At 43.8% G+C, this 498,376-nt stretch overlaps 2 protein-coding genes and 1 long non-coding RNA gene across 4 annotated transcripts in view; 1 reads left to right on the plus strand and 2 right to left on the minus strand.

Moving 5' to 3' along the window:
* Positions 1-166,449: 166,449 nt before the first annotated feature.
* LOC143934645 (uncharacterized) lies at positions 166,450-216,460 on the minus strand. 2 transcript variants are annotated; one of them, XR_013263323.1, is made up of 4 exons: positions 216,238-216,460; positions 214,340-214,456; positions 190,299-190,483; positions 166,450-166,657 (listed from the first exon to the last, which is right to left on the minus strand). It is a non-coding gene; the product is annotated as an uncharacterized LOC143934645 (long non-coding RNA). The 2 variants fall into 2 exon arrangements; XR_013263322.1 differs by lacking the exon at positions 166,450-166,657 and adding an exon at positions 186,758-190,075.
* On the plus strand, positions 214,456-443,060 carry ADCY7 (adenylate cyclase 7). Its single transcript, XM_077458399.1, has 25 exons — positions 214,456-214,666; positions 263,045-263,245; positions 278,307-278,468; positions 312,155-312,304; positions 331,800-331,945; positions 335,914-336,025; positions 348,391-348,518; positions 353,361-353,519; positions 357,690-357,822; positions 358,520-358,708; positions 365,061-365,104; positions 369,302-369,382; positions 388,359-388,431; positions 388,643-388,740; positions 394,500-394,584; positions 394,796-394,933; positions 395,019-395,087; positions 402,376-402,542; positions 422,440-422,527; positions 424,058-424,216; positions 425,664-425,810; positions 425,884-425,991; positions 430,532-430,646; positions 437,387-437,511; positions 438,046-443,060. Exons 1-25 carry the CDS (start codon positions 214,493-214,495, stop codon positions 438,181-438,183), a joined length of 3,189 nt encoding a protein of 1,062 aa, XP_077314525.1. The 5' UTR covers positions 214,456-214,492; the 3' UTR covers positions 438,184-443,060.
* A 38,844-nt stretch (positions 443,061-481,904) lies between these two features.
* Positions 481,905-498,376, minus strand: part of BRD7 (bromodomain containing 7) — a 66,077-nt gene continuing 49,605 nt past the window's right edge. The window contains exons 14-17 of the mRNA XM_077458402.1: positions 488,945-489,059; positions 487,861-488,004; positions 482,224-482,367; positions 481,905-482,045 (exon numbers count right to left, since the gene is read on the minus strand). Coding sequence (XP_077314528.1) covers positions 481,981-482,045; positions 482,224-482,367; positions 487,861-488,004; positions 488,945-489,059 — 468 coding nt within the window. The 3' untranslated portion in view covers positions 481,905-481,980. The remainder of the gene's footprint in view (positions 482,046-482,223; positions 482,368-487,860; positions 488,005-488,944; positions 489,060-498,376) is intronic.

The raw sequence follows: 498,376 nt of genomic DNA on the forward strand, positions 1-498,376 counted from the left end.
ATAAATACTTAAGCAGTAAAGCTTTAAGCAAGCATTTACTGACCTTTCTAGCTGCATGTACTGTGAAGTAATTCCTTAAAAATCACAACAAACTGTAAAGTCAGGTTTTATTCTGTATTCATGGAAAGCAAAGGAAAAGGGAGCTGATATTTCAATGCCTCTGTTGTAATTTTTAAAGATGAATTTCTCCAATGCCTGGAGTTGAATGGGACCTTTTTAAAGTGCTTTTACTTTATTAGAATATGCAAACGCTTATATGCGTTTGGTTTGGCCACAGGTTCATTTTAAGCTTTTTTTTTTTTCTTCTTATTTTTAGCAACCAGTATTAGGCAGATTTAAAAAAATGCAAACTTTAAGGCTAGGTTCACACTATTGCGATGCGGGAACGCCGCGAATCCGCGGCGTTTTCCCGCATCGCTCACCTCCCGCCGGCAGTTCACACTGCCCTATGCGGACGGCTGGGAGTGTCAATGATATGTTAATGACACCCCCAGATCCGTCGGCATATCGCAGTGCGATCTGCCGACTCGCACAGGAATCGGATCGCATGGTGTGAACCCCCATGCGATCCGATTCCGTTGCGGACCCAAAAAAGGGTCCTGTGCGAGTTTGCTGCGGGACAGCTGCGAGTTCAGCCATACTATCTGTATGGCTGAACTCGCAGTGCTACGGAGATCGGATGTGATTTGCTGTGCGAATCACATCCGGATCTCCCCCCGCAGCAGTGTGAACCCAGCCTAATACAGGTTAACTATATATATTCTGTCCTTTACATTGTCAAACCCAGTTAATTCTGTTCTAGTACCCCTCACCTATTGCTTGTATTCTGCTTAAATTAACCTAAGACTGTTCCATGTAGTAGCAGGAGTTTGCGGCCTGTATATACCACTGACGTTTTACATCTTCGTGGTCTATGGACTTTTTTTTTTTTGTTTTCACGAGGGTGTGTTTTAAACTATGCATCTAGTTGCTTTTGCCAGGGATCTTCATGAGGTAGAGGTATTGGTTCACTGTGAAAATTGTAGCCCTTTCTTCAAAGTCTTAAAAATAATCTGATATGTTGTCTATATCAGATGGGATTAAAATACAGAAAAGCTGCTGCTCCAAAGTTTTAGGGCTTGTTCATACTACCTGTTAGTAGGTAAAACCCCACGGTGTAGCTATGTTTTTGCTGCAGGGGTGTACACATGCTGTGGTGACAGTCTTTGCAGCTGTGACAAGAATTCTACTCCTTTAATGGACTGAAAAGTAACAAGTGGAGCTCTAGTGTTAGGTTCAAGGGGTTAAAGCAGGCAGTGAGGAGACAATACAACACCCCTCCACTGCCTTATCAAATGATCTCTGAAGAGCAACTCAAACTCAAATTGCTCTTTATAGACCAAAGCAAGTGGGGAAAAAGCTCTTGCAACCCTAAGCAGGAGCATCAGGGAAAAGTAATTTTCTGTTTTTTTATTTCTGTCTTTCATTTACTCCAGCATCTCTAACTTGCTAGATGCCTAGTATATCTTGCTAACTAGATGTCCCAAGTATTGTAAGCTCTGTTCATGGAACAGGTTAAGTTTTAAATGTATATGAAAAAACATCCTGATACCTGTTTGCTCAAAAATAGAAATACTAGAAGATAAAGTGTAGATATGAGCGTGTGTTTCTTTTTTTTTTTTATAAGACCAATATATTTAAAAAAATGACTTTAAAATTAATTTTGTCAACTTGACCAAGCATGCAACAAATGAAGTCAGCAGAGGGGCAAAACAGATATGCAATGTATTTGCTGGTATTCGACTCAAATATTGAAATGTTTAGATCAGCCAGATAAGCATTTTGAAAAGGAAAGATCTGCAGTGGTAGCCTACATATTCATTACAGTTTCTCTTACAGCATTTGTAATAGGGAATTACAATTTTTTTCTATTTAACTTCTATAATAATTTAAAATCTTTTTTACTGCATTCTCAGTTAACCATATTATGTTTGCTACCCAAAAAATCTTTTTTATAGTTTTACAGCAATCTCACATGTTAATAGTATATAATATTTGAAGATTGGGGGTTTATAAAGTTACAAGACAAGTCATTTTTTATGGTAGCTTTTCTAAAGGTGCATAAATTTGCATTGTTGTAGATATTTTGTTTGTTACATGTCTGAGCTTTATTTTTGTAATTTTTTTTTTTTTTTTGTTAAAGGGTTCCTTGTATGCCAACACGTACATAATGTACAGATGAGTATCATGGGGCACCTTTGGTAGATAGCAGTAGGATACATTTCTAACCTGGCTGATTGACTTTTCATCTGATTCAATGTCCCCAGGCTATCCGTAGTAGGGCAGTCTGTCACATAATGAAGGAATATGTTGAAATCGTGAATCTGTTCAATTTGTATTAAGTGACTCGTAAATGGGTGTAGTTAAAGTACAATCCTAATATAAAATATTTTATACTTATGGTAGTAGGCAATGGCTTGCTGATCTACAGGTCTGCAAAGTTGTTTTTTTGAATAGTATATTATGACATTTATGCTATAGCCCAGTTCATCTGATCACCGTTCTAAGAGTGTGTATACTGAAATATTTTGCATTTTAAAACCTAGGGGTTGTTCTGTTGTGGCTACTATGAATATGAAGGCAGTTTACAGCATATGTTCAGTGTAAAAGGTGGTAAGAGATCTGTGGGAGAATCACAATATTTAAGTATGAGTCATGTGATATTACAGTTTTGGGAACATATATCTGCACTTTCTCAGATACATGGGTAAAAAAATATTATTTTGCCTTAAAGCACAACTGTTTCCCATCGTAAGTTTTAAAATGGATATGACAATGCGAGTGCATTCAAATGTTTTCTCCAGCTCCCAAGATGCCCAAAATCCTTGGGCGCTTTCATGTACACAATTTGATACTTGCCTTTAAGTAAAAAGGCAGGCACTTCTGCACTTGCCTGTTATCCGATCACTAAGGTTTTCCACTACAGGGAAATATTTTATTTGAAAGCACACCAAAATTCAGGATTTTCAGGGAGCTGGGCATGGCCTTGAAAGTATGTGCAGGCACCACTAAATGTCAAATGAAACCTAATTTCAGTAGCAATTATATTAACAGATATTTTTCGAATTCCTCTTCTCTGTGATAATTTGTTACTCAATGAAAAACTGAATTTACTCTTCTAACATGTAACTATATCCTAGATAATCTTAAAGTGGAACTATACTCTTATTTTTTTTTTTTTTCCTGCGCTGTGATCTTTCGGAGCTCCCCAATCTTAAAGCATGGCGTCGTCTAGGTGTCTATCTCCAGCCATTTTAATTGGGCAGCCTAAGGCCGCGTACACACGCGGGGACTGTTCGCCCAACTTTGTTCGTCAATCAGTTTGAGCGGACAGTCCGCTCAAAATTAGCATGGACGGACTTGGCCACACACGAACGAACAGTCCGCTGAAACTTGCGCGATGACGTGAACGGCACGTACGACGGGACTAGAAATACGACGTCCTATACACTGCAATGCAACCTTCGCCATGTAAATCCTTTCTGAGCATGTGCGGAACTTAGTTTGACGAACAAGCCTACACACGGGCGGACTGTCCGCTCAAACTAAGTTTCAGCGGACAGTTTTACGGAATTTCCGAAAAACTTTGTTCGTCAGACTGTCTGCTGAAACTGTCCGCTGAAGCCCACACACGAGCGGACTGTCCGCTGAAACACTGTTCAGCGGACAAAGTTGAGCGAACAGTCTCCGCGTGTGTACCCGGCCTAAGATGTCACTCCCTCACGGGCATCGGAGTTCAGTTATTTGACATTGCCGAGTTTCTATACTGTGTACCGTGCATATTAAACAGCTTTGCACACTGTTATGAAGTGATTTTGGCCCATAATGTCAGGCATGTTTTCTCAGTTTACATTTAAGGGGATACTACCATGGATTTTCAGTTGGATTGAGATAAGGGCTTGAGTACGTCATTGTAGAACATGAATCTGTTAGTGAGCTTCTCCAGTGTTTGCACAGAAAAAATATTTTAGAAGAACGAACACAGCCAAATTCAGGTTATTTTTTTTTGTTTTTGTTTAGCAGACCAGTATCCTTGGCAATGTGGGCAATCTTAGGTTTGCACAGCACATTGTTTTGTATATTAAAAAGTTTTTGTTTTGCCCAGTATTTCTAGATATCACTTCTTCCCAACAGTTTGTATGATTAACAGTAGTGATTTTTAAGATGTCTCCTCAGCAATAGTTTCACACACAACGGTAAAATCAATTTTTGTGTACAGAAGTTTTAATATCTCAATGAAAGGCTTCATATATACAGTAACTAAAAATGACACCATTAACATCCAGTGAAGGCAACATCAAGGACTGGTAAATATAGGATATATAGTGTTTACAATGCTTAGTATACACATTCCAATATCAATGGGCTTGAACTGGTGACCTGATAAGACACCTCATACATGACATGTTTTGCATCAAAGCTTCATTAAGAGTTGAGTGAGAAATGTTTTAGTTGTGTTCAAATTTAAATTCCAGGAAAACACGTCCAGAGTTCAAGGAATGATGCAGGCGCCCCACAGTGTTGCTCATGGCGTTCTAGGGAAACCACCCAGCAATTGGGCCTAACCATCAGAACAGGAAATATGACAGCAGTATGATACTGCTGGTATCTGGGTCGTCTTGTTTTTACTTACAATCTTTTGTGTGTGAACCTATTGCGAGTCCTACGTTTTCTAGTTACTTTCATAATTCCCTCTATTTTTATGTATTATATTGTAACTGTCAGCCTTTCTGTGGCTTCTTTTTGGATTTAATTGACGGATATGCCTTTGTAATATTTGTATTATGTTAACTTCTTTGATTTGCTCTTTTAGGCTGTTTCACAGCTGTCTATAAAGGGACCTTGTTGCTAATATTAACTTCAAAATAAACCTGTTGCTTGAAAAGAAGATTTTCTTACCCCTTATGCTGCCTGCAATGCCACTCCATTGCTGAGGAACTGGCCCACTAACCCCACTGGAAATTGACACTTCCAGAATTTGCTGTGTTTCCCTGATGACTTCCACGTTCATATGGACATGGTGGTAACATATCTGTAGGGGACACAGAAGATTGACACTTCCAGAAGTGTTGGTTTTTCATCAGATTTGAAGACAGCTCATCAGCAATGGAACTGCGTTCACTGTTTCCAGGAACAATAATTACAGGCCTAAGCAATAACCAGCCCTGGCCACTGATTAGTGAAGAACTGTGTAAGTCATTTGTGTCCTCGTTAGGCAATTGTAAAATATGATGATCATGCTTTTGCTTTTTTCATTAAACATGTTTTATATCACTAATGCAAATTTGGAGCATAATAAAGTTTAAACCTAGTTTCATTGCTTTGGAATGAAATATCAGAGTACAATAACAGGGAGATTTGGCCAATGATCAAGATAATTTTGTAAGATAATGTAAATGCTTCATAGAATTGAAATATTTTTATTTTTTTTCAGATTTTATTTTGCCAGCAGTGTGACAATCGGATAACTTTTTAGTTCAGTATACTTTAAAATGGGCAGGTTTTTACATAGCCAAATGCTAAGGAGGGTGGAATGTACGGTAATACCCATTAAAGGTAAAATCTGCAAAGCTAGGTCCATGATTATAAAGATAGCTAATAGGAAAAACCACTACCCTTATTTAATAGCTAAAGTAATAATGACAAAACTGCGCCAATGTTGCTTTTAATTTGTATTATAGAATGTTTTTTAAATACATTGGTGTTTAATTACAAGTTTGTTTCTACATTTCCGTTTTATGAAGATTCCACCAGTCTGCTTTCTTTCAGTAAATCCAGAAGCTTGAACCAGTTAGTAAACAATTCACTGTATTTAAAGACAAGCTTGCTGCTTTTCTAATAACCATAGTTATTCTTGCAACTTGTCTAAACCCTAAAATGTAAAATTCCTCCCGTATGTTTGTATGAACTTTTAAACAAAACTACGGTTGCATTCACATGACAAATGTTTTGTATTCCATGCCAGAAGAGAATTTTTTATTTTTGAGATGCCATTAATTACAAAGCTCCAAAGCTATATGCGTATTTTTATCTTCTTTGGGTAGCACTTTATCAAATTATATTGCTTTATGTTACAAAACCATCAAAAACAAATCTCACCAAAACAAGTGCAGCCATCTTATTTTTTTCGAAAATGGTGGTGTTGGCGGGAAGATAATATTGATTCCTTTGGAATCTCCAGTTTGCCTCACTTTTATGGTTTTCATAAATTTAGCAGGAAATAATTTTTTTTTCCTGTGCTAGCTTATCACCGAAGGTAAACTGATATAAAACAAAAATTATATATGCATATAAAGTTTTGTGTGTTTCTTAAACACTTTGTCTATGCCTATAAATACAATGGAAATTTAAACTTTTGTATTTTTCTTTCAGAAATGCTTTATTGTATATTTCATCTGTGTATATCACTCAATCTAATTTTATTTCTTTTTGAGTTGATCTACTTTTGTGCAAAAAAAATTGTGAATTTCATTGGAGGAAGGAATAAATGTTTTAAGTTAACTGGTGTTGTATTGGAATTTATTTAATGTATACATTTCATGAGTCTATACACAGTGAAGTTCAAATTCATTCAAATTTCGCAGGCTTTTTAGTGGTTGGTTTCCAGTTGTCTGAGCATTGTCACTGAACGGTTATGTTAATACTTGTACAACTTAGACCCCTTTCACACTGGGGCGTTTTTCAAGCGCTTTAGCGTTAAAAAAAGCGCATTTGAAGCGCTTGAAAGAAGCCTCATCTGCAATCCCAATGTGAAAGCCCAAGTGCTTTAAGAGCCCTTTCACAATGTCGGCGCTCAAAAAACGCTTGTAAAGTGCTGCTTAAACTAGCAGGCCTTTACCACCGTTTTTCGAGCGCTATTGGGCGCTTTTAACCCCTGCTAGTGGCCAAATAAAGGGCTAAAAGTGCCCACAAAACACTGCTGCCAAAAGCATTTTTCAGGCTCTTCCCATTGATTTCAATGGGAAGGGGCGCTTTAGGAGCGGTGTATTCACCACTCCAAAAGAACTGCAAAGAAGCTGCTTGCAGGACTTTTTTTTTTTTTTTTTTTGACGCCCTGCGAGCGCAGCGCCTCGGTGTGAAAGCAATCGGGCTTTTACATTGGGATTGCATGTGGCGGCTTCTTTCAGGCGCTTTTTTTTTTAAAGCTAAAGCGTCTGAAAAACGCCCCAGTGTGAAAGGGGTCTTACTGATTTTCTTTCAGATGCACGCTTGAATTAGCATGAAAGTGAAACTTTTATTTTTTTTTTCCTTTTTATACATTCAAGAATTTTAGAAAACTTTACTTAAAATTCTTACCTGCTTTTTGTTCTATTTTCTTAACCACCTCAAAATCAGGCATAGCTGAAAGACTGCTATAACACAGTTCTCTTCTTCTAGCAGAGCATCCATGGACATCCTCCCAGAACATCTCTCCAGCGCCCTTCGGAGCACATCAGACACTCTGTGATTGCTTTGTCCTTTAGACACAGCTGATCAGATCATGGAAAAAAAGGCCAGTAACAGCGGCCCTTTTCCATCTGATCACATGCAAACAAACTTGCCGGTTATTGGTATGTCTTCCTCTTGCACTATCACTGTGCGAGGAAAGGATTGCCTTGCCTATTAGAGGAGGATGATGGGGCACATTTACATGGATAATTGGGGCACTGATCATCTGTGCCCTGATTATCAGTGTAGTTTATCAGTGCAGCCTCCCCTGCGCCCATCAGAAATTGTACAACAAAGAAAACTGGTTTATTTTGTTCAAAATTTTCTGACTTTTTTTTTTTTTCTTAAGCAAAAAATAAAAAACCCAGTGGGAATTAAATACCACCAAAAAAAGCTCTATCTGTGTAAAAAAAAAAAAAAAAAAAATTGACCTGGGCAAGACTGGAATGAGAGTGCACAGTATTGAAGTGGTTAATCTGACTTGATGGAAAAGCTTTCCTTCATTATTAACCACTTCCATACCGGGCGTACGAACTCGGCATTCCTCTCCATGTAAAATTTCATTTTTTTCTAGAAAATAACTCAGAACCCCTAACTATGTATATTTGATTTATATATAGAGATATATGTGTATTTTTTTTTAATATATATTATAATGTATATGTGTTTTTAATATCGCATGGTATTTGCGAAGCAATTTTTCAAACGTGAAGTTGTTAGCCCAATTTTTTTGTAAAATGTTACGCTGGGTAGATACCCAACATGTCACGCTTTAAAATTGCGCTTGTCGAATGGCACCAAAATTTGGTACGTAAAATTTTTTTTAAAAAAAATAAATCTCCATAGGCTACGCTTTAAAAAAGTTTTCAGGTTATTAGATTAGAGTTTGAGGAGGTCTTGTGATAGAATTATTGCTCTCTAACGTATGCAGCGATACCTCACATGTGGTTTGAACGTTGTTTACATATGTGGATGTGACCTACGTATGCGTTCACTTCTGCATGCATAATTTTTTTGTTTTATTTAAATTTTTCCTTTTTTTGTTGCTTTGCCTTGAATATTTTTTTATTTTTTATTTTTTTTTTATCACTTGTACTCCTGTTACAAGGAATGGAAACATACCTAGGCGTAGGGGATGACAGGTCCTCTTTATGGAGAGATGTGGGTTCTATAAGATACACAGCATAATTGTGTTGTGAATATGGACCACGTCCATTCTAAGCTCCTCTCCCCCCTCCCTGCGGACACACATTTACAGTTGAATGCAAAGGTTTAGGAACCCCTGACAGTTTCCATGATTGTCATTTATAAATATGTGGGTAGTTTGGATCAGCAATTTCATTTTGATCTTGCAAATAACTGAAGGACACAGCAATATTTCAGTAGTAAAATGAGGTTTATTGTATTAACAGAAAATGCGCAATATGCATCAAAACAAAATTAGATGCATACATTTTGGCACCCCAACAGAAAAATCACATCAATATTTAGTAGAGCCTCCTTTAGCAGAAATAACAGCCTCTAGACGCTGCCTGTAGTGAGTGTCTGGATGAATGTATTTTAGACCATTCCTCCTTACAAAACATCTCCAGTTCAGTTAAGTTTGGTTGCCGAGCATGGACAGCCTACTTCAAATCACCCCACAGATGTTCATTGTTGTTCAGGTCTGTGATGACCATTCCAGAACATTGTACTTGTTCCTCTGCATAAATGTCTAAGTTGATTTTGAGCAGTGTTTTGGGTCATTGTCTTGTTGAAATATCCAGCCCCGGTGTAACTTCAACTTTGTGACTGATTCTTCAACTTTATTCTCAAGAATCTGCTAATATTAAGTGGAATCCATGTGATCCTCAACTTTAACCAGATTGCCAGTACCGGCACTGGCCACACAGCCCCACAGCATGATGGAACCTCCACCAAATTTTACTGTGGGTAGCAAGTGCTTTTTCTTGGAATTTTTTGTGTACGTTTGCCTCCATACATAACGCCCTTTGTTATGACCAAATCTTTGTTTCATCGGACCTTATTCCAAAATGAAGCTGGCTTGTCCAAATGTGCGTTTTGCATACCTCAAGCGACTCCATTTGTGGCGTGTGTGCAGAAAAGACCTTTCTCTTCACTCCCATACAGATTCTCCCTGTGCAAAGTGTGCTGAATTGTTGAAGGGGAAGTGTTTAAACTTAGAAGACCCCCCTCTGCACTTCCAACGCAGCAAAGACCCCAGTAAGACTCTAACAAGCAGGTTCCATCGGGAGACAAACAGAAGTCCATGTGAGAACCAGGCTGTGCTAATCATGAAGTTCCCATCACCTTTTCAGATGTGAAAGATTTGTTTTCTTTGAGATACTCTAATACAGGGATCCTCAAACTACGGCCCTCCAGCTGTTGCGAAACTACACATCCCATGAGGCATTGTAAAACTCTGACATTCACAGACATGGCTGGGCATGATGGGAATTGTAGTTCCTGAACAACTGGAGGGCCGTAGTTTGAAGACCCATGCTCTAATACAATGATTGCCTTTTGAACTGGGAGAGATTGTCATCTCCACCATCCTGAAGTCAATGTGTATGTCTTATACACTGATGGTAAGGGTCAGTGTGTTTGGGTGAAGGTGATGGGTCTTTTATCTTATTCATTCTTCATGGTGGACTCTGCACATTAGAAGTTTCTGGTGGTTGTCATCCTAAGTGGTTCTACCTTTTTTCATGAATGAACTTTATTATGAATGTTACTTTTTTTGTATTAATGAATGCTACACCCTTTTTTATTTTTTATTTAATAGACGTGAACAAAAAAAAAGCTGATTAGAGTAAATTAAGGGTTAATAAGGGGTTAAACATTTGTTCATCCCCACTGACAGCTCAGCCTGAAAGTATCCGTTTCAGGTATCGGTGCATTTGCACAAGTACCGATACTCGTGCAAGTACTTAGTATCAGTGCCTTACTGTTCATAATTCCCTCCACATTGAGGTAATGCCCCTGTTCCAGTTGAAGAAAAACAGCCCCAAACCATGATGCTGCTACTACCATTCTTCACGGTGCGTATGCTATTCTTTTGGCGATGTGCAATGTGTTTGCGCCAAACATTTCTTTTGGAGTTTTATGGCCAAAATGTTCAATCTGTTTCATCAGACCATAACACATGTTCCCCACATGCATTTGTGAGACTTCAGATGTGTTTTTTGCAAAATTTAGCTGGGCATGGATGCTTTTCTTGGTAATAAAATGCTTCGATCTTGCCATTCCACCCTGTAGCCCAGACATATGAAGAATACGGGAGATTGTTGTCTCATGTACCACACAGCCAGTACTTGCCAGATATTCCTGCAGCTCCTTTTTTTAATTTCGCTGTAGGCCTCTTGGCCTCTTGGCAACCACCCTGACGAGTTTTCTTCTTGTCTTTTCATCAACTTTGTAGGGATGTCCAGTTCTTGGTAATGTCACTATTGTGCCATATTTTTTCCACTTGATGACTTTGTTCCATGGAACAATCGAATGTCTTGGAAAATGTTGTACCCTTCTGACTAATACCTTTTAACTTTGAGATCCCTCTGATGCTTTTGGAAGCGCTCTGTGGACTATGGCTTTTGTTGTAGGATACAACTAAGAAAATTTCAGGAAAGACCAACTAGAACAGCTGAACTTTATTTGGGGTTAATCAGAGGCACTTTAACCACTTGCTTACTGGGCACTTAAACCCCCCTCAGTCCCAGACCAATTTTCAGCTTTCAGCGCTGATGCACTTTGACAATTGCGCGGGCATACAACACTGTACCCAAATTAAATTTTTATCATTTTTTTCCCCACAAATAGAGCTTTCTTTTGGTGGTATTTAATCACAGTTGGGAGTTTTATTTTTTGCTAAACAAACAAAAAAAGATGCAAAAAAAAAAAAATCATGTTTTAATAGTTTGTTATAAAATTTTGCAAACAGGTCATTTTTCTCCTTCATTGAAGTGCGCTGATGAGGCGGCACTGGTGGGCACTGATAGGCGGCACTGGTGGGCACTGATAGGCTGCACTGGTGGGCACTGATAGGCTGCACTGGTGGGCACTGATAGGCTGCACTGGTGGGCACTGATAGGCTGCACTGGTGGGCACTGATAGGCTGCACTGGTGGGCACTGATAGGCTGCACTGGTGGGCACTGATAGGCTGCACTGGTGGGCACTGATGGGCAAAGACGGGCACAGATAAGGTGGCACAGATGGGTGGCACTAAGGGGCACTGATAGGTACCACTGATGGGACTGATGGGCTCTGATAGGTGGCACTGCTGGGCACGGTATGTGGCACTGGGGTGCAGCACGTTTGAGGCAGACTGTGGGCACTGCTGGGTGGCACTGACAGGGGGGACACATTTTTTTATTCAGGCAGGCAAAGCAGGGGGCAGGTGGGCACTGGCAGGGCTGGCTGTGATCGGGACTGATGTCCCGATCACTGCCGCCGATCGGCTTTTTTTTTTTTTTTTTTTTTTTTTTTTTTTTTTACCGGCTCCGTTATATCACATGATCAGCTGTCATTGGCTGACAGCTGATCATGTGATAAGGGGTCGGGATCGACCCCTTGCACGGATCGGTGATCAGGCGAGTCTCGTAGACTCGCCGATCAGAGAGCGCCGCGCGCGCCCCTCAGGGGGCGAGCAGGCCGCTCATGCACGGGACTACGTCAATAGACGTAGTCCCGGAAAAGGAGATCCGCGCTGTAGCCGTCATTCGGCTATAGCGCGGGTCTCAAGTGGTTAAGTAGCAGGTGTGTACTGACTCCTATTCAACGTGAGTTTTAATGTGATTTTTTTTTTTTTTTTTTTTACCGGCTCCGTTATATCACATGATCAGCTGTCATTGGCTGACAGCTGATCATGTGATAAGGGGTCGGGATCGACCCCTTGCACGGATCGGTGATCAGGCGAGTCTCGTAGACTCGCCGATCAGAGAGCGCCGCGCGCGCCCCTCAGGGGGCGAGCAGGCCGCTCATGCACGGGACTACGTCAATAGACGTAGTCCCGGAAAAGGAGATCCGCGCTGTAGCCGTCATTCGGCTATAGCGCGGGTCTCAAGTGGTTAAGTAGCAGGTGTGTACTGACTCCTATTCAACGTGAGTTTTAATGTGATTGCTCAGTTCTGAACACAGCTACATACATCCCCCAGTTATAAGGGTGTTTTTTTATTTTTATTTTTTTAGTTTATTTTTCAATTTAGTTGTACAGTTTATAGGTCACATTAAAGGTGGAAAAAGTTCTCATGATTTATCTTTATCGTTTTTTTTTTTTTTTTTCCCCTTTCACAGAAATGTGACGTTTCAACAGGGGTGTGTAAACTTTTTATACCCATTAAATATGTTTGGACTTTAGCACCCAAATTGGTTCTCTACTAGTGGCAGATTACACTTTTTTTTTTTTTACCAAATGATTTGGGCCAATGCACGAAGCAAGCTCCATAAAGGCATAGATGAGCGAGTTTGGGGTGGAGGAACTTGACATGTCTGCGCACTCATGACCTCAACCAGCTAGACCACCTTTAAGATGAATTGGAGCGGTGACTGGGAGCCAGGCTTTGTCCAACATCAGTGCCTGACCTCACAAATGCGCTTTTGGAAGCATGGTCAAACATTCCCATAGCCACACTCCTAAACTTTGTCAAAAGCCTTCCCAGAAGAGTCGAAACGGTTACAGCTGCAAAGGGTGGGCTAACTCAATAGTTCATGTGTGTAAAGGCAGGCTTTGCTCAGATTCTGTTACTGAGGTTTTCAGACACTTTAGGAACACATCCACTCAGGTGCAGCCCAGCTGTTTGGGTTCTTCTCAGCTTTCCAGGTCCAGCGTGCAAAGTATGGAAACCTAAAATGTGGGAAAATGCCTCCACTAGTTTAATATTTTATAGCCAAATAAAAAAAAAAAAAAAAAAAAACTCACATTAGTAAAATGTATAAAAGAGCAATCCATAGGCCAGACAGGAATCCTGCTCCATATAATCTGTAATGCTGGTGAGTAAACAAGATGGCATCCATGTGTCTACCCTACATGTATGACCTTTCCGTGGGAAAAAAGTGAATAGAAGAGAAGATCAAATAAATATTTGGTGTGACCACCCTTTGCAAGTGTACAGCACAGAATTGATGCCGTTTTGAAGGCACACAGTTTTTGAATGAACTTGGTAGGTTGTTCCAAACATCTTGGAGGACTAACCACAGATCTTCTGTGGATGTATGCATCTTCTATTGTCCATGTAATCCCAGGCAGACTGTTGAGATCAGGGCTCTGTGACATGCATTACTTTCAGGACTCCTTGCTCTTCTTTATACTGCAGATCATTCTTGAGAATTATGGGTTTAACGGTTTTCCCCCAATCATACACAGGTGGATGCAGCATTGGTCTGAACGTTGCCAAGAGCTCAGAAAGCTGCTGTCAATCAGCATATCTCCACTCTGCTCCTCCATACTCGCTGGAGCTGTGGAGGGTTGGCGAGGGGCCGTCTCAGCGGCTCCCTGAGAGGTAGAGGGGGGTGTCAGTCCAGGCACTTGGCCAGTCCAGTCTTCCATTGTTGCGATGACTTATTGCCTGGATTGATTCCTGTGACGTCAGAGAGCGGACTTCAGTCCGCTTTCTGCTGAAAAGGGTCACAGGAGTGAAAAACAGATTGCACTCCTGTGACCCATAGGAGAAGCCCAGCCAAACGAGTGTAGGCTGAACCTCTCCTTTAATGACTTTGTATGTTTGGGGTCGTCCTGCGACATAATACATTTGGGGCCAATCGCACGCCTTCCTGATGGTATGGTATAGATAAAGAATTAGCCTGTATTTCTCAGCTTGGAGGATAGCGTTGATCCTGTCCAACTCCATTTACCAAAATGCAGCCCCAGACTTGCAAGGAACCTCCACCATGCTTCACTGTTGTCTGCAGACACTTATTATAGTACCGCTCCCCAGCCCTTTAGAAAACTGCATCCTGCTACAGCCAAACATTTCAACTTTTGGTCATTTTTCGGCACCCCAGTTCCTATGTTTTTGTGCATAGCTGAGTCACTTAGACTTGTTTCCACATTAGCGGTATAGCTTTTTTGCCACAATTCTTCCTCTGTGCTTAACACAAGATCCATAAACAAATCGATAAATAAATCTAGCAGCGCTTATCCGCTCATAAAAACTCAGATGTTCGCTGTGTGGAATAAATATTCCTATAGGATGAAAAAAAATCGAATCAAAACATGCACGGAGTCCACATCAAATGTCCATCTTTATCCGACAAATCTATAATGCACTGGTCAGTCTTTTCATGTATTGGAATATATTGCACTTCAGCCCGTTACTCCAAATCCCTTCCACACGTGCAAAGAAACCACACACGGGGATATGTGATGGATGAGGATCCCCTTTGGTATTACTCTTACCAGAACCCGCTGGTTGAGCCAGGTGTGTCAAAATATCCTGTAGACTCTCAGCTCACTTCTCCTTCCCCATCATATACAACTCATTGATTCAATGTCTCGAAAACAAGTGTGTGGAGAGAGCACATATAGTGTAATTCAGTAAAAAATTAACTTTTATTTAATATTAAATATTTAATATTAAAATCATCAATATTTACACTCACAAACCTAAACAAATCTTGAGGCATTAGTTCATTTATGCACAGCCTGGTGTTCAGAAATTTAAGAAATGTCCTACCGCACTCCCTCGTAGCGCTGGGCTACTCCCCTCTGCTGTCTCATGGCACGGACTAGCCTCTCCCGATCACTGCTGCTTTACTGATTATTGTATGTTTCCACACTGATGCGTTTCATCATACTGACATTATCTGAGGGTGGAGCCATATGTCACTTTCTCCCTTAATCATCTGGAGCGTTCAATTAACCCTTCCTAGGATCAAACCACTTTCATCGTTCTCCTAGTATCAATAGGCCCACAGGATCCCAATGATTGAGCTAAGCGATCAGCGCCGCACTCATCCCTGTGCGGCCCCTCCCCGCATGCACATAACTCATCACCAGCCTTCCTCTCCGGTGATGGCACTGCTGGACATCTTCCAATATCAAAGGGAAGTAAGCATGTTGTGTCTTTCATCTGCACTATTTGCTTGGCTGGCCACTGCATCTACAGTGCCAGCATACAGTGCCCACAAGTGCCACAAATCAGTGCATATTAGCAATGCCAGTCAGTGCTGGCAATTGGTGCTCATCTGTGCCACCTCATAAATGCCCACCAGTTGAGCCTATAAGTGCCCATCAGCGAAGGTGAAAAATTACTTGGTTACAAAACTTCCTGACAGAAAAAAAGTTGTGTTTTTTTTTACAAAAAAAAAAAAAAAAAAGTTGACCTCTCCCCCGTCCAGGCAGTGGCAGTGCCACAGAGGAGCAGGGCTTCTTCTGCCCGCATCGCTAGACCATGGGACAGTTGAGTGTCCAATTAATATGTCAGCAGCTACAATTTTTGTAGCTGCTGACTATTATATGGGTGAAACTCCGCTTTAGGTATAGTTTTACCTTTTTTTTTTAATACCCTTTTATTTTACTACTTATGTAAAATATCTCATAGATATACCTTGCACTATTTATTTTCACACATCAGGGGACATAAAGCCATAGTACTTACTATGTGGGTTATAGGGCCACTGATAGGTGATGGACACTGGCACACCCTAAGGCAAGAAGTGTACTCCAAATATAACCCCTCCCACTACTGGGAGTCCTCAGTTTTTTCACCAGTGTCTAAGGTGTTGGTCACGAGTAAAGATGTTCTGTGCTGAGCTCCACTGGAAGCAATCCTTGCTGGAGCTAGCCATGCTGACCAGATCCATTCAGAGTGTCCTTTCATGGGCTAAAGGAATGGTACCTGGGCCTTGTGTCTGAAGAAACAAGGTTTTGCTTGCGAACGCTTCTCTTTTTAGAGAGCTGGACCCTGGGATCCAGTACTTTTTGGTAGTAAGGCCATAAAGTTTTACTGGCAGGGTGCTGTTACAGGTCCAGGATTGTGGGTAATCTCTAGGTTCCCCTGTTTCTAAAGGTTTTGGGGCCCACCATGAACAGTGAAGATTGGGTTTACCTCAGATAACCCTGCAGCGAGCAAAGGTAAGTGGAGCTTTTCTTAAGAATTTGTACTTTGAGTTATGTTGTCATGCCTATGTGTCACCACTGGGGGCTGTATTGAGCACTCACCGCCTGATGCTGGAAACAGCGCTGTGTCAGAAGCCTTCATTTCTCCTCTGGCCACAAGCAGATCCTCCGGTAAGAAAGGGGGGACTGGTTCTTATCCTGTGCCCCCAATGTTGGACCCTTCTCCTTCGGGGGACTTCTATGCCAAAAGCATTTCTTTTTTGAAAAAAAAGACAAACCGCATGGCCGCTCAGCAGTAGTTTTTACACCCCCCAACCACCATATCAGCTGTTTGCAAGGCAATCTGAAGTCCACCGCTCACGCGGGAAAACCTTCATTTGAAAGACGGGGGGTTGTATTTAGTGTGGGGGCGGGGCTAATGGAGTCAGCCGCTGGCCACATGTGGAGGACGTTTTTAAAGCACTGTGTGTGTAGCTGCTGCTGGCTGTGGAGGGACACATAAGCAGGAGGGTGGCTTGCTTCAGGTTTGGTGACACAGGTATTCCCTTTGACAAATTATTACTTTACCAGGCTAGGTATTAATAGCGGCTTATAGCGCTGGACTATAACCTAGAAGTGTGCATTAATTTGCTGGTAGGGCCTCTGCTTTGTGCTTCAGACTATGAGTGATAAAGGAACCTCTAAGGGTTCTAAAGGGTCAGTAGTTTTACATCAAACGAAATCCATTTCCGAAGAATGTCATCCTCCTCTGAGAGTGATACGGCCGGTCAGATTGAGCCGTCAGGGGAGACTGTTGAAGCTGCACTAGACACCTCAGTCCCTGTATATATCGCACATGATTTTTTTTTTTTTTTTTTCTTTTACCATTTGTAATTTGGAAAAGAAGATTGATGCTATGATATCTCTCCATAGTGGGTCTAAACGTACCAGATCCCCATCTAGTACTCAGGACCCTCTTATTGAGGGGCAGGGGATCAGGTAGATCTTCCCAAAGATTTGGAAGATACTTATATATCCTTGTACGAGGATCCTAATATAGGAGTAGCATCACAAGACAGGTTGCTTGTGCACTCTTATTAAATTGATTTGTTCAACCTTCTTTTGCTGCCTGCAGCGTTTGCTCTTGAGGAACCCTCCTCTAATTTGTGATCATTAAAACCTCCCCCATCTGGGGATGTGTTTCCTATTCATGCATGGCTAAAAAGGCTTCTGTATTCTGAATGGGAAGAGATCTTGGGGCAGAAAGCCCACAAAGCAGAATGCTAAAGCCTCCTTATGAAGGGGCGCCCCCGCTTGCTCGGGTGGGGGAAAACTCCTGCAATTCTCAAAGATTTGGCAGGAACAATGTGAAGACAGATGGGTGGTTCCTTCAGTTTGTCTAGGTTACAAACTAGAGTTCCGAGAATTTCCGTCATCTCATTTTCTAAGGTCAAATGTTCCCAAGGAGAGAGTCTTTCTAGCTCTGAATCATCTATTATTCAAGTTGGTGATATCAGAGGTTCCCTTAGTGGAACAGGGCACAGGTTTTTATTCAAACCTTTTCACGGTTCCAAAACCAAACTTAGAGGTAAGACCCATTCTAAATCTCAAAGATCTTAATCTGCACTTAAACATCTGATCCTTTCGCATGGAGTCAATCCGATCGGTTGTTTTCATCCTGCAAGGAGGGGACTTTTTTTGGCTTCAATCGATATCAAAGATGCATATCTGCACGTGCCAATATTTCCCGCTCACCAGAAATTTCTGCCCTTTCAAAATAGAAAAATCATCATTTTCAGTTTGTGACCCTGCCATTCGGTCTAGCCACAGCACCACGGGTGTTCTCAAAGATTCTGGCATCTCCTTTAGCCAGATTAAGGGCTCAAGGCATAACGGTCATAGCCTATTTAGACTATCTACTTTTAATAGATCATTCAGTCTCAGGTCTAAACCAGAGTCAGATCACAGCTGTAAACTACCTGGGATCTCTAGGTTGTATACTCAACCTAAAAAAAATCCTTTCTAAAACCATCAAGGAGATTACAGTACTTGGGGCTGGTCATAGATACCACACAGAAGAAGTTATTCTTACCCCAGACAAGAATCAGTTCCATTATAAGACTAATTTAACTTATCAAAGCAAATTCGGCTGTGCATGAGATTGTTGGGGAAAATGGTGGCCTCCTTCGGGGCCATCCCTTGCGCGCAGTTTCACTCAAGAATGCTTCAAAGCACCATCTGGTCGGTCTTGAACAAAAAGATTCAGGCCCTGGATTTTCCAATACGCTCATCTCCCGACGTACGTCAGAGCCTAAATTGGTGGTTGATATCCAGCAACCTCCAAAAGGGAAAATGCTTTCTACCAGTATCCTGGAAAATGGTAACAGATGCCAGCCTTCTAGGCTGGGGAGCAGTACTGGAAGAACATTCTGTCCAGGGGAGATGGTCCAAGTTAGAGAGGACCTTGCCTATCAACATTTTGGAGATTCGGGCAGTACGTCTTGCCCTAGAGTCTTGGACAGTCAGACTACGGGATTGTCTTGTCAGGATTTAGTCTGACAATGCCGTGGCTGTGGCTTACATCAATCACCAGGGCGGCACAAGAAGTTGTGCAGCCCAAAAGGAGGTGAATCTTGTTCTAGCTTGGGCAGAACACAACATTCCTTACCTATCGGCAATAATCATTCCAGGAATAGAGACTTCGCATGCGGACTACTTGAGTCGCCAACAATCATTTCCAGGGGAATGGTCTCTTCACCCCATCTTCCTAGGGATATGTCAGAAATGGGGTATTCCGGACGTGGACCTGTTTGCATCCAGATTCAACAACAGTCAACAACTTTGTGTCTAACGAGGGATCTTCTAGCATGCGGAACAGACTCATTAGTCTTTCCAGGTGGCCCAGAAGATCTTTGTTTGCCTAGATCATAAAGATAGCGGTAGGAGTCCCTTGGACTCTGCCATTATGGACAGACCTTCTCGCACAAGGTCCGGTATTCCATCCTACCTTACAGGCGCTAAATTTAACGGTTTGGCTATTGAGACCCACATTCTAAAGGATCGTGGGTTGTCTCCTTCGGTAGTGTCTACCTTGATTAATGCCAGGAAACCGGCCTCCAGAATCATTTACTATAGAGTCTGGAAGGCATATGTTTCTTGGTCTGGATCCAGGGGATGGCACCCCAGGAAATATGTCATAGGTAGGATCCTTGATTTCCTGCAAATGGGATAGGAAATGAAGCTGGCCTAGAGTACTATGAAGGGCCAGGTCTCGGCCTTGTCAGTATTTTTTCAACGGCCTCTTGCTTCCCACTCTCTGGTGCGTAGCTTTCTTCAGGGCTTAACACAAATTAATCCCCCTATCAAGGCACCGCTAAATCCTTGGAATTTAAATTTGATCGTATCAGCTTTGCAGAATCGGACATTTGAGCCTTTACGAGAGATTCCCTTGGTTCTTTTGACAAGGAAGATAATCTTTCTGGTTGCCATTTCTTCTGCTAGAACATTATCGGAAATGGTGGCTCTCTTGTACAGAGCCATATTTGATCATGCATGAGCATAAGCTGGTTTTACATCCTCATCCTGAATTCCTACCAAAGGTGGTAACAGGTTTTAATTTAAACCAAGATATTGTATAGCAAGAAGAACTGCGCTGGACAATAAAATAAAAAACTATTAGCCGCAACACTACGTGGGATACACGCAATATAACATAAATTCAAAGGGAAAGTTGCGCTGTGAAGAAATATCAAAAGTAAATGTCCTTATAATTGCACAAAAGCCTGTAAAAAAAAATCCTTTGAAGAAAAGCAAGGATAACGTTCCTATGATGTAATGATCAATGATTCAAATAATGTCCAAAACTCTTGATAGTTGAGTGACTTCCACAATTGTAGTGACCTTACTAAGTGCGTCCCCCCACCGAGTGAAATATGCGCTTACTAAATTGAAGTGCTTTAATGCTTGTGGCTATTGCCCAGCCCAGGGCCTTTTCTTCAGATGATATACCGAACCGACAGGTTCTCATTTCCCTAGGATGGCCCCCCAGTCTGGAGTGCATCCAAATATTCCTCCACTAGCAGCGGATAAAATTGCAGCACTGGATGGTGGTGAGGTTTCACTCAAAAGAAAAATATGGAACGACCATAGATAAAACCTGCAGGGTATTTATTAACCACTACAATACAGGGCACTTTCACCCCCTTCCTTCCCAGCCCAATTTTCAGCTTTCAGCGCTCTAGCGCTTTGTGACAATTGCGCAGTCATGCTACACTGTACCCAAATGAAATTGTTATCATTTTGTTCGCACAAATAGAGCTTTATTTTGGTGTTATTTATTCACGACTCCGTTTTTTTTTTTTTACGATATAAGCGCAAAAAATGCGGAAATTTGGAAAAAAAACAATATTTTCTTTTTTCTATTTGAAAAGAAATCCAATAAAATCAAATTTTGTCATAAATTTAAGCCAAAATGTATTCTGCTACATGTTTTTGGTAAAAAAAATTCCGTTAAGTGTATAATAATTGGTTTGTGTGATCACGGACATATGTACGCAAATGATCATGTACATATGTGTGCAGGTGATCACGTACATATGTGTGCAGATAATCATTGGGACATGTGATTTTAGTGGGACATATGTGGGGGACATGCTTTTATTATTAGGGACATGTGTTTTTATTATTTGGGGACATGTATGTTTTGGGGACTGTGTGTTTTGGGGACATATATGGGGACTGTGTTTGTACTGTGTGGTGTGTTGTGTGTTTACACTACACTGATGATCAGTGAGTAAAAAGCTGTAAAAAGCAGCCCATACTCACTGATCATCAGCCGGCTGCAGCGTTCTGCTCTCCTCTCCTCAGCGGTGACTTCCGTGTGAGGAAAGGAGAGCCGATTGCCTAGCAACCGGCTGTTTGTTTACATCACATGACGGCCGTGATTGGACACGGGCGTCGTGTGATCAGGAGGGCCAATCACAGAGCCCTCCTGCCGATCTGAGATGTGCTCGTGTCCGGGTGACACGAGCACATCGGGATCGCGCCGCTGCGATCCCGCTACTCCTGAATGACGTTCCTGAACGTCCTATCAGGAGTAGACGGCTCCCACCCGGCCGTATATATGCATTGGCCGGGTGGGAAGTGGTTAAATAAAACTCTGAGCAGCGTACAAATAGCACGGATAAAAACAGAAAAAAAGATAAAACAAAGTTGTGGCCGGCCGGCTGCAACACACATGCCCGTGCTAATAGACAGCGGACATATCGCGTGGTGACATCAGCAGTTCGCTCCGTCCAACTCGTTTCATCTGTGCCACACGACGTCACGGGCGTGTGTATTGCAGCCGGCCAGCCGCAACTTTGTTTTATCTTTTTCTGTTTTTATCCATGCTGCTGTTTGTATGCTGTTCAGCGTTTTATCTATGGTCGTTCCATCCTTTTCTTTGTTTGAGTGAAACCTCACCACCATTCAGTGCTGCAATTTTATCCATTGCTAGCAGAGGAATAGTGATGGACGAACTTCCGACGGGACGTTTCGCGAACGCGAAACGCGAACGGACACAAACGTTCGCGAAAACGACCGTTCGCCGCGGGCTCCATTGACTTCAATGGGAGGCGAATTTCGCAAACCTTTAGGTCGAATTTGCGGCCACGGGGTAATTATTAGGGGGTAGCACGTAGTCCCACCACCTGGACAATAGCATAATACATGTATGAGGTGAATTTGGGATCGATAACTACAAGCATTTTTTTTTTATTTGGGAAATTGTTCTGACAATTCAGGACTATGGAGCTAATGAAGGCAATGGAGGAGAGGGAAGGTCAGGGACCAGGGTAGGCAAACAAGAGGGTGCAGGAGATACAGAGCACTGACAGCAGCACCGTAATACAGAGCACTGACATCAGCACCGTGACATACAGCGCTGACAGCAGCTCCGTGACATACAGCGCTGACAGCAGCTCCGTGACATACAGCGCTGACAGCATCTCCGTGACATACAGCGCTGACAGCAGCTCCGTGACATACAGCGCTGACAGCAGCTCCGTGACATACAGCGCTGACAGCAGCACCGTGACATACAGCGCTGACAGCAGCTCCGTGACATACAGCGCTGACAGCAGCTCCGTGACATACAGCGCTGACAGCAGCTCCGTGACATACAGCACTGACAGCAGCTCCGTGACATACAGCGCTGACAGCAGCTCCGTGACATACAGCGCTGACAGCAGCACCGTGACATACAGCGCTGACAGCAGCTCCGTGACATACAGCGCTGACAGCAGCTCCGTGACATACAGCACTGACAGCAGCTCCGTGACATACAGCGCTGACAGCAGCTCCGTGACATACAGCGCTGACAGCAGCTCCGTGACATACAGCGCTGACAGCATCTCCGTGACATACAGCGCTGACAGCAGCACCGTGACATACAGCGCTGACAGCAGCTCCGTGACATACAGCGCTGACAGCAGCTCCGTGACATACAGCACTGACAGCAGCTCCGTGACATACAGCGCTGACAGCAGCTCCGTGACATACAGCGCTGACAGCAGCACCGTGACATACAGCGCTGACAGCAGCTCCGTGACATACAGCGCTGACAGCAGCTCCGTGACATACAGCGCTGACAGCAGCTCCGTGACATACAGCGCTGACAGCAGCTCCGTGACATACAGCGCTGACAGCAGCTCCGTGACATACAGCGCTGACAGCAGCTCCGTGACATACAGCGCTGACAGCAGCTCCGTGACATACAGCGCTGACAGCAGCACCGTGACATACAGCGCTGACAGCAGCTCCGTGACATACAGCGCTGACAGCAGCTCCGTGACATACAGCGCTGACAGCAGCACCGTGACATACAGCGCTGACAGCAGCTCCGTGACATACAGCGCTGACAGCAGCTCCGTGACATACAGCGCTGACAGCAGCTCCGTGACATACAGCGCTGACAGCAGCTCCGTGACATACAGCGCTGACAGCAGCTCCGTGACATACAGCGCTGACAGCAGCTCCGTGACATACAGCGCTGACAGCAGCTCCGTGACATACAGCGCTGACAGCAGCACCGTAAGCAGCCCCAGGAGGAAGTCAGCACAGCACAGGGATGGTGTGATCCCCTCATAATAAGAACCCCCAGGAGGAAGTCAGCACAGCACAGGGATGGTGGGAGCCCCTCATAATAAGAACACCCAGGAGGAAGTCAGCACAGCACAGGGATGGTGGGAACCCCTCATAATAAGCAGCCCCAGTAGAAATATGACACCGCTCAACCTCTTCAAAGAGGAGGGTAGGGGCATATAGTACGGTGTGCTTTTTTGGGTCAGGGAAGTGAGCCAAATGAATTAAGAAGGTCTGTGTGCTTGATTCCAAAAATTGTTTATAGACATATACATGGTCTACTGATCACATGTGTTGAATTCCTCCGAGATCCATGCCTCATTCATTTTTAGAAATGTGAGGTAGTTAACACTGTGGTGAGCTAGGCGAGTACGCTTATCGGTCACAATCCCCCCTGCTGCGCTGAACGTCCTTTCGGACAGGACACTGGATGAGGGGCAAGCCAACAGTTCGATTGCAAATTGGGCAAGCTCTGGCCAGAGGTCAAGCCTGCCCACCCAGTAGTCTAGGGGTTCATCACTCCTCAGAGCGTCCACATCGGCCGTTAACCCAATGTAGTCGGACACCTGACGGTCTAGGCGTTCCCTGATGCTGGATCCGGATGACACCTGTCGATGGGTCGGCTGAAAGAATGACCTCATATCCGAAGTCACCAACACATCTTCAAACCGGCCTCTTCTTGCAGGCGCTGTTGGATTGGTACCCGCAAATCCTTCTCTGGGAGTGGGAATTGCTCCTCTGCCAGCGCACGCAAAAGCAGAATGCAGCATTTCTCGAAGCAAGGCCTGGAAGTGCTGCATTCTGACAGCCCTCTGCGACGGCGGTAACATTTCCGCCATTTTGTGTTTGTACCGGGGGTCTAAGTACGTTGCCACCCAGTACTGGTCCTTGACCCTCATGCTTTTTATACGGGGGTCCCTATTAAAACACTGGAGCATGAAGGCCCCCATTTGCACTAAAGTGGAAGCGGTGTGGTGGCCTGGCTCCTGCTCATCATCCAGGATAATGTCGTCCTCTTCATTCTCCTCTCCCCATCCTCGCACAACAGGGATCCCAGAAAGGTTTAAAGCATGCTCTTCTTGCTCCTGCTCATCCGCCCCGGCACCATCCTCCTCTGACTCCTCATCAGACTCCTGTTGTTGACTTGTCTCAGATAGAGTAGCCCCCCCTGGGAATTCATCCAGCATTGCGACTTCCTCATCTTCCCGCTCCTGCTCCTCCACAGCCTGATCAATGACACGACGCAATGCACGCTCCAGAAAGAAGGCATAAGGTACCATGTCACTGATGGCGCCATGGCTGCGACTGACCAGTTTGGTGATCTCCTCAAATGGCCGCAGAAGTCTGCATGTGTCGCGCATGAGCAGCCACTGGCGCGGTGAAAAAAAACCCAGCTCCCCAGAACCGTTTCTTTCGCAGAGTTCATACAGGTAGACGTTAACTGCACGTTTCTGCTGGAGCAGCCTATCAAGCATATAGAAGGTTGAGTTCCATCGCGTCGGGCAATCGCAAATAAGACGTCTGACCGGCAGATGGTGTCGCCGCTGAATGTCAGCAAGGCGAGCCATGGCCGTGTAAGATCTTCTGAAATGGGCCGAGATTTTCCTTGCCTGCCGCAAGATGTCCTGGACCCCAGGGTATTTGACAAGGAATCGCTGCACGACCAAGTTTAAGACGTGTGCCATGCACGGCACGTGCGTGATTTTGCCCTGTTTCAATGCGCTAAGCAGATTGGCACCGTTGTCACACACCACTTTACCAACTGTCAAATTGAGCGGTGTTAGCCACTCATCTGCCTGTGAACGCAAAGCTGAAAGGAGTGCCGGGCCAGTGTGGCTCTTTGCTTCCAGGCACAACAGACGCAGCACGGCATGGCAACGTCTCACCTGGCATGTGGAATAGGTTCTGGGGAGCTTGGGCGGTGCAGTGGAAGAGACGCTAGCAGCGGAAAAGGAGGAGGCAGCTGAGGAGGAGAGGGAGGAGGATGGAGTAGGAGGAGGAGAAGAAGAGTCAGGCCTGCATGCAATCCGTGGCGGTAAAACCAAATCTACACGGGTGCCACGGGTTACATGCTTGACGGCCGTCAGAAGGTTCACCCAGTGGGCAGTAAAACTGATATACCTTCCCTGCCCGTGTTTGCTAGACCACGTGTCTGTGGTCAGATGTATCTTGGCACCGACACTGTGTGCCAGAGATACATTCACTTGCCGCTGAACATGGCCATATAGCTCTGGGATGCCCTTCTCTGAGAAATACTTCCTTCCTGGGACCTTCCATTGTGGTGTTCCAATGGCCACAAATTTGCGAAAGGCCTCCGAGTCCACCAGTTTATATGGCAGTAGTTGGCGGGCTATGAGTTCTGACAAGCCAGCCGCCAACCGTTGGGCAAGAGGGTTATCCGGCGTCATCATTTTTTTACGCTCAAACATTAGGCCCACGGAAGCCTGCCTTTTTGCAGAAAAATGTGAGCTTGGCGTGATGGAAGGTGGAGTGGAGGACAATTGTGAGGAGAGAGGAGAAGGAGAAGTAGAAGACGAGGCTGGACGGTGAGAGCCTGCAGTGTGGCTTTGTGTGTTCCGTTGCTCCCACTGGGCTCGGTGATGGCTGCTCATGTGCCTTCTTAAGGCGGTCGTCCCTAGGTGAGTATTGGGCTTACCGCGACTAACGCGTTGACTGCAAAGATTGCAGATGGCAACGCTATTGTCAGCAGCGGACACGTTAAAAAAAGCCCACACTGCGGAGCCATGTGCCGGTGTCCTGGGAGCGCCAGATGTGACCGTACATGGTCGATGACTCGCTCCTGATACATTTGCAGTCTGCTTTGTCCCTGCTGTGCAATGTAAGTCATTGCTGCTTCTCCTCCCTATCTGCTGGTCCATATCTCCCTCTGAACTCCCCTCCTCTTCCTCTCTTGTGGGCACCCACGTGACATCACTAGACACGTCATCATCAACGTCACCTTCCCCACCGCTATAAGTAGAGTAGGCAGCAACACCGGGGACCAACCTCCTCCTTGGGCTGATCTGGGTACTGGCGTCAGACTGCTGAGTAGCGCTTGTTGCTACCTCCTCTTCCTGATCCAATACCAAGAGTGGCTGCGCATCAGAAATGTCCTCTTGATATGGATCGGAAAATAATTCCAGTGACTCAAGCGGAAGGTATGTGGTGGTGGTGGTGGTGGTCGTGTTGTTGGTGGTAGTGTCTTTGGGGGTGCACATAGCAGAGAGTGAAGAAGAGGGTGCAGATCGAGAGGATGAGGAGGGTGCAGAAGAGTAAGGCTGAGCGAGCCACTCAACCAAGTCTGGTGCATCCTTTAAAGTAATTGAACGCACCTTCTGCAACTTCCCACTTTGGCTCAAGCCTGTTGCTCCTGCCCTACCCCTACCACCCCTGCGGAAGGGCCTGCCTCTTCCTCTGCATGTCATTTTTTAAATGACCCTGTGACAAAACTCTTAGTCCCTATACCGCTGAAGGACTGCTGCAGTATAGGTGAGCGGTCAGCAGTGGTGCACGTCAACCCTATCTATTGTGGACCTATAGCGGTCCTTACAGAACAGCAGACTGTACCGCACTCAAGCCTATGTACCGTAGCACCCTATACCAAGTTACCAGTCCTTATAAGAACTTTTGTGGACCAAGCAGGTTGTGTATTAGTGTTTAGCAGACTGTACGTCAGTCCCTATACCGCTGAAGGACTGCTGCAGTATAGGGCAGCGGTCAGCAGTGGTGCACGTCAACCCTATCTATTGTGGACCGATAGCGGTCCTTACAGAACAGCAGACTGTACCGCACTCAAGCCTATGTACCGTAGCACCCTATACCAAGTTACCAGTCCTTATAAGAACTTTTGTGGACCAAGCAGGTTGTGTATTAGTGTTTAGCAGACTGTACGTCAGTCCCTATACCGCTGAAGGACTGCTGCAGTATAGGGCAGCGGTCAGCAGTGGTGCACGTCAACCCTATCTATTGTGGACCGATAGCGGTCCTTACAGAACAGCAGACTGTACCGCACTCAAGCCTATGTACCGTAGCACCCTATACCAAGTTACCAGTCCTTATAAGAACTTTTGTGGAACAAGCAGGTTGTGTGTTAGTGATTAGCAGACTGTACGTCAGTCCCTATACCAATGAAGGACTGCTGCAGTATAGGGCAGCGGTCAGCAGTAGTGCACGGCAACCCTATGTATTGTGGACCGATAGCGGTCCTTACAGAACAGCAGACTGTACCGCACTCAAGCCTATGTACCGTAGCACCCTATACCAAGTTACCAGTCCTTATAAGAACTTTTGTGGACCAAGCAGGTTGTGTATTAGTGTTTAGCAGACTGTACGTCAGTCCCTATACCGCTGAAGGACTGCTGCAGTATAGGGCAGCGGTCAGCAGTGGTGCACGTCAACCCTATGTATTGTGGACCGATAGCGGTCCTTACAGAACAGCAGACTGTAACGCACTCAGGCCTATGTACCGTAGCACCCTATACCAAGTTACCAGTCCTTATAAGAACTTTTGTGGACCAAGCAGGTTGTGTGTTAGTGATTAGCAGACTGTACGTCAGTCCCTATACCAATGAAGGACTGCTGCAGTATAGGGCAGCGGTCAGCAGTAGTGCACGGCAACCCTATGTATTGTGGACCGATAGCGGTCCTTACAGAACAGCAGACTGTAACGCACTCAGGCCTATGTACCGTAGCACCCTATACCAAGTTACCAGTCCTTATAAAAACTTTTGTGGACCAAGCAGGTTGTGTGTTAGTGTTTAGCAGACTGTGCGTCAGTCCCTATACCGCTGAAGGACTGCTGCAGTATAGGGCAGCGGTCAGCAGTGGTGCACGTCAACCCTATCTATTGTGGACCGATAGCGGTCCTTACAGAACAGCAGACTGTACCGCACTCAAGCCTATGTACCGTAGCACCCTATACCAAGTTACCAGTCCTTATAAGAACTTTTGTGGACCAAGCAGGTTGTGTATTAGTGTTTAGCAGACTGTACGTCAGTCCCTATACCGCTGAAGGACTGCTGCAGTATAGGGCAGCGGTCAGCAGTGGTGCACGTCAACCCTATCTATTGTGGACCGATAGCGGTCCTTACAGAACAGCAGACTGTACCGCACTCAAGCCTATGTACCGTAGCACCCTATACCAAGTTACCAGTCCTTATAAGAACTTTTGTGGACCAAGCAGGTTGTGTATTAGTGTTTAGCAGACTGTACGTCAGTCCCTATACCGCTGAAGGACTGCTGCAGTATAGGGCAGCGGTCAGCAGTGGTGCACGTCAACCCTATCTATTGTGGACCGATAGCGGTCCTTACAGAACAGCAGACTGTACCGCACTCAAGCCTATGTACCGTAGCACCCTATACCAAGTTACCAGTCCTTATAAGAACTTTTGTGGAACAAGCAGGTTGTGTGTTAGTGATTAGCAGACTGTACGTCAGTCCCTATACCAATGAAGGACTGCTGCAGTATAGGGCAGCGGTCAGCAGTAGTGCACGGCAACCCTATGTATTGTGGACCGATAGCGGTCCTTACAGAACAGCAGACTGTACCGCACTCAAGCCTATGTACCGTAGCACCCTATACCAAGTTACCAGTCCTTATAAGAACTTTTGTGGACCAAGCAGGTTGTGTGTTAGTGATTAGCAGACTGTACGTCAGTCCCTATACCAATGAAGGACTGCTGCAGTATAGGGCAGCGGTCAGCAGTAGTGCACGGCAACCCTATGTATTGTGGACCGATAGCGGTCCTTACAGAACAGCAGACTGTACCGCACCCAAGCCTATGTACCGTAGCACCCTAGACAGACCAAGTTACCAGTCCTGATAAAGAGCTTTGTGGAACAAGTGAGTTGTGAATGATTAGCAGACTGCAGCAGAAGGGCAGCAGTCAAGTATAATATTCTTTCTATATTTGGAAGAAAGAATATTATACGTGTACAAGCCTATTACCGTACCACTGATACCAGTCCTGAAAAGAACCTTTGTGGAACTAATAGTAACAGCAAGTCTTTAAAATTATCCTCACTGCCTGACACACTGCTTCCTGCCTGTCCCTATACAAATTGGCAAAAAAGAGTAGGCTGGAACGATTAGCTGGAACAGCTCTTTTGTGGACCTGATAGTAACAGCTAATGATGATGATGATGATGATGATGAAGAAAGACTAATCTGGCTGAGCTGTCCCTAAAATAGCAGCATACAGCGCTCTGTCCCTTTATCTAAACTGACAAAAGAAACTCAGGCTGCTGACCTAACACCTATACCAGTCCTGAAAAGAACTTTTGTGTACCAAATAGCTAGCGTTTTCTCTGTCCCTACTCCACACAGGATCCTTTCCCTACAGTGACAGAAGAAAGAATGTAAAATGGCCACCGGATCGGGTGTATTTATAGGTTAGGGGGAATGTCCAAGTGTCCATGAGCTGTCATGTCTCAATTGGTTGTCCTGTAACACATGATAAACGTGTCACGAAAGGTTAAAGTTCTTGTATACATTAAACACGTAAGTCCGCCGGGGCGAACGACGGAAAAAGGCGTTCGAACCCGCGGACGGCGAAAGTCGGAAATTCGCCGCGAAACGACCGCCGGGCGAACCGTTCGGCCATCACTACAGAGGAACATTTGGATGCAATCCAGACTGGGGGGGCCAGCCTAGTGAAATGAGGACCTGTCGGTTCAGTATATCATCTGAAGAAAAGGCCCTAAAGCACTTCAACTTGGTAAGCGCATATTTCACTCGGTGGTGGGACGTACTTAGTAAGTGATTTTTTTTTTTTTTACAGGCTTTTGTGCAATTATAAGAACATTTTTGGTCTTTGAATCACTGATTATTATATTATAAGAACTTTATCCTTGCTTTCCTTCACAGGATTTTTTACATTGCATTTATGCAATCACAAGGACATTTGCTTTTGTTGATATTTCACATATTTCTTCACAGCGCAACTTTCCCTTTGAATTCAAGATATTGTACTCCCTTATTTCTTCTCTGAGCCTCTTTCTAGGGAAGAAAAGGCCCTACATTCCCTTGATATAGTAAGAGCAATCAGAGTCTATTTAAAAGCGACCGCTAAGGTTTGCAAAACGTTTAATTTGTGCTGCTAGAAGGTCCGAAAAGGGGACAGGCAGCATCAAAATCTACTATTTCCAAATGGATTTTTCAAGTCATTGTTCAAGCTTACAGCTTAAAGAAAATTCCTCCTTTTCATGTTAAAGCACACTCAACCAGGCCGAAGCGTTATCAGGCCTCTATGGCTCAGATCTGTAAGGCTGCAACTTGGTCTTCAGTTCATACGTTTACCAGATTTTATCAAATCGATGTTAAAGGTCAGGAGGATATTGCCTTTTGGGCGCAGTGTTCTGCAGTCTCAGTCTTCTGGCCTCCTTTTTTGCTGTCTCCTTCACTTCAGTTGCCATTCCTATGAGACATCCCTCATAGTAAGTACTATGGATCTGTGTCCCCTGATGTATGGAAAAAAAACAGGATTTTTAAAACGGTTTACCTGTAAAATTATTTTCTTTGATTTACATCAGGGGACATGGAGGTCCCTCCCTTCTTGGTATACACTTGTATTGCTTGGCTACAAAACTGAGGACTCCCAGTAGTGGGAGGGGTTATATAGGGAGTACACTTCTTGCCTTAGGGCGTGCCAGTGTCCATCACCTATCAGTGGCCCTATAACCCACATAGTAAGTAGTATGGCTCTGTGTCCCCTGATGTACATCAAAGAAAAGGATTTTACAGGTAAGCTGTTGTAAAAAAAAAATACTGATTTCTTTTTCCATTAACCCCAGTACACAGCACACACAGATTCCGAAAATAGCCGAAGATGAATGGAGCCTGCGCCGTGAGTCCAGGTTCTAGACCCACCATCCAAGTGGGCATAGAGTTGGAATAAAAAGAGCCGAGCGCAGCAAGGCCAAGCCCGCTAATTTTGCCAGCCCTATGTCCACTTGGATGGTGGAGCTACCACCTCGACTCGCGGCGCAGGCGCCGTTAATCTTCGGCGATTTTCCAAAGCCTCTTCTGCAAGCGCAGTATGGAGCGGACAGTATCCGATGGCAGGACACTATATGCCAGAACACTGGTCCTGCCAGCACAGAAGCATTGGCCGCCCAGTGATGCATATGTGCATTGTTGTGCTGGAGACACTTATTTTGTGAGATCTGGCCTAGGAGTGCAGCTGCTGATTGGTCATTCTTTCCTGCTCTATCAAAGGTTTGTAGCTGTCTGCTGGTTTCGGTTTGTCCATTTTTGGAGTAGTTAGGTGATGACTGAGAGAAATGAGGAGCTGTGTCAGCTGACTGATGCTCTTTGGCACCTATACAAGCATGTTACACTTTGTATAGAAAATTACGTCTTGTCCTTCAGTCTGTCACTCTCTCCCTCCCTTTTCTTTTTTTCTCACTCCCCCCCCACCCCCCCCTTGACAAAATACATAGCTTCTGCTATAGCACTTATGACCAGCAGGTGGCAAAATTAAACAATCGTTAGAAATACTTGTCTTTTTTTTTTTTTTTTTTTTTCCATTAGCAGCTTTTGCTTAACCACTTTCAGACCGGACCATTTTGCTGGTAAATGACCAGAGGTCTTTTTACACTTTGGCACTGCGCTGCTTTAACTGGTAATTGCGCGGTCATGCAATGTTGTACCCAAACAAAATTTGCGTCCTTTTCTTCCCACAAATAGAGCTTTCTTTTGATGGTATTTGATTGCCTCTGCGATTTTTATTTTTTGCGATATAAACGTAAAAAGACCGCAAATTTTGAAAAAAAATGATATTTTCTACTTTTTGTTATTAGAAAAATCCAATAAACTCAATTTTAGTCATACATTTAGGCCAAAATGTATTCAGCCACATGTCTTTGGTAAAAAAAAAGTCAATAATTGTATATTTATTGGTTTGCGCAAAAGTTGTCACATCTACAAACTAAGGTACGTTTTCTGGAATTTACGCAGCTTTTAGTTTACGACTGCCTATCTCATTTCTTGAGGTGCTAAAATGGCAGGGCAGTACAAAACCCCCCCAAATGACCCCATTTTGGAAAGTAGACCCCCTAAGGAAATTGATAAGAGGCATGTTGAGCCCATTGAATATTTTATTTTTTTGCCTCAAGCGATTGAATAATGACAAAAAAAAAAATTTTATTTTTTTTTTACACAAAGTTGTCACTAAATGATATATTGCTCACACATGCTATGGGCGTATGTGAAATGACACCCCAAAATAAATTCTGCTGCTTCTCCTGAGTATGGGGATACCACATATGTGGGACTTTTTGGGAGCCTAGCCGCGTACGGGGCCCCGAAAACCAAGCACCGCCTTCAGGCTTTCTAAGGGCGTAAATTTTTGAGTTCACTTCTCACTACCTATTACAGTTTTGAAGGCCATAAAATGCCAAGATGGCACAAAACCCCCACAAATGACCCCATTTTAGAAAGTAGACACCCCAAGCTATTTGCTGAGAGGCATGTTGAGTTCATGGAATATTTTATATTTTGCCACAAGTTGCGGGAAAATTACAAACTTTTTTTTTTTTTTTTTTTTTTTAACAAAGTTGTCACTAAATGATATATTGCTCATGCATGCCATGGGCATATGTGAAATGACACCCCAAAATAAATTCTGCTGCTTCTCCTGAGTACGGGGATACCACATATGTGGGACTTTTTGGGAGCCTAGCCGCGTACGGGGCCCCGAAAACCAAGCACCGCCTTCAGGCTTTCTAAGGGCGTAATTTTTTGATTTCACTCCTCACTACCTATTACAGTTTTGAAGGCCATAAAATGCCAAGATGGCACAAAACCCCCACAAATGACCCCATTTTAGAAAGTAGACACCCCAAGCTATTTGCTGAGAGGCATGTTGAGTCCATGGAATATTTTATATTTTGCCACAAGTTGCGGGAAAATTACAAACTTTTTTTTTTTTTTTTTTTTTTTCACAAAGTTGTCACTAAATGATATATTGCTCACGCATGCCATGGGCATATGTGAAATGACACCCCAAAATAAATTCTGCTGCTTCTCCTGAGTATGGGGATACCACATATGTGGGACTTTTTGGGAGCCTAGCCGCGTACGGGGCCCCGAAAACCAAGCACCGCCTTCAGGCTTTCTAAGGGCGTTACAGTTTTGAAGGCCATAAAATGCCAAGATGGCACAAACCCCCCCCAAATGACCCCATTTTGGAAAGTAGACACCCCTAAATTTAGGGGTACACTAGTGAGACTAGGTAATAAATGGCGGGTGCCCTGAAACTATAAAAAAATAACTAACCAACCAGCGTCACCTGTAACAGTTATATGGTGATCACTGGTGAAAGGGTTAACTAGGGGGCAATCAGGGGGCTTTATGCGGTAGTATATGGGGGTCCCTGGCGCTATAAAAAGCTGCAGCGAACCTAAATACCTACCTGCCTAACTAGCGTCACCTGTGACACTAATACAGCGATCAGAAAAACGATCGCTTATTAGGCTGGGTTCACACTGGAGCGATGCGGGAACGCCACGAATGCGCGGCGGGTTCCCGCATCGCATGCCTCCCGGCGGCAGTTCACACTGCCCTATGCGAACTGCTGGGAGTGTCAGTGAAATGTTACTGACACCCCCAGATCAGTTCGCATATCGCAGTGCGATCTGCAAACTCGGATCGCATGGTGTGAACACCCATGCGATCCGATTCTGCTGCGGGCCAAAAAAAGGGTCCCGTGCGAATTTGCGGCGGGTGCGGCGAATGGCTGAACTCGAATCGCACAGAGATCGGATGTGATTTGCACTGCAGTGCGGTGCGAATCACATCCGTTCTCATAAACCGCTGCAATGTGAACCCAGCCTTAGTGACACTGGCGACGGGGGGTGATCACGGGGTTAAACCTTTATTGGGGGGGTTAGGGGGGTACCTTATAACTAAAGGGGGCTAACCCTAACTGCCCTAACAGTTATTAGTCACAAATGACACCCGCCGGGTGATCAGGGGGTTAAACCTTTATTAGGTAATAAATGGCGGGTGCCCTGAAACTATAAAAAAATAACTAACCAACCAGCGTCACCTGTAACAGTTATATGGTGATCACTGGTGAAAGGGTTAACTAGGGGGCAATCAGGGGGCTTTATGCGGTAGTATATGGGGGTCCCTGGCGCTATAAAAAGCTGCGGCGAACCTAAATACCTACCTGCCTAACTAGCGTCACCTGTGACACTAATACGGCGATCAGAAAAATGATCGCTTATTAGGCTGGGTTCACACTGGAGCGATGCGGAAACGCCGCGAATCCGCGGCGGGTTCCCGCATCGCATGCCTCCCGGCGGCAGTTCACACTGCCCTATGCGAACTGCTGGGAGTGTCAGTGAAATGTTACTGACACCCCCAGATCAGTTCGCATATCGCAGTGCGATCTGCAAACTCGGATCGCATGGTGTGAACACCCATGCGATCCGATTCTGCTGCGGGCCAAAAAAAGGGTCCCGTGCGAATTTGCGGCGGGTGCGGCGGGTGTGGCGGGTGCGGCGGGTGCGGCGAATGGCTGAACTCGAATCGCACAGAGATCGGATGTGATTTGCACTGCAGTGCGGTGCGAATCACATTCGTTCTCATAAACCGCTGCAATGTGAACCCAGCCTTAGTGACACTGGCGACGGGGGGTGATCACGGGGTTAAACCTTTATTGGGGGGGTTAGGGGGGTACATTAGAACTAAAGGGGGCTAACTCTAACTGCCCTAACAGTTATTACAGTCACAAATGACACCAATGCAAAAAAAAAAAAAAAAAAAAAAAAAAATGACATTGGTGTCACTGTGACTGGGGGGCAGGGGTAATTGGGGGGGTGATCGGGGGGTAAAGGGGGGGTGTGAGTGTGCCTGGCATGTTCTACTGTGTGTGTGAGTGTTGGTGCAACTTACTGATCCGTTCTCCTCCGTGTCGGAACGAAAAATACCGACACGGAGGAGAGAATACATCACTTCCTCTCCTGTGTTTACATTACAGGAGAGGAAGTGATGTCACCGGGGATTTCTATTCGTCGGGAGCGATCGCGAGGGGGTGGCCATGAATGAATGGCCGTCCCCTCGTCCGGGATCGCTCCCGTACGAATTCCGACCGCCGCAGGCACCGGGCGGGGGCCCGATCGGGCCCCCGACCCGCGGGAGGCAAGGGACGTACATGTATGTCCTTATGCCTGCCCGTGCCATTGTACCGACGTACATCGGCGTGCGGCGGTCGGCAACTGGTTAAAATACTTTTTTTTTTTTTTTTTTTTTTTTTTTAATACATGAACAATGTAACATCATAAGCTTGTCTCATCTACCTACTACTCATAGCAATTTTTTTTGTTCAGTTAAAAAAACCTGTCCCCACCCATAATTTTAATTTGAATTGCTATTTAACCACTTCAGCTTGAAAGATTTACCTCCTTAATTACCAGGCCATTTTTTGCGTTATGGTCACCTGCCACACATTGCGGATTGTCACTTGCCACGTTGCCTGCCACACATTGCGGATTGCCACTTGCCACGTCACCTGCCACACATTGCGGATTGTCACTTGCCACGTTGCCTGCCACACATTGCGGATTGCCACTTGCCACGTAGCCTGCCACACATTGCGGATTGCCACTTGCCACGTCACCTGCCACACATTGCGGATTGTCACTTGCCACGTTGCCTGCCACACATTGCGGATTGCCACTTGCCATGTCACCTGCCACACATTGCGGATTGTCACTTGCCACGTTGCCTGCCACACATTGCGGATTGCCACTTGCCACGTAGCATGCCACACATTGCGGATTGCCACTTGCCACGTCACCTGCCACACATTGCGGATTGTCACTTGCCACGTTGCCTGCCACACATTGCGGATTGCCACTTGCCACGTCACCTGCCACACATTGCGGATTGTCACTTGCCACGTTGCCTGCCACACATTGCGGATTGCCACTTGCCACGTCACCTGCCACACATTGCGGATTGTCACTTGCCACATTGCCTGCCACACATTGCGGATTGCCACTTGCCACGTCACCTGCCACACATTGCGGATTGTCACTTGTCACGTAGTCTGCCACACATTGCGGATTGCCACGTAGCCTGCCACACATTGCGGATTGTCACCTACTGTGTCACTTTTCTGCAATCTCTCTGCTGCACACAGCTTCCTACACAGTGAGGGCGGAACTGGAGGGATGCAGGGCAGTGAGAGATGATGTCATCTCCCTGCTCTCCTGCCTGCTGGCTTCCTGATTGGCCAGCAGCCCTCCTAAGCCGCCCAGCTGCCCCCCCCCCTCACCGTCCACTCAGGCCGCGATTGGACCCGTGGAACCGGCCGCGATTGGACCCGTGGAACCGGCCGCGATTGGACCCGCGGAACCGGGCCGCTGGTACCCGCGGAACCGGGCCGCTGGTACCCGCGGAACCGGCCGCGATTGGACCAGCGGAAACCAGCCTGCCGGTATTCTCGGGGGGGGGGGGGGGGGGCAATTGACCCGTTGCCCCCCCCCCGGATCCGCCCCTGATTGTGACGTGGGTGCAGGAAACCGCATCCATTTTGCAATGGTGTGAACCGAACCTAAAACCTAATCTGCCTTTTGCTGTGTTTTTTCTTTTCTTTTTTTTTTCTGTTTTGTTTGTTTTTGTTTGTTTTTTTACCGTCAAAGAACTGAAGGGGGTCAGCCAAGTAGCCATTCCTCAATCATTTTCAGAGGGAGAGGTCAGTAATGAAAGAGCTATATCCTACTCACTCTGGCCTATGAGTACTGGATTACATCAGTGGTGTCATTAGAAGGAGGGGGTCTAGAAACAACTAATATGGTAACTGTCTTGCAGCACTGTTATGGATTTTACAGTATAAAGTCTAGCCAACAAAACCTCTGCAGAACGCCTATGGTAGGCGCCATATTCACCACGCCTTGTCTTGCATGGTTTGAAGGTTAGGGGTCCTATGTGCAAAGCAACGTGCTGGAAGAATAAAAAATCATGGGGTTTGCTGCTGTACACCTGTATGTGTTCCCACATAAACTCAAACTGTGAATAGTAAATGGTAAAGTGCTACTCCTCTCACATACCGTACTAAATAAATACATAACATATAAGCAAATACCCTAAAGAATATATACAATAAATGATATACAAAAGAGTTTTTTTACCTAATGAACTTTGGTCACATTTTAACCACTTCAATACAGGGCATTTATACACCCTTCCTTACCAGACCAATTTTTAGCTTTCAGCGCTCTCACACTTTGAATGCCAGTTACTCAGTCATGCAACACTGTACCCAAACAACATTTTTATATATTTTTTCATACAAATAGAGCTTTCTTTTGGTGGTATTTAGTCACCACTTGGTTTTTTATTTTTTGCGACATAAGTGAAAAAAGAGTGAAAATTTTGGAAAAAAAATTATTTAGTTTCTGTGATAAAATTTAGCAAATAAGTCATTTTTGTTCATAAATTTGGGCCAAAATGTATACTGCTACATCTATTTGGTAAAAATAACCCAAATTAGTGGATATTTAGTCTCTTTGAAAGTCTCTACAAGCTATGGTGCAAATCATTGAAAATTGATCACATCTGATCACACCTGATGCACTGACGGCCAATCTCATTTCTTGAGGCTCTGAAATGTCAGAAAAGTACAAATGCCCCCCAAATGACCCCTTTTTGAAAAGTAGACAGACCAAGGTATTTAGTAAGAGGCATGGTGAGTTTTTTGAAGTTGTAATTTTTAATAAGAATTTTTTTACAAAATTGTCATAATAAGTTATTTCTCATACACAGCATATGCATACTTCCAATTACACCCCAAAATACATTCTACAACGCTTCCCGAGTATGGCGATACCACATGTGTGGGACTTTTACACAGGCTGGCCACACAGAGAGGTCCAACATGCAGGGAGCACCGTCAGGGGTTCTAGGAGCATAAATGACTCGCACCTCTAATTTCCTAACGACCTATTACATTTGTGAAGACCCTGGAGCACCAGGACAATGGAATTACCCATGAAATGACCCTATTTTGGAAAACAAACACTCCAAAGTATATTTTATGAAGCATTATGAGTCTTTTGTACAGTCAATTTTTTTTTTACACAAGTCTTCAGAAAACGTTTTTTTACACAAAGTTGTCCATTCATAAGATATTTCTAACACATAGCATGTATATAGCAAAAATTACACCCCAAAACACATTCTGCTACTCCTCCTGAGTATGGCGACAGGTACTCCGTTACTCCGACGGGCTGGTGACAGGTATTTTGGTACTCCGGGCTGGTGACAGGTCCTTGGGTACTCAGATGAACTGTGACAGATACTCAGATGGGCTGCGACAGGTACTCAGGGTGTGACAGGTACTCGGATGGGTTGTGACAGGAACTCAGGTAGTCGGGTACTCAGATGGATTGTGACAGTTACTCGGGTACTCAGATGGGCTGTGACAGGTACTCGGGTACTCAGATGGGCTGTGACAGGTACTCAGATGGGCTGTGACAGGTACTCGGGTACTCAGATGGGCTGTGACAGGTACTCGGGTACTCAGATGGGCTGTGACAGGTACTCTGGTATTCAGATGGGCTGGTGACAGGTATTCGGGTACTCAGATGGGCTGGTGACAGGTATTCGGGTACTCAGATGGGCTGGTGACAGGTATTCGGGTACTCAGATGGGCTGGTGACAGGTATTCGGGTACTCCGGGCTGGTGACAGGTACTCGGGTACTCAGATGAACTGTGACAGGTACTCGGGTACTCAGATGGACTGTGTCAGGTACTCGGGTACTCAGATGGGCTGTGACAGGTACTCGGGTACTCAGATGGGCTGACAGGGACTCAGATGGGCTGTGATGGGTGATGACCGATACTTTGATGGGTGGTGACAGGTACTTTGATGGGTGGTGACAGGTCCTCTTTATTGGGGGGGGCGTAATCAGTGTGTGATTGGTGTACACTAGGCGGTAACGAGATGTTACCGCAATCTCCTTCTCACACACTATCAGTGTGTGAGGAGGAGAACCCGGTAACATCTCGTTACCACGGTTTGTTTACATTCTGTGACCGGCTGGGATTGGACACAGCCGGTCACGTGGTAAAGAGCCAATTTCATTGGCTCTTTATTGCGATCGGGATTGGGCTGTGTCAGGGTGACAAGCCGCATCCCTGATCGCCGCTCTGCACGTGCCCTAGGCGCGTGCATGAGTGCTGTGACTGCACAATACATGTGACCGGCTGTGATTGGACACGGCCGGTCATGTGTATTGGGGGGGGGGGGGGGGTGGATGGGGATGAAAATCCCACAGATCGGGGATGGGCTGTGTCCGAGGGACACACCTCATCCACGATCGGCACGCTGCGGGCCCCCGGGGGGCCGCAGGAGTGGCGAAATACCGAGGCTGTCATATATGACGTCCACCCAGGATGGGGGATCCCATCTGTGGGTGTCATTTGACTATGGTCCGGTATTGAAGTGGTTAAATTTTGAGTTTCATCAAATGGAGTGTTCTAGCTAGGTGGTGCTTAATTACTTTAATGTGCTTTTCTTCCACTCATTGTTATGATCTTTTTTCACTTGCTATATTTGTTATGATCACGGTCGACATTTTGTAATAGTGTTTTTGGTTTTTGCCACAAGGTACCACTTTTCTCTATCAGTTATTGTATATATTTTTAGGGTATTTGTCTATATGTTGTGTATTTATCATGGTATGATAGAGGGGTAGCGCTTTACCATTTACTGTACTATTCAGTTTACTTTAAATCTTAACCACTTAAGGACCGAGCCTCTCTTTCAGATTCAGTGTTTACATGTTTTAAAACACTTTTTTTGCTAGAAAATTAGAACCCCCAAACATTATATATTGTCTTTTTTTCTAACACCCTAGAGAATAAAATTGCGGTCATTGCAATACTTTTTTACACACCATATTTGTGCAGCGGTCATAGAAGCACACTTTTTTGGGGAAAAAAAATAAGACAGCAGTAAAATTAGCCCAATTTTTTTTTATATTGTGAAAGATGTTACGCCGAGTAAATTGATACCCAACATGTCATGCTTCAAAATTGCGCCCGCTCATGGAATGACATGAAACTTTACCCTCAAAAATCTCCATAAGTGACATTTAAAAAAATTCTACAGGTTGCATTTTTTGCGTTACAGAGGCAGAGGGCTAGAATTATTGCTCTCGCTCTACCGATCGTGGCGATACCTCACATGTGTGGTTTGACTACCGTTTTCATATGCGGGCGCTACTCACGTATGGGTTTGCTTCTGCGAGCGAGCTCGTCGGGACGGCGTGTTTTATTTATTTTTACATGGTTTAAAAGAAAAAAAAAATTGGATCACTTTTATTCCTATTACAAGGAATGTAAACATCCCTAATAGAAAAAAAAGCATGACAGGTCCTCTTATATATGAGATCTGGGGACAAAAAGTCCTCAGATCTCATATTTGGACTTAAATGCAATAAAAAAAAAAGTCATTTGAAAAAATGACATTGAAATTTTTTTTCCTTTAAGAGGTATGGGCGGAAGTGATGTTTTGATGTCGCTTCCACCCTGCTATGGTATAGAGAAGGGTGGGGGCCATCTTAGCCTCACTTGTCTCCATACCCAGGACATGACAGGTCCCGATCACCTCCGCCGCTACCGTCGGCTCCGGTAAGTGGCGGAGGTTGCGGGAGAGCTGTGGTAGGGGGGGTGGCACCTTTCCTGCTGCCGATAACGGTGATCTCGCGGCAAACCCGCTGCAGAGACCACCATTATCGTACACACGACACAAGATCTTGGTTGTGGCAGCAGCTGCTGCCGTTACCAAGATATCGCTCTTCAAAAAATGGACGTACATCGTTGTGCGCCGGTCGTAAAGTGGTTAACATATAACTAAAAGAAAAAGATACTAACACATTCCTCCCTGGTAGACAGTGATATCATCACTAATCATCGCAATCACAACTAAGCATTCTCAATTTTCTAAAGGTGTGTCATGTTCCCTCATTCATTCATTATTTTTTTTTTATTTTTTTATTTTTTATTTTTTTATAAAGGAAACCTGTGTGTAAGAAATGCAGGAATACCATTTCTGACCACCTCTTCTAAAAATGCCTGGCTTTCATGCTTCTGAGTCACTGACCTAAACAATTATGCAGTTAAAGGATTTCAAACTTGCCTAGCCGCATGCATGTTCCAAATCACTGACACTGCTAAAATTGGGGATAGCCAGGCGGCTACTAGTGTTTCCAAAAGGTGTTAACACTTTCCCGCCTGGCCTATAGTGGATTAACTGCTGGGCGATAGCTTTACCGTTCACATTGGACGTCATAGATTGTGCTTCAGAACGGGCCACTCATGCGCACCGCCAATCACCGTAAAGCAGTGGTCATTAACCCTGTCCTCAGGGTCCACTAACAGGCCAGGTTTTATGTATTACCTGGGGGAGATGCAGACTAGAATACTGCAATCACTGAGAAGCAAATTATATCACCTGTGATGTATTTCAGTTATTGCGCAAACCTGGCCTGTTAATGGGCCCTGAGGAAAGGGTTGATGACCACTGCGGTAAAGAACCAATGATGTAGGCTCTTTACCATGTGATCAGCTGTGTCTAATCACAATGTAAATGGGAAATGCCAGTTAGCAGCTTTCCTCTCCTCACCTGCTGTCAGCCGAGAGGAGAGCTGATGAGCGCCATTCCTCAGTGGGTACATCTGCACTGAAAATCAGTGCAGCCCCATCAGTGATGCCTGTCAATACCCACCAGTGCTTCATATTGGTGCCTCATCAGTGCAGCCTCATCCGCGCACATCAGAGAAGGAAAATTACTTATTTACAAAATGTTATAATAGAAAAAAAATGTTTTCCTTTGTTTAGCAAAAAATAAAAATCCCAGTGGTGATTAAATATCAAAAGAAAGCTCGATCTGTCTAAAAAAAAATGCTAGAAAATGTTGTTTGGGTACACTGTTGCACGACCGTGCAATTGTCATTCAAAGTAAGACAGCGCTGAAAGTTGAAAATTGGCCTGGGCAGGAAGGGGGGGGGGGGGGGGGAGTGCCCAGTTATTGAAGTGGTTAAGTAACAGCAGTCTTTGTATTTCTAGCAGTATGGGTTTCTTTAACCACTTCAGCCCCAAAAGGATTTAATCCCTTCCTGACCAGAGCACTTTTTGCGATTCGACACTGCGTTGTTTTAACTGACAATTGCGCAGTCGTGTGATGTTGCACCCAAACAAAATTGATGTCCTTTTTTTTCCCCACAAATATAGCTTTCTTTTGGTGGTATTTGATCACCCCATGCGGCTTTTATTTTTAATATCTCCCAAAAATATATATAAAAAAAACAACACATTTTTTTCCCCCAGTTTAGGCCGATATGTATTCTTCTACATATTTTTGGTTAAAAAAAATCGCAATTAGCGATTGATTGGTTTGCTCAAGCGTGATAGCGTCTACAAAATAGGCAATATTTTTATGGCATTTTTCAAAAAAAAAAATTTTTATTAGTAATGTTGGCGATCTGCGATTTGTATCATGACTGCGACATTAAGGCGGACACATTGGACACTTTTGACACTATTTTGAAACCATTATCATTTATACAGTGATCAGTGCTATAAAAATGTACTGATTACTGTGTAAATGACACTGGCAGGGGCGATGTTAAACACTAGGGGGTAGTCAAGTGGTTAAGTGTGTCCTAGGGAGTGATTCTAACTGGGGGGGGGGTGAATAGCTACTACTCGACAGCGATCACTGCTCCAGATTGACAGAGCAGTGATCTCTGTCATGTCACAAGGCAGAACGGGGAATGCCTTGCTTACAAAGGCAGTGTCCCGTTCTTCCACTCTGTGACACGATGGTGGGCTCGGCGCACGTGCCCACAATGCCATTTCTTAAAGGAGACGTATCTGTACACCCATTTGCCTAGCCGTGCTATTGTGCCGACGTATATCATCGTGCGCTGGTCGGCAAGGGGTTAGTTAACGTAAGGCAAAAAAAAAAAAAACTTTTGCAAGGTTATTTTCAGTTAAGTGTATGCGGTGAACATTTAATTTGCAAATGCACAATCACATGCAAGGAATCTGTTTATTTGCTTGCACATGATTGGATAATTAACATCGGCATAGCTGCACCTCATTCACTAAGCCTACTTGTCTTCACTCTTAATGTTTATTCCTCTACATCTTTGTTGTGTTCTATTTTCAGAATGTTCTATTTTTCAGAAGGCTAGGTTCAATGAGGTTATATCCTACACCTATCACAGAAATTGTCATAAACCCCATATATTATCCTTGTTTCCAATTTTCTTAGTGCATACATTCGAGTCCTCATTTTACCTATCACCCATACACTTTTGGTTTGTACTAATAAGCTCAACTAAAGAACTTCAAGGTTTATTTCAAATTCACTGTGGGAAAAAAAGCTTGAATTTATAGTCCATACTATCCTTGGCAGTTGTTGACAATGCAACTGCCTGCAGGCTCGAGTGACAATTTTCCCTTTTTAAATTGTAGGAAAACAGAAAAAATGTTGATGGTGAAATGCTGTGCTTTAATGTTGACCCTCTTTCCTCTCTGTGCCAGGCATTGGTCCACTAGTTTATTGTAGTAATTAAGGCTTGCCTGTCCACTTAACTTATTATTATTTTAAATCACTCAGCACAACATCTCCAAAGCTGGCCATAGACAGCGCGATTTTCTTTCCTGCAACCAAGGATTAATGAATCCTTCCCCTGGTGCTATTGTGTTCTCCCGGCAGTGGAGCCGTCCCAGCCAGGAGAACACACAGTGATTATTGCTAGCAGCTATAGCCACTGACAATAATAACATGAAATCTCTGATGGACTGCTTGTACCCAAGTTGATCAATCAGCCTGCTCATACATCAAATTTCAGCCGGTTAAAACTAAAAATTCGAACCATCTATGGCCGGCTTAACCACTTAAGGACCGCCGCATGGCAATGTACGTCGGTGCGATGGCACCGACAGGCACAAGCACGTACATGCACATGCTCGCCTTCCAGCGGGTGGGGGGTCCGATCGGATGCGGTGGTCCGTTTCGCTGTAGGAGCGATCCGGGATGAGGGGATGGCCATTGGTTTCCGGCCATCCCCTCTCGATCGCTCCTGGCGAATGAGAAGCTTCCTCCACTGTGTATTGTAAACACAGGAAGGAGGAAGTGATGTCACTCCCCTCGTGGCGGTCTTTTTGACCGGACGGCAAGGAGAGAAGACATCCAAGCAAGTGCACCAACACTACACTGAGACATAGGTACACATAGGCACACTTTTCACCCCAGTCACCCCCCGATCGGCCCCCGCCCCCCCCCCCCAGTCACAGTGTCACTGATAACAGTGATCATTTATTTAATGATCACTACATTTAGTGTCAGTTGTGACTGTAAAAAGTGTCAGGGCAGCTAGTGTTAGGCCCCTTTAGGTCCAGGGTAGCCCCCTAGCCACCCCTAATAAAGGTTTAACCCCTTGATTGCCCCCCAGTTAACCCTTTCACCCCCTTTTACCAGTGTCACTAAGCGATCATTTTTCTGATCGCTGCATTAGTGTCACTGGTGCCGCTAGGAAGCTAGTTTTTTTTTTTAGGTTCACCGCCAGGTTTTTATAGCATTAGGTACCCCGATATATAACCTAATAAAGGTTTTAACCCCTTGATTGCCCCTAGAGTTAACCCTTTCACCAGCGATCACTGTAAAAGGGTCACTGGTGACGCTGGTTAGCCAGTTAGTTATTTAGGTTCCCCGTCAGGTTTTTATATAGCGTCAGGTACCCCCATATAAATACCCAATAAAGGTTTTAACCCCCTGATTGCCCTTAGTTAACCCTTTCACCAGTGATCACCGTATAAGTGTTACGGGTGACGCTGGTTAGGTAGTTCGCTTTTTATAGCATCAGGGCACCCGCCATTTATTACCCAATAAAGGTTTAACCCCCTGATCACCCGGTGGGTGATATCAATTAGGTTTTAGGGTCAGATAGGGTCTGCGTCGCCCCAGGCAGTGCTAGGTTAGTGCCAGTACCGCTAACACCCACACGCAAAGCATACACCTCCCTTAGTGGTATAGAATCTGAACAGATCAATATCTGATCTGATCAGATCTGTACTAGCGTGCCCAGCAGTTTAGGGTTCTAAAAAAACGCATTTTTAGTGGGATCAATCCAGATACCTGCTAGCACCTGCGTTTTGCCCCTCCGCCCAGCCCACCCAAGTGCAGTATCGATCGATCGATCACTGTCACTTACAAAACACAACACACATAACTGCAGCGTTCGCAGAGTCCGGCTTGATCCCTGCGATCGCTAACAGTTTTTTTTGTAGCGTTTTGATACAGTCGCTGACAGCCTAGGTGCTTTTTTTTTTTACCTGTGAGTCTGACTGGTGTACCCCTAAATTTAGAGCCCAAAATGGCAAATCGAAGGTACACTAGTGAAGAGGCCTACACGTTTCTGAGCATGACAGATAGTGAAGAGGAAGACACTGATCTGTCAGATTCAGGCTCAGAATATGAACCTGTAGAGGACAGCGGCTCCATGAAAGATAGCTCTGACGATGAAGATGAGGTCCCTGCTAACGTCAGGCTTACCCGACCCCGATCTTCTGATGTTGTTGAGGTGCAGGAACCGCAGCTCCCTCGTATGGAGCAGAGAGCCAGTACTAACGCCGCTCATCCTTCTGGTGAACTGGCAAGCACCAGCGGCCTAGTACACCCTGGACGTACATCCAGCACTGCAGTATCATGTGGTGACGTGGCGAGTCCCATAAGTGCAGTTCAAGCTGGCGAGGTGGCAAGCACAAGTAGTGTCCTGCTGCCACCAAGAAGAAGACAAAGGCAGGCCCGTCGTTCCCATAGTGCCCTTCCTGCAGAATTCGCCAATCCTGATTGGGTGCCCACCACTTCTGCAGCACCAGTACTTCCCCCATTTACCGCCCAACCCGGTATTCAGGTGGATACAGATGATTTTACGCCACTTGATTTTTATTCTCTGTATTTCACGGAAGATCTCTATAGATCTATTGTGGACCAAACTAATTTATATGCTGGTCAACACATCGCCGCTAATCCCCAGTTGCCTTCCCTTGCCAGAGATTGGAAACCAGTTACGGTTTCCGAATTTAAGACCTTTCTGGGCCTTTCCCTCAACATGGGCACACATAAATTCATGACGTTGCGGGCTTATTGGTCCACACATCCGACTGACCACATGCCCGTGTTCTCTAACTCCATGTCCAGGAAACGATACGAGCAGATCTTGCGGTTCATGCACTTCAATGACAATGAACTTTGTCGTTATCGTGGAGACCCTGAATACGATCAGCTCTACAAAATTTGGCCCCTCATAAACCACTTCAACCAACATTTTGCAGACTTGTTTACTCCCCATAAAGTTGTCTGCGTTGATGAGGCCCTGATTAAGTTTACTGGTCACTTGTCATTCAAACAATACATTCCCAACAAGCGTACCAGATACGGGGTCAAGCTCTATAAGTGCTGTGACAGGGCCACAGGCTATACATGGAGCTTTATGGTTTATGATGGTAAAGATAGCCACGTAGAGCCGGAGAACTGCCCTGACTACATAGGAAGCGCTGGAAAGATAGTGTGGAACTTGGTGTCACCCTTATTCAGAAAGGGGTACCACTTGTACGTGGACAATTATTACACGAGCGTGCCACTGTTTAGTCACTTGTTTGATCATCAGATTGGAGCATGTGGCACCGTGCAACCTAATCGCCGGGGCTTTCCCCAGCAGCTTGTAGATTCCCGTCTTAGGCTGGGGGAGAGAGCCTGCTTGCGGTGTAATAATTTGCTCACTATGAAGTGGAGGGATAATAAGAATGTTTTCGTTCTTACCTCCCTTCATGCAGACAAGACGGTCCAAATTCATACGGCGACTGGTATTGTGGAGAAACCCCTCTGTGTCCACGAATATAACAAAAATATGGGAGGGGTGGGCCTCAATGACCAGTTGTTGGCGCCGTATCTAGTTGCCCTTAAGGCCAGACGCTGGTACAAAAAAGTGTCTGTTTACTTATTTCAATTGGCTATGCTGAATGCTTTTGTGCTATACAAAGCTTCAGGCGGGACTTTAACCTTTCTTTTCTTCCAGAGAGAGGTTGTCACAGAGCTTCTGTATCCAGACGGTTCTGCACCTCACCATTCCCAACCAAATGCAGTAAGCCGGCTGCATGAGAAGCATTATGCTTATGCCCTCCTGAGTACCCCTACCCAACAAGCCCCCCAAAGAAGATGTCGTGTCTGTACCAAGCGCGGATATAGGCGTGACACCCGTTATTGTCCACGCTGTCCTGGCAATCCTGGTCTTTGCCTTGGTGAGTGTTTTGAACGCTACCATGAACTAGTGAAGTATTAGCGTAGGGTACAGCATTTCACAGGCTAGGCACACTAACACAGGCTCTCCCAAGATGCCATCGCATTTTGAGAGACCCAAAATGTTAGTTGTTACAGTTTACAGTTAAAAAAAAGTGTAAAAAAAAAAAAAAAAAAAAAAAAAGTAAAAGTAAAAATAAATAAATAAATAAAATATAAAAACCAAAAATAGTTGTCCTTTTATTGTTCTCTCTCTCTCTCTCTCTCTCTCTCTCTCTCTCTTCTCTAATTTTTTATACTTTACTGTTTACTGTGTTTTATTGTTAACCATTTTTTTTGTTTTCAGGTACACCATTCAGATGCAGCGCGGATTTATTTATCTTGACCGCAATAGCGTTTGCTCCCACGATACATAAAGCCGTGACTCCAGTGCTGTAGGAGGTGATTTCACCACCACAGTTAAAAAAGAGCATATATGCTGAAGCATGGGGGCAGCAGGGGAGGAGGAGCGATTTTGCTCCTAAAGCCGGGTACATACGGTCGAAATTCCGACGGAGGGCTTGCCCGTGGAAATGTTTGACCATGTGTACGCGGCATACATTTTTTGTGGGAGGATGCCCCCATGCTTCGGCATATATATATTTTAGGCACAGGTTGTGTTAAAATTTTTTTTATTTTTTACTGTTTTTGCCATTTGCTTTGCAGGTATGGTATGGTAAGGTTTTACTGTTATACTGTAATGTTACTTTTGTTTTAACATAATTTGCTTAGCAGGTACACCATTCAGTTGCAGCGTGGATTTATTTATCTTGACAGCAACTGCGTTTGCTCCCACGATACATAAAGCCGCGACTCCAACGCTGTAGGAGGTGATTTCACCACTACAGTTAAAAAAAAGAGCATATATGCCCGAAGCATGGGGGCAGCAGGGGCAGAGGAGCGATTTTGCTCCTAATGCCGCGTACATACGGTCAAAATTCCGATGGAGGGCTTGCCCATGGAAAAGTTCGACCGTGTGTACGTGGCATAACTTTTTTGTGGGAGGATGCCCCCATGCTTTCGGCATATATAAATGGTGCATGTATGTCCATCATTAGAAGTGGGTGGATGAAGGGAGGTTTTCTAATGGTGGGCATACCCACCGATCAATCTTTTTATTTTATTTTTTCGTTCAGCCAACATGACTCTCAGCAAATAGCTTGGGGTGTCTACTTTCCAAAATGGGGTAATTTGTGGGGGTTTTGTGCTATTTTGGGATTTTATGGCCTTCGAAACTGTAATAGGTAGTGAGGAGTGAAATCAAAAATTTGCGCCCTTAGAAATCCAGAAGGTGGCGATTGGTTTTCGGGGCCCTGTACGCAGCTAGGCTCCCAAAAAGTCCCGCACATGTGGTATCCCTGTACTCAGGAGAAGCAGCAAAATGTATTTTGGGGTGCAATTCCACATATAACCATGGCATGTGTGAGCAATATATAATTTAGTGACAACTTTTTGTAAAAAAAAACAAATTTATTTTTTGTCATTATTCAATCCCTTGGGACAAAAAAAAATATTCAATGCTCTCAACATGCCCCTCAGCAAATAGCTTGGGTGTCTACTTTCCAAAATGGGGTCATTTGGGGGGGTTTTGTGCCATCTTGGCATTTTATGGCTTTCGAAACTGTGATAGGTAGTGAGGAGTGAAATCAAAAATTTTCACCCTTAGAAATCCTGAAGGTGGTGATTGGTTTTCGGGGTGCCGTGCCCGACTAGGCTCCCAAAAAGTCCCACACATGTGGTATCCCCATACTCGGGAGAAGTAGCAGAATATATTTTGGGGTGCAATTCCACATATAACCATGGCATGTGTGAGCAATATATCATTTAGTGACAACTTTTTGTAAACATTTTTTTTTTTTGTCTTTATTCAATCCCTTAGGACAAAAAAAATAAATATTCAATGGGCTCAATGTACCCCTCAGCAATTTCCTTGGGGTGTCTACTTTCCAAAATGGGGTCATTTGGGGGGGGGGGGGGGTTTGTACTGCCCTGCCATTTTAGCACCTCAAGAAATTAGATAGGCAGTCATAAATTAAAATCTGTGTAAATTCCAGAAAATGTACTCTAGTTTGTAGACGCTATAACTTTTGCGCAAACCAATAAATATACGCTTATTGACATTTTTTTTACTAAAGACATGTGGCTGAATAAATTTTGCCCTAAATGTAAGACTAAAATTTAGTTTATTCGATTTTTCTTCTAACAAAAAGAAGACAATATATATATATTTTTTTAATTTTCGGTCTTTTTCCATTTATATTGCAAAAAATAAAAATCGCAGAGGCAATCAAATACCATCAAAATAAAGCTCTATTTGTGGGAAGAAAAGGACACAAATTTCGTTTGGGTACAACATTGCATGACCGCGCAATTACCAGTTAAAGCAGTGCAGTGCAAAATTGTAAAAAGACCTCTGGTCCTTAGGCTGACAATTGGTCCGGGGCTGAAGTGGTTAAGCACCTCCAACTTAAGATGAGGGTTTTGTTTTAGGGAAGAAATTTAAGTCATTAACTTGAATCAAAATTTTTTACAAAATCTCTAGCTAAATTAATATCTCACAATTAGGTGAAATTTAATTCCTGGCCAAATTGTTGGTGACAACTGGGCCATTGACCCTTTTAAGCCAGGCCAATGCCAACCAGATATCAATTGTCCTTACTTGGCCTAGATACTGGAAAAGTGTTTATCAACTCCAGTCCTCAAGGCATAACAGGTCATGTTTCAGGTTTCCCATTATTTTGCACAGGTGATTTTATCAGTTTCACTGCCTCAGTAATTACCACAGCTGTTTCATCTGAGGGAAATCCTGAAAACATTAGCTGTTGGGGCACCTTGGGGACTGAAGTTGAGAAACACTGGCTTAAACCAGGGGTCTTTTCAGTATGAGGGCCACATTGTTTATTTTAAAATTGCTCGTGTTTACTCCTTTTATGATTTAAAAAGAATAACCACAGTTGATTGATAATAAATGGCTTCAGCCAAACACTAAACATGAGTGAAAGAAAAGCTTTTGTGTTGTCATTCATATTCTCTGAAAAATGGCCAAGAAATCATAAATTCTGCCAGGGTATGTAAACTTATGACCACCTGTGCATCTGATTGTGAGAGGGATTAATCAGTCTTCTTACAGATCAGTAAACATATTGATCATCATCTACAACCTCTAGTGAACAAGACTCTAGCATATCTTAACCACTTTCCATTTTACTGGCTTAAGACCAGACCACTTGTTGGGATTCGGCACTTCGTCGCTTTAACTGACAATTGCGCGGTTGTGGGACATGGCTCCCAAACAAAAGTGACATCCCTTTTTTCACACAAATAGAGCTTTCTTTTGGTGGTATTTGATCACCCCTGCTGTTTTTATTTTCTGCGCTATAAACAAAAATATTTTTTACTTTTTGCTATAATAAATATCCCTCAAAAATATATAAAAAAAATTTTTTTCCCTCAGTTTAGGCTGATACATATTCTACATATTTTTGGTAAAAAAAAAATCCCAATAAGCGATTGATTGGTTTGTGTAAAATGTTATAGCGTTTACAATATAGGGCAGTGGTGGCACCCCAGATGTTTTGGAACTACATTTCCCATGATGCTCAGCTACACTGCAGAGTGCATGAGCATTATGGGAAATGTAGTTCCAAAACATCTGGGGTGCTGAGGTTCGCCATCACTGATATAGGGGATAGTTTTATGGTATTTTTATTAATTTTTTTTTTTTTTTTTTTACTAGTAATGGCGGCGATCGGCGACTTACTAACTGTGGGGGGTGTGGCTGTGTGTTAGTGAACACTGATCTCTCCGCCAATCACAGGAAGCAGAGATCAGTGTCACTTGTTGCTAGGCAGAACGGGGAGATGCTGTTAATATAGGCATCTCCCCAGTCAGCCTCCCCATGAGACAATTGCGGGTATCCTCGTGGCGATTGAGTCTGCAGCACCCGCGACCGGACTCATGGGGGTCCCGACCGGCGCGCACGTGATGGCAGAGCAGGAATTACAAATGGACGTACCTGTACACCAATTTGCCTGCCCGTGCCATTCTCCAGACGTACATCGTCGTGCGCCGGTCAGGAAGTGGTTAAAGACACTTTATTATTAATGAATTGAATGGTTTGAGGTGTGGTGGGGACACTCTGCTTCTAACAGCGGCTATAACCTCACTGTACACAATTATACCCCATGATAAGGGCTAGCGCAGAACAATATTATTTACATGGTGATCAATCAATTTCTGCCAGGCAGATAGTGTTCCTTCTAAATATTTAAAAAGGTAGGAGAACTTGCGCTCCCATAATGTGATAGGACCTTAAAGGATGTAACATTGTCACTGAGGTAAGCATAAGAAAATACGATGGTTACAAAATTCATAAATAATATGATAAATACATGAGAAATGGTACAATAAGCTACATATGGCAATTGCTAATAACAATACTTGTATCTTATGTAAGACTTGGAGGATGCTGGTGTATGGAATAATCCAATGCGTTCCGCAGAGCAACAAATCTGATTCTTCTGGACACCTTTACATGCATCTAAATTTGTCAGTTAGGTTACAAAGAAACATCATTATCACATTTACATAACTTTGAATTTCTTTTTTAACATATATAATATAATAACATTAACATAAGTGCTCACAAATTACAAAACATTAACTGTGTGTAGCCTCCAGCATTGCTTGGGAGAAACAGACCATCATCTGGCAAACGGTCAATAGTGTCAGAGCTATTAGCCTAGTCTAGTGGACATTGGATTGTGGCCAAGGTGGAAAGCAGAAATCAACCGATAAAAATCTACAATACCAAAAATATATATACCGTATATACTCGAGTATAGGTCGATCCGAATATAAGCCGAGGCCCCTAATTTACCACAAAAAAAAATGGGAAAACTTATTGACTCGTGTATAAGCCGAGGGTGAGACATGCCTGTCCATCCCTGTGTGTGCAGCCTACCTGTGTCCCGAACCTGCGTCCCGAGCTTGCGTCCCGCGCCTGTGTCCCGAGCCTGTGTCCTGAGCCTGTGTGCTTCTGCACATACGGCGGCCATGCCAGGATCGCCGCACCTCTTCTCGTCTGACAGACGGCGGCCATTAACGTGTTCAAAAGCCGCGCCTCCGTCTGTGATAGGCGGAACACTCAATTTCCCAGCAGTCTGTGTTCCGCCTATCACGGACATCCTCTCATCCTCGTCCGTAGTATGAGGATGAGCGGATGTCCGTGATAGGCGGACCACTGACTGCTGGGAAATTGAGTGTTCCGCCTATCACAGACAGGGAGGCGCGGCTTTTGAATAGTTGAATGGCCGCCGTCTGTCTGCTCGACATGCTGATCGGGTAGACAGACGGCGGTGACTCGAGTATAAGCCAAGGGGGGCACTTTCAGCCTCAAAAAAGAGGCTGAAAATCTCGGCTTATACTCGAGTATATACGGTACTAAAATGTGGGAAATCCATCATCACAGATTCTGCTGTTTTATAATGGCTAAGGCTTGATTCACACCTATGCATTTTTTATGCTTTTTGCATTTTGCAGATTTGCACTACAGCCCATTTAACATGGTTTCCTATGGAACACGTTCTGTAGTGCAAATCTGCAAAATACAAAAAGAACAAAAAATGCATAGGTGTGAATCAAGCCTTACAGCAGCATATATCATATGTGTATTTACTACATGTATGGATCAAAGAGCAGCCAGGCCCCAAGGGCACCTATGACAGCCATGCCTAGTGCCTAATGTGGTTCAATCATAAAAGGATACACACATCAACATTCATAACTGAGTACCTAAAAAAACTAGCTTACAAACAACCCAAACCCACACCCACCTCCATGTAACCCACAATCATAGGTAACAAACCAATGGTGCGGAAAGCATGCATCAGCAACATCATACAACAGCATCAGCCACTACAATCAACCATAATACAGAACAAATAATGATAAACACTGTCATCGTAAACTTAAACCCACTGCCAGTATCCACAGAGACCAAGGACACTAACCCTCAGCCTTCCCATAACCACAGAGCCATAGAACATTCACACAGCACATGCAAACCCACCTGTACATACATATACCTATTGCCTCCAATAGCATACCCACCATCCTTCTACCACTAGGGCAACTAGTCAATCACCTCCCCTAACACAGTGACACAAGTGGCTTGTAGATTTAAGTCCTGTATGCATACCAATAGCAGTGGTCAGACCAGCATATACTGCTTGATCTACAGCCAGCCTGACCCACAAATAATCACCTTTAGGAAATTGAGATCATATGTACATAGGCAAATCAGCCTTGGATACCACTCGCCCCAGCCTCTCCACCGCTTATCTCTGCCATAGGAGTAAATGTCCAGATGGAACCAACTACTGCCGCCTTTAAAAGCAGGATCCCGCTGGTGTGCGGCTCACTGATGTCATATCCGGCACGGGTGCTCCTGTAGGAGTGCATGCATATTAAACCCCCCCCCCCCCGCTCTGCATAGTCCAAGGACCAGCAACAGGGTACGCACAGCGCCTCTTGTTCACTGAGAGGGAACTACAGCGGACAGATACCAAGGAGAATAGCAAAACCTCCTTGTCCACCAGGGGCACCTGCATGTCTCACCATAAAACTCTGCCAGACAATGAGTAAGAAAGATCCCAACAATGCTAAAAGACCACCTAACAGTAATAAACAAAATACATAAGGCATATCTCTCATATATAATTTATTTTATAGTAATAGCTAATTTGACTCTGCCGTCTGGTGCAATGGCAGGCATTGATTGTCCAACTGTCATTGCACCGGACGGCAGCGACAAGCATTAATTGTCCAAATTTTGAAGTTGGAGGACACTCTCTCTGTCTTACACTTCATCCTGCAAATAGATCTCATTGAGAGTGCATCGCAAAGTGACCTAGGAGGAAGATTTGAGGGCAACGCTCATATGCATGCCTTTGGTCGCTGCTGTTCCCTGTTTTACCCCAAAGTGTATTTTATGGAGATCGCACACTGTGGAAAGATCCTGGGAAACACAGAGGGGTGGTATTCGTGTGTGTGCCTTATGTCTGTGCCATTGTGTTGGACTAGTGTGGATGAGTGAGGACCCACCCTTTACATCCCTGTCCTTTGGACATAGGTGGTGTCTGTTTGCGATGTTAGTGCTGCCATTGGTCTACCAGTGAATTTTCATGATGACCGCTCTGGTGTGATCCCTTCCTGACAATTTCCCCTGACGAAGGGACGTAATTTGTCCTGAAACGCGTCGGGCCATCTGGACATCATATGGAAATTCATCACCATTGTGATCATTGCTTTTATTGGTTTGAAAATCTATAATCTCTCCCTCTCTCTCTCTATCTCTCTCTATATATATATATATATATATATATATATATATACAGTGGTGTGAAAAAGTGTTTGCCCCCTTCCTCATTTCCTGTTCCTTTGCATGTTTGTCACACTTAAGTGTTTCGGAACATCAAACCAATTTAAACAATAGTCAAGGACAACACAAGTAAACACAAAATGCAATTTGTAAATGAAGGTGTTTATTATTAAAGGTGAAAAAAAATCCAAACCATCATGGCCCTGTGTGAAAAAGTGATTGCCCCCTAAACCTAATAACTGGTTGGGCCACCCTTAGCAGCAACAACTGCAACCAAGCGTTTGCGATAACGTGCAATGAGGCTTTTACAGCGTCCTGGAGGAATTTTGGCCCACTCATCTTTGCAGAATTGTCCTAATTCAGTTACATTAGAGGGTTTTCGAGCATGAACGGCCTTTTTAAGGTCATACCACAACATCTCAATAGGATTCAGGTCAGGACTTTGGCTAGGCCACTCCAAAGTCTTCATTTTGTTTTTCTTCAGCCATTCGGTGGTGGACTTGCTGGTGTGTTTAGGATCATTGTCCTGCTGCAGAACCCAAGTTTGTTTCAGCTTGAGTACACGAACAGATGGTCGGACATTCTCCTTCAGGATCACTTGGTAGACAGCAGAATTCATAGTTCCTTTTATCACAGCAAGTCTTCCAGGTCCTGAAGCAGCAAAACAGCCCCAGACTATCACACTACCACCACCATATTTTACTGTTGGTATAATGTTCTTTTTATGAAATGCAGTGTTCCTTGTACGCCAGATATACTTGGACACACACCTTCCAAAGAGTTCCACTTTTGTCTCATCGGTCCACAGAATGTTGTCCCAAAAGACTTGGGGATCATCAAGATGTGTTGTGGAGAAATTGAGACGAGCTTTGATGTTCTTTTTGCTCAGCAGTGGTTTTCTCCTTGGAACTCTGCCATGCAGGCCATTTTTGCCCAGTCTTTTCCTGATGGTGGAGGCATGAACGCTGACCTTAACTGAGGCAAGTGAGGCCTGCAGTTCCTTGGACGTTGTTGTGGGGTCTTTTGTGACCTCTTGGATGAGTCGTTGCTGCGCTCTTGGGGTAATTTTGGGCGGCCGGCCACTCCTGGGAAGGTTCACCACTGTTCCATGTCTTCGCCATTTGTGGATAATGGCTCTCACTGTGGTTCGCTAGATTCCCAAAGCTTTGGAAATGGCTTTATAACCCTTTCCAGACTGATAGATCTCAATTACTTTCTTTCTCAATTGTTCCTGAATTTCTTTGGGTCTCGGCATGATGTGTAGCTTTTAAGGATCTTCTGGTGGACCTTACTGTGTCAAGCAGCTCCTATTTAAGTGATGCCTTGATTGTGAACAGGTGTGGCAATAATCAGGCCTGGGTGTGGCTAGAGAAATTGAACTCAGGTGTGGACAACCACAGTTATAGTATGTTTTAACAAAGGGGGCAATCACTTTTTCACACAGGGCCATGATGGTTTGGATTTTTTTTCACCTTTAATAATAAACACCTTCATTTACAAATTGCATTTTGTGTTTACTTGTGTTGTCCTTGACTATTGTTTAAATTGGTTTGATGTTCCGAAACACTTAAGTGTGACAAACATGCAAAGGAACAGGAAATGAGGAAGGGGGCAAACACTTTTTCACACCACTGTATATATATATATATATATATATATATATTACACATATCTTTGAATAAACTATATTGTATTTTATCTTTACTCTGTTGCCGTTAAAGTCCTGTTTATCACTGGGGGTATCTCCTTTCTATCTCTTGCACTATGGATGTTGGCAGCCTAACTGAGTATAGTGGGATGTTCTCCTTTTATGTCTAATAACATAATACTTCCAGTTCAGGATTTAGAATTCCCTATTTGTTAGCTATAGCCCGGCATCCACCCTGAAAACAGTGAAAAACTTTGAGGAGCTAGATTACCTTCCTTGTTTGCTGATATACAGTATCTCACAAAAGTGAGTACACCCCTCACATTTTTGTAACTATTTTATTATATATTTTCATGTGACAACACTGAAGAAATGAGACGTTGCTACAATGTAAAGTAGTGAGTGTACAGCTTGTATAATGGTGTAAGTTTGCTGTCCCCTAAAAATAACTCCATACGCAGCCATTAATGTCTATACCACTGGCAACAAAACGGAGCACACCCCTAAGTGAAAATGTCCAAATTGGGCCCATTAGCCTTTTTCCTCCCAGTGTCATGTGGCTCGCTAGTGTTACAAGGTCTCAGGTGTGAATGTAGAGTAGGTGTGTTAAATTTGATGTTATCACTCTCACTCTGTCATACTGGTCATGAAAGTTAATCATGACACTTCATGGCAAAGAGGATCTGAAAAAAAGAATTGTTGCTCTACGTGAAGATGGCCTAGGCCAGTGATGGCGAACCTTGGCACCCCAGATGTTTTGGAACTACATTTCCCATGATGCTCAGACACTCTGCAGTGTAGTTGAGCATCATGGGAAATGTAGTTCCAAAACATCTGCGGTGCCAAGGTTCGCCATCACTGGCCTAGGCTATAAGAAGGTTGCCAAGACCCTGAAACTGAGCTGCAGCACGGTGGCCAAGACCATACATCTGTTTAACAGGACAGGTTCCACTCAGAACAGGCCTCGTCATGGTCGACCAAAGAAGTTGACTGCACATGCTCAGTGTCATATCCAGAAGTTGTCTTTGAGAAGTAGAAGTATGAATGCTGCCAGCATTGCTGAAGGGGTGGATGGCCAGCATTTTATTGCTTAGACCATATGTCACACACTGCATCAAATTGGTCTGCATAGCTGTCGTCCAAAAAGGAAGTCTCTTCTAAAGATGATGCACAAGAAAGCCCACAAACCGTTTGCTGACACACGCAGACTAAGGACATGGATTACTGGAATCATGTTTTGTTGTCTGATGAGACCAAGATAAACACATTTGGTTCAGATGGTGTCAAGCATGTGTCGCAGCAACCAGGTGAGGAGTACAAAGACAAGTGTGTCTTGCCTACAGTCAAGCAATGGTGGTGGGAGTGTCAGGGTCTGGGGCTGGATGAGTGCTGCTGCCACTGGGGAGCTACAGTTCATTGAGGGAACCATGAATGCCAACATGTACTTTGACATACTGAAGCAGAGCATGAGCTCCTCCCTTCGAGAGACTGGGCCGCAGGGCAGTATTCCAACATAACGACCCTAAACATACCTCCAAGACAACCACTGCCTTGCTAAAGAAGTTGAGGGTAAAGGTGATGGACTGGCCATGTATGTCTCCAGACCTAAACACTATTGAGCATCTGTGGGACATCCTCAAATGCCAGGTGGATGAGCGCAAGATCTCTAACATCCACCAGCTCTGTGATTTTGTCATGGAGGACTGGAAGAGGACTCCATTGGCAACCTGTGAAGCTCTGATGAACTCCATGCCCAAGAGGGTTAAGGCAGTGCTGGAAAATAATGGTGGCCACACAAAATATTGACACTTTGGGCCCAATTTGGACATTTTCACGTAGGGATGTACGCACTTTTGTTTCCAGCGGGTAAGACATTAATGGCTGTGTGTTGAGTTATTTTGAGAGCAAATTTACACTGTTATATAAGCTCTACATGCACTACATTACATTGTAGCAAAGTATAATTTTCTTCAGTGTTGTCACATGAAAAGATATAATAAAATATTTACAAAAATGTGAGGATTGTACTCACTTTTGTGAAATACTGTATCTCTGTTAAAATGCTGGGAACTCGATTGTTTATTCTTAAATCTTTATTGAGCAGCAGTGTGACATCTAAAACGCTAACATGTTTCTGCCAGAGCCTTCCTCATAGCATACAGATTTACAATAAAATCAAGTTCATAAAGAAAAGATATCCATTCCTCCAGAAAAGGGGGCGGGAAAATCCAATTCAAAATCAATTAGCAATTAAAATCATGTGAGGTTGGCAGAACCAGAGAAAAAGGGGAGGGAAAGATGGAAACACAGACTGAAAACTCCTCTAGGGGAAAAAATTAACCCATTGTGGAATCAAATTGTATTATTTAAAAAAAAATTCACATCCATTCTACTGTTCATTTCACTAGGAAATCGAGTATTCAATCTGTGTATCCACTACACCTCCCGGTGAAGTAGTGTATAGTGTGTCTCCCCCCTCCCCCCCCAAAAGATCTCACCTGCTCCAGACCACAAAGAGAAAGACTTCAGATTACCATCATGAACTGTTCTAAAGTGTTTTAATACATTTGAAATAGTTTTAGCATTGCTATTAAGAGTGTCATTGTAGTGTTCTGAGATTCTAATACATAGATTGTGAACAGTGCATCCCACATATTCTACAAGTACTACAATCAATTAGGTAGGCAATCATCATTGAAATACAGTTTATAATATCTTTAACTGGATATGTTCTACCTTTTGAAAAAAAAATAACAGACTTGCTTTTTCTGTGCCTTTTACACTGTTTACAGGTGTTATAACCACAGGGAGAGGAACCCACTGTCCTTAACCATGAAATAGAAGGGGGGAGAGTGGAACAAAATAAAAAGGGGTAAAGAAGGGTACCTAAAGTAGGAGCTTTCTTACTAGAAAAACGGCATCCCTGTCTTAAAATATAATGCAAAGTTTTGTCCGCATATAGGACAGGGAGGCAGTGTTTAATGATAGAGACAATCTGGTCGTATTGTACAAACGTTAATTTTTGTCTGTTGCCTTGCTGACTCCCATTGCTTTTTCCCAAGTTAAGAATTGCCGGGGCAGGCCTGGAAATCAGAGCTATGTCATTAAATCTCTCTCGCAGATTGGCAAATATGTTTTATTTTGACACACAAGCTCTCCCTAGCCAATAAGTCTAAAGAAAAAGGGTTTAAATTGGTAGTTAGATGGTACAGATGTCCTTCGAATATACAGCATTTTAATCTATCACTACAAGATACCTGTTGGTAATGTCTTGTCTCCAAAAGTACCATGCTCCACAGGTGGGATTGGTGGGATTGCCCTCCTGTAAAGAAATTTTGGCAAATTTTTCAATTATACTGCAAGCTGATGGCAACCTCCTATTTAACCCTCACCTGAGGTAGCCCCCTCGTCAATGGTTTCTGGACTTTTCATATCTGTAAAGATATAGTGATTCCCCACTACTGGAAATTGACAACCATGCCTTCCCTGGAGGACTGGGCTATCGAGGTAGACTGTATTCCCATACAGTCTTAAAATGTCTGTTGGCTCAGGAAGCTGGAAAGGAAGAGCAGTTTTCTCTCACCTGGACTTCATGGTCTATGTTCTGCTATTCCTTGGAGTTTGTCTCATGGGCTGAAGGTGACTCTGATGCCACCACCTCATAGCCTGGTCGGGAACCATGCCTTCACTGGAGGACTGGGCTATCCAGGTAGACTGTATTCCAATACAGTCTTGGAACGTTTGTTGGCTCAGGAAGCTGGAAAGCAAGAGCAGTTTTCCCTCACCTAGACTTCATGGTCCATGTTCTGCTACACCTCGGAGTTTGTCTCATGGGCTGAAGGTGACTGATGCCACCGCCTCTAAGGATGAGCCGAACACCCCCTGGTTTGGTTCGCACCAGAACCTGCGAACAGACCTAAACTTCGTGTGAACTTTAGAACCCTATTAAAGTCTATGGGACTCGAATGTTCAAAATCTAAAGTGCTAATTTTAAAGGCTAATATGTAAGTTCTTGTCCTAAAAAGTGTTTGGGGACCTGGGTCCTGCCCCAGGGGACATGTATCAATGCAAAAAAAAAGTTTTAAAAACGGCTGTTTTTTCAGGAGCAGTGATTTTAATAATGCTTAAAGTGACACAATAAAAGTTTAATATTCCTTTAAATTTCATACCTGGGGGGTGTCTATAGTATGCCTGTAAAGGGACGCATGTTTCCCGTGCTTAGAACTGTCCCTGCACAAAGTGTCATTTCTGCAGGAAAAAAAGTCATTTAAAATCACTCGCGGCTATAATGAATTATCGGCTCCCCGTAATACAGAGAACAGTCACTGAAAGTCATTGATAAAAAGAAAAAGCGTGGGGTTCCCCCAAATTCAATTACCAGGCCCTTCAGGTCTGGTATGGATATTAACCACTTCAGCCCCGGACCATTTTGTTGGTCAAAGACCAGACCACTTTTTGCGATTCGGCACTGCATCATTTTTTTCCCACAAATAGAGCTTTCTTTTGGTGGTATTTGATCAGCTCTGCTGTTTTTATTTTTTGCGCTATAAACAAAAATAAAGCGCCAATTTTTTTTTTACTAGTAATGGCGGCGATCAGCGATTTTTATTGTGACTGCGACATTATGGCGGACACATCAGAACATTTTTGACACATTTTTGGGACCATTGTCATTTATACAGCAATCACTGCTATATAAATGCAGTGATTCCTGTGTAAATGACACTGGCAGTGAAGGGGTTAACCAGTGGGTGGCAGTGTAGGGGTTAAGTGTTCCTAGGGGTGTGTTACTAATTGTGAGGGGCTGGGCTTTCATTTAGTGAACACTGTTCTCTGCTCCAATCACATGGAGCAGAGATCAGCGTCACTAGTTGCTAGGCAGAATGGGGAAATGCCGTTTACAATGGCATTTCTCCATTCAGCCGCCTCGTGAGACGTTCGCGGGTATGCCCGTGGCGATCGAGTCCATGGGACCCATGACCAGACTCACGGGGGTTCCCCCGGTCGGGAACCGGTTAAGGGGAACCCCGTGTCAAATGAAAAAAAAGATGTGGGGTTCCCCCCTAAAATATCCATACCAGACCCTTCAGGTCGGGTATGGATTTTAAGGGGAACTCCACGCCAAAAAAAATAAAAAAATGGTGTGGAGTTCCCCCTAAAAATCCATACCATACCCTTTATCCGAGCACGCAACCTGGCAGGCCACAGGAAAAGAGGGGACGAGAGAGCGCCCTCCCCTGAACCCCCTCCATACTAGACCTGAAGGTCTGGTATGGATATTTAGGAGGTAAATTTGATGCGGGGTTCCCCACGCTTTTTTTATTTTTATTTTATTTTTATCAATGACTTTCAATGACTGTTCTCTGTATTACGGGGAGCCGACAATTCATTATAGCTGTGAGTGATTTTAAATGACTTTTTTTCCTGCAGAAATTACACTTTGTGCAGGGACAGTTCTAAGCACAGCAAACATGCACCACTTTACAGGCATACTATAGGTACCCCCCAGGTACAGAATTTAAAGGAATATTACACTTTTATTGTTTTACTTTAAGCATTATTAAAATTACTGCTCCCGAAAAAACGCCGTTTTAAAAACTTTTTTTTTGCATTGGGGCAGGACCCAGGTCCCCAAACACTTTTTAGGACAATAACTTGCATATTAGCCTTTAAAATTAGCACTTTAGATTTCTCCCATAGACTTGTACATGGTGTTCCGCGCTTTTCGAATTTGCCGCGAACACCCCAAATTGTTCACTGTTCGCCGAACAGGCAATGTTTGAGTTGAACAAGAGTTCAACTCGAAGCTCATCCCTAACCACCTCATAGCCTGGTCGGGAACCATGCCTTCCCTGGAGGACTGGGCTATCGAGGTAGACTGTATTCCAATACAGTCTTGGAACATCTGTTGGCTCAGGAAGCTGGAAAGCAAGAGCAGTTTTCCCTCACCTAGACTTCATGGTCCATGTTCCGCTATTCCTCGAAGTTTGTCTCATAGGCTGAAGGTGACTCTGATGCCACCACCTCATAGCCTGGTCGTGGTGTATTCTTTCCCCGGTCCTTATGTCTCTTCTCTTTCCATTCCCTCCCTCTTTATTTCTTTATGCAGCTCTTGGAAGCTTTACGATTGTTCATTGTGCAAATTATCCCCGTTCTTCTTTGACAGTGTGTGATCCCTCCAGCATATTCTTCTTTAACAGGTAACAGGTTTTACTCCTTTTAGAGCCTCCTTTAAGGCATGTTTCAGCCACCAAGGCATCAGGAGCAATAACATTTGAAATAGGCAAGGGAACAACGGAATTGAAAAGTTGACAGGCAAATAGGATGGTTTACTGTCGGGTAAATGGATACCAATAGATGAAGGGTTCATTTTCCCCTGCTAAATTGATCCAATAATTAAAATTTTTTGATTTATAATTCCTTGAAGGAGCAAAAAAGAGCCTGTAAATTTTTGAGAATCTAAATTATTTAACGCATCATCCCAGGCACCAGAAAACTGTGCCCCTGAACATTTGTCTTGAAACTTCAGAACTTTGGACATTCTTAACACAAGCTAAAATCCTGTACAAAGGAAGGGCAGAAAATAGAAGAGTAAGTTATCGGGAACCCCCGAATATGAGTCACCGAGATATAATATTCCTACCAGAAACCGTTTCTCACCAATACGTGACTACACACATAATTCATATTCCCAGGATGAAAGACAGTTTAGAAACGGAAGAGATTATCCACCCAGAAGACAAATGAGGGAACAAAGGAATTTTCTCAGGAGTGGACCACGAGACAGACCACCAGGAAGGTGGACAACACGAGTTCCTTACAGAACTCCTGGATGGAGAGGAGGAAATGCCAACAGAGGGGGACCCAGAGGGGGTTACCACAGAACACTGGAAGATCAGGAGGAGCACCAAGGATATATGGAACAAGGTACCCCCAGGATGGATTGTCTAATTAAACCTTTTCCCCCCCCATATGGTACCTAAAATATAACATGTTGGAATGTAACCTGGATTTTATGTGCGCTCAACCAGATATAATAGGTGCATTCTTTAGAGTATATACAGTGGTGTGAAAAAGTGTTTGCCCCCTTCCTCATTTCCTGTTCCTTTGCATGTTTGTCACACTTAAGTGTTTCGGAACATCAAACCAATTTAAAACAATAGTCAAGGACAACACAAGTAAACACAAAATGCAATTTGTAAATGAAGGTGTTTATTATTAAAGGTGAAAAAAAATCCAAACCATCATGGCCCTGTGTGAAAAAGTGATTGCCCCCTAAACCTAATAACTGGTTGGGCCACCCTTAGCAGCAACAACTGCAACCAAGCGTTTTCGATAACGTGCAATGAGGCTTTTACAGCGTCCTGGAGGAATTTTGGCCCACTCATCTTTGCAGAATTGTCCTAATTCAGTTACATTAGAGGGTTTTCAAGCATGAACGGCCTTTTTAAGGTCATACCACAACATCTCAATAGGATTCAGGTCAGGACTTTGGCTAGGCCACTCCAAAGTCTTCATTTTGTTTTTCTTCAGCCATTCGGTGGTGGACTTGCTGGTGTGTTTAGGATCATTGTCCTGCTGCAGAACCCAAGTTTGTTTCAGCTTGAGTACACGAACAGATGGTCGGACATTCTCCTTCAGGATCTCTTGGTAGACAGCAGAATTCATAGTTCCTTTTATCACGGCAAGTCTTCCAGGTCCTGAAGCAGCAAAACAGCCCCAGACCATCACACTACCACCACCATATTTTACTGTTGGTATAATGTTCTTTTTATGAAATGCAGTGTTCCTTCTACGCCAGATATACTTGGACACACACCTTCCAAAGAGTTCCACTTTTGTCTCATCGGTCCACAGAATGTTGTCCCAAAAGTCTTGGGGATCATCAAGATGTGTTGTGGAGAAATTGAGACGAGCTTTGATGTTCTTTTTGCTCAGCAGTGGTTTTCTCCTTGGAACTCTGCCATGCAGGCCATTTTTGCCCAGTCTTTTCCTGATGGTGGAGGCATGAACGCTGACCTTAACTGAGGCAAGTGAGGCCTGCAGTTCCTTGGACGTTGTTGTGGGGTCTTTTGTGACCTCTTGGATGAGTCGTCGCTGCGCTCTTGGGGTAATTTTGGGCGGCCGGCCACTCCTGGGAAGGTTCACCACTGTTCCATGTCTTCGCCATTTGTGGATAATGGCTCTCACTGTGGTTCGCTGGATTCCCAAAGCTTTGGAAATGGCTTTATAACCCTTTCCAGACTGATAGATCTCAATTACTTTCTTTCTCAATTGTTCCTGAATTTCTTTGGGTCTCGGCATGATGTGTAGCTTTTAAGGATCTTCTGGTGGACCTTACTGTGTCAAGCAGCTCCTATTTAAGTGATGCCTTGATTGTGAACAGGTGTGGCAATAATCAGGCCTGGGTGTGGCTAGAGAAATTGAACTCAGGTGTGGACAACCACAGTTATAGTATGTTTTAACAAGGGGGGCAATCACTTTTTCACACAGGGCCATGATGGTTTGGATTTTTTTTCACCTTTAATAATAAACACCTTCATTTACAAATTGCATTTTGTGTTTACTTGTGTTGTCCTTGACTATTGTTTAAATTGGTTTGATGTTCCGAAACACTTAAGTGTGACAAACATGCAAAGGAACAGGAAATGAGGAAGGGGGCAAACACTTTTTCACACCACTGTATCTGTGCAATCGTTAACATAGAGTTCCTTTTAAAAAAATCTGTTATTGCAATAATAGTTTTACAAGGTAATATCTGGCGCAAATAGCACGCGCATAGTATAATAAGAGCAGTGTAGCTGCCTGCTGGGAAAACTACGTGCTAAAGATTGACCAGTAGGGGGATTGTATTTATACACGTAGTATACTAGGTCACACTTAGATAAATGTGGGATTTATGGGTTCCCTCAAGGACATTTAATTTTCAGGACTTCCATAATGGTAGGCAAGTGCATCAGGAGTTTTTAGTAACCTTATTGGATGATTAGAGGTAGGAGGTGACTTGTCCGTCCTCGTAGACTGTAGTATGTGGTGGCGTGGCACCGTTGCTGAGGACGTCTATGAGGAAATGCGTACGACGGAGCCACGCACACTACATCACTTCCAGTCTGCAGAACGCGTGGAGCGCAGCTGGAACGCACCCCGCTTCTCCACAGATCTAGCGGTTGTATCCGGGTTTTTACAATAGTTTTTTTTTACCAATTGTATGTGGACAGTATAATCAGCACATGCATTATTTTGGTTTTGGTTCTGTTATTATGGTTGCTGGCCATTATATATGTTTTTAATTTTGTTTAACCACCTCAATACAGGGCACTTAAACACCTTCCTGCCCAGACCAATTTTGAGCTTTCAGCACTGTCGCACTTTGAATGACAATTGCGCGGTCATGCTACACTGTACCCAAATGAAATTTTTATCATTTTTTCCCCACAAATAGAGCTTTCTTTTGGTGGTATTTGATCACCTCTACGGTTTTTAATTTTTGCGCTACAAATAAAAAAATACAGAAAATTTTGAAAAAATTTTTTTTTTTTTGTTTCAGTTTCAAAACTTTGTAAATAAGTACGTTTTCTCCTTCACTGATGGGCACTGATGGGGCTACACTGATGGGCACTGATGGGGCTACACTGATGGGCACTGATAAGGCGGCACTGATGGGCACCAATGAAGTGGCACTGATGAGGTGGCATTGATGGACACTGATAGGCGGCACGGATAGGCGACACGGATGGGCGACACGGATGGACACTGATAGGTGGCACAAATTGGCACTGATAGCTGTCACGGATTGGCATGGATGGGTGGCAGAGATGGGCATGGATAGGCGGCACAGATGGGCATGGATAGGCGGCACAGATGGGCATGGATAGGCGGCACAGATGGGAATGGGTGGGCACTGATAGGCGGCACGGGTGGGCACTCATAGGCGGCACAGGTGGGCACTCATAGGTGGCACAGGTGGGCACTCATAGGTGGCATTGGTGTTATACTGTACTAATGGATGCCAATCAGTGCCAAACAATAATGCATGCCAATCAGTGATGCCCATTGTGGGCACTGATTGGCATCCATTATGGGCACTGATTGGCATCCATTGTGCTGACTGGCATCTCTGGTGGTCTAGGGAGGATTACCTTTTCCCTGGTGGTCTGGTGGCGTCCCTGGTGGTCCAGTGTGGATATCCTCGGGGGGGCTGTGCTGATAATAGATCAGCACAGACCCTCCCTGTCAGAGGAGCAGCCGATCGGCTCTCCTCTACTTGCGTCTGACAGACGCGAGTGAGGAAAAGCCGATCACCGGCTCTTCCTATTCACACTGTGATCAGCCGTGATTGGACACGGCTGATCACGTGGTAAAGAGTCTCCGTCGGAGACTCTTTACCGAGATCGTAGTTGCCGGGTGTCAGACTGACACCCCGCAACAACGATCGCCGCGATGCGCCCCCCCGGGGGCGCGCAGCGGCTCATAATCCTGAGGATGTCATATGACGTCCGGTCAGGATTATGAAACCACTTTGCCACCGTCAATTTGTAATAGGGCGGGCGGCAAGTGGTTAATACATTTTTGTTTTGATTTGTAAGCAATTTTTTAATAAATTAATTTTTGATGACAAACATACTGCACCATGAGAGCTGCCTTTTTTTCTCTCTGAGGATCTAGCATTTTTGTCATAAGCCTTTATTAAAGGGGATAATCCTATATATAAACAATGAAAGAAGGCGTGTGAATCTAATGAAAAGCAGCTGGACACTGAGGGATTACATGCACTTAACCCCCTAGGGGGACAAAGATCTGGTGAGTGGGGACCCGAGTGGGCGAGCACGGAAGTCACTGGATTCTTCTGATTGAGCACTAAAGTCACCTTTAACTTGACTCGTATTCCCTTCATAGTTTTTGAGACCTGTCACACATTGACTTGCACTTTATTTTTATTTTCTATTTGAATTTTTCTTTATTTTTCCATTTTTAATTTTTATTTTTTATATAGATCTTTCAAATAGCTATTTTGGGATATAAAATAGCCGGTGCTGCACTTTTTTTTCACATGTTTTTGCACTTTTGTGCACATTGCACTTTATGAAAATTGGAGAACAGTTTTTTTGCACATTATTTGGACTTTATTATCACATGGACTTACTAATGATGCTTCCTTTTTTTACACATGGACATATATAGTGTGGACCAATTGAATGAAATGGTAGCACTGTGATTGATTATTTCACATTTATATTTATAGTCTGACTTATATAGAGTTCTTGCTTTGATATTGTTATCCATGATTATTTATTATTTTTTATATCTGTTTATAATTTTTCATTTTTTTTCATCCATCCCAACATAGATCATGGATCAATTCTCACCAGTATGCATTCCAGAAGCAGAATGCCCACTAGAGGCTGCTGTTGAAGCCTGAGGGAGAGGAGAAGCTGGCTCTCATCTGCTACAGAGAGAGACATACAGGGGGATTGGTTCTGTAATTTCCCGCCCACTCCACCAATCCCCCTCCCTGCTCACATAACATTCCTCCTAATGTCTGTGCCACATACAGGAGGACCGATGATATCCTCTTATTGGCGGCCCTGATGGTGGCTATTGATCATTGCAGAAAATTTTAAGTTTAAGTGGTATCCCTTACTAGCCAACTTAAAGCTAAAGTCCGGGCTCATTTTTTCAATAAAAAGTGTCCTCCAGCACTTGTGAAGAACAGCTCTGGGTACGTGCTCAGGTACCTCCTCTCAAGAGGTTTCTCCTGCAGTACCTTTTCTCCACCACAAGGTATCGGCAACATTCAACCTGGAAGACTAAGGACATACTGTGAGTGTGTCATCCCCCCCCCCCCCACTTCACTGAGGCATCTCCAGAGTACTCTACACTACTTTATTGATGCAAAAGGCAGTGCTAATGCCTATTGCCCACCACCAGAAATGGGGCATAATGAAACAAGTTCATCCTGTGACCAGCCTCTGAAAAAGGTAAGTATAAAAAAAAAGATAAATTGCATACTGGGGGGAGATGTAGCTACTTACATGGGAGAGGCTTTAGACCTTTAGAGATGAAAGCTTTGAAAGGATCCTTCATCAAGCATCATATATTACTGCATCTGAAAATCAATTATTTATGTGTAGAACAGAGGTATAATGAAGTCCTATATGGCATTTTACACACATTATGTTTAATGTTTTTGAAATTGGTCACACCTTGTCTGCACCTACATATGAAACTACACAAGCTAACAACAAAAAACAAATGTTCTTAGGGGCCAATTTTTGCAGCGGTAACACAAAACATGGGCTGTGGGAACAAAAGGTCAGAAATAAAGGGTTTGGAATGGGAATGTAAGTTCATTAAGAAAGTCAAAATTGTAGACCAACCTTTTCAACAAGGAGACAATATAACTTGCTGGTCTTGGGGAACACCCACTAATAATCACTGTATGTAAAGCTCAGGATACATTAGTGTGATGGTCACTGGAAAGAATGTTTCTTAACTACTTCCAGCCCAGGCCAACTCTGACATTTCTCTCCTACATGTAAAAAACTTTTTTGCTAGAAAATTACTTAGAACCCCCAAACATTATATACTCATTGGCCACTTTATTAAGTATACCTGTTCAATTGCTTTGTCACATGGCAGCAACTCAATGCATTTAGGCATCTAGACATGGTGAAGACGACTTACTGAAGTTCAAACTGAGCATCAGAATGATTAGGAAAGGCAATTTAACCACTTACAGACCAGAAGATTTCCCCCCTTAATGACCAGACCATTGTTTGCGTTACGGTACTGCGTCGCTTTAACTGACAATTGCGTGGTCGTGCGACTCTGTACCCAAATAAAATTGGTGTCCTTTTTTTTTCCCCACAAATCACCTCTGCGGTTTTTATTTTTTGCGCTCTCAACAAAACAAGAGCGACAATTATGAAAAAAAAATATATTTTTTACTTTTTGCAATAATAATTATCCCAAATTATTATTTTTTTTTTAAAACAAATTTCTTCATCAGCTTAGGCCAATATGTATTTTTCTACAGTATCTCACAAAAGTGAGTACACCCCTTACATTTTTGTAAATATTTTATTATATTTTTTTCATGTGACAACACTGAAGAAATTACAATTTGCTACAAAGTAAAGTAGTGAGTGTACAGCTTGTATAACAGTGGAAATTTGCTGTCCCCTCAAAATAACTCAACATACAGCCATTAACGTCAAAATTGCTGGCAACAAAATTGAGTACACCCCCAAGTGAAAATGTCCAAATTGGGCCCAAAGTGTCAATATTTTGTGTGTCCACCATTATTTTCCAGCACCGCCTTAACTCTCTTGGGCACGGAGTTCACCAGAGTTTCACAGGTTGCCAGGTCTTCCACTCCTCCATGACGACATCACAGAACTGGTGAATGTTATGCCGTGTACACACGATCGTAATTTTGGTCGGAAAAAGCTCTTATGGTTTTCCTGATGGGATTTTGCTCAAGCTATCTTGCATATACACGGTCACACCAAATTCTGACTGTCAAGAACGCGGTGACATACAAAACATATGACGGGCCTAGAAAAAGGAAGTTCAATACCCAGTAGCCAATAGCTTCCATTTTGTAGTTGAATCTGAGCATGCAAGAGTTTTTGCGCATCGGAATTGCATACACACAATCGGAATTTCTGAAAGTTTTTCCAATGGAAAAATTGAGAACATGCTCTCAAATTTTTGCTGGCAGGAATTCGGCCAACTAAATTCCGATGGAGCATAAACAAGGTCGCATTTTCTGATGAAAAGTTCTCATCGATCTTTTGCTGCCCATAATTCCGATTGTGTGTACGTGGCATTAGAGACCTTTCATTCCTCCATCTTCCATTTGAGGATGCCCCACAGATGCTCAATAGGGTTTTGGTCTGGAAACATGCTTGGCCAGTCCATCACCTTTACCCTCCGTTTAGCAAGTCAATGGTCATCTTGGAGGTGTGTTTGGGGTCGTTATTATGTTGGAATACTGCCCTGCAGCCCAGTCTCTGAGGGGAGGGATTCATGCTCTGCTTCAGGTAGGTCACAGTACATGTTGGCATTCATTGTTCCCATTAATGAACTGTAGCTCACCAGTGTTGGCAAAGCTTGTGCGGCCCCAGAACATGACACTCCCACCACCATGCTTGACTGTAAGCAAGACACACTTGTCTTTGTACTCCTCACCTGGTTACCTCCACACATGCATAAAACCATCTGGACCAAATACGTTTATCTCATCAGACCACATGGTTCCAGTAATCCATGTCCTCAGTCTCCCCGTTCTACCTCTCCGTGACAAGATAGTGGGCACCCAGCGGACATCAAGTCTGTGGGACCAGCGGTCACGGAGACCATGGCGGGTGCACACGCATCGGCAGCACGGCTCCTAAAAGGGGACGTATCTTTTGCCCACCAGCACCATTCTGTCGACCTAAATCGGTGTGCGCTGGTCGGCAAACTGTTAAAGTGTCTGTTTAGATTTATTTTAGGTTTTGGATAAGTAGTTGTTAAGGACTAGAACACTTGTCACATTTGTATTGTTCTCTGTGTCCCATTAAGGTATATTTACCCTTATTTGTCACAAGAGGTGACTGTAAATCATTTAATGTGGACACCTGTCCACTGTCCACTCCTGTTTCACTCCCATTGTAGAAATTTTCTTTTCTTTCCTGTTGCATGTCCAGGACAGGAAGCAAAGGTAATCCAATGGGACACAGACAACAAAACTGACAGGGGTTTTAACCCTTCCCTATTGTTTCAATTGTGTTGGCCATACATATACTTAAGCCTCCTTCACAGTACTGCGGTTCATTGCAGTATGTTATTACTTATGTCACATAACATGCTCTGTTAAGGCAACCCATGAACTTATGTAACTTTTTTTTTGAGAATGCAGCACTTGGAATGGACATTGAGGTGAACTGCAATGTTTTTGCGTTGCCTGCTCCTGCATAGTGCATTGGGGAGTCATTTATAATGAGTGGCGCTGCAAGTTATAGTAACATGTGTGAAAGGTACCTTTTAATTTTGCCCCAAAAAAATCCCATAGGCTAGCCGAGTAATTTGTTTCTGTGTATCTTTTGTAATGCTTATAGGTAGATCTAAGTCCTGTGCTTGTATCTTTTGAGTATTTGTGAGTGATGATAGCTGGCCTCCAAACACAAATTAGCTGCAATTCATTTGTCAATGATTCTGTAACCTCCAGAGATCCTGTGCAATCATGTGACCAACAAATATCTGCAACATTTTCTCTTTCACGAGGCATCGGATTTGGGAAGAGCTAATATGCTATTTCTAACCATAATGGGGAAGTTGCAAAGGAAGCTAGGTCTTACTACATGGCAAAATTTTTCCTATTTTAGCTTTTATTGTACACAGGCTCTGACATTGCTGATAGGGTTCCCTTTTTCAATCTGAACTTTTGTAGCGCTACCCCGAAGGAGCAGCTGGATAGCATGGGTCCGCTGTTCTTTGCCTAAACCTTCTCAAGAACCTCAGTCCCTTTGACACACTAGATTGAGTGTACAAACATACTATATCACTGAAAGAACTATTACCCAGTAGCACTACTATATAAAGGAAAACAGGCACCAAACTAGGTAGTAAGGGAAAACTTAATATATTGTCACCCATTATGGTTGGTACCTAGGCAATCATAAAATGGTATAACAATGGTAATAACACAATTTAGCATACAAAGTGATTAACAGTAGGGTCTTGGCATAAGATGGCATTTTGGCATCCAGATCAGCATAAACAGTAGCAAGGCCACCTCAAGTGCAGCAGTGAACAGTAGCAAAGTTTAATATGAGTACTGGAACTATACTGTCAGAGCGAATTTAAGGCACCGATGCTAGGTCTAGACAGACTGGGTATGCACTGTCCAAAAGAACGAGGATGGTAGTGCAGGGGGCAGGAAAACAAAGCGGTTTAATAAAGTTTAATAAAAATCAACTCCCCACTCCTCCTACTGCACAGTGCATAGTGGGATCTGTAGTGTAAGGAGTCTATTTGCTCCATTATATGGCTGAGGTCTCAAACTACAACTCCCAGAATTCTCAGAGCTCTGCATAGAAGTCTATAGGCTTGGTTGGCTTTAGCTCTCCCACTGCTGACTGGAGGAGAATGGTACAGCATAACATCAATATCTTAGTAGAGGAAGAGAAGCATAAAAAGGCATGGACTCCGACATACTGCTGTAGCCCAGCACCCAACATACTTTTGTTGCACAATCCTAGGTAGGTGCTAAAGAGTGTATATCATTTTTGGCTTTTCTGCTTAACAGAGAAGCAGACAGGCAAATTTAGGTGCTGTCTGCTTAACAGAGAGCAATAATTGATTAATGAGGTCTGCTCAGTGTGCTCTGGTGTGGCTCATTCTGTCTTGATGTTTCACATTGATCCAATAGCAAGAAGACCTATTGGACAGTTGGAGGAAACCTAGCAGATGAGATCATGGGTGCAGGTACAGCCCTGGCCAACTAGAAGGGAATGGGACATAAGGAATGCTGGTACCTGTATTTAAGTCTGAGGAGCACATGGGCTTTGGGTTCCAGTCCAGCCCACCTCTGAGGAGAGAGGTTCAGGTGGGGAGGAGGTGGCTTCCTCTCCACAGCATAGGCTGCCATGTGGCCTCAGGTTCCTAACCTGAGGTCCTGAAAGCTACAACCAAGGGTTCCTGTGCAATCTGACTGAGGGAGGATGTCTATGGATCTGGTCTTACATCACTGGTATAGAGTGTCGCTTGGAAGTTGGAAGGAGGCTACCAGTAGTGATGGACGAACTTCCGACGGGACATTTCGCGAACACGGACAAAAGTTTGCGAACCACAAAGTTTGCAGCGGACACCCATTGACTTTAATGGCAGGGGAACCTTAAAAACCTCCAGGTCATATTTTCAGCCACAAAATACTTACCAGCTGTGCACACATAGTCCCAGAACATGGACACTGACATAACAAAAGTATTAAGTGAATCTGGGATCGACAACGACAAGCATTCTTTTTTTATCTGTGAAATTCTGACAATTCAGGAGCACATGAAGGCTATGGAGGAGAGGCAAGGTCAGGGCAGGCTATGAAGGGGGTGCAGGAGATGATCAGTGCCACAGTCAGGGCAGTGCAGTCCTGTGCCAGTGTCCCAGTGTGCCAACCTGTTCTTGAGCCCCTCCCTCTGCCCGGCCCTTACCCTCACCTATGAAGGGCTCCACTGCGGTGGTCCGGAGATGCCAGTCCAGTGCTGATCCTCAGCCATGGTGCTGGCACTGCCTGCTGATTGGCTTCTCCGCTGCTATATCCCTCACTGACACCAGCACTGAGATAGGACACTGACACAGCACCATGATAGAGACTGGGCACTGACACCAGCACCGAGATAGAGAGCACTGACAGCAGACCAGAGAGAGCACTGACACCAGCACCGAGATAGAGAGCACTGACACCAGCACCATGATAGAGAGCACTGAGACCACACCAGCACCAAGATAGTTTGCACTGACACCACACCAGCACAGAGATAGAGAGAGAGCACTGACACCAGCACTGAGATAGAGAGTACTGACACCACACCAGCACTGAGATAGAGAGCACTGACACCAGCACCGAGATAGAGAGCACTGACACCAGCACCATGATAGAGAGCACTGAGATCACACCAGCACCGAGATAGAGAGCACTGACACCAGCACCGAGATAGAGAGCACTGACACCACACCAGCACCATGATAGAGCACACTGACACCAGCACCGTGATAGAGAGCACTGACACCAGCACCGAGATAGAGAGCACTGACACCAGCACCGAGATAGAGAGCACTGACACCCGCACCGTGATAGAGAGCACTGAACCAGCACCGTGATAAAGAGCACTGACACCAGCACCGTGATAAAGAGCACTGACACCACACCAGCACCGAGATAGAGAGCACTGAGACCACACCAGCACCATGATAGAGAGCACGGAGATCACATGAGCACTGAGATAGAGAGCACTGACACCACACCAGCACCAAGATAGAGAGAGAACACTGACACCAGCACCGAGATAGAGAGAGAGCACTGATACCAGCACCGAGATGGAGAGCCCTGACAGCAGCACTGATACCAGCAACTCTCTGCGGGACCCAAAAATATGACACCGCTCAACCTCTTCAAACAGGAGGGTACAGGCATATAGTACGGTGTGCTTTTTTTGTACAAGGAAGTGAGCCAAAGGTAGAAAAAAGGTCCGTGTGCTCGATTAAATAAATTGTTTATAGAGTTATGCATATACATGGTCTACTGGTCACATGTGTTGAATTCCTTCGAAATCCATGCCTCATTAATTTTTATAAATGTGAGGTAGTCAACACTGTCGTGAGCTAGGAGAGTGCGCTTATCGGTCACGATCCCCCCTGCTGTGCTGAACGTCCTTTCGGACAGGACAAAGGGCAAGCCAACAGTTCCATTGCAAATTGGGCAAGCTCTGACCAGAGGTCAAGCCTGTCCACCCAGTAGTCCAGGGGTTCATCACTTCTCAGAGCGTCCACATCGGCCGTTAACCCGATGTAGTCGGACACTTGTCGGTCTAGGCATTCCCTGATGCTGGATCCGGATGACATCTGTCAATGGGTCGGCTGAAAGAATGACCTCATATCAGAAGTCACCAACCCATCTTCAAACCGCCCTCTTCTTGCAAGTGCTGTTGGATTGGTACCCGCAACTCTTTCTCTGGGAGTGGGAATTCCTCCTCTGCCAGCGCACGCAAAAGCAGAATGCAGCATTTCTCGAAGCAAGGCCTGTAAGTGCTCCATTCTGACAGCCCTCTGTGACGGTGGTAAAATTTCTGCCATTTTGTGTTTGTACCGGGGGTCTAAGTACGTTGCCACCCAGTACTGGTCCTTGACCTTTATGCTTTTTATACGGGCTCCCTGTTAAAACACTGGAGCATGAAGGCCCCCATTTGCACTAACCTGGAAGCGGTGTGGTGGCCTGGCTCCTGCTCATCATCCAGGATAATGTTGTCCTCCTCGTTCTCCTCTCCCCATCCACGCACAACAACAGGGATCCCAGAAAGGTTTAAAGCATGCTTTTCTTGCTCCTCCTCATCTGCCCCGGCACCATCCTCCTCTGACTTCTCTGTTGTTGACTTGTCTCTGATAGAGTAGCCCCCCCTGGGAATTCATCCAGCATTGCGACTTCCTCATCTTCCTGCTCCTGCTCCTCCATGGCTTAATCAATGACATGACGCAATGCATGCTCCATAAAGAAGGCATAAGGTACGATGTCACTGATGGCGCCATGGCTGCAACTGACCAGTTTGGTGATCTCATCAAATGGCCACAGAAGTTTGCATGCGTCGCGCATGAGCCACTAGCGCGGTGAAAAAAAAAACAAGCTCCCCAGAACTTGTTCTGCCACAGAGTTCATACAGGTAGTCGTTAACTGCACGTTTCTGCTGGAGCAGCCTATAAAGCATATAGAAGGTTGAGTTCCATCGCGTCGGGCAATCGCAAATAAGGCATCTGACGGGCAGATTGTGTCATCGCTGAATGTCAGCAAGGCGAGCCATGGCCGTGTAAGATCTTCTGAAAAGGGCCGAGATTTTCCTTGCCTGCCACAAGATGTCCTGGACCCCAGGGTATTTGACAACGAATCGATGCACGCCCCAAGTTTAAGACGTGTGCCATGCATGGCACATGTGTAATTTTGCCCTGTTTCAATGCACTAAGCAGATTGGCACCGTTGTCACACACCACTTTACCAACTGTCAAATTGAGCGATGTTAGCCACTGATCTGCCTGCGAACGCAAAGTTGAAAGGAGTGCAGGGCCAGTGTGGCTCTTGCCTTCCAGGCACAACAGACACAGCACAGCATGGCAACGTCTCACCTGGCATGTCGAATAGGTTCTGAGGAGCTTGGGCGGCACAGCGGAAGAGACGCTAGCAGCGGAAAAGGAGGAGTCATCCGAGGAGGAGAGGGAGGATGGAGTAGGAGGAGGAGAAGAAGAGGCAGGCCTGCATGCAATTTGTGTCGGTAAAACCAAATCTACACGGGTGTCACGGGTTACATGCTTGACGGCTGTCAGAAGGTTCACCCAGTTGGCAGTAAAAGTTATATACCTTCCCTGCTCGTGTTTGCTAGACCACGTGTCTGTGGTCAGATGTATCTTGGCACCGACACTGTGTGCCAGAGATACATTCACGTGCCGCTGAACATGGCCATATAGCTCTGGGATGCCCTTCTGTGAGAAATACTTCCTTCCTGGGACCTTCAATTGTGGTGTTCCAATGGCCACAAATTTTCGAAAGGCCTCCGAGTCCACCAGTTTATATGGCAGTAGTTGGCGGGCTATCAGTTCTGACAAGCTAGCCGTCAACCGTTGGGCAAGAGGGTTATCCGGCGTCATCATTTTTTTACACTCAAACATTTGGCCCATGGAAGCCTGCCTTTTTCCAGAAAAACGTGAGGACGGCATGATGGAAGGTGGAGTGGAGGACAATTGTGAGGAGAGAGGAGAAGGAGAAGTAGAAGACGAGGCTGGACGGTGAAAGCCTGGAGTGTGGCTTTGTGGGTTCCGTTGTTCTCACTGGGCTCAGTGATGGCAGCTCATGTGCCTTCTCGTCCCTAGGTGAGTGTTGGGCTTACCGCGATGTATGCGTTGACTACAAAGGCTGCAGATGGCAACACTATTGTCAGCAGCGGACACGTTAAAAAAGTCCACACTGCGGAGCCATGTGCCGGCGTCCTGGGAGCGCCAGATGTAACCGTACATGGTTGATGCCTCGCTCCTGATACATTAGCAGTCTGCTTTGTCCCTCCTGTGCAATGTAAATTCCGCCTGCTTCTCCTCCCTATCTGCTAGTCCATATCTCCCTCTGAACTCCCCTCCTCTTCCTCTCTTATGGGCACCCACGTGACATCACTAGACACGTCATCATCAACGTCACCTTCCCCACCGCTATAATTAAAGATCTCGGAGTAGGCAGCAACCCCGGGGACCAACCTCCTCCTTGGGCTGATCTGGGTACTGTCGTCAGACTGCTGAGTGGCGGTTGTTGCTACCTTCTCTTCCTGATCCAATGCCAAGAGTGGCGGTGCAACGGCAATGTCTTGTGATGGATTGGAAAATAATTCCTGTGACTCAAGCGGAGGGTATGTGGTGGTGGTGGTATTGGTGGTAGTGTCTTTGGGGGTGCACACAGCAGAGAGTGAAGAAGAGGGTGCAGATCGAGAGGATAAGGAGGGTGCAGAAGAGTAAGGCTGAGTGAGCCACTCAACCAAGTCTGGTGTGTCCTTTGACGTAATCGCACGCACTTTCTGCAATTTGCCACTTTGCCTCAAGCCTGTTGCTCCTGCCATACCCCTACCACCCCTACAGAAGGGCCTGCCTCTTCCTCTGCCTGTCATTTTTTAAATGACCCTATGACAAAAGTCTCTAGAGAAGTGCAGTATGTATGTGGAAGAAGGTATATAACACCCTGCTTCCATCTGTCGTTTTTGGGGGCCACTGGCCCCCCTGTTCTTCCCCCCTTTGCTCTCTACTCCTCACAGTGCTCTCCCCCCTGTTCCCCCCAGTGCACTCCCCCCGCCCCTGGTCTATCACACCAGTTATAATACTTTTTTTTAATTGCGTTTGTCACTGTTTGTAGTATCGCTGCATAACCGCTCAGCAGTCACAATGCTGCACAGTGGAAATGCACTATACTATGCTTTCTATATGTGCAAGTATTTTATACGTTTATTACACCCCTATATACTGCACACCAAATATTACACCTATATCAGTCCTTAAAAGGACCTTTGTGGACCTAATAGTAGCTAGCTAGTAGCTAGTGAATTGCAGACTGTCCCTGCTCCAAAAACCAAACTGTCCCTCCCTACACTGAGAAACGACAGCTGCAGAATCGGTCAGCAATTAACTCAGCAGCACAGCAATCAAGTATAATATGCTTTCTATATTTGAAAGAAAGTATATTATACGTGTACAACCCTATATACTTACACCTATAAAAGGACCTTTGTAGACCTAGTAGCTAGTGATTTACAGACTGTCCCTGCTCCAAACACCAAACTGTCCCTCAGTCCCTACACTGATAAAAGACAGCTGCAGAATCGGGCAGCACTCAGCAGCACAGCAGTCAGCAGTGCACCATAATATACTTGAAAGAAAGTATATTCTAAGTGTATTACAACCCTATATACTGTACACCTATACCAGTCCTTAAAAGGACTTTTATGGACCTAATAGTAATAGCTAGTGATTAAACTGACTGTCCCTGCTCCACACAGTATCCTGTTCCTACACTGACAAAAGACAGAATGTAAAATGGCCGCCAGATCAGGCCTATTTATAAGGTAGGGGGTATGTCCAATTGTCCATGTGCTGAAATGTCTCAATTGGCTGTCCTGTACCCCATGATGGATGTGTCATGGGTCAACGTTCTTCACAATGTAAACAAATATGGCTGCCGCGAACAGCGCCAGAAGTCCGCCGTTTTGGCGAATCGCAAAATTTGCCGCAAACTGACCGCCGGGCGAACCGCAAGGCCATCTCTAGCTACCAGCTGTCCCTGGACATTTTGTGAGTACAGACCCCTGAGACTGTGTGTGTTGCTGAAATCCCTTTCTGGTCCTAGAAGTCAGTATATTGGGTGTGTGAGCTAAAGGGGACACTGGCTAATGTCTTGGAGACTTAAATCCACTGGGTCTCTTTTGCTATAGAGGGACTTGTTCTTCCATACAGACGCTGTATGGTTCAGCAGATAATCTGCTCCACAGTTCTACAGAGAGAGAGGTGTCCTCACTTGTGAATAGTTAATTTGGAGTATCCTGCTAATTCCCTTCTCCTATCCACGTTCTCTAAATAAAACATACAAACAACTCCCCTAGACTGGTCATTGGAGACAACGACCGGAAGAGTGTGTGTACCTGGCTGTGTAAGAAATACTGTGTAAATGGCTGCAGGATAATCAGTGGGAGACCCAGGTACAGATATTCCAGCAGTTCCTGAGGCAGCAGTGCTACATTTTGTTAGTGTGATTTTATTCCAATATGTTAAGAACAGATTTGATGGACTGATTCACACCACACCCCATGGCAACGCATAGCACAACACGTACGCTGCCATTCGCTGTGATTGTGTGCTGCAGGGCATTGTTGTAACACATTGCAGTGCTCAGTTTTGGTTTTCTTCTCTTTTTTTACTTTTGAATTAATTCTATGCTCTGCAGTGCATTGTAATGTGCTGTAATACAGCGATGCCTGCATCATTTTATTTCAATGCACACTAATACGGCCTGTTGATGTGGACAAGCTCTGTATTGAAGGAAGGCCTTCTGCAGTATGGTGTGAACCAGCCCTTTAAACATAAACATGTGTACTCACTGGATCATTTCCACTGTATTTACAGGGCAGTGACCCTTATTTGTTAAGGAAACATTTCCCTATCTTCTCAGTGTACTTTGATCTCTTTGCAAGGATTCTGAATAGAGACTTACAGCTGTAAATAGTTTAGCTTTACAGTATTATAGGCCAAAGATCTCATATAATCCTAAGGTGAACTGATAATGGTAGGTGTAGTAATCTGCTGAGACAGAAGGTTCTGTGAACAGTAAGGAGTGTTTGTATGGAGTAAGGCAGGTGTTCGCATTACTCATAGGGACAATAATAAGGTAATCTGCATAGCAATTCATAATATTCACTTAATATTTACCACTATCATTCTAAATTGTGTCCTTCAGAGCAAGTTTGGATTACAGTGATCTACATTACTAGAATTTGGGATGAGTCACACATTGCTGTGTGTTGCTGCGGTTATGGTTGATAATACCCCATAGTCACCTGGGTAGGGAAGAGTTTCAACCCTGTCAGGATTCTATTACCTTTGAGGAATAAGTAAAAATAGCGCTGGACCTGTAGGGTTGTCTCACTTGTACTGCAAACTTAAAGTATTGATGTCAATAGACATGATCTGGTTCCTGGGCAGGCAACCTCTACACTCCAGAAGATTCACACAGTCTCTTTGACATGTAGTTTAATGCAACAAAAATGTAAATTGAAGAGCTACACCACTGCAAAGAGGTCCAGATGCAAGTGTAAGGCTGACAGGGCCGCAGGTCAGCCTGTATTTGTAGGAGGAGTCAGGCTGCATAAAGCCTGCCCTCCTTTGCCTCCTCCCCTCGTGGTCGTAGACGCTCGTGTCCCACCCACCCATTCCCTTTTCTTTTTATTTCATTTCATTTCATACTTGGGTATGCCCCCTTTTAGGCATACTGACCACGTGACCCCGGCACACTTCAAGCCTATGTTCTCTGTTGCTCTTTGTTCCTTTCCTATACTATCCACAGATTGCCTCTAAGTACAACTTTATTTCAACAAAAGTCAGAGGGACGATCCAAAAAGTGGCCAATGCTGTTTGGGGGTTCAAGAGTGCTCCCCTCATCGGGGGCATGTTTTGAAAACAATGTGAATAATGCAGAAGTAAACTGCACCTTTTAGTTTTTTTCCAGTGTGATTGCAAGCACAGGCCTTGTCAGTAGCTGGTTTGGCTGTTGAAAAGGATTCTATTACCATCTGTGACCTAGCTGGATTTCACCATAATTGTCCTGGTAGCCATTGTCTCTATGACCCCAATGGTGCAGGGACTGCTAAAGAAATATATGGATTTATAAGAGAAATTGAAACCAGGCTTGATCCAAAACTAAAAACGTTCAGCCTTCTATGTATTTTATTGATATTCAGACAGGTGAGTCATAAGATATTCTTCTATATTGTAAGTGAACAGGTAGCAAACTACTTTTAAATAATAGTAATTCACACAATGGAGAAAATGTAGTATCTCTCATGTCTGAATATTGCTTAACTTTTGCAAGAACATTAAAAAAAAATACAGATTTTTCCCTAACAAACATAAAAATGATCCTAAACTGTCTATGAGCAGACCTTGCTGACTTATTGCTGCTGCAGACATGTCAAAGCCCAGCTTCAGGGTAGGGAAGTGCTAAGCCGGCCATAGATGGTTCCAGATTTGAATCATATATGGGCAAGCTGAATCGAATGATCGATCAACTTGGGTGCAACCAGCCTGGTAGATTTCACATGCTATTATAGCTGCTAGCTGTAGTCACTTTGTTCTCCCCCTGTGCGGCTCCCCCCGCCTCCCTGCTGGGAGAACACAATGGCTCCGCGAAAGGGGTTCCCCCACCAACAGACTGGCCACAGATTTCAGGAAAGAAAATCACTCTCTATGGCTGGCTTTAAAAGAGAAATATGGGAATCAGGATTACTGCAGATTCATACTTACCTGGGTTCATGCAGCATCGGTCCATTGCTGCTTCTGTCCCCCGACACCTCTTCACTGAGAACAGAGTGATCAAACATCGCCGATGGCTCGGTTCTCCCACCTCCTTAACCAGAGAGCTGCTGCTTGTCAATCGGCCGCTCTCCTGCACTGTTCCTCCACACTCACTGGAGCGATGAGCTGTGGAGGGGTGGGAAGCTGCCATCTTAGCCTCTCAGCGGCTCGCTGAGAGGCTATCAGTCCAGGCACCTGGCGGATCCGGACACCCAGAGTCAGGATGATGCGGTGCCTGCACTGATATTGGTTACATCAGAATAGAGCAGACTTCAGACCGTTCTCTGTTGATAACAGGTCACAGGCGTGCAAAAGGAATTGCACTCCTGAGACACGTAGGAGAAGCCCAACCAAATGAGCTCAGGCTGGACTTCTACTTTAAAATATCATTTTTATGTCTGCATTTTCACCTGTTCCTGTGACGCCCGTGCAATTTCTGAGTGGTGCTGTAGTCAAAGGACAGAAGGCACAGAAACCAATTATAGTTTGTCCACGTTGAGCTTTTCATTACTTTCTGTCCAAATGGAGACACAGATAAGTTAGATAGTAAGGTTAAATAAAAATACCAGTGCATCCAGTTCAACCTGAGTGGGTGTGTGTGTGCTCATATAATAAAATCATATCCCATATCCCTGTATATTGCGCTTGCTAAAATGCCCATCTAAGAGTTTTTTTAAACTAACAAAACTTCCTGCTGACACCACCGATTGTGGAAGTGAGTTTCACATCCTTACCACCCTGACATTGAAAAACCCCCTACGCAATTTAAGGTTATAGTGAAAAAAATTATTAGACCCCTGCACTTAGGAAGAAAAATTAAAAATGAGGAGCTGCAGCCTCTATCAATAAATTCACCCTTAGTTAAATCTAGAAGAAAGGTGAAAAGGAGGGGATAGGTATGGCGCTTCTCTTATTAAGAGGTGACCTACAACCTCTAAATACTTGAGGGGTGTGTGTCACGGTGCATTTAGTGCAAAAAGTGACTAAAAGTGGAGAAAATAAATAGTCACAAATAGTCACAAAAATCCACAAAAAATCCTACTGTGTAAACTTCCTAACCGCTTATATATAATGCATATACAACACAATAATGTGCAAAACTTGCAATTCAAAGTGTCATTTCTGTGCAAAAAAATCCAACATATATGACTGGTGTATATTGTTGCTTTGAAACTGGGTTCAGAATATGCATATACCGTCCTTAAACCCTGGTGTATAAAAAAAAAAGTCCAATAAAGGGACAATGTGCTCCTTCAAATTGTTCTGCCCTTCTTGGCAAACAGTGTCCCATAAGAAATGCACTCACTGCTATTATTCAGCCCACAAGGAGGTATTTCACCTTCACAGTATGAGCCACTGTGTAGCCTCTGGAGTGGGAGGAAACTTCCTGCCCTGTGTTCTCCAAGTGCCTCCTTGTCTACAATGTAAGTGGTCTCCTCACTCTTAAGCTCTTAGATGTTGCCCACATGTAGAGAGGAAAGATACTCCTCAGTGTGATACCGTACAAATATCCAAAAATGTACTAATAATACTGATGGCTAATCACATTTAATAAAAATCAGGGCCTTGTGGCTTCACAGCAAAATTTACTAATAATAATGATGGCTACTCACATTTAATTAAAATCAGGGCCTTGCGGCTTCACGGCCAGGTGCCTACTGTGCATGCACGAAGCGTTCTGCACTCTGTTACTGGCCCTGACAGCATGGAAAGGAGGAGGAGTGGGCCAAACTTCTGACGTACCTGGGGACAGGGTACCTGTTTTTGTTTTTTGCTCCCCCCCAAAAAAAGATGCCAAATGTGGCACCAGAGGGAGACAGATAAGCGGAAGTTCCACTTCTGGGTGGAACTCCGCTTTGATGACAGTCGGGTAAAGTCATACAAGTTGAAGGTGTGTAGGCCATACTTAAACATTTACAACAAATAAGTCAGGGTTTGGTAGGATAAACTGAAAGAGGGTTTTGCCATAATCTGTCAATAATGGTGTTAGCACTCCCGTAGATTGCTGTTTGACATTTCACTAATATGGGGAAGAAAATTGTAAATTTACCCTGTCAAATCGTGAATAATGTAGCCTTAATGTAGAAGGAAGAGGAGGTGTCTGTTATAGTGTATTTAGGCTATGTCTCTGATGAACAATATCGACTGCCATTGTTAGTAGGCTACCAGAAGAGAGGGCAGTTAGGATAGAAGTGTAAGAAATATAGGGAAGAGGGAAAGCCAAAAAAAAGAGGAGTGAGGAGGAGGGAGGGGGGGGAGGAGAAAAATATAGTGGACAAAAATCCAGGCAGTTGCTGATCGTGGGAGCAATAGGGACTCATCAAAGTTAGGTGGGAGAAGGCGTGTCACCCACGTTGCCCAGAAGACTTCATATTTCTTATCTTAATTGCAAGAATACATAGGGTAGGGGACTTCCATGCCTTAGTGATAATTTGTTTGGCTGCCATTGTGATCTGCAGGAGGAGCTTAAATTGACCCTGGTTCAATTCTGAAGGGGAATAAAATTTTGCAGTGCCACAGCTGGGTCCGGTGAAGGGTGTAGTAAAAAGAGAGCATGTTAAACAGATCAGACCAGAAGGCTTGAACTATTGGACATGCCCACCAGATGTGTAGGAAGGTGCCTTGTGTCAAACAGCCCCTGAAATAATTGGAAGGATACATGTAACCAATTTTCTATCCATGTACAAACCCTATGGTTCATACCTACAGACCAGTTTTGCAACTTAAGCGTTTATGGGGTACTGTATCGAATGCTCTTGCAAAATCCAGTTACAGCACATCCACAAGTCTTTCCTTATTTAGGTGGCAGCTCACTTCCTCAGAATGTTAACAGATTGGTTTGGCAAGAATGACCTTTCTTAACTACTTTCAGACTGGACCATTTTGCTGGCTTAAGACCAGACCACTTTTTACGATTGGGCACTGCGTCGCTTTAACTGACAATTGCGCAGTCGTGCGACGTGGCTCCCAAACAAAATAGATTTTCTTTTTTTCCCACAAATAGAGCTTTCTTTTGGTGGCATTTGATCACCCCTGGGTTTTTTATTTTCTTGCGCTATAAACAAAAAAAAGAGCGCCAATTTTGAAAAAAACTTATTATTTTTTACTATAATAAATATCCCACAAAAATATATAAAAAAATATTTTTTTTCCCTCAGTTTAGGCCGATACATATTTTACATATTTTTGGTAAAAAAAAAACGCAATAAGCGGATGGGATGGACTGTTGCCTTTATTGCCTTTATTCAAACTTACCTACTTTGTGCATGAGGTCTAAGCCCTTGTACACACGGTCGGAGATTACGACGGAATGTGTCCTATCGGACCGTTTTGTCTGATAATCTGACTGTGTGTGGTCTCCATCAGACTGTTTCCTTCGGAGTATCTGACGGACCAAGTTTTCCAACTTGTCCGTAAAATTTTCTGACAAAATGCTCCGATCGGGCATACTCCGATCATGTGTGGCCTACTCCGACGGACAAAGTACCACGCATGCTCAGATCAAATTCCTAGACCAAAGCTATTGGCTACTAGCCTGAACGTAGTCCCGTCGTAACGAAATAACATCACCACGTTATGTACAATCGGATTTTCCGACAACTTTGTCCGACCGTGTGTATGCAACAGTTTCGGACAAAATCCAACAGATTTGGTTGTCAGAATGTCCGACCGTGTGTACAAGGGCTTAGACATTTATCACCCAGACAAGTGTCCAAATTGGACAACTTGAACAACAATTATTATTTCTGTTCTGGTCACTGGTCTCTCACTTTCAGTTCCAGTGACAATGGTCATCAGTATAAATATAGTAAATCTTCTCAGCAGGGATACAGGCTGCGATAAACACCTGACAGGGGTCTCAAGCTGGCTATAAACCTGGGGAATTTATTTTGAAAATGTTTGTTTACAGAAACTTTGTTAGATATTCAAAATGGTTAGTGGGTTAAATTGAAGTTCTTAATTGGCTGTAGTATTGACAAAATAATTTGAAGGAGTAGAATGGAAATTTTTTCTCAAGTTAAATTCTTACTGTGGATGTAGTTTTTGAATAAATCATTGTACATATTGTAATGAAACCTGTTTAATACATCTAGGATTCAAAAAGCAGGTCTAGATGACATTTTAGAGGCATTCAAATGGAATGATTTAACTTGATGGCAAGAAAGAATATTCTGAGAAATGATTTTTCAGAATCTCTGTACAAACGGTAAAATTAAAATCTTATTGTGTATGGCCAGCTTAAGCCTTACATGTTTTAAATGCATTTTAAGGCATATTAAAAGTAATTTTAAGCATGGTTTTTAAGTGTAAGCGGTTTTGTACAGGCCAAAAAAAAGCAGAGGAGGAGGAGGAGACTGGCTGTTAGGTGTGAAAAAAAGCAAAACACATTCTAACTTTTCAGTAATTGTCTGCCCGTCCAGGACGTATGGGCAGATATCTCTACTGAAAGTCTCCAGGAGCCTGACATTACACTGTAATCTGCTGATAACCCGTGCAGTGCTCTGCAGGCTCCTGAAAAAAAAAAAAATTATAAATGCAAGGTTTTTTTTTTGAACCGCAAAAATCTGTGCATTTATTATTTTTTAAGGTGAACTTATTGTTCAGCGATTTGAGTGCTGCATCGCAGGTGTGTTAGTAAGGTGCATTGGGGTACTATGAATGGCACCAGTATGCAAAATGCACTTGGCAATGCAGTGCACCAGCGTGAACCCAACTGAAAGCTTAAACTGAGCAGCAGCATTCAAGCATTTAAAAAAATTCTGAAAAATCTTTTTTTTTTTTGCCATCAAGTCGAGTAATTTTGTTTGAAAACTCTTATGCCGCATGCACACGACCGGACTTTGAGGGACTAGGTCCGACGGTTTTTCCGACAGACTTTCGGCGGAGTTCCGATGGACTTTCCGAATGAACAGACTTGGCTACACACAATCACGCCAAAGTCCGATGGAGTAGCCAATAGCTGCCCTAGCGTCCGTTTTTGTCCGTCGGACTAGCATACAGACGAACGGATTTCTCGATCCGGCGGAGTTCCGGTGGGAAAATTTAAAACATGCTCTATTTTTAAAGTCCGCCGGATTTTTGGCAAGCAAAGGTCCGATAGAGCCTACACACAATCGAATTGTCCGACTCGTTCTTTGCTGTCAAAAAGTCCAGTCGTGTGTACGCGGCATCAAAATGTCATCCAGACCTGTTATTTGAACGGAAACCCAGATTTGTATTGAATATTGTTTGTTCAAGAAATCCTGACCCTTTTAAAGGAATCTCTCCTGGTGTGTGGCCACAAGCTTTCCCGCTCGTTGTTTTTATTTTTTTGTGATTAACGCGCATTTCCATGTGTCACGCATAGGGCAGTCTATTCACTTGAATAAGCTGCCTTAGGCACTTTTGTTGCAGCAAAGAAGCTTGGGGACTAAATTTTGGCTCTGAGTCAGCACACATTTACACGTGAAGCTTGTCGCATGACAATCCTAGCAAAATCACACTGTTTGCTATGCCATTAGAAATGAAGGGCACCTGAGTGCGTGTTGTGCATTTAGCCGCATCTTTAGTGTAATTTGGAATTGCGTGCAGAATTGTGCTGATTCCAAATTGCTAAGTGTGAATGAGGCCTTAGGGTGTGTTTATTGTCTCCTCCATAAGAGGAAGAACCATTCCTTGACCTAGGTCAACCTACTCAAAGGGCCTTGTTGGTCAGCTAAAGCTGACCAACAAGTAGTAGGTGAGGGAATCTCCCCCTCTAAGGCAGGGAAGGAAGGAACCTAGTGGCCACACATTCTCACCGTAGGCTTGAAGACCCACAGCATACCATCCTGAGTGCTAGACATGCGCGATTAGTTTCATACGAATCTCAAATTCGTACGAATTTCCCTAAATTCGTATATTCAGGAGGATCCGAAATACGAATTGCCATGGGTCCGAATTTTGTACGAAAGACGAACTTTTGTTTACGAATCCCCAGGAGGAAGTCAGCACAGCACAGGGATGGTGGGAGTCCCTCATCTAACAAAAATTTGTATTTCGGATAGGAAATTCTCCAACGGAATTTCGTATTTCGGATAAAAACCAAACTTCCATCAGCATCGACTGTCATATTGAGGTATATTTTTTCCTTTAAATTAATTGTAAAGAACGTTCGTACAAGTTAAAGAACCTAACGACAATTCGTACTTTGTATTTCGTGTCCGAGATTCAATTTCAATTCGTACGAAATACAAAGTACGAATTAATTCTAATACAAACCGAAATGGAACGGAACAAAACTAATTTATTGGCGGCGCCCATATCTACTGAGTGCGGGGTGGGGAATGACCCAGAAATATTATTGGAGTTCAGCGTTCAGGATAGAGATGACTTGAGATGTTGAGAGAGCACATTTCTTGTTCAATATGTTTATTGAATTTTACAATAAAAAGAATATAACATTATATTGACATGTACATACGATTCGGAAATTAAGGAACATTGTCATACATTTGATGATACCATCTCACTTAGATAATACAAGAAAGAGCTTAAATATATGCAAAAGAAGTTGAAAAATAATCAAGAACAAACTCAATCCTATTATTAGAGAGTATTAGCCCTTGTACACACGGTCTGAGATTCCGACAACCAAATCCGTCGGAGTAATTCCGACGGATTAATTCCGGAAGAGGTCCGGAAGTGATGTTGCATACACACGGTCGGACTAAGTTGGCAGAAAATCCGATTGTACATAACGTGATGACATTATTTCGTTACGACGGGACTACATTCAGGCTAGTAGCCAATAGCTTTGGTCTAGGAATTTGATCTAAGCATGCGTGGCACTTTGTCCGTCGGAGTAGGCTACACATGATCGGAGTATGTCCGATAGGAGCATTTTGTCGGAAAATTCGACGGGCAAGTTGAAAAACTTGGTCCGTCGGATATTCTGACGGAAATAGTCCGATGCAGACCACACACATTCGGAATATCCGACAAAACGGTCCGATAGGACACATTCCGGCGGAATCTCCGACCATGTGTACAAGGGCTAAGACCCTAAGAAGAAAAAAAATAAAAATGGAGACAAAAATAAAATTCCCTCAGTTATCTGCACATCAATTGAGTCATGCCTCCAGAACACCCGACCACCCCAAATGGGATCAAACTGTGGACGAATGAGGGCATGATCTTAATGAATTATTAATTTACAGAATAGAGGGAATGTTTGAGAGAGCACAAATTGTGACGTTCTCCGAGAGAGTATTGTGACATCAAAATATTTCACACTATGCATTTAGTTCTCTTGATAGAAAATTAAATTAAAGCAAGTTAAATGTGCAGTAGAATGTACAGTATATATACACACACTGCACAGCAGTTCCAGACTTGAATCTGTGATATAAGTCATTGATCTATAGACCTAATAGGTGTAAATGTGCATTGTGTGTACACACCACCCTCCCACAGACCTGTGATTTCCCTGGTAGGGGCGGCTCCTCTCTTAGCACACTTGAGAGCTTGCTGCTGGGACGGTGCACTCTCATAGCCGGGGGCCTGGAGCTTTATAACGAGGGAGGAAACCACAAACCTAAACTACTCATCACTAGATTTTTACTGTGTCCCAATCATCGAGTGACTGAGAAAGGGCAAGGCCCCAGCACGAGAACGGAAACACCAGCAACTACACCCTTTGTATGAGATCTGGATCTATCATCTTAGAGCCGGAAAAGGGACCTTTCATTCATAGGTGTCGAATCTGTGTCAGGTTATTGGATCTGTTTTACTCCTACCAGGCAAGTGGCATTATATGATCACATTTATCTGTATAGAAGTCCGTTTCAGTGTTTATCATGATGGGTCACTAAAGTCTGGAGCGAAAAAATGGACCAATGGTAACCACTGCGATCCCTTGTTTCCATTCCAAACCAGTTAGAAATGGAACCTTACTGGTGACGGCGAGCAATGGATCCACCTGTATTCTGTGTTTTATGAATTCACTTTATTGTTCTAGCCAAGCAGTTTTATATTTTGGTTTTCACATGTTTTACATGACCGCGTTGTCAGGTTGAATACTGCGTCTTCCTTATGGTTTAATTTTTGGAAATTGTTTTAAACTCCCTTATTACTAAAGTTTTGCAGGCATGCAACAGTTTTGTCAGCGGGTTATAGTGGCCATACACGCTTTGATAAAAAATCTATTTTTTTTTATCCATCTTTCCCGATAGGATTGATTGATCTATATTTGACATCCAATTCGATTGATGTGACTCACATGGGGAAGCGGATACTGATAATAGTTAAAAGATACAATCGCATCCCTATACAATCTCATGTGATCACAATATGATCAAATTCAGGAACAAAACCTCTCAATGCTGCGGATTTATGCTTTCATTTTATTGAACTTGATCTAAATCGATCAGAAGTTAAAATTATACCTATTTGATTATATGGTGATAAGATAAGTGTGTATGGCCACAATAAGACTGATTCTAAATTGACATGGGGTTGGTACCACAGTCCAGTATTAGAGATCAATTTCTTATACAAGAAGATGCGGAGTGCAGCTCCAGCGTTTATCTCCACTAAAGGGAAAATATTTTGTTAGCAATCAAATGTAATACGGCTTAAATTTGGCCATACACTGTAAAATCCAATCTGCTTCAGGGTTCGTTTACACCAGACTTCATGCTAATGGTGGCCATACACCCATAGATTTCTATCCAACAGGTTCCATCCATGCTAAACCATGTGGATGGATGGATCTCTCACAGCAGCGCTTGTATTCTGACAGCTGGCACCACCAAGACAACATCTGGTTGGACACAGGCACTGTTCAGCTGACATTTTTCTCTCTGGTTCCTTCGATTTTTTTTCTTTTTTTTTTTTTTAGGGCTAATTCACACTGACTTGTGCTAAAATGTATGGAAAATGCATGCACATTTCCATCCATTTTAGTCTGGTTTTAAGGCACGCTGAGGTCTGTTGACATATATTTTGATGTCCAATGACATTCATGAGCATTGTTATGATGTGAATTGGACCATTGGAAACAATTGTTTTTCAGCTGTACTTCAGTTGATCTGCGTATTACAGCTGCGCTAAAACACAGATGAATGCATTGGTGTGAATTGGCCCTTAAAGTGGGAGTAAATGCCTATGTATGATATTTACCAATAGGTAAGCCTATAATAAGACATAATAACATAGTAGGTGAGGCTGAAAAAAGACACAAGTCCATCAAGTCCAACCTATGTGTGTGATTATATGTCAGTATTACATTGTATATTCCTGTGTGTTGCTGTCGTTCAGGTGCCCCCTGCTGAGACCACCGCCTGTGGAAGGGAATTCCACTTCCTTGGCGCTCTTACAGTAAATAACCCTCTACGTAGTTTAAGCTTAGACCTCTTTTCTTCTAATTTGAATGAATGGCAACAAGTCTTGTTAAACTCCCTTCTGCGAAAAAGTTTTATCCCTATTGTGGGGTCACCAGTATGGTATTTGTATATTGAAATCATATCCCCTCTCAATCGTCTCTTCTCCAGAGAGAATAAATTCAGTGCTCGCAACCTTTCCTCATAACTAATATCCTCCAGACCCTTTATTAGCTTTGTTGCCCTTCTTTGTAATTGCTCCATTTCCAGTACCTCCTTCCTGAGGACTGGTGCCCAGAACTGGACAGCATACTCTAGGTGCGGCCGGACCAGAGTCTTGTAGAGCGGGAGAATTATCATTTTATCTCTGGAGTTGATCCCCTTTTTAATGCATGCAAGATTTACCTATAGATACAGTAAATATCTCCTAAAACGTGCTCCGTTTAGAAGATATTTACTTTAGATGCAGTCGGTAATGTCTTTCTGAAGGAATGACATACCTGTGCTGTTCCTTCAGAGCCGAGCCCTAAATAGCAGTTCATATATCGCCGAAGCCCACGAATCCGTAAAGAAGACAGGTTGAAGATGGAAGTGCCTTCAGCAGTGACAGTGCACCGCTTCGGGCTTTGAAGGTAAGTCTCTCATAATGTGCTGGTGTACGATACATACTAGCACATCAGGACTTCAACCACCCGGGGCCCAATTTTTATTTTATTTTTTTGATGCAGTTTGCTACTGCTTTAATTAAAAGACTTTGTATGGAGTGGTGCCAACAGAGTCACCCACTGATCGAATTTCAGCTGACTCCTAACTTAAAGTTCAAAGGAGTCAAGCTAGAAAATTCAGTCAGTGTATGGCAAGCCTAAAACGTGATAGATTTGTGGTACGTTGTGTGGATGCAGAAGGTAGCAGTGCAAAGTGTTACAATGTATTGAACTAGTAACTTTTTTTACTTTAAAATGTTTAAAAAATAATGACACTTCATTCAAGTTTTTTCAAACAATGCACCACATCCCACCTTTACGCAGCATTGTGGTGTGAGCAGGGCACATACAAATAAATATCTTTTATTGTGCCTTTGCATTGATCTCAGCACAGCTCAAACAAGATTGTGTGAATGAGCCCTGAGCTTTGAAATATGAGGACAAACCTAAACAAGTGATTCCATTTGTATCAAATCCCCAGGCTATAGAACTATATAGATGATGGTAGATCTTAAGCTCACCACATATGTTACAATCTGATTCTAAAATCTCCTTTTGATCTACCAATGAATATGTTGTGCAAGGGCTTGTCTTATTGGATACAAATTAATTGACCAGTTTAGGTTGGTCCTCATATTACATTTTGGTAAATCTAAAATTGATTGTATGGTCAAATTGTAATGTGTATGGTAAGCCTAAAAAGTATTGTACAGTCAGATTGTATAGTATATGGTCAGGATAAGGCTGGCCATACATTATACAATTTTCTTGTACAATTTTCCTTTAGATTTACCAAACCCATGTACTGTAATATGAGGTCAAACCTAAACACTTTCAATTTGTATGCAATCGGGCAGGCATTCGCACGTCATAGTTGAAGGTAAATCTAAAGGAAATTGAATAATAAAATTCCAGGAAAGATCATCTATAGCAGAATGTGTACCAGGAAGACAGCTGTCTTGGACTATATCTTCTATGATCAGTTTATTTACATAGGTAGGAGATTGTGCCTTGTATCGCCCACTAATTGGTGTTGCAGATAAAAGTTGTTTCTCACCAAACCTGAAAATCAGGTGATTGTTAGAAAAAGGCATTGTGAGCAATATGTGGAAGAGTGACTAATTCTGACTGTATGCAGAAGTACTCCAAAAAAATAACAGTCCACAATCCGATGGCCTCACCACAATAAAACTGTAATGAGCTCATGGGCAGGCACCTGGAGTTTGTATCCAGCACTGCGAGAGGGATGTGTGCATTTGGGAGCAGTGTTTCTTTTTGAGCTGTATGTAAAAGTGCGCACAGCTGCAAACAATGTTGTCACATTTAGGGCTCATGCACATGGGCTGAAAAGACGCTGTTTACATTAGTGCTGCCCTCTTAAAAGTTATCTGCCACTAATCGCTTTTCAGAGGGCTTTTCCACTTTTAATAATAGGGCCAGTTTAGACTGGAGCCAATTCACCTACCAGCATGTCTTTGGAGTGTGGGAGGAAACCCATGCAAGCACAGGGAGATCCAAACTCCATTCAGATGGGGATGGGATTTGAACCCATGACCCACTTGCTGCAAGGCAGAAGTGCTAACCACTAAGCCACTGTGGGATTTGAACCCATGACCCACTTTCTGCATATGGCTTTTGACAGAAGCAGCTGGGAGGCGATATGTCACCTCCGCACCGCCTGTTTTGACCCTGTAAATCCTGCACCAACCAGTTTGCAGAACAATTGCAGAGTGACCCACATCAATCACCTGCCGAAGGCAAAATGGGGGTATAATTATTAATGTGCCAGTGAAGCAAAGCATCCTTGCTGCAACATGTGTATTACTCCAACCAATCTGTGTTTGGTTAAGGGTGGGTGGTAAAGTAGTGATTCAAATGCCTGTTTTTACTACCCACTAACTACAAGTGTAAATTAAGGCTTATAGGCGTTTCTTTTTTATATATCTGAGCGCAGCTCTATTTCAGCCTATGTGTTAATGCGCATTGTGGTGTATTTTAGAGCAGCGTTCAGGTGCATAAAAAGAAATGTCCTAAACTTCCATACAGAGAGGAGTTTACACGCATACGTTACACACATACACATGGAAATTCATTTTATGAATGAATGAATATTCTAGCCAACAGAATGAGTTTACCTGCATACTCTTCTACACATGCGTAATTAGGTGCCAAAATCCAGCATTCTGTATGCTGTTTTTTCTGTCAGACGGTCAGTGGGAGTATTTCATTCCTCTGTGTGCACACAGCCTCCATATATTTTGGATATAATGAAGAGAGATCAGATTCAACCTCCCAGTATGGTTACATATTTATCAATGTTGTTTGGACTTCTATTATGTAAACCAGTTTACTGATATATCGTATAAAGTCATAGTGTACATTCAATGTTTACTGTTAACGCACAGATCTTTACCTCATTGTGACATTTGTCTCTTTAATGCTGCCTACAGCTTCCCATGGTGTCCCCACTTCCTGAAAATAGATGTGCTTCCCCAACCCCACCTTATAGTACAATGTCTGGGACCCAAGCAGGCCCAGGTATTATCACATGGGAGGGTCTTTTCGTAGCCTCTTTAAGACCCCTTTCACACTGGGGCCACCCATGTGTTAGCGGTAAAGCATCGCTCATTTTAGCAGCGCTTTTCGGGCCGCTAGCGGGGTGCTTTTAAACCCAAAGAAGGGGTTGAAAAACACCCGTGTTGCGGTGATTCCAAATTGCTTTTCAGGCACTACGGAAGTGCTGCCCATTTATTGCAATGGGCAGGGTTGCCCCAAAGATGCTGTTTGCAGGACTTTTTGCAAGCGCACTGCTATAGTGTGAAAGCACTCGGGCGGCATGGAAGGCAGTTTTCAGGCGTTTTACAAGCTATTTCTAGTGCTAAATGCCTGAAAACTGCCTCAGTGTGAAAGGGCTCTTAGCCCTTGTACACACGGTCGGAGAATCCGTCGGAATGTGTCCTATCGGACCGTGTCGTCGGATAATCCGACTGTGTGTGGTATGCATCGGACTGATTCCGTCGGAATATCCGTCGGACCCAATTTTCCAACATGTTGGAAATATTTCCCGGCCAACTGGTTCGATCGGACATACTCCGATCATGTGTAGAGAATTTTGATCGGACCAAGTGCCACGCATGCTCATCAAATTCCTACATCAAAGCTATTGGCTACTAGCCTGAACGTAGTCCCATCGTAACGAAATTACGTCATCACGTTCTGAATGATCGGATTTTTCGACAACCTAGTCCGACCGTGTGTATGCAACAGTTTCGGACAAAATCCGACGGATTTGCTTGTCAATCTCCTACCGTGTGTACAGGGGCTACGAGGGTTCTGGCCAGTGCTGGAGAAACAAATGCCTAGGTAAAGCTGGCCATACAATTTGTGCATTTCAGCTGTTTTCCTGATGAAATTTGTTTAGTGGTTGGACCTATCAGCCTCTTTCCCTTGACATCCTTGGATTGAAAAATCGAATAAACCAGCTGAACAGCAGCTGCATCTAGTAGCTGCAGGAGGAGTTTACTCCATCCTTGCTGTATAGTATGCATTGAGGAATTGGTTCATTTTTTTTCTCTCAGCCCTCAGTCTGAACAAAACAAAATCGATATATATGTGTTGTTAGAGCAATCTACTTTGATTCTAACTGGATTATGCTGCCAACTACCGGATCCTGCTGTTAAGCCGGCCATAGACGAATCTCGGCCACGTCAGCAGGGACTGGCAGAGATTAGAACCATGCATGGGCAGGCTAAATGTACCAAGTTAGTGGATCGATCAACTTGGGTACAACCAGCCTACCAGATTTTACATGTGATTATTGCCAGCAGCTGTTATAGCGCTAGCAATATTCCCATGTTAAGCCAGGCTCATGCCCCTGATGATGCACTTTGAGTGACAAAACGTTGGGCAGAGCCTGGCTTAATGTGGGACCTGGACAGACTGCACTACAGCGACTATCACTGAAGCGCTGGACGCTTCAGTTGTTTTGCCTATTTTAATCAACTTAAATGTGAGTGGAATTGTTTTTTCTTAATAAATTGGGCATTGTTTCTTAAGATATCTGCGCAATGAGCGTTGTTATTTTTCTATATCCACATGACAGCTGAACTGCATGGGAATCTTAATACCTGTTCATGATTGGAGAGATTTCCGGTTCCAGTGTACTGCTTGTGAGGAGTAGTGGAGCAAAGTGGATTTTCTATTTGTGCATTATCGTTGCACTGATGGTAAGGGTCTGTCGTGTTGGGTGATGGTGATGGGACCCCTACTATCTTTATCTCTGCTGAATGAGGTAGAGGGAGATCTGTTGTGGATTCACTGAACTTTCAGTACCTGTTTTGGACTTTTACACATGAATGCGTTACTTTAAGTGCATGTACATTGCAACGCACCACAGTGCATATATGTGAATGATCTATGTACCAAAAGTGTGGCATGCAGCATCTTTGGTACAATTTGGCTCAACAAAATGAATGGCCTTCTTAAAGTGGTTGTAAACCCTGTACAACCACTTTTACCTACAGGTAAGCCTATAATAAGGCTTACCTGTAGATACCGTGAATTTCTCCTAAACTTGCATAGTTTAGGAGTTATTCACTATATCTGCCTGTGTCGACGTCACCGGCACATGCGCACTGAAGAAATGGCTCACTTGTGCTGTTTATTCAGCTGCTGTGCCCTTACCGGCGCCCCCCCCCCCCCCCCCCGTATGTGCGTGAGTGATGTTTTTGCGGCTCCAGCCAATCAGAGAGCTGGAGCCCGCAAACCCGGAACTAAATTTGGGACGACATGTCGCCGGTCACAGCATCAACAGCATCGTTCTAGGTAAGTATTTCATAATGATCTAGTATATACGATACAGCTCATTATGCCTTTGTCTTCCGGGGTTTTTTTTTTATCTGGGTTTACAACCACTTTAATGCCATGCACGTAAATGTAGGATAACATATGTTCAACGCATGTGCAGTAACGGAATTGGCCCTTATGCTGGTGTAATGTTTCAATCTGTATATAAGGCTCCACTTTTAGAAAATAGGCATCTATTTACTAACAAAAAAAAAAAATGTTGGCTATATGTTCACGATGACAGTCTTGCTATGTTTTGCATTAATTTTATAAGCTGGAAGTAAAATAACTCACTTGCTATCCTGGCCAATTTTGACATTTACCATACATGTTAAAATCAGCATTTTCTTTTTGCGAGAAAATAACCTAGAACCCCCAAACATTAGGCAGCTGTAGAGCTGCTCGGATCACCAGAGAGCCCAATGCCGACTAAAGCCACGTTCCTGGTATAACTGCTTCCCTTCCAGGATGTAAAGCCATGGCCCCCGGGTTTTGAGAATAACACAAATATTCATTTTCACAAAGTCTGCTGCCTCAGTTTTTATGATGGCAATTTGCATATACTGCAGAATGTTATGCAGAGTGATCAGATGAATCGCATCTAATTGCAAAGTCCCTCTTTGCCATGAAAATTAACTTTATCCCATAAAAACGTTTCCACTGCATTTGTGAAGAAGGCTTCAGGACGCCCAAGAAACTCCAGCAAGCGCCAGGACTGTCTCCTACAGTTGATTCAGCTGCGGGATTGGGGCCCCACCAGGGCAGAGCTCAAGAATAGCAGCAGGCAGGTGGATTGGCAATTACAGTGAGGGTTAATGCCACGTACACACGACCGGACTTTCCGACAGCAAAGGTCCGACGGAACAAATCCATCGGGCAATTCAATTGTGTGTGGGCTCCATCGGACCTTTGCTGTCCAAAAATCTGACGGACTTAGAACATGTTTCACATTTTTTCGACAAAACTCCGCTGGACCCAGTTCCTAACAAGAAATCCGCTCGTGTGTATGCTAGTCCGACGGACAAAAATCAACGCTAGGGCAGCCATTGGCTACTGGCTATGAACTTCCTTATTCTAGTCGGTCGTACGTCATCACGTTCGAATCCATCGGACTTTGGTGTGATTGTGTGTGGCCAAGTCCGTTTATTTGAAAAGTCCGTCGGAACTCCGCTGAAAGTCCGTTGGGAAAACCGTTGGACCTAGTCCGTCGAAAAGTCCGGTTGTGTATACGCGGCATAAGCCTCAAAAACACGATCGGACTTTGTACAAACTTTCCCGTGGACTTTTGTACAAAGGGTGTTGGCCCTGAACTTGTTAAGCATACACACGATCTGACTTTTTCAGCCAATTTTCACCAAATCACGTGGTTTTTCTGCTCTTTACCGCCACCTTTGGTCAACTTCTGTATTGTTTGATCTTTTGCATTGGTTCTGAGCATGTGTGTTTGTAAATTCCGATGGTTTTCTGTACACACGATCGGACTTTGCTCCATCGGACTTATGTTGTCGAAAAGTTTGTTCGTTCGCACGGCCAACAAAAGTCAGATGAAAACCAAAAAAGTTTGTCCGATGGAGCGCACACACAGTCGGATGTTGCCTTAAAAGATCTAATTGTTTGTTTTCAAAAAGTCTGATTGTGTAGCCTTAAGACTTTTGGAGGATGGCCTGGTCTCAAGAAGGGCAGCAGGAAAAAAATCAGCGGAAAACTGATATTCTGCAAAAGGTACAGGAATTGGACTGCTGATGAGTGGGATAAAGTCATTTTCTCTGATGAATCCCCTTTCTGACTGTTTGGGGCATCCGGGAAAAACCTTGTCCAAAGAAGAAATGGTGAGCGCTATGATTCGTCCTGTGTCATGCCAACAGTAAAGCATCCTGAAGACCATTCATGTATGGAGTTGCGTCTCAGCCAAGGGAGTGGGCTCACTCACGATTTTGCCTAAGAACACCGCAATGAATAAAGAATGGTACAAAAACATCCTCCGAGAGCAATTTCTCCCAACCATCCAAGAACAGTTTGGTGACGAACAATGCCTTTTCCAGCATGATGGAGCACCTTGCCATAAGGCAAATGTGATAACTAAGTGGCTTGGTGAACAAATCATGGACATTTTTGGGTCCATGACCAGGACACTCCCTAGACCTTAATCCTATTGAGAACTTGTGGTCAATCCTCAAGAGACAGGTGAACAAAAAAAACCCCACAAATTCTGACAAACTCCAAGCATTGATTATGCAAGAATGGGCTGCCATCAGTCAGGTTGTGGTCCAGAAGTTGAGTGACAGAATGCCAGGGCGAATTGCAGAGATCTTGAAAAAGAAGGGTCAATACTGCAAATATTGACTCTTTGCATAAACTTCATGTAATTGTCAATAAAAGCCTTTGACACTTATGAAATGCTTGTAATTATACTCTGTATACCATAGTGACATTTGACAAAAAAAAACACTGAAGCAGCAGACTTTGTGAAAATACATTTTTGTTACATTCTCAAAACTTCTGGCTGTGTGTATGTATCTACAGTATCTCACAAAAGTGAGTACATCCCTCACATTTTTGTAAATATTTTATTACTGTATATCTTTTCATGTGACAACACTGAAGAAATTACACTTTACTACAATGTAAAGTAGTGAGCGTACAGCTTGTATAACAGTGCAAATTTGCTCTCCCCTCCAAATAACTCAACACACAGCCATTAATGTCTAAACCACTGGCAGCAAAAGTGAGTACACCCCTAAGTGAAAATGTCCAAATTGGGCCCAATTAGCCATTTTCCCTCCCCGGTGTCTTGTGACTCGTTAGTGTTATAATGTCTCAGGTGTGAATGGGGAGCAGGTGCGTTAAATTTGGTGTTATCACTCTTATGCCGCGTACACACGATCAGACTATCCGGCGGACATAGTCCGGCCGACAATCAGCCGCACTTTGCAGCAGAGGTCCGCCGGACTTTCCGAACGGACATGCCCACACACGACCGGACTTTTCCAAGGGACTAAGACTATGGCGGGGATCCGCCAGACTTTTGAAATGAATGGACTTGCCCACAAAAGGAGTAAAGTCCATTCATTTTGAACATGGCTCCAGGTAGATGGGACTAGCGAAAGAAGTCAATGTCGCCGCCTCCATTGGCGAGATTGACACCTCGTGAGCCCCGTCACCTGGTATGGATTTAAAGGGGAACCCCTACGGTGAAAAAACGGCGTGGGGGTCCCCCTAAAGTCCATACCAGACCCTTATCCGAGCACACAGCCTGGCCGGTCAGGAGAGGGGGTGGGGACGAGCGAGCACCCCCCCTCCTGAGCCATACCAGGCCGTGTGCCCTCAACATAGGGGGTGCACAATGCGTCTCTACCGTTACGGCCAGAGAGAGCATTGTGTCAACATCGGAAGGAAGAAGAAGAAGGAAGAAGAAGACAGCGACAGCAACAAGACCGAGCCAACACTAGTAAAAGAGCTGTAGGAAGATAGCGGAGGCCCGGCAAGAAGAAAAAGAAGAATGCCGGGCTCATCCACTAGCAAAAGAGCAGAAGATAGCATAGGAGCCCGGCGAGAAGACGGAAGAAGACCCCCGGAGCTGTCTAATAAAGTACTTTAACCACTTGCTTACTGGGCACTTAAACCCCCCTCAGTCCCAGACCAATTTTCAGCTTTCAGCGCTGATGCACTTTGAATGACAATTGCGCGGGCATACAACACTGTACCCAAATGACATTTTTATCATTTTTTTTCCCACAAATAGAGCTTTCTTTTGGTGGTATTTAATTACAGCTGGGAGTTTTATTTTTTGCTAAACAAACAAAAAAAGATGCAAAAAAAAAATAAAAAATCATGTTTAATAGTTTGTTATAAAATTTTGCAAACAGGTCATTTTTCTCCTTCATTGAAGTGCGCTGATGAGGCGGCACTGATAGGCTGCACTGGTGGGCACTGATAGGCATAGTTAAGGTGGCACTAATAGGCACAGATAAGGCGGCACCGATGGGCACAGATAAGGCGGCACTGATGGGCAAAGATGGGCACGGATGGGTGGCACAGATGGGTGGCACGGATGGGTGGCACTAAGGGGCACTGATAGGTACCACTGATAGATGGGATTGATGGGCACTGATAGGTGGCTCTGATAGGTGGCACTGCTGGGCACTGATGGGCACTGGTAGATGACACTGATGGGCATGGATATGTGGCACTGGGGTGCAGCACCTTTGTTGAGGCAGATTGTGGGCACTTCTGGGTGGCACTGTGGGGACTGCTGGGTGGCACTGTGGGCACTGCTGGGTGGCACTATGGGCACTGCTGGGTGGCACTGACGGGGGGCACTTATTTTTTAATTGTGTTTAGTGATGAGGGGGCAGGTGGGCACTGGCAAGGGGCAGGCGGGCACTGGCAGGGCTGGCCGTGATCGGGACTAATGTCCCGATCACGGCCGCCGGTGATCGGCTCTTTTTTTTTCTCCTCGCGCTGTCAGCGCGAGGAGGAATAATAGCCGATTACCGGCTCCGTTATATCACATGATCAGCTGTCATTGGCTGACAGCTGATCACGTGATAAGGGGTCGGGATTGACCCCTTGCTCGGATCGGTGATCAGGCGAGTCTCATAGACTCGCCGATCACAGGGCGCGCAGGCCGCTCGTGCGTGGGACTACGTCAATAGACGTAGTCCCGGCAAAGGAGATCCGTGCTGTAGCCATCATTCAGTTATAGCGCGGGTCTCAAGTGATTAAAAACCTGTGTTGTGTTTTTTTTATTAACACTTTTTTCCCCAGGGTGAATGGGTAGGGGTACATCATAGGTGTCAATGGCCATACATTATACAATTTTCTTGAATAATTTCCGTAAAATTTACCAAAACCATATAATATGAGGTCAAACCTAAACACTTTCAATTTGTATGCAATCAGGCATGCCCTTGCACTACATAGTTGAAGGTAAACCTAAAGGAAATTGTATAATTTATGGCCAGCTTAAGCCGGTCTCATAGTGCTCTTACCTTTTGCCATACTTTACAAGAAAATCACACCTCCCAGCTTTGTGAGTTAGGCAAGAGAGACACAGCACATATCACAACTTTTACTTTATTTTGGCTTTTTAAAATAAAAAGTAGAATAATTCAAATTTTAGATAAAAGGTTTAGTGCAGTAAGGCACATTGGGAAGGAATTCACTAAATCTGCTGTGCCACTTTTGTGGCATTTATTGCATGCATTACTTTTTGTGGGTTCCGTTGCGATTTGCAGCCCATTCAGATGTCTGCAGGGGAATACAGACTGTGCTCCTTCTGTGATTCTGGTGTGAACCGACCAGAAACCTATAGCGTTACCAAAATATAGTGGTACTTTGCATTTCTAAAGTCAACCTTTTTTTCTTTATTAAAATATTAAACCTGAAGAAAAAGAATTGTTGGGACTTTGTGTGAGGCCTAGAACCTAACGTACCTAGGTCTCCATCCCTAATAAGTTAAAACAGAAGGGGAAAAAGGGGGATAATAGGGGCGGGGGGACATTATATGAAATGCACCACTCCGGGTAGGCTGGGATATTAGTTATAGTACGTATAATGTTCTGTAGTGACAATAATGGGCATTTCATATAAAGTCCCCCCGCCCCTATTATCCCCCTTTTTCCCCTTCTGTTTTAAAATATTAAACCTGTTGTGTTCTTTGCAATAGTCTGTTACAGGGTGGCCCCCGAACCTCCTTTTTTGGGGTCCCACACCAGCGATCTTGTCTCCTCTTCATCTGTGTCTGGCCCAAAAGCAAGCTTGTTGTGGGGGCAGACATACAAGCTTGCTCCTGACCTGGGCTGTGTGCATCCATAGACACACACACAGTGGCTCAGCCTCATTCCCAGCTCTCTGCTCACAGCATCTGAATGACAGCAGCAGTAGCCAATGGCTTCCACTGTTCTCAGTGCAGTGTAGCGAAAGACAGGAGAGAAGACTGGCAGCCAGGCACAGCGCTGGATCGATGCAGGTAAGTGTTTGGGTGGGGGCTTTGGGTTTACATCAAAACATTTTTTTCACCTTAATGAAGGGAGTGCATAAAGTAACATTTAAGGCTCAATATCTTCATTTTAAAATAAAAAACATACAGTATCCTACTTACCCACTGTGTGTAATGGTTTTGCACACTTTCTCTCAAGCTTCCTTATCTGCGTCTATTAACACACGGCCCCCCCCCCCCCACCCCCCGCTCCCTCATCACAAAATTGGATTGACAACAGTGGTAGTGGCTTCCCCCACTATCAATGTATGCTGTGAGGGGGGACAGTTGCGGGGGAGACACTGCTCTCGTGCACATTGCTGGATCGGGCTCAGGCCAATATAAAGGGGGGGGGGGGGGGGACAACGACGACACATGCAGCACAGAAGGTTTTTTACCTTAATGCATAGAAGCCAAAAAAAAATAAAACACCAAGGCCTTGCAACCACTTCAAGCTGAACTTCGGAAAAGTCCTCCCTTTGCAGTGGAGCCACCCGACACTGCAGGGGTTAACTGCTGCTTTATTCTAAGGGACAGTAAAAGCACTTTTACTAACCTGATCCTCTACTGTAGGATAAGCACATGGTGCTTCCCTCCTCTCTGATAGTTGACTGTCCCTTGGCCTCCTCATGCACATTGTAGTGCTGTGGTTTCTAGATCAGTTTTGATGACATTAGAGGACCTCAGAACAATGGGGTACAGGGAAGGAGAGACTGTGGGGACCAGTCTATCAGTGTGAGGAGCCTGCGGGAGCAGGGAGCAGATAAATAAAACAGCTTTTACTGTTCCCCTAGACAAAAGCGAGCGTGCACAACCCCACTGCATGGAAGGACTTTCCTTTTCCCACAGTTGAGCTTTAAGAATGTTCAGAAACAGAGCAGAATTTGTGGCAACTCGTTTCAGGTCAGAGAGAGCATAGCATCCCCCCCGTCCTCCTCACCACTTGGCCAGCAGTGGTTTTTATTATGGGTGCTGCACGATAATGTCATCATACTTCGCCTCTACTGTTGTCATTGTTTGTGTCGGGATTCTTCACTAATATTCCTGAGGTCACGAGGTTCTGGGAGCTTCTGCTGTGACCATGGTAGTTTCTCTGGGTTTATATTCCAACAAATCATAATGGTGAGAGGCTCTGATGTGGGATTTTGGGAAACACTTCCTTTCAGTCATCTTAACCTTTTTGCTGCCAGAGACATTTTTGCATGTTTTACAGTCGTCTTAAAATACACACTTCAGGCTTGAATATTTATTTAACCACTTGCTTACTGGGCACTTAAATGCCCCTCCTGCCCAGACCAATTTTCAGCTTTCAGCGCTGATGCACTTTGAATGACAATTGCGCGGACATACAACACTGTACCCAAATGAAATTTTTATCATTTTTTCCCCACAAATAGAGCTTTCTTTTGGTGGTATTTAATTACAGCTGGGAGTTTTATTTTTTGCTAAAAAAACAAAAAAAGATGCAAAAAAAAAAAAAATCATGTTTAATAGTTTGTTATAAAATTTTGCAAACAGGTCATTTTTCTCCTTCATTGAAATGCGCTGATGAGGCAGCACTGATAGGCTGCACTGGTGGGCACTGATAGGCTGCACTGGTGGGCACTGATTGGCATAGTTAAGGCGGCACTATTAGGCACAGATAAGGTGGCACCGATGGGCACAGATAAGATGGCACGGATGGGTGGCACTAAGGGGCACTGATAGGTACCACTGATAGATGGGACTGATGGGCACAGATAGGTGGCACTGATAGGTGGCTCTGATAGGTGGCACTGCTGGGCACTGATGGGCGGCACTGATGGGCACTGATGGGCACTGGTAGATGACACTGATGGGCGTGGATATGTGGCACTGGGGTGCAGCGCCGTTGTTGAGGCAGATTGTGGGCACTGATGGGTGGCACTGTGGGCACTGATGGGTGGCACTGTGGGCACTAATGTGTGGCACTATGGGCACTGCTGGGTGGCACTATGGGCACTGATGGGTGGCACTGATGGGGGGCACTTATTTATTCCTGAGGTGGCACTGGCAGGGGGCAGGTGGGCACTGGTAAGCATCAGATCAGTTTTACATGGTAAAACATCAGTCCCGATCACGGCTGCCGACTCCGTTGTATCACATGATCAGCTGTCATTGGCTGACAGCTGATCATGTGGTAAGGGGTCGGGATTGACCCCTTGCTCGGATCCGTGATCAGGCGAGTCTCATAGACTCGCAGATCACAGAGCGCGCCACGCGCGCCCCTCAGGGGGGCGTGCAGGCCGCTTGTGCACGGGACAACGTCGATAGATGTAGTCCCGGCAAAGGAGGTCCGCGCTGTAGCCGTCATTTGGCTATAGTGCGGATCTCTAGTGGTTAAACTCTTAAACATTATGTATTTGAAAGAAAAGAATACAGTGGTGGTGTTTGCAACCTATTAGGCCGCACAATATTAGCACAACCCATATGTTCACAAAAAAATATACTAAAGTAAATTTTAAGACCTCATGCACATTGGATGTTTTTTTTCTTCTGCTCCTAGGGGCATCTGGCATTTTTTTTTCTTTTCTGCATCTACATGCCCCTGCATGTTAGCCTATGTGTCCATTCACACATAGGCATTTAGAGAAGTCTAGAGGCAGAAAAACACAGGCAATGCATCCAGGAGGAGCAGAGTTTTGGCAGAAAAAACGTGCTAGACGTTTCTAAATGCGCCAAAGTGCCAGGTGCGTTTTAGAGCTTGAGCGTTAATTAAACACGTTACACAAGTTTTTCTGCCAAAATTCTGCTACCAGGTGGAAAGGAATCTAATGCTTTCCAAAAATAAAACAGTGGATTTTTGTTCGAAGGATGTTGGCTCCAACTTGTCTTGCATACACACGGTCACACAGATGTTGGCCAACAATTATGAACGCGGTGACGTACAAGACGTATGATGAGCTGAGAAAAGGGAAGTTCAATAGCCAGTGTGGCTCCTTCTGCTTGATTCCGAGCATGCGTGAACTTTTGTGCGTCGGACTTGTGTACACTCGATTGGAAATTCCGACAACAAAGTTTTGTTGCTGGAAAATGTTTAGCACCTCCTAGCCAACATTTGTTAGCGGAGAGTCCGACAACAAATGTTCGATGGAATATACACACGGACGCACTTAACCTCTCCCTGCCCCTAGTGGTTAACCCCTTCACTGCTAGTGACATTTTTACAGTAATCAATGCTGCCATTACTAGTAAAAAAAAAAAAAGATTAATAAAAATGTCATAAAACTATCCCCTATTTTATAGACAGTATAACTTTTGCGCAAACCAATCAATATACAGTTATTGAGATTTTTTTTTTTCCAAAAATATGTAGAAGAATACTTATCAGCCTAAACTGAGTGAAAAAATGTTTTTATATATATTTTTGGGGGATATTTATTATTGCAAAAAGTAAAAAATGTGTTTTTTTCAAAATTGTCGCTCTTTTTTTGTTTATAGCGCAAAAAATAAAAACCGCCGAGGTGATCAAATACCACCAAAAGAAAGTTCTATTTGTGGGGGGGAAAAAACTACGTCAAATTTGTTTGGGAGCCACGTCGCAAAAAGTGCTCTGGTCAGGAAGGGGGTAAATCCTTCCGGGGCTGAAGTGGTTAACCTATAATACCGTGTGTTATGTATGGCTTGCTGGCTGCAGAATGAGGGGTGTGATTTATGTTGAAGTGGGTGAGTTCACATTTACATGTACAAGTCTAGTGTACCTCCCACATTCACTCCCATCCCAAGGATTCATGGGAAATGTAGTCTGATTACAGTTAGCCCTTGTGCACACGGTCGGACATTTCCGACGGAAAATGTCAGATCGGATCGTGTTGTCGGATAATCCGACTGTGTGTGGGCTCCATCGGACTGTTTCGGTCGGAATATACGACGGACAAAGTTTTAGAGCTGGGCTATAAAACTTTCTGACAACATGATCCGATTGGACTTTGTCCGATTGTGTGTAGAAAATTCCGATCGGACAAAGTGCCACGCATGCTCAGATCAAATTCCTAGACCAAAGCTATTGGCTACTAGCCTGAACGTAGTCCTGTCGTAACGAAATAACGTCATCACGTTCTGAACAATCTGATTTTCCGACAACTTTGTCCGACCGTGTGTATGCAACACCAGTTTTGAGAGAGAAGAGGATATGATGCAATCACTGTTCTAAGAGATCCTCCCTGCCACAAAAGATGATGCATTTTTTGAATCACAGAGCTGACTTCCTGGAAATTAAATCAGAAATATCTCTTTAACGGTAAGAAATTTCACAAATGTGATAACTATTTAGTGTTTTGTGTGTGTGTGTGTGTGTGTGTGTGTGTGTGTGTGTGTGTGTGTGTGTGGAGGGGAGGGGGGGTGTACTAATGGGGGATTTGTTGAAAATCCCAGAATTCTACTTTAACAGAGTTTTAAAAAGGCTTGAGCTTTGCCTCCCCCCCCCCCCCCCCCAAGCTGGCATCCAGTAAAGTTGGAATCACCAGGTGATTTTGATGGCGCTTTGAGTTTATGGGGTCTCTATAGAGATTCCCTGTTGCCAGACCATTTTTATTTTAAAGAGAATCTTCCTATAAGAATAGATGTGCATTTAATGTATTGTACACGTGTGTTACTTGTAAAGCCTTCCTTGTGCAGACATCCAATAGCCCTGAGAATGAGGTGCCGCCATCTTGGATGTGATGTCGGCAGCCTCAAAGCTCTCACTCAAGTGACACTGTATAGCATTTCTCTTTGCTCTTTCTTGGCAGCTACATAAAAGGTTATGTGGGGCGGGTCAAAGGAACTGGGCCAGCACAGACAGTAATTAGACAATCCCAGAGGAGGAGAGGGCTGTGATAAATAAAGCACATGAAAAATAATATAACGTGTCTCTATTCCGAATCTCAAGTGCACAGTCTTGTGAAAAATTAGCAATTAAAATACTTGATTTTGAGTGGTTAGTTATCCCCATTAGGGAGAATGCTTTTTTATTATTTTTCCTGGTGACTGCTATTTCTAGGACTGGAAGGGAAACTTCAAATCTTGAGTTGTCACCAGAACACTAATAGAGGAAACATCTTCTTACGGGGACACTTGTTCAGAGTCAGGGGATATCACTCACCTTGGAAAGTTTTCCTCACTTCCTGTTGTGTCTACAGGACAGGAATTGGGGGGAAATCTCTCCAATGAGACACAGATGATAAAAAAACTAAAAATAAAAACCTGACAGACGTTTTAACCATTAGCTATTATTTCCACAATGAAAACATTTTTTGGCTTAGATACATGGGTTAAATTTTCAGAAAAGGTACATAGACAAGCTTGTTTGGCATTTAGAAGATATTTTCTCTTACAAAGCTGAAGATAAAGCGTGTGCAGAAAATACAAAAAGAAATACATTTGTTTTAGCATCTGGCTGAATGACAGAACAGCAGGAAGGTTTATGGATCAGATTTATGAGTTGATGATTGGAAATGTGGAATGCCTGGACTTGTTTGTCTTCCAACAATAAAATGGCATTTCGAACCCCAGCAAATGTAAACAGGATTGTGGTTGCGGTTTATGGCGTGGAGAAATGTCACTGTTTGTGCTAACAAGCTAACAATCTCAATTTATCTCGTCAATCTGAACTTAGTGCTGCATGAATTCTTCTGTACAGTAAGCAACACAAATCATCTGAGGATGTTGAAAAAAAATAGCTTGCTTGCATTTTTCTTATCGGTCTGCACATGCCGGACCAATAACAAGAAACGAAAAGCTCAAATTGAATTATTCTGTTGCAGCATGTAATGATCTTACTGCATATTTATTACTTCAATAAATATATAGTGCCAACAGGGAGACTTTAAAGCGGAACTTTACCGCCACATCAATTCCCTCCCCCCACCCTTCTATGCCGACATCTTAAAAAATCTAACAGGTATTTAGGACCTGGCAGAGCCCTACGGCGCATCTGCACTCAGGGGGATTACTGCGCATGTGCACAAATGCTGCCAGTTTGTTTGTAGGCGCATGCACAGAAATCCCCAGTGCATGTGCAGACATATTAAGAGCTATGGCATACAGTTGTGCTCATAAGTTTACAATTTTTTACGGATTGTCAGTGTGAGGATTATTAGCAGCAACTAGAGGGGATTCTGCCAATAACTGCTGTTGCTGAAACAGGTGCCCCCACTAAAGCTAGCTACACACTATACAACTTTTATGCAATTTTGTTGTACAACTTTTCTTTAGATTTACCAAAACCATATAATATGAGGTCAAACCTAAACAAATTGTATGCAATCGGGCATGCGCTTGGATGATACAGTTGAAAGTAAATCTAAAGAAAATTGAACAACAAAAATTGTATAATGTGTTAAAGTAGAACTATGGGCAAAACGTTTTTTTTTCATTCTGGACAGAGTAAAGCGATCACATTGTTGGCAGGGGATTGTCTGTTTTCAGCAGACAGCGGTCCGTTGTGAGATTTTCTGTACACAAGTCCGTCACACAAGTTGAAAATACAAACATGCATGCTCGGTATCAATGCTCACCAAACACGAAATTAGCAGAAGGGGCCCAAAGGGTGGCACTCAAGAGCTGAAATTCCTCGTAGTACGTCACTATGTTTGTGTTTGGGTGACAATTGTGTACCGTTAGTATGCAAGACAAGATCCAGGCACACACACTTTTGACAAAAATCAGATGCTCGGTTGGCCAACAATCTGATTTTGTGTTTTTTGTGTGATCGTGGGCTTTAGACCCCATATACACTATTCGATTTTCTGTGGATTTTTGTCTTCAGATTTACCAAAACCATGTAATATGAGGTCAAACCTTAGGAGTTTCAATTTGTCTTGCACTACATGGTTTTGGTAAATCTGAAGACAAAAATCAGCAAAAAATCTAATAGTGTGTATAGGGTCTTAGGGAGGGTAATAACCCCTGTCAGATTTTTTATTTTTTTTTGCCATCTCTGTCCCATTGTGGAGATTTTCCTTCACTTCCTGTCCCATAGCCAAACAGGAAGTGAGAGGATATCTCTGCTAATTTAAAGGAATTTATGCAGGACCCCCAGCTAACTAGAACTAGCGTCCCCATTGGAATATTTCCCTCTATTACTTTTCTGGGGACATGGGCTTCAGCCATAGCTTCCAACTGTCGCTGATTTTGAGGGACTGTCCCTGATTTATAACAATGTCCCTCTGATGGTCTGATCTATATAGTTTTATATAAAATGCACTTTCCTGACGCATCATGGCAGCACACACACTGGGTTGTGACTCCGCCTCCACAACCTGATAGGACTGGTTAGCTATAAGATTTGAAGAGGAGTCCACCGCTGCATTCTCCTTTTTTTCCTCACCTGAATGGGACATCACGTATTCGATCGGTTAGCAATGGAGCCCCTTACCGCACCACAACAGCTAGGTTTTGGCCTCTCCTACCTGGAAGCCCCTGACTGTACAGTCTCTAAATGAGCTATAACGCAGGGGGCCCCACTCTGGTGGTCTCAGGGGCAAAAACAAAGTCCAAAAGCCTAATAAAACCTTAAAGAGGTTTTAAAGTTTTGCAGCGGTCTCCCGCTGTTTTTTGTTCCAGCTATTACTCTGCCCTATTTACTTCCCCCACATACCTCTCTCCTCTGTTTCCTTTTTGTTTTTCTTTTCTCTCTTTTTTTTCTTCTTTTGCCTCTTCCGTGCATGCTGAGCCCTGTATTTCCACAGCGGTATGCCCTTTCCATCATGACGGCCGCGTTTGGACGCTCGGTGCTCAGGAAGTGACGTTTCCCCTGCCCTCTGCATTTGCCAGCATCCAAGATGGCGCGCGCATTCGCGGCGGTGACGTCACTCCTCCGGCGACGGCGGTCTATTTAAAAAACTGCCTTTTCCATTCCTAATGCTGCTTGTGTTTTCTACACCAGCCTCCATCCTGGTTTTTTCACACAGCCTGCTGCCTTGCAAGACAAGTCCTCCTTAGTCTCTGTTAAGGTTTTTTTCTATCATCTTTATGTTACTTTACCATTTATTCTATGTCAGCACCTTCTGCTTATACTCTGCATTAGCTCTCACACTGAAAACCTCTGGTCACAGGTGTACTCTATTCTGCCCTATGGAGACTGCTGCCATAGTAGACCATCCAAGAACTACAAGGTAAGGGGACGTACGGATTAGTAAGTAGCGAAGAGGAGAAAAGAGAGCACTGCCCATTAATACCTTTCATTTTGGTAGCTCTGGCAGGTCATCGGGGTCATCCCATTCTAAACGGAAGGAACGTTCCCCCTCAAGACACTCTCACTCTCGGCGTAGTTGGTCAAGATCTTCCCGTCACCGCAGAGAGTCGTCATCCTTGCACCAAGAGGAGCACCATACCCGTCCTGCGGTTAATACCTGCTGGGTCTGTGGAGCGCAAGCATTACCTAATAAGCTTGTGTGCCAAATCTGTCTGGAGGAAGCAACTCGAGACAAAGAAGCTGACGCAAGAGAAGCATTCAATATAATAAGAGACTCGGTTAAAGAAACGATTTTGCAGGTGACAGCATATGATCCAATCAGGTCATCTAACTCAGCCTCAACTTCACACACTCCTCAGGATCCAGACGACTCCCCAGGGGAAGATGAACCCCTGACCCCTACGGTTTTCGACTTTGCATTGATAAACCCATTTGCGAAATCAGTTAAAGAGGTGATTGGTTGGGAAGAAGAGAGAGACGCCCCACCTAAGTTACGAAAATATTTCCCTAACCTAAAAAAAGAGCTCATAAAAGATGAATGGCAAAAACCAGAAAAAAAAATCCGGTTTGAATAATAGATTAGCAAAGCTCTATCCCCTAAAAGAGCCAGCAGTGAACCCTCTTATCTCCGCTCCTGTGGTAGACTCCTCACTGATGCGATTAGCGCGCCATGTAACCCTACCAATAGAAGACGCCGTAACGTTTAAGGATGTGATGGATCGCAAGATTGACCTCGATCTTAAGAAAGACACTTAAACTTCTGAATAGCAGGGCCAAACAAAACAATTGGTCTGGTTTATCAAGTGAGGATGGCAAGATCTTTATCAGCAAGGTGAAAAGACAATGGTGTCTGTATACAGTGTCCCTGGGAATGGATGACCTTATCAGTTAGCCCTGTGGCACTACAAGTGTCAGCAAAGAAAGTAGCTCTCCCTTAGATCTGATCTCTTCCTCCACCTCATGCTGTCTGAAAATCCCTCAGCAAAGCAAGATTCAGTCTTTAGTTCCTCTTCTGCAGAGCATGCTAGCTCTTGCAGTTCCATAGAGTTCAATCTGAATGAGAAACTTGAGTCCTGGAATTACAATTCCCTTTATGCTTTGCTCCATGGTGGTAATTACTCTGCTGACAGACAGGATGTGATGACACAGAGTCTTAGCTGACACTAGAGGGAAACAGTGTCACTGCAACAATGTTACAGAGTGTCTTCTGGTACTGCAGGTAAGATAGCCAGCTCCCTGCTAAATCTACAAAAATGTGAGGGTGTACTGACTTTTGCGAGATACTGTATCATTTGGTTCTTTTAGATCAAAGTAATGAACTTTGGTCTATAAATGAGGACAATGACTTAAAGACTAAACCTTTTTCTGACATTTGTTGCCTACAAGTTAGTATGTTTTGCTAGAAAATTACTTAGAACCCCCAAACATTATATATATATATACATATATATATATATATATATATATATATATATATATATATATATATATATATCTCTTCAGTTAGGTCCATAAATATTGGGACATCGATACAATTCTAATATTTTTGGCTCTATACACCACCACAATGGATTTGAAATGAAACAATATGTGCTTTAACTGCAGACTTTCATCTTTAATTTGAGGGTATTTACATCCAAATCGGGTGAATGGTGTAGGAATTACAACAGTTTGTATATGTGCCTCCCACTTTTTAAGGGACCAAAAATAATGGGACAGATTAACAATCATCCATTAAACTTTCACTTTTTAATACTTGGTTGCAAATCCTTTGCAGTCAATTACAGCCTGAAGTCTGGAACGCATAGACATCGCCAGACGCTGGGTTTCATCCCTTGAGATGCTCTGCCAGGCCTCTACTGCAACTGTCTTCAGTTCCTGCTTGTTCTTGGGGCATTTTCCCTTCAGTTTTGTCTTCAGCAAGTAAAATGCACGCTCATTCGGATTCAGGTCAGGTGATTGACTTTTGCACAACATTCCACTCCTTTCCCATAAAAAACTCTTTGATTGCTTTCGCAGTATACCTCGGGTCACTGTCATTGTCGGGTCATTGCTGAATATGAGCAGATAATATTGCTTGAAACCCTTCAAAATTCATCCTGCTGCATTTGTCAGCAATCACATCACCAATGGCAGCCATAAATGCCCACTCCATGACACTAGCACCACCATGCTTCACTGATGAGGTGGTATGCTTTGGATCATGAGCAGTTCCTTTCCTTCTCCATACTCTTCTCTTCCCATCACTCTGGTACAAGTTGATCTTAGTCTCATCTGTCCATAGAATGTTGTTCCAGAACCGTGAAGGCTTTTTTAGATGTTGTTTGGCAAACTCTAATCTGGCCTTCCTGTTTTTGAGGCTCACCAATGGTTTACATTTTGTGGTGAACCCTCTGTATTCACTCTGGAGAAGTCTTCTGTTGATTATTGACTTTGACACTCATACACCTACCTCCTGTAGAGTGTTCTTGATCTGGTCAACTGTTGTGAAGGGTGTTTTCTTCACCAGGGAAAGAATTCTTCGGTCATCCACCACAGTTGATTTCCGTGGTCTTCCGGATCTTTTGGTGTTGCTGAGCTCACTGGTGCATTTTTTCTTTTTAACAATGTTCTAAACAGTTGATTTGGCCACACCTAATGTTTTTGCTATCTCTCTGATGGGTTTGTTTTGTTTTTTCAGCCTAATGATGGCTTGCTTCACTGATAGTGACAGCTCTTTTGATCTCATATTGAGAGTTGACAGCAACAGATTCCAAAGGCAAATATCACACTTGAAATGAACTCTGGACCCTTTATCTGCTCCTTGTAAATGGGATAATGAGGGAATAACACACCTGGCCATGGAACAGCTGAGCAGCCAACTGTCCCATTACTTTTGATCCCTAAAAAGTGGGAGGCACGTATACAAATTGTTATAATTCCTACACTGTTCACTTAATTTGGATGTGAATACCCTCAAATTAAAGCTGAAAAGCTACAGTTAAAGCATATCTTATTTGTTTAATTTCAAATCCATTGTGGTGGTGTATATAGCCAAAAGGATTAGAATTGTGTCAATGTCCCAATATTTATGGACCTGACTATATATATATATATATATATATATATATATATATATATATATATATATATATATATATATATAATATGTGTGCGTTTGTATATATATATATATATATATATATATATATATATATATATATATAATATATTTAGCAGAGACCCTAGAGAATAAAATGGCGGTCGTTGCAATATTTTTTGTCACACTGTATTTCTGCAGCGGTCTTTTGAAAGCAATTTTTGGGGAAAAAAAATTAATTTCAATGAATTAAAAAAGAAACTAAACAATAAAGTTAGCCCAATTTTTTTTGTATAATGTCAAAGATGATGTTATGCAGAGATTTTTATTCTATGCAAAAAAATTGTGATTCAAATGTTATCCAGAATCATGCAGCTCTAGTGTATGCATGTGTGCGTGTGTGTAATATATAGAAATATATTCCTAAACGTCAACTTTAAATACTTGAGTGCTTTGACAACTTTTCAGGGACTCAAACTGGCCACAGCTGTGGTTGCTATTTGCCCCACTTTTTACAATGTATGTTACTAGCTTGATTCATTTTGGCAACATCCTTTAAATCGGTGATGTATTTGTTTTTAATTGCCTTACGTAAGTAATGTTCATGCATATTGTCTTTTTTTCCATCACTTTGTTTGACTAGCAGCAAACATGGTATTTGCCTTGCGAACACAAAAAGAATAAAGAAAAAAGGAACAACTATTCACCTGTGATTTGAGGAAGAATACACTGTCATATCAGCATGAGACATTAAACAATGACAACATATCAGGGAGAACAATACATCTGTCTTTATTGTGTAAATGTTTGCCCATCAGGTTTTGAGTGTGGGGCTAAACGATTGTGGTGATGGAGCTGTTGGCAGTGATGGCAGACCTGAGATATCCAGGTCATGAGCTATGAGTTCCAGGTCAAAGCACTTCTTATTATCTATCAATTACCTCCAAGGCCTTGTTTACACCAGATGCGTTGTCTTTCATTTTCCTTCATTTCCATGTACATAATACATTATTTAAAATGGGGTTTGTTCACACCAGCCAACTACTGTAATGCTGCAGTAGGGATGAGCCGAACACCCCCCGGTTTGGTTCGCACCAGAACTTTCGAACAGGCCGAAAATTTGTGCGAACTTTAGAACCCCATTGAAGTCTATGGGACTCGAACGTTCGAAATAAAAAGTGCTAATTTTAATGGCTAATATGCAAGATATTGTCCTAAAAAGGGTTTGGGGACCTGGCTCCTGCCCCAGGGGACATGGGTCAATGCCTAAAATGTTTTGAAAAACGGACGTTTTTTTGGGAGCACTGATTTTAACCACTTGCCGACCGCCGCACGACGATGTACGTCGACAGAATGGCACGGGCAGGCATATGGGCGTACATGTATGTCCCTGCCTTCCCGCGGGTGGGGGGCCCGATCGGGCCCCCCCCCGGTGCCAGCGGCGGTCGGTTTTCGTCCAGAAGCGATCCGGGATGAGGGGGCGGCCATTCATTCATGGCCACCCCCTCTCGATCGCTCCTGACGAATGGAAGTGAGGCGTGACATCACTTCCTCTCCTGTAATGTAAACACAGGAGAGGAAGTGATGTAATCTCTCCTCCGTGTCGGTATTTATCGTTCCGGCACCGAGGAGAGAGGATCGGTGAGTTGCACCAACACGACACTTCACAGTAGAACATGCCAGGCACACTCACACCCCCCCTTCACCCCCCGATCACCCCCCCAATCACCCCTGCCCCCCCAGTCACAGTGACACCAATAGCATTTTTTATTTTTTTGCATTCGTGTCATTTGTGACTGTAATAACTGTTAGGGCAGTTAGGGTTAGCCCCCTTTAGCTCTAGGGTACCCCCCTAACCCCCCCAATAAAGGTTTAACCCCGTGATCACACCCCGTCGCCAGTGTCACTAAGGCTGGGTTCACATTGCAGCGGTTGAGAACGGATGTGATTCGCACCGCACTGCAGTGCAAAATCACATCCGATCTCTGTGCGATTCGAGTTCAGCCATACTGAATTCGTGCCGCACCCTTTTTTTGGTCCGCAGCAGAATCGGATCGCATGGGTGTTCACACCATGCGATCCGAGTTTGCAGATCACACTGCGATATGCGAACTGATCTGGGGGTGTCATTAACATTTCACTGACACTCCCAGCAGTTCGCATAGGGCAGTGTGAACTGCCGCCGGGAGGCATGCGATGCGGGAACCCGCCGCGGATTCGTGGCGTTCCCGCATCGCTCCAGTGTGAACCCAGCCTAATAAGCGATCGTTTTTCTGATCGCTGTATTAGTGTCACAGGTGACGCTAGTTAGGCAGGTAGGTATTTAGGTTCGCCGCAGCTTTTTATAGCGCCAGGGACCCCCATATACTACCGCATAAAGCCCCCTGATTGCCCCCTAGTTAAACCTTTCACCAGTGATCACCATATAACTGTTACAGGTGACGCTGGTTGGATAGTTATTTTTTTATAGTTTCAGGGCACCCGCCATTTATTACCTAATAAAGGTTTAACCCCCTGATCACCCGGCGGGTGTCATTTGTGACTGTAATAACTGTTAGGGCAGTTAGGGTTAGCCCCCTTTAGTTCTAAGGTACCCCCTAACCCCCCCCAATAAAGGTTTAACCCCGTGATCACCCCCCGTCGCCAGTGTCACTAAGGCTGGGTTCACATTGCAGCGGTTTATGAGAACGGATGTGATTCGCACCGCACTGCAGTGCAAATCACAACCGATCTCTGTGCGATTCGAGTTCAGCCATACAGATAGTATGGCTGAATTCGCGTCGCACCCGCCGCAAACTCGCACGGGACCCTTTTTTTGGTCAGCAGCAGAATCGGATCGCATGGGTGTTCACACCATGCGATCCGAGTTTGCAGATCGCACTGCGATATGCGAACTGATCTGGGGGTGTCATTAACATTTCACTGACACTCCCAGCAGTTCGCATAGGGCAGTGTGAACTGCCGCCGGGAGGCATGCGATGCGGGAACCCGCCGCGGATTCGTGGCGTTCCCGCATCGCTCCAGTGTGAACCCAGCCTAATAAGCGATCGTTTTTCTGATCGCTGTATTAGTGTCACAGGTGAAGCTAGTTAGGCAGGTAGGTATTTAGGTTCGCCGCAGCTTTTTATAGCGCCAGGGACCCCCATATACTACCGCATAAAGCCCCCTGATTGCCCCCTAGTTAACCCTTTCACCAGTGATCACCATATAACTGTTACAGGTGACGCTGGTTGGTTAGTTATTTTTTTATAGTTTCAGGGCACCCGCCATTTATTACCTAGTCTCACTAGTGTACCCCTAAATTTAGGGGTGACTACTTTCCAAAATGGGGTCATTTGGGGGGGGGGTTTGTGCCATCTTGGCATTTTATGGCCTTCAAAACTGTAACGCCCTTAGAAAGCCTGAAGGCGGTGCTAGGTTTTCGGGGCCCCGTACGCGGCTAGGCTCCCAAAAAGTCCCACATATGTGGTATCCCCGTACTCAGGAGAAGCAGCAGAATTTATTTGGGGGTGTCATTTCACATATGCCCATGGCATGCGTGAGCAATATATCATTTAGTGACAACTTTGTGAAAAAAAAAAATGAAAAAAAAAAGTTTGTAATTTTCCCGCAACTTGTGGCAAAATATAAAATATTCCATGGACTCAACATGCCTCTCAGCAAATAGCTTGGGGTGTCTACTTTCTAAAATGGGGTCATTTGTGGGGGTTTTGTGCCATCTTGGCATTTTATGGCCTTCAAAACTGTAATAGGTAGTGAGGAGTGAAGTCAAATATTTACTCCCTTATGCCCCGTACACACGAGAGGGATTAAGTCTGACAGACCTCCAAAGGAGTTCCGCCGGAGTTCCGCCGGAGTTCCGACGGAGTTCTGGCGGACTTTTCGACCGAACGGACTTGACCACACACCATCACACCAAACTCCGACGGAGTCGAACGTGATGACGTACGACTGGATTCGACGTAGGAAGTTCCTAGACAGTAGCCAATAGCTGCCCTAGCGTCGGTTTTAGTCCGTCGGAGTAGCACACACACGAGCGGATTTTTCGAAGGGGACCGGGTCCGGCGGAGTTCCGTCGGGAAAATTTAAAGCATGCTTCATTTCTAAAGTCCGTCAGACTTTAGCTTCGCTAAAGTCCGTTGCAGCCCACACACGAGCGGATAGTCCGCCGGACTCAGTCCGTCGGAGTTTGGATGTCGAAAAGTCCGCTCGTGTGTACGGGGCTTTAGAAAACCTGAAGGCGGTTCTTGACTTTCGGGGCCCCGTACGCGGCTAGACTCCCAAAAAATCCCACACATGTGGTATCCCCGTACTCAGGAGAAGCAGCAGAATTTATTTTGCGGTGTCATTTCACATATGCCCATGGCATGTGTGAGCAATATATCATTTAGTGACAACTTTGTGTAAAAAAAAAATATATATTTTTTTTGTCATTATTCAATCGCTTGAGGCAAAAAAATAAAATATTCAATGGGCTCAACATGCCACTTATCAATTTCCTTAGGGGGTCTACTTTACAAAATGGGGTCATTTGGGGGGGTTTTGTACTGCCCTGCCATTTTAGCACCTCAAGAAATGAGATAGGCAGTCGTAAACTAAAAGCTGCGTAAATTCCAGAAAACGTACCTTAGTTTGTAGATGTGACAACTTTTGCGCAAACCAATAAATAAATAAATGGTCCGGTCTGAAAGTGGTTAATGACAATTAAAGTGAAAAAAAAGTGAAATATTCCTTTAAATATCGTGCCTGGGGGGTGTCTATAGTATGCCTGTGAAGTGGCACATGTTTCCCGTGTTTAGAACAGTCCCTGCACAAAATGACATTTAACGGAAAAAAAGTCATTTAAAACTGCTTGCGGTTTTGATATAATATCTGGTTCTGGCAATATGGATGAAAATCATTGAGAAAAATGGCATAGGTAGGTTACCCCGTACCCATATTAACCACTTCAATACTGGGCACTTAAACACCTTGTGCCACACCTGGGGTGGAACAGTGGTGTAGTGGTTAGCACTCTCACCTAGCAGTAAGAGGGGACGCTGGTTCAAATCCCAACCAGGACACTACCTGCCTGGAGTTTGCATGTTCTCCCTGTGCCTGCGTTAGTTTCCTCCGGGTACTCCAGTTTCCTCCCACAATCCAAAGACATGCAGGTAGGTTAATTGGCTTCTGTCCAAAAAATTGGCCCTAGTATATGAATGGGGACCTAGGATTGTGGGCTCCTTGAGGGTAGGGACCAATGTGAGTGTGCAATGTACAGGGATAGGGACAATTGTAGATGCTCACTCAGGTTGAACTGGATGGACTGGTTTCCTTATTCAACCTTACTAACTATGAAACCTTCCTGCCCAGACCAATTTTCAGCTTTCCACGCTGTCGCACTTTGAATGACAGTTGCGTGGTTATGCTACACTGTACCCAAATTAAAATTTTATAATTTTTTTCCCACAAATAGAGCTTTCTTTTGGTGGTTTTTATTTTTTGCTAAACAAATAAAAAAATACCGAAAATTTTGAAAAAATATGTATTTTTTGTTTCAGTTTCAAAACTTTGTAAATAAGTACGTTTTCTCCTTCACTGATGGGCACTGATGGAGCTACACAGATGGGCACTGATAAGGCGGCACTGATGGGCACTGATGAGGTGGCACCAATGAAGTAGCACTGATAAGGTGGCATTGATGGACACTGATATGTGGCACTTATAAGCGGCACGGATAGGCGGCACTGATGGGCACTGATAGGCGGTGACACGGATGGGCACTGATAGGTAGCACAAATTGGCACTGATAGCTGGCACGGATTGGCATGGATAGGCGGTATGGATGGGCATGGATAGGCGGCACGGATGGGCATGGATAGGCGGCACAGATGGGCACGGATGGGCACTGATAGGCGGCACGGATGGGCACTGATAGGCAGCACGGATAGGCAGCATTGTATTGTTTTATACTGTACTAATGGATGCCAATCAGTGCCAAACAATAATGCATGCCAATCAGTGATGCCCATTGTGGGCACTGATTGGCATCCATTGTGGGCACTGACTGGAATCCCTGGTGGTCTAGGGTGGCATACCTTGTGCTGGGAATCCCTGGTGGTCTGGTGGCTTCCCTGGTGGTCCAGTGTGGGCATCCTCGGGGGGGGCTGCACTGATAATCGATCAGCACAGACCCCCCCTGTCAGAGGAGCAGCCGATCTACTCTCCTCTACTCGCGTCTGACAGACGCGAGTGAGGAAAAGCCGATCACCGGCTCTTCCTATTTACACTGTGATCAGCCGTGATTGGACACGGCTGATCACATGGTAAAGAGTCTCTGTCGGAGACTCTTTACCGAGATCGTAGTTGCGGAGTGTCAGACTGACACAAAAATCCTGATCACATCATATGATGTCCGGTCAGGATTTTGAAACCACTATGCCGCCGTGCTTTTGTTATAGGGCGGGCGGCAAGTGGTTAAAAAAAGGAAAGGCGTGGGGCCTCCAGGCCCTATATACATTTTTAACCACTTGCCGACCGCCGCACGATGATGTACGTCGACAGAATGGCACGGGCAGGCATATGGGCGTACCTGTACGTCCCTGCCTTCCCGCGGGTGGGGGCCCGATCGGGCCCCCCCCCGGTGCCTGCGGCGGTCGGTATTCGTTCAGGAGCGATCCGGGATGAGGGGGCGGCCATTCATTCATGGCCACCCCCTCGCGATCGCTCCCGACGAATGAAAATGCTCCGTGACATCACTTCCTCTCCTGTAATGTAAACACAGGAGAGGAAGTGATGTAATCTCTCCTCCGTGTCGGTATTTTTCGTTCCGACACCGAGGAGAGAGGATCGGTGAGTTGCACCAACACGACACTACACAATAGAACATGCCAGGCACACTCACACCCCCCCGATCACCCCCCCCAATTACCCCTGCCCCCCAGTCACAGTGACACCAATGTCATTTTTTTTTTTGCATTGGTGTCATTTGTGACTGTAATAACTGTTAGGGCAGTTAGGGTTAGCCCCCTTTAGTTCTAATGTACCCCCCTAACCCCCCCAATAAAGGTTTAACCCCGTGATCACCCCCCGTCGCCAGTGTCACTAAGGCTGGGTTCACATTGCAGCGGTTTATGAGAACTAATGTGATTCGCACCGCACTGCAGTGCAAATCACATCCGATCTCTGTGCGATTCGAGTTCAGCCATACAGATAGTATGGCTGAATTCGCGCCGCACCCGCCGCAAATTCGCACGGGACCCTTTTATTGGTCCGCAGCAGAATCGGATCGCATGGGTGTTCACACCATGCGATCCGAGTTTGCAGATCGCACTGCGATATGCGAACTGATCTGGGGGTGTCATTAACATTTCACTGACACTCCCAGCAGTTCGCATAGGGCAGTGTGAACTGCCGCCGGGAGGCATGCGATGTGGGAACCCGCCGCGGATTCGTGGCGTTCCCGCATCGCTCCAGTGTGAACCCAGCCTAATAAGCGATCATTTTTCTGATCGCTGTATTAGTGTCACAGGTGACGCTAGTTAGGCAGGTAGGTATTTAGGTTCGCCGCAGCTTTTTATAGCGCCAGGGACCCCCATATACTACCGCATAAAGCCCCCTGATTGCCCCCTAGTTAACCCTTTCACCAGTGATCACCATATAACTGTTACAGGTGACGCTGGTTGGTTAGTTATTTTTTTATAGTTTCAGTGCACCCGCCATTTATTACCTAATAAAGGTTTAACCCCCTGATCACCCGGCGGGTGTCATTTGTGACTGTAATAACTGTTAGGGCAGTTAGGGTTAGCCCCCTTTAGTTCTAAGGTACCCCCCTAACCCCCCCAATAAAGGTTTAACCCCGTGATCACCCCCCGTCGCCAGTGTCACTAAGGCTGGGTTCACATTGCAGCGGTTTATGAGAACGGATGTGATTCGCACCGCACTGCAGTGCAAATCACATCCGATCTCTGTGCGATTCGAGTTCAGCCATACAGATAGTATGGCTGAATTCGACCGCACCCGCCGCAAATTCGCACGGGACCCTTTTTTTGGTCCGCAGCAGAATCGGATCGCATGGGTGTTCACACCATGCGATCCGAGTTTGCAGATCGCACTGTGTGATATGCGAACTGATCTGGGGGTGTCATTAACATTTCACTGACACTCCCAGCAGTTCGCATAGGGCAGTGTGAACTGCCGCCGGGAGGCATGCGATGCGGGAACCCGCCGCGGATTCGTGGTGTTCCCGCATCGCTCCAGTGTGAACCCAGCCTAATAAGCGATCGTTTTTCTGATCGCTGTATTAGTGTCACAGGTGACGCTAGTTAGGCAGGTAGGTATTTAGGTTCGCCGCAGCTTTTTATAGCACCAGGGACCCCCATATACTACCGCATAAAGCCCCCTGATTGCCACCTAGTTAACCCTTTCACCAGTGATCACCATATAACTGTTACAGGTGACGCTGGTTGGTTAGTTATTTTTTTATAGTTTCAGGGCACCCGCCATTTATTACCTAGTCTCACTAGTGTACCCCTAAATTTAGGGGTGTCTACTTTCCAAAATGGGGTCATTTGGGGGGGTTTGTGCCATCTTGGCATTTTATGGCCTTCAAAACTGTAACGCCCTTAGAAAGCCTGAAGGCGGTGCTTGGTTTTCGGGGCCCCGTACGCGGCTAGGCTCCCAAAAAGTCCCACATATGTGGTATCTCCGTACTCAGGAGAAGCAGCAGAATTTATTTTGGGGTGTAATTTCACATATGCCGATGGCATGCGTGAGCAATATATCATTTAGTGACAACTTTGTGAAAAAAAAAAAAAAAAAAGTTTGTAATTTTCCCGCAACTTGTGGCAAAATATAAAATATTCCATGGACTCAACATGCCTCTCAGCAAATAGCTTGGGGTGTCTACTTTCTAAAATGGGGTCATTTGTGGGGGTTTTGTGCCATCTTGGCATTTTATGGCCTTCAAAACTGTAATAGGTAGTGAGGAGTGAAGTCAAATATTTACGCCCTTAGAAAACCTGAAGGTGGTTCTTGGCTTTCGGGGGCCCCGTACGCGGCTAGGCTCCCAAAAAATCCCACACATGTGGTATCCCCGTACTCAGGAGAAGCAGCAGAATTTATTTTGGGGTGTCATTTCACATATGCCCATGGCATGTGTGAGCAATATATCATTTAGTGACAACTTTGTGAAAAAAAAATAAAAAAAAATTAAAGTTTGTAATTTTCCCGCAACTTGTGGCAAAATATAAAATATTCCATGGACTCAACATGCCTCTCAGCAAATAGCTTGGTGTGTCTACTTTCTAAAATGGGGTCATTTGTGGGGGTTTTGTGCCATCTTGGCATTTTATGGCCTTCAAAACTATGATAGGTAGTGAGAAGTGAAATCAAAAATTTACGCCCTTAGAAAGCCTGAAGGCGGTGCTTGGTTTTCGGGGCCCCGTACGCGGCTAGGCTCCCAAAAAGTCCCACATATGTGGTATCCCCGTACTCAGGAGAAGCAGCAGAATTTATTTTGGGTTATCATTTCACATATGCCCATAGCATGTGTGAGCAATATATCATTTAGTGACAACTTTGTGTAAAAAAAAAAAAAAAAATTTTTTTTTTGTCATTATTCAATCGCTTGAGGCAAAAAAATAAAATATTCAATGGGCTCAACATGCCACTTATCAATTTCCTTAGGGGGTCTACTTTCCAAAATGGGGTCATTTGGGGGGGTTTTGTACTGCCCTGCCATTTTAGCACCTCAAGAAATGAGATAGGCAGTCGTAAACTAAAAGCTGCGTAAATTCCAGAAAACGTACCTTAGTTTGTAGATGTGACAACTTTTGCGCAAACCAATAAATATACAGTTATTGACTTTTTTTTTACCAAAGACATGTGGCTGAATACATTTTGGCCTAAATGTATGACTAAAATTGAGTTTATTGGATTTTTCTAATAACAAAAAGTAGAAAATATCATTTTTTTAAAAAATTTGCGGTCTTTTTACGTTTATATCGCAAAAAATAAAAATCGCAGAGGCAATCAAATACCATCAAAAGAAAGCTCTATTTGTGGGAAGAAAAGGACGCAAATTTTGTTTGGGTACAACATTGCATGACCGCGCAATTACCAGTTAAAGCAGCGCAGTGCCAAATTGTAAAAAGACCTCTGGTCATTTACCAGCAAAATGGTCCGGTCTGAAAGTGGTTAAAGTGTAGCTCCAGTCAAAAAATCTATTTTTTAGCTTTTTGGAAAACATAGGGAAGGGTTATCACCCCTGTATAATTTGTTTTGCCGTCCGTCTTTTTTCATCTCACTTCCTGTTGTCTCCTTCAGTTTGCAAGTAGGAGACGTTTGTAAGTTGGATGTTTGAAAGTAGGGGCCTGCCCTATATGCTTGGCAGAAATGGCGGAACAAGGTGTGGGTGTTGCCACAACACTGTAAGCCCTCAAAGTGACTCTTGGTGGGTGCTGGAGCGCCCTGCTGTGAACGATTATATCAAGAATTGTAATTACATGCCATTGTTGAACAGTGGTAGAAAAATTTGGCATTTGTGGTTGTGGTGGTGGTGGTGGTACTGGTGCCACAACACTGTAAGTCCTCACAGTTACTCTCGGTGGGCGCAGGAACGGGCCCTGCTGTGAAGTATTATATCAAGAATTGTAATTACATGCCCCTATTAAACAGGGGCTGAAAAATTGGGCCTTAGGCACTGCTTGCTGGTGCCACAACACTGCAATCTCTCCCAGATACTCTAGTTGGAGTGCAGGAATGAGCCCTGCTGCAAAGCATTGCATCAAATATTGTAATTACACGCCCCTGTTAAACAGGGGCTGAAAAATTGGGCCGTAGGCACTGGTGCTGGTGCCATGACACTGCAACCTCTCCCGTATACTCTATTTGTAGTGCAGGAATGAGCCCTGCTGCAAAGCATTGCATCAAAAATTGTAATTACATGCCCCTGTTAAACAGGGGCTGAAAAATTGGGCTGGTGGCATCACCCAGAACCAAAAATGTTCTTCCAAGATATCAGCGGAGGAGGAAGAGGATAGACAGTCAACATAATAGGACAGTCACTCAGCATCAGCATAGGCAGTCTTTAAGGCAGTGTTTCTCAAATCCAGTCCTCAGGCCCCCCCAACAGGTCATGTTTTCAGGATTTCCCTCAGATGAAACGGCTGTGTTAATTGCTAAGGCAGTGAAACTGATCAAATCACCTGTGAAAAATAATGGAAAACCTGAAAACATGACCTGTTGGGGGGGCCTGAGGACTGGATTTGAGAAACACTGCTTTAAGGGATGTGATATTTAAAAAAAAAAAAATATTCGGTTACATCAGCTTCAGGTGCTTGGTAGGTGGTGATCCAAGACTGATTCATCTTTATGAAGGTCAGTCGATCAACCGAGTCGGTGGACAGACGCACCTTGTGATCGGTTACTAAGCCACCAGCAGCACTGAAGGTGCGTTCCGAAAGAATGCTGGATGCAGGACAGGCCAGTAGCTCAATTGCATACTGTGCAAGCTCTGGCCAGTGATCCATCCTCAAGACCCAGTAAGCCAGAGGATTTTCGGTCGGAAAGGTGTCCAAGTCTTACCTTGCCCCTAGGTATTCCTGCACCTTGTAAATCAGACGCTGGCGATGGTTGCTGGAACCGATCATACCTTGGGGCTGCGGACTAAAAAATTGTCTGAACGCATCGGTCAGATGGCCACCTTCTCTACCACTCCTTTTGACTGAAGCCTCAGCAACACGTTGTCCAGGACCAGGAGTTTGTAACCTCCCAGTCTCTGGGAACGCGTTGCACAGACCTTTCTGCAAGGCCTCCCGGAGATGTCTCGTCCTCTGCTCCCTCTCCCTCTCGCAACCTTACCCTTGTACCATGGATCAAGGAGAGTGTCCAGCTAGTAATGGTCCCTCTCCTTGATCCGAAGAATACGAGGATCCTTCCGCAGGCTTTGCAGGATCAGGGAGGCCATGCAGCGTAGGTTAGATGAGGCATTCGGTCCGGAGTCCTCTGGGTCACTAAGGACAACATGATCCGTAGCTACCTCCTCCCAGCCATGTACAATTCCACGGGTTTCTTGGAACTGTAAATCATCCCTACAAGACTCCTGATGTTGAGTGCCAGGCTCCACCTCCATGCTGACACAATCATCCTCCTCCTCCTCCTCGTCCTCTTCCTGTGTGATGGGTGGGACAGCAGGAACACTGTCTGGATATAGGGGGCCTTCAGAGGCAAGGAAGTTCTCCTTTTCTGCCTCAAGTGCCCTGTCCATTATTCCACGCAGCGTATGCTCCAACAGGTGGACAAGAGGTACAGTGTCACTGATGCATGCACTGTCACTGCTCACCATCCTTGTGGCCTCCTCAAATGATGACAGGACAGTGCATGCATCCCTGATCATGCCCCACTGGCGTGATGAGAAAAAACCGAGCTCCCCTGACCCTGTCCTGGTGCCGTAGTTGCACAGGTACTCATTGATGTCCCTCTGCTGCGTGTGCAGCTGCTGCAGCATGGCCAACGTTGAGTTCCACCTGGTGGGCATGTCACATATAAGGCGGTTCTTGGGCAGGTTCAACTCCTTTTGGAGCTCAGCCAGCCAAGCACAGGCATTAAATGATAGTCGGAAATGCACACAGACTTTCCTGGCCTGCTTCAGGACATCCTGTAAGCCCGGGTACCTGCCCAAGAACCGCTGCACCACCAGGTTAAGGACATGAGCCACACAGGGCACATGGGTCAGTTGTCCCTGTCGGAGGGCGGAGAGGAGGTTGGTGCCATTGTCGCAAACCACCATTCCTGGCTTAAGCTGGCGTGGCGTCAACCACCTCTCGGCCTACCCCTGCAAAGCTGACAAAATATCTGCCCCAGTGTGGCTCCTGTCCCCCAAACAAACCAGCGTAAGCACGGCATGGCATTGTTTTGCCTGCGTACTTGCGTAGCCCCTTTAATGCCTACGGAGCACCACTGGTTCCGAGGACAGAGCACTGGAAGAGGCCATGGAGAAAGAAGAGGAGGGGGTGGAGTAGAGAGGTGTGTCACAACCAGTAGTAGCATTTTGGAGGCGTGGTGGCGGAACAACCTCCAACACTACTGCACCTTTCCTGCATCCTTCCCAGCTGCCAGAAGAGTGACCCAATGGGTCGTGAAAGACAGGTAACGTCCCTGTCCATGCCTGCTGGACCATGAGTCAGCAGTAATATGCACCTTACCGCTGACCGCCCTGTCCAGCGAGGCAAGGACATTGCCTTCCACATGCCAGAATCGCCTTCCATGAGAAAAAGTGGCGTTTGGAGACCTGCCACTGAGGAACCGCACATTGCACAAACTCACGGAAGGGGGCCGAGTCTACCAACTGAAAAGGTAGCAGTTGAGGTGCTAGCAATTTAGCCAAGCTAGCATTCAATCGCTGGGCATGTGGATGGCTGGGAGTGAACTTCTTTCTACTGTCCAGCAGCTGGAGCAGGGAAATTTGCCTGCTACAATCGGACGTGGGTGTACTGCTAGCAGAGTGCCCGCATGCACTTGGCTGTGACACACCTAATTCTACACCTTCATTCCTCTCAGCACAGGTTTCAGAGAGGACTGAAGGTCTAGTGGGGTTGGAGATCCAAGCTGATGAGGAGCAAGGAGAGGTATGCTTTGTTCTTTAGTGTGGGTCTTTGAGGTAAGCTTGCCAACGAGCTGCATGGCAGGTCAATATATGTCTAGTCAAGCATGTGGTGCCCAAGCGCCTGATGTTTTGGCCATGTGAGATACGCTTGAGACATATGTTGTAAATAGCAGCGGTGCAATCTGATGCACTCGTCTCAAAAAAGGCCCATACCAAAGAACTTTTAGAATAACGCGCAGAGGCAGCGCCCTGCACAGGCGGAGCTCTGCAGTGTGATTCAGTCGGTGTGCTGCCCCTAAGATGGCCCCCGGAGGGCATCCTGCCTCATTGGAGATGTGCCTCCTCCTTCTCTCTCCTACCAGGCACCCACGTGGAGTCAGTGCCCTCATTATCCCCTACCTCTTCATCACTGGAGCAAACCTGGCAGTATGCTGCAGCTTGTGGAACATGACTGCTAGATTGCTGTCCTTCTTGAGCATCCCCTCTCTCTACGATCACGCTACTGCCTTACTCTAGCTGAGTATCATCATCAGAGCCTACAAAACACTGGGCATCCTCCTGGAGCATTTACCCAACACTGTGCTCAAAGAGTTCGGGGGACTCCTCAGGAGGACGTGGTGGGTCTAGGGAAGGAGTCACTGATGATGACATTGAGACGAGGGAAGAGGATGCGTTGGCAGCTGCTTTGCTAGTACCCTGAGCCTGGGTGAGAGAGGATGAGGAGGATGAAGAGGGCTTGGTCATCCACTCTACCAAGTCTTCGGCATGATGCTGCTCAACACGTCCAGCTGCCGCAAAATAAGGACAAGCGTGTCCCATGGCCACGTGCTGATGACAATGCACCGCATCCACGACCAGCACTGTTGTCTCTAGACACAGAGCCTGCTTGCCCTCTTTTATTGTCTTGTGCTTGTCTGCCTCTCCTTGTTGGCCTTCCAGACATGGTAATGGCCTGCAGGGAGATGGGAAAACCAGCAATTGGGTAGTGTATATTGTGCTGGAGGCACAAAACACTCACTAACTCCTGCAAATGCCTTTATTATAGAACACCAGCAATAAAGGGCAGTAGATGGGTAGATACAGGTGTATTCGGCGGGGCTGGCACACAGACAACACCCAGTCGCCCACTAACTACTTCAGATGGCAGATGGCTCAATTAGAGAACACTCAGAACAGCAATGAAGGGTAGATACAGATGTATTGTGCGGTGAAGGCACACACACAACATCCACTAACTCCTGCAGACGCCGAAACACTACACAAGGCCGCCGCGCTGGCGGCCTTATATAGTATGGGGCGTGTACTACACAGCCTGAGCTATTATTGGCCACAGGCCACATGGCTCTCCTCGCTGCTGGCGCTGTGATTGGCCAAGCATGCGGGTCACAGTGCATACTTGGCCAATCATGAGCCAGCAATGCACTGCGATGGCGCAGTGCATTGTGGGCCGTGAGCGCCACGTGAATTTGGCGAGAACGGCCCACATAGTTCTGGCTTTGCCGAACAGGCGAACAGCCGGTGTTCGAGTCGAACATGCGTTTGACTCGAACACCAAGCTTAACCCTATACTGCAGTATGTTGGCAAAAAAGGTCTTCATGTTGCACAGACAACCAATTTGCCATTGTAGTGAATTAGAGATTAGCACACATGCCCATATTTGAATCCCGTCTTGGAGGCTACCTGCATGGAGTTTGCATGTTCTTCCTGTGCTTGCCTGGGTTTCATCCAACTACATGCTGGTAGGTTGAGTGGCTCTTGTCTCAATTAGCCCTAGTTTGTGTAAGCATGCATGTGAGGTTAGGGACCTTAGATTCTAACTCAGTTTAGGGGCGGTCCGATATGGAGGCAGAAATTCTGTTCACAATTTTAAAACATCTGACCTTGAAGCTACTTGGGCCCTTCTGCAATGTTAAAGGGTAACTGTACTTCTTTAAACGATCCAGCACCCTCTCAAGAATGTTAAAGGTTAAAAAAAGATCATAATTTAAAAGTGTATGGCCAGCTTAACAATTGCTTGTCCACGCTAATGGCAGGTCCACCTTGTGTGCCCCATGGGGCTACATAGCTACTCCTCGAAACTCTCTCAGCCAGTCCTAAAGTACTATGTGACCTAGGTTATCCTTTACTAGTGTGATAGAGTAGAGTGCTAGAGGATTTAATGCCTACCTTCCTTTTTAATGTGAAAAGGGAAGAACTGGTGTTCATCAAAATACATTTTTCAACCGTAACCAAACTGTATGTGCTCATGAGCACCGCTTACTGGTAGTGGAAGCAAGTGGCTGCGGAGCAGAGCCACATAAGCCAATGCTTCTTGTATGGTGCCGCTCCTGTCACAGGCAGAGTGATACCAAATGCACTCCGCCTGGGACAGCAACAGCCAGGGATACCAGAATGGAAAACGGTTATTAAAGGTAAGTTTACTACTAAATTCACAGTATATATGGATATATCTGTTTTTCAGTGGTTACTGGGCTGCTTTCAAACTGATCCGCAGGTGCAGTGCAGCTGCGGGTTACCTGCATTGAGCCATAGACTTCTGTTATTACCTGCGGGTTTGTTGCGCCTTCAGAAAGTGCGCCACACCTGCAGAATATTATAGAAGTTTATGGCAAAGTGCAGCTAACCCGCAGAAAATCCACAGGTTCACTGCGCTGCACCCGCGCTTTAGGCAAATCGCAGTGCATCAGTGTAAAAGCAGCCTTAGGCCCCTTTCACATGATTGGTCCGACCCAATCGGACTTACTATTCACCTCTATAGAGCCGAAAATGTAAATGGACTTGTATCTGTTTACCCGCCTACCTAAAAAAAAAAAAAAAAAGAAAGAAAGGGATCTGCCTCCTCCGTCTGGGTGAATCGGATTGGATCAGAGGACCCATAGAGTAGAGTGGGCTGTGTCTCTATTGACACGGACCTGTCTTATCCTCCCGCTCCGCTCATTTTGGCCCGTGACCAGTTACCAATTTACTTAAGTGGCCCTCGCTCTTCAAAAGGTTGGGCACTCCTGCACTAGTATATACACAGTAATAATAATGGCAGAAAGGCAGTGAATGATAAAGTGAATGTGAAGAAAACAGCTATAGTCCGTGATGAGTCTAATCGGCGGATCTAAGGAAAACATCCGGCGAGTGCACCTATCACTGCAATCCTCCACACCGTGTTCCACACGTCCCCTTTAGAGTTTAAACTCACCAAAATTATGAAATAAGTAAGCCCTTGTACACACGGTCGGACATTCCGATCACCAAATCCGTCGGATAATTTCTGACAGATTTAGTCCGGAACTGGTGTTGCATACACACGGTCGGACTAAGTTGTCAGAAAATCTGATCGTTCGGAACGTGATGACGTTCGTTCGTTCCGACGGGACTATGTTCTGCCTAGTAGCTCAAAGCTTTGCTCTCATACTTTGATCTGAGCATGCGTGGCACTTTGTCCGATCGGAATTCTCTACAAACGATCAGAAAAAGACTGATCAGATTTTGTTGTCGGAAAATTTGAGATCCTGTTCTCAGATCAGTCAGATCGAGTCAGATCGAGCCCACACACGATCGGATTTTCCGACAATATAATCTGATCGGACCGTTTCCATCGGAATTTCCGACCGTGTGTAGAAGGGCTATGCCTCACGCCATCAACAATATCCAGCCTCCACCACAGATTTAGTCTCAAGGGATCAGGTAATTCAGGCACATAAGGAGAAATAAACTCCATAGAGCAGATCTGTTTTGACTTTTTATTATGCGTATCTACAGAGTATTAATAAGTATTAAAAGTTCTTCAAAAAGTTTACAAATGCTGAAACTGGTTCCAAAGTTGGTCAAATAGCTTGATGTCAGTGAATCAGTCTATCTAGTAGTCCATCTTAGGAGCTCGGAGGTAATATCAGTGCTGCGGGAACACACACACTCCACTCACCGCTTAGCCCCACCTCCTTCCCGTTACTCGACTAGGTCCTTGGAATGCAGCACACACTACGTTTCTTCCAGTCACCGTGAGATCACACCTTGACCGGTTTTCGTCATTCTGTCTTTGTCAAAGGCTGTGTTCTCATGGCACGGCGTCCCGGATTATATAGTAAACTTACTCCAACCACTTTTTACATTCCCCGCAGCCACCATTTAAAAAGATGCACAATGGAGGATGCAGGTAAATAGCCAGAGATAATTAAACCAACTGAATGGTAACTACTGACATCAAACTAAGAACCATTACATTCCACGTCAGACATAATTTTATATTAAGAGAGGAGATATCTAAAAACATTGAAATTTTCATAATTCTAGTGGTTCATTCGGATATCCTTTCAAATATTTAATTATTTAATTGTCTCAAATGACCCCACCATATAGTTACCTAATATTTTACACTAAAATTAATACTATAATATATGTAGAAGCCACTACCTGTTGCAGGGCGGCCTTGACTTAATGGGCTTACTGGTTACCTTCTCCTGGCCTGCTCCTCCGCGTCTAGGGGTTCCCAGGGTTGATACCCAACGACTTGTACACTGACACCTTTCAAAAAGGTTTATTTTGCAGTAGAACTTTAAAAAAAAACACAGTTTCTTAGGGAACAGAGGGCTCGGATGAAGAACTCAGGCACCTTAAACTGCAGGTTTAGCAAAGTTTCCATTAAAACCCAGAGAGTAGTCACTCGCAGCTGGGTACTTCAAGGCTGAACAGATCTCTAGCCAGAGATCATGGCAGTCAGCACGTTGACTCAAAACTTGAACAATCAACTGAGGGTATACAGGAACCTTTTTCCAACCTTACCTGGAACGTTTCCTGCTTCCTTTATGGTACTGGAAAATTGTGAATTCGTCAATGTCCTTACCAACTCAGTAGCCAGGCACTTCTCAGGATGCCACTTGCCAGCCCTCCTCTGAAGAGTCCCCCGGTCACTTCCACGAGTTGTGGTGTCCCTCCAAGCCGAGAGCACACCCGGACACTTTTGAATCCTCCCTCAGTTACAGCGCCTTTGTTTCCCCGAAAATAAGCCCTATCCTAAAAATAAGACCTACAAGGACTTTAACTAGGGATTATTTGGCGGGTAGGGCTTATATTGCAGCCATCACCGATACTCACGCTAAGTCTTATTTTTAGGGAAACAGGGTATATATACAAAACACAGTGTCCACCAATTTCATATAAGTAACTAGAATGTAATATTGCATGACAAGCAAAAACTATTATCCATACTGGAGATAAAATAAAATAAAAAAATATAAAAATTGATTAAAATATTCCAAAATGACCCAAAACTACCGTATATACTCGAGTATAGGCCGACCCGAATATAAGCCGAGGCCCCCAATTTACCCCCAAAAAAACTGGCAAACTTATTGACTCGTGTATAAGCCGAGGGTGAGACATGCCTGTCCATCCCTGTGTGTGTGTCCGTCCCTGTGTGTCCGTCCATCCCTGTGTGTCCGTCCATCCCTGTGTGTGTGTGTGTCCATCCATCCATCCATCCCTGTGTGTGTGTGTGTCCATCCATCCATCCATCCCTGTGTGTGTGTGTGTGTCCATCCATCCATCCATCCCTGTGTGTGTGTGTCTCCATCCATCCATCCATCCCTGTGTGTGTGTGTCTCCATCCATCCATCCATCCATCCCTGTGTGTGTGTGTCTCCATCCATCCATCCATCCATCCCTGTGTGTGTCTCCATCCATCCATCCATCCCTGTGTGTGTGTGTCTCCATCCATCCATCCATCCCTGTGTGTGTGTGTCTCCATCCATCCATCCATCCCTGTGTGTGTGTGTGTGTGTGTGTGTGTGTGTCCAGCCTACCTGTGTCCCGAGCCTGTGTCCCGAGCCTCCGTCCCGTGCCTTGCCTCCTTGCCTCCGTCCCGTGCCGTGCCTTGCCTCCTTGCCTCCGTCCCGTGCCGTGCCTTGCCTCCTTGCCTCCGTCCCGTGTCGTGCCTTGCCTCCGTCCCGTCCCGTGCCGTGCCTTGCCTTGCCTCCGTCCCGTGCCTTGCCAGGATCGCCGCTCTTCGTCGGCGCCTCGGCGGCCATTCTAAAATTCAAAAGCCGCGCCTCCGCCTTCGCCTGTGATAGGCGGAACACTGAATTTCCCAGCAGCCTGTGTTCCGCCTATCACGGACATCGTCTCATCCTCGTACTACGGACGAGGATGAGACGATGTCCGTGATAGGCGGAACACAGGCTGCTGGGAAATTCAGTGTTCCGCCTATCACAGGCGGAGGCGGAGGCGGAGGCGCGGCTTTCGAATTGTAGTATGTCCGCCGTCTGTCTGCTCGATACGCTGATCGAGCAGTCAGACGGCGATGACTCGAGTATAAGCCGAGGGGGGCACTTTCAGCCTCAAAAAAGAGGCTGAAAATCTCGGCTTATACTCGAGTATATACGGTAATATCTTTGGTACATTCATAGATTAAAATCAAAAAGTTTTATATAAAATTCAAACACCTATAAAGAACATAATACTCCTAAAACTAATTCTATCTTCAGAGTTTATGAAATATGTAAGTAGCAAGATTCTTAAAGGGGCACTTCATTATTATCAACTGTCATAGAATTATTTTTATGTCTTAAACTGAGCCACATACCATAAACGTAAAATACTTCATATGATCTGTCAATTAGATCCACTGGGTTTCTCTCTTTGAGAGTTCTCTTACCATATTAGAACCCCTCCACGCAGGCATAATATGGTCAATCCCTCAACATTTCAGACCACAGGGGTCCTGGTTATGGTGTCATTTAAAATGAAGCGACACATTATGATCTTTAAAACCAGTACGTATATTGTGAACATTCACATCTTTAAACAGCGTTTAGTTCTCCCGATATACCTTAACCCACACCAAATTCCAAATATAGCCAAATATACAGATGATTTTTTAAATTCTATGCATATGAAATAAGAGTAGGCTTTTATAACTAGTAGAACAATGCTACTTCCTGAATTATTAATAATATAAAAATAACACTAATTTCTTTGCACGCCATTAAATAGGAATATACTGAACAACCCAAAGTTGTGAAAGTTGTTGGCTCTGGTCTGTAGACTTTGCAGACAGTTTGTTTTGACATTGTGTAAAGCTGGGTGTGCAGAGGAAGTTCTGCAAAACGAAGAAGATGAAACTGATAGCGCTTCCCTGGCGGGTCCTAACGGGACCTCAGTGTCATTTTGATGTGCTCATTGTGATGACGAGAAGATTTATGGGGACAGCAGTGCAAGAATGATTGAAAATAGAAAAGGAGCACATTCTAGACAGAACCTGCCTTTTATGCAAGTCATAATTATTGTTTAATATGGGAACAGAGAAACTCAGCTTTTGGCACGGGTATGTGACTTTTTAATTTACCATTTCTAAGTGTCAGCAATACATAAGCTCTAAAACATACAGGGTATGAACTATCAACTATATCTGTGTTTTACAGGTTTTAATAATAGAGCCACTTAATATGTACTAATTGTTGGTGTGATCCATTGGGTGAGGAGGTGCAGAGGATCCCTTGGTAGGTGCCAAAGAACCAATGCAATGCTTGTAGCACTGGTACTTGGTTGCACCTGCTATGGTAGCCTAACCACCAACTCTAAAAACTTTACTGAAACTGAGGAATGACATTACCAAGGGGTTGCCACTGATGTTGCACTAGACAGCCTGATTTTGAGGTTTTAATCTGGTTGTCAAAGACAATGCACACAAACTGCAATATTTAAAACCTTGGAATGTGGATGGGATTCAGCAGTACTGTTTTGTGCAAAGCGAGAGATAATAGCGTTGAACCTTAGCGATGTGTGACTTGCAATGTCAATCCTAGAGCTCCATTGTGTGTGGCTAGTGGGAGTAGTATTATTTCTTTTTTGTGCTTTGGAGGTATTCTAGTAAAGGGGGCATTTTACACTACCAACAACAATCTGACATGAAAGTGTTTGTCCTCAATGATTTTATTTACACCAGGCTACATTTTCCTATGTTATCTTCAAGCGTAGCGGTGTTTAGTCATAGCTGTGGGGTCAATACACTTACAGTTATCGCATGTAATTGATTTGTTTTTTGGCAATATCACATGATAATAAGACTCAATTATTGAAAGTAAAATATTGATTTTGTGTCGCAAATTCAGTAAATACTAAAAAATTTTAATATATTATTAAAGTGGAAGAAAAGCCTAATTATTACTATTATTAAAATTGCCCCCCTCCCTTCCTACCCTGCTTAACCACTTCCGGACCGCCGCACGCCAATATACACCCTCAGTTTGAAGAGGGATATTGTTATGGCAGCAGCTAGCTGCCATAAACCCGGTATACTCTTTTTCGGCCGGCGGCCTGGTTTCCGATAAAAGTGGTCTCTGAGGCTTTCTGCGGCGGAACAGGACCCCCCCCTCCCGCCGTGCTCCGGTGCCCTCCACCACTTACCGGAGCTGTCATCCTCAGACAATTACCTGTACTAGGCCCTATTGATTGACTTTATAGTGCTTCATTAATTTATATACTTCATGAACTTTTTCAAATAAAACTAATATATTTTAAATACTCACTGGTCTGTCTACAAAAAATCCTGAGGGGTCTTGTGCTGTGCCTTGTGCACCAGGCCTATTTTTGTTTGTCTATTTGGATTGGCCAGACCAGTCTATACACACACTGTCACTCTATGAAACATAAGGGTAATACAAAGACACTGAATTTCAAAAGAGCCAACTTCCCTAATGACAAGCCTTAAATCTTAGGAACAAAGAACACGGAGGAGAGATGGGTTTGCTTTAAGAGCATATTAAATAAGAGCATTAGCCAATGCATTCCATTGGGTAATACATTTAAAAGAGCAAACAAAAGTCCTGTATTGCTTAACTCCAATGTAAAAATACATATAAAAGCAAAGGAGAAGGCCTTCAAAAATACAAGGTCGAGGGATCAGCATCAGCATTCAGACTTTATAAAGATTGCAACAAGAAATGTAAGGGTGCAATAAGGATGGCTAAGATAGAACATGAAAGACACATAGAGGAGGAGAGCAAAAAAATCCCAAGTTAATTCTTTAACCACTTCCTGCCCGGCCTATAGTAAAATGACAGGCGGGCAGTGGTTCAATTATCCTGATTGGGCGTCATATGACATCCTTCAGGATAACAGCCATCGTGCCCCCGCGGGGGGCACGCATCATGGCGATAGGTGGTGCGGTGTGTCAGTCTGACACACTGCTATACCGATCTTGGTAAAGATTCTCTGACGGAGGCTCTTTATCAAGTGATCAGCCGTGTCCAATCACGCTGATCATGATGTAAAAAGGAAGAGCCAGTGATCGGTGAGTGAGCAGAGGAGAGCCGATCGGCGGCTCTCCTCACAGAGGGGGGTCTGCGCTGATTGTTTATCAGCACAGTCCCCCCTCAGATTACCACACTTGACTACCAGGGATGCCACTAGGACCACCAGGGAAGGGGGCAACATGTGGATGGCCAGGTATGTACCCCATGGCCATCCACATGTTCAAATGAATGCCCAATCTGTGCCCACAAATAGGCACTAATTGGCACCAGTGTGTACTAAAAGAGAACAGTGATGCCCAGCAATGCCACCCATGAGTGTCATCAGTGCCACCCATCAGTGCCCATCCATGCCCATGAGTGCCGCATACGAGTGCCAAACCTATCCGTGCCCATCAGTGCTGCCCATCAGTGCCACCTTATCAGTGCCCGTCAGTGCCCATCATTGAAGGAGAAAACTTACAAAGATTTTTAACAGAAAGAAAGAAAAACTTGTTTTTTTTCAAAATTTTCTGTCTTTTTTTATTTGTTGCGCAAAAAATAAAAATCGCAGAGGTGATCAAATACCACCAAAAGAAAGCTCTATTTGTGGGAACAAACTGTTTGGGTACAGTGTTGTATAACTGCACAATTGTCATTAAAATTGCAACAGCACTGAAAGCTGAAAATTGGCATGGGCAGGAAGGTGTCTAAGGCTGGTTTCTTACACCCCCTTCCTGCCCATGCCATTTTTCAGCTTTCAGCGTTGTCGCACTTTGAATGACAATTGCGCGGTCATGCTACACTGTACCCAAACAATTTTTTTATCATTTTCTTCACACAAATGGTGGTATTTAATCACTGCTGGGTTTTTAATTTTTTGCAAAAAAAGGACCAAAAATGTTTTTGACTTTTTTTCTGACAGTACATTTTGTAACAATTTTTTCGCCTTCACTGATGTGCGCTGATGAGGCTGAACTGGTGGGCACTGATGAGCAGACACTAATATGCCCCACTTATGGGCACTGATAGATGGCACTGATGGACACTATTAGGTGGCACTGATGGGCACTAATAGGCGGCACTGGTGGACACTGATAGGCGGCACTGATGGGCATTGATAGGTGGCACGGATAGGTGGCATTGATAGGCGGTATTGATGGAAATTGGTGGGTGGCACTGATGGGTGACACTGATGGGCATTGATCGACAGCAGTGTTGGGCATTGGGCAGCACTGATACGCAGCACTGATTGCCAGCACTGACTGGCATCACTAATGGGCACTGGTGGCACTTGTGAGCACTGATTGCTGCCACTGGTGGGCACTAATTGCTGGCATTGGTGGGCACTGGTGGGGACTGTATGGTGACACTGTTTTACTATACTGTTGGTCAGTGCCCTGATTACTTTCCTACATGTCCCCCTGCGTGGAGATGCTGTTGATCGGCTCTCCCCGCCACACACTCGGTCAGTGTGAGGTGAGGAACATCGATTACCGGCACTTCCTTGTGTACATGTGACCGGCTGTGATTGGACACAGCCAATCACATGGTTAAAGAGCCATCAGGGTCGCGCCATGTCATGGCACGTTGCGTGTCCCCGCGAGAGCGGCCGTTGTGGGATGTCGTCATATGATGTCGTCCCAGAACGAGAGCCGCACCGTCCCACCGTCCCACCCTCATTTGATGGTGGGCGGGCGGCAACCTGTTAAGGTGACCACTTAAGTGCTGGAACTGTTCCAATGTGCCACTAACATTGCAGAGTGCTGCTGCATCTTCGTTGCCTGTGTTTTTGAGACTCTGATATTAAATTGCTTTGAGACTTTTAAGCAAATCCCTTGCAGCAGTTCTCCATGTGCTATTTCTTATTAACCAAATAACTGCGCCACTTTCTTTGGTCTCTGGTTTCTCCATCTTGGGTACCAACCAACTGGCCTCACCCACATGTGTGCTTACCTATTTTAAATCTGGTCCGGGTCCAGGATCCCACTCTGGCTCCCCTGCGGTGGCTGCTGCAATGGGGACAATAACAGCTGGGCCATCAAAGCCTATGGATGAAGTTACGGCTCCCAGAATTCACAGCCGTTGAGTGGCCACATCCGCTTATTCTGCATGAATCTGGAAATTGCGCATGTTTATACGACTTTCACAGTGTTCTTGTACGTTAGTTTGCAATGTGGAGCTAACCTTTCAAATGTGAGAGATGCGCAGATCTACTCTGTATAGTCGCACCTATCTCTGACTAGCATGCAAATTTTCACAGGCAGCTGACACAATATCAGAGGCATGTATTTTCTGAAGTACAAAGGTATTCTGGTATGCAAACAGTGAGCATAAAGTTTATATGTCTGATATTTGTTGCTTATGAAAGTGATTAACGAACCAATCACCATAATGTGAATTAAAAACTTTGCTCCTTTATTATTTCACCTGTAATTGTTATGAACATCGATCAAATTGAATATCTTGAACTAAAGAGTCCTAGTCAATATTTATTTTGCAACCATAATTGGCTCAATCAACTGATTTTTTTATTTTATTTTTTTACTGCAGTGATCATTTAAATGTCATGACTGGTCCACTGTTTACTTCTCCTTTAAAATTGATTAATCTAAAATAATCACATGGACAACAAAATTTTTTTGACTGGTTTGATACTTTTATTACTTGGGTATCGGCCACAGCTTGCCAACTGTAAATTAACCATCAAACCTTATTACTTATTAGGAGCCAATTCAGCCCCCAGCTGTCCAGGTTAGGATCAGGGGGCTTACTAAGTGCTTCCTTCTCCCCATTCAACTGACTCCATCGGCCACCTGTCACCTGCCACCTCAGCCCGCAAAACTTCCACCATCAAGAGATCGATGATTACCTTATCGACTCCCTGACCGCCACAAAGACAGAGCCCATTAAATCCGCTCCTGTAGTAATAAATTGAACATTTCAAGGCCCACATCATTTAGATGGACCCCATCAGCACGAAAATAATGCCTACCCTCCAAATTCACATGACGAGTGACCGGGCCATTCCTTAACGCGGTAAACTTGGAAATAGCCCTATTCACTTTAATACGCGCCTTGTCAAGGGCTCTGAAGTCCCTGTCATGACGCCATAAAAAATGGGGGATAAGTTTAGGAAATCTATATAACCGAGAACCACGCAATTAAAAAATGTTGATCACTCAGTTCTTGGTCTTTAGTGAGCAGAGAACCGGCTCTCTGCTCTGCTCCTCCAGTACTTACCAGAGCATTAGGCTGTGGAGGAGGCAGGAGGCAAGTGCTGAAAGCCAGATACAGCTGCTGATCCAGTCATCTGGGTGGATCCTGACATTAAAGTCGGTATCTCTCCAGAGCCTGGACCAGCTACTGTACTTCTCCTTTTAAATTGTGCCTGTTTACATATGAATGCTCAGGTCCCTGTAATTCAGCACCTGGCACTCAAAAGGGCACATGGGGTACTTTTGAAGAATGGGGTGTTTTTAGCCCTATAGACTTCAATAAGAGTGTTTGAAAAATGCCTGAAAAATGCACAGAAGAAAATGCAAAATCGCCTGTAAACACATATGCTCAGGTTTGAATGCATCCAAGTTGATCCTTGGCATGTACATCTATGTCTTTTTCTTTGTAGGCTTTCTTGTCATTAAGAAATCTTTCTTTACAATGTGAAAACTGCGCTTCTGATATCACAAGAAGCTCTGATTTATCTTTATACACATCTACTGTTTTTGACCAAACATGTAATTTGTCTGAAAAATAAATGAGGTGTCTGCTACTGGCATTTTTTATGATTGTTACTTTTTATCGCATGCACGTGTCCATTTTATAATTAGGCCTAAACCCCCGGATTATCTGTAATTGCATAATTCAGATTGCACAAATCGAGAAATAAATGTAACATGGTTATAAAACGTCAGTTCTTACACCAGCCCAATTTCTAACCAAATAAACACATTGAGGCCAATTTCAATACCTAATGTGCCAGTGTTGAGCAATTCAAATGTACAGAGCAATGCTCCCAGCTCTGGGATGATAAATACAAGTCTATTATGAAAACTGCGGCTAGCTATTCCCGGAAGTGGGTGCAGAAGATACCTGGATTATACAGGTATCTGCACCTCCCTCCCCCCTGAAAGGTGCCAATTGTGGCACCGGAGGGGTGGGGAGGAATCCGATCAACGGAAGTTCCACTTTAGGGTGGAACTCCGCTTTAAAGTACATCTTTCGAGAGAGAAATCTGGTGACTGCCATTGTTGTCCTCATTCTGGAAATGCCAGTTGCCAGGCTGTTCTGCTGACTGGTTTCAGAATTGGTAGCCTTCTTGTTTCTTTTGTGCCAGGTTTCCTTTAATTCACAGATCGTCAGTTTACAGACGGATCTTCTCTTTAGTAAGCTGCCAGTAGATAGAAGTGGATTAGTCTTGGCTCTTCAGGGAGATATGTTTGTTTTTCACACAATAAAACTTCGCCGCAGTTAACAAGTCCATAGACTGTTCTTCAGGTTTGATTAGGAGGCTTTCATAATCTAAATGTACTCAGGACAAAATGTAAAGAAATAATTACAAAGATATTAACTGTGTGTTTGATGTCAGAAATGGATACAAGTATCCTCTCTGCTATACCTATGGAAACATCATCTCATAGCCCTGTCAAACATTTCCCTGCACTTTTATTGCTATTGCATATTGAATTTGTCTAGACATTAGCAGTCTGAAACCAAACTGATAATGTTTTTTAATTCTGAGGCCTGGTTCACACTGGTGCAACATGAAAGTCGTGCAACTGTTGATACGATTTTGTCCTGCAACCTCGGTCCGACAACAAGCCAACTTCCATACGACTGGTATCGATCTTGAGGGGAACTCCACACCATAATTAAACCCCCCCAAAATCCATACCAGACCCTTATACGTGCATGCAGCCTGGCAAGATGAGTGAGCATCTCCCCCCTCCTGAACCATAATAGGCAACATGCCCTCAACATTGGGGGGTGCTTAAGGCCAGGGAGGCTCTAGCCCCCCACTCCAAAGCACCTTATCCCCATGTTGATGGGGACAAGGGTCTCTTCCCCACAACCCTGGGCTGTGGTTGTGGGGGTCTGCGGGCAGGGGGCTTATCAAAGGTAGCTCCAACGTCAGTCGTGATGGCCGTCGCTGCTGCCGACCCCATAAAACCCCCCCAAAAAAACACTCTTACCCCGATGAAGACTCCCGGTGTTCTGTGAGCTCCTGTGTCTTACAGTTCTTATATAACTATGGGGCATGGCTAAGCGCTGATGTCCCTCGATGACTCCATCCCTATGTAACATTTTTACAAAATCAATGCATTTTCATAGCACTGTAAAAATGCCAATTGTCCCAAAAATGTGTCAAAATTGTCCGAAGTGTCTGCCATAATGTTGTAGTCCCAATAAAAATCGCATATCACCGCCATTACTAGTAAAAACATAAAATAAAAAAAATGCCATAAAACTATGCCCTATTTTGTAGACGCTGTAACTTTTGCGCAACCAATCAATATACACTTATTGCAATTTTTTACCAAAAATATGTAGAAGAATACACATCGGCCTAAACTGAGGAAAAAAATCATTTTTTTTTCAATATTTTTGGGGGATATTTATTGTAGCAAAAAGGTAAAAATATTGCGTGCCATATTGTCGACATATATCTACATGAGGCGTTCAAGAACCGGTTAAGAACCTTTCTACATATATGATAGGTTAATTTGGCTCCTGTCTAAATTGGCCCTAGTATGTGTATGTATAAACGTTAGCTAGAGACCCTAGATTGTCAGCTCCCTGGGGGCAGGGATGTGAATGTATAATATATGTAGGGCTGCAACTAAGGATTATTTTCATAATTGATTAGTTGGCCGATTATTGTATCGATTAATCGGATAAAACGTATAAAAAAAACGTAATATGCAATTTTATGGTTTATTTAACCGCTTCAGCCCTAGAAGATTTTACCCCCTTCTTGACCAGAGCACTTTTTGCAATTTGGCACGGCGTTGCTTTAACTGACAATTGTCGTGTGATGTTTCACCCAAACAAAATTGATGTCCTTTTTTCCCCACAAATAGAGATTTCTTTTGGTGGTATTTGATCACTTCTACGGTTTTTATTTTTTGCGCTATAAACAAAAAAAGAGCGGCAATTTTTGCTATAATAAATATCCCCCAAAAATATATATAAAAAAATATATTTTTTTCCTCAGTTTAGGCAGGTATGTATTCTTCTATATATTTCTGGTAAATTGATTGGTTTGTACAAAAGTTATAGCATCTACAAAATGGGGGATAGTTTTATGGCTTTATTATTATTATTTTTTTACTAGTATTGGCAAAGATCTGCAATTTTTATCGTGACTGCAATATTATAGCTGACAAATTGGACAATTTTGACACATTTTTGGGATCATTGGCATTAATACAGCAATCAATGCCAACTATGTAAACTATGTGTTGTTCTCAGTGTGCCCCGAGCAATTGCGGGAGCCCGGCAGTGATCGCGATTGCCGTGGTCGAGCAGGGGGCACGACAGGGCGAAGCGACGTTACATAACATCGTTTTGCCCAACCGTACCATTCTGCCGCAGTATTACTACGGCGGATGGTCAGCAAGTGGTTAAAGTAATAATGAAAATGATGTGGCACTCGTCTTCCTGGGAAAACCAATGGTGGGGGAGCACTATTCCTCCTGGGAAAACCAATGATGGGGCAGCACTATTCCTCCTGGGAAAACCAATGATGGGGCAGCACTATTCCTACCGGAAACACCAATGATGGGGCAGCACTATTCCTCACGGAAACACCAATGATGGGGCAGCACTATTCCTCCCGGGAACATCAATGATGGGGCAGCACTATTCCTCCCGGGAACATCAATGATGGGGCAGCACTATTTCTCCCAGAAACACCAATGATGGGGCAGCACTATTCCTCCCGGGAACACCAATGATGAGGCAGCACTATTCCTCCCGGGAACACCAATGATGGGGCAGCACTATTCCTCCTGGGAACACCAATGATGGGGCAGCACTATTCCTACCGGGAACACCACTGACGGGGCAGCGCTATTCCTCCCGGGAACACCACTGATGCGGCAGCGCTATTTCTCCCGGGAACACCAATGATGGGGCAGCGCTATTTCTCCTGGAAACACCAATGATGGGGCAGCACTATTCCTCCCGGCAACACCACTGACAGGGGCAGTAGACAAGTGCGATTAGTTTCGTATGAATCTCAAATTCGTACGAATTTCCCTAAACTCGTACGTTCGGGAGGATCCGAAATACAAATTGCCATGCGTCCGAATTTTGTACGCAATACGAACTTTTGTTTACAAATTTTGGATCAGTTGTCGTTGCATCGACAACTCAGTCATTATGCTTATTATGAGGGGCTCCCACCATCCCTGTGGTATGCTGACTTCCTCCTGGGGCTGTACCTCTGCTGTGCTCATTATGAGGGGTTTCCACCATTCCTGTGCTGTGCTGACATACTGAGCACAGCAGGGGTACCGCCCCAGGAGGAAGTCAGCACAGTACAGGGATGGTGGGAGCCCCTCATAATGAGCACATGGCTGCCATGCACAGCTGCTCCAGTTTGTGCCTGCTCCAGTTTTGATCCCCCGCACTGTATGGGGTACCGGGGATGTGCGGGGTCACTGGAAATTGTTTGGTGTTACCAAGCATGTGCTCTCCGCACATCCCCCCTGAAACCCAAACAGTGTGGAGGGATCTATCAAAACTGGAGCAGGCGAAAACTGGACCAGTGGTGCATGGCAGACAATCCGCTTCTCTCTTTCATTTTCAAATCTTAATGGAACAAACTGAAGAGAAGATTATTGGTTGCCATGGGCAACTGCTCCAGATTCTGTTCGCTCCAATTTTGATCAATTTCCCTAAATGTCTTTTTATCTGTTCTAGCAGTCATATGTGTAAATTAGAAGAATGGTGGGGGCACATCAGGGCACATTGGAGCACATCAGGGCACATTGGGACACATCAGGGTATATTGGAGCACATTGGGGCACATCAGGGCACATCGGGGCACATCAGGGCATATTGGGACACATTGGGGAACATCAGGGCACATTGGGGCATATTGGAGCCAGGGGCGAATCCAGAGCCTAGTCTCGGGAGGCGCACTGCCAGAAAATGTTTTTTGGGGGTAAATTTATCAGGGAAATTGCTGGTGTTAGAGATTCAATCATCACGGCGCCGTGGTTGTTATGGTGTCAGGATGATTGAAGCACGTTACTATTATTACATTGTTATAAAAATTAAATGGTTCAACTTACCATAATGCAGAATCAGTGGGAGCCCCCAAGCGTGTCACCTGCCACATGTTGCGGATTGTCACTTGCCAAGTCGCCTATCACCAGATGCAGATTGTCACTTGTCACGTCACCAGATGCAGATTCTCACTTGATACGTCACCAGATGCAGATTGCCACCCACCACGTCCCATGCCACACGTTGCAGATTGTCACTTGCCACATCCCATGCCACACATTGCAGATTGTCACTTGCCACGTCACCTGTCACCAGATTGTCACTTGCCACGTCCCATGCCACACATTGCAGATTGTCACTTGCCACGTCACCTGCCACCAGATGCAGATTGTCACTTGCCACGTCACCTGTCACCAAATGCAGATTGTCACTTGCCACATATTGCAGATTGTCACTTGCCATGTCACCTGTCACCAGATGCAGATTGTCACTCACCACGTCCCATGCCACACGTTGCAGATTGTCACTTGCCACGTCACCTGTCACCAGATGCAGATTGTCACTTGCCATATCCCATGCCACACGTTGTCACCAGATGTCACCAGATGCAGATTGTCACTTGCCACGTCCCATGCCACACGTTGCAGATTGTGACTTGCCACGTCACCTTTCACCAGATGCAGATTGTCACTTGCCACCTCCCATGCCACACGATGTGGATTGTCACTTGCCATGTCCCATGCCACACAATGCAGATTGTCTCTTGCTCTGTCCCAGGCAGCAGATTACCAGTCAAGCAGCAGAGAGATGAAGTAATCTCTCTGCTGCCGCGGCTGCCTGCACAATCCACAGTTAGGGCGGAACTGCAGGGATGCAGGGCGGGCGCCTGGTGGTGAGAGATGATCTCATCTCTCTTCTCCCCCGCCCGCCAGCTCCCTGATTGGCCAGCAGCCGCTCACACACTGTCAGTGAGCCGAGCCAAGCCACCCGCTGTCTCTCAACAGAGCCGCCCGTGCTCTCAGCCGTGGAGCCGCCCGCCGGCTCTCTCACCCACGGTGACACCTGCTCGCCCACTCACATTCTCGGAGAGGGCAATTGTCCCGTTGCCCCCCCCTGGATCCACCCCTGATTGGAGCATATTGGGACACATTGGGGAACATCATGGCACATTGGGGAACATCAGGGCACAGCATTTACCAGCCATCATGCAGAGTAATGCAGGAAGCGTGTGTAATAAGTTCTCTCCGTTGCTCCCTGGCGGCCCTTCCTCTCTTCTCGTCCATCCCAGATGATGTCACAAGCAAATAGGGGTAGATGAGAAGCGAGGGGAGGGATTGTGTGGAGGGACAGGGGCCAACCACTAAGACCAAATGGCCATCTCTGCTGCAGACAGTCAGTTCAAGGAATGTTCAGAGTGAGGGAGGGGTACCCCAGCTTTGGCAAATTGATTTTAGAAAATGCTAAGTGCTTCATTAGCTGGGGGGACAACTGGGATCTTTGGGGTGACAGGATGTTTCCCGTCACAGAAAACACCCGCTTGTTGGAGGGCAGGACAGTAGCTCCTTGGCAATATCTGCAAGGGCAGACCACTCCTCGCTCTTCTCCTGCCAAAAAAACATTGGATTTGTGGTGGGGTGCACTGGTAGGGCTGACAAATAGGATATGACAACCTCCTTTGCTGATATGGGTTTCTTGGGGCTCACTATGCTGGAGGTTCCTATTAGGGTGTCAAGTGCCTCAGCCAAGACAGAAGATGCTCCGCTGGCAGGAGCTCTGCTCACTTCACTAGATGATGCATGGGAGAGGGGGTCTTCAATATCTTCTTCCTCCTCTTCCTCTTCTCCCAGCCTTACCATCTGCCTTTCCCTCTGACGCACCCTGTCGATTAGTCTGTCCCGCCATGTTGTCAGAGCACTACACTGTACAGCCATTTTGCCCTTGATGCGAGGGTCACACATGGCAGCCAGCATCAGTTCTGGGCAAGAGGTGGTCAACTCCTGCATGCGCCTGCCCAACTCCATCAGAAATATGTTTAGCAGAGCCAACACATCAGGTTGAGGGCCACCACCAGGCAAAGGTTCCTCGGCTGACTTGAACCGCTCTAATTTGCTCTGAAGGTGGTTGAAGAGTGGGAGCACATGACCAATGCTGGCATCCTCGCAGCTTAGGTGTTCTGTGACAGAGAGGAAAGGTTTGAGGACTGCCACAATCTGCCCAATTATGGCCCAGTCCTCCCTGCCTAAAGGGCTCTCTATGCCAATGTTATGATCACAGGCCATGGCATGGAGAGCCTTCTGCTGCTCAAGGATGCGTTCCAGCATTGCTAGGGTTGAATTAAACTTAGTCCCCACATCCTGTTTTAGGCAGTGTTCTGGAAGGCCTGCCTTCCTCTGTTCCACCCTGAGGAGGTGGCTGTCCCTCACACTCTGATGGAAGTGGCCAGCCATCTTCCGTCAAGAGTCCACCACTTTGGACAGCCTTCCATCGCTGCCAGAAATGGTCTCCACCAACCGAAAACTGTCGGTTACCACCTGGTGGAGAAGGTGGGCTGAGCAGCGCACACCCACAAAGCTGCCATCCCTTACAGCCTTGACCATGTTGCTGCCTCCATCAGTGATAACATAGCCAATCCGGTAGTTGCTGTCTGCCTGTCCAAACCACTGCAACAACATTTTCTGCAGGGCTTGCAGGATGTTTTGCGCTGTGTGCTTTTCATCAAGTACCTCAGCGTGCAGGAGGAAGGAACGGTGCCTATGTTTGTCAACTGCTGACAAGGATCCAGATGTTTGAACTACATCATGGGACACCTTGGCCTGCCACCAATGTGCCGTCAGGGACAGGAAGGCATGCTGGGCACTACACGCACTCTACAGGTCAGTGGTCAGGTGCACTGCCTGTCCACCTGCCCTTCCAATCTCCTCCTTGAGCACCCTGACACAAGACCTGTATAAGGCTGGCACCAAAGTTTGGCTGAAGGTCTTACGTGATGGCACACGGTACTGTGGTGCAACAGCCTGTATCAATTGCTTAAAGGGCTCACCTTCCACCATGTTGAAAGGTGCTCCTCCAACTGCAATGAGCTGACCAATCAGGCGTGTTATTTTACACACCTGCGCCCGAGACATACCCTTACTCTGAAAGCCACCAAAATCTTCCAGGGTGGCCTGGCTGGTATGGATTGTATGCGGGATGGTAACAGCATTCTTTTCTGCCTTATACTGGCTGGTGGTGCTGGCACTCATGGTGGCTGTGGTGGTGCCACTATTGGTTCCCCTTTTGGTGTTTGGAGGAGTGTCCATAATACTTTTCTCCCCTAACAGCACTGCATGGTGGTGCACACGCATGTGTTGTTTCAGGCCTGCCACCAATGTGCCGTCAGGGACAGGAAGGCATGCTGGGCACTACACGCACTCCACAGGTCAGTGGTCAGGTGCACTGCCTGTCCACCTGCCCTTCCAATCTCCTCCTTGAGCACCCTGACACAAGACCTGTATAAGGCTGGCACCACAGTTTGGCTGAAGGTCTTACGTGATGGCACACAGTACTGTGGTGCAACAGCCTGCATCAATTGCTTGAAGAGCTCACCTTCCACCATGTTGAAAGGTGCTCCTCCAACTGCAATGAGCTGGCCAATCAGGCATGTTATTTTACGCACCTGCGCCCGAGACATACCCTTACTCTGAAAGCCACCAAAATCTTCCAGGGTGGCCTGGCTGGTATGGATTGGATGCGGCCTGGTAACAGCATTCTTTTCTGCCTTATACTGGCTGGTGGTGCTGGCACTCATGGTGGCTGTGGCGGTGCCACTATTGGTTCCCCTTTTGGTGTTTGGAGGAGTGGCCATAATACTTTTCTCCCCTAACAGCACTGCATGGTGGTGCACACGCATGTGCTGTTTCATGCCTCTATTACGGATATGCCCTATGTCTCGGCCCCGGCTGACCTCCCTGCCACAGTGATTGCATTTGGCCTTCTGACCGACACCAATTCTTTTAAAATGCTGCCAAATGCTGGAACGGCAGCCACCACCACGGACACTGCCTGATGGAATCCCTTCCACTGCAGTGGTCACACTCTCTTTCTAAGGTTCGGCAGGAGCAGGAGGAAGAGACCTGAACATCCCAAGTATTTTGGGTTCTGTGATGGATTGAGGCCTTATGGTTGCATTGGCCCATTCTGATGCTGGAGGCTTAGAAAGCACTTGGGCAGGGGTCTTTTCAGGAGAGAAAAGTAGTGAGGACTGAGGGGAGATACTTTCTGGGCTGTCGATGGTGCCAACATGGGTAGAGGACTGGAAATTAAATTTGTCTACCACAATGTCAGGAAAGCCTGCTTCCACCTCTTTCACATTGCCAAGGGAACAGTGATCATTAGAAGCAGTAAACTCTGTCTCCTTGCTGATCACTGCCAAGCTCCCTGTAGTGCTGATGGTGATGGCACTGGCAGCAATGGTGGTGGTGACATCATCATGAGCCTCGGCCTCCTGACATGTTTCCTGCTTCATGGTCAGGATCTCCAGCTTTGGCTGCACAAATGTATGTGCACTGGGAACCCCTTTGGCCTGCCCTCTTCCATAAAAGGTACCAATGGGCAGCATGCTACCAGCAACAGTGGCAGAGGTGGTAGCGCCACTTTTGCTATGAATTGTGCTGCTGGTTCTAGGAGGTAAATCCTGGAACAGCTGGCGATGTGCAAATGTCTGCTGTTTGCCAGGCTCTTTACCACCAGCAGTCTTCACTCCCATTCACCTCAGCTTTATGGAAGGTGAGCTGAGCTCAGAGGGCGCAGAGACAGAATGTCCCACCTGCTGCTCTTGTACACAGCTCATAGCTCTCCCTCTCCCAGCAGCACTCTTACTGCTTTTTTGGCCTTGTTTGCTGCTCATTTTTCCTTTAAAAGTTAGAAAAATGTAGACAAAAAAAAATATGATTTTGATTGCAGCAAACTAACACCAAAATCACCAAATGTACAAAAAAATATTATACCAACAGAAAATAACAAAATATTAACTAAATGAAACAAGAAATGAAAAAAAAAAAAAAAAAGATCTTTCAAAACCAACAAAAAAAAACAAATAAAACCAGAAACTAAACACTAACAGATGATACACTCTCAAACTACAACAGATATAAACTAAAATGAACAATGAAAAGCTAAGGATTGCAAAGATATTCGCTCAGATGCACAGACAAATAATTGTATGATCTGCTCCACTACACTAACTAACCCACAAAGGGAAGTCACATGATCGGGCCTGCCCTGTAGGCCTCAGCAGCAGAATAAAACCTCTGATTGGTCAACCAACAGTCACATGTTGTTTCCGTAGTAACGAAATTTGGACACAAAAGTGAACGCATCTAACGAAAATTCATATTTCGGATAGGAAATTCTTCAACGGAATTTCGTATTTAGGATAAAAACCAAACTTCCATCAGCATCGACTGTCATATTGAGGTATATATTTTTTTCCTTTAAATTCATCGTAAAGAACGTTCATAAAAGTTAACGAACCTAATGACAATTTGTATTTCGTACGAATTGAAATTGAATTTCGGACACAAAATACGAAGTATGAATCAATTCTAATACGAACTGTAATGGAACGGAACAAAACAAATTGATTTACGGAACAGCAATGATTGGGCAGCGCTATTCCTCCTGGGAACACCACTGATGGGGCAGCACTATTCCTCTCCGGGAACACCAATAATGGGGCAGCACTATTCCCCCGGGAACACCAATGATGGGGCAGCACTATTCCTCCTGGGAACACCAATGATGGGGCAACACTATTCCTCCCGGCAACACCAATGAGGGGGCAACACTATTCCTCCCAGGAATAGCAATGAAGAAGTACTATTCCACCCAGGAACCCAGGAATTGATGGGGCACTATCCCCCCCCCTCCCCCCACAGGAACACCAATGGTGCATTATTCCCCCTCCCCCCTCCCAGGAAAAAATGGGGCACTATTCCACCCCCCGGAATACCATTGATGGGGCACTATTTCCCCCTCCCCCTCCCAGGAAAACCAATGGGGCACTATTCCACCCCCGGAACACCAGTGATGGGGCACTATCCCCCCGGAACACCAATGATGGGGCACTATCCCCCCAAATACTTTATGATGGGGCACTTGTTATCACCACAGAAATGAAAGTACGAGTATTCTGAATATTGTATTGTAATAGCCATAGCCGCTAAGTTATATTGCAGGTGTAGCTCATTGCTCACGCCTGCTTCTCGCCTCTCTCTCTCTATATATTCCCTCGAGGCAGCAGCGGGCGTGGCTGAGAATATCATGGGGGGGCTGACGTCAGCGAGGAGGAGAGGCAGATGTGCCTGGTCACATGCCGGCTTGTACACGGGATTCTAACACTGGCATGGTGCGTGCCGTTAGACCAACTAATCGATAATGAAAATCGTTGTCAACGATTTTCATTATCGATTATTATTGATTTTATCAATTAATCGTTTCAGCCCTAAATATATGTGTAAAGTGCTGCGTAAGTTGACAGCACCATGTAAGTACCTGTAATAATAATATTTTTAGCTGTGTATGTCAGTATTTCCCCGGATTTCATTGTTAGGCCTTTGAACCATTGGCACCTGAGCACAGTGCACTCCATGGGTCAGCCAGGATCACTTCTGTTTTGTGCATGTGCCTTTAAGTGTGATTCACTGTGCCATTCAGGAACACTTGGCAGGTATCATATTTAAAAGGTGCACTGTGTTCCAAGTACGGATAATCACCGCCACATTGTCTCTCCTCTCTCATCCTCTGAATTAGTCACGTCATCACACCCTTCTAAAAGGTTTCTTCAGTTAAATAGAATGAAAGAATTGTGTTCTACCCATGGGCAGCACAAAGCAGGAATACAGTTCTAAGTCTTTGCTGATAGATTTCAGTCGGTGTTCTCGCCTTTGCTTGTTTTGTTTTGTAGATCTAAAATGCCTCCAGTACATAAAATGCACCTCTCTTGGTAGAAGTCAGTGCAGTTACAGGTTGAAGTTTTTACCATGTATCCAATCCATGCTAATTTGTCAATAATTTTTCTCTTGTGACTAGGGATGAGCCGAGCACCCCCCGGTTCGGTTCGCACCAGAACTTTCGAACGGACCCCAAATTCGAACGAACTTTAGAACCCCATTGAAGTCTATGGGACTCGAACGTTCGAAATGAAAAGTGCTAATTTTTAACGGCTAATATGCAAGATACTGTCCTAAAAAGGGTTTGGGGACCTGGCTCCTGCCCCAGGGGACATGGGTCAATGCCTAAAATGTTTTTAAAAATGGCCGTTTTGGCGGGAGCACTGATTTTAATGACGATTAAAGTGAAAAAAAAAGTGAAATATTCCTTTAAATATGGTGCCTGGGGGGTGTATGTAGTATGCCTGTGAAGTGCCTTGTGTTTCCCGTGTTTAGAACAGTCCCTGCACAAAATGACATTAAACGGAAATAACACCATTTAAAACTGCTTGCGGTTTTAATGTTATATCTGGTTCCTGCAATATGGTTGAAAATCATTGAGAAAAATGGCATGGGTAGCCCTCCCTGCCCATTACCAGTCTATTTGGGTCTTGTACGCATATTAAGGGGAACCCTGTACCCATATTAAAAAAAGGAAATGCGCGTGGCCCCCAGGCCCTATATACTCAGAACAGCAGTATACAGGCGGTGCAAACAAGACAGGGACTGTGTAGGTTTGTTGTGTTAAGTTGAATCTGTTTGTAATTTTCAACTGGTACATTTTTAATGTGTAGCTCCAGTCAAAAAAACTATTTTTAGGCTTTTTGGAAAACATAGGGAAGGGTTATCACCCCTGTATAATTTGTTTTGTCGTCCATCTTTTTTCATCTCACTTGCTGTTGTCTCCTTCCGTTTGCAAGTAGGAGATGTTTGTAAATTGGATGTTTGAAAGTAGGGGCCTGCCCTATATGCTCTGCAGAAATGGCGGAACAAGGTGTTGGTTTTGCCACAACATTGTAAGCCCTCAAAGTGACTCTTGGTGGGCGCTGGAGCGCCCTGCTGTGAACGATTATATCAAGAATTGTAATTACATGCCATTGTTGAACAGTGGTAGAAAAATTGACCTTTGGTGGTTGTGGTGCTGGTGCCACAACACTATAAGTCCTCACCGTTACTCTGGGTGGGCACAGGAAGGGGCCCTCCTGTGAAATATTATATCAAGAATTGTAATTACATGTCCCTGTTAAACAGGGGCAGAAAAATTTGGCCTTAGGCACTGCTGCTGGTGCCACCACACTGCAACCTCTTCCATATACTCTAGTTTTATTGCAGGAATTAGCCCTGCTGCAAAGCATTGCATCAAAAATTTTAATTAAAAGCCCCTGTTAAACAGGGGCAGAAAATTTGGGCCTTAGGCACTGGTGCTGGTGCCACCACACTGCAACCTCTGCAATATACTCTAGTTTTATTGCAGGAATTAGCCCTGCTGCAAAGCATTGCATCAAAAATTGTAATTAAACGCCCCTGTTAAACAGGGGCAGAAAAATTGGGCCTTAGGCACTGGTGCTGGTGCCACCACACTGCAACCTCTGCCATATACTCTAGTTTTATTGCAGGAATTAGCCCTGCTGCAAAGCATTGCATCAAAAATTGTAATTAAACGCCCCTGTTAAACAGGGGCAGAAAAATTGGGCCTTAGGCACTGGTGCTGGTGCCACCACACTGCAACCTCTCCCATATACTCTTGTTTGATTGCAGGAATTAGCCCTGCTGCAAAGCATTGCATCAAAAATTGTACTTAAACGCCCCTGTTAAACAGGGGCAGAAAAGTTGGTCTGATGGCATCAACCAGAACCAGAAATATTCTTCCAACATATCAGCGGAGGAGGAAGAGGATAGACAATCAACATAACAGGACAGTCACTCAGCATCAGCATAGGCAGTCTTGAAGGGATGTGATATTTCAAAAATAAAAATTCTGTTACATCAGCTTCAGGTGCTTGGTAGCTGTGGGTGATCCAAGACTGATTCATCTTGATGAAGGTCAGTCGATCAACTGATTCGGTGGACAGGCGCACCCTGTGATCGGTAACAAAGCCACCAGCAGCACTGAAGGTGCGTTCCGAAAGAACGCTGGATGCAGGACAGGCCAGTAGCTCAATTGCATACTGTGCAAGCTCTGGCCAGTGATCCATCCTCAAGACCCAGTAAGCCAGAGGATTTTCGGTGGGAAAGGTGTCCAAGTCTGACCTTGCCCCTAGGTATTCCTGCACCATGTAAATCAGACGCTGGCGATGGGTGCTGGAACCGATCATACCTTAGGGCTGCGGACTAAAAAATTGTCTGAAAGCATCAGTCAGACGGCCACCTTCTCCACCGCTCCTTCTGACCGATGCCTCAGCAACACGTTGTCAAGGACCAGGAGTTTGTAACCTCCCAGTCTCTGGGAACGCGTTGCACAGACCTTTCTGCAAGGCCTCCCGGAGATGTCTCATCCTCTGCTCCCTCTGCGATGGCAAGATAAGGTCGGCAACCTTACCATTGTACCGTGGATCAAGGAGAGTGGCCAGCCAGTAATGGTCCCTCTCCTTGATCCGAAGAATACGAGGATCCTTCCGCAGGCTTTGCAGGATCAGGGAGGCCATGCAGCGTAGGTTAGCTGAGGCATTCGGTCCGGAGTCCTCTGGGTCACTAAGGACAACATGATCCGCAGCTACCTCCTCCCAGCCACGTACAAGTCCACGTGTTTCTTGGGACTGTAAATCATCCCTACAAGACTGCTGCTGCTGCTGATGCTGAGTGCCAGCGTCCACCTCCATGCTGACACAATCATCCTCCTCCTCCTCTTCCTGTGTGATGGGTGGCACAGCAGGAACACTGTCTGGATAAAGGGGGCCTTAAGAGGCAAGGAAGTCCTCCTCTTCCTGCCTCTGTTCTGCCTCAAGTGCCCTGTCCATTATTCCATGCAGCGTATGCTCCAAGAGGTGGACAAGAGGTACAGTGTCACTGATGCATGCACTGTCACTGCTCACCATCCTTGTGGCCTCCTCAAACGGTGACAGGACAGTGCAAGCATCCCTGATCATACCCCACTGGCGTGGTGAGAAAAAACCGAGCTCCCCTGACCCTGTCCTGGTGCCGTAGTCGCACAGGTACTCATTGATGGCCCTCTGCTGCGTGTGCAGCTGCTGCAGCATGGCCAATGTTGAGTTCCATCTGGTGGGCATGTCACATATAAGGCGGTTCTTGGGCAGGTTCAACTCCTTTTGGAGCTCAGCCAGCCGAGCACAGGCATTAAATGATCGGCGGAAATGCACACAGACTTTCCTGGCCTGCTTCAGGACATCCTGTAAGCCGGGGTACCTGCCCAAGAACCGCTGCACCACCAGGTTAAGGACATGAGCTACACAGGGCACATGGGTCAGTTGTCCCTGTCGCAGGGCGGAGAGGAGGTTGGTGCCATTGTCGCAAACCACCATTCCTGGCTTAAGCTGGCGTGGCGTCAACCACCTCTCGGCCTGCCCCTGCAGAGCTGACAAAACATCCGCCCCAGTGTGGCTCCTGTCCCCCAAACAAACCAGCGCAAGCACGGCATGGCATCGTTTTGCCTGCGTACTTGCGTAGCCCCTGGAACGCCTACGGAGCACCGCTGGTTCTGAGGACAGAGCACTGGAAGAGGCCATGGAGGAAGAAGAAGAGGAGGGGGTGGAGGAGAGAGGTGTGTCACAACCAATAGTAGCATTTTGGAGGCGTGGTGGCGGAACAACCTTCAACACTACTGCACCTTGTCCTGCATCCTTCCCAGCTGCCAGAAGAGTGACCCAATGGGCCGTGAAAGACAGGTAACGTCCCTGTCCATGCCTGCTGGACCATGAGTCAGCGGTAATATGCACCTAACCGCTGACCGCCCTGTCCAGCGAGGCAAGGACATTGCCTTCCACATGCCGGTAGAGAGCCGGAATCGCCTTCCGTGAGAAAAAGTGGCGTTTGGGGACCTGCCACTGAGGAACCGCACATTGTACAAACTCACGGAAGGGGGCCGAGTCTACCAACTGAAAAGGCAGCAGTTGAAGTGCTAGCAATTTAGCCAAGCTAGCATTCAACCGCTGGGCATGTGGATGGCTGGGAGTGAACTTCTTTTGCCGGTCCAGCAGCTGGGGCAGGGACATTTGCCTGCTATAATCGGACGTGGGTGTACCGCTAGCAGAGTTCCCGGAAGCACTTGGCTGTGACACACCTAATTCTACACCTTCATTCCTCTCAGAGCAGGTTTCAGAGAGGACTGAAGGTCTAGTGGGGTTGGAGATGCCAGCTGATGAGGAGCAAGGAGAGGTCCGCTTTGTTCTTTGGTGTGGGTCTTTGAGGTACGCTTGCCAACGAGCTGCATGGCAGGTCAACATATGTCTGGTCAAGCATGTGGTGCCCAAGCGGCTGATGTTTTGGCCACGCGAGATACGCTTGAGACATATGTTGCAAATAGCAGCGGTGCGATCTGATGCACTCGTCTCAAAAAAGGCCCACACCAAAGAACTTTTAGAATAACGCGCAGAGGCAGTGCCCTGCACAGGCGGAGCTCTGCGGTGTGATTCAGTCGGTGTGCTGCCCCTAAGCTGGCCCCCGGAGGGCATCCTGCTTCATTGGACATGTGCCTCCTCCTCCTCCTCCTCCTCCTCTCTCCTTCCAGGCACCCACGTGGAGTCAGTGCCCTCATCATCCCCTCCCTCTTTATCGCTGTAGCAAACCTGGCAGTATGCTGCAGCTTGTGGAACATGACTGCCAGATTGCTGTCCTTCTTGAGCATCCCCTCTCTCTGCGCTCACGCTACTGCCTTCCTCTAGCTGAGTGTCATCATCAGAGCCCACAAAACACTGGTCATCCTCCTGGAGCATGTACCCAACACTGTGCTCAAAGAGTTCAGGAGACTCCTCAGGAGGACGTGGTGGGTCTAGGGAAGGAGTCACTGATGATGACATTGAGAGGAGGGAAGACGATGCGTTGGCAGCTGCTTTGCTAGTACCCTGAGACTGGGTGAGAGAGGATGAGGAGGATGAAGAGGGCTTGGTCATCCACTCTACCAAGTCATTGGCATGTTGCGGCTCAACATGTCCATCTGCCGAAAAGAAGGACAAGCGTGTCCCATGGCCACGTGCTGATGACAATGCACCGCGTCCACGACCAGCACTGTTGTCTCTAGACACAGAGCCTGCTTGCCCTCTTTTATCGGCTCGCGCCTGTCTGCCTCTCCTTGCTAGCCTTCCAGACATGGTAATGGCCTGAAGGGAGTTGGGTAAAAAAGCAGTTGGGTAGTGTATATTGTGCTAGAGGCACACAACACCCACTAACTCCTGCAGATGCCTTTATTATAGAACACCAGAGATAAAGGGGTATATACAGATGTATACTGTGCTGTGCTGGAGGCACACACAACTTCCAATAACTCCTGCAGATGGCAAGTGGTCTCAAATAGAGAAGAGCTATGTAGGTGGATATAGCGGTATGTACTGGGTACAGAGCACGCAGACAGCACGCACTAGCTCCTAACACTACTGACTGCAAGCTCTATTATAAAAGATAGATCACTAGCTATATAGGTGAGGTGAATATAGCGGTGTATACTGCGGTCAGGGCACGCAGACAACAACCACTACACAACAGCAAGATCGAAAATCGTCCGTAAATGATCGGTGTGTACTGTGTTGAAGGTACACAGAACACCCACTAACTCCTGCAGATGCCTTTATTATAGAACACCAGAGATAAAGGGGTATATACAAATGTATACTGTGCTGTGCTGGAAGCACACACAACTTCCAATAACTCCTGCAGATGGCAAGTGGGCTCAAATAGAGAACAGCTATGTAGGTGGATATAGCGGTATATACTGGGTACAGAGCACGCAGACAGCACGCACTATCTCCTAACACTACTGACTGCAAGCTCTATTATAAAAGATAGATCACTAGCTATATAGGTGAGGTGAATATAGCGGTGTATACTGCGGTCAGGGCATGCAGACAATAACCACTACACAACAGCAAGATCGAAAATCGGCCGAAAACGATCGGTGTGTACTGTGTTGAAGGTACACAGAACACCCACTGCTTCAGACGCCAACACACTACACAAGGCCGCCGCGCTGGCGGCCTTATATAGTGTGGGGTGTGCACTACACAGCCTGAGCTATGATTGGCCACAGGCATCCTGCCTGTGGCCAATCATGGCTCTCCTCGCTGCTGGCGCTGCGATTGGCCAAGCATGCGGGGTCACAGTGCATGCTTGGCCAATCATGAGCCAGCAATGCACTGCGCCATCGCTGTGCATTGAGGGCCGTGAGCGCCACGCGAATTTGGCGCGAACGGACCAAAATGTTCGGACTTCGCCGAACGGACGAACAGCCGATGTTCGAGTCGAACGCATGTTCGACTCGAACACGAAGCTCATCCCTACTTGTGACGCAAACATTCTTGGGCTACTTTAAATAAGAAATTTTAACTAATAAAATTGGGTTTTTTGTTCTACAAACAGGCACTATTTAGTTAACTTTTTGTATTTAAATCAAATCTAAACCTGAAAACAGAATATGATATGTTGCAGCTTACCAGTCCTTATATATGGTGTCAGCATTTTTTTTTTCATTTATTCATTTGGTGATCCTGCCAGTAAGGGCTTGTTTTCACTTGTGTTTGGAGGGTGGTAAAAACAGGCAGTTGAGGCATTGTCGGACGGGGGTGTACACATGCTGTGGCACCAGTACTTTATTTTGTGGCTGCAGCAAAAATCTTACCCCCTGTTCCATTCAACTGGCAGTACTGCTGTTCAAGTGAAGGGGGCTGCACTGCAAGTGTCCTGCAACCACGTGTAGTGAATGTGGTTGCAGCAAGGTGGTGCGACTTTTACAGGGTTAAAACAGCCAGGGCTTGTCATATTGCCTCCTGTCAGGTGCCTCTGAAAAGTGATATTCCTTGGATCTCTTTTCAAAGGTTTGACAATATTAGCCACACATCTAAACATAGCCTGACACACTTTCTGTCCTATGGGGACAATGTTCTCTCACCATAACATGTCTATGGAGAAGCAACATTGCCAGCCTGCTTTCTAATTTCGACTACAAACATAATTTCCTTTGCTAATTCCTTTTTTTTTCCACAATAAAGGATTTCTTGATTTGGAGAGGGGGTTGTAGTTCATGAAAGATAACTGAGAATTTTTTTTTTAAATGGAACGTTATTGCACAGGAAGATACAATGACACTGCATTTCTTGCAGGATCAACAGGTCTTTTTTTGTACTTGCTGAAAACACACACCTACCTTTATCAGGGTGAAATATACATGTGGCACTTTGTCCCATTTTTATAGGTAGTCTGGCTGCTGAGAAAGCATGACCAAAAGCACGCCCCTCTCCCCCACCTTTGTTCGACCACGCTATGTTTAACCACTTGCTTACTGGGAACTTAAACCCCCTCCTGACCAGACCAATTTTCATCTTTCAGCACTGACACACTATAAATGACAATTGCGCAGTCATACAACACTGTACCCAAATTACATTTTTATACTTTTTTCCCCACAAATAGAGCTTTCTTCTGGTGGTATTTAATCACAGCTGGGGTTTTATTTTTTGCTAAACAAACAAAAAAAATGAAAAATTTGAAAAAAAAAAAAAAAATCATGTTTCATAGTTTGTTATAATATTTTGCAAACAGGTAATTTTTCTCCTTCATTGATATGCGCTGATGAGGTGGCACTGGTGGGCACTGATAGGCACAGTTAAGGCAGCACTGATGGGGGCAGATAAGGCGGTACTGATGGGCCCTGATGGGGGGCACTGATAGATACCACTAATAGATACCACTAATAGATGCCACTGATAGGTGGCACTGATAGGTGGCACTGATGTGCAGCACTGTTGATGAGGCACTTTGGGCACAATGGGTGGCACTGTGTGCACCGATGGGTGGCACTGTGGGCACTGGTAGACAACACTGTTGTGTACTGTTGGTGGCACTGGCAGGTGGCACAGGTGGGCATTGAGGAGCTGGTGGCAGCTCTCTGTGATCCGGACCGATGTCCCTCTCACAGCCGCCGGTGATCAGCACGAGGAGAAAAAACTAGCCGATTACCGGCTCTGTTTACATCACATGATTAGCTGTCATTGGCTGACAGTTGATCGTGTGGTAAGGGGTCGGGATTGACTCCTTACTCCGATCTGTGATCCACCGAGTCTCATAGACTTGCTGATCACAGAGTGTACCACACCTGCCCTGCAGGAGGCGCGTAGGCCGCTCAGGCAGTCAATAGACGTTCTCCCGGTAAAGTAGGTCCACACTGTAGCCGTCATTCGGCTATAGCGCGAATCTGAACAGGTTAAGGAGGAATACCTAATGCCCCCAGGCACTCGCCCAAGACAAGGGCAGCTAGGCAGCCTCAGAAAAAGCTAAATGCTTATTATGTTAATGAGGCCCTACAGATCTGGAACATCCATTGGATCCAGAATTATAAACAACTTTTCCTGTGTTGACGTGCTTTTAGGCCTCATGCACACAACTGCTTTGAGGCAGCCATTGTAAATTGAGGGCGTATTTTGGTGCCTGGGAGAGAGAGAGCTGCAGCGTGTAACTGCACATAGTAATGAATGGTTGTATGGCATATGCCATATTTGCCTAAACTCATAACCAGTTGTAAATCCCGGAACACGCAATGGCCATGTTTAAGGATTGCCTGAGTGTATGCAAGTAAGGCATATACCCGCATATAGCCATTTACTACTGTGGCTGTATGTTTCAATTGTCTCTCTCGGGTTCAGAAATACACACTTAAACTAAGGTGACCAGATTTTAAATTGAAATCTGGGGACATTTTTTTTTACTAGTAATGGCAGCAATCAGAGACTCATAGTGGGACTGCGATATTGCAGTGGACAAATCAGACACTAAGTGACATTTTTGACACTTTGTGGAAACCAGTGACATTAATACAGTGATCAGTGCTAAAAATATGTACGGTCAGTGTACTAATGACACTGGCTGGGAAGGGGATAACATCTAGGGCAATCAATGGCTTAAATGTGTGCCTAACAAGTGTTTTCTCACTGTGGGGGAGGTGCTTTTACTAAGGGAAGGCATAGATTCCTGTACCTGTCTTGCAGGAACACAGGATCAATGTCTTCCACACTGACAGAATGTCGAACTGCCTTGTTTACAGACCACTAGGCGAGTCCAGATTCCAGAAATGCAGGATCACATATATAAGTGATCCTGCGCAGCGTGACCGACCTGTAGCAGTAAATCTGCGATCGGAAACTGGTTAAGATCATCAGCTTTATGATAAATCACAGGCAGCGGGCACTCTATCATGGCTCTGGCTGGCTCTGTCACAGTGTGTCACATAATATGGCTGCTGGGTGCTGATTTTGTTAACTTATGACCAATAAGTGCCTGCTGCCTGTAAGTTCTGATACCATCCATTATGCCAGAGAGACAGACACTGGCAGTCCCATGATTGGATCTGCTTTCCCTCTATTCCTGCTGCTGGACATCATCAGCTGAGCTCAGCTGCCTCTCTCTGTGCGTCGCCTCCGCCTGCCTCACAGCCTCTCAGGCCTCACTCTCCGGACCCCGGCTACTACTGGGTGGGGAGCGGAGGAAAATGACTCTGCCAGGGAAGGTAAACAGGCAGGCGACTGGCTGGGATTTGAGCCAAGGCAGAAGAACATGTGAGCGGAGCTGAATGGGCATGTGCCGGAAACTGAAGAAATCGCCCATCCGCTCTGACTAACACATCATCATCAGAAAGGGACACAGATAATGGAAAAAATACACCCCTAAGCTAGTGGGGGGGGGGGGGGGGTGTAATTCAGATTTTTTATTTTTTTTTATTCTGAATTGTCTTTGAAAATTGCCCCAGCTCCTGTTGAAGTCAAATACGGGGACAAAACTGGGAATAGACTTGGTCCAGGGACAGTGTCCTCTATCCGGGGACTGTCCCCTGAAACCAGGGACATCTGGTCACCCTAACGTAAACACAGGTAAACGCTCAGTATGAATGGCACTATTTCTATACAGTATGGTTGGAAATGTCCTCCCTCGAAGCATATAAATGCAGGTTTGCCTATGTGAATGAGGCTTAAGGCCTGGTACAATGAGTTTTGTTCTAGACACATTTTTTTTTTTACAAGTGTCACGTTTTAAACATTCATTTTATACTTCTGTAAAGATAGTTGGTCAGCTAATAATTGGTAGAGCAGCAAATCTTGCAGCTTACAAGCTAAAATAATAGCACTGAGATTGAGATACTGAATAATCAGCTAAATATGGCAGCACACACAGCACTAATAATAGAGAAAACAGGAAGCAGAATTATGTGCTGCTTGGCATTTTAGTGCTGCTGAATTTCCTTTGACGAAGACTCATTTAAATTTTTATTTATGTGTTCTGTAATCCATGTAGTACTTTCAGGGCCGGTGCAAGGATTTTTGTTTACTTACCCCCTCCCCTCCACAATGCAAACCCCCCAACCCACATGGCACAAGAGATGGTCAGAGACTGCAGTCATGGTACAAGAGACGGTCAGAGACTGCGGGCAATGCAGAAAGAGATGGGCAGAGACTGCATACATGGCGCAAGAGATGGGCAGAGACTGCGGGCATGGCACAAGAGATGGGCAGAGTCTGCATACATGGCGCAAGAGATGGGCAGAGACTGTGGGCATGGCACAAGAGATGGGCAGAGACTGTATACTATGGCACAAGAGATGGGCAGAGACTGTGGGCATGGCACAAGAGATGGGCAGAGACTGTGGGCATGGCACAAGAAATGGGCAGAGACTGTGGGTATGGCACAAGAGATGGGCAGAGACTGTGGGCATGGCACAAGAGATGGGAAGAGACTGCGGGCATGGCACAACAGATGGGCAGAGACTGCATACTTGGCACAAGAGATGGGCATAGACTGTGGGCATGGCACAAAAGATGGGCATAGACTGCAGGCATAGCACAAGAGATTGGCATAGACTATGGGCATGGCGCAAGAGATGGGAATAGACTGCAAGCATGGCGCAAAAGATGGGCAGAGACTGCAGGCATGGCACAAGAGATGGGCAGAGCCTGCTGGCATGGTGCAACAGATGGGCAGAGATTACATACATGGCTCAAGAGATGGCACAAGAGATGGGCAGAAACTATGGGCATGGCACAGGAGATGGTTGGTCAGAGACTGCGGGCATGGCACTAGAGATGGTTGGTCAGAGTGTGGGCATGGCACAAGGGCAGGACTGGTACAATAATTAGTCACAGCCAGATTCTGACACCATAAAGCTAGAAACAGTTTATTTGCCCTACCATTCACAGAGATGGTATGGTGAGATCTTCATATGTGGTAGTACCTGTGCCACTCGGACTCCTCCTGTCAGGAAATGTTCCATCCGCTGATAATATCTGTCTTTTGGCATGCAGTACTGAGGTCCACCAGCAGGTGTCTCCTGGCAGTTTGGAACTGTCAGGAGAGCTTTTCTCTGCTGATGTTATGTCATCTTTGGGCTGCAGTACTGGTGTCCACCAGCGGATGGATCCTGGCAGTGTGGAGCAGACAGCACCTCCTGCAATTAGGTGTCTCTTGAGGCCAATCACAGGCCTATAAATAGCTGGCAAGCATTCACATGTTGGCCTTAGTATTGTCCTTGTGCCCTGACCTGCTGCTTGTGATCCTGAGCCTGACTCTGTTCCTGTTCCTGTTCCTGTTCCTGTGCCCGTGCCCTGAACCTGTGACCCATGTTCTGATCCTGTTTCCCTGTCCTGGTCCCTACCCTGTCCCACCTGCTGCCATCATCCCTGCCCTGCAGTCTGATCCATCCATCCTCTCCCTGTCCTGTGTTCCCTACCCCATCTGCTGATCTCCCGGTGTATGACCTTGGCCTGGCTTGTGTCTCTGATTCTGGACTGCCCTGTGTTTATCTACTGATCCTCTGTGCATGACCCTGGCCTGCCTATCGTTTATGATCCTGGTATTTCACATTTATTGTACATATATGTCTGTTATTATTTGGGGGTCTCTGTTGGTTGTATTTATATTATTCACTTTCCTTAATAAATCATTATATTTCACTTATACACGTTTGGGTTTCCTCTGTTGCAGTCCACACAGTTCTGGTCTTATCTGATACATGACACCTCCTGGGCCCTCCGCTGGCCTTGGCCCCTCCCCCTGTTGTCACTCGGCTCCAGGCTCCTCCCCCTGTTGTCACTCGGCTCCAGGCTCCTCCCCCTGGCCTCACTCGGCTCCAAGCTCCTCCCCCTGGCCTCACTCGGCTCCAGGCTCCTCCCCCTGGTCTCACTCGGCTCCAGGCTCTTCCCCCTGGTCTCACTCGGCTCCAGGCTCTTCCCCGGGCTCCCTTTCATCTCATGCACTCTCCAGTTCAGCGATGGTCTGTGTGTGCTGCTGAACTCGAGGTGTTTCTGGCCCTCTTTCTGATATTGCAAGTGATCCAGCAAATTTAGGGTTGCCAGCTGTTTGGGATTCACCCAGACAGTCTGGGTTTTGAATCATGTGCCCGGGTTTTGTACTGCCTGGGCACATGATTCAGCCCAGACCAGGGACAGACCATGTGGGCAGGGGGGACCATCAGCACACCTGTCACTGTGAGACAGCAGCAGCGCTATTGCTTGTAAAGAATAGACTGTGCCTGCAGTGTGTGTTCGGAATCCAAAGCTCCTTTCTGTCCCCCCCCCCAGTCTCATGCAGGGTCCCCGTTATCTCTGACTCGACCCCCCCATAACCAGTGCGGTGTGCTGTGAGAACTGGGAGGCCAAGTTCACTGTAGCTATTGTCGGGACTCGGGCTGACCGCTGCTCACACTACAAGAAAGGAGAAGGTGAGCTGAGTTTTTTCTGGGAGAAGTCTCCTAGGGAGGAAAGTTGCAGACTTTCAGGAGGATGTGTTCTTCAGGAGGTGCAGTTAAAGGTGAAGTTGACAGAAGAATCTGAGAAATGATCACATTTGACAGATAACTCTATGCAAACATTCCCCAATTGTTCACACTACATAATGTGAATTAATTTTATAACCATTCAGGTAACCCTATATATATATATATATATATATATATATATATATATATATATATGTATATATATATATATATATATATATATATATATGTGCTGAGTTTACACTTCTGATGGTACGGATTCAGAGCCTGGATAACACGGGTTATATGAGTGGTCGGAAATGACCTTCCCATCATCTGGACATACAGAGTGCTAGGGGCTGGATCACATAGATCTGTACTTTGTAACAGATTGTTTCCATCAAGTAGTACTGTTGTATGATTTATTGGTGTATGTATTTTTAAAATGTGTCAAAAATGTCTGATGTGTCAGCCATAATGTCGCAGTCACAATAAAAATCGCTAAAAGCCGCCATTACTAGTAAAAAAAAATTATTAATAAAAACGCTATAAATATTGCGCAAACCAATCAATAATCGCTTATTGCAATTTTTTTAACCAAAAATATAGAAAAATATGTATCGGCCTAAACTGAGGGAAAAAAATTTTTTTATATATTTTTTGGGGATATTTATTATAGCAAAAAGTAAAAAATAATGCGTTTTTTTTCAAAATTGTCGCTCTTTTTTTTCTTTGTTTATAGCACAAAAAATAAAAAACGCAGGGGTGATCAAATACCACCAAAAGAAAGCTCCATTTGTGGGGAAAAAAGGACGTCAATTTTGTTTGGGAGCCACGTCGCACGACCACGCAATTGTCAGTTAAAGCAACGCAGTGCCGAATCGCAAAAAGTGGTCTGGTCTTAAGTCAGCAAAATGGTCCGGTCTGAAAGTGGTTAAATATCAGTAATGTCACGTAGGAATTATACTGAATTGAAAATTGCAGTGGACATTCCCTGTTCAAATATTCCAAATGAAAGATCAGTTCAGCACACTTCAAAATGCCTCTTTATTTCCCCATTTTTATCATACCAAATTTATTTAGCTGTTATCTGTAAAGAGTATACAAATAGGCAAGCCTTATCTTTGCAAGCTAAAAACAGCAGTTGATTTTGAAGGCCCATGGATCTGGTGGTGGTTCAGCATATGTTGGAGGTTGCTGCTTCGGGTTAGTCTGTCTCACTTGCTTGAAAACCACTTCCTCTGGGCTGTGACTGTGAGTACAAGAATTGTTCATACTTCAGCAGCTTCTGCATACATACATGTTATTTTTATTTTTTTGTTGAGATTTTACACATTACAAATTAGGAGTATATTTAAATATGAACATCATTGTAAGTTTTGGACAAGCATCTCTTAATGGAAACTGTTTTTTTGTTCTGTCCTTACTGTAATGGATTCTTATGCCGCATACACACGGTCGGAATTTCGGCCAGCAAAAGACCGATGAGAGCTTTTCATTGGAAAATGAGACCGTGTGTATGCTCCATCGGAATTTAGCTGGCCGAATTCCCGCCAGCAAAAATTTGATAGCATGTTCTCAATTTTTCCGACTGAAAAACGTTCTTTCGGAAATTCCGATCGTTTGTATGCAATTCCGATGCGCAAAAACTCACGCATGCTCGGATTCAATAACGAGATGGATGCTATTGGCTACTGGGTATTGAACTTCCTTTTTCTAGTCCCGTCTTATGTGTTGTACGTCACCGCGTTCTTGATGGTCGGAATTTGGTGGGGCTTGAGCAAAATCCCGTCAGGAAAACCATCAGAGCTTTTTCCGACCAAAATTCCGAACATGTGTACGCGGTATTAGGCTGGGTTCACGCTGTTGCGAATTGGAGATTGCGACCGACTCTCTATGGAGCAGTTCACACATCTCTGCAGCAGCTGTGGTGTGAATTGCACAGGAGTCCTGTGCATCTTTTGGTCCGCTTCGGGTCTGAATTCAGCACAAAATTCAGGCTGAAATCGGACCCGAAACAGTGAATGGAGACACAGCGGACCCCTGTTTTGAGTCGTTGTAATCTCCAGTGTGAACCCAGCCTAAAAGTGATTGTAAAGGATCTTTTAAAAAAACCAAAAACAAACATGTTATACTTACCTGCTCCGTGCAATGGTTTTGCACAGAGCTGCCCCAAACCTCTTCTTCTGGGGACCCCACTGGGCCCTTCTAGCAGGCTTGCTTGGGAGTTTTCCTGTGTGGGCTTGATTCTTAGGCCGCGTACACACGCGCGGACTGTTTGCCCAACCTTGTTCGTCAAACAGTTTCGGCAAACAGTCCGCTCAAAATTTGCATGAGCGGACTTGCCCACACACGAGCGGACTGTTTCAGCGAACTGTTTGCCAAACAGTCCGCTCAACTTTTGAAATGAACGGACTCGCCCACGTAAGGCGGAGGCAAATCCGCCCATTTCGAGCGCGTGTACAGGTAGGCGGGGCCCGCGAAGGAGACGTCGCGGGCTCCGCCGCCTGGAATGGGCTTAAAGGGGAACCCCAACGCCGAAAAAAATCGGCGTGGAGGTTCCCCCAAAGTCCACACCAGACCCTTGTCCGAGCACGCTACCCGGCCGGCCAGGAAAGGGGGGCGAGCGAGCGCGCCCCCCCTCCTGAGCCGTACCAGGCCGCGTGCCCTCAACATGGGGGGTGCCTTGGGGAAGGGGGGGCCGCGCGGCCCCCCCACCCCAAAGCACCTTGTCCCCATGTTGATGAGGACAAGGGCCTCTTCCCGACAACCCTGGCCGTTGGTTGTCGGGGTCTGCGGGCGGGGGGCTTATCGGAATCCGGGAGCCCCCTTTAAGAAGGGGGCCCCCGGATACCGGTCCCCCACCCTATGTGAATGAGTATGGGGTACAATGTACCCCTACCCATTCACCTGTGAAATAAAGTACAAAAAAAAACACAACACAGGGAAAAAATATTTTATTGCACAGCTCCGGGGGTCTTCCGTCTTCGGGGGTCTTCTCGCCGGACTCCTCCGCTATCTGTGTGTAGCTCTTTTACTAGCGGAGGAGTCCGGCTTTCTTCCTCCCCGCCGCCGGCCTCTTCTCCCGACTTCGGGGGTCTTGTCCCCCTCTTCGGTTCTTCTGCCGGGCCACCGGTCTTCTGTCGCCGCTGCCTTCCGTTCTTCTGTCGCCGCCTTCGGTTCTTCTGCCGGGCCACCGCGCCTTCTTGTAGCTCTTTTACAGGCGGTGGCCCGGTCTTCTGTCGCCGCTATCGTCGCCGCCGCCGCCGCCTTCCGTTCTTGTTCTTCTTCTTGTTCTTCTTCTTCTCCTGGAGATGTTGACTCGACGAGCTCTCCGGCCGGAATGCCAGAGCCGCGCTGTGCGGTCACTTATATAGTGACAATGGGGCGGTGTCACATGGTATATGTCACATGGGTTGGTCACATGGTGACCCCGCCCCCTTACGATGTCATAGTCCCCATGTGACATCAACCCATGTGACCAACCCATGTGACATATACCATGTGACACCGCCCCATTGTCACTATATAAGTGACCGCACAGCGCGGCTCTGGCATTCCGGCCGGAGAGAGCGACGTGTCAACATCTCCTGGAGAAGAACAAGAAGAACAAGAAGAAGAACAAGAACGGAAGGCGGCGACAGCGACAGCGGCGACAGAAGACCGGGCCACCGCCTGCAAAAGAGCTACAAGAAGGCGCGGTGGCCCGGCAGAAGAACCGAAGAGGGGGACAAGACCCCCGAAGTCGGGAGAAGAGGCCGGCGGCGGGGAGGAAGAAAGCCGGACTCCTCCGCTAGTAAAAGAGCTACACACAGATAGCGGAGGAGTCCGGCGAGAAGACCCCCGAAGACGGAAGACCCCCGGAGCTGTGCAATAAAATATTTTTTCCCTGTGTTGTGTTTTTTTTTGTACTTTATTTCACAGGTGAATGGGTAGGGGTACATTGTACCCCATACTCATTCACATAGGGTGGGGGACCGGTATCCGGGGGCCCCCTTCTTAAAGGGGGCTCCCGGATTCCGATAAGCCCCCCGCTCGCAGACCCCGACAACCAACGGCCAGGGTTGTCGGGAAGAGGCCCTTGTCCTCATCAACATGGGGACAAGGTGCTTTGGGGTGGGGGGGGCCGCGCGGCCCCCCCTTCCCCAAGGCACCCCCCATGTTGAGGGCACGCGGCCTGGTACGGCTCAGGAGGGGGGGCGCGCTCGCTCGCCCCCCTTTCCTGGCCGGCCGGGTAGCGTGCTCGGACAAGGGTCTGGTGTGGACTTTGGGGGAACCCCCACGCCGATTTTTTTCGGCGTTGGGGTTCCCCTTTAAGCCCATTCCAGGCGGCGGAGCCCGCGACGTCTCCTTCGCGGGCCCCGCCTACCTGTACACGCGCTCGAAATGGGCGGACTTTCCGAGCGGGAACAGTTTGCTCATTTCGAAAGTAGCCTACACACGGGCGGACTGTTCGCTCAAACACAGTTTCAGCGGACAGTTTTTCGGAATTTCCGAAAGACTTTGTCCGTCCAACTGTCCGCTGAAACTGTCCGCTGAAAGCCCACACACGGGCGGACTGTCCGCCCAAACACTGTTCAGCGGACAAGGTTGGGCGAACAGTCCGCCCGTGTGTACGCGGCCTTAGTCGCAGTGTCTGCATCTATTGGCACACACAGTGTAGGTTAGCCCTGCTCCCAACCCCTCATCACTTAATTTTATTGACAGCCATATCGCTGGACCGAGATTGGGAGCAGGTAAGTATTTGAGGGGGGCTGCACCTAAAAGATTTTTTACCTTTAATGCAGAGAAAACATTAAGGTAAAGCTACATTTAGCCTTTACAACCACTTTAAAGTGTTTCTACTTTTTCAGTCAGTTTTGAGGAACCCCCACTGTATGTTTGTTATGTGTTCCTATTCACATAGCATACCCGAAAACACATTTTGACCATATTTCTTACCTTTTAGATGTTTTTCAGTAGATTTCATGGCTGATCTCAAGGATTTTTGAGCAGTCTCAGAGCGAGCCTGTCCTAATGCCGCGTATACACGAGCAGAATGTCCGACAGAAAAAGTCAGGCGGAAGCTTTTCATCGTATATGCCGATCGTGTGTATGCCTCATCTGACTTTTTTTTTGAAAATTCTGACTGACCTAGAAATAGAACATGTTCCAAATATTTCCGAAGGAACCAATTCCTATTGGGAAAACCGCTTGTCTGTATGTTGTTCAGACGAACCAAAAACGACGCATGCTCTGAAGCAAGTGTGTACGCAAGACAGTTTCAGCGGAATTCCGTCGGAAAAACCTTCAGAGTTTATTCCGATGGGAAAACTGGTCGTGTGTACAGGGCATAAGTCTGTCCTCCTTAACATACAATACATGAAGCCCTTTAACACACCTTTAACCATTTGTTAGAACAGACAGTGTTCAAATCTAGTTACAATTGATTTAATTACCACTTCAATACCAGGCTATAGTCCTATGATGTCTGCAGATGGGATCTCCCATGCTGGGCAAGCGTCATATGACGTCCTTGGTTTCTCACCACTCCTGCCGTCTCCCAGGGGCCCTCAGCATGTCGATCTGGGATGAGGTGTGTCCCTCAGACACAGCCCATCCCAGATCCGTGGCAAAGAGCTAACAAAGAATGGCTCTTTGCCACGTGCCCGGCTGTGTCCAATCACATGTACTGTACACAAGCACAGCGCTCGTGCACGCCCCCTTGTCACCCTGACACAGCCCAAACCTGTTCACAGTAAAGAACCAATGAAATTGGCTCTTTGCCATGTGACCAGCTGTGTCCAATCACAGCCGGTCACAGAATGTCAACAAACCGCGGTAACGAGATGTTACTGGGTTCTCCTCCGATAGTGTGTGAGAAGGAGATTGCGGAAACATCTCATTACCGCTTACAGTGCACACCAACACACACTGATATATAAGTAAAACCATAGAGTGTACAATCTAACTGTGCAATATATTTCAGATCAACTATGTACTGTGAGGGCCTACATAGGTGGATGATTGGATACAAATTGAATGCATTGTTTAACCACTTCAGCCCCAGAAGATTTTAGCCCCTTCCTGACCAGAGCACTTTTTGTGATTCGCACTGCGTCGCTTTAAAGTGGAAGTAAACTCCCTATAATTTTCAGCCAAGGAAGCTGCCATCTTTGCCTTAACTGACAATTGCACAGTCATGTGACATTGCACCCAAACAAAATCAATGTCCTTTTTTTCCCACAAATAGAGCTTTCTTTTGGCGGTATTTGATCACCTCTGCAGTTTTTTTTTCGCTATAAACAAAAAAAGAGCGACAATTTAGAAATTTTTTTACTGTTTGCTATAATAAATACCCCCCAAAGAAATAAAAATAAAACGTTTTTTTTCCTTAGTTCAGTCCAATGTGTATTCTTCTACATATTTTTGGTTAAAAAAATCGTAATGTCGGTGATCTGCGATTTTTATTGTGACTGCGACATCATGGCTGACAGACCTGACACTTGACACATTTTTGTGACCATTGACATTAATATCGGATGTGAGTTGGGGACCTTGGGTTGTGGGCACCTTGAGGGTAGGGACTGATGTGAGTGTGCGATGTATGTGTGGAGCGCTGCATAAATTGACAGTGCTATATGGGTACCTTAAATAGGGATAATTGTAGACACGCACCCACACTCATTCAGGTTGAACTGGATGGACTGGTGTTTTTATGCAACCTTATTAACTATGTAACTATGTAATACAGCGATCAATGCTATAAAATTGCATTGATTACTGTAAAAATTTCACTGGCAGTGAAGGGATTAATGCTAGGGGGCGATCCAGGGGTTAATGTGTTCCCTAGTTTGTGTTCTAACTGAAGGGGGGGAGGACTGTGCAGGGGAGATGACAGATCACTGTTCATACTCTGTATGAACAGACGATCTGTCTGTTCTCCCCTCAGAGAACTGGAAACTGTGTGTTTACACACACAGATCCCGGTACTCCGTGTGTCAGCGGCAATTGCAGGAGCCTGGGCGGTGATCGTGACTGCTGGGCACTCGCATCAGCTGGGGGGGGGGGGGGGGGGTTGAACGTGTGCGCCCCCTAGTGGCCACAGGGTGAAGCGAAGTTACTTAAAGTCGTTTCCCCCAGCCGTGCCTTTCTGCCACAGTACAAATGTGGCGGAAGGTCGGCAAGTGGTTAAGGCAACCTTTTCAACCAAGGTTCCTGTAGACCCTGTTTACATCTCAAATCAAGTGGCAATCACAGCACAATGCACTGCACACGTTTGGATACCATTCTCCTTCCATTGCACACAAATGCAATGATTTGAATGGGGCCTTAGAGCAGCCTCTCTCAACTTGGGTTCCTCCAAAGGTTCCTAGGCGTTGCTTGAGTGCTGAGCAACTTCTGCTCCTCAGATGAGTAAACAATTTTCAGCTATCTACTGTATGGGGGGGGGAGGGATGGGTGATATGTGCCTGCTGAACCACGTACTTGTATGAAAGAGTACCCTGTTATCTTTGTATTGCTTCCTTTGTATGAAATCCCTGGTGTTCCTGCCAGTCCCTCTGCATTGCTATTAAAACTGACCATAACATGAGAGCACAGCATGGCCAGTTATCTAGTTGTACTGGGATCTCAGTAAGCTCCCCTTCAGTGATCAGTCATGTCTTGATACCCCTCCCGCATAGCCTTTCACTAGGAAGCTTAGTGTGCTCCTGTTTTTCCTTCCCCAGCTCTTATGCAGTTGAGAACAGAGGGAACGTGATCACTTATTAAAGAGAAGAAATGAAAAAAGTTATTTCATTTTTTTGTTATATCTATACACAAATGTAATTTCTATTTAAAATGGAAGGGTTTTTTTTTATTTTTTTATTTCTACATGGTCACGGTTTACAATAATTTTAAAGTATGTCCTCATCATTTTGGTACATGTAAAGAAGCTTGTACTAGATTGTAATGTGCATAGCCAGCTTAAAGTGGTAGTAAATAGTGATGGACGAACTTCCGACGGGACGTTTCGCGAACGCGAAACGCGAACGGACACAAACGTTCGCGAAAACGACAGTTCGCCGCGGGCTCCATTGACTTCAATGGGAGGCGAATTTCGCAAACCTTTAGGTCGAATTTGCGGCCACGGGGTAATTATTAGGGGGTAGCACGTAGTCCCACCACCTGGACAATAGCATAATACATGTATGAGGTGAATTTGGGATCGATAACTACAAGCATTTTTTTTTTATTTGGGAAATTGTTCTGACAATTCAGGACTATGGAGCTAATGAAGGCAATGGAGGAGAGGGAAGGTCAGGGACCAGGGTAGGCAAACAAGAGGGTGCAGGAGATACAGAGCACTGACAGCAGCACCGTAATACAGAGCACTGACATCAGCACCGTGACATACAGCGCTGACAGCAGCTCCGTGACATACAGCGCTGACAGCAGCTCCGTGACATACAGCGCTGACAGCAGCTCCGTGACATACAGCGCTGACAGCAGCTCCGTGACATACAGCGCTGACAGCAGCTCCGTGACATACAGCGCTGACAGCAGCACCGTGACATACAGCGCTGACAGCAGCTCCGTGACATACAGCGCTGACAGCAGCTCCGTGACATACAGCGCTGACAGCAGCTCCGTGACATACAGCGCTGACAGCAGCTCCGTGACATACAGCGCTGACAGCAGCTCCGTGACATACAGCGCTGACAGCAGCACCGTGACATACAGCGCTGACAGCAGCTCCGTGACATACAGCGCTGACAGCAGCTCCGTGACATACAGCGCTGACAGCAGCTCCGTGACATACAGCGCTGACAGCAGCTCCGTGACATACAGCGCTGACAGCAGCTCCGTGACATACAGCGCTGACAGCAGCACCGTGACATACAGCGCTGACAGCAGCTCCGTGACATACAGCGCTGACAGCAGCTCCGTGACATACAGCGCTGACAGCAGCTCCGTGACATACAGCGCTGACAGCAGCTCCGTGACATACAGCGCTGACAGCAGCTCCGTGACATACAGCGCTGACAGCAGCTCCGTGACATACAGCGCTGACAGCAGCTCCGTGACATACAGCGCTGACAGCAGCTCCGTGACATACAGCGCTGACAGCAGCTCCGTGACATACAGCGCTGACAGCAGCTCCGTGACATACAGCGCTGACAGCAGCACCGTAAGCAGCCCCAGGAGGAAGTCAGCACAGCACAGGGATGGTGTGATCCCCTCATAATAAGAACCCCCAGGAGGAAGTCAGCACAGCACAGGGATGGTGGGAGCCCCTCATAATAAGAACACCCAGGAGGAAGTCAGCACAGCACAGGGATGGTGGGAACCCCTCATAATAAGCAGCCCCAGTAGAAATATGACACCGCTCAACCTCTTCAAAGAGGAGGGTAGGGGCATATAGTACGGTGTGCTTTTTTGGGTCAGGGAAGTGAGCCAAATGAATTAAGAAGGTCTGTGTGCTTGATTCCAAAAATTGTTTATAGACATATACATGGTCTACTGATCACATGTGTTGAATTCCTCCGAGATCCATGCCTCATTCATTTTTAGAAATGTGAGGTAGTTAACACTGTGGTGAGCTAGGCGAGTACGCTTATCGGTCACAATCCCCCCTGCTGCGCTGAACGTCCTTTCGGACAGGACACTGGATGAGGGGCAAGCCAACAGTTCGATTGCAAATTGGGCAAGCTCTGGCCAGAGGTCAAGCCTGCCCACCCAGTAGTCTAGGGGTTCATCACTCCTCAGAGCGTCCACATCGGCCGTTAACCCAATGTAGTCGGACACCTGACGGTCTAGGCGTTCCCTGATGCTGGATCCGGATGACACCTGTCGATGGGTCGGCTGAAAGAATGACCTCATATCCGAAGTCACCAACACATCTTCAAACCGGCCTCTTCTTGCAGGCGCTGTTGGATTGGTACCCGCAAATCCTTCTCTGGGAGTGGGAATTGCTCCTCTGCCAGCGCACGCAAAAGCAGAATGCAGCATTTCTCGAAGCAAGGCCTGGAAGTGCTGCATTCTGACAGCCCTCTGCGACGGCGGTAACATTTCCGCCATTTTGTGTTTGTACCGGGGGTCTAAGTACGTTGCCACCCAGTACTGGTCCTTGACCCTCATGCTTTTTATACGGGGGTCCCTATTAAAACACTGGAGCATGAAGGCCCCCATTTGCACTAAAGTGGAAGCGGTGTGGTGGCCTGGCTCCTGCTCATCATCCAGGATAATGTCGTCCTCTTCATTCTCCTCTCCCCATCCTCGCACAACAGGGATCCCAGAAAGGTTTAAAGCATGCTCTTCTTGCTCCTGCTCATCCGCCCCGGCACCATCCTCCTCTGACTCCTCATCAGACTCCTGTTGTTGACTTGTCTCAGATAGAGTAGCCCCCCCTGGGAATTCATCCAGCATTGCGACTTCCTCATCTTCCCGCTCCTGCTCCTCCACAGCCTGATCAATGACACGACGCAATGCACGCTCCAGAAAGAAGGCATAAGGTACCATGTCACTGATGGCGCCATGGCTGCGACTGACCAGTTTGGTGATCTCCTCAAATGGCCGCAGAAGTCTGCATGTGTCGCGCATGAGCAGCCACTGGCGCGGTGAAAAAAAACCCAGCTCCCCAGAACCGTTTCTTTCGCAGAGTTCATACAGGTAGACGTTAACTGCACGTTTCTGCTGGAGCAGCCTATCAAGCATATAGAAGGTTGAGTTCCATCGCGTCGGGCAATCGCAAATAAGACGTCTGACCGGCAGATGGTGTCGCCGCTGAATGTCAGCAAGGCGAGCCATGGCCGTGTAAGATCTTCTGAAATGGGCCGAGATTTTCCTTGCCTGCCGCAAGATGTCCTGGACCCCAGGGTATTTGACAAGGAATCGCTGCACGACCAAGTTTAAGACGTGTGCCATGCACGGCACGTGCGTGATTTTGCCCTGTTTCAATGCGCTAAGCAGATTGGCACCGTTGTCACACACCACTTTACCAACTGTCAAATTGAGCGGTGTTAGCCACTCATCTGCCTGTGAACGCAAAGCTGAAAGGAGTGCCGGGCCAGTGTGGCTCTTTGCTTCCAGGCACAACAGACGCAGCACGGCATGGCAACGTCTCACCTGGCATGTGGAATAGGTTCTGGGGAGCTTGGGCGGTGCAGTGGAAGAGACGCTAGCAGCGGAAAAGGAGGAGGCAGCTGAGGAGGAGAGGGAGGAGGATGGAGTAGGAGGAGGAGAAGAAGAGTCAGGCCTGCATGCAATCCGTGGCGGTAAAACCAAATCTACACGGGTGCCACGGGTTACATGCTTGACGGCCGTCAGAAGGTTCACCCAGTGGGCAGTAAAACTGATATACCTTCCCTGCCCGTGTTTGCTAGACCACGTGTCTGTGGTCAGATGTATCTTGGCACCGACACTGTGTGCCAGAGATACATTCACTTGCCGCTGAACATGGCCATATAGCTCTGGGATGCCCTTCTCTGAGAAATACTTCCTTCCTGGGACCTTCCATTGTGGTGTTCCAATGGCCACAAATTTGCGAAAGGCCTCCGAGTCCACCAGTTTATATGGCAGTAGTTGGCGGGCTATGAGTTCTGACAAGCCAGCCGCCAACCGTTGGGCAAGAGGGTTATCCGGCGTCATCATTTTTTTACGCTCAAACATTAGGCCCACGGAAGCCTGCCTTTTTGCAGAAAAATGTGAGCTTGGCGTGATGGAAGGTGGAGTGGAGGACAATTGTGAGGAGAGAGGAGAAGGAGAAGTAGAAGACGAGGCTGGACGGTGAGAGCCTGCAGTGTGGCTTTGTGTGTTCCGTTGCTCCCACTGGGCTCGGTGATGGCTGCTCATGTGCCTTCTTAAGGCGGTCGTCCCTAGGTGAGTATTGGGCTTACCGCGACTAACGCGTTGACTGCAAAGATTGCAGATGGCAACGCTATTGTCAGCAGCGGACACGTTAAAAAAAGCCCACACTGCGGAGCCATGTGCCGGTGTCCTGGGAGCGCCAGATGTGACCGTACATGGTCGATGACTCGCTCCTGATACATTTGCAGTCTGCTTTGTCCCTGCTGTGCAATGTAAGTCATTGCTGCTTCTCCTCCCTATCTGCTGGTCCATATCTCCCTCTGAACTCCCCTCCTCTTCCTCTCTTGTGGGCACCCACGTGACATCACTAGACACGTCATCATCAACGTCACCTTCCCCACCGCTATAAGTAGAGTAGGCAGCAACACCGGGGACCAACCTCCTCCTTGGGCTGATCTGGGTACTGGCGTCAGACTGCTGAGTAGCGCTTGTTGCTACCTCCTCTTCCTGATCCAATACCAAGAGTGGCTGCGCATCAGAAATGTCCTCTTGATATGGATCGGAAAATAATTCCAGTGACTCAAGCGGAAGGTATGTGGTGGTGGTGGTGGTGGTCGTGTTGTTGGTGGTAGTGTCTTTGGGGGTGCACATAGCAGAGAGTGAAGAAGAGGGTGCAGATCGAGAGGATGAGGAGGGTGCAGAAGAGTAAGGCTGAGCGAGCCACTCAACCAAGTCTGGTGCATCCTTTAAAGTAATTGAACGCACCTTCTGCAACTTCCCACTTTGGCTCAAGCCTGTTGCTCCTGCCCTACCCCTACCACCCCTGCGGAAGGGCCTGCCTCTTCCTCTGCATGTCATTTTTTAAATGACCCTGTGACAAAACTCTTAGTCCCTATACCGCTGAAGGACTGCTGCAGTATAGGTGAGCGGTCAGCAGTGGTGCACGTCAACCCTATCTATTGTGGACCTATAGCGGTCCTTACAGAACAGCAGACTGTACCGCACTCAAGCCTATGTACCGTAGCACCCTATACCAAGTTACCAGTCCTTATAAGAACTTTTGTGGACCAAGCAGGTTGTGTGTTAGTGATTAGCAGACTGTACGTCAGTCCCTATACCAATGAAGGACTGCTGCAGTATAGGGCAGCGGTCAGCAGTAGTGCACGGCAACCCTATGTATTGTGGACCGATAGCGGTCCTTACAGAACAGCAGACTGTAACGCACTCAGGCCTATGTACCGTAGCACCCTATACCAAGTTACCAGTCCTTATAAGAACTTTTGTGGACCAAGCAGGTTGTGTGTTAGTGATTAGCAGACTGTACGTCAGTCCCTATACCAATGAAGGACTGCTGCAGTATAGGGCAGCGGTCAGCAGTAGTGCACGGCAACCCTATGTATTGTGGACCGATAGCGGTCCTTACAGAACAGCAGACTGTAACGCACTCAGGCCTATGTACCGTAGCACCCTATACCAAGTTACCAGTCCTTATAAGAACTTTTGTGGACCAAGCAGGTTGTGTGTTAGTGATTAGCAGACTGTACGTCAGTCCCTATACCAATGAAGGACTGCTGCAGTATAGGGCAGCGGTCAGCAGTAGTGCACGGCAACCCTATGTATTGTGGACCGATAGCGGTCCTTACAGAACAGCAGACTGTAACGCACTCAGGCCTATGTACCGTAGCACCCTATACCAAGTTACCAGTCCTTATAAGAACTTTTGTGGAACAAGCAGGTTGTGTGTTAGTGATTAGCAGACTGTACGTCAGTCCCTATACCGCTGAAGGACTGCTGCAGTATAGGGCAGCGGTCAGCAGTAGTGCACGGCAACCCTATGTATTGTGGACCGATAGCGGTCCTTACAGAACAGCAGACTGTAACGCACTCAGGCCTATGTACCGTAGCACCCTATACCAAGTTACCAGTCCTTATAAGAACTTTTGTGGACCAAGCAGGTTGTGTGTTAGTGATTAGCAGACTGTACGTCAGTCCCTATACCAATGAAGGACTGCTGCAGTATAGGGCAGCGGTCAGCAGTAGTGCACGGCAACCCTATGTATTGTGGACCGATAGCGGTCCTTACAGAACAGCAGACTGTAACGCACTCAGGCCTATGTACCGTAGCACCCTATACCAAGTTACCAGTCCTTATAAGAACTTTTGTGGACCAAGCAGGTTGTGTGTTAGTGATTAGCAGACTGTACGTCAGTCCCTATACCAATGAAGGACTGCTGCAGTATAGGGCAGCGGTCAGCAGTAGTGCACGGCAACCCTATGTATTGTGGACCGATAGCGGTCCTTACAGAACAGCAGACTGTAACGCACTCAGGCCTATGTACCGTAGCACCCTATACCAAGTTACCAGTCCTTATAAGAACTTTTGTGGAACAAGCAGGTTGTGTGTTAGTGATTAGCAGACTGTACGTCAGTCCCTATACCGCTGAAGGACTGCTGCAGTATAGGGCAGCGGTCAGCAGTAGTGCACGGCAACCCTATGTATTGTGGACCGATAGCGGTCCTTACAGAACAGCAGACTGTAACGCACTCAGGCCTATGTACCGTAGCACCCTATACCAAGTTACCAGTCCTTATAAGAACTTTTGTGGACCAAGCAGGTTGTGTATTAGTGTTTAGCAGACTGTACGTCAGTCCCTATACCGCTGAAGGACTGCTGCAGTATAGGGCAGCGGTCAGCAGTAGTGCACGGCAACCCTATGTATTGTGGACCGATAGCGGTCCTTACAGAACAGCAGACTGTAACGCACTCAGGCCTATGTACCGTAGCACCCTATACCAAGTTACCAGTCCTTATAAGAACTTTTGTGGACCAAGCAGGTTGTGTGTTAGTGATTAGCAGACTGTACGTCAGTCCCTATACCAATGAAGGACTGCTGCAGTATAGGGCAGCGGTCAGCAGTAGTGCACGGCAACCCTATGTATTGTGGACCGATAGCGGTCCTTACAGAACAGCAGACTGTACTGCACTCAGGCCTATGTACCGTAGCACCCTATACCAAGTTACCAGTCCTTATAAGAACTTTTGTGGACCAAGCAGGTTGTGTGTTAGTGATTAGCAGACTGTACGTCAGTCCCTATACCAATGAAGGACTGCTGCAGTATAGGGCAGCGGTCAGCAGTAGTGCACGGCAACCCTATGTATTGTGGACCGATAGCGGTCCTTACAGAACAGCAGACTGTACTGCACTCAGGCCTATGTACCGTAGCACCCTATACCAAGTTACCAGTCCTTATAAGAACTTTTGTGGACCAAGCAGGTTGTGTATTAGTGTTTAGCAGACTGTGCGTCAGTCCCTATACCGCTGAAGGACTGCTGCAGTATAGGGCAGCGGTCAGCAGTAGTGCACGGCAACCCTATGTATTGTGGACCGATAGCGGTCCTTACAGAACAGCAGACTGTACCGCACCCAAGCCTATGTACCGTAGCACCCTAGACAGACCAAGTTACCAGTCCTGATAAAGAGCTTTGTGGAACAAGTGAGTTGTGAATGATTAGCAGACTGCAGCAGAAGGGCAGCAGTCAAGTATAATATTCTTTCTATATTTGGAAGAAAGAATATTATACGTGTACAAGCCTATTACCGTACCACTGATACCAGTCCTGAAAAGAACCTTTGTGGAACTAATAGTAACAGCAAGTCTTTAAAATTATCCTCACTGCCTGACACACTGCTTCCTGCCTGTCCCTATACAAATTGGCAAAAAAGAGTAGGCTGGAACGATTAGCTGGAACAGCTCTTTTGTGGACCTGATAGTAACAGCTAATGATGATGATGATGATGATGATGAAGAAAGACTAATCTGGCTGAGCTGTCCCTAAAATAGCAGCATACAGCGCTCTGTCCCTTTATCTAAACTGACAAAAGAAACTCAGGCTGCTGACCTAACACCTATACCAGTCCTGAAAAGAACTTTTGTGTACCAAATAGCTAGCGTTTTCTCTGTCCCTACTCCACACAGGATCCTTTCCCTACAGTGACAGAAGAAAGAATGTAAAATGGCCACCGGATCGGGTGTATTTATAGGTTAGGGGGAATGTCCAAGTGTCCATGAGCTGTCATGTCTCAATTGGTTGTCCTGTAACACATGATAAACGTGTCACGAAAGGTTAAAGTTCTTGTATACATTAAACACGTAAGTCCGCCGGGGCGAACGACGGAAAAAGGCGTTCGAACCCGCGGACGGCGAAAGTCGGAAATTCGCCGCGAAACGACCGCCGGGCGAACCGTTCGGCCATCACTAGTAGTAAACTTCCACTGAAGCAAAAAGGAACTGCTCTCCCTGCTGGGTTAAGTCATAAGGTACTAGACTGCACAGCATACTAGCACAATGTCAAAGACTTACCTGTAAAGCGAATCCCCCCCCCACGCAGAGCTGACACGGTCTTTCTGGCTTTGAAAACTCCGGCTGTGTGAATGGCTGGGGCACCGGTGACGTCACTCGGGTGGGCAAGTGGGAGCCCTGGACTCTGGCATAGAGCTCTGAAGGAGCGGCATGGGCAGCATCGCCAACAGTGCAAGTACCTGTGCCTACAGGTAAGCCATACTATAGGCCTATCTTATCTATAGGTACAAATTCAAATGTAGAGTTTACCTCAGTTCCAAAGTTGATTTGTTTACTTGGGTAGTCAGGGTGTGGTAAAACTGCAGCTCAACTACCTATTTTTACTGCCTCCCTCCTGGATGGCCATGTGAAGGAGCTCTTAGTGGCACTTTTAGCGTTCCATGATCTCAAGCCAAGCCATCCATTAGACAGTGTTGGCCTCTACGGAGAAATAGATTTTCCTTCTGCTAGTTTGCAGCTTGTTTGGGGAACCATCAGTCTTCCTTACTGCTGCTGTTTCTGCTTGCCCAAGCACCCCCAATATGTCATTTCTGTTTGCGTGCGGAAGGGACACACATCGTTTTTCACTTCCTTTGCTTACTTCAGTGTTTGGCTACTAACCAAAAATAAGTGCCGTGTTGTATACTTTTACATTTTATTAAACAACATGTATGGGAGAAGGAGTATCTGATTGAAAGAGACGCTGAAGCGCTTTTCTCAAGTACCGAAAAAAAATATTTGTCACTTAATTTATAGTGTAAATATGTACCGTACGTCTAGAACAGGGTATTGTGTATATAAAATGCTTTACTTTTACGTTAGAACTTTTAGTATAAAAAACATGTACATGCACAAAGCCATCGCTTCTTGGTCATCAGGAATGAACTGATATGACTGGTTGTGTGAGTATATTATTCATCATGATCAATGACAGACATCCCAACCTCCAGAAACTCATTTCAGGGAGGCGGCAAACTCATTTCAGGGAGGTGGCAAACTAATTTCAGGGAGGTGGCCATTCACGCCCGCAAACGCCTCCCCATCCCCTGTGGAAAAATATTATTTAAATCACCTTTTCAATATTTTTTCGCAGTGCTTCCAGAGAAGGGGGTGGGGTGGGTGGTATGTGGACGGTGTCAGTAGTTTTTTAACATTTTTAATATAAATTTTTTTTTACAATTTAATTTGTTTAAAAAAATAAAAATCACAATGCTTTTTTTGAGGGGGGGTTCGGGCAGTGGACAGTGTTGGTAGGGCAGGGGAGAGTGGTGTCAGTAGTTTTTTTTATTTATTTTTTTTACACTTTTTATTTTTTTTTACATTTTTTTATAATTTTTTTTTTTATATTTTTTGGGAGGCTTTGGTGAGATTTCAGGGGTCTAAGCAGACCCCTGACATTTCCCCTTTGAGACACACAAAGAGACTGAGGGCACACATTTCCCAGTCCCTTTCTTGGCACTAAAGATGAATGAACAGGAGACAGAGGCTCCTGTCCATTCATAAACTGAGCAGAGTAAACACATTTATCACAGGACACAGGAGTGATCTCGCTTGCAGTGTCCATTAACTAGTTCCCCCCACAGCAGAGGAGAAGAGCAGGCTGCGGGGGAGGAGGGGGGCCAGAGGAGAACGGGGGAGCAGGGAAGGACATAGAGGGGGCCGGAAGAGAACGGGGTGGAGAAGGACATGGAGGGGGCTGGAGGAGAACAAGGGTGGAGAAGGGCATGGAGGGGGCCAGAGGAGAACGGGGGTGGAGAAGGACATGGAGGGGGCCGGAGGAGAACGGGGAAGAGAAGGACTTAGAGGGGGCCGGAGGAGAACGAGGGTGGAGAAGGACATGGAGGGGGCCGGAGGAGAACGAGGGTGGAGAAGGACATGGAGGGGGCTGGAGGAGAACGAGGGTGGAGAAGGACATGGAGGGGGCCGGAGGAGAACGAGGGTGGAGAAGGACATGGAGAGGGCCGCAGAACGGGGGTGGAGAAGGACATGGAGGGGGCCGGAGGAGAGCGGGAGTGGAGAAGGACATGGAGGGGGCCGGAGAACGGGGGTGGAGAAGGACATGGAGGGGGCCGGAGGAGAATGGGGGTAGAGAAGGACATGGAGGGGGCCGGAGAAGAACATGGAGCCGGAGGAGAGTGGGGATGGAGAAGGACATGGAGGGGGCCGGAGGAGAACGGGGGTGGAAAAGGACATGGAGGGGGCCGGAGGAGAACGGGGGCGGAGAAGGACATGGAGAGGGCCGCAGAACGGGGGTGGAGAAGGACATGGAGGGGGTCGGAGGAGAACGGGGGTGGAGAAGGACATGGAGAGGGCCGCAGAACGGGGGTGGAGAAGGACATGGAGAGGGCCGCAGAACGGGGGTGGAGAAGGACATGGAGGGGGCCGGAGGAGAACGGGGGTGGAGAAGGACATGGAGGGGGCCGGAGGAGAACGGGGGTGGAGAAGGACATGGAGAGGGCCGCAGAACGGGGGTGGAGAAGGACATGGAGAGGGCCGCAGAACGGGGGTGGAGAAGGACATGGAGGGGGCCGGAGGAGAACGGGGGTGGAGAAGGACATGGAGGGGGCTGGAGGAGAGCAGAGGTGGAGAAGGACATGGAGGGGGCCGGAGGAGAACGGGGGCGGAGAAGGACATGGAGGGGGCCGGAGAACGGAGGTGGAGAAGGACGTGGAGGGGGCCGGAGGAGAACGGGGGCGGAGAAGGACATGGAGGGGGCCGGAGAACGGAGGTGGAGAAGGACATGGAGGGGGCCGGAGAACGGAGGTGGAGAAGGACGTGGAGGGGGCCGGAGGAGAACGGGGGCAGAGAAGGACATGGAGGTGGCCCGGGAGGAGCACACAGAACAGTTGGAAATGATCGGTGTGGCTGGAAGGACAGATGTGAATACCGATCTCCCTGTATAGCTTTTTAGCTGAGAGCCGCGGGAGGGAGAGAAGGAGAAGCCTTTAGCCTGTCAGCTAAAAATCAATACAAAGGAGATCGGTGATCACAGCTGTTCCCCGCCGCACTGATCATTCCCGGGATATCGGGAGGCACTTGCGGGTGAGCGGGAGCCGCTGCAGAAATGCGGCAGACTCCCGCACCTAGAGGGAGACTTGAGATGTCTGCAATGATTTGATCCAGTGATTTCCTATTATGATTGAATTATTCCAGCCTAATAAAGTGTTACACAACCAATACGGTCTGTGAAACCTGTTTTGAACTAAAACCTGTTAAAATATAGAGTGTGAATTAACACACTTTAGTGCTAAAATATTTTTTGGGGGATGAAGTAACTCATTATAGTATATGTTCACCATCAGTAATAATAGTACATTTAATGAATGTGTGTGTGTGTGTATGCAAATTTGATAAACACTGATCGGCCATGTTATGACTACGGACAGGTTAAGTGATTAGCCACCTGCCATCCTGGACCACTTGCCCCCTTCATGACCAGACCATTTTCTTGCTTTTTGACACTGCGTTATTTTAACTGAAAATTGTGCAGTCATGCAACACTATACGCAGATGAAATTTTAATAATTTTTTTTACGACAAATAGAGCTTTCTTTTTCACCTTCAATGATGTGCGCTGATGAGGCTGCACTGCTGGGCACTGGTAAGGCAGCACTGATGGACACTGATGAGGTGGCACTGATAAGGTGGCACCGATTGGCAGCACTGATGGTGCAGGCACTAATGGACACTGATAGATGGCACCATTGGCCACTGATTGGTGCCACTGATGAGCAGGCACTGACAGGCATCGCTGATGGGCACTGATTGGGATCACTGATGGGCATTGATTGACATCACTGCTGGGTACTAGCAGGCATCGCTGATAGGGCTGTCAGGGAAACCGCTTGTCCCTCCTGGAAAGTGGCTTATCGGCTCTCCTCTACTCATGCACTGTTAGCCCTTGTACACACGGTCGGAGATTCCGACAACCAAATCCGTCGGATTTTGTCCAACGGATTTTGTCCAACGGATCTTGTCCGAAACTGTTGCATACACACACAAAGTTGTCGGAAAATCCGATCTTTCAGAACGTGATGACGTAATTTTGTTACGATGGGACTACGTTCAGGCTAGTAGCCATTAGCTTTGATGTAGGAATTTGATCTGAGCATGCGTGGCACTTTGTCCAATCGGAATTCTCTACACATGATCGGAGTATGTCCGATCGGAGCAGTTTGTCGGAAAATATTTCCAGCAAGTTGGAAAATTTGGTCCGATGGATATTCCGACGGAAACAGTCCGATGCATACCACGCACAGTCGGAATATCCGACAAACCGCTCCGATCGGACACATTCCGACGGAATCTCCGACCGTGTGTACAAGGGCAAAGTGTGACTAGAGGAATGCCGATAACTGGCACTTTCTATTTATGCTGTGATTGGACACAGCTGATCACATGGTAACAAGCCTCTTTACAGTGATCGGAGATGCGGTGTGTCCGAGCGACACCACCAATTGCCATGCTGCATGCACGAGTGACTTATTCTGAAGGACAACATATGATGTCCAGTCAGAACAAATAAACCATCGCTCAGCTGTCATTTTGCTATAGGCCAAGCGTAAAGTGGTTAATGAATTGATTTGGAATTCACAGTTTGCAGTGTTTTTTTGTTGCGGTTCCTTTTATTTGTGACTTCATAATCAGAATTAAATTTCCTGCTGATTAGTCGATGTGTGAAGCTGATTGGTTTCCTGAAAGCCAGCATTGGAGGTTGTTGAATATTTCTTTCAGTATTTCATCCTCTGTTATGATAGATTGCAAATCTTTTGATTATCTTTCTATTCTAGCACTGAGTTATATGTGGTTAGTTATTTTTTTGTTCTGTATATTAATTTTTGTAGGAGATTTTCTTTGAGAAAATCCTTTGAGTTTTCAGGGCCGCGTTTATGCTTGTATTGATGGTTTGGTCCTTTTAGCCTTTATTTATGGTGGGATTCTGCTAGTATTCTGAGATGTTTATCTTCTCTGAGCATATTCAGTGGTATCTTATGACCTGGCTGCGTATGATGGACCGTTTTGGTGCGCTGGGAGTAGAAGCTGGATCTGTGGACATAGTTACATCTGTCAGTGGGCTCCCTGTATATTGAGGTGTGCAGCTTGTCATCCCTAAAGGATACTGTAGTGTCTAGGAAATTGACATGTGTGGTTGAATAGTCCATTTTTAGTTTGTTTGATGGGTGAATTGTGTTGATTGATGAGTACAGTGTTTTTTTTTTTTTTGATTTTCTTCAAATTCTGTTTTATTTTTGCGGAATTACAATTATTAATACCTTTGCTGTGATTGTAACAGACATGTCATTATAAACAGGACAAATCACAAAATGAATTTCACATACACTATATTGTCATAAGTGTTGGGATGCCTGCCTTTATAAGCACAAAAACTTTAATGGCATCCACGTCTTAGTCCATAGGGTTCAATATTAAGTTGGTCCACCCTTTGCAGCTATAACAGCTTCAATTCTTCTGGGAAGGCTGAATGCAATAGAGAGTTTTACTTTGTTGCTGTAGCAAAGCAATGCATCGCATGTTGTGGCATGTGTATGGCCCTGAGCAACTTCATGCCCTTGTTTAGGTGGGCAGGGTGTTAAAACCACAGCTTGGCCTTCTGCTTTTATCACTGTAGCACATGTGTTTTGACCCAAGCTATCATGTTAATATGTCCTTCCTTAAGTAAGTGAATGGCTCCCTCTAGTATGCTTTTGATGTTAATGCTGTTAGGACTTTTTCTTACAATTATTGAACAGCGCTGCAAAGCATTAAGGGAAATGTAGTTCAATGTTTAAGTGACTCATGTGTTTAATTCAGTTAAGGAACTACTGACCCACAATGCCCAATTCACTCATCCACAAGGCCAAGCCAAAGAACTGCCTGCTGGGTAAGCAAATAAAAGGGACAGGCATGCCACGTTTTCTCACTCTCCGGACGCCATTCAGCACACAGCAGGAGGTCTGTGTGTGGGCTCAGCGTGGGAGCGCTTGGGGCCTACAGCGAAGAGCAGATTACCCACCCCAGAGGGATCCCTGTGAACTGCCCTGCTGATCGAGTAGGAGGATCGGTCTGTGTTTCAGAACATTCAAAGCCTGCCTGCAGTACGGTCTATGTGTTTGACAGACTGCGGCCTGCAAGGTGCGAAGCGGAATAGTTTGGCCTCTGAGGAGTTTCAGAGCATAGTCAGCTTGACCAGCGTGTGAATGGACCGGAGGATCCAAGATTTCTAAAGGTTTCCTGCATACAGTTACATCAGCCATCAGAAGGAGTGGTGCAGTGTGACGGCGCCAGCTTGGATGGGACTGAGATTCCAGGAAAGGAGCCTTGCAAGCATCTGGGCCTGTTGTGGTGAGCGGGCACTTGCCCAGATCAATATAGTGTACTTTTGCCGTGTTACTTTGTTACAGACTGCTGGTGGGACTTGTAGTCCCACAGAAGTGTTCTCATTCATCCCTAGCCCGCACACAGTGGAGCTGCAGGGTTGCCCTTCCCTGTGCTATAAAGTTAATGCTGCATCACTACCACTGCTAAGGGAAAAGTATTACCAGTGCCTTCTATTTTGCAAGTACACTATTTTCAGCACATCACCTATCATACAGTCTGCTGTCCACTTGTTTTTCCCTGTTGGATTTACAAATACTGCAGTCTAATAACCTGAGCTAGCTGAAGAGGAAGAAGACAAGAGACTTTGTTATTTGCTATAAAACAGCACAACTTCGGTTTGCAGAGTGAACAGTGTATTGCAACCTAGAGGGAGCCCTTGAGTACATGATACAAAGTTATATTGTATTGTGCTGTTGTATATTCATAGCATTCTGCTGCAGAATTGGTATGTGTGTGTGCTTGGAGGTTTCAGTGGGAAGGTGTTCAATATAGTTGCTGATTGGTATTGGGTACCTTTCCTACTGTGCACCTGTTTGCATCACTCTTTCTATGGTGATCCTTGAATACAGTTTCACATTTACATTGACTGTTATATTGCCATTTACTGTCTTTGAGTTATAACATGGTTAATTGTGTTAAACGTTTACCTCCGTAAACTTTCAGATGGTTAATTGATACCCTGTGTGAGTCTCAATCTATTATCACAGCTGGTGAAGTGACGGGCTCCAAGGTGACGGTAAATATACTATATTGCAGGGCTTTTTTTTTCTCAGAAAATAGGTGCAGGAACTCAACCACAACTTCTTAAAAAACCCCTCCCCTAGCCCAACCAAACCCTTCAAACTGCATTAAATAGTGAGTGTGGTCAGATTTCACTAACAGTGGAAGGGGCAATAAATACCAGGAGTGCATTACGTACAGAGTACAGAGTTTCGGGGGGGGGGGGGTGTGAGGGTGTTACACAGAGTGTAGAGTTCAGCCTTCCTCTACCTCTGCATCCTCTATCCTCCTCACTTTCACCACTCTTCAACTCTGACCTCTGCATGCAACCCCCCCTTCCACTGTCTCCATCTTCCTTCAAAGCTCCCGCCATCTTCCACATATCTTCCTTTGTTGGTGTATTAAGCTGAAGCACTAGTACCTCCCCGCACACTATAGGTGGCTCTGCCTCTCTCACTTGCAGGGGGATCATTCAGTTGGGGTAGTGGGATCTGACTTCTGTGTTTGCAAGAGATAGTGGTGAGAGGGAGCAGAGGGCCCGAGCCAGAGGTGGTGGAACTGAGTTCCTCCAAGTTCCAGCTGAAAAAAAGCCCTGTTATATAGTGTATCATTACTGTGTTTATCTTTACTGCTGGGTCCCACATTCATATTGCCATACAGGTGTGCCAAAGGGGTTGAGACTTTTGGGGTTGATAGGCAGGGTACAAGGATTATACATTCATCAGCAGCTCCTTTCGGGGTGAGTGCTACATCAGCTCCGGATTTAATGTTCTCTCAACACTGTTCTGGTTTGACGAGTATACAACATATGTCACATTGAACATGTTGGCACCGAGGGAACCGGGGAAGAAAAAGAATGTGAGAACTTTTTAGAATTTTATTTTTGGGTGATTATTTCTAGGAAATCAAAATTGCTGCCTTGTGGCTACAGAAAAAAATAGTGTTTCTCTCACATGTATGCTGTAATATTTGCATTTCTGGAAAATTACTTTTGTGCAATTGTAAATCCTGCTATTGGTCCTTCTATTCTATTTGTTCTTCCTGAATTTTAGGTGTAGTTAAACTTTTGAAAGAAGACACCTAAATATATATATTTCTAGTCAAATGTGCTTATCGTGGCTCATCAACAAGTCAAACCTTTGTGTTAGTCAACACAGATACTTTAGGTCATGGCACTTTAATTTTCGAGAATGATTTTTATTGCGTACACCAACTTCAGTTTCCGTTCCTAAATTATCAGCCGTCCCGTCTGCCTTTTGCTAGTGTGATGTCTTCCTTTTAAATTTTTATTTTTTTAAAGATTACTGCTTTTTTTCACTGTTGACCTCCCTACCTGAAACATTTTTTTTCTGCTAGGCCATGATGTACTTTGCTAAGAGTCTGTTCATTTTCCAAAACCTTAACTTCTCTGCCCAGTCCAAATTTTAAAGTCTGAAGTGACTTGCTGTGGAAGCGTTGCACCCTATAAAAGGAAAATAGTGTATAAGCCTAAAACCTGTATGTATTTTTAAATCATTTAGCCTAAGAAGATACTGTATATTCAGGTATGGTTATCTAATTTAACAAATACACAATGTCACATACTGTACTCATTCTTTTTAGAGAAAAACTTACAGCTTCTACCAGCTTAGGTAGTAAATTTTTTAGACATAAATCAGCTAACAGACAGCCATTATGAAGCATACCTTCCCAAATATGTAAGTTGGCTTTGTGATATCAGCATCTTGTTCTTCAGCAGAAACTAAAACATAAAGCAGATTTCTTTATCTATATTGGTCATCTTGTACCAGCATTGAAGCACACAAAAAAGGTAATTTATGTTGTCGGGCTGCAGTAATTTCCCCCAGTTTTGTGCGTTTTTTATGTGACACTGCAAAAAATAAGTAAATTAAAACAAATTCAGTTTAAATATTAATAGTAAACATTCAGCAGATTAATAATGGCAAAGGAGAAAAGTTAGAACTGAATACATTTTACGAAGAGTTAATTGGGCATTATATATATATATATATATATATATATATATATATATATATATATATATATATATATATATATATATATATATATATATATATTTTTTATATTTGCAAGGTTGCTTTTAAATTTTTATGAAAATCCTAACGATTAATTTCTCTTATTTGGTCTTTTTTAGTCCTAAAGTGGTTGTAAAGTCAGAAGTTTTTTTTTTATCCTAATGCATTCCATGCATTAAGATAAAAAAAAACCTTCTGTGTGCAGCAGCCCCCCTAATACTTACCTACGACCCATCTTCCTCCAGCAATGTGCACACATCCCTTAAGCTAGTTAGCTAATCAGGAGAAAGGGGACGGGGCTGAACTGTGGCTCTGTGTCTGAATGAACACACAGAGCTACAGCTTGGCTTGGGTGCCCCCACAGCAAGCAGCACTCGACAGGAGGGAGGGGCCAGGAGTGCCGGAGAGGGGCCAGAGAAGAGGAGGATCTGGGCTGCTCTGTGCAAATCTACTCCACAGCTTCACAGAGCAGGTAAGTATAACATGTTTGTTATTTAAAAAAAACGAAAAAATACTTTAGTATCACTTTAACCTCTTCCCATCCGCGCTATAGTCAAATGATGGCTTCAGTATGGACCTATTGAGAGGGCGTCAATAGCGTCCTGCGTGCCTCCTGCAGGGCGTGCTCTGTGATCAGCGAGTCTATGAGACTCAGCTGATCACAGATCAGAGTAAGGGGTTGATCCCGACAGCTAATCGTGTTATAAATAGAGCTGGTAATCGGCTACTTTTTCTCCTCACGCTGATAGCGCAAGGAGAAAAAAATAAAAACGATCACCGGCGGCTGTCAAAGGGACATATCATGGAGATCTCTGCAGAGTCATCTATGCCCACCTGTGGCAGCTGCCACTGTACAACCAGTGCACAACAGTGCCCACAGTACCACCCATTAGTGCCCACAGTGCCACCTATAAATGTCACCAATCAGTGCCTCATCACCAGTGCTGTCCATCAGTGCCGCCTTATCAGTGGCCATCAGTCCTGCCTTATCTGTGCTTATCAGAGCAGCCTATCAGTGCAGCCTCATCAGCGCATATCAATGAAGGAGAAAAATTCCTCGTTTACAAAATTTTATAACAAACTATGAAACATGTTTGTTTTTTTCAAAATGTTATGTCTTTTTTTTTGGAAAAAAAAAAATCCCAGTGGTGCATGTAAATGAATCATAACCCCCGCTGTAATTTTATCGGTATCTTACCTCATTTAGCTGTAAAAAGCAAGTTTGTGTCCATGATCTCACTACTTCTCCTGGCTGAATTTCAAAGTTCTCTGACTTCCTGTTTCCTTCCTTTACCAGTCCTGATACTACATGTCCCATCATGCTTTGAGCCTCTGTATTTCAGGGCAGACTATGGGAGTCACTTGTAGCAGTTCTGGAAATTGATGTGGATGGGTTCAAATGCAAAGCAGGTTTAACTGTGTCATTCCTGTGTTAATAAGGGCTTACTGCAAAACTACAGAGGAAAGGCTATGAGAGGTTTATTATGAAGGTGTTTTCTTCACATGTAAATGAATCACTTGACAGAGAGCAGGGCTCTGGGAGGGCAGGATCTGAGACGTGGGACTCACCCTGTCCACACTGGTTGGCATATTTACCTTGGCAGCCTTGATTTGTAATTGTGATCCATTCAATCCTGCCGGCAGCAGCTCAGAACAGGCTGAGTATGAAGGGGTTTCCTTTTTGAATAATGCTGTGATCTGTGAGGAGGGACTTGGGAGATTTGGACTCTTCCTGTAGGCGTGACTGGATGGGATTGACCGCTAATTAGGATGTATTCAATCCCACCCACCATCAGAGCTGTGAAGGAAGTTACATCATTTTCGACTCTGACAGACTACAAAGGGGAGTGTTCTACACTAGAGAATGAGCAGGAAGTGGCTGGAAGGCCCTCAGTCTACAGTCAGACTGTCACATGGTACAAAGCCTCAACTAAACAAACAATATCAGAGGATCTGCAGACAACAGAGCAACTAGATGGACTTGTGTCTTTTCTCAACCTGACTATGTAACATAGTACAGAGCTATGATCTATGCTGGAACTAGGGATTGGCCGAACACTCCCTGGATCGGTTCGCAGCAGAACATGCGAACAGGCAAAAAATTTGTTTGAACACGCCAGCACCGTTAAAGTCTATGGGACACGAACATGAAAAATCAAAAGTGCTAATTTTAAAGACTTATATGCAAGTTATTGTCAAAAAAAGTGTTTGTGGACCCGGGTCTTGCCCTAGGGGACATGTATCAATGCAAAAAAAAAAGTTTTAAAAATGTCAGTTTTTTCGGGAGCAATGATTTTAATAATGCTTAAAGTGAAACAATAAAAGTGAAATATTCCTTTACATTTCGTACCTGGGGGGTGTCTATAGTATGCCTGTAAAGTGGTGCATGTTTCTCGTGTTTATGCCTGCAGACCCCCACAGCCACCGGGCAAGGATTGTGGGGATGGGGCCCTTGTCCCCATCAACATTGGGACAAGGTGCTTTGGGGTGCTACCCCAAAGTACCCTTCCGATTTTGAGGGCATGTGGCCTGGTACGGTTCAGGAGGGGGGCTCTCTCTCGTTTCCTCCTCTTTTCCTGCATCCTGCCAGGTTGCGTGCTTGGATAAGGGTCTGGTATGGATTTTTGGGGGGACCCCACGCCATTTAAAAAAAAAAATTGGCACTGGGTTCCCCTTAAAACCCACCTAGTATGGATTTGATTGAGAGAATAGATGAAAAAGGGAAAAACTGTTGTAAATGGATGATCATCCATTTACATCCGTTTACATCTGTTTCTGTCAACATCCATATTTTGGAATGGATCAAAACCACCTTTTTCTTATGTTAAAAAAAACGGATCAGGAGGAAAAATGGATGTAAACGGACAAACGGTCTGTTTTTGTATAAAAAATGGCTCTAGGATTCAAGTCGTTAAGGACTAGCTGGCAGATGTAAAAAACTGATATAAAAATGGATGAAAAAATGATGTAAACTTCATCCGTTTTCTCTATGAAAAAATATGACTGAACTGATCAAATGAACAGCCCGCATGTGTGAAAGGGGCCTATACCATTGGAAGAGTTTTATTTTAGCTGTGTGATTATTTAACCACTTCAGCCCCAGAAGGATTTAACCCCTTCCTGACCAGAGAATTTTTTGCTTTGCAGCTCTCCTTCGCTTTAACTGACAATTTTGCGCGGTGGTACAACATTGCACCCAAACAAAATTGATGTCCTTTTTTTACTCCACAAATAGAGCTTTCTATTGGTGGTATTTGATCACCTCTGCGGTTTTTATCTTTTGCTCTATAAACAAAAAAAGAGGGACAATTTTGAAAAAAAAAAAACAATATTTTTTACTTTTTGCTATAATAAATATAAAATATATAAAAAAACTAATTTCTTCCTCGGTTTAGGCTGAAATGTATTCTTCTAAATATTTTTGGTAAGAAAAAAAAAATCGCAATAAGCTTATATTGATTGGTTTGTGCAAATGTTATAGCGTCTACAAAATATGGGATAGATTTATGGCATTTTTGTTATTCATTTTCTTTTTTATTAGTAATGGCGGCGATTTGTGATTTTTATCGTGCCTGTGACATTGCGGTGGACAGATCGGACACTTTTGACACTATTTTGGGAGCAGTGACACTTATAGAGCGATCAGTGCTATAAAAATGCACTGATTACTGTGTAAATGACACAGTCCATGCCCACTAGCCCGTGATTTAAAGGGGGGCGTACAGGTATGCCCATTTGCGCAGCCGTGCCATTGTGCTGACGTATATCGTCGTGACATGACCGAAAGGTGTTAAAAAATCTGTTGATCTTGCTGGAAATCATGTGAGCTGATATCTTCTAGTGCTCTCTGCCTGTGCTGACTATTATTAGTTACATTATTTTATAAAGGACTACAGAATCATGCTCTTTCCTTATTCACAATAGGAAAAGGGTCATATTTTGAATGTTTTGTCTGCCAAAGACTGGAAGTTTGTTACTGGCAGAATTACCAGGTGAAAACAATGCAAAAATAAATTAAAGTTAAAGTGTTTGTATACCCTAATTTGTCATTTTTACCTACAGGTAAGCCTATAATAAGGCTTACCTTTAGGTAAAATTAATATCTCCTGAACCTGTACGGTTTAGGAGATATTCCCTTTCCATGCAGCCGCTGACGTCAGCGGCGCATGCACTCTGAATGCCAGGCTGAAGGTCCGGCAGATGGTGCCACACCTTGCCGGGAAGAAGACTCCCGCGTGCATGCACGGGAGTGATGTCTTTATGTCTCCGGCCACTCACAGCGCCGGAGCCGCGAACCCGGAAGAAACGCAGAGGGCAAGATGTCAGCTCCCTCAGCAGGGACTGGGCTGCAATATGGGGGCTTCGATCTAAGGTAAGTATTTCATAATGAGCTAGTATGAGGTGCATACTAGCTCATTATGCATTTGCCTGGCAGTTTTTTTTTTTTCTTAGCTGTGTGGATATACAACTGCTTTTAAGTGGTTGTAAACCCTTACAAACCACTTTGACTTACAGGTAAGCCTAGATTAAGGCTTACCTGTAGGTCCAAGAAATATCTCCTAAACCGTGTATATTTACTAAAAGACAGTGACAGCTGTCTACGGCGCATGCGCACTATGCCGTTAGTGGCGGGTCCCGTGCGCATGTGCGGGAGTGACGTCATCGCTGCTCCGGCACTGTGAGTGGCCGGAGCAGCGATACCCGGAAAAAGATGCATGCTCCGGACTACAGGGGACAACGGTGATATCGCTGGCTCCTGTGTCATGTAAGTGACACATAATGGACTATTATGCAATGCATAGTAGCCCATTATGCTTTACCTTTGCAGGGAGACAAAGAGGAAGTAAACCCATCAGGGTTTACTTCCTCTTTAACTAATGCACCTACCACATATAAGGACTGGTGGTCTGTTTTTAGATTTAGATATGCTTTAGTGATGTCATATGCAGGTCAAATGTAACCTTTTTTGACAGATGAATAATATCTTAAAAATACAATGTAATAACTGATACATTGTATTTACTTCATGAGCTTCCTATGTGCAGGTGTCATTTTAAAAAGCAGCCAAGAAGTAGATGTGAGGCACTGGACTTTCATCATGAGGCTTTCATCCATCAATCAGGAGGTATTGGTTGGGTTTTGATCACTTGACTTACAAAATGGAGGCCCTCCAAGGGGTAATGGCCTCCCAAAAAGGAATAAAATAACATCAAATGTTCTTAAGGTCCATATTCATTTATTGTAGCCTATCTTTTATCTATTGTGATACTGATACTGATATCAACATTAAGGCTGGGATCACACATATGAAGCTGCGGTTTCAGTGCGGCAGTCCAGTGCGGTTCTGTTCACTCGTTCAGATGCAATTAAAGTGCAGGTTTTTACCTGACATTGCACTTGAACCAGACCCAAAATCAAACAGGACCCTTTTTAAAACCGTGGTCGCCCTGCACATGAACTGACTCCATTGAAAGTCGGTTCTGATTCACGTTATGCGAATTGGATGCTGTAAAAAACGCATCCAATTCACATATATGTGAACTGAGCCTTAATGATTATGGGCATTTAAGATGACCATCTATTGCTCTTTTGTGGAGTTTCATTTCATACAGTAGCAGCCACTTTGACGGGCACTCTGCTCCTGCTATGTAATGCTGCCAGTCCAGACTGTTATTTGACAGCTGAGATTTGCTGGTAATAGAGGCAAGGGAGTGGCAGCAGGGGGATAGGAGCACTTTGTTTCTAGGATGTATTTTCTATGTCCAAGGTCCTGAAGACATATGTTTAGGAAACTGAAGGGGTGAAAGGGTAGTCACCCCTAAATATATACAGTTACTTTGCAATATAAAGCTCTGTATTGCTCTCAAATCAGCGGTACAAAATAAAATGCAGCAATAAGATATTTATTTTTCAGTTGTTTTTCCCCTTATTAAAGTGTCTGTTATTAAACTGTTAAGTAAATGTGATTGTCTGACTAGCCAAATCCTGGATACAGGTTGTTAATACCATAGATTGTGTGGTTGGTTTTCCTGAAGCTGTTAATCATTACAGGACAAGTGAAAGAGCACTATTATTCCATACAAGAATGGAAATCTGCTGGTTACAATACATGTATCACATGATCTATGATATGCATGATACATTTTTCAAAAGGATGTCATAGTACTGTGTGTTTTCCCCCTGTATATAGTGAGGTCTTCTTACTTTACAAAAAAAAAAAAAGAAATCCATGTAGCAGTAATGGAAATGTAATGGTTATGATGAAAGTAAATGGCTCATAACAACCAATCTGAATTCATTACTCAGCCATGGCATCGCTAGTGCTAACTAGTCCCAAAGCTTCAAATTGCCTGATGACTTTATTTTTTTCTTTTACGTCTTGTCTTGACATTGGCCTCTGGCTTGTACCTGCCTGTTAAACCTCATATACTGCAGGAGATCAGAGCCCAGGGAGGCTCTCCTAAGCTCCTCCTCAGCTCTAGTGTGACATCATCGAAGGAGGGGACTTCCCCTCACTATGATCTGGTGAGTGGACTTTAAGCAGAGAGTGAGAGAGATTTGTACTGGGGGGATAGGGGGATAGACTGTACTGGGGGTGATTTGGGGGTTGGAGATGGGGTAATGTTTGGTTGTACTCTACACTGGCCTGTGTTTTACATACTCGTCTTGAGCACTGTGCTCTGTGTGTTACATACTTTTGACCTCCCCACTATATACATTACATTTCAGGCTACTGGCCATTGCACTCTGTACACCGGGCTGTATAAGATACTACTGAACCCAGCATTCTTTATGCTATATTATACATTCCATACAATTAACTAAAGTATTGTCTCAACAAAGTCACTGACTATTTAAAAAGAGTCCTCATTTAAAGCAGAACTTCACCTGAAAAGGAAAGTTCCACTCTACCCCCTTCCTCATTGTACATCGTCTCTTATGTCTGCTTGCCTAGATTCCAGTATTTGCATGTGCTGACTTTATTTTTATCATGCTTTGTCATCATGTTTTATTCACAACAGAATAGTTTATTTTGTTTTTTTTAATAATTGTGTTGAAGTTTGTATGTGTCTGTTAGACCGTTGCCTGTGGCACAGAAATCAAAGCATATTTTGTGGACTGTGGCATACTGTATATGTGTGTGTGTATATATATATATATATATATATATATATATATATATATATATATATAATTACTATAAAGCTGGAGCATGCAAAATCTGGTGTAGCTTAGAAACCAATCAGTTTCCGTACTTTATTGTCAAAGCTTAATTGAAGTTGGAAGCTGATTGGCTACCATGCACAGCTGCACCAGATTTTGCACTCACTGGTTTTTGGTTTTAGTAAATCAACCCCTGTCGGGAAGGCTCAAGTTTTTTTTTTTTTGCCAAGCCCCTTTAAACCTCTGCTGCTGCTGGTGCAATTTGCTCACATCAACCATTCCTCTCATCTGAGTGCCCCAGATTTTTCACAATCTTAGCAACACTCTTGTCAACAGTTTGGAGCTTTCAGAGCATTAAAACCTAATTGCTAATTGTTTTGCATTTCACACATTTCTCCATGGCTTAGTACGCTAAGCCCAAAAACAACAAAAGGCATAGTTACATATAGTTACATAGTAGGTGAGGTTGAAAAAAGACATGAGTCCATCACGTCCAACCTATGTGTGTGATTATATGTCAGTTTTACATTGTATATCCCTGTACATAGTTTAAGGTTAAACCTCTTTTCTTCTAATTTGAATGAGTGGCCACGATTCTTGTAAGCCCTTGTACACACGGTCGGAGATTCCGACGGAGTGTGTGTCCTATCGGACCGTTTTGTCGGATATTCCGACTGTGTGTGGTCTCCATCGGACTGTTTCCGTCGGAAAATATCCGACGGACCAACTTTTCCAACTTGCCAGTAAAATTTTCTGACAAAATGCTCCGATCGGACATACTCGGATCATGTGTAGCCTACTCCGACGGACAAGGTGCCACGCATGCTCACAATCAAATTCGGACACGGAAGCGCTCGCTCAGGTAAAACTACTGCTCGTAATCGATATAGCACATTCGTCACGCTGCAATGTTAAAAATTCTTTCATGAAGCGCATTCTCTTGTTCTTTACAATGCTGCAAGAATTAACTTCTTTTGATGCTCATAGTCATACACACTTCTCCCGAACGTATTTCCTGAGTCATTTTTACTCATTTCAGCACTACAATATTTTAAATCGTCATATCTACACAATTTTTTGGGGGGAATTTTGTGGTTGTTTTTTTTCATCAACATCTCCTTTTTTGTCAGTTTGCTCATCTTTCCATTTTTTGGGGTGTGTTTTGGGTTTCAACTTACCACAAAACCATTATTATCTTTTTTGTATTTTGTTTTTCTTTTTTAATCTACAAGAGGTTGTTTGGTGTTGCCACCAAATTCTGACAACTGAGTCCGACCGTGTGTATGCAACATCACTTCCGGACCTCTTCCGGACTAAATCCGTCGGAATCAATCCGACGGATTTGGTTGCCGGAATGCCCGACCTTGTGTACGGGGGCTTAAACTCCCTTCCACGAAGAAGTTTTATCCCTATTGTGGGATCACCAGTACAGTATTTGTAAATTGAAATTATATCCCTTCTCAAGCTTCTCTTCTCCAGAGAGAATGAATAAGTTCAGTGCTCGCAACCTTTCCTAATAACTAATATCCTCCAGACATTTTATTAGCTTTGTTACCCTTCTTTGTACATGCTCCATTTCCAGTACATCCTTCCTAAGGACTGGTGGCCAGAACTAGACAGCATGCTCTAGGTGCAGCCAGACCAGAGTCTTGCAGAGCGGGAGAATTATCATTTTATCTCTGGAATTAATCCCCTTTTTAATGCATGGCAATATTCTGTTTGCTTTGTTAGCAGCAGCTTAGCATTGCATGCGATTGCTGAGCCTATCACCTACTAGGACCCCCAGGTCCTTTTCCATCCTAGATTCCCTCCAGAGGTTTGACCCCCAGTGTATAGATTGCATTCATATTTTTGCCACCTAAATGCAATATTTTACATTTTTCTACATTGAATCTCATTTGCCATGTAGTTGCGCACACAATTCATTTGTTCACATCTTTTTGCAAGGTTTCCACATTTTGTGGAGAAGTTATTGCCCTGCTTAGCTTAGTATTGTCCGCAAATACGGAGATTGAACTGTTTACCCCATCCTCCAGGTCCTTTATGAACAAATTAAACAGGATTGGTCCCAGCACAGAACCCTGGGGGACCCCACTACCCACCCCTGACCATTCCAAGTACTCCCTATTATTCACCACCCTCTAAACTCGCCCTTGTAGTTAGTTTTCAATCCATGCACTCACCCTGTGATCCATGCCATTGGGCCTTATTTTTTAAAGGTAAATGTTTATGGGGAATTGTGTCAAATGCTTTTGCAAAATCTGGATACACCACATCTACGGGCCTTCCTTTATTTAGATGGCAACGCGCACCTCCTTATAAAAGGTTAATAGATTGGTTTGGCAAGAACGATTCTTCATGAATCCATGCTGATTGCTGATAATGATACCGTTCTCATTACTAAAATACTGTATATAGTCCCTTATCATCCCCTCCAAGAGTTTACATGCTATTGATGTTGGGCTAACTGATCTGTAATTCCCAGGGATGTATTTAGGCCCTTTTTAAATATTGGTGCTAGATTGGCTTTTCTCCAATCAGCTGGTACCATTCCAGTCAGTAGACTGTCAGTAAAAATTAGGAACAATGATCTGGCAGTTACTTGACTGAGTTTCCTTAGTACTCTCGGGTGCAAGCCATCTGGTCCCGGCGATTTATTAATGTTATGTTTCCCAAGTCAAAATTTAATTCTATCCTCTGTTAACCATGGAGGTGCTTCCTGTGATGTGTCATGAGGATAAACACTGCAGTTTTGGTTACTGAAGCCCCCCGATTCCCTTGTGAAGACTGAGGCGAAGAATAAATTCAATACCTTCGCCATCTCCTCATACTTTGTAATCATATGTCCTTCCTCATTCTTTATGGGGCTAATATGGTCTGTCCTCCCTTTTTTTTACTGTTTACATACTTAAAGAATTTCTTGGGATTTTTTTGCTCTCCTGTGTATTTATTGTTCTATCTTAGCCGTCCTTACTGCACCCTTACATTTCTTGTTGCATTCTTTATAAAGTCTGCATGCTGATGATGATCCCTCAACCTTGTATTTTTTGAAGGCCTTCTCCTTTGTTTTTATATGCATTTTTACATTGGAGTTAAGCCATACAGGACTTTTGTTCTCTCTTTTAAATTTATTACCCATTGGGTTGCATTGGCTAATGCCCTTATTCAATATGCTCTTAAAGCAAACCCATCTCTACTCCGTGTTCTTTGTTCCTAAGATTTTATCCCAATTTATGCCAATGTAACGCTTTATTTCTAGTTTGTGCATCTACCATCTGACCCATAAAATTGTCCTGCAAGACATTTAGGAACTGGCGAGCCTTAGATGAATGTGTGGTTCCCTCCGCCCAGTCTATATCTGGATAATTAAAATCCCCCATTATGATAACACTTCCCATCCTTGCTGCTAATCCAATTTGTGATCAGAGATCTGTCTCCCCTTCCTCCCTCAGGCTAGGGGGCCTATAGCATACTCCCAGTATTATTTTCCCCTTAGCTTCATAACTTTGGAGCTCTACCCATAAGGATTCCACCTCCTCCCTAGCTCCCTTAGTGATGTCATCTCTCACATTCACTTGTACATTATTCTTGATATATAGGCATAACCCTCCCCCTTTTTTTACCCTCTCTATCCTTGTGATAAAGGGTATACCCTTGAATGGTTGCCAGCCAATCATGAGAGCTGTTGAACCAGGTCTCTGAAATTCCCACAAAATCCAAATCCTCCTCATACAACAGTATCTCTAGTTCACCCATCTTGTCTGCCAGGCTCCTGCCATTGGTGAACATTCCACTTAGTTTAAACCAGTTGCATATTATCCTCTTATTGGGTGTTCAGAGATTGAAACTAGGACTTGCTACTATACTTATCTTGGGTTTATGTGCTTTGGTCAACCTATCACTAATGCCCCCAATACTACCCTCTGGAATATGTTCTGTGTTGACTATCTCTACCTCTGGATACCCCCCCCCCCCCCATCGCCTAGTTTAAAAACTCCTCTAACTTTTTGGCCATCTTCATTTCCAGCTGAACTGCACTCTCCTCATTTTGGTGCAGTCCATCTCTGCCTGTCTGGTATGGCTCGATGTACCTGTAGTATTCCTGAGAATACTACCTTGGAGGTCCTTTTCCTTAATTTAGCTCCCAAGTCCCTAAAATTGTTCTTTAGGACACTCCATCTGCCTCTGACTTTGTCTTTGGTGCCAATGTGCACCATGAAAGCTGGGTCTTCCCCATCCCCTCCCAGTAATCTGTTCACAAGATCCGTGACGTGCCGAACCCGAGCGCCCAGTAGACAACATACAGTTTGGCGCTTCAGATCTTTGTTACAGATTGGCCTCTCTGTTCTTCTAAGAATTGAGACCCCTACCACCAGAATCTGTCTTTCCTTTCCCTTTGCCCCCCCCCCACTCTCACTGGAGGAGTTCTTCCCCTGGCAGCTAGGAGAGTCCCCCAGCTCCAGCAGTGCTGGTCCCTGATTGGTTTCACCAAGGTCACTCAATGGAGCATACTTATTGGGATACTCCAGCCCTGGATCGGCCTCCCTGGCACTTCCCCCTCTACCCTTCCTGACTGTCACCCATCTACTCTTTCCTAGTGCCTGCACCTCTTTGTCTCCACTCACCTCTGCTGCACCTGCCTTGTACGTTCCTGGCTCTCCTTTAGTACGGAGGGACTTCTCGGTGCTGACAGTTGCTTCTCCAGATTCAGAACCTGGGCTTTCAGGGACACAATGTGCTTACATTTTGCACAGCAGTATTCACCCTCGATCGGATGATCAAGGAACGCATACATGCCGCAAGATGTACAACGAGTCGCTTCTCCACACCCACCTGGCATCGTACATATTATTTTAATGAGGATTGGGGATTATACCCTGTCCAAATTATCTAACTAGCTTCCTGACACTAATACTCAACAAGACAATACACAGGTACTCGCAAACCTAAGTGCAGACCTATGTGCAGACCTACGTGCACTCGCAGACTTCCGTGCAGAGCTACGTGCACTCGCAGACCTGCGTGCACTCATAGACCTACATGCAGACCTACATGCAGACCTACGTGCACTCACAGACCTACGTGCACTCACAGACCTATGTGCACTAGCAGACCTACGTGCACTAGCAGACCTACATGCAGACCTACGTGCACCCGCAGACCTACGTGCACTCGCAGACCTTACGTGCACTCACAATACACAAGTACACAGTACACAATACACTAATAGTACTAACGATCCACACACACTAATCAGACAACACTCAGGTACTCACACTACATGGGTACTATTACCCCTGTTATAACCTCCTGTTTTAAACTCTGGTTTTTAACTTACCACTTAGTCCAATTCCACTAACTCTGTTTTTTTAACTCACCACTTAGTCCAGTTCCACTAACTCTGTTTTTTTAACTCACCACTTAGTCCAGTTCCACTTGGACAGGGTTCCAGCAAGCTCAAAGATGAGCAGGCTCACAATGAGTACTACACAAGTTTATATAGGCCTCAAGCACTTGTGACCAATTAACCATGCCCCTTAATTAGTAGGCTGAAGGAAGCAAAGAAAAAAAAGCTGTTTAAAAAGCTACAAGGAAAAGCCCCAAAAAGAACCTAAAAATGAAACCCAGCAATCACCAGCATTCAAAAAGCAAACCTTGTTCACTCTCCACTCAAGGGCCCCACTGTTTAGCTTCCAACCAGCAGTCTGGCAATTTTAGATGTGCTCTACACAAGGTTATATAGGCCTCAAGCACCTGTGACCAATTAACCATTCACCTTAATTAGTAGCCTTCGGACACAGCTGATCACAGTTCTATGTAAAGGGCCAATCACAGCAGCCCTTTTCCATGTGATCAGCTGTGTCCAATCATAGCTGATCACAGTGTAAACAGGATTTCCCAGTTATCTGTAGTACTCTTTTCACTCTGACAGAGCGAGAGGAGAGCCTGTAAGCGGCAACTCAGACAGGGGACATCTACACTGATAATCAGGGCCCTGATTATCAGTGATGCCTATCAGTGCCCATCAGTGCAGCCCCATTTGTGCACATCAGCGAGGGAGAAAAATTACTTATTTACAAAATGTTATAACGGACACTAAGGAAAACTTTTCAACATTTTGAATCTTTTTTTGTTTATATCGCAAAAAATAAAAACCCAGCTGTGATTAACCGCTTGCGGACCAGCCACCACAGTCTTACTGCAGCAGGTTGGCTCCGCTGCGCAAAATCATGTTATACTACGTGATCTCGCTGGGCTTTCATAGCAGGATCGCCGCAAGCTCTGTTAATAGGATCGCAGGTCCCGCGGACTTGATGTCTGCGGGGATACCCGCAATCATCTCATGGAGAGGAAGAACGGGGAGATGCCAATGTAAACAAGCATCTCCCTGTTCTGCCTAGTGACACTATCGCGAGCATGATCAGTGATGTGTCACACACAGCCCCTCCCCCCCACCGTTAGAATCACTCCCTAGGACACACTTAACCCCTGACAGGATAGAGAACACAACACAGCGCACCTCCTCCTGGCTCTTTCTTCTCTCTGCTCCAGCCTCCCTTCTACTTGTCCCAGCTGTGAGTGCAGGCGGGGGTGGGGGAAGGAGCTTAGCGGCGGCCGGCTGGCCAGGCCCGTCATCCAAGGAAGGGCCCGCCTGGGCCCTCGGTGTCTCCCACCTTGCAGCTAAAAGCCGGCGGGAGGGAGTGGGGGAGAAACTGGCTTTCAGTTGCTGGGTGAGAGACATAGAGGGCATTGTTCTGTTATCATTCCTTCTCTGCTCCACTGATCCTCCTGCTGTCCCGGCCTCCTGTGTACCGAGGCCCCCTACAGGAGGGTCCCCACGAATAAGTATTTTTACAATGAAACGTACGTAGGGTGGCAGACGTGTTGACGTCATCGCGATACAGCGTAGGTTGGACGGGCCATTGCATGCCAGCCGGCATTTTTTATGGGTGTTTTTACATCTTTCTATGTAAGTGTATTTCTTTACTTTTGTTAAATTTGTTATACGGAATTATGCTATGGTGAGTCTTCTTTCCATTTCCCTGGGATGCCGAGTACTGCCTTTCTGCTTCACGTGCTGCTGTTGATGGTCCTGGCCTGTTTCACTCAATAAGGGAGCCTACTGTGATCATGGTCTGAGGAGGTGCTGTGGAGATTGACGTGTTTTTTGGTTGCACAGAAGATTTACATTATTATTACACTCATTATTATCACCAATTTTTTTTATTATTATCACTAATATATATTTTTTTAAATTTTTTTTTATTGCTACTATTAACCTAATATTTTTTATTTTTTTCATGAATTCTTATGAAATTTTGGTATTTATTAAGTTCTCACTGGACTATTTTTCATTTATTGGACTTTATCACTTCACTGGGATTTTTCAAATTTCATTATTAACACTTGTTATTTATAATTTTTTTTATAAATTATGGTATGTTTGGTTTATTAGAGGGGTAGATCCACTTTTCTCACTACTATTGCAATAAATTAATTAATCACTCATAAGTGTTTATATTTAATTGTATTTATAGTATTTATGTATATGCGCGGCTTTTTTTACCCCCTACAGGAGGGCCGGTGATCCCCCTATCAGCGGTCCTGCATGGTACAACAGGATCATATCAGTAATATATAATGTTGGTAACAAACAATTTAAAGTGAGGTGCCCCCTAAAAAAAAAAGAAAAAAAAATTAAAAGTCAGCAGCTACAAATACTGCAGCTGCTGACTTTTAATAGTCGGACACTTACCTGTCCCAGGGTCCAGCGATGCGGGGGGAAAAAGCCCCCCCTCGTTCCCCGCTCCGCTCGCGATGCCGGCATTCTTACTGTGAAGCCACAGCCGGGCACCTACTGTGCATGCGCGAGCGGTGCCGCGCCATGATACGCTGCACAGTCATCTGGGACACTTGACAGGTCCCAGATGACTGTGCGGCGCCGAGGGGAAGTGATGTCACCAGCCCGGGCAATGAAGGAGGCAGATTACGAGGGACCCCCTAGCAACAGCATTCAGAGGTGAGAAAAAAAAATTCCAATTATTTTTATTTTTTATTTTTTTATGAATTTTAAGCAATTTTTTTTTTTTTTAGGTGGCAACACCACTTTAACCTTTCCATTAACAGCAGTAAAACAAACAGTTTTTAGTACAATTACTTTCAGTTTAAGATAGGATGCTTCTAAAATATTTTGTCAGCTGCTATAGAACATTACTAAAGAATGTGTTAACTGTATTCATCTATATTAAAAAGCAACTTGGTGCAGTCATGATCTTGATAAGCCAGCTCCTATCTTGTCTTTCCATATGCTACTCACGTGACACATAGAACTGCCACCACCTTCCAAAGTTATGTTACAAGTTCTTATGTTTTGGTTAGTTTAAAAAATCTTTCATCAGATCCTTAAACATCGGGTACAGTCTGACTTTTTTTGGTAATGAACTCACGATTTCTCCGCCACCTACATCTTCGCACAGCTGTAGTGCCCAGTGACTTGAACCATGTGGAGTTATTTTGATGTATTTTAGCAAAGCATATTACAAGAGAGAAAATAAATGTCTAGAACAAAATGAATAAGGCCTTGGCAGCAAATAGATTTTGCTTTAATAAACAGATGCCACTGCTGTTGGCATGTTAGTGGCAGGGAATGAGTTAACTTGCAGTCCACAGCAAGACTCTGTGATCTGAATAGTTTGGTTACCATGGAAGGAGGGAAAGCAGCTTAGGAAGAGGGGCAGTCAGGAGTGTTTCTTTGTTTAAATCTATTCTTGCGCTCCCCTTTTCTGTATATTGTTCTCACAATTCGTTCTTTTCACTTTTAGAAGGCCTTTTCTCATGGCTGGTTGTACTCCAAACCAAACACTTTCACTACTAACAGTAGGAAACTATTTTTTCAGCTTTTTTTTTTTTCCAATTTTATGGGTAGCCTCAAAAATGTAATTCAAATACATGCATTTTCTAGTATACTTTTGTATCTAATGTACCGTCTAACCAAACGGGGGAAATAAGCAGGGATTTCAAATCCTTGGAGCACTACGCTGGTTGAGTGGGCACTGATCACTCATCCCCCACAGAGGTAAGTACAGTGTGGACCTGGGGGTAGGGTGGGTAAGAGTGTACAATTTGCATTTTTATTTTTGAATAGGTGAACTTACACTTTAAAGGATGTAGCATGTTCCCACTCCTGCAGCTTTTTGCTGATTCCCCAGCCCCCCCTCCCGCCCATCATTGTGACAGGGTGCAGGGATCTTCTCCCCGCACCGCTGTCACAATTTGAAAAAGCTCACACGGCCGCTTGATTCTTTCACTGAGATCTGTGAATAAATGGACTACAAGTAGCGACAACCTTTGCGGCTGATGGTTTGTAGTTCTCAATGAACTGCCAGGGTGCTGGTGAGCGCTCTACATGGTTCATTGAGTCTGCCTGTCGTGTTGTGTACCTGCCTGCTCATTTGAGGGTAGAGCAAACAGACACACTGACAGACAGCCTACAGGAGCCTGAGTTTGCCTGTAAAAAAATGTGCATTTATTTTTTTTTATTTTTTTTAGTAGGTAAACGTATCCCTTAAATCATATGACTTGCAGCAATCTTTACTTGACAGTGAAAGCGGCATACATTCAGTATGCTGATCATTTCCTCTACTCTACTAAAATATAAGAAAAAACACCTCCACCTGCCTTTTTCAGACTTTGGTTGGCATCAGAACTGCTCTTCTCACCATACAAGCCATATACCCAAACAGGCTAATTCAGCTTGAATCCCTACTCTGGGAAAAAATCTACCTACCACCCCTACTTACCTAAGTTCTTTGTCCAGGTACCACACTAGTGGCTTTTTTGGATGGGCAGACTCCAAATCTAACACTGTCATGGCCCCCTGAGACAGCCATTCCTCTCCACTTCCCTCTGCTGACATCAGCCTTCTCCTTGGCTCTGACATTGACTCTAAGAGGATCCCACCACTGCCCATCCAATAGGAAGTGTCTACTTGTGTTGGGTAACAGAGTAAACAAAAGAGCAGAAGGCTCAAGGCAGAAGCAGCAAATTGGAACTCTAGGAAAAATGTTTTTAATGCTTCATTTGAAATAAGTTAGCTCTAATGATTAGTATCCTAGGTCCAGATGGCTGTTGCTTACTGTAAATGACGGTTTAATTCATGCTAATTACTGTAGATCTAGCAGCACTTTAGGATCACTGGTTAGAATCATAGCTGCCTGGAGTTTCCATGTTCTTCTTGTGCCTATGTGGGTTTCCCCCCCGCCCCGAGTACTCCGGTTTCCTGACACACTGCAAAGACATTCTTGTAGGGTAATTGGCTCCTGTCTAAATTGGCCCTAGTATGTATATGTATGAATGTGAGTTATGGATCTTAGATTGTAAGCTCCTTGAGAGAAGGGACTGATGGGAATGTATAATATATACTCACAATATATGCACACAAAAGTGAGTACACCCCTCACATTTTTGTAAATATTTTATTATATCTTTTCATGTGACAACACCGAACAATTTTCTGTCCCTCGAAATAACTCAGCAAATAGCCATTCATTTCTAAACTTCTGGCAACAAAAGTGAGTACACCCATAAATTAAAATGTCCTAATTGGGCCCAATTAGCCATTTCCCTCTCAGGTGTCATGTGACTCGTTAGTGTTACAAGGTCTCAGGTGTGAATGGGGAACAGGTGTGTTAAATTTGGTGTTATCGCTCTCACTCTCTCATACTGGTCACTGGAAGTTCAACATGGCACCCCAAGGCAAAGAACTCTCTGAGCATCTGAAAAAAAATAATTGTTGCTCTACATGAAGATAGCCTAGGCCAGTGTTTCTCAACTCCAGTCCTCAAGGCGCCCCAACAGGTCATGTTTTCAGGCTTTCCATTATTTTGCACAGGTGATTTGATCTGTTTCACTGCTTTAGTAATTACCACAGCCCTTTCATCTGAGGGAAATCCTGAAAACATGACCTGTTGGGGTGCCTTGAGGACTGGAGTTGAGAAACACTGGCCTAAACTATAAGAAGATTGCCAAGACTCTGAAACTGAGCTGCAGCACGGTGGCCAAGACGATACAGAAGTTTAACAGGATAAGTTCTAGTCAGAACAGGCCTCACCATGGTTGACCAAAGAAGTTGAGTGCACATGCTCAGCATCAAATGCAGAGGTTGTCTTTGGGAAATAGACATATGAGTGCTGCCAGCATTGCTTCAGAGGTTTAAGGGGTGGGGGGTCAGCCTGTCAGTGCTCAGACCATATGCTGCATGCTGCATCAAATTGTTCTGCATGGCTGTTGTCCTAGAAGGAAGCTTCTTCTAAAGATGATGCACAAAAAAGCCTGCAAACAGTTTGCTGAAGACAAGCAGACTAAGGAAGTGGATGACTGGAACAATGTCCTTCGGTCTGATGAGACCAAGACACGCTTATTTGGTTCAGATAGTGTCAAGCGTGTGTGACGGCAACCAAGGTGAGGAGTACAAAGACAAGTGTGTCTTGCCTACAGTCAAGCATGATGGTGCGAGTGTCATGGTCTGGGGCTGTATGAGTGCTACCGGCATTGGGGAGCTACAGTTCACTGAGAGAACCATGACTGCCAACATGTACTATGACATACTGAAGCAGAGCATGATCCCCTCCCTTTGGAGACTGGGCTGCAGGGCAGTATTCCAACATGATAGCGACTCCAAATACACCTCCAAGACGACCACTGCCTTGCTAAAGAAGCTGAGGGTAAGGGTGATTCACTGGCCAAGCACGTCTCCAGACCTAAACCCTATTGAGCATCTGTGGGGTATCCTCAAACAGAAGGTGGAGGAGCACAAGGTCTCTAACATCCACCAGCTCCGTTATGTCGCCATGGAGGAGTGGAAGAGCACTCCAGTGGCAACATGTGAAGCTCTGGTGAACTTCATGCCCAAGAGGGTTAAGGCAGTGCTGGAAAATAATGGTGGCCACACACAATATTGACACTTTGGGCCCAATTCGGACATTTTCACTTAGGGGTGTGCTAACTTTTGTTGCCAGCGTTTTAGACATTAATGGCCATGTATTTCGTTATTTTGAGGGGACAGCAAACTTACACTGTTATACAAGCTGTACTCTCACTACTTTACATTGTAGCAAAGTGACATTTCTTCAGTGTTATATATGAAAAGATATAATAAAATATTTACACAAATGAGGGGTGTACTCACTTTTGTGAGGTACTGTGTATATATACTGTATACTGATGGTGCCATATAAATACCTGTAATAAATAAATAAAAAAAAGGCAGTGCACTATCCTGGCTATAATATAGTGCAGGGGTTGCATTGTTTATTCTTTATTATCATTTCTTGTATTCTTTTCACATAATGCAAGGTGTTCTATAAATGGACAATGGGAGATCATCAAGTAAAGGTGCCTGTTGGCTGTTTAGTAAAAGCCACGATAAGAAGTACACCTTGTGTCTCTTTAAGCATGAGTGTAACATTGTGGTGGAACCCATCCAGCAGTTCGCTTTCTTAGCATGAAAAAAATAAAGACCACCTACCAAACCGGACTGAAAAGTTGATATTCCTATGGTAAGAAAAGCATGACACCAGTGAACTGTCCCAAGCATGTTTCAATGGCTAGACCATCCTCCTACTCAATGCACATGGATTTTCGTGTGTATTTTGGATCCCCTATGTACCATAGGATGGTTCTACAGTGTCTGCTAACTTAAAGGCAAAGTTCAGATTTTGGGGGAAAAATAATTAGTACATTTTTTTCAGGAAGAAAATGTGCATTTATTATTATTTTCCCGCATGAGCCTGCAAAGCATTGCACCTGTGATCAGAGGATCAAAGGTGTAATGCCAGGGTCCTGCAGACAAGCCCTACAGCTGTAGCCCATGCCTCCAAAACAGGCTGATTGTTTACAAGCTGCATGGCTTGTGAATTAACTATGAGAGTGCTCTTCAGCACCCTTGCAGTCCATTGAGATCTACAGGCTGTCAGCCGCAATGGATGGTGGTATTTGCAGCTCTCTCATTTGCAGATTGCTGTGAATGAATGATGCAGTCATGTAGGCGGACCCCCGCTCGCTGTCACACAGAGGGGGGGGGGGGATCGGGGGTGTGAACCTGTGGTGTTAAAAAAATTAATAATAATAATAATTTTGCAGAGGATTTGGAATTAGGTTGCATGGTTGGCCCATTTTGGTCTGCCTTCCTGACTGTTTCCACCTTTTGGGTTGTTGCTTCCAACGTAGCTATTTTGGGATATGTGCCATGTTTGCTTTCTTATGCTATGACTTGGAATTGTTAAGCAGTTTTCTTGAATTTGTGTTGAGCCAACCTTCAGGCCTACTTTTAGTATCGCACTGTCTGGATGATTTGTTGTTTATCGGTCCTGCAGATAATGACCATTGTCATGGGCTACTGGCCTCCTTCCAAGAGCTTTGCACCTAGGTATCCCATTGTAAGCCAACAAAACAGAAGACCATGTTCATGTTATGTAATTTTTAAGCTGGGAGATTGATAATGTGCAGATGGTCTTCCAGTTTCCTGACAATTCATTGGTCATGCTTCGGTCCTTGTTAAACGTAGCTAGGATCCCCAGAGGGTTCAGCTAAAACAGCTTAACTCTCCTTTTTATATTGCCTTGTATTCTCTGGAGCTTCAGTTCATTCTTCAAAGGTAAATAGTCTGGTGATCCTTGGATAGCCTCATGGGCTGGAAATGATTTATAATGTAACCTGACGTGGCTGAGTTTTTTTTTTTTTTCCATCACCGTGACAGTGGAACTATCTGTTGATAAATTGGGATTGATAATCCGCTTTCCACATGTGGTCTCCCAGTTCAATTTTTCGTGGGTGCTAGGATGCTTGAAAATTAATATCTGATTTAAGGTGTGTACCCTATGCTATTGTCGACACAATTTTTTGTTTACAGTTGGAACGCTTTTGCTCTGTGGCTCCAGTGGCTTCTCTGCAGGTGTTCCTTACCTCACAATTTTGTGGACCCTGTTAGACTTGGCCTCCCTATCTCAGAACACATGGGTAATGTGTTGTCAGGTTTGAGATGACTGGGTGCCTTCATCGCTTGGTGCATTCTGATTTTCCTCTCACCAGGACAGACTTTAGATTCTTTTCTTGTACTTCCTCTATCTGTGAAAAGGATGTAGTCAGTTTGAAGGGTATTCTGCTCTGGTGTTTTGGTTTACCAACTCTGGTTGAGAAGGCGTTACTAAAGTATTTGCCATCCTGCTTGTTTTTAAGAAGGTTGGAAATATATGCCTTGCTGTCCTGATTCCCAGAGTCCAAATTCTTTGTAGATCTTGATTGTAGTCCTCTTTATTTTGTAATCTATTTGTTTTTCCTCTTAAGGTGAGTCTCTCTTATTTACAGTCATGTAAACTGGAGAGTTTTTTTGACACCTTTGGGATTGTTGAACTTGTAGCTAAGGGCAAATGTACAGTTGGCAGCATTAGAGCAAAGGACATGCTGCTACCGGCCTACTTTGTCTTTATCCTATTGTGCTCATCAAAAAACTGGTCCTGCAAAGGAAATTGGATGGACTTGTGCACCTGGCTTCCAGGTGTTTCTCCTGTTTGACCCCCCCTTCCCTGGTTTTTCTATTTTATGCCAATTCCTCCAAACTGAGCAAATTTCCAGGCTGGGCTAACCCCGATGGAGTTCTCGGCACACTTTTCCACATTTGCAAAATTAGATGGGTTTTTTGAATGTCACATTTCAATGGGTGGGTTTTGTCCCATTTACCTTTTCCATACCGCCCTCACTTCTTGTTTGATTTCATTTTCCCCCCAGCATTGATTTGGACAATTCACAACTCCTTTGTTTATTGGCCCTCATATCGTGCTGATGTCCATTGATAGTAGAAGAATCTGGAGATTTCCTCACATATTGCAGACATGATTTGCAGATAAGATAAATATTAAATTCGTGGATTAGGTTTTTGAGACCTGAAATAATTGGTATTGCCTGTACATTTACACTTTCAAAGATTTGCTTTGGGCACTACTGTCCTTTTTATTGATTTGGAAGGTTACGACTCGGGGTATTCTTGTTCAGTGCACCTTCACCTGAATCCCCCCCCCCCCCCCCCACACACATAACTCTATATCATACACCCAACACGTCTGGTTCCATAGTTGACCCGGGGACATAAAGGAATGATATGTATAGCTCTGCCTATTTTTTCAAAATTAGAGATAAACCCAGTGATTTGGGGATTTCTATAAAAAATTAAGATATGAAAATATTTTGGTGGACATTAGCAGGCATAGTTGGATACAAACCAGGTTGCAAAGTCTGTGTGACAGGTTTACAGTGTATTTGCAACTAGATTTGTTACTAAAGATGACACATTTTCACCTTATGGTTAGTATTTGATAAGATTTTCAGTTTTCTTGGCATCATTCCATGGTAGTGTACTACCACATGTACAGTACCACCAGCCTGAATCAAGAATAGTGGTTTTCCCCAGAGTGACTAGCGAGATGACCCCAACACATTCTATGATGTACTTTTTGAAAACTAGATATACTCTGTGATTCATTTTAATTTAAAAAAGATCTATGGTCACAGCCTACTCTTTTTACAACTGCAGCATTGTTCTAACAATACAATCAATAATTATATTTGACAATCCAATATGAGCTTACTTGAAAAATGTAGTAATCACAATGCTTTTGCTTTTGATGATATTTGAATGTCCCACATCATTTATAAATTAGGCCTTTTTTACTTTGCTTGTGATTAGTATTTTAGGGCATGGCACTCTTTGCCAGAGATAGATAAAATAAATGTAATAAAACAGCCTTAGCTTTGTATAGCTTGTTTGAATTGCATCATTGAAGTGAGGACGGAGTTGACTAACAAGTTGTTTTACAAGTGTGATTTGAATAAGTCACTCGGCTTTCAAACATACCAGTCATTGTAATGTACCTATTCCTGCATCTCCTCCTCTTTCTGCCCTCTCCACATCTTCTCAGATCTCTTTTGCCTTTCAAGAGCCACCTGTAGGCCAAAATGCTTAATGAGTTGTCATGAACTCTACGCACAATGCATTTCCTTGTTTAATTTTACATCTAGCACAGCTGGTTGTGTTTTAACACCTAACAATTAAGTTGTACACTTCTGGAGATTAGTTGCTTTGTCACTGTTTTTAACAAGTTTTATTCTTAAGTTTTTTTAAATTATTTATTTTACGTATATATATTTATATATATATATCTTTTTTTTTTAATTTAAAGTATTTTATTTATTCTTAAGCATTTCCTTCTATTACAGCTTAGGTTTAAATACAGAGTCTTGTTTATTGAAATGCCAATGAATTTGCCTTTAAATTTTTTTTGCCTTTTGCCTTTAATTTGTCTTTCTTTTGTGCTTTGCAGAATACAAAGGAGTCAATGGGGAGCGAAAGATGAGATGGTGTATGGCTAGTGACTGCACTAAACTGACAGGATATCACCCAGGCACAGCTATGCTTGCTCACAAGCCTCGATAAGCTGCACATGTTTTTGGGAGGAGGGAGCTGCTTCTCTTACCTTACTCCAGCTGCAGACTTCTCACGGCGGACGCAGGCTTGCAATGTGAATCAGACTAACACGCCACAACAGCCCAGGGAGAAGACAAGCTTTGGTCTTTCTTGTGCACTGTGAGTACTAGGGAAGAAAAGCAAGAAGCCAGATTGGATTAAAATGCCATCCAAAGGGAAATATCTAATAAAGGACAATGAGGATTGGATTATTACACATTCGCTTTACGAAAAGTATCAATGCATCAACCAGCACTATCCACTGCTGCTCATCTTGCTCTTTGTTGTTGGGGCTGCCTGTGTGACTCTAGTTGTTCTGTTCTTCACAATCAGTAAAGTGAGTATAGTTTTTTTTTAATTTGCTTTAATTTCTGTGACTCAATTGAACTGCTTGTAACGCTTATGTTGCCACAGCTAAAATATCATGTTTCATTACTAAATCAATCTCTAACATGAGCCGTATATAATTTTTCCTTTGTATTTTAGGGTTAGTTAAGTATGGAGGTAGCACCTTCCTTTGAACACACTAGTTGTCTGACTGCTATGCTCTTGCTTTCACTTCATTGACGGGAAATTAGAAATCCAGCCACCAAATTTAGATTTTCCAACTTGTTCTAGCTCTGTATCTTAGAAAGTATTAAAGCCTTTGAATCGGAATGAGAACTAGGCAGCTAACTTTTCCTGATGAGAGGCCAACAATGGTAGCTTAGATTGGTCTCCTCACAGGTTTCCTTTAAAGTGAATGTAATTTTTTAGTGCATATTTTCAGTTATAATTTTTGAGTTAGTATTAGTGGTGTCCCGTCCATTAGGAGCCCCCCGTGCACCACCCCCTCTATCCACGGCCACCACCCCAATGCTCTATCCACGTCCTCCACCCCCTGTTTATGCGTCGGCCCTTTTCAGGATGCCGGACACATGAATTATAGTGGTGGGGGTGTTTTTTGAAGCACCTGATTAGAGCCAGAGCCCACCCAGGTGTTACAACAGCAAATTAATATTTGCTATTGAAATTCTGATCCTTAATCCGGCCAATCAGAAGCAGGTCTTAGACCCATTATTTCCGATTGGTCGAAAAGAGAAGAGTCCCGGGAAGCCACCGCAATGCCCATGGAGAGCAGGGGAAGGGAAAGCCGCAGCCGCCAAGCAGGGGAAGCCGTCGGTGAAGCCTGGGAGAAGTGCTGCCCATAATAGATGGGTTAAGTGCTCCAGACCCAAACGACTGGGGGGTGGCACTGTTTGCCGCCCCCCCCCAAAAAAATTACCACCAGCCGCCACTGGTTAGTATGTACATGTTTTCTTATCATACACCATGAGACACAGAGCCATAGTAGTATGTTGGTTATAGGCTACCTTCAGGTGATGGACACTGGAATGCCCTAAGACAAAAAGTCCACTCCCTTTATAACCCCTCCCACTATCGGGAGTACCATCTGTTTTTTTCACCAGTGTCTAAGGTGTTGGTCACGAGTAAAGATGTGCTGTGCTGAGCTCTACTGGAGCAATCCTTACTGGGGCTAGCCATGCAGCCGGATCCATTCAAAGTGTCTATTAGGCCGAATTGAATGGTACCTGGACCTTGTGTCCGAAGAAACAAGGTTTTGCCTGTAAACGCTTCTCTTTTTAGAGAGCTGAACCCTGGGATCCAGTACTTTTGGTATTAAGGCCATAACGTTTTACTGGCGGATTTTGGGTTCACCTGAGGGTCCCCATCTCCTGAAGGTTTGATAACGGAACCCACCGTGAAGGGTGAAGAATGGGTCTGTTGGTTTTACCATAGAAAACCCCGCGATGGGAAAGGTAAGGAGTTTTCTAAGAAATTTTTTAATTTTCTTGTAAGTGTCTCTTTTAAATTACTAAATGTTGTCATGCCTATGTGTCACCACTGGGGGATGTATGGAGCACATACCTTCTCATGCTTCCTCAAAAGATCCCACTGTGTCCGGAACAGCAGGCTTCCTTGTCCTCTAGCCAGCAGCAAACCTCTGGTAATTCTGGGGGGGGGGGTTTCCTCCCTACCAGATAGCCCCCACCTGTGCCGTTTTCTCTCCCTCTTCACAAGGAAGAAGCGTCAGGAGAAAAACAAAAAAAATAAAAATGATCGGCACACTGCTCTACTTGGCGGCTTCCAGGCTCCCTCCTCGCCATTTTTCCCCCTCACAGAATGATCCCATAGGATTAGAGGTCCGCGATCGCGTGGGAAAGCATTTTTTTAAAAGAAAGGAGGAGGTCCGTAGGCAACGGAGGGGAGCAGGGCTTAGCACAGCTTTGGTGTCCTCCAATGTCCAGCACATTTTAAAAGTGCCATTGTTACCGCTGCAAGCTAATGGAGGGACACAAGAGCAAAGAGGGACATGAAAGAGGTTTGGTGACACAGGCATTCCTTTTGACACATTTACTATTGCATCAGGCTGAGCATTAATAGCAGTGGCAGGGCTGGACTAATGCTCAAGCAGTGGATGCGTTCCTTCTGCTAGTATCTCTGCTTTGTGCATTGGGCTATGGTCGGAAAGGGGGGTAAAACCACCTCAAAAAAGGGCTCTAGAAAGACTTCTACAGCCACTAGGAAGCCTAAAACCATCTCAAAAAGATGGCATCCTCCCCTGAGAGTGTTATGGCTGGTCAGAGTGAGCCATCAGGGACGTCGGGTGTTGCAGCTGCTTTTAGCACTGCAGCCCCTTTATATATTACTGAAGAGGTTTTTTCCTCCACATGTTAGGCTTGGAACAAAATATTGATACCTTAATCGCATCCCAGAGTGGGACTAAGCGTAATAGGTCTCCGTTCATTACCCAAACTGAGGAACAGGGGGCGAGAGATGACGCTTTTCTCTCAGGCAACCAGGAAGAGGCTGATGACTCCTCTTCTGAAGAGTCTAATACGGATGGATGGGGTTCACAGGAAAGGTTGTTGGTCCGCTCCCCATTTTTTGCTGCCAGTAGCGGAGTCAGTTGATGAGCCCACTTCTTGTTTGGCTTTGCTAAAGCCTCCCCAACCTATTCATGCTTTTCCTATCCATTCATTACTGAAAAAGCTTATGTGGGAGCACCCAGATAAATAGTTTTTTCCTCCAAAAAAGTTTTCAACACCTTAGCCTATGGAGGAAGAGTTTAATAAGAAATGGGAGATTCCAGCAATTGACGCTCCTATATCCTCTGTGAACAAGAACTTGACTTGTCCTGTAGACAATGCTCAAATGCTGAAGGATCCAGCAAATAAGAAGTTGGAATTATTTTCTAAAAACCATATTTCTCTGCAAGGTTCAGTGGTTTAGCCTGCGCTGGCAGCAATCGGGGTATGTCAGTCCTTAATAGACCACTTTAAAGAGGTGCTCAAGATTGTTCCTGACCAGCAGGCCCAAGATTTGTCTTGGATATCAGAGGCGTTATGTTTTACAGTACACGCTATGAAAGATTATATTCTCCAAGCCTCACGGCTTATGTTCGGGCTGGTACATGTACGTAGACTTCTATGCTTGAAAAATTGGTCAGCCGGAGCACCATGCAAAAAGCTCTTGGCTAGTTTTCCATTTCATGGTGAACGGTTGTTTGGAGATGATCTGAATAAATATATCCAAAGAATTTCTAATGGGGAAAAGTTCCCTTTTACCAGTTAAGAAGTTTAAGCGTTTTTCTTTTAAACAAGCTTCTTTTCCAGTGCCAGGAGCATCTGTCTCCAGGCAGTCACGACGGCCTCCACTGTCAAGTTCAAGAGGTAAACCTCAGGGTCAACTGAGGACCTGGGGGAGGAAACCCACAAAACAAAATACTAAAACCTCCTTATGAAGGGGCGCCCCCACTCGATCAAGTGGGTGGAGTTCCCGTCCTCCTCGTTTTCTCAGACCAAAAATTCTCTTTGTGGCTTTGGATCACCTCTTATCTAAAAAAAATTATATCGATGGTCCCCATGGAAGAGCGAGGGTTAGGGTTTTATTCAAACCTTTTTATGGTACCAAAACCAAATGGGGATGTCAGACCCATTTTAGATCTCAAAGATCTAAACCGTTTTTTGAATATGTGCTCTTTTCGCATGGAGTTAATCCGATCAGTGGTTTCCATTCTACAAGGTAGAGAACTGCTAGCGTCAATCATCATCAAGGATGCTTATCTACATGTACCTATTTTCCCCACTCACCAGAAATATCTACGCTTCGAGATAAAAAATCTTAATTTTCAGTTTGTAGCTCTTTTTTTCGGTCTAGCTACTGCACCTCGAGTGTTTACAAAGGTTCTGGCCCCCCCTTTAACCAGATTAAGGGCTCAGGGTATAACAATTTTGGCTTATTTAGACAATCTACTCTTGATAGATCAGTCGGTAGCCCACTTAAAACAGAGTTTGGTCATCACAGTCAGCTACCTGGAATACCTAGGCTGGATTCTCAACCTGGAGAAATCCTTCTTAAAACCATCAAGGAGATTTCAGTACTTGGGCCTGATCATAGATACAGGTCAGAGGAGGGTGTTCTTGCCCAGGCAAAGATCAGTTCCATAAGGGAACTTATTCAGGTGGTCAAAGCAAAGAAGAATCCTTCTATTTGACTTTGCATGAGATTGTTGGGAAAGATGGTAGCGTCTTTTGAGGCTGTTCCTTATGCGCAGTTTCATTCGAGACTGCTGCAAAACAGTATCCTGTCAACTTGGAACAAAAAAGATCCAAGCTCTAGACTTCCCAATGCGTTTATCTCCCAAAGTGTGTCAAAGCCTCAGTTGGTGGTTGATATCCAAGACTCTTCAGAAAGGAAAGTCCTTCCTACCAGTTACCTGGAAGGTGGTGACAACAGATGCCAGCCTTCTGGGCTGGGGGGCAGTCCTGGAAGGAAAATGGTCCAAAACAGAAATGACCATGCCCATCAATATTCTAGAGATTCAGGCAACACGCCTGGCCCTGGAGGCCTGGACGCTCAGATTACAGAATGGATCAAATCTGACAATGCTACAACAGTGGCCTATATCAATCACCAAGGGGGCAGGAGAAGTCATGTGGCTCAGAGAGAGGTGAATCATATCCTATCCTGGGCAGAAGACAGCATTCCTTGCCTATCAGCAGTCTTCATTCCGGGAATAGTGAATTGGCAGGCGGACTACCTGAGTTGCTAACAGTTGTTCCTGGGAGAATGGTCTCTTCATCCTGACATCTTTCTTTCAATATGTCCTTCTCTCGCAAGGTTCGGTATTCCATCCTACCTTACAAACGCTAAGTTTAACGGTTTGGCTATTGAGAACCACAATCTGAAAGACCATGGGTTGTCAGGTTCAGTAGTTTCTACTTTGGTTAATGCTAGGAAGCCAGCCTCCAGAGTCATATATTACAGAGTCTGGAAGGCATATGTCTCCTGGTGTGAATCCAGGGGTTGGCACCCCAGGAAATATGTTATAGGTAGGATCCTTGAATTTCTACAGTTGGGATTAGAAATGAAGCTGGCCTTGAGTACTATCAAAGGCCAGGTATCGGCCTTATCTGTGTTTTTTCAATGACCATTTGCTTCACACTCTCTGGTTTGTAGCTTTATTCAGGGGGTAACGCGGATTAATCCTCTGGTTAGGTTACCCCTGAACCCTTGGGACTTGAATTTAGTCTTGTCGGCATTACAAAAACAGTCTTTTGAGCTGATACGAGATATTCCCTTGGTCCTTTTGACAAGGAAATTTGTTTTTTTGGTTGTCATATCTTCTGCAAGAAGAGTATCAGAGTTGGCTGCTCTTTCTTGTAAAGAGCCATATTTGATTATTTATAAGGATAAGGTTGTATTGCTTCCTCACCCTAATTTCCTAACAAAGGTATTGTCAGGTTTTCATTTAACCAGGATATTGTTCTGCCCTCACTTTTTCCAGAACCTCGTTCTGCAGAAGAAAGGTCACTACATTCTCTTGATGTACTGAGAGCAGTCAAGGTCTATTTGAAGGTGACTGCTCAGATTCATAACACAGATGTTTTGTTTGTGTTGCCAGAAGGTAATAAGAGAGGACAGGCAGTATTGAAATATACTATTACTAAATGGATGTGTCAAGTGATTGTTCAAGCTTATGGTTTAAAGAGGGAAAATTCCACCTTTTCATATTAAAGCGCACTCCACCAGGGCTGTTAGTGCTTCCTGGGCAATGCATCACCAAGCCTCCATGGCTCAAATCTGCAAAGCCGCAACTCAGTCCATACATTTACCAGGTTCTATCAAATAGATGTAAAAGGTCATGAGGATATCGCCTTTGGTGGCAGTGTACTGCAGGCTGCAGTATAAGTCCTCTAGTCTCTTAATGCCCTACTTTTGTTGTGTCTCCCTCCCTTTAGTTGGCATTGCTATGGGACATCCCACATAGTAACTATTATGGCTCTGTGTCCCGTAATGTACAATAAGAAAATTTGATTTTTAAAACGGCTTACCTGTAAAATCCTTTTCTTTTAAGTAAATCACGGGACACAGAGGTCCCTCCCTTCTTTTGGTATACACATGTATTACTTTGCTACAAAACTGAGGTACTCCCAGTAGTGGGAGGGGTTATATAGGGAGTGGACTTTTTGTCTTAGGGAGTGCCAGTGTCCATCACCTGAAGGTGACCTATAACCCACATAGTAACTACTATGGCTCTGTGTCCCATAATGTACTTCAAAGAAAAGGATTTTGCAGGTAAGCTGTTTGAAAAATCCTATTTTTAGGGCTTGTTCACACCAGATGCTTTGGAGCTACACTGGCAGCCAATTTCAGTGCAGCCCCAATGCAAGGACAAGGCAGAATGCCTTGTTTCGATGATGATTGCTCCAACCACAGTGTTGCTGTGATGTTTGCTGAAAGAAAGTATTGCATGCAGTACTTTTTTCAGTGTAGTATGGTAAAAAGGACTGCATTGATATGTCAATTGTTAAATTTCAATAAAATTCTCTGAAAAAAAAAAAACTGTGCCTGGAAGCCATGGGATTAGCGTAGCTCACTGGTGTGAACGAGCCCCAAGAAAAATATAGGGCCTCTATTACTAACGTTCTTTTGAAAATTCATATTTTGTGGCTGGTTTGCTAAACTGGGACTTAAGTACTTTCTTACTTGTTGATCCAGCGTATTGGAAGCTTGAAGTCATGAAGTATGGAGTCTGTCATTTCTGACCTTATTAATAAATTAGTTTGTTGGTAGACATGTTGCTCCAGTGGCTTTAGTACTTTCTATGTCACTGACCTAGAATGACTATACATATTTGATTCTGACATTCTTGAGCTTTTTGCTTTTCAGTTTTAGTAATGGTAAAGCTGGTTTGGTAGTGAACAAAATGACCAAATAGAAGAGCAGCCTTTTTGGACCTTTTTACCCTAGAAGAGTCTTTGAAATAGTTTTCAGGTCTTGGGGAACACCTGCCAAAAGCAATTCATCATTGTCAGTGGGAAAAAATGTAGCTTACATTGTTGGTCAGTGGGAAGCATGTTCTTTCTTACAGTGGTGGTCAGAAATCCCCTCTAAAGCTGGTTAAACATGATACAATTTTCTTGTTCAGTTTCCTTTTAGATCTACCTTCAACCATGTAGTGCAAGGGCCTGCCTAATTGTACACAATTTGAAAGTGTTTGGGTTTGACCTCATATGGTTTTGGTAAATCTAAAGGAAAATTGTATAATGTGTAGCCAGCTTTACAGACCACTAAAAAGATCTTGGTGTTATACAACTGATTTTGCCAAGTGGTGGTCCTGGAACTATACAGGCACTATCAAACTGGATGTCAATCAGCCACAGCTCAAGAACTTGTAGTAACCTTTGGATGAATCCTAGGGTTTCACAGAACCTTGGTTGAGAAAGGCTTTACAAAAGCTGTGTGAGAAGCACAGATGTGGTGGAACTTCTCTGTGAAGAATTATTGTTCTGTACCCTTTTAATGACCTAAAGAATCAGTAATTTCACTAAGGACTAATGGAGTGCTGCCTGCTACACAGATAATTATGTAAGTAAACGGAACAGACTGATTGCTGGCAGGGGGGTCCTCTACAAGGCTTCTACAGCCTCACTCACACACAGATTGTAAAAAGGTTTTAAAAAACATGATTTGCACCATTGCTTACCAGCTACCATTCACATTCCTTTCCTGCTAACCCCCAAAACATGATTATCACACAATTTAAGATCTAGTCTCTGAGTCAGAAAGAGCACCCTACAGCTGCATGAGAAATCATAGGGTGTTGGCTTTCCTCCCAGCACCAGCTTGTAAGATGAGAATTAATCAACAATTCAGACCACTCATAATTAAGATATTTTTATGGTGCCAACCATACCATAATAAAAAATAGTGTTTGTAATTCAGACAGATGTTAGTCTGTCTGAACAAATGACTGTGCAGAGCAGAAGGGATTGTGCTAGTAGCTAGTTTCAGGTTGCCATGGTCCATTTAGAAAATGTGTTACCACAGGGTCACTTTTACCCAATAACCCACCTGTAAAAAGAACGAACGTACCTACCTTTTGCAGCCGGTTGTATTTTGAAAAGGTATTGCAGTTCTGACCTTAGTTGCTGCAAGTATTCAAACTTCAGATAAGCTTATTTCTTGCTAGTATATCCTGTAGTGACAAAGGAGCTGGTGGGTGGGGAGCCACAGCAACAAACGAGGTAGCAAGTATTTCTACAAACCCTGAAGTGTAAAATACATGAGCCTGCAGGGAGGGGAGAAGCAGTTTCTTTTTCAATAATCTATCTACCACCGGAAAGGTAAGTATAGTCACATTTTTTTTTTTTTTTTTTTTTTTTACAGGTTACCCATTGGGTAAAAGTGACCCTGTAGTGCCAGGGTCACTTTATGAGGCCAGGCAGAGTTTTGTCAGAGGGAGAACAATGGTCTTTATTAATGTATGATGAATATGTGACAATATTTTGTAACATCATGCAATAGGGAACAAATAAGCAATCTCTTGTAGTCTCTTGTAATGTGACTGCAGGTAATGCCTATTTGTATATGTCTACATTCATGTTTTTCATACAATTCTTAAAGATGGACTCCCACTCTCATTTCTTCTGGTGGATCATAGGTGTGCCAGTCTGACAGTGACTGCTAGTATATTGAATTTTCTATTGAATCTTAATTCTTAGTTGGAAAACAGCTGAGGGTGATTAAAAAAAAAAAGTCAACACTTAAGATTTGTTTACACTAGTGGCAGCAATCGTTTTTATAGCGGACATCTGACGGGTGGCTGGGAGGCTCTATGTCACCTCCTCATCACCTGTTTTAACTCCTTTAAACCTGCAGCACTGGTTACAGGGTGGTTGTGGCAGGCCCCCATTAACTTGAATGGGTCACATTTGATGGTGGTACTGCCCACCGAATGCATTGGGAGAATATTTTGCTTTACTTCATAGGCACTGGCTGCTGTGTTGGGTTAAGGGGGGCAGTTAATGGGCAGTAAAACTACAACCCATCTGCCTATTTTTATCACCCCTGGCTGTTTTCATGCAGCTACTGCTTAGCAAAAAAATTTCCATCTAGGTCCTTTGATTTTTCAGTCAAAGGATGTTGGACGGGCGGTGGTACACCCACATTGGAACATTTGCTTAATGTATGTCTAGCTACATGGCAACATGGCATGAACGGTTAAATAAGTACCAATCCAGTAGTGATGCACAAGCCTCATGAAGTAAATAAAACATTCTTTACCTTCCCTAACTGAGCCAAATTCACCTTGATTTGTCTCACACACTCCCCCTCCCTGACACTGCAGCTCTCAGGGAAAGGGTTGAGGTGGTAGGTCAGTAACAGAGGCAGCACTATCAATCCATAAAGCAGTGGGCAGGACTAGGCTCTACAGGTTTGTGAAATGACAGTGACAATGGTGATAGCCACACTCCCTGCAATATTTTTTCATACCACTGTAATGCAAGCAGTTGCAACCTACATAAGAATTGCAACTATGCTCGGAATTCAGAAGCAGTGCAGAATCTTTATTACACCATCACAGGAAGCTGTATTATGCCATATACACAGTTTTCCCAATGGGAATTGAGTCCGTCAATCGAATTAGCTCACACACGATCGGATTGTCCGACGGACTGATTCCGTCTGGCCTAGTCTGCCGGAAAGTCTGGTTGGGTGTATGCGGCATTAGGTGGACTTCACTGCAGGCTCAACAGATATTTTGCTGATTTTTATGAGGACTAAGGGCCAGTGCACACTAGAATGCATGCGGTTTTGCACATTCCAGTGCTTTCCATTTTTGACAGCCCACTCATTTCAATCGGCTTCTATATGCATGGGAGTGCACAAAAACCATGGTACCATGCATTTTGGTGCCCGCAAATGCACTTCATCTGCTAGATGCGTTTGGGGTGCCTATTAACAATCTGCACATCTAACAAGGGCAGCGGGTTTCGGTGTAAAATCATCCTGATAGAAAACCCATAGTTTACGTTTAAAGGCTAAATTCACTTTTTAAAAAAAAAAAAATAAATGCACATGTAGCGGCGGGCTCCTGAAGAGCATGTGCTATGTTTTCAAAATTAAAGCTTTACCCAAACTATAGTTTGGTTTGGGCCTATTTGACTAAATTTGGCTTCGGTGTCATTCTGACTAGACTGTGAGATGTTCAGCCTGGCCACAGGGGGCACTGTCTCTGGTGGCAGTTGTGGAACTATGGTCTGGTTAGGGGCTTGAATTATTCCCTCTCGGAGTCAGGTGAGTGGGAGTGGCCCTCCCGCTGTGCCCTCTGGGAGAGGGTATTTAAGACACGGACGTCATGTGGTTCGGGGTTCTGGTCCAGTATGCTGTGCTGAGTATATGCTCCTGGTCGTCCTGACCAGCCTCCAGGAAGGCTATGCCCCGTGGTGCAGTTCCATCCTACTTTGATGCCTCTGGGCTGGCTAGCCCAAGGCAAGGGAACTGAGGAAGGATTCTGATTCTGAGGTGGATGGGTGCTGTCTCTGGTCCGGGAGAAACCCAGTGTACTTTGAGCATTCCAGGGGAGGACTCTTTAGAAGAAAACCACGCGTGAGGTTGTTTTTTCTTAACAAGAGCCTGGAAGGGCTGAAGGGACTGAGAGAATGCGGTCTTGAGGGATATCGCCAAGTGGGCCAAAAGACCCAGGTATCCTACAAGTGTTCTACAGCTTAGTTTCCCTACGTGTTCTGCTACAACGTCGGTGATAAAGACTTTGTTCCTGAGTAAGCACCTTGTTGATTGCTAGGCCTTGTGAGAGGGGGACTTTCCAACCTGTGTGCTCATCCAGCTGCGAATAGCTATTCTCTGGGTGCAGTCAAAGTAAGCAAGTTCCTTAACGTTATAGACTTTGATATTGAGAGTACCTGAACTTTTCTTCCCAACCCTCTGATCCCAAGTTAAAAGACTGTTCAATGGTTGACGTTTGCAAATAAAAATCCATTCAACTGGATCTATTGTCAGTCTCAAGTTACTGGGCCATCTACCACGGGACGGACATCCCCTAGATGTGTCACAAGGAAATGAAAGGTAACGGTAAGCCCAAAAATAACTAGCAACTCCCACGGGGGTTAGTGCTACACACATTTTTGTGCAGTTAAAAAAATATGCATTTTTTTTTCTTGTCTAAGGAGCCTGCAGAGCATTGCACCCATAATCAGCAGATCGTGGGTGCAATCTCAGGATCCTGCAGACTCTCAGTATAGCGGTCTGCTCATACCTCATACAGGCAGGCAGTTACCATGGAGCAGGAAGAGCAATGTACTATGAGAGCACTCATCAGAGCTCTCGCAGCTCATTGAGAACTACAAGCCGTCAGCCACAATGGCTGATGGTACTTGTAGGCATTAATTCACAAGAAACTGAATGAATAACGAAGCTGTGTGGGTGGAGCCCCACAGAGCCTTACTGTTTTCAAATTGTGACAGTGGCTTCGGGACAAGGATTCCCCTGTCCGCTGTCACAGTGGGGGATCAGTTACTGGAGCTATATGTGGATGTAACCTGTTATAAAGGGTTAACCTATACTATAAGTAAAGGCTGAATGTAATACAAGGTGTGTCTAAAAAGTTTGATAAATGGTCCGCTATCTCAACAGCAACATGGGCCAGGTGCGCGCGTGCATGCACATGGCTATCCAGAGACGCAGCGTGGAGTACATGTGACTGTCAGGGTAAACCCGCTGCAGACAGTTGAACGTAGTCAGTGTGAGAGGTAGGGTCACAGTGCAATGGAGCAACATCAAGTTCTGCTACAAATTGGGGAAACCGGCGACGGTTTGTGCAAGCTGACAGACGCACAGACAGCAAAACAGATGAAAACCCCTAGAGATTTCATTACCATGTGTGACCAGGATCCATCCTTTCTGTTAACCATCATCACAGGGAATGAGGCCTGGTGCTTCCAGTCCATAATTCAAGCAGCAGTCGATTGAATGGCAACTGCAGACTTCCTTCTGTTTCCCCACCTGAAGAGTGTCATGAAAGATGCACATTTTGCGGATGTGGTGGCAATTCTAGACTGTGTGACAATTCCTAAAGGGGCCTTTGCTGACAGGCGTTATGAACGTTGCCAAAAGTGTGTTGTGAAGGATGGGGATTATTTTGGAGGCCAAAAAAGGTGTTTTGTTTGTATCTTCTGTTTTGTTTATTTTCTGATGCCGTTCACCAAACCTTTTAGACACACCTTGTATGTTATATATAGCCACTTTATTTTTATCTGTGAAAAACCAGCAGAAGTATTTTACTCAATAGAGGAAACATAAAAAGCCTCTTATATTTAACTTCATGGTAGTCAGCATGACTTTGCAGTCTGGAAAGGACCTCCCCGCCAGAAGAACAAAGTGATTATTGTTAGCAGCTATAGCAGCCGCTAGCAATATTCACACGTAAAATCAGAGAGGCTGGTTGTACCCAAGTTGATTGCTCAGTTAACTTGGATACATTCAGCCTACCCATACATAGTTCGAATATCGTCTGGTTCCTGCTATGGCCAGCTTTAGTGTTACTTTAACCTCTTCTTAAGCTGGCTAAAGATGGATAGAGTTTTAAACGAACATTCCTAGGAAAAGACTTAGGAAACTTTGTACAAAAATTCTCAGAACATTTTAAAAACTTTTAAATGTTGATTGAAACATTTGTTCGCTTTTAACATTTTATTTTGGAATACACTGTTAGAAATTCGTTGGTTCAAGAAAATTTTTTCATCCTGCTCCTTCAAATTTTTTGTGACTGTGGCTGTGAAAAACAAATGAACTTAGAACATTTTTCCTTTAAAATTCTACCCATCTATGGCCAGCTTCAGAAGAGACTTTGCATTTTGCATTTTAAAGGATAAGTCCACCCTAACACTAAAATCGCTACATCTACAGACATCCATGACATAAGCCTAACCTATCTAGCCCTATAAAGAAGACCTTTTTTTCCATTCCACAGCAAAGCCGCAGCTGACAAAGCATGGGGTCGGGTCAGAGGTTAGTGTTAGATCATGGATGTCTGTAGATGTAGAGATTTTACTGTTGGGGTGCACTTATCCTTTAATACTCACAAATATCAAGGCTAGATTGTTTTACTGCAGTTAATCTAATCTAATATTCTAAATATATTGGGAACTGCCCATTGTAACTGGACTTTGAAGAATATGAGACTGAAATAGAAAACTGAAACGAAAGCTTGTTAATGTTAAAAGAGAGGTAGGGGATTGATCTTTATTTTTGAATCATACTTGCCTAGCTGGATGCAGCATTGGTTCTCTGCTCTAATACTGAGAACCGAGTGATCAAACACCGCTGATCGCACGGTTTTCACAGCTCCCTAAACAGAGAGCTCTCTGCTCTGCTCCCCCCCCCCCCGGTGCTCACTGGAGCGCTAGGCTGTTGTGAAGAGGGCGGGAGCATCCGGCTTAGGCTGTCAACAGCTCGCTGAGAGGCTGAGCCGTTGACAGCCTTGACTTCATTGTCCTGTTTTTGCTAGAGCCTGGACTGGCTCTGTGACGTCAGCTGACAGTGAGCTTCAGCCTGCTGTCTGCTGAAAAAAGAGTCACAGGAGTGCAGAACGAACTGCACTCCTGTGATCCACAGGAGATGTACAGCCAAATTAGCTTTGGCTGTACTTCTCCTTTAAATAGCATCAAATGCAGTTGCTTGACATTCGGATAAAATGTGTTTATTGATTTTCAGTTCTTACGTAGTACCCTTCTGACAAAGCTAATTAGAGAAAAAAAAAAAGCACTTTGGGGAATTTTACAAACAGAATTCAGTTTGCAAAGCCACAGCTGGGCGCCCACAGTTAGAATGTCAGCATTTCGGAGAGGAGGGGGAGAGGAGCGAGACTTTGTGAGCCTGCATCGCTGGACCATGGGACAGGGGAGTGTCTGAATATTAAAAGTCAGCAGCTACAGTTTTTGTAGCTGTTGACTTTTAAGTGGATGGAGCTCCGGTCATTTTTGTGTTTATTAATAGTCAGCAGCTACAAAAAGTGTACTTTCTTCTGGGACCTGTAACGTGTCTCAGAAGAATGCAGGCAGGAAGGAGAGAGAGGAGAACTTCCGCTCGGATCACCTAGGTAATCCGAGCAGAAGTGGGAGTGGGTACCTGTCAAAATAGGTACCTGGTCCCCCTATAAAAAAAATTACTGGCTGCAAAGCAACAAGGGATGATTCTTTTCTATACCCATTGTATGTAATTCTCTTACAGTCAGCGCAGAGCTTCGCCAATTTAAAGTGGTGTTCCACACACACAAAAAAAAAAAATGCTTGAAATTCCTTTTTAAAAAAAAAAAAAAAAAATGAACTCACCTCTAAATGCTTGTTGCTAGGGGGTCCCTTGTAGTCTGCCTCCTTCAGTGCCTGGGCTCCTGACGTCACTTCCCCTCGGCGCAGGAAGGGCTCAGCTCCGCCCCCTCTCTCCTGTCAGTCATCTGGGACACGTGTCAGGTCCCAGATGACTGCACGGCCAATCACGGCACGCGGCGCCGCTCGCAAATGCGCAGTGGGTGCCCGGCTGTGCAATGCCAGCGCTGTGCCCACAGTTGCAATGCCGGCGCCGCTGAGAGGAGGGGGGATGAGCGGGGCTTCGTTCCCCCGCATCGCTGGACCCTGGGACAGGTAAGTGTCCGATTATTAAAAGTCAGCAGCTGCAGTATTTGTAGCTGCTGACTTTTAATTTTTTTTTTTTTAAGGAAAACTCCTCTTTAACCACTTCAATACAGGGCACTTTTGCCCCCTTCCTTCCCAGCCCAATTTTCAGCTTTCATCGCTCTAGCGCTTTCAATGACAATTGCGCGATCATGCTACACTGTACCCAAATGAAATTTTTATCATTTTGTTCGCACAAATAGAGCTTTATTTTTGTGGTATTTATTCACGACTCTGTTTTTTATTTTTTGCGATATAAGCGCAAAAAAAGCGGAAATTTGGAAAAAAAACTATATTTGAAAAGAAATCCCAATAAAATCAAATTTTGTCATAAATTTAAGCCAAAATGTATTCTGCTACATGTTTTTGGTAAAAAAAAATTCCGTTAAGTGTATAATAATTGGTTTGTGTGATCACGGACATATGTACGCAAATGATCATGTACATATGTGTGCAGGTGATCACGTACATATGTGTGCAGATAATCATTGGGACATGTGATTTTAGTGGGACATATGTGGAGGACATGTTTTTATTATTAGGGACATGTGTTTTTATTATTTGGGGACATATATGTTTTGGGGACATGTGTGTTTTGGGGACATATGTGGGGACTGTGTTTATACTGTGTGGTGTGTTGTGTGTTTACACTAGACTGGTGATCAGTGAGTAAAAAGCTGTAAAAAACAGCTCATACTCACTGATCATCAGCCGGCTGCAGCGATCTGCTCTCCTCTCCTCAGCGATGGCTTCTGTGTGAGGAGAGGAGGAGCCGATTGCCTAGCAACCGGCTGTTTGTTTACATCACATAACGGCGGTGATTGGACACGGCCGTCATGTGATCAGGAGGGCCAATCACAGAGCCCTCCTGCCGATCTGAGATGCGCCGTGTCCGGGTGACACGAGCACATCGGGATCGCGCCGCTGCGCGGTGACGCGCGCGCGCGCGATCCCGCTCCTTCTGAATGATGTTTCTGAACGTCCTATCAGAAGTAGATGGCTCCCACCCGGCCGTATATGTGCATTGGCCGGGTGGGAAGTGGTTAAACTTGCAGTTCTGTCTGTAGTGCACAGATCACAGTGAGTTGATAGCTTTGTAGCATTTCTATCAGTGGGAGATCATGCTGTTCATCCACACCACATCCAATTACAGAATGCCTTGCACTCATTAAAAAAGACTGCAAGATGTTTTTGGAAAGAGCTGCAGAGCAAGTGACTCCCTGTGATCTCTGTTTACTCCAGCTGGAACTGTACATTGGCGTTGGCCACTCAGCATTGACTGTTCTATATTGAATGGATTAAACTAAGCCCACGTACACACGGTCAGAGATTTTGCCAACCAAATCCGTCGGATTTTGTCCGACAGATTGTGTCCGAAACTGTTGCATACACACGGTCGCGCCAAGTTGTCTGATTTAGCGGTTGCCAAGAACGCGGTGACGTAATTTCGTTACGATGGGACTACATTCAGGCTAGTAGCCAATAGCTTTGATGTAGGAATTTGATCTGAGCATGCGTGGCACTTGGTCCGATCAAAATTCGCTACACACGATTGGAGTATGTCCGACCGGCCCAGTTGGTCGGGAAATATTTCCAACATGTTGGAAAATTGGGTCCGACGGGGATTCAGACGGAATCAGTCCGATGCATACCACACACAGTCGGATTATCTGACGACACGGTCCGATAAGACGCACTCTGACGGATTCTCCGACCGTGTGTACGCGGCATAAGAGTAAAATATAACACAGCAATGACCACACATTGCACACTTCTTTAGCGTTCACATATTTTTACAGCGCAAATGGCCAAAAATTGTTTTGGGTTGGAGTTCAGCTTTAAACGTTTTAAAGGACTTTGATGGGCTCTTCAATCCTCCACCCAGGTGTAGCACAGGATTATAGGAAGAGTAAAAATGACTGCTTACAACTACTCCATGAAATGCAAACCTGTTGTTTTGCCTAGTATAGGAAAGGTTTCCTTTATTGTTTAGTCACATGATTTTCATGTTCAATGTTTTATTAAATATTAATAATAGGCTACAATAGCAGAACATGTGCATTTGAAAGTACAAATATGTACAGCTACATTTAGTGTTCAGAGGTCAAAGCATTATCTCTGTAATTCTCTATGTAAAGTACAATGTATTGAGTTGTAGGATTTTCTCTGCTGACCAACCAGCCAAAAGAAAAACTGGATTCAGTTCTGATCGTTCATTAGTGGTGTTGTGGGATTTTAAAGTTAATATTTCCTGTGGAACAATAGTTAAAATGCTAAGAGCATTTATGGCCCAATTTAATGGATAGGTTAACCTTTAAAAAAATAATAAAATCACATTGTTTTGCAGGTAGAAAAAGTGCATTTACAATTTTTTTAAGTAGCCTGGAAAGCACTGCACCAGCGATAACTAGATTGCTGGTGCCATGCAGGCCTCCAGCAGACTGTCAGTGTAAGCTGTCTGCTTGTACAACGTACAAGGTACGGGCAGGCAGGTTCACACTGACAGGAAAATCAATCACTACCACAGAGCTCAACGGCACCATGCTAGTTCATTGAGAACTACAAGCCAACAGCCACAAAGGATGTCAGTACTTGTAGTTTATTCATTCACAGAACCCTGTGAATGAATGATGCAGCCATGTGAGCAGAGCCCCACATGGCCCCACTGTTTTCATAAAGTGACAGCTGGTATGGGAAAACTCCCTGTACTGCTGTCACACAAAGGCAGCGGATCCAGGAACATGTTACACCCAAAAAAAGGGTGGTACATGTAACATGTTCCCAAAGGTGAACTTATCCTTTAATGGACAAGCTCCATTTGGATATATAGCACTTCTTAGTTTTCCAAGCTAATATTGGACACAATGAGGCTTAGTTACCCCAGCTAATCAGTGAATGAACCTGAGCATGAATTAGAATTTGGCAGCTCTACAGAGGAACCTTTACCACCGATCACAGATATTTGGTAAGGCCTTGTCTTTCAGTAGCTGCTAACATGCAGTTAGCTGCCTCCTGCTTTATTTAGGTCAGCATTGGTCAGAGAGAAGATTCGCAATAGCATAGTGGTTAAAACAGACTTCTGAGAGGAATCGGGTGAATCACAAATATATTTGGGAATACAAAAATGATGCTAGCCTCCTAATAATGACATTCAATAGCTAGCACATCAGCTCTGGTTTATTGACTCATCCTTCGTTTTACTGGCAAATATGGATTAAAAAGATTTTGTGGCTTATTGAGCACAGGTAAATGAGTAAACTGAATAACCCACAGAGCCTATATATATATATATATATATATATATATATATATATATATATATATATATATATATATATATAATCACAGTAATTACAGAACAGAGTTTAGTCTTGTTATACATGTTGATATTTATTATTTCTTCTTTCAGGCAGTTCTTTCTTTTTGCCTATTTTGTGCAACTTTTCTTTGTGTGTGTCACTCATCCTCTTGGGATATGCAGAATGACCTTCAAAGTAGTGTGGCAGGCTAACATTTCATCCAAGGGATAGGTTCTTGATTTATGTTTAGGAAAGAATGTTGTGTGCTAGTTCATTTTTACAAAACTTCCAAAACTCAATTCTAGTTGAGAGAGATAAGAATACAGGAGACCCCAAATAGCACAACTTGGTACAGTAAAGATACCCATTTGCAATGCCATACAATCAAAGTGCAACAATTAGTCATATATCTATATAAAGTACAAAATTCAGCATAAATATAAATACACCACTCCTAAAGTGCAGTATAATATCACAATAAAAATAAAGCATGTGTGTGTATGTGTATATATATATATATATATATATATGTATATATATATATATATATGTGTATATGTGTGTGTGTGTATGTATGTTTGTGTCTGTAAAAAAGTACATCAAGTGCCAATAAAGTGCAAAAGGTGCAAAATACTGTATAGTCCAAAACAACATGTATTCTAATTCCTCTGCCTCAGATTGTTGCCAGACTCTTCCCAATGTAAGGCCCCTTTCACAGGGGTGCCTCCATGTAGTGGATTCCGCTTGCTTAGAAGGGGAAGGTCCCGCTGATCCCCCGCTGTGCAGGTGCATGACAGTTTTGTGTCTGCTCCCCTGTGCAGAACGGACACAGTCCCGCTCTCCTCTATAGGAAAATTGGATGGAAGCAGACCACCTGTCTGTTTCTACCCGATCCGATCCACCGAATGGATGAAATATAGGACCACCATCCAACTGTTTTTGCCGGCAGGATCACATGGCGGCAGGTGTCCGCTGACATCCGCAGCTCTATAGGGGAGACTAGAGGGTCCAATCAGGTCCACCTGAAAAACTGACAGGCAGACCTGATCGGACAGCTCATGTGAAAGGGCTCTAAAGAAGCACCAGCCACATCCTCTTGAAATGAGCACTCAGCAGAAAACCAGCACAGTAGTGGTTTGCAGCAGTTGAAGACAGTTTAGGCATCTTGGACATAATGGTTCCAGAGGAGCTGTCACGCGTCTACAGGACACTGGTTTGAATATAGTGGAGAAGTATAAGGGCTGGTTCACACCAACCAGGGCCATGAGGGAACTGCAGCAAGGGTATGATACCCTGGAATGTTGTCTTTTATAGCTAATCTGAGTGTCATGGCAGAATGGATTAACCGGGAGTTATTTACACATGCCTATCATGGCCATTCATATGCTGATAGTCATGGTATTTTAGTAGGATTTAAACTAAAGCTTTTTTTTCCAATGTGGAGAGATGGATAAACACCTGGTAGAGCACTGCATTTTAAAAGTGGTACATATTACATACTTGGACTTTGTCGAATTATATTGGAACTATTTCACTTATTTACATGCGTGGATGCACTGTGACACATTTATGTGTTATTTTTATATTAATATGTTTTTTTCACTATTGTATTTGATTACACATTGGGGGTAGAGCCCTGTCTTTATTTACATATAATACCAAATATCTAGCTATGCAAATGAATACACTTGAGAAACAGCAGAAAATGACAATGCCCAAAACTCTAAAATGTTATCATCATGATACTGGTGAGCAGATCGCTACACAAGAGCTGAAAAATGCTCCTTGTTCTCCATGACATCTCTCCCTTGCTAGCTGATATGCTGCAGAAAAGTAATGCCATATTCTGGACAATGATAGAGATGCATTGTGGAAAAAGGTGAGAATTTCTTTGCCAATATTTAGAGATCCTGTCACTGGTACTGTAAGTTGTTGCCAGCAACAATATTGCACATTGGACTTACTCCATTTATGTATGTGTCTTTAGGGCCTGGGGGATTCTATTCATATTTCTCTTTTTTTCTTTCTAATAAAAATTTTAAATTTGAGGTTTATTTATACCCCCTGCGTGGCAGTAAAAACAGGTACTGTTTATGAGGACATCAAGGGTCTGTTAGACCTCTGATGCCTTGTCTAGCAGAATTCCAAAAAATCTAGGGCCAAGAGCTCAGTTTTGTAAGGTTCCTTTTTTTTAGTCGGACTCCGGGCCACCATGCTCGTGGATTAGACTACACCCCCCTACCGAACCTACCCACCCAGGTTCAAGCCTCTCCTGGGATCGGAAGGTCCAGAACAATAAAGGAAGGAGATATAGGAGTTGGAGATGCCAGCAGAACCTATTGGAGAGACCAGGAGCGATCGTTTTGTTTTCAAGCTTGTATGATCTCCCTAAAAAGAGATCTTGTCAGCTGGTAAGCCTTACTGAATTTGGTGGTGGATGAACCTCTCTCTCTGGGCGCACCTGCTATACATCTGAAGGGTGTTGTAAAGAGTCACTTCAGTGGACTGAATTTATTTCTTTGCGTTTCTCTTCCTCTTTGGACTTTTTATGTGTTTTAATTTTTGAGTATTTTTTTGCACATTTTTATTAGTATTTGATATTAGAATTTTATATGTCACAATATCATTTTGGCACTTTATAAGTTTTAGCGCAGCTTTATTTTTTGAGTTTTGTAACTAACCTGGCCACTGAGTCAGTGTTTTGACAGCTCTGACCCAGAAGTGCTCAGAACTGGGCACTTTTTGGGGTCAGTGTACATTAAACACAGATGATGTCTTCTGTCACCTTTTGGGTCTCACAGAGGGATTTATTGAGTGCTGGCTCAGGGGGAATACAGAAGTGTCAGGGGGGCTGTATAGCTGCCCAAATCCCTTCTGCTAAACATAGAAAAGTCAGTTGATGAGAACAATGGGCGCTAATATGTTTGCAGCTCCTGGACACCCACTGTGTGCCTAGGTTGCTGTGTCTGTGAACTGCCTCCTACCAGTATTTACATAATTGTATAATCTCTGCATCTTCATCTCAGTTCAGTAAATAAGTTGTGTCTCTGAATGGTGCCTGAACAAAGATGGCTTTTCCCTTCTGGAGAAATAGAAGATGAAGGCTTTGTCAGGGGGAGTACTGTAATCTCTGTGAGAGGTAACAAATACCTATATGTGTTACATATACTGTGACAGTGCTAGACCCTCAGACTATGTGAGTGTAGACAGAGGGCACACAGGAATCTCAAGGTTACAGTTTGAGAAGCTCTGGAGTGTTGCTTTTGGATGGAGAAGACTGGCTAGTTAGTGTTCTCTGAGTTTGGTGATGCCGAGTCTGAAGGCTTAACAGAGATTTGGGTTGAACGAAGCCTTGTGTGTGTGTATGCATGCAGATGTGCACAGCCATTATAAGCTAACATATTTCAGTAGCTCTGGGCTCCAGCCAGGGGACAGGAGGTCTTGGCAAAGGAGTCAAGTGGGCTCTTATCGAGATTTCAGGGTGTCTGCCTGTGCAGCGCGGGGCTGCGATTAAGAGAACCAAGGAAGCCGTGAGAGACATGCAAAGCCTGGGTTCTGTGAGACGGGATGTCTCAAAGCAGAAACAGCCAAGCGGGAATTTTGTTTGATGGGAAGTTAAAGAAGCCTGCATGGTGAGTCTGGGCAGAGACCAACTCGGGGGCATTAAAGTCTTGTTATCCAGGGGGTTGAAAAAAATGTTGGACTGATGCAACACTGATAAAACCTTGCGTGGGCAATTGTTTTCATTGAACCTGTTTTTGTCTTTAATAAAAGCGGACTGCTATGCAAATCCTGACTGCCGTGAATTAACTGGAAAATCGCTCTACACCGTTTGATTCCCTATATCACAGGACTCAGTACTTAGCTTGCATGCACTTAGAATGAAATAATGTCTGATGCTTGACCTGCTTTTAAATGGTACAAAAATATAATGTTGCTTGCTATGGGGCATCTGAGATGAGTCACATGTCCGTGTGTTCATTCAGACACTGAGCCCTGACCTGGCCCGCCCCCCTTCTCTCTTCTTATTGGCTACCTGACTTTGGCTGAGACACAGGAGCAGCACCATTGGCTCCCGTGGCTGCCAATCAATCAGGAGAGTCCTGGATAGTTAAGACACACGTGAACATCGCTGGAGAGAGATGGGGCTCAGGTAAGTATTAGCAGATGCTAATACACAGAAGTTTTTTTTTATCTTAATACATAGAATGCATTAAGATAAAAAACCTTCTGCCTTTACAACTCCTTTCAGCATAAATCCTCACCCATCAGTCACGCCTCTCTGACATGTTTCACTCACGTTTGGCTTAATCTTAGAGAAAGCAAAAGCTATAATATATTGCAGCTTATCAGTCCTTGGACAAATGGTGACCATATTAGTTTTCTTTTTTTAAGCTAAGTACATTTCTGCAAATACAGTGCCTTGAAAAAGTATTCACCCCCTTGGAATTTTCCGTTTATTGTGGCCTCACAACATGGATTGTTTGAGAATTTGTATCATTTAATTTACAGAACATGCCCACAACTTTGAAGATTTTTTTTTTATTGTGAAGTAAACAACAAATTGGACAAAATAACCAAAAAAGTCAATGTGCATAACTATTCACCCCAATACTTTGTAGAGCCACTTTTTGCGGCTATCACAGCTCCAAGTCACTTTGGATAAGTCTCTATGAACTTGCCATCTTACCACTGGGATTTTTGCCTATTCCTCCTTGCAAAACTGCTCCAGCTCCTCCAGCTTTGACTAGGTCATTCCAACACATTTACATGTTTCCCCTTAAACCACTCAAGTGTTGCTTTAGCAGTGTGTTTTGGGACATTGTCCTGCTGGAAGATGAAACTTCCATCCTAGCCTCAAATCACACACAGAGTGGTATAGGTTTTGCTCAAGAATATCCCTGTATTTAGCACCATCCATCTTTCCCTCAACTCTGACCAGTTTCCCAGTCCCGACTGCTGAAAAACATCCCCACAGCATGATGCTTCCACCGCCATGTTTCACTGTGGGGATGGTGTTCTTTGGGTGATGTGATGTGTGGGGTTTGCGCTTTCTTTGATGGTCAAAAAGTTACATTTTAGTCTCATCAGACCAGAGCACCTTCCTCCATAGACAGAGACTTGTATAGCGCTACCTATGCGCACTGAATCGCCTCAGGGCGCTTTCTTGCCATCTGCGGCTTTGTGTGGTCCTTTACCCTGTAAGGTCCTGACATGCTTACAAACACATACAACATTGACATACACATATTAAGGCCAATTTTCTTTTTTCTTTATTAACCTACCAGCATGTCTATGGAGTGTGGGAGGAAACCCACGCAGGCACAGGGAGAACATGCAAACTCCAGGCAGATGGTGTCATGGTCAGGATTTGAACCAGCGACCCTATTGCTGCTAGGTGAAAGTGCTAACCACTACACCACTGTGCTGCCCATACATTTTGGGAGTCTCACACATGCCTTTTCGCAAACTCAAAACGTGCCATTTTATTTTTTTGCTGAAACTAATGGCTTTCTTCTGGCTACTCTGAGATAAAGCCCAACTCTATGGAGAGTATGGCTTATTGTCGTCCTATGTACAGATACTCCAGTCTCTGCTGTGGAACTCTGCAGTTCCTCCAGGGTTACCTTAGGGCTCTGTGCTGCCTCTCTTTAACCACTTTCAGACCGGACCATTTTGCTGGTAAATGACCAGAGGTCTTTTTACACTTTGGCACTGCGCTGCTTTAACTGGTAATTGCGCGGTCATGCAATGTTGTACCCAAACAAAATTTGCGTCCTTTTCTTCCCACAAATAGAGCTTTCTTTTGATGGTATTTGATTGCCTCTGCGATTTTTATTTTTTGCGATATAAACGTAAAAAGACCGCAAATTTTGAAAAAAAATGATATTTTCTACTTTTTGTTATTAGAAAAATCCAATAAACTCAATTTTAGTCATACATTTAGGCCAAAATGTATTCAGCCACATGTCTTTGGTAAAAAAAAAGTCAATAATTGTATATTTATTGGTTTGCGCAAAAGTTGTCACATCTACAAACTAAGGTACGTTTTCTGGAATTTACGCAGCTTTTAGTTTACGACTGCCTATCTCATTTCTTGAGGTGCTAAAATGACAGGGCAGTACAAAACCCCCCCAAATGACCCCATTTTGGAAAGTAGACCCCCTAAGGAAATTGATAAGAGGCATGTTGAGCCCATTGAATATTTTATTTTTTTGCCTCAAGCGATTGAATAATGACAAAAAAAAAATTTTTTTTTTTTTTTTACACAAAGTTGTCACTAAATGATATATTGCTCACACATGCTATGGGCGTATGTGAAATGACACCCCAAAATAAATTCTGCTGCTTCTCCTGAGTACGGGGATACCACATATGTGGGACTTTTTGGGAGCCTAGCCGCGTACAGGGCCCCGAAAACCAAGCACCGCCTTCAGGCTTTCTAAGGGCGTAAATTTTTGATTTCACGCCTCACTACCTATTACAGTTTTGAAGGCCATAAAATGCCAAGATGGCACAAAACCCCCACAAATGACCCCATTTTAGAAAGTAGACACCCCAAGCTATTTGCTGAGAGGCATGTTGAGTCCATGGAATATTTTATATTTTGCCACAAGTTGCGGGAAAATTACAAACTTTTTTTTTTTTTTTTTTTTTTTCACAAAGTTGTCACTAAATGATATATTGCTCATGCATGCCATGGGCATATGTGAAATGACACCCCAAAATAAATTCTGCTGCTTCTCCTGAGTACGGGGATACCACATATGTGGGACTTTTTGGGAGCCTAGCCGCGTACGGGGCCCCGAAAACCAAGCACCGCCTTCAGGCTTTCTAAGGGCGTAATTTTTTGAGTTCACTTCTCACTACCTATTACAGTTTTGAAGGCCATAAAATGCCAAGATGGCACAAAACCCCCACAAATGACCCCATTTTAGAAAGTAGACACCCCAAGCTATTTGCTGAGAGGCATGTTGAGTCCATGGAATATTTTATATTTTGCCACAAGTTGCGGGAAAATTACAAACTTTTTTTTTTTTTCACAAAGTTGTCACTAAATGATATATTGCTCACGCATGCCATGGGCATATGTGAAATGACACCCCAAAATAAATTCTGCTGCTTCTCCTGAGTACGGGGATACCACATATGTGGGACTTTTTGGGAGCCTAGCCGCGTACGGGGCCCCAAAAACCAAGCACCGCCTTCAGGCTTTCTAAGGGCGTTACAGTTTTGAAGGCCATAAAATACCAAGATGGCACAAACCCCCCCCCCCAAATGACCCCATTTTAGAAAGTAGACACCCCTAAATTTAGGGGTACACTAGTGAGACTAGGTAATAAATGGCGGGTGCCCTGAAACTATAAAAAAATAACTAACCAACCAGCGTCACCTGTAACAGTTATATGGTGATCACTGGTGAAAGGGTTAACTAGGGGGCAATCAGGGGGCTTTATGCGGTAGTATATGGGGGTCCCTGGCGCTATAAAAAGCTGCGGCGAACCTAAATACCTACCTGCCTAACTAGCGTCACCTGTGACACTAATACAGCGATCAGAAAAACGATCGCTTATTAGGCTGGGTTCACACTGGAGCGATGCGGGAACGCCACGAATGCGCGGCGGGTTCCCGCATCGCATGCCTCCCGGCGGCAGTTCACACTGCCCTATGCGAACTGCTGGGAGTGTCAGTGAAATGTTAATGACACCCCCAGATCAGTTCGCATATCGCAGTGCGATCTGCAAACTTGGATCGCATGGTGTGAACACCCATGCGATCCGATTCTGCTGCGGACCAAAAAAAGGGTCCCGTGCGAGTTTGCGGCGGGTGCGGCGGGTGCGACACGAATTCAGCCATACTATCTGTATAGCTGAACTCGAATCGCACAGAGATCGGATGTGATTTGCACTGCAGTGCGGTGCGAATCACATCCGTTCTCATAAACCGCTGCAATGTGAACCCAGCCTTAGTGACACTGGCGACGGGGGGTGATCACGGGGTTAAACCTTTATTGGGGGGGTTAGGGGGGTACCTTAGAACTAAAGGGGGCTAACCCTAACTGCCCTAACAGTTATTAGTCACAAATGACACCTGCCGGGTGATCAGGGGGTTAAACCTTTATTAGGTAATAAATGGCGGGTGCCCTGAAACTATAAAAAAATAACTAACCAACCAGCGTCACCTGTAACAGTTATATGGTGATCACTGGTGAAAGGGTTAACTAGGGGGCAATCAGGGGGCTTTATGCGGTAGTATATGGGGGTCCCTAGCGCTATAAAAAGCTGCGGCGAACCTAAATACCTACCTGCCTAACTAGCGTCACCTGTGACACTAATACGGCGATCAGAAAAATGATCGCTTATTAGGCTGGGTTCACACTGGAGCGATGCGGAAACGCCGCGAATCCGCGGCGGGTTCCTGCATCGCATGCCTCCCGGCGGCAGTTCACACTGCCCTATGCGAACTGCTGGGAGTGTCAGTGAAATGTTACTGACACCCCCAGATCAGTTCGCATATCGCAGTGCGATCTGCAAACTCGGATCGCATGGTGTGAACACCCATGCGATCCGATTCTGCTGCGGGCCAAAAAAAGGGTCCCGTGCGAATTTGCGGCGGGTGCGGCGGGTGTGGCGGGTGCGGCGGGTGCGGCGAATGGCTGAACTCGAATCGCACAGAGATCGGATGTGATTTGCACTGCAGTGCGGTGCGAATCACATTCGTTCTCATAAACCGCTGCAATGTGAACCCAGCCTTAGTGACACTGGCGACGGGGGGTGATCACGGGGTTAAACCTTTATTGGGGGGGTTAGGGGGGTACATTAGAACTAAAGGGGGCTAACCCTAACTGCCCTAACAGTTATTACAGTCACAAATGACACCAATGCAAAAAAAAAAAAAAAAAAAAAAAAATGACATTGGTGTCACTGTGACTGGGGGGGCAGGGGTAATTGGGGGGGTGATCGGGGGGTAAAGGGGGGGTGTGAGTGTGCCTGGCATGTTCTACTGTGTGTGGGATGTGTTGGTGCAACTCACTGATCCGCTCTCCTCCGTGTCGGAACGAAAAATACCGACACGGAGGAGAGAATACATCACTTCCTCTCCTGTGTTTACATTACAGGAGAGGAAGTGATGTCACCGGGGATTTCCATTCGTCGGGAGCGATCGCGAGGGGGTGGCCATGAATGAATGGCCGTCCCCTCGTCCGGGATCGCTCCCGAACGAAAACCGACCGCCGCAGGCACCGGGCGGGGGCCCGATCGGGCCCCCGACCCGCGGGAGGCAAATCACGTACATGTACGTGCTTATGCCTGCCCGTGCCATTCTGCCGACGTACATCGGCGTGAGGCGGTCGGCAAGTGGTTAAATCTCCTCCATTAATGCCCTCCTCGCCCGGTCCGTGAGTTTTGGTGTGCGGCCGTCTCTTGGCAGGTTTGCTGTTGTGCCATGTTCTTTCCATTTGGTTATGATACATTTGATGGTGCTCCTAGGGATCATCAAAGATTTGGATATTTTTTATAGCCTAACCCTGACTTGAATTTCTCAACAACATTGTCCCTTCCTTGTTTGGAGAGCTCCTTGGTCTTCATGGCAGTGTTTGGTTAGTGGTGCCTCTTGCTTAGGTGTTGTAGCCATTCAGACCCTTTCAAAAAAGTGTGTATATGTAATGACAGATCATCTGACACTTAAATTGCACACAGGTGGACATCATTTCACTATTTATGTGACTTCTGAAGGTAATTGGTTACACCAGAGCTTTTTATGAGCTTCATAACAAAGGGCAGGGCTGGACTGGGACAGAAATCTGGCCCTGGACTTCACCCAGACCGGCCCACTTACATTTTGAGTGTCCCATCAGCACTCCTTGCATCAGAGTGTCCTATCACCAGCCCCCTTACAACAGCGTGTCCCATCAGCACCCCCTTACATCAGAGTGTCCCATCAGCACCCCCTTACATCAGAGTGGCCCATCACCAGCCCCCTTACATCAGAGTGGCCCACTGAGCCATCGGCCCACCGGGAAACTCCCAATAGTCCCAATGGCCAGTACATGCCTGACAAAGGGGGTGAGTACATACATACTCACATGCCAATTATCAGTTCTTTACTTCTGAAAAATAGTTTTATGTATATATTTTTCTTTTTTTTTTTTTTTTTTTTTTTTTTCTTTTTTTTTTTTTTTTTTTCTTCTTGCATCAGTTTATAGCACGCCATAATCTCTCGTCAACAAATTTGTGGCAAGTTTTACGCCCTTGTGATTTTTGGGTGCCCTTCTTCTTATCGCCACTATTTTGCCTATTGGCAGTGCTGCTTTGACATCACATGCAATCCTTTTTCCTTTTTTCCTTTTTTTAACATCTTCCTCGATTTTATTTTTATTTATTTTAAAAAAATTCGGAAAAGTAGGAATATTACAAAAATATGCTTCCTATTCCATAAACTTATATTTTCCCGTCCCCTCCCCCTCAGATCTCCCTCCCCAACCCCCCCCTCTCTCTCTCCGTCTCTCTCTCCCGCCCTCCCCCTCCCCTCCCCCCGGGACCACTCATTCTGGGACATTCCCTTGTTTCTTATACTCCAACCATTTTCCCCATTTGCTATGATAAATTTCCACTTGATCTCCTCTTTTAAATATTGATTCCTCCATTGATCTTAACCACTCTACTTTAGCTAACCATTCCTTCATGGATGGGGGTTCAACAGAGCCCCATCTCTTTGGGATCAGGCTTTTTGCAGCAATCAATAAGTGAGGTACCAATGAATTTTTATATTCTCCTATTGTTTTATCAGTGTCGTGGAATAGACATGTCCAAGGATCCTTCTTTACCTGTTCCCCTGTTATCTGGAAGATGTTTCCTATTATTTTCTCCCAATAAAGGCCAATCTTACCACACTCCCACCAGATATGTGCAAAAGTTCCCACCTTATCACAACCCCTCCAGCAGAGTGCTGATATGTCCGGCCTTCTCTTATGCGCTCTTTGTGGCACAATATACCATCTTGCCATTAATTTAAATGACATTTCCGCTGACATATTGTCCTTAGATATTGTACCTGCTATTCTTAAAATCTTCTTTCTACGTTCCTTATCTCCCAGAGTACCCAACTCTTCTTCCCATTTTGTTAAAAACAGTGGTTCTCCTGGTTCCTTTTCCTCCTCCAGAATTTTATAGATTTTGGACAAACTTTTTTTTTTACAGCCCGGGTCTGAAAGTATTCTCTCCATAGGTCTAAGATCTCCTTCCCCGCGGAGTGGTCGGGGTAGCGCCTGAACAAAATGTTTAATTTGTGCATATCTCCAGCTGTCTAATTTCCTACATCCCCATTTTTGTCTTATTTCTCCTAAAGTACAAACTCTGTCCCCGTTCATCACATCTTTCAAAAAAATATCATCCCTTTTTGCCCATCTTGTGAAATAAACATATTCTTCCTTCCCTGGTTTAAAAAAACTTGTGTCTAATAAAGAAATTAAAGGTGAATTGTGCTGCCAGTGATTTAATTCGCCCACTTTATCCCATATTCTAAACAAATTAGTGGTTAGTGGGTTAGTGCTTCTCCCCAAGTCACGGTAGTCCCTAGGTATCCAGATCCTTTTTCCTAAATTAACTCCACTTTGTGTTTTCTCTATATTTACCCACCCTTTATCGCCTTTATCATACACCCAATCCACCACCCGTGAGATTACTGCTGCCTGATAATATCTTCTAAAGTTCGGGGCGGCTAATCCCCCTTCTACTTTCCCCCTTTCCAGAGTCGCATATGAGATTCTAGGATTCCTACGTCCCCATATATGTTTTAAAATTAGGGTTTGGAGTTTCCTAAAGAACTCCTGCGGAACTTTTATTGGGATCATTTGAAACACATATATCAGTTTTGGTAAAATAAACATTTTCAACGCGTTTACTCTTCCTATTAGCGACAGGGGCTTATATCTCATGCGTTTAATACATTCTTTCACCCTATTCAATATATCTGTATAATTAGCTGCGTATGCGGATGACAATGTGGGTGTGATTTTTACTCCCAGGTACCTCAAATCTTCCCTACACCAGATGAAGGGGAAGAACCTCTGGAGTTCCTCTTGTTCTTTTTTTGGTACCGTTATGTTCAGAATCTCAGTTTTTGACATATTAATCTTGAAATTTGTCAGCTTCCCATATCTATGGATCTCCCTGATTATATTTGGCAAAGTCACCCTGAGGTCCGATACATAAAATAATATGTCATCCGCATACGCAGAGATCTTATACTCTTCTCCGCCCATTCTCACCCCCCTTATGTCTCCATTCTTCCTAATTGAAGCCAACAAGGGTTCCAAGGCGAGTATAAACAGCATTGGAGACAGGGGGCATCCCTGTCTAGTTCCATTGTATAGCTTCACTACCGGGGAGAGGTTACCGTTAATTTTAATTTTTGCCGACGGGCGGGAATAAAATGCTTTTATCCATCGTAATATTTTTTCTTTTAACCCCAAATATCTTAAAGTCTCAAACATGAAGCCCCAGTCTACCCTGTCGAATGCTTTTTCAGCATCCACCGATAACAGGGCGACTGGGGGTCCACTGCTCTCCGCCCCATGAATCAACATTAGGGTTTTAAGACAGTTATCCCTCCCCTCCCTGCCCATAACAAACCCCGTTTGGTCCTTATGGACCCATTGGGGGAGCAACGGTTTCAATCTCTCTGCTATCACTTTTGAGAATATCTTCACATCCGTGTTCAGAAGAGAGATTGGTCTATAACTCCCAGGGGTTGTTGGCTCCTTCCCCTCCTTTAATATCAAAGTTATGTAAGCCATCAATGCCTCTTCCCTCAGATCTTCCCCTTCTGCAACTGCATTCATATACTCGCATAATTTGGGGGCCAATATCTTTTCAAACTTTTTATAATATAAAATTGGAAACCCATCCGGGCCTGGACTTTTCCCTATTGCCATCCCTCTTATTGCCCTCGCCACCTCGTCTACCGTGACCGGGGTCTCCAACATTTCCAGCTCTTCCTCTGGGACTTTAGGAAGATCTATCCCTTTTAAATACTCAGTAGCTCTGTTTTTCTCCATTCCCTGTCCTACCTTATATAACCGACTATAATATTTATGGAAGACCGTCGCTATTTCAGGGGTGGAGTGCTTCATTTCCCCCTTTTCATTTTTAATTTTGGGTATGAAAGACGCATTCCTTCTCTCCCGCACTACTCTCGCTAACCATTTCCCAGGTTTGTTCCCCTCCTGGTATCTTATGCTCTCTACCCAGTGGTTAACTCGCACCCTTTCCTCCTCCATAAGTTCTTCTAGTTGTAGCTTCTTCTCTTTTAGCTCTACTTTCTCTGGGATCCCCTTTGATCTAGTTTGTTGCTCCAGTTCCCAAATCTCCTTATTTAGATCTTGTAACCTTTTCCCTATTTCCTTTTTTTTCCCTGTCCCGATGCTTATTAGGATACCTCGTATATATGCTTTGTGGGTCTCCCATATCGTACTCCTCGTGACCCCAGGGGAATCATTTCTTATAAAAAACTCTTCTAGTTCTGTTTCAATTCTGCTTCTAGTTTCTGGGTCCTGGATCAAAGCTTCATTTAATCTCCATGTCTCTCTTTTAGCCTGATCCATTACAAGCTCCAGCTGCACCATGACTGGAGCGTGGTCAGATAAGGAGATAGATTTTATTACTGTATCTTTGAGAGCTGGGAGCATTTGATGTTCAATCAGAACATAATCAATTCGGGTGAATGTGCCATGCACCGAAGAGTAGAAAGTATAGTCTCTGCTGTTCGGATGTTTAATCCTCCAAGCGTCAACCAACTGAAATTCTAAGAGCAGGGCCTTTATTTTTTTATATCTAAGCTCCGGCCATCGCGGGGACCCGGCTGAGGAGTCCACTCGAGGGTCGATGCTCATATTCAGATCTCCCGCTACTATCAGTTTACCTTTTTTAAACTCCGCTAATAGTTCCAAAACCTTCCTTAAAAATTTATCTGGGTCCCTGTTTGGGGAATATATATTCGCAAAGGTGTATATTCCATCCGATAGTTTCCCTCTTATAAACAAGAATCTCCCTTCCGGGTCGGCCATCTGTTTCTCGACTTCAAACCTAACACTTCTCTCAAAGCCTATTGCTACCCCCCTGGCGTTACATGTTGTAGAGTCACCGTAGAACCATGTTGGGAACCCCCGGGACGTCAATCTCCCTGTAGCCTCGTGTGATAAATGTGTTTCCTGCAAGCAGACCACATTCGCTCCATACAATTCCAACTCCCTATTAACTCTGAACTTTTTTTGGGGAGTACTTATACCCCTTACATTATATGTTATCAATTTCAGTCTTGTCATGTCTCACTGATCCCCTCCCCCTCCTCTCCTCCCCCGCCCCTCCGGGAGGGAAACATCCCCCCCCCACCGGAGGTCGACGCGGGGGAAGAGAGAAGGGGGGGGGCGAGAGAGCGGGAGAGAGAGCACCTAAACCCTGTTTGAGAGAGAGATTACCCCCTGACCCACCCCCCCCTCCACCCCCCTCCCATCCCCCCTCCCCCCTTCCCCCTCCTCCATTCGGAGGAGTGAACAATTTCCACATTTGTTCCTCGCTTAGGTGTCCCGGTGACCCACAGGTCATCTTTTGCCCACCTAGCCTTCTTGGGGAGGGCCGCCTCATTCACGGCCTATACACGTGCCCTCGCCTCCCCCCCCAACTCCCCCCCTCACCCACCAATGATGGTAATTATACCCCCTCCCTCCCCCCCCCATCCTGAACCCGAGACCATTGCACCACCCTACTAATTCCTTCGTTCCCCAACACCTCCTCCCATCCTGGTAGTGCTGGTGGGGGGATTCCTAACTTATTACAAAAGTCCATTAAGTCCTCTGGGAACCTTAGTACTGCGGAGCGGCCATCTCTCCTTCCCCTAAGGCATGCTGGGAACCCCCATTGATAGGGGACATTTAGTGACCTCATCAGATCTGTCAGAGGTTTAAGGAGCCTTCTTCTCCTCAATGTTTCCCCTGCTAGGTCCGAGAATATCTGTATCTCCGCCTCCTGAAACAAAATTTTGTCCAACCTTCGGATATTTTCCAACACTAACGCTTTATCCTCAAAAAAATGGAATCTAATTATTACGTCTCTTGGTTTTTCTGTGGCTTGGGCGCGGTATCCCATGACTCGGTGTACTCTGTCTATTTTTAATTTGTCCGTCTCCGCCCTACCTAGAATGGGATTGAACAAGTCCTGCATCACCCTGGGGAGCTCTTCATTCCTAAATTTTTCTTCTAGGCCTTTTATCCTTAAATTTTTCCTTCTTCCGCGATTTTCTTGGTCCTCGATTTTATATAGGATCGATCTGTTTGTTTTTTGGGCTAATTTCACTTGTTCTTTTAGATCCCTCATATTTTGTTCGTATCCATTCATTCTTTCCTCCAACTCTTCCACCCTTCCTAGCACTCGGCCAATATCTGTCTTAATCCCGGCTATATCAGATTTAAGTGATGTTTCAACCTTGGTCAATGCCTCTGTAAAAACCTCTCTCAGCATGCTCAGGCTCACTTGTGGGTCTGCCAGCACTAGGGCTCCTTCTAATTCGGGTTGGATTTCAGGTTGAATTTCGGGTAGGGGGGTAGCCTCTCCTTTTCTCCCCAGTTCTTCCCTTTTTTTCCCTTTATCTTCATCTCGGGAGCTTACCCCCCCCGTCCTGGTACGAGTTGGGCCTACGTCCTTAGGCTTTCCTGCTCCCCGCACTTCTCCCGTGTCTATAGTTTTACTCGTGCCTGCACCTGATTTTCTTGATGTCTTCTGGCTAGGGGTTTCCTGGCTGCTTTCCAACACACTTATCTCCCCCACTAAGTATCGTTGTATCCCCCCCGGGCTAACGGGTCCCGTACCCCCCCTTTTATTCATCTTCCCCGGCATTCTCCTTTGTTACAGGTTGACACCCAGATCCAGGCCCTGTCCCTTTCCCTATGACTCTTATGGGGTCCGGGTTGCTCAGGTCACTTTCTGGGGGCGGGATACCTCACTCCCTTTTACCTGTATGCCTGCAGGCAACTACAAGACAAGATTGCTGTCAGGGAGTGCTGGGTGCACAATGGGCGAAGGACCAACAATTTGTGAAATGAGCCCCCAACCCGACCGCTATTTTATGTCTCTATCTAAAATTGTAAATAGAGGAAAAAGAAAAAAAACTCCGCATAGCATTACTGATTATTAATCCTTCAAGTGTCCATCTGTTCACCTCTCATCATTCCTCCCCCTGCAGGGTTTATATCCAGCTAATCAAGCAGTGTTGGTAACAATCTGATAGTCCCAGAGAAGGAGTCACATTAAGAGCAGTTGTTAGCGTGCTTATATATATATCCGCCTTACCACTTTCCAGGAGAAGTTATTACCATAACAGCTTCTAGTCAATGATGATGACAAGATATGCAGCCGACCATCACCCCTCCTTTCATTCACACAGATTGCTCAGCTATCATTGCTCCTCCACTCTGTCGCTGATTATCTCATTCATAACCTTGCCGGCCTGTGCAGGGGTGGAAAGGTCCGTGTCCAGCTAATCAGGCGATATTGGTAGTACACTGATAGACGGGTAGTAGATGTCACATTAGCAGCAATCGTTAACCAGCTTATACATGTATGTACCTTACCGCTTTCAAAGAGAGGTCTTTAGAATGATAACTTCTGATCACTGATGATGACCAAATCTCCAGCGGGTCATCTCCCCTCCACTCATCCATACGGTTGCTCACCTCTCACTGCTCCTCCACTCTGTCAATGACCCTCTAATTCTTGCCTTACCGACCTATGGAGGGTAGAGAAGGTCCGTGCCGTCAAGCCTGCTCCGCTGAAAGGAGGGGGGGGCGTAAGGCTTCCTACAGAGCCACCTTCCCACCGCTGTGTCTCCGCTTCACAGGAAGCGTTCTCCGCTCGCTCTCTCTCCTGGCTTGATCCGGGGTGTCCGCTCGCCTCGTGGAAGCGAACAGCTGACGGCGGGTGGGCGGGGCGGGTGGATCAGGAGGCATGGGCGGGGGCGGCGGGGGGAAAGGATGCGAGCCGACGGCCGCTACGTGTCCACGGCTCCTCCCATCCCCTGTCCACGGCTCCTCCCATCCCCATGTATATATTTTTCTAATTTTACTTCACCAACTTAGACTATTGTGTTCTGATCCATCACATATAATTAAGATTTAAAAAAAAAAACATTAAACTAATGGCTGCAGTGTAACAAAATAGGTAAAAAGCCAAGGTGGGTGAATACTTTTAGGCGCAATTTAGATAATATACCTGTTGATCTTTCCATAAATTGTCACTTCTTAGGAGCTGAACTAAAATCTAAAACAGCCTTGTCGGCTATCTTCTCTAAACTAGAATCCCACTCCCCACCTCCATGTAATGAGGATGAAGAGAGGAGAATGTTTGTAGTCCACATCAGCAGAGCAGCCTAGGATGACAATGCTGCTCTACTATTAAAGCGGGAGTCCGCCGGGAGTCCGCCGTTTTTTTTTTTTTTTTTAAAAGCCAGCAGCTACAAATACTGCAGCTGCTGACTTTTAAAATAGTGACACTTACCCACCCAGCGCGCCCACGATGTCGGCACCCGAAGCCGATCTTCTCTCGGGTGCTGCCGCCGCCATCTTGGGTATGGGAATCAGAAAGTGGAGCCTTTCGGCTTCATTTTCCGGTTCCCTACTGCGCATGCGCGAGTCGCGCTGCGCAATAAGGATGGTCCCCGCTGTCTCTGGGATCCGTGTGTGTTTCCCAGCAGGCAGCGGGGGACTTTCGGAAAGGGGCGTAGATTCTGCAGAAAGGGGCGTAGATTCTGCAGAAAGGGGCGTACCTTCTGCAGAATCTACGCCGGAAGTGGGTGCAGATACCTGTACTGTACAGGTACCTGCACTCCCCTCCCCCTTGAAAGGTGCCAATTGTGGTGCCGGAGGGGGGGAGGAGGATTCCAATGAGCGGAAGGTCCACTTTAGGGTGGACCTCCGCTTTAATACAGTACAATGAGTGAGCATAGCCAATCTGACAGGAAGTGTGTTTTTGGAAGGATCACCAGTTAAAAGCCTGAAAAAAAAAAAGAATGCAACCACTAGATCTATGGTCTAGCAGGTTACAATATATTACATTTTGTTACTGGATTTAGATATGCTTTCATTTAGAATTAAATATTTAAAATGTATTAGTAATCTATTATTAATAATATAATTAAGATGAATATTTTAAGCTGAAGACCTTATCTCAGGTGATCTGAAATTGCCTGAAATATAATCTGCCTGTGCTTCCTATATTAGTCAATCAAAATTTCATTGTGGCAGGGTGGGATATAATACAGCTGTTATTAGACTACACAGTCAATATAGAAACAGAATGGGCCATACCAAATTCAAACAAACCCATCCTTTCCTCATTATGGAATGGTATAAAGAAGTCAGATGAATCAAAGTGTGAGACAGTTTTTCCTTAAGTTTTGACCTACTCTTTGCTGACAGTAGCAAATCTCTGCAGAAATCAAAATAGCAAAAAAAGAAAAAAAATTCTTGGAAGTGGATTTGGGACTACACATGAGAACCACATGATTTATAAAAACGTTGGGGAAAAAGTGCAGTAGGATGAGCTCACATTCACCATATGCATATAACATTTCATGGTCACAATAAAAAAAAATAAAAAAATAGAAACCCTTTAGAAACCAAATTAGATGAAGACCGCATGCTTTCATGCCACGACTCTATAACTTTTTCTTTCTACAACTTTTAAAGGAAAAGTACAGCCAAAGCTCGTTTGGATTTACTTCTCCTGAAAATCACAGGAGTGCACTTTGTTCTGTATTCCTGTGACCCTTTTTAAGCAAACAGCGGGGGATGTCACAGAGCCGGCCCAAACTTGACCAAGATCACGAGAAGGAATTTGGGATCCGCCCACATGCCTGGACAGGCACCTAGCTCAGCCTCTCAGCGAGCTGCTTACAGCTTGAGCTGGCCACTCCCGCCCCCTCCACAGCCCATCGCTCCAGTGAGCTTCGGGGGGGGCAGAGCAGAGAGCTGCTGACTAACAGTCACCCGCTCTCTGCTCACGGAGCTGTGAGAACCGTGCCATCAACAGTGTTAGATCGCTCGGGTTCTCAGCATTAGCCCTTGTACACACGGTCAGACATTCCGACGGAAAATGTCCGATCGGACCGTGTTGTCGGATAATCCGACTGTGTGTGGGCTCCGTCGGACTGTTTCCATCGGAATATCCGACAGACAAAGTTTTAGAGCTGGGCTATAAAACTTTTCGACAACATGATCCGATCAGACTTTGTCCGATTGTGTGTAGAGAATTCCGATCGAACAAAGTGCCACGCATGCTCAGATCAAATTCCTACACCAAACCTATTGGCTACTAGCCTGAACGTAGTCCTGTCGTAACGAAATAACGTCATCACGTTACGTACGATCGGATTTTCCGACAACTTTGTCCGATCGTGTGTATGCAACACAAGTTTCGGACAAAATCTGACGGATTTTGTTGTCGGAATGTAAGTTTACAATGCGTTGTACCAAAATCATAATTTTACTGTCATTTTAAACAGGACAAATTATATAGAATAAAATGTAAACGTTTATTTTACAGTATGACGTGCTTTGTGACCTACTTATCTATACAGGAGGTCAATCATTTCTGGTGAGGGAGCACCAATATAGGGAGAAGAAATATTAATGTGGCAAACAGATTTATTCACCACTTGAATGAACTATATACTGTACATTGTTAGTGGAGCACTTAGGCAATGTTTGTGTGTCATTGGTTATTCGCTGAATTTCAACACAGGTTTTAGGAGTGAATTAACTTGTACTGTATATTCACAAAAGAATTATAATTATATTTTTGGACATTGATTATAAACAATGTTACTATTTAAATAGCGCCCCTCTTTCACATATATATTTGTTCTTTTAGTGTGGGGGGGGGGGGGGGCACGTTTGAGTGGGATTTGGGTGGTCATATTAAAACTATTCATTAAGTGCATATATATATCTTTTTAAATATATATACAGTGCCTTGAAAAAGTATTCATACCCTTTGAAATGTTACTTTTTGGCATGTTACAACCTAAAACGTAAATGTTTTTTTATTGGGATTTTTTGTCATAGACCAACACAAAGTGGCACATAACTGTGAAATGGAAGGAAAGTGTAAATTATTTTCCAACTTTTTACAAATATCTGAAAAGTGTGGCGTGCATTTGTATTCAGCCCCCTTTACTCTGATACCCCTAACTAAAATCTAGTGGAACTAATTGCCTTCAGAAGTCACCTAATTTGTAAATAAGAGTCCACCTTTGTATAATTTAATCACAGTATAAATACAGCTGTTCTGTGACGCTCTCAGAGGTTTGTTAGAGAACCTGAGTGAACAAACAGCATCATGAAGGCCGAAGAACACACCAGACAGGTCAGGGATAAAGTTGTGAAGAAGTTTAAAGTGGGGTTAAATTATAAAAAAATCCCAAGCTTTGAACACCTCATGGAGCACTGTCCAATCCATCATCCGAAAATGGAAAGAGTATGGCACAACTGCAAACCTCCCAAGACATTGCGTCCACCTAAACTGACAGGCCAGTAAGGAGAGCATTAATCAGAGAAGCAACCAAAAGGTCCATGGTACCTCTGGAGGTGCTGCAGAGATCCACTGCTCAGGTGGGAGAATCTGTTCACAGGACATGTGGAAGAAGGTGCTCTGGTCAGATGAGACCAAAATTTTACTTTTTGGCTTAAAAGCGAAACGCTATCTGTGGCGGAAACCTAATACTGCAGAACACACCATCCCGACCGTGAAACATGGTGGTGGCTGCATCCTGTTGTGGGGATGCTTTTCTTCACCAGGGACAGGGAAGTTGGTCAGAGTTGATGGGAAGATGGATGGAGACAAATACAGGGCAATCTTAGAAGAAAACCTGTTATGCCGCGTACACACGAGCGGACTTTTCAACATCCAAAGTCCGACGGACTGATTCCGTCAGACTATTCGATCGTGTGTGGGCTGCAACGGACTTTTGATTCGCAAAAGTCTGACGGACTTTAGAATATGGAACATGCTTCAAATTTTCCCGACGGAACTCCGCCGTACCCGGTCCCTCCGAAAAATCCGCTCGTGTGTATGCTATTCCGACAGACTAAAACCGACGCTAGGGCAGCTATTGGCTACTGGCTATGAACTTCCTTATTCGAGTCCAGTCGTACGTCATCACGTTCGAATCCGTCGGAGTTTAGTGTGATTGTGTGTGGCCAAGTCCGCTCAGTCGAAAAGTCCGTCAGAACTCTGTCGGAACTCCGGCAGAACTCCGGCAGAACTCCTTCGGAAGTCTGTCGGACATAAGTCCTCTCGTGTGTACGGGGCTTTAGAGTCTGCAAAAGACTTGAGACTGAGGCGGAGGTTCACCTTCCAGCAGGACAATGACCTTAAACATACAGCCAGAGCTACAATAAAATGGTTTAGATCAGGCATCACTATCACTAAATGGCGGACCGCGGTTCGGTTCTGGCCCCAGCAGTCATATTTCCCGGACCGCAGCCTCACCAAATAGCTGCCTGTGTGTCCTCTCCCCGCCACCGGCTCGCCTGCCTGCCTTATGCTCCTATGTTCACAGCATGGCAGGTGCAGCATGCACGTGTCTGTCCCTTCAGTATCGGATTGCTGCCTTGCCCCCTCCTCACACTGCCTGTCTTATTCACACATGAGATGAGAAACGCAGCGGCTCTGCAAAGTGTGGGACTTTTTAAGTTAAGAAGCGGGTGATTGGTTGCTACGCAGCGGGGAGGTCTCAGCAATCAATCACTCACCTATAATGTGAAAAGTTTCACCCATTGTCCATGGCTGCCGTGCTTTCTGTCTTGTGTTGATAAGGTAGGGCTCTGTGGGGAGGGGGGAGTGCTGTGCAGGACAGGAGTCTGCTATCGATGGGGGTCTGTGATGGGGTGTCAGTCTGTGATGGTAGGTCAGTCTGTGATGGTAGGTCAGTCTGTGATGGTAGGTCAGTCTGTGATGGAGGGTCAGTCTGTGATGCAGGGTCAGTCTGTGATGGGGTGTCAGTATTTGATGGAGGGTCAGTCTGTGATGGGATGTCAGTATTTGATGGGGGGGTCAGTCTGTAATGGGGGTCAGTCTGTGATGGGGGGCCAGTCTGTGATGGGGGGCCAGTCTGTGATGGGGGCCAGTCTGTGATGAGGTGTCAGTCTGTGATGGGGGCCAGTCTGTGATGGGGGCCAGTCTGTGATGGGGGCCAGTCTGTGATGGGGGTTCAGTCTGTGATGGGGTGTCAGTCTGTGATGGGGTGTCAGTCTATGATGGGGGGCCAGTCTGTGATGGGTTGTCAGTATTTGATGGGGGGCCAGTCTGTGATGGTTGGTCAGTCTGTGATGGGGGTCAGTCTGTGATGGGGGTCAGTCTGTGATGGGGGCCATTCTGTGATGGGCGGTCAGTCTTTGATGGGGGCCAGTCTTTGATGGGGGCCAGTCTGTGATGGGGTGTCAGTCTGTGATGGGGCCAGTTTGTGATGGGGTGTCAGTCTTTGATGGGAGGCCAGTCTGTGATGGGGTCAGTCTGTGATGGGGGGCCTGTTTGTAAAGGTGGGTCAGCCGATGAATGATGGGATAAGTCTGTGATGGGGGCCAGTCTGTGATGGGGGCCAGTCTGTGATGGGGGGGTCAGTCTGTGATGGGGGGGTCAGTCTGTGATGGGGGGTAAGTCTGTTATGGGGGTCAGTCTGTGATGGGAGCCAGTCTTTGATGGGGGGCCAGTCTGTGATGGGGGGCCAGTCTGTGATGGGGTGTCAGTCTGTGATGGGAGGCCAGTCTGTGATGGGAGTCAGTCTGTAATGGGGGGCCTGTCTGTAAAGGCGGGTCAGCCGATGAATGATGGGATAAGTCTGTGATGGGGGTCAGTCTGTGATGGGGGTTCAGTCTGTGATGGGGGGCAGTCTGTGATGGGGGGCAGTCTGTGATGGGGGGCCAGTCTGTGATGGGGGCCAGTCTGTGATGGGGGGCCAGTCTTTGATGGGGTGTCAGTCTTTTATGGGAGGCCAGTCTGTGATGGGGGTCAGTCTGTGATGGGGGGCCTGTCTGTAAAGGCGGGTCAGCCAATGAATGATAGGATAAGCCTGTGATGGGGCCAGTCTGTGATGAGGGTCAGTCTTTGATGGGGGAGTGGGGGGTCAGTCTGTGATGGGGGGCCAGTCTGTGATGGGGGTTAGTCTGTGATGGGGGCCAGTCTTTGATGGGGGGTCTGTGAATAAGGGGCCTGTGATGTGGAGGATATTGTGTGGATTCATAGCACCAATATGACACTCGGACCCCCGCTAGAAGAACATTTTTCTGACCGGACCCACATGAAGTTTAATTCACTACCCCTGGTTTAGATCAAAGCATATTCATGTGCTAGAATTCATGTGCTTTGGCCCAGTCAAAATCCAGACCTAAATCTGTGGTAAGACTTTAAAATTTCTGTTCAGACGCTCTCCATATATACCGTATTTATCGGCGTATAACACGCGCCAGCGTATATAACACGCACACCAAGTTTAGGAGGGAATTTTAAGGAAAAAAACTTTTAGGAGGGAAGTTTAAGGGAAAAAAAACCTTACATTTAAATGCCCATCAGTGTCCATCTGCAGCCTTGTCAGTGTCATCTGCAGCCTGGTCCACCATTGCAGCCTTGTCATGCAGCCTTATGCAGCCTTGTCCACCATTGCAGCCTTGTCATGCAGCCTTATGCAGCCTTATGCAGCCTTGTCCACCATTGCAGCCTTATGCAGCCTTGTCCACCATTGCAGCCTTGTCCATTTTATTTGCCTCTATTTTATTTTTTTTAAATGCCGCCACCGAGATACAGAGCTGGATGTGTAACTCGGCGGTGCACGGTAGTTCTCGGCCACCTCTGGCCGCCTTCGGCTGTTCTCGGCAGCTTTCGGCCGCCGAGAATGGCCGAAGGCAGCCGGAAGCCGCCGAGAAGAGCCGAAGGCGGCCGGAAGCCGCCGAGAACGGCCGAAAGCCACCGATAATGGCCAAAGGCCGCCAAAAGCCGCCTTGAAGAGCCGAAGGCGGCTGAAAGCCGTCCAGAGGCTCAAAACGGCGGAGGATCGGCGTATAACACGCACCCGCGATTTTCCCCTGCTTTTAAGGGGAAAAAGTGCGTGTTATACGCCGATAAATACGGTATATAACATACACTGTAGTGCAGTTTCTTTTCCAACCTTTTTTTTTAACAATATGATGTCAGCAAAGTGGTTTAACTATCCTGATCGGACATCATATGACTTTCCTCGGTTCACGCTGGCATGGAGAGCCGATCGGCGGCTCTCCCTTTCAGAGGGGGGTCTGCGCACCTGCTATTTTCCCCTGCTTTTAAGGGGAAAAAAGTGCGTATTATATGCCGATAAATACGGTATATACACATATACATATAGAGTTGTGCTCATAAGTTTACATTCCCTGGCAGAATTTATGTTTTCCTGGACATTTTTGAGATATTAATGATAACACACAAACATTTCTTTTACTCATAGTTAGTGTTTGGCTGAAGCCATTTATTATCAATCAACTATGTTGATTGATATCAACTATGTTTTTAAATCATAATGGCAACAGAAACAACCCAAATGACCCTGATCAAAAGTTGACATACCCTGGTGATTTTGGCCTGATAACATGCACACAAGACACACAGGGTTTGAATGGCTATTAAAGGTAACCATCCTCACCTGTGATCTGTTAGCTTGTAATTAGTGTGTGTGTGTGTGTGTGTGTGTGTGTGCAAAAGGTCAGTGAGTTTCTGGACTCTTGACAGACCCTTGCATCTTTCATATAGTGCTGCACTGACATTTCTGGATTCTGAGTCATGGGGAAAGCAAAAGAACTGTCAAAGGATCTGCGGGACAAGGTAGTTGAACTGTATAAAACAGGAAAAGGATATAAAAATATTTCCAAGGAATTGAGAATGCCAGTCAGCAGTGTTCAAACTCTAATCAAGAAGTGGAAAATTAGGGGTTCTGTTAAAACCAAACCACGATCAGGTAGACCAACTAACATTTCATCTACAACTGCCAGGAAAAATTTTCGGGATGCAAAGAAAAACCCACAAATAACTTCAGCTGAAATACAGGACTCGCTGAAAATGTGTTGTGGCTGTTTCACGATGCACAATAAGGAGGCACTTGACGAAAGATGGGCTGCATGGTTGAGTCGCCAGAAGAAAGCCATTGCTACGCAAATGCCACAAAGTATCCCTTTTACAATAAGCAAACAGCACAGAGACAAGCCTCAAACCTTCTGGCACAAAGTCATTTGGAGTGATGAGACCAAAATTGAGCTTTTTGGCCACAACCATAAACACTACATTTGGAGAGGAGTCAACAAGGCCTATGATGAAAGGTACTGAGGTGGATTGCTGATGTTTTGGGGATGTGTGAGCTGCAAAGGCACAGGAAATGTGGTCAAAATTGTTGGTAAGATGAATGCAGTATGTTATCAAAAAATACTGGAGGAACATTTGCATTCATCAGCCAGAAAGATGCGCATGGAACGTACTTGGACATTCCAACATGACAATGATCCAAAACACATGGCCAAGTTGACCCGTCATTGGCTACAGCAGAATAAAGTGAAGGTTCTGAGTGGCCATCTTAGTCTCCTGACCTCAATATCATTGAGCCACTCTGGGGAGATCTCAAACGTGCAGTTCACGCAAGACAGCCCAAGAATTTCCAGAAACTGGAGACCTTTTTGCCAAAAGGAATGGGCAGCCTTACCATCTGAGAAGATAAAGAGCCTCATCCACAAATACCACAAAAGACTTCAAACTGTCATTGATGTTAAAGGGGGCAATACATGGTATTAAGACAGATAAGGTGGATATTGGCTCCAGAGTTCCTGCAGCAGGGACCTATCCCCAGTCCCATCCCCCTTTCCCATCTGACCATAGAATCCTGTCCCGAAACTTTGAAGCTCCCTTTTCCCTTCTTTCTAGCAAGCATTTGTCTTTTCCACCACTCTCTATGTAAGACAGTAAAGCCAGAGACACAACCTTTCTCCCTCCTTAACCTTCGCCTGCTTAATGGCCACTGAACCTTTATAAACCAATGGTGCAGATTTAGGGAACATCCTAGTATGTAACTAACGGTTGTCTATAATTGTTTTAGTTTTTGGGGGCACAACTTTGTGACTGTTTTCATTGAGCTGATTTGAACTCTAATGTTATTGTCTCGAACTGAACCTCAATGTATGCTTAAAATTATTGCAAAGAAAAAAAAATAGTTATAAATTAGTTTGCATTAAAATATCAGTGACCAATGCATTCATTTATTTAACATAGCCGGCCTCAATGACAGTAGGAAGTAGGAACTGGAAGTACCAATCATTTGGATTATAGACTTGATTTTCTTGCTGACTGGTTTGCTATTTGGTCTTTCCTCTGATGGATACTACATGGTTTCCAAGTTCTATATATCATCATCTGCAGACCTTCTTTTATCAAGACCTTAGGCCTTTCATCATTTCTTATAACACACTCTGACTTTTCCAATACTTCACTTGTATCCTGGAATTCAGTTTCTTATCTTATCACTTAACTCTTCACTTTCAAAGCACTTCTTGAAACCTCACACTTATTACATATCTCTATCGCTTCATACTCATGTAGGCATATCTCTGGACTATAACACAAGTTTTTAACTTTCCATTACATTTACTTATAGATATGACACAACTGAAAACTACTCCTACCTTTTTTGTGTCTGACATTTGAAATGATCACTTTCATATCTTGTAACACCTTTGCTGACCTGTATTTTAAGGGGAAGTTAAGCTGACCAAACACTAGTAGATTTTTAAATGGATGTTTGTACAAATGTCCATATGCACATTCTCAGTATTTTCAATTATTTGATGACTGACGTTGAAAAGTACTTTACTATTTTGTTTCTAGCATCCAATTTTGAAATTAATGTAATTTCCCAAATGAAAACCACATATACTGTAAGAAATGTGTTAGAGAAAATGTCTATGCCATGTATTAAAATTTTCCCATCATGGTTAAAAACCTACATCAGTTTGACTCAGATTAGAAAATTGAACAAATATTTTTAAAATTAAATTCTTCTACTCCATGGCCAGCTTTAATCTCTTGAAATTACTTTTTGCTAGGTTATTTATTTTGTTGTTAGGAATAAGGCCTTACTAGGGACCTAGATAAGTATGTAAGTACTTTGCACACGAACATGGCTATGTACCTGTCTAAAAATTTGTCAGTTTGTTATGTTATCTAAGCATCGCTCACTGATGCCTTTTAGTTTAGTTTGCCAGGTCATTTGGTTATGCTGTGTAGTTATCAGTATGTTTTCATAATTATCATTGGAAAATTTTACACGTAGGATACATTCACCTTATCTAGCTTATCTATAGATTTACATCTGTGGCATTTGCTTACATCATTGGGTATTTACTTCCATACCTGGAGGCTTTATTAACAGTCACTGACCAAAAGGATGCACATATCTGGATCGATCAGTAGGGCTAACAAATTTTTTACCCCATTATTAGAAGGTGTTTCTATATAATAACTTTTTATGTCATTGAGGTTTAGCGCCTGTAAAGCGGCTCAGTGTGAAAGTAGTATTGGTTGGGACACGGCTCACAGCAGAGGTCCAGTGTGTCCCTGTTTCAAGGACGAATCAGACCTGAGTTTTTGCCTGTTTTCGGACCTGAAACTGAGGCAAAGACACACAGGACCCCCGTGTAATCTGCTTGGCAGCTGACATGAAAATGTGTGAACTGGCTCCATTGAGAGCCAGGCACACTCCCCTGTCATGTGAATTGGATCGGGGGAAACCCCCATCCAATTTGCACTAGTGTGAACCCAGCCTTAGGGAGTATTAATTGAATTGACATTTTGGTCAAATAAAACACTCCAATAAAGGTGATACTTTATATTTAAACTTTACTTTATTAATCTACAGAAAGGAACGGCATATAAATTAGGGAACGACATTACAATTATAATTTTATTTCTACATTAAAGTGGAAAATATTATTCCTTATTACTAAACAAGAATTAAGGTGGAATCTTGAGGATTGGAATAAAGGAATGGTATTTAATCTCACAATAGTCGGAGGAAGAAGTAGATTGAGACGAAGGAGGTTCACCCACAATTGAGGAGGACCATCCTCATTAGACAGTGAAGAAGAAAGTCAAAAGAAAACAGTCATTTTTTTTTTAGAAGAGAAAGCGAGTCAGGAAGGGAAAGTAAGTTCCTCACAGAAACAGGCCCCAAAGGGGGAAGCAATACAAACAAAAACCACTGTAGAGGGCTAAGGACATTCCCAAACAAAAACACCAAGACAGACAAGAAGTCAGAAAAACTAAACAAGGTTAAACATCCTAAAGACTGCCCATCCAATGATGTAAAAATAGTTTAATCTACCAAAATTTAAACTAGAGGAAAAACATTAAACTTCTTCAACAGAGACTTTCCTATTCACCTTCATCTAAAATTGATGAATTTGCGGTCTTTAAAGACCTAAATCTATTTTTAAGAAAAATAATACTCAGAGTCATGCATCATGATAAAAAATGACATCATAAATACATAGGAAGTCAGTGAGAGTGAAACAGGCTTTAAATGAATTAATCAGCTTATTAAATGAAAATGACTCATGTGACAGCAATTCAGGCGATATAGAATCATCTCCTTGGAAAAGAATAACCAAACTAAAGACAAAATCAAAGCAAATGCTTAATTTAAGTCTTTTTGTTAGATCTGGTACATTTCGACCTTATATTCAGTTTAACTGGGAGAGAAGAGGACAGGACAATCTACCCAAAGAGGAAAGAGTAACCTTCCGTGAACTATAAAATGCACCCCATATCGTTATAAAAAGAAGTGATAATGGAAAGAATGTTGTCCTAATGAATGAGTATGACTATGAAGAAGAGATACAGAAACCATTCTCCAACTGTGACACTTAAAATTATCGACAAAACCCTTCTATTTTCTAGTGGATTTAATGAACCTCAAGCTACATGAGGCACTCAAAGTTGATTTAATAACCAAAAATGAATACAATTATTTAAAGGTAGACATGTACAATGTTACAACATTTTCCGTGATACCTAAAATTCACAAAAACCCAATCAAACCACCTGGAAGGCTGATAGTATCTGTGGTAAGTGGACCACTGGAACACATAGGTAAATACCTGGATGATATGATCAAAGAGATGACTTAATTACCATCATACTGTATTTACAAGACACAAGAGATATAGTCTTACAACTGGAAGGACTATCAGTACCAGAAGGCACCCTTCTTGTCAGTGTCAATGTAGAATCATGTTATACGTTGATACCGCACAACTGGGGTCTAAAAGCTGTAGAACATTTATTGGAACTTAAATACCCAGAAATGGGGACCCAGAATGAATTTATTTGTGAATTACTTGATTTCATATTGCAGAACAACTATTTTCAAATATATGGACTGCATGTAGTAGATTTTCACTGACAGTTGGAAAGACAGTAAAACAGGTAATCTAAGGAGATTGGAAGCACCTACTTCTGTGTGTATGAAATATGGTTCGGACAAGCAGGTAAATGAATGAAAGATTAACTAAAAATGTATGATAAAAAGTGAATACTGTAAAATACTCCTGCAGTTTTGACACATTTTGACATTTAAGCAGAGACTGTATAAGAACTTAACAGACATTGTCTTGTGGAGCCCACTATTTTTTTGTAAAATATAAAAGATGATATTAAACCAGGTGAATAGATACCTAACACATCACTCTTTAAAATTGTCATCATGTACTCTCTTTAATTAGCACAGGTTTGTGACTGGTAATGTACATGGGACGTTTTATAACTTCCCCTGAACGATTTAACTTGACTGATCGTAAATGACGTTTGAAAACGTTAACATACCGCATTTAGCCACGTTTGCGTTTAGAAGCGTTTAAAAAATATATTTCTTTGCAAATAGTCAAAAATGAAAAACGCGTGTAAACGATACATGGTTTAACATGAGTTACTACATTTACATGTGTTTACAAGCTGTGCAAGGTATTTAGCGTTTCAAATGCCTCTGAACATCCGTCCTGAACGCATTTTTTTGCTTTCCAAAAAATGCTTCAAAATTCAACTGCCTACAAACGACTATAAACGACCCTGTGTACATGTACTGATAAGATAACATAGAGGAGAGTTCAGGGGCAGCTGAAGAAAATGGCCAACTGCTCCTAAATGTCTGCACTGTTCATGAGGCCTTATAGACAAAAAAATTGCTGATTCATTCAGAGATTATTATGCTGTCATTTGAGAGTGAGTGACTGCTATATATAAGTGTGTGCATTAATCCTGATTCTCTGACATCAATGTCCTCTTCCCACAGGACCCATCTCAAAATCTCGCCTTCATCGTCATAGTATTCACAGCCCTGGTGATATTCTGTGCTTTGTATGTGTTAGTATACACAGAATCGTTTGTGCGAAAATGGCTTCGGGTATTTTCTCTAGTGATCTGTGCCTGCCTGCTTGCCATTGGATATGTTTTAATTTATGAAAATCCAAGCAATGTCCAGACATGGGATCAGGTAAGTTTTTGTTATGCTTTTTAACCTTGCTAGTTAATTCTTACATTTCATGTGTAATTTTAATTTATGGTTCTTTTTAGAGAAGCAAAGTAACATGTTTACTGACAGGATGCAATCAGAAACCACAGTCATTATGAACATTTATGTCAAAGTGCGATCTTTCAATAAATCGAATCCCGCATGCAATAAAGGCAGCTATTAGTCTAATTATAAGTCTGGAAAATATTTTTTTTAAATGTAGACAAGCAACTTTAACCTACTTTCCTTGGAATGGAAGAGCAACTATACAGCCTTCCATTAAGCATCAGAACCTATGTTCGGGTCTCCAGTAGATGATGCTGCACGGCAGTACATCTTTGGGAGAGCTGGGCAGGGAAAGTTTACCTTTTATCAGCAGAGCTGAGTTTTTTAGACACGCTCAGCCTTTCAATGCTGAGGATGAGTGGATATGGGTAAGAAATAAAAAAAAAAAAATATATATATATATATATATATACACAGTATATACAGTATATACAAGGCCAGTACTTAAAGTAGGAGGCATGTGGGCTGCCATTCCTGACTTCTGCTTTAGAAAAATATGCTATTTCTTGGCCATCATGCAATTTAAAAAGCTTTGGTACTTTCCAAGTCCCTGAAATTTATTTGCAGATTAGGAGTTCTGATATCAGGCTAGCTTTCCTGATCTGCATGCTTGTTCCAGGTCAGCGTTTTCAAAGTACTGAAATTAGTCAGGCAACTAACAGCAATAAAAAACAGACTGGTGTTCTAATCCCTCTCCACTCTATCCAAAGCTAACAACCCTTTCACACTGGGGCACTTTGCAGGCGCTACAGCGCTAAAAATACCATTTGCAAAGCGCCCTGAAAAAGCCACTGCTGTGTCTCTAGTGTGAAGGCCCCGAGGGCTTTCACACTGTGGAGCGGTGCGCTAGCAAGACGGTAAAAAAAGTCCTGCTAGCAGCATCTTTGGAGTGGTGTGTACACCACCCCTTCACCGCTCCTGCCCGTTAAAATGAATGGGGCAGCGTGGCTATACCACCGGCATAGCGCTGCTGCAGCAGCGCTTTGCGGTGGTTTTAACCCTTTCTTGGCCACTAGCAGGGTAAAACCGCCCCCACTCACCTTGTATGTAACCCATTCAGTTTAACATAGAAATGAAAGGCAAAACATTTGTGCATATATATAAAAAGAACATTATAAATACCTTTTTCCTCTTTTTTCAAAGTAATTACATTCCCTCTGTTTTCAGCTGCATAAGAGGTAGGGGAGGAGAAACAGCAGCACACTGAGCTTCCCAGTGAAAGGCGGTGCGGGGGGGGGGGGGGTGTATCGGGACAAGTCTGATCATTGGAGGAGAGCAGGCTGATTTCTCATCATAGCTACAAAACTGTGCATTGTGTGTTCTCCTGCTTAGTGTGGTCAGTTTTTAATAGGAAAGCAGAGGGACTGGCAGGAACACCAGGGAGTTCACACGAAGAAAGCAATACAAAGAACACTGGATTTTTTTTTCCATACAAGTTCATGCTACAGCAGGTACATATCGGGAATTTGAAATGTTGGGTTTACAAACAGTTTAAGCTTGGTTTGGTTCACATCACTAGCTAGGCTTCATATTTGTTGACTTTATAAATATGAAAAGCTGAAAATTTTCAAAAAAGTATCTTGTAAATGGCAAGCTAGGTTCCCTAAGGCAAAGCTGCATCTGCATCATGCCCCCAGAGCGATTGCAAGTATGCACAGTATGCACAGCTCAGTGATCTGACACCCTTCCTGCAAAGTCAGGTCAATAGCTCTGCAATTGGCAGGGAACATGAGTTTTAGACCACTGCAGCAAGATCACTGCTCTTACGGAGGGAGCAACAGTCCTTAGCTACAGGCTATTGGTGGGGACATTCTGTATTAGTGGCAGATGGGCATTCTCACACTGATATGACAAGTAAGACATTGAAAACCTGCCATTTATGTACACTCTGAAATGATGGGTGCAAATTTCTTAGAGTTTAGTTGAGCTAAAAAAAACATATAACTTTCTATACTTCCAAGTATGCTATGACTAATTACGCCTACACAATCATTCTGTACTGACAAGATATTAAAGTTTACAAAAAAATGTTTTTGAAAAATATGGAAACTGTGGATTGAGTCCTATAGCAGCTGACCAGATTTTTAAAATGAAATCCCGAGACATATTTTTATTTTTTTATTGGTAAATGGTAAAATATTTTATAAGCATATTTTCCTCAAATCATATCTGCAGTGTATGTGTTTATGGAATGATTGTAAGCCCCGTGTACACACGGTCGCACATTCCGATGGAAAATGTCCGATCGGACCATGTTGTCGGATAATCCGACTGTGTGTGGGCTCCATCGGACTGTTTCCGTCGGAATATCCGACACACAAAGTTTTAGAGCTGGGCTATAAAACTTTCTGACAACATGATCCGATCGGACTTTGTCTGATTGTGTGTAGAGAATTACGATCGGACAAAGTGCCACGCATGCTCAGATCAAATTCCTAGACCAAAGCTATTGGCTACTAGTCTGAACGTAGTCCCGTCCTAACGAAATAACGTTGTCACGTTATGTACGATCAGATTTTCCGACAACTTTGTCCGACCGTGTTTATGCAACACAAGTTTTGGACAAAATCCGACGGATTTTGTTGTCGGAATGTCCGACCGTGTGTACAAGGGCTAAGATATATACGTTATTTCTCACTAGGACAGCAACCAATGCCTGCAAAGGAGATCATGGGGTGAGAGAGGCACCAGGATGAGGAGGCAGAGAGGTGCAGCCTGGACTGTCTGGGGCAATACCGGACGGGTGGCAACCCTATCTGGGGACATGGTACAGGGACAGTATCCCCAGCCTGGGGATGTCTGGTCACCCTTGTCTTATATGCCACCTTCCTTGCTGAGCCATTGATTTTGTAATGGCTGCATTCAAGAGGCTTGAAGACCTTGTAGCAATGTCTCCACCTCTTTTCCCTCCCCCTCCCCTCTTTTCCATTCCCCTCTTTTTTTCTTCCCCCTCCTTTTATTTATTTGTTTTTGATGTTTCTTTTTCGGCTGAGGGCGTCACCCTGGACTGCAAGGAGTGCAACCCGAGCTCTTCCCCCTCTAATGTAACACCATTTATTTTACTTCTTGTATTTTTTATTTTTTTTGCCTGCAAAGTACAGTTATATCTTGACTGTTATCTCTTTTTATGTTCCTTCTCCAATGTCTTGATCTATTATAGTGTATACTGTACTACGTTTTACTGCAATATTTGTTTACTGCAAACAGTAACACTTTTATGCAATATATGTAATCTTTTCTGTGACATTATGTCTACTTGAATTGCTTCAAAAATGTACACCTTGAAAATCGATAAAGTGTTGTTTAAAAAAAAACAAAAAAAAAGTTTACAAAAGTGTTCTAAATCAGATTCAGTTCATTTTCTAATGCTTAAAGTGAAAGAAATGTTAGTTGATTCCAGTCTGTATAGAGCCACATTCTTACTCATCCATTACAGTATTTCTTTCATGAAAGAAACAGGTGTTGTCATTCAGGAGGGAGATAAGTTGCTCAGGTTTCTCCACGACCATAAGGGTGATACAGCTGTACTCATTTACACAAAGGGTTCCAGTGTGTAAGAAGTGAAAACATAAGTGGCTTTTTACTACAGATATATGGGAAGTTTTTCCTGTGATCTGTATCATTTACCTGGAAATGGATACAAAACAAAACAGGATACATAATATTTGTATTCTTGGGTCAAATCCTGCTTGAAATAAGTGAAACCTGAATTTTTCAGTGAACACAATTTAAGACTATATACTAAATTCTGCCTATACTCAAGGCTAATAGCCAAGCTATTGCCCAAAAAGGGAATGGGGAGCTGGGCACTGCCATGGGGGACATTTAACCACTTACCCACTGGGCACTTAAACCCCCTTCCTAACCAGGCCAATTTTCAGCTTTTGGTGCACTCACATTTTGAATGACAATTACTCATGCAACACTGTACCTATATGACATTTTTGTCCTTTTTTTCACACAAATAGAGCTTTCTTTGGTGGTATTTAATCACCGCTGTTTTTTTTGCGCTATAAAAGAAAAAAGACCAAACGTTCTGTAAAAAAATAAATTTTTCTTGGTTTCTGTTATAAAATTTTGAAAATTAATAATTTCTCTTCATAAATTTTGGCCAAAATTTATACTGCTATGTATCTTTGGTAAAAATAACCCAAATTAGTGGATATTATTTTGTCTTTGTGGAAGTTAGAGTTAAGAGTCCACAAGCTATGGTGCCAGTCTCTGAAAATTGATCACACCTGATGCACTGATGGCCTATCTAATTTTTTGAGATCCTAACAAGCCAGAGAAGTACAAATACCCCACAAATGACTCCTTTTGGAAAGTAGACATGCCAAGGTATTTAGTAAGAGGCATGGTAAGTCTTTTGAATTTGTAATTTTTTCCCACAATTCTTTGCAAAATCAATTTTTATTTCACAAAATTGTTATATTAGCAGGTTATTTCTCACACACAGCATATGCATAGCACAAATTACACCCCAAAACACATTTTGCTACTTCTCCTGAGTATGGCGATACCACATGTGAACGTTTACACAGTGTGGCCACATACAGAGGCCCAACATGCAGGGAGCACTGTCAGGGGTTCTTGGAGCATAAATTATACAAATAATTTCTTGACTACCTCTTATATTTTGAATGCCCTGGAGCACCAGGACAATGGAAATGCCCCAAAAATTGCCCCATTTCCGAAAGAAAACAACCCAACATATAATCTATGAGGCATAGTGAGTCTTTTTAACATGTCATTTTTTTTCTACAAGTTTTTGGAAAATGTGTAAAAAAAAAAGAATGAAAACACATTTTTTTTTACACAAAGTTGTCCATTTATACAATATTTCTAACAAATAGCTTGTACATGCCAAAAATTACACCCCAATATAGATTCTCCTACTCCTCCTGAGTATGGCAATACCACATGTGTGGGACTTTTACACAGCCTGGCCACATAGAGAGGCCCAACATGCAGGGAGCACCTTCAGGTGTTCTAGGCACATAAATGTCAAATCTAATTTCACTACCTATTACATTTTTGTGAGGCACTCTAGTGGCATGGCCGTGGCATGGATGAGAACTGATGTGGCATGGATGAGCATGAATGGGGATGCATGAGACGTGGATGGGGATGGCTGAGCATGAATGAGTATACCTGAGTGCGGCTGGGAACGGCTGGGTATGGCTGAGTGCGGTTAAGTACTGCTAAGTACAGGTGGGTGTGGCTGAGTATGGCTGAGTGCGTCTGAGTATGGCTGGGATGGCTAGGATGGATGGAGATGAGTATCGCTGAGCATGGATGAGTATTGATGAGTATGGATGGATGGATGGATGAGTATTGCTGAGGATGGATGGATGGATGAGTATTGCTGAGGATGGATGGATGGATGAGTATTGCTGAGGATGGATGGATGAGTATTGCTGAGGATGGATGGATAAGTATTGCTGAGGATGGATGGATGGCTGAGCATGGATGGCTGAGTATTGATGAGGATGGATGACTGAGTATTGAGGAGGATGGGTGGCTTGATGAGTGCTGGAGTTATCACATATCAGCGCTGTGGGCACTGCACATCCAGCCCACAGCGCCGCTGCCTCTGATCTCTGTCCTCTCTGTACCGATCGATACAAAAGGGAGAGGAATTGGACGTGAAGCCGGTTTGTTTACAAGTGAACGCTCTGTCATTTGACGGATCGATCACATGGTAAACATCTGCTATCAGCGGCTGTTTACTGTGATACATGATGCAGAGGACCTGGCGGTCACGGATATTCCCGGGGGTGCGCCCCAGGGGCCACGATTCTGGGAGGACGTTAATGTATGCCCTCCCAGAGTTATTCGTCCGCGCTGCATCAGTCATTCGGCTATAGCTATAGGTGATAGCAAAATACCAATCCTTTATGCTTGGCAGCTGCAAGTGTGATTTTCATGGACAATGCCTGTGATGGCAGTGCATGTTTTGCCATTACATATTTTGGGTGTGTAATTTATTTATTTATTTATGTTTTTGCTTTTATATTACTTTAATTAGATTTATATGTATATATTTGATATAAATACAGAAGCAGCCCCCATCTTGATTCATTTTTAAAGGCTTTTTAAGGTAGTTTTGGCTTCAAGATCAGATTTGTTTTTTTGTTTTTTTTTTTATCCAGTGGCAATAGAAATGAATAAAATTGGCCAGTGGCAAAACAATATAATAATGTAGTTTGCAAGCTTTTTTTCTTGGCAGAACCACACTGCATTATCCTAAAAGTGTAATAGAATGTCAAAACAGAATGCACAAAATCATTTCAAAACCACAAACCCTAAACCCCTCACAACCCCTGTATCCCCAATTGTTCCTGTATTTATCCAACAAATAAAAACTGTAGGTATGTGTTTGGTTGTAATAGGTTAGCAATTTGATGGTATGCAAGCACTTGTATGGCAGCAAATAGAATGAGATAAGGCGGGTTTTTGTTTTTTGCAATTAAACTTTAGTGTATTATTTGAGGGACAATAGCCCCAAATAATGCACGGTGGCTGGACAGTATGTAAGCAGTATGTAAGCAGCTTTACAAGGACAAAATGTAAGAGAGACAGATGAGGCAGGTTTTATTTTAAAAAAGTATTAGAGTGTATTTTCTTAGGGACAATAGCCACAAATATTTGCTGGAGCACTGGAATAGTCTTAACTTCAACCACTTGAATAAAATGGTGGTTGTTTTTTACGTCTTTTGCAGCCATTTCAAAATGCAAATTTTGAGGAAAAAATGCACTTTAATGAATTTTAGTGCACACAAACACAAATATAACACCCACTTTTTTGGTAAGATATAAAAGATATTATGCCATATAAAGATACCTAACATGTCATGCTTTACATTGCAAACTACGGTACCTAAAAATCTACATAGGCAAACGCTTTATCAGTTTAGAGTTGTACAGTAGGTCTGGCTCTAGACTTTTTGTCTCACTCTGATTTTTGTGACGATACCTCACATGTGTGGTACAATCACCATTTATATATGTGTGTAGGACCTACATGTTCACATTTGCTCGTGAGCACAGAGGGATAGGGACACTTTCAAACTGGTTTCTTTTTAAATTGAAATTTCATTTAAGTGTATTTTTTACACTATTCTTTTTTTTTGAATTAACGTTGCTTTTACAAGGGATGAACAGCGTGTGGTGTTATACTACCCTAAACCTTTAATTCAGCCTCTACATTATTGCAGTTGTTTCTTTAAACCAATATTAAGAAAAAGCACTGATTGAATTTAACCAATCAGCATTTGTTTATAATTCTTAATGCTCTGTGTAAGTTGTGGCATAGCAGTGGTGTGTCCTTTGCCTACACAGTTCTGCATTTACAAGAAGGTATTTATTTTACTCTGTAAAGGGTATAGCTGTGTGCAAAGTTTTACAAACATAATTTTGTGTTATTGCTGTACGTTAATGAGCCAGACATTTTTGAGAGAGAGCAGAGAAGGATTAGATCCTTGGCCACATTTTTATTACGGTATGTGTTCCTTTTTAAGAGATTTCCCCCTATTTGTGTCCTATATGTCCCAAGACATCATGTAATTTTTAGCTTCTTCCACTGACAGCCTCCCTGGTCACTCTTATACCAACCTAGCACCTATCCAGTGATTTCGGCTGGGTAGTGCCCTTGGCTCTTGCTTACTATATGTACAGTAATTATGAATGCTAGTGTTTTTTTATTTCACACTTACTTTTGATTAACAAAGTTCCATAACTTACCTACGAGAAGATAAAGCTGGAATAGTTCTGATTTAATCAGCGGACAGTTGGACAATTGGACGGATTAGAACTGAAATGTTCAGCAGTGATCCAAGGCCATTGTTTAGTCTCGGACAAAATCTGTGCTTGACAGTATTGCTTGCCAAAATGATTGCTTCCTACAGACTGTAAAATTATTTAACAGTTACCAGAATAACAAATAGCTGGTAATGCGTAAAGTGTATCGGTATTTTACTGTTATAGTGTTGTCTACTTGGAATATGTCCAGTCTGATTTTCAAGTCTGCAATATGTTAGTCTGGAATTAAAGTCTAAAATGCAGCTGCCCAGCAGAACTGCAGTTGATTGGCTATGTTAAAGTAGAGCACTGACCAAACAGTTATATAAATTATATTGCCAGTGAAGTTTCTGAGTTGTCAAAATATTTTAAATGTTATGCAGTTACACAGTATTATCACACCATATAGACAAGGAGTTGACACCATTATTCAGAGTTTGGAGGGCTCTTTAGTTTCTGGGTATTGCTTTTCTACCATTGGTCTGCTTACTGGATTATGAATGATTCCATCACTTTGGAGGGATTTCCTCTTACTTCCTGTTTTGGCTAAGGGACCGGAAGTGATAGCAAATCTCCACAATGGGACAGAGATGGGATTACAACCCTCCCTTACTCTATCAAAAAAATAAAATAAAAAAGTGATACTTTAAAGCGGAGGTCCACCCTAAAGTGGACCTTCCGCTCATCGGAACCCTCCCCCCCTCCGGCGCCACAATTGGCACCTTTCAGGGGGGAGGGGGGTGCAGATACCTGTACAGTACAGGTATCTGCACCCACTTCCGGGAAGTGCCCGCCCCTTTCCGCAAGTGCCCCGCTGCCTGCTGGGAAACACACAGATCCCAGAGGCAGCCGACTCGCGCATGCGCAGTAGGGAACCGGGAAATGAAGCCGAAAGGCTCCATTTCCTGATTCCCATACCCAAGATGGCAGCGGCAGCACCTGAGAGACGATCTAGAGATCGGCTTCGGGTGCCGACATCGCGGGCGTGCTGGACAGGTAAGTGTCACTATTTTAAAAGTCAGCAGCTGCAGTATTTGTAGCTGCTGGCTTTAAAAAAAAAAAAAAACGTGGAGTCCCGGCGGACTCCCGCTTTAAGGAATGTTTATTGTTTATACCAAGACATTGTTGTTTAGGCATAGGCAGATTACAAATGTTAGAAATTCTGCAGCATTGCTACACTTGGAATGTCAGTGCAAGGTAATACAAGTGTGAAAGGTTCCTAAGCATTTAGGCATTATTTGCACTTGAAACATCTGTGTTTACAAATATTGTTCATTGTGGTTTACCAAGGAAGAATACATTTTTCTCTGAGGAAAGAAAACAATCTGCCTCTTTCAGATCAGCTTAACCACTTCCCGACCGGCGCACGCCGATGTACGTCGGCAGAATGGCACGGGCAGGCATATTGGCGAACAGGTATGTCCATTTTAAAATGCCGCCGGCGCGCTCATGTGCCGGTCGGGACCCCCGTGAGTCCGGTCGTGGGTCCCGGGGACTCGATCACCGTGGGGATACCCGCAATCGTCTCACGGGGCAGCTAAACAAGGAGATGCCGTTGTAAACAGCATCTCCCCATTCTGTCTAGCAACAATTGATGCTGATCTCTGCTCCATGTGATTGGAGCCGAGATCAGTGTTCACTAAAACAAAGCCCAGCCCCCCACAGTTAGTAACACGGCCCTAGGAACACTTAACCCCTACACTGCCACCCCCTGGTTAACCCCTTCACTGCCAGTGTCATAACTGACAATGGTCCCAAAAATGTGTCAAAAATGTCCAATGTGTCCGCCATAATGTCGCAGTCACAATAAAAGTCGCTGATCCCCGCCATTACTAGTAAAAAAAAATTATTAATAAAAATGCCATAAAATTATCCCCTATTTTGTAAACGCTATAACTTTTGCGCAAGCCAATCAATAATCGGTTATTGCGATTTTTTTTACCAAAAATATGTAGAAGAATACGTATCGACCTAAACTGAGGTAAAAAATGTTTTTTATATATATTTTGGGGGATATTTATTATAACAAAAAGTAAAAAATAATGCGTTTTTTTCAAAATTGTCGCTCTATTTTTGTTTATAGCGCAAAAAAAAACGCAGGGGTGATCAAATACTACCAAAAGAAAGCTCTATTTGTGGGAAAAAAAAGGACGTCAATTTTGTTTGGGAGCCACGTCGTACGACCGCGCAATTATCAGTTAAAGCGACGCAGTGCCGAATCACAAAAAGTGGTCTGGTCTTAAGCCGGCAAAATGGTCCAGTCTGAAAGTGGTTAAAGTGGATATACTGTATCTGAGCAATACAAACTGAAAACACAGTTTTAACCATTTTTAATATTCAGAGCAAACTCACCCATCTATCCATGTCCCCATGTATTATTGTTTAGAGAAATCACTTTGAATCCCATCCAGCCCCCCCAGCATTCTAGCCATGGCCATCTTGAGTAAGGGCAGATTATTCAAGTAGTATTTACTTCCTGGAATCCATTTGGTCAGGCATGCAGGCAGGAGGGTGTGCTTAGCTGAGAAAGCCGCTCCTACATATAATAGAAAAAAATTAGGATTCCTGGGAAGTATGATATTATTTTGACCTAGGTTAGAAACCAGGAAGCTGCTGAAGAAATATAACATACAAAGTTTAAAACAAATATAGGGGGCACGCATGAGCAGTGAACCAAGATGGCTGCTCGGTGATGTCACTCCTAAACCCCTGGACACATCAGCTAAGATTTTAGCTTCCAGAAGAGCGCTCCCACTTTCGCTTTTGTGAACTTTGCTCCCTGACATCCCGCTGCACTCTGTGGAAAAGAAAATTGTCGTCACTCACGCATCAAGTGCCAAAGCAGCCAACCACTCTGACAGCTAGGCCTTCCCACTAGCCATCATGCCCAAAGCCCTGGATTGGGGTTTAGAACCCTCCCCGCCACTGCCGCACCTTAATGCAGAGAGCACCGCAGAGGCCCTACCAGAGCAGCTACCTCTGACTAAAAGATGCAGAGCTGCTGACCCACTTTAAAGCCAGATTACAAACGATCTCTTGGCAGCTACCTCCAAGCTTGGCGCACCACTGACCAAGAAGATCAAGAATTGGGGAACAGCACCAATGACCTAAAAGACAAAATGTATCCGAAAAGAGCTGGAAACAGCTCTGCTATGTCTCAAGGACTTCAAGAACAGATCCCACAGGGGCAATCTGCACCTCCAAAGCATTTCAGAAACTGTTACCAATATCACCTCTACCACCACAGCACTCTTTCAGTTTCTTTCTGGTGCCCACCATACCTGAGTGGTTGACCACATACACAGAGCACTGGGGCCCACCCAGGAATATCAACATCAAATTTACCTACTACCGCACCAAAGAAATCCTCCTGATGGTGGCATGGGACAAAACCGATTTTCAATTCCAAGATTATCTTTATCAACTGTTCAAAAATTTAGCCCAGGTGACTATCTACATCGCAGACAGATGAAACCCTTCACAACAGCTCAGCTTTGTGGAGTGCGCGACTAATAGTTGTCCCGTGGATAGATTCTCCCACCGTAGCTGTGGATCTCTGCAGCTACCATGGGCCTCTTGGCTGCTTCTATGATTAATGCTCTCATTGCCCAGCCTGTCAGTTTAGATGGATGGCCATGTCTTGGGGGGTTTGCAGTTGTGCCATACTCTTTCCATTTTTGCATGATGGATTGAACAGTGCTCTGTGAGATGTTAAAAGCTTGGGATATTGTTTTATAACCTAACCCTGCTTTAATCTTCTCCACAACTTTATCCCTGACCTGTCTGGTGTGTTCCCTGCTGTATTTATACTGAGATTAAATTACACAGGTGGACTCTATTAATTAGGTGACCTCTAAAGGCAATTGGTTCCACTAGATTTTAGTTAGGGGTATCAGAGCAAAGGGGGCTGAATAAAAATGCACGCCACACATTTCAGATATTTATTTGCAAAAATGTGAAAACCATTTATCATTTTCCTTCCTCTTCACAATTATATGTGACACTTTGTGTTGATCTATCACATAAATTCCCAATAAAATACATTTACACGTTTGGTTGTACAGTGAGGGAAAAAGTTTTGATACCCTGCTGATTTTGTATATTTGCCTACTGATAAAGTAATGATCAGTCTATAATTTTATATTATAATATTAAGAAAGATGCATTTCAAAAAAAGTTTTATAATTTAATTTGCATTTTAATGCGTGAAATAAGTATTTGATCCCCTAGAAATCAGCAAGATTTCTGGCTCCCAGGTGTCTTCTATACAGGTAACGAGCTCAGATTAAGAGATTAAGACATCTGTCCACAGAAGTAATCAATCAATCAGATTCCAATCTCTCCACCATGGCCAAGACCAAAGAACTGTCCAAGGATGTCAGGGACAAGATTGTAGACCTACACAAGGCTGGAATGGGCTACAAGACTATCGCCAAGCAGCTTGGTGAGAGGGTGACAACAGTGGGTGCGATTATTCACAAAAGAAAGAAACACAAAAGAGCTGCCAATAACCTTCGGTCTGGGGCTCCATGCAAGATATCACCTCGTGGAGTTTTAATGATCATGAGAATGGTGAGGAATCAGCCCAGAACTACAGGGGAGAATCTTGTCCATGATCTTAAGACAACTACGACCATAGTCACCAAGAAAACTATTGGTAACACACTAGGCCGTGAAGGACTGAAATCCTGCAGCACCTGCAATGTTCAATGTTCAAGAAAGCACATGTACAGGCCCATTTGAAGTCTGCTAATGAACATCTGAATGATTCAGAGAAGAACTGGGTAAAAGTGTTGTGGTCATATGAGACCAAAATCAATCTCTTTGGCATCAACTCAACTTGCCTTGTTTGGAGGAGGAGGAATGCGGCCTATGACCCCAAAAACCCCATACCCACCATCAAACATGGAGGTGGAAACATTATGCTTTGGGGTGTTTTTCTGCTAAGGGGACGGGACAAATTCACTGCATCAAAGGGACAATGGACGAGGACATGTACCCTCAAATCTTGGGTGAGAACCTCCTTCCCTCAGCCAGGGCATTAAAAATGGGTCATGGATGAGTATTCCAGCATGACAATTACCCTAAACACATGGCCAAGGCAACAAAGGAGTGACTAAAGAAACATTTGAAGAAGCACATTAAGGTCCTGGATTGCCCTAGCCAGTCTCCAAACCTTAATCCCATAGAAAATATGTGGCGGTAGCTGAAGGTTCGCGTTATCAAATGTCAGCCACCACGTACTAAGTCATGTTTTGTGAAGGGGTCAATTCTTATTTCACTCATTAAAATGCAAATTAATTTAGAACATTTTTGAAATGCATTTTTCTGGATTTTTTTGTTCTGTCTCTCACTGTTAAAATAAACCCACCATTAAAATTATAGATTTATCATTTCTTTGTCAGTGGGTAAACATACAAAACCAACAGGCGATTAAATACTTATTTTATAGGGAAGGACTATCAGTGACGTCACATGCCAGGCCACGCCCCTACAATAAAAAAACACATTACGTCATACATAACACCTACACTGCCCCCTAGTGGTTAACTCCTTCACTGCCAGTGTCATTTACACAGGAATCAGTGCATTTAAATAGCACTGATTGCTGTATAAATGACAATGGTTCCAAAAATGTGTCAAAAATGCCCGATGTGTCCACCATAATGTCGCAGTCACAATAAAAATCACTGATCGCTGCCATTACTAGTAAAAAAAAAATATTAATAAAAATGTTATAAAACTATCCCCTATTTTGTAAACGCTATAAATTTTACGCAAACCAATCAATAATCGCTAATTGTGATTTTTTTTTACCAAAAATATGTAGAAGAATATGTATTGGCCTAAACTGAGGAAAAAAAATGTTTTTTTTAGATATTTTTTTGTGATATTTATTATAGCAAAAAGTAAAAATTGTCGCTCTATTTTTGTTGATAGCGCAAAAAATAAAAACCGCAGAGGTGGTCAAATACCACCAAAAGAAAGCTCTATTTGTGGGGAAAAAAGGACGCCAATTTTGTTTGGGAGCCACGTCGCACGACTGCGTAATTATCAGTTAAATCGATGCAGTGCCGAATCGCAAAAAGGGGCTTGGTCCTTTGGCTGCAAATTGGTCCGGGGCTTAAGTGGTTATGCTTGTGTGCTGCATTTACTAAAATAGTGGCACAGATTCTTGTTTAGTTTGAGCTTAGGGCATTGAATGTGGCATTGTAGGACATATATAAGCCACACCAATGTAAGTTTGATAAACTTTTTGAAGGCAGAAACGTTACTTCCCAGCATTCAAAAAAAGCACCTTTTGCCTTAAATTAAAAGAACACTCACTTTTTTGCAGATGAAATCCGTTATTGAGACACATTGCTACTTCCATCATATGTCACTGTAGGAATGGTGTTTTTTTTAAGCTCAGTGTTGGATGTGCACCAAACATATCACTGGGAACCTTGGCACAAAGCTCTACCTTAGTCACATTCACATTTGACATCAGCACCTCAACACATTTTAGAACTGGGTCTTTCTTGTGACTTTTTTTTTTTTTTTTGCACGTTCCAAAATTTCTTTTGCATGTTTATTTATTTTAGTTAGTTATGAGTATTGGCTAATGTCATGAAGGACTTTGCGGTTAACTAATGGATGTTTACTCCAGTCTCACCAGCTAAACTTTAAAGAGGTTACAAAGTGATGGTTGGCCTGTCTGTTGCATTGCACATATCACTTTGGTTATACCTTTTTTTACGTGCGGTCAATTTTAGGCAGACCTGGGTGGTTTGATGTAGCTTCCACTTCATATTGAAAAAGCATCCAAACACTTCTATATGACAGGTTTATGTGGCTTTTGCTATGACTCTTAGTTTTTATCCAATTTGTTTGTAGTTCTTTGTAGACCTAATTTTCATAGCTGCTCTTCAGATTTACATCCTGAATCATAATTCCTATTGCTGGAAATTTTCCAGAAAATGTATTAAATATTTTAATTATAAAGGTGAAATGTAAAGTAAATGTTTCCTAATCAAGTGATGGTTTTTGTCTCTACAAACTTAAAAATGTAAAGCCTTCTCAGCTAAGCAAATGATATACTGTTATTATCTTAGTAATGCTATCTTATTGCTATATTATATGTTAAATATCTTATTGTATAATATTTTTATTTTATATATGTTTTTGCTTTTTCTAGGTGCCATTCTTCCTCTTTATAACGTTCTCTGTGTATACCATGCTGCCCCTTGGGATGCGTGCCTGTCTGATTATCAGCATAGTCTCTGGAATGTCCCACATTATCGTCATTAGTGTCACAGTGATGTTGTCCTCAGACACTCGTGACACCATCGCCTTTGAGGTAATTTCATTGAACATGGCCCCTAAGACACAAGTGGCAAATTCCAAGTCTCTGTGTTTTAGGGGCAGATACATGCATACATTTTCATCTTATTTATGATCAGCTGTTGTTTGGTTACATAGTGAATTGCTTGTTGCTATGTTAAGAGGATTTAGGGGGGCAATAAACTTATAATAATGTGCAATAGGTAAAAGCATCAATACACTTTAAATATAATTAGTTAGCTGCATGTACTTATCTCTTCCTTATGTATTGCATTGGTTGGTTGCTCTGGATTCAGAAAATGCCTAAGGCCTCATGTACACTGCTGCTGGTAAACGGATGTTTAGGAGCAGTTGGGCATTTTTTTCAACTGCTCCTGAACGCTCCTCTATGTTATCTTATCAGTACATGTACACAGCTTTGTTTATAGCCATTTCTAGGCAGTTGTGTTTAGAGCTTTTTTTTGAAACCCAGAAAACTCAGTTCAGAAGCTGTGTTTAGAGGCATTTCAAACGCCAAACGCGGGTAAACGCAGTAACTTGCATTTAGCCGTATTTCGTTTACATCTGTTTTTCATTTTTGGCTATTTTGAAAAAAATATATAATAATTTTTAAACGTGATATGTAAACGTGGCTAAACTGACGTTTTTAGACACCAGTTTCTAGCTGTCAAGTTAAATCGTTCAGGAGAGGTTGAACAACGTCCTGTGTTTATGAAGCCTTATATGTATGATGTTCCTGGAGAACACCGTGAAAAGATTTTGTAACTGAAAAATCATTTGCTGTTAGGACATCACATGTGTAATACAGGGCCATCTTTAATATTGATTGGACCCTGGGCAAAACTTTTCGTGGGGCCCCCCATGCAGTTTTGCTCTCCACCTGGTCTGAGACACAATAAATAGCAGGTATATTCAAAATCGGTTTACTGAATCAGATCAGGCAGCTATTGTGATTGGTTGCCAGAGGTTACAGTGTATCATTACCTCTCACTGACTGTTTGCTAGAGGTTACAGCACACATTAGGGCTCACTGATTAGTTACTAGAAGTTACAGCACTTGATTTCTGCTTGTTGATTGGTTGCTAGAGATTACTGTGGATATGATCTCAGGGGGCATGATATACATATCAATGCCGCCGGCCACCGATATTTACATATGAATGTCGCCACTATTTACATATGAGTCATCTGTACACAACAATAGGGCAGAGCTGGAAAGCATTAGTAGCAGCACTTCACACTGAGATATTGGGACACATCACATGACTAAAACCTCAAGCGACGAGGAAATTTAAACCAGGATATTTGGCAAGTATAAGGGCAGCTGCTTTGGGCCCCACAACAATAACAGGGCCCAGGGCAGCTGCCCCTTTTGCCCTGCCTTAAAAACGGCCTTGGTGTAATACAGTATACTGTATATAACCAATGCTAAAAGTACAATGTATTCAATAAAAAATATTGTGAAGTTTCAGAATGTAGTAAAATAGATAAACAGCTGAAGGAAAACAGGATTTAACTTTCTGAGAAGGAAATAAAAAAAATAAGGAAAAAATTTAATGAGTTTACCCCCCCCCCCCCCAGTAGGGAAGGGTTAAAACCCCTTTTTCAGATTTTTTGCTATTTATGTGCCATTGTGGAGATTTCACTTCCTGTACTGTACCTGACTTTTAGTTATAGCGAAAATGGGACAAATAATATGGGTGAGTTTCACAAATTTGTGTAAATGATTTCCTGAAACAAAATGATACAACTCAGGAAGTAAAACCAGGTCAGTACTAAATTCATTTAATGTGCACAATACCCTGGTTTCCCCCAACGTTCTATATCAAAATGTTACATTTGTTTTACTGTTATCTTCAAAACACATGGGGAAATTCATATAGGGTGGCATAGACACCTGTTGGGATGCCGCACCAAACGTGTTAGAACTTGTCAGAAGTGTCAGCGCATAATTCATGTATCTCTCATGGACAGGTACACGAGGGAGTGTCCACACTGGGCTTTTTCAGGGCTTTCTTTGGGCATTCTCTCCTCCCTGGCCACTGTGCCTATCAAACAAACAGATGCATGGCCAATGAGTTTTGTATTGGGGTAGGCGGAGCTTGATAGGGAATTGAAAGCCAAGTTGCCCATTAGGTCCGCTTTACTTTTAACTGACAGCCCATGGCAGTCATAGCCATAGCCACTATTCAGGCCAATAGAAAAGTCTGACCACTGCCAGTGACTCCTCCCACCCAGTAAAAAGGTATTTCCCAAACATGGAACATTTAGCTTTCATTCAGGGTATCTCAAAATTGGTAGCTGAATGGGGCCTAGGGATACAGTACTATACAGGAAGCTTTCACATACATAGTTACATAGTGTCAAGGCTGGGCTCAGCCCTTCCTTCTCTGAGCCGGTCGCTCAGCTGTCAGCTGATTGCCAGCTCCTATCTCTCCACAGTTACTCAGCTGTTGATGATATCCTGCTCGTCAGTTCTGCCTACTTAAGTCCAGTCCAGAGGATCTCTGCCTTTGCCTTGGTCAAAATCACAGAAACTATCTCCTGCGATCCTGTTCAAATTTTGCTTTGCTGACATCCCTTCTGGCTCCAGATCCTGCTTGCTGTTTCACTACATTGATCCCTGACTTCTGGCTTGGCTGACTATCCCTTCCGGTTACTGAACTTTGGCTATGTTTTGACTACGTTTATTATTTTTACTTTTATTTGTAAACAAGTGTGATTTAACTGTACTTCTGGTTGAAAAAAGACATAAGTCCATCCAGTCCAACCAATAAAAGGGGGAAAGAAAAGGAAATTGTAGGTCTTACTAATGGTTTGAACAGGGGTAAAATGATGCCTCTCTCTCTGGTGTCTAAACCTCTCTTAATACAAGAAAAGATTTTGCTTGCTTTGGAAACCGCAGCTTGAGACCAGAACACTCAGATCCTTCTCCACCACTGACTCCCCCAGCTGTTTTCCTAGTATGTATGATGCATGCATGTTCTTAGCCAGCAAGTGCATAACCAGTGGCGGCTGGTAAAGTTTTAGGATGGGGGGGCGCCAGACCCTGCCCTTACTTTTTGACCCATCCCACTTCTCATAAGGCCCACCCTTATAGAATCCACACACTTCGTCCCCTGTATTCCACCCATAATGTCATGAGTATACAGCTCAGCATCACAGGACAGAGTATATAGCCCCAGCATCACAGGACAGAGTATGTAGCTCAGCCTCACAGATCATGGTATATAGCGCAGCCTTGCAGATCATGGTATATAACTCTGCCTCACAGATCATGGTATATAGCACAGCCTCGCAGATCATGGTATATAGCACAGCCTCACAGATCATGGTATATAGCACAGCCTCACAGATCATGGAATATAGCGCAGCCTCACAGATCATGGAATATAGCGCAGCCTCACAGATCATGGTATATAGCGCAGCCTCACAGATCATGGTATATAGCACAGCCTCACAGATTATGAACAATGTGGATGAGATGAGTGGTGTGCCGATCAGATTTCTCCTGTCACCATGCTCATGTCACCTCATCCTGGCAGCTTACAATCAATCTCTCTTGTCCGGATATAAATGCTCCCTGTCCCTGTGCAGAGCTCACCTGGTAACAGCACACAGGACTTGGTTAGACAGGGGCAACCGGGGGCTTGCAAAACTGACAGCAACCCCCCGTAGGTAACCACAGCCCCCCCACGCGGCTAGCAATACTTACAGGGCAACCACGCCCCAGGCTTTCGGCACTGACAGCGACCCCCTCCTCTGAAGGAAACTACCACCAGCCCCCACCGCGGGGCTTGTGGTTCTCTGAAGGCAACCCCAACCCCCCGTGCGGTTAGCGGTACTCACAGGGAAACCACCCCCCAGGCTCGCGGTACTCTAAAGGCAACCCCCCCAGAGGTCTGGCCCTTCACTTACTGGGCTGTGGTGTCCTCTCCTCCTGTGTCTCTTCAAGAGTGCAGGCAGCAGCAGCAGGGGAGCTGTCCATTCCTCCTCTGCATGTCTCCTCTTCCTAAGCACTGGGCATCCAATAGGCCCACCCGTCGCTTTGGCCAATCAGGAAACAGGTCCTGATTGACGGGGCGGCACTGTAGTGTGAAAATAGCAAAAAATAATACGCCATGGTGACACAATTGGGTGGCATCAGGGCACATTCTCTGCTCCCCAAGCCCATCCTATTTTGAAGCCTATTAGAGCCTCTGGCTCTAATCAGGTGCTTAAAAAAAAGACATCCCCTCCCACCCTATCATAGGAGTCCATGCATCCGGCATCCTGAAAGGGGCCTTGCACCTGGATAGGGAGGGTGGGGGCAGGAATAGCGGGGCATCGCCCGTGCCCCCACAATGGATGGGCCACCACTGTGATAACTTTACATTTATCATCATTAAACCTCTTTTGCACATAGTTGCCCAATTAACCACTTGACCACTGGGCACTTAAACACCCTTAATAACCAGACCAATTTTCAGCTTTCGGTGCTCTCACATTTTGAATGACCCTGAAGGGTCTGGTAGGGATTTTTGGGGGGAACCCCAAGCCATTTAAAAAAAAAAAATTGTCGCGGAGTTCCCCTTAACCACTTGCCGACCGCTGACGGCATATATACGTCAGCAGAATGGCACAGCTGGGCAAAGTAACGTACCCATACATTACTTTGAAATTCCCGCGTGCGCGCACGCCTGCCGCAAGCTCCGTGACCGTGCCCATGGGACCCGCGGACTCGATTGCCGCAGGGATACCCGCGATCGTGTCACGGAGCTTAAGAATGGGGAGAGGCCGATGTAAACAGCATCTTCCCGTTCTTCCTAATGACAGGACACTGATCGTCTGCTCCCTGTCATCGGGAGCAATGATTAGTGTCCACATCACACAAGCCCATCCCCCAGTCAGTTAGAAACACTCCCCTAGGACACACTTAACCCCTCCATCCGTCTCATAGTCAAGATCCTCTTGTATCCAATAGGTATCTGGACCACCTGTATGTGAGTATTTAAAAAAAACATAACAAAAGAAAGCACTGGTCTTAAACCAATTTTTGGAGTCACTGCAGCGTCGAGGGGCAGCAATACCTGTCCCCCCATTGGAGCGATTTACAGGTTTTTATTCCACCCTTTTTACTGGTGGAGAAAAAAACTGATGACTGGAGACCTGTAATAGATCTGAAAAAGCAAAATCAATACATCCATCTCGAAAGCTTCAAGATGGAGTCGCTCCAAACGATTATCCAAACCATACAACCAGGAGATTGGTTAACATGGATAGACCTGCAGGATAGTAACCTCCACGTCCCTATTCTACCATCCTTCCCAAGTTCTTAAGGTTCGCAGTGGGTCATGTCCACCTGCAATTTCAGGCTCAGGTCAAGGGACAGAGAGTACTTATGCATTTGAACAACAAGGCAGTCTCGTACCTTCAAAAACAAGGGGACACTCACAGCAAGACACTTCTGAGGGTAGTGGAACCTGTAATACTCTGGGCAGAGAGGAACCTGGTAGACCTCAGGGCAATATATCTCCCAGGCAAGATGAACACGGAGGCAGATGTCTTATCAAGGAGGTTTGGGGACAACAACGAATGGTCTCTCCATCCCCATGTGTTCAACCAAATCTCCAATCTATGGCAGACCCCACAGGTGGATCTCTTTACTACGCAGGAGAATTGCGAACTCAGGAGATTCTTCTCTCTCCTTCCACATCCACAAGTGGAGGGAGTAGATGCGCTGTCTTGTCCTTGGACCTTCAAGACAGCTTACGCCTTTCCTCCTCGCTCACTCATTTCGAGGTTTCTCCTCAGACTCCTGAACAAACCAGTCCAAGTGCTAGCAGTGCTACCCTATTGACCAAAGAGACCTTGGTTTCCTCTAGCCATGCACCTCAGTGTGGATCCTCCAATCAGAATTCCTCCCTTCCCGCACTTGCTGACCCAGGGCAGGCTGGCCCATCCAGACCCACAGAAGCTGGATCTTCGTGTATGGAAGTTGAAAGGAGGAGGTTTGAATCATTAGGTTGTTCCCAAGAGGTCATATCCACCCTGTTGAAAGCCAGAAAACCTACATCCAACACAATATATGCAAGGATTTAGGACAAGTTCTTATCCTATGCCACAGGAAAAGGAATTGATCCTATCTCTCCTTCCACTGCTGATGTTCTGATTTTTCTGCAAACTGGTCTCAATTTGGGACTCAGCCAGAGTTTTCCTTCAAGGTGCAAGTGTCCGCAATTTCTACAGAAACTAACACCAGGTGGGCAGAAGATGCTCTAATGGTTATGTTCCTCAGGGGAGTATTGAAGATGCGTCCTCCATCCAGACGTTCCCTCCCAAAGTGGGATCTTCCTCTAATATTGGAAGTCCTATCCACTCATCCATTTGTGCCGGTTGAAGAGGTCTCAGTTTGGAACTTGACTTTAAAAACAACTTTTCTGTTAGCTATTACATCCGGCAGGAGGGTTTTGGAACTCCACTCCCTAGGCGTAGGGGATGAACATATATCCATTTTCCCAGATTGGGTAGAACTTCGCCCTCTCAGAGGATTCACACCCAAGGTCACCTCAATGGCAAATCTGTTAGAACCATGGGCGTTAGCAGTTTTCATGGACTCAGAATCGAACTCCTGTCCCGAGTTAGACATATCCAAAGTCCTCAGGGCCTGGAAGCCACAGCAAGTTTCAGTAACTCTGAAAGATTATTTATCATCCCATGGGGCAAAAATCGAGGAAAGGAAGCTTCTACCAGAACCTTGGCATCTGTCACGTACCTGGTTGGAGAGCCCAAACGTGCAGGGAGCGGCGCCTCGTAAGCCTCCGGCTCGAGAGCCCCTGGAGGTGGAGACAGGGATTCAGGAGTCCGGAGGACACAAGTGCCAGGCCGGATAGCAGATGGCAGGCACAGCCGGAACAGGTAGCTGACTGGAACGGTAGGTGCAACTAGCGCTGGAAGCCGGACAGGAACTGCAGGAACAGCTGGCACAGGTGGCCAAGCAGGAACCACAGGGGTAGTTGGTGCTGGCACTCGGGAGGACAGGCAGGCGTGGTCAGAGGCGAGCCGGGTCGGCAACTATCGGGCAGCAGAGGTACAGAGCAGAAGGCAGAAGCGTGGTCAATCAGGCAAAGGGTCGGAGGCAGGCAGCAAACAGACAAGGTCAAGGAACAGGCCGGGTACAGTATCAGGAACACACACAGGAACTGGTAGCAGAAGTCACAGGAACGCTGTAGACAGGACAGCACCGTGGAGCAGAAGCTGATCCCTTAAATAGCCTGTTGGGCGCCAGGAACGGTCACACGGTACGTTTGCGTACCCCCGCGGGTGACCGTGCTCCCTTTCGTGACCCCGCGTACCCGCGTACGCCCGATCGGATTATCGCGCACCCGCGTGCGCTCGCTCGTATCAACGCGCACCCGCGTGCGCCTGTTAGGGACTACATGCACTCGCGTGCGTTCGTGTGCGCCAACCCGCGTCCGAGGGCACCGACGATCCTCTTGTACAGGAAACCTGCGGGTAAGTCTCCTATGTACGATCGGGGTGGTGGAACGATCGTGACATTGCCCCCCCCCCAAGGGGCAACCTCCGGATGCCCAATCGTGTCATCTTATCCAGATGAGACCTCTTGAAAGCAAGGATCAGTCTCTTTGCATGCAGGTTGGACTCTGGTTCCCATGAATTCTCCTCAGGGCCATAACCCTTCCACTTAACCAGGAACTGAGTTTGATTCCGTCTTCTCCTGCAGTCCAGGATGGACTCGACCTCAAATTCTAATTCCCCATCAATCATCACAGGTTCTGGGGGGTTGGTACTCCGATCGGCAAAGGGGTCCGGAACCGCAGGTTTGAGTAACGAGGCGTGAAAGACCGGATGGATCCGAAACGACTCCGGGAGTTTCAGCTCAAAGGCCACGTCATTTAGCTTCCTTACAATAGGAAATGGACCCACGAACTTCGGGCCCAGTTTCCTGGATGGGCAAGCTAACTTCAGATTCAGCGTAGACAACCAGACCTGGTCCCCGACCTGGAGGTCGAGCTCCCCTCTTCTTTTCCTGTCAAAGACCTCTTTATAGTGTTCCTGAGTCTTGGCCAGAGTTTCCTGAAGGATCTTATTGTTGCTCTTGAAAAAATTAAGGTCTTCCTGTACCGCCGGCACTGAACATTCAGGGAGATTACCGGGTAGAGAAAGCGGATGGAAGCCAAAGTTTGCAAAGAACGGGGACTGTTTGGTAGCCGAATGGATGGAATTGTTGTATGCAAACTCTGCTAATGGCAAGAGCGATGCCCAGTCGTCCTGGGAGAAGGAAGAGAAACACCGCAGATATTGCTCTAGTGTTTGGTTGGTTCTCTCGGTCTGGCCGTTGGTTTGCGGGTGATAGGCCGAAGAAAAGCGAAGCTCAATTCGCAGGGCCCCACAGAGGGCTTTCCAAAACCTGGACGTAAACTGTACCCCCCTATCAGAGGTGATGTTAGCAGGGATACCGTGGAGCCTTACCACTTCTTTAATAAAGATCCTAGCCAACTCCGTGGCCGACGGGGTCCCCTTCATAGGTAAAAAGTGGGCCATCTTGGTAAACCTATCTACCACCACCAAGATTCTGGAGAAGTCTTCAGAGGGAGGTAGTTCCACGATGAAGTCCATGGATATCATCTTCCAAGGTCTATCCAGGATGGGCAACGGTCTCAGCCAGCCCCAAACCTTTGATTTGCTACCCTTATTCCTGATACATGTGGTGCATGCCTCCACATATTCCCTGCAGAGCTTTTTCATTTGTGGCCACCAAAACGTGCGTTGGAGCAAGTCCGTGGTTTTGAACACCCCAAAGTGGCCGGCCAGTGGGTGGTCGTGGCAGGAGCTGAGAACTGCGGTACGTATTTCTTGGGGAACGTAGATTCTGTCCTGATGCCAGAGAAGACCATCTCTGGGGGTTAAAGAGATGTCAGGTGGGAGAGCGGGATCGCTGGAGGCCTGCTTAATTCGGGAAAGTAGACTCTCCTGAAGCAGAAGAAAGTTTCCTGGGGGGAGAATGGTATCAGGAGTAGGGAGCTCCACTGATTCATTGTACATCCGAGAGAGAGCATCGGGTTTCACATTCTTTGATCCGGGCCTGTACGTGATGTGGAACACAAATCTAGAAAAGAAGAGTGCCCACCGAGCCTGTCTTGGTTTCAGTCGCTTGGCCGATTTAAGATACTCTAGATTCTTGTGATCAGTATAGACCAGGATTGGGTGGGAAGCGCCTTCGAGGAGGTAGCGCCATTCCTCCAATGCTGCTTTGATTGCCAGCAGTTCTCGGTCGCCGACATCATAGTTCCGCTCTGCTTCCGAAAGTTTGCGGGAGAAGAAGGCCACCGGGTGCAAAAGTGACTTAGGTCCCTGTCTCTGGGAGAGCACTGCCCCAACGGCCACTTCCGAAGCATCCACCTCCAGGATATAAGGCAGCGCAGCATCGGGGTGTCTTAGGATTGAGGCAGAGACGAAAAGGTCTTTTAGGGTTTTGAAGGCTTCTTGTGCCTTAGGAGTCCATTGAAATTTTTGACCCTGTTTGGTCAGTTCGGTGATGGGGGAGATGATGGAGGAAAATCCTCTGATGAATTTTCTGTAAAAATTAGCGAACCCTACAAACCGTTGGACCCCTTTTCTGTCAGAGGGAGCGGGCCAGTCTAAGATAGCTGAGATCTTCTGGGGATCCATCTCTATTCCCTTTACTGAAATGACTAGCCCAAGGAATTGAATACTTAGCTGTTCAAAAACACACTTTTCTGGTTTGGCGTACAGACCATGGAGGTGGAGTCGAGCCAGGACCTTCTTCACATGTTCCCGATGTTCGGCTAAAGAGGAAGAAAAGATTAAAATATCATCGAGGTATACAATCACAAACAGGTCTAGGTAATCTCTGAAGACATCATTTACAAAATGTTGGAACGTAGCAGGGGCATTACAGAGTCCAAAGGGCATAACTAGATATTCGTAGTGCCCGAAGCGAGTACGAAAGGCGGTCTTCCATTCATCGCCTTCACGAATGCGTACGAGGTTGTAAGCACCCCGTAGGTCTAGTTTGGAGAATACCTCGGCCGACCCCAGTCTCTGAAACAGTTCGGGCACTAACGGTAAAGGGTATCGGTTTTTAATTGTGACTTTGTTGAGTGCTCGGTAGTCCACACATGGCCGTAAGGAGTGGTCCTTCTTCTGGACGAAGAAAATCCCTGCACCTGCCGGGGAAGTGGATGGCCTGATAAAACCCTTCTTTAAGTTATCGTCCAGGTAGGTTTTCAGGGTTCCCAGCTCGGTCTCGGATAAGGGGAAGATCCTTCCGAAGGGGATCTCTGCCCCCGGGAGCAATTCGATAGGGCAATCATAAGGTCTGTGGGGAGGTAAAGTCTCAGCGCCCTTTTTACTAAACACATCCACAAATTGGTGATAAGCCTCGGGCACAGCCTGTCGGATTTCGGTGTCTGTTTCCAAGCAGAGCAGTGAAGAAGGGTCCGTATTGACGACTGGGAGGCAATGCTGACGGCAATAGGCAGACGGAAACTCTACTCCTCCAGTGAACCAATTTATCAGAGGGTTGTGAGCCTTCAACCAGGGCATGCCAAGGATAACGGGAAAAAGTGGAGACTTGATAATGGAAAGACAAGGGGTGGTAGGTTGCGCTATGGGGCCTATATATAAGTACAAAGAAGTGGTATGTCGAGATAGGTAAGAGCAGCCTCTATTAATATCCACCTGGTGGGGTGGAGAACATTAAGAGGGGGTTGCAGTGAATAGATCTGGCGCTATACCTATATATTGTCAGAGAATATGTCACTGGGGACTCATTTGTCCGAAGTGTTCAGCACCCGCTCCAGATGACGTCCGAGTGACGAAACGCGTAGGGTGTGGCCTAATCGACATACACCTTCAGTATAGACGGCGGGGAAGCCAAACGGAACGCTCGCAGCTGCTTTAAAGCAATAAGAATAATCTAACTAAACCGCTACTATTCCTACTCACAATTGTAAGTAGTTTTAATCTTTGTCAATAAAACTGTTTCTCATACGGTATCACACTATGGATGGTTCTCTTTTTTAACATATATACTGTGGCACACTCCACCTGGAAATAACGAGGGATCCCCAACATTTTACCAGAAGCAAGCCAGAGAGCGACACAATAGCTAATATTGTGAAGGCTGATCCACCCCGGATGGGGTCTTTTTTCCGGTGAGAGTACAACCTAGAAGTGACCACAATGCATGGAGAATAAGATCTGAATTTATCACACCCCCTCTCCCCATTTCACGGGACAATCCCATCAATTCTATTTCACCAGAGACTTTTCATTTTTATACTTTTTTATTTTTAATTTTTTAATTTTTAATTTTTAATTTTTTTGCACGTTTCACTTGAAGCATTGATATTTACCACTTATTTATTGTATCATTCTACTTGGTGCATGAATTTTTGTATAAACTTCACCGTCACGTTAGTGCACTAACAGTTTTGAAAACAGCACAGTCTGTCTTGGTTTTATACTTATTGTCACTAATTTATCAGTAATGCAATAGCACTAGCACTTTATATATTTATTTGTACCAGCATTTGTCACCACCCTTTTGAGGATTATTAGTTTTCATTATTCCTTTGTTTTTTCACCTACATAGCCAGCACGCTGGAAAATATTTACTGTTTTTGAAAAATATTTTTTAATTTTTTAATTTTTCATAATACTTTTTTATACTTCACTAGTGTTACACCAAGTGGTAGGATGTTGTACACTTTATTCTTTATATAATTGGGCTGGTTTAACACTTTTATTTCATTGGTACACTAATATAACTAATCCCATTTCTTATTACCACCCGCTATTATGCTGAACACTTCGGACAAATGAGTCCCCGGAGACTTGATAATGTCCAGACACAGGAGCTCCTGGTGGGCTCCAGCGATGATGGCATGAAGAGGGAACGTCTCCTGGGTCACAGGTCCGGACTTTAGAGTGGAACCATCGGCCAAGTAGATTGAAAGTCCCTTTACCCTAGGCCGAAGGGGAATGTTGTTCTTTAAGGCTAAGGACAAGTCCATAAAGCCGCTGCAGGCCCCAGAATCAATAATCGCGTTGACGCTGATAGTCTTTCCTGAGCACTGTAAAAGAAGAGGCACAGCCAGATGAGAGATGGTACTGGTACTTGGCAGGGTAGAAGGAGAGGCAGGGGGTATAAGAAGGCACTTACGCGACTTGGCAGGGCAAGTGCGAACATAATGTCCCGATTCTCCGCAGTAGAGGCAAAGGTTACCGGCTCTTCGGCGTTGGCGCTCTTCAGGCGTCAGAGATGGGCGAAGTAGACCCAATTGCATAGGTTCTGACGAGTCCGGAGAAGACGGGGCAGGAACAGAAGGGACCGGGGGGGTTAGGACTAGGAACCCGTGGCAACATCCAGACTGGGCGAGAAGTAGAAGAGGAACGCTCTAGACGACGTTCTCTTAGGCGCCTATCGATCTGGACTGAGAGATCGATGAGCGCTTCAAGGGTTTCAGGGGTTCCCACACGAGCCAGTTCATCTTTTAATGATTCTGAAAGTCCCATGCGGAACTGGTAGCGGAGGGCTGAGTTATTCCACTCCGTGTCGGCACTCCAGCGTCTAAACTCAGACACATAATCCTCCACTGGCCTGCGACCTTGTTGGAGCACGTGCAGGGCTGCTTCTGCGGTAGCAGCAAGCTGGGGGTCCTCATACAGCCGAGACATTGCTTGGAAGAAGGCGTTTAAAGAGTCCAGAGAAGGGTCTTTACGTTCTAGGAGACGGTGTGCCCAGGCTTGAGGCTCATCGGTTAATAGAGAGATGACGAACCCAACTTTTGTTGCCTCGAGGGAAAAGGTCCGGGGTTGAAGAGCGAAGAAGAGCTCACAGGAGTTCCGAAAGGCCCTGAACTTGTTTTGGTTGCCGGAAAAACGGTCTGGCGTAGGGACCCTTGGTTCAGGCGGCATCATTACCACTGAAGGCGGAACTGAAGGTCCAGGGACAGCTGGGGCTGCGGCAGATAGGGCCTGGACCTGTTCTTCCAGACGGCCGTAGCCTTCTTGCAAGTTCTTCACGGCCTGGGTGAGGCCGGCTAGGTGGCGGCAAAGCTCATCCATTGGGGAGGCTCCCTGCGAGGGCTCAGTCATGGCTGTCCTGTACTGTCACGTACCTGGTTGGAGAGCCCAAACGTGCAGGGAGCGGCGCCTCGTAAGCCTCCGGCTCGAGAGCCCCTGGAGGTGGAGACAGGGATTCAGGAGTCCGGAGGACACAAGTGCCAGGCCGGATAGCAGATGGCAGGCACAGCCGGAACAGGTAGCTGACTGGAACGGTAGGTGCAACTAGCGCTGGAAGCCGGACAGGAACTGCAGGAACAGCTGGCACAGGTGGCCAAGCAGGAACCACAGGGGTAGTTGGTGCTGGCACTCGGGAGGACAGGCAGGCGTGGTCAGAGGCGAGCCGGGTCGGCAACTATCGGGCAGCAGAGGTACAGAGCAGAAGGCAGAAGCGTGGTCAATCAGGCAAAGGGTCGGAGGCAGGCAGCAAACAGACAAGGTCAAGGAACAGGCCAGGTACAGTATCAGGAACACACACAGGAACTGGTAGCAGAAGTCACAGGAACGCTGTAGACAGGACAGCACCGTGGAGCAGAAGCTGATCCCTTAAATAGCCTGTTGGGCGCCAGGAACGGTCGCACGGTACGTTTGCGTACCCCCGCGGGTGACCGTGCTCCCGTTCGTGACCCCGCGTACCCGCGTACGCCCGATCGGATTATCGCGCACCCGCGTGCGCTCGCTCATATCAACGCGCATCCGCGTGCGCCTGTTAGGGACTACATGCACTCGCGTGCGTTCGTGTGCTCCAACCCGCGTCCGAGGGCACCGACGATCCTCTTGTACAGGAAACCTGCGGGTAAGTCTCCTATGTACGATCGGGGTGGTGGAACGATCGTGACAGCATCCTGGGTTGTCAAGCTTATTCAGAAAGCATACAGGGTGAAGAACTTGGAACCTCCGGCTCAGGTGAATGCTCATTCAACAAGAGCGGTATCAGCTTCTTGGGCAGCGAGGGCAAATGTTTCTTTGGAAACAGTATGCAGGGCCACCACTTAGTCTTCTCGACACATGTTCCTTAAACACTATCATGTTGATCCCTTATCACTGTAGAGTTTGGGAGAAGAGCACTTTGTGCTGCTATGTCTGTATCTGATTAAAATTTTTCGTTAAAGCATTAAACCCACCCATGTGAGCTAGTTATTTATCACATGTATGCTTCCATGGAGGCACCAGGAAAACGGAAAATTGTATCATACTTACCGTAATTTTCCTTTCCTGGTGCCAATCCATGGCAGCATACGGTCCCACCCTCTGTATTCTATATTATGAATAATGTTGGGGGAGAGACAATGTTCTTTAATTTATACTATTCACTAGTCCTTAAGGTGGAGTAGAGGCGGAGCTCTTATATTTATGCTGCCATAGATTGGCACCAGGAAAGGAAAATTCCGGTAAGTATGATACAATTTTCCGTTTTCTTTGAAGTACATCATGGGACACAGATGGCCCTCCCTGGTATACACGTGTATTGCTTTGCTACAAAACTGAGGTTCTTCCACCAGTGGGAGGGGTTATATAGGGAGTGCACTTTTTAATTTAGGGCGTGCCAGTGTCCATCACCTGAAGGTGGCCTATAACCCACATAGTAACTACTATGGCACTGTGTCCCATGATGTACTTCAAAGAAAAGGATTTTACAGGTAAGCTGTTACAAAAATCCTATTTTTTGCAGCCTTATGAATATATTTAGCAGTGTGTTCACATACAGTCTTTGTTAAAGAACTCCCATTTTTGTTTTGTGTTCATCGATGCCAATTTTCCCTTCCAGTCTAAGGCCCCTTTCACACATGCTGTCCATTTGTCCATTTTTCATCTATCCGTTGATGAAAACTTGCTCCACTTTTGTGGGGGAAAAAAATAGCAAATGAAGAAAAAATAATATAGCTTATATGTCAGGTCACCTTGAGGTCAGTTGACAGATGCACCCCGTAGGGATTAGGAGTGCACCGCAAGGTTGTGGACCCCACGGCTGACTGCTGCGGACGGGGGTCAAGGTGATAGGAAGGCAGGGCCGCCAGAACACCAAGATGGATACCACCGGAGTTAGAGCGTAAGATTCCCTGGGGCGCGGAGTCTAAGAGCCAGCAGGTGTTCACCAGAGCCTCGAGTGGTGAGGTTGGACTTGGCTGCAACTGGCTCCAGGTCGCGACCCCCAGGGTCCCCCAGCTCACACCCACAGTAAGCAACAGGAGGATAGGGATGGTGAGGGACAAAGCCAAGGTCGGGGCCACAAGCAGACAGGAATAATCAGGGACACGCCAAAAGGTCAGGATCACAGGCAAACAGGGATAGTCAAGGACATGCCAAAGTCGGTAACGGAATAACAGCAGAGCACACGGCAGGTAACAGGAAGCTAACACACAAAGGTTGATCAGCAGGATTGGCCTGCAGTGCACAGGTTAATATAAAGTTCTCTGATAGGAGCTAGGGTGGAGCCATGCCAGAGGATGGATTGTAAAAGCAGTCAGGTGAGGGTCGGCTGGTCTCTAGAAATGAACACATGGAGACAGGTAAGCAGATGAACTCTATTGCATAACCATTATACAATTGCCACACAAGTCATATTGTAACTGAATGGTGTTAAAAATTCCATTTCCTTTTCAATCTGCAGCTGCTCTAATTTTCTGCAAATGCAATGCAGTATGGCTACCTGAACATCCCCACAGAAACATAATTTCCTGCTTGTGTGAATGGCTCATTGATTTTCACAGAAGTCTGCCTAAGATACAAGTCAGATTTCCAGCATCCCCTGGGACCAAACTGTAATTATTGGTGAGATGCTCCAAATAGGAACATGTCTAATAGGATGCAGGCCCAGCAGCATTCCTCATTAGTGCTCTGTAGGTGCACAACTGGTTGATAATTATGAAACCACTCCCAATAGACCCACTCATAGAGGAACACAGTGATTTCTTCAGAATAACAACTCAACAAAAGTGGAGTTATGCTTTAAAGTTAAGCGTTTTTATCTTTCCAGTATGTTTGTTGTTTACAGCTAACATTAAATGAAATCATGCTATGGTCACTGCTACCCAGATGTTCTTTTATATGAACATTAGTAATAAGCTCTGCATGCTTTGAGATTACCAGGTCCAGCGGAGCATCATTCCTAGTCATGGCCTCTATGAATTATATGAACCATAATATTGTCTTGTAATAGGTTTATACATTTTTGCCCTTTAACTGTTTCTGCAGTGCCATTACTTAATTTCCAGGTAGTTAAAATCCCCATTATTATCACTGCCCCAGCCCTTGCAGTCCTTTCTATCTATGCAAGGAGCTGATTCTCCACCTCCTCATTAAGACTGGGTGGCCTATAACAAACTCCAATGATTTCCTTTTTAGTACGCACACCCATGTACAGTTCCACTCATAATGCTTCAGCCTCATCACACACTTCATCAATTAGGTCCTCCTTCACACTCGCATTGAGATCACTATTCACATAGAGATAGACACCACCACCTTTCCTTTTTACCCTGTATCCCTGAAATAGAGCATAGCCAGGAATATTAATAGTCCAGTCATGTGAAGAATGAAGCCAAGTTTCAACAATACCAATTAAATCATAGTTCTCTTTGTGCACCAAAGCTTCAAGCTCACCTATTTTGCTTGGCAGACTTCTGGCATTGATGAACAAACACTTTAATTCATTGTCACATTTTGCATATTTTTTAGTTTTCATACATATTGTACAATTTCCAATGGTTGTTTTAACACCTTCTTATCATCACCTGCTATAGCCCCCCCCACCATCTTTCCCAATTCCATCCACCAATAGGGGCTAACTAACCCCTCCTCCCTAAATCCTAGTTTAAATACTCCTCCATCCTCCACATAAACCTCTTCCCCAGCACAGCGAACACCCTTCCATTTAAGTGCAAAGCATCTTTAGCATATATGTACCCCAATGAAAAGTCAGCCCAGTGCTCTAGAAACCCAAATCCTTCCCTCTTACACCTGGTCTTTACCATGCATTCAGTTTTCTAACCTACCTCTGTCTTTCCTTTGTTGTACTTGGCACGGGCAACATTTCAGATAATATCTCCTTGAAGTTCCTTCCCTTCAACTTGCCGCCTAGTTCTGTAAATTGATTCTTAAGGAGCCTCCACCTTCCATGTATTCTGTCTTATTTTTCAACATGGACCAAGACAACTGGGTCATACTCATCTCCTCCCAGTAATTTATCAACCCGGTCCACCACATGCTGAACCCTAGCACCAGGGAGACAGAAAACCATTCTGTTGAGGTGATCATGGTGACAAATTATCAGTCCCTTTGATTATAGAATCCTCTATTACCACCAACTGGCTAGGCCTTTCTTCACTACCCTCACCACCCCTACTAGATTGACTGCTCTCCCGGTTATTAGGGCTAGCAGTGACATTTAGGACTGCCACCCCCGATCTTCACCCAACTTGGCAAATTTGTTTGGGTGCTCAAACCCAGGGCTGACCTTCCTTTTCTGTGAGCCCCTACCACTCCCACTGGCTACAGTAACCCATCTTCCTACCTGATAATCCTGACTTACCCCTCCACATCAACCCCATTAACCACCTGCTCAGTGAGCAGAAGAACCCTTTTAAGGTTGTTAGTTCTGCCCAGTGTTGCAACTTGCTCCTCCAGTTCTCTAATCTAAGCTTCTAGAATACTGTACATACATACACGACAGCTTCCCAGTACAGACATGTCCCACGCTTAGTACTGGAATACCTCTGCACAACAGCTCAGAGCTGGTCTTACAGCCAGTTTCCTAATCTGAGAATTGGACCATATCTTTGTATTTTTGCTTGATGCATTTTCTATTGAAGTTAATGGAAACATCAAATTGCATCTCAAAGCATGAGTATCTATGTGCATCATGACGATTGTAGATGTGACTTAATACACATCAGTCGCTCTGGTTTATGATGACATGCAATACAAAGTCACCACATGTTGAAAACGTACAACAAGTAGGAACAACTATATATGTCTCCTTACCCAGGCAGTCACATTCCCACACAATTAGAAACACACATAGGGAACACAGTCAACCCCTTGATCGCCCCCTAGTGTTAACCCCTTCCCTGCCAGTGACATTTATACAGTAATCAGCTGCTATCTTTAGCTCTGATCGCTATATAAATTTCAAAGGTCCCAAAAAAGTGTCAAGTGTCCGATCTGTCTGCCGCAGTGTCACAGTCCTGATAAAAGTCGCAGGTCACTGCCATTACTAGTAAAATAATAATAATAAAAATGATATAAATCTATCCCCTATTTTGTAGAGGCTATAACTTTTGTGCACATCAATCAATACCAAAAATATGTAGAAGAATACATATCGGCCTAAACTGATGAAGAAATTTTTTTTTTTCCATTTTTTTGGATATCTATTATAACAAAATACAAAATATTGTATTTTTTTTCTAAATTATTGCTCTTTTTTTGTTTATAGTGCAAAAAATAAAAACTACGGAGGTGATCTAATATCACCAAAAGAAAGCTCTATTTGTGGGGAAAAAAAGACATCAATTTTGTTTGGGTACAACGTTGCACGCAATGTGCAATTGTCAGTTAAAGCGACGCAGTGCCATATCACAAAAAATGGTCTGGTCAGGAAGATGGCAAATCCTTCTGGGTCTGAAGTGGTTAATAATGGTTTCACATACTGAATCTACAGGCCAGAAAGTGAAGGGGGGGGGGGGGGGAAATCTAGCAGGGTTTTTTTTTACATTTTCTCCATCTTAAATCGAGAAACAATTGACCTGCTTGTACTAGAGCAGCACATAGAGATCCTGGCTGATCAACCTGTCATGGCTTTTTTCCAGTTTCCAACATTCTACTGTTACAATCATTCCTCAATACAGCAAATTGTAATTAGACTCCTTCGAACTCCAAGGAATCTAAATATCAAAGTATACTGTATATAAAAAATAACTTAAAAGAGCGATTTCAAAATGCAAATTAGATAGATTTTTTTTTTTTCAAATTCAGTATCCGTGAAAGTCAAGCGTCATCCTGTGTTTTTGCAATCATTATGCTTGAGTTCTTGACTATGCAGAGCAAACTTCAGCCCCATCCATAATTTCTTCATTTAAAAGAATGTATAACTGTTGCGATCTCCATAAATCAGAATAAAGCTAAAAGGCAGCTGTCATAGTGGGAACTCAACTTTCAGTGGCACACCCTTTAGCCAAGATAACATTATCTGTGATTATTCTTACCTCACCCCCACCCTTTCTGAAAATTTTCAGTGATGGCACATCTGTAGCTGATTACTTTTACAAGTGGCTTGCTGTTGATCTTGGACCTTTCATATGACAATTGGTGCTTGGATGCAGGCAATCCAGCTGTAAAGCCATTTGAAGTAATACAATTTAAAAATAAAATCTGACATTTAGAGGGCCAATGCCCATTTTTGCCTGTCCCAGGTCAGACCAGCGCAGGCACTAAAAACCGTTGAAGGCTGCCTCCATGGAAGCTAACCGCCACTCTGAAACTCAGGCATGCCAGAAACAGACCTTGGCCTTGCCTTTGGAATAAAAGTTTCTCCATCAGTAGGAAAATTATACCAAGGAAATTATATCCCTTTATTTTACAAGATTAAAATGGAACTCAAAAAAATAACTGAGACCTCTCTCTTGGCTAGCATGAATAAACATAATAAAGATGGTAATACTTACGAAAATGTTGTATAAATTTCAGATGATGCCATCAAAAAGCATCTTACAGGGAAAGAAACTGAGAATACAGCATGCACTGTTGAGTAAGGATAAAGCACATGGGGGATTAGCTGCACCAGATATTAGAAGATACTATGAAGCAGTTGTATTATCACGAATGGTGGAGTTGAGTAGGACAAAAAATGAAAAAAGATGGGTTAAGCTAGAAAATACACTTAGTAAAACTCAATTAGATAAGAATATGTGGGTATCACAGAAAGATAGAACATTGAATAAAACAGCACCTGAACTAACCAGAAATGTTTTTCAAATATGAGAGAGAATATATCGGTTGGCAAATTGAGAATATAATTCACCTTTAACTATCGAGCACATAGATAAAATGTTTTAGGATGAAAATAGTGAAATAAATGGTATGTTTTTATGTTTTGTATACAGAAAAATGTATAAACATTTAAATAATAAAAATAAAATAAAAATGTATGGGGGAGGTCTTAGCCCACATTGGGATGACTGTGGCTGATGCCAGATGTATTTCCGAATAGGCACCACAGCCCCAAATGCATGACCTACTGCAGCTGGCCACAAAGTGGTTGAAGCTGGAGAAGCTAACAAAACCACAGATTGTTGAATGAGATTTCTTAAGTTGGTGACATCACCGATGCATGTGCACTGTGATCTGTATTGCAAGCACACTGAATGTGCTGTCAGTCCAAAGCGTGGTGCCGGGCCCTGACTTTCACGTGCATGCACAGGAGTGATGTCATTGCAGCTTGGCCATTCAAACGGCCAGACCTCGTGAACCCAGGAGAAAAACCAGGTGAAGATGGAAGTCCTATCAGCAGTGACATAGCGCCGCTGGAGAGATCCCTTTTATATGTAAGTTTTCTGCATACTAGCATTATGCCCCTGCATGCTAGCACATTATGCAGGGGGACAGTTTTTTTTCCTTTTTAATGCACTACCTACAAAGTTGCAGCACTGGTTCAGCCACAGAGATTCACAGACGGTGGACTGACTAGTGGAGATGGTAGAGTAGTACACTGAGGAGGACCCCTGCCTGCAAGGAGAACCAAACCGTCACCAAACCTGGGTAACAGCACTTAGGAGAGTCAGGGAGTAGCCACCCCAGTGTCTCAGAGTTCTGCTCAGGCGTAGAGGAATGAGAATGTGCTGTGCTGGTGTTGTCACTCTTAGGGTCATGTCCATGTTTAGTGTCCCCTAAAGAGGAACCCATGGAATGTGATACCACATGGAGGATGCATATCTGATGCCTTGAGTAGATGAGCTGATAGAAAGGTTGGCACCAACCCAGTACATGATCACCTTAGACCTCACCAAAGGCTACTGGCAGATACCTTTAACTAGGAAGCTAGAGAAAAGACTGAATTTTCCTCCCCAGGAGGTAATTTCCAATATAAGAGAATGCCTCTTGGGTTGCATTCTGCTCCAGCTACTTTTCAGAATGCAATGGATAAGCTCTGCACAAACTGTTGGGGCTATGTAAATCCTGTATAATAAATAAGACACCTTGCCCTATTAAGAATAAACCTCAGTGTATTTAGATGACTTTGTACACAGACTGGGAGTTCCATTTTCCCTGAGTGGAGGGTGTCTTGGACTCCCCAAAGAAGGAGGTGTCTATCATTATTCCAGGGCCATTGCTATGGAAGAGACCAGGTACCTGGGTTATGTTTTGAGCAGGGGCTTTGTAAAAGCCCAGATAAACAAGATAGAGGCTATTCAGACTTGACCCAGTCACCAAGAAACAGGTCAGAGCTTTTTTAGGCATCATTGGGTACTACTTCTGGTTTGTCCTCAACCTCATGATTTTGTACCACTGACTGACTTGACAAAGGGTAAGAAGACAGTCATGGTCGAGTGGACTGACAAGGCTGAGGAGGCTTTCTGGGAGCTTAAAACAGCCTTATGCCAGTATCCAGTGCTGTTTGCCCTGGATTTTTCTAAAGAGTTTATTGTCCAATCAGACACCTCCAGTGATGGCTTAGGAGATGTTCTGTCCCAAGAGGTCAGACGGGAGGAACACTTAGTAGAAAATTGACAGCAGCCAAGAGAAATTATGCCACGATAGAGTGGGAGTACCTGGCTATTTGGTGGGCTCTGGACCCACTCTGCTAATTTCTTTATTTCTTTTTGTGTCATCTGTGGTCAAATCATACCCCACTGACCTGGAAGACAGAACAAACACACAAATGCCAGGGTAACGAGATGGTTCCTGGCATTACAAGAGCTCAAGTTTGAGGTAGAACACAGGCATGGGAAGCATCACCATAATGTGGATTCCCCTGTATGGTGTCCCACAGGGCCTCTGCAACCTCCACGTTAAGGTGTGTGTGTGTGCGGGGGGAGTGATATGTTCAGGACGCTGGGTTCTCACCCATGCAGGGTGAGGGGTTCTGGAGTAGTTTGGTTGGAGAAGATGATTATCGGTACTCTCTGGATTAGAGACCTGGCATTTTAGAGGTTCTAAAGTCCTGCGGCTTGTCTTATACCCTGAAATAAGCGAGAACCCTAAGCATACAGTATATTTATTATAATTTTTTTTCTAAACTTGCCTCAGTTATTGCTGAATACAATTGCAAAAAAGGGACAGGTACATGATAATTTTCATCTTTTGTTATACAATTACAATAGTTTTTTTTTTTCAATAAACATATTAGTATATGGATCAAAATATGCTTCTGTACTGACAATGAAATTCCTTTATATTAACCTCATTAAATTCTAAGAAAAACCTGCTGTGCATTATTTAACCACAGAATATAATTCAGTCAGGGAGCTGTGGCGTTAGGCTGATCAGCTTGGACTGTGAGTCAGGCACCAAAATGTGTCTGCTCGGCATTATTCCATGATCTCATATCCTCTGCAGACAAACTTCTGGTGGGGCAGTGAGGTCAGTGTTGTATATATTACAGCTACACCTATTGTATTGTTAGACCCACCTTAGGCAATAAAAATAGTTTAGAGAAGGTGGGAAGGGCACTGGTTTGTATTAATTTGTTATATTTTTAGCTGTGTTATATTATAAACCTTTTGATACAAGTGACTAGTAAATGTAATAAATGAGCGTTTACATTTATATACTGTAAAAGCTTATCTGCATCCAGACCTCAAATACATCTATTGCAGATGAGATTCTCATTATATAGTAAAATTGAGGAGGTGCCTTACTCTATTCATGCATTCATAGCAGCTACATTTTTGCAATAGTAAATAATAATAAAGTGAATAGTGATTAACTCTAGGGAGCTTTTACATTTGGACCTTTAAAGAGTAGCTCCAATTTTGTTAAGAAAAAAAACAAATCCTATGGGTAATAAATGTACTTTGTAACAGATTCCTACCTTTTGCTGCTGTGAAGAAATAGCACTTCATCAGACAGATTGCCTTCTGATTTTGAATTGGAATGACTGGTTCATGATCATCATAGCACTGTGTATTTTGAATGGCCATGAAGCCTCCTGAGATGCGTGACCAGAGCATCCCAGGAGGCTTTGGGCAGCTGGAGCTACATTGTTCAAGGCAAAAACCTGGGCTGCAGGTAATGAAGGTAATTTCTTCTATCAAAGAAAATATTATCTGTAATAGTGGGAAAGGAGGGAGGAAGGAAAAGTTTAACTCAGAAGCTGAAAAATGCAGTGAAGGTCGACTTTAATTGTGCAAAAAAGGGAGAAAGGCTGGTGCCATGGAATTTGGCTAAAACATTGTTTCATTAATGCAGATAAACAACAGTCAAAAAAGCCAACACATTTTGGCCATCATGCCTTAATTATGGCTAACATGTTTAACAATGCTGTTCCTTTTTATTTTTGTGACATGTTTTTATATACATTTATGTACGATTGTATGCTTATAGTGCTATTTTTTTGTATGTTTTGATATTTGCAGCCACCTCTTCTTCTGGGTCATGTGCCCCTTGGGGTTTAGTCTACACCACAGGTGTCAATTGGCGGCCCTCCAGCTGTTGCGTAACTACAAGTCCCATGAGGTATTGCAAAGCTGACAGTTACAAACATGCCACAGGCAGAGGCATAATGGGACTTGTAGTTCTGCAACAGCTGGAGGGCCTGGTCTACATTATTTTAGCTGCTTTGTGTCACTTATTTTTTAGCCATGATTTAACCCTGATGACTGTTGTTCACCTGCATTAATAAAACAAGGTTTTAGCCGACTTCTGGGGCACCAGCCTTCCTCCCTTTTTTGTACGATTTGCACATAGAGGTTTGCAGAGACTTCCCAGGATGAGTGCTGTGTTCTTGAGGTTGACACAGAAAGTAGTATCTCGGTCATGCACCTGTTCAAGGTCTATTTTAAGTTCATGTAAACCCCAACAATTCATTTCTGTTACTTAGATTAGATATACCATTGAAAGAGTTTTGTTAAGTCAGCCATACATGGATCAAACTTTGTCTGGTTCAGCAGGGATCAGCCGAAATTTCAATATATGTATGGGCTGGCTGATTGTACAATCTACCAATCAACTTCTGTACAATGAGCCTGTTGGAAAATTTCCACACAGTCAGCGCCACTGGCTATAGCCGGCAGTGCTGATCAGTGTATTCTGATAGTTTCCTGCAAATAGAACACAATAGAACATAATAGCTAAGAGTGGAGTGATTCCCCTATACACCACAAATGTGTGTGTGTGTGTGTGTGTGTGGGGGGGGGGGGGGTATTGGGTTTTTGTCATTTTGTTCAACCCACTGGTTGAAAGTAAAAAAAAAAAAAAAATCAATAATGCATGGGCTGCTTTAGATCTGTTCGATAAGTGCAAAAAAAAAAACAAAAAAACAAAAAAACTGTTGATTTTGTTGAAATTCTGAGCTGTCTGGTGCTCCTTTCCTGTGTTATTTCAATTAGCCCTCCTAGTTATTATCTAAGGCCGCGTACACACGGGCGGATTGTCTGTCCAACTTAGTCCGCTGAACCGTGTTTCAGCGGACAATCCGCTCGTGTGTGGGCTTCAGCGGACTTTTTCAGCGGACTGTCTGACGAACAAAGTCTTACGGAATTTCCGAAATTTTGTCCGTCCAAACTTGGTTTCAGCGAACAGTCCGCTCGTGTGTAGGCAAGTTGGACGAACTAAGTATGGCGCATGCTCAGAAAGGATTTACACGGCCGAAGGTTGCATTGCAGTGTATAGGACGTCGTTTTTCTAGTCCCGTCGTTCGTGCTGTACACGTCATCGCGCACGCTTTCAGCGGACTGTCTGCTCATCGTGTGTGGTCAAGTCCGTTCATGCAAATTTTTAACGGACTGTCTGTCGGATTGTCTGACGAACTTAGTTGGCCAGACAATCCGCCCGTGTGTACGCGGCCTTAGAATTTCAGAATTAGTCGTGTATTTTCTGTGAAGAATAGGATGGAAAAGTCCTTAAAGCAGTTGTATAGTCTTTTTTTTCACTTTTACTTACAGGTAAGCCTATAATAAGGCTTACCTGTAGGTAAAAAAAAAAAAAATCTCCTGAACCTGTATAGTTTAGGAGATATTCCCCTGACAATGAGCCGCTGATTGTAGCGGCGCATGCGCACAAGTGTTTCGCAGCTGGAAGCCTGGCAGACGCTGGACCCTGCCGGAAAGAAACCTCCTGCACGCATGTGACGATATCGCCACTCCGGCCACTCACAACGCTGGAGCCGCGATATCCGGAGGACACGCCGAGGGAACATGTCAGCTCCCTCGGCGTGTATCACGCCAGATGTCGGGGCCTCGTTCTAAGGTAAGCATTTCATAATGAGCTAGAATGTGGTGCATACTAGCTCATTATGTCTTTTCCCTTGCAGGTATGAATTATTATTTTTTTCAGCGGGTTTACTACCACTTTAAGCAACCTAACAAAAGACAGATGGGATGGCTGACACCACTCACTCACAGTGAGATGTGGGCTGAAAACACAAAAAAAAGTTGCATTTGCAGCCCAAAAATATCTGACTAAGTATGAACACCGATCTCTTTCCTCCCCCTAGTCAGTCCCACCCACCCACCCACAGTTAGAACACACATAGGGAACACAGTTAACCCCTTAATTGCCCTCTAGTGTTAACCCCTTCCCTGCCAGTGACATTTATACAGTAATCAGTGCATTTTTATAGCACTCAAAAATGGTCTCAAAAGTGTGTCAAAAGTGTCCAATTTGTCCACTGCAATATCGCAGTCCCGTTTATTGGGATTTTGTTTTACCAAAAATATGTAGAAGAATACATATTGGCCTAAATTGAGAAAGAAATTTGTTTATTTTTTATTTATTACAGCAAAAAGTTAGTCTTTTTTTGTTTATAGAGCAAAAAATAAAAACCGCAGAGGTGATCAAATACCACCAAAAGAAAGTTCTATTTGTGGGAAAAAACTGACATTAATTTTGTTTGAGTACAGCATCGCACGGCCGTGCAATTGTCAGTTAAAGTGACAGTGCTGTATCACAAAAAATGGCCTAGTCATTAAGGGGGCAAATCCTTCCAGGCCTTAAGCGGTTAAACATTGTTAAAACAGCGTGTACATACAAAAATATGTAGAATAATACAAATCGGCCTAAACTGAGGAAAAAATTTGTATATATATATATTTTTTTTTTACATTTGGGATATTTATTATAGCAAAAAGTAAAAAATATTGTGTTTTTTTTTCAAAATGTAAGCTTTTTTTTATAGCACAAAAAATAAAATCCACAGGGGTTATCAAATACCACCAAAAGAAAGCTCTATTTGTGGGAAAATGTTGTTTGGGTACAGTGTTGCATGGTCGCGCAATTGGCAGTTTTGAGCAGATTGGCCCCGAACCTCCTTTTCTTGATTTCCCTGCTGACGCTCTAGGCGCCTCCATTTCTGTGTGCTTCACCATAGCAAGCCACTATGGTGGCAGACTAGCTCTCTATCCAGGCTGTGTGAGTCCATAGACAAACACAGTACATATCAGCCCTGCCCACACTCAATTCTTACAGGCTTTGACTGACAGCAGCACAATGGCTCCCACTGCGGCCAGGTGTCCAGTAAGAAGAGAGAGTAGAAAGAAGAGAGGCACAATCAGGGGCGGACTGACCATTTGGCCACTCGGGCACTGCCCGAGGGCCCCGGACAAGTAGGGGGCCCCATCAGGGTTGCCAGCCTCAGTAAAACCAGGAACAGAGATGTAAAAAAAAAACATAGATTTTTACATAGTCTCTGAAATGTCCCTTACCGACATCCCTTTGGTCTAAAAATCCAGAGATTATAGCTGCCCCACCTCTCCAGTACCTTCTCAGCCAATAGAAACATGTCTGTGTATACTGTGTGTGTGTGTATACTGTGTGGCCCCATAATCTGATTGCCTGGGGACCCCATAATCTCCTATTGCCCGGGGCCCCATGAGTTGTCAGTCCGCCCCTGGGCACAATGCTGTATCTGGCGTGCTCAAGCAAATATTTAAGGGGGGCACAGCTATTGAATGTATTTGAATGCAATAAGGTAAAAAAATGTGGCCTTTATAACCATTTTAATATTATTATTATATATTAATCCACAAATACATGTGAAAATGTCCTAACGGTTGACTGTTTTTGTTTGCATTGTGCTGCCACGTTATATTTTACCACTAAGTTATAAGGTCTGAAGTTGCAATATTGTAGAGACATTGGAACTTACTAGATCTACTAGATAAATCTATATGGTGTGTTGCCATTGCTGTACTGTGTGCTATATAAAAGCATTTGTGAAATGGATCAGTTTAGACCACAATTTCAAATTCTCTGCGTTCAATGCTTGGCCAGGATCCACATACTTTAGATTTCCTGCCAAGCCTGTACTACTAATGGGCTTTAGAGAAGGGCAAGAACATGGTGCCATAGCATGTTGACAGAGTTTTGTTACATCTGCAGCCAGAAATCTGGAAAGGAGAGGGCAACAGACCTGTTAGTCACCCATAAAGATTTATGAAGATAGAAAGTGCCTTGCTGAACAGTTTAAACCTCCTTGGCTTTAGATATTTTCTAGAAATCTGCAAAACAAGAGGGGAACAAAAACTAAGGCTATACCTGACCATCAACCATCCAGATGATTACAAAACAGTGGTTTATTACTCGTACCATGGGTGGTATAAGTGATGATATATGGATGCAACATGCAGGTTACTCCGTATGTATGAAGTCTCCACCAATAATAAAGATGGCCTCTCACCTTACCGAGGCGACCTTATACTTATAGAGGGTCAGATACACCTTCCCTGACGGGCACAAATGGATGGTACACAGTAGATCCCGGTCAATCCGGATACAGCAGGGAACAGCAACTAGTATGATATCTCCAAAGTCACATGGGTCATGCAATCATAAAGGACACAACATAGAGCTTTCCGCAATAATAATAGTATTTAAAAAAAAAAATGAAAATGAACTTAAAAACATGGCACTATTCCAGTGCCAGATAAAACAGCGTATGTTAGAACAAGATGCGAGATGGCTGCGGGTGACGTCACCATGCTTCCTTCCAACGCATTTTGTCCCTATGGGCGGGGTCTTCCTCAGCGAATACAGAAGCTATGTGATCATCCACTATACATACAAAGAAAAAAAACAATTGCTATAGTAACCCGACACTGCATCAATTGACGCAACGTGGTGCAGGGATAACTACACGTGAACATAATCCCGGAAGTGTCCCCACTAGCTATTTACGACATAAAAGGATATGATAGCAACTAAATAATGCTGCAAAATTCTCACTATATGTGCACATATAAATGATAGCTAAGCGCCTGAGCACTAAACAATACAAGAGATAAGTAGATGTGCATAATGGCGAATAACATAATATAAAATTATTTTTTAAAACATTTCTATTGGAAAGATATAGATAAAAAATTCCTTTATATATAAAAAAAATTCTATTATATATATATTTTAAAACAATGATAAAATACCAGTGTTAAAATTCATTAAAACGCAATGTCATCCACGACCATCTGCTACACCAACTAAAAAATATAAAAATATGTGAATACTTAACAATCAGTGATAAAACAATTGATATCAAAATCAACATTTAATCCATCGGGACAGAGCATCTGGGTTTCATTCTCACATCGTCCCCCTGAACTGGTCTGTTATCGCAGATTCATTGATGACCTCATCATGATCTGGGAAGGTGAGAGATCTGCTCTTGAGTCATTTATTGATTAATTGAACAGTAATGACAAAAATATTTCTCTTACATGGAATATCGATCATGAGAAAGTAGTTTATCTTGATTTGGTCATTAGTAAAGAAACTGACCTTTTCAGATTATTGAATAATTTCAAACCTACCGATTGCAATGCCTATATCCCCCACAGTTCACGTCATAGGTTATGTTAAAATTGTACTAATGAGGATGATTTTATTACCCAATCACAAGTTTTAGTGTTGAGATTTGAGCAAAAAGGTTACGAGAGACAACGTCTTGAAGGGGAAATTGCAAAAGCTAAAACGATGGTCAGACAAACATTGGTCTCCAATCATATTAGAGTTTTTAATTCAAATCATCATAATTTCAAGATGATACTTGATTATAATGTTCAGAATAGAAAATTTGAGAAAATTATACAAAAAAATTGGTCTATCTTAAAGCAGGACAAAGTGTTGGGTCCTGTTTTACCTACACGTCCACAGTTTATATATAAGAAAGCACTTTCTTTAAGGGACAGTCTTGCCCCTTTTGTGTTTTAAATCCCCCTGTTCCATCTGAGAATAGATTATTTTCTTTTTTTAGGAGGTTTTTATGCTTGTGGACGTTGTGTTCCATGTAGACACTCAAAGGTGAACATGAAAAAAGTGAAAAAGTTTTTAGCATCAGTTACCAATAGAGAATATACTATAGAACAATTGATTACTTGTGACACAGTGGGTGTAGTCTACATGTTGGAGTGTGAATGCGGACTTCATTATATTGGCAGGACTTCGAGAGCCTTACATGTTCGACTAGCAGAACATGTTAACAATATTAAAAAAGGTCTGAAGACCCACAATGTGTCTAGACATTTTAAACTATTCCACCAACAGAACCCTATAGGCCTCAAATTTTGGGGCATCGAGAGAGTCGCCAAACATTGGAGGGGGGGGGGGGAATTTCATACGCCAGTTAAGTAAGAGAGAATCTTACTGGATACACCCGGATGCTCTGTCCCGATGGATTAAATGTTGATTTTGATATCAACTTTTTTATCACTGAACGTTAAGTATTCATATATTTTTTTAGTTGGTGTAGCAGATGGTCGCGGATGACATTGCGTTCTCAATGAATTTTAACATTGGTATTTTATCATTGTTTTAACATATATATATATATATAAAATAGACATGGAATAGTATCATGTTTGTTTATTTTCATTTTTTATCATTAAATACTATTATTATTGCGGAAAGCAATATGTTCTGTCCTTTATGATTGCATGACCCATGTGACTTTGGAGATACCAACACATACTAGTCGCTGTTCCCTGCTGTATCCGGATTGACTGGGATCTACTGTGTACCATCCATTTGTGCCCTTAAGGGAAGGTGTATCTGACCCTCTATAATTAAAGGGTCCCCTCGGTAAGGAGAGAGGCCATGTTTATTATTGGTGGAGGTTTCATACATACCCAAGGAGTCACCTGGCTGTTGCATCCATATATCATCACTGAAAATCACATGGATGGTGTTTTATTGTTTGATATGTGGACTGGAGTTTAGCTTATTTTATATTTATCTGAGGGATTTTGATTATTGACCCTGATGTTCAGCAGCTATTTGTTATAGTTTTTTTTTAATTGCGCTGATAAGTTCTGTTCTCCTTTTTAACATGGGTGGTATAAACCTGAAGTTCCAAACTACCCATCATACCCATTGGCAGCATTCAGAATGTATTGCAATGCTAAAAGATAGCTTTAAAGATATTGTGTTTGACCAAACTTCTGGTCAGACACTGGTATGGACACAGCTGAAGCTGAAAGCTAAAGGATCCTAGGCCCAGAAAAAATGAAGGAAGAGGATATCTATCCCTGTAATACAATGCAAAAGGAAATCTGCAATGGGACATAGAAGGGAGGTGGGACTATACAATACCCAGGAAATAATATTGAGAATTAAAGTAATGTAAAGATAATTGTCTAGCACTCGCAAAAAAAATATTTTGTCCTTAACTGGGGCAATTTGAGAATAGAAGCCTGGATTCCTATGACTAAATGGAGGAGACTTTTTCCCTCTTCTGCTGTTTTATCCCTTGTGCTGACCTTTGGGATCCATGGGACCTTGTATGGCACCACTGTAGGCCACAGACAGTTTATTCTTTCTCTAAATACACCTGCTATTGTAGTTGATACTTTATATCCTTCTCAAATGGACATCAACCCCTGAAGAAGACAATTTGTTGAAACGTGTTGGGGTTTTTTTGTCCGCTCAGTTCAGCTGTATCTTACACGCATGGGGCTCACACCTTTGTATTTATCATATTGAGAACACTGTGTGACTTTGTATTTGAATGGTGTTGTCAAAATGTCTTTTCTCTTTTGAGGTTTTTATATATTGATATAAAACATTTTGTATTTTTTTTAATCTTTACATTAATTTCATTCTCAATATTATTTTCTGGGTATCGTATAGTCCAACTTACCTTCCATACCCCATTGCGGGGTTCCTTTTGCATGCTAAAGAATGAGTTAGATCTAATATTAAACAAAGCTATGTCAGTCAGCAGAATCAACAGAACCACTAAAAACACAGGCTGAAACTACAGGTGCTGACGTATCTGAATGCAAGCAAAGTGTACAATAAAAAAAAAAATAGAAATACCGCAGGCAGAAGGGACATTCTTAACCACTTTAGCCCTGGAAGATTTGGCTGCTGAATGACTGGGCCATTTTTTGCGATTCGGCACTGCATAGATTTAACTGACAATTGCACGGTCTCTGTCTCAGGCTCAGCTCTGCATCCACCCGCTGCATCTCTGCTCCCCACCTCAGGTTACAATAACTAAGTCTCCACTCCTGGGAAAACTTCTATACGAAGCTCCCCATAGATCATGGCGTTCTATGGGAAGCTTCCCAGCTTGCAATCAGCTGATTGCAAGCTGGAAAGCTGATTTGCCAGTGTACAGGGCATGTGCAGGGCGCAAGCCATGCGCCCTCACACACTTCCACTCGCCAGTGATTTTTCCCTGGCTTTTGTGCATTGTTTTTCATTGGACGGGACCGGAGGGCGACTGGGCGATGCTTTTTGAGCACTATGGCATCACTTGAGTTTCACTTGAGTTTTCCCAGGAGTGGAGTGCGGATGCTCCAGAGACTTCTTTATTGTAACCTGAGGTGGGGAGCGGAGATGCAGCGGGTGGATGCAGAGCTGAGCCTGAGACAGAGAGCAGAAGGTGAGTGAGAGTGACTGCGGGGATAGGAGGTGTCTGAGGTGATCTCTCTCACAGCATGAATGACAGTCATCACAGAGGATTTTTGCATCTCTCACCCTCCTGGCAACATGCTTCCCCACCCCCAACCTCAGACTCCTCTGCAGGGCAGCTACAGGGTGACTGTGTCACTTGCTGTATAGTGTGTCCTGCTGTGAGCCTGTCCCTCCTCCCCTGCAGAGCTTCATGGATGGGGGAGGGGGGCTGCTGAGTGTTGTGGTGTGTGGCAGTGACTGGCAGCTGTTGGGTTCCCAACCCCCTCCACCTTTCCTGCATCCTAAAACGGTCCCGTTGCCTCTCCACCCCAAAATGCCCCCCCGCCTCTCCACCCTAAAATGACCCACTCTGCTTCTCCACCCTAAAATGCACGCCCCCCACCTCTCCACCCTAAAACGGCCCACCCTGCTTCTCCACCCTAAAACGCCCCCCCTGGCTCTCCACCCTAAAACGCCCCCGCCTCTCCACCCTAAAACGCCCCCCCACCTCTTCACCCTAAAACAGCCCACCCTGCTTCTCCACCCTAAAACGGCCCCCTGCCTCTTCACCTCAAACAGCCCCCCCCTCCTCTGCACCCTAAAACAGCCCACCCTGCTTTTCCACCCTAAAACGGCCCCCCCTGCCTCTCCATCCTAAACAATATATATGCTGTATCTGTAATGCTGACTCCTATATACCGTATCTGTGGTGATGGTCTATATACTGTATCTGTGGTGCTGATCTATATACCGTATCTGTGGTGCTGATCTGTATACCGTATCTGTGGTTCTGGTCTAAGTACCGTATCTATGGTGGGGATCTATATACTGCACCTGTAATGCTGACTCTTCTATACCGTATCTGTGGTGCTGATCTATATACCGTATCTGTGTTGCGGATCTATATACCGTATCTTTAATGCTGACTCTTCTATACCGTATCTGTGGTGCGGATCTATATACCGTATCTGTAATGCTGACTCCTATATACCGTATCTGTGTTGCGGATCTATATACCGTATCTGTAATGCTGACTCCTCTATACCGTATCTGTGGTGCTGGTCTATATACTGTATCTGTGGTGCGGATCTATAGACCGTACCTGTAGTGCTGACATAATAGAATAAAGATTGTGACCATGATAATCATCGCATGTCTGTGAGTACCTTAAATCCAACCACAAATGGAATGAAATTCAGCCAGTTCAGCAGGAACCAGATGAAACTTATATCAATGTACAGGCAGGCTGGTTGTCCACAAGTGGATCTAGCAATCCACTTGTGGACAACCAGCCTGCTGGAAAAATTTCTCTTGATTAGTGCCGGGGTACTGATGAATATATTCTGACAGCGAGGAAATCTCCCCGCTGTCAGAATACAAAGGCTCAGCGGGACGGATTCCCCCATCCCCATCGAAAGTGTGGATGGGGGATCAAGTAATTTTCTTTAGTTCAATACACTGGTTGAACGAAAAAAAAAAATTACTGGTGTATGGTCAGACTAAGAGATGTCATATGTTTGTAGAGTGTTCACTTATCTCTGTGTATTGTATCAATGTGTTTTTCAGCTTATTGCAAATGCCATTATTTTCATATGTGGGAATCTGATGGGGGCATTCCACAAGTACCACATGCTAGATGCCTCGAGAGACCTTTACAGCTATACTGTGAAACGTATTAGAGCAAAGATGAAACTTGAAATGCAAAAGAGGCAACAGGTAAGATATTTTGTTTTCTTTTTTCTATTTTTTGAACAGACATGTGAGATTGCATATGTCCCATATTTATATTTACAGTGGATAAAAAAGTCTACACACCCCTGTTAAAATGTCAGTTTTCTGTGATGTAAAAAAAATGAGACAAAGATAAATAATTTTAGAGCTTTTTCCACCTTTAGCCTGGATTCACAATATAGTGAACACAGACATTACATGTGATTCACACCCGCATTGCTGCGCTGATCACATGCGATGTCTGTGCAATGTAAGTTCAGCCATACAATTTGTATGGCTGAACTCTCTTTGGATTTGCACAAAAAAAGGAGCAGGGACTTTTTTTTCTCACGAATTGGAATCGGATGGGTGTTCAGTGTTTGCACTGCAATCTGTGAACCGATCTGGGGGTGTCATTAACATTGTATTAACACCAGCAGCAGTTCGCAGAGGGCAGTGTGAACTACCTGCAGGAGAGAAGTGGGAACCAGCACTGGAATTGCGCTGGTTCCTGCATCGCTATAGTGTATACCCAGGCTTAATGTGACCTATAAACTGTACAACTCAACAGCAAAACAAACTGAAATCTTTTAGAGAGGGAAGTAAAAATAATACATTTAAATAATGTGTTTGCATAAGTGTGCACAACCTCTTATAACTGGGGATTTAGCCATGTTCAGAAATAGGCAATCACATTCAAACTCAAGTCAGTACACATCTGCCATCATTTAAAGTGCCTAAAGTGATTAACCCCAGATAAAGTTCAGCTGTTCTAGTAGGTCTTTCCTGACATTTTCTTAGTCGCATCCTTCAGCAAAAGCCATGGTCTGCAGAGAGCTTCCAAAGCATCAGAGGAGGGATCTCATTGTTAAAATGTATCAGTTAAGAGAAGGGTATAAAGAATTTCCAAGGTATTAGATATACCATGGAACACAGTAAAGACAGTCATCATCAAGTGGAGAAAATATGGCACAACAGTGACATTACCAAGAACTGCACGTCCCTTCAAAATTGATGAAAAAATTTGAAGAAAACTGATCAGGGAGGCTGCCAAGTGGCCTACAATAACATTAACCGCTTGAGATCCGCGCTTTAGCCGAATGACGGACCTGCTTTGCTGGGACTACGTCTATTGACGTCTTCCCGTGCACGAGCGCCCGTGCACGAGACGCGCTCTGTGATCAACGAGTCTATGAGACTCGCCTGATCACAGATCGGAGCAAGGGATCGATCCCGACCCCTTACCACGTGATCATCTGTCAGCCAATGACAGCTGATCATGTGATCACAACAGAGCCGGTAATCGGCTATTTTTCCTCCTCGCACTGACAACGTGAGGAGAAAAATAAAACAGCCAATCACCGGCGGCCGTGAGAGGGACTTCAGTCCCGATCACCGGCGGCTGTGAGAGGGACTTCAGTCCCGATCACAGCGAGCTGGGGCCAAGTCATCAGTGCCCACCTGCCCCCTGCCAGTGCCACTTAATTATAGTAAAAGTGCCACCCATCAGTGCCACCCATTAGTGCCCATAGTGCCACCCATCAGTGCCCATAGTGCCACCCATCAGTGCCCATAGTGACACCTATCAGTGCCACCTATCAGTGCCCACAATCTGCCTCAACAACAGTGCTGCACCTCATATGCCACATATCCGTGCCCATCAGTGTCATCTATCAGTGCCCAGCAGTGCCACCGATCAGAGCCACCTATCAGTGCCACCTATCAGTGCCCACAGTGCCACCTATCAGTGCCCACAATCTGCCTCAACAACAGTGCTGCACCTCATATGCCACATATCCGTGCCCATCAGTGTCATCTACCAGTGCCCATCAGTTCCAACGGCAGTGCCCAGCAGTGCCACCGTTCAGAGCCACCTATCAGAGCCACCTATCAGTGCCCATCAGTCCCATCTATCCATGCCCATCCGTGCCATCTTATCTGTGCCCATCTTTGCAGCCTTATCTGTGCCCATCAGTGCTGCCTTATCTGTGCCTATCAGTACCGCCTTATCTATGCCTATCGGTGCCACCTTAACCGGGCCTATCGGTGCCACCTTAACCATGCCTATCAGTGCCCACCAGTGCAGCCTATCAGTGCCCACCAGTGCGGCCTCATCAGCGCATTTCAATGAAGGAGAAAAATGACCTGTTTGCAAAATTTTATAACAAACTATTAAACATGATTTTTTTTTTTTGCATCTTTTTTTGTTTGTTTAGCAAAAAATAAAACTCCCAGCTGTAATTAAATACCACCAAAAAAAAGCTCTATTTGTGGGAAAAAATTACAAAAATTTCATTTGGGTACAGTCTTGTATGACCGCGCAATTGTCATTCAAAGTGAATCAGCGCTGAAAGCTGAAAATTGGTCTGGGCAGGAGGGGCATTTAAGTGCCCAGTAAGCAAGTGGTTAAAGGAGCTGCAGCAATAACTGGAAAGTACTGGCTGTGTGGTACATGTGACAACAATCTTCCATATTCTTCATATGTCTGGGCTATGGGGTGTAGAGGCAAGATTTTCTTATGAAGAAAAACATCCAAGCCCGGCTAAATTTAGCAAAAACACACCTGAAGTCTCCCAAAAATCATGTGGGAAAAAGTGTTATGGTCTGATGAAACCAAGGTTGAACTTTTTAAACATAATTCTAAAAGATATGTTCGGCACAAAAACAACACTGCATAACACCAAAAGAACACCATACCCACCGTGAAGCATGGTGGGGCTGTTTTTTCAGGAACAGGGAGTCCTAGTCAAGGTAGAGGAAATAATGAACAGTTAAAAATATCAGCCAATATTGGCACAAAACCAAGGAACTTTAGCATGCATCCAAATCAACAAAGTAATGGCTTCAATGGAAGAAGATTAAAGCTTTGGAATGACCCAGTCAGAGCCCAGACCTGAATCCAATTGAAGATCATTGGGGCGATCTGAAGAGGGCTGTGCAAAGGAGATGCCCTCGCAATCTGACAGATTTGGAGTGTTTTTGCAAAGAAAAGCAAATATTGGCAAGTCAAGATGTGCCATGCTGATAGACTCATGCCCAAAAAGACGGAGTGCTGTAATAAAATCATGAGGTGCTTCAACAAAGTATTAATTTGAGGGTGTGCACACTTATACAACCATATTATTTTAGTTTTTCAATTTTACTTCCCTCCACCTCCTTATATTTGCATCATTTTTTTACATCACAGAAACCTGACATTTTAACAGGGGTTAAATATAAATATATATATATATATATATATATATATATATATATATATATATATATATATATATATATATATAATGTGTGTGTGTGTGTGTGTGTGTATGTATGTATGTATGTATGTATGTATATATATATATATATATATTTATATTATGCAATGCTGTAAAGTCTTGTTAACCATTTGACCCATGAGAGATTTCTTTTGGTGCTATTTGATCAGCACTGTGTTTTTAATTTTTTGTGCTATAAACAAAAAAGGCAGACAATTTAGAAAAGAAAAAAAAACAACAATATTTTTTACTTTCTGCTATAAAACATATCCTACAAAGAATTTTAAAGAATCAATTTTTTTCATAAATTTAGGCCAATATGTATTCTGCTACATATTTTTATAAAAAAAAAACCCATAAGCATATATTGATTGGTTTGCGAAAAAGTTATAGTCTACACACTGTTATTTTTACTTTATTTATTTTTATATTAGTAATGGTGGCAATCCGTGACTTATAGTGGGACTGCTATATTGCAGTCTGATTCTGACACTTTTACACTTTGTGGGAACCAGTGACACAGTGATCAGTACTAAAAATATGCACTGTCACTGTTCTATTGACACTGACTGGGAAGGGGTTAAACATATAGGATGATCAAATATATTAAATGTTTGGTTTTGGGTTTAGATATACTTTAAAGTGGTTCTAAAAGTAAAAGGTATTTTACCTTAATTCATTCTTTACATTAAGATAAAAAACTTTCTCTCTGCAGCTCCCCCCAGCCCCACCTTTTTCTTATGTGAGCCTGATCTCAAACCAGTGTTGTGCAGTAGAGCCAAGAGTAGCTCTCTTGGTTCTCTCCTCACCGGACAGAGACAGCAATGAAAACCATTGGCTTCTGCTGCTGTCAATCACAGGTGCTGAGGAGAGAGCGCATGGTAGGGCCTAGTCATGCTGTGTATGTCAATGGACTCACAGAGAGTGGCTCAGGAGCAAGACTGTATGAGTGTCCCCATAGCAAGCAGGTTGCTGTGGGGTCACTCAGAAGAGGGGAGAAGCCAGGATCGCTGGTGGGGGGCCCCAAAAGAGGAGCATTGGGGCTGCTCTATGCAAAACTATTGCACAGAGTAGGTAAGTATAACATTTTGTTATTAAACAAATAACAATTTTGAAAAAAAAAATATTTTGTACTTTTTGCTATAATAAATATCCCCAATTTTTTTTTTAAAAAAGCTAATTTTTTTCCCAGTTTAGGCCAATATGTATTCTTCTACATATTGTTGGTAATAAAAATTGCAATAAGCATATATTGATTATTTTGCGCAAAAGTTATAGAGTCTACAAAATATGGGATAGATTTTTGGCATTTTTATTATTATTATTTTTTTTACTATTAATGGCAGCGATCTGCGATTTTTATCGTGACTGCAACATTATGGCGGACACATCGGACACTTTTGACACATTTTTGGGACAATTGACAAATATACAGCGATCAATGCTATAAAAGTGCACTGATTACTGTATAAATGTCACTGGCAGGGAAGGGGTTAACGCTAGGGGGAGATCAAGGGGTTAACTGTGTTCCCTCACTGTGTGTTCTAACTGTAGGGGGAGGGGACTGACTATCGGAGGTGACAGATTGTATTTCCTAGCTGTTAGGAACTCATGATCTGTCTTTCCTCACAGATGTCCCTGTTCTGTCTCTCGTGCCTTCTATCGCTCATGGCCACAAGTATCGGCACCCCCACAGTGCAGCGGGCGCATGTGCACGCCTGCTATGCTGCTTTAAGGAGCCAACGTATAGCTTGCTCATGGAAACGTGCCAACCTACATGACAGTGCCTGGTTGGCAAGCGGTTAAAGTGACATATAGCACTTAAAGCTTGCTTAAGGCTTGAACTTAAAGCAGAGGTCCTTAATACAGCTGCTGACTTTTAATAACCCTGTCTTGGGGTCCAGCAATGTTGACAATGTTTCCATCAGCTGTCGGGTGCATGCCACCTCCATTGCGAGTTAAGCCCCATACACACTATCAGTTTTTCTGCTGAGTTTTTCCTTCCGATTTACCAAAACCATATAATATGAGGTCAAACCTTAGGAGTTTCAATGTGTATGCAATCAGGCAGGCCCTTCTACTACATGGTTTTGGTAAACCTGAAGGAAAAAATCAGCAGATAATCTGATAGTGTGTATGGGGCTTAAGGGATCCCAGCAGTGAAGCCTTACGGCTCCATGCCGGGAACCCTACTGCACATGTGCAATGCTCCACTCCTTTCTCCTACTGGCCCGGTGGCCTGGGAAGGAGAAGGGAGCCCTGGCGATGACGTCAACAACTTACAGCTGATGCTCCTGGAAGTGGGAACAGGATACCTGTATTAGATAGGTACCCTGTCCCCCCCCCCCAAAAGGTGCCAAATGGACACCGAAGGGGGAGAGGAGTACAACGAATGGAAGTTCCACTTTTGGGTGGAACTCTGCTTTAAGCAAAATTTTCTTCTACATACTGAGAGAGGGCAAAATCTAGTGCAGCAGTGCATGGTATCAGCTTCTAACTTCAGCTTGTTCAATTAAGATTTGACAAAAAAAACTTGGAAGCTGATTGGTTTCTATGCAGAGCTGCACCAGATTTTGCACTCTCCAGTTTTAGTAAATCAACCTCATTGTTCTTGTACAAGCTGTAGACCAGTGATGGCGAACCTTGGCACCCCAGATGTTTTGGAACTACATTTCCCATGATGCTCATGCACTCTGCAGTGTAGTCGAGCATCATGGGAAATGTAGTTCCAAAACATCTGGGGTGCCAAGGTTCGCCATCACTGCTGTAGACCATGTGAATACGAGCCTAAGGCTGCAAACAAACATTAATACTAGCTGATAGTGATGGACGAACTTCCGACGGGACGTTTCGCGAACGCGAAACGCGAACGGACACAAACGTTCGCGAAAACGACCGTTCGCCGCGGGCTCCATTGACTTCAATGGGAGGCGAATTTCGCAAACCTTTAGGTCGAATTTGCGGCCACGGGGTAATTATTAGGGGGTAGCACGTAGTCCCACCACCTGGACAATAGCATAATACATGTATGAGGTGAATTTGGGATCGATAACTACAAGCATTTTTTTTTTATTTGGGAAATTGTTCTGACAATTCAGGACTATGGAGCTAATGAAGGCAATGGAGGAGAGGGAAGGTCAGGGACCAGGGTAGGCAAACAAGAGGGTGCAGGAGATACAGAGCACTGACAGCAGCACCGTAATACAGAGCACTGACATCAGCACCGTGACATACAGCGCTGACAGCAGCTCCGTGACATACAGCGCTGACAGCAGCTCCGTGACATACAGCGCTGACAGCAGCTCCGTGACATACAGCGCTGACAGCAGCTCCGTGACATACAGCGCTGACAGCAGCTCCGTGACATACAGCGCTGACAGCAGCACCGTGACATACAGCGCTGACAGCAGCTCCGTGACATACAGCGCTGACAGCAGCTCCGTGACATACAGCGCTGACAGCAGCTCCGTGACATACAGCACTGACAGCAGCTCCGTGACATACAGCGCTGACAGCAGCTCCGTGACATACAGCGCTGACAGCAGCACCGTGACATACAGCGCTGACAGCAGCTCCGTGACATACAGCGCTGACAGCAGCTCCGTGACATACAGCGCTGACAGCAGCTCCGTGACATACAGCGCTGACAGCAGCTCCGTGACATACAGCGCTGACAGCAGCTCCGTGACATACAGCGCTGACAGCAGCACCGTGACATACAGCGCTGACAGCAGCTCCGTGACATACAGCGCTGACAGCAGCTCCGTGACATACAGCGCTGACAGCAGCTCCGTGACATACAGCACTGACAGCAGCTCCGTGACATACAGCGCTGACAGCAGCTCCGTGACATACAGCGCTGACAGCAGCACCGTGACATACAGCGCTGACAGCAGCTCCGTGACATACAGCGCTGACAGCAGCTCCGTGACATACAGCGCTGACAGCAGCTCCGTGACATACAGCGCTGACAGCAGCTCCGTGACATACAGCGCTGACAGCAGCTCCGTGACATACAGCGCTGACAGCAGCTCCGTGACATACAGCGCTGACAGCAGCTCCGTGACATACAGCGCTGACAGCAGCTCCGTGACATACAGCGCTGACAGCAGCTCCGTGACATACAGCGCTGACAGCAGCTCCGTGACATACAGCGCTGACAGCAGCTCCGTGACATACAGCGCTGACAGCAGCTCCGTGACATACAGCGCTGACAGCAGCACCGTAAGCAGCCCCAGGAGGAAGTCAGCACAGCACAGGGATGGTGTGATCCCCTCATAATAAGAACCCCCAGGAGGAAGTCAGCACAGCACAGGGATGGTGGGAGCCCCTCATAATAAGAACACCCAGGAGGAAGTCAGCACAGCACAGGGATGGTGGGAACCCCTCATAATAAGCAGCCCCAGTAGAAATATGACACCGCTCAACCTCTTCAAAGAGGAGGGTAGGGGCATATAGTACGGTGTGCTTTTTTGGGTCAGGGAAGTGAGCCAAATGAATTAAGAAGGTCTGTGTGCTTGATTCCAAAAATTGTTTATAGACATATACATGGTCTACTGATCACATGTGTTGAATTCCTCCGAGATCCATGCCTCATTCATTTTTAGAAATGTGAGGTAGTTAACACTGTGGTGAGCTAGGCGAGTACGCTTATCGGTCACAATCCCCCCTGCTGCGCTGAACGTCCTTTCGGACAGGACACTGGATGAGGGGCAAGCCAACAGTTCGATTGCAAATTGGGCAAGCTCTGGCCAGAGGTCAAGCCTGCCCACCCAGTAGTCTAGGGGTTCATCACTCCTCAGAGCGTCCACATCGGCCGTTAACCCAATGTAGTCGGACACCTGACGGTCTAGGCGTTCCCTGATGCTGGATCCGGATGACACCTGTCGATGGGTCGGCTGAAAGAATGACCTCATATCCGAAGTCACCAACACATCTTCAAACCGGCCTCTTCTTGCAGGCGCTGTTGGATTGGTACCCGCAAATCCTTCTCTGGGAGTGGGAATTGCTCCTCTGCCAGCGCACGCAAAAGCAGAATGCAGCATTTCTCGAAGCAAGGCCTGGAAGTGCTGCATTCTGACAGCCCTCTGCGACGGCGGTAACATTTCCGCCATTTTGTGTTTGTACCGGGGGTCTAAGTACGTTGCCACCCAGTACTGGTCCTTGACCCTCATGCTTTTTATACGGGGGTCCCTATTAAAACACTGGAGCATGAAGGCCCCCATTTGCACTAAAGTGGAAGCGGTGTGGTGGCCTGGCTCCTGCTCATCATCCAGGATAATGTCGTCCTCTTCATTCTCCTCTCCCCATCCTCGCACAACAGGGATCCCAGAAAGGTTTAAAGCATGCTCTTCTTGCTCCTGCTCATCCGCCCCGGCACCATCCTCCTCTGACTCCTCATCAGACTCCTGTTGTTGACTTGTCTCAGATAGAGTAGCCCCCCCTGGGAATTCATCCAGCATTGCGACTTCCTCATCTTCCCGCTCCTGCTCCTCCACAGCCTGATCAATGACACGACGCAATGCACGCTCCAGAAAGAAGGCATAAGGTACCATGTCACTGATGGCGCCATGGCTGCGACTGACCAGTTTGGTGATCTCCTCAAATGGCCGCAGAAGTCTGCATGTGTCGCGCATGAGCAGCCACTGGCGCGGTGAAAAAAAACCCAGCTCCCCAGAACCGTTTCTTTCGCAGAGTTCATACAGGTAGACGTTAACTGCACGTTTCTGCTGGAGCAGCCTATCAAGCATATAGAAGGTTGAGTTCCATCGCGTCGGGCAATCGCAAATAAGACGTCTGACCGGCAGATGGTGTCGCCGCTGAATGTCAGCAAGGCGAGCCATGGCCGTGTAAGATCTTCTGAAATGGGCCGAGATTTTCCTTGCCTGCCGCAAGATGTCCTGGACCCCAGGGTATTTGACAAGGAATCGCTGCACGACCAAGTTTAAGACGTGTGCCATGCACGGCACGTGCGTGATTTTGCCCTGTTTCAATGCGCTAAGCAGATTGGCACCGTTGTCACACACCACTTTACCAACTGTCAAATTGAGCGGTGTTAGCCACTCATCTGCCTGTGAACGCAAAGCTGAAAGGAGTGCCGGGCCAGTGTGGCTCTTTGCTTCCAGGCACAACAGACGCAGCACGGCATGGCAACGTCTCACCTGGCATGTGGAATAGGTTCTGGGGAGCTTGGGCGGTGCAGTGGAAGAGACGCTAGCAGCGGAAAAGGAGGAGGCAGCTGAGGAGGAGAGGGAGGAGGATGGAGTAGGAGGAGGAGAAGAAGAGTCAGGCCTGCATGCAATCCGTGGCGGTAAAACCAAATCTACACGGGTGCCACGGGTTACATGCTTGACGGCCGTCAGAAGGTTCACCCAGTGGGCAGTAAAACTGATATACCTTCCCTGCCCGTGTTTGCTAGACCACGTGTCTGTGGTCAGATGTATCTTGGCACCGACACTGTGTGCCAGAGATACATTCACTTGCCGCTGAACATGGCCATATAGCTCTGGGATGCCCTTCTCTGAGAAATACTTCCTTCCTGGGACCTTCCATTGTGGTGTTCCAATGGCCACAAATTTGCGAAAGGCCTCCGAGTCCACCAGTTTATATGGCAGTAGTTGGCGGGCTATGAGTTCTGACAAGCCAGCCGCCAACCGTTGGGCAAGAGGGTTATCCGGCGTCATCATTTTTTTACGCTCAAACATTAGGCCCACGGAAGCCTGCCTTTTTGCAGAAAAATGTGAGCTTGGCGTGATGGAAGGTGGAGTGGAGGACAATTGTGAGGAGAGAGGAGAAGGAGAAGTAGAAGACGAGGCTGGACGGTGAGAGCCTGCAGTGTGGCTTTGTGTGTTCCGTTGCTCCCACTGGGCTCGGTGATGGCTGCTCATGTGCCTTCTTAAGGCGGTCGTCCCTAGGTGAGTATTGGGCTTACCGCGACTAACGCGTTGACTGCAAAGATTGCAGATGGCAACGCTATTGTCAGCAGCGGACACGTTAAAAAAAGCCCACACTGCGGAGCCATGTGCCGGTGTCCTGGGAGCGCCAGATGTGACCGTACATGGTCGATGACTCGCTCCTGATACATTTGCAGTCTGCTTTGTCCCTGCTGTGCAATGTAAGTCATTGCTGCTTCTCCTCCCTATCTGCTGGTCCATATCTCCCTCTGAACTCCCCTCCTCTTCCTCTCTTGTGGGCACCCACGTGACATCACTAGACACGTCATCATCAACGTCACCTTCCCCACCGCTATAAGTAGAGTAGGCAGCAACACCGGGGACCAACCTCCTCCTTGGGCTGATCTGGGTACTGGCGTCAGACTGCTGAGTAGCGCTTGTTGCTACCTCCTCTTCCTGATCCAATACCAAGAGTGGCTGCGCATCAGAAATGTCCTCTTGATATGGATCGGAAAATAATTCCAGTGACTCAAGCGGAAGGTATGTGGTGGTGGTGGTGGTGGTCGTGTTGTTGGTGGTAGTGTCTTTGGGGGTGCACATAGCAGAGAGTGAAGAAGAGGGTGCAGATCGAGAGGATGAGGAGGGTGCAGAAGAGTAAGGCTGAGCGAGCCACTCAACCAAGTCTGGTGCATCCTTTAAAGTAATTGAACGCACCTTCTGCAACTTCCCACTTTGGCTCAAGCCTGTTGCTCCTGCCCTACCCCTACCACCCCTGCGGAAGGGCCTGCCTCTTCCTCTGCATGTCATTTTTTAAATGACCCTGTGACAAAACTCTTAGTCCCTATACCGCTGAAGGACTGCTGCAGTATAGGTGAGCGGTCAGCAGTGGTGCACGTCAACCCTATCTATTGTGGACCTATAGCGGTCCTTACAGAACAGCAGACTGTACCGCACTCAAGCCTATGTACCGTAGCACCCTATACCAAGTTACCAGTCCTTATAAGAACTTTTGTGGACCAAGCAGGTTGTGTATTAGTGTTTAGCAGACTGTACGTCAGTCCCTATACCGCTGAAGGACTGCTGCAGTATAGGGCAGCGGTCAGCAGTGGTGCACGTCAACCCTATCTATTGTGGACCGATAGCGGTCCTTACAGAACAGCAGACTGTACCGCACTCAAGCCTATGTACCGTAGCACCCTATACCAAGTTACCAGTCCTTATAAGAACTTTTGTGGACCAAGCAGGTTGTGTATTAGTGTTTAGCAGACTGTACGTCAGTCCCTATACCGCTGAAGGACTGCTGCAGTATAGGGCAGCGGTCAGCAGTGGTGCACGTCAACCCTATCTATTGTGGACCGATAGCGGTCCTTACAGAACAGCAGACTGTACCGCACTCAAGCCTATGTACCGTAGCACCCTATACCAAGTTACCAGTCCTTATAAGAACTTTTGTGGAACAAGCAGGTTGTGTGTTAGTGATTAGCAGACTGTACGTCAGTCCCTATACCAATGAAGGACTGCTGCAGTATAGGGCAGCGGTCAGCAGTAGTGCACGGCAACCCTATGTATTGTGGACCGATAGCGGTCCTTACAGAACAGCAGACTGTACCGCACTCAAGCCTATGTACCGTAGCACCCTATACCAAGTTACCAGTCCTTATAAGAACTTTTGTGGACCAAGCAGGTTGTGTATTAGTGTTTAGCAGACTGTACGTCAGTCCCTATACCGCTGAAGGACTGCTGCAGTATAGGGCAGCGGTCAGCAGTGGTGCACGTCAACCCTATGTATTGTGGACCGATAGCGGTCCTTACAGAACAGCAGACTGTAACGCACTCAGGCCTATGTACCGTAGCACCCTATACCAAGTTACCAGTCCTTATAAGAACTTTTGTGGACCAAGCAGGTTGTGTGTTAGTGATTAGCAGACTGTACGTCAGTCCCTATACCAATGAAGGACTGCTGCAGTATAGGGCAGCGGTCAGCAGTAGTGCACGGCAACCCTATGTATTGTGGACCGATAGCGGTCCTTACAGAACAGCAGACTGTAACGCACTCAGGCCTATGTACCGTAGCACCCTATACCAAGTTACCAGTCCTTATAAGAACTTTTGTGGACCAAGCAGGTTGTGTGTTAGTGATTAGCAGACTGTACGTCAGTCCCTATACCAATGAAGGACTGCTGCAGTATAGGGCAGCGGTCAGCAGTAGTGCACGGCAACCCTATGTATTGTGGACCGATAGCGGTCCTTACAGAACAGCAGACTGTACCGCACTCAAGCCTATGTACCGTAGCACCCTATACCAAGTTACCAGTCCTTATAAGAACTTTTGTGGACCAAGCAGGTTGTGTATTAGTGTTTAGCAGACTGTACGTCAGTCCCTATACCGCTGAAGGACTGCTGCAGTATAGGGCAGCGGTCAGCAGTGGTGCACGTCAACCCTATGTATTGTGGACCGATAGCGGTCCTTACAGAACAGCAGACTGTAACGCACTCAGGCCTATGTACCGTAGCACCCTATACCAAGTTACCAGTCCTTATAAGAACTTTTGTGGACCAAGCAGGTTGTGTGTTAGTGATTAGCAGACTGTACGTCAGTCCCTATACCAATGAAGGACTGCTGCAGTATAGGGCAGCGGTCAGCAGTAGTGCACGGCAACCCTATGTATTGTGGACCGATAGCGGTCCTTACAGAACAGCAGACTGTAACGCACTCAGGCCTATGTACCGTAGCACCCTATACCAAGTTACCAGTCCTTATAAAAACTTTTGTGGACCAAGCAGGTTGTGTGTTAGTGTTTAGCAGACTGTGCGTCAGTCCCTATACCGCTGAAGGACTGCTGCAGTATAGGGCAGCGGTCAGCAGTGGTGCACGTCAACCCTATCTATTGTGGACCGATAGCGGTCCTTACAGAACAGCAGACTGTACCGCACTCAAGCCTATGTACCGTAGCACCCTATACCAAGTTACCAGTCCTTATAAGAACTTTTGTGGACCAAGCAGGTTGTGTATTAGTGTTTAGCAGACTGTACGTCAGTCCCTATACCGCTGAAGGACTGCTGCAGTATAGGGCAGCGGTCAGCAGTGGTGCACGTCAACCCTATGTATTGTGGACCGATAGCGGTCCTTACAGAACAGCAGACTGTAACGCACTCAGGCCTATGTACCGTAGCACCCTATACCAAGTTACCAGTCCTTATAAGAACTTTTGTGGACCAAGCAGGTTGTGTGTTAGTGATTAGCAGACTGTACGTCAGTCCCTATACCAATGAAGGACTGCTGCAGTATAGGGCAGCGGTCAGCAGTAGTGCACGGCAACCCTATGTATTGTGGACCGATAGCGGTCCTTACAGAACAGCAGACTGTACTGCACTCAGGCCTATGTACCGTAGCACCCTATACCAAGTTACCAGTCCTTATAAAAACTTTTGTGGACCAAGCAGGTTGTGTGTTAGTGTTTAGCAGACTGTGCGTCAGTCCCTATACCGCTGAAGGACTGCTGCAGTATAGGGCAGCGGTCAGCAGTAGTGCACGGCAACCCTATGTATTGTGGACCGATAGCGGTCCTTACAGAACAGCAGACTGTAACGCACTCAGGCCTATGTACCGTAGCACCCTATACCAAGTTACCAGTCCTTATAAGAACTTTTGTGGACCAAGCAGGTTGTGTGTTAGTGATTAGCAGACTGTACGTCAGTCCCTATACCAATGAAGGACTGCTGCAGTATAGGGCAGCGGTCAGCAGTAGTGCACGGCAACCCTATGTATTGTGGACCGATAGCGGTCCTTACAGAACAGCAGACTGTACCGCACCCAAGCCTATGTACCGTAGCACCCTAGACAGACCAAGTTACCAGTCCTGATAAAGAGCTTTGTGGAACAAGTGAGTTGTGAATGATTAGCAGACTGCAGCAGAAGGGCAGCAGTCAAGTATAATATTCTTTCTATATTTGGAAGAAAGAATATTATACGTGTACAAGCCTATTACCGTACCACTGATACCAGTCCTGAAAAGAACCTTTGTGGAACTAATAGTAACAGCAAGTCTTTAAAATTATCCTCACTGCCTGACACACTGCTTCCTGCCTGTCCCTATACAAATTGGCAAAAAAGAGTAGGCTGGAACGATTAGCTGGAACAGCTCTTTTGTGGACCTGATAGTAACAGCTAATGATGATGATGATGATGATGATGAAGAAAGACTAATCTGGCTGAGCTGTCCCTAAAATAGCAGCATACAGCGCTCTGTCCCTTTATCTAAACTGACAAAAGAAACTCAGGCTGCTGACCTAACACCTATACCAGTCCTGAAAAGAACTTTTGTGTACCAAATAGCTAGCGTTTTCTCTGTCCCTACTCCACACAGGATCCTTTCCCTACAGTGACAGAAGAAAGAATGTAAAATGGCCACCGGATCGGGTGTATTTATAGGTTAGGGGGAATGTCCAAGTGTCCATGAGCTGTCATGTCTCAATTGGTTGTCCTGTAACACATGATAAACGTGTCACGAAAGGTTAAAGTTCTTGTATACATTAAACACGTAAGTCCGCCGGGGCGAACGACGGAAAAAGGCGTTCGAACCCGCGGACGGCGAAAGTCGGAAATTCGCCGCGAAACGACCGCCGGGCGAACCGTTCGGCCATCACTACTAGCTGACATCCACATAGTTACTTACAATCGAATGCCTTATCTAAGCTTGTTATCTACCAAATATGGCCACGTGGCCATATTAGGTCAATGATGTCACAAGCATCCCCATACCTTTGTTATGTGTGGCTCTGGGGAATGCCTTGGCTGGATGGGCACTGATTTTGTGGGAGTGACAGCTTGCTTCTGGGTTTGATTGGAACTCAAGTTTGGACTAGACCCATGCTTATCATTAATTGTGAAGAAGGGAGAAAGAAGAGACATGAAGACCAATTTACAAATGGGGGGGAGAAGCATTAACTCTAAATTGTGGAGGAGGGCATGGCATAAGATTGGTTTACTGGTCTATGTAAAGGGGTGTGTGTTTATGTGCAGGTTTTATATATATATATATATATATATATATATATATATATATAGGGAAATTAGGCATCCTAGAGTGAAACATGTAAACCTTTACATTGGTAATGGCCTTGAATCGGAGCTAAAGACACACAGCATTTCTGTGCAGTGCACAGTCCATAGAGAGCTGGTCACATTCTCCTGCTATGAAAATTGGATGCAGGTAAATCTGCATCCAATTTGCATAGGTGTGAACCCAGCAGTGTTGCCAACCATCAGTAATTTTACTGGTAGCCAGTAAAAAACAGGCAATTTTCTCCTGCTATTGAAAGGAAAAAGTTGCCAGTAAAAAATATGGTTGTGATGTTCAGCTCGGTCCAGAGCCGGCCGAGACCATCCGATCTCTGCTACAGTGTGTTCGGCAGCTCTGGTGGAGGCGGTGTCTTAGCGTGTCGTGTGATGTCATGGTGCAAGGGAGCCAAGCAGAGCGGCCAGAGCCTCGTGTGTGGGTCTGCAGGACAGGAGCAGGGCAGGTGGGGATAGGGACTGTCAGTGCTGTTTAGACTGGAGTGGACTGAAGGGACCAACTTCATGTTTGTGTACCTTCCTATCCTAATTTCTTGCCCTCCTGTCCCTGAGCTACTTACTTACTATATTGAAAATAAAATAAGAAATATGTTTTTTTGCCCTAATATCTACCTTAAATAACATTAATGATTATATATTGTACTTGTTTGTAGCCTAAATACTAAAATTTGCACTTAAAACTGTAATTTTGTAACTTTTGGCAATGCCAGTAAAAACTTGGCTGTGCCAGGAAATTTTGGGTGTCAGTAAATTTCAATCTGGTAGGTTGTCAACACTGGAACCCAGCCTAATGCCGCATACACACAATCAGAATTCCAGCCAGAAAAAGGCCGATGAGAGCTTTTCATCAGAAAATGTGACCGTGTGTATGCTCCATCGGAATTTAGCTGTCCGAATTTCCGCCAGCCAAAAATTGATGGCAAAAAATCACACATGCTCAGATTCAACTACGAGGCGGAAGCTATTGACTACTGGCTATTGAACTTCCTTTTTCTAGTCCCGGCGTATGTATTGTACGTCACAGCATTCTAACCGACCGTAATTTGGTGTAACCATGTGTTGGCAAGACAGCTTGAGCGCAATTCCATCGGATAAAGCTCTGATAATTTTCCCGACGGAATTCCGCTCAAGCTGTCTTGCCTACAAACGGTCACACCAAATTCTGATCGTTTAGAACGCGGTGACGTACAATACGTATGACGGGACTAGAAAAAGGAAGTTTGATCGTGTGTACGCGGCATAATACATTTTTGTCCTATTTGATTGAATGAATGAATGAAATACTTGTATAGCGCACAATGCGAACTGAATCGCCTCTAGGCGCTGTGGCGAGCTTTGCTCATCTGCTAAAAGAGGAAGGTCTTGAGTTTTTTCCTAAAAGCCAGGTGATTTTCTTCCAGGCGGATGTTGATTGGTAGAGCATTCCATAGCCGAGGCCCTTGGACAGCGAATCTCCGATCCCCCTTGGATTTATACCAGGCTTTGGGCACGAGGAGGAGGTTTTTGTTGGCTGATCGAAGACTGCGGTTTGGTGTGTAATGATTTATTTTCTCCATTAGGTATTGCGGAGCTTCTCTATGCACGCATTTGTGGGTGAGGCAAAGGGTCTTGAACGTACTCCGATTTTTTACGGTTAGCCAATGTAAGCTCCTCAGCGAAGGAGAGATGGATTCCCAGGGTTTTTTTCCTGTTATCAGCCTTGCCGCCGTGTTTTGGATCAGTTGTAATCGCGCAAGTTGATATTGTGGTAATCCTATGTAAAGCGAGTTTGCGTAGTCCAGTCGTGAATTAATGATTGTTCCAACTACCACTGCTTTATCATTCTTTTGGATAAAAGGGATGAGTCTGCGAAGCATGCGTAGCAGGTGGTGATATCCACTGACTACTGCTCCTATTTGCGCATCCATTGACATTTGTGCGTCTAAAATAACCACGAGACTCTTCGCTTTGGTCTTTGGGGAGATAGTCTGCCCAAAGACGGTTGGTGGAGACCAGGAGGTTTTGGTTGCGGGCTTATGATTTGGGTGTAAGATAAGAAGCTCTGTCTTTGATTTGTTCAGCTGGAGGGAGTTAGTGGTCATCCAGTCCTCTATTGATTTGAGGCAGTTTTCAAGTTGTTGTTGGTGATCTTTTTTTCCATTGATCCGGAAATAAAGTTGCGTGTCGTCAGCGTAAGAGTGGAAGCAGAAATCTGAGCATCTGATGATTTGAAGGAGTGGGCGAATGTAAATGTTGAAGAGAACGGGTGACAAAGGAGAGCCTTGAGGGACTCCGCAGGTGACTGCCTGAGTTTCGGAGAGGAATTTTCCTAGTTTCACTGTCTGTGACCGATTTCCTAGGAAGGACGCGAACCATTGGAGATCTATGTCTTGGACTCCGGCTACTTCTGTGAGGCAGACGAGTAGAGTATTGTGATCTACTGTATCAAACGCTGCACTTAGGTCTAGCAGTACGAGGAGACATGGCTCTCCGTCATCTGCTGCTTCGAGGGCATCATCCCAAATCTTGAGGAGAGCTGTTTCTGTTCCATGACCTGGGCGGAAGCCTGATTGAAGCGGGTCCAGGAGTTTGTGAGTATCCAGGTGAAGTTGTAGCTGATGTACTACAGCTTTCTCCATGATCTTAGAAATGGTGTTGAGGCTTGTAATTGGCCTACGGTTGTTTGGATCCTGAGGGTCCAGGTTTAGTTTCTTGAGTAGAGGTTTGACGATGCCTTGTTTGAGGATGCTGGGAACAATCCCTTCGTGGAATGATCTGTTTATGAGGTGGGTTATGGTTGGAGCCACGATGTCGGAGCATTCTTTCAGTAGTTTTGTGGGGATGATGTCAATAGGTGAGGTACTGTCACGCAGTTTATTAATGATGTTTTTGCAGTGTCTACGGTAATTGGGGATAGTGAAAATTTTGGCGGTTGCGGTATGTTGGTGCAGACATCCTCTTTATGTATTTGCTGGCTGAGGTTGGATGTTTTCTTCTGACAAATTGTTTCCCTGATGGTTTTGACTTTATCGATGAAAAAATCCGACAGTTTGTCACAGGAATCCTGGGATTCACTTTCTGGGGGTTCTAGGAACAACAGATTCATTGATTAACCAGTTTAAACAGTTCCCGTGGTTGGTTTGCTGCCGTTGAGATTGTATATGAGAAGTGGTCCTTTTTGGCTTTGAAGATTGCTTTCCGATAATTCTCTGTGAGACCTTTGTAGTTAAAGTGGTTTTCCTCGGTGGTATTTCTTCTCCATGTTCTTTCTGCTCTTCTGCGTTCTTGCTTTAGTACGGCGAGGGAGCTATTAAACCATCCAGAGTTTTTCTTCCTGATGAGAGCCCTGCGTTTTGGTGCTACCGAGTCTGCTGATTGCAGCAATGCCCTGTTCAGGGAGTTGAGTGTTTCCTCTGTAGAGTGGTTTAAGGTTATTGTAGTTATCTTGTTGGACAGAGTGGATTTGAAGGATTCGGAATACAGTTTTTTATGTGATCTGGCCCAGTGCGTTGTTGTTACAGGATTCCGTTTTTCGTTGGTGATGTTGGTAGCTATTTTGAATTTGATGGCGTGGTGATCCGTCCATGGCAATGTTATGTTGTCGAGTATGTTGACGTCAATGTTCTGTTTGAAAATTAGGTCTAGGGTGTGTTCTGACCCATGCGTGGGAGTCTTTATCAGTTGCTGGTGACCCAGTTCTTCTAGTTCTCCAGCAACTGATAAAGACTCCCACGCATGGGTCAGGACACATTTATGCTACCATACCTTTTTTCATGTATTTGAATTATGTTTACGTTTTTTTTTTATGTTGTAGCAAAATGGGGTGGAGTCCAAATCTGAAATAATTTATTTTGAAAACATTTTCAAGTTAGGTCTTAGGTTTGCAATTTACTATAAAACCACATTCAGACATCGTCATACATCTAAATGATAAAATTGCTAACATAAAGTTAGTTAGATGTGCACAGGAAGCTTAAGTCAACCCATCAATTCAACCTAACTTGAATGCATGTTTAAAACAAATCAATTATCTGCCTATCAGTAACATGAAACATGTTTACCTAAATGGTTTGGAATCCAAAAAAGTTATTGCTTATCAAACCGTTTATTCCGCATTGTCAAAAGCATGTTTGCTTCCTCTACACTTTCTTAATTCCTTTTTTCGTTCTTTTTCATTCTTCTGTTTCTCATCTCTTCTTCCTTTCAACTTTTCACTCCTACAACTATTTTTCAGTAATGCATACTGTCAAATAAGCATTACCCATTGTAATTCCCATACCCGACACCCTTCTTAGGAGAGCCTGCTGTTGTCTGTACTCCCAGTCTACATCTCTATGGAAATGAAGTTGGCCATTCAGGATCGATTAAAAGAAACAAATGACATTCGCCAAGCAGACAAAAACTTTCACAGTCTATATGTGAAGCGGCACCAGAATGTAAGGTAAGTGAAGGAAGTCAGCTTTAATTCGGCTTTATAGGTTTTATATCATATAGGTTAACCATAGATTTAAAGTTGAAATGTTGTAAAAAAAAAATTTTTGCTCCGATAGCTTCACTCGCATCAGTTACCTGTAATGTCTGAGGTCTGTCAGGCAGGTGTAAAAATCTTCTGTACCTTCCTCCTGCTTAAATTCTGGCGCTGTTGGAGTTATTAGGTTTAGCGTCTTCTGTGAGTTGCAGTGAAAAAGATTCAACAGTGGCCCACTTCCACCACATCTGACATGAGGGAGATACTTCATTACAAGTAGGTGGCATGACTGCAGCTATAAGTGCAATTTTCTTATTTTTTTTTACTAAACTTCTGCTTTAGGATAATCACCTATTCCAGTCAATAATGGTCAGATTTTATGTGAGCCACCCCAGACCCATGTAGATCTTACTCTGCTGACTGGCTTTGGGATTAAAATCATTAGATGGAATGGATTTTCCTGGACAATCACCACTGTTCCTTGAAGATATGCACAAGGCATAAAAAGACATGCTTATAACCAATCCCTCCGGACATGACAACACATCCTATCATAGGCCCCACATTACGCGTGGGCTCGAAAACGATGAACACAACCTCCCCAACATCAAGACATTCCCCACTACTCCCAATTCTAGGCAACCCGGCGTTTACGCCTGGACTGAACCGATCAGAATATGAGACGCTTCTGACGGTAGGTAAAGACTATGCTCTACACTACGTAGACGGAGATCAATGGACATCGATCCAATCACTTACGAGTGATACCAGTAGCATCCAGCTCTCATTCTGGAAGACTATATATGATTGCATCACCTGATCCACTCAATACCGGACCCGATACAATTCAATCGCGATTTTACAACAATTGAGGACTAAAACTGTAGAGACAAAGTAGCATTACCCCAAGTACTGACGAAAACATATACCCTGCTTAACACCCCATCAGAACAACCAGATCTGGTGTTCCTACAAAAATGGGAAAAGGACCTACAGCAAACTTTCACTGACGTGCAAACACAAAACATCCTCAGATTCTCTCTAAAATCATCCATCTGCACAAGAATACAAGAAACGAACTATAACAGTGATGGTGAACCTTGGCACCCCAGATGTTTTGGAACAACATTTCCCATGATGCTCAACTACACTGCAGAGTGCATGATCATCATGGGAAATGTAGTTCCAAAACATCTGGGGTGCCAAGGTTCGCCATCACTGAACTATAAGATCCTAACAAGGTGGTACTATACACCTATGTTACTACGCAGACTCTTCCCTACCACAACAGATAAATGTTGGAGATGCCAAACAGACAAAGGGACACTTCTCCATATCTTTTAGTCCTGCCCACTGCTACTATTCTTTTGTTTCAAATTTCTTTTTATTACATTTTTTTAAAACAAAAGACGAGTTTACATTTATCCAACTATCCATCATTCATTAAAACAAACAATTGTTACTTGTTGTATTTCATTAATTTCACATATCCATTCTATCACTGTTGGACTACTTTTTTATGTCCATTTCCATGCTATTTCTGTTCTAGCTGCCGTTTCCATATGATATAATATATCTTTTTTAATTCCCTTTATTGAATCTGCCGTGAGAGAAAATAACATGATATTTATGTTTGAACACATCTCTACTCCGGCCACTTTTTGATAAACCTAAAATATCTTATTCCAAAAAATTCTCACCTTATTGCATCCATACCATATATGATCCATAGTCCCCCTTCCCATCTTAGATCTCCAACATTTCTCTATATTCCCTTTATTTATTGTATTCAATACTATTGCACTCCAGTACCATCTCATTACAATCTTATAATTTCTTTCTTGATATTCAATCGCTTTAGATATTTTATGTATTCCCAAAAAAAATTCCCATTCTTCCTCTGATATTAATTTTTCTGTTTCTCCAATTTTTTCATTTCTGTTAGTTCCCTAAAAGATCCAGGGGGAGTAGGGGAGTAATAACTCGTATATCCTAGATCATTTTTTAGTCATTTTTTGTTCATCCAGTATTATTTGTTCAAATTTGGTTATTTGGTTGTCTATTTATTAAAATGTTATTAGTTTCAATAAATGCACTTAATTGATGGTATTGTAACCATTTATTTTTATATTCGAGTCCCAAATCTTGAAGTTTTGGCATTTTTCCATCCACCAGATCTGTGCCGCCCTTGCGTTCTCCAATATATTCCATTTTAGATATTTAGTATTTTTTCTAATGCTGGCATGAATTCTGGATTGGAGAACAGTGGGGTCATAGGTCCGATCACAGTGGATAGTTTTGCTTTTTTTAATACAGCGTTCCATATTATTTAAGTAGCTCTTACAAAAACTGGTCGTTTTTTTTTTTGGTATTAAATGGGGTTTTATCCAAGGCAAGAATTTAAGTTGTGTCCCTATAATATCCTCTTCTAGATTGACCCATTGTTTATTTTCCATGTTATGATGCCAGTCAATTATTCTAGTTAATGATGCTGCTTGTAAATATTTTGAAAAATCGGGTAATGCTAATCCTCCATTTTTTTTAGTTCTGATTAGAATTTCTCATCTTATTTGGGGGGCTTTTGAGCCCATATGAAGCTTCCTACTGCTTTTCTTAAATCCATCATTAGTTTTCTTGGTGGAACTATAGGTATCGTTTGAAAAATATATAGTAATTTTGTCAGTATCTCCATTTTCACTATATTTATTCTACCCATCCATGAATATGTTATTTTATCATATTTTTGTAGTAATTTAATTACTACTATTCTTTTGAACAACAATAGAGACAGTTAAACAAAAATTGACAAACTGCACAATTCAGAAGGATCATGCCACCACAAATCCGGCACAATCTTACAAGAAATCTATTGTAAGACACTTGCTCAATGCTGCAAAATCTTGTATTCCAGCTACTTGGTAACAAAACACACCCCCATCCATTGGATTGTGGCTGCGTAAAGTAGAGGAAATTAAAAAACTAGAGGATCTAGTGCTTACAGTACAAAACAAACAAGAAAAACATGCTAAAGTATGGAGGCTGTGGAACTTGTTCATATATTCTGATGAAGGGCAGTCCTTATTAAACTCTTAAAAGATATCCCGGTACTGACCAACTGAAAAGTGACATTGTCACTACATCCATCACCCCCGTGCTGAACATTAACCCCCCCCCTTCCCTTTCTCTACTTTCTTTATCTTTCACCTCCTTAACTGCTGGTCTTATCCCCAGATATCTTGATGCCGTGCCGCCTCTATATTTTTCTTCTTTTTTCTCTCTATGTTGATCAGGGCATGAACAATCCGACTAAATATGCAGCTCAGTAACTAAGACAACACCACATCTGCTAGCATAAAAGAACAGGAATGTTTACTGTCAAAATTGTATGAGCACAATACTGCTTTACCTGCCATTTGTGCCATTTTATGTATTCCACATTGCAGATAGAAATTGGGCTCTTTTTCTTGAAAGCTGACATGTATGTTTTATTGCCTATTATGGCCACAGTTGTATTGTACCCTTTCTGTACCCCCTCATTGAAAAATTTAATAAAAATCTATATTTGAAAAAAAAAAAAGACATGCTTGCCAAAATCTGTTTGTGTTTTTAACCAACAAACATTTTAATCAGTCTTGTAAAAAAAAAAAAAAAAAACTTCAGGGAAGTACACAGGACATTCAGAATGTAGCATGCCCTATCTCTCACCCAATTCCCCCCTACTTGCTGCCACTACCCCTGCCACTTTTACCAGCTTTTAAATCTGTCAGAATGACAGGCAACACTTGATGAGTAACTACATCCCCCTGCCCAAGCTACGAAACTTTTTTGTTATTTGCATATGATGTTAGGTAAAGCAGCAGGAACAATAGTATAGCGAATTAATCTTTCGATGACTTTTGTCTATATGTCCACTAATATTGTTTTCTTTTATCTTTGTCCAGCATCCTTTATGCAGATATTGTGGGATTCACTCGACTTGCTAGTGACTGCTCACCCAAAGAACTTGTAGTTATGTTGAATGAGTTGTTTGGAAAGTTTGACCAAATAGCAAAGGTGGGGCACTGCATTATAATTTCATTCTGAGCATATTGTGTTACTGATTGTATATGTCTTTCAACTGTGGGTTAAGTTGCATTTCTTTGTCCTTAAATAAGGGATATAAATTATATATATTTAAGCATATAATGTTTTAATGTAGTGTAGCCCTAACTGACAGCCCCCTTTAGTTGCCTGGGCACAGCCTGGTCATTTTTGCAGCCATACGTAGCTCACCTCTCTTCTCTCCCCTGCTGGATTTAACAGTGTGGCAGGAGGGGATTGAAGAAAAAAAAGAGATGAACCTTTGGATTAGCTGCATCTACAGCTGGACTTTGGCCCTGCCCATGACCTCAGGGAGGAGATCCATGATCAGGGATAGGAATGAGAAAGTGCAGGGAAGAAGAAAAAGCCCAGGGGATGGAGAGGCTTGAGAAATGTTTGGCGGGATCCTTGGTCAAGCCAAAGGTACCAGGAACCCACTTCAAGAAGAAGCGAGCAGCTGTGCGAGAAGAGGAGAATATCTTTGGGGGGACTAGTGCCAAAAGGCAGGGTGCCTGTTGGGGGAGAGGGAGGTTAGTGTGAGTCTGCTGGTAGAGAAGAGTAACCAGAGGCCCCCCAGAGTTTGTGGCCTACAGACCCTATGATCTGCACTGATAGAGCAAGAGCTGGAACCAGGCTGTACAGCAAGTGAGGTGCATGCTAAAGCAGAGAGCAGCATAGACCCAGAACTGGGGACAGGCTGCCAGAATACAGAGTGACTGTGGCAGAAGAGAAGATGGAGCTGCAGTGCAGAGCCAGAGGATTGTGTTAACACCAGCTACAGTTATATGCTTAAAAGGGGGAGACCAAAGCATTTTCAGCCTGCCTGCGTGTGGCATGGTGTATTCTAAGGACAAATTAGCCTGTTGGTGGAGAGAACTGTACAAACCTATCCAAGGAACTGCCTGTGTTGCATCTGCTTTCAACCAGCCTATTGGGCCAATGTACAAGAGGTTAATTGCTGTCAAGAGGATACCTACCCAGTGGCTAGAGGCCTTTTGGCCACTCTAATTTGTATTAAACGTGCTTGCTATCTTTGAAACTCATACCAGTATTGCTCTGCCCAAAACATTTTGGGAGTGTTTTCCCATAGTGGGAAATTTTATTTATTTTCTGATTGTCACTGAGTTGTCAGCTCCTTAGGATAGTAGGGTGGGTTAGCACTGTTAACTGCAGGAGGACTCAACAATCCGGCAGCTCCTTAGGAAAACAGTGTTACATTAGTCTTTTACATAGTTACATAGTTACATAGTTAGTCAGGTTGAAAAAAGACACATGTCCATCAAGTTCAACCACAAAAAAATAAATAAAAAATAATAATAATAATAATATCATACAATCCCATATACCCAATTCTATACCCACAGTTGATCCAGAGGAAGGCAAAAAACCCCAGCAGAGCATGATCCAATTTTCTAAAGCAGCGGAAAAAATTCCTTCCTGATCCCCCGAGAGGCAATCGGATTTTCCCCGGATCAACTTTACCTATAAATGTTAGTACCCAGTTATATTATGTACACTTAGGAAATAATCCAGGCCCTTCTTAAAGCAATGCACTGAGCTGGCCAGAACCACCTCTGCAGGGAGTCTATTCCACATTTTCACAGCTCTTACTGTGAAGAAACCTTTCCGTATTTGGAGATGAAAGCTCTTTTCCTCTAGACGTAAAGAGTGCCCCCTTGTCCTCTTTGTTGACTGTAAAGTGTTTGCATCAGCAGACAGCCAGTACACAGCAGGCATGCTTGCTGAATTAACTGTATATTCAACATCTAACAAGAATAACTAAATGGCAACAGCCACAGCCTTTATAATGGAAGCCTAAACATGAAATACTATCTAAACCATTTTTCTTTATCGTACATCATGGGACACAGAGCCATTGTAGTGGGTTATCGGCCACCTTCAGGTGATGGACACTGGCACACCTTAAGACAGGAAGTCCACTCCCTATATAACCCCTCCCACTACTGGGAGTACCTCTGTTTTTTTGCCAGTGTCTTAGGTGTTGGTCATGAGTAAAGTTGTGCTATGCCGAGCTCCACTGGAATATTCCTTGCTGGGGCAGGCTGTGCAACTGGATCCATTCAAAGTGTCTTTTTAGGCTGAATTGAATGGTACCTGGATCTTGTGGCGGAAGGAATGAGGTTTAGAACCATAACGCTTCTCTTTTTAGAGACCTGTACCCCGGGACCCAGTGCTTTGTTTTTTTCAGCCATAAAGTTTTCCTGGTGGGGTGCTTTACGGGTCCAGGAGTGTGGATCTCCCGATAAAAAGGGGCCCCCGATTCCTGAAGGTTTTTTTAACGGAACCCACTGTGAGGGGTGAAGATTGGGTCTGTTGGTTTTACCACAGAATCCCTGCGGCGGAAAAGGTAAGTTGACATTTCTAAGGAATTTTTAATTTTCTTATGAATTATTTCCTTTAAAAGTAAATGTTGTCATGCCTAAAAGTCACCACTGGGGGCTGTATAGAAGAAGCACGCACCTTATCATGCTTTCCTCAGATCACGCTGTCTCAGCAGAAGCTGCAGATCTCCCTCCGGTTAGCAGTCCCAGGCCCCCGGTAAGATGTTGGGGGGGATTGTTTTTTCCAAAAACAACCCCTACCTGGGCAGAAGCTTTCCCCCTCTCCCTGGATAGAGGGGGAAGCCAGAACAATCAGTGGATGCCGCTCTGTTCTCCACCGCCTCTGCACAGCATTTTTTGTCACAGATCTTCTCCTCGCCGCCCCCCCAGCCCCCATAAACACACGCCGATCCCATGCTCACTCAGGAAAAAAAAGAGGGACACAAGAGCAAAAAGGGGGCATGTAAGTGGTGACACAGGCATTTCCTTGGCACATTTACTAAAGCACCAGGCTGAGCACTAATAGCAGCAGCAGTTGCTGGACTATTTGCTCAAGTGGTGGGTGCAATTTCTGCTGGTAGTACCTCTGTGTTTTGTGCATTGGGCTATGGTCAGAAGGGGGGGGGTAGAATCACCCCAAAAAAGGGCTCAAAAGGGACTCCTTCAAGCTCAAAAAAGACTAAACTCATCTCTACAATGGCATCCCCTGAGAGATCTGAGGTGGCTGGTCAGAGTGAGCCATTAGGGCTGTCAAATTGTGCAACTGTTTCCAACACTGCAGCCCCAGTCTATATTACTGAAGACGTTTTTTCCTCAGCTATGATAGATTTGGAGGAAAGGTTAGCAGCTTTAATCGCATACCAGTGTAGGACAAAATGCGACAGGTCCCCCTCCATTACTCAGGACCCTCAAACTGAGGAACTAGGGTCGGGAGAAGATGAATTTCTCTCAGGACCGTAAAGAGGCTGATTACTTCCCTTTTGAGGGGTCAAATGTGGAAGGATCAGCTTCACAATCTGAAAAATTGATGGTACAGTCTCTTACTGATATAGTTTGTTCCATATTTATTCTACTCTTAACTGAGTCGGTTGATAAGCCCATTTCTTGTTTGGGCATGCTAAAGCCTCCCCAAGCTCTGCATGCCTTTCCTGTCCATTTCCTTTTTACGGTGAATGGCTGTTCGGGGATGATTTGACTATATATACATCCAAAAAATTTCTAGTGGAAAAAGTACTGTAAATATAAACGTATTTCATTTAAAGAGCTCCTTCTCCAGTGCCAAGGGCATCAGTCTTAAGGCAGCCATGATGGCTTCCACTGCCAAATTATAGAGGTAAACCTCAAGGTCAACCCCAGGGACAAAAAGTCCTGGGGGAGGAAACCTACCAGACAAAATATTAAAGCCTCCTTATGAAGGAATGCCCCCGCTCACTGGAGTGCGGGGAAGACTTCTGCAGTTCTCAATGGTCTGGCAGGAAGAGTGTCGAGACAGGTGGGTGACTTCCTCAATAACTCTAGGGTACAAACTAAAGTTCCCATCTCCTCGTTTTCTTAGATCAAACGTTCCTAGGGATCCAGAGAAAAATAAGTCCCTCTTTCAAGCATTAGACCATCTTTTGTCTCAAAAATTGATTTCGGTGGTCCCCATGGGAGAGCAGAGATTGGGGTTTTATTCAAACTTTTTCACGGTACCAAAACCAAATGGAGATGTCAGACCCATTCTAGAGCTCAAAGATCTAAACCGGTTTCTGAATGTCCACTCTTTTTGCATGGAGTCAATCCGATTAGTAGTCTCCATCCTACAAGGTGCCAATTGACATCAAAGATGCATACCTCCATGTGCCTATTTTCTCCACTCACCAGAAATATCTGTGTTTCGAGGTAGAAAATCTTCATTTTCAGTATGTAGCTCTGCCTTTCGGTCTAGCTACTGCACCTCAAGTGTTTACAAAGGTCCTGGCCCCTCCTCTAGCCAGATTAAGGGCCCAAGGTATAAAAATTATAGCTTACCTATACGATCTGCTCTTGATAGGCCAGTCCATAGCCCGCTTAGACCAAAGTATGATCACCACAGTCAACTACCTGGAATACCTAGGTTGGGTTCTCAACCTAGAGAAATCTTCCTTAACCACTTGCCGCCCGCCCTATAGGCAATTGACAGTGGCAAAGTGGTTTCATAATCCTGGTCGGACGTCATATGACGTGATCAGGATTATGAGCCGCTGCGCGCCCCCGGGGGCGCGCATCGCGGCGATCGTTGTTGCGGGGTGTCAATCTGACACCCGGCAACTACGATCTCGATAAAGAGTCTCAGACGGAGACTCTTTACCACGTGATCAGCCGTGTCCAATCATGGCTGATCACAGTGTAAATAGGAAGAGCCGGTGATCGGCTTTTCCTCACTCACGTCTGTCAGACACGAGTAGAGGAAAGCCGATCGGCTGCTCCTCTGACAGGGGGGGTCTGTGCTGATCGATTATCAGCACAGCCCCCCCGAGGATGCCCACACTGGACCACCAGGGACGCCACGAGACCACCAGGGATGCCCAGCAAAAGGTAATCCTCCCTAGACCACCAGGGATGCCAGTCAGCACAATGGATGCCAATCAGTGCCCATAATGGATGCCAATCAGTGCCCACAATGGGCATCACTGATTGGCATGCATTATTGTTTGGCACTGATTGGCATCCATTAGTACAGTATAACACCAATGCCGCCTATGAGTGCCCACCTGTGCCGCCTATCAGTGCCCACCTGTGCCGCCTATCAGTGCCCACCTATGCCGCCTATCAGTGCCCACCCATGCCCATCTGTGCCCGCCTATCTATGCCCATCTGTGCCGCCTATCCATGCCCATCTGTGCCGCCTATCCATGCCCATCTGTGCCGCCCATCCATGCCAATCCGTGCCAGCTATCAGTGCCAATTTGTGTCACCTATCAGTGTCCATCAGTGCCGCCCATCAGTGCCGCCTATCAGTGCCGCCTATCAGTGCCACCTATCAGTGTCCATCAATGCCACCTCATCAGTGCCACTTCATTGGTGCCACATCATTGGTGCCCATCAGTGCCGCCTTATCAGTGCCCATCAGTGTAGCCCCATCAGTGCCCATCAGTGAAGGAGAAAACGTACTTATTTACAAAGTTTTGAAACTGAAACAAAAAAAAACATATTTTTTTTCAAAATTTTCGGTATTTTTTTATTTGTAGCACAAAAAATAAAAACCGTAGAGGTGATCAAATACCACCAAAAGAAAGCTCTATTTGTGGGAAAAAAATGATAAAAATTTCATTTGGGTACAGTGTAGCATGACCGCGCAATTGTCATTCAAAGTGCGACAGCGCTGAAAGCTCAAAATTGGTCTGGGCAGGAAGGTGTTTAAGTGCCTGGTATTAAAGTGGTTAAAACCACAAGGAGATTACAATACTTGGGTCTGGTCATAGATACAGCCCAGAAAAGGATATTCTTGCCCCAGGCAAAGATCAGTACCATAAAGGAACTGATTCAGGTGGTCAAGGCAAAGAAGAATCCTTCTATTCGACTTTGCATGAGGTTGTTGGGAAAGATGGTGGCTTCATTTGAGGCCATTCCTTATGCTCAGTTTCATTCAAGGCTGCTGCAAAACAGTATCCTATTGGCTTGGAACAAGAAAGTCCAAGCTCTAGATTTACCAATGTGTCTGTCTCCAAAGGTGCGCTGGAGCCTCAGTTGGTGGTTGATAACCAAGAATCTGCAGAAGGAAAAATCCTTCCTATCAGTTACCTGGAAGGTGGTAACAACAGATGCCAGCCTTTCAGGTTGGGGAGCAGTCCTGGAGGAGGCGACTGTCCAAGGGAAATAGTCCAGATCAGAAATTACCTTACCCATTAACATTCTAGAGGTTCAGGCAGCGCTCTTGGCCCTGAGGGCCTGGATGTTCAGGTTATGAAATTGTCCTGTCAGGATCCAATCTGACAATGTCACAGCAGTGGCCTATATCAATCACCAAGGGGGCACGAGAAGTTGTGTGGCCCAGAGAGAGGTGAATCCTATACTAACTTGGGCAGAAAATAATATACCTTGCCTATTGGCAGTCTTCATTCCAGGAATAGAAGATTGGCAGGCGGGCTATATGAGTCGCCAGCAGTTGTTCCCGGGAGACTGGTCCCTTCACCACAATGTCTTCCTGACAATATGCCAAAGATGGGGGATCCCAGATGTAGATCTATTTGCATCCAGGTCCAACAAAAAGGTCAACAACTTTGTGTCAAGAACAAGGGATCCGCTAGTGTGCGTAATAAATGCCTTGGTGTTCCCGTGGAATCAGTTCAGATTTATGCATTCCCTCCTATTGTGCTGCTTCCATGATGACTTTGCAGGATCAAGCAGGAAGGGAAGTCGGTGATTCTTGTGGCCCCAGTGTGGCCCAGAAGATCCTGGTATGTGGAGACCATAAGCATGGCGGTAGAGGACCCATGGACCCTACCACTACGTCCAGACCTTGTCTCGCAGGGTCCGGTATTCCATCCTACCTTACAAACGCTAAATTTAACAGTTTGGCTATTGAGACCCATATTCTAAAGAAGCGTGGGCTATCAGGTTCAGTGGCATCTACCTTGATTAATGCAAGGAATCCGGCCTCCAGAATCATATATTATAGAGTCTGGATGGCATATGTCTCCTGGTGTGAATCCAGGGGTTGGCATCCCATGAAGTATGTTATTGGTATTATTCCAACGACCACTTGCTTCGCATTCTTTGGTTCATAGCTTTATTCAGGGGGTAACGTGGCTTAATCCTCCAGTTAGGTCACCCCTGAATCTTTGGGACTTTAATTTAGTTCTGTCGGCATTACAGAAACAGCCTTTTGAGTCAATACGGCATATTCCCTTGGTCCTTTTGACAAGGAGACTGATTTTTCTGGTAGCCATATCTTCTGCAAGAAGGGTATTAGAGTTGGCTGCTCTTTCTTGTAAAGAGCCATATTTAATTATTCACAAGGATAAGGTGGTATTGCATCCTCATCCTAACATTCTCCCGAAGGTAGTGTCAGGTTTTCATCTAAACCAGGATATCGTTTTACCTTACTTTTTTCCAGAACCCTGTTCTATGGACGATAAGTCACTACATTCTCTGGATGTGGTGAGAGCAGTCAAAATCTACTTGAAGGCTACTGCTCAGATTCGAAAAATGGGTGTTTTGTATTTGTTGCCTGCAGGTCCTAAAAGAGGACAGGCAGCATCAAAATCCGCTATTTCAAAATGGATTCGGCAAGTAATTGTTCAAGCTTATGGTTTGAAGAGGAAGATTCCACCCTCTCAAATCAAAGCTCACTCCACTAGGGCTGTTAGTGCTTCGTGGGCAGTGTATCACCAAGCTTCCATGGCTCAAATCTGCAAGGCTGCAACTTCAGTCCATACATTTCTCAGATTCTATCAGGTAGATGTAAAAATGCGTGAAGTCCTCTAGTCTCATGGTGCCCTACTTTTGTTTTTGTGTCTCCCTCCCCTTAGTTGGCACTGTTCTGGGACATCCCACATATAACTTCTATGGCTCTGTGTTCCATGATGTATGATAAAGAAAATAGGATTTTTATAACAGCTTACCTGTAAAATCCTTTTCTTGGAGTACATCAGACAGGTCCCTCCCCTCTTCTAATACATGTACATTGCTTTGCTACAAGTAGGGGGAGGGGTTATATAGGGAGTGGACTTCCTGTCTTAGGGTGTGCCAGTGTCCATCACCTGAAGGTGGCCTATAACCCACATAGTAACTACTATGACTCTGTGTCCCATGATGTATTCCAAGAAAAGGATTTTACAAGTAAGCTGTTATAAAAATCCTATTTTTTCTCTTTTTGTATAGAAATTCATGTCAAGTTTTTTTTTTTTGTTACCTGTGTCCCTTTAGGAAGATTCCTTTTACTTCCTGCTCTGTAAGCACAACAGGACATGGAAGGAAATCTCTCCAAAGGGGAAATCATTTCTTAGACAGACCTCAAGTCTGCTTAAAGCGTAAATGGGAGAAAATTATTTCTTTAAACACAAATTCATGGCAACAGCTCCACTAAAACACCTTACTCCTCCAATATTGTTGACCAGTCGGTGAGCACTTGTTGTTCACTACTCATGCTCCTAAACACAGCTAGATCATCTACAAGTAGCATTTCTTTATTTACATTCCTGAAACATTGTATCGAATTGCAATATCTGCACAAATACTAACAGGATTCTACCTATTGTGCAGATTCTGATCAACTCAGCATAGACGTGCACACAGGATGTGCTGGGTTTACCTAGCCTCGCCAATTTCTCCTGCTGTCTGGCATTGCAGTGCTGCCAGCTTCCCTTCTCTCCTGCTGGCTGCTGCAGGGGATGTTTTAAGATGAATGAGTTAACACAATGAGTGATTTGTATTTGTATTGATCACTCCTGTGTTCATTCATAATTGAAGCATTGTAAACTATTTACCATGCTTCAGTTTATGAATGAACAGGAAGCCATTCAGCAAAGAGCACTTCCAATTTGTTCACTGTCCAGTGCAGCTGAGGCTGCAGAGAAAGAGATCGGAGAAGTGTTGTCCTCAGTCACTTTCTTGCTGTTTAGACCCCTGATATTTCCACAAAGTCCCCCAACAGGGCTTCTAAAGATATTGTAAAAAAATACTAAAAATATTTTTGTGAAAAATAATTGAAAAAAATTAAATTGTAAAAAAAATAAAAATAAAAACTACGACACTATCCACTGCCCTACTGACACCAATCTCTGCTCTACTGACACCGTCCACTGCTCTGCTGATGAGCACACATGTGTGTTTGTGCTGTGGGTTGTGCACACAATGCAACTCCGTATTACCCTGGCAGATCTAGTGGACTTGGTAGTCTCAAATTAATAACCATGCTAACAGAGTATATCAGTTTAGATTTGGGTGAATCGGGAAGAAAAAGAGCAATGCTGCATTAACCAGGGTCATGGCCACTGAATCACTGGTTAGGTGCAGTGTGCATACAAGTGCTGGTGCTAAAGCAACAAAAAGGGAAAAAGGTCTCTTTTCACCTGGTGACATCATCAACAGACCCTAATGTCGATGTGTTTCAGGTTTTGTTTCTGGTGCCTGAGGGCCCACTTTTATGGGTCTGGTCTATCTTCTTCACGTAACCTGTTGTCCTTGTCTACTCACTTTAAATGCAGCGATTCGTTTATTTTCATCAGCTGTCTTCTGCACACACCACTGTCCTTTGCACCAGGTACAATCTAGTAGCTTGTAATTTAGAATTTACCAGAATTACTAGTCATGCTTCTCTGGGTCTTGATCATGATCAGATCTTCTTTCTGTAAAGACAGGTTGCAGCTTGCTGATTGTCATACTGCCAACTGCTGGCTTGTAAGTAGCTGAGCTGGTTATGATACGACATCTATAGGTGTATTCCTGTACTCTGAAAATATACAACTCTTTTACATTCTTCTTTGCAATTGACAGCAAATGCTTGATAGTTTAAGCAGTGCTTTTTATCTGCTTGTTTATCTGTGGATAGTTAGGACCCAAAGCTGTGGGCTGGAAATCTTTAGGGCTAGAAAACGTTTTAAGTTCTATAAACTGACTGAAAGCCGTGGTCTTCTAGAATTGTATGTCTTCAATTTCACATTTCAGTTGATGTAACAGTCTTTATTACGGATAATTCTGTTGTAATAGTTCATATATCCATAATAACCAACTCTTTAAAAGATCCAAACTTTCAACACTGCTAGTGGATATGAATGTTTTCTCAGCATCCCCAAGATCTCGCAGGAAGGCCAAAGACAATTTAATCTAGGCATCTCTGATGGAAACTGGGGTGAGAAATGCAAGTTCCACTTTAAATATACATGTGTATCAGTTACCTAATTAGCTAGTTCATGTCTTTAAGTGGCAGCCAGCTTAGGGTAATGGCAACTGAGCATGCAAAACATTACTGTGATATTAGTATGTTACAGAAGTGATCCCTCAAGCATGTTTAGAGGCAGTGCAAGGCTTCTATAGGGGTGGAATGCTATTTTATTGGGACATTCCCTTTGTCATGTAACATAAAATATCATCATAATATATATAAAGTGGAAAAGGCATACAGTCTAGAAGTATATATTTATAATACTAGTACCAGATATGCGTGACATGTAGAGAGTTTGTAATGGCCATAGATGTCCTTGCTGAGCCAGATTATTTTCCATCCATCTATGGCTAACTTAACCCTTGGACAACCACATTGTCAATCTGGGGAGAGGAGAGTATTGGATGTACTAGCAGATTTAGATGGACATGACAAACAAATTAAAGGCAAATATCAGTTAAGGATTTTTAAGCCACCACATCTAAGAATCAGCAATCTGCAATATAATAAATCTCTATAGTAGGGTTTTAATCCTGCTTTAAACTATAGCTCTTTCTTACTTGCTAATAAACTGAGATATTTGTTAAATCCTACACTATCTGAAAATATTGAAAGAATTCCTACCTAATAAAATTAATTTGCTTTTTTACATTAGACTTCATTTTATTGTGTTTGAGTTGCTGAAGTTTATGTTCTGAATGTGGTTTAAAAAAATGTTCATATGCAACTTTTCTCTCCAGTAGGGATCAATGTGGTATGTACCACTCCTGTGGGTGGTATTTGATCCATTTTCTTTCCATAAAATTCACTTGCAATTATGTTTACAACCACAGTACACTTAACATGACCGGATAATTCAGGATAAAATAGGAGTCAGGGTTGCAACTCTCAGCTTAATGCTTCAGGAAATAATTCTGAAAACAAATTAACTTGAGATGTTGGCTGAGTTAGACTAGACAACACAAAACACCCACACATTAAACAGGCTAGGAAAAAATATTAAAAAAAAAAACTGGACTGATAAAAACCTTTAAAATAGGTTTATTGACACTTACGGCTAAAAGACATGAAAGATTACTGTAAATCAGGTTAAAATGATTTATTGATAAAAATTGTGGATCATTTGAAAGCATAAAGCCATAGCAGCAAACTAATTGTTATACGTGTTCTTTTTGACTGTACAAAAATTTGCATTTGTACAACAATGAAAATAAGATTTATGATGTTGTTAGTGACCAATATTTATTCCTTTTATAGTGAGATTTGTGTTCATCCATTAGGTGCAAAAGAAAAACATTTTGTATTGAAAACTTTGATTTTTTTTTTTTATTAAAGCAGAGTTCACCCCTCCCCCAAATACTGTAGCTGCTGACTTTTACTATTAGGGCACGATTCTTGCATCGGCATTCAGGTGCTGGTGCCACTATCTTGGCTAAGGGAAACTGGCAGTGAAGCCTTGCGGGGTAATAGGGTAAACTGGCGCCCTGCAATGGCACAACTCTGACCTCCATCATATTGCAATTAAATCATTTAAGTCAACACTGTAACGCTAAAATCTCTATAGATGTTAAAATGCAAATCAAATACTAAAAGTGTACAGTATGGAAAAAGTGCTATATAAATAAACTATAAAGATTATGTACAATGGTAATAACAAATATCGTTCATATAAACCGTCTTTAAAAACATGTTCAATATAAAGTATCCAAATTCTTCTAGTGTGAAAGTGTATTTCATCCATTAGATAAAAGTGTTTTCTTGTGTCAACACACGTCCTGCTAGTTCACGTCTCTGTGAAAGGGATCTCACCTGCCAGGAGGGGCCTTGTATATAAAACAAGTTAAGGGGTTAAACAGCAGTGGATGGGAACCAGTTAGTTCAACAGGTTTCCAGGTTTTAGCAGCTTAGAAGAGAATAAAAACACATTTCATAGAGCTTTCAATTTAAAACTGACTCTATTTAAAAAATGTTAAAACATTCACATGAAAAGTTCACTTCTACTGTGCACAAAAAATAGTACATCCTGTAAGCGATGACAGAAATGTAGGGGGTTCTACTTAAACATTTACAGCTTAGATTTATATATGAAATGCTACTTATGAGGATTTCAATGTTGAAATATTTTTTTTTTGTATGTCCTTTCTTTACAGGAAAATGAATGTATGAGGATCAAGATTTTAGGAGACTGTTACTACTGCGTATCTGGTCTGCCAGTGTCTTTACCTAACAATGCCAGGAACTGTGTCAAGATGGGGCTGGACATGTGTGATGCAATTAAGTATGTTCACATGAATATTGAAAGAAAGCATGACCTTAACGGTTTACCAATTAAAATGAGCCTTGCATTAAAATGTGAGGCTCACTTGTAGTGTCCATTGTATTGCTCCAATGCATCAGGTGCCTGAAACTGGAATTTAGATGCCAAAAGTATTTTATTTTGGGGTTCCTTGGGATTATTTTACAGGTGACATTAGGTTTTAGTTTGAATGGTTAGTGAGTTAATAATCGTGGTTAATGTTAAGTATTAGGCAGTTCAGTCACAGGTTTAGTATTAGTGATCAGGTAAATTGTTAAATGTTGAGAGTTAAAGTAGAACTATGGGCAAAACTTTTTTTTTCCATTTGGGAAAGAGTAGAGGAGGGATATAACCCATCAGATTTATTTTTTTCCCCGCCAACTCTGTTTCATTGCAGAGATTTCCTTTCACTTCCTGTCCAATAGCCAAACAGGAAGTGAGAGGAAATCCCTGCAAATTAAGGGAATTTCTGGGAAATCCCTGCAAATTAAGGGAGTGTCCCCATTGGAAGATTTTCTCTCACTTTTCAGGGGACAATACAAAATTTGGGATTTTCTTTTACTTTCAATCATAATGGGAAACAGGTAAAATATAGAGGGTACATCTCTCTAATGGGGGCACATACAGTAATACAAACTGACAAGGGTTCTAATCCCTTTCTAATCTATCTAAAACTAAAAAAAAAAAGTTTTTTCCTTTAGTTGTACTTTCAGTGTTAGGTTAAAGCCACTCTATTACTCTTTTTAAAAGATAAAATAAAGTCTTATAATACTTGCCCGTCTAACTTTCCGTGCTGCTGACCTCTGCTGGGTTGATGAGATAATCATATTTAAAATCTTAAGCATCCAGCAAACTTTCAGGTCTTGTCAGATCCCTGGTCCAATGATTGTCATGTGTTTTTTTTTTTCACCAGCCCCTATATTCTTACTGTTTCCTGCAGTTGCCAAATGCTAGTGGAGGAAACTAGGACGCTTGCAATCTGACAGCCCTGAATGAAGAAGATCTATAATTTAAGATTATCTTATCAACCCAGAAGAGTTTATGGCTCAAATCCCCTACACGAGAAGCTATGGAAAGAGCATGGACACAAATGAAAATATGTTAAAATGAACACTGGACTAAGTCAGGGAGAACACCTATCATTTAGGCTGTTTTATTTAAATCTAGGTAAAAATATGAGAACATGCGATATAAGAAGATAGTTCCATAACTACCAGAACATTACAATGTTTAGAATATGCCTATGATAACTCACTTTTTAATTTGGAATGAGAGAAAAATGTGAATTTATTTTATTTATTTATTACAGGTACTTATATAATGTCATCAATTTATGCATCACTTTACACATATATTCACATATATTCACATATATTGTACATTCCTATCAGTCCATGCCCTCAAGATGCTTACAATCTAAGGTCCCTAACTCACATTCAGGGCCAATTTATACAGCAGCCGATTAATCTACCAGCATGTTTTTGGATTATGGGAGTAATGGTGGAATTGAAGGAACTTCAAAAATCTTTGAAACCGTGTGCGATAATGCAATACAGAAAGGGAATTGAGAATTAATGTATGCATTTTTAGATAAACCAATCCAGTGACATAATGTCAGATTATAAAAAGGTTCACCCATTTTTGCTCCAAAATATTATTATAGTGACCAGGAACTAGAATTAAAGTGATTGTAAGCCTTCGTTTTTGTTTTTTTTAAATAACAAATATGTCATACTTACTTGCACTGTGTAGCTCGTTTTGCACAGAGTGGTCCCGATCAACCTCTTCTGGGGTCCCTAGGTGGCTCTCGCGGCTCCTCCTCACATCAGATAACCCCCTAGGAGAAGTACGCTCCCGAATCCAGCATTCGGCATCCATAGACATGAATGCCGGACTTGGCCCCGTCCGCCGGCGCCGGCATCATTGGATTTGATTAACAGCAGCGGGAACCAATGGCTGCGCTGCTATCAATCTATCCATTCAAGAACTGGGACCCCGTGTAGAGAGAGACAATGCATCTCTGCAGAGGGAAATACGTGGCTCAGGTAATTAAAAGGGGGTGGGGGGGCTAGGGGGCCGGTCACTGGCAGAAGTTTTTTCACCTTAATGCATAGGATGTATTAAGGTGAAAAAACACGAGGGCTTACAACCCCTTTAAGGCTTCATGTACACTGCTGCTGGTAAACAGATGTTTACGGGCAGTTTGGCATTTTTTTCAGCTGCCCCTGAACTCTCCTCTATGTTATCTTATGAATATTATTTAGTTCATAGTATTTACTATTATTTTGTTTATAGTAGTTTCTAGGCAGTTGAGATTAGAAGTATTTTTTGGAACGCAAAAAAATGCGTTCAGGACGGATGTTCAGAGGCATTTGAAACACCAAATGCCTGTAATAGCTTGTAAACGTGATAACTCGTGTTTAGCCGCATTTCATTTACAGGCATTTTTAATAGAATTTTTTTTTACTATTTTCAATGTAAAAACAGTTCTAAACGCAAACGGACCCTTTTAAACCCTGGTTACTATCTGTCAAGTTAAATCATTCAGGAGAGGTTTTAAAACATCCCGTTTACATGAAGCCTTATTCAGAAGTAGAGATGGACGAACTTCCGATGGGACGTTTCGCGAACGCGAACCCGGCGGAAAGTTTGCGAACCAGGAAGTTCGCGGCGGGCCCCATTGACTTCAATGGCAGGCGAACTTTAAAAACCTACAGGTCATTTTTCCAGCCACAAAATAATTACTAGCTGTGCACACATAGTCCCACCACATGGCCACTGACATAACACATGTATGAAGTGAATCTGGGATCGACAACTACAAGCATTCTTTTTTTATATGTGAAATTTTGACAATTCAGGACTCAGGAGCGCATGAAGGCAATGGAGGAGAGGAAAGGTCAGGGTAGGCTATAACGAGGGTGCAGGAGATGATCACCAGCACCGTGATAGAGTGCACTGACACCAGCACCGTGATAGAGTGCACTGACACCAGCACCGTGATATAGAGCACTGACACCAGCACCGTGATAGAGAGCACTGACAGAATAGGGCAGCAATCTGCAGCAGTGCACCACAACCCTCCAAATAGTACACCTATACCAGTCCTTACAAGGACCTTTGTGGACCAAGTAGCTAGTGATTTGCAGACTGTACCTCAGTCCCTACACTGATAAAGGACTGCTGCAGAATAGGGCAGCAATCTGCAGCAGTGCACCACAACCCTATATATTGTACACCTATACCAGTCCTTACAAGGACCTTTGTGGATCAAGTAGCTAGTGATTTGCAGACTGTACCTCAGTCCCTACACTGATAAAGGACTGCTGCAGAATAGGGCAGCAGTCAAGTATAATATTCTTTCTATATTTGGAAGAAAGTATATTATACGTGTACAACCCTGTATACTGTACACCTATACCAGTCCTTAAAAGGACCTTTGTGGACCTAATAGTAATAGCTAGCTAGTGATTAAACTGACTGTCCCTGCTGCACACATCGTCCTGTCCCTCCATGCACTGACAAAAGACAGGCTGCTTCAATCACCAACACAGCAGTGTACTGAACCCTATATACTGTACACCTATACCGGTCCTTAAAAGGACCTTTGTGGACCTAATAGTAATAGCTAGTGATTAAACTGACTGTCTCTACTGCACACAGCATCCTGTCCCTCCCTGCACTGACAAAAGACAGGCTGCTGCAATCACCAGCACAGCAGTGCACTCAATTCTATATACTGTACTACACCTATACCATACCAGTCCTTAAAAGGACTTTTGTGGACCTAATAGCTAGCGATTTGTGTCACTAGTCTCTCCCTGCTCCACACAGCGTCCTGTCCCTACACTGAAATAAGACAGAATGTAAAATGGCCGCCAGATCAGGTCTATTTATAAGGTAGGGGCAATGATCGGGCAAATCGCGAACACGCAAAATTAGCCACGAAACGACCGCCGGGCGAACAGTTTCGGCCATCCCTATTCAGAAGTACCCCCACTGGTGAAATCTGCTATTACAGAAGCAACCATTCAGATACAGTGATGCTTCACGGGTTGTATTTAAAATGTCACTAAATGCAAAACATATTTTTTGTTTTGTATAGAGCGGAGATGGATTAGAACTCTTGCCAGGTTCTATTGCTGTCTGTGTCCCCATTAGGGAGACTCACTCTCTCTATTTATCCTGTGCAGTGTTATGGAAAGTGAAAGTAAAGGAAAATCCCAAATGTCTCCAGAATAGGAATAGTGGGAAGATCTTCCAATGGGGCACTTGTTCTGGTGACCCTTGTGACACACTGGAACTCCATTACTTTGGAAAGATTTCCTATCACTTCCTGTCTTGGCTATGGGACAGGAAGTGAAGGGGAATTTCCCCAGTGGGACATAGATGGCAACAAAAAAACTGACAGGGGTTATAACCCTCCCTTATTCTAAAGTGGAAAAGAAAAAGTTTTGCCTTTAGTGTCACTTTGAGAGTCAGTCTGAAGTGCAGTGCTCACAAGAGGGTTGTAGAAGTCATGGATACTCCATGTTACTGCATGGAGGAGTTGTGAGATATGCATGCATTTCAGGCTAAACTTTAGGACTTTATTAGGTATGATTACACATTATCGCTGAGTTCAGCCTTAAATGTAAAATATTTTCAGAACATCGAAAAAAGATGAACGTTGATCAATGATTAGATTCTGTAAGTTACAAAGCATTTGCCACATGTTCTGTGTTTCGTAAGAATGATAGATCTGGCAGTATTTAGCTGAACTTTGTATCTACAATGCATGTTTTGTGGGGTCTTTCATAATTATGTGCATTTTTGTTTCCGTAGGAAAGTGAGAGAAGCCACTGGAGCAGATATTAATATGAGGGTTGGAGTGCATTCTGGAAATGTTCTCTGTGGTGTCATAGGATTGCGAAAATGGCAGTTTGATGTTTGGTCACATGATGTTTCCTTGGCTAATCGTATGGAATCTGCAGGAGTACCAGGGTAAAATAATGTTAGAAAAGTGTTAAAGGAATAATACAAAACTTTGGTTTCGTATAACTGTTATTTTCCCCATTGCTTCCAAGCAGATGCAAATATTCAGATTACACTTGAAAGTCCGACAGTCTGATTCTATTTGGTGAATGTGGGGAAATGTTACTAGTGTTTAAGATGGCCTGAAAAATCAGGTTTTGCCATTTAGTTTAGATTTGACAACAATTATATAGAGAGAATGCCTCTCTGATTATACCGTGTATCATATGAACAGAGCGTTTACATAGTCCTTTATACCCCATAGATGTAGGTAAATCTAAAGATGATTTTTTAAAGGCTAAGTTCACCTTTTGTAACTTGTTACACCCATATTCAGGGGTAACATGTATCGTGTTATGAACGGACTGGCCCCCGCACCTCCCCGATCCCTAATCTGATAGTTAGCATGGATCTTCCCCCACCCTCTGCTAGCTATCATAATTTTTTAAAAAAACGTTCCTCACCCACCCGGCAGTGTCCTGTGAATGGAAAACTACAAGTTGCGGCTGTCAGTGTGTAGTTTTCAATGAACTACCACAGCGCTAGTAGTTCATTCTCTCTTCCTGTCAAGTTGTGTCTGCTTGCCCATACAGGATGTATGGGCTGCATGGGCACAAGATACACTGGCAGATCTGTTGGAGACCTGCATGGTACCAGCAATCTCCTAATTGTTGGTACAGTGCTTTACAGACTCCAATAACTAAATAAATGCACATTTTTTGCCTTATTTTTTTTTCTAAAAAGTGAACTTATCCTTTAAGCTAATATTGTACATTCAGATTGTTAAAGTGTTACTAAAGCCAGGACCCTGCATTCACTATATCTGGTCTCCCACGGTACACAGAACATGGAAATTTAATTATTTTAGTAAATATAAACTTAAAAGAGAAGTATGTTTTTGTTTTGTTTTGTTTTTTTATTCATACTTACCTAGGTGGATGCAGCATTAGACTGATGCTGCAGCAATCCCACGGCGTCTCTGCACTGGGAACCGAGCCACCGAACACGGCTGACAGCTCGTTTCTCTCCCCTCCCTTTGCGGGGAGATGCTGCCTGTCAGTCGGCATGTCTCCTGCTCTGATCCGCCACGCTCATTACAGTGATGAGCTGTGGAGGGGCAAGAAGCAGCCGTCTCAGCGGCTTGTTGAGACAGCCATCAGTCAAGGCAGCTGGTGGATCCAGACTTTGGAAGTTGGGATGACGCGCTGCCTCAACTGATAGCAATGATGTCAGTGGAGAGCTGACTTCAGACCACTTTCCACTGAAAACAGGTCACAGGAGTGCAAAACGAATTGCACTCCTGTGACCCTTAGGATAAGCCCAGGCTAAAATCTCAGGCTGGACTTCTCCTTTAATACTAAAGGTACTAAATACCTTTTCTCATCAGCAGTATATAGCAGTCTTGTGACTTCTATCAATGCCTGGTTAAAGCTTGTAGGAGGAGTTTTCATACTTCACTGGCTGCCCTATCAGGATGCAGAATCCCTGACCCTCTGTCTGGACAGTGCTGATTGGCCCTGTGCTGATCACATGCACTCTCCCAAGAAAAAAAAAATCTCTCTAGCAATACACATCAAACTGAGCATGTGCAGCCTGACTCCACTAACTCTGTCTCATCCAGACATGTTTTGGAGCCAGTGGAAGAAGGAGGATCTGTGCATACAGGATCAAACAACAATTTTACACAATGCAGAAGAATAACCCCTTAGGTTTCACAGCGAGTATAAAAAGCATGCTTTACTGCATATACAGACTGATTTTACTGTTGTGGGTTTAGTAACACCAAATATAAGTGGATCTAGTATTGTTACTTATAAATGTGACACCCAGTGATGCCGTACTTGCTGCCTGTCTGATCATGCCTAAAACTGTCTCTGTCTCTTGGTTTTATTATCACAAATTATAGTTAAAATTGTTGCTACATTGTTTGGTAAGATTTTTTATATAATTTTTGGCTCCAATTTTTAGTCAATTTGATTAAAAGGAATGCTAAGCATACAATGTTTCCATACACAATGCATTCCATCCCATAAATCCCAACAGCCAGCATATTCTGTGCAATGGCATGATGTGAGCATGTTATGCAAATTACTTTTTGTTCTTTCTGCAGTGGTTGCCAACCTTACAGACCGCTAAACTAACAATTTTGAATTCGGCAGATTACTGAATAAATAAATTACATGAATTTGTACATGCCTTGCACACACAATGCTCCAGTGCTCTGCCTCCCTACCCCTGGATCACACTGCTGCCTTATAGACATGTGCATTCGTTTTCGTCCGAATGCATTTTCGTCCGAATTTCAGGTATTTTCGTTTTCGTTTTGACAAACGATAACGAAAGTGCAGATTCCGAAAAACGAAAGATCCGACATAAATAAATGCTTTTTTTCGTTTTCGTTGTTACAACAGTTCGATATAGAATAGGAGATTCGAAGTGACCGTTCGATATAGAATAGGAGATTCGACGTGACTCCATATGTCTATTGAACCTGTGGTCGAATGTGCCTAAGTTTCGTTTACCTCTATTAGTCCTATTATATAGAAAAGCTTCGACAGAGAGTAAATATTCGACATAGAGAGAACAGAATCGACAGAGAGAAACGATACTGGAATTGGGTGGGGGAAGTAAATAAAAAAAAAAAAAATGATAATATTCGACGGGATCGTTGCACGTTTATAATAATATTCGACGGGATCGTTGCACGTTTATAATAATATTCGACGGGATCGTCGCAACTATACGACACTGCAATCGTACATTTCGGCAATCGAATGCTCCGCCTATAGGCTATATAGTTTAGCAGCTCCATCGAATCTTCTTTATCCATTCGACAGATACCATAAGCCTTCCAAGACAGATTCGACCGTAATTCATGTGGATTTTCGAACGAATGCAATTTTTGCACGAAAAACGAAATAAATAAAAACGAATTTCGGGAGTAACTAAATAAATAAAATTTACGGACGAAAACGAAAAAACGAAACGAAATATTCTAGTCTGCACATGTCTACTGCCTTATACACACAATGTTCCTGCTCTTTTCCCCCCCATACTCTGCATCACACTGCTGCCTTGCACAGACTCATCATTGGATCTCACCTCCCTATCCAGCCATGTGCTCCCTCCCACAGTCTGTGATCAGCGCTGTGATTGGAAGTCCTCTCCTTCTTCCGCTCCCACTCTCTGCACTACTCCTAGCACCTCCCATTGAGTTCACAGGAGCCAAAACTACAGGGGAGACATCAGGTATCAGTATGTGCCAACAGTATTGACTTTTAGCATGCATTAAAAACAACACTGGAAACAACATTGGGCGGTATATATACGCCACGGTGTTGATTTGTGGCAGAACCCCTGGGGACCACCAAAACTAGTTGGCAATCACTGTAATAGAGGATTTAATAACATTTCAAAATAATTTCAGTTCCCACTTGCTACCTGCTGGTCGCACATCTATCCAAATATAAAAAGACAATGCCAAACAGATACAATATTTTCTTACTTTTTCCTGATGTGAATGGAGAGGGGTGTCGATAAGAAACGTTACACATTAATTACAATGTTGGTAATAAAATGTTGGCAATAAAAGAGAAAATGTTGGACTCCACTGAATTCCACAGATTATTCACCACCTACATCACCAGACAAGCAGTAATGCCAACTTTGGTGCCTGTTGATTGTTATCTCCTGTGCTAGATGCCACCATTGCAGGTTTTGCTAGTTTTTTAAACATTTTTCTATCTTTTTTAAACTTTATCAACGTTATCATCTAGCAGCTCTGTATACAATGTTTTATTTATATCTCTACTATCTAATACCTTCTGGTACAAAGTAAATTAAAACAATTTACATTTTAATTTTTTTTTATAGTTTAAAAGTAGAGCTTATTAATCAGTGTAGAAAGATACTACTTGCACATTGAAAAAAGTAGTAACTAGAAGTGCAGAATAATAGTTCTATCACTGGAATACAGTGAAACAATTGAGTAAATGGACTTTTGATGTTTGCAGTTAATAATTTGAGGATTTACAATAAAATATCTGTAGCAGTAACAAGATGCAGTTATAGTAAAGTCACTGTGTAAATCCCTTATACAACCATGTCTTAAATAAAATTGCATTTCTCTTGTTTTTTTAGTCGGGTCCACATCACAGAAGCAACACTGAAACACTTAAATGGAGCTTACAGTGTGGAAGAAGGGCATGGAGAAATAAGAGATCCTTATCTTAAGGAAATGGACATTAAGACTTACCTTGTCATTGATCCTCGGGTAAGTGTGAGTTGTATGGGTAGAGTAGAGATAATCATAATTTGATAACACATGTCCTAACTGCTAGGATGTTTCATTTTTGCATAACTGCAGGAAAACGGTTAAATATAAAGCTATAGTATATTCATGTTTGTTTTAGCTGCCAAATAACTTCTAATTACATACATCTGTAACACTACACAAGCAGGCAGGCGATGTGCTTATTTTCTTGTTCAGCAATACACCTTCCAGTGTCACCTCTTTGCCTCAAGCTTGTTCAATGAACAATGAATCCGCATCATGAAATCTATGAAGCATAAACAGGAAGTAGTATAGTGTTAATCACAAAGTTGAACAAAGTTAAAGATCAGTTGACAGGTAAAACAGTAAACATTTATTTGGCCAGAATATCCAAACCTGACACAGGACCATTCAGATCTGTAGTCTGTCAATATGATTTAACTATGTACAGTGCAGAGTATAGGGTAATTTGATATGAATATGTCATAGGGAATGCACGTGCTTGTGATGAAGAACATCTAAGAAAATATAATCTTTTTACCATGTGCCAGTTTTCATTTCTATCACAGAAATATAGAGAGATAGAAAATAGTTATTACACCATTTTATAAACTGTGTATGCATCTTGTGGCTTTATCTTGTTTTAGAGTAGAGCCAGTTGTACTGTTTTTAATTGTGCTGTGCTTTCCACTGTTAGTCCAGACAACGTCGGAGCGAGAACAAGCATATTCCTCGTCCTCGAGTAAATGATGGCCTTAAGGTTCGACCTTCAGTTAGGATGACCCGGTATCTTGAATCATGGGGAGCTGCAAGGCCATTTTCGCACCTGGACTCAAGTGAGCCCTCCAGCACCGACATTCCTGTCACAAATGGAAAACCAAAGCGGGTAAGTAGCTGTAGTCTTAAATGTTTAAAATAATAAAAAAATTACCTTGAGTATATTATTGGTGCTATTTATGTGTATGTTTTTGTTTAAAGACACTTAAGACAATCTCAATATCCCTATGATATCTCCTTAGTTTCTACATTACAAATTATGCAACTATGGGCAAGGTTAAACCTTCTCTCATAGTGCCCTTGAAATGCTGACTTCCTACCCTGCATCACGTTAGGAATAATTCTGAGCTCAGTATTGAAAGTATCCTTTTAAAGGTAAAAGGTGTCACTAAAGGCAAAGCGTTTTTTTCATTATGGATAGAGTAAGGGAGGCTTATAACACCTGTCAGCTATTTTCCCATCTGTGTCCCATTGGGGAGATCTACCTTCACTTCCTGTCTCAAGAAGTGAAAGGAGATCCTTCCAAAGTGAGGGAACTACTGTCCTGATTGTGGGATTTCTCCTATATTACTGTTTAGAGGACAACCCAAAATGTTTTTTTTTTTTTCAGTTTCGATTATGACAGTAAACAGTACATATAAAGAGGATAAATCTCCCTAATAGGGGCACGGACCGCAATAAAATGCTGACAGATGTTCTAATCCCTCCACACTATGCTAAATAAAATAAAATAAATTGCTTTTAGTTATACTACAAGTGTTGGAGGATAAAATGTTAAGGTCTCACTTTAGGCAACTGAAAGAGTAAAAGGGTTTTGCCTTCTATCATATTTTACTGCTGTCTATGCGCCTGTTGGGAAGATGTTCCTTCTCCTTTCCGGTCACTAGGTTGTAGCTCTGAGTGGCGTATGTTCAGAAAATATTTCTTTGGTGAATCTCGGATAAAGCTGGTGACACTGCCAGGAATATGTACAGTGGGGGAAATAAGTATTTGATCCCCTGCAGGTTTTGTAAATTTGCCCGCTTACAAAGAAATGAAGGGTCTAAAAAGTTTATCATAGTTGTATTTTAAATGATAGCGACAAAATATCAACCAAAAATCCAGAAAAAAGCATGATACAAATGCTACAAATTAAGTTGCAGTTCAGTGCGTGAAGTAAGTATTTGATCTCCAAGCAAAACATGACTTAATACTTGGTGGAGAAACTCTTGTTGGCAAGCACAGAGGTAAGACATTTCTTGTAGTTAGTGAACAAGTTTTCACACATCTTAGGAGAGATTTTGGTCCATGATTTTTTTTACAGATCTTCTCTAAATGCTTTAGGTTTCTTGGCTGTAGCTTGGCAACTTGAAATGTAAGCTCCCTCCATTAAATTTCAATAGGATTAAGGTCTGGAGACTCCATGACTTTAATGTGCTTCTTCTCGAGCCACTCCTTTATTGCCTTGGTGGTATGTTGTGGGTCATTCTTTATTGCCTTGGTGGTATGTTGTGGGTCATTGTCATGCTGGAAGACCTATTCATGACTCATCTTCAGTGTTCTGGCTGAGGGAAGAAGGTTATCATCCAATATTTTATAATACATGGCACCATCCATTAGCCCCTCAATGCAGCAAAGTCATTCTGTACCTTAAGCAGAGAAGCCAACACAAAGCATAATGTTTCCACATCTATACTTGACTGTAGGGATGGTGTTCTTAGGCTCACAGTCAGCATTTTTCTTCCTCCAAACATGGCAAGTCGAGGTAATGCCAACTAACTCACTTTTTGTCTCATCTGACCAAAGCACTTTCTCCCAATCATTTTCTGTATCATTTAGATATTCATTGGCATGACTGTACATGTGCTGTCTTGAGGAGGGGGACTTGCAGTGTTTGGAGGAAGAAAAATGCTGACTATGACCCTAAGAACACCATCCCTACAGTCAAACACAAAGGTGGAAACATGATGCTTTGGGGCTGTTTCTCTGCAAAAGACACAGACTGACATTGCTGCATTGAGGGGCCCATTGACAGGGCCATGTATTGTAAAATACTGGATGAGAACCTTCTTCCCTCAGCCAAAACACTGAAGATGGGTCATGGATGGGTCTTCCAGCATAATGACCCAAAACACACCACCAAGGCAACAAAAGAGTGGCTCAAGAAGAAGCACATTAAGGTCATGGAGTGGCCTAGTCAGTCTCCAGACCTTAATTCTATAGAAAATCTATGGAGGGAGCTTAAACTTTGAGTTGCCAAGTGACAGCCAAGAAACCTTAGGGATTTATAGAAGATCTGTAAAGAAGAATGGACCAAAATCCCTCCTGAGATGTATCCAAACCTGGTAACCAACAAAATGAAACATCTTACCTCTGTGCTTGCCAACAAGGGTTTCTCCGCCAAGTCATGTTTTGCTTGGGGATCAAATATTTATTTTACTCACTGAACTGCAACTTGATTTGTAGCATTTTTTTTATGTGTTCTTTCTGGGTTTTTGGTTGATAATCTGTCTCTATCATTTAAAATACACCTATGATAAAAATGATAGACCCTTCATTTCTTTGCTGGGCAAACTTACAAAATCTGCAGAGGATCAAATACTTATTTCCCCCACTATAGGTGAATGCACAAACAGTGTTGCGTCTCAGTAGGTAATATAATAGGGGAAGTGTGACCTTTATATAAATACAAAAGCTGTTCTCATACAACAGGCATTAGCTTGTTAATTGATAAGAGCAAATATGTCAACTTTTTGCCAAAGTTTTGCCATGTTTTGCATTTTTCCAGGGCTGGTCCTCAAAAATTTCCTATCCTGAACGTGATTCTTCCACATTCAGGAAAGGGAGGTTGAAGCTCACCTAAACATGACAGCTGTGTGTATATGGACACAAAGGCTTTTAAGAAGTTGAGTTTAAGCCCTTGTAGACACGGTCGGAGATTCCGACAACCAAATCCGTCGGATTTTGTCCATCGGATTTTGTCTGACGGATCTTGTCCGAAACTGTTGCATACACACGGTCAGACAAAGTTGTCGGAAAATCCGATCTTTCAGAACGTGATGACGTGATTTAGTTATGATGGGACTACGTTCAGGCTAGTAGCCAATAGCTTTGATGTAGGAATTTGATCTGAGCATGCGTGGCACTTTGTCCGATCGGAATTCTCTACACATGATCGGAGTATATCCGATCGGAGCAGTTTGTCGGAAAATATTTCCAGCAAGTTGGAAAATTTGGTCCGTCGGATATTCCGACGGAAACAGTCCGATGCATACCACACACAGTCGGAATATCCGACAAAACGGTCCGATAGGATAGGCCTAAGAGCTTTGTCAAAAAAAATGCCAAAAGCTCCTAAACTCAAGTTTAGTAGATGCCAGTGTAGGCTAGTGTACATGAAGCCTACGGCTTCATGTACACTAGCTTACACTGTATGCTTGAACTACTTTGACCACTGGTCGGGGAAAAACTCAAAAACATGGCACAATTGTGCAGCGATTTTACCGTGACTTTGCCGCGATTTGGTTCGTTTTGTGGCCAGCGGTCAAAACATTCCTATCCTGAATGCGATTCTTCCATGTTCAGGAGAGGGAGGTTAGGGGAGGTTGAACCTCCACAAACCTCAGCAGCTCCTAAGCGATCCTAAAAGCCTATGTGTACATTGACACATAAGCTTTTATGGAGTTGAGTTTAGGAGCTTTGGCAAAAAAAAAAAAACAGCAAAAGCTTCTAAGCTCAAGTTTAGGAGCTGCTAGTGTACATGAAGCCTTAGGGCTCATGTACACACAGAATATGTTTACCGCCAGCTGCAGGAAAATGCAAAATGTGGCAAAATCGTACAGCGATTTTTTACCATAGTTTTGCTGCATTTTGCAACTAGTGGCCAAATCTTTTCTATCCTGAACACAATTTTTCGGCATTCAGGAGAGGGAGGTTGAACCTCCCCTAACCGCAGCAGCTTCTAAACTCTTGTAAAAGCCTATGTGTAGGCTTTTATGGAGTTGAGTTTAGGAGCTTTGGCAAAAAACGCTAAAAGCACCTAAACTTCACATTAGAAGCTGTAGATGAGCCCTTAAAGGAGAAGTACAGCCAAAGCTTGTTTGGCTGTACTTCTCCTGTAGATCAGAGGAATGCAGTTTGTTTTGCGCTCTTGTGGCCCATGTTTAGCAGAGAACGGGTGGAAGTCCGCTCTCTGCTGACATCACAGAAGTCGGTCCAGGCTCTACGTCATCATGAGCACAGAGTCAGCATACGCCTGATCCCTGGACCGACACCCAGCCCAGCCTCTCAGCGAGCTGCTGAGAGCATGAGCCAGCCAACCCCTGCCCGCTCCACAGCCCAGCCCTCCAGTGAGCGAGGAGGAGGCAGAGCAGAGAGCTCTGACTGACAGTCAGCTCTCTGCTCACAAAGTTATGAGAACCAAGTGATCGATCGCTCGGTTCTTATTGTAGAGCATTGGACCGATACTGCATCCACCTAGGTAAGTATAATTCTTAAAAAACCCATACTTCTATTCAGGTTGCATTAAATACTTAAATCTAAACGGAGTTCATTCTATTTTGTTGATACTGTTGCAGTACAGAATGATTTGTAGCTTAAATAGATTTCACAGAATGACCCAAGATATCTTGAAAATGAATGTTATTGCACACAATTAAGGCTCCATGCACACTGGCTAAAAATGATTGCTTTTAGAGCAGTTTTGTGTTCTGCCTGTAGAAGCAGCTCAATATGTTATGCTTTGTGTCTATGCAAATTAGGACTATTACAGGCATATTTTGAGCTCAGAGTTTACAGGCAGGAAAAAAAACCCTTCTGGTTTGTGTTTCTGAATGGAACTTTCTGCATAAAAACGCTAAACTCTCCTAAACTGTGTACAAAAACACTCTATAGGAGCATTTTTTCTGCCAAGGGTACTGGAATTATTTTAAAGCTCATTGTGCATGGAGCCGCAGATGCATTGTAGTTGGTTATAATAATATTTTTACTTACAAATACTAATGATTGTGCACAACTACTGGTTTCCCACTTTTCCTGGGGAAGTTTGATTTATTTTATTACCAAGAATAAAGCCAGAATTGCAGGAACTCCTAGCTTCTAGCACTGAGTGACATACAGGATCAAAAGTGCATAAAGTGATCCTGGCTTTCCCCCCCTCTTCCTACATACTGGTTGATTGTTGAACTGGCTGAAAGGCATGAGATCTGAACAGAAAGATTATTCTATTACAGGCATATTTACACCAGATGCATTTGGACTGCGTTGGACAGCTATTCCAGTGCAGTTCCACTGCATAACAAGGCAAAATGCCTTGTCTCCTTAGGTGCCCGGTTCACACCACTGTGTTGCAGTGGTGTGCGGGTGGTGTGTGGTGAAAAGTACTGGCCATTGACAAGCAAGCTGTTCTCTGAGCACAGCCAGAAAACTGACCACAGTGGGATGGATGTGCTTGTATGCCTAGCGTTGTCAGTTTAAAAAGGTAAATCGGGGGAACTGGCAGGATCACCAGGTATTTCACGCAAAGGAAACATAACAAAAAAAAAACTAGATACTGTTTAACATAAGTGCATGGTACGGCAGACACATATCAGGAATGATAAATGTTTGGGTAACATATTCTTTAAGGCCCCTTTCAGACCTACAGACCCGTATTTACTCCTCCGCTTGCTCAGCGGGGATCGCTCCATTGATCCCCGCTGAGCCGGCAGATGACAGGTCTGCCTTTGTACTCTGTGCAGGGACGGACCTGTCAGAGCTCCGCTCTCCCCTATGGGGGGATGGGATGATGATGGACCATCTGTCTATTTTCATCTGGTCCGATCCGCCAGATGGATGAAAAATAGGGTTTGCATCCGTCTGGATTTTGTGAAGCAGATCGGATGTCAGCAGACATGTCACAGCTGACATCCAAAGCTCCATAGACTTGCATGGAGAGCCCGTTCAGATCCGCCTAAAAAACTGACAGGGGGATCTGAAAGGTCCATGCATGTGTAAGGGGCCTTAAAGAGAAGTATGGTTTTCTTCCCCCCCCCCATCATACTTAGGTGGATGCAGCATGGGTCCCATGCTGCATCTGCCCCCTGGCGCTTCTGTGCATTGAAAACCGAGTGTTCGAACATTTAGACTGTCGGGCACAGCTCTCTGCTTTTCTCCCTTAGCGCTTATTGGAGCGCTGAGCTGGGAAGGGGGTAGAACAGCCATCTCAGGCTCTCAGCAGCTCACTGAGAGGCTGATACGGGTTCAGACTTCCATTGTTGGGATGACGTGGTGCTTGGACTAATATGCGTGATGTCAGCAGAGAGTGGACTTCAGCCCGCTCTTCGCTGAAAACAGGTCACAGGAGTGCAAAATAAACTGCACTGTTGTGATCCATAGCAGAAGCCTAGCCAAACGAGCTTTGGCTGGACTTCTCCTTTAAGACTGAGATTGACAGAACAAATACTACTTATGTTGTTTGACTAATATTTCCTTTTCTCTTGTAGGAAATCCCCATGCAGGGAATAGGACGAAATTCCAATAACGAAAGGTATATGAAACTGTTTTTTTTGTGGGTGTCTTTGCATGGGTTTTTAATGAAGAGGATATTGTATCAAAAGATAAAAGGATAAGCATAGTTATATACAGTTGTGCAAAAAAGTATTTGCCCCCTTCCTAATTTTTTTTTTCATATTTCTCACACTTAAATGGTTCAGATCATCAAACAAATTTTAGTATTACACAAAGATAACCAGAGAAAATCCAAAATGCAGTTTTAAACGATTTTATTTTTTAAGGGAAAAAAGCTATTCAAACCTGGCTGGCCATATGTGAAAAAGTAATTGCCCCCTCCCATGTTTAATCATGAATGAACTATGATTAACCACAGTTTTTTGGAAAGCTGAGTTAAATTTCACTTGCCACACCCATGCCTGATTACTGCCAGACCTGTTGAATCAAGAAATCACATAAATAGAAGCTGTCTGACAAAGTGAAGCACACTAACAGATGACAAAAAGCCACACGTCATGCCACAATCTAAAAAAAATTCAAGAACAGATTAGAAACAAAGTAATGTACATGTATTGGTCTAGGAAGGATGGCAAAGCCATTTCTAAGGCTTTGGAACTCCAGTGAACCGCGGCTAGAGCCATTATCCACAAATGGAGATAACTTGGAACAGTGGTGAACCTTCCCAGGAGTGGCCAGCCTACAAAAATTACTCCAAGAGCATGACGACAACTCATCCAGGAGGTCATAAAAGAACCCAGAACAACATCTAAAGAACTGCAGGCCTCACTTGCCTCAGGTAAGATCAGTGTTTATGATTCAACAATAAGAAAACAACTGGGCAAAAATGGCATCCATGGGAAACTTCCAAGGCCAAAGCCACTGCTGACCAAAAAGAACACAAAGGCTCATCTCAAATTTACCAAAAAACATCTTGATCATCCCCAAGACATTTAAGCAAATATTCTGTGGACTAATGAGACAAAAATTAAACTTTTTGAAAGGCGTGCGTCCTGTTACATTCAGCATAAAACAAATACAGCATTTCATAACAAGAACATCGTACCGACAGTCAGACATGGTGGTGGTAGCGTGATGGTCTGGGGCTGCCTTGCAGCTTCAGGACCTGGATGACTTACCATAATTGATGGAATCATGAATTCTGAACGCTACCAGAAAATCCTAAAGGAGAATGTCCGGCCATCAGTTCGTAACCTCAAGCTCAGGTGCACTTGGGTTATGCAACAGGACAATGATCCGAAACACAACAGCAAGTCTACCTCCAAATGGTTCAAACAAAGCAAAATGTAGGTTTTGGTGTGGCCTAGTCAAAGTCAGGGCTTAAATCCAGTTGAGATGCTGTATCCTGACCAGGCCATTCATGCTGGTAAACGCTCTAATGTGGCTGAATTAAAACAATTCTGCAAAGAAGAGTGGGCCAAAATCTCTCCTCAGCAATGTGAAAGACTCATTGTCAGTTATTGTAAACGCTTGATTGCAGTTGTTGCCGCCAAGCACAACCAGTTATTAGGTTTAGGGGGCAATTACTTTTTTCACATAAAGCCAGGCAAGTTTGGACAGCTTTTTTTTACCTTAAATGAAATCAACATTTAAAAACTGCATTTTGTATTTACTCAGGTTTTCTTTGTGTAATAATAAAATTTGTTTGATGATCTGAGTCATTTAAGTGTGAAAAAAATGCAAAACAATAAAAAATCTGAAAGTGGGCAAATACTTTTTCACATAACTGTACTGTGTATATCGGTGAGTCCCGTGTGAAAAATATAAATAAGTGAAAAAATATGTGAAAAGAAAAATATATGTGAACAGCAGCACTCACAATATTGTACACAGCGATAACTAAAAATAAAAATGTATTGCGCTGTTATAGCCTTATGCATAAATCACTAAATAAGTCTTATTAAGTGACAAAATCAGTAATGAAATACAAATTAATAAAACAAATTATTAGTAAGTTATTAGTAAGGTGATTCACAGTCAAGTGCAGATGTCCTCCAGTTCTTAATTGGTGCAACACCCAGTGCTCCCCGTAGGAAATAAGGGCAAATATATCCTCTTACCAAATTCTGAGACCTCTCAAGGCCTGTACTCGCATCAGTGAGCTTATCCTCTCACTTCAGGTTTCTCAGCCACCTTGTGGATATCACTGATGGAAATTACCATAGCTATAAATCCTTAGAGTACCTCAGACCAGCCAGAGAAGGGACTCACATTATCCTTTTGCCAGCTTCAGTCATCCAGCCTCTCATGACCAAACCATGGCTCAACAGCTTATTTTACCACCACACTAAAAGATGCAGGTGGTGACCTCGCATTAAGTGGGAAATGACTCCAAATATCTGTAGCACTGACCCCCAAGGAGCTGCTGGTTTTATTGGGCTTACCGTTACCTTCTTGACCTCGCCTCCGTCTAGGGGTAGATGGCCCAGAGGAATGCAGAAACTGACACTGGATCTCCTTTTAGGTTGTTAATTTACAAGATAAAACAGTCTCTTAATAAAGGGTAGACGGTTAGGAGAAAGTTCAGGTACTTTTGTAACTGCAAAAATAGAAAGTCTCTTACAGAAGAAATCCAGAGATTAACTGTTTCACAGCTGGATTCTCACAAACTGCGGATAGACCTCCTCTCACTAGGCCTAGCAGCTGGTAGGGTGTTAAAGAGGAAGTAAACCCTGATGGGTTTACTTCCTCTTTGATTCCCTGCAAAGGTAAAGCATAATGAACTACTATGCATCGCATAGTAGTCCATTATGTGTCACTTACCTGACACAGGAGCCAGCAAAGTCACCGCTGTCCCCTGTAGTCTGGAGCGTCCATCTTCTCGGTGGGTCACGCTGCTCTGCTGCTGTCATTCAGCGAAGCCGCAATGACGTCACTCCTGCGCATGCGCACGGGAGCTGCCACTCGTGGCATATCACCGTTGACAGCGCTGCTCTCGGTGCGCCTGCGCGCCGCTGTCTATGGCGCATGCTCCGTAGATAGCGGTGCCTGTCTTTCGCCAAATATCTCCTAAACTGTGTAGGTTTAGGAGATATTTCTTGGACCTACAGGTAAGCCTTAATCTAGGCTTACCTGTAGGTCAAAGTTGGTTGTAAGGGTTTACAACCACTTTAAGTAAAGCAAAGTCTGTGCCACAGACTTGGATATGAATTACTTGAGAAAAGTCTCTGCCACAGACTTGGATATGAACTACTTGAGCAAAGTCTCTGCCACAGACTTGGATATGAATTACTTGAGCGTAACTAAGGGTCATAGACAAATTTAGAGAACTATCATATGGTACCAGTATCTCTCAGCCAGTCCGGCGATACGGTAAGATTGTAAGTCCATAAGGTGTCCTTCAACTGAGCCTCCAGGCCCCCTCAGAGAAACCAGCCCTGTGCATGGCTTCATCCCCAAGTGTCCTCCCCTGGATGCTTCTCAAGTTGCTGGGCCTCTCCTTAGATGAGACGGCACCGGACCACCTTTGAATCCTCAGGCCTTGACATCCATTCAGGCCTGTCCCTGCAGTAACTTCGCCTCATGCTATCCAGCCCAGATATTCGGAATTGCATGGATCCGCACCCCAGGCCAGGAGGGCCATGGGGGCTGGTCAGGAGGACCAGGACCAAGCAGACAGAAAATATCTTCTGCACCAGAACCCCCGAAGCATGTGATCTCTGTACCTTAAATCCCACCTCCCAGAGTGCACAGCAGGAGAACACTCCCACTGGGCTGGTTCCGAGAAAACGTGGCACTCAATACACCCAACTAGACTGCATTCTACCACTTGCTGGCGGTGACAGCGACACCTACAGCCAAGGAAAACTCAATCCAGCCAGACTGGTACTGAAACCATAATTTAGCAAAATTAGCCCTAAAACCCAATTGTGGTTTCAGGAATATTAATTTTCAAAAACCTATAGCACATGCTCGTCAGGAGCCGGCACTACATACCCCTTACATGGGAGATGTGTGCTAGCTGCAGACTAGCACATGACTGAAAGCTGGCAAAGGTTAAAAATGCAAAGGTTAACAAGGTTTTTATATTCCCATTGCCATCACCAGTCATGAACTGTGCAGTTGCACAGGGTGCCAGTCCTTTGTATTAGCAGGGGACATCTTCTGATGACAAAGAAACAATGTTTTGCCTGAAGAATTGATACCTTATCATATCAGTCTGTTGTTGTTTTTTTCATATTAATATTGTCATCATCTTCATTATTATGACATTTAGGAATGTGTCACAGAAAAGGAATCAGGAAGAAGAACTCCATGACAGAATGCTAAACACAATTGATGGTCTCAGTTCCGTCAAGTACGGTCAAGTATTTTTTTTAAATTGATACAAATGTGTCACTTAAGGTATCCTTCACTCATGAGCAATGCTCGTGATTTCACTACGTTTATATTAAAATCTCTGAAGTAGTAGCCTATTCCATGATGCAACCAGTAACCTTGGAACAGCAAAAATTAAATTCAAATCTGATATTGGGAAGTGTAATGATCAGTTTATTCTTTGATGTTCTAATTTGACTTACTGCAAAGATATGCAAGTTATTGTATTTTAAAGTATTTGGAGGGAGTTAACAAAGAGTGGTGCAAGCACAATGCTTGCACCACTCTTCTAAACATAAAAAAAATGGAGCAGATGCTGCTCTTAAATAAAAAAAAGGGACACAAGCCCCTTTGATAATTAGGAGCAAGTAGTTCTCTCTTCTGCTGTGACAGACCCAACACAGAGCAGGAAAGCTGGAACTGTATGCTCCGATCTCTCTGCCCCTTACACAGCACAGAGTGTGAGGGAGGTGGAGGGTTGTTACGCTGCAAGCTCTATTGTTTGGTGTAATCACTGCTCGGGCAAAGATCTGAGCTGTCTACTAAAAGCGCACACCCTGTATGTCAGCTGCAAGCTGAATAAAGATCTGCGACAGTTTTCTATATGAAAAACCACCACATTCCCTCTGTTAATTAGGAGCAGACGCTTCACCAGTTTCTATTTCACTCTGCAATAAGAACTGGCATGGGTGGTGCAGATAGACCTGAAACAGGTCTATAAGCTTATTTATTGTGGTGCACGCTACTTCTGACAGTTTTCTACGCTATTATAACAGTACAAGAAGTTTAATTAATTCCCCAGTTTATGTCCACAGACATGGGTCTGTCAGAAATGGATACCTGTGACTTCTTTATGATTAGGGGTGAGGTTTGGGTTCTTCGTAACAATAAAGCACTGCCTGCCCTTTAGGTTAGCTGGTTTAGAAGAGCCAGTAAAGGTGGCTTTTGGATAGAACCTTAATTTCACAGAAGCCATATTGACAATGTGCTTTATCTGTGATGGGGGGAGCATATGGAGTGCTACTTACATGCTGCATAGGGAGAGGATAGTATAGGGCTTCTGGGAATTTGACCGAGCTGTGAAATTTAATTTAAACCCTTACTGATAGGAATGAGCTTTGGATTTGACTGAAGCCCAGCTCATCCTCAGTTCAGTGAGTGGCCAACAAAATGGCCAGTTTTCCCACCTGAACCAATGTATAATGCTTGTTTGAATTTTAAGATGTATCCTACACATTTTCTTCTTCTTTTTTTTGCATATTAAAATGTGGGTGCTGGTAACTAATAGCGTAGGGGTTCGCTTATCAGAATCTGGAAGCCCTTAGAATGAGGGTCCCCTAGATACACCCCCCCCCCCCCCAGAAAAAACACAGGGTGCATAAGTACCATTTACTGTTCCTTCTTAAAATAATATAAAAACAAAATAAACACCAGAAGGGGTTTCTAGATTGCATTTTTGTGTTTTGTTAAATGTCCCACATTGCTCCCTGCCCCCCTGGGCCCTTTATGACAATAGTTGCCTATTAGCTGTGAAAATGTGTCCTCCAATGGACTTCAGTGAGATTTGCTGTTAAGTTCAGGTGTCTCAGATTTCAAACAGGATTTGATGAACCTGCTCAGCAAACTGACCCAGGGCAGTTTCACCCATCCCTAGTTCTGATTTATGAGGTAGATGCATGTAACTGTGCATGAATGTGTGTTGTAAAATGTATTCCTGTGGCATCGTAGTTTCTGTAATACAGACATGCAGTCATTTATTTTGTAACTAGTATATGTTTTTTTTTTAATATCAAATATTTTTTTTATTTTTGTTTTTGCTCATTCCATACAAAAATAAGACAAGAAAAATAAGATGCGTACAACCAAATCTTGAACATTATTGGGAAAATTCCCCTAAAAAAAATAAAATCAAGAAGAATAAATCACCTTGGGATATACATGAAATAAAGTAATTAAAAATATATAAAAAAGAAGAGAAAAACACAGAAAAAAAAAAAAACTACTAACAAGACAAACAAAAAAAAAACTGATAACTTAATTTCAGTAAGCGGTATATAGCGATACCCTCACTTAAGAGGGCCGCAAGTTTGGTTTGGGTCCTGAGCACAGCTCCACCAACCCCCCGGCAATCTGCTCTACCCACTTTGGCACAGTTAGTATCTAGCAATACACATTAAATCACTTATACTCTAAATATGTGTGTGTGCGTGGGTGGATAACTCAAGCTCATAGACAATCCTTGAAAGTATATAACTGACTTTACTTGTTGTTTTTATAAAAGGAATAACATGAATCAAACATTTGGATTGCAACACATAAGCAGGTCCCTGCAGTAACCAGTAATAAAGATAAACAGAGTAATCAGCATAATAAAGTATTGCTATGCAACTCTAACGCTGCCCTTTTTCAGCTACTTCCCCACATGGGTAAACTAACACCCAGCACTATCTACCTATGCAGTCAGGCCTGACTGATCTAGATGGAAGTCTAGTAAAACAATATTCGCTAGCAATCTTTCAGTGGTGCACTTGAAGAACAACTTTGTAATCCAAACGAATAATAAAGATAAAGCATCTGTCTTTAAACAGCTCTCACCACCCGGACAAGTCCAAGTCCGTTTTCTCTGCCTTTTCGTCTAGGAACAGGAATCCACCGACCTCCGAGTCTTCAATCCTTCTGGTGTACTGCAGCAAGAGAAAATGTCTCTCAGGTGCAACTAGGCTGGCAGAGAGCTCTTTGGAAAATAGCACAAGGCCCAGGCTTCAGGCCTTGTCCCTCCAGCAGTTCAGCACAGACCTCCTCTTGCTAGGAGAGAGGGGGGTGTCCCAAAGAGAGCGAACTAGGCCTCTCCCCCTCCTTATATGTCCTCCCCCATGAGTCTCTGGGGCATAACTCCAAACATCCTGGGAACCAGCGGGGTTCTGGGAACAGTAGTTTTATAGTCCTTAAAGAGACCCCGCTACACACTCCCCCCACTTAAACTCTTTGGTCCCCAAAGATAAACTTTTAACACATATCCTGTACCAATTTTGAAAGTGCTGGGTATGATGTTGGTACAGGGAATTTCCACCAGAACTCAGAGGTGGGATTCCCTGTCCCACAGGTCACACTGGCATGAGTGGCCTGCCTAACTGTGCCAGAGAGTGAGCTGGGGTTGCCCTCCACCAAATGGTCAGTGGAGGGATTAGAGCGTTCAGCACTTCTTCTAGCAGTCACAACAGAGTCCTCAGAGCTCTCCCCCATTTGAGAGTAGGTTAGCTTCTTGGGGGGTCTCACAACTCGGCGAGCTCTCTGTTCTCTTGGGACTTCAGGCTCTGGTGCCACAGGCTCTACTTCAGGAACACACTCTGACAGCATCACTGGTTCTGGAACATCGGTCCTTTCCTCTTCTGAGTGAATGCTAGGGATATCTTCCCAGCCTTCAGGCACACCACTAGATGGAATGAACTCTGTAGCTTCTGGGTTCAGCGTCCCATCCTGTGTATCCTCAGTAGGTGGGAGATCTATGGCAGAATTTCCTGGAGTTGATGAAGGCCACAGCCACTCAAGCTCTCCTCTTCCACCTTCACCTCGTTGGGAATCTTGTCCATCTCTAACCCGGGAGGTCTGAGACCGAGTGCTAGGTCCCGGGGTATCCAGAATGGAAACAGATTCTGGTGGATTTCTCACTGGAGGTATTCTGACTGCTTCAGTAAGCGGGAGCAAATGATTCCTGTGCCAAGTCTTCAAGGGCCCCACTTTCCCCTCTGGTTTTAACTTATACACAGGCAATCCAGGTAGCTTTCTGCAAATGACATAGGGCTCCGATCTCCATCTATCAGCAAGCTTGTGCTTCCCAGGGATCCCCAGATTGCGTAGCAGTACACGGTCCCCAGGCTGCAGGTCTTGCACTCGAACCTTCAGATCGAAGTTCCTCTTGTTGCGGGTTCCCCTTTGGTCCGAGGCCACCTGAGCTCGTTCATGGGCCACTTTCAAATTGTGTCTAAGTCGGTCCACATATCCCTTGTGGGAGGTAGCAGAGGCATGGTCTAGGGAAATGCCAAAGGCCAGATCCACCGGCAATCTTGCTTCTCTCCCAAACATGAGCCGGTAGGGGGAGTAACCCGTCACATCACTTGTGGTGCAGTTGTAAGCGTGCACCAAAGCTGATATGTGTTGGCTCCAGTGTTGCTTCTTCTCTGTCTCTAGAGTTCCAAGCATGTTTAGTAAGGTCCGATTAAACCTCTTAGGTTGGGCATCTCCTTGTGGATGATAAGGTGTAGTCCTGGTCTTCTCTACTCCCTCTTCCTTCTATTCAGTTTGGAGTTCACTGAAAGGCATGGGCACCCGGTTGACTTCCTCACCGGGGCCCTCTGAAGTTTCCCGCCGGCTGGCGGTTATCTATCTTCTTCTTCTTGGGACTGGAACATCTACTGGCGAAGTGGCCACTGCCCCCGCAGTTGTAGCATAGCATCTCTCCTCGGTCTCGAGTGGGGCTTGGTGTTGGTGTATCTGGAAACAACTCCCTCCTAGGACTTGGTTTCTCGGCTCCCCCTTGACCTTTCGCCATCATAGCAGTCAACATCTCCATCACCCATGGTTCATGGTTTGGGGACACTGACTTCATTAACTCCTCTACGGTCTCAGTCGACCATTTCTCCCCTGGGAGGCTAATGACCACTGACTGACTTTGGTCGGCCTTAGCCGCTTCACACCATGCTCTGACTCCCTGTGGGTCCATGCCGGTACCTCTGGCGTGTTCACCGCTGTCTCAGAATCCCGGATTTACGAGCCCCCACGTATAGCAATACCCTCACTTAAGAGGGCCGCAAGTTTGGTTTGGGTCCTGAGCACAGCTCCGCCAACCCCCCGGCAATCTGCTCTACCCAATTTGGCACAGTTAGTATCTAGCAATACACATTAAATCACTTATACTCTAAATATGTGTGTGTGCGTGGGTGGATAACTCAAGCTCATAGACAATCCTTGAAAGTATATAACTGACTTTACTTGTTGTTTTTATAAAAGGAATAACATGAATCAAACATTTGGATTGCAACACATAAGCAGGTCCCTGCAGTAACCAGTAATAAAGATAAACAGAGTAATCAGCATAATAAAGTATTGCTATGCAACTCTAACGCTGCCCTTTTTCAGCTACTTACCCACATGGGTAAACTAACACCCAGCACTATCTACCTATGCAGTCAGGCCTGACTGATCTAGATGGAAGTCCAGTAAAACAATATTCGCTAGCAATCTTTCGGTGGTGCACTTGAAGAACAACTTTGTAATCCAAACGAATAATAAAGATAAAGCATCTGTCTTTAAACAGCTCTCACCACCCGGACAAGTCCAAGTCCGTTTTCTCTGCCTTTTCGTCTAGGAACAGGAATCAACCGACCTCCGAGTCTTCAATCCTTCTGGTGTACTGCAGCAAGAGAAAATGTCTCTCAGGTGCAACTAGGCTGGCAGAGAGCTCTTTGGAAAATAGCACAAGGCCCAGGCTTCAGGCCTTGTCCCTCCAGCAGTTCAGCACAGACCTCCTCTTGCTAGGAGAGAGGGGGTGTCCCAAAGAGAGCGAACTAGGCCTCTCCCCCTCCTTATATGTCCTCCCCCATGAGTCTCTGGGGCATAACTCCAAACATCCTGGGAACCAGCGGGGTTCTGGGAACAGTAGTTTTATAGTCCTTAAAGAGACCCCGCTACAGGTACATAATAATGCCCTAAATCAAAGACGCCCGTCACATCCTGATTTTCCACCCTATTTGTCTACTTTGATCTTATAGCAGCATCCCTTCTCTTACGAACTCATCTCTCCTCCCCTGCTCCTCTCCCTGCTCTCCCCCTCCTCTCTGCTAAGTGAGCCATCATATAATGGGTTAGGTCAAGCCAATAGGACCATATTTTACAGAATTTTTGGGATATTCCTCTGTGTTTATATGCTAACCTTTCTCTTTTTAATATAAAATGAAGTTTCTCCCCCCATTGTTTGAGTTGGTGGAGCAGAAGAAATCAATTTTTAAAGGACACGTTTATGTGCTAGATATAAGGACCTAGTCCACATGCTGGTAATTCTCCATCTGGGATTATTCCCAGTATTGCAAATTTTGGAGTTCCTATTATTTCTGTCAAGCATCATGAGTTCAGAGTTGAAAACACTATTTCCCAATACCGATGAAGCTTTGGACAATGCCAAAGCATACGAATAAGAGAACCATTGGATAAAGAGCAACAAGGACATAAAGGTGATGTATATTTTCCCCAGGCATAGAGTTTTTGTGGAGTGTAATAAGCCCTATGTAGAATAAAAAGCTGAGTCAATTTCTGTGACGGTGAAAGAAATATCTCAGGTAGAATCTCCATCACCCGTATCCATTCTTCTTCATTCAAACCTTCTATATCCTTTTACCAAAGGGTAGAACTGTTTACCTTTTTTTCTGCACTCTCTGCAGTTTGTAGGATAAGGTAAAGGTCTCCTATTAACCCTTGTTTCGTACACTGTACTGAAGTTTCCTTCAATAATATCTCAGAGGGGTTGTATTGTAAATGGAATTTTGAGATCTGACTTTGTAATGCATGGCGTATTTGGAGATACTGATAGAAATTACTGTTTAATAAATGAAAGCGGTCTTTAAGTATATTACAATGCAATAAGATATCCATTTCATATAGCTGATATAAAAATATTATGTCAGCCAAACAGGGCAATTATGCAGTACATATAACAATTGGGGCATCCACACCATCTTCACCAGTTTCCCTATCATAGTCAATGGAATCTACACCAGGTTTTACTTTGTTGTCTAAATTTATCAGCAAGAGGAAGTACATTCTTATCTATGTATTCAGTAACATTTGGGGTAATTATCACTTCCAGGTACTTAAATGATGTAACTAAATTCATTTGATGAGCCTGGTGTGAAAGCTCCAAACATATCGTAACCATGGGCAGTATTACCGATTTATCCCAATTAATATTAAATCCTGAGAATATCCCAAAGGTGTGTATAAGTAAAATAACTGTGGACAAAGAAGTGTGTGTATCCCCTAGAAACACTAGGGTATTGTCTGCATAGAGTGCTATTTTTTCTTCGCTTGTAGGCCTCTGAAACCCCACAATATCTGTGCAGCCATGGATACCCTCCACCAGAGGTTCTACGGCTAATGCAAAAAGGAACAGAGACAAGGGTCAGCCCTGCCTTGTTCCTCTGTTCAAAAAAAAGGGGGCTGAAGTATATCCATTTATCTGTACTCTTGCACTCGGGGAGCTATCTAAAAGTTGTATCCATCCTATATATCTCGGTCCAAATGCAATAAAAATAACGCAATATTATTTACTATAATAAACATCCCCAAAATATATATATAAAAAAATATTTTTCCTCAGTTTAGGCCGATACGTATTCTTCTATATATTTTTGGATTTTTGGTAAAAAAAAACGCATTATGTGTTTGATTGGTTTGTGCAAAAGTTGTAGCGTCTGCAAAATAGGGGATAGTTTTGTGGCATTTTTATTAATATATATATATTTTACTAGTAATGGCGGCGATCAGCATTTTTTATTGTGACTGCAACATTATGGCGAACAGATCGGACACTTTTGGTGCTATTTTGGGACCATTCACATTTATACAGCGATCAGTGCGATTAAAAATGCATTGATTACTGTGTAAATGTGACTGGCAGTGAAGGGGTTAATTACTAGGGGGCGCAGAAGGGGTTAAGTGTGTCCTAGGGATGTGCTCTAATTGTAGGGGGGATGGGCTACGTGTGTCACGACACTGATCACCGCTCCCCCGATCACAAGGAGCTGTGATCAGTGTCCTGTCACTAGGAAGAATGGAGAAATGCTTGTTTACATCAGCACATCACTGTTTATCCGCACAAAGCCTCATCTTAAAGGGCAGCGTACAGGTACATTAATATGCCTGTATGTGCTATTCTGCTGATGTACATCGGCGTGAGCTGGTTGGCAAGTGGATAAACAGTTCCATAAGAAGACCCATTCTATACCATCAAATGCTTTAGCCGCATCCAGCAACAATATGGCTCTGTTTCCACTGTTATCTATGGGAAGTTGTAAATTTAAAAACAAGCGTCTGATATTGTTAGCTGTTGATCTATTAGGGATAAATCCTGACTGATAACAATGAATTTGTTTTGTAATATATTTTGACAGTCTAGTCGCCAATATCTTTAACATTTGATGTCTGACGTTAACAAAGAGCTTAGGCGATGTGCATCAAGACTGGTTGGATCCTTACCAGGTTTCAGAAGCATAATGATCACTGCTTCATTCATCAAAGGGGGGCAAAGAGCCCTCCTACTTGGCATGATTAAAGACTTCCAACAAGTCGAGTAGCAATACATCCCTATATTTTTTGTTTCCCCTGGAAGGCCATCACGTCCAGGTGTTTTATTATTAGGTAGGTTAGCTACTGCGAGTCTTAGCTCTTCCAATTTTAATGGTCCCTATAATAACTCTCTCTCTGTGTCTGATAAGGTTGGTAGATTAATGGATTTAAAGAATTTTATCAAGTCCTCTTTAAGTAGGATGCCCTACTTTTGTATAAATCCTGATAAAATTCCCAGAATACCTACAGGATCTCTGGGGTAGTGTCAGCCATCCTATATAGAGAAGATTGTATTTCAGTTTTCCTAGACCTCCCCATGTCAGCCTACAATGGGTCAGCTCCGCCTCCTCTGACCCCTCCAGGACCACCTTTTTTCCAGCCCATAAAAGACCAGCACGACGTTCTTTTTTCGTCCTCGCTCCGGACGCCTTTAAAAAAACAAACAAAAAAAAAACCTGAAAGTTTTGTTTTGGAGTGAAGATCCTGGGTCAATTGGATGTCCTGTCCGGGTTCAGCCTCTCCTGGCACAGAAGACCCCCCAGACGGGCTGTAAATCTCCCAAGGAGGTGGGTTTCCATTGTGCAGGGACATATGGTGACAGTTTAAATAACTGTTGTGGCAGATGAGAAGAACAGGGAGGCTGGCGGTGTGTGGTTCTCCCTGTAAATACATATTGTCACCCCTCCCCTGGTGGCTAGTGCTGCTGGGCTTTGAAGTCCACCCGTGGGTCCTCCTGAAGCTAGCAGGCTTGTGATGCGGTTATGGCTCCCCTCCCCTCCCTCTGTGTGTGCTGTTTAATATATTTTTACCTTTCCCTGGTGGCTAGTGGGCTGCTGGGCTCTGCAGTCCTCCCCCTTGTTCCCCTAGTACGGCCTGAGCTAGTGGGTGACGTCACGGCGGCTTCTCTGCTTGTTCATTTGCCTAGCAACTGCCGGGACGCTCTGTATTCACTCACACCGATGCTGGCTTAAAGGGGCGGTCTCTCTCTCTCTCTCTCTCTCTCTCTGGGCTTCCCTGCTGTTACTGTGAGTGCTCCAGCTGGCTGTGCTGCTCTGCATTCAAGGTAGCAACTGTGTTTGTTATTTTTTTATGGCTGCCTTTTCATACTGCTGTGGATTGAGCCTTCCTCTCTCCTCCCAGATCCATTCGCCTGCCTGTTTGCACTGAAGAGCCCATGGACAGGTTTTTACCTATGATTTTTTTTTTTTTTTTATTCTTTATTTTTATTTTTTTAAAGAGAGCATCTCTTCTGTCTTTTTCAACAGAGAGAAAAGCCCAGTGCGAGCTAAACACCCACAAAGAGGCTCTGAGTCTGCTGTGTTGCCTCGTAAGAGCAAGAGGAAGTCGCGACATGTTAAGTTGCAGAGTCGCATGCAGCAACAGTCTCCTCTCCCGGTACTCCCTCATCGGAGCCTCACTGCAGTAGCTCATACCAGAGTCAGGAGAGTTCAAGCCGGCGAAGAACATCTAGGAAGACCAGGTCCAGTCGCAAGCACAGGGGGCAGGTCGCCTCCTCATCCAGGTCCTCCTCTCTGAGTAAATCATAAGAAGCAGGCTCTTGGGCCTGTGCGGCTGAAGCCCTTCCAGGAAAATTAGTGTGCGCTTCCTGTCTTAAAGAAGCTGCGCGGGGAATAACGCATCTGAAGCTTGTCAAGTGAGATCATGTATTAGATCCGCAGTCAGGGAAGGGCTAAGAGGAGCATCTAAGAGAATCACCCGTCCAGCTTCTTCTTCACCAGATCCGGATCCGGAGACAGGTGGGGAGTCTGACTACAATTCTTCAGAGGCTGAGGTGACCCCGGGTTAACGTACCTTTGATTTTGCTTTGATCCCCATCTTGGTAGAGGCGGTGAAGGATGCGTTGCAGTGCCAGGAAGAGACTCCGCCTCCAAAAAAGCTGTGGAAATACTATCCGAAACTGAAGAAATCCTTGCCGTCCTTTCCCCTTATTTTTGAAATCCGGGAAATACTGGAAGATGAATGGGCTAGGCCAGAAAGGAGATTTAGCCTGAACAACAGATATTCAAAATTGTACCCTTTTGCTTTAAAGGATGCAGAATTATGGGACACTACCCCCAGGGTGGATGCCTCACTACAACATTTGGCTCGCCATATTACTCTCACATTAGAAGATTCAGTCTCTTTCAGAGATCCCATGGATCGGAGAGTGGATACGGATTTGAAAAGGTTATATTCAGTGGCAGGGGTGGCGTGCAGGCCGGCGCTGGAACTCACCTCGGTGGCAGCAGCACTCAAAGTTTGGGTCTCGGAGTTGGATGTTTGTTCTGCAGAGGAACTTGGAGCTGGCGGTCCCTCGCCTCTTCAATTATATAATTTTTATTTTTTTTTATATAATTTTCTACAGCCGGTACATAGTTGACGTAGTTATCATCTGGGACAGCCCCGATAGCCTCATTCCATCTTTTGTTCACCATTGCAACAACAATGGCATGGGTTTATCCTTCACCTCCGTCACAGATGGTGATACTTTGGCATTCCTGGATCTGGAACTCTTTCATAAAAGCAACACCATCTGTGCCCAAAATTACATGAAACCTACCTCCAGAAATTCTTACCTACATTTTGACAGTTGCCACCACCCAAGATGGCTAAAAAATATCCCAAAAAGTAAATTTTGTCATCTCAAGCAGATCTGTACACTAAAACAAGATTATATCTCCCATAGTCAAACTTTGATAAAAAAAATTCAAAGACAAAGGCTACCCCGAGCCAACACCCCAGTCAACACCCTTACAACTTTCTTCGATATCAAAGGCATGTACCAGTGTAAAAAAAACGCTATGCCTCACCTGTGCTCATGTCACAAACACAAACAAAAAAAATTTTCATCATAAGGGGAAACAATACCCCATTCCTGAATTCTTTAATTGCAGTTCAGAGTATGTAATTTATTGCCTTACTTGTCCCTGTGGAATACTATATGTAGGCCACGCTATACGTGCACTTCGTAAAAGATTTGGCGAACATCGCAATCTAATTGAGAAGGGTAAGGACAAACATAGCGTCCCCAGACACTTTAAAGAATATCATGAACAATCTATCACAGGTTTACGTGTCTGGGTGATAGAATCCATTCCGTCAACGTTTCCAATCGCCGAACGTTATAAACGTCTATGTGAAAGAGAAAAATTACTGGATATATAAATTAGACACCTTAGCCCCTGGGGGCCTAAATGAGGGAATCAAAATCAATATTCTCTTGTGAAATACATATATTTATTTATATTCTTATATCTTGTATGATTTTCTCATCTCGCTTAGCCTTTAATCCTTCCTTTTGCCGGTTTTTGGTTTATATCATCATCATTGTATATTTTAAAATGTGTATGAACTTAGATTTTTGTATGTATATATTTACATTAATATGGAGATTTGTACATCTATGAGGTCTACCGTATCGGTCCCCTTTCCCATATGTATATGGCTCTACATGCGTCTACTAACCCTAAACACCTTATTGTTCATATCCTCCTTTTTTCTTTAACTTTATACTTTATTCACCCTTATCCCCAGTTTCATCTTTATTTTTATTTTAATTTATTTTATTTTTTCATTTCTATTTGTATTTTCATTATTATTTACCCATATATATATATATATATATATATATATATATATATATATATATATATATATATATATATATATATTTTCCATTTATTCCTTGTCCATTCTCATTCCGCTTCTTCCCTGCAGTTTTCTCTAGTGTTACTTTTCTTAGTTATGTCTTCTCTTTCAATGCTATCTGTCTGCCTTTTGTGCCCGATCGTTGCTATGACCACACTGATGCCGTCCTCTCGTCCTCATCGGGAACTCTCTGTTGCTACTGCGCATGTCTGGTTTCTATAGTTACCCTCCTTCCTCTCTACATGACGTACCACAATGACGCACACGTCGCGTATCCCTTCTCACAGGGAATCCCCGCCAGCCACTGCGCATGCTCCGTCTCTATGGATACCCCCTTCATACGGCGCGCTATAGCCACGCTCACGCCGCACCTCGGCATGTGTAGAGAACCCTCCGTGCATGCTCTGCAACCATAACGCTGACATTCTCTGTATGTTTTATTTCTGCCCACATGATACATATTTTTTAGATTTTGGGTCACCGCCCACTCTCCTCGCCCCTCCTATCTAGCATTTAAATCTGCCTCTATTAACATGGCCACTATCAAAGCCTGATGAAGGAGCATGCATGCTCCGAAGCGCCGCCTATCTCAGCCCGTCTCCTGATGACACAGACTCCTTGAAGATCAAACTAAGGGCACTACAGTGACCAGCACCACCCCGACCATCCTGACCATCCTGAAGATTCTCACGGAATGGACTAAGCCACTAACCACCGGCTAAAAGGATAGATGCTGTGAACCTTTACTACAGCCCCATCAGTAGTGCCTATGGACATACGGATGAAACACTATCTAAGATGTGCCTTTACACCACTAATCTAATGTGAGTGTTTTTAAACCGTTTTAATAAATTTTTGTAATTTTATTGCTGCACTTAGAGGGCGCCGTCTCTCTCTCTATTATTTCTTCAATTTGTCAAGACAGCTGTCCAATTTCTGATGGAAGCAGCTGTTGATCAGGTCAGAATGATGGCGAAGATCATGGCCCACTCCATGACAGCCTGAAGAGCGTTGTGGTTAAGACACTGGGCGGCAGATAATTCTTCAAAGCAGAGCCTATGTTCAGTGCCGTTCCATGGTAAACTTATTTTCGGTAAACCCTTGGAGTTGGCGATCCAACATGTGTCCGGAGGCAAATCAGGTTTAATCCCACAGGAAAGGAGGAGGCAGCGGCAGCCTTTTCGTCCGGCAAGAAGGTCCGGGAGAGTTTCAAGGAGGCAAGTTCCTACAGGCCTGGTAGACCATTCTCCAGGCAATGGAGGCCAGCTCTTTTTTCCTTTCCCAAAAGCCTCCAAGTCCAAGCAGGGCCAAGCCCCCAAGTCATCCGATAAGACCTTTTGAAGGTTTCTCCGCCCAAGACCCTCAAGTGGGAGCAAAACTCGCTTGGTTCGAGAGGGTTTGGGCGGACGAAATTCTGGACGCTTGGGTCTTGTCCATAATTCGAGATGGCTATCGTCTCGAGTTTGGGTCAAGTCCTCCGCAGTCCCTGTTCATGGAAACCAAAGTTCCAACCTCCTCTGAGAAGAGGCAGTGTGTGCAAGAGGCGGTTTGCTGATGGCGGGGGCCATCATCCCAATACCAAAGCAAGAACTAGGTCTGGGTGTCTATTCCCCATTGTTCCTGGTGACAAAAGCTTCAGGAGGTTTCAGACCAGTCTGAGACCTGAAGGCCCTAAATTCATATGGGAGGGTCCCTCCTTTCATGATGGAATCGCTGGAGACTATCATGTCCGTGGTGAAAGAAGGAGATTGGATGGCCTCCATCGATTTGGTGGATGCCTATCTACATGTTCCCATCCATCCGGCTCATCACGTCTCCTCAGGTTTGCTGTGGAAGGCTCTCATTACCAGTTTTGGTGCCTCCCATTTGGCCTTTGCACAGCACCCAGAACATTTTTCGAAAGTGCTCTCAGCCATCATCGCAACCCTCAGAGTCACGGACGTTCGAATTTTTCATTACCTGGACGATCTGTAGCTATTAGCCTCTTCAGAACATCTTCTACTTCACCACGTGTCTCTCACCTGCGGAACGCTGGCTCGGTTCACCTGGCTAGTCAACCATTGAAAAAGCCAACTACATCCAACCCAGGTTTTAGAATACCTGGGGGTAAGGTTCGACACAAGACAGGGTCGAGTCTCTCTTCCTCTGAGGGAAATTCGGGACATTCAGACTCAAACGAGAAAAGTAATGATCTGCTCATTTCTTGCAGCAAGAGAATGGATGCGCTATCTCGGAGTGTTATCAGTCACGATCCCGGTAGTCCCATGGGCCAGATGGAGAAGAAGGGCTTTTCAATGCAATTTCCTTCTCCATTGGGATCGGCATTCTCTAATACAAAGGATACACATTCCAAGGTCAATAAGTCAATCCCTGCTTTGGTGGACAGTCTCATGCAACCTTGCCCGGGGGTATCCCTTCAGCTTACGGAACCCATAGTCCTTACTACCGATGCCAGTCTCCTAGGTTGGGGAGCCCACTGCCTGGGTGAGCAGGCTCAAGGTCGGTGGCCCCCGACGTCCTACAAACATCCAATTTCCTGGAATTGGAGCCCGCCCGGTGCGCTCTTCTAGCCTTCCGGCCGCTCTTGAAAGGTCAAGCTGTCAAAATATTGTCTGATAACAAGACCACTGTCACATATGTGTCCCACCAGGGGGGCACCAGGAGTCGAGTCCTGCTCCAAGTCGCAGGCTGGATATTCCAGTAGGCCGAGAAGAATCTTATCACCCTGACCGCAGCCTATCTTCCGGGGCCTGAGAATACCTTAGTAGACAATCTGAGTCTGAGCTTTTTGGATCCCGGGGAATGGGCCTTGAATCCGGATCTTATGCAGAGGATCTTCAGAGTCTGGGGGGTGCCTGTAATAGACCTCATGGCATCAGGGAGGAATGCCCAGCTTCCTTGCTTCTTCTCCAGAACATACCATCCACGAGCTCACGGCCAGGATGCTCTGTCCAGACCATGGGACTTCCCCTTGGTGTATGTGTTCCCTCAGCTTCCTTTAATCCTCAAGACCCTATTGAAGATTCGCAGGGAGAGGGTGACAGCCATAGCAATTCTACCATTTTGGCCCAGGAGGCCATGGTTCCCGCTGGTATGGAAAATTAAGATGTGTCAACCAATCCCGCTTCCATGTTGTCGGGATCTCCTGCTCCAGAACGGAATGTGTTATCCAAACTCCAGGACTCTGAAGCTAATGGCATGGAAGTTGAAAGGAAATCTCTGAGGAATTTGGGCCTCTCAGAGCGAGTGGTGAGACCCTTGTTACGGTCTCGCAAAAAGTCTACAAACTCGATCTACCACCGAGTATGGAAGGCTTTTCAACGCATCGCTGTGGAAAAGGGCTGGGAGCCTGAATCTCCTTCAGTTTCAAACTTCTTGGAGTTTCTCCAGCAGGGACTGGATGATGGCCTGGCTTATAATTCCCTGAAGGTCCATGTCTCTGCCCTTTCAGCAATGACAAATTCTGGAGGGGTCAGAGGGGGCAGAGCTGACCCACTGTAGGCTGACATGGAGAGGATCCAGGAAAGGAAAATTACGGTAAGTATGGGCAACAATTTTCCTTAACATACGATACAGGCCCTCTGCGCTTTTAACCCCAAAAACACTATGCAGACCTCCCCCAAAAGAGTAGAGAGAAGAAAAAAATTCTAAAAAGTCAAACTGTCTTGGGAAGTTAATTTGGCCACTTTTAATTGTCCAACCACTGAGTCGCTAAGTCTGGTGATGCAAAGAAGTACCCTGTTTCCCTGAAAATAAGACCTAGCATGATTGTAGGGGATAGCTGCAATATAAGCCCTACCCCCAAATAAGCCCTAGTTAAAGTCCTTTTAGGTCTTCTTTCCAGGGTAGGGCTTATTTTCAGGGAAACAGGGGAGGGCTTATTTGGGGGGTAGGGCTTATATTGCAGCCATCACCGACAATCATGCTCGGTATTATTTTCGGAGAAACGGGGTATGTATTATCCTGGACCTTTACTCTTAACCTGGCTGGAAATAGTATAGAATAGGACAGCTCCAGCTGCCTCAATTGTCGCTTCACCTCCAAAAATCCCACCCTCTGGCATTGCACTGCTGCTGAGAAGTCAGGGAAAAAGCTTATCTTTGAACCGTCCACCCGTATATCTGATGTTCTTGATCTTGATGTTCCTCCCAAGGACAGGGGTCTAGCAGAGACTCTATGTGCCCGCTCCATAGAAAAGAGAGAAGTAAATTGTTCTGCTCCCATAGTGTCTATAAGCCATTTCTCTAGGAATGCCACTGATGTATTTCCTTCCACCTGTTCAGGGAGGACTATTATCCTAATATTGTTCCGTTGGAGACAGTTCTTCAAGTCCTCCAAACGAGAATCCTGTATAGATAGTTGTTGTGTGTTTTTTTTTTTTATCAGATTTCATAACTATTTGTAAGGAGTCTTCAAGTGTACTTATATGTAGTATATATTTTCAACAATAAAAGCCTTGTTATGACATTGGACTTTGGTTGGCTGTTTTAACCACAATAAAACCCCCACCCAGCCATCATTCTGCATAGGCCAGGCAGTGGTTTTATTGTTCTGAGTGGACATCATATGACATCCTTCAGAACAAGCCGCTTGTGCGCGCTCCCAGGGTTGCGCAGAGCGGCAATCAGTGGTTCGGTTTGTGTCCCTCAGACACACTGCATATCTGATCATGGTAAAGAGCCTATGCAATGTAAATAGGAAGTACCAGTTTCCAGCATTCCTCTACTCATACTGACAGTGCGTGAGGAGAAGAGAGCCAATAAGCAGCTTTTCTCAGTGAGAACATCAGCAATGATAATCAATGCAGCCCCATTAGTGATGCATGTCAGAGCCCACCAGTGATGCCAATCAGCACCGCCTTTCAGTACCCATCAGTGATGCTTGTCAGTGCCCATAAATGCTGCCCATCAGTGTTGCCTCTTAGTGCTCATCAGTGCTGCATATCAGAGCTGCCTATCAGTGCCCATCAGTGCAGCCTCGTCAGCACACATCAGTGAAGGAGAAACATTACTGCCCAGTATTGAAGTGGTTAAAAATAAAAAATAAACTCTGCCTGCTAAAGGATTTTTGATGGTATAACTGAATGTCACGATCGTGCCAGATTGCTGTGGTCTCTGGATCACAGCACAGAGCTTATATTTTATTAAGTTGCAGAGGGTTCTAGTGAATAAAATTGTTCAACATGAATTCTTCTTTTTGTAAGTGTTTCTGTTTCAGTAGTTTTTATTAAGATTTTGAGAAGAGTAAAAGCAACAAGAGCACTGTGCAGAGCAGCGAACAATCCTTGCATGCTTTGTATAGACAATAAGAAATGGTACATAAGTGGGGGGAAACAAAACAACAGAATATCTTGGCAATTGGGTTAGGTCTTCTCTAAGCTCACAGGTGAGCATTTGGCCACCACCAGAAGTGGACCGGAATAAGATGTTTTGTATTATAACATGGATATTAAAACAACAAAAATATTATAAACACTGGAGAGGGGGGGGGGGGGGGGGGGTGATCTATATGATCACCACTTGAATCATAATGTGGGACAATAAAACCCAAGATTTCGAGGTTGAGACCACCTTAAAACGTAGTCACTGGAAGTAGGTCCACCAGGTAGGAAAGCCCATGTCCAGCGATCACAGTTCACAAAGTATTACTCGTTACTAAGCATAAGAAAGGAAAAGAAGAAGGTAATAGAACGTGATACTAAGCCCTTGTACACACGGTCGGAGATTCCGACAACCAAATGCGTCGGATTTTGTCCGACGGATCTTGTCCGAAACTGTTGCATACACACGGTCAGACAAAGTTGTCGGAAAATCCGATCTTTCAGAACATGATGAAGTAATTTAGTTATGATGGGACTACGTTCAGGCTAGTAGCCAATAGCTTTGATGTAGGAATTTGATCTGAGCATGCGTGGCACTTTGTCCGATCGGAATTCTCTACACATGATCGGAATATGTCCGATCGGAGCATTTTGTCGGAAAATATTTCCGGCAAGTTGGAAAATTTGGTCCGACGGATATTACGATGGAAACAGTCCGATGCAGACCACACACAGTCGGAATATCCGACAAAACGCTCCGATCGGACACATTCCGTCGGAATCTCCGATCGTGTGTACAAGGGCTTAGGCTGGCAGGAGTCAAAGAAACAATGAAACAGATAAGAAGAGGAAAAGAGAAGAAGAAAGGAAATGGATTCTCACGGGGATCCTGCATCAACTTATTCATATGATTAGATTCATTCATCTGGGACCTGCAAATACACAAGCGAAGTGGACCATATTTTGTCGAAAATGGATTGTTTATCTTGTAGGACACTCACAATTTTTTCATTCAACGTAATCCATGTGAGTTTTCAAAAGGCTTATTTAGTATGGCAATACTTGCATCTTTAGTGATGTTGACCATCGTGACTAAAAAAATAAATAAGTGAATCCTCATCCAAATGACCACATAAAATGTCCAGCTGTCATATGAACATGCTGAAATCACAGATCCTGGGCAACAAGCATTTAATATTACTAGGTCTCTCACTGAGAAAGATAGGTGGTCCTTTTTGCATGACTGGTGATGGTTGCATTATGTTTGTTCAGAATGGGCAGAGCACAAGTTCACTTAAACGCTAAAACATAACTCCTTAAACCACAGCTCTAACTATTAACCCCTGATAATATATTAACCCCCTTAAATATGCACTTATGTGTTTGGGCATTGACATAATCTGACATTCTTGGAGACAAATGCTTTGAAAACTAGTAGTGGCAATTTTACAGCATCACAAATTTCAACTGTATCTATGTAACATAGCTAATTATTAAATACAAAATAAATTTTGCTGTATTAAAAATGCAGGAGGATCACACTGAGTAATAGCAGTGACTCCAATGTTTTATATTTTTATGATCTAGTTGTATAATAAGACATGGATTGAACAGCTGAAGTAAATAAAGCTGCCTGTTTTCTATCTTTTAGACCCAGGTTTGGTAAATCAGATGACTTTTATGCTTTCCTGCTTTTTTTCACTGCCGATGGCCTGGAAAGAGAGGTAAAAAACAATATTTCTTATTTTCTGTTTCATGTCCATCTTGCCTTAACTTAGATGTAAACTAAATGTACTTAGCATCATGTAATTTTCAGCAAAGCTATATCATTATGTATACCAACAGTCTCCCTGGACTTATCTGCTTAAGTTAGCTGCTTGAAGAAAGTGAATTCCCTTTCTAAATGTATTATTTGATGTATGTTTTGTTTTTCAGTACCGCACCCTCAGAATACCTAAGATCCGGAATTATTTCTTATGTGCCAGTGTAGTGTTTCTGTGCATATTCTTGATCCAAATATTGGTCATGCCAAGGTTGGTATATATGCTACTAATGAAAAAAATAAAGTTTCATTCAGCCATAATATTATCTCTTATCTCTGGAAAATTAGGTTACATATACGTTGGAAATAGGATATGTTGTATTGGAAATGTTTGCTTACATATGGGGTTGATTTAGATGATGTTGTAAGATAAACAACCACATCTCATCTAATACTGTCAAATAACATATAAATTACAAGAAATCTGAACACACTGCCTGGAAATAAAATGTGTCTGCCCTTTTCAGAGAGGTTATTTTTTGAAGATTTTTAAATAGGTATATTTGGCAGTCATTTTGTGAACTTTAGGTCTTTAACTAAGCCAGTAATTAACTGACAAATGCAAATGAGAGAGAATGTGAAAGTTGAAAATTTAAAATTCCATGCAAGTATTAGTGGTTATTCATTGACATGCCAAAATGTAACCAATACTTTATTTAAAGGGTTGCAAACCCTTACGTATACCCAATATAGTGACTGGCTTCAGGTGATACACAGAAATTAAACAAATCCTCCTACATAAGTTGTACCTGTTTGTCTGCAGTCTTCTCTTCTCTACAGACCTTGAAAGTCCAGAATTTATAAAGCTTGTCTGAGCTTTCAGAAAACAGGGCATGGAGAACTGAAGTTACACACTGCAGAGCTCAGTGAGGAGAGCCATGAGAGCTGATTGGTGAGAAGGAACACACACCCTCTTCACACAGTTCACAGGAACAGATCTGAGGCTGTCATTTGCAAGCTGTGTGCTGATTGCTGAAGATAACTCCACTGTCACTTTTTTCTCTTGGTGTGGGGAAAAAAATGCCAGAAATGGTTCATGCTGATAGCAGAGGAACAAAGAAGCAGACAGAAATGACACTTAGGTGGTAGTTTACTAAAACTGGTGCACACAGAATATAGTGCAGTTGTGGATATAGTAACCATATTTGCCTCTAGGTTTTATTGTCAAAGTGTAATTGAACAAGCTGAAGTTAGAAGCTGGTTGGTTACCATGCACAGCTACACCTGATTCTGTGTAAGTTTTAGAAACTCTCTCCCTTAGTGCTCTTAAGACAAGTACACACTATAGAGGGATATGCTTTGTTCATATTTCATTTCTGAAGTTTACAACCACTTTATGTTCTACTTTCTCATCAATCTAGTTTGTTTCTGAGACAGAACTATACAGGGAGAAATAAGTATTGAACACATCACCATTTTTTTTAGGTAAGTTTAATTCTAAAGGTGCTATTGACATGCAATTTTCACCACATGTCGGTAACAACCCATGCAACCCACACATACAAAACAAATAAGTTCAGAAATGAAAGAATGGAATGACACAGGGAAAGGTATTGAACACGTGAAGAAAGGGAAGTGCAAAAAGGCATGGGAAGCCAAGACACCAGCTGAAATCTATCAGTAATTAGAAAGCTATTTTGCCCCTTGTCGGTGCAAATTAATATCAGTCTCATTACCAAGGTGTCACACAAGAAACATCTAATGATGGGTAAAAGCAAAGAGCTCTCTCAAGACCTTTGCAACATTATTATTGCAAAACATACTGATGATTGGGTATGAGCTGTGTGTTCGAGTCGAACCCATGTTTGACTCAAACATCGTCTGTTCACCCGTTCGGTGAAATACAAACATTATGGGCCGTTCGCGCCAAATTTGAGTGGTGCTCACGGCATATAAATCACTGCGGCATCGCATTGCTGGCTGATGATTGGTCAAGCATGCACTATGACCTGCATGCTTGGCCAAACACAGCACCATCAGGGAAGAGAGCCATAATTGAATGCCTTTGGCCAATTATGAATCAGGGGGTTTAGTACATGCCCCAGACTATATAAAGCCGCCTGCGCGGTGGCCTTGTGTAGTGTGTTGCGTCGGCTATGAGAGAGAGGGATAGACGGAGAGACAGTGTCTGAATTTCCTTTGAAGCTGTTGCAATTACAGTTAGTGTATTGTGCCACCTGCACAGTGTACACCTAAAGCTACCTCAATTGCTGGTATACTTCTGGTCCTATACCACAGGCAGCTGTAGCAGTTATAGTCAGTGTATTGTGCCACCTGCACGGTGTACACCTAAAGCTACCCCAATTGCTAGTGTTCTGCTGGTCCTATACCACAGGCAGCTGCAGCAATTACAGTCGGTGTATTGTGCCACCTGCACAGTGTACACCTAAAGCTACCGCAGTTGCTGGTGTTCTGCTGGTCCTATACCACAGGCAGCTGTAGCAATTACAGTCGGTGTATTATGCCACCTGCACAGTGTACACCTAAAGCTACCCCAATTGCTGGTGTTCTTCTGATCCTATACCACAGGCAGCTGCTGCAGCAATTACAGTCAGTGTATTGTGCCACCTGCACAGTGTACACCTAAAGCTACCGCAATTGCTGGTGTTCTTCTGAGCCTATACCACAGGCAGCTGTAACAGTTACAGTCGGTGTATTGTGCCACCTGTACAGTGCACACCTAAAGCTACCCCAATTGCTGGTGTTCTGCTGGTCCTATACCACAGGCAGCTATAGCAATTACAGTCGGTGTATTGTGCCAACTGCACATTGTACAGCTAAAGCTACCCCAATTGCTGGTGTTCTGCAGCAGGGCTCATTCCTGCTCTCCAACTAGAGTTTCTTTGAGGTATTTCAGTGTTGTGGCACCAGTGCCTAAGGCCCAATTTTTCAGCCCCTGTTCAACAGGTGCATGTAATTACAATTCTTGATATAATAGTTCACAGCAGGGCATTCCAGCGCCCACCAAGAGTCACTTTGAGGGCTTACAGTGTTGTGGCAACACAAACACCTTAGGCCCAAATTTCTGCAGATCACATAGGGCAGGCCCCTACTTTTAAACATCCAACTTACAAGCGTCTCCTACCTGCAAACGGAAGGAGACAACAGGAAGTGAGATGAAATCTACCCCTAGGAAGGGAAATTCTCTCCTGTAAGAGTTGATATGGGAAAAATGTGTCTCCTCTCCACTGATGCTTTATCCCAATCCTTGTTTTACTAAAAATCTTCTGAAGAGGTGCACAGACAGCAAAAACAGGGGTGATAACCCTTCCCTATGTTTTCCAAAAAGCTTAAAAATAGATTTGGAGTTACACTTTAAAAATGTACCAGTTCAAAATTACAAACAGATTCTACTTAACAACAAACCTACACAGTCCCTGTCTTGTTTGCACCGCCTGTATACTGCTGTTCTGTTCTAATTTGGGTACGGGGTTCCCCTTAATATCCGTACAAGACCCAAAGGGGCTGGTAATGGGCAGGGGGAGTACACATGCCATTTTTCTAAATGATTTTCATCCATATTGCCGGGACCCGACATTACATTAAAACCGCAAGCAGCTTTAAATGACTTTTTTTTCCGTTAGAAATTTCATTTTCTGCAGGGACTGTTCTAAACACAGGAAACATGTGCCACTTCACAGGCATACTATAGACACCCCACAGGCATGATATCTAAAGGAATATTTCACTTTTTTTTCACTTTAAGCGTCAATAAAATCTGTGCTCCCGGAAAAAACGCAGTTTTAAAAAAGTTTTTTTTGCATTGATACATGTCCCCTGGGGAAGGAGCCGGGTCCCCAAACCCTTTTTAGGACAATAACTTGCATATTAGCCTTTAAAATGAGCAATTTTGATTTTGAACGTTCGAGTCCCATAGACTTTAATGGGGTTCTAAAGTTTGCGCAAATTTTCGGTCCGTTCGCAGGTTCTGGTGCGAACCGAACCGGGGGGGGTGTTCGGCTCATCCCTACTGATGACATTGATTACAGAAGAATTTCTAAACTTCTGAATGTTCCAGTGAGCACAGTTGGGGCCATAGTCCGTAAGTGTTAAAATAATTTCACTATAAACCGGCTTTGACCAGATGCTCCTCACAAGATTTCTGACAGAGGAGTGAAAGCATTATCAGAAAAGTAGCATACAGTGCTGGAAAACTTCATATAATTGAAGGAAGGATGAATGGAAAAATGTACCAAGACATTCTTGGTAAAAATCTGCTGATATCTTCCAGGATGATGAAGATTATTTTTATTATTATTATACAGGATTTTTATACCGCCAATAGTTTGTGCAGTGCTTAAGATGAAACAAGGGTGGACATTTCAGCAAAACAATCCCAAACCCAAAGCCAAGGAAAGGCTTACTTGGTTTCAAAGAAAGAACATAAATCTGCATGAATGGCCAAGCCAATCACCTGAGTTGAAGCCAATAGAAAATCTATGGAAAGAACTAAAGATCATAGAAGAGGCCCACAGAACCTTCAAGCTTTTAGGACTGTGTGGAAGAATGGGCCAAAATCACACCCAAGCAACGCATGTAACTTGTTTCTCCATACAGGACGGGTCTTGAAGCTGTTATTGCTAACAAAGGATTTTGTACAAAGTATTAAATAAATTTCAGTTAGCATGTTCATTACTTTTTCCCTGTGTCATTCCATTTTATTACACATAGCTTAATTTCTGAAATTATTATTATTATTATTTTTTGTATGTATATTTTGCATGGGTTGTTACTGAAATGTGGTGAAAATTTCATGTCAATAGCAATAGAAATATATTTACCTAGAAAAATGGTGACGTGTTCAATACTTATTTTACCCGCTGTATGTCTAAGCTTGACCGTCCCCACATACCCCTGCCTTTCTCTTCTCCTCCCTCCCCCTCCTTTTTTAAATTCTTTTCTCCTTCTTTCTCTCAGTAAAATAAAAGGTTGAATTATAGATGTGTAAACTGTGTTACCTGCTGAAAAATGTAACAATTTGTACCGTATTTATCGGCGTATAACACGCATTTTTTCCCCCTAAAATCAGGGGAAAATCGGGGGTGCGTGTTATACGCCGATCCCCCGCTATTGCTACCTCTTTCTTCCGTTCTCTGTGGCTTCCGTGTATTTTCGACCATTCTGGGCTATCTTCGGCCGTTCTCAGCTATCTGCGGCCGTTCTCAGCTATCTGCGGCCGCACTCCTTGTACTCGGCCGTTCTCATCGGCTTTCTTAAAGCCAAAAGCTGCCGAGAGCGGCCGAGTGTGGCCAAAAATAGCCGAGAACAGCCGAGTGCAGCCGAAAATAGCCTAAAGCCGCTGAGAACAGCCGAGAACTACCGGCGCCATTTTTAAACAGCAAATGACTGACAAGGCTGCATACGACTGACAAGGCTGCAAATGACTGACAAGGCTGCAAATGCAAGGCAGCAAACGACTGACAAGGCTGCAATGGAAGGCTGCAATGCAAGGCTACAAACGACTGACAAGGCTGCAAATGACTGACAAGGCTGCAATGCAAGGCTGCAAATGACACTGACAAGGCTGCATTGATGGGCATTTAAATGTAAGTTTTTTTCCTTAAACTTCCCTCCTAAAAGTTTTTTTCTTTTAAATTCCCTCCTAAACTTGGGGCGTGTGTTATACGCTGAAAAATACGGTAATTCTGTTGAGTCACTCTTTGATTCTTGCATCCCTGTCAGTCAGCACAGCTAGGTCTCTTTTCTCAGAGACAATTCTGGATATAACAGCTTAAAATGTAAATGTTTCTATTTCTGAACCTGCAACCCAATGCTGAACCTAGTGCCGGTGAGCCTCCAGATCATGCTTGCACATTTGCCTTTGAAGGTCTATAAGTGACCTATGAGCATGTCTAGATAAAAATATAATCTAGCCAGTTTTTCAATTCATGAAATGGAATATAATTAAAATTTCCAAACGCTAAGCAACCATTCATTTTATTGAAACATTGTCAACTTTCTCTCTTGCAGGAGTGTGAAACTAGGGGTTTCATTTGCTGTGGTGTCATTGATAATCGTTTGCGTGTTGCTTATTTGCTATGCAGACAAATGTGCGGTAAGTCTGTACCCCACTTTGCTAACTGGTTACCCATCAAGTTGTTGGTGGAACTGACTTACAAAAACTGGAGCATAAAAGCCAGAATTGACAGGTTACCCGTGGACAATCATGCTGGTTTTCTTTGTGCCAGTTTTTGAAAATCAGTCTGGCGGACAGCTGGTGGTTTATATGCATGCAATAGTAATAACAGATTGTCTGTGTTTTACAGCGTTTCTGTGGGGAAAGTTCGCCTATGTCACATTCACTACGCTCTATAGCAGAAATGGTAGAGACTAAACCTCTAGTGAGAGTTCCATTGGCTATGTTGACTATAGCAGCACTCCTAGCAATTGCTATTCTTAATTTGGTAAGCCTTTTTAATGGCATCTGTAAGCACTATGGACTGTTAAATTATCATTATTACTAAGGAATATGTATGTTTGTTCTTTCAGCCTTTAGACCAAACTCTACAGAAATGCAATGGCTCTAACTTGGGGACAAACAGCTGTCAAAGCATACCAGTAAGTTTTTCCACAATTTTCTGTAAGAGAAAAAGTAATAACATATCATGAATCTGTGTATAAAATTACACATTCTTTTTCGATTATTGAGTGGCCCAGTAAGATTTATAAATTATTACCAGTGGAATATAGTGCCACTAGTAAAGATCTGTTGATCTGTATCTCTAAATGAACTCTGTGACTCTTATAAATCTCAAAAAAAATTCCCAGAAGATGTGTAACTTTGTAGAAGGTTCACCGATTTACTTAAAGAGGAAGTAAACCCTGATGGGTATACTTCCTCTTTGATTCCCTGCAAAGGTAAAGCATAATGGACTACTATGCATCGCATAGTAGTCCATTATGTGTCACTTACCTGACACAGGAGCCAGCGATGTCACCGCTGTCCCCTGTAGTCTGGAGCATCCATCTTCTCGGTGGGTCTCGCTGCTTTGCCGTTGTCATTCGACGAAGCCGCGATGGCATCACTCCCGCGCATGCACACGGGAGCCGCCACTGACGGCATATCTCCGTTGACAGCGGTGCGCTCAGTGCGGTACCTGTATTTTGGCAAATATCTCCTAAACCGTGTAGGTTTAGTAGATATTTCTTGGACCTACAGGTAAGCCCTAATCTAGGTTTACCTGTAGGTCAAAGTGGTTTGTAAGGGTTTACAACCACTTTAACCACTTAAGGACCAGGCCACTTTTTCAGATTTGGTGTTTACATGTTTAAAACAGTTTTTTTTGCTAGAAAATTACTTAGAACCCCCAAACATTTTATATATTTTTTTCTAACACCCTAGAGAATAAAATGGCGGTCATTGAAATACTTTTTTTCACACCGTATTTGCGCAGCGGTCTTACAAGCGCACTTTTTTTGGAAAAAATTCACTTTTTTAAATAAAAAAATAAGACAACAGTAAAATTAGCCCAATTTTTTTTTATATTGTGAAAGATAATGGTACGCTGAGTAAATTGATACCCAACATGTCATGCTTCAAAATTGCGCCGGCGCGTGGAATGGCGTCAAACTTTTAGCCTCAAAAATCTCCATAAGCGACATTTAAAAAATTCTACAGGTTGCATTTTTTGCATTACAGAGGATGTCTGGGGCTAGAATTATTGCTCTCGCTCTACCGATACCTCACATGTGTGGTTTGACCACCGTTTTCATATGCGGGCGCTACTCACGTATGCGCTCGCTTCTGTGCGCAAGCTCGTCGTGGCGGGGTGTTTTTAAAAACCTTTTTTTTTCTTATTTATTTTAATTTATTTTATTTATTTTTACACTGTTTAAAAAAAAAAAAATCCTTGATCACTTTTATTCCTATTACAAGGACATCCCTTGTAATAGAAAAAAGCATGACAGGTCCTCTTAAATATGAGATCTGGGGTCAAAAAGTCCTCAGATCTCATATTTGGACTAAAATGCAAAAAAAAAAAAATAAGAAAAAATGACATTTAAAAAAAATATACCTTTAAGAGGTATGGGCGGAAGTGACGTTTTGATGTCGCTTCCGCCCTCCTATGGTATAGAGACGAGTGGGGGCCATCTTAGCCTCACTTGTCTCCATACCCAGCTAGCGAAAGGACCCAATCGCTACCGACGGCTCCGGTAAGCGGCAAAGGTGCGGGAGGGCGGTGGGAGGGGGGGGTGGCACCTCTCCTGCCGCCGATAGCGGTGATCTTGCGGCGAATCCGCCACGGAGACCACCGTTATCGTACAGACAACCGGCGCCTGAAGAGATGGATATCTCGGTTGTGGCAGCAGCTGCTGCCGTTACCGAGATATCCCTCTTCAAAAATAGGACGTACATCGGCGTGCGCTGGTCGGTAAGTGGTTAAGGAAGTGAGTAAATTTATTTCTTACATATGTCTAGCCTAATTGCAATAGCAAGATGTTGGCATAAATCAACCACTCCTTTGGAAATAACCACTCCTTTACTCTCTAGTGTCCGTGCTCTCTATCTCGGTGCTGGTGCCAGTGCTCTCTATCTCGGTGCTGGTGTCAGTGCTCTCTATCTCGGTGCTGGTGTCAGTGCTCTCTATCTCGGTGCTGGGGTCAGTGCTCTCTATCATGGTGCTGGTGTCAGTGCTATCTCGGTGCTGGTGTCAGTGCTCTGTATCTCGGTGCTGGTGTCAGTGCTCTCTATCTCGGTGCTGGTGTCAGTGCTCTCTATCTCGGTGCTGGTGTCAGTGCTCTCTATCTCGGTGCTGGGGTCAGTGCTCTCTATCATGGTGCTGGTGTCAGTGCTATCTCGGTGCTGGTGTCAGTGCTCTGTATCTCTGTGCTGGTGTCAGTGCTCTCTATCACGGTGCTGGTGTCAGTGCCTCTATCTTGGTGCTGGTGTCAGACAGTGAGGGAGATAGCAGTGGAAAAGCCAATCAGCAGGCAGTGCCAGCACCATGGCTGAGGATCAGCACTGGACCGGCACCTCCGGACCACCGCAGTGGAGCCCTGCATAGGTGGGGGTAAGGGCCGGGCAGAGGGAGGGGCTCAAGCACAGGTTGGCACACTGGGACACTGGCACAGGACTGCGCTGCCCTGACTGTGGCACTGATCATCTCCTGCACCCCCTTCATAGCCTGCTCTGACCTTGCCTCTCCTCCATGGCCTTCATGCGTTCCTGAATTGTCAAAATTTCACAGATAAAAAAAGAATGCTTGTCGTTGTCAATCCCAGATTCACTTAATACTTTTGTTATGTCAGTGTTCATGTGGTGGGACTATGTGTGCACAGCTAGTAAGAATTTTGTGGCTGAAAATATGACCTGTAGGTTTTTAAGGTTCACCTGCCATTAAAGTCAATCGGGTCCGCCGCAAACTTTGCTGTTCGTGAACTTTTGGCCGCGTTCGCGAAACGTCCCGTCGGAAGTTCATCCATCAATACCTGTGACACCCTTTTCTAAATCATAATCCCTGTCAGTGGAGGCTGCTGAGAGGTCATGAGATATAGCGGGGGGAGACATGAAAGGTGAGGAGGAGAAGAATTGTGTCCCTTGTTTGTGGCTTTCAGGTGCTTTTTGGGCTGAGTGGTGGGAAGTTAAATGCCTTAACCACTTGCAGACCGGACCATTTTGCTGGTCAAAGACCAGACCACTTTTTGCGATTCGGCACTGCGTCGCTTTAACTGACAATTGCGCGGTCGTGCGACGTGGCTCCCAAACAAAATTGACGTCCTTTTTTTTCCCACAAATAGAGCTTTCTTTTGGTGGTATTTGATCACCCCTGCGGTTTTTATTTTTTGCACTATAAACAAAAATAGAGCGACAATTTTGAATAAAACGCATTATTTTTTACTTTTTGTTATAATAAATATCCCCCAAAAATATATAAAAAAACATTTTTTTCCCTCAGTTTAGGCCGATACGTATTCTTCTACATATTTTTGGTAAAAAAAATCGCAATAAGCGATTATTGATTGGTTTGCGCAAAAGTTATAGCGTTAACAAAATAGGGATAGTTTTATAGCATTTTTATTAATAATTTTTTATTATTTTTTTTTACTAGTAATGGTGGCGATCAGCGATTTTTATTGCGACTGCGACATTGTGGGGCACCCATCAGACATTTTTGACACATTTTTGGGACCATTGTCATTTATACAGTAATCACTGCTATATAAATGCAGTGATTCCTGTGTAAATGACACTGGCAGTGAAGGGGTTAACCAGTGGGTGGCAGTGTAGGGGTTAAGTGTTCCTAGGGGTGTGTTACTAACTGTGGGGGGGTTGGGCTTTCATTTAGTGAACACTGATCTCTGCTCCAATCACATGGAGCAGAGATCAGCGTCACTAGTTGCTAGGCAGAATGGAGAAATGCTGTTTACTCTGCATTTCCTCCATTCGGCCGCTCCGTGAGGCGATCGCGGGGATGCCCGCGGCAATCGAGTTTGCGGGTCCCGCGACCGGACTCACGGGGGTCCCGACCAGCGTGATGGCAGGGCGGCATTGCATATTGGACGTACCTGTACGCCAATATGCCTGCCCGTGCCATTCTGTCGACGTACATCGTCGTGCGCTGGTCGGAAAGTGGTTAAGCATGTGGTACCCAAATAGCTGGTGTTTTTGATCTGCAGGCAGATTGCAACAGTGTGATCGGCTGCATGTGTGCAAAAAAGGCCCACACAGCTGAGCTCTGGAAAGTGGCCAGAAGATAACAGCCCCACAATCTGTTGGAATAGGTTGGCTGCTCTCCACTTTTCCATGATGGCTGCCTCTGGAGGACATCCTGCCTCATTTAGGTTGATTTCTCCCCCTCACTTTCCTCCTCTGCTCTATCCGACTCCCAAGTCTCTTCAGTGACCTTATCATCATTATCATCATCATCATCTCCTCCATCCTCAACTTCACTTGAGCCAACTTGGCAATGCGATGCGGCTGGGAGAACATGACAGCCAATTTGTTGTTTATCAATGTTCTCCCCTCTTTGTAGGCTCATGTTACTCCCTTCCTCTACCTCAGAACCGACATCAGAATCAAGTAATATCTGTGTCTTGAAGAAGCAAGTGGCTAACGCTGTGTTCAAATATCACCCCTGACTCCTCCATGCATGATGCTTGGGCTATGGCAGGAGTATTTGTGGACAAGGAGGCAGAATAAGCTGCTCTGGCAGCTGTGGTGGACAGTGCACTGGTGTCAGTTTGGATCATGGAGGATGAGGATGGTTTAGCATGCCAGTCCACCTCCTCCTCTGCATGCTGTGACTGGATAGCACCGGCAACATCACTAAACCAGGACAAATGTGCCCTGCAAGATGGATGGATCACATCCACCTTTGCCTGTGGACAAAAATGCTGCGTGCCCCCTCATAGTGGCATGGGAATGTCTGCCTCTCCTTGTTGGCCTCCTAGACATGATGGAGGGGGGGCCTTATTACCCAAATTTAATAGAAGTGTGTGTTTGGTGCACTTTAAATTGAGGACTGACACTGACAGAAATGTAAAAACTATAAAAAAATAAAATAAAAATGGGGAACACTAGCATCGCAGTCAGAAAAACTGTGGCTGACAATTAAAAAAAAAAAGGGGGACGGGCAGGGGACAAAAAGACAACCCCCCCCCAAAAAAAAACACGCATCTACCAAAAAAAAGGAGTATACAGCACTGTATACTAGGGTTGCACTGATACTAGTATCAGTATTGAAACTGAGCATTTGCAAATGCTTGTGCAAATGCTCCGATGCTTGGTCCGAGACCTGGGCAGCCTCAGACATGATCAGTGAGGCGGTGGGGGCAGTTACAAGCACCAATCTCCCTGTATAACTTTTCTGACAGGCGCTTCTCCTCCTCTCCCTCCCGCGGCTGTCAGGGAGATCGGTGCTTGTAACTGCCTCCACTGCCGCACTGACTGTCCCGTGTGTCCTCTTCCGAGTCCCCCTCTGTGCTCCCTGGGTCTCTGTGTCCTGCTCCAGGTTTTCCTCTGTGCTCCCCATGTCCCCTGTCTCCTCCTCCTGGTCCTGATCCATGTCCTCCTCTGGGTCCTGATCCATGTCCTCCTATGGGTCCCGATCCATGTCCTCACTGGCTCTCCGGCTCCTCCTCTGGTCCCCCCCTGTCCCGGATCTGTCAAGATGGAGAACGGAGGAAGGAGCAGGTATATATGTCATTTACCGGCTCCTTCCTTTTCCGAATGCACAAAGTCAGTGATCACTGCCTCTGTCCATTCATAACTGAGCATGGTAATCTGTGTTTACAATGCATCCATTTATAAAGGGATAGGAGCCTCTGTCTCCTGTCCATTCATCTCCAGTGCAGCTAAAGCTGCTGAGAAAGGGACTGGGAAATCTGTGTCCTCATTCTCTTTTTCTGTCTCAAAGGGGAGGGGGAGATATCAGTGGTCTGGTCAGACCCCTGATACCTCACCAAAGTCCCCCAACACCCCCCCCCCCCCCGGAAAAAAATGATATTAATGAAAAAAACAAGTAAATATTTAGATGTTAAATTGTAAAAAACTAAAAATAAAAAACTACTGACACTGCTGCATATTAGTGCCACTGTCACATGACATGAAAAAAAAAGTATCAGTAATTGGTATCGGCAAGTACTTGAAAAAAAAGTATCGGTACTTGTGCTCAGTCTTAAAAAAGTGGTATCGGTGCAACCCTACTATATACAGAACTAAATGTTATGTAATGCTGTGTTAAACACTACACTAACAACCTACACTGACACTACACTATACTCACGTTACATTAACACTCTGCGTCAAATGTTATGCAAAGCTGTGTTAAACACTGCACTACAGTAACACACTACACTGACACACTACACTGACACACTACACTGACACACTACACTCACACACTATACTAACACTCTAAAGTCACAATAAGTGAGTGAGTCACAATAAGTGAATACACTAACTCGCTAGTAGCAAACTGAGCCCTGCTCTATCTCCAACACAATGCAAATGCTTCCTATGGGAAGTTACTTTAGCACTGTGAGCACTGAGCCTTGATTGGAGAAAGTTATCATCACTTTGTCCAATCAGGGCTCTGACAGGGTTCTGATGCCCTAATTGGCGAAGCCTTGCACCTGACCAGCAACCCTAGAATGCACTGTGAAACGCACAGTGCATTGTGGGTTCCTCGACGGGCGAGCATCCAGCTGAGCGACCAGCAAATTCAGGTGTTCGGTGAACAGGCGATGTTCGGGCCTAACTTTTGCTCCGCTCGAATTGTTCGCCCAACACTAGTGTTAAAGTAACATCCACTTGAATGGCAGCACCAAGGTTTCCCAGCAGAACATTGCCCAAACCATCACACTGCATCTGCCAACTTGTCTTTTTCCCATAGTGCATCCTGGTGCTATCTCTTTCCTAGGTATGCCCCCACATGATGTAAAAGAAAATGTGATTCATCAGGCTAGGCCACCTTCTTCCATTTCTCTTTGGTTTGGTTCTGATGCTCATGTGCCCATGTTAGGTGCTTTTAACTGTGTATCTAGGTCAGCATGGGCACTCATGACCAGTCTGCGACTATGCAGCCCCATAGACAACAAACTGTGATACCCATTTTTTCTGCTTTCAATACATCAACCTCATAAATAACATGTTTACTTGCTGCCTAATCTATTTCTAGCACATCTATTTTTCAGTTGCAAGTGTAATGAGCTAATCAATGTTATTGACTTAACCTGTCAGTGGTCCTAAACTTATGGCTAATCAGCGTATATCATAATTACTAGTTTGTGTATTAGTAGATATTAAGGTTACATTTGTGTGATATGTTGACTATATGTGTATTTCATTGCTTGTATTATCTTTGAAAAAAGCATAAATGTGATTATATTTTATCTTTTGTTCTAGTATTACATATACTGCTGTATTTTGGGTTTCATTGCATGCTCGGTGTTCTTGAGAATGAGCTTTGAGCTGAAGATGCTCCTCCTGTTTGCTGCCTTCATAGTGTACAATGTCATCATCTTTCATACACATTCTGCCTTGTTCAGAAATGCTTTACTGACCAACAGCAGGTAAGAGTTTTAAAAGGTTCACTGCAACGTAAGGGTATAATTTAATATACTTATATAGCACACATTCATACATACACATACAAGGGTCAATTCAGACAGGAACCAATTAACCTACCAGCATGTCTTTTTTTGCGTGTGGGAGGAAGCCAGAGTACCCAGAGTAAACCTGCACAAGGAGAACGTGAGAACGTGTCGTGGCTGGGATTATCATTTTAATAAGTAAATATTGTCATTGTGCAGTAGTTGCCGGGAGTTTTTATCCATTGTCACAGAAAAAAAGTTATCTCTTATCGTACATCACAGGACATAGAACCATAGTAGTTACTATGTGGGTTATAGGCCACCTTCAGGTGATGGACACTGGCACGCCCTCAATTAAAAAGTGCACTCCCTATATAACCCCTCCCACTAGTGGGAGTACCTCAGTTTTTTCGCCAGTGTCTAAGTTGTTGGTCACGAGTAAAGGTGTGCTGTGCTGAGCTCCACTGGACAATCCTTGCTGGGTCTAGCCATGCAGTCGAATCCATTCAAAGTGTCTTTTTTGCCAAATTAAATGGTACCCGGGCTTCGAATCCAAAGAAACAAGGCCTTGCCCATTTAGAGAGCTGGACCCGGGATCCGGTAATTTTTGGCATTAAGGCCATAAAGTTTTTCTGGCAGTTATTACAGATCCAGGATTGTGCGTTTTCCTCGAGGATCCCCAGCTCCTGAAGGTTTAATGGAACCCACCGTGAAGGGGGAAGATTGGGTCTGTTGGTTTGCCATAGAAAACCCTGCAGCGGGAAAGGTAAGTGGATTTTTTCTAAGAAATGTTCTAAATTTTCTTATAATGTCTCCTTTAATTTAGTAAATGTCATAATGCCTATGTGTCACCACTGGGAGCTGTATTGAGCACATTTCTCTCTGATGATCCCATAGGATCGGAGCCTGCGCTTGCATGGGAAAAGCTTTCTTTTGAAAGGAGAGAGGAAGGACTGTAGTGACGGGGGCAGGGCTTAGCGTGGCATTGGCGTCCTCTAACTACCAGCACGGGGGATGTGTGTTTTAGTGGCACCATTGTTGCTATTGCAAGCTGGGGGGGACACAAGAGCGAAGGTATATATGTGGTTTGGTGACACAGGCATTCCTTTGACACATTTACTACTGCATCAGGCTGAGCATTAATAGCAGCAGCAGAGCTGGACTATTGCTCAAGCAATGCATGCATTCCTTCTGGTAGTACCTAAGCTTTGTGCATTGGGCTATGATCAGAAGGGAGGCTAAAATATCAATCAATGAGCCCACTTCTGGTTTGGGTTCACTAAAGCCTCCTCAATCTGTTCATGCTTTTTCCTATCCATTCATGACTAAAAAGGTTATGTATTCTGAGCCTCTTCATGAAGGGGCACCCCCGCTCGCTCAAGTGGGTGGATGCTTCTACAGTTTTCAAGGGTCTGGCAGGAACAATGTCAAGACAGATGGGTGGCTTCCTCAATTTCTCTAGGTTACAAACTAGAGTTCTGAGGGTTCCCGTCTCCTCGTTTTCTCAGATCAAACGTTCCCAGAGATCCAGCGAAAAAGAAGTCTCTTTCTAGCTTTGGATCATCTCTTGTCTCAAAGAGTGATATTGGTGGTCCCCTTGGAAGAGCAAAGATTCGTTTTTTTATTCAAACCTTTTCAATGTTCCAAAACCAAACGGGGATGTCAGACCCATTTTGGATCTCAAAGATCTAAACGTTTTTTGAATACCATTATTTTTGCATGGCGTCAATCCGATCAGTAGTCTCCATCCTACAAGGGGGAGAACTTCTGGCGTCAATCGACATCAAGGATGCCTTTTTCCATGTGCCGATTTTCCCCGCTCACCAGAAATTTCTATGCTTCAAGGGTAGAAAATCTTCATTTCCAGTTTGTAGCTCTGCCTTCGGTCTAGCTACTGCACCTCAAATGTTTACAAAGATCCTGGCTCCTCCTTTAACCACGTTAGTGGCTCACGGTATAACAATACTAGCCTAGAAAAATCCTCCTTAAAACCATCAAGGAGATTGCAGTACTTGGGGCTGATCATAGAAACAGCTCAGATAAGGGTGTTTTTGCCCCAGGAAAGGATCAGTTTCATAAGGGAACTGATTCAATTGATCAAAACAAAGAAGAATACTTCTATTTGACTTTGCATGAAATTGTTAGGAAAGAGGGTGGCTTCTTTCGAGGCCATTTCTTATGCGCAGTTTCATTCAAGACTGCTGCAAAACAGTATCCTGTGAAATTGGAACAAGAAGGTCCAGTGCATCAGAGCCTCAATTGGTGGTTGATATCCAAGAATCTTCAAAAAGGAAAATCCTTTCTACCAGTTACCTGGAAGATGGTAACAATAGAAGCCAGCCTTCTGGGCTGGGGAGCAGTCCTCATGAAGCGTCTGTCCTAGAGAAATGGTCCAAATCAGAGATGACCTTGTCCATCAGTATTCTAGAGAAATAGGGCAGTATGCTTGGCCCAGGAGGCCTGAACGCCCAGACTAAGGAATTATCCTGTCAGGATCCAATCCGACAATGCCACAGCTGTGGCCTATATCAGTCACCAAGAGGGCACAAGAAGTCGCGCAGCCCAGAGAGGTGAATCATATTCTATCTTGGGAAACACCATTGCTTGCCTATCAGCAATTTTCATTCCAGGGATAGGGAATTGGCAAGCGGACTATTTGAGTCGCCAACAATTATTCCCTGGAGAATGGAACCTTCACCTTGACATCTTTCTGTCAATATGCCAAAAATGGGGAGACGTGGATCTGTTTGCATCCAGGTTCAACAACAAGATGGGCAACCGTTTTTCCGTGGGATCAGTTTTTCACTGATCTATGTGTTCCCTCCTGTTCTGTTGCTTCCGTGCCTTTTCGCAGGATCAAGCAAGAAGGGAAGGAGGTGATTCTTGTGGCCCGGGAGATCTTGGTTTGCCAAAAAATGGAGACAGGGGACCCTTCGACCTTACTGCTATGGCCAGACCTTCTCTCGCAAGGTCCGGTATTCCATCCTACCTTACAAACGCTAAATTTAGCAGTTTGGCTATTGAGACCCACATTCTAACAGATCAAGGGCTGTTAGCCTCAGTAGTTTCTACTTGGTTAATGCTAGGAAGCCAGCCTCCGGAGTCGTATACTATAGAATCTGGAAGGCATATGTCTCCTGGTGTGAATCCAGGGGTTGGCACCCCAGGAAATATGCCATAGGTAGGATCCTACAGATAGGATTAGAAAGGAAGCTGGCCTTAATTATTATCTTTTCAAAATTTTTTATTGGCAACAAGTACAGAAGATACAGGAGTATCGACAGTTCAGCATGTATGGAATAAAGGAAATGGGAACAAAATGTGCTTTAAAGCAGAACAGGTTATAATACAATTGTTTAGTATGGCAATACAGAGTATATATTCCTGCTAACGATCAGATAAAAGGCCCCAACACCACAACGAGCACCGAGAAAAGAGCAGCGCACGGCGGGGCGAGGGCCTTGGCACATTTAGTAACCGGGGTAAATGGCGTTTCAGTGTACAGAGGACATCATGAGGGCTAAACCGTGACTAGTATAGTCATATGTCACCTCAGTGGGTATCAAGAGCAGCAAGAGTGCGCATAGAAACAAGAAAGCGGTAAAGAGAGAAAGTGGGGAAACCGGGGAATAGGGGAGAAAGGGAGGAAAGATAGGGGTAAAGATCTAGAGAAAAAGGGGAGGAAGAGGAGAAGGGGGAGGGAGGGAGGTCGGCCGACTCACACCGATTATACGGTGGCTGTACAGGGGGATGTGTGTACCTATGGCTCCAACAGGTGTCTATCAAAATTCGGTGGTAGGAAATGATTGATCCATGGTTGCCAGATTTTAGAATGTTGGGGGATAGTGTCTAGAACAGTCGCTTCTATTTTGCTATGAATCATTGCTTGCGTGACCCTATTTTTTACTTCAGTGATCTGCAGGGCTGGGGTTTTCCAGGCTTTGGCTATAGTTTGCTTGGCTGCGGTGGTGAGTTGTAAGGAGAGGCGTATCTGCACTTTAGTGTAGGAGTTTGGGTAAGAGTTCAAGAGGGCTAGAGCAGGGTCAGGAGCTAGTAGTTCTCGGGTCAGAGTGGATAGCATTTGAAATATTGTTGCCCAGAAACTTTGTACTACCGGGCAGGCCCACCAGATATGCATATGGGTGCCTCTTTCTCCGCAGTTGCAGAAACAATTGGCAAGTAGGACGGTAGGAACTTCGCGATCCTGTCTGGAACTAGATACCATCTCATGAGAATTTTATAGCTCACTTCGAGGGCAACAATGTTTTGTGATGAGATTCTAGTATTGTGGCAAATACTAGACCAGTCATCCCCATCCAGGGTTAGGGATAAGTCCCTGGCCCACTGTTGTGCGTAGGATGGGAGCGCCACAGGTTGTGAAGTAAGATGTGCGTAAAGTTGGGATATGATGCCCGGGGAGTGTGGATCCAAGTCACATACTTTCTCGAATAGTGAGAGTGTGTCTGAGTCCATAGCAGGGCCAATGACCCCCTGCACAAAGTGAGAAATTTGGAGGTAGCGGAAGCATTCCTTGTTAGGGAGTTTAGCTTGGGCTTGGAGAGACAGGAATGTTTTGACTGCGCCACCAGCCACCAGATCACAAATACGAGTTAAGCCCGCCAGGATCCAGGCCTGGAAGGAGGCGGGTTCGGTGTAGGCAGGATAAAATTGTGCGCGGCCAAGAAAGGAGAGAAGCGGGGAGTGCAGGGACATTAGTTTGAATGGTCTGCGTAATTTATCCCAGAGTTTCAGGGAGTGTAGGGTTAAAAGGGTTAGTTATGGGGCCCCGTGCGGTAGGAGGGAGCCATAGGAGATTTGCTAAGGGCGTATGATGTAGATCTACTGCCTCAAGACTCACCCATATGGGGGTTTCGAGTTTAGCGTGGTATAGTGTCGTTTGGGCCAGCTAGGCTGCGTGGAAATAGTGGCAAAAATTAGGTACTCCCAGTCCCCCCCCCCCCCCCCGGGGCCTTATGGGTCCCCAGATATAACTAATAATACCCGGCCCTGGATGATACGGTGGAAGTAGGAGGGTACCGGTATAGGGAGAACCCTATAAAAGGTACAGGAGTTTGGGGAGTAGGGACATTTTAATGGCAGCGATAAGCCCCATCCAGGAGATACAGAGGGGTCGCCAGTCCTGGAGTAAGGAGGAAAGGTGTTTCAACATTGGGAGATAGTTCATACGAAACAGATCTATTGGGTCGCTAGTTAATTTAATGCCAAGGTATGGAATGGAGGAGCTGGACCATTGAAATGGGAAATTTCCCTGAAGGAGTGCAGCAGTATCCTTCGGCAGAGACACATTGAGAGCTCTGGATTTGGTTTGGTTAACTTCCAGGCCGGAGACCTGAGCAAACTTGTCAAGGAGACGAAGTAGGTTAGGGATAGTGGTGCGAGGAGAGGTGATAAACAACAAAGCGTCATCTGCAAATAGACATAGCTTATGGGCAGTCGAGGCTATCTCCAGGCCCTGGATATCGGGGTTTGCCCTGATCAATGCTGCCAGAGGCTCAATTGCCAAGGCAAAGAGCAATGGTGACAGAGGGCAACCTTGCCATGTCCCCCTCCGTATAGGAAAGCTCTGGGAACAGAACCCGGAGTATTTCACCGAGGCCTGGGGATCAGTATATAGCGACGTGATCCATTGAGGTCCAAAACCCCAGCGCTTCAGAACAAAATGTAGGTAGGGCCAGGAAACAGTATCGAATGCCTTTCTTATGTCCAAAGACAGAAGATGCATGGGTTTCGCTAGGTGCTGTAATAAGATAACACAGCGGATATTATCACTGGCCTGTCTGTTGGGTATAAACCCCACTTGGTCTTTGTGGATTAGCTTACCAATGAGTGGGTTAAGTCGCAGTGCAAGAATTTTGGATAGGATTTTTATATCCACATTGAGCAGAGATATAGGGCGAAAGTTAGACCACAGGGTGTTGTCAGCATTAGGTTTGGGGATCATGGCTATAGTGACTGCTAGGGTGTCTCTGCCAAAGGTTTGCCGCCGCAGTAAGGCACTGAATGAACTAGCTAGAAGTGGGGCTAGCCTTGAGTATTATCAAGGCCAGATGTCAGCTGTATCTGTCTTTTTTCAACAACCACTTGCTTCACACTCTCTGGTTCATAACTTTATTCAGGGGGTAACGCGGATTGATCCTCCACTCTGGTCAACCCTGAACCCTTGGGACTTAAATTTAGTCCTGTCAGCTTTACAGAGGCAGCCTTTTGAGCCAATATGAAATGAGGAGGAAAAATACATTTCTTGGTTGCCATATCTTCTGCAGGAAGAGTATCAGAGTTGGCTGCTCTTTATTGTAAAGAGCCATATTGGTTTAGTCATAAGGATGAGGTTGTATGGTGGCCTCATCCTGAATTCCTACCAAAGGTAGTATTGTTTTTTAATTTAAACTAGGATATTGTTCTGCCTTATTTTTTTCCAGAACCTTGTTCTGTGGAAGGAAGATCACTACATTATCTTGATGTAGTGAGAGTGGTCAAGGTCTATTGAAAGCGTCTGCTCAGATTCATAAAACAGATGTTTTGTTTGTGTTGCCAGACGGTCCTAAAAGAGGACAGGCAGCATCAAAATCTACTATTTCTAAATGGATTCGTCAAGCAATTGTTCATATTAAAGCACACTTCTCCAGGGCTGTTAGTGCTTCTTGAGCAGTGCATCACCAAGCCTCCATGGCTCAGATCTGCAAGGCCGCAACTTGGTCTTCAGTCCATACATTTACCAGATTCTATCAAGTAGATGTAAAAGATCATGGGAGCAGTGTACTGCAGGCTGCAGTATGAGTCCTCTAGTCTCTTGGTGCCCTACTTTTGTTGTGTCTCCCTTCCTTCAGTTGGCATTGCTATAGGACATCCCACATAGTAACTACTATGGCTCTGTGTCCTATGATGTACAGTGGTGTGAAAAAGTGTTTGCCCCCTTCCTCATTTCCTGTTCCTTTGCATGTTTGTCACACTTAAGTGTTTCGGAACATCAAACCAATTTAAACAATAGTCAAGGACAACAAGTAAACACAAAATGCAATTTGTAAAGGAAGGTGTTTATTATTAAAGGTGAAAAAAAATCCAAACCATCATGGCCCTGTGTGAAAAAGTGATTGCCCCCCTTGTTAAAACATACTATAACTGTGGTTGTCCACACCTGAGTTCAATTTCTCTAGCCACACCCAGGCCTGATTATTGCCACACCTGTTCACAATCAAGGCATCACTTAAATAGGAACTGCTTGACACAGTAAGGTCCACCAGAAGATCCTTAAAAGCTACACATCATGCCGAGACCCAAAGAAATTCAGGAACAATTGAGAAAGTAAGTAATTGAGATCTATCAGTCTGGAAAGGGTTATAAAGCCATTTCCAAAGCTTTGGGAATCCAGCGAACCACAGTGAGAGCCATTATCCACAAATGGCGAAGACATGGAACAGTGGTGAACCTTCCCAGGAGTGGCCGGCCGCCCAAAATTACCCCAAGAGCGCAGCGACGACTCATCCAAGAGGTCACAAAAGACCCCACAACAACGTCCAAGGAACTGCAGGCCTCACTTGCCTCAGTTAAGGTCAGCGTTCATGCCTCCACCATCAGGAAAAGACTGGGCAAAAATGGCCTGCATGGCAGAGTTCCAAGGAGAAAACCACTGCTGAGCAAAAAGAACATCAAAGCTCGTCTCAATTTCTCCACAACACATCTTGATGATCCCCAAGACTTTTGGGACAACATTCTGTGGACCGATGAGACAAAAGTGGAACTCTTTGGAAGGTGTGTGTCCAAGTATATCTGGCGTAGAAGGAACACTGCATTTCATAAAAAGAACATTATACCAACAGTAAAATATGGGGTGGTAGTGTGATGGTCTGGGGCTGTTTTGCTGCTTCAGGACCTGGAAGACTTGCCGTGATAAAAGGAACTATGAATTCTGCTATCTACCAAGAGATCCTGAAGGAGAATGTCCGACCATCTGTTCGTGTACTCAAGCTGAAACGAACTTGATCCTAAACACACCAGCAAGTCCACCACCGAATGGCTGAAGAAAAACAAAATGAAGACTTTGGAGTGGCCTAGCCAAAGTCCTGACCTGAATCCTATTGAGATGTTGTGGTATGACCTTAAAAAGGCCGTTCATGCTCGAAAACCCTCTAATGTAACTGAATTAGGACAATTCTGCAAAGATGAGTGGGCCAAAATTCCTCCAGGACGCTGTAAAAGCCTCACTGCACGTTATCGCAAACGCTTGGTTGCAGTTGTTGCTGCTAAGGGTGGCTCAACCAGTTATTAGGTTTAGGGGGCAATCACTTTTTCACACAGGGCCATGATGGTTTGGATTTTTTTCACCTTTAATAATAAACACCTTCATTTACAAATTGCATTTTGTGTTTACTTGTGTTGTCCTTGACTATTGTTTAAATTGGTTTGATGTTCCGAAACACTTAAGTGTGACAAACATGCAAAGGAACAGGAAATGTGGAAGGGGGCAAACACTTTTTCACACCACTGTATGATAAGAAAATAGGATTTTTTAACAGCTTACCTGTAAAATCCTTTTCTTTGAAGTACATCACGGGACACAGGGGTCCCTCCCATCTTTGGTATACACGTGTATTGCTTTACTACAAAACTGAGGTATTCCCACCAGTGGGAGAGGTTATATAGGGAGTAAACTTTTTAATTTAGGGCGTGCCATTGTCCTTCACCTGAAGGTAGCCTATAACCCACATAGTACTACTATGGCTCTTTGTCCCGATATGTAGTTCAAAGAAAAGCATTTTACAGGTAAGCTGTTATAAAAATCCTATTTTTTCATGCATCATGTTAATTTTCACAGTAAAATGTATTTTTATTTTTAATTGAGTGCACTCGTGTGCCCTTATTGACTAGAAGATTTGTGAACTTAAAGAGAAGTTTAGCCACAGATTTTTTTGGCTATACTTCTGTAGGTCACAGGAGTACAGTTCACTGTGACCCGTGGCTGATATCACAGAGTCCATTAAGGCATTGAAAAGGCACCTAGCACCTAGCTCAGCCTCTTAGTGATCCGTTAAAAGCCTGAGCCAGACCCTCTCGCCCCCTCCCCAGCCCAGCGCTCCAGTGAGCGCTGAAGGAGCAGGGCAGAGATCCAGAGATTAAGGCTGCTTTCACACTGCAGCGGGAGCGGCGTCGGCGGTAAAGTGCCGCTATTTTTAGCGGCGCTTTACCGTCGTTTGAGCGGCGGTCTGCGGGCGCTAGCGGGGTGGTTTTAACCCCCACTAGCGGCCGAAAAAGGGTTAAACCCGCCCGCAAAGCGCCGCTGCAGCGGCGCTTTGCCGGCGGTATTGCCGCGGCGTCCCATTGATTTCAATGGGTAGGAGCGGTATAGGAGCGGTGAATACACCGCTCCTTCACCGCTCCAAAGATGCGGCTAGCAGGACTTTTTTCACCGTCCTGCCAGCGCATCGCTCCAGTGTGAAAGCCCTCCGGCTTTCACACTGGAGGGAAAGGGGCCGGTTTTTTTCAGGCGCTACACAGGCGCTATTTTTAGCGCTGTAACGCCTGAATACCGCCCCAGTGTGAAAGCAGCCTTACAGTCACGAATCTCTGCGCAGAGTGGAGGGGGAGAACTGAGCAATCAGTGGTTGATCACTCAGTTCTCACTACAGAGCCAGTGGGGGAGAGATGCAGCATTGAATTGATGCTGCATCCACCTAGGTGAGTATAAATGTTTTATTTTTTTAAAAGTCCAATCTTCTCTTAAATAGGAATAAATAACATTATGCTTTAACATCTGATATAATTCAATTAGTATATTAATTAATCACAATAATTATTTATGTTTTTATCTTGGGGATGGAGTGTAGCAGTCTACAATAATATTTAAAACAGGTAGCTCATTTGGGTATACAGGCTTAAAAAACAAGCTTGCTTTTCAGTTTGGTGACAGGGCACATGACACAGAAAAAAGACTCTCAGAATTCCGTTATTTTTACTTTGGTGGGGAAAATGTCCAAAGACATTGTGGGATGCAGTACCATTATGTCAGAAGGTTATATCCCGATTCATGTAAAGTAGGGGGAAAAAAAAGTCTGTGAGCCCAAGTGAATATTTTCTTCACTTAAAATGAACCTACCAAAATGTGATAAAGTTGGTGGCGCATCTGTTAACATTTCATAGATGGTTGAGAAAGATCTCATACCTACTACTTAGCCACCTTCAATTTTTTAAATCTTTCCAATTGTGCCTAGTGCACACTATTATTTATTTTTTCCATTCAGCCCTCTGGACAAAAACTGAGGAGCTTGGGAGGAGATTCTTTACTAATTCGATGTTAGTACAGTGATCAACCCTCTGAGCTCTTGTGTTCTGACAAGGGATGGCCCCCTGCCAGAACCTTTTTGGGTGAAGTTCCACATGAAGCTTTATGAAAACAATGTTTTCTGAAAGTGTATGAGAACACTGTAGAAACTATAACACCAAACATCAACACTGAGGGTTTACAAAATTTCCATGAGATCTAAATGGATCCACACTGATAACAGAATTCAGGAACCTGTAGAACCCTATACCTCCACAGTTTTGAATGTTTGTATGATGCAATTTGTAAGAGTAAAGATTTTCTAAGGGGGTTAAAAGAGGAAATGGTCAGGGTTAATCTGTATTTAGATGGTTAGCACTATAAGCAGATGGTGTAAAAATCAGTTTTTGGGGGGCAATAGCAGACAGTGCTAGAACATTGGAAGAAACGTTGCATGAGCATTTTCTGCCCTTAGGCCTCATATACACTGCTGCTGGTAATCAGATGTTTAGGAGCAGGTGGGCATTTTTTTAAGCAGCCCCTGAACTGGCATTTTGAAATGGCAAATGCCTGTGGAGAAGTTGACATTTGAAATACCAAATGCTTGTAATAGCACGCAAACACATCTAGTTTATAGTCGTTTTCAATGGAGATACATTTTTGACCATTTACAATGTAAAAAACGCTTCTAAACTCAAATGTGGCACAACAGACGTTTTTAACCGTCGAATACAAGCTGTCAAGTTTCAGCATTCAGGGTAGGTTTTTAAACAACCCCTGTACATGAATCCTTAAGATCCACTGCTTATTCAAAAATGTTAAGGCCTGGCTGTCTCACAAGCCAATAGGGTACCAGAGTGAGTGCTTGTAATGATGTAAAGGTCAGCAGCATGAACCAGAAACCTACTGAGGACACAGGCGATTGACATTCCTGTAGGATTATTTTCCTTAACATATAGATTTCTCATAGTTGGAGAGATGTTTTGGCAGTGCAAGTAGAAGGACAATGTAAAATTTATTATCAAATACTTACCATAATTTTCCTTTCCTGATGGACTCCATGGCAGCCTATGTGTGGGTTAACTCCGCCTCCTCTCCAATGCTATAGGACCCTATACCCATAAATTTGAACTCACCACTACAGACTGCGTTCCGTAACTAGCCAACTCTTTGACCAAATGGGTATCTGCCATGGAGTTCATGAGGAAAGGAAAATTTACGGTAAGTATTTGATAATACATTTTACATTTTCCTGACAGACTCCATGGCAGCCTACGTGTGAGAAATAACTAGCCAGACCACACGGGGTGGGCATGCTTGAACAAAAAGATTTCATTTTCCCCGTCAACCGACAAGATTCTTAAACCAAAATTCACAGACGATAGAGAAGCAGGCTCTATACTGTAATGCGACATAAAGGTATTAATGGAGGCCGCTTTGCAGATGACATCTGGAGCAACATGCCAGGCTGCTGCTTATGATGCCACCATACCTCTGGTGGAATGTGCCATCACCGCCTCTGGAGGAGGACGGAATGATCCAGGCCGCAATTGTTCTGGTTGAAGCTCGCTTCCCTCTGTTACTGCCGGAAAACAGAACAAACAGGTATTTGGAGCATCTAAAGGAGGAAGTAGCTTGTAGGTATTCCTTCAGTATTTCGCCAATATCCAGGGGATGAACCTCGGTAGACTCTGGAGACCTGAATGTAGGCAGGACGGTTTCTTGGTGCCCATGGAATACTGAAGTGACTTTCGGATTTGAACTGAGCAGGATGTTAGGAATGGTTCTTCATGACCCAAGGAACCGATCTCAGAGACCCTCTTGGCCGAAGTGATAGCAAACAAGAAGGCAACTTTTGCAGAAAGGTCTTTGATAGAAAGCAGGGTAGACCCCGTGATATTGAGTCCAGACAATGGGTCAAGAATGAGGGGAAGATCCCATTTGGGGAATCTTGGTCTTCTTTGGAGCCTGAGTCTTGATGCCCCACGAAAGAACTGTCTGACTAGTGGGTGAACAGCCCATGATGTTCCGGAGAAGGCTGATTAAGTTGTGACTTGGACTCTAAGAGAGCTGATAGATAGTGACAGGTTTAGGCCGGATTGAAGAAAGCTGAGGATATCTTGAATCTCTGGATCCCTAAATGATCTGCCCGTAGAGCATGAAAATTCGACAAGCTTGGCCCATATTCTCTTATATACTTTATTCTTGCTTGCTTTTCTTGAGCTCTTGAGGGTAGAAATCACTCTTGAGGTGCACCCGAGAGACTTCAACCTCTCCCTCTCAAGAACCAGCCCATCAATCTAAGTAATGCCACACAAGGGAGCAGGACTGCCCCCTGAAAAAGAAGGTCCGGCCCGAGAGGAAGAGGCCCCGGGTCCCGGAACCTGAACTGGGTCAGGAGAGGAAACCGAGGCCTGTTTGGCCAGTAAGGTGCAATCACTGCCACCTCGACCACTTCCGTTTGAAGTCTTCGTAAGAATTTAAGGATGGCCGGGAGCGGGGGAAAGGCGTATGCCCTGTTGAATTCCCACTGATCTGTTAAGGCATCTATTCTGAAGGCCTGACTGCAATGGACTGTCTGCGGGACAGGAAGTCCGTCTGGACATTCTCGGCTCCGGGGATGAAGACTGCTGAGATATTGACCAGGTTTTTCTGGGCCCAAGACATGATGGGTTCGACCTCTTGGAGAAGGGTGGTGCTCTGAGTGCCCCCTTGCCCCCTCACATGGGAGAGTGATGTTGGCCATCTTCAGAACCACTGACTCCCCTTTCAGGAGATGAGAGAAGGCTTGAAGGGCACACCAGGCCACCTCGAAGATGTTTGAGCCTGGATTGTGGAGACGAGCATTCCAATTTCCTCGTGTAAGTTCTGACCTGCAGAGGGCTCCCCATCCAGCACAGCTGGCATTGGTCGTGACCATGACCCACGAGACGGGGGCAATGGCATAGCAAGTGAGAACATTTTTGCACTGGAGCTACCAGAAGAGGCTGTTCCTCATCACTGTTATACGAATGGACTTATTGATGTCCCTCAAATTCCATTGCCGAAGGAACCCTGTCTGAAAGGGGCGTAACCTCCACAGCGACCATTTGACCATGGGGGTCGTAGAGACCATTGTGCTGATAATCCTTAGGCACTGTGAGGCCCTCAGGCTTGAGGAGTTCAAAACTCAAGAGATTCTCTCTCGGATGACTGGAATTTTTTGCGAAGGAAGAGAGATGCTGCTTTCCACTGTGTCGAACTGGGCCCCCAAGTATATCAGGCACTGCGTTGGTACTAGGTGGTTTTTCTCCAGGTTTAGGAGCCACCCAAAGTCGATCAGTGTGGAGATAACCTGCTCCTTGTAGATCAACAATTCCTTGTCCTGGGACAGCAACAGGAGATCTTTGAGATAATGGTACAAGCGTATTCCTCTTGTTCTGATAAGGGCCACTAAGGCCAGTAGATCTTTGGAAAAGACTCGGGGTGAAGTTGTCAGCCCAAAAGGGCAGGTAAACTGCAGATGTTTGAAAGATATGAATAATAGGCTATGGCGCTAAACCTAAAATTATATACCTGGCATATAATAGCCTGTCTATAAAGGTGTGTGTGTGTATATGTATATATATATATATATATATATATATATATATATATATATATATATACTATTAGTGGTCTATCTGCAAACTATATAATGCAAAGTTATTACTCAGTGCTGAAATACTAATTAAGCCATATAAAATTAAAGTGAAAAGTAAAAGTTGGTATGTGCAAATACGTGCTGACGCTGCTGTGTCAAATTAATATAGATTCCATATAATAATAACATCGGACTTCAATCAAAAATTCATACAAAAATAATTGATGTCAAATCCTTGTGCATGGGAAAAAACTTGCAAAGCCACATAGGATCACTACAAATGTCCCTTAATAATGTCCTAGGTAGCAGTGACTCAAAATAAAGTGACTAGTGCAAACAGTGCCAATCTTCAATGGACAGAAAGCATTCGTCGCCGTTGCGCCACTCAGTGTTGTGGTAATGTGAATGCTCTCACCAGAACTTGTACCCCTGTGGGGTTGGATGGGCTTTCACAGTATGAGCCACTGTGCTGCTATCTGGATGCTGCTGCTGGTGCGCTGGGGAAATGTTCACTTTTCCATTTATATAGACTCCATTGATATGTGCATATAAGGGAAAAACACATCCATGGTGTAGTACGTTTAAGCAATCGTTTTATTTACTTAAGTAAAAAACTACTCACATTTGCAAATCAAACAGTTCGCGTTATGTGTAAACAATCTCCGCCGGCCGCTTCTAGCTATAGGAAGGGTGCACGCAACGTTGCCACCCCTACGCGTTTCGTCAGAGTGACGTCTTCTGGACAAACTGCAGATGTTCTAGCCTGAATTGAAACCAGAGTTACTTGTGGAATTCCTCTGCCACAGGCACAAGGAAGTAAGCATCTTTTAGGTCGATTGAGATCAGCCAATGGCCCAGCTGCATGGCTTGTTGGATGGTAGACAGAGTCTCAATTTTGAACCTTTCGTACTTTATGAATTTGTTGAGGTAAGTTAGAGCTATCACTGGGTGCCATGAACCATTTTTGTTCTGAACTAAGATGGGAGTACACCCCCTTGAACTCGTCGTCCTTTGGGATCGGCACCACCTCTCCCTGTGTTCTCAGCAAATCCATGTAGGATCATAACATCTGCTTCTTTTCTTCCGACCGTGGTGGAAATAAATATGAGGGGAGAAATACTGGTGAAGGACCATGTGTGGCCTGAGGATACCATCTTTATAGTCCAGTAATCCGAGTTTGACGCCACCACGACGTGCTGGAAAAGAAGCAAACGAGACCCTATCCGACCCGTCTGGGCGGGCCCAATCTCAGAACGGCTTAGCCGGCTTACGTCCATGGGATGCCTGGTTTTTTAGTGGGCTTCCGAAAAGGAGCTTGCCCTCTGATCCAATTCCTCCTGAAGTCTCAACTGAGCCTGTAAGAGCGTGCTTCCCTTGAACCCTCGGTACTGCGTCTTCTAAATTGAGGTCTCTTCTGACCAAACAGACGTATATAATGAGGCAGTAAACCTGACTTCCAACTGGTGGTCTGGGCTATAGCGCTGTCCAGCCTGTTACCAAATAGCAAGGAGCCTTCAAAGGGGATCCTACACTTGGCTTGTTTAGATGCCGGATCAGCAACCCAAGGCTGTAACCACAGGGCCCGTTTAGCCGTGACCTAAGACAGCATAGTCTGGGCCAGCAGGTGGATAAGATTGATAGAAACCTCCCCCAGGAAGGCCATTGCCAGCTTCAGCTCCTGGACTGCCGAGCCTGTGGCTAACTCTTCTGAAACTCCTCTGAGTATGGAGTCCGCATTCTCTGTTCAAGATTCCATAGTCTTGGACATAGCCGATATGGCCAGGGTGGGCTTGCAAGCAATACCAGCTATCCCATAGATTCTCTTGAGTTCTTGGTCTATTCTTCTCTCAAGGCCGTCCTTGAAGGATACTGCATCTTCCAGGGGAAGAGTGACGTGTTTCGCCAGATGCATTAGAGCTTCATCCACAAGGGGAGCATTTTCCAGATGTTTCCTTCCTCTGCCTTGAAGGGATATAATCTGGAGGTTTTACGTGACATAGATGTTTGTCTTTAGAAATTAGTTGGTCCACACTATCCCAGAGACACATTCATATATAGGCACCTCATCCCCTAATAATTCTGAAAATACTATGTATTGGAGAGGGAGGAAGAAAGGAGGGAAGGATACAACAGGGGATTTTTGTACGGTGCAATTTATAGAAGAGACAAAGAATTATAAAAATACATGAGATTTTATTTCAATATATTAAAAATATTTGATATAAAAATTAATAACAAATACACAAAATGTACATAGCTATGAAATATGAGGGATCCTGAAAATGTTTATTGATAAGATAATCGCACTTCATCCCGACATGTTTCGCAATGTGCTTCTTCAGGGGAATGTGCAACTAACATTAACACAAAAAAAGAAAAATTAATATACATATTAGAAAAACATAGTATAATGCATAAGCAAGTGCAGTATAAAACATTCGTGCTACACAATTATCTCAATATGCTTGGTCCAAAGGGGCAATGCTTACCCAAGTTCAAAAATCTAAACAGCGCAACCCAGGAGCCGGTTAAAGATGGAAATGATTGTGGAAGCTATGGGAGCGGGGTCAAATAAAGACCACCCTGGCTCAATGGAGGACACAGATGGAGGAAAGCGAGCGCTACAAAGGTAAAAAATGAGAATAATAAATTTGGGGTTCAAAAAGAGGGAGTGTAATGAATAATATTCTATAATGTTTAGATAATCATTAATAAGATAACCTCAATTAAATGAGGGAATTGGAGCAAAAGGCCTCCATATCAAAAAGAAAATTATTGATTGTTTGCAGATGACAAAATTGATTAACCAAAATGAAACATTAAATCTAAATTAGCACCTAAAGTATGATTTTAAATATGGCTAAAACACTATAGAATCAATGAATAATTCATTTTATTCTATTTTACCTGCAAGAGTAATGAAAGATTACGTTGTTTGTCCATGTAGTAATATTGATGCAATTAATATGCAGCAGATCACCATAAGCTGGTTAGCCAATTCATTACACTGCTTTTTGTAAGCTGTTGAGTACAGCACTGAGCTGCCACTCAACGTTTGCTAAACCTAGAAACAAACAGAGATAAGATAGATAAAGGATATAGGAATAAAAGCAGGAAATGAACCGCTACTAATTTGTAAATAAACAAACAATTTTTACCAAAGCGCAGAGATTCAGCGTCCCAACAGTGCCTGTGTCGTGCCTGTGGCATGAATGTCCATAAACAGCGCCGCTTTTATATCCTCCATCCATCGAGCCGGCGTCTGACGTCACCGGCTCGATGCGGACAACCAGTGGGGAAAGGCAATGCGCATGCGCAAAGCCCGTCGTACCGACGTCCAAACTACAGTCCCCATGATTCCACAGTGCTGACACACCATGTCAGCATAGATGGATGAATGTGGAGTTGGAGCAGTGGTGGCCGTCCGCCCCCTGAGGGGCGGAGACAGGAAAGCCATCGCAGGAGCGGATTGGGGGACGCTTCCACAATCATTTCCATCTTTAACCGGCTCCTGGGTTGCGCTGTTTAGATTTTTGAACTTGGGTAAGCATTGCCCCTTTGGACCAAGCATATTGAGATAATTGTGTAGCACGAATGTTTTATACTGCACTTGCTTATGCATTATACTATGTTTTTCTAATATGTATATTAATTTTTCTTTTTTTGTGTTAATGTTAGTTGCACATTCCCCTGAAGAAGCACATTGCGAAACATGTCGGGATGAAGTGCGATTATCTTATCAATAAACATTTTCAGGATCCCTCATATTTCATAGCTATGTACATTTTGTGTATTTGTTATTAATTTTTATATCAAATATTTTTAATATATTGAAATAAAATCTCATGTATTTTTATAATTCTTTGTCTCTTCTATAAATTGCACCGTACAAAAATCCCCTGTTGTATCCTTCCCTCCTTTCTTCCTCCCTCTCCAATACATAGTATAGATGTTTGTCTATTTTGCTCCACTCCTCGTTAATGACATCCTTCAATTCTGAAAGGAGTGGAAAGTTAGAACATTGTTTTCTCAAGTGTTTAAAGAACTTCCTTTGTTTAGCCGATGGAGTAGAAGGGTCTTCCCACTTCAGGGCCTCTTTGATCGCTTTGACTAGCGGAGAAACAAGAGCAAAGTTTAAACCCCCAACAAACTCATCTCCTAACTCGCTGTCCGAAGATCTGGGAGAAGCATCATAGGGCTGGGATGGACCTGGATCCTCCTGTACCTCGTCAGACAGGCTAGATAGTGTGGTGTACTGGCTCCACGTGTGGGCTGTACCCCATTCTTTTAGGGACTGTTGGACCACACGCTTGACAAGAGACTCCATCTGTTGCCAAGTCTCAATGTTACAGAGGCCTTGCGCATGCGTAGATCATAGAGGCGGCTGCAACCCGGAAGTGCTGCAGCGTCCTGGAATGCAGAAGCGCTCCAGATGCCATGAGAAGATTTATCACAATAATAGAGTAAAAAAACTAGTAAGAGGAAAGGCTTGTGGACAAGACACCACACAAAGAGACAAACAGGTGCTATGGAGAAAGGCAAAAACAGCAGACCTTGCCAGCCGAGCTTGACAGATGTCCATCCTAGGCATACACAGACAGCCTACCCTCCACTGCTGGGGCATCTTGTGCCTAAGAAACAGCCACTCGCCTACCCATGGCTGGGCTCTAAGCTTGCACCACACAGAAGGTATGTCGTAATCTGGAAAAATGTCCCGACTGGACGCCAAGCAGGAACCGAAATGCAGGTCCATTGGAGAAGGAAAAAAAAGGAACGCAGTCTCTAGTGGTGAGTTCAAATTCATGGGTATAGGGTCCTATAGCTTTGGAGAGGAGGCAGGATTAACCCACGTGTAGGCTGCCATGGAGTCTGTCAGGAAAGGTAAATTTTCACTTGTGTTTTTTTCCAGGTATTTCTTTTTTCAAAAATGCATGGTACTGACAGCTGCTTTCAGGTTCACTTTTAAGGCAGTTACGGCTATGTCTGAGATTGTACAAATACATTCAGTATGTAGGGGTTGAACAATACAGCACATATACAGTTCCATTCCATAAGGTATAAGAGATAGTGCTTCTGAACTTCACCCTGAATTCAAGATTTAAACTGGTTTGCAAACCCTCACATACACCGAGTGAAGTGACGGCCTCAGGTGATACACAGAGATAAAACAAAACTTCCTAGATAAGATTTATCTGCAGCTATCTCTCCTATGCAGCTGTTCAAAGTGCAAAGTTTTTACAGCTTGTCTGAGCTTTTAGAAATCAGGGGGCGGGGATTTAAAATTACATTCTGCGGAGCTTAGTCAGAGCTGATTAAAGGGAAGGGACACACCCCATTCACGCAACACACAGGGACAGAGCTGAGGCTGTCAGTCACAGGCTAAGTGCTGCCATGTCACCTTTTTACCTCTTGGTGTCAGAAAAACTTGTCTAGAAGGGATTCACGTAGCTAGCAGAAGAACTAGGCAGCAGACAGAAATGATGCCTAGCGCTCTTCATTGAGACAATACACACTAAAGAGGGATAGGTCTTGTTCATATTTCATGTCAGAGGTTTACAACTACTAATATCCTGGGTTTAGCTAATATAGCTGATAACTCCTGTGGATGTTTTACTTCAAAGCTGTGTCTTTAATCAAAAAGGCAGAGAGAAATTCAGGAGTGTAGTTTACCTTATGGAGTGGGTTATTTTGAAGTTGTACCCAATATTATGTCTTTTGGTCATGGGGAGCTTGTTTCTTTTTTTTTTAAGGGAAATAAACATTCTCTCAGCAAATCCTTTCTCTGTATTTTTCTTCTACGAATAAATTAATGATGTTCCTATTTCTATTCTTTATTGAAACTCACTAGTAGATAATAACCAAATTACACAAAGTTGTATTTCCTGATCATTTTTATTGTGTTTTATAATTTAAGAAATAATTTACAAATTAATTTTCTTGGCTTTAACTGATGTTACCATTTTTTTTTCTAATTGTAGTTCTGTGGGCGTTATGAAAGACCTGCAAATTATGTCCTGCTTCTATCTGTCCTTATTCTTCCTAATATTAGTGTTATTGGCGAGTAAGGTAAGCAATAGAAAATTATGTGCAAATCTAAGATATATTCATCAATTGTAGTCATGGTTAGTGTTGCATCGATAGTAGTATCAGTATCAGTGCCGTTACCGTGTATTTGCACAAGTATCGGTATTCGTGCAAATGCACCGATACCTGAGACCGATACTTTCAGGCTCGGTTCTTTGAGCTGTCAATGGGCCTCCCCTGTTGATAGCTTAAGTGTTAAATAAGCCCGGTAATTGGAGCTGTAAAAAAAAAAAAGCAACTGGCAATGTTTATTAACAACATTGCTCACCGCTGTGACCCTAAAATAAAAAGAAACAAATCTGTTTTTTTGTTTGCTTTGTTAGTGAATATTTTTACACATATATATTAACATATATTTACATATTTCACATTGAAAAAGTGCAAAATTAAAAAAAAATCAATTTATTTCATTTGTAAATAACTTTTCAATGCTTTGTACAATTGCTGACAGCTGAAGTGAAAACAAAACAGCTGGAGTAGGTATCGGTTATTGGTATCGATGAGTACTAAAAAAAATTATTGGTACCTGTACTCGGAAAAAAAATGGTATCGGTGCATCCCTAGTTATAGTATTTAATGCAGTAGCCTAATGCCATGTACACACGACCGGACTTTCCAGCAGACTACGCCTGACGGTCTTCCCGATGGACTTTCAGTGGAATTCCGACAGACTTTCCAAACGAACGGACTTGACCACACATAATCACACCAAAGTCCGACGGATTCGAACGTGATGACGTACGACTGGACTAGAATAAGGAAGTTCATAGCCAGTAGCCAATAGCTGCCCTAGCATCGGTTTTCGTCCATCAGACTAGCATACAGACAAATGGATTTTTCGACCGGACTCGAGTCTGTCGGAAAGATTTGAAACATGTTCTAAATATGAAGTCCATCTGATTTTTCGATAGCAAAGGTCCGATGAAGCCCACACACAGTCGATTCATCCAACGGATTCGTTCCGTCGGACCTTTGCTGTCGAAAAGTCCGCCCATGTTTACACGGCATTAGGGATGGGCATTGCATTGATAACCCTGGAGACTTTAATTACTGTACTGATGGGCTATACATTGCCTGTGGTAACATTGGAATGGTAAGATCCATATTTCTCTAGAGTATCTTGCATAGTCCCTAATGTTTTTCCTGTGAATTTTGAAACATCCAATATGATAAATGGAAATACAATGGGCTATCCTCTCAACACCCATAAAGGCATGAAGACTGTAAGTAGTATGACAAGAAGATGATTAGAGAAACTCCACTGTCACTTTTTTTCCAGTGGTCAGTTTTTGATAAAGGTCCTCACTGGTGGGTGATCATAGATGAAAATGTGAGTAGTATTGATTTAGGATAAAGTCCTGTAGCTGTAGATCAAAACTATTAATATTAATACATATGGATAAAAAATTCTATATTTATGTGTGTGTGTATTATAAGTATTTCTGTATGTATCTTGTGTTATGTATTTTTTGTGATATGCAAATACAGTGATATTCCTTTTACTGTGTTAAGGTGAACTATTACTCCAGATTAGACTGTTTATGGAAAAAGAAGTTCAGGAAAGAAGATGAAGAAATTGAAACCATGGAAAATCTGAATCGAATTCTCTTAGAAAATGTACTTCCTGCCCATGTGGCCGCCTATTTTATTGTTGACAACAAAATGAATGAGGTAGGGACTGTGTAAAGCGTACATTCTCTTTACAAAGGAGGCCTTGCTGGGAGAACACAGTAAAATAAAGAATATGTGCATGGTTAATTTCCTTTATGCTACAGGTGATGCATCTATTGGAAGGAAACAGCCAGCATCTATGATGATTTGTAAGGAAGACAATCACTCTGAAGTTTCTCAGGACACCTGCTGATGTTCTACAGATATCAGCTATTTAAAGCAAAAAACTATAAGTGTAGGGAACAAATATGATGTTGGGTAGGATAGTTATCAATTAACAGGACTGCCATGAGGTACACAGATCTTCACCAGAAAGTACTTATAGAAAATTGTAGCAACCAAATAGAGCATAGCTTCTATAAAAAAAAATAGATTTTCAAAACTCCTTCCCTCACAGCTAAAGTTAAAGTGGTTCTAAAGCCTTAAGGTTTTTCATTAAGGGGAAAAACTTTCTGTGCTGCAGAATCCCCCCCAGCCCCCCTGTTATACTTACCTGAGCTTGGTCCGATCCAGCGATGTGCACAAGAGCAGCGGCTTTCGATGTTGTCTCCCTCCTCCCTGCCATCAATCAAATTCTGTGCTCGCAGACAGAGAGGCTCGGTAGTGAGCAAGCACGGGTGCCCCCCATGGAAAGACGCTTTTGGCACCTGCCAAAGACGAGGAGCCTGGAGCACTGGCAAGGGAAGCCCAGAAGATCAGGATTGGGGCTGCTCTGTGCAAAACCATTGCACAGAGCAGGCAAGTAAACCATGTTCATTTTAATAAAAAAAATGAAGGTTTAATATCACTTTAAATGGCAGGTGCAATATCAGTATGCTTTTTGCTCTTCTATCAGATAGGCTTCGTAGATGCTAGCCTGCCATGTGAAACAGCAGTAGCAGTAGTAGAAAGAGGGTCCTATGTTAATTATAGTAGGGGATAGGGGTTCTTTTAAAAGTAGAAAAGTTCTTTGTACTGTAGTATGAGTGCATTTTGAACGTTATTCCATCTTTAACCACTTTGGCACTAGAGTATATTTTTTTCTTCATTTAGAAATCTGCATTTTTGGCTTTAAAACTACTTAAAACCCACATAACATTTTATACTTTCTGAAAGCAGAGGCCTTGTAGAGAAAAAAAGATAGTAGTTGCATTTTTTTTTTATGTTATACAACTGTTTATTAAACCCCTATTTTCGGGAAAAAATATAATAAAATGAGTTTTAGGGCAAACACACACAATATACCTATTTTTTGGTAAAATATAAAATAAGTTGTGTTGAGTAAACAGATACCAAACATGAATTGTGTGTGCCATGATATTGCAAAAAAATAATGGTATCCCAAAAATATCCATAGTTGTGCTACTGTATATAGTGTTTACAGACTTATTAAATAGACCTCTTTTTGTTTTCAATTATTATTTACAGTAAGTTGTAAATCTTGTTAATGGCGATCTTTTTTTGGCAGGATTTGTATCATCAGTCATATGACTGTGTCTGTGTAATGTTTGCATCAGTGCCAGAGTTTAAGGTCTTCTACACAGAGTGTGATGTCAACAAAGAGGGCCTGGAATGTCTGCGGCTTTTGAATGAGATCATCGCTGATTTTGATGAGGTATACCTTGTGTTATGTTATTGTTATTTAGAGTACTTAAATTAAGGTTTACTAACACAATATATTTTTATAGCTTTTAATGAAACCAAAATTCAGCGCAGTGGAGAAAATCAAGACAATTGGAAGTACCTACATGGCAGCAACTGGACTCATTGTAACTCCTGGGCAAGAGAGTAACCAGGTAATACTGCTCTGGATATTTAAAGCTGAACTCTGGTATAGTTTTAAAATTTGCACCCTAATGCCAGGTACACACGGTAATTTTTTTTTGTTCGACCTGGTAGATATTTAATCACCATTTGTTTTTTTTTGTTTTTTTACTATATAAACAAAAAAATACCAAAAAATGTTGAACAAAAAAACATTTTTTTCTTAGTTTCTTTATTTGCAAACAAATAATCTTTCTTCATAATTTTAAGCCAAAATGTAATCTGCTGCATATTTTTAGTAAAAATAACACAGGTCACTGTATATTATTTAGTCAGTGTGAAAGATCTAGAGCCAACAAACTATGGTGTATAATATATAAATATATATATATATATATATATATATATATATATATATATATATGTGTGTGTGTGTGTGTGTGTGTGTGTGTGTGTGTGTGTGTGTGTGTGTGTATGAAAATTGATCAGTCTTGATGTACTGACTGCCTATCTCATTTTGTGAGGCCCTAAAATGTCAGGACAGCACATATATCCCCCAAATGACCCCCTTTTTGGAAAGTAGACAGTCTAAGGTATTTAACAATTTTCTGAAAAATTAAGACATTAAATAAAAATCTTGTCACCAGTGCAGTACAGCATCGCCATAATGTGTGCGGTGATTAGGTATACTGATTGTTGACAGTATGTAAAAGAAAATCATTTTTAATCCAAATTCTTTATTTATTTATGTTTTAGCATTTTTTTTTTCTCAGCAGCATGTCAGATGTCTGCACTGCTTCCCCACAGAGAGCAGGAGTCCCACTTTTTTGCTAGCAGGGGCCAGGTTTTTCTAGCTAGCAGTTTTAGAAAGAAAACCAACCATAAGGCTGTGTACATATTTTGTTTGATGCACCTGGAATGTATCTAGCTGATTTAAGCTGAAGGTTGATTTATGCTTTAACTTTTGTATGGTAATTGGATAGTTATCAGTGAAGTTTTTTTTTCCTTTTGTAGACATGCTCACAATTTGGACCTTATTTTTCCACTTGTACTAATAAAACACAGAGGCCTATTTTATTTATATTCTATTATTTCATATGATCACCAGCACGTCCATCTACTGGCCAAAATAGGGTATCATTTCTGATTGCGGTATATATTTCAGATTTAAACCATAACCTCCACAGCCATACATTTTATGGTCCTTCAGAATTAGGATAGTTTCCATGATTTCCTACATCCTATGATATTCCTATAACCTATATTCTGTTAAAAATGAATAAAAATGACATGAAACTGCTATTAATATATACAAATCTGATGTAAAGTTTGCCATTCCTGGTAAATTAGTGTATAATCCTGCATTTATGGTACTTTAAATGTTTTTTAAACATGTCTTTTTTTCCCTCAGAGAATAGGTTTAGGAACTCCTCCCTCCAGAGTCACCCATTGACTCTGCCCCTTACCCACCTCTGAGCACAGTTCATTGGATCCACCCCTTACCCACCTCCCAGTACCACCCCTTTTAGGGAATGCAGACCTCAGTATCATTTTGTGGTGGAATCTGTATGGAATTTGTTAATGATAACAAAAAAGGTAAAATAGATCTAGCAACAATGGACCTCCTAGAGACAATGGACTCCCAACAGCCAGAATCAATAGACCCTCTAGCAGTCAGCAACTCCCTTAACAGTAGATCCCTTCCAGCAGTGATTGACCCCCTGCAACATAAGACCCAAGCCCAGCAACAATAGACCCTACCAGCAACAATAGACCCTCCAGCAACAATAGATTCCCCAGTAGACCTCATCAATAGACCCTATAGCAGCCAGCAACAAAGATCCCCTCCTTCAACAGTACATCCCTCCCAGAAACAACTGACCCCCAGCAACATAAGACCCACACCAGCAACAATAGATGCCCCGCAAGCAACAGAAGAACTCCCCAGCAACAATAGACCCCCTTCCTTTGCAAAAATAGATTACCTCCAGCAACAGTAGATCCCCCAGCAGCCAGCATCAATAGAGTCTCCAGCACACCCCAGCAACTCTTGCCTTTACATAAAGTACATTCAGTTCTGGAGATGTCAGAACTACGTCCCCACTGAAAAAAAAAACAGTTTTTTAGATAAACCTAGAAGGAGAAAGTTAGATAGGCTGCCATTGCTGATATAGCCTTCTGAAAGTGCTAGTTGACTGGCTGCCATAGTCATAGAAAAGACAGAATGTCTTATTAGTATGCTTGTTTTGGATATTGAAAAGTGTTAAAGCAAATAGGTGAGCATGATAACCAGGGAAGTAGCAGGCAGAGGGTTAAGCAACTACAGCCTCCATGTTTTTTGTCAGTGGTGATGTTTTTTTTCTTTTAATTGAGGCAAGGATCTCACTAATGAAACATGTAGCTGTGGCCATCTTTTTTTTTTTTAAAGCTTTCTGAATGGACAATCTGTGATGTAACCAGGCTTGCTGAAGCAACAATCTTTCAAATCTTTCATTTTTTTCAAATGTGAAAAAATGTAGCAGCTTTTAAATTAACTGAATTGGCATGCTGCAGGCAATCCTGTTAAGCTAGTTACAGAGGTGGGTGTCAAAGGGTTAAGTGACCTATGATCAGGGTCAACCACTCTTGCTGGTGTCTTCTTTGGTGATCCAGGCTTGAAGGGTTTTACAGTGCAAGTTCTGATACCTAACTTTATGTCTACTGACAGCAAAAGACAGCAGCCCCTCTGGGGGTTAATTGAGGCAGGGATCTCACTAATGAAACATGTAGCTGTGGCCATCTTTTTTTTTAAAAAAAGCTTTGTTGATGGGCACACTGTGATGTAACCAGGCTTGCTGAAGCAAGAAGTTCTGATACCTAACTTTATTATGTCTTCCTGCTGTAGCGCTCACCCCTGCAGGGGCTTCTAGCAACAGACAGGTTCTGTCTAAGAAGTACAGCGGACACCAGTCACCCAAGCACACTGCCAATCACAGCCCAATCCAGGGAGTGTATTTTTAGACTTTATTTCTAAATACATTTTCAACAAGAGATTGGTTTAGGGTCATGAGATACTTCAAGACGGTGAGCAGTACAACAGAATAACTAGCTTCTTTCTAGTCTACCAGTGTCAGCTTCTCTGGAGTAAGCTGGGGGTGTCAGTATATCTAAGGCCCCATAGCTGTGGACCACAAGGCAGTCATTAGTAACCGTTTTTCTTCTGCCTCTACACAACTGCCAGTCCCCCAGTAAGATCCTTACTCACAGCATCCTAGTAGCTGTCTGCAACCCAGTCTATTCAGGTAAATCCTCAACAAGAAGTTGACAAAGTCCTCCTCCAGACCTGGACTCTGAAACAATGTCCTTCAGCAGGCACCCCTTTCTAGTTGTCATACTTGGCCCCTTAGCACAGCAAAAGCTGAGGCTCAAGTATTGGTTTCTATATTCCAAATCAAACAGTGGTTTCCTGTTTTAGTGATTCTTCTCCTGGGGGAAGCAGCCCCAGGAGTACTGGAATCCTCCCTGCTGAGAGAACGGTCCCAGGCTCCTGCTCATTTATTACCTCCTCAGCCACATTCTGGATGATCCCTTCTAAGGAATTGCCAGGGCATGGTAAATATTCAGCTGACCAATTAATCTCCCTTCATATGCTCTGAAAACTTCTTCCAGAGACAGAGAGAAGCAATCAAACTCTCATACTAGACGTCCCGAGCAAACAGAACAATCTGCAACCACTCCACTCACTACAGTAGGGCTAAAAACTAAATTTTCCTAACATCCTAACCGGAAACAACCACTTTACTTACTATGGTGAAGCCAATGATTAGATTTGCCTAACAGTCTAGCTGGGAGGGTGCTACACCACTGCCATAATCTGTCTGTATGGGTTTTATTTACATACATAATGACAATCTAATTGCAACACTCACCACTAAAAGTTCCGAAACATTTTCAAAGCAAAAGAAGGGAAAATATTTCTGAAAAGACAGCCACGCTATTTTTGAGCTATTTATGCTTCTCCTTCATCCTCATACTTAGATACACATTACCTAACTGTGAATACATGCATCACCCACATAGTACTCAGACATTCAAAAATATTTGTGTTTTGGGTATTTTTCAGGGACCCACCAGATTCCAAGCAAAAGCAACTCTCTACTCTACACTCCCAACATAGGCCAAAACACCTCAATATCTAGGAACCTAGGCATAGCTGAATCACTAGCATGAGTACTGATAGTTACTGATTGTTTTCAGAGTTTTGTTGACTACATTACTTAACCATCTGCCTGAATTAGAAAAAATGCGTCTTACATAATTTCATCATCTTGTATTTCTTTTCTACTCTCCACCTAGATTACAGAACAATCCACCTCTTTAGTTGTAGCATAAATGTGTGAAATATCATCTGCCATTTCTACTCCTTTTTTTAATGGGAAAGAAGGTTTTTTTATGTTTATTTTTGTTATTTTAAATATATCATATAAAAATACATTTACCTTTCTATTAGGAGAAAGATTGCCTGAGGCACTGGGAGTTGGCTATCGATTTCATGATATTGAAAGCTATTACTCCTATTACTCTTTCTTCTAGGACGAAGAAAAACAGAATGCTCAAATTGGAATCACTGTTGAATTTGCAATGGCTTTAATGCAGAAGCTAGATGGGATCAACAGACACTCCTTCAATAATTTTCGCCTTCGTGTTGGTACGTTGCTGAGTGTAAATTACTAACAAGGATATGATTGATAGCTGCTAGAATTTCTCTATAGGTTGTTGCACACATTTAGTGGAAATTGTAATGCATGCATTTACCCATTTTAATTAGCCATGTGGTGTCCCAGGTGATCATGGCTGTTGTGCTTCTTTCTGTCACTGTAACCTCGTGGATCCACTGATGTTCACGCTGACAACAGTGGAGTCATGAAATGGGTATTTATCCATTAGCCAACTGTATCACTATTATTGTGTCATATAGTGGTAGTGGTGCAGTGGCTTATGTCACACATTGATCTTTTCTGTAAAGGTACTGGGGTAAGTGTTGACTGGAACTACCGTATCAGACAAGCTAAGAGATGCTTCTTTGTCACTCCTTTTGATGGTACAAGCAGAGATAAGGATTATTCTTCATCATATGTTAAGAACATGAATAAGTCACAAATGAGGGAATGTTTTAGCTATTTATTTTAATATAAGATTTTAGCTATTTATATGCATGCTATCTATAAGACTGATTAGGCATTTCTGGACTGCTGAATATAACCTTTTAATGGTAGCAGGTTTTTCTTGCTGAAAATAGAAAATTATATTTATACAATGACTCACTGTAGGATTGGTAACTGTAGAGTACACAGGCAGGTAATATACAACTACTGAATAGCCAGGCTCAGCCTGAAGCAGAAATGTTGGAGCTGTGGGAAAAAAATCCCTGTTGTGGTCACAGTCAAATTCTGATCATTTACTGCTTTCCTAATGGTGGTACATATTTAAATGGATAGAGAAGGTGTACTGAGCCGATTCGAGGGTCTGGGTAGGTACCATGTGATCGCTATGATTTTTCATCAGCCAACATTGTTTTTTTTTGGGCATCTAGTGTGTCCCTGAGCTGTATAGGAGGAATGACTGCCTTCAGCATACCTGCCCTTAAAGAGGAACTGCAGTCTGCTCACATAATCTGCAATAAAAACATCTTTGCCATCCAACCACTTTGCATATTATTTTATATATACTGTGATTCTGTACTTGCCATATATGCTGCATAAATCTCCCTCCACTGGGTCTGGCTACAGCCATTTTAACTTTGGGCAGCTGAAGCTGTCATAAACCTAGGCTTTTTATCAGACAAGAAACAGGAAGTGGACTGTATAAGGTATTTTACTATCAGAAAAAAAATGTTTTACTAACCAAAGTTAAAACAAGAGCAGAAGATTGAATAGATGGAAATTTGAAAAAATGACTGAAGTTCTGCTTTAAATTACCCATTGCTATATATGCTCCAATATGGAGACTCTCATAGACTAGTTAGGACTGACTTTACAAAGGACAGTGAAGCTTCTGCATATATTTGCAAATGTGCAACTAAAACCTCTGTTTTTAACGTAAAGTGTTAGATGGTGTCATTTTTTTTTGTTTGTTTTTTTGCAGACTAGCTGGTAAATATGCTAGGAGAACTCTTGTTTTGTTTGTGATATGCAAAACCTTTCCAAGTTCATCTTGGTTTAAAGGCTAATAATAAATTGGGTTGGTTGCCATTTTTGTGTATAACAGATTTGTTATTAACAGTGTGAGTGTGTGTTAACCCAACGTTTGAATTTAGAAGAGTTTGGAGCAGCAATGGTACAGGGTGTACCCTTAATACATCAGTTAGAAGACATGCAATGTACTATTGTATAATAGGGAGTGTTTTGTAAGCTCACCTCCAATTAGTGGTGATTCCCACTTGCCTCACAGAAGGGCTTATCACTCAGGATCTGCCATCTTGATGTTGAAGAAATTTGACATTTGTTTTACTGGTGTATCGCCTCTTGCATCAAAGATAAAGTTCCGAATACCATTTTCCTATTTCTGTATTCTGTAGTCTTTGTAGATCTTTTTGATTTTCCAGGATATGTCAAGTTAGATGGGCATTTTAGTTGATAAATCACATAGGTATATCGACAAATATATTTGTGAATCATATTGAGATCATTTAAATCTTCAAAAAAACACTTATGTCTTCTTTATTCCTCTCAACACCTTTTTACCATACAACAGACAAAAGCCCTCTTTTCCACTATTGTCCTTCCTTAGGTTTCTACAGACAGCACCCACTTGATCTGAAAATTACATTGCCAGAGGTACAGGCCACCATTAATGCTCCTAAAAGCTAAACAACCAGACCCTAAAGGCTATACAGCCTCATACTATAATAACTTAGTCTCCGTGTCCTTAGATATTAGAAAAGCATTTCATAGTCTTTTTGTGATTACTTAAAGAGGAGGTCCAGCCTCTTTCAGAAAAAAAATAACAGTCAGCAGCTACAAATACAGTAGCTGCTGACTTTTAATATTAGGACACTCACCTTTCCAAGGATTCGGCGGTGTCTTCACCCCAGCTGATATTTCCATTGACTCTCAGGTGCTGCCACCGTCATTGCTTGTAAGGGAAACTGGCAGCCAAGTCTTGCAGCTTCACAGCCGGTTCCCTCCTGTGTTTTTGTCTATATTAAATACTTGGGCTTCAGGTCAGAAAACCTCCCAATATTTAGTGGAACCAGGCAGGTCTGCCCCTTTTCCTACTGCTTTTCATTTTATCTACTGACCCTCTTTAGTCTTTTAATCATTAGTCAATTATCTAGCTGTTTTAAAGACCCCCCATGCCCTGGGCCCTGGCAATAATGTCACAATCTACCACGATCTTGCTTTCTCTCCCTACCCAAATATACTGTCAGCTATGAAAAACATGGAGCCATTAGACTCCCAAAATCATTATAAAATACCAATGTAATGGTATTTGTTCCATCTAGACTCTCATATGCTACCCCTAGACATATGCTAAGTTATGACTTATTGGCATCCATGTACAGTTGCAGGGTTTTTCTAGTAAGTTGTGGTCACCTGACAGTTCATAGTTAAAGTGGTTGTAAAGCCTTATGGTTTTTTACCTTAATGCATTATATGCATTAAGGTAAAAAGCCTTCTGTGCTGCATGTGCCCCCCTTATACTTATCTGAGCCAGATCCAGCGGTGTGCATGAGAGCAGTGACTATCCCAGCCCTGCCTCTCCTCACTGCACAGATTAATAGCAGTGGGAGCCAATGGCTGCTATCAAAGTCTGTGACGAGTGAGCCAGGGGCGGGGCCAAGCCGCCCTGTCGGTGTCAATGGACTGAGGCTATATGCAGCTTAGAAAATGCACACAGCAGGCATATAGTGCCTTGCGAAAGTTTTTGCCCCCCTTGAACTTTTCAACCTTTTGCCACATTTCAGGCTTCAAACATAAAGATATAACATTTTTATTTTTTGTGAAGAATCACCAACAAGTGGGACACAATTGTGAAGTGGAACGAAATCTATTGGATTTTTGAAACTTTTTTAACTAATAAAAAAAATGAAAAGTGGGGCGTGCAAAATTATTCGGCCCCCTTGCGTTAATACTTTGTAGAGCCACCTTTTGCAGCGATTACAGCTGCAAGTCGCTTGGGGTATGTCTCTATCAGTTTTGCACATCGAGAGACTGAAATTCTTGCCCATTCTTCCTTGCAAAACAGCTCGAGCTCAGTGAGGTTGGATGGAGAGCGTTTGTGAACAGCAGTTTTCAGCTCTTTCCACAGATTCTCGATTGTATTCAGGTCTGGACTTTGATTTGGCCATTCTAACACCTGGATACGTTTATTTGTGAACCATTCCTTTGTAGATTTTGCTGTATGTTTGGGATCATTGTCTTGTTGGAAGATAAATCTCCATCCCTGTTTCAGGTCTTTTGCAGACTCCAACAGGTTTTCATCCAGAATGGTCCTGTATTTGGCTGCATCCATCTTCCCCTCAATTTTAACCATCTTCCCTGTCCCTGCTGAAGAAAAGCAGGCCCAAACCATAATGCTGCCACCACCATGTTTGACAGTGGGGATGGTGTGTTGAGGGTGATGAGTTGTGTTGCTTTTACGCCAAACATATCGTTTTGAATTGTGGGCAAAAAGTTTGATTTTGGTTTCATCTGACCAGAGCACCTTCTTCCACATGTTTGGTGTGTCTCCCCGGTGGCTTGTGGCAAACTTTAGATGAGACTTTTTATGGATATCTTTGAGAAATGGCTTTCTTCTTGCCACTCTTCCATAAAGGCCAGATTTGTGCAGTGTACGACTGATTGTTGTCCTATGGACAGACTCTCCCACCTCAGCTGTAGTTCTCTGCAGTTCATCCAGAGTGATCATGGGCCTCTTGGCTGCATCTCTGATCAGTCTTCTCCTTGTCTGAGCTGAAAGTTTAGAGGGACGGCCAGGTCTTGGTAGATTTGCAGTGGTCTGATACTCCTTCCATTTCAAAATTATCGCTTGCACAGTGCTCCTTGGGATGTTTAAAGCTTGGAAAATCTTTTTGTATCCAAATCTGGCTTTAAACTTCTCCACAACAGTATTACGGACCTGCCTGGTGTGTTCCTTGGTCTTCATGATGCTCTCTGCACTTTCAACAGAACCCTGAGACTATCACAGAGCAGGTGCATTTATACAGAGACTTGATTACACACAGGTGGATTCTATTTATCGCCATCAGTGATTTAGGACAACATTGGATCATTCAGAGATCCTCGCTGAACTTCTGGAGTGAGTTTGCTGCACTGAAAGTAAAGGGGCCGAATAATTTTGCACGCACCACTTTTCAGTTTTTTATTTGCTAAAAAAGTTTAAAATATCCAATAGATTTTGTTCCACTTCACAATTGTGTCCCACTTGTTGGTGATTCTTCACAAAAAATTTAAATTTTATATCTTTATGTTTGAAGCCTGAAATGTGGCAAAAGGTTGAAAAGTTCAAGGGGGCCGAATACTTTCGCAAGGCACTGTATCTAGTAGTTAAGGTGGTAACTTGTTTGGACCAACTTAGTCCAAATGAGCTATGTAAACTTCATTAAAATCTGCAGATCAGCTGTAAAGCAGAACTATACTCACCTTTACTATTTTCTCCAGTGTTGCGGTGTCCCAGACAGGGCCATCTTTAATACTGATTGGACCCTTGGCGAAAATTTTCTTGGGCCCCCCCCCCCCCCATGCAGTTTTGCTCTCCATCCACTCTGAGACATACAATAAATAGCAGCTAGACTTAAAATCAGTTTACTGTATCAGATCAGGCAACAATTGCAGCATATCATTATTGCTTAATGACTGGTTGCTAGAGGTTACAGCACACATTACGGCTCACTGATTAGTTGCTTGAGGTTACAGCAAATGATTTCTGCTTGTTAATTGGCTACTAGAGAATACTATAAAGCAGTGATGGCGAACCTTGGCACTCCAGATGTTTTGGAACTACATTTCCCATGATGCTCCACTACACTGCAGTGTGCAAGAGCATCATGGGAAATGTAGTTCCAAAACATCTGGGGTGCCAAGGTTCGCCATCACTGCTATAAAGTAATACTGCTCACTGATTGGTTGCTGGAGGTTATAGCACATCATCTCCTCACTGCAGGGGAGCATGATACACATATGAATGCCACCTTTATTTACATATCAATGCTGCTGGCCACATCTATTTACTTAGTAATGCTGCCACTATTTACATATGAATGCCGGTTATTTACATGTAAACACAGGGTCTGCAGGTAGGTTACCTGTACACAACAATAGGGCAGAGCTGGGCAGCATTAGTACCATCACGTCACACTGAGATATTGGGACTAAAACTTCAAGGGACAAGGGAATTTACACTGGGATAGTTGGCAAGTATGAGGCAGCTGCTTTGGGCCCCACAACAATGACAGGGCCCAGGGCAGCTGCCCCTTTTGCCCTGCCTTAAAGACGGCCCTGGTCCCAGAGCTCTCCCTGCCAGCCACTGTCATCTTCAGATTTCGGTACCGATCTTTGGCTATTTTCATTGGCCTGGCCAGGACGACATCACTCTTGTGCTTGCACGGTAGTTCATGTATCTCAGTATTGCTGAAATTTGTACACTGAGGTGTGCAGCTCCATATACAGGGCATACAGGCAGGTATAAATAGTAAATTGGTCTCCAAAGTCACCGAGATACCATCGTCCCAATTAGTGTATATAGAGAAAAGAACTGGGCATATAGCTCAGAGCAACTAAAAGGAAAAAAGTTTTTCCTTTTAGTTGCTCTGAGCTATATGCATACAGGCAGGTAATAGATATGTAATGTAGGAGAGACATAGGGGTTTCTTTACTAAAGCTGGAGAGTGCAAAATTAGGCTCACTTCTGCAGAGAAACTTTCAGGTTAAATTGCCAAAGCTTCATTGAACAAACTGAGGTTAGAAGCTGATTGGCTACCATGCACAGCTTCACCAGATTGTGAGTGCTCCAGTTTTAGTAAATCTCCCCCATAATATGCCTCTTCTGCAAAAAAAGAAAATCTGGCCTGTTGATCAAATGTTTGTTTTTTGCTTTATGGTTAAAATCATTTTAACAAACATTTGTTAGTTCTGCTGGTATTTATGCTTACATTTTTGAATATGCCTTGGCACTGTAGCTTTTGATATGGTATTCAAAAATGTAATGAAAGTATGTCTAAACTGTAAAAATATTCTATTATTTTCTACTTTTTTTTTGTTATATTTGTTTAATGAGAACATAAAAATACCTACATTGATGATCATTCGTTCCAAGCCATTGACTCTGCCAAGTGACATTTGTATATTGATACCATCAAGCAGAACAATCTCAAAGATCTCCTAGCAAGCAAAAGAGGAATCTAAGTCTGCTCTAGGTTATAATAATGTGACTTATTGCATCTTATAGGTATAAACCATGGACCGGTTATTGCTGGAGTCATTGGAGCTAAAAAACCTCAATATGACATTTGGGGGAATACTGTGAATGTTGCAAGTAGGATGGAGAGTACAGGAGAACTTGGGAAAATTCAGGTAATTATTTAAGCAATTATACAATACATTCATGAGTAATAATGGTAATCCGTGTGGGTAAAGGAGTACATGAATAAAAAAGTATAAGATTTTCAGAACTTTCAATGAAAAATTGGAAACTACTTTGGTCGGTATTCATTTTGCATTGGGTCCATTTTTCCTTGATTGGAAACCAGTCCAGAGTTCTCTCGCAAAGGCGATGAGATTAAATTCTCTGTACACTTTATGTCTGTCTGTGTCTGAGCCTATCTTGGGAGCAGAGGATGAAGGTCATACCATGAAATGATGGATATTTTGCTCAAGGATGAATGGAGTGGTGGGGAAGGTGCAGTGAAGGGCTCAGTGGGTGCACGATGCCCTAACAAGAGAATCTGTCACTTTTCCCTAAATGGACAAAATAATTATATAGTTCCATAGTTAGTCTGGTTGAAAAAAAGACACATGTCCATCCAGTTCAAGCAATAAAGTTAATTTTAGGCCTTCAATCTGTTCAGTTTCTTTCAGTTTTTGTTGACCTGTGTACTCTCGTTTCAGGTAACTGAAGAGACGTGTCGTATTTTAGAAGGGCTGGGATATTCATGTGAATGCAGAGGACTAATCAATGTTAAAGGAAAGGGTGAATTGAGGACTTACTTTGTACAGACACAGCCAAATGCCAGAGCATTGGAATGAACTAAATCTGCTCCTGATTTGAACTTGTAAAAAGATACCTGCTGCCTAATTTTATATGAAGATATTGACAAGTATATTGATGAAGCTACCATTCCAATAGTATATATTGGAGGATGTTTTACATAGACTGCCAGTGCTCCGCTTGTCAGTATGGAGAAGATGTATTGACTATTGTCAGAACTATAATGTTTACACAATGAATGCCTAAAGTGGCAGATGTTATTATGGCCCAACCATGGGTTCATTTAGAAGGACACAGAACTATTTTACTGCAGCTATATTTATCTATGATACATAAAAATGCACCTTGCTTTCCAAAACAGAGCCTTATGCAGTAAGATAGAGAATGATTAAGGAAAATTGGAAAAAAATGTGGCTGATACCGATAGCAGTGTCATAACATCAGTAGACACTTGTAAGTCCAAAAAGCGTTAAGACGCTAACTGATCTGCATCTCCAACCAATGGAAGGCAACAATAATAAGCAGCTAGTAAGCAGAATTTATGTTCACAGTTACTGCAGATCTTACAGATTTCTCAAGAGATTGTACAAGAAAAACGAAAACACTGTTGTCACGTAGCATAAATGCTGTAGGTAGAACTGTGTGTTACTCTCCCTACTGTACACCAGGTGAGTTGTATAGCCTATCTTACTTTCTGTCATTTACTCAATATCTGAATTACCTGGTAATCCTGGAAAAAGACAGAGTCTGCAGAGGATTTAGCTGCAGACTATTACAGACCAGTGTATGAGGAGTAGTGATAATCCAATGCAATCATTAAGTCCGGTATTGTTAACCCTCTGGCCTGAAGTGTTCATAAATGGTCTGTGCTTTGATCTACAATTTTTCCTTACAGCCCAGCTAGGGGCAGAACAAAAATACCTTTGCAGTGGGACCCCCTGCAAAGATTGAAGTAGTAATAAACCCAAAGGAAAACATGTATTATATTGCAGTTTACCATTTCTTAGATGTGATGACTGCATTCATTTTCTTTCTTAGGCTTTCTTTATTTTATTTTCATCTGGTGATCTGGCCAATAAGTCTGTTGTTCAAAAGAACAAGTTCTCCAGCAAAATGTATCAGTTACAGAGATGAGAAAAAAACAATATAACACTGACAGAGGTGCTTACAATCAGCTTTTATTTATTTATGTAAAAAAAAAATTCCCAAAAAGAAAAAAAAAGGTTCAGTTTGTTAGTGTATTTTAAATCTGCTAGTACATCTAAGCCCTTGTACACACGGTCGGACATTCCGATGGACAATGTCCGATAGGATCGGGTTGTCGGATAATCCGACAGTGTGTGGGCTCCATCGGACTGTTTCCGTCAGAGTATCCGACGGACCAAGTTTTCCAGCTGGGCTATAAAATTTTCTGACAACATGATACGATCGGACTTTGTCCAATCATGTGTAGAGAATTCTGATAGGACAAAGTGCCACGCATGCTCAGATCAAATTCCTAGACCAAAGCTATTGGCTACTAGCCTGAACGTAGTCCCGTCCTTACGAAATAACGCCATCACGTTAAGTACGATCGGATTTTCTGACAACTTCGTCCGACTGTGTGTATGCAACAGTTTCGGACAAAATCAGACGGATTTGGTTGTCGGAATGTCCGACCATGTGTACAAGGGCTAACACTCACCTCCCCCCAGACTGACCATGCTGCTGTCCTTCATCCAGAGTAGGGGCACTTTAATACAGGAGGTGTATTACTGACTAGATCACCAGGTGAAAACAGGGAAAAAGCCTAAAAAAGAATACTGATGCAGCCATTTCATATTATGATTTGGTAAACAGCAATATAGTACATTTTTTATTTTGGTTTTAATACCACTTTAAATGCTTGTTATATCTAGGAGTGCCAGAATAGGGAGAAATACCTTATTTTGCACTCCAGCGGGATCCCTTCAGTGGAGTGACCAGTCACCCGCAGGCTCTACTCTGAAGCTGCTCAGGGCCATTGTAGTAAACTCATCCTGCATTTGTACAATGCAGGGTCACCAGCTTTCCTATTGTATGGGATGATGCAGAGGAGACCACCTACAGACCAGAGCTTGGGGGAGAGGAGGGGCTGGCTGGAGTGGGGAATAGGGTAAATCATTTCTGTACCACCTGGACAAGGATTGAAAGGGTAGATTCTTTCTAATTCCTGGAGTTGTGATTTAATGTAACTTTAGTAGAAGAAATACTGAGTGAAAACATTGTCTGTGCATAAAAACTTAGTGGTACCAGGCTGCTTAACTCATTACAGAGCTATAGTTGTTGCTGGAATGCCAGTCACACGACAAGCTTCTGTCAGACGGGCATGCTGGAAAGGCAGTATCTGATTGGCATCCTATCAGCACTGGCAGCCAGTGTGATCAGTTGGAACACTGAGGCAGGAGATCAACACACTAACATTGTTTGTGTTAGTGTGGCGATCTCCTTTTTTTTTGTTCAGCCCACTGGATTGAATGGAAAAGGAAAAACTTGTGTGACGTATGCCTGTCTCTGTGACTCTGTAAGGTTACACCAGAGATGTAACGGCTGGGGGTGGGACCATAGTGTACAGCACGGGAAAGCCGGCATTGGACATATCTCAAGGTAATGTATACTTCAGACACGAGTGGTGGCTGTAGAGGGCAAAGACTAAGGGTAAGAATTTTAAATCTATTTTAAATGTAAATGCGCTTTCAAGCTGCAGTTCACTGCAATGCTGGATTTAAAAATGAAAATTTGATTCTGTTCCTAACAAGACACCTATTGTAGTATTATCCTGACAAGTCCTGGAAAATGCACTCTTACCTGTTAGTATGTGCCTGCAACAGTGTAAATGAAAGCCAGCAAAAATTATTTAGCCTGGTTTATTTAGCCATGAACATGTTGCAATATGTTTTTCTAAGTTGCACTGAATATACACATTTTTGTAAATGCTATTACTAGTGCTTTCATTCATTCCCCAATGCTTTGGTTAATTATTGTAGGTTGTATAAAAGGTAAGTAATTGGTTTCAAGTTAAATTTGCATAGCATGTACACTCGTTACCATATTGCAGTGTATCCCAACTCTAGTCCTCAGGAAGTGTATGTCCATGCAAACATTACTTCTCAGTTTTGCATAGAGTGGGGAAAGCATTAGAACCCCTGCCAGGTTTTTAAGGATAACAAGGGCTTCATCAGAGGGATTTACCATCACTTCCTGCCCTGATGACATTTTACAAGCCAAGAAGTGAGCAGAACTTTCCAACAGCATCACAGGCTGAACTGAAACTGCTGTTCTTTAGTGGGGGAAGGCTGCCTGTATTTCTATTGTTGTTTTCCCTCACTTTCTGGCTGGTGTCAGCAGAACAGAAATTGAGAGAATTATAGGATTTGTGATCCTTCCCCACTTTATCCAAAACTAAAACAAAGGTTTTTAGCTTGACATATGCTCTAATAAGCATTTTATGAATGTGATACTTAATATGGGCAATGCCCCCAATTCTGCTTTATTTACTGTCATTACCATTTTCCAAATTTCCTTTTGTACAGAAAGGGAACTTTGACTTATTTCCAAGGTCTGGAGTCCAGAAACTGCTTTGATTTCTGCAGAAGGGAGAGCTCCTTCTGAAATCTTCTGCTTGAACCTTAACAGAAAGATACATTACATCCACTGATGCTTAGTTAATGCCTACTGAAAGACAGAACTGTGTGCATTCCCATGAACGAATATAAGGCTGGAAAAAGATCTGTTTCCCTTATACCAACCAACTGGCTTTTCCATTTGTATTGCTAGGGCAGGTGAGGACATAAAGGTGATACATTGGTGGCTAAGGGGAAATTGTGACAAATGTGAGGCTTTTTGTATTCTGCCGACTCCAATGGCTTTCAGAATACCCAAAAAGACAAGTGCCTACATCTGATTGAATTCAGCTCTGTTTCACCGCCGATATTCCATCTGGCTCCTTCAACAAACTTTGATTGTTCAGTTGCCTTTTTCAAGTTGGGTGGTGCTGACAGGGACACCCACAGCTTGAATGTTGGCTGATTAAACATGAATTGGCCATAAATTCAAGTTGTGTTTGGCAGCCTAAAATGAACTGGGGCTGCAGAGCTGATGTCTCACAGATATTGCAGGAGCTGTATACTTCAACACAAAGTAAAGCTTTGCTAAGTAGATACCCCAGGCACCATCCTAAGCCCGAAGAGACAATACTGACTGGTAAACAAAATCAAAACTCACCACCACCATTAAAAGTAATCTTAATGGGCAACTCGAGTATTTCATAGTTACTTACAGTCAATAATGTTGGATAGGTAGAGTAAGTTCCTCATGTTTTAGCACAAAATGTACTGTATTATTACAGCTAAACTCAACATAAAGCAGAAAGCCAAATTGTGACACTAGGCATACATTGAAAGTGCCCTGTGACAGGAGTCTGATCTAGCAATCACAGCAGAACCCCTTGGATATAAAAGGACCATTATGCAGTAGAAACTATTTTAATCTGGAGCTGAAAAATAAGAAATATTTTACCTCCCAATTTAAAATGAAAATATATGCATACATATATATGAAAGCAATCCACTTATCACCTCTTATTTTTATATGGTCGTGGGACTTTAATATCCTTATATTTTCAGTAGGGATACTTAATTCCTATTTTATTTGTAAGTCATTTTTGTACAAATGTACTTTTTTAAACTGCTGTATAACCAAATTTTCTTCAGACGTTAAATAACCTCCAGTGTTGTATTTTATTTTTTTAATGTTAATGTGATATCATGTTTATTTATTGCACTTTCACATGCAAGCTCATTGCCAGATACTACAGTATCTCTAATTACTATGTAATTAAATACATTCATGTTGTTTTTATTGTGGACTGGCTGTGGAATAAAAAAATGTCATGTAAGTCAGGTTTTACTTCTCACACTAAATTGCCTGTGAATTATTTAAATGGGGTTCCAGTTTCACAAAATTGTGGGTTAATAGTTAGTCTGTGCTAGTTGCTCTATTCTGTTTTTTTTTATTTTTTTAATTTATTACATGTACTTATATAGCGTCGTCAATTTACACAGCGCTTTACATATCTATTGTACATTCACATCAGTCCCTGCCCTCAAGGAGCTTACAATCAAAGCTCATTAAGGCCGACCATACACAGAGCGAGTTTCTTTCCTGCAACCATGGGTTGCAGGAAACAAATTTGCTTGATTCCCCCATCAACACAGACTGTTAATGTGGGAATCCCTCCTGCCGAGCCATGGTCTATTTCCCGGTGGGGGAAGCTGTCCCTGCTGGGAGAAGACTAATTTATTGCTAGTGGCTATAGCAGCCGCTAGCAATTATCGCAGATAAAGCCCGACATGCTGGTTGTAAGTCCGGCATGCTGTGGTACATTCAGTGGTTCGAATCTAAGCAGGTGTTGGCTGAGATTTGAACCGTGTATGGCCTGCCTAAATGACATTCATACACTAGGGCCATTTTAAACAGGATCCAATTAACCTACCAGCATGCCATTGTAGTGTGGGAGGAGACTAGAGTTATGTTCTAAAATATTTATAGAATTCTCTAGCCAACTACTTTAAAGTGGACCAAGCATCAGATGTGGTTTTTCATCTTAAATGCATGCATGCTAAGTAATGTGTCATTGTAATAAATGCTTGTCTTTTTCTCCAGAAGGATGACACAATCTTTGTTCAGGCATCTTCCAGGTTTAGCATGCACTTCCCGGACTGAGATACCGGTTTAGAGATAACAGCCATGTAAACCCTGGTAAAGTTCTTGGCTGTTTTCACAAATGTCTGACCCAGATCAGTCCCTTTTGCAGCCTCTCACCTTGTGACTTGCCACAAAGATTCAATGTTAAAGTCTGAGCATTGAGGGAGAGGAGACTGAGGGCTCATTTACTCTAGGAACTGCATGTGAATTGCACAGGAATGCTGTGCAATACCTGTGCAATTCACATGCAGTTTTGTGCAGTGTAATTTTTCTACGTGAAACCACACCAAAAGTAGTGCATGCAACTGGTTTGAATGGTACTTGTGTACCATGCAATCCAGTGCAGGCAAATGCATTGCGTTTGGGGTGTTATTAATTTTATACTAACACCCACTGCAGATCGCAAGGGCAGCATGATTGCAATGCAGTAAACTGGCACGGAATGCAGGTCTCGCACCCCGTTCTAGTGTGAACAATCTCAAACAGAACAGGCTGGGATTGCATTGGCAGCTATCATCTTGGATAAAAGATTCATATTGGATTAAGTATTGCACTTCGGCTCAGCACTAATGCTAACACAACTCTTCTCTACCCCTCCTACAGCTATGTGTCAGCTCAACCACATCTTTCGCCTGTAATTGAAACTGAGAAGTTCTTGCTAATTCTGTGTATGTGTCAGTTCAACCATATCTTCCACCTTTAATTGAAACTGGGATCTGCTTGCTAATTCTGTGTATGTGCTTTTGGTGATCTATCCTGCCTTCAAATTCTTTACCTCTGTCCATATCACTGTAATGTTTATTTTACTTTATTATTGTCTAAACCTAAATTATGAGCTGTTCCTATCTTTATGGCTGTGACCTTTCTGCTCTCTTACTGCGTCTTGTAGTGAGCCTTGGTGTGAGACGTTCATTCTGTTAGCCATGTGTTCCTCCTATGTAATCCTGACTAACTGGCAATACCCCCACCCAAACTCAGTATAAATGTAGGCCTTATCTAGGGGATGCACAGGCTGGGATTGCATTGGCAACTATCATCTTGGATAAAGTATTCATATTGGATTACGTATTACACTTCAGTGAATGCACAACAGACTTCTGCAGAACAATAAATAAATAAATACATTTTCATCTCTCATTCAGGCTTCCTATTAATTTCACTAATCTGTATCTGTATCATGCACTCCCTACTTTTTCTTCTCACAGTTGCATCCTCTCTCCTTAAATTCTCACTCCTTTACCCATCTTCTCCACCCCACATATTATATATATATATATCACCCTCACTCCTGTCTTCACCTTATTACTGCACGTAGCAGCTCCTGCTAATTCTGAACCCCTATACCAATAAAAACTGCAAGACTGGGACGTGTCCCCCCACATAAGTCACACTCCCATATCACCTCTCTCACCCTTCTGCTTCTCCGAACTTCTGGAGATATTTCCCCAAATCCTGGACCACCATCATTTACCTTCTGCCAACATACCCAGCACCCCCATCCTCTGATAGCAGCCGCAATCCACACAATCTAATTTCTATTCCTCTTCAGCTTAGAACCAGCCTCCCCTTCTCCTGTGCCCTTTGGAATGCCCGCTCTGTTTGTAACAAACTCACCACCGTCCATGACTTATTTATTACAAACTCCCTGAACCTACGTGCAATTACTGAGACCTGGATTCAAGAATCTGACCTTCCTTCTCCTGCTTCTCTCTCCTATGGTGGCCTCCTGTAGACTCACTCTCTCAGGCCTAGTGAACGGAAAGGAGGTGGTGTTGGAATCCTATCCCCTCAAAACACTTTTCAGGTTCTTCATCCACCCCTCTCTCTGTCCCTCTCCTCATTTGAAGCTCACTTTATTCATCTATTTTCTTCAGTTTCATTGAGAATTGCTGTTTTCTATCTGCCCCCTGGACCGGTATCAAACTTCCTTGATGACTTCTCTGCCTGGCTACCCTACTTTATCTCTTCTGAAATTCCAACAAACATTCTTGGTGACTTCAACATCCCTGTTAATCTCAACACTCCCAATACTTCTAAGCTACTGAGCCTAACCTCCTCTTTTGACCTAAAACAATGGACAAGCGCTTCAACTCACTCTGTTGGCAACTGCCTTGACCTCATATTCTCCTACCTATGCACTCTGCACAACCTCTCCAATATTCCTTTTCCTCTCTCTGATCATCACCTTATTAGTTTCACTCTCTACTTGTCTGCATCCTCCTTCCCTTCCAACTACCAAACTATTACCCATAGAAACTTTTGCCATCTTAACCCTTCTCTTCTTTCTTCTGCTACAGATTGTCTCTACGACAAAATCTCATCCTTGTCCTGCCACAACTTGGCCACTTCTGTCTACAATAGTTCACTGTCATCCACCCTGGATACCTTCTCCCCCCTCACTATGCACAGAATCAGGCCCCAACCACTACAACCCTTGCAGACAGACAATACCAGAAGCCTCAAAAAATGTAGCCATGATCTTGAATGTCTGTGGCGTAAAACTAACTTACAGCAAGATTTCAGCCAATATAAATCTGCCCTCCAAAAATACCATTCCTGCCTCCACACTGCCAAACAGACCTATCTTATCACTCACATTAACACCCTCTCACGCAGTCCCCATCAACTCTTTTCTACCTTTACCACTCTACTTTGTCCTCCATTACCCCCACACACTAACTTACTCACTGCCCAGGAGATTGCTAATCACTTTGAAAATAATATTGAGACAATTCGTCTTGATATCTCTGCTCTACAGATATCTCCCTCACTTTACACTCCTTGTCCTCCTGCACAATCAATACTTCCCTCTTTTAACCCAGCTACTATAGAGGAAGTCACTAAACTTTTTTCGAGCGACCACCTCATTGAGAATAACCTTCTTGATCCCCTTCAATCTGGATTTCACCCACAGCACTCCACAGACACTGCCCTCCTAAAACTCACAAACGACTTACTAACAGTCAAAACCAACGGTCATTATTCCATACTCTTGGACCTTTCCGCTGCCTTTGATACAGTTGACCACCCCCTCCTCAAAAAAAAAACTCAATTTGCTTGGTCTCCATGGTTGCATTCTCCTTTGGTTTGAATCTTGCCTATCTCATTGCACCTTCAGTGTCACTTACAACTTCACTTCCTCTTCTCCAACTCCTCTTACCATTGGGGTCCCCCAAGGTTCTGTCCTTGGACCTCTACTATTCTCAATCTACACATCCTCCCTCGGTCAGCTGATAGCCTCCCATGGCTTTCACTACCATTTATATACTAATGACACACAAATCTATCTTTCTGCCCCTCAGCTCACCCAATCAATCTCCTCATGCATCACTGATTTACTAACAGACATATCAGCCTGGATGTCAAACCACTTCCTCAAACTGAATCTATCTATAACTGAGCTCTTAATATTTCCTCCCTCACGTGTGCCCTCCCCTGACTTCTCTGTTAAGATCAATGGCACATCTATCAGTCTGTCCCCACATGCCAGGGTTCTAGGGGTAACCTTAGACTCTGAACTGTCTTTTCAGGCCCACATATAATCCCTGTCGAAATCATGCCGCCTTAGCCTCCGCAACATTTCCAGAATATGCCCCTTTTTAACTAATGACACCACCAAGCTTCTAATTAACTCCCTGGTCATCTCTCGCCTTGACTACTGCAACTCCCTCCTCATTGGATTACCTTTACAGACCATCACCCCTTCAGTCCATAATGAATGCGGCTGCAAGACTCATCCACCTTACCAAACCCATTCAGTGTCGTCCTCCCCTCTCTGCCAATCCCTTCACTGGCTTCCACTCACAGAACAAATAAAATTCAAAGTACTAACAATAATTTACAAAGCCATCCATAACTCTGCGCTCAGCTACATCACTAACCTAGTCCCAAAATACCAACCAAGCCACTCTCTTTGGTCATCCAAAGACCTCCTTCTCTGTAGCTCTCGTCACCTCCTCCCATGCTCGCCTCCAGGATTTCTCCAGAGCTTCTCCCATCCTTTGGAACTCCCTACCCAAATCTATCCAACTGTTCCCTAATCTATCCATCTTTCGGCAATCCCTGAAAACCCTTCTCTTCAAAGAAGCCTATCCTGCTTCTAACTAACACTGTTTTACTTCCTCCATCAGCTCCCTACCCCCCCAACAGCTATGACCTTTTATATCAGTTGACTCTTCCTTTTTAGATTGTAAGCTCTAACAAACAGGGCCCTCTGATTCCTCTTGTACCAAATTGTAATGTAACTGTAATATCTGCCCTCATGTCTTAAAGCGCTGCGCAAACTGTTGGTGCTATATAAAACATGTATAATAACAATAATAATAATGATCTTCTCCCTGTAGCAGACTTATGGCATCATCTCAGCATGGTAACACATCACATGCCTGCTTTTTAATAACGGACATAGCTTAATGAAAAAAAGAATGATGCTGATACTCTATATTGTGACATGTAATAAATGTATTAACCCTGATTTGTAAAGTTACTGAAAGGTATATTTTAATGTAAAAGCTGCAGAGTACAGAAACAAGAAATGTAGGGGTGAATGGAAACCATTGATGTGTATGTGTTAATCCCTGGAATCAGAGTGAATATCACTCACCCAAAAAAAAAATGGTAGCTTCGTCTTATTACAAGCATGCATATGGACTGTTTTGGACTTTTTCTTCATTATTTGCCAAAACATAATGAGGATAGTGGGTTCACAGATTGCACTATATTTTTATTCTTTCAATTCCATAAATACACAATACTCCAAAAATATTTTTATATTACAAAACTGTGATATTAAATACATCCATTAAAAACATTTTCAAAAGCTACCATTTGCCAAATCGAATTTATCATCATGATTTGTATATTTAATAATTAGTGAACCACGCCACTCCCACTTTTCCTTGAATTTGCCAACAAATGATTTTGTGGTTCAACGCGTTTCTTGGATATAAATCCACTTTCTTAGGAGCAGGCAATAGACAGTAACACAAGACAAATACTCTGAAGCCCCTTCGGGGGGGATGTACTTTATGTGACCCATACGATCCAGGAAGGGGCCCAAAATAGGTCAGTTAACGTGACCCATGAAGCAACCAGGCACCTCCCTCCCCAGATGACACCAGAAATAAATATATAATTTTGCCACTTCCTTTAACCACTTCAATACTGGACACATTTACCCCCTTTTGCCCAGGCCAATTTTCAGCTTTCAGAGCTGTCACCAGTGGCGTATCATCCATGTGTGCAGTGCACACGGTCCCCAAGGGCAAGGGGGCCCAACTGCGCCCTGTCACACTCTGCCCACAAGGAGTAAGAAAGCATCCAACGATAAAATGCACATTTCTGGGTCCCAAGTGGCAGTAACAGGCTGGTAGTTTTGGGACTTTTTTTTATTATTTCACAAGCACGAGCGGAGGCAGTGGCTGCATTTGCCGATGCCTAGACTATAGATCTGGCCACTGCCTCTCACAGCCACTGAGACTAGTGCCTGGCGGAGTGATATGCCTGACAGGTTTGCTGTGCTGTGCCGCACTCTAAGTTCCAAGGTCGGAGCTGTAGAAAGCAGGTGCTGCTCATGAGGACTGGAAGCTGCTGGAGTGTGGATGTCAGGTGACAGGAACTAAAGCTCTTGCTGAGGCTGAGTGGCTGTGTGACACACCATGTGACCCTGAATTAAGCTAGCAAGCCGTGCGGCTCCCCTGTCATATTAGTGTGCTGCATTCCGCCCACAAAATCCCGGAGTACAGCTATAAATAGTCTTTACTCCCACAGCCAAACTCTGTATGCACTAGGCAGCATTAGGGGTTGGTTGCTAACGCTGCCTGATGTCTAACAACCAACCACATGGTTAGTCCACTTCCAGCATTGAGTTAGGCGGAGAAAAGAACTTTCTCTGTACCTGGCAGCTGTCCATGCCCTGCCTCCACTCCCTGCTTCTTTTAGACTTGGACTACTACACTAATGGTACTGCATTAAAAAAAAAAACACTGATAACAAGTCCAGCCAGCTAAGCCCCGCCCATCAAACCCCACCCACGAAGCCCCATCTATCGAGTCCCATCCGCTAAGTACCAACTCCCATCCAGCCCTTGGTCACAGCGGACTAAGGGAATCCAACATGGGGGCAGTCAGTGTTGAGCGACACCAATGGAAGGACCTCTAATGAGGGGGACACTGTTACCAGGAATCTTTGATGAGGAAAGATGATGGTAGAGGATGGAGATGATGGCAGAGGGTGGAGATGATGGCAGAGGGTGGAGATGATGGCAGAGGATGGAGATGATGGTGTTGGAAGGTATTTTGGGGTAGTTTAATAATTTTGTCTCCTTCTGTACTCTTTAATGGAGGGAAAGCAGACAAGAGACCCCCCCTCCATACAGGAAGATGCCTCCAGACTGGTGAGTATTAGAATAGGGGAGAGGTAGGTACAGATGTGAGTGGTGGAATGGGGGGGAGGCTTACCATTCGCCCTGGCCAGGACTGTGTCACTCACTGGAGGACGGGACATGGATTCTGGAGGAGAAATTGGAGAAGTTTAGAGAGATGGTATGAGAGGAGCCGCCCAGAGCATGCCTGACTGCCCTGCATGCGAGCCAGCAATGGAGGAGGTCAGTGACAGGCAGCTCCAGCCTTCAGTGACCACACAAAATCTGTGGGGGGGTCACTGATGTAAGAGGGAGTGAATACACTAAGGGGAGACGCTGATATAAAGATTCCTCCTTAAATCAGTAACTCTCCCTTACCTTCATGTATTTACTCTGCGGAAGGTGGTCAGTTCCCGACATTCCACCTTACATCAGAGTCTGCAAGATTCTCCTTACAGTGCATGGGAGAACTTTGCAGACCTTGATGCAAAGAGGAACTCTGTTGTAAGGGAGAACTTCGTACACTGTGATTTAAATCAGAACTCTGATGTTAAAGGGAGCTCTATGAACTCTTATGTAATGGTGGCATTTGTGACCGCACTCCTCTCCCTGCACATACTACCCCCCCCCCCGCCTTACACTCTGCACTCCTCTCCCTGCACACATTACCCACTGCCGTACACTCTGCACTGTTCATTCCCTATTTAGCATTACTCAATTCTGTAAGTAATTTCAGACTATTAACCGCTTGCCGTTGTCATTTTTACTGAGGCAGGTCGGCACGATCCCACGAACCGGCGTAGCTATACGTTGGCTCACGGGATCAGGATAGCAGGCACAAGTGCACCCGCTGCACTACGGGGGTGCCCATGCTCATTGGCGATGGTCGCGATAACCGCTGGCCATGAGCAATCTTGTGAAATAAAAAGGTTATGGCGCTAAACCCTATAGTGATGAGATGAGTTAACTTATCAGATCCTAGTGTTTAATTTTTTATATAAAAAGAGAAAGAGAAAGAAAAAAACTGTTGGTGATACCGTGAAAAAAATATCCTAAAGCAATTTTATCCAAAACAAAATGTGTGTGATTAATGTGGAGTCAGCATTCATGTTCCATTATAATAAAAACAAGAAATGAGTATTAAATTATCATATGCGTATCAGCCTACTAAAAACATGTAAACCTTCATTAAATGTGCAAATTAGTGGAAATAATGTTAATATTCAACAGTATGTTAGTGTAAAACAGATTGTGCAAACATGTGCAAAAAAAAAAAAGGACGGAAGGACCACCAGGGAGTTAAAAGTCAGGATAAGGGAACATATTGCAAATATTAAAAAAGGCTTCCAGAAACACAGTGTTTCCAAACACTTTAGGGATTTCCACAATCGGGACCCTGGACAAATGATTTTCTACGGAATAGACAAAATAAGAGGCCACTGGAGAGGGGAAGACAAAACGATCAAAATATCCAGGAACGAAACGAAATGGATTTTTAATTTAGATACCCTCCAGCCAAGGGGAATGAACATAGAATTAGACCTCAATTGCTTCTTAACTAACTTTTAATAGTCAATTGTTTCTTAACTAACTTTTAACAGTCAACTGTTTGCCTCAGCATTAGATAATGCTGGACGAACATTCCGTAGTCGAATGTTACCCATACACATACATAACATTACAGGAGCCCGATAAGACCTAACCACATATATAAGTAACCTATCTACCCCAATATTAACATCTCATGGCCCACACCTTCGGGTTCAGGTCGAATGTTATTCATTCAAAATACATTAGATGTGTCGGAATTACAACAAGTCTGATCTAAATTATCTAAAAGTTCCTCTGTAGGAATCAAACATACAGTCACAAATATTACAATCACCTATAGGACGATGTTAAACAGACCTTCTTAGCACCTCCATATATATCTATTTCTTAAGAATTTTATTTTATTTAATTCCTTCCCAAAAAAACTTTCCTCTTGGAAAACTTTCCTTTGGAATAATTTCTCCATTTACATTCACATATTAGTATGCATAAAAAACTTTTTTAAACATATTAAAAAACCCCTTAAATAATTAAATAATATTAAAAAACCCCTTAAATAATTTTTATAATTTTTATAACCTTTACAAATTTATGCGTTTTTTTAGTATTAATGTATACCCCCCCTTTTTTATGCATGAACTTTTATGTAAGAATTTTTATATATGTATGAATTTTATATACGTGAATTTTATGTATGTATTCCTATACATACATTTATTTACTGCATTTTTAGTGTCATTTTTATTTTTATTTTTATTTTTATTCTCTTAATTATAAACGTCCGGTTAAATGGGAAAAACTAAAGAATGTCATCTAAACTGAGTATGGTTTATGGGTAGGCTGCAGTGCTCCAAGGCTAAGTATATCAGTCTTCCCTAAGGGCACTAGGGGGAGTAATGGCATTCATCCCCAGCAGAGTAAGGGCATCCCACACCCAAAATGGCGCTGTTATTTTAGCGCAGGCGTAGTGGAGCACTGCACCCTATTTAAGCAATAAGGTGCACCAATATGGCCGCTCCAGAGGACGTCGTAGTGACGAAACGCGTAGGGCGTGGCCACGTTGTGTGCACTCGTTTGAGACGAACGGCGGAGTTTTTTCCTATATGCACATGCTTTTAATGTAAAATGTGAGTAGATTTTAATATTAATAAACGAACGATTTGGTTAAGAACGTATTACACTATGGATATGTCTTCCCTTATATAATTAACGTTGGATACCATACGGACGGAACAACGAAGCTTCACCCAGTGCACCAGCAGCAGCCAGAGAGCGACACAGTGGCTTACATTGTGAAGGTCCATCCAGCCCCACAGGGGCATTAACTCTGGTGAGAGCATTCACATACTATAGCACAGAGTGGCGCACCGGGGATGAAGTTCTCTAATTGAAAGCCCGCACTATTTGCACGAGTGAATCAAATACCCCCCTTTGTAACAATTACAACAATAGTCTGAAGAGGCAGCACTATCAAGCCAAATATTAAATTTGGACTTATATTGGACACAGATGCGTCTTCATGCGATTATTGGTTGAAAATATTGTCTATTCGCACATTTAGCGACTTCATGCGATTTTATGGTTAAATTATTTCTGATCCTTGGTTGTTCTGAATTTTAGTTGCTTTTTTGCAAATTTTTTTGCACATGTTTGCACAATCTGTTTTACACTAACATACTGTTGAATATTAACATTATTTCCACTAATTTGCACATTTAATGAAGGTTTACATGTTTTTAGTAGGCTGATACGCATATGATAATTTAATACTCATTTCTTGTTTTTATTATAATGGAACATGAATGCTGACTCCACATTAATCACACACATTTTGTTTTGGATAAAATTGCTTTAGGATATTTTTTTCACGGTATCACCAACAGTTTTTTTCTTTCTCTTTCTCTTTTTATATAAAAAATTAAACACTAGGATCTGATAAGTTAACTCATCTCATCACTATAGGGTTTAGCGCCATAACCTTTTTATTTCACATTTTTATTTCCCTCTCCTCCCCAATAAGGAAGTGAGGGCTTCAGGCACAGGCAGCTCTAACCCAGTATATTTCCTTTCCTTTCTCCAATTTTTATTTTCAAAATTTCACATATTTCTATCACTTAGGAGATTTGATTTTTCCATAGCGCGACTTTATTTATTTATTCATGAGCAATCTTGAGCACGAGAGGCAGAACAGGGAAGTGTGTGTGTAAACACACAAATCCCTATTCTGAGAGGAGTGCAGGTCGTGTGTCCCTTTTAGCTAGGAACCATGATCCGTCATTTCCTCTAGTCAGTCCCCTCCCCCTTCAGTTAGAAACACGCAGCAGGAAACACAGTTAACCCCTTCCCTGCCAGTGACATTTTTACAGTAATCTGCATTTTGTAGCACTGATCGCTGTATAAATGCCAATGGTCCCAAAAATGTGTCAAAAGTGTCTGATGTATCTGCCATAATGTCGCAGTCCCCACAAAAAAATGCAGATCGCTGCCATTGCTAGTAAAAAAAATAATAATAAAAATGTTATAAAGCTATCTCCTATTTTGTAGACGGTATGACTTTTGTGCAAACCAATCAATATACGCTTATTGCAATTTTTTTTTTACCAAAAGTATGTAGAAAACTACAAATCGGCATAAACTTTGAAAACGTAGCCAACAGTTTACACAGCACTTTACGATATAAAAAGGGAGACAATACAGTTATAATACAATAAAATATGAGGATTAAGAGGGCCCTGCTCAGAAGAGCTTACAATCTAATAATAGATATTTATTATAGAAAAAAGTACAAAATATTGTGTTTTTTCAAAATTGTATTGTACTCTATTTGTGGGAAAAAAAGGACATCAATTTTGTTTGGGTGCAGTGTCGCGGGACTGCTCAATTGTCAGTTAAAAAATGGCCTGGTCATTCTGCAGCCAAATCTTCTTGGGTTGAAGTGGTTAAACCACACCACCTTTATGCCACACCCTTAATTTTGCACAATATATACCAAGCCCACATTTCACCGCAGTGGCACTTTTTTTTTATTAGGATTCCTAGGGCACACTTATTTTGCACACGGCCCACTGATTTCATGATACGCTCCTGGCTGTCACGCTTTGACAATTGCGCAGTCATGCAACATTGTACCCATATTAAATATTTAGAATTTTTTTCACATAAATATAGCTTTCTATTGGTGGTGTTTAATCACCACTGTTTATTTTCTTCTCTAAATTATGAAAAAAGACCAAAAATTTTGAAAAGAACCCCCAGTTTTCTTTGTTTCAGTTATAACATTTTGTAAATAATCTTTCTTCATAAATTTAGGCCAAAAATAGGATTTTTAAAACAGCTTACCTGTAAAATCCTTTTCTTGGAGTACATCATAGGACACAGAGTCTCAAGTAATTACTTGGTGGGTTATAGGCCTACCTTCAGGTGTTTACACTGGTATAACCAATACAGGAAGTTGACTCCCCTATATAACCCCTCCTCCTTCCAGGAGCACTCAGTTTTTGTAGCCAAGCAATATAAGTAATATACTCTCACCCCATAAAACAGAGGGGCGGGAGCTCTGTGTCCTATGATGTACTCCAAGAAAAGGATTTTACAGGTAAGCTGTTTTAAAAATCCTATTTTCTTTATCGTACATAGGACACAGAGTCTCAAGTAATTACTTGGTGAGATGTCCCATAGCAATGCTACTTGAGGGGAGGGAGACACAACCCGTAGGGTAACCCCCAGACCTGAGGACTTGTACTGCTGCCTGCAGCACACTGCGCCCGAAGGAGATATCCTCATTCCATCTTACATGCACTTGATAAAATTTTGCAAATGTATGTACTGAAGGCCAAGTCGTGGCCTTGCAGATTTGAGACCTGGAGGCCTGGTGACGCACTGCCCAAGAAGCACCAACCGCTCTGGTAGAGTGCACCTTAACTTGAAAAGGGGGAATCTTTCCCTTTAAATCATAAGTTTGAATTATAACTTGCCAAAAGCACTTAGCGACAGTGGATTTTGACGGTGCCTTTCCCTTCTTAGGACCCTCTGGCAAAAGAAATAAGACATCAGTCTTACGAATCGGAGCAGTTTTCTTAAATACATTTTCACTGCTCTCACTACATCAAGACAATGTAGTGACCTTTTTTCCCCGGAACAAGGTCTTGGGGAAAAAAACCCTGGGAGGACAATATCTTCATTCAGATGAAAGCCTGAAACCACTTTTGGCAAAAACCTGGACGAGGGCATAACACCACTCTGTCCTCATGAATAATCAAATATGACTCCTTACAAGAAAGAGCAGCCAATTCTGAAGTGCTCCTTGCTGAGGATATAGCAAACGAAAATATCAGCTTCCTAGTCAGAAGGATTAAGGGAACATGCTGCAACGGTTCGAATGGCTGTTTTTGTAACACTGACAAAACTAAATTTAAGTCTCAAGGGTTTAAGAGTGATTTAACTGGCGGATTAATCCGCAGCACTCCTTGCATGAAACCCTGGATTAAAGAATGCATAGCAAGCAGTCTTTGAGATAAAATTGATAAGGCTGAGACTTGGCCCTTAATAGTACTCAGGGCCAATATAGAGCTCTAGAAGCTGGCTTCCTAGCATTAATCAAAGTAGAGATAACTGACCTGGAAAGCCCACGTTTATTCAGAATGTGGGTCTCAATAGCATAGCCGTTAAATTTAGCGCCCGTAAAGTAGGATGGAATATCGGCCCCTGAGATAGCAGGTCTAGCCTTAGTGGGAAGAGCCCTGGACCCTCCACTGCCATCCTTATGATCTCTGCGTACCATGACCTTCTGGGCCATGCTGATGCTACCAGTATTACCGATTTTCTTTCCAGCTTGATCCTGCAAAGAACTTGAGGTAGCAACTGAATCGGGGGAAAAGTGCATAGATCAGTAAAAACTGATCCCACGGGGTCGCCAACGCATCTGTTGCGTATGCGAGTGGGTCCCCTGTCCTGGATGCAAAGTTGACTAGCTTAGTGTTGAATCTGGACACTAGAAGGTCTACGTCCGGAGTCCCCCATCTTTGGCAAACAGCCTGAAACACCTTGGGGTGAAGAGACCATTCTCCTGGGAATAACTGCCGGTGACTTAGATAGTCCACCTGCCAATTCTCTACTCCCGGAATGAAAACTGCCGATAGGCATGTGACATTCTCTTCTATTCAAGTTAGAATCTGGTTCACCTCTCTCTGAGCTGAGAGACTCTTGGTGACCCCTTGTGATTGATATATGCCACAGCCGTGGCATTGTCGGACTGGATCCTGGCAGGACAATTCTTTAACCTGGAGGTCCAGGTTTCTAGAGCCAGATACACTGCCAGAATCTCTAGGATGTCGATGGGCAAGGCTCCTACTCCCCAGCCTGAAAGGCTGGCATCTGTCGTTACTACCTTCCAGATAATTGATCTGAAGGACTTTCCCTTCAGCAGGTTCCAAGATAGTAACCACCAACTGAGGCTTTGGGACACTCATGGGGACAGCCACATTGGCAAGTCCAAAGCTTGAATCATTTTGTTCCAAGCAGACAGAATACTGCTTTCAGGTTCGAATGGAATGGAGCATTGGGAACTGCTTCGAATGAAGCTACCATCTTCCCTAACAACCTCATGCAAAGGCGAATTGAAGGATTTCTCTTCGACCTGATCATCCTCACCAGCTCCTGTATGGATCTGATCCTTGCGGGAGGCAAGAACACCCCTTTTCTGGGCTATGTCTATGATCAGGCCCAGATACTCCAGCCTTCTTAGTGGCTTTAAGGAGGATTTCTTTAGGTTGAGAATTCAACCCAAATCTTCCAGTTAACTGTTAACTTCAAGCAAGCCACTGACTGGTCTATTAACAATAGATCGTCTAAGTAAGCCAAGACAGTTATGCCCTGTGCCCTTAACCTGACTAGAGGTGGGGCTAATACCTTAGTGAATACACGAGGTGCTGTAGCAAGCCCGAAGGGCAAGGCTATTAACTGAAACTGCTTCTGTTCTACTTTGAACCGCAGAAACCTCTGGTGAGGAGGAAATATATGGACAAGCAGCTATGCATCTCTGATGTCGATGGGCACCAGAAGTTTTTCTCCTTGCAGGATGGAAATGACCGACTTGATTGACTCCATGCAAATGGAGCAGATTTTCAGGAACCGATTTAGATTACGTAGATCTAGACTTGGTCTGATAGCCCCATTTGGCTTTGGCACCGTAATTAGGTTTGAGTAAAACCTCAAACCTTGCTCTTGTTTGGGAATCTGTCTGATCACCCCTTGAGCCAATAATCGGTCTAATGCTTGCAACAGGGATTACCTTTTCCTTGGATCCTTGGGAACGTTTGATCTCAGAAAACGAGATGGTGGAAACTCTCAAAGCTCTAGCTTGTATACTAGAGACACTGTGGAGAGAGTCCATTTGTCCTGAATCTCCCTTTGCCAGACTTCTGAGTACATCAGAAGTCTTCCCCCCCCCACCTTGGTGAGAGGAGATGCCTCTTCGTAAGGAGGTCTTGTATTCTGCTTTGCAGACTTGTAGCCCCAGGTCTTCCTTTATGCCTGGTCTGATGGCAGAGGCCGAACAGTTTAAATGAAAGACGCTTATATTTTCTTTTGACTGGCAAAAGAGTACTATTTCCGCTGGAAATTGTTTGAATGTATTTATCCAAACTATCGTCAAATAATCGTTCTCCCTTAAAGGGGAAACTAGTTAGAAGGTTCTTACAAGGAGTCTCAGCTGACCAACCCTTTAACCAAAGGGTCCTTCTCATATGTACAAGTACAAACGCAGGGCAAATTTAATTTTATTGGCTTTATAAATGTCATCTTTGCTACAGCAGCTTCTATACACGTTACAGATGCGCCACTTTACAGGCATACTAAGGTAGTATGTCTGTAAAGTGGCACATCTGTAACGTGTATAGAACCTGCTGTAGCAAAGATGACATTTATAAAGCCAATAAAATTACATTTTCCCTGCAGATTTTTATAAATGGTTGATACAGAATCTTACAAGTGAGCACACCCCTCACATTTTTGCAAATAGTTTATAATTTTTCATGTGACAACACTGAAGAAAGGACACTTTGCTACAATGTAAAGTAGTGAATGTACAGCTTGTATATCTTATTATAGCCTAGGTCAGGGGTGGCCAACCCGCGGCGCTCGAGCCGCATGCGGCTCTTTGATCGGTTTCCTGCGGCTCTTGCGTTCGGGCTGGTTCGGGCTGTTTCATTGCGGTGACAGGCAGCCCGAGTCTCTGCACTCCTCCGCTCCTCCCACACATCAACAGCCAATCAGCATGTAGTGTCCCCAGCCCGCCACATTTGAATACATAGGCGCTGGAGTGAGGCTGAAGGGGGGCAGAGGAAGGAGAAACACGCTGTATCTGAAGCCGATGAGATACAAAAAGGTATGGCCACAAGTGTGCAGGTTACTGATCTGTCCTCCCTTCTCCCTCTGTCTTGCTCTGTACTTTTTTTTTTTTTTTTTAATAATGGTTTCACCTGAACACTGATAAGATCTGCTCAGCACATTCTCTGTCTGTTGATAGTGTGACACACTGCTGGCTGTTAACCATTTCAGCTTCTTTTCACTTATTTATCCAGAGCTCTGTGTGTGCTGCATGCTTTCTGTGATGTTTTTTGGAAGAATTTACTGCTAGTTCAGGCTAGAAGACCCATTAACTGTTTATTGTTATCCTGACCAGTTCACTGTTTGTAAGACCATTTGTATTTTGGAAATTAGATGAGCTGCTGTCTTCTGTCACATGGATGTACTTTCAAAGGAAGATTACTGACCTGTGGTCTTTGTAGTGTTAAAACAGTGTGTGACATTTACAATAAATCCAGCTGAGCAAAAGTATGTGTGTATGAGGAAGGGATGGGGTGATGTTCATGTGTGCCCATGCGTATGATGTGGCTCTTTGCGGTAACTCGGTAAAAAATGTGGCTCTTGGTCTTCGTCTGGTTGGCCACCCCTGGCCTAGGTCATATCTATGTAGAGCAGCTATTATTTTTCTCAGATCCTCAGAGAGTTCTTTTCCATGAGGCACTATGTTGAACTTCCAGTGACCAGTATGAGAGAGTGAGAGCAATAAAATTAAATTTAACACACCTGCTCCGTATTCATACCTGAGACCTTGTAACACTAGCAAGTCACATGACACCAGGGAGGAAAAATGGCTAATTGGGCCCAATTTGGATTGTGTGAACGAGAGCCAGCACAGAGATTTGAGTGTGTAAACACACAAATCCCTGCTCTGTCAGGGGAGAGGAGACATATAGTTTATTCCTACTAAGTAGGAACAACGATATGTCTCCTCCAGTCAGTCCTATCCCCATACAGTTAGAACACATCTAGGGAACACACATTTAACCAATTGATCGCCCCCTTAGTGTTAACCCTTTCCCTACCAGTAACATTTACACAGTAATCAGTTCATATTTATAGCACCGCAGTGTCAATGGTCCCAAAAATGTGTCCGATCTGAATGTTGCAATATCACAAAAAAACGCAGATCACCACCATTACTAGTAAAAAAAAAAAAAAAGACATAAAATCTTTCCTATAGTTTGTAGACTCTATAACTTTTGCGCAAACCAATCAATATACGCTTATTGCAATTTTTTTAACCAAAAATATGTAGAAGACTATATATTGGCTTAAACGGATGAATAAATTTGTTTTTTAAAAAAACATTTTGGGGATATTTATTATAGCAAAAAGTAAAAAATATAGTTTTTTTTCAAAATTGTCGCTTTTTTTGTTTATAGCGCAAAAAATAAAAAACGCAGAGGTGATCAAATACCACCAAAAGAAAGCTCTATTTGTGGGGGAAAAAGAATGCAAATTTTGTTTGGGTACAGCATTGCATGACTGCACAATTGTCAGTGAAAGTGACGCAGTGCCAAATTGTGCTCTGGTCAGGAAGGGGGTAAAATCTTCCGGGGTTGAAGTGGTTAATGGTTGCGTGTTGAGTTGTTTTGAGGGGATAGCACATTTACACTGTTATACAAGCTGTACATTCACTACTTTACATTGTAGCAAAGTGTCATTTCTTCAGTGTTGTCACATGAAAAGATATAATAAAATATTTACAAAAATATGAGGGATGTACTCTTGTGAGATACCATATGCCCCAGTCAAACAGGTGCAGAAAAAGTGGGTTGGTGGTGCCTTCACGCCGTTACCCTATAGAGGTTCTCTTGATGAAAGCAAAACTTGGACTTGCAGTCAAAAATTTTAATGATATTCACCTGTAAAACAGGTGAAGAAAAATTAGTCCTTGGGTGTTAATTGTGCCTATGAAACCTATACCAAAAAATTTCTTTAGGATAAAATCAACAACCACAAAGCTAAGCAGCGTAGACCGTCTTGTACAAATTCTACATCCCAAAAACACTTAAATCAGCAACAAGGGCTTAATAGCTGCTGCTATTCCAGGAAAGATTCACTTTGATAAATGTCAGTCGGGCAACGGAGTCTGTGGAGAGACGCACTCTTTATTCTGTCACAATTGCATACTGGGCAAATTCTAGCCAGTGGTCTATTCTCATGACCTAGTAACTCAGTGGATTGTCAACTGGAAAGATCTCCATGCTTTCGCCCCTAGATATTCTCCTACCATATGATGCAGATGTTGCTGATGGGATGTGGAAGCTGACAGCCCTTTGCACCGAGGACTAAAACAAATTTTGAAATGCATCACTGAGGCGGCCCCCTTCTCCACCACTCCTCCTTTTACCAACAGAAGCCTGGAAACAAGTTTTTCCATGAGACTGTAACCTACCAGTTTACCAGAGTCTGGAAAGGTGTTACATAAGTTCCTCTTTAAGGTGTCCTCAAGATATTTCATCCTGTGCTCCCTCTACAAGGGCAGGATGAGTTCTGAGCCTTTGCCCTTGTAACGATGGTTAAGGAAGGTTGCCAACCAGAAATGATCGTTATCCTTGATGCCACAAATTCTCAGGTCCTTTCGCAGGCTTTGAAGAATGAAGGAGCCCATGCACTACCTGTTTGTGGTGGCATGAGAAGCAGAGTCCTCTGGGTCACGGAGGATTAGAGTATCTGGAACTGCCTCCTTCCAGCCACGTTCTACTCCCAAGGGTTCTGGGGACAGAAAATCATCTCTTCAGGTTTAACGTACATCTTCCTCTGCTTCAATGCCTGCAAAACTGCCATCATCCTCCTCCTCCCGTGTGTTCTCTGGCATTGCAAGAATGGTGTCTGCATAAAGTAGGTCTTGTGAGGAAAGGAAGCCCTCCTCTTCCTTCCACTGCTCTGCTGCGAGTGCCCAGCTGGCGTGGGGTGAACCACCTCTGGGCCTGCTCCTGCAGAGCAAAAAAAAATATCTCTGCTTCGGTGTGGCTCATGTCCCCTAGATAGACCAGCTGAAGCACTGCATGGTATCTTTAAGCCTGGATCATTGAATAGTCTCCTAAATGTTTAGGGGGTACTAGTGGTTCATAGGACAATTCAGCAGAGGGGGGGGGGGGGGTGAAGCTGACAAATCTCACATTATCACCACCAGCTGTAAGGAGACATGGCGGCAAAATAGGCAGCAGCACTGAGCCCTGCATCCTTCTGAGTTGCAAGCGGTGTTACCCAGTGTGCCGTGAACTAAATATATAGTTCGTGACCATGCTTGCTGGACATTGTGTCAGAAGTAACATGGACCTTGTGGCTGACTGCCATGTCCAACATTGCCTTCCAAGTGAGGGTACAGAGCTGGAATGGCCTTATGTGCAAAGAAATAGCACCTGGGGACCTGCCATTGTGATAAGCACATTCTGCAAAATCACGGAAGGGGCCGAATACACCAGAAGGAAAGGCAGGAGTTGTAAAGCTAGCAGCTTTGACAAGCTCAAATTTAGACTCTGGGCATGTGGGTGGCAGTGACTATTTCTTTTCACTGCAAAAGCTAGGGCAGCGAAATTTGCCTGCTATAGCCTACAGCTGGTGGTGTGCTGCTGTCAGACATGCTACAAAGACCTGTGACACCCTTCACTATATCATCCCTGTCAGTGGAGGCTGCTGAGAGGTCATGCGCTATAGCGGGGATAGACCTGAAAGGTCAGGAGTGAGGAGGAGCAGCGTTGCTTCCCTTTTGTGTGGCTTTCCAGTGATCATACCATTAGAGGTTAAATGCTTTGTGAAGCATGCGGTACCCAAATGGCTGCTGTTTTTCATACGCTTGATCTGCTTGAGGCAAAGTTTGCAAATTGCAACAGTGTGATCGGCTGCACGTGCTAAAAAAGGCCCAGACAGCTGAGCTGTGGGAAGTGGGCCAGGAGATAACAGCTTCACAATGTGATGGAATAGGGTGGCTGCTCTCAATTCTTCCATGATGGCTGCCTTGGGGTTGTGCCTCACCCTCACTTTCCTCCTCTCCTCTATCCGGCACCCAAGTCATGTCAGTGACCTCATGATCATCATCCCCTCCATCCTCATCATCACTAGAGCCAACTTGGCGATAGGCTGTGGGGAACATGAATGCCAATTTGTTGTTTATCAGTGTTCTCCCCTCTCTGTAGGTTCATGTTCCTACTTCCCTCAACCTCACAATCCGGTAATGCCTGTGTATCGTCAAGGAGCAAGTGGCTGACACTTTTAAATAACTCAGCTGACTCCTGCATGATGCTGGGGATATGGCAGGAGTAGCTGTGGACAAGGAGGCAGAATAAGCTGCAGTGGACTGCGCACTAGTCTCTGTTTGGGTGATGGAGAGGAGCGTGGTTTAGTAAACTAGTCCACCACCTCCTCTGCATGCTGTGGCTGGATAGCATGAGCAACATCGCTAAACAGAGGACATGGTGCCCTGCCAGAGGACAGACCACATCCACCTTTGCCTGTGGACACGGAAATTTGTACTTGGGTGCACTTAATCAATGGACAGTGGTGTTTGGTGCACTTTAAAGTGAGTACTCACTACACAGACACTCCAATATAGTGCAGTAAAACTGCACTAATGCACTTCAATATTGTCAAAACCCATGATTTAGACCGAGACAGAAGTACAATTAAATAACACTTGTTTATTAATAAAAAGGTAAATAGAGTATGCGTATTCAACGCATAGCCAGAGTCCAGTAACCAGATCGAGTAGTTAGCCAGTTCAGAGTTCAATAACCAGATCGGGTAATCAGCCAGGCCAGAAGTCAGGGATCCAAGTAGAGCAACAGCAAGCAGGATAGGGAGCCAGAAGGGATGTCAGCAATCCAATCTTTAAACAGAACCACAGGAGATGGTTTCTTGTGATGTGACCAAGGCAAAAGGTAGATATCAAGTGAGCTGGACAGCTTTAAGTAGGCAGGTCAGACGAGCTGGATAAGGAACAGCTGGTAACTGTGGAGAGAGCTGGCAATTAACTGACAGCTGAGCAGCCAGCCCAGAGGAGGAAGGGCTAAGCCAGCCCTGACAGTACGCCCTCCTCCTCAATGGCCCCTCTCCCTCGGAGGGCCACCGGGCTTGATGGGAAAACGTCTATGGAACGCACGGAGGAGGACAGGGGCATGTACGCCCGAGGAAGAAACCCAGGAGCCTTGCTCCGGACCGTACCCCTTCCAATGCACCAGGTACTTTATGCGCCCACGAAACCTATGGGAGTCAACAATGGATTGTACCTCATACTCCTCATGGTTCTCAACCTGAATAGGTTGAGGACGTGGCACCGAGGTGGTAAACAGACCAACGGTTTCAATAAGGAGACATGAAACACATTTGAGATGCGCATACTAGGAGGAAGGTCCAACGTGTAAGCCACTGGGTTAATCCTGCGAAGGATACGGAAAGACCCAATAAACCAAGCAAACTGCAGTGAGGGAACATGAAGCCAGAGGTTGCGAGATGACAGCCAGACCCTGTCCCCAACCTGGTAGGAAGGCGCAGGCAGGCGTCTGCGGTCAGCATGGAGTCTGTACCTATCATTAGCATGATGCAAAGCCTCCTGGACTTGTACCCAAGTGGATCGAAGACCACGGAGATGCTCCTCTAACACAGGAATACTCTGTGGAACAAAGGAGACAGTCAACATGGAAGGTTGGAAACCATAATTCGCCATAAATGGAGACAATTGGGAGGCAGAATTCAAGGCACTGTTGTGAGCAAACTCTGCCCATGGTAATAGGTCTGAGCAGTTATGGTGGTCAGAAATATAGCAACGTAGGAATTGCTCCAAGGACTGATTGGCTCGCTCTGCGGCCCCATTAGACTGCAGGTGATACACAGAAGAGAACGCAAGCTGGATTCCCAACTGTGCACAAAAGGCTCGCCAGAACCGGGTGACAAACTGACTGCCCCTGTCCGAGACAATCACCTTGGGTAGCCCATGTAAGCGAAAGATCTCCAGAGCAAAAATGGAAGCCAGTTCCTTAGAGGTAGATAACTTCTTAAGTGGAATACAATGACACATCTTGAGAACCGGTCAGCCACCATAAGGATAAGAGTGTTGCCTTGGGCAACTCCACAATGAAATCCATTGACAGGTAAGTCCAGGGCCTCTCTCCATTGGGTATGGGTTGTAGGAGGCCCACTGGAAGGTGTTGTGGAGTCTTACTCTGAGCACACTGGTAAGTCTGGAGCACAGCAGTACGGAGACTCTCTGGGACAAAGCAGCGGTCACAAGGTTTCTCAGGAGGAGCATGGACCTGAGCAGCAAGAATTTTGTCACCCAAAGGAGAAGACTGGTGCGAACCGTAGCCAAGATACGATCAGGAGGAATCATAGGAACCGGAACCGACTCCGACTTGGAAGTGGAGGAAAATTGTTGTGACAAGGCATCTGCCCTTACATTCTTAGTACCGGGTAAGAATGAGAATGTAATTAAAGCTCGACAAGAAAAGAGCCCATTGTGCCCTTTTGGGAGAGAGTCGCTTAGCCTCAGACAAGAATGTAAGATTCTTATGATCAGTAAGAATAAAAACAGGCACAGTGGTACCTTCAAGGAGATGTGTCCATTCTTTCAGGGCTAAAATGATCGCCAACAGCTTTCTGTCACCAATCTCATAATTGCACTCAGCAGGAGACAATTTCTTGGAAAAGTAGCCACACGGATGCATAGTGCTCTCAGAGTTAGGACGTTGAGACAGAAGGGCGCCAACTCCAGTCTCAGAAGCATCAACTTCTAGGATAAAAGGCAATGTAGGATCAGGGTGTGCCAACACAGGAGCGGAAACAAAGGCAGCCTTGAGAGTCTCAAAGGCCTTAATGGACTCAGGAGACCAACTCTGTGGGTTACCGTCCTTTCTGGTCATATCAGTCAGGGGCTTTACCAGAGATGAGAAGTTACGAATAAACGTCCGGTAGTAGTTGGCGAAATCCAGGAAACGCTGCAGAGGACGTAAACCCATGGGTCGAGGCCACTGTAGGACTGCCGAAAGTTTCTCTGGGTCCATCAAAAAACCAGCAGTGGAAATGACATAGGAATGTAACCTGTTCATGATGGAATGCGCACTTCTCGTTTACAATAGAGATTTGTTCTCTCTTCGTTTCTGAAGCACACGACAGACATCTGTGTGGTGGCTCTACAGGGACTTGGAAAATATGAGGAGATTGAGATAAACCACAACACATAACTGCAACAAATCTTGGAGGACATCATTAATAAATTCCTGGAAAACTGCCGGGGCGTTACAAAGGCCAAAAGGCATTATCAGGTATTCATAATGGCCTGTTCTGGTATTAAACGCAGTTTTCCACTCATCGCCCTCCTTAATGCGCACGAGATTGTATGCTCCTCTCAAGTCAAGCTTCGTGAAAACCGTTGCTCCCTTGAGGTGGTCAAATAACTATGTAATCATTGGAATCAGGGTAGGCATTCTTAACCGTGACACGATTGAGACCCCTATAATCTATACAAGGTCTCAGTTCACCGCTCTTCTTCACAAAGAAGAAACCAGCACCAGCAGGAGACAAGTATTTGTGGATGAAACCTTGAGAAAGTACGTCAGCAACATACTCCTCCATGGCCTTCCCTGGACGGGTAGGACAAGACTTCAAAAAGTGACCTGCCTGGCCACAATAAAGGCACAATCTCTCCCTCCTCCTAAAGGCTCTCTCATCCGCAGAGAGGACACGTGAAGCCCAGGTGCATGGGTTCATCTTCACTGACTGACTCGGTACCAGGAGGCATGGGTGGGACTACAAAGCTTGGAGGCAAACGTACAGGAGGCTTCCGCAAGCTCTCCTTAAGAGAAAGTCTTTCGCTGAGTCTGGAGTCAATGAGGATGGCAAACGAGATCAAGCTCTCCAGCTCAATGGGTTTATCTCGGGCTGCTATCTCATCCTTGATGGAATCCGAGAGACCATGAGGAAAAGCAGCCACGAGGGCCTCACTGTTCCATGCAACCTCTGCTGCCAGAGTACGGAATTCAATGGCATAATCGGCAACAGTTCTCGTACTCTGTTTGATGGACATGAGGCACTTGGCAGCAGAAGCGGAGTGTGCGGGAACGTCAAATAGCCTTTTAAAAGGAGGCCACAAACTCAGGGTCACTCAAGACTGGTTTTTGCGTCTCCCATAGAGGGTTAGCCCAGGCCAAGGCTCTCTCAGCAAGCAAAGATATCACGAAACCTACTTTGCTTCTGTCTGTGGGAAACACCTGGGGCAGCATCTCGAAGTATATCTCAAACTGATTGAGAAGCCCTCTGCATTGAACTGGATCACCCCCAAATCACTGGGGAAGTGGAGTGGAACCAGACATACCTCTTATAGAGGTAGTACTCGAGGCGGGTGCCTGCACAGAGACTGGCGCAGCAGCAGGGACGGCCTGCAACTCAGGTTGTCCCGGAGCAGCCACAGTGGGGGATTCCAGGTGAGCCATGCGACTCAGGAGCGTTTGTAATGCCAAGGCAAACTGATCCATGCGGTAATCTTGCTCATCCAATCTGGAAAAAATATTACCAACAAGTGGATTGACTGTATCTTCTGAATTCATGGCCTTCGCCTACTGTCAGAAACCATGAATCAGACTGAGACAGAAGTACAATTAAATCACACTTGTTTATTAATAAAAATAAAAAGGTAAATAGAGTAAACGTATTCAAAGCATAGCCAGAGTCCAGTAACCAGATTGAGTAGTCAGCCAGTCCAGAGTTCAATAACCAGATCAGGTAATCGGGTAATCAGCTAGGCCAGAAGTCAGGGATCCAAGTAGACCAACCGCAAGCAGGACAAGGAGCCAGAAGGCATGTCAGCAATCCAATCTTTAAACAGAACCGCAGGAGATGGTTTCTTGTGATGTGACGAAGGCAGATATGAAGTGAGTTGGACACCTTTAAGTAGGCAGGTCAGACGAGCTGGATAAGGAACAGCTGGTAACTGTGGAGAGAGATGAGAGCTGGCAATTAGCCGACAGCTGAGCAGCCAGCCCTGGGAAGGAAGGGCTAAGCCAGCCCTGACAAATATACTGCCATAAACGTGCACTAAGGCACTTCAATATACTACCGTAAAAGTGCACTTACGCAATTCAATATACTACTGTAAAAGTTCACTAACACACATCAATATACTGCAGTAAATGTGCACTATTGCATGTCAATATACTGCAGTAAATGTGCACTAATGCACCTCAATATACTGCAGTAAATCTGCCCCAAAGCGCCAACATAAAAATGAATGGTCGCACTACACTTACGCTGCACTATCACTATATTTACACTACACTTACACTCTACACTCACAATAGCACACTAACTTGCTAGTAACAATGAACAGAGTCCTGTTCAATTTATCTCCACTCTGAAAGGAATTCTAGTTCTGGACGACGACCCTGAACCCGGTACTGTGAGACACCCAATGAAACAACAAGTGAAACAGGATGTGAGTTCAAAAGAAGCCTGAGTTTATTGAGCACTATAATAGCCTATATTCAGTATAGACCAAAGGAGGGGGAGTGGTTAGTTTAATGCAAAGGTGTCTAGGGTTATACAAGTTTGTTACTTGATGTATATCAATCAACAGTTAGATAGGACATCTGGTCATTAGTCACATATCTTAGCTGATTGCCTAAGGCTAAACAGGATATACATTCCCGAGAACAGGCTTGACCACAGTGAGCACAATGGGGGGGATTCTGTGCAAACATTCTTGCACATTTTTACACAAACTTAAACTTACACAATAAGACTTCACATGAGATGGAAGGAGTATACAAAATGAAGTCATGATGGTTCATTCATATTATTACACTCTCCAATATCACGCTGCAAATGGCTGCTCTGCAAAAGGTGGGTCTATGAGCAATGAGCCAAGATTGGGCAGTTATTACTTTCTCTAATTATGGCTCTGACACTGTTTTGCACCCTGATTGGGCAAATCCTTCATTACTTCAGCCAATTAAGGCTTCAAATGCGTTGTGCAGCACTCAGCGAGCCCAACAAACGGTTGAACGCCCTGAATTCAGGCGTTTGCCGAACAGGCAAACAGCTAATGTTCGACGTGAATTCATGCTCGGACCGAACCGTTCGCCCAACACCAACTTGGGTACATAAAAGCCACTTTGGCTTTGTTGAATCTTATTTCACTTGCTTGTCAGCAAATGTAGGCTGTACAGTGGTTAGTTTTGGATACTTCAGAAGCAAATTCTGAAAGAATTATAAGTAGAATATTCCAACACATAAGTTTCAAGCTCACTTTCCATGTTGGGGCACACAGGAAGTCTCTGCAAATGGCTTCAACCAGCAATATTTATTTCCTGCAGCAGATGGGCGATCTTATCTTATGGCATTCAGGCCCAATGAGTTCCCCTTTGGAAAGATATGCTACATAACCTAGCTTAACAAGCCTGAACATCCCAATTTAGACCCCTTCACACTGGGGCGCTTTTGGGCTAAAAATAGCACCTGTAAAGCGCCTGAAAAATGCCTCCCCTGCATCCCCAGTGTGAGAGCCCGAGTGCTTTCACACTGGGGCGGTGCGCTTGCAGGACGTTAGAAAAAGTCCTGCAAGCAGTATCTTTCGGGTGGTGGAGCGGTGGTATACACCGCTCTTCCCCATTGAAATGAATGGGCACTGCTACCGAAGCACCTTCAAAGTGCTCCGGCAGCGGAAATACACGGGTGCATTTAACCTTTTATTCGACTGTTTACCGTCAACGCCTGCCTGCCCCAGTGTGAAAGCAGCCTTAGGCCCCTTTCACACTGGGGAGCTTTGCAGACGCTACAGCGCTAAAGTGCCCTGGAACAGCCGCTGCTGTGTCTCCAGTGTGAAAGCCGGAGGGCTTTCAAAAATGGTCAAAAATGTCAAAAATGTCCTGCAACCCGCATCTTTGGAGAGCTGTAGGAGCGGTGTATTTAACACTCCTAAAGTGCCCCTTCCCATTGAAAACAATGGGGCAGAGCTGTAAAACCCGTCAAAGTGCGGCTAAATATAGCGCAGTGTTTTGGCTGTAGGGGTAAAGTCAAAGGGAGCCACACTGGTAACGCGATGAGAAGCATGCCACCTTAGGCCACGCTATAATGGGATTAGAGTGAATTTACCTACCTCATGTTTTATTTTGCTGATCACCAGAGCTAGCAAGACTGCCTGGACGCATCATCACTCCCTTTAGTAAAATCTCCCATACTGAAGGTTGACTCATACTCAGCCAACTGCTGTATGCAGTTATTGGAAAACTCCAGTGCTTCCACAAACTAGGTTTTTTACAGGAACAATTTCTGCATTTTTTAGGTTTAGCATACAGGTGCTTTGGAGTCTAAAGAAACCAGCAGGGCTCAGCCTTTAATTACTGAGGATTGGTGTCCTAAAGTGCCTCATCTCAGCACTGGAATTGATGATAGACACTGACTGCTCCCTTCTCACCCGTTAGATCTAAATCAGTATTAGCCCAGGTTCACACTGAGCTGTGGGAATGAAGGCGTGCGAGTTCAGCTGAACTCACACTATTTCACTCCCGCATGTCAGTCCCAAGTTTGGCCGCGATTTTAAAGATATCTGTGCAGGTTTCTGCACAGATGTCAATGTAATAACATCTTACCAATCCTTAAGGCTGGGTTCACACCGTTGCGAATTCTCCACATCCAATTCGTAATAGCAGGAGATTTTGACCTGCTCTCTGTGCATCTTTTGGTCCGTTTCAAATCCGAATTTAGCACCAACATGAAACGGTAAACCAGGATGCATGGACCCCCGCTGTAAGCCGCAAATGGCTCATATGTGAACCCCAGCCTAAATGTGGTGGATGCAATAATTATTTGGCTTATATTTCTCTTTATTTTTTTTACCTAGTGATTCAGCCATTAACACACTTCTTGCCTTAAAGTGGCAGAAATACCCTGTTTCCCCCAAAATAAGCCCTACCCTGAAAATAAGACCTACAAGGGCTTTAACTAGGGCTTATTTGGGGGGGTAGGGCTTATATTGCAGCCATCACTGACAATCGCGGTAGGTCTTATTTTAGGGGAAACAGGAGACCTGTGGACAGCATTATCATTCAGGAGAGAGGGTAGTATTAGATGCACTAGCAGATGGATGTAGATGGACTTTGCTAACAAATTAACCTGCTTGGCGGTATTCCCGAGTGTCGCTCGGGGTGAAATTTCAGTACCATTAGCGGTAACCCTGAGCCACACTTGGGATTGCATCACTGGATCCTGGAAGGGGTGACTTGGCCTGACTGCACAAACCCACGGATGTACTCCCGCTGTGTCAGCAGCCGGATCTTCCACCCAATGCTCTGTGTGTTCCAGCTTCCCTTCCCTGCAAGCGTCGCAACACAGGGGGGTGGAGAACGGTGGCAGATTCAAATGTATAAATCACAACACACACAATACATTGTAATCTTATTGGATTAGATTACTGAATCAAATCATTTGACCTCAGTTTGTCTCCCCAGTACTTTGTCCAGTGCCCTTGCCTGCAGTTTTTTCTTTTTTCCTGGAAACTGTTGAATGACCATGGCATCCAAAAAGCGTGCCTATACATCAAAAGCGTTTTATGACCTGACGGAAAACAGCAATACAGAATCATTTGCAGAATTGAGTGATAGAAATTTGTGGGGAAATTTGTCAGACGCAGAAAGTGATTTTAGCGACAATCCTGCGATTGCGCTCAGTGATGTGCAGACTTGGTGCTTTATTGACTGTGGTACGGATCACGCAGCACCCCCAAGATTCCCATTTACTGGAGCACCTGGTATGAAAGTGGATGTTGAAGATGATAACCCTTGGCATACCCACAACTATTTTTGACCAATGAGGTTATTGAAAAAATTATTATGGAGACAAACCGGTACCAAGAGCAACAAGCTGCTACGCATCGAAAGTTTTCAAGAAGTAGAAAGTGGGAACCAGTGACCAAAGAGGACATTTGGAAAATTTCTTAATAATTCTTCGGAGAGTGGTGGGGAAACCTTTGCAGAAGTGGTATTTGACAACCAATAAATTACTTGCCACTCCATTCTTTGGCACGGTCATGTCAGAGTACACCTTTTGCCTGATAATGAAGTATTTGCACCTTGAAAACAATGAAAAATTTCATGAAACTACACATCCAGCACCGAAACTCAAGAAAATTTGTGAAGTATATCAAATAATTCTGAAGAATCTGAGCCATGTTCCAGATAGAGATGTCAGCATAGATGAAAGTCTAATGGCCTACAAGGGAAGGCTCAGCTAAATACAATATATGGCATCAAAGAGAGCATGATTTGGCATAAAATCCTTCATGCTATGTGAATCAACAACTGGTTACATTTGGAAGTCACATAGTCACATAGCTAGTCAGGTTGAAAAAAGACACAAGTCCATCCAGTTCAACCACAAAAAAAAAAAAAAAAAAAAAAAAAATATATATATATATATATATATATATATATATATATATAATAAATATCATACCAGCCCATATACCCACAGTTGATCCAGAGGAAGGCAAAAAACCCCAGCAGAGCATGATCCAATTTGCTAAAACAGGGGAAAAAATTCCTTCCTGATCCCCCGAGAGGCAAACGGATTTTCCCCGGATCAACTTTACCTATAAATGTTAGTACCCAGTTATATTATGTACACTTAGGAAATAATCCAGGCCTTTCTTAAAGCAATCCACTGAGCTGGCCATAACCACCTCTGCAGGGAGTCTATTCCACATTTTCACAGCTCTTACTGTGAAGAAACCTTTCCGTATTTGGAGATGAAATCTCTTTTCCTCTAGACATAAAGAGTGCCCCCTTTGTTGACTGTAAAGTGAATAACTCGACACAGAGTTCCCTATATGGACCCCTTATATATTTGTACATGTTGATCATATCCCCCCTTAATCTCCTCTTATCAAGAGTGAATAAATTCAATTCCTCTAATCTTTCCTCATAGCTGAGTTCCTCCATGCCTCTTATCAGTTTGGTTGCCCTTCTCTGCACTTTCTCCAGTTCACCGATATCCTTTTTGAGAACTGGTGCCCAAAACTGAACTGCATATTCCAGATGAGGTCTTACTAATGATTTGAACAGGGGCAAATGATATCTCTCTCTCTGGAGTACATACCTCTCTTAATACAGGAAAGGACTTTGCTCGCTTTGGAAACCGCAGCTTGGCATTGCATGCTATTATTGAGCTTATGATCCACCAAAACCCCCAGATCCTTCTCCACTATGGATTCCCCCAGTTGTACTCCCCCTAGCATGTATGATGAATGCATATTCAATTCTTTTAGGATCCGTGGGTGGATGCCATCAGGTCCAGGTGCTTTATCCACCTTTATTCTGTCCAAATATTTCTGGACCATATCACTTTTGAGCCATTGTGGATTTGGGGCTGCGTCACTACCACCCCCATCATGGATATGAGCTCCCCCATGCTCTTTTGTATACACAGAGCTGAAGAAAGTATTTAATAAGTTAGCCTTCTCTTTGTCCCCAGTCACCCACTCCAGATTATTTTGCAAAGGGCCTACATGCTCAGACTTGACCTTTTTACTATTAATATATTTGAAGAATTTCTTGGGGTTTGTCCTACTATCTTTTGCAATCTGTCTCTCATTTTGAATTTTTGCATCCTTGATATGCATTTTTACATATGCTGTCATATTCCTTGTAACATTTAAATGACACTAGCGTTCCTTCATTTTTATATTTTTTAACCACTTCACCCCCGGACAAATAAACACCCTAAGGACCAGAGGTCTTTTTACAATTTCGCACTGCACTGCTTTAACTGGTAATTGCGCGGTCATTGCAATGTTGTAAGGGTAACATTTAGAGCAAAATGTATTTAGCCACATGTCTTTAGTAAAAAAAAAAATGTCAATAAGCGTATATTTATTGGTTTGCGCAAAAGTTATAGCGTCTACAAACTAGAGTACATTTTCTGGAATTTACACAGCTTTTAATTTACGACTACCTATCTCATTTCTTGAGGTGCTAAAATGACAGGGCAGTACAACCCCCCCCCCCCCAAATGACCCCATTTTGGAAAGTAGACACCCCAAGGAAGTTGTGGAGAGGCATGTTGAGCCCATTGAATATTTCTTTTTGTCCCAAGTGATTAAATAATGACACACAAAAAAAAAAAAAGTTTACAAAAAGTTGTCACTAAATGATATATTGCTCACACATGCCATAGTTATATGTGGAATTGCACCCCAAAATATATTCTGCTGCTTCTCCTGAGTACGGGAATACCACATATGTGGGACTTTTTGGGAGTCTAGCCGCGTACGGCCCCCCGAAAACCAATCACTGTCTTTAGGGTTTCTAAGGGTGCAAATTTTTGATTTCACTCCTCACTACCTATCACAGTTTCGAAGGCTATAAAATGCCAAAATAACACAAAACGCCCCCAAACGACCCCATTTTGGAAAGTAGACACCCCAAGCTATTTACTGAGAGGCATGTTGAGTCCATGAAATATTTTATATTTTGCCACAAGTTGCAGGAATTTTACAATTTTTTTTTTTTATTTGCACAAAGTTGTCACTAAATGATATATTGCTCACACATGCTATGGGCATAAGTCAAATTACACCCCAAAATAAATTCTGCTGCTTCTCCCGAGTACGGGGATACCACATGTGGGGGACTTTTTGGGAGCCTAGCCACGTACGGGCCCCCGAAAACCGAGCACTGCCTTCCGGATTTAAATATAAAATGCTACCAAAAAAACTGTTAGCGATCGCAGGGATCAGGCCTGACTCTGCGATCGCTGCAGTTATGCGTTTAGCAAGTGACAGTGATCGATCGATACTGCACTTGGGTGGGCTGGGCAGAAGGGCAAAACGCAGGTGCTAGCAGGTATCTGGGCTGATCTCGCTAACAATGCGTTTTTTTGGAATCCTAAACTGCTGGGGATGCTAGTATAGATCTGATCAGATCAGATATTGATCTGTTCAGATTCTATACCACTACCGGAGGTTTATGCTTTGCGTGTGGGTGTTAGCGGTACTGGCACTAACCTAGCACTGCCTGGGGCGACGCAGACCCTGACCCTAAAACCTAATTGATATCACCCGCCGGGTGATCAGGGGGTTAAACCTTTATTGGGTAATAAATGGTGGGTGCCCTGATGCTATAAAAAGCAAACTAACCAGAGTCACCCGTAACACTTATACGGTGATCACTGGTGAAAGGGTTAACTAGGGGCAATCAGGGGGTTCAAATTTTTATTAGGTAGTATATGGGGGTCCCTGGCGCTATATAAAAACCTGACGGGGAACCTAAATAACTAACTGGCTAACCAGCGTCACCAGTGATACTTATACTGTGATCGCTGGTGAAAGGGTTAACTAGGGGCAATCAGGGGGTTAAAACCATTATTGGGAAGTATATGGGGGTACCTAACGCTATAAAAACCTGGCGGTGAACCGAAAAAAATAACTAGCTACCTAGCGACATCAGTGACACTAATGCAGCAATAAGAAAAATTAACGCTTAATGACACTGGCAAAAGGGGGTGAAAGGGTTAACTCTAGGGGCAATCAGGGGGTTTATTGGGGGGTGATAGGGGGCTACCCTGGACCTAACACTAACTGCCCTGACAGTTTTTACTTTTACAACTGACACTGAATGCAGTGATCAGTAAATAAATGATCACTGCAATCAGTGACACTGTGACTGGGGGGGAGGGGGATCGGGGGGGTTTGTGTGCCTGTGTGTACCTACATGTCAGTGTAGTGTTGGTGCACACTTACTTTCTGTCTTCTCCTCGTAGTCCGGTCAAAAAGACCGCCCCGAGGAGAATGACATCACTTCCTCCTTCCTGTGTATACAATACACAGTGGGAGGAAGCTTCTCATTGGCCAGGAGCGATCGAGAGGGGGTGGCCAGAAACCAACGGCCATCCCCCTCATCACGGATCGCTCCTGCAGCGAACCGGACTGCCATATCCAGCGGGAGGGGGTCCGATTGGACCCCCCACCCACTGGAAGGCAGGCACGTACATGTACGTGCTTGTGCCTGCCTGTGCCATTGCGATGATATACAATGGCAATACGGCGGTCCTTAAGTGGTTAAACGCTCTTTTTTATAGTTTATAGCTTTTTAACTTTGGCCGTGAGCCACATCGGTTTTATTTTTAACCTTTTAAACTTATTGCCCATGGGAATATACTTTGCCCTGAGATCACAGTCTTTTTGAAGAATTCCCATTTCTGTTCTGTGCCCATTGGTGCCAATATTCTCTCCCAGTCTAAGTTCTGGAGAGCAGCCCTCATCCTTGGAAAATTTGCTCTCTTGAAATTAAGTGTTTGTATCTTTCCCGTATGTGATTTTTGCTTACAGCTAACATCAAATGAAATCATGTTATGGTCACTGCTACCCAGATGTTCCTTTATCTGAATATTAGTAATACGTTCTGCATGGTTTGAGATTACCAGGTCCAACAGAGCATCATTCCTATTTGGGGCCTCAATAAACTGGACCATAAAATTGTCCTGTAATAGGTTTACAAATTTTTGCCCTTTAACTGTCCCAGCAGTGCCATTACTCCAGTCAATTTCTGGGTAGTTAAAAACCCCCCATTATTATCACTGTCCTAGCCCTTGCAGCCCTTTCTATCTGTGCAAGGAGCTGAGTCTCCACCTCCTCATTAACATTGGGTGGTCTATAACAAACTCCAATGATTAACTTTGAACTACGCACATCTGTATGCAGTTCCACCCATAATGCCTCAGACTCATCACACTCTCCGTCCACCAGGTCCTCTTTCTTACTCTCTTTGAGATCACTTCTCACATACAGACAGACCCCTCCACCTTTCCTTTTTACTCTGTCTTTCCGAAAGAGTGCATAGCCAGGAATATTAATAGCCCAGTCATGTGAGGAATGAAGCCAAGTTTCAGCAATACCGATTACATCATAGCTCTCCTGATGCACCAGAGCTTCCAACTCGCCGATTTTGCTTGGCAGACTTCTGGCATTGGTGAACAAACATTTTAATGTATTAATATATTTTGACCGGTCACATACTATCCTCTTGGGTGTTCCAAGATCACAACTAGGACTTGCTACTATATTTACCTTGGGTTTATGTGCTCTGGTTACCCTACCACTAATGCCCCTAATATTACCCTTTGGAATATGCTCCACGCTGACTATCTCTGAACCCTCCCCCCATCCCCTAGTTTAAAAACCCCTCTAACATTTTGGCCATCCTTAATCCCAGCTGATCTGCACCCTCCTCATTTTAGGTGCAGTCCGTCCCTTCTATAGTACCGGTTAACATTTGTGAAGTTGTGCAGTCCGTCCCTTCTATAGTACCGGTTAACGTTTGTGAAGTTGTCCCAGTCCTCCAGGAACCCAAACCCCGCCTTACTACACCAGCTTTTGAGCCACTTGTTAACTTCCCTAATCTCCCTCTTCCTTTCTGGTGTGGCTCGATGTACTGGTAGTATTCCTGAGAATACTACCTTGGAGGTCCTTTTCCTCAATTTAGCTCCCAATTCCCTAAAATCATTCTTTAGGACACTATCTGCCTCTGACTTTGTCATTGGTGCCAACATGCATCATGACAGCTGGGTCTTCGCCAGCCCCTCCCAGTAATCTGTCCACCAGATCCCTGATGTGCCGAACCTGAGCGCCCGGCAGACAACATACAGTTCGGCACTTCAGGTTGTTGTTACAGATTGGCCTCTCTGTCCTCTTAAGAATTGAGTCCCCTACCACCAGAATCTGTCTTTCCTTTCCCTTCGCTCCCCCCACTCTCACTGGAGGAGTTCTTCTCCTGGCAGCTAGGAGAATCCCTCAGCTCCAGCAGTGCTGGTCCCTGACTGGGATCACCAATGTCACTTAATGGAGCGTACTTATTGGGATGCTCCAGCCCTGGATCGGCCTCCCTGGCACTTGCCCCTCTACCCTTCCTGACTGTCACCCATCTACTCTCTGCTAGTGCCTGCACCTCTGTCTCCACCTATCTCTGTGCTGGTGCCAGCCGGCACCTGCCGCGTACGTTCCTGGCTCTCATTTAGGGTGGAGGGTCCTCTCAGTGCTGACAGTTGCTTCCCCAGATTCAGAACCTGGGCTTCCAGGGAAACAATGTGCTTACATTTTGCACAGCAGTATTCACCCTCGATCAGATGATCAAGGAACGCATACATGCCGCAAGATGTACACCGAGTCGCCTTTCCACACCCACCAGCCATCGTACCTATTAATTTAATGAGGATTAGAGATTATACCCAGTCCAAATTACCTAACAACTAGCTTCCTGACACTAATACTTAACAAGACAGTACACAGGTACTCACAGACCAACATGCACCCACAATGCAGAAGTACTAACGATATACACACACACACGCAGGTACTCACACTACACAGCTACTATGACCCCTGTTATAACCTCCTGTTATAAACTCTGGTTTTTAACTCACCACTTGGACCAGTTCCACTTAGAGTTCTCACAGACTCAAGATGAGCAGGCTACAATGAGTTCTACCCAAACTTATATAGACCTCAAGCACCTGTGCCCAATTAAACCCTCCCCTTAATTAGTAGGCTGAAGGAAGGAAAGGAAAAAAAAAAAAAAAAACTATTTAAAAAAAAAGTGTCAGAAATGGGGATTAAAAAGCTACAAGAAAAAGCCCCAAAAGAACCTAAAAATGCACCCAGCAGTCAAAAAGCAATACTACCTGAAGTCTGTCCTATACACGGAGAAAGGAACCAAATTCAACCCAAAATACAGTAATTATGGAATGGCAACATCTTCCGTTCTTTCACTGATTGAGCCATTGCTAAATCAGGCCTATTGTGTAACTATAGACAACTTTTACACATCTCCTGAACTTTATGAGTTCCTTCTGCAGAACAAAATGGATGCCTATGGAACAGTTAGGGCTAACCGGAGTGACATGCCACCAATCTTTGGCAATATGAAGCTCAAGACTGGATATATGATTGCCTGGCAGAAAGGCAAAATGATGGCACAGTGATGGCATGACAAAAAAAGATGTGTGCTTGAGTACAATCCATAATACCTCCACTGGCAATCCTTGTGAAATGCCTACATTAAAAAAAAAAAAAAAAAGAAGAGGCTCCAAGCCTGTGGTTCATGCAGACTTTGAAAAGTTGCCAAACTGATCTTTCTGAACCACCAAATGGCAATGGCTCTGAATAGAGCTGATGTCGTGCTGCTGGCGTTGTCAACCCGGAATGCCTGACTGTTCGTCACTTCATGGACTACGTCCCATCAACTGAGAAAAAGTCAGCACCCACAAGGATGTGCATGGTTTGTTGCTCAAAGCGTGATGACAGTGGAAAGAAAATCCGAAAGGAAACCAGGTTCCATTGTTCTGATTGTGGGACGTCGGACTTTGTGCAGTCCCACGTTTCAAAACGAATCCTACCCGGGATGTTTATTGAAGCAATATGACTAGTAATATTGCACATTTGTTTGGGCAAAAAAAAAAGTCAGTGTTTTTGATTTATTGACTAAAATTTATTGAATATGTATTATAATATTATGTTATTTATAGTTAGTTATTTATTATATTATAATTTATGATTTTGTGTTTCAAACTTTATCATACCTGGAATGTCTACTAGACTCTGGTTTGGACAGATTTAAGTGAGTTTTTTCTAAGAATTACAGGCCTACAATATAAAATGCCAAATGTCCATGCAAAAAAAATTGTACCGCTTTCAGCATCAAAAATCTGACATAATCATACCGCCAGGGAGGTTAAAGAAAAACTCAATCTAAACACCTTTTAAGCAGTTACAGCAACAGTTTGTTTTCCTTTTGGGATAAAGGTTAAACCTTTAACCATTTTAAGCACCCCTGTCAAATTTAAATGGTTCGTCTCAACCCTCTAACTGACACGTTTGCTGGACAGCTTGGTCTGCTAAAGGAAGCTGAAAAATAGACTTACTGGCAGGATCACCAGGTGAGGCTGGGTGTACACTGATGTGAATTTCCCAACATCCAAATCCCTTGAGTGTGACCGGCTCTCAATGGGGCAGATTCACACATCGCCAGGGCGGCCGTGGAGCGGATTTGCACAGGGGTCCTGTGTGTCGTTGGCTCTGTTTCAGGTCTGAATTCAGGCCCGATTCGTCACTGAAACAAAGAACAGGCATGCACCGTACCCCTGCTGTGAGCCGCGTCTGCACACAGTAGGAACCCAACCACCAACAGGTAAAAAAAATAGAAAAATTTAAATGAATGCATTTGAATTAGTCTACCACTATTATTATACGAGGGTGTAGATGCTTCAAAATTTGTTCTGGGGGATGTGCATAGCCTTCCCTTTTTCTACTGGCCCCACCCAGGCTGTCTGTGGGGAGACCTACACCATTGCTCTCCATATATATATGTATAGATGAAGGGTACCTCTGAGCATCATGTTATAAAGGTTTGTTATAACTTTCGCATAAATCTTGATAAACATTTTTTGATCTTTCTAAAGACACATGGCCCTCTAAGTTCCTGGGGAAGCAGAACGCTTTGAGTCCACAAAACATGTTGAGCAACATGTAGCCTATCACAACCACTATAAAGGGATTGCGTTTTGGGGGAACCCATTATGCATCATTAAAGGATTCTCCCAAGTGGAAGACAGAGCAAAATCTATTTGGAGGATCGCTGTTATCTGTACTATCTTACATACTCAATTTTATGTGCAAATAATAATAATAAAAAAAAAAATTTAAGAAAATAGTTGCGGCTATGTGGTGCCTTAATAGTCCTGCCATCCAAAAACTTTATATAGTGGTGGGAAGGTGCTTTCTCTACGCTGAATGACAGAAATTGGGGCAAGGAGCGCACAGCACTCCCAGCAAGTGACATGAGCACTCGATTCCTCAATGATAACTCATTCTACTATTAACCAACGGAAATCTGGAATAGTAAATGGCAGCCAATGGTTTCAGTAACAGGGAACTGCTAGTACTTAGCCCACAAAGCCTACTCACTAAGTCTTTAGAGAGAGGGCCACACCTGTGGCTGTGCCAAAGCTCTGGACCTGGAATTGCTCCATAGCTAATGAATTGCACAACCCACTGCCTAAATTAATCATGCATTGCTTATTGTTCTCTATATATGGTCAATAATAATGTTAATGCAACGTTAACACAAAAACCCATGCATCTCATATACAAACTATATTTTTCTGTATACTAATCTTTCGGTATACTAAACCTGATTTCTACAATGTTTTACATATTGTACTGTAAGTGGACAAATGAGGGCATATATTATTTATAACATAGGCTTCTATTTATACATGTTTTTCCACAAAATACATTTTACTGATTTGATCCAATTGAAAAAAAAAAAGTGTAAATACTTGCTGAATCTTATGTGAAAACATAACAAAAATTGACCTCTTTGTGATACTTTATGCACGTTAAAGAATCAAAGCCCATTTGTTTTATATATTTGGTTTAAAAAGTATCCTGTGCATTGCTGTAAACACACAACTCCACTTTGTACTGTTGAGGCAGTAAATATGTTTTGGAGCAAAAGCACATGGCTCCATAATTACATCAAAAGCCCTGATTAATGTACACATCTTTGGCTGAGATTGCTAATCACTTCCTTTATATGGAAAAAATAATCAAACAAATCTTTTAATCACTTATTTTTCCTGCAAAGAAAATGAACACATTAAGGTGGTGAATGTACAGATCACGGTCTGTGAGATCTGCATGTTTATGGTCACCGTTAGATAGTAGGCCATGACTCTCACATCTATTTTTTGCATCCAATAAGTCTCAGATACATAAAGTACAAAAGCAAATTCACCAGGTTTATTGAATTAAAATGTAAATGGTACAAATATACAAGTTGGTCCATTTTGGTTACTATGATACAATCTGCAGACACTGGCTTCCATTTTTAGGTATTGCTTTCCTTTCTTGGGTATCTGCTGGAAAAACAGAGCAAGTTTATAACTCCTGATATCACATAACACACTAAACATTTCTTGTGAATAGGTAAATATATAAACATCTAATTTATTATACCCAATTATACATGACTATATAATGAGAAATGGGAATTTAACGAATTGTTACCAGTTTTTTAATATAAAAAAGAACACAAACCTGTTGTCAGATCAACTACCATGTCTTCTGTGTCCACATATGGAGCAATGATTCCCATTGCCTTACGTATTCCAGAAACACTGACAATGTCTCCTGGGTGCACTTGCTGGGTCAGTTCTTTCAGATTCTCATTTACTTTGTCAGCTAAAAAAAATAACAAAAAAAAAAAAACAAAAAAACAAGGTTTTACCAAAATTGGCATATTCTTTAAGTTAAGGTCCATGAGCTCAAAGTAATGCAGATAAAGCGGTGAAGACCATTCTGTTAGTAACTGGTTTCACATATGAAGAGCCATTATTGTCAGCTGCTTTCAATGGTAAAAATGATTTTAGACTGCTAACAGACATTCTTTAAGATGAAGCGAAAAAAAGCATAGGCCCAGGAAACGGGTATTCCGGACAGGATATATTTAGGATACTATTAGTGGTTTTTAACATTATGTCTTCTGCTCTAGGCATGCTTAAAAACAGAGAAAACATTTAAAGTGGGGGTTGGCAACCCATCGATCGGGGGCTACCTGTCGATCGCAGGTAGGTGACCGGGAACAGGTCTGCACCGCCAACCCCCCGCCTCCTACCGCTAGCTCAAGAAACGAAGGGTAACCCCTGGAAGTCACATATCTATGGTGTCCTACTGCAATGAATGGAGTGGCAACCTCAGCCTGGACTCCAGCCAGGACACTCCCCCACCACATTTCACTCCGTCCCCTGGAGTCTAGTCATGGGGATCCTACCACTAGCTGCCGTTCCTCTCTCAGTCCTCAGCCTCCTCCACTGCGCCTTCAATCTTCCACTCTCCCTCTCCCACCGCTGTCATCAGTGAACAGTGGAGAGCAAGAGGCAGCACACCTGAGGACAGAGGGCAGGGGGGAGGAGCTGGCATTCTGAGGGTAACGCACTCATTAACCATGTATTCTGAGGGTAAAGCATGCCTGATCCCTGTACTCTCTTTTAATACTTTTTTTTTAGGTCCACTGTGTTTCATATCTACATTTGGTGTTAACAATGCATCATCACCCGCAGTAGATCACAAAGACATTGTGTTTTGAACACGGTGCATGAAACACACATGGAACATGTCTTTCTGGCACAGAGTTCTTGTGTGAACGAACCCCAACAAGAGGACACTGAGCCTGGTGATCTTTGACTTAATCAGTGTTGTTCAAGTAGATCTCTGTCTCCCAAAGGTTGCCTACCCCTGATTTAAAGGAAAGGTTCACATTAGACCGAACTTTCCCAGACCCCTCTAACCCATTTGTGACAGGGCTGGTCTACCACTGTGTTTAATCACAATCAGTGGTCTCAGCAGTAACTTCCAGTAAACTTGAATGAGGCACCCAGATGGTGGTGGGGCATAGAACAGGTCAAATAGCTAGAGCGTTTTAGTCTAAAGTGAATCTGTTCTTTAGGATTAGGATTTTTACTTACAAATGGCTGGCTACATTTTCATTTTTTGTCAAACTGCAGTGTTCATGACGACAACCAATTATTACTCCCACGGGGGGGGGGGGGGGGGGTCTTTAATTTAGATCTATACATATTAGAATTGTTTAAATTTAGGAAGAAATTCTGTTACACTTCCCAGGCATTCGTTTCACCCAATTAGGCAAACCCCAGATACATACTCAAAAAAAAAGTACTCAAACTATTTTGGGTAAAAGGATAAATCACTAACTTCTGACTAATTATGTAACGGATCAAACCCTCTGGGACATGTAGCCTTATGCAGTCATTGTTATTTTAAAAACACTACTGGGTTTGACAGAAGCTTAATCAGCATTGAGTTAACCACTTGGCGTCGTGGGCTTTGTGGTGTAATATCTGAATGATGCCTGAGGTTACAGACGTCATTCATATATCGGCATTTTCAGCCGGCGATTCCCTGCACCATAAGAACAACCATAGCGGCTGTTCCGCCACTTGATCGTTCTTACGGGGGGTGGGAGGGAACCCCCCTCCCTCCGGTGCTTGTACCTACTCACCGCTTCCATCGGTGAGTCGGTCACAGGATCCGCCGACCCCGGATGATACCATAGAGATTTTCGGCAAACCAGACGGTCCACGGAGTCTCTATGATCGTTGTGCATTCAAATTAACGGTGCCGCTTTGGCTAGGATCGTTTTTTGTTTTTTTGTATTTTAGGCTTCCCAGCCTAGAGGTGAGATGTGGGGTCTTATTGACCCCATATCTCACTATAAATAGGTCCGATCACGCCATATTCCTATTACAAGGGATGTTTACATTCCTTGTAATAGGAATAAAAGTAATCAAAATTATTTATATTTTTTTAAAGTGTCAAACTAAAAAAAAAAAAAAAATTGAAAGCACCCCTATCCCCGTGAGCTGGTACGCAGAAGCGAACGCATACGTAAGTCCTGCCCACATATGAAAACAGTGTTCAAACCACACATGTGAGGTATCGCTGCGAACGCTAGAGCTAGAGCAATAATTCTAGCCATAGACCTCCTCTGTAACCCAAAACATGTAACCAGTAAAAAAATGTAAAGCGTCGCCTATGGGGATTTTTAAATACCAATGTTTGGAGCCATTCCACGAGCGCGTGCAATTTTGAAGCGTGACATGTTGGGTATCTATTTACTCGGCGTATCTTCCTCTTTCACATTATGCAAAAAAATTGGGCTAACTTTACTGCTTTTTTTTTTTTTTAAAGCATGAAACAGTTTTTTTCCTGAAAAAAAACGTGTGTTCGAAAAATTGCTGCGCAAATACCGTGCGAGATAAAAAGTTGCAACGACCGCCATTGTATTCTCTAGAGTCTTTGCTAAAAACATATATAATGTTTGAGGGTTCTATGTAATTTTCTAGCAAAAAAATTATGAAATTTACATGTAGAAGAGAAATGTCAGAATTGGCCTGGATGCAAAGTGGTTAAATAATTTTATTTGGTAGGTAGACAACTTACATATGCCACGCTGCATCAAAAATGGCTGTGCTACAAATGTACTTTAACCGCTTCAATACTGGGCGGTTTCACCCCCTTCCTGCCAGGGCCAATTTTCATCTTTCAGTGCTGTCACACTTTGAATAACAATTGCGCAGTCATCCAACGCTGTACCCAAATTACAGTTTTAGCATTTTCTTCCCACAAATGGAACTTTCTTTTGATGGTATTTAATAACTGTTTTTTTTTTTAAAGCAAAAAAAAAAAAAAAAAACAACGTAATAAGAATGAAAATTTCAAGTACATTTTCTTTTAGTACATTTTGTAAATAAGTAATTTTTCTTCTCCACTGATCTGCGCTAATGAAGCAGCACTGATAGGCTGCACTGATGAGGCGGCACCAATAGGTGGCACCGATAAGCACTTATAGGTGGCACGGATAGTCGGAATTGATGGGCGGGCACTGATTGTTACTGCTGGGGCTACATTGATAATCAGAGCACTGATGATGAGTGCCCTCATTACCTGTACAGTCTCTGCTATGAGGAGATGCTGCTGATCGACTCTCCTTGCTTCACACTGTTGGTGTGAGGCAAAGAGAGCCGAAAAACAGGCCTTTCAAGTTTACAACCATCGGCTGTGGTTGGACATATCACCAGCTCTTTATCCAGATCGTGACTGCGCAGTGTCCTAGGAACATGGCGTGACCACCACACTGCGCGTGAGAGTGGTGACACCAGGGCGATATCATGACAGCGCCCAGAACAAGAGGGGATCCTGCCCACCGTCATTTTAGACCCAGTTCACACTGAGGCAGCACGACTTGCAGAGAGACTGCCTCAGGCGACCAGGATCCGACTTTAGCGGCGGCTTGCAAAATGACTTCTGTATAGAAGTCAATGCAAGTCGCCCCAAAAGTCATACAGGAACCTTTTTCCAAGTCGGAGCCATTGCACAGAACGGGACGCGACTTGTCAGGTGGCTAAGTCGCCCCTGTGTGAACTGGCTCTTACTATACAGCAGTCGGGAGATAGTTAAAGCTGAAAATTAGGTGTGGTCATTTTTAAATCGTAACATTGGTCCACCAGCTTGTATGTAAATATGTGTATGACACCCATGGATTCCAGTGGACACTGGAAATGCCCAACAATTTTACAGGAAATAGAAAAACATGTTTTACTTCATCTTTATTTTAGTAATTTATAAAACAAATCTCAACTAAGAACAAACTGTTTAAAACAGTTCCTGGGCTTGAAAGATTTTACTTTTTACATACTAGGCTAACTTAACAATATGGTCATTTGAATTATGGATAGCGTTGAAGCATTTAAAATGCCATTCAGCTCCAGTTTGCAAATGTTGAACACAGATTTTAACAGGAGTACGGACTGCCACTTTACACAAACTGTAGCAGGCTTCAGCACTACTTGAAGCTTGTCAAAAGTCTGCAGTGCTGAAGCTTGTGTAAAGTGTCAGTCAGCACTCCTATGGGGATCTGTGTTCAAAATTTACAAAATAGAGTTGAAGGGTGCTTTAAAGGGTTAGAGAAAGCTGCTTGAAGCTTTGCAAAAGTTTGTCTCTCTTATACAAGCTGAAGCCCATGGGAAAACTTACAAAAATATTGTAACACCAAACTTCCATGTAGACAGTGTCCCTGGTTGGAACTGAAACCAAGACCAGAGCACCACAAGGTGAGATGGTAAATACATGTATTTTTAAACATTGTTGCAAAATTACAAAGCGCTACTGCTTCAAATTATTAAAACATGCCTTGTCTAAGGCCCCAATCACCTCTTACAAATTGTCAGAAGGCGTGACGCACCTTTGGGTGCCATTATTCTCTAATGGCACCCCCCAAACACGATGCAATTGTGTCACGATTGGCTTAGGCAGCAAACTGTGCCTTTGAAAAGCACTTGAAACTTGTAGCCCGAAAAGGGAGCAGGAGCGTTTTTTCGGACGACAAATTACAGTAAATGGGCTGACCCTATACGATATGCAAATCGCTCAACCAAAATCACGAGTGGGAATGCTTGTTCCCGCTACACGAATGTATGAATGCAGCTTCAAGGATTAAGGCCACTTGCACAAGGAAATACAAAATGCCAGTTTTTTAATTCATCTAAATAAGGATGCATTGTCTTCTATGGAACATTGCACACAGCTGTGTTAAGATCAGCGTACATAGACAGTACTTGCGTATATTACAACACTGGCAATAAAAGAGAAAAATTATATGCATGCAAAGGTCTTTACAGAACATTTTACTAAGGCTCTTTCTTTCAAGATCCTGACTAGAAACATCATTAAATTATTACGTCTGTGTGCAACTGGCCTCAATGCCTTGTTTACAAAAATATTTGGGTAGAAACTTCAAATCATTTCATAATTTTTGAAAAGCTGTAGTGCTTTCAAACTTTCCATTTGAAGTGTCAGAAACAATGTTTTGTAGTTCACTGTATTGTTGCATTTCCAAAGGGGGTTTTTCCATATCCAATTAAGATCTGGCTAGATTATAGCAAGACATTTTACTTGTTTAAAATGAAGTATGTGTAGCAAGAACCGGCCTTTCGGTGGCAAAAAAAATAAAAATAAAAAAATAAAATAAAAAAGGTACGCATTCGTATACATTTTTTCCAACATAGAATAAATGGCAAAATATATTTTTGAACAATATTTTTTTTTTTTAATGAAGTAGCAGATTTTCACTACATAAACAGTTTTATTGAAACTTACCAATCTGAACTTCCTTTACAGATGGAGCTAACAGACAGACCATATTAGGAGGCGGTTTTGTGCTTAGGCGCTCATTCTGAACCTCTTGCAATTCCCAGATTAATCTAGTGGTTTCATCCAACTTCCTCTGGAACTTCTCTGCTTCTGTAATTATATTGTGTTAGTACAGAATTTGTAGACGCTGAACATCAATTTCAGTTCCCCTGCCATAACTATAATAATAAAAAGCCTCTAGAGTCCCAGGTTTTTTTTTTCAGTGATGTCTCACTTCCACACATTATATCTTTTAGAATTTGTTTAGGACTTGTAGTCTACCCTAACATATTACACATCAGATTTTTTGGGACTGATCAGAAGTCAGTAGTAAATATGGATGTACATTTATTTTCTTGGGAATGGATACACATTTATTTTCTTAGGAATAAATTGCATATTTAAAAAAAAAATTCCTGTACATTTTTTTCAACACACCATTTACACACCCCCTATATTTATTTACCACATAATATAATCAATAAATTCTTCTGGTTAAAATGATATCACATTAGTGTGACTTTTTATGTAACTCAGGGGATCTGTAGAAGCATTAGCCGCCCAGGAGTTGACGATTTCAGCTTGTTTGTTTTGAGTACTGGATCCCAGCCGTCATCGACAGCCAGCGATTTATGCCTGAACCCCTGCCAGGACCTGCTTATACCCTGTGTGGTTTTAAAACAGAGAAGGAACTAATAGGCACTCTCCCAGTGCCATTTTAAGATCTCACTGGGGAAGCAAGTGGTTAATGTCTTTAAAACCTATCCTGAGGCCTGACCCTCAGCCAGAACAATCTTTACCTTGGCCCTGAAACCCTACTACTGCCTACAACTTCCTATGAGGATACCGGCTAGTCTATTCTGGGCTCTAGCTTGGAGTACATCTTTCCAACATTGATTCAGCCACAGAAACCAAGCAAACTTTGTTGAAGAAACATTACAGATGTGTGTACAAGATAACAAATGAAATCCACTGCGTACAAGATGTATACCCCACCCCCAGCAGCTGCAGCCTCATAACAGTCAAACCATAGCTGATGTTGTTTTCCCACCTTGAGAATCAAAGGCCTCTTCAAATAATCCCAGACCAACTACAGACTTTAAACTTGCAAACTGGTCAGTGGTGCCAACACAGTCCGACTTTGCTGAGGTTTCACTCACCGCTGCCTGTAAAACAAGTATAGTGAACAAGATGACATACATATACACACACACAATATATACAAACATATAGTATTATATATATATATTTAGATTTTTATAACAGCTTACCTGTAAAATCCTTTTCTTTGAAGTACATCATGGGGCACAGAGCCATAGTAGTTACTATGTGGGTTATAGGCCACCTTTAGGTGTGGACACTGGTATGGTCCAAGACAAGAAGTGCACTCCTTATATAACCCCTCGCACTACTGGGAGTACCTCAGTTTTGTAGCAAAGCAATACACGTGTATACCAAGAAGGGAGGGACCTCTGTGTCCCGTGATGTACTTCAAAGGAAAAGGATTTTACCGTTAAGCGGTTATAACAATCTTTTATTCTTATCGTACACCACGCAACACAGAGCCATAGTAGTTACTATGTGGGATGTCCCATCCATAGCAATGCCAACTGAAGGGGGGGGGGGGAGAGACACAACAAAAGTATGGCACAAAGAGACTAGAGGTCTTATACTGCTGCCTGCAGTACATTGCGCCCAAAGGCAATATCCTCATGACCTTATACATCTACTTGATAGACTGTAAATGTATGGACTGAAGACCAAGTTGAGGCCTTGCAGATCTGAGCCATGGAGGCTTGGTGATGCACTGCCCAAGAAGCACTAACAGCCCTGGCGAAGTGCGCTTTAATATGAAAAGGAGGAATTTTCCTTTTTAAACCATAAGCTTGAACAATCACTTGACAAATCCGTTTAGAAATAATAGATTTCAACGTTGCCTGTCCTCCTTTAGGACTGCCTGGCAATACAAACAAAACATCCGTTTTACGAATCTGAGGTCACTTTTAAATAGACCTTGACCACTCTCACCACATCAAGAGAAAGTAGTGACTTTTCTTCCACAGAACGAGGATCTGGAAAAAATGAAGGCAGAATAATATTCCGGTTTAAATGAAAACCTAACACTACCTTCGGTAGGAAGTTAGGATGAGGCCGCAATACAACCTTATCCTTATGAATAATCAAATATGGCTCTTTACAAGAAAGAGCAGCCAACTCTCATACTCTTCTTGCAGAAGATATGGCAACCAATAAAATGAATTTCTTCACCAAGAGAATATCTCAAATAAGCTCAAAAGGCTGTTTTTGTAAAGCCAACAGGACTAAATTTAAGTCCCAAGGATTCAGGGGTGACTTAACTGGGGGATTAATCCGCATTACCCCCTGAATAAAGTTACAAACCAGAGAGTGTGTGAAGTGGTCGTTGAAAAAATACCAATATGGCTGACACCTGGCCCTTGAAAGTACTTAAGGCCAGCTTAATATCTAATCCCATCTGTAGGAATTCAAGAATCCTACCCAGGACATATTTTCTTGGGTGCCAACCCCTGGATTCACACCAGGAGACATATGCCGTCCAGACTCTATAGTATACGACTCTGGAGGCTGGCTTCCTAGCATTAACCAAAGTAGAATCTACTGAATGTGACAGCCCATGGTCCTTTAGAATGTGGGTCTTAATAGCCAAACCATTAAATTCAGCGTTTGTAAGGTAGGGTGGAATACCGGACCTTGCAAGAGAAGGTCTGGCCACAGTGGTAGGGTCCAAGGGTCACCGCCATCTTTATGCTTTCAGCAAACCAAGAATTTCTGGGCCATGCTGGGGCCACCAGAATTATATATGGAGAATGTGCAGCGCTAAGCAAATAATGATCAATGTCAAAAATAAAATTGACATATGAAAAACTGCAATATAAATAGTGACATGTGTTCCGTGAGAAATTAATATCCAAGGTGTAAACAAAAAAAAACAAAAAAAAAAGGACTCAGACAAGTCCCAAATGTATTCCAAAGGAGTGAAGTTCAAAACATAAATGGGTAACAGTCACAAAAATCCTGAGTGAACATCCAAAATGTGACAAAAGGGAAAAGAGGAAGAACAGGGCACATAGCTTAATTATCTAAGGAATATTTATTTTGTTGTAAACATAAGAATTGCACTTACATGTTCCAGAGTAAAAACAAGTGCTTCAAATTAGACAGTAACAGGATCAGCATAACAACCCGAAGCGCTTCACTTAAATAGGCATCATCTGGGGGCCACCAGAATCACCTTCTTCCCCTCTTGCTTGATCCTGCAGATGCAGCAGAACAGGAGGGACCGCATAGATCAGTGAAAACGAATCCCGCAGAAAAACCAAGGCATCTGTTCCATATGCCATTGGATTCCCTTGTCCTTGACACAAAGTTGCCCATCTTGTTGTTGAACCTAGATGCAAACAGATCCACGTCCCGGAACTCCCCATTTTTGACATATTGACAGAAAGATGTCAGGATGAAGGGACCATTCTCCCAGGAACAATTGTTGGCGACTCAAGTAGTCCGCCTGCCAATTCTCTATCCCTGGAATGAAAATTGCTGATTGGCAAGGAATGTTGTTTTCTGCCCAAGAAAGAATATGATTGACCTCTTTCTGGGCCGCATGACTTCTTGTGCCCCCTTGGCGACTGATATAGGCCACTGCTGTGGCAATGTCAGATTGGATTCTGACAGGACAATTGCGTAGTCTGGACACCCAGGCCTCCAGGGCCAGGGGTACTGCCCGAATCTCTAGAAAATTGATGGGCGAGGTCATCTCTGATTTGGACCTTTTCCCTTGGACAGACGCTTCTTCCAGGACTGCTCCCCAGCCCAGAAGGCTAGCATCTGTTACCTCCTTCCAGGTAACTGGTAGAAAGGATTTTCCTTTTTGAAGATTCTTGGATATCAACCACCAATTGAGGCTCTGACGCACATTGGGGAATAAACGCATTGGGAAGTGCAGAGCTTGGACCTTCTTGTTCCAAGTTGACAGGATACTGGTTTGCGGCAGTCTTGAATTAAACTGCATATAAGGAACGGCCTCGAAAGAAGCCACCATCTTTCCCAACAATTTCATGCAAAGTCGAATAGAAGGATTCTTCTTTGGTTTTGAACAACTGAATCAGTTATGATCCTTTCCTGGGGCAAAGACACCCTCTTCTGAGCTGTATATATGATCAGTTCCAAATACTGCAATCTCCATGATGGTTTTAAGGAGGATTTCTCTAGGTTGAGAATCCAACCGAAGTATTCCAGGTAGCGGACTGTGGTGACCAAAGTTTGGTTTAAGAGGGCTACAGATTGATCTGTCAAGAGTAGATCGTCTAAGTAGGCTAGTACCGTTCTACCTTGATCCCTTAGCCTGGCTAAAGCAGGAGCCAGGACCTTTGTAAACACTTGAGGTGCAGTAGCTAGACCAAAAGGCAGAGCTACAAACTGGAAATGAAGATTTTCTACCTCAAAGCGTAGACATTTTTGGTGAGCAGGGAAAAAAAAAAAAAAAAATCGGCACATGGAGATAAGTATCCTTGATGTCGATTGATGCCAGAAGTTCTCCCCCTTGTAGGACGGAGACTACGGATCAGATTGACTCCATGCAAAAAGAACGGATATTCAAAAAAAGTGTTTAGGTCTTCGAGATCTAAAATGGGTCTGACATCCTCATTTGGTTTTGGAACTGAACAGGTCTGAATAAAACCCCAAACCTTGCTCTTCCAATGGGACTACCGATATCACTCTGAGACAGATGATCCAAAGCTAGACAGACTTTTTCACTGGATCTCTGGGAACGTTTGATCTGAGAAAACGAGAAGGGAACTCTCGGAACTCTAGTTTGTAACCTAGAGAAATTGAGGAAGCCACCCATCTGTCTTGACATTGTTCCTGCCAGATCTTTGAAAACTGTAGAAGCCTTCCCCTCACTTGAGCGCGTGGTGGCGCACCTTCATAAGGAGGCTTTAGTATTCTGTTTTGTGGGTTTCTTCCCCCAGGTCCTTTTTTGGCCCTGGGACTGACCATGAGGTTTACCTCTTGAACCCGGACGGTGGAGGCCATTGTGACTGCCTGGAGGCTGATGCCCTTGCATGAGCCGTGAGGCCTGGAGAATAGAATCTTTCATAGCATCTACTGTAAAAAACAACGCAAAATCCTGGGGCTGCTGATCAGGAATAACGGAGTACCTCTATAAACTGGTCATTTAAGGACTGAGATACACTGATCACTGCCAGCACAGGTTGAACAACTGAACCTGCAAGCGAAATATAGTTTTTAAAAAAGGAACTACAACTTCTTATCCCTTAGATCATTTAGCATATGAGCATTGTCTCCAGGTTTTTATTTACAGAGGCTATAGCAGCATCAATTGCTGGAACTCCAAGTATTGAAAACTTTTTCGGAGGAAAAAACTGTTTATCTGGGTGCTCCCACTCAGAATACATTAGATTCCTTAGCCATGAATGGATAGAAAAAGAATGAACAGATTGGGAAGGCTTTAGTGAGCCCAAAACAGAAGTGGGCTTATCGACGGACCAATTTAGTGAGAGACTGTACGAACAATCTTTCCGGCAAACCTGACACTTCCATATCAAATTCTTCGGAAGAGGAGACTTCAGCCTCTTCCTGGTCCTTTGAAAGAAAATTGCCATCTCTCGCTCCTTGTTCCTCAGCAAGAGGGTCCTGAGCGATGGACAGGTACCTGTTGCGCTTAGTCCGACTCTGGGATGCAATTAAAGCATACATTTTTTGCTCCAAGCTTAAAATGGTTGAAGAAAAAACCTCCTTAGTAATATACACAAGAGCTGCAGTGTTAAGAGCAGCTGCAACACTTGCCCCTCCTAATTACCCCTTCTTCCGCTCATAGCCGATGCACAAAGCAGAGGTGCTACCAGAATGAATGGATCCACTGCTTGAGCAATAATCCAGCCCTGTTGCTGCTATTAATGCTCAGTCTGATGCAGTAGTAAATGTGTCAAAGGAATGCCTGTGTCACCAAACCTCTTATATGCCACTTTCTCTTGTGTCCCTCCAGCAGCATGTAACAGCAAATGGTGCCTTTTAAAAAACATAGCTTCCAAAACTGGAAGGACACCAATGCCATGCTAAGCCAACTGACCCCCCCCCCCCCCCCCCATCGCTTCCCCTTTCTTTCTTTTTTTTCTTAAGAAGAGCTCATTCCCGCGGTAGCGTGGGCTCCTGATCCTATGGGATCCACAGGGAGGAATGGCGAGGGGGGGGGGGGGTCTGAAAGCCACCGAGTGGCGTGCCGTTCGCAACGTTTTTCTTTTTTTCAATTCTTGTGGCGCTTTTTCCCCCCGAGAAGAAGGGGAAGAAAAAACAGCACAGGGGGGCGTCTGGTGGGGAGAGGGAACCCCCCAGACTTAGCAGAGGTCAGCTGCTTGGCCGGAGGAAGAATAAACTGCTGCTTTCTAGACACAACATGGGCTTTCTGAGAAGCATGAGACGGTAAGTGCTCAATACAGCCCCAAGTGGTGACACATAGGCATGACAACACTTACTAAATTTAAAGGAAACAATCCTAAAAAATTTTTTAAAATTTCTTAGAAAACTCCACTTACCTTTCCCGCCACAGGGTTGTCCGTGGTAAACCAACAGACCCAATCTTAACCCCTCAAGGTGGGTTCCGGTAAACATTCAGGAGCTGGGGATCCTCAAGGAAACCCAGTCCTGGACCTGTAATAGCACCACCACCAGTAAAAACTTTATGGCCTTAATACAAAAAAGTACTGGATCCCGGGGTCCAGCTCTCTAAAAACAGAAGCGTTACAGGCAAGAACTCGTTTCTTCAAGTACCATTCAATTCGGCCATAAAGACACTTTGAATGGATCCAGCTGCATGGCTAGCCCCAGCAAGGATTGCTCCAGTGGAGCTCAGCACAGCACATCTTCACTTGTGACCAACACCTTAAACACTGGTGAAAAACTGAGGTACTCCCAGTTGTGGGAGGGGTTATATAGGGAGTGCACTTTTTGTCTTAGGGCATGCCAGTGTCCATCACCTGAAGGTGGCCTATAACCCACATAGTAACTAATATGGCTTTGTCCCGTAATGTACTTCAAAGAAAAGCATTTTACAGGTAAGCTGTAATAAAAATCCTATTTTTTCATGCATCATTTTAATTTAACAGTAAAAAATGTTTTATATATTTTTTTTCTCTCTGCCCTTAAACTCCTGTTCGTGATAACCACTTGTTTCCCATGCCTATTCTGGACACTACTCACATAAGCCTAAAATTCAGCTTTTTTTGCTAGAACCCCCAATCATTATAGATTTTTTAAGCATAGGCCCTAGTGTAAAAAAATTTTTATGTCACACGATATTTGGCCAGCCGTTTTTCAAAGGCAATATTTGGGAAAAAAATAATAAAATGTGAACCAGCTTTTTCTACCATTTCTTGGTGACTCAGACAGACCATTATTCAGGCTTATGGTCTCAAAGATGGGATGCTACCCTTTCCTGCCAAAACGCACTCCACTAGATCTGCAAATGCCTCTTACATGAGGCTACAATTTCTTAAATTGACATGGCTGCCAACTGATCTTCTGATCACACATTCAGTTTCACCGGATGAGGTTTACGCCCGATTTTATGGCAGCTTTAGGCCTTATACACACTGGGGCTCTTATAAATGCTTTTGTCCTGGCTGGAGAAAAGCAGCTGCAAAAATGCTCCCAAGGCACATACGATATAGTTTTTGCCCTGTAGCAGGGATGGGTTTATAAAAAGATGTCCACCTTTACAAACCCATTCCTGTTATAGGGCAAAACTGCAGGCATTAGTTCTAAATGCTGTATAATAAAGGGATCAACTGTCCTCATAATCAGATCCATTTTAATAGCCTTAGACCTGGCAGTCAGATTTGACAGATCAAGGTCACAGCTAACACAGGCTGCAGGCAGGACCTGCCAGGGAGAACAGAGAGAGGGCTTTCAGCCCTTAAGCTACGTAGATTGGGAACAGTGTGGGTAGAGGCTACTGGTTGACTCTCTAGCTTTAAAGTGGTGTGTGAACATCAATAAAGGCCACAATAGTGTTGTTTAGTTTGAGATGGCAGAAGACGGCAGCTCTGCTGAGGCAGGTTCAGCATGGAAGGGCAGCAGAGACATCAGAGAATTCCAGCTTCCAGTCCTCCTGTAGCTAGCAGTGAAATCCTAAAGTATATGACTTCCCTGTGTCCTTCTATGAACTATGAAAACCATACTACAGTCCCACTTAAAAAATAAAACAAAATGATTTTTAAAAAATAACCTTATAGCCTAGAACACATTCATAAAATTATAAACAAAATAATCCACAGTGCACAAAGAGGAAAAATATACCAATCCTGCAGCAGCTAATTTAAAACTCCAATCCTCCAAGAGTATTCACTATGAAATCAAACATGTCCTTTAAGTAGCGTTTGCACTTCTTTATAGAGGTAGACTGGAGTACCTTACTTACAGCATAGCACAAAGTGTTACATAGCCTGGTTAAAACAAAGACAACTCCATCCACTTCAAACAATAAAAAAAATTAAAAAAAATTAATCATACAATTCAATATACACAATCCTATACCCACAGCTGATCCAGAAGAACGGAAAAAAATACCCAAACCATGAACCAATTTTCTCCAGCAGGGGAAAAGAGAATCCTTCCTGATCCCAGAGAGGCACTTGGATATTCCCTGGATCAACTTTACCGAATAAATGTTAGTATCCAGTTATATTAGGTACATTTAGAAAATAATCTAGGCCTTTTTAAAGCAATCTACTGAGCTAGCCAGAACAAGCTCTTGAGGGAGTCTTTTACACATTTTCACAGCTCTTACCGTAAAGAAACCATTCCGTATTTGGAGATTAAATCTCTCTTCCTCCAGAAGTAAAGAGTGCTCCCTTGTCCTCTGTGATGACGTTAAAGTGAAAAACGCAACACCACATTCACTATATGGACCACTTATGTATTTATACATGTTGATCATAAACCTCCCCCTTAATATTCTCTTCTCAAGAAATAATAAATTCAGTTTCTCTAATCTTCCCCGATATGCTCTTTGTGAACTGGTGTCCAAAACTGAATTGCATATTCCAGTTGAGGACTACATTTGTACAGGGGTAAAATGATATCACTCTCTCTCTGGAGTCTATGCCTCTCAATATAAGAAAGGATTTTGCTCTCTATGGAAACTGCAGCTTGGCATTGCATACTAATATTAAGCTTATGATCTACCAGAACACCCAGATCCTTCTCCACCATTGATTCCCCCAACTGTACTCCCCCTAGTGTGTAAGATACATGCATATTCTTAGCCTCCAAGTGCATAATTTTACATTTATCAACATTAAACCTCATCTGCCACATACAGTGCCTTGCGAAAGTATTCTGCCCCCTTGAACTTTTCAACCTTTTGCCACATTTCAGGCTTCAAACATAAAGATATAACATTTTTATTTTTTGTGAAGAATCACCAACAAGTGGGACACAATTGTGAAGTGGAACGAAATCTATTGGATTTTTGAAACTTTTTTTTTTTATTAATAAAAAAATGAAAAGTGGTGCGTGCAAAATTATTCGGCCCCTTGCGTTAATACTTTGTAGAGCCACCTTTTGCTGCGATTACAGCTGCAAGTCGCTTGGGGTATGTCTCTATCAGTTTTTGCACATCGAGAGACTGAAAATCTTGCCCATTCTTCCTTGCAAAACAGCTCGAGCTCAGTGAGGTTGGATGGAGAGCGTTTGTGAACAGCAGTTTTCAGCTCTTTCCACAGATTCTCGATTGGATTCAGGTCTGGACTTTGACTTGGCCATTCTAACACCTGGATACGTTTATTTGTGAACCATTCCTTTGTAGATTTTGCTGTATGTTTGGGATCATTGTCTTGTTGGAAGATAAATCTCCATCCCAGTTTCAGGTCTTTTGCAGACTCCAACAGGTTTTCATCCAGAATGGTCCTGTATTTGGCTGCATCCATCTTCCCCTCAATTTTAACCATCTTCCCTGTCCCTGCTGAAGAAAAGCAGGCACAAACCATGATGCTGCCACCACCATGTTTCACAGTGGGGATGGTGTGTTGAGGATGATGAGCTGTGTTGCTTTTACGCCAAACATATCGTTTTGCATTGTGGGCAAAATGTTCGATTTTAGTTTCATCTGACCAGAGCACCTTCTTCCACATGTTTGGTGTGTCTCACAGGTGGCTTGTGGCAAACTTTAGACGAGACTTTTTATGGATATATCTTTGAGAAATGGCTTTCTTCTTGCCACTCTTCCATAAAAGGCCAGATTTGTGCAGTGTATGACTGATTGTTGTCCTATGGACAGACTCTCCCACCTCAGCTGTAGTTCTCTGCAGTTCATCCAGAGTGATCATGGGCCTCTTGGCTGCATCTCTGATCAGTCTTCTCCTTGTCTGAGCTGAAAGTTTAGAGGGACGGCCAGGTCTTGGTAGATTTGCAATGGTCTGATACT

This window comes from Lithobates pipiens, unplaced genomic scaffold (genome assembly GCF_037356315.1).
Source record: "Lithobates pipiens isolate NorthernLeopardFrog02 unplaced genomic scaffold, aLitPip1_a1.2 Scaffold_10, whole genome shotgun sequence".
NCBI lineage: Eukaryota > Metazoa > Chordata > Amphibia > Anura > Ranidae > Lithobates > Lithobates pipiens.

Coding starts and splice junctions, on each gene's coding strand:
- ADCY7 (XM_077458399.1), top strand. CDS start 214,493: ATGCCATCCAAAGGGAAATATCTAATAAAGGACAATGAGGATTGGATT. Junction 424,217..425,663: donor TTGACAACAAAATGAATGAG/GTAGGGACTGTG, acceptor TTTTTTTGGCAG/GATTTGTATCATCAGTCATA. Junction 437,512..438,045: donor GAGAACTTGGGAAAATTCAG/GTAATTATTTAA, acceptor CTCTCGTTTCAG/GTAACTGAAGAGACGTGTCG.